At 36.8% G+C, this 543,589-nt stretch overlaps 25 protein-coding genes and 3 long non-coding RNA genes across 77 annotated transcripts in view; 15 read left to right on the top strand and 13 right to left on the bottom strand.

The window, feature by feature from the left end:
• The first annotated feature begins 13,702 nt into the window (after window positions 1-13,702).
• On the top strand, window positions 13,703-17,155 carry gins1 (GINS complex subunit 1 (Psf1 homolog)). Its single transcript, XM_051917615.1, has 7 exons — window positions 13,703-13,919; window positions 14,064-14,128; window positions 15,062-15,160; window positions 15,237-15,327; window positions 15,423-15,539; window positions 16,460-16,534; window positions 16,628-17,155. Exons 1-7 carry the CDS (start codon window positions 13,845-13,847, stop codon window positions 16,694-16,696), a joined length of 591 nt encoding a protein of 196 aa, XP_051773575.1. The 5' UTR covers window positions 13,703-13,844; the 3' UTR covers window positions 16,697-17,155.
• ninl (ninein-like) lies at window positions 16,798-50,546 on the bottom strand. 4 transcript variants are annotated; one of them, XM_051917612.1, is made up of 28 exons: window positions 50,050-50,546; window positions 48,345-48,556; window positions 48,168-48,264; window positions 46,353-46,543; window positions 38,515-38,581; window positions 38,249-38,439; window positions 38,010-38,165; window positions 35,333-35,500; window positions 35,062-35,198; window positions 32,098-32,238; window positions 31,833-32,007; window positions 30,390-30,500; window positions 30,208-30,297; window positions 28,970-29,117; window positions 28,793-28,861; window positions 28,579-28,700; window positions 27,578-27,936; window positions 23,800-25,428; window positions 23,200-23,304; window positions 23,041-23,110; window positions 22,058-22,342; window positions 21,861-21,974; window positions 21,632-21,778; window positions 21,406-21,555; window positions 19,732-19,845; window positions 19,431-19,640; window positions 18,961-19,074; window positions 16,798-17,667 (listed from the first exon to the last, which is right to left on the bottom strand). In XM_051917612.1, exons 2-28 carry the CDS (start codon window positions 48,525-48,527, stop codon window positions 17,476-17,478), a joined length of 5,535 nt encoding a protein of 1,844 aa, XP_051773572.1. In that variant the 5' UTR covers window positions 48,528-48,556; window positions 50,050-50,546; the 3' UTR covers window positions 16,798-17,475. The 4 variants fall into 4 exon arrangements, with proteins under 4 accessions (XP_051773572.1, XP_051773571.1, XP_051773574.1 ...); XM_051917611.1 differs by having other exon boundaries at window positions 46,353-46,546; window positions 50,050-50,545; XM_051917614.1 differs by lacking the exon at window positions 23,800-25,428 and having other exon boundaries at window positions 46,353-46,546; window positions 50,050-50,529.
• On the top strand, window positions 36,197-39,231 carry LOC127525221 (uncharacterized). The gene is made up of 3 exons (XR_007933282.1): window positions 36,197-36,351; window positions 38,231-38,444; window positions 38,766-39,231. It is a non-coding gene; the product is annotated as an uncharacterized LOC127525221 (long non-coding RNA).
• A 1,375-nt stretch (window positions 50,547-51,921) lies between the features above and the next one.
• Window positions 51,922-58,006, top strand: aifm2 (apoptosis inducing factor mitochondria associated 2). 2 transcript variants are annotated; one of them, XM_051917949.1, is made up of 9 exons: window positions 51,922-52,076; window positions 53,166-53,352; window positions 53,438-53,553; window positions 53,639-53,758; window positions 53,933-54,025; window positions 54,783-54,891; window positions 55,881-56,033; window positions 57,207-57,407; window positions 57,552-58,006. In XM_051917949.1, exons 2-9 carry the CDS (start codon window positions 53,178-53,180, stop codon window positions 57,704-57,706), a joined length of 1,122 nt encoding a protein of 373 aa, XP_051773909.1. In that variant the 5' UTR covers window positions 51,922-52,076; window positions 53,166-53,177; the 3' UTR covers window positions 57,707-58,006. The 2 variants fall into 2 exon arrangements, with proteins under 2 accessions (XP_051773909.1, XP_051773910.1); XM_051917950.1 differs by having other exon boundaries at window positions 51,924-52,076; window positions 53,169-53,352.
• Window positions 58,007-71,846: 13,840 nt separating this feature from the next.
• Window positions 71,847-94,195, top strand: LOC127525473 (protein AHNAK2). Its single transcript, XM_051918043.1, is given in 8 exon segments — window positions 71,847-72,200; window positions 81,886-81,935; window positions 82,053-82,154; window positions 82,298-82,408; window positions 82,514-82,667; window positions 82,793-82,959; window positions 83,057-91,473; window positions 91,475-94,195. Coding segments are annotated over 8 exon segments (11,250 nt in total). The 5' UTR covers window positions 71,847-72,148; the 3' UTR covers window positions 93,672-94,195.
• Window positions 94,196-95,970: 1,775 nt separating this feature from the next.
• Window positions 95,971-109,029, top strand: si:ch73-49p17.1 (protein LBH). The gene is made up of 4 exons (XM_051917663.1): window positions 95,971-96,149; window positions 104,467-104,551; window positions 106,709-106,925; window positions 107,099-109,029. The coding sequence occupies exons 2-4, from the start codon at window positions 104,468-104,470 to the stop codon at window positions 107,149-107,151; spliced, it is 354 nt and encodes a 117-aa protein (XP_051773623.1). The 5' UTR covers window positions 95,971-96,149; window position 104,467; the 3' UTR covers window positions 107,152-109,029.
• Window positions 109,030-121,141: 12,112 nt separating this feature from the next.
• si:dkey-45k15.1 (exocyst complex component 3-like protein 4) lies at window positions 121,142-130,422 on the bottom strand. Of its 2 annotated transcripts, XM_051916527.1 has the most exons (14): window positions 130,167-130,421; window positions 129,719-129,774; window positions 127,974-128,078; window positions 127,239-127,857; window positions 127,060-127,144; window positions 126,057-126,182; window positions 125,791-125,891; window positions 125,596-125,709; window positions 123,796-123,919; window positions 123,508-123,630; window positions 123,277-123,429; window positions 123,075-123,196; window positions 121,973-122,114; window positions 121,142-121,667 (listed from the first exon to the last, which is right to left on the bottom strand). In XM_051916527.1, exons 2-14 carry the CDS (start codon window positions 129,738-129,740, stop codon window positions 121,665-121,667), a joined length of 1,839 nt encoding a protein of 612 aa, XP_051772487.1. In that variant the 5' UTR covers window positions 129,741-129,774; window positions 130,167-130,421; the 3' UTR covers window positions 121,142-121,664. The 2 variants fall into 2 exon arrangements, with proteins under 2 accessions (XP_051772487.1, XP_051772488.1); XM_051916528.1 differs by lacking the exon at window positions 123,508-123,630 and having other exon boundaries at window positions 130,167-130,422.
• exoc3l4 (exocyst complex component 3-like 4) lies at window positions 126,213-150,715 on the top strand. Of its 2 annotated transcripts, none has more exons than XM_051916524.1 (14): window positions 126,213-126,872; window positions 132,410-132,687; window positions 132,959-133,039; window positions 133,503-133,727; window positions 137,745-138,363; window positions 139,893-140,010; window positions 140,126-140,251; window positions 142,552-142,652; window positions 145,988-146,086; window positions 148,077-148,200; window positions 148,518-148,640; window positions 149,663-149,815; window positions 149,900-150,018; window positions 150,109-150,715. In XM_051916524.1, exons 1-14 carry the CDS (start codon window positions 126,808-126,810, stop codon window positions 150,323-150,325), a joined length of 2,448 nt encoding a protein of 815 aa, XP_051772484.1. In that variant the 5' UTR covers window positions 126,213-126,807; the 3' UTR covers window positions 150,326-150,715. The 2 variants fall into 2 exon arrangements, with proteins under 2 accessions (XP_051772484.1, XP_051772485.1); XM_051916525.1 differs by lacking the exon at window positions 126,213-126,872 and adding an exon at window positions 130,844-131,120.
• Window positions 150,716-167,682: 16,967 nt separating this feature from the next.
• Window positions 167,683-172,760, bottom strand: LOC127524734 (uncharacterized). Its single transcript, XM_051916550.1, has 2 exons — window positions 172,662-172,760; window positions 167,683-171,298 (listed from the first exon to the last, which is right to left on the bottom strand). The coding sequence occupies exon 2, from the start codon at window positions 170,583-170,585 to the stop codon at window positions 169,203-169,205; it is 1,383 nt and encodes a 460-aa protein (XP_051772510.1). The 5' UTR covers window positions 170,586-171,298; window positions 172,662-172,760; the 3' UTR covers window positions 167,683-169,202.
• Window positions 172,761-174,116: 1,356 nt separating this feature from the next.
• Window positions 174,117-175,323, top strand: LOC127524735 (uncharacterized). The gene is made up of 2 exons (XR_007933156.1): window positions 174,117-174,301; window positions 174,371-175,323. It is a non-coding gene; the product is annotated as an uncharacterized LOC127524735 (long non-coding RNA).
• Window positions 175,324-181,550: 6,227 nt separating this feature from the next.
• On the top strand, window positions 181,551-187,322 carry tnfaip2b (tumor necrosis factor, alpha-induced protein 2b). The gene is made up of 11 exons (XM_051916526.1): window positions 181,551-181,804; window positions 182,497-183,157; window positions 184,478-184,589; window positions 185,022-185,144; window positions 185,244-185,338; window positions 185,482-185,574; window positions 185,657-185,783; window positions 186,267-186,392; window positions 186,485-186,640; window positions 186,830-186,951; window positions 187,040-187,322. Exons 1-11 carry the CDS (start codon window positions 181,744-181,746, stop codon window positions 187,200-187,202), a joined length of 1,839 nt encoding a protein of 612 aa, XP_051772486.1. The 5' UTR covers window positions 181,551-181,743; the 3' UTR covers window positions 187,203-187,322.
• Window positions 187,323-187,464: 142 nt separating this feature from the next.
• si:dkey-196h17.9 (uncharacterized) lies at window positions 187,465-193,496 on the bottom strand. Of its 3 annotated transcripts, XM_051916530.1 has the most exons (12): window positions 193,232-193,496; window positions 191,938-192,472; window positions 191,745-191,838; window positions 191,508-191,621; window positions 191,318-191,418; window positions 191,102-191,188; window positions 190,793-190,925; window positions 190,286-190,402; window positions 190,019-190,171; window positions 188,699-188,817; window positions 188,360-188,555; window positions 187,465-188,250 (listed from the first exon to the last, which is right to left on the bottom strand). In XM_051916530.1, the coding sequence occupies exons 1-11, from the start codon at window positions 193,332-193,334 to the stop codon at window positions 188,402-188,404; spliced, it is 1,710 nt and encodes a 569-aa protein (XP_051772490.1). In that variant the 5' UTR covers window positions 193,335-193,496; the 3' UTR covers window positions 187,465-188,250; window positions 188,360-188,401. The 3 variants fall into 3 exon arrangements, with proteins under 3 accessions (XP_051772490.1, XP_051772489.1, XP_051772491.1); XM_051916529.1 differs by lacking the exon at window positions 187,465-188,250 and having other exon boundaries at window positions 188,276-188,555; XM_051916531.1 differs by lacking the exon at window positions 187,465-188,250 and having other exon boundaries at window positions 188,276-188,555; window positions 188,730-188,817.
• A 3,289-nt stretch (window positions 193,497-196,785) lies between these two features.
• LOC127524732 (uncharacterized) lies at window positions 196,786-229,734 on the bottom strand. 17 transcript variants are annotated; one of them, XM_051916540.1, is made up of 12 exons: window positions 229,498-229,734; window positions 227,236-227,752; window positions 226,530-226,611; window positions 226,283-226,396; window positions 226,062-226,162; window positions 225,826-225,924; window positions 225,417-225,546; window positions 225,049-225,159; window positions 224,803-224,955; window positions 221,855-221,976; window positions 221,689-221,743; window positions 209,537-209,665 (listed from the first exon to the last, which is right to left on the bottom strand). In XM_051916540.1, exons 1-12 carry the CDS (start codon window positions 229,610-229,612, stop codon window positions 209,576-209,578), a joined length of 1,689 nt encoding a protein of 562 aa, XP_051772500.1. In that variant the 5' UTR covers window positions 229,613-229,734; the 3' UTR covers window positions 209,537-209,575. The 17 variants fall into 17 exon arrangements, with proteins under 17 accessions (XP_051772506.1, XP_051772508.1, XP_051772502.1 ...); XM_051916546.1 differs by lacking the exons at window positions 209,537-209,665; window positions 221,689-221,743; window positions 221,855-221,976; ... (7 more) ...; window positions 227,236-227,752; window positions 229,498-229,734 and adding exons at window positions 196,786-197,535; window positions 197,660-197,781; window positions 198,708-198,860; ... (6 more) ...; window positions 213,074-213,545; window positions 214,365-215,377; XM_051916548.1 differs by lacking the exons at window positions 209,537-209,665; window positions 221,689-221,743; window positions 221,855-221,976; ... (7 more) ...; window positions 227,236-227,752; window positions 229,498-229,734 and adding exons at window positions 196,786-197,535; window positions 197,660-197,781; window positions 198,708-198,860; ... (6 more) ...; window positions 201,429-201,965; window positions 204,826-204,998.
• Window positions 229,735-234,940: 5,206 nt separating this feature from the next.
• Window positions 234,941-241,899, top strand: LOC127525081 (eukaryotic translation initiation factor 5-like). The gene is given in 12 exon segments (XM_051917316.1): window positions 234,941-235,106; window positions 236,513-236,792; window positions 236,961-237,042; window positions 237,133-237,305; window positions 238,260-238,371; window positions 238,563-238,690; window positions 238,770-238,928; window positions 239,147-239,179; window positions 239,181-239,309; window positions 239,872-240,036; window positions 240,143-240,283; window positions 241,478-241,899. Coding segments are annotated over 11 exon segments (1,290 nt in total). The 5' UTR covers window positions 234,941-235,106; window positions 236,513-236,720; the 3' UTR covers window positions 241,574-241,899.
• Window positions 241,900-243,749: 1,850 nt separating this feature from the next.
• On the top strand, window positions 243,750-278,911 carry mark3a (MAP/microtubule affinity-regulating kinase 3a). Of its 10 annotated transcripts, none has more exons than XR_007933052.1 (19): window positions 243,750-244,515; window positions 247,311-247,502; window positions 248,387-248,440; window positions 255,598-255,646; window positions 258,082-258,147; window positions 258,291-258,361; window positions 261,527-261,583; window positions 261,795-262,031; window positions 262,107-262,226; window positions 262,677-262,776; window positions 266,885-266,997; window positions 267,082-267,232; window positions 268,145-268,341; window positions 269,000-269,103; window positions 269,921-270,160; window positions 270,376-270,402; window positions 273,706-273,815; window positions 274,403-275,127; window positions 277,703-277,805. XR_007933052.1 is itself a non-coding variant. In XM_051915924.1 (19 exons), the coding sequence occupies exons 1-19, from the start codon at window positions 244,462-244,464 to the stop codon at window positions 277,789-277,791; spliced, it is 2,076 nt and encodes a 691-aa protein (XP_051771884.1). In that variant the 5' UTR covers window positions 243,750-244,461; the 3' UTR covers window positions 277,792-278,039. The 10 variants fall into 10 exon arrangements, 8 of the variants coding, with proteins under 8 accessions (XP_051771884.1, XP_051771885.1, XP_051771886.1 ...); XM_051915924.1 differs by having other exon boundaries at window positions 275,083-275,127; window positions 277,703-278,039; XR_007933053.1 differs by lacking the exon at window positions 270,376-270,402 and having other exon boundaries at window positions 243,751-244,515.
• Window positions 278,912-279,936: 1,025 nt separating this feature from the next.
• On the bottom strand, window positions 279,937-286,818 carry ckba (creatine kinase, brain a). The gene is made up of 8 exons (XM_051915929.1): window positions 286,609-286,818; window positions 285,229-285,433; window positions 284,305-284,459; window positions 283,971-284,103; window positions 282,647-282,818; window positions 282,146-282,269; window positions 280,427-280,616; window positions 279,937-280,318 (listed from the first exon to the last, which is right to left on the bottom strand). The coding sequence occupies exons 2-8, from the start codon at window positions 285,419-285,421 to the stop codon at window positions 280,140-280,142; spliced, it is 1,146 nt and encodes a 381-aa protein (XP_051771889.1). The 5' UTR covers window positions 285,422-285,433; window positions 286,609-286,818; the 3' UTR covers window positions 279,937-280,139.
• A 571-nt stretch (window positions 286,819-287,389) lies between these two features.
• Window positions 287,390-304,302, top strand: trmt61a (tRNA methyltransferase 61A). The gene is made up of 4 exons (XM_051915930.1): window positions 287,390-287,568; window positions 288,832-289,225; window positions 295,542-295,808; window positions 303,517-304,302. The coding sequence occupies exons 2-4, from the start codon at window positions 288,895-288,897 to the stop codon at window positions 303,834-303,836; spliced, it is 918 nt and encodes a 305-aa protein (XP_051771890.1). The 5' UTR covers window positions 287,390-287,568; window positions 288,832-288,894; the 3' UTR covers window positions 303,837-304,302.
• A 20,538-nt stretch (window positions 304,303-324,840) lies between these two features.
• bag5 (BCL2 associated athanogene 5) lies at window positions 324,841-345,639 on the bottom strand. 2 transcript variants are annotated; one of them, XM_051917318.1, is made up of 5 exons: window positions 345,487-345,639; window positions 334,948-335,221; window positions 334,434-334,862; window positions 333,171-333,394; window positions 324,841-331,312 (listed from the first exon to the last, which is right to left on the bottom strand). In XM_051917318.1, exons 1-5 carry the CDS (start codon window positions 345,507-345,509, stop codon window positions 330,787-330,789), a joined length of 1,476 nt encoding a protein of 491 aa, XP_051773278.1. In that variant the 5' UTR covers window positions 345,510-345,639; the 3' UTR covers window positions 324,841-330,786. The 2 variants fall into 2 exon arrangements, with proteins under 2 accessions (XP_051773278.1, XP_051773277.1); XM_051917317.1 differs by lacking the exon at window positions 345,487-345,639 and adding an exon at window positions 342,889-343,089.
• A 606-nt stretch (window positions 345,640-346,245) lies between these two features.
• Window positions 346,246-349,072, top strand: LOC127525083 (cytochrome c oxidase assembly factor 8). Its single transcript, XM_051917319.1, has 5 exons — window positions 346,246-346,588; window positions 346,739-346,936; window positions 347,172-347,235; window positions 348,724-348,814; window positions 348,943-349,072. Exons 1-5 carry the CDS (start codon window positions 346,448-346,450, stop codon window positions 349,046-349,048), a joined length of 600 nt encoding a protein of 199 aa, XP_051773279.1. The 5' UTR covers window positions 346,246-346,447; the 3' UTR covers window positions 349,049-349,072.
• Window positions 349,073-350,418: 1,346 nt separating this feature from the next.
• klc1a (kinesin light chain 1a) lies at window positions 350,419-392,169 on the top strand. Of its 6 annotated transcripts, none has more exons than XM_051916225.1 (17): window positions 350,419-350,799; window positions 361,078-361,354; window positions 361,475-361,540; window positions 362,835-362,999; window positions 363,103-363,181; window positions 365,468-365,693; window positions 366,466-366,553; window positions 368,562-368,663; window positions 372,424-372,597; window positions 373,545-373,644; window positions 375,097-375,149; window positions 375,281-375,348; window positions 375,480-375,588; window positions 376,137-376,271; window positions 384,685-384,815; window positions 387,484-387,547; window positions 389,775-392,169. In XM_051916225.1, exons 2-17 carry the CDS (start codon window positions 361,079-361,081, stop codon window positions 389,838-389,840), a joined length of 1,902 nt encoding a protein of 633 aa, XP_051772185.1. In that variant the 5' UTR covers window positions 350,419-350,799; window position 361,078; the 3' UTR covers window positions 389,841-392,169. The 6 variants fall into 6 exon arrangements, with proteins under 6 accessions (XP_051772185.1, XP_051772183.1, XP_051772187.1 ...); XM_051916223.1 differs by having other exon boundaries at window positions 376,137-376,298; XM_051916224.1 differs by lacking the exon at window positions 350,419-350,799 and adding an exon at window positions 359,060-359,325 and having other exon boundaries at window positions 376,137-376,298.
• Window positions 392,170-396,808: 4,639 nt separating this feature from the next.
• ttl (tubulin tyrosine ligase) lies at window positions 396,809-404,099 on the bottom strand. Its single transcript, XM_051917966.1, has 7 exons — window positions 403,411-404,099; window positions 402,213-402,291; window positions 401,358-401,590; window positions 401,128-401,263; window positions 400,730-400,999; window positions 399,741-399,884; window positions 396,809-398,538 (listed from the first exon to the last, which is right to left on the bottom strand). Exons 1-7 carry the CDS (start codon window positions 403,577-403,579, stop codon window positions 398,355-398,357), a joined length of 1,215 nt encoding a protein of 404 aa, XP_051773926.1. The 5' UTR covers window positions 403,580-404,099; the 3' UTR covers window positions 396,809-398,354.
• A 937-nt stretch (window positions 404,100-405,036) lies between these two features.
• On the top strand, window positions 405,037-408,866 carry fignl1 (fidgetin-like 1). Its single transcript, XM_051917944.1, has 2 exons — window positions 405,037-405,201; window positions 406,770-408,866. Exon 2 carries the CDS (start codon window positions 406,787-406,789, stop codon window positions 408,776-408,778), a length of 1,992 nt encoding a protein of 663 aa, XP_051773904.1. The 5' UTR covers window positions 405,037-405,201; window positions 406,770-406,786; the 3' UTR covers window positions 408,779-408,866.
• A 5,555-nt stretch (window positions 408,867-414,421) lies between these two features.
• Window positions 414,422-440,889, bottom strand: ikzf1 (IKAROS family zinc finger 1 (Ikaros)). 6 transcript variants are annotated; one of them, XM_051916976.1, is made up of 9 exons: window positions 440,027-440,887; window positions 432,973-433,026; window positions 430,584-430,703; window positions 421,995-422,291; window positions 421,308-421,340; window positions 419,286-419,453; window positions 418,981-419,106; window positions 417,726-417,851; window positions 414,422-415,962 (listed from the first exon to the last, which is right to left on the bottom strand). In XM_051916976.1, the coding sequence occupies exons 1-9, from the start codon at window positions 440,322-440,324 to the stop codon at window positions 415,241-415,243; spliced, it is 1,944 nt and encodes a 647-aa protein (XP_051772936.1). In that variant the 5' UTR covers window positions 440,325-440,887; the 3' UTR covers window positions 414,422-415,240. The 6 variants fall into 6 exon arrangements, with proteins under 6 accessions (XP_051772936.1, XP_051772937.1, XP_051772938.1 ...); XM_051916977.1 differs by having other exon boundaries at window positions 421,995-422,270; window positions 440,027-440,318; XM_051916978.1 differs by lacking the exon at window positions 421,308-421,340 and having other exon boundaries at window positions 421,995-422,270; window positions 440,027-440,302.
• Window positions 436,137-452,259, top strand: LOC127524928 (uncharacterized). Its single transcript, XR_007933200.1, has 3 exons — window positions 436,137-439,102; window positions 448,472-449,243; window positions 451,617-452,259. It is a non-coding gene; the product is annotated as an uncharacterized LOC127524928 (long non-coding RNA).
• Window positions 452,260-452,335: 76 nt separating this feature from the next.
• LOC127524927 (spermatogenesis-associated protein 48-like) lies at window positions 452,336-456,057 on the bottom strand. 2 transcript variants are annotated; one of them, XM_051916984.1, is made up of 6 exons: window positions 455,688-456,057; window positions 455,544-455,611; window positions 454,499-454,540; window positions 454,237-454,344; window positions 454,044-454,145; window positions 452,336-452,453 (listed from the first exon to the last, which is right to left on the bottom strand). In XM_051916984.1, the coding sequence occupies exons 1-6, from the start codon at window positions 455,751-455,753 to the stop codon at window positions 452,447-452,449; spliced, it is 393 nt and encodes a 130-aa protein (XP_051772944.1). In that variant the 5' UTR covers window positions 455,754-456,057; the 3' UTR covers window positions 452,336-452,446. The 2 variants fall into 2 exon arrangements, with proteins under 2 accessions (XP_051772944.1, XP_051772945.1); XM_051916985.1 differs by lacking the exon at window positions 452,336-452,453 and having other exon boundaries at window positions 454,080-454,344.
• Window positions 456,058-459,175: 3,118 nt separating this feature from the next.
• LOC127524926 (spermatogenesis-associated protein 48) lies at window positions 459,176-460,182 on the bottom strand. The gene has a single exon (XM_051916982.1). The coding sequence runs from the start codon at window positions 460,180-460,182 to the stop codon at window positions 459,478-459,480; it is 705 nt and encodes a 234-aa protein (XP_051772942.1). The 3' UTR covers window positions 459,176-459,477.
• Window positions 460,183-489,882: 29,700 nt separating this feature from the next.
• vwc2 (von Willebrand factor C domain containing 2) lies at window positions 489,883-522,586 on the bottom strand. Of its 4 annotated transcripts, XM_051918101.1 has the most exons (5): window positions 522,457-522,586; window positions 522,283-522,387; window positions 515,457-516,207; window positions 510,875-511,004; window positions 489,883-490,862 (listed from the first exon to the last, which is right to left on the bottom strand). In XM_051918101.1, the coding sequence occupies exons 3-5, from the start codon at window positions 516,123-516,125 to the stop codon at window positions 490,711-490,713; spliced, it is 951 nt and encodes a 316-aa protein (XP_051774061.1). In that variant the 5' UTR covers window positions 516,126-516,207; window positions 522,283-522,387; window positions 522,457-522,586; the 3' UTR covers window positions 489,883-490,710. The 4 variants fall into 4 exon arrangements, with proteins under 4 accessions (XP_051774061.1, XP_051774062.1, XP_051774060.1 ...); XM_051918102.1 differs by having other exon boundaries at window positions 489,883-490,882; window positions 522,283-522,515; XM_051918100.1 differs by having other exon boundaries at window positions 522,283-522,508.
• A 5,860-nt stretch (window positions 522,587-528,446) lies between these two features.
• zgc:110045 (uncharacterized protein LOC664755 homolog) overlaps window positions 528,447-543,589 on the bottom strand; it is a 22,954-nt gene continuing 7,811 nt past the window's right edge. Inside the window, exons 7-14 of one of the 2 annotated variants that reach the window (XM_051918182.1) lie at window positions 543,245-543,376; window positions 540,191-540,319; window positions 539,738-539,827; window positions 538,231-538,272; window positions 536,394-536,469; window positions 535,441-535,493; window positions 533,602-533,771; window positions 528,447-531,967 (exon numbers count right to left, since the gene is read on the bottom strand). In XM_051918182.1, coding sequence (XP_051774142.1) covers window positions 531,607-531,967; window positions 533,602-533,771; window positions 535,441-535,493; window positions 536,394-536,469; window positions 538,231-538,272; window positions 539,738-539,827; window positions 540,191-540,319; window positions 543,245-543,376 — 1,053 coding nt within the window. In that variant the 3' untranslated portion in view covers window positions 528,447-531,606. The remainder of the gene's footprint in view (window positions 531,968-533,601; window positions 533,772-535,440; window positions 535,494-536,393; window positions 536,470-538,230; window positions 538,273-539,737; window positions 539,828-540,190; window positions 540,320-543,244; window positions 543,377-543,589) is intronic. The other variant, XM_051918183.1, reaches the window with a different exon arrangement.

Here is a 543,589-nt window from a genome sequence, read left to right as displayed (position 1 = left end):
ATGAACTGAAAAGAAAACACATTTACAATGGATTTGACCTGCAAAAATCCTAAAACCATATGCTATCAAAATTTGAGAATCCAATGCAACTTCAAAAGTAGGTAATCGTTTAATCAGGCCGGGTTACAGAATCAAATCATTGAGAGAGCTTCTGAAATGAATGAGGGTGCTCTAATAAAGTGCAGTAATGTCCACCATAACAAGAATGGCAATGTATAGTGAGACATTTAAGATTATTTACAAGTCGTTACTTTAACAAATATTGATATAAAAATTTGAATATTTTTTTATTAACCTGTCTGCAATTAGTATCTATTTTGACATATTTTTGTCCCATGTTATGGCTATCATTATCAATCATTGCAATTTCGAGAAATTGAATCCCGCATTTATATATAGCCTCCATGTCACTTCCGAAACAGAGTGCAGAGTGCAATTGGCCGTCGGTCCCTTAGCATCATGATAAACAAATCTTTTATTCAAATTCTGAATTAATTATATAGTCTAGAAAGCGTGCAAAGACAGATCTCTAAAGCGCTAAAAATCGGTCAATAATCTCAGAAGAACAACAACAACAACAACAAAAAAACTCTTGCATTTCGACCGGTGAGAGGATTCTGACTAAATTAAACAGTCCTGGTTGGCCATTGTGTTCAAGAGATCAACAAACATGTCTGTGATTGGCTGCATTGCTCACCGCTGCAAAAACACACTAGCTGCGTCTCATTTCGGAGGCTGCGTCCTCCGGAGGTAGCGTTTGAAGGCTGCATACGTCATCGAGGCGGTCTCATTTAAGTAACTTTATTTAACCAGGAAAAGACTTGCTAAGATTAAAATCTCTTTTGCAGGAGTGTCCTAGACAGGCAGCCGAGTTTGCATATACAATTATACATCAAAGTAAAAAAAAAAAAACACTCATTTACACACCATTAATTTACTCTCAAAGTTACGAAGTAACCTTTTAAATGACTACAAGACACCAGTTCTTTTAACTTCATCTCAGTCTGGAGAAGATTCCAGTCCGAGGGAATGAAGGAAGTTTTACCAAGCTCAGTTCTAACACAAGGCACACAAAGATTGTAGTTCAACTGAGAACGCAATGACAGGCAGTTTCTGTTCAATTAAACGACAAAGATAAGGGGGCAGATAACCCAGTATGGCTTTATATATCAGCAGATACCAGTGCGTTTTTCTGCGTATATATTCAGCGAAGGCCAACCAACCCTTTTGTATAAATCACAGTGGTGTGTTAAAAATTTACAATCAGTAATAAATCTCAGAGCACCATGGTACAGAGCATCCAGAGAAGAAAGAAGGTAAGAGGGAGAGTGTTGATACACTACATCCCCATAATCAACAACACTTCTTGAGTAGCAGACACTAATTTCTTCCTCACATTTAGTGAGAAGCATGACTTATTTCTAAAATAAAATCCTAATTTTTTCTTTAATTTTTGCCTCAGGTAGTTAATATGTAGACTAAAACGTAGTGTATTACAAAAATAATACCAAGGTATTTGTACTCTGACACTGATGTAATTAGACTCCCCTGGGAAGTCCGAAGAACAATGGGATTTTCTGAGGTAGTTTTAGAGTTGGAGAATAACATGCATTTAGTTTTTTTGTCATTTAAGACCAGATTCAAAGCACAAAACCTATTTTGTATAATGTCAAAAGCAGATTGTAAAAAAGCCACAGATTGCTGCTTAGAGGAAGCTGAAATATAAATAATGGTATCATCTGCATAAAAATATAACCTCGCATTATCAATATTAAAATCAAGACAGTTATATATATATATATATATATATATATACTAAATAATAATGGCCCCAACAGTTACTTTTCTTAAATAAGACATCCTTGGTGACGTATGCAGACTTCAAGGCTACAACCTATGGAGGACACAGCCTCCGAAATGAGACGCAACTTGTAAATAGAAACATTTGACGTTTGCAAAATCTGTTTCCTCAACATGATACTATTAGAATATCAACTGAGGGTGTTCTTCATTTCGTTTGAGGGTGCTTAGCGCCCTCAAGCACCCCCGTAGAACCGAGTTTAATTCTGGTTAAGGAATTGGTTTGGTTTTAGCATTTTAAATCATCGTGAATAAATGTGAATGTGGCATGATGGAAATTAAGGAATATATTTATTTATCTCTGTCAGGAAGCCCTATATAGAAGCATGCGGCCTTTATTCAAGCATGACACCATGCAAAAGATGAGAAACGGCTCAATTACCTTGAAGTGAATTTAAAAGATTTGAAAGACAAAGAAAACAGCCACACATTCGGATACTTTCAGATACATTCGGACAGGCATTGTTATATTTGTCTCTTAAGACTCTTTGACAGATAATCACAAAATCAAAATGGTTCAGAGTTCTCTAAATGAAATGTAACAGATCATACTTCAGCCTAAATTTAATTTCATTAGGTTACTTCAGTTTTCTGACTTTATAATTTTCATAAAAGTAGATGGAGGTAAATAAATGTAGCTTGTGAAAAATAGAGTTGAGGTTTACAAATATAACTGTTGTCCAAATACTTTTGTAACTAATCTGAGTATGAAGTACCATTAAAAACCACAGGAACAGAAAATCATTCAACTTTTAACACAAAGGCTGACTACTTTTGAAATAATGAAAAGCTTATTATTAACACTTACATAAAGACAGTCAGGATGGTATGGCATTTTATAACAAGTACAGCTGCCCCAATTGGATAATTGCATATATTGTTGGAGGTCGGTGGTTTAATTAGGTTTTGATCATTTTTTCAGTCTGTGGTACAGTGAAATCATGTCATGGGGCACTAAGACGAAATTAAAACTGAAAATTGGATAAACGTAATTGAAGCCTGAACAGGTTGCCTTTGTTATAATAATTAGTACTGAAAATAAAAACAGACAGACAGATAGACTGAAGAAATGTCATGTCTTTTTATACAGTGTTCCAAATGAGGATTAAAGAAATTAAAGTCTGCCTGGCTCACTCTCCAGACTTATTAACAAGACAAATTGATCAAAGACAGATGGAGCCTCTCTTGTCTCAATAATACTTGTTTCATGACCTGTTTGCACGACTTGGCAAATGATAAGTATATTTAATGAACGTTTGAAATTGCCTGTTATTGTGAAAGTTCATCAATAAAATTTGACTTTGAAAATGAGAAAAACACTCTACTTCTACTCAATGGAATCTTTCTAAAATGATCTGGTGTATCCTAATGGTATCTTTGCATCTCTTTTGTGAAGTAAAATTAAACTATATACTTTAAGTATTATCATTTGGAACAGAAATTATTATGCATTCACACTTAAAGGTAAACCTATGTGAAAAAGAAGTGTAATGAATGTGTACTTGTAGTGTACTTCATATCTTAAGTGTATATATTTAAGAACTGTACTCAAAGATAATACAGTGTTAAATAAATAAATTACACTTATGTGTACTTAAAGAGTACACTTTTTAGAAAAGCACTTTATAATATCATCAAATTAAAAGTTTTACTTTAAAGTACATTTTAATAATCTTTTGTTGTGCTTTAAAGAAGTACACTTATTTTGATGTGTTGACTAACATACTAAAGCACATAAAGTAACATAATTTTAACTATACTGTGTTATACTTTTAAAGTTAATATATTTTAAAAGCACTAAATTGAAATGTGTTTAAATACAGAAAATGAGATTAAAGTATATTGTAATTTACCATAAATTCTTGTCAGTAAACTTATTTCAAGGAAAATACAGAATTTTGAAATTACATAAAAATATGAACTTACTCAAATGGGCCAAAAATCACTCTAAAGTTCTAAAGATTAATTACATTTAATATAAATTTAATCTATAATACATTTTCATTTAATTACAATTAACATGCAATTAAGTGTCCGGTAACATTACACAAGGTTTTCACAAGGCTAGTTTAACCAAAAATTGTGTTCCACACTGTAAAACCCGATAAGTTACGGTAACTCAAAGAATTTGAGGAAACCGATTGCCTTAAACCATTTAATTTTTAAAACAAGTATGAGTACTGTAAACTCATATACATTAAGTTAAATTCACTTATATTTTAGTGTTGGTTTAGTCAATTAAAGTCAAATAAAGATTTTAAGTTTATTTCACTCATTCATTTTGAATTCAGGTAACAAAGCTAAGTCTTAACAATACTTAAATGGATTGAGGAAACCGATTGCCTTAAATGGTTTAAGTTCACCGAACTCAAAGCAATACATTTACATAAGACTAAGCAAAAACTAACATTGGTACAAAGCAATGATGACACAATTCTCTCTTGCCACTGTATAATGTATCATTAATGGATACTGATGCTATATCACACTGTATAAAAGACACCTGGAGCCTGATCTTGCTTACACCCTAAATTCTTTTAGTCTTAAGCCAAAATATTTTATCCCAAGAAACAACAGTGTTAGCAGGTGCTAATCTGCCATTACATGATTAGTCGCAATTGCTTTTTGTGGCCTATCAGACACAGCTTAGAAAATGGATACAAAAGAAATAGTTTCGAGCAACTCCACGCACCGATGCCTGAGGCAGGTGTAAATTCACAGACCACACAACGTCTCACACCCTGGGAGGATACGAGCTAAGAGCTTTTCCCTCACAATTACGAGCAGTTTCACTCTCCCTCCTGTCCCATCTGAATAGGGATCATTACTGATGTTTCCATGACGACAACGAAAAACACCTAATAATTTTGCAAAACTTTAAGCATGCAACAAAAGAACTAAAAGGTGTCTTGGTTCAGCGTTTCATCTTGTGTGGATTACACAAGCAACATTAGTTGAATTACTGATCGAATCACTCCTCCTCTAGATAAGAAAACCTTTCTGCCCTCAAGACCGTATCTGTGCTATAGTCCAAACCCCCGACTGTAATACATTAGCAGGATTAAAATTCCAGAGGTAAATCCTGAAGAAGCTGCTAGTTATCTTAGACTCTTCCCTTTAGCATAAGAGCCCCCCTGTGAAAAAGAAGTGTGCTTAATTGTACTGAATGTGCGCTTGTAGTGTACTTCAAATCTTTAAAGTAGGCCTATATTTTCAAAAAACGCAGTACTTGCAGATAATATAATATTAATAAAATAAAAGGCCACTTAAGTGTACTTAAGAGAGTACAATTTCATGACTATGATTTTTAACACACTTTCAAAAATGCACTTTGTAATAATGTCAAAATAAATTACATTTTTACACTTATTTTTGTATCTTGACTTAACATACTAAAGCACATGTAAAGTAGGCTACTCTATTCTAATTTTAAGTGTGTTATTTAATATTACATTTAGGTTTCACAGACAGGGCTTAGATTAAGCTAGGATTAGGCCTTAGTTCAATTAGGAGCTTTTATAAACTTTTATAAGTAGCTTTTATAAACATGCCTTAGGAAAAAAACAAAACATTACTGGTGTGAATCTTGAGACAAAACAATGACAATGGCATATTTTAAGATCTGTCAGTGCAAGTTATTTCAGTTGAAACAGCTCAAGCTCTAGACTTAAGCCTTGTCTGTGAAACCGGGGGATAAAGTTAATATATTTTAAGTTAATATACTTCATTGCTTCAAATTTATGACTACAAATATATGTCAATGTGTCAATAGAAATGACATTAAAGTATATTTTAGTTTACAATAATCGCTTGTCAGTACATTCAACAATACAGTTTAACTATATATTAAAGACAATAGTTAAAGGGTTAGTTCACCCAAAAATGAAAATAATGTAATTTATTACTCACCCTCATGCCGTTCCACACTCGTAAGACTTTCATTCATCTTCGGGACACAAATTAAGATATTTTTGTTGAAATCCGATGGCTCAGTGAGGCCTGCATAGCCAGCAATGACATTTCCTCTCTCAAGATCCATTAATGTACTAAAAACATATTTAAATCAGTTCATGTGAGTACAGTGGTTCAATATTCATATTATAAAGCGACGAGAATATTTTTGGTACGCCAAAAAACAAAAACAAAATAATGACTTACAGTGATGGCCGATTTCAAAACACTGCTTCATGAAGCTTCGGAGCATTATGAATCAGCGTGTCAAATCAGCGGTTCGGAGCGCCAAAGTCACGTGATTTCAGCAGTTTGGCGGTTTGACACGCGATCTGAAACATGATTCGATACGCTGATTCATAACGCTCCGAAGCTTCATGAATATGTATATTTCTCATACATATCATATATATATTTGGGAGATGTTAATATGCCAGCATCTAGGCCATCAATTATATATATATATATATATATATATATGATTGATGGCCTAAATGCTGGCATATTAACATCTCCCAAACCAGTAAAATATACCAACATCAAGACCTATTTTTGCTAAACATCCGGTAAACCACTGCAGTCTCTTCGGAGTTGGTGGCCTCACCCATTTGGACTATAATGCACTAGACACCTTTCAAAAATCAGTACTTGCACAGGCATCTCACAAAGACAAAAATACCTTGAGGACATTTTCAAATAGGATTATCTTGGGCTTGAGAACCAATTACTAAAAAGCCATTTAGGCATCTCATCTAGTAGAAATTACAGCCTACGCCTCAATTGTTTTACTTTTGTTTAAAATTGCTAATAATTAGTTTTATATGCGTGTACACCTTCATTATGACATTCTTACAATAACAAAGACATAGCTTAATTAAGCCATCCATCTTTCTCCATTTGGCCTACATGATATAAGCCTATACTGACGTCTAATAAGAATGAGTCCCATTTGCAAGAATTACAACTTTCTATAAACTATGAGCGATAAACCATCATTTGTTTATGAGTCACACGCATCTGTTTTAATTCTGTTGTGTGTTTTTTAAAAACACGCAGGAAGTCCAGAGAGATATAGAAAGAGAGAGTGTGCCTAGTGCACTCTGCTGCCATCTACTGGTAATGAGATTTAATGACACCCTGTGTGCTGCTCAATATTTGGAGATCTACTAGACATTCCTCCAGTCTCCCATATAGAGTAAAGAATGTTGCGACTTAGTATTTCATATACTAACTTTTCAAATAGCAAGCAGCTGCAAGTTCGTATACTTCAAACCATGTAATTATAATTATCATGCAGTTTGTCACTGATTGATATTTTGGAAATAATACTCTTCAACAAACCATGCATGCAGCATGGTCATTCTTACTGCAGTACATTTTCAAGTACTCATCTACCGTTTAAAAGTTTGGTTTTGGTAATAGTTTTTAATGTTTTTAAAAGAAGCTCTTCTGCTCACCAAGGCTCTATTTATTTGATCAATAAAAACAGTAAAACTGTAATATTGTAAAATATATGATTACAATTTTAAATAACTCTTTTATGTAATTTTAACTATAGTGTGTCATTTGATATCACATCAATATTACATTTAAAGTTTCACTAGAAATGACATTAAAGTTACTTATAAATGCTTGTCAGTGCATTCTACAGTACAATTTAACCATATTTCAAAGACAATAGAAGTAATTATGAAATTACATATAAAGATGTAAGACCTACTAAGTGGGTCAAATAGTGCACTAAAATTCAGTAGTTTAAACATAAATTTAAACTATAATACATTCTCATTTAATTGTAAATAACATGAAGATTGCATTTGAGTATAGCCTACTATACTTGTGTAATAAGTTTTAAAAGTGTGCTTAAGTGTACTTCTTTTTTACAAGCAAAGAGAGTATTTGAGTTTTAGTTGATTTTGCTTGAAAAACCCGAATTATTCTTTTGTTTCAGATGTGACTGCTGGTTTGTCAGAGTATAAAACCAATGTTGGAATCATTATTTCTCTCCAACAAACATGTTATGATTTCTAGGAACTCTAATTTTTAGGAAATTTGAGTAGACAAACAACTTATCCATGCTTTAATTTACAGGCCAACCAGATGGACCTGATTTCTAATCCATGGATATATTGACAAAGGAGAAGAGACCTGGCCTGTTGACTTGCGTAAGGAGTAAGGACTTATCAATGGGTTGTGTTGGACAGGGTGGACAGGGTGTTTTTATATCCTTTAATTTAAATGCACTCGTCTGACATCCAGCTCATGTGCATGGACTGGAAAACTGGTGGGCGGACACTACACTCAGAGAGCCTATAACATGAGAGTGGATGAAACTCACATGGTCTCAATAGTTCAGACAAGCTGAAACAAGACATCCTCACAATTACCCCATGAATGTATGGCTGCATGTTGAATGATTAAATCATACCTCCAAATGTTTTGGCTGTCTTTAGATGCACATAATATAGTCTTGTGAAGTATTTATTTAGAGTTAATGGCTTTCCACAACAGACACCATTCAGATCGAAACATCTGTCATCAGAGTGGAAATTCACACAGACAGTAAACAGCACATCAAGGTCGCAACTACCTTTCAATGGCTTCACACGCAGCTTACACTGGATTAAATAAAGCCATATTTAATCTATTCCATTCTACACACACACATATATATATATATATAGTGAAAAAGTGAAATAAATGCAATATTTGACTAATACACAGATGTTTCAGAGACATTTTCATTCAATACTTTATGTATTGTTTACAGCGTCTGTTTTTACAAGAATAAAGTTCAACATAAGCATATACTATTTAAATACTACGGAGCCCCGGACATGACATGCAGGAAAAAAATAGTAGGCTAAATCGTGCGCACAATTTATTAATTCGTTCCCTCGATTTACTAAAACGTGTGCATGATTTACTATTTCATTCCCTCGATTTACTAAAACGTGCGCACGATTTACTATTTCGTTCCCTCTATTTACTAAAACATGCTCACGATTTACTATTTTGTTCCCTCGATTTATAAATCATGTGCATGTTCCTTCACCAAGCCTGCTTCCTCACCTAGTCCTCTCCTGCACACTCTAACAGAGCCAGCCATTCCCTCTGCAATGCCTCCGCTGGCTCCCTTCAGCTCCACCATCAGCCCGGCTAAGCAGTCCTAATCCTGTGGGGCTTTCGGTTCCCAGCTCCATCCTGGAGAGTCAACCTGTGGTCTCCGCCTCGATCCTCCGAGCCCTTTGCTTCACCTTGGTCCATCGACCAGTTGGCTTCACCTTGGCTCCTCGCCCCCCCAGCTCCACCTGGGACCGTCGTCCTTACCACTCCACTGGGTTCCCTCGTCCCGCCAGCCGTCACTCTGCCATCGCCACAGACTTCCAGGTCTTTGGCTGCACCTCATCCCTCCACCCGGATGCTCTTGAGATGCTGCGCAGAATGAACCTGCCGGCTGCTCTCGAAACGCTCTCGCGGTACTTTGATGCCGGCGCTTTCAAGTCAGACAAAATTTTTAACCGGCATGCACTGCTTCAAGTCAGCCGCCGATAGGTCTGTGCAGCACCGCATCAAGTCGAACAAGCCTCCTGTTGTCTGACAAACAGCTGAACAGAATGTGGCGATGGCAGAGCTATGGCTGACCGAGGTGCAGCTGGCGGGACGAGGGAATCCAGTGGAGCGGTAAGGACGACGGTTCCAGGTGGAGCTGAGGGGGCGAGGAGCCAAGGCGAAGCCAAGGGCTCGGAGGATCGAGGCGAAGACCACAGGTCGACTCTCCAGGGTGGAGCTGGGAATTGAAAGCCACACAGCGGATCAGGACTGTTTGGCTGGGCTGATGGTGGAGCTGAGGGGCTGAAGGGAGCCAGCGGAGGCAGAGCAGAGGGAATGGCTGGCTCTGTTAGAGTGTGCAGGAGAGGACTAGGTGAGGAAGCAGGCTTGGTGAAGGACAGGGCAGGTGGCGACAACGAACACTCAGTGATGGCTGAGACTTGTGGTGACGAAGACTCTGTGATGGACAGGACTAGTGATGACGAAGAATCTGAACTGGATGAAATCAGTGATGAAGACAGTGCAGGAAGGAACCGGATGCAGAGAAGGTTCGAGGGTGGGCAGGGCCTCCGATTCAAAGTCAGTTAGGTTCTCCTCAGTGTCTTGCTCCACTAACACTCCCACAGTCACAGATGTAGCCAGCTCACACAACTGGTCAGACTTCATACACAAGAAGCAATATAACATGGCTATAAAAGTTTATTTTTTTATGCTTAGTCATTTTTCTTCCACATTGCTTGGAAGGTATATATCATATATGTTTTTTTTACTATAGAAATACATTATATCTTTAGATTTAACTATAGACTCTTTAGATTCAACTAAACACTACACTACACCAAAAATCATTGGTAACACTTTACAATAAGGTTTCATTAGTTAACATTAGTTAACTACTTTAGTTAACATGAATTAAGAATGAACAATACTTCCACAGCATTTATTAATCGTATTTAATGTTAATTTCAACATTTACTCATACATTATTAAAATCAAAAGTTGTATTGGTTAACGTTAGTTAATGTACTGTGAGATAACATGAACATTTTTATTAGCTAACATTAACAAAGACTGTAACAAATGTATTGCTCATTGTTAGATTATGCTAATTAATACATTAACTAATGTTAACAAATGAGACCTTATTGTAAAGCGTTACCGAATAAATTTAAGCATTTAAGCATTGCTTGCCAAAGATATAGAAAATGAAGGAGTTTTGGACCATATAAATTTAATTTAGCAATTTTCTTACAGACTGGGTATTCCCCTATACTGTAGACTTTTCTCACAAATAGCATTTGTGAAATATCATTTGAGGATGAAAATACTTTTGAGAAATTCTGCAGCATTACTGCCTAATTTATGATACATGAAATGTAAAACATATTTATAAAATTCTTAAAAACACTGGCATTTTACTAAATGCCAGAAGCGTTAGTGGCTCTGTAGGAAAGTTCCCTGTACTTTTATATATTGTACTCTAACACTAACATTATGTATTACACTATGCCATAAATACTAATGATCAAGCACTGTCATGCATATGTGCATGCAACTGGCTGAATCATTTTTAGCAAGATAACAGGGCACCAGAGAGTTCTCTGGAGCAGTACCACTGACCATTTCAAACAGACAGCAGGTTTCTTTTGAAATCAGCTGGAGTGGGTTAGTGGATGGGGGTGGGAGTGACATCGCGGCTCAAGTGGCAACATTTGTGCAATTCCAGCGGGATGGGATTGGAGGCCACAGCTGAATCTGTTCTGTTTGATCCAGTCGATGAGAAAGACTGAAGGAGCCAAAGCTACATAGCTGAAACTCTTTAGACGCATGCTGGTTAACTCATGGTGTGAGAAAACAAGACAAATCCCACTGACCCATTCTCTGATCCTTCTTCCTACTTTCCATTCATCCCTTCATTCTGTTTATCTCCCTCTCCCTGTTATTGTCACTCCACTCCTTTTCCAGGTAGCCAAGACAACCATCTGAGAGCCTATAAGCACTATAGCGACAGCTTCCAAATCCCCAAAGGTTTTATGTGATACCGCTGCTCTGACAGAGACATGTTTGGGTCCGTAAGTGGGATTTTATCTTGGTCAGAAAAATACAAACCAAGCAGAGGATGTTTGTGAGTTATTCGACAACAAATGCGAGTGTCCGCAGGTCTAATGTAAGCGGTAGGCAGCAAACTTGAGACAAGGGGGGAGGTTGAATTGGGAACTTCAGGGACCACCTGTTGTAGCGCAAGACACTGATATGGCTGTGAACGGTTTCTATGGTTTTAGAAGTTGATTTGGGCCCAGGCCCAGTGGACGGTCTCTGCTGTGGCCGCTGACAGAGGCACCGTATCTGCAGCTGTCCCTGTTAATTATACTCTTATCCCCAGTTTGGGAGGCATCCCAATCAAACTGTGGAGTAGATACAGAGCATGACTTCATTGACTCCACGTCCACAGGGAATGATATCTCCCATTTTGCACTCCTCATAAACGCCTTTGGGTGTTATTGCTTAATCTAGCTCACACCTATAAACTCTGCTGTTCCCACAATGTCAAAGACTTTGCAGACTTTGAAAGTGCAACGCGCAATATGGCGGTATAAGTCCCACCTTCTAAATAAAAGAGCCAATCACCAATTGGTTGCATCACCGCAGCTGCCTCTGGAAATTTCATTGAGATTCAGATCTCATTGGTGATTTTAAATATGAAATTTAATCATAAGCTTGGTGAACAGCTTTAGAGAATTTGATGTTTCCCCATTTAAAGAGATAGGAGCTGTACTTGCATGACTGAAATAGCTGCTCAAGAGGTGTTTCAAAGATGGCTGCTGAGTGAAATGACTTGCCTTAAAAGGGCCTTCGACACTCTATGCATGTTAAATGACCACTTCCACTTTAAATAGAAAGTGTGCCAATATAGGCACATGAGTATAGAAGCCCATTTCTGCCACATAAGAAAAAAGTATCATACTTTGGTAAATCATAATTATGACATACAGGCTAAATCATAATTATGACATAAAAAGCCAAAATTGTGGCATTAACAGTCAAACTTATGTCATACTAAAGCCCTGGGTATACTTCGTTTTGTGTACGTGCCCAGTTGAAGGTACTTTCCAAGCTCTTCACACAATCTCTCATCTATGTAGGCCTCCGTTGTCGCTGTAGCTTGCATGCCTCCCGGTCTGTTATGTTTATGCAGTTTTTCTTGGGGTAAGTACCTTACCCCCTGGGGGTAAGTACCTTACCCCCAGGTCACGGTTGCCACCTTGTGGATAAACTAATTACTGCTAAATAAATAAATAAATAAATAAATAAATAAATAAATGCGCATATGCGACTTGCGCGTACATGTTAACTACGCGCGGTTAAGAAATTCGCATCACGCGCACTACGCGCTGACCCTCGCGTACGCGTAAAAAGTGAAGTATACTACTTTGGGCTTAAGTACGGAGCCCCGCACATGACATGTAAGAAAAAAAATTAAATCGTGCGCACGATTTAGTAAATAGAGGGAACGAATTAGTAAATCGTGCGCACGATTTAGCCTACTAATTTTTTCTTGCATGTCTCCGTACTTAAGTCATAATTATTAGATAAAAAGTCAAAATTATGAAAAAGGAGACAGAGGTCAAGTTCACAAATACCCATAGGGCTGTTCCTTTGGGTGTTTGTGAACTGGACCTCCGTCTCCTGTCTATTTTTTTCTTGTAAATAGCATGACGCCACAATATATATTATTAGTTGCTTTTTATTCGTACATCAGAATATAATTATTTTTACTAAAAACATTATGGTTCTCCCTAAAACATGGTAAGACCTACGACGTTAACCTTCTACTGCCAAAGAATGGTGTCACCAAACCTGAGGTGTTTAGAGGGATGAACGGGAAACTGTGTTTGTTTGTGTGCGACCTTTTCACCACTAGATGTCAGCGTGTACCTGATTAATCACATCATGTTAATACATGAATCTGTAATAATCAAACATGCTGTAAAATAAATAAAAAACTAAAAACACAATGTGCTACACCAATAATTTAAAATATATATCATAAAGCAATATTTCTTTTTACACATATAAAGTAATAATATAATGTTGTCTGGGATCAGGTCATAAGAAAGTGGCCTAGGCATTGAACTGTTTTTTTTTTTTTTTGCTTTTAGGTTCCTAAAACATATTCATACTGTGTTGTATATTCGTGCACACAATAATACATATGTCATGTTCTTCTTAAAAAGAATCACTAAACTGTTTTTTTGAAATGAACTGTCCAAAGAATCGATTCTCGGAAATGATTCGGACTTCCCGTCACTACTCATATCTAAAAATGTCCCTTTTGACTCTCCGTAGTAAGTTTGAGGCTCACGTGATCATAACAACAAAAAAAATTGCCGCGAAAATTGTCTTTGGGTACATTGGAGATTTACTAGCCAAGACTGTATCCCAGATATATTGACATCTTTGTGTAAATTAACAAATTTATAATGTTCTGCGAAAAAGCAGTCGAGCTTATTAGAGAGCTTCATCGGATGGGCGATGGTCAGCTGCCCGCGTTTAATGTAAGTATAGCGCTTCCTACAGTTAACTTACGTTGAGGTGTTTAACAGAAAACTTCATTGCAATAGTTTCAGCAGATAGTAACAGTCGGATGTCATTCACATGTCAAAGTTAAGTCATACCAGTTTATCCTGGATTTTCCACAGGAAGACAGTATTCGGCAAGTCCTGGAGGAAATGAAGGCTCTGTACGAACACAATCAGAGTGATGTGTAAGTCTGTGCTCTGCTCTCACCATTAATAAAACTAATGCTTTGTATGTTTGATTAGTTAGCAGATGGCCGGGGCTGCAATGGTGTTATTGTTAACTAAAACCATTAAAAATAATATAACAATCAAAAATATTTTAATTTTTTTTTTTAAAGACATAAGCAGACGTATGTCATAATTATAAAAGTCAAAATTATGACAAAAATATCACAATTTTCAACATTTTATCATACTAATTTCAACTTTATCTCATCATTATGATGTAGCATGTCATAATTTTGACTTTTTATCATAGTTTTGACTGAAATATTACTAAAAGTATTTTAATGTTGACATTGTCATAATTCTGACATACCATAATTTCAACTTTTTGTCATGACTTTGACTTTTTATCTCAAAATGGCTTAGTATGTCATAATTTTTCTCATAATGACTTTTAGCTCATAAATTAGATTTTCTTTATCATCATTTAGATGTCATAATTAGATTTTTTTATGTCATTGTTTTTATTTCATAATTATGACTGTCATAATTTAGAGTTTGTATATTATAGTTATTTTGTAGTATCTCATAATGACGACTGTCAAAACCATTAAAAGCCGTTTTTCATTAAAGTAAAACTGAAATAAGATAAACAGTAGATGAAAACTTAACTTAAAAAGCTTAAGGAAATTAGAAAGGTTGCCACTAACTGAAATACAATAAATACTAAAATTTCTAAGACTGAAAAAAATTAAAGCTAAATAAAAAATAAATATATATAAAAAATAAACGCTAATAAAAATGAAAAAGCACATACAATTGCTAAAACTTAAAATCAAAACAAATATAAAAATAAAAGCTAATTCAAAATATTAATAAATACTTGTATGAGTCTAAAATGCCAATACACTCCATATAAAACTGTTTTATTTATTTATTTATTTTTTTGGTAGGAATGAGGCAAAGACAGAGGGCAAGAGTGAGCTAATACCGACCATCAAGTTCCGCCACTGCTGCCTGCTGAGGAACCAGCGCTGTATCGCTGCATACCTGTGAGTGATTCGTTGTTTTCCTGTTATCCATCATCTCATTCACTCTTGAGACCTTGACCTCTCTTTCGTCCCACAGTTATGATCGCCTCCTGCGAATCCGTGCCCTCAGATGGGAGTACGGCAGTGTACTGCCCACAACCATTAGGTTTCATATGTGTGCTGAAGAGGTGGGCACGTATTTCTTCTGTGTAACAAATATTAAATGCCACTTGTTTCTTCTTGGTGCATGACTGACATGTTAATTCAAATGCTTATAAATCAGATGGAGTGGTTCAATCAGTATAAAAAATCCTTGGCAACCTATATGAGATCAATTGGGGGAGAGGAAGGTTTGGACATAACACAGGATATGAAGCCCCCTAAGAGTTTATACATTGAGGTGAGTGCAGTGTTATTTTACTATCACTGACATAATATTATAGTTTTATTAATATTTAAAAAAAAAAAAAAAATCCATATTAATTTGTCAAATTTGTTTTGTCATTTTCATTAGTTCATACTCATATTAAATATGTATATACAGCTTTTATTTTATTTCAGTTTTAGTTATTTTAATACAATCAAATTAAAAGTACACTAACTTTTAGCGGTTAAAAAACAAAACTACAAGCGTTTTTTCTTGCAACTTTTCTCTATTTACGGATATAACGAGACGCTCGCGAGCGAGCGACGTATGTGCGCAATTTCCTGCGATAACCATCCCGCCCAAATGTTGTTAATTTTGGACAAAAAAAGTTACATAGTGTACCATTAAAATTAGAAATGATGCCTTGGGGACTAGCTGAAATAAGTTTTTTAAATTATTTTATTTCAGTTAAACGATATTTTATGGTTTTAGTTAAATAATAACTTGGGTGGGTGGTCACAGAGATGTAGGCTTCCTACAAATAATGGAAATCTGAAAGAAATGTGTTAGTGCATTTTAATGCACTGGCTCTTGTCTATAAAATATATTTGGCTAAATGTTTCACCACAAAATAAAATAAAAAAAGCTGGAAAATAAAGCCAATTTTGGCATTATACTCATGGCAGTTAAGCACAATATACCTCTGAATTCTCATTAACTTCTCATTCTGAAGCATTTATACATCATAGTAGTATTTGTTGTTCTACCTTGTTTAAATTACAATTACAGCAGTCAGTATGTGTAAATGTGCTTAAAATGTAATTGTCCCAACATAGGCTTTATTTCCTTTTATAAAAAATAACTATTTTGTGACAAAATGTAACAAATTCTCCCATTTAGCTAAATGCACAGGAACTTTATTAGCACTGATGTATCTTTTCCTTCATATTCAGGTGCGGTGTCTTAAAGACCATGGAGAGTTTGAGATAGATGATGGCACTGTGATTCTATTGAAGAAAAATAGCCAGGTAACTATATTCTTAAGAGGATATTTAAATCAGACTTTAAGGACTGCTTGTTTGTTTATATTGTTTAACACGTTTCACCCTCTCTCTTCACAGCACTTCTTACCCAGATGGAAATGTGAGCAGCTTATTCGGCAGGGTGTATTAGAGCACGTCATCTCCTAAGAATAAGCAGTTGATTATGGATACTCATATCTTTTCTTCACTTTAACAATTGAAATGTTATAAAATTACATTTGATTGATCTAATCAGAAAGCAACACATGTACACAGGTAAAACTTTACTCTCACATTCTTTACAGTGGGATAGTACCTGATGCATTTACAACACAGTGGTGTAACACTTTATCTCCCAACAGTTAGACAGCTCTTTTAAACAAGGTGTACATCAACTGTAACACTTAGAATAATTTATATCCAAGTGGACATTAGTGCATCATGATTAAAAATTGTGCAATTACAAGATAGTATTTGTATCAAAACTGTACATTGAGTGAATACTGTGCTTTTGGTTATTGCACCATAGTGGGCATTAAAACTGCAGTAAAAAGAATGCATCTTATTTTACTATCAAATACTTGTACCCTACATCACAGTGAACAAATAAAGGAATGTGTAATGCTGTCTTTGACAAATAATCAAATCTCTTACTACGAGTCTTATTCATTGGTATTCATTTGCCTCTGAAGAGACTATAAAATATGACCCTAAATTATCTTTACCCTTCGTCCTCTTTATATTGTTAAAAAAACAGCATGATTTTAAATACAATATGCTGTTACAGTAACTGTAAGACTTTGCATTATTTGTGCTTTCACGTTTAACACTAGGATTGTTTACTGCTTTTACAAAAACAATTTGCACCAAAATACGAAAGTGCACTAGCGGGTGGGACTTCACAGTCCAGTACAACAGGTAAAGGCTCATAGTGGAGTGAAACAAGTCTAAGCTGTAAGCGATGCTGGGGCAATTTTACGTAGCAGTTTATTAAGGGCGATCACTTTCTCCTCTAGCAGGAAAGACTTCTTCTCTGCACTCTTCTGCCTCTGCTCCGTCACCTGAAGAGCCTTCATGAGCTGAGAGTTTTCCACATACAGGTCCTTCAGCAGCAGATCTGACTTGGCATTTTTGGCCAGCTATAGGGGGGAAGTTAGAGAGGTGAATGTCACTATACAAAATTTCAAGCTTTGGAACAGCATACTAATATACTACTCTTAGTATTTCTGTGTGTAGTATGTATACTGCAGTTTTATGTATGGATGAAATGCCCAGTTGACCTACTACATTTGCCAAAAGACTGTATCCCAGCTATGTTTCCATCCAAAGCTGCGAATTTAACTTGTGCGCAAAATTGGGATATCACATAAAACATTTGCGAATCAAGCACCATTTCCATCTCGTGTTCATGAGAACAAATTCATCAGCTCCTGGGAAATTGGGGAAAAATATCTATAAAAATGGAAGTTGCTGCAATCAGGGAAGAAACTGTGGCTCTTTTTTCCCTCCATCATAAATGACTTGTGTCTCAGAGAGCGCAGATGAAACGCAATAAACGCTGTCATGTTATCTTGCGTTTGGATGCCTGGTGTTTGGAAATGCAATCGTGTGAGACGCTTCTGGGAGGGAATTAAACCAAATCTTACTTATTGCATAATGCCTGCTAATGTTTCACATACTAAAAACTATAGAAAAGTAGTAAGTATTATGCAGTATTCAGTAAGCTAGTATTTCAGTTGGAACATGTGATTTTAAAGTGTCCTTATTATGCAATTTTAAAGTTCCTAATTTTGTTTTGAAGATCTCCTACAATAGGTTTACATGCATCTAAGTTAAAAAAAACAAAAAAAAACACTTTATATACATTGCACATCACCTAATTTCTCAAAGAGTCTAAACACTATTTGTTTAAAGATTCAGGTTCTCTAAACCCTTCCTTTCCGAGAGCTACTCTGCTCTGATTGGTCTACCGCTTACAGCATGTGTCGGAAACAAAACGCCCATTATCATGTCTAAATTTCAGCTCTGGAGGCTTCCTCAAGGCTTGATACACAGGGATACGACTAGTAACGATAGCATCTTGACATGTCTACAACACAAACCAAACTCTTCCAGGCCTCTGCTACAACTACAGTGTTTGAGGGTCAAAGTAGAAATTTGTGGGCAGCTAACGGAGACCATATGCTGGCAATATGCAAATTTGTTACAAACCTATACATAGGCTGATGCAGGAAGTAAGACTGGAATTACTGATGACTCGTTTCAGTGATTCAAAATCGTTTTGTTCTTTTGGGATACGAATAACTCCATTTATCGTGCACTTTGATCTTCGAAACTTTGCAATCATTTTACAATTATAAACAGCTATATTAGACAAGTAATATCTGAAAAAGCATAATAGGGGAACTTTAAAGCCATTTGTTTCTGGTTACCTGTTCTTTTAGCTGGTTGACTTTCTCCTGCAGCATGACGCGGGTGTTTTTCAGCTTGGCTTCAACCTCATCCATACGCTCCTGCATACTCGCCATCAATTTCTCGTATTGCTCCTGTTTGATTTAATCATTTGTAAATAAAAATACTTGGAATATGAGGTGAAGGATGAAAAAGCGTAAATGATTCAATGATAAATACAGTAGTGGCCAAAAGTGATGTCTGGCTTAGAAAAATTGACATCTTTAACAAACTTTTAATTTTTAAATAAATGATAAAGATTTTGTAATACTAAGGAAATCAATGGGTGAACTACCATTTTTGGGTGAACTATCTCTTTAATCAAACTTGTAGGGTCATAAAAAACAAATATCCCCTCCGGACATCACTTTTGGCCACTACTGTATATCATAAGCACTTGCATGCTGACTTCCTGTCAGACTGCCTCAAGAATTTGAAAGTGTTGATGTACCTGCTGAAGGCCCATCTGAACGCCAGCTTGCTTGGCTTGAGAATGAAGCAGGCTCTCTAAATCCTGTGTCCTGAGCTGCTGCTCGGCCAGTTGAGTTTGCAGATGAGCCAAGTGCTCCCGGGTACCAGACCCCGCCTGTTCCCTTAGTTCCTGTACCTCACGTGCATGCTGAGCCTGGACCAGTGACAGAGCGCTCTCTGCCCTTAGTGCCTAAAACACAGTATCAAACACACAAAAGTGAGAACAAAAACATTCATAAGCAATTCTCAATCAGTGAGAAGTTAGAAAATGATCTCCGAACCTGTTCATCTGCCTCATGTTTAGCAGTCTCTAGCTCTGCTTGTTTGTTTCTCAAAGTGAGGCACTCATGTGTCAGTCTCTGAAGTTCTAGCTCCTGAGTCTGCAGCTGAGCCACCTACAAATAATCCAGTTTATCAGAATGATTTCTGAAGGTCATGTGACACTTTAGACTGGAATAATGGCTGCTAAAAATTTAGTTACATTTTAAAACATATTAAAGTAGAAAAGAGTCATTTTAAATTGTAATAATATTTCACAATATTACTGATCAGGTCTTTTATGGTGAGCATAACAGACTTCTTTCAGAAACATTAAAATTCTTACTGACGCTAAATTTATGAACAGTATTGTACCAAATATACATAATTTTTGTGCTTTCATAGACACCGGGTTTTTTCCATGTTGAACATATTTGTATAAATGTTTAAACATGAGGATAATTTGGAAGGAAGACAAATGGTTTTGAGCTTTAACTTCTGAGACACATAAGCAGTGTCCAAAATCGCCCCCTATACCCTTAAACGGCACTATTTGAGGGAGCAGCCATTTGTAGTGGTGTCCGAAATCATAGTGGATTTTATCGAGTGCACTCATTCAATCCCACAATGCACCGCAATAAAGAGTGTCCGATCTGATGTACACTGAACGGCTAGAGAACACCCATAATGCACTGTGAGAGTTGCGTGCCAAATGAATTTCCGCGTCTGACCAGAAGATGGCGCTGCAGCTGAATCATCCATCTATTTTCCAAACCGCTGGTCCAATGCGGCTACAGCGTAACATCATACAGGTATAAATTACTTTTTAATTGATTATTAAATTGTTTCATTAAGGTTTTTACATTATTTCCACAACAGAGTTAAAGATAAATCTTTTCATTACTACTGGAGATGCCAGTTTGCCAAGTTTCAAATGATTATTAAACAGCAAGAACAAACTACACAAAAGCGGCAGCCCTTCACTGTCCGAATTTGCTCACTCGTTTTCATTCACTCCCTCAAGTGAACTATATTAGTGGACTAATGTAGGGAATAGTGAATGCGGGTATAGGGGACGATTTCGGACAGCCATAGAATTCTCGTACATCCTTGAAGTAATAAGGTAAATCACTAACAATGATTGTTTAGACTTGTTTAGGCCTACAGGTGATAACTAAATACTTGAATCATCTCTGTGTACAATACTTTTAAACACAATGGAAATAAATGGTAATGCCTAAAAATTAATTACTCATTAACTGCAAAAAGCGTTGTATATTATGTCAATTTGTTACCTTAAATTACCTTGTAAAATGTTTCTTCACTATATTTATAAAAAGACTGCAGGAATAAAGGAAGCTACAATTTGTCTTTTTTTTTTTTGGTGAGCTTGGAGGTCCCCTCTGCATTGAATAATGGTCTATAAATGCAATGACAAGTGTACGTTGGTTGTACACAGAAAAAAAGAATGCATTTTGGGTACACTATATGGAATTTAATAGTGCGTCCAGAACATTCCTGCAGTGCAAACAGTAGAGAATGGTGCTTGCAACACCAAGGTCAAGGATTCAATTCCCAGGGAATGCATGAACTGATAAAATGTATACCTTGAAAATAAATAGGGAGCCATTTTGGACCCAGCTAATTGCAAATTGAGAAAAATCCATTGCAAAAGCAATTTGTTCTTCCAGACTAACTTTGTTAAGAAGGTCCTCGTTCTGTACTCGCAAGCTCTTGCACTCCTTCTGCAGAACACTGACTGCCATCTCCTCCTGAAGCCTGTGGGTCTGATGTAAATGCTCCTTCTCTTTATGCAGCTGATGTATGCTGTTCTCAAGCTCCTGGACCTTGTGTTATACAACAATAAGTTTATTATTGAATGAACCTAAGTAAGTATAAAGATGTGTAAAGATCATTGTTCACCTTGTCCTGACACTGTTGCAGCATCTTTTGACGTGTGGCTGCCTCCTGGATGTGAACATCCTTTTCTTGCCACAGAGTTAAGATCTGAGAGTTGAGCTGCTCTATCTGGGTTTCTGAGTTACAAAGCGATTCCTGAAGCTTTTCCAGCTACAACAAACACAAAGCTAATTTTAGCACAAACATGTCCAGTAGCAGAAAAGTACTTAGAAAAAAAGCCTCAGCATCTCACCTTCTGGTCTCTGTCTGCCATTTCCTTCAACAAACGGTCCTTGTCTTGCTCTAGTGCTTGGTTTTTCAGTGTCTGATTAGTCAATGCAGACTCAACCACCGTCAAATGCTGGAGCTGAAAAATAACAGCAGTTCTAGTGATTCCTGCCAACTTTGAGATCATTTATTAATACATATCCTAAAAAAACTAAATCATACCATCTCCTTGGCAGTTTTAAGATCCCTCTCTAGAAGCTCCTTCTCTTTCTGCCACTGTTCCTGCAGCTTTAGTTTGACGCTCTCCTGCTGCTGTAGGGTTTCCTGCAGCTGTCTGTAGGACGCAGCTGCCTCATCGTTCTCCTGACACACCTGTGCTAGCCTGTCAGTCAGCGTCTGCGCTGCTCTCTGATCAGTGCACAGTTGGGAACTTAGTTCAGCATTCTCACTGCTAAGCTGAAGGTTTCTCGCACTGAGATCGAGCACCTCCTCTCGACATTTGGAATTCTATGTTGGAGAAAAATTTTTTGCTAGGAGCAGGAAATGTAATGGTTCGCAATCATTCAGTTTTCATAATGTGACATTTACAAATGAAAAGGCATATTTAACAAAAGACAGACAACTGCCTAGCAAACATGCCCTTTTGGGGCCCCCAGTTTGTTCTGGTTCTCGAATCTGATTGGTTGAGTGTCTTTTCCAGCCATGAAATATTCTACCAGTATCTCCATTGGAACTGTTTCACCATTTGCATCACTCCGCTTGCAGCATTTCTCACAGCGAATGTCATGGCAGATAAGCAAACCCACCATAATTTTATAAATACTACTATAGTTGTGTCACAGAATGTAGTTTTAGGAGTCTTTTAGGAGAGAATGTAGTTATTTAGACCTCAAATATGCAACTTCTATAGGCTCTATGTTTATATTTGACAATTTGTTTAGACGTTTTCCGAGATGTGGCTCCAGGTCGTCAGCGGCCGTTTAGCACTCACGTACCCGCCGATAACAGCTTTATCTCGACCAATCATGTGCACTGATTAATATTTCACAATAAGACTAGGAATGTGTATTAAGAATGGGGTCAGTTTTGATTTGATTTTTAATTTGAAGTCAGCATGAAATGCTGGGTGACCAAGAACTATGCTACCCTTAAATCAACGCTATCAATATTTTCCCAAGCAATCTTGGGATTGATGCCAATCTTGCCTCTTTTCGTAGCCTCTCCTCGTCTTCTCGATTTTTCATATATTCTATGTCCATCTCTTCAAGTTTCCTCCTTAAAGAAAGGGAGAAGTAAAATTAGTTTTTGCTAAATACAATGGCAAAATTAAGTGTAGATAATTGACAAGTAGATGATTTCTTTACCTCTTTTTGTTGACCTCCTCCTCCAATGACTTGACATCCTGCTGTAAGACAGCAAGCCTGTCTTTCAGTGCACTGTTTTCAGACATGACCTCATCAAGTTGAGCCCTAGAATTGGAAAACAAAATATAGAGATCAGCTCTCCATTACAATCTTACCAGCCTCTGTTTTCTATACTAAGCTTCCTAAAAGTGCAATGTAATTTCAGGAGTTTTTGTAGCAAGATTCTCAAACAAAAAGCAAAGGTTTAGGGCAGCAAACACAAATACGTAATATTAATACAATTAATAGGATGCAAGAACACATTTTCAATCAGAATACATACAGTAACTTATTACGAGTGAGTTTGCATGCATGTCAGTGACACATGATCATTCAGTTAGTGAGATGCAGCATGAGGTCTGAAAAATCAAAGCGCATATCTACGGTTAATAATATCTCATTCTGTGAAACATTCAGTCAAACATTCTTGGACAGACACAAAAGTAGTGAGCGGTCAATTCTTGGCATCCGTACGGGAGAATCGACGATTGGATCAATGCAGCAATTGTTAGTCTTTTGGTTCTGTTTCGACGGTCATCTACCGCCTGGAGAACCACAAACCTGTGGGGATTGGCTGAGTCCATCTCCAATTCTAAAACCATGACAAGTCCCTCCATCTCCAGAAGCTGTTCTTTCATATGGCACTTCTCGCTTTCAAAGGCCTCCTCCATTTGCAGAAGCTCTGCTTGGGAGTCCATCAGCGATTGTTGTAGTTGGTTGGTGGTATTGTCAGCCTTCTCTCTCAGAGAGCACAGCTCTCGCTCTTTGTCCTCCAACTGGTTGGTCAAAAGTTGAACCTGACCAGAGAGATGATTGACGTTCTTAAACAGATTCATCTTCAGCTGAACCTCATTCCAGAGCAAATCCATCTCTTCGGCTTTGGCTTCAAGTTGACGATTGAGTTCCAGCATTTGATTGTCTTTGCTTTGCAGTTCTAGTGCAAGTTTATCTGCGTTCTCATTGAGTTTGGTAGATTCGGCCTCCATTTCAACAATCTGAGACGAAAGCTGGTCTGCAAGTTGCCGGTAGCTAGAGTTCTCTTGTTTAAGACGCCTTGTTTCTTCTTGCTCCAAGTTCAGGCGGGCTTGGAGCTGTTCAACCTTACCCTGCTCCACACAAAGAAAGCCTTGAAGGTTTTGCTCCATTGTGTGCATTTGATCCCACTCCTCAGAGAGACTATTAACCTGTGTTTGTAGCTGTTTGAGAACCTCGCATTGACCCCTGAGCTCCTCTAAGAGTCGATCCCGCTCCATCTCCACAGCATTTAGCTCAGAAGCCTGTCTTGTAAGATCATCATCTCTGGTTTTCAATGCCTCATGCGTTTTGGCCAAGTTTTCTTGAAGCTCCTCAAGTTCTTTCCCTTGTTCTCTCAACTGCATTTGCTGTTCACCGAATGCAGTAGATAGATGACTACTACTTCCCTGCATTTTCTCAATCTCCTTCTGCCAGGCCTCTGATTTGGTCCTCCAGTTCTCTAACTCTTTTGTCAACTCAGAAATTTTGTCAAGAAGCTCTTGTTCCGACTCTTTTTCTTTTGCAAGTTTCTCCTTTAGATCTTGAATACTTCTGTCCATTTCTTTCTGTATTTGCTCCTTTTGCTTCAGAAGTTCTTGCTTCTTTTCTCGCTCAGCTTTAAGTTTTTGCTCTAGCTGAGAGAGCTTATTGCAAAGCTTTTGTTCTTTCTCATTTCTAATTTCCGTTTCCTTCTCTTTGGCATGAAGTTCTGAGGTTAAACGCTGAACGAGGGCATCTTGAGCTTTCATGGACACAGTGTTGTCTTCCAGCTGAACACACATCTCTTCCAGCTTATCTTCTAGCTGTCTTTGTAGTATGAGCAACTCCTCCTCAGCCCTGGATGCGAGTTCTACCTGAGCTTCCATCAAGTGGATGTGTTCTCCTAGCTTCCTGATTTCTTCCTGGTGTTCCTCCTCCAGTTTCTTTCTTTCCTGTGCCACCCTGCTGCAGATCTGAGCTTGCTCTTCACTCCAGCGCTCGGTGCTGAGGAGACGCTCCCTGCGCGCCTCCTGTTCCAGCTCCAGCACTCTTGTCTCCCACGCACCAACTTCTCTGCGGTGTTGCTCAGATTGCTCCTGCAGACGGCTGCGCTCGAGGTGCAGCTGATGGAGCAGGCTATGCTGAGCATCACTGTGTTGTGCCTTCATGTGCAATAGCTGCTGCTCTGCCTTCTCCCTGGGACACAGCAACATGCTAATATATCTTATGTCTAAATTCATGGCAATATCGTGGATATCAAGGGAGAAAAAAAAAAAAAAAAAAAAAAAAAAATCTACTTTTTCCACTAAAAGGCATGTTGGTTTAGAGGTTGAACATACAGTAAAACACAATTCAAGATGTCATTTTTGTACAAAGGACACTGTTTTGAATAAAGGTCTTTATGAATCACACATATTACGTTTCATTGAAAATGCACGTAAAATAAATTGTAAGTGGATGAATCTCACCAAACCTGTCAAGAACATTCATATTTCAAACCAAAATGAAAAATTAATATAAATAAAATAATATTTTGTATTTAAAAAAAAAAAAAAAAAAAAAAAAAAAAAGGAGGTCAATTTTTAGAACCATTGCAATTTTTTCATTATTTTTTTACAATTAATTTTAGAACCATCAAATTTTTGGGTAACATTTTACAGTAAGGTTTCATTTGTTAAATCTTAATGTTAACAGATTTATTAATACATTAAGATGAAAAGTTGTATCTGTTAACATTAATGCATTGCGAACTAACATGAACATTTTTATTAACTAACATTTAATAAATGCTGTAAGAATGTATTGCTGATTGTTTCTGTTGGTTAAAGCATTAGCTAATGTTAACAAATGAGACCTTATTAAAGTGTTACCAATTTTGTAGTAGTTATACAAAATTCTCCTCCAATTTCTCATTACTATAATGCATCTAGGTGTTTTCATTTTAAGTTGTTTTTAAATTCCCATTATTTTCAATGGTGAATCTCATTAAATACTTAATGTAAACCATTATTTTTAACATCAAAAATTACTGTTATCAATTTTTATTGAAATCATCAATAATTAAAGCCAATACAACAAACACATTCTATAAATGTATGAACATCTTTACAATCAAAATATATGTTCTTTACATAACAGTCATAAGAAATTTTTGCATTACGGAAATGAAAATGGAGGCTGACAGACGATTGATATATTTTTATGAGCTGTTGTAAATCAAATAACTAATGGTCACAACACACAAAAATGTAATGGTCTTAAAGGGTTAGTTCAACCAAAAAAATGAAAATTCTGTCATTAATCACTCACCCTCATGTCGTTCCACACCTTTAAGAACTTCTTTCATCTTCAGAACACAAATTAAATTAAATTAATAAATTAATATTTTTTGATAAAATCCAATGGCTCAGTGAGGCCTCCATTGCCAGCAAGATCATTTCCTTTTTCAATGCCCAGAAAGGTACTAAAAACATATTTAAAACAGTTCATGTGAGTACAGTGGTTCAACCTTAATATTATAAAGTGACGAGAATACTTTTGCACCAAAAAAAACGAAATAACGACTTTATTCAACAATATTTAGTGATGAGCGATTTCAAAATACTGCTTCGTGAAGCTTCACGAATTTTTTTGTTTCGAATCAGTGGTTCGGAGCGCGTATCAAACTGCCAAAGTCACGTGAACTATTGAAATTTCAAAACACTTAAAACGTAACAAAGCCTTGTTTACTGAAATCACGTGATTTTGGCACTCCGAACTACTGATTTGAAACAAAAGATTCGTAAAGCTTTGAAGCTTCATGAAGCAGTGTTTTGAAATCGGCCATCACTACATATTGTTGAATAAAGTCGTTATTTTGTTTTTTTGGCACACAAAAAGTATTCTCGTCACTTTATAATATTAAGGTTGAACCACTGTACTCACATGAACTGTTTTAAATATGTTTTTAGTACCTTTCTGGGCATTGAAAAAGGAAATGATGGCCTCACTGAGCCATCAGATTTTATCAAAAATATCTTAATTTGTGTTCCGAAGATGAACGGGTGTAGAACGACATGAGGGTGAGTAATTAATGACTGAATTTATTCTTTGGGTGAACTAACCCTTTAATATAGGCAACATTTTCTATTTGCAAAATAAAAGTTGAATTAATTTTTTTTTTTTTAAATTGGGGGAGAATATGACCTGGATATTTGCCAGGTTCGGACAGACAAAATAATAAACTGGTTTCTGAATTTTATTCCGTCATTAAAGAGTCTTAAATTCACTTGTCTTCTAGCTCGGTCTACAATATATGAGCTGAGCTGCACCAAATCCTTTACCAGACCATTTGAGTAACACTTACCTAACAAGCAGCACTTCCTGATCCATCTTGAGCTTGAGTTCTGCCTCTAGCTGATCTTTCTCTGAGGTGAGGCGCAGCACAATGTTACTGATCTCACGAGCGTAGTTCTGCTCCAGTTCTGCCTGTTCCCGTTGAATTCTCCGTTCTTGCTCTGGACCCCACACTCCTCCTGCAGTCTTACCCCTCAGCTCTGCTTCCAGCTTTTCAACAGTTTTACGCATTTGCTCTGCTCGCTCCTCTGCCTGAGCCTTCAGGTCCTCCAACTCACTGATCTCCATCTTAAAGCCCTGCGAGATGTCCTTCCTTTCAACCTCCATATTCTGCCGCATCAGCTCCATACTGCGCTCGTAGAAATTCACCTGTGGAAACAACGAGGAAGACTATAAACTTTCATATATCACTTTCTCTATAGCATGTAAACTGTCAGTGTCCTATTGCCTTTTCTCTCTATTACATATTTTAGTAATCATCATAACTTGGGTATCATTCAAAAAAAATTTCAAAACCAAATTTTTGTGATATCAACTCTTTTTTTTTCTAGCAATTTTAGACTCCATATATATATTTGCATATCCTAGCTTTTTCCCTCAGCTCTGGCTGTTTGAATCTAAAGTAACTCTAATTTAATTTGCAAAGGTTACTTATAACGAACATATTTAAAGGGATAGTTCACCCAAAAATTCTGTTATCATTTACTCACCCTCAAGTTGTTCCAAACCTGTATAAATTTCTTTTTTTCTGCTGAACACAAACGAAGATATTTTGAAGAATGTTAATAACCAAACAAATCTGGGGCACCATTCACTTCCACTTCCTACTAAGGAAGTAAATGGTGCCCCAGATATACTTGGTTACAAAAATTCTTCAAAATATCTTCGTTTGTGTTCAGCAGAACAAAAAAAATTATACAGGTTTGGAACAACTTGAGGGTGAGTAAATGATGACAGTATTTTCATTTTTGGGTGAACTATCCCTTTAATATTTCCATGCTATGTCTGTACCTTAGTCTCCAATTGGATCTTCAAGTCCTGAACCTCTTGCTCATATCGCTCTTTCATCTGCTCCATGGCCAGTTCTGTCTCGATGCTCACAGAGGGAGCCAAACTCTCCAAGGAACCTAGGACTGAAGAGACACACCATTGACAGGCAAACCATGACCCATGTGAGATGGATATTTAATAGAGAAAGGTTAACTTTGCTTTTATATTCCCTCACCATTCTTGTCAGTGACTTGGAGCTTTTTTCTGACCTGAGGAGATGTACCTTTCTTCATTTCAGGATCATCTGTAGAACAAAACAAATAGGAAGAGCTATTTCATTCAGTAGTTTACTATAGAGGTTAAGTTTGATAGCATGAACGATGTGTGAGATCTATATGTTTGGTAAATTCACCAGAATCTGATTCAGTGGTTAATGCTCTTCGGCTTGACCAGTCATGACCAGACAGGCTGCCCCTGGATCGTCTGGATCTTCTTCCTGAGCCCTGAGACTTCAACAACTCCAGCTCTGAGCGTAACTCGTCATTCCTGTCTTGCAACTCCTGTATTTAGTGGGGCGGAGACAGAGTCATTTGCACAAGTAAAACTTTTTTTTCCTGCATTTCCTGAAACTTAAAAAAAAAAAAAAAAAACACCAAAAGATATTGTAATGCAGAGATGAATTGTGATGTTCTTTGCAAGCATCACCAAATTAAACTGCAAAAATTGCAAATGGCTTACTTATAGTTGTCTCTGAAAATATTTTACAAATAAAAGCATCTTAAATAAAAAAGGTAAAAAAAAAAATAAAAAAAAAAAATATATATATAAATAAAATGTATATTGTTGACATATTTGAGTCAAGTTTTTATAGAGGGGATTTTGGTTATTTCTTTTTATCGCTCCATAAATCAAAAAATACCATCAACAGCCAGAAAAAAAAAAGTTACTTTTCATTACTTTTTTAGTTTTTTGGAATAAAATGCTGTATAAAATCAGCAAATGATAAATGAACAAACCCCGCTGTAAAAACCTTCAGAAAATAAATAGTAATAAAACGGTAAAGTTTGGTGTAAGTGCTACCGAAGTGAACATTTCTGTCTCTGCACAGGAGAAAAAAATCATTTTGAGAAAATGGTCCTTAAAGAAATGTATTGAAATCTAAAGGCACAAATAGATATGCAATAAAATAAACATTTGAAAGTGTATTTTGGATGTTTTCTTTCCACTAGTCAGAAACACCACATGAAAAGCCAAATAGCCCTAAATCTCAAAATTGAACAGTGCAGGAAAAAACAATGCCTTAAATAAGAAGCATTCATGGGCAAAGTCTATACCTTGTTGCTAAGATGTTCTGAGTAGTATTTGTGCTTTAATATATGATTGCTAGGTTTTTTTTTTTTTTTTTTTTTTTTTTTGAATGGTTCCTAGTTGATTATTTACAAAAGAGCAAAAAGTCACAAGAGCAAAAAGTAATAGCACACCACTCACAATTAAAGGCATCATTTACAGCACCATGGATTATAGGATAGCTAGCATAATGGCCAAGAAAGTACACTTAAATACAAAGCACAGTGACAAGGCTGACCTCACCGTTCACTCCAGACAAAATCTCCACCAACACACCATAAACACACACAGGAAAGCTCATACCCTGCATTGCTGCTCGTACTCCTTAAAGATCTCTGAGAAGTGCTCCTCTTGATTCAGCAGTCCTGTGCCATTTGAATCAAGGCTACCATACTGTTCAATAAAACAAGCATAGATCAATTATCATTATTGTTCTTAAAGAATGATATGATCTTCAGCAAATTAACAGCATATAGACATCTCACTTTGTCCTGCAGCAGATGCTCTAGATCCTTCTGTATTTTAGAGATGGTGCTATCCGCTTCCGACAGCTTCTCCTTCAGAAGGCTGACCTCCTCCTCCAAACGACTGTTCTCCTGTAACACACAGCTAGAGTTATTGAACCTGACACCGCACTGACATGCTCAAAGAAACATACACCTCTAGCCACGACAGATCACCTCTTCATTGAGTCGTGTTCTGTAGCTAAGAACAGGATCATCAACGGAATTAAAGTAGGGATGGTAAGGGAATTACAAATATTCTATGAATACTGTTATGGTTTATTTAAATATTTCAATATAATTTCCCAACTTAGATATTCAGTAGCAAAATACAAAATTGTGGGATGTATATCTTGGTTTATAAGACTCTTTGTTCCTGCACATTTTTTATTTGTTTATATGTTGTATCTTTATAGAAAAATACTATAATAGGTTTAAAAAAACAGAATCAAGGAAAAGTTATTTAAAGTATGTTTTTTTTTTTTTAATTCAAGTTAATTTTAAATATGTAAAATAAATATTAACTTTACTGCAGCAATGTTGTGTCTTATGTTCTAATTTGCAGTGTGCTTAGCACAGGTATGGGCGTGCCTACAAACCCCCTTAACCATGGTAAAAATCAGTGTAAAGCATGGCCTCAAATGGTGTATTGCTTTTAAAAAAAATGCTGGCACCTGCCATTTAATAAAAATCTACAATGTTAAAAACTTAAATACTATCATTATTCCATGAAGTAACAGTTCATTCGCATAACCTTAGGCCATTTCTTATTGCAGCCAAACAAAAAACAATGTGGCGCTTTGTACAGAAAAACTGACAATAGCTATGAAAGCAGAGACTCAGAATTCATCATAATCAGAATGATTCGTTTTATAAAGTTATACACTACTGTTCAAAAGTTTGGGGTCGTTGTTTTTGAAAGAAGTACCTTACCTAGGCTGAATTTATTTGATCAATAATACAGTATAAACAGTAATACATTACCATTTAAAATAATCTATTTCTATGTTAATATATTTTATAATGTAATTTAATCCTGTGATGCAAAGCTGAATTTTCAGACACCATTACTCCAGTCTTCAGTGTCACATGATCCTTCAGAAATCATTCTAATTTAGTGCTAAAGAAAAAATTATCAATATAGAAAACTGCTTAATATTTTTTGTAAAACAGTGATACCTTTTTTTAGGATTCTTTGAATAGAAAGTTCAAAAGTACAGAATTTAACAGTATTTTTTGTAACAGTATAAATGTTTTACTGTCACTTTTGATCAACTGAATGCATCCTTGCTGAATAAAAATACCTACCCCAAACTTTTGAACGATAGTTTTAAATGGATCTTAAACGCAACAATATAACAGAATACTGATACTTATAATAACAACAATAATAATAATAATAATAATAGTGACATCAGTGTTTACCTTAGCAGCAGTGCAAATGTCCTCCTGAAGGCTAACATCCTGAGCCCTAAGCAGTTCTAGCTCCTCCTGCAGTCTGTCCCGCTCATTCTCTACCTGCTCTAGAAGCACCTCGCTTTCATACTCTGATTCGCTCCTCAGTGCCGTAAGTTTATCCCGGAACTCCTGCTCCAGACCCCTGCATCAACAAAGAGAGAGTCACACTTTAGAGCTCTTGCATGTCTCTTCATCAGATGTGATTATATTGGCTAGACGAAAGCAGCCGTACTTGATTTTAGACTCATTGAGAGACTCCATGGTCGCATGACGATCATCCACCTCTCTGACTAGCTGTAGGTTGCGGCGGTCAGCCTGTTCCAGGTCCGCCTTGACTTTGTCCCTCTCCTGGCAGGCCTGGTCTGCCAGGACTCTATAGAAGTGGAACACAAAACCACCACACCATGAGATTATCATTCATTCTGATGCATCATTTGTCATATGTAACACCTGTTAAGCATGCAAAGACATTTGGAGAACAAAGTAAAGTCAATTTGCAGTTGTTTCACATCTAAGGGTGCTTTTACACTCGGTTCGATTGCCTGGTCCGAAACAGAGCTAGATTGCTCCTTCCTCCCCCTGCCCCCACTGGATTGTGTTCACATTATATTACTTGGGTCCGAACTGCGGTGTGTTTGCATCATCAAAGCAGCAGCTGTTTACCCCTGTTGGTAACGATGACACAGGAGAAGGCGGCAAAACGCATAGCATTGCTCACCTCTGTTTTATAATTTGGTTTTTGAAACTTTGGTTTTGTTTCAAAGCATCAGCACGTATCAGCACTTGTGTCTATCTGCCGCAAATGTACTGCAAATGTTCTAAAGAGCGCAGGAGTCAGTCACACGTGTCAGGAAAGTGAGTGAGAAGACAAAAACACACTTTTATCCAATCATATGTCATCAATAGCAGTTCACTTCCGCAATGTAGAACGACTGGGTTCATATCAACAGTGAACCATATCAGAGTTCACATGAACCGTACCCCAGCAGACCACTCTTTTTAAGTGGACTCGGGGTACGGTTCACGGGTGCGCACCTGTGTTCGTTTGTTCTGAAAACAGCGTTCACATTATTCAAACAAACCACCCCACGTTCGATTGATGTCAGGGTGCGCACTAAAAGTGCTAGTGTGAAAGCATACAACATAAAGAATACTGCTGAACACGGTAACATTATATGTCCTCCAGGTGGAGACAAAAACCAAACAGAACAGATATTCAGGTGAATCTCATGAAGAGGCATTTTATCCCAAAAAACAAAAAAAAAAACAAAAAACAAAAAGAGAAGTATTAAGATTTCTGCATTATGACATTATTTTCAAGACAATTCAAGCTAATTTTACTTCCAAAATTTTCATTACAGAAATACCCCATTCTCATCACTCTGTTACAATAAAATCATTTATAAATGTTAAAATATTACTACATCATGGTAACATGTTGTACTTTTAATTTAAAAAAAAAAGCTTTTTATAATAATATGCTATAAAATATGCATTGGGACATTATTTTTACAACAATTCAAGCTAATTTTACTCGCAATTCTCATTAGTGAAATACCCTATTCCAGTGGTTCCCAAACTTTTTAGAGTGGAGGCATTTACATCCTTCCACGTACCTCCTCTCTTCCGCTTAGACTGCACCTTTTCCATCAATTTTTGCCCCCTAAATTGACTTTCCAGTGCATTTTTTATCTTTATAAATACCTTTACAACATTAATAATGTTTTAAATAAAAACAAAAGTTCAATAGACATATGCAATGATAAAAACGTGAAGTGATTCTTTTAAATACTAAAACTGCCAGTAGATGGCGGTAAGTCACTGTCTTAATGCGTGAGTCATCGAGTCATTTGTTCTACGAAGCAAGTGGCTGTATTTATGAATGAATCATTGAATCAATGACTTTCACGAACGATTCGTTCATAGCTGCAGATTCGTTCACGAAGTACCGCTGTGTTGTAGTTCTGCTGTGGCTTTCATTGCAAATACTGACAATACTGTGAAGAACATCACTTATTATTACCCTTTTGTTGGTTGAACTGTTGTATAAAATCAACGTCACATTTGCAATCTTGTGGATATTTGGATTTGAATTCTTGCTCGTATAATATTATCAACATTAAAAACAAGAACTCACAAAAGGTATGTTTTGTATCAAGAGTTTGAATCTTAAATTGATCATATGCACCTTTTGTGCCAGGCTATTTGTTCTTCACGCTAGTAAGTGCTAAATCTACTGTACATTGTCAAGAACGGCAGTAATGTAGACGCTGTCAGATTTGACCGCAAAAGATTTTGATTGGATGTCATGTAGTTACGGCATTGTACCTGTTAGAAAATACATGCTTGGTTTTAATGTTATTTTAAGGTGGGGAAGAATTAAATGAACGGCAAAATTTGGCATTTTGTTCGCGTACCCCCGCTGTCACCTCACGTACCCCAGTTTGGGAAACACTGCCCTATTCTCATTACTGTTACAATATTAATATATAAATGTTAAAATATTACTACATGATGGGAACATGTTGATAACCTCTTTAAATCAGAATGTTAATTTAAAAAAAAAAAAAAAAACATTGCAAAACCAGATTTTTAATAGTAATACAGTAAAATTACCTTAAAGTAATGAGAATCATCATTTAAAATGAGTCAATACTAGACATTAATAAGAAATGGTAAAATTGTCCTGAAAATGTCACAATTCTACATAAATAAATAGATAAATACATACAGTCAAACCAAAAATTATTCAGACATTTTTTATATTTTTGATATATTTTTACTAGTGGGTGCAGGACACTATAGTTCATTTATGTAAGTGAGGATAGCAAAATAAAGTAAACTGTGACATATTATATTCAAAAATTCTTCATACAGTGGACTACCAGTAAAATTAATAAAAATTTGGAACCAAAAATTATTCAGACACTTTGACCTGACCGTTTTTTGCTTAAGTGTTATCTGACATAATTAAGATTATTTTTTTTCTGACACAATTTAACTCTGAGATCTTGTCATTTTTTATTACCATTTTTTTAAACTATAGTGAATAAACTGTATTAATGAATGAAATGTTCAAGGTGTCTGAATAAATTTTGGTTTGACTGTACATGCATAGGTTTTCAGGTAAAAATGTGATCTGGATGTTTCAACAGGTTTTTAGAGTAAATACAGATCTGATGTGAATAACACTCACTGTAAGTAGTTTATCTCATTCTTGTAGGAGACCAGAGCAGCCTGATGGATGCCGTTTCCACTGACCAGTAACTCATTGTCCAGGGCCAGAGTGAGTTCAGCCAGACACAGTCGCTCCTCCAGAGAGAAGTCCAGAGTCTGTATACAGGTTCAGAATGAAAAACAATTCATGCCACGGTTTATAGAAAAAAAAATGCAAACAGCAGATTATTCAGCAGATTATAGTTTGTCAGTGTTTAATTAATGCAATTAACATCCAAGTAATCTTTTACTTGTAGAATATCCCTGCTGTTGTGGATGCCCTCCTCCGTCCAGAGCGCGATGACTTTATCTGGGCTCGTGCATCCCGATCCATCATCCAGCCGGGTCAACAGCCTCTGACCCACCGTAGCTGACAGTAAAGAAGGGGAGGTGGAACGCACCAAACGTTCCTCGAGGGCCTGAGAGAGCAGCGGGAACGACATGAGAAAAAAAAAAAAAAAGACAAAACGATCCAGCAATGTTCGGTATTCAACTGCGAGGAAAACTGCTGAAAGGGATAAAAAAAAAAAAACAAGCTCTCACAGTCCCACCACACAATGCACAATGCTGTCCTTGACATGCCAGAGCTAGAGCCTCGATCATGAACAAAATTATTTCACTGACCACTAATAAACGTCCTTCTGGTGTCGTAACCCTTAAGCTGGCTTAGCCTCATTTTAGCTCCAGCAACCGCCAAATATTCATGCAACTCGGCATTTGTTGTCAAGCACTGATCACTGAAGCTGCTTTTCTCCTTAAAGGAAGCCTGATCTTTTAAATCCTACATTTTATTAACCAACAAATCTATCATCAGAATATGTTTGAGTTAAGCTTGAGTTAAGATACTGTTTTAAATTTTTTGCTGGTTGTGCTTTCAGTGAAATCACCTCAGAAATGTCATCACTAAAGGACCCCAAACTGTCTTTACATTCCCATGTAAAAACTTGACATGCAGGTATGAGGCCTGTTGTGCAGTACATCTCCTCAGCATTGATTGCAAGCTTGGCCATTGCACAGCAACACATTATTTGTGCTTTCCCAGAAACAAGAGAGCAAAAACAGGAGGCTCCACCTTCCCAATTAAGTTAATTGGTTCCAGCCAGTGCAGCCCTCAGTAACTTGGCTTGATGTTGGAGATCTGAAATGAATCCTATTTGACAGTCAGGAAATCATTTGGCTGCATCGTTTGTTTGTCTGCTGAGGAAAGCCATGGAAAAATTGATAGAGGCTTTGGTTGTTGATTCTTTCAGTGACTTTTTCTAATCAACAGGTAGGAGGAAAATTGGCAGATACACAAGATTTTTGTACTTTATCTGTAACATGAACCTGCCAGTCTGACATGCATTAAAAAACATTAAGCATTCCATGCATAACAACATGATCAAATGTAGGGTGACCATATGTGCCATTTTCCCAGGACGCGTCCTGTCCAGGATTTCTAAGTTGCATAAAATGTCCCAGTTTTGGTTTTGTTTTCATATTTGCAGAAGGTAATGACTGAAAAATAATACATAATACATAATCGACCAATCGTGGCTTGCGAGAAGGCTGGATCTACAGAGAACGGTCAAAGCATTGCAAATACGACTACATTTTAATGCATTGCGTGAAGACTGTCAATAAGAACAGTGGCTTGCACAGACCTCCGTGTAGAAATCGCGTTCCGGGGGCACATCGATATGACCACTTTCAGGATTAAAGAGGCAAGGGCTCAAGCCATTTTAGGCAATTTAGAAATCCTGGACAGGACGCGTCCTGGGAAAATGGCACATATGGTCACCCTAATCAAATGCATGTTACTGGGGGAAGACAATTACTCATCAATTGCAGCAAAAAATATTTTTCAGCAGTACACCAAAAAAAAAACCTCAGAAACTAACCACTGACTTCATCAATATAGCCAAGTATTGTAATACATATTTATAAAAATACAAAATACCAAAATATTAAAGGGTTAGTTCACCCAAAAATGAAAATTCTGTTATTAATTACTCACCCTCATGTCGTTCTACACCCGTAAGACATCTTTGGAACACAAATTAAGATATTTTTGATGAAATCTGAGAGCTCTCTGACTCCATAGACAGCAAATTAATTACCACTGTCAAGGCCCAGAAAGATACTAAAGACATTATTAAAATAGTCCACGTGACTACAGTGGTTCAACCTTAATTTTATGAAGCGACGAGAATACTTTTGTGTGCAAAAATAATGACTTCATTCAACATTTTCTTCTCTACCCTGTCAGTCTCCTACGCTGTTGAAGTAGTGAACGCAGTGCAGCGCTTCCGTGTTTACGTCCGGAGGCCAATAACGATTTGGCATTCTGACGTAGAACACGGAAGCGCCTGCACTGTCTATACTACATAAACAGCGTAGGAGACATGAAAGAGAAGAAACTGTTGAATAAAGTCGTTATTTTTGTTTTTTTGCACACAAAAAGTATTTTTGTCGCTTTATAACATTAAGGTTGAACCACTGTAGTCACATGGACTATTTTAACAATGTCTTTAATACCTTTTTGGGCCTTGACAGTGGTAATTAAATTGCTGTCTATGGAGGAGTTAGAGAGCTCTCGGATTTCATCAAAAATATCTTAATTTGTGTTCTGAAGATGAACAAAGGTCTTACGGGTTTGAAACAACATGAGGGTGAGTAATTAATGACAGAATTTTCATTTTTGGGTGAACTAACCCTTTAAATAGGGACATTATACTATTTATATACTACCAGTTGCAACATCAAAATTTTAAGAGACCATCACATATAACTGCTTCTTTCATACATTCACTTCATTTGCAGAGAAAACAATGCAGCTACACTCTTGCATACTGGTGTCAGCGTTTGCAGCAGATTGTTTGGCAAAGCTACAGTATGTTTGTTTTTGGCTACAATCTGCTTTCACCATGACCTTGATTTGATCCTGACCTTTGAGATGGAGCGCTGTGGTTTGGGCCGGGCGGGGGTGGAGGTAGAGATGGGTGTAACGTGATGCTGTTGTGTGAACAGACCGCTCTGGAACTCACTGAGACTGACTCTCCCGTCCTGATCCTTGTCTAGTTTCCTGAAAAGAGCATCTAACTCCTGTGTACAGACAAACAGATACGGTGTTTAGCGACTAATTTCGTTACTAATCATTCCATGTACAGAATGTTACATGACCGTACCTCAGACTGTAAGTCCTTGAGACCGATGTGGTCACAGACGAGTGACAGCTCCTCACGGTTAAGTGATCCTCCAGCTCCGACCCCAAGCTCCTCCCATACTGCTCTCACCTGTCCATCTGTCACTTCCTGCTGAGGGTTGGATGAGCGCTGAGGACTTCCTGTGCCATCTAGATTCCAGAGCTTCAACTGACCTTGGGTATATGTAAATCAGAATTACATTTATGTGCTAATTTACATATAAAACTATAAGTTACACAATATAGTACCTTGTGCCACAAAATAGTGGTGTGTGGACTCCTTGTTGCTTCCTGTGTCCTCATCTGATTTGAGACTCTGTAAATAAAGAATTGACAGTGTCACCATGAAATCAAAATGGACAATTCTTGTTGTTTTATATGGAATATAGCGGGATTTTTTAGACATTATCCATACAATTCATTATTTTTTTTAATTCATGTGCCCCCATTTTCTTTGATAAGTTTCTTTCTTTCAAAATAACTTCCCCTCCCTCTTGCAGTTACATCCCTTCTCTTCTCTGATGACGTGTTTACTGACGCAAGGGTGGGGCAACCTGTCACTCACATGACATCACAGCAAACCACACCCATCCAACCATCCAATCAATTTCCGACGGACAAAATAAAGTCTTGCCACATTGTTTCATGTTCGAAAAGCCGTTTCCCTTGGGAAGAAAAGACTAACGCAACTTCCTTTTCATGCCGACTTTAACAACTTGTATACAACTGCATAGTATATACTGTATACTGCCCACTATTTTTTTAAATAGCATGTAAATGCATTTTTTAAAATAATTTTTCAATTAAGGAGGTCTATAATGGTTTCAAATGCCTCACTGCTTTTGTCATGTGATCCCATAACATTGTATGTCTATTTTAGTGTGTGACAAAATGGCTATTTTGCATTTTAATCAATTTTCATGTAAAATGTTTGACCAAATAATGAGCAATAAAAAGTTTTAACAAAGGCTGATATTTTTTTTTTGGTTAATTTTTCACCCCCCCTTCGGGACAGGGCCTAGGTCCTAGGTCCATGGCCTAGGTCCATACATAGTGTGCACTTTATACATACTATACATACTATGTATTATAATAGTATGCTATTCTGAATATCTCAATTGTAAACATATGATCACAAAGGCCATAACTAAAGAAGCATCTCTTGATTTGCGGTTTTGACTTTTGACTAAAATGCTGTTGGTTTAGCAGATGGAGAAAGTGTAGCTGAATGTACTAGTATGGTCCAGTGATCACGAGGAACACAATACAATCATCATAAGGCATTCCATCCCAGCAGTCATTACTTCTGCAACGCTGGACGGGAACAACTAGCAGACTGAGGATACAAGCGCTGAAGTAATGCTGTTCTTCACATCAGTATGGAAACACTGCACCATACTAAACAGCTTAAACCTTGCTCATATAAAGCCAGCTAAATCTTTCTGTAATGATGCAAAAGAGCTTACATAAGAGATGGTTTGGAGTCGGACCGAGTTATCCAACAGTTCCAACACTGAGAGCACTTTAAAATCAGCTGACAAAAGACAAATGCAGTGAAATACTAAAACTTGTTGTAAATGTGTAACTGTAAAGGTGTTTGCTAACTGGATACTGCCCAGTATACACTGAATACTGCATACTGTTGTTTTAATAAAACAGAATGAGAAACTGTATGTATTATGTAACAAACTGTTCAGTAGCTGTAAGCTGACTTCATTACAACAATTTATAGATACATATAAAATGACATTAAATCATATATCTATAATCTATATAGAGATCAGTGAGCATATCTGTAGTGAAATATAATGAATGCATTTGCAAGTTATTTTAATTTTACATTCTGTATTTCAGTTATTTTAAAGGTGTGATGTACAGAACAGCTGATACACAATAAGTTAAATCATTCAACTTTCACACATTTTCCCCCGGTTTCACAGACAAGGCTTAAGCCTAGTCCCAGACTAAAATGCATGTTTGAGCTGTTCTAACTGAAAATAACTTGCACTGACATATTTTAAAATATGTCAGTGGCACTATTTTGTCTCGAGGCACACCAGTAATGATTTAAGGCACATTTATAAAGCTACTTAAACGCCCTAATTGAACTAAGGCCTAATCCTGACTTAATCTAAGCCTTGTCTGTGAAACCGGGCCTTTATGTAACAAATATTTAGTAAATAGGTGACAGAAATTAATAATTTTCATCATCTTGAATTTAGATGTAGTTAATTATTTGGGTTTATTGTTCTCAATATAATTATTCTGTTTTGTTTAGGCTACTTCTGTGTAATTTTTATGACTTGTGTGAGGTACGAGTTCCCCAGATGCACTTAACAGCAGCAAAAGATGTTAAAAACAATGGTGATGTCACTTCCAGTTCATTTGTCACTGAAAGTGGAAGGTCAAGTTGAGCACATTGCATTATTGGATACAGTATTCTGTGCAGTGTGGTAAATGTAGTACAGTATTAAGTCATCTGGGTATTCTATACATATTTAAAATCTATATACTGTGCACAGTATACATATGCATACTGCAGAAATGGTAAAAGTAGTATGGATAGATTGTGCAAACTTTTATACAGATAATGTAGGGTGTGCATACATTAATTCATTTGTGTGCTAGTGCCATCTAGTGGTAGATTACAGTTTGATGAAGACAGTCACTGACCTGTAAGATATCTGTGGTTTGATCAATGTATGGTCAAAGGCAGGAGACAAATAGAACAGATTACACTGATCAAAATGCTACACAGTTCAGCTTCCAGCAACAAAAGAATAAACCCAGCTGAATATGGGACAAGCCACAATCAATTACCATCAGCATTAAATTTTAAACAACATTACATAACTGTTCACAAACAGTTTTTCAGTGGGAAGGCAGAGAGCGGAAAGTCTTGTATTATCTCTCTCTCTCTCAGTCAATAGTAAAGAAAAGGCCACTTTATTGATCTCCAATAAGAAATTAAGTGAGGGACACAGATATTTTCTCCTTAAGACATCGTTCATGCGCATACAATCCCTCATATCATGTATTCACTAAGGAAAGTGTTGAGATATGGAGGTCTTTCAGCAAAGGCTACCCTCTAATTGAGGTGCACAAAAACTCCCAAACAATCAGAAGAATTCAGATCCTCCTTGATTACAATTCATCAATAACGTTTCTGAAAAAAAATATAAATGTGTTGTATTTTAGTCTATGACGTACTCAAAACTAAATTATTTATGTGGCATGACAAGGTTTGTGTGCAATATTCATCACAGCCGGTTGAATTATTCACATAAACAAGCAGTGCTGTTGCTCACATAAATGTTGTAAAAGGATATATGGACTGGAATCTGTGTGGAACCTGTGAATCTGTATCGCAAAAATATGAAAAGGAAAAGGAAAACTGCTTCAGAGGCTAAAACTTTAACACTATTTTTTTGTTGCCCTGCAAACACAGGTATTTCCTTGAGAAAATTACACTTCTGTTGATGTTTTAGGATATTTTGATGTTGATGTTTGATTTCCAAATGCATATATATATATATATATATATATATATATATATATATATATATATATATATACATATGTCATTTTAGTATTATTAGAGTATTTATTGATTAATATTTTGAATTAGCTTTTTTTTAATATATTTTCAGTTTTCATTTTAATTTTACTTTAAGTTTTAGAATGTTTTTTATGTGCTTGTCATTTTATGTGCTTGTTATAATTTATTTTTTATTTCAGTTTTACTTGTAATTATTTTAGTACTTCAACTTAAACCTGTTTATTTCAGTTTTTGCTATGGCAAAATTTCTAAATTATTTTTAATATATAAATATATTTAAGTTTTTCATGTAATATTTTATTTTATTTCAGCTTCATTTCAATTAGCCAACAATTTTAATGGCAGTCTTAGTTTTAGTTAACAACAAAAAAACACTGATTAACAGAGACCAAAGATAAAGGATATCTGCATGTTAAAGGAAATGTAATTTAAGACTTTTTAAGACATCTTGATGTAAATTACTACTACTACTACTAATAATAATACTTTATGAGCAATTTTAGACCAACAAGAAAAAGATTGTCCATAAATATAAAATAAAAATCCATAAATAATTGTCCATACCATCCATAAATAAATAAAAAATCAGCTTCAGCAAAGTTTAAAATCACATCAGTGCAGGTCCACTTCTACAGGGGTGCTTGAGTGCTAAGCACCATCAAACAAAAGCAAGCGCACCCTCAGTTGATACTGTAATAACATCATATTGGCGAAACAGATTTGTGCTCTATAGACTAGAGAACGCCAAATGTTTTCAATTGTTTTTGCAGCGGTTAGCATCTTAGCAATGTAGCCAATCACAGACACGTTTGTTGATCTTTTGTACGCAATGTCCAATCAGATTCAGAGGTGTTTAATTTAGTCAGAATCCACTCACCACTGAAATTGCCTGAGTTTTTGTTTAGTGCTGAGTTATGCTCGCGAATCTTCTCGTTAACAAACAAATTGTAGACACGATGTAAGTAAGAGATTCATTGTGCAGTGTAGACAGCTTCATTGATTATAATGAAACTTTGTGAGATCGCAGTGAACTGAGATGAGTGACAGCTTTTTAGTAATTATAAAGGGAGCTGTCTTTGCACGCTTTCGAGGCTATATATTTCCACTGGATAAAAGTTTTGTTTTCATGCTACTAAGGGACCGACAGCCAATTACACACTGCAAAGTTTCAGAAGTGACATCTACATATAAATGCGAGATTCACTCTTGAGGTATTCAATTTTATGAGATGGCTTAAAGAACTAAACTGTTGCAAAGTAGATTAAAGGTACTTTTTACAACCTTTTTTACAACCCTTTTTTTTTTTCGAAAAAAAGTATATTTAAGATGTTTAAAACTTCACAGACACCCTTGTCAAACCTTAAACCTTTTACATAATACTTAAACTGTGCATGTTGACCAGATTACTTATCGTGACACAGTGAGTTGGATCCTCCTGCTACAGAGCAACACAGAATCGCTAGTGACAGTGCAAAGAGTCGATTTAGAGAGCATGTAATCTCCCCTATTCATCAAAATAGCATGTACTAGGTTACATAAAAGGTCTAAATATTTCAAACACTGTTATGAAAAAAATGAGAGAGGAGAGGGAGAAGAAAAGGAGAACAGAACAGAGAGACATAGAGAGAGAGAGTAAGAGAACGAGGGAGGGCTCTGGTATGCAAGTATGCGTTTCTAAAATGAGAGGCGCAGTTAGAGGAAGCGCCATGCCAAATTATAGCCAAACCCTTTCCTTGTTGTACTTCACATTATCAGGCCTTCAGACCACAGCTGATGCTTTGCACCCTGAGCTCCACCCAGACCAAGACCTCTAATCCTGGTTGAACACATTCGACACGTAAAACATAGACACTAAAACATGCTGGACCAAATGGAGCCTGGCGGGCTGGTTCATAAACACCAAATGCTGGCTGCTGCCAACATAAACTGCACTGATGGACCAGCGTGCTTTCATTCTTGGCTAAAGCACTTGATTGTTCAACTCTTCCACAGACTGTGACATACTCTCTCAAGAAGTCTCAACCCAAACAACACCTTTAGACTAGATTTTTACATTGTTTTAGAAAATATAATTGAGATGATCTGAGTGGATTTACCATGTTGCTATGGTGTTCCACCCTTGTGAATAAGTACACTTTAGCATACTTTAAAAAAAAAAAAATACTAATTAAGTAAAACCATACACTTTAAAATAATAGTGCGAACTGAATGTAATGTTTTCGGACACTTAATTGGCATGTTATTTTGAAATGGAAATGTATTATATTTTAAATTTAATTTAAATGCAATTAGTTGAACTTAAGAGCGCTTTTTGACTCACTTAAGTAGGACTAAGTACATCTTCAGATGTATTTTCATAATTATTTCTATATTGTCTTTGAAATATGGCCAAAGTGTACTGTCGAATGTACTAACAAGCATATACTTTAATGTAATTTCTAGCGAAACTTGTATGTCATGTATTTAAATATATTTGAAATTACTCATTTGTAATGATGAAGTTGCAATTTAGTACATTTAAAATATATTAAATGTACTATCAAATGAAACACTACAGTTAAAATTATAATCATGTGCTTATAATCGGACACTGATGGAGAGACTCAGGAAGAAGTTACAATTTTTAGACTGCAACTGGACTTTTCTGACCGGTTAGTGGATAAATTTATGTAGTTGCTGTGGAGTTGATTCAACTCATCGACTAGCATGTACCGTCATGTTAATATTTTGTGCAAATCCAGTGTTGAATTGACCCTTGTTTGTGAAGTAGTCCGGCGTAAAATGCCTGTATGGCAACAACACTCTACTACAACAACTCTTCCAACATGCCCAACATGGCCTCACCCCCTCTGATGCGTGTTCCCGGGGGCAGGGTTTATGTAAATTTTAGGGTTAGTGATGTCACTAACCCAGGAAGAAGCTCGTTGTAGTCCCTACCAGCTGTTTGTTGTAGTCCTTAAACAGCGAATTCTTTGAAAAATATCTCCCTTTTCATTGAACTTTGAGCGTCGTAACTTTGCAGATGTTGTTTATGCTCAAACAGCAACATTACACACTAAATACAGTTAAAAAAGTGAAATCATAATCAACCACCCCTTTAAAGGGATAGTTCACCCAAACATGAAAGTTCTGTCATCATTTACTCACCCTCAAGTTCCAAACCTATATGAATTTCTTTCTTCTGCTGAACACAAAAGAAGATATTTTGAAGGATATGGCTAACCAAACAGTTGATGGACCCCACTGACTTCCATAGTATATAAAAAAAAATACTATGGAAGTCAATGGGGCCCATCAACTGTTTGGTTACTGACATTCTTCAAAATATCTTCTTTTGTGTTCAGAATAAGAAAGAAATTCATACAGGTTTGGAACAACTTGAGGGTGAGTAAATGATGACAGAACTTTCATTTTGAACTATCCCTTTAAGTGAAGGGACATGTGGCATGCATGAGCAAGACATCGTCATTCTTCATTGTTGTACCAAACCAAGATGGATCCAAAATAACTCTTTAAAAACGAAACACATGGAACGAGAGTTCCAGCAGCCCAGGTTTGCATTTGGACTGGCTCTCCAGTCTGGCACTGTTATGGACAAGTAAAATGACTCCAGAAGAAAAAGTACAGACACAGCAGAAACAACAAACCCCTTTTATGAAAGCTCCTGCTCTTTGAGGGAAAAAAGAGAATGTGAAATGAGCCATGTTTTGATCCTGAGCCAAAAGTAACACTAAAGTCTGGTGAAGGTGGGGGCTGCACTATGGGTCGGCACTTGCACATTCCACACCGCCACACTTCCTGTCTGTGAAAAGCAGGTCAGCCCAGATCCATTCACTAGAATCAAACTGATGCAGGTATTTCAAATGACTAACAATATGACACCTCAATGGCACTGATGTTTATATTTAACACCGTCTATTTGCATACAGTCCCAGAACGACTCTCCTATTTTCACTTTAATCTACATTTGAGTGTTATGCAAATTAGATTTTAAGTACATGCCCTCAATTATTAATGGAAATTACAAAATAGAGATAAAGTTAATATACTCTACCATTTGGGGTCTGCAAGGTTTTTTACTGTTTTTGCTCACCAAAGCTGCATTTGATTGATCAAAATTACTGTAAAAATTGTATTATTGTGAAATATTATTACAATTTAAAATAACTGTTTTCTATTTTAATATATTTCAAAATGTAATTTATTCCTGTGATGGTAAAGCTGAATTTTCAGCATCATTACATTTCAGCATCATTAGCATCATTACTTGTTGCTCAAGACACATTTCTTATTATTCTCAATGCTGATAATAGTTGTGCTGTTTAATATTTTTGGGAAAACCATGATACATTTTTACAGGATTCTTTGAAAAATAACAGCATATATTTGAAATAAAAGTGTCTTGTAACATTATAAATGTCTTTACTGTAACTTGTTTAATTTAATGCATCCTTACTGAATAAAAGTATTTTTTTAATGTTACTGATCCCAAACTTTTGAACAGTAGTGTAGGTATCATGAATTTTACCTCAACACTCTCCAGTGAGGTGGAGCGTCTGAGCTTGGCTCTCCTTACACCGTTTATTTCTACTTTGTCAGTCCCAAATGCCAGTGAATCTTCTGAGTGTGCCGTAAGCTCTAAGTCAGTCTTGTCTGGCCGTGATCGCCGCCCGTACCGCTTGGTTCCTTTCACATATTTAGGCTTCACCTCCTCTGGGACTGCTAGAGAAATAGGAAATGATGCTTAGTTTAGAGCGACAGATAATGAAAGTATTAAGAAACAAAATAGTGCTTGAAGTAATAGTAGGTCATCTCACATCATTTGTTCATCTATGTCATAACCTTTCTCATAAAATGAGAAATATGCTGGAAAGGAAATGAAAACCTAAAAGAAACTTCCCCAACCTTTAACATCTGTTTCTCATCACAGCTTTCAGGTTTTACCATTTTCAAAGATAATTTTAGCGTTGAGCTCTGAGATTTCACAACATGCATTAATGTACCAGTCTCCCTAATGCATCTATGAAAAAAGACAAATGTTATTCTGGCTTTGGCTTAAAGAAGACCTGCATAAAAAGTTTCAGCATCTGTATAACATATTATGCCTCCATAACAATCAATAGGCAGGTACCTCGAGGTATTATGTGGTATTATTGCCTTCTTAAACAGTGTCTTTAATCCAAATAAACTCAAAGTTGTTTAAGAAAGACAAAACCGACACAAAACACTACCTAAACTTAAATTAATGATTGCTTTCTCTTCCTGTCTTCTCATATTTGTGTTCCATTTTTCAGTGCCCCCAAAAATTAAAAGTATAAGAAAGCCACTCTTGCATGAATGTCTTTGCATTAGACAGCAAAATTTCAAACCAAGTGGCATTTCCAAACAAATAATGCTAGAGCTTTTCTCACATCCAACCTCAATTTTTTTTTAACAATTTTCAATGATTTTTGTTTCTTAATCTTGTTTGCTTTTAACCAGTGGACCTAAGGTAATTTTTCATGGACGTATGAAGTCTAGCTTAAGTTTCAAAATACTTCTTAAGGCCAAGCTGGGATTTGCATGATTTTTTTTTAACCGTTCACATAAACTCTAAAACCCTAAATATAAACTATCGTTCAAACGTTTAGGGTCAGTAAGATTTTTTTTTTTAAAGAAATTAATACTTTTATTCAGCAAGGATGCATTAAATTGATCATAAGTGACAGTAAAGACTTTTACATTTTTACAAAAGATTTCTATTTTAAATAAATGCTGTTATTTTTTAACATTCTATTCATCAAAGAATCCTTAAAAATGTATCACGGTGTCCACAAAATATTAATCAGCACAACTGTTTTCACCATTGATAATAATAAGAAATGTTTCCTGAGCAGCAAATCAGCATATTAAAATGATTTCTGAAGGATCATGTGACACTGAAGACTGACGTAATGATGCTGAAAATTCAGCTTTGCATCACAGGAATAAATTACATTTTAAAAATACATTCAAATCGAAAGCAGTTACTTTAAATTTTAATAATATTTCACAATACTACTGTTTTTTAACTGTAATTTTGGCCAAATAAATGCACCCTTGGTGAGCATAAGAAAACAAAAAAACATTAAAAATCTTACAACTCCAAACTTTTGAATGGTAGCGTAACTTACCATATACCAGGCTATTCATAATCAAATACCATTGAGCATTTAGGCAACAACCACAACCCTTCAATTCCTCAGAGTACAGATGCTAGATCAACTACACATCATGTACCATCAATAAACCTTGAGTCCACAAGGTCCAGACTGACTAATACAAAAAAACATGAAGATAAACACAGGCCTGGAAGCTTGAGTACCTGGCTCAAGATAACTGCTCTCCTCCTCTGAAGTACTGAAGTCCAAAGACCTTGACAGCACAGCCACAAAGCCTTCTTTGAACTCCTCAAAATTCACCTGTAATAAGAGAGTATCTTAACATCTATAATACAGCATTAGAATTAGAGACACTAAGGTGATCGTGGGGAACGTCTTACCCTGGCATAATGTTGTGGTCCTAGCAGAGTGTCCAGCAGCAAGGGGAGATGGGCATCTAAGCTCAGCTTGTGGCATAAGGCAGTAAGCTCCTCTTTGTCGAGGTAACCGGTCCCGGTGGTGTCACAGCTGTCAAACTCAGCCTTCAGCTGGGCCACATAGCGGTTCTGCTCCTCCTCATCCATCCCACCACATACTGCACAGCCAGCAAAGTCTGGGACAAGAATGTAGAATTAAAAATGATAAACATGTCTAGTGGTCAATTCCTCATTACTGCAGCCTGACGCATGAGCACTACCCTATATTCTACATAGAGTGTAATTGACTGAATTGATTAACTTCATTGATCTGACAAATTTATCTACAAAATATATAGTTGATTATGCATTTGCCAATTTAGGCACAAAGAAATATATTCTATACATTACCGTCCAAAAGTTTGGGGACAGTACAATTTTTTTTTTAAAGAAATTAATACTTTTATTCAGCAAGGACTTTCTTTAACTTTCTATTCATCAAAGTACCCTGGAAAAAAATGTATCAAGGTTTCCATAAAATATTAAGCAGCACAACTGTTTCATAAGAAATGTTTCTTGAGCACCAAATCAGCACATTTACATTTATGCATTACGCTTTTATCCAAAGCGACTTACAAAAGAGGAGCAAACGCAATTTGCCAAAGAGCCAATGGTATTTGTAATATACAACACCAGGTTTATTAAAATTATTTCTGAAGGATCATGTGACAGTGAAAAGTGGAGCAATGGCTGCTAAAAAATCAGTTTTGCCATCACAGGAATAAAATACATTTTAAAAATATATAAAAGAAAAAAGTTAGTATTAATATTTCACAATGTTACTGTTTTTACTCTATCAAATTGATTTGATCAAATAAATGCAGCCTTGGTGAGCATAAGGGTCTTCTTTCAGAAATATGAAAATTATTTACTAAAAAAACTTTCTGTAGTGTAATAATTTAAATGCTATACACACAGTGGTATTTACATTGTGTAGCACATTTCTGTATGCTACTTTACCATATAAACATGTATACTTTTTATAGTTACACCATTTTATTGTTTCTTCTATCATCCTGTTGGTCTTATTGTTTTAAGGTGTCTTTTATTTTGCAAGGAATGCCTTTGTAAATGGCAATGGAGTGTAGTAATACCATTAAAGCACTCCACAGTGTTTTAGCCAGTGAGTGGTTATTTATCAGAAGTCTCGAGCGACTTCTGATAACAGTAGAGGCCAGAGCAAAGTAACGCTTAGACTTAAAATATCTCTTACTTAAAGAAAGTTACTTGAAGACAAATTGAATCCACTATGGTACTGACTGAATGGTGTCCCCTTCAGAATCATAAACACCCTCGATAGTCAAATCAAAACAGGATCTTTATATCCTAATTCCACGTAACATTTTCACACACAAACATTATTAAATCAGTTAAAAACAAAAACAGACAAAAATGAACTGCATTTGAGAATTATTAACAATATAAAACTGAAGCCTGCGAGTATCCCACAATGCAGCACGCGGGTTTGGTATACATTCACCATGGGAACGAGGACTAATGTAAAACAAAAGGAAAATATTCTCTACTTTCCATTGTAAACACTCATTTTCAAAGTCCACATCACTCGCAGGCGATTAGTTAATGAAAAAAATACGTTAATGTGACATCGGTGAAATTCAAACCATCTTACCGTTGTAAACTCACACCGACTCGTTCCCGTAAAAGTCACTTTATGTCCAGCATCAGTTGCGGTTTCGTCTTAAAACATGTGGTCATAAAGTGACCGACCAAAGACGGAAAGATGCTTTGCTCTTTGAAATAGACATAAGTAACGTATCCAGGGTAGAGCACACTGTTGCCGGACAGACACCCGCGCTCATCCGTCTGTACTGTCCGCCGGGGTGCAGCAGCGTTAGTGCGGGGAGGTACCAACGTTCCTGCTCCTTCAGAGATGCTCCATTCTGCAGCCCCTGCTGGTCAGGCGGTGGACTCCAATGGGACGAGGGGTCATACATACACAACCCCGAACTGAATCCCCAGAGACTGCGGCATTGCATTACTGTGTTGCATTATATTGTGCCTAAGTTACTGTAAAAGAAAATAAACATAACTGTTTAAGTCGAGCACTTTATTCTGTAATGTTTTTGTTTTTAATGGTTAGCTACTTTAAGAGGGAAGATTAATTTATTGAATGCACGTCTGCATTAGAAGAAGAAGAAACATTTGTTTACATATTCTCTTATCTTCACAGGTCATTTCATTCTAGGACTTTGAGGATCCACGGCACGCACACACATGGTTTATTAGAGCGCCACCCGTCGGCAGAAACATGCAATGTTTTGAATACGGCTTCAATCCAGAGAATCAACTTTTTGAAACGATTGAATGACTTTTTACATGATTTTTATTAAAAACTTAACTAGTTAAATAAAATCAAAGCACACACTGTCCCAAACTTATGTTTGTTCTGTACAACACAAAAGTCTAATATGAGCAATATCACTTTCATTTTAAAGGGCCAAAAATGCGAGAGTGAATGGTGACTGAGAGGTTGTCATCTGTATAACAACTGCTTTTGTTTTTCACAAAAAAAGTTTGGGACAGCATACTAAATGACTGATGACATACTATTGATGGCAATAGTTTATTTTTGAATGAGAGCCATTTATTTGACGCAAAATGTATTTGTAATCATTTTAGGGTTCTACTTGTATATCGAAAAGTTAAAATACCACACTTAAAGGGATAGTTCACCCAAAAATAAAATAAAAAATCTGTCATCATTTACTCACTCTCAAGCTGTTCCAAACCTGTGTGAATTTCTTTCTTCGTCTGAACACAAAAGAAGATATTCTGAAGAAACCAAATATTTGATGATCTCCATTGACTTTCATAGTATGAAAAATAAATACTATGGAAGTCAATGGGGACCAGAAAATGTTTGGTTACTAACACTCTTCAAAATATCTTCTTTTGTGTTCAACATAACAAAGGAACTATTTATTTTCATGCATAATATTAGCCTATCAAATATTATAAAACTTACTATTAATTATGCAGTGTTAGGCCTAATTATTAATCAATGTTGCACCTTGAAACAAGAATGTACAAGTTGCCCAAACCAGTGCGCCAAAGATGGCCAGTGATGACCTTTGATTTGTTATATTTTTGCTTTGAGATGTAGAGAATATAAATGAATCTGATTTTAAACATGTACATTTGAATATAGTCGAATATAACGCAACGTATACTTTTGGCCCACAGCCCTCAATCAAAACCCCTCGAGTTCGAAGCAAAAGGTTTAGGCAATCAAAGAAAATACCAAGCTTGTCATCGTGACTCAGCTCGACTAGTGACCTTTCACTGTTATATGAAGTATTTTGATGAATTATATGTGAGTATAAGTGACAATGATATCTGCAGTCCGAGAACATTCGGTTTAAAACATGATCTGCTATCTGTTAATGTTGTCAAAATGTTATGGGTGCAAAATAACTTCAGCAATCACGAAAAGTAGCTATATCACGCAACAAATACAGACATCGCACGCTAACCATTGGCTATGATACAGCGCAATCAGAATATTCCCGCCCACCACAATCCTACACGCGCTACCATTGGTTATAATGCAGCTCGACAAGTAGAAAGAATTGAAAACATTTCCGTGTAGTAGAACAGAATACAGAGCCTTCACAAGCCTCTACTCGTCAAATACTGGTAAGAATTGCAAGTTCTGTTTACAAAAGGCATTTACGTTGCATGGAAAGGATTGTGAGTTTGTGTATGAGCTTTTTTGTTATTATGATAAAGCGCTATATGATACAGTCGCAGGCAACACACTATTATATGAATATATCGATGTTGCAGACCAAACCTTTCTCATCAGTTCTTCCTTAATGATAGCATGTGCAACCAATACAATTCACTTTGGTTGAGTTTTAAAACAAATAAATTACCATAAAAGGGAAAGGATGTGCACACAACTCAATTAATAGTCTTTTGAGCACTTAACAATTTAAACAGTACTGATGGGCGAAGGGGATAACTTAACAAATAACACTGAAAATGTGTCTTTGAATATATATATATATATATATATATATATATATATATATATATATATAAAATTTAGAAATACCTGCAATATAGTAGAATTCATTTTAAGGCATGACTTTATATTTTAGGTATTCTATATTTTTGAATGTGTAGACTGTAGATTACATTGAGTAATTGGCAGCATGTTTTTCCCCCTTTTTTTCTCTCTTGTTTGTTTCTTGTCTTCTTTTTTTCTATTGTATTGTTGTGAAAAATAAATTAAAAGAATCCTTTTAATAAATAAAATAAATTACCTTTTTAAAAATAAATTAAAAGAAACCAACAAAACATACAGAAATTCAACTGTCAGGCATATATAAAATATATGTGTGTGTATGTATATGCACTGCCGTTCAAAAGTTTGAAGTCTGTTAGAATTTTTTTTAAAGAAATTAGCACTTAATATTTATTAAGCAATGATGCATGAAATTTGTCAAAAGTGACCGTAACAAAATTTATAATGTTACAAGCAGCACAACTGTTTTCAATATTGATAATAATAAGAAATATTTTCTGAGCAGCAGATCACCATATTAGAATGATTTCTGAAGGATCATGTGACACTGAAACTTTTGAATGGTAGTGTGTATATAACTATATATCATTACTTTAGAATAATCAAAAAAACATTTTTTATATAGAAAATAAATCTAAATTTAGTTTGAGACATTATCGTTGGGTTTTTTTTGTTTTTTTTCCCTTTCTCTTCAGTAGTAAAGCATTATGGGTGGGCAGGTGTCGATTGACGAGAATGTTCACGTGGTGATTGTCGGTGGTGGTTTTGGTGGCATTGCTGCTGCTCAACACCTGAAACATCATGGGGTGCCCTTCATGCTTATTGACATCCTGGATGCGTTTCATCACAACGTTGCAGCGCTGCGTGCATCGGTTCAACCTGGTAAGCAAAAATCAGAGGCTGAATGTAAGAAAACAAACAGCTAGATTAATATAATAATGCAGGTTTTTTGTGTGTGTTCTTGTAGGTTTTGCGAAGCAGACTTTCATACCATACAAAGAGACATTTGGAGTGAATTTCCTCCAAGGCCGTGTCATACGGATAGACACCGAAACGCAGACAGTTGTGCTTGACAATGGAAAGGTAAGTCATACTGCAATGTTACAGCAGAAGAAAACAGAATGTGAGAAAATGTCTTTATATAGTATGTGCCAATTTAAATCTACAGGAGGTACGTTATTCACACCTCATTCTGTGCACTGGAACAAGTGGACATTTCCCAGGCAAACACAATTGTGTAGACACCTACCAATCAGCCATTCAGAAGTATGACGACTTTGTCAAATCAGTGAGTTTTCTTATTGTTTATATGTGTGATATGATCTTAAATGGCAATTACAGACTAAATTGTGAAAAAGCTTTTGAGTTTTACATTATGTACATTACTTAAGTTAATCTTAATATAATATAAAATTAAAAATAATATAATATAATTTATTTATATTTTCATTCAATGTTACAGATCCAGTCAGCAAACGCGGTTGTCGTTGTTGGTGGCGGAACCACCGGTGTTGAAATGGCTTCTGAGATCAGGACAGAATTTCCTGACAAGAAGGTAGAGCTTTGACTTCACACCCAAACAGACTTTGCAATCTTATTCTGAAGCATGTACTTAAAGTGCCCCTATTATGCTATATTAAAGGTTTCTAATTTATTTTTGGAGGTCTCCTACTATAGGTTTACATGCATTCATGGTCAAAAAACACTTAAATTTTCTCATAATATACATCACCTCATTTCTCAAAGAGTCTAAAAACAGTTAGTTCGAAGATTCAGTCTCACTAAACCCTTCCTTTCCGAGAGCTACTCTGCTGTGATTGGTCAGAAGGCCCAGTCTGTTGTGATTATTCGACCGCTTACAGCATGTGTTGGAAACAAAACGCCCATTATCATATCTGAATTTCAGCTCTTTTAAAGTGCATGCAAAGTGGATTCGCAGTGCTGAAAACGGTGTATTCTTGACATGTCGACAACACGAACCAAACTCTTCCGGGACTCAGCTACAACTACAGTGTTTGAGGGCGGGCCAAAGCAGACGTTATTCTTGGGCAGCCAGTGAAGAATTGCTGGGATTGCTGATGACACCTTTCAGCAGTTCAGAATTGATTCTTTCTTTTAGGACACAATAACTTTATTTGTTGTGCACTTTGATCTTTAAAACTCTTTTACGTTCACAAACAGCTATATTACACACTACATTAAGGGTAATATTCGAAAAACCATAATAAAAAAAGAGCATAATAGGGGAACTTTAAATGAGTTTTGTTTTATATAATGATGACCGTCTTTTATCACACATACATTTCATCTAGGTGATTCTGATTCACCCGCGTGAGGAGGTGGCTGATCCTGAACTGTTACCTAGTGTGAAAGAACAAGCCAAGCAGGTGCTGCTGGAAAAGGGGGTGGAGCTGTTGCTAGGTAATAATCTCGCATGACAAGGTTGCTTAGCATCCGCCTTTAAGTTCCTTTGCCTGATGCGGGGCATCACATGTCTGAAGGTGTGTACTGGGTTTCTGTGGGTCTTTAAAAAGTCTTTATTCGCTCTTACACAAATTAAGGACTTAAAAAGTTCTTAAATCGAAACAGAAAGTCTTAAATTAATAACATTGTGGCATTAAATGTTGCATGTATTGCAAAAAAAATTGAATATCTTCCTCAGTATTTTTGTCCTGTTTTACAATACAAACATCTGAACATCTTTAAATCTAGGTACATTTATTCGAGATGGAAATGTAAAATGAAGTCTTGAAAAGTGAGTTTATACTTAAAACAGTAACAAATATCTGTCATTGAGTTATCAAAACTTTGGCAGATTGTTCTCGTTTTAATCATAAACACTTCATTTTGATCAATTTCACAGAAAACAAGATATTCATATTTTATATCATTTTGTATCTCCAGTAAATGCGTCTTGATTTAAGAACCTTTAGACATTTGCACTGGAAACAAGACAAAAATACTAAGGAAGAACGTCACTTTTTTGCAGTGTGATCAGAAGGTACAGTAAAAGTTATTCAAGCTTTTTTTTTTTTTTTTTTTGTAAAATGAATTAGTAAATTGAATTGTAGTCGTATTTTCAAATGCTGAAATGTTGCTAATTCAAGTCATTGTGTTTCTCCCTAGACATTTACATTTAAAGAACATATACGTATTGTGTTCCATTCAATTTATTCCTTAAATTTTCTTTACTTAGCCTTAAAAAGGTTTTAAATTGTGATAATGACTGGCTTACTGTACGTACATTATCCTTTACATATGTTTATAAGGGTCTATATGGGGAGATGACCTTTTCAGGAAAGGGAAATATAAAATGTTACAAGCTGGATTCAAGTATGCAAATTTTGTAACATATGCATTTCACAGGTTATAGACTGTTTTCTTCTGTTTAAATATTTACCTGACTGCAGGGCAAAAAGTGTCAAACCTTGATGAGCTGGAATTGAATGTATGTCGGAGCGGCATGGTGGTCAAAACCAATAAGAACGAGCAGGTCACCGCCGATATTGTCATCTGCTGCACAGGAAATAAGATCAACTCTGATGCGTACAGGTCCAGTCTGAGTAAGTGCCTTTTGTTTGTAATAAATAGACTAATAGCTGTTTGTGATTGTTGAGATAATATCTAGAATCATAAAAACATAAGTTATTAAATAGTTAATTAAATCAATCATTAATTTTGACTAATTGTGGCAATTTATCCCCTATATGTTTTTATTTCTCAGCTGGTTAGATGCATTTGTGTAAGAAAAATATCTATATTTAACAAGTTATAAAGTAAAATATCTAGGTTCCGCCAGACCGCCTTCTGTATTCAACTTACGAAAAAAACTTTTTCCGTAATTTGAATACGGAAGGCGTAGGATGTAGCGGAAGCGTTTTGAACTGCGAGAGGCACTAAACTTTATTCGTAAGTTGAATACGAAAGGTGGTCTGGCGGAAGCTAGATATTTTACTTTATAACTTAATAAATATGGATATTTTTTCTTACACATGCATTGATTCGTTTCAGAAGGCCTTTATTAACTCCCCGGAGCCATGTGGAGTACGTTTATAATGGATGGATGCACTTTCTTCAGCAAATACTCGTTGGTCCCATTCACTGCCATTATAAAGCTTGGATGCTACAGAATATTTATTAATATAACTCCGATTTAGGAGTGAATCTGATATAACAAACCTGATACCCGATTATGGAAAATTGCTTAACTCTTTCCCCGCCATTAATGGAATTTCCTATCATTTATGAAACCACGCTTCCCGTCATTGTTTTTCACTGTTATACGGTAGGGGACGCTATTACCAAACTTCTGAGCATACAGAAGCTCTGGATCAAAACGGACAAAAAAGGAGTTGAAGCAAGTGTTATTAATGCACGTTGTAGTCACAATTTTATCAGCTTTTTGTTCAAAATATTGCTTTTTTTTTTTTTTTTTAATGAAACTTACCCACATTCAAGTGTTGGGGAAAATATCGGTAGATCACTAATGCTGAATCACTGAATAGATAGTGTTTTTTGGAATTATTTAATTTAAAACTAATGCTTTTCAAAAATCCTTGTTAGGATTGTGTACTTGTGTAGTTGCTAAGCTTAGAAAATGTTATATGTATGATATGCACAATTTTATATCACTCAATTCTTTGTTGACTTTTAGTAACGTGCTGTCATGTAACCTCAATTAATTGGCTGATTTTTCCATCATCTGTCTCTCTCTATTTTATTTGTTCATATTTCAGGCGCATGTCTGACAGAGAATGGTGCTCTGAAGGTGAACAAACACTTGCAAGTAGAAGGCTTTGACAATGTGTATGCTGTGGGGGACTGTGCCAATGTCAATGAACCCAAGTTGGCATATCATGCTGGACTTCATGCTGGAGTAGCTGCCACCAATATCATCAACAGTCTGTCAGGAAAAGCTTTAACCTCATACCACACAGGTAATAACCATAAGCCAATGATTTTGCAGCAGCACTTTTAAAAAGTTAATTTCTCACAGTTCTTTTACAATACATACAATTCAGTTTTTTTTTTTTTTTTTTTTTAATAATGCAATTTATGTCCAATATCATGTTCCCAATCAGGAAATGTGACTATGCTGATTGCTATGGGCAAGGATTCTGGAGTAGGCCAGTTTAATGGCTATAAACTACCTCGTTTTCTGGTCACCAAGGGTAAGAGTCAAGGCTTGCTGCTGTGGAAGAGCTGGAGGGAAATGGGGCAAAAAGCCCCTAATTAACACAAAGTTATCAAACAATGTTTACAGTATACTAAAATTTGTGTGAACTGTGGTCTCACATTGTTCGCATGACTTGACTCACTTTTATTTTAACTAAATGTTTTTTACATTATCACTGTTTTAAGATTAATATAAACCAGACCAGCAGAAGGATGCTTTATATTGTAAAAATAACCAACATGTATACTTGTACTTGTGTAACATCATGAATTGTTTGTAATACTTTTGAGAACAATCAATAACATTGTTTTATATATTTATACATTTGTTAAAGTAATAAATCCATTTACATTCACAATACAGATTGCTATAGTCATTCTTTGTTGATAGTGGTTTGTTCTCATATCTTCCTGCATAGAGCATGTGTGTTTTAATTAACTGCTCCACTAGAGGGCAATGAAACAATATGAATCAAATTCATGTATCCTGGTCAACAAAACAAGATGCTGAGTCACTGAATATATGTTATTTAATTTAAAACCAAAGCTTTTCAAAAACGGTCCAAAACTGCTCAACCCACTTTAAAATGATTTATGAACATTGAATGCCTTTGCTCATGTGGTTTATTTAACTTGAGTGATTCACACAGTGAAGTAAATCAAATTAGCGAAAATATTTTTTAGAAATCATTAAACTTGTCAACTCAGGGTTGTAAAAGTGCAGTGTTTGTGATTTCTGCTCCTCTAGCACCACCAAAAGGGAACTGCAGTCTGTTTGATTCAACAACCCCGCTACATGGTTGTCACATGACCTTATCATGTCGTCATGCACAGCACATGAATAGTGTCTTGTTATCAAACTGGAGCTAAAAGGGGTTGTGTTTGCATGGTGACCGGGAAGGCTGTTGGCATTTGGTGTTCATGAAACTCTTGAATTATTATCCTGAACCCAAGGTATTGTGTTTTTATGTCAGGTTACACATCTTTGCGCGTTGGCCTTGGATACAAGTGGTCTTTAAATGGCAATACTGCCATAAATTCCAACTTTGTGAAGTCACGACCCACAGTTTGTGTTAAATCTGGGTCAGACAAGCACTGATTCAATTCATAGGTTTTTCAGAGGCTGTAGATTTGTGGCATTTAGCCACTATCATGTGGGATGTTGCTCTACTCATCAATTTGCAACCACTGAACAACTTTAATGCAGCTTGTTCATGTTTGTCAAATGTTTTTCTTATGGCATTTGAGATCAATGCACCTGCAGTCCAGCACAAACTTCAAAAAGTTCATAAAGACACTGTAAAAGAAATCTATATGAATTGAGTATTTTTTTAAAGCCTTTTAATAACAAAAACATCAATGTTTTTATATCTTTAATCTTTTGTCTAGACTAAAACCATAGCACTTTTGTTCTAATACTTTTCAAGAATTATTGGTTATTTGTTTTGATGAGGCTTTTTATGAGAGTTATGACATCATTTAATTGATTCATCAATGTATCCGCACTAAGCTACACTGTATAAATTAATCATTAAGTTTAAGACTTAATTATTAAATAGAGGCAGCAGCATGTTTCATTTCTAAAAAGTATCCACACAAATGGTCTGATGCCATAATCCCCCTGATGATTGTTGTTTGTTATACAATTTTCCACTGATGTAACTCATTAAACGAGAAATCTAAGATTAAAAATGTATTAGATGCAAGAGAGCCATTTTAGTGCATATACTTTGTGTATATTGGTGTGGTGGGACTGGGATTATTGCAGTTAAAAGGCTCAAAAAACATTGCAAAATAGCATCAGGTAACAGGTCAATCAAAAACCATTGAATGCTATGAGACAGACAATTGAATTCTTTCACTGTGAGGGGAGACGGGTATAAATGCATTCGTCAATGCTCATTAAATAAATCTGATGTTTGAATGAGTAAGCGGAGTCAGATAGTCCACTGTGTTCCCTCTGGCTTTGTCTCTCTGCTGTCTGTAACTTTTGTGTGTTCAAAATTTGCAAAAATTTTATAATGAGTGAGTACATCGTAAATCCATTTTCCAAACTGTGTTTTTGTCTTATCCTGAATCACTATGGTACATCTATAATAAGTGTTTATATTCTGACTATTTTAGACTGGTTCGGGTCGTACCACTGCGTTGTAGCACAGTATCTGCGTGACTCGTTATAGATGGAACAGTAACAGCGACCGGAAGTAAACTGTCAACTACAGTAGCTAAAGAACACAAAAATCGCTAAGCAACAACAAAGAGGACAGCTTAACGGATCATTTGACATAGTAAAAAATAAATTACATTTAAATAAAATCAAGAGAATGGTTGCTTTTGGCATTAAATGACATACAGATACAATTAAAATGCTACATAACTATAAAACATAACATTTACTCATCTAATCAAAGTCCCTTTAAGACAAGTCATTTCACCCGGCGGCCATCTTTGAAACGCCTCTCAGGCATTTAAGTGCAGCTCCTATCTCTTTGAATGGGGAAACATCAAATTCTCCAAAGCTGTTTGCCAAGCTTTCGAATAAATTTCATATTTGAAATCACCAATGAAATCTTACAACATCTGTCTCATAATTTTGTTTCTAAACGCTCGAATCATGACAAAAAACGGTATTATTCAGGTTGGATCAAGCTAATGTGCATGCGCAGTCCTAAATGCGCGTCTCTTGTGCCTCATTTTGGAGGCGCGCCTCTGTGACGCGATGACTTTACCAATCGGCGATTGGCTCTTATTTAGAAGGCGGGACTTATTCCGCCATATTGTGCGTTGCATTTTCTCCCATTCAAAACAATATGAGTGCCGCGTCTTGTGTTATTCTATACTCTTTGGTATTATCGACTAAGGCAAATCAGCTATTCTCCCGTACTAGATGGTTACAGTCAAAGAATATACACTGACAAGAAGCGAAACTCAATAGAACGTTTCATTGCAACACCGGCGCCCAGCAGCAGCGCTGCGTTTCCACCATTTTGGGGTGAAAGCGACTCGGCAGTCCACTAGTTTCAATGGCAATATCAGCTGTTTGTTTAAAAAAAAAAAGAAAAAAAAAGAAAAGTACATTAAAGCTAAAATCCAACCTGAATGATGACAACACAGAATAAAATACTATCGTTAGTGATCATCAAATCCTTTTAACAGTTTATTTTACAGACTTTGTGTTTAAGTCTTCCACTTTTTTCACAAAACCTTTGCTCTCTAGAAACCCAGTCAGTTTTGGTTACAATTCTCTGAAGTTCAAGTATTAGCATTATAAACACTGAATTAATACCAACATATGAAATTAAATTAAGGACATGCATCAGAAAAATTGGGAATGTTGGACACTAAATATATAACAGAATATAACAGCTTGACAGTAACTGTTTTTGCAGTGTTGTCTTACATTAATGTCCGTTAAAGCAAGTCTACGTAAACAAAAAAACACAGCCACTGTGTCAAAAGTAGCAATTATGGGATAAGAGACACAGCAATGAATCATGTTCTATAAGGTCATTATCCAGGGGATTAAAACGTATTTCATACCTAGTGGAGTAATTTACTATCACTATATTACTCCACTAGGTCTGCCTATAGGTATACATTTTAATCCCCTGGATCACGCTACAAACATGATGATCTTAACTTTATTAATTTACTATTAATAGTAAATATGTAAAGTTGCATAAAATGGAAATACTCAATAAAGTAAAGTTACCTCGGATGTGTAATGGTTGGATTCCACAACTGATCACATAAAACATATATAGGTTAAGACAATACAACATTTAATGTAGGTGTCATAAAATTTTCTATTGCGTTTCTGATTTGGCTGTGAGATTCGCCGATTTTGGGTGCGTAAGATGTGATAGATTCTATTGTCCAGTTGGCATTTTCACCCCAAAATGGCTGCCGCGCTACCGAAGCGCCTCCTCGTGGCTGTTACCCAAAAAGCATCAGAGTTTCGCCTCTTGGGTTCTATACTCTTTGTTACAGTAGAACGTCAAGAAGTAGCGGTTAAATTCGCGCATGCGCTACAGAACGCCAGGACTGCAGAAAAAGTCTTTGAAATATAAAGGGATTAGTGAAGGAAGTAAACGCTCAACTGCAGATCATTCCCAGACAGAATGAATCTGGCAGACTCTGCTGTTTATCTACAATAATTTAATTGTGAAGACAAGTTCCTCTGTAAAAAAAAAAAAAAAAAAAAAAAAAAGTATTTTTTAATATACCTGCTTTAATATCACATGTTAAAAAATATATAATGTAGCGACATCATATGACTTAAAGGAGTCGTTATGATTTTTATGACATCTTTATGACCTCTCTCCAGCACACATCTCTCCAGTTCATCTTGTGGTTAATGTTACAGTGAATAACATCGCATAAACTCGAGCATCCTGGGTTTCCCCCAGGCAAACCTCTATCTGCCCTCCCATTCAATTAGCTCTAAAATGAATTATGATCAGCTAATTTACAACGCTGTATTAATCATTAACTTCACTTTTCTCATTTCTCATTTTTTTCTAGACTAATATTTTCAGTTGTCCTCTGGTTTACTGCAAACCATTAAATTAAACATTTCCCATGGCATGTCTGGGAACTAGTAATGAATGGCCTTATTGTACCCAGTTAAATATATTTTGTTTTACACAAAGTACATCACTATATTCTAGTGTACATTTGTAATTATCTTAAGAAAACCCTCATTAACAAGATTAAATTGTTTGTAATTTAACAACTGCCCGCTCTCCGGCTCTAATTTCCAAAACAAACCAAGTATTCCAAGCATGCCAACCTTGTCCTCAAAAAAGTTCATAGAAAAAAAGAGTCAACAGTGGATTGATTCATACAACTTTTTTTAACTTAATCGTTAACTCTGTCAGTGCAGTCACAGGACCTTAAGGGTACATTTTTGTCATTGATTAGGTCAGAACGTTTTTATACCCACACATATTTATGAAGGAATTTAGGAGGTCTAAATTAGATCAATGAAGTATAATATATGCTCCAAAAACAGGCCTATTAAAGTACAGTGCATGCGTTTCACTGATAAATAATTATGGTCATTAAGTCGTGGTACATGCATCTTTTTGCTGTGAAATATTTACTAATATTTACTAATACTGTAAAATAAATGTAACAAGCTTTACATTGTTATATTTTAAGATTAACACTGACTAGACTGAAGCAAAATAAGTTTACTTAACAATCATTTCTTAGAGAAATCATATTAAAATGTGATCAAATATGACACATCAGGCTTTTCAGGAACATTTATTTGTACTTCTCTCAATCATCACAGTATTACATTATATGTTTTGCCCCCCCCAAATTAAAAACTATAGAGCTTTGATCATAAAACTAAGCATTTAAATATCTTACTAAAACATATTATTGGGAGATACAGAGTGACAACTGATATTTATATGAATTTTATGTATGTAGTCTGCTATGGTGTTATAAAGATCTTGATTTAGAGGCTATTTTTAGTTTAACTGCACCAAACTGAATATTTTGCTCATTTTGGGCCTCTGAATAAAACTGAGGTGTTTTTTCTCCTCAAATGTGAGCTCCATATTCTCTTATATCATTTTATAAAAGCCTGATGTATCAAAAACACATATGCACATCCATGATGTGAATCTCCCGTTCCACCACATCCCAGAGGTGCTTTATGGATTGAGATCTGGTGATTGTGGAGGCCATTTAAGTATAGTCAAGAAACCAGTTTGAGATAATTTGAGCTTTGTGATGGTGCATTATCCTGCTGGAAGTAGCTATTGGAAAATGGGTACACTGTGCACATAAAGGGATAGACATGGTCAGCAACAATACTTAGGTAGGCTGTGGCATTTAAAACGATTTTCTATTGGCACTAAGAGGCCCAAAGTGTGCCAAGAAAACATCCCTCACACCATTACACCACCAGCAGAAGCCTGAACTGTTGATACTAGGAAGGATGGATCCATTCTTCCATGTTGTTTAACACCAAATTCTGACCCTACCATGTGAATGTCGCAGAAGAAATCGAGACTCATCAGACAAAGCATTTTTTATTCCAATCTTATATTGTCCAATTTTGGTGAGCCAGTGTGAATTGTAGCCTCAGTTTCATGTTCTTATCTGACAGGAGTGACACCGGTGTGGTCTTCTGCTGCTGTAGCTCATCTGCTTCAAGGTTCGATGTGTTGTGCATTCAGAGATGCTCCTCTTCAGACCTCGGTTGTAACGAGTAATTATTTGAGTTACTGTTGCCTTTCTATCAGCTGAAACCAGTCTAACCATTCTCACCTGACCTCTGGCCTCAAGGTATTTTCACCCAAAGAACTGCCGCTCACTGGATATTTTCTATTTTTCGGACCATTCTCTGTAAACCGTAAATATTGTTGTGCGTGAAAATCCAAATAGATCAACAGTTTCTGAAATACTCGGACCAGCCCGTGTGGCACCAACATCCATGACGTGTTCAACAATCTATTGTTGATTTTTATTTCATATGTCAGGCTTTAAAGAGTCAGTAGTGCTTTTGGTCTCAAAGTATCTCACAAATGGATGCATATCAGTGTTCATCCTCTCAGTACTTCCATCAGAAGTTGCAGATTCAGCAAAAAACTTGCAACTTCATCCAAATGCAGCAATGAAGTATCTGTTTCATACAGAAACAGCAGCAGTATTTCTGGATGATGCACTGGACATGAAGAGAACTGAATGACAAAGTCTGAATGGGGAAAACCATATACAAAATTACATAAAACAAATGAATATTAGGAAAAAGGTACAAAACAAAATACTTTGATATTTTGTCTACTTGCTCTACCTCTGAAATGACTTTCCTTTTCAGCTGATTGAACATTTTCAACTCTTCCCTTTCAACCACCTGTCTTCCACATATAACATCACTTTTTATAGTCCAATTACTTACTGATATACTTAAAACTAATTTACAATTTCCCTTCATATGTTAGTAATGTAGAGATTTAATTCTTTAATTCTAATCTAAGATTTAATCATCGCTCTATACATGATTATCATTACTACATGTAGTCTGAGTCTGTATTTTATGCTGAAAATGATCATGTGATGTCTATAACTCATCCTTTATGGCAGTTTTAATTGAATTAGACTTCATTTCCAGCCCTGCTTTAACACACCTATGATTTTCAAGTAACCCTGAACATCTTGATTAGCTGGTTCAAGTATGTTTAATTGGAGCTGAACTCTGCAGGACGGTAGCTCTCCAGAAGCAGGATTGGCTTTTGTTACGGGAACATATTAGACAGTTTGATTGTTGATAAACTACCATGCTCTTAAAATGATTTTTCACATCAGATATCCTTTGTGAAATAAGTAGTGCACTTAATTGTATTGAATGTGCACTTGTAGTGTACTTCAAATTTTAAAAGTATAATTAAAAAAAAAAAAAAAAAAACTGTACTTGCAGATAATATAATATTAATGAAATGAAATAAAAGGCCTCTTAAGCGTAGTTAAAGAGAGTACAGTTCCATTACAACTTTAAACTGGACTTTTGAGAGGTCTAAGGATATCACACTATTGAGTTGGGTTGAAAATGGACAAACCCAGAGTTGGGTTAAATGTTCACCCAACGTGCTGGGCAGTTTTATTTAACCCAACTATTGTTTAAAAATTACTATATGGCTGGCTTAAAATGAACCCAAAATAAGTTGGAAATAATAAAAAAAATCAGACACATAATTACTAGACGCAACAATCACAATCAAAAGGTGAACGTTTATTAATAAGCAATTTAATGTTTATCGTAGGGCTGTAGCTAACGATTACTTTGGTAATCGAGTAATCACTTTCACATATGGCTTAAAATAAATATATAATAGAAATAACACAATAATAATTGATTCAAGTAAAGTATCAAAAGCAATTAATCGTATGGTTTTATTGAACAAAACTGTCAAAATACATACATTGAATTGTACAACTAATGTTCTTTATGTATTATAACAAATGCCTGCAGAGGGCGCCAGTGGCCTAACGATTGTTTTTACACTATACAACGCAATCTAATCCTTGTTTAATATTGGCTTACAACATTTATTTCAAATGTCCAATTAATCTAATATTTGGCCATTTCTTTACGACAGAAATGCTACAACCACTGTAATTTCTTGAACAAGAACATGTGGACTTAAACGGGCTTAAACTTTTATTTTGAAATCGCGACGAGCAGTTAGCACATTGCACTAAGTAGAAACATACTGTATAATGTATTCTCCTGCGTTTGCTAAGGTTTGCATGATGACTGAGATGACTGACCTTACAAATCTGATTAAACGTCGCACATTGCGTTTCCAGATGAACGTTAAAAGCAATCCAAACTCACAGCATATGCAGAGATGGAGTTTGAGACGCGCCACTCATGTAAATAATAACAATTCACGTGAAGCTGCATTTTCTGTGAACGCAGCCGCTCTGAGACACACATAACCTACACGCATGTAAATAATTACAGCGCATATATATATTAAACCTGCAGCACATACATTTATTTAATTAATTCACAGCCTTTGTAAACTCACAATAGCATTATGCTTTATTATGATTTTTAAACGGGTTTAATATCGTGCAGCCTTAGAAAACGGTCTAATAATGTGTTTCACGGATTCTCGTCCGTGGAAAGCGACACTTCCGGTATTTTACCGGTTACTCGACACGGACGAATTGAAATCGAGGATTTTTTAAAATCGGATAATCGTTACAGCCCTGGTTTATTGTTTGATTATCATTCATTAAACTTATGAATAAATTTTCATTTATTAAACATATTAATAAATGTTAATTTCCAACATACTTTGGGTTCATTTTAAGCAAGCAATACAGTAATTTTTAAACAATAGTTGAGTTAAATAAAACTACCCAGCAGGCTGGGCAAACATTTAACCCAACCGCTGGGTTAAAACAGCCCAATTGCTGAGTTTGTCCATTTTCAACCCAACTTGTAGTTTTTAACCCAGCATTTTTTTTTTTTAGAGTGCAAAGTCTACTAAAGGAGGTTTTTCGCATTTGGCTCCTAAACTCTGGAATAGACTTTCTGAAAACAGTTCAGAGATCAGACAGACAGACACTCTCTCTCTCTGTTTAAATCTAGATTAAAGACATATCTCTAGCCAAGCAATCACATAATGCTTCTCATAAACGTCTACTACAATATCCATTGAAATAATAACAAATAGGTACACATGATCATCTTTTGCCTAAAATGCTATGAACAGCAGCTACGTCCCTGTTTCTACCTCAGGATGCCCACAACTGCTAAGAATTCAGATGACAGCAACTTAAAATCAAAACACAAAACTTTCAAATATTATACTAATATTATTGTTATATTGTAATCATTACGAGCACAAATTGTAACGTTCGTTGCATTAGCTTATTGAGTAACTAACCACATAATGTACTATTTAGCTATACAAATTTAAACTAAAATACATTTTCATTTAATTGCAATGAACAATTAAATGGTTGAAATCACTAATAAATATATGTTAGTATCTTTTGAACAGTGTTGGGGAAAGTTACTTTTAAAAGTAATGCATTACAATATTGCTTTACTCCCTAAAAAAGTAACTAACTGCGATACTCAGTTACTTTTTATGGAAATGTGTGACATTACATTTGTTACTTTTTCTCATCTGGGCTGGGTTTACTGTTTTTTATATATATAAAAAAACAAAGTTCTATTTTTGGCCCTTTCACACCAATAGTGCAAAGAATAAGCCTCAGGCTGAAGGAAATGCATATTCACCCCTGTACAGTAGAGGGCGCAGCTCAAATAAACCTTTCAGCCGTGCTGCCATTCTGGATTGCAGAAGAAAGTTCAACACTCCTACTTCAGCAAAAAAAAAAAAAAAAAATGAAACACAAATGTGATGTTTATCTAAAGTCATTTTTGCTTATTATGATTGAATTAGATCATTGAAGGTCAGCAGCAAAGACATTGGTTAAAGTGAGATTAAATACATAAAGTATATTTGTGTTATTTAACATTTAATTATTGCTTGTTTGAGTAATGTTCTGGGTTTGCATTTCACTTTTTCACATTACTTGTAATGTGCTACCCCCCAACACTCCTTTTAAAAGGGAGTACCATGCTGAATGACAGCTTTTGTATTCTTTTTTCCCCTGGGAGTGCAGGGTAGACATCATATGTAGTTTGGCGCTAAATATCCCTCACAGTCTCATTTTCATTTATGTCAGATTAAAGATGGCATCTCCCCTTTATAAAGTCCATTATGAGCCAAAGCAACAGGTTGCTCCGGGATCACTCTCTAAGTCAATGGTGATGTGCTATTTGCATTAGATTAAAAGCATCTGCTTATCAGCAAAAACCCTACTACAGTCTTTTGATTCCTACCATATTCAAACTTTCCACTCTATGAGCGGAAGGTTAGTACATGGCTCTGAATTTGTGGCAACAAATGCATACTAATAAATCATTTGGTGGATGAATTACCTTTTCAATATTCACAGAATATGTGGTGCATAATGGCTGAAGATGCATGCCTCTGTGCGCGCTTGGCAGAAGAAGTGTAGGCAAAGATGGTGGCAGGGCACATTCTGTTTTTTTTCAAGTGCCTAAATTGATTTCGGTGTGGAGTTTCTTGGGCAGCAGCCAGGGGCTAATGCAGTATCATCCTGCCACTCCCTGTCTCAGATGCAGACACATAAAGAGAAATGGGCATCTGTACGGAATATGAATCACAGAAATCCTTCTGTTGGCAAATCTATCAAAATCAAATGCATACATACACACATAGGAAATATATATATATATACATAAATACTCTAAACTTCAAACCATGTTTAATTTGCCATACTCAAGGCTTTACTGATAAATTTGATCCAAATCTTTCAGAAATGCATCACATTTTCCTGACTTCCTATAGTCTGTCTATAAAAGCCTGTAGAATGATTTTTATGTCATGGATTCGAGTGGGTTTCACTGGGAAAATCCAAAGGATATGACGTTTACATGTGCTTCCGAGAGCCTCTCTTCCGTTCAATGACACATAAAATGAACGTCACAATGTTCAGAATAATGCCGAAAAAACTATTCTGTACTGTAAAGTCAATGTGTGACTATAGTCTCACATAGCAAGATCTATATAGTCTTTAGTCTGAAATATAGGCTACTTTATAATCAAACTATCATAATAGTGTAATTTTAATGACCTCATCTGTCGACAAGATGCCGGTGAACTGCAGAGCTTGTTCAAATATATCCACATCATTATGATCAGATGCTTTCTTAACTGCTGTTTTCTCACCACTGCCATTTTTGTTGTGTGTTTATTTTGTTATTGAGAGGAAAGCGGTGCATGCAGCACATACAGTATTTACATATTTATCTAAACGTCACTCTCAACACCGTGGGTGGCATCTGGATGTTCGTCAACAGTATGTCGCTGCAAAGGTATTTCCAACTTCTTTTTACTTAAAAGCAAAGAACAAAAAAGAACTTCGCATGAAAATATTGGGCATTTAATCGTGTTCTGACACTTGTAATAAGTGAATAAATCTTTCATCCAGACAAGAATTAATGACACAAATATGTTAATTGATCTGATACATACAAGCTTGTTTTACAAACCTGCTCATCCTTACCAAAGTCCCATTCAAGGAAAGTCTGTTCACTCGGCGGCCATATTTGCAACGCCTCCGGGCAGCTATTTTGGGCATCCAAGACCAAGTCCTATATCTATCCTGAAATCTCAAAAACTGCTTGGCGAACTCACAATTAAATTACATATTTCAAATCAGCAACAAAATCTGACATGAACCGTCCCATAAATGTTGTTTCTTATGCTAAAATAGTATTAAAAAAGCTTATTTTTCAGGCTAGATGAGCCAATGCGCATGTGCAGTCCTAAGCGCGAGTCTCAGGTTTCTATGGGAGCCGGAGCCTCTAATGGCAGCTGCAGTGACGCAATGACTTTATCAATCAGCGACTGGCACTTTTACTTAAAAGGTGCGATGTATTCCGCCATATTGCGCGTTGCAGTTTCTCCCATTCATAACTAATAGAAGTGAACCGTCTTTCTATATCTATAGTCTTTGTCCTTACCTTAGCACCTAAAACATACTTGTACATCTCAAATAGGCTACACTGTAAACCCGAATAAGTTGGCAAAACTCAAAAAATTTGAGAAAATCAGTTACATCAATTTTTTTAAGTTAAGAAATTCAAAGTTTAAGTAAGCACAACTGGCAGATCTCAATTTCGTACTCATACATTTTAATTGCTCTTAACTTGACATTTTTGAGTAAGTTAATTCATACATTAAACTTAAAATTATCATGTAATCTCAACTTATATTTTTAGTAGTGGAAATTTAGCATTATATAACACTTAATTTTAGCATTTATTCTTCCTTTCGAGTGTCATGGCAAAGCATGCTGGAAAATTGAAATCCCAGCCCAGTTTCAGTCAATTTAAGTTTGTCTAAATTAAAAGAAAGAAGTTCATAAACCTCAAAACAATAAAACAATTTAGATTACTTAAAATGTGTCAGTTTTGTGAACTCAAAAGAAACAGAACGTTCTAAATTCTCATAAAAGTTCATTTGATTGAACTAATTTGTTTAATTTGAGTTTGCCCTACTCAAAACAATTATTTTGAGCATTAGGGTTTACAGTGATGATCTTATTCATTGTTATATATCAGTGCCATAAACCAATTAAAATTGTTTTAGCCCAAAGAAAATTTTGTTGCTAATTGTTTGCACTTTTAGCAATACAAATTCAGAAGTTTCTTCTAAAATTCCTTATGAAAAACAAGAAACGTTTGAGTTGACAGTGAGATCTCTGACTTTTGATGGCAGACTCTGCTATCTTAGCAAATTTCAGCATAGTTTGAGGTATACACTAATTTCCCTTAGTTGGAATAAATCCAAACCAATTTCTGATTCTAAAAATTCTGTTTATATGAGCCCTAAACTGTTGCAATCTGATTCACATATTCATTCATGTGCGTTAACATGTATTCAGCGCACGTGTAGTACCACACAATGCACATATTTCAGAAGTGCTTTTTAGCAAATATATTTTGTAAATATTCAGTCTCTCCAACTGACCAGTTTGTAAGACATGAAATGTAAATAAAAATACATTTGTAATGCATCACAACACTACGGTATTTTTTGAATCTGACTGAGAAAATAGATGGATTCAAGTATTTACATGCTTTTTTTTTCTTGCTTAGATTATTTCAGGTCTACACCACCACTTTCAATCCGACTGAGCTCAATCAGATTGATTGAGGTGTTTAAAAACGCTTTCAGTCAGACTGAGCAATCAATCTGATTGCTAACAGTTCATTTAAATGCATGTAAATATAGCTATTGTAGAGATCTCTTCTGAAAGTCTAGATGAGACGCATATGAGATTATACGGTTTCTCAGACAAAAAATAAATAAATAAAATATGAGAAACAGGAGACTGCGGCAATGTCAAATTTAACTGCCTGAGAAAAACTTCTTAGATACTGAAGATACTAAAGATGAGATACTAAAGAGCTCTTATATTTGTGATTTTTCTATCCCATGGGCAAAAAAAATCAAGACTTTTCTTTAACCTTTTTTGATTTAGATCCACAAAGGCTATAAAATACGACTGCTGTAGTCTGAGTGTGGCAATCCGCCGCGCTGAACTGGTCTCAGGTTGACGTCACACAGTCTGGTACCTTTCTGAGATCATTTTTATTCTTAGACATGAAATGATAAATCATTTAGCCATGGTCTAAGTGGCCATCCTCAGAAGGACAGAATTGTGCAGAAACAAGGGGAGACATTCATGCAAACACGTCCCACAACTACACATCATACTTATCAAGTTTGTCATCAGACAACTCAGGTAAACAGCTGCTCTTAAACACAGTCACCTGACAGACAGCATCCTCAGTTCCCCTTCAGTCACCCATCACACATGAAAACATGTACTGTGTGGTGTCAAATCCAATTACGCATCTCTGCCGCATGCCTATAAAGCTGCAATGTTTTTCTTGTGTGCTGAACCAATCAGCTGCTGGACAGTCCAGAGCGGCTCTGCAGTGACTGGTCAAAGTGATCAGGAGGGTGGAGTGGGATGCTTAGAAGGAGGGATTTGTGTTGTTTGGGACAACCCTGCCCCCTCTGTCCCAAGTCAGCCATACCCCCTTTAATTGTTTTATCGTGCTAGAGAGACCGACTTTATTCTGGCAGGGAGGAGAGTGCAGCTTTACTCCTGTGAAGTAGTGGACAAACTAGTGTGGATGGAGCAAGACATCTTTCTCCGTCCCTTCCTTGCATACCAAGTCAGACTGACTTTATTATCATTCACCGGCTCCCACTTTATTTTGTTCTCTGCATCTGGAGTGACTGACTGAGAGGAAAGAGAAAGCAGCAGGTTCATTAGCCTCGGAGGAAGAGAGTGAGGCTGCCCCGAAACAGGACATCACCAGAAACCAGATCAAGATCCGCAGGAGACAGCCATCATGTGTGACTGTTTTCACCTGGCATTTCCCAACTGGCATGCGTCAGCCGCGGGTGGGCATCATTCTTTATTTTGCTCTGTCTCTTTAGCTTTTCCTCTCTCTCTCTCGTTCTGTTTCATTCTGCCGGTCTGTGCTATTTTTATCTCAGCAGTCAGCACCTCTGGTGGCAGGACAATACAGTCTTGCAGTTGGACTGTGCATGTGTGTGTTAGTGGGACACTGGTGCTGAGCTTGTTTACAAGCATCACTGCATTTCTCTGCTGAGATGACGCTGCACTGTGTGTGATCTGGGTGTGTCTGCAGTAAAGGGGGCGTGGCTATGTGGCTGTGGGTGTGTCAAAAGAGTTATGCAGTATTTTATCAACAGCATCTGCAGTGTGTTTGTTTACAATATTGAGAGCATGATTTCAGAGCGTTTAGGGATTGTTGAATTTGGATAGTGTTATTTACAAGGATTTACAAAAGCTTGAGATTGTATTTTTACAGTAATATTTTGGACAACATTTTATAAAAGTGCTCAGTTTTATTTTAACTATATATATATATATATATATATATATATATATATATATACATACAGTATATTTATATTTAAATTGATTGATTTTTTTCATAATAATATAAATATACATACGTTTATAAAATAAACTATATATTATTAAAATATATATAAAATATATATTATATATACAGTATATACACACACAGTATATTTATATTTAAATTGACAGATTTTTTCATAATATATTAATATAAATATACATACATTTATAAAATAAACTATATATTAAAATATATATAAAATATATATATTATATATACAGTATATACACAGTATATTTATATTTAAATTGATAGATTTTTTCATAATATATTAATATAAATATACATACATTTTTAAAATAAACTATATATTATTAAAATATATATAATATATACATTAAAAAATATAATTATATACATAATTATATACATTATATAAATATTTACAATTCTACAATAAATAAGATATATCAAATTCATGAGCAAACAGGGAGCCACAATATAAATATACATACATTTATAAAATAAACTATATATTATTAATATCTATCTATCTATCTATCTATCTATCTATATATATATACACACACACACACACACACACAGTATATATATATTTAAATTGATTGTTTTTTCATAATATATTAATATAAATATACATACATTTATTAAATAAACTATATATTATTAAAATATATATACTATATTTTTATAAATTATAATTATATACATAATATATATAATTACATATATTATATAAATATATACAATTCTAAAATACTATATATATAATTTAAAAAATATATAATTATATACATAATTATATACATTATATAAATATTTAGAATTCTAAAATAAATAAGATACATCAAATTCATGAGCAATAAGGGAGCCATATATATATATATATATATATATATATATATACACACACACACACACACACATATTTATATGCGCGCGATTCACAACATTGTGGTGTCTCAGACATCTTATGTAGCCTACCTTCTTTTTCTAATGTTTTCTTTGGTTGTGTCATTCTATGTTGCAGTAACTGCAGCTTTTTGACTTCGTTATAAAGACTTTGAAATCCTATCCAGTTCAGCTAGCAGATTTATCTAGTTTTTTCTTTGACCTTCAGATGAACTTCAGGCTCTGGAACATACAAACACACACTTAAAGTAACCTAAATGAGACAATAGCTCTATTTTAGTGATCTCACAGGGTGCAATGAGCAACCAGTACATCTCCCAATACAACAGCTGCATGACAGCTTAATTGCTAGATATATAACCAAGAATGACATACACAGGATTTAATTAAATGAATTGTGTTTTTGTGCTCTGGTTTTATACAGATGTCAGATTCATTCTGGAGCTTTTCCATGATGTTGAACGTTTGTGAGATTGCATTAACACAATCTGTGCTATCTAAAAAAATTATTGAATTATGATCACGCTAAGATGAGTACATTGCAAAGATATCATGTCAGTACTTAAAAGGTAAATTATTCTGTACATTATTTTGTCAAAATTGAGTTTTCACCTAAATAAAGTCTGTCCTGTGATGGATGGCTTTGTCTCTACTATGCTCAGATTCTCAAAGTGTGAAAATGGATATTAGATCAATCAAAATTCAATCAAAAACATGTCTATGTTTTGACTTTGTACATATTTTGAATTTACAGTAAGAAAAGCATATTTATAGAGAAGCTCTTCAAATATTAGTGCATCCGCAGTCCATAAAATACTCATCGATTATGCGCACTAGAGTCCACTCCAAAAATAAGTCATATCTATCAGCATCTCACTAATGTCCTCCAGCCAATGAATAAATTATGAATTTGAGAGTGTTGTAGCATTTTTCGTGGTTTGTGTGATTGACTTTGGTATTGATATTTTGTGTATTTATTTGGGGCAGTTGTGGCCTAATGGTTAGAGGGTCGGACTTGTAACCTGAAGGTCACGGGTTTGAGTCTCAGTACTGGCAAGAAATGTAGGTGGGGGGAGTGAATGAACAGTGCTCTCTTCCACTCTCATTTCTCTTCCACCCTCATTTCTCTTCCACCCACAATTGAGCAAGGCACCTAACACCCAATCACTCCCCAGGCGCAGCAGCAAAAATGGCTGCTCTGTGTGTGTGTGTGTGTGTGTGTGTGTGCACTTGGATAGGTTAAATGTAGAGCACAAATTCAGAGTATGGGACACCATACTTGGCCACACTTGTCACGTCATTTCATATCTGAACTGATAATATGCCTATATAATCATGACCTTGTTTTTTTTTTTACTGTAAGATATTTACTGGGAAAGTTCATCCAGAAAAGAAAAGTCTGTCTTCATTTATTCAACCTCATATCATTCCAAACCTGAAAGATTCAAGATATTTTGTAAGTTAATGGGGTCCATACAACATTGACTCTCATTATATGGAGAAAAAAAACAACTAAGACATTTTTTAAATGTCTTATTTATTAAACATACAGGGTTGTAATGACATTACGATGAGTAAGTGATGACAGAATTTATTTCCGGTAGAACTCTCTCTTCCCATCAATTCTAAAGCCATTATCCCATTGGCACATAAATGTATCAATTAATGTTCCTGATTGATTGGAAACATGGGAACTTGGTCCCATGTTCTTAATAGGGAAGAAAATCCAATTCAGTTTTCAGTTTATTTTCCCTCTCCGGCCCTGAAATTCAATTATATTTTGAATACAAACAAGTCTTTCCCACTTGACTCTGAAAGAGGCTTGTGTATGATGTTATGAGCGCAGGCCAGAATTGATGTTCCTTCTGCCTGTAACTTGCTGAGCAGCTAATTAACCATATTAGTGTGGCGAAGGAGCAGAGCTCTGGGCCCATATGGCCACAGGAGCAGAAAACAACCGCTAATGCCTGTAATCTTGGTCATGGGTGATGTGCAAACATACAGGATCAGTAGTTGGGAAATTTCAGTATTTGTACAGCCAAGTGTGTAATATCATGAAATATACTACAGCATTTACGATACTTGTTTCAGTTAAGGAGGTCTGTAAACGGTTTGGACATTTGGACTTATTATATGCATGATTATTTAAAAATGCATTATTAAGTACTTTACTAATATTAAATTGTTCTTGTTCCATACCTGTATACTGTTATTATTATTAATTTTTCAAGAAACATTATAGCGACCATCACTATCATGCTCAAAATGACCTATGGAAGCTTGTTTCGCCACAGAATAAAAAAAAAAGGAAATTCTGACTTTTTATCTGACAATTCTGACTTTTTTCTCGCAATTTCAAGTTTAAATCTCACACCTTTTTTCTCAAACTGCAAGTTTATATCTTGCAATTCAAAGAAATAGTCAGAATTGTGAGTTTTTCCTCGCAATTGTGAGTTTGTATCTCACAATTCTGAAAAGTCTGAATTGTGAGATATATAAACTCGTAATTCAGAGTTTTTTCTTACAATTCTGAGACAAAAAGTCAGAAACTTTCAATAAACACGCAATTCTGAATTTACTTCTCAGACGTGTGAGATATAAACTCGCAATTGTGAGTAATTATGAAGTCCAAATTGAGAGATATAAAGTCTCAATTCTGAAGAATTGTGAGCTTTTTTATTGCAATTGCAAGTTTAAAATCTGATACTTCTGACTTTATTTATCAGAATTGTGAGATATAAAAATGCAATTGTGAGTTATCAATTCCGAGAAATAAAGTCAGAATTGCAAGTTTTTTCTCGCAGTTGTGAGTTTGTATTTTGCAATTCTGACTTTAAACTCACAATTGTTTATATCACACAATTGTGAGTTTATCTACAATTTTCACTTTATAACTCGCAAATGGGAATTTACATCTCGTAATTCTTACTTTAAAACAAGCAAAAAAAAGTTTTTATCTCACAATTCTGAGAAACAAGTCAGAATTGCGAAATGTAAACTCACAATTGCTAGAAACAAAGTCAGAATTGTGAGATAAAAAGTCGTTTGTTGATTTGTTTAATCAACGTCCACAATAATCGAATAATCAAAATGGACAACACATGCACAACCTTCATATTCATATTGCTTTGCAGAGCGAGTTATGTTCTATAGTCCCACTCCTCCTCTCTCACCCCCAAAATAAAATGATTAAAAATAAAGCTACATCTCACGTTCACTTAGAAATAATGAATGTGATCATAATATACCTCTCTCCACCACAAGACACACACATTTAACACAATGTACACTAGTTACTATTTGTAGTGATGATATATCAACAGCATAGATTAAAATAAAATTACCTGATCTTAAAATGTGTAACGCTTCATAGCATAACATCATAAAAACATAAGCAGAATCTATGTGTGCATGCATTTTCCTATAGGGTGAATTCAGGTTGATTAGGATACTTTTTCCAAGTCCTACTTTATAATTAGTATTACAGGATTTCCTATAGTAATCCAAATTATATACTGCTTGGTCACTTGCATAAAACACATTCTTTTCACTTTTAGAGCAGCACCCAATGAGCAAATATTTGATTAGGGAGTAACTACGTTATGAATTTACTAACTTTGAATTTCTCAGACAATTAAATTCAATAGCACTCATGTCCAGCTCGATCAAAGACAAATAAATATGATTGAAATATTTACTTTAACACACACACACACACACACACACACACATACACACACACACAAAGACATACTGTCATTATGAGATTGACAGCTTGCTTTGCATTAAGTAAACTGATCTATTCTTCAAGCACTTATTGTTTATTTATTCATTGTGTGGCTAAAATCACAATGTCTAAAATCTCTAAACTGCATGAGATCTTGTCTTCATTCTGCATTCACATCCCACTGTGCACTAATGTCATAACTATTTCCTTCAACTCAAATTTAAACTAAACAGACATTCACTGGAGAACAGAGGGACATAAACACCCTCACTACAATTCTTTGCTAAAAATCACTAAAATCTCAAGACTTCACATTTGTGATTGTGTGCAAGCAGTGCAACACATTCACATGTTTGTTCTTCAGCACAATGACATTATCAGGAGCTTGAACCACAGCCCTGAAACAGGGTTGTGTCATACCTTTAAAAGTCTACAAAAAAGGGCAGGGCCCTTCATCTTCTCTAAAACTAACTACCCACAGACAGTTCTGTCAATGCATGCTGTGCACTATAGGTAAATTACCATCTGGAATACAGTGAAACATATATTCCTTCAAGTAAACCACAGATCAGGTAGGTGCAAACCTAATATTGTTAACCTTTAATGTTTAGCTGCAGAGGCACTTCATGGCACTTCAGTGTCATTAAAATGCAGCAAACTTGATGTTTTGGAAATACTAAGCATTATATATATTATATTAAGACAGAGCACATGTTTGTACTTCAAGATATTTCAGTAACATAAAAAAAGTATATTAAAGGCAATAGAGTACCTCAGAGATGACGAGTTTTTGTATGCAAAACCCAGAAGCGAGTTAGCATTTTAGGACTTCTGGTTCCATCGCCCTAAAGTCTATAGGGTTTTTCGAATGGGTTTTTGCTAAATCGCCTGAAATAAGGTCTGTGGTTGACAAAGCCTCTAAATAGTTTCACGTTTTGATCTATGACATAAAACACACCAGTTATAACCCGCTTGTGATTTTTTAAACCTTTATTGTGTCTTAAAAACGGCGATTGCTAACAAATTACTAAAAGGAACTACCTTTGGCGGGGACTTTAGACGTCATCATGACAAACAGGACATTTGGACAGCATTTCTAACGAAAAAGTGGATACACAGCGCAGATCATAATCAGCGAGTATGTTTTTAAATAAAGTTGTTTTTTAAATAAAGTTTGAGGAAGCTTGGTGGTGGTGACGTTGATCCGCGACCATGGTGTGCTATAGTCCGTTTATAGCCTACTGTTAGCTTTTTATATCTGACGACTTTATTTAGGCTTCAAAATGTATAAATGTTGTGTTAACTTGTAAAGATTATCTTGATAGACAAAATGTTTAAGTGTCATAACGCTTTGTTAAACGCAGAGCTTATTTTTTGCGATTTTCCAAAAATCTTTGGAAAAACGCATTGGCTTTCGATCGAGGGAACCCGTGCGCCGCTAACTTCCGGGTTGGCCTACAAAAACCACGTCATCCCTGAGGTACTCTATAGGTGTGATTAGTACAGTATGTTACCTGAACCGTCAGACACAATCTGATTTCACATCACCTACACTTGAGCTCACATATCTTGTGTAATCCTAATGGAAACATATTTCTGAAGTATAAAAGCCCAGTAATGATTTCAACATGGTTTGGTGTTGATTTGTATTTTAAGTAACTTATTAATGATGGATGAACAATGGCCTTTAAAGACCATTTTTATGTATTTTATTCCTAATTATTACCTACCATCTAACAGACAGCCTCATTTATAGGTTGGTTGGGGTAAGATGCCCCCGGGGCAAGATGACCCCCCACCTTAATTGTTTTCTCCTGACCATAGATGACACAAAGTCACATCTAAGCATTTTTGATGAATCGCCACGCTATTTTTAATTTTGTCATTTCATCTAAATATCAAATTTGTGAGATTTAGTCGAAACAGTTTTGAGGTTGATCTAATTTTGTGTTTCTGGAAAATAGTGATCTATGACATTGTATTATGTTGAATATCAAAGTTTTTTGTGTCTATTTGTTAATGAGGGATTTGTGGACACATCAATGCTTTTAAATTTGTGAAGTAAAAGTTTTTTTTGACCAAAAGATGACGAGATGAGGCACAGAATTGGCACAGAAGGCCCCAAGTGGCATGTTGTTACTAGTGTTATTATTTTTTAATTGAATAATTATTGCAATTAATGGGGTTATTATTCAATATTTCCATGTACATTTGAGACATCTTTGCATTAAAACCTATAGGTTAATTGAGTGAAATCATTCAATTTGATTTCACTGTTTTTATTATGACATATCTTCAATTAAAATATGGGCAATTGAATATGTAAATATTCATATGCCTGTAAAATTATTCTATGACTTATATACCTTTCAGATAAATCTGTTTTACTGTGATTCTGCTTTGTCTGTCATCAGTTATTCAATTATTATCAACTAAATTGTCAAAATAAATTTTTAAATACAATAGTTTATTTAGTATTTTAAATTAATGACATTTAAAAAAATATAAATATTAATGCGAATTATATCAAAAATCATTTATACATTCTATAAAAGTTTGTCCATGTTTATCTTACCCCAGTAGGGTGGATCTTACCCCTTTATTTAATATTTTAACATTTTGTGCTATAACAACTAAATTAGCAAATGTTTCTATTTGTTTCCTATAATAACACATTGGCTGATGCATCATCATCCTGCACATCCTAAACTTATATCTAAATATGTTACAATTTATTTAAAACTAACCTAACCTGACATGGGTGGGGAGCCTGAAAACAGTACACAAAGAGCACACAAAGATAGCTAGGCCTGTTGTTTAGGCTTGTTCCATTCGCTGTTGGTTTTGGGCAGATATTATAAAGCCAAAACTGAAAAAACATCTTAAGCCTGTTTAACTATAACAGCAGCCAGAATAAAAACTTTGTTGAAACTTGTTGAGCTGCAACAACAGCTATGTTGTTCATCTGCTTGTTCATCATATATGTTGAACTAAAACCTCATTTAAAGTATTACAATCATCCCTGATCTCTCCTATACACATCAGTTTACTTAAACCATTGGTTTAGCCAATATCATTGATTGGAGGAACACAGTATGTGAACTGCTAAATTAATGGCTCCTCTTGTTGGGATTATTTATTTCTCACGGTACCATTCAGTTATTATTAAAGGCAGTGCTAAGCAGAGCAGGGTTTCATAACCCAAGGAACTGGGTTAAAAAAAAAAAAAAAAAAAAAAACACCCAGCAAAAGTGGTGCGAAACCCCTTTCAAGTATGAAATATTGCTTTACCTGTGCTTAAAAGCAGGTTTTAAAGAGCCTAATAGTGGTTGGCACAAAACTTGCGTAATTTTGTTTTTAAATTTTGAGATAAAGGGTGTGTAATGTAACCTGTCAATGTTGGCATCTGCCTAAAGACAGAATGACAAATGATTGACATTAATTTATCAAAATACCATTGATTTGGATTGTTCACAAAGCCTTTGACATCAACAAAAGACATGGGAAAAGTTTTCTCCTTTCTTTAATAAGTCTATTTATTAACTGTACATAATTTATTATTTGCATTTAGCATTTTTCCTAATTGTCTATCCATTGGTGCATTCCCAAGTATAGAGTGTCTGATTATTAGAAACTGTGAAAGATACGAACAATCTGCTAGTGTATTTATACTATTCATGTGCAACATGGCATACATGCACATACATAAATCTCCAGTGTACTTTAATGCCATCTAGACCTGATGCCTGGATAAGTGTTTGCAGGAAAGTGCAGGTTAATGGCCTGGACAGAGTGAGGCTCATGGAAAATGTATATGTACCTAAACGATCCTTTTATTTTAAGTGCATTGTGTTATGAGAAACTGGAAATAAATGTCTTTCTCAGAAGAAAGGTGGTCATGAGAGTATTCTTGCTGCTGGTATAAGCAATATTTAAACTTTCTGTCTATTGTACAATATTGTTGAATACATCCAAAAAAAATTAAATTGTGCAAGGGGATTAATGTATGTCTTCATGCAGTGAAGTTATTTTTATTTTAATCATTATTTTTCCAGTAATACCACATTTGCAGATATTTATAACCATATTAGTTTCACTGTTCTTTTTCGGATCTATCGAAGCTCATGTTTCCATGTTGTCCTTATTGCTGGCAGTGTAAGCCAACCCCTTCAGATCAATAGAGTGCCTCACTTTACAGGAAGCAACAGAAGCAGGTAGACTATCTGGATCCCGTGGGAATATCTACCAGGAAATCTTGCCTTAGACTCTGCGATCTTTGCAGATACAAAGATTGATCCGTCAAAATAGATCCCTCATTGACTCTCCAATCAGCAAATATGGAAGGCATAGATGGCACTGATGACAAGCAGGCTCTTGACATTTAGGATGGATTCTTTAAATTAAAGTCATGTGTGCAGAAATGTAATGCATCTGAGTATTTTGCTTACCAGTCAGATGTGAAATCTATGTATTCACAAAGCTTGACCCTTAAAAGTATTTACAAGTGTGTATTCTGCATTTTTCATCACAACAGGTGAAGGGCGAAGGCTGAAGGGACCAGAACAAGACACAGATGATGATTTAGTGAGTATCACTCAAGTACAGCAGATTCAACAAATATACACTTGTGTTATTTTGTCTCTCTGTTTTAAACTGGTTGATTGTTTAAACATACTTTAATTGGTATCTTTAATGTAACAGATACCATGTGAGGAGCCTGAAGTTTTAGAGGAGGAACGACCTCGTCCTCAGGGTTCCTCTCCTGTTGAGGAATTCCCCACCACAGAAAAATACGAAAAACAGGTGACTGCTATTTTACACAACACCCTTATCTTAACTATTTAATATTATGTATGATAACCCAAATTTAGAATTTCATAATGCTGTATCTTATCTAACTATTATACTCTATAATAGATTACATACATGCTAACTATTTTTCCCAGGCTGAAGGTGACTTCTATGACTCACCCACCAAGGGTTCCAAAAAAAGCAAAAGGATTGGTTTTGGCTCACTGTTTGACAAGCGTTCCTCTGCCAAGATGAATCAAACAGAGGTCAAACACACCTAAAGTTCTCTCCAGTGAAGAATACAGATGATTAGAAATGTGAATAATAAAAAGTATGAACAGATTTCTAAATGACTTTGCCTTTTGTTTCAGGACATGCAAAATGATCAGTCAGAAATGATAGTGAAAACTGAAAAAGAAGTCTGTGCTGAGGGTTTGGTTGTAAGTGGAGGGGGAAAGGATGGCATCTTCATCAAGGAAGTAAAACCAGAGTCACCTGCCTCAAAGCATCTAAGTGTGAAAGAGGGTGAGATGTCATCATTATTATAGCACATTACAGAACATTTCTGACGCTAGAATACAGCTCATTTTGTTTTTCCTCCATCTTTTCCACTTGCATCCTCATTTGTGTCCTTCCATCTGGCCTTTCAGGTGATCAGATTCTTAGTGCTACGGTATACTTTGATGATGTGTCATATGAAGACGCCCTCCAGATTCTTGAACATGCTCAACCATATAAAGTGGCTTTCTGTCTAAAACGCAAACCACCTCCAAAAACCCAGGAAGATGCTGAGACAATGAGGCCAGATATAACCATTGTAATTATCATACTGTCCATTATATTCAATTACAGAATACTACAAAGCTTCTTTAGAGATTTCATTGACCCTATATCTGCTTCATCAATGTTTACAGGGTGAGGAGGCTGAGCAAGAAGAGGAAGGAGGAGGACCAGAAATGAGAGGTAGAAGGAAGATGAAAAAACAATATGATCGCATTTCTTGGCCCAAATTCCCCACCTTTAGCAAAGGTCGCAGGGCGAATTTTAAGAGATCTCACAGCACATCAGAAGCAGAAGAACAGAGAAAATTAGAGATAAGTCCACCAACAAGTGACACAGAGTCTCCTCTTAAGTCTCCATTAAAATCCCCAGATGGAAAAGAGAAGAAAAAGACACACAAAATGAAACTTAAGATGAGGATGGCAGGCTGCAGGAGCAAGTCTGTTGAAGAAACCCAAGAAAATGAAGAGGTGCCATCAACAGACAATATGGAAGTATTGGACAACCAAATTATTATGAATATAGCCGTAGAGCCAGGGACTAATGTGTTAGAGAGCCCTAAAATCTTGAATGAAGCTGAAAATACTGACTCAACTAAAGCAAGGGATGAATATACATTCCCGACTCTGCCAGCGAATGAATCACTGCATAAGGTTGAGCTCATCAGTTTGGACACTACTTTAAAGACTACTGATATTACAGTTGCTCTTGAAGAGGATGGAAAAGAAAGGAGAGAGAGATCGGAACTGAGGGTTAGTACTCCAGGAAAGGATAAATATGAAATAGAAACAGAGAGCCAATTAAAATCCTCCACAAGTGGGATGCGAACTTCGGATACATCAGCATTCGACAATATTATGGATAGTCCTAATGTAATATCACAAATTGAAGCAGTTGGACATCAAGTTGATTCCGATGGCAAACCAATAACTAAAGAGATTTTAGAGAAGACACAAAAGTCAGAAGAAATGTACATGGACATACCTAAAATTGAGGTTTCTCTTGACATGCCAGATGTAGGACCAATAAGCAAATCACCAAGAATTGGCAGCGACAAGGAAAAGAAAGAAAGAAACATTCTAGAAACAGAAAGTTATGGGATTCGAACCAGGGGGCCAATGGCAGACATAGCCACATCAAAGAGTCATTTTGCAAACACGGTAAACAGACTAGAATTTACACCAGACACTTTTGAGATTCAGACAAAACAAGATGTCTCTTCAACGGTCATGGACACAAAGAAACCAATCACTTCAACACCAGTTATATCCCAGCCAAAATCACATGCTCTGGAAGTGGACAAAAGCGGGAAAAGTATTGGGGGTAGCACAGACACCGAAGTAACAACAAAAGCAAATATTGAATCACATTTTAAACTACCTAAGGTGGATATCTCTGAATTCAACCAGGAAGACTTGATAACTATAAAACAAAGAGACCCAAACAAAGTGCCTCTCCTGAAACGAGAGGAAATTGAGATTCCTGGCATGGAGGACAAAGGATCAAAAGCCAAGTTTAAGTCTCCTAGAATTAAAGAACAAAAAATTGAGAAGATAATAAATATCTCAAAGGCAGAAAAACCCCAAGCTCATGGGGAAGCAGAAGAGTTTAATGTTGAGGATGTAAAAGAAGCAGTATCAAAATTCCCTGCCTTTAAATTACCTGAGAGAGACATCACAGGAGTCCTTGTACAGAGAGAGATCAAAATCCTGGAAATGAAAACAGACAAGACTGGTATGACACCTAAAGGATCTCCTTGTAAAATTTCGAGCATGAGCACAGAAATAAACATTAAGTTGCCTGACACAATGGATAAAGAAGAACAGAGACTCTCTCCTGTTGCTTCAAAAGATCAAGCCATCTTGTTACCTAAAAGTGAACAATTTCATTTTGATGAAACAGGTATAACCGAGAGCAAAACAGACCAATCAAAAATTAAGCAAGCAGACCACAAACCAAAAACTGGCAAAATGTTAGCGAGAGATAAGATAAGTACATCCTCAGATGCAAAATTCAAACTTCCAAAGCGTGAAGACATTGAAATACCAGGAATGGAAGCCATTGAACAATCAGTTCAACTGCAAAAAATCAAAGTAGCCAAAGATACAGACACTCAAGATGAGGCTGTGAAAGACTATACTGATACAGATATCAAAGCAGACAGAAAAAGACATGAAAAGAAATCGAAGAAAACAAAGGTATCTATGCCTAGTTTTGAGATCATGACACCTGACATTCGCTTCCCTGGTATCGCGACTGAATTACCAATAAAGGCCACATCATCTAAAAGTGATAATGATGAAATCAAGGAGAATCTTGATGAAGGACATGTCTTTGAAAAATCTCAAAAAGGTGAAAGCTGTGCACCTGAGCATGAAACAAAAAAAGCACATGATATAGAGGGTGATCTAATGATCGAACATGACGTTTGCACTGGCACTGTTAAGGAAACCTCAAAACAAGACGTTGAAGGAGAACTGAAGGCTGAAATCAAAAGCAAAGACACAGATTCCTCTCCAAATAAAATGAAAATGCCTAAGTTAAAAATGCCCAAAATTGGAGGGAAATCTATCAAAGGAACAACTGAAGTCACCACAAAAGAGGATGTTACAGTGGAAGAAAATGAAATAATAGAGGTTGTATTAGATTCTGAGAAGAGAGCATCTGAGACTGATCCCAAAGCATATAGTTCGGAAAAAGACAAAAATTGGAGTAAAATAAAAATGCCGAGCATAGATGTTTCTGTTCCAAAAATAAAAATCCCCAAGACAGAGGGAAAATCAAAGCAGGAGGAAACTGGGCTCTCAACACCTGAAATTCATGCAGGTGTTGAATGTAGCAAAGACCACATTTCCAGTGAGACTACACAAAAGCCGAAAAAAGAAAGGGTTGGGAAAGTTGACATGAAGGTTGAGGCTGTAGAAGATGCTCGAGAGGAGAGTGGATTTACACTGATCAAGGTTAGTGGAAAAACTGAAGTGGAGCCATCTGAACTACCACAAGCTGAAATAAAAGAAGAGTCTAAAATGAAGAAAAGGAAAATATCATTTCCCAAATTTGGATTCTCTAAATCAGATACTAAAGTATCTGATGCTGACATAACTCTTCCAGCTGCACAGGTCTCTTTACAAGGTGCAGATGGGACAGAACTAGATGTGGAAAGTAAGACAACAGACATAGAAGCTGAATTCAAGGATTCAACAGTTTCTCCCACAAAATTTAGACTTCCCACAATTAAACTTCCCAAATTTGGAGTTTCATTTCCAAAGACAACAGATGCTGGGGCTGATATTCAAATGCCTGAAGTCAGCACAGATGAAACCACAAAGGATGTTAAATTGCCTGAAGCTAAATTATCTGTAGAATCTACAGCATCTGACACAAAAGGCCTGGAGATGACTCTCAGTGTATCCAAACCTGAAGTTGACTTGTCTCTACCTGAGGGAAAAACAGAAATCAAAGGTATTAGCATTCCAAAAGTAGATGGTTTTCAGAAAAAAGAAATAAAATCATCTGAAGATATTTCATTTTCTAAACCAGAGGTTGATGCTAGTCTGACTTACCATATTGAAGAAATTTCAGCTGCTGAGTTTTCAAAACGAGACATCAAAGCTGCAGACATTGATGTCAGTCTTCCACAGGTTGATTTATCCATTCCGGAAGGTTCTGTGGAAATAAAAGAGTCGGATGTGAATTTCACAGTTTCAAAGGATGATGCTGAACATAAAGATCTAACAACGGGTGGTACACCAGTAAAGTTTAAACTCCCCTCTTTCAACTTACCAAAATTTGGTGGGAAATCATCCAAGGTAGTGAAAGACATGCCATTTGTAGATATAGATATTGAAGAACCTGATGTAAGCCTTCCAGAAACACAAATAAGCATGAAATTAGAAGATTATGCAGAAGGCCAATGTGTTAGTGTAGAGGAGGTTACAGTTACACAGCCAAAATTTGGCATTAGCCTTCCAAAGGTTGAAGCTCGCAAGCCAGCTGATAGTATGGACAAAGAAGAATCTATTATAGACACCAAAAAATCAAATGCAGAGTCTGAACAGGCTCAGAAAGATCCAAGATCTCCAACAAAAATTAAACTTCCCACAATTAAATTTCCAAAATTTGGTGTCTCATTTCCAAAATCAACAGATGCAGACTTTGACAATCAAATGCCTGAAGTCACCACAGATGAGCCTACCATGGAAATTAAAGTGCCAGAAGCTGAACTGTCTGGAGAACTGCCATCATTACCTGAAATGAAAACCCCACAAATTAGTGTTTCAAAACCTGAAGTGGATATATCTACAACAGAAGTAGAAAAGGCTTTTGATGCACACTGTGAAAAGAAAAAAGAAAAGGTATTGTCTCCCGACCATGCATTTTCTAAACCAGAGGTTAAGATGAGCCTTGTAGGTCATGGTCTTGATCAGGAAGCAACTATAGAAGATCTGAAAGTGCAAGCTGAGAAACTTGAGATGGGAGTCAAAGTTCCTTCAGGTACAGTAGATGTAGTCATCCCTGAGGCTAAAGAAAAAGAGAGTGAAATTAAACATAAAAAACGTAAAATGTCATTTCCAAAATTTGGCTTTTCCAAATCTGACACTAAGATCCCTGATGCTGACACCAGTCTTCAAAAAGAAGGAATATCTGTGCCAGACACTGAGATCAAAGAGACTGAGGTGACGATTCCTGCTCCAGAAGTCCAGCTGAAAAACAAAAGTACTTCTGGCTCTCCATCTAAATTTAAGCTTCCAACAATTTCTCTCCCTAAATTTGAAATTTCCATTTCAAAGACTGGAGAAGAGTCTATTGCAAAAGCTGATGATGATGCACAGTCAGAAATAAAGGCAGCATCAGCAGTTGCAGCATCACAAGATAAAGATAAAGGTACAGAAGATATAGAACCACCAAAAGCAACTTGCGAATCCCTACCGGTGGATGCTGAAATAAAGATTCAAGACACTGATCCTGGAGGTCAAGGGAGTAGATTTATGATGCCCAAATTTGAATTTTCATTTCCAAAGCGAAAGGGACCAGAATTTAAAAAGGGTGCATCAAGAACTGATGTAGAAAAACTAGAGGCTACACTGAAACATGACATTGAGAGTGCTGAGGGAAAAGCAGACATACCTGAGGCTTCCTTGGAATTGGAAGTAACGATGAAAAAGCCAAAAGTGCCAAGCTCAGAGCATGGATTTTCTAAACAAGACGTTAAAGCTCCAGAGATTAATGTTGAGAGAGGTGATACATCTATGGCAGTAGGTGAAGTGGATGTAAATCTTGAGTCTGACTTGAATATTCAAACAACAGAGATGTTAAAAGATGATTCAACCACTGGAGGGTCACCGTTCAAATTCAAACTTCCTACTTTCAAACTACCCAAATTCGGAAGTTCATCTTCCAAAGTAAAATCTGAAATAACAGATTTGAGGGGTGAGGAAATTACTTTGGAGGCTGAAGATATAGTTACATCAGGAGAAGCATCAGACTTAAATATTGACTTTAATGTGCCCAGTCAAGAGCTGAAGAAACCCTCAATCAGTGTTGATCAGCCAAAGGTAGATACTGGAGATCAATACACCCTGTCACTTACAGAGGCCAAATCATCAAAGGCAGAAGTTGATATTTCTTTACCAGAGACAAAACTTGGGGAACTGTCAGTTGAAGCTGAAGTACCACAAGCTAAAATAGAAAGCAAAATAGATCAAGAAGTTGATTTAAAAGACCCAGGTATAAAAATGAAAAGACCAGGCTTTTCCTTTCCTAAATTTGGATTTTCTAAACCAGATATAAAGGCCCCAGAGACTGATGTCAATCTTGCACAAGTTGATACCCCTAAACCAGAAGGTGATGTGCAAATGAAAGAACAAAGTATAAATATCACGGTGTCAAATGTTGAGGCTGAGCAAAAAGATACGACAACTTTTGGTGCCACAACAACATTCAAACTCCCCTCAATCAACTTCCCAAAGATTGAAGGACAAGCTATGGAGGAAGTGAAAAAAATGCCAGATGTAGATATATCTGTTAAAGAACCTGAAGTGAGCGGTCCACAAATAAAAATATCAGGTGAAGCCCCATCAGTTGACACAAAGGGACCTCATCTTGCAACAGAGGGTCAATCTGTAAGTGTGAACTTAATGGTTGAAGAAGCTGAACTTGTAGGACAGGGGGGGAAGCTCAAGATGCCAAAGTTCGGTACTGACCTTCCTAAAGTAAAAGGGTTTGATTTAAGTGCATCAAAGACAGAGGATATAGCTGAAGTACAGGAAATTGATCTAAAAAAAACAGAGATAACAACTGAGGGGAAAATTCACCCACCAGAACGTGATTCTAAAGGCATAGATGTGCAGATAAAGACACTACCTGAATTTGGGGTTTCAAAACCAGAAGTAAAAGCCCCTGAGGTTGATGTAAGTATACAAAAAACTGATATCTCCATACCAGAAGGCAGTATGGACCTAGAAGAAGCAAATATGGAAATTAAAGTGTCAAAGGTGGAGTCTGACCAAAAGGGTTCAACAATTTTTGGATCTCCAACAAAGTTTAAACTCCCTTCAATCAGCTTCCCGAAATTTGGTGTTAAATCACAAAAAGGAGCATTAGACATCAATGTAACTGATTCAGAACTAGAGGGAACAAATATAAAAAGTGATATTACTAAACCTGACGACAAATTACAAGTAAAGCCACCCAGTGATGAATCTAAAGTTGAAAAGAGTGCCGACATGCCTGAGGTTGATTCTAAAGGACAGCAAGTAAAAGTGAAGAGACCAAGCTTTTCATTTCCTAAGTTTGGGTTTTCCAAACCAAACATTGCAACTCCAGAAGGTGATGTCAGTATACAAAAAGTTGAAGTATCCATACCAGAGGGTAATGTACCTGTAAAAGAACAAACAGTAGAAGTTACATTTCCAGGAAGAGAAGATGAACAGAAAGAACTAACAATTGTTAGTTCCCCAACCAAATTTAAACTACCAGAACTTAACCTGCCAAAATTTGGAGTCAAAAGTTCAAAAGGTACAGCAAGTTTGCCATCAGCAGATAAGGATATTAAAGGAATAGAAATTACTGCTCAAGAACCAGACATCAAGGTGTCTGAACAAATACCAAAAATTGAAAAGGAGGCTGATATACATGCCACAATTAAAGAAACTGATGTTAATCTAGCAGAAGGTAAGGTAATACTACCCCAACCTGATGTTGATGTTCAAGGCATATCCATTGAAGGCAAAGCAGATATACCTGAAGGTGACTTGAAAGGGCTTGATGTGAAACTGAAGAAGCCAAGCTTTTCACTTCCAAAATTTGGTTTTTCAAAGCCAGATATTAAGGGGCATGATGTTGATGCCAGTCAACCAAAGGCAGATATGTCTATGCAAGAGGGCAACATATCTGTTAAAGACCAAGATGCAGAAATTAATTTCACAGATGAAATGAACAAACAAGAAGATCCATCGCATACAAAGTTTAAGATGCCCTCAATCAACTTCCCAAAGTTTGGACTCAAATATCCAAAGTCCACATCTGATATTCCAGAAGCTGAAGTAGATATCAAAGAACCTGAAATCAGTTTCTCAGAAACAGGAGAGGTACAAACCACTGACATGGAAACAAACATAGATATTAAGGGGCCTACTGTTAATGTTGACATTAAGGTCAAAGAGATGGACACTGATGGGACAGGAAGTAAGTTTAAGCTGCCACATTTTGGAATTGGCATGCCAAAAGTAAAGGAGATAGAGATGGAGGGTAAAGAAATAAACACTGAGACTGGCCTGCTATGTGAAGAAAAAGTTCATGTACAACAGCCTGATGTTGCGATTCAAAATGTGACCATTGAGGGAAAAACAGATAAAGTTGAAGTTGATTCCAAAGGGATGAAAGTGAAACTTCCCAAATTGGGATTTTCAAAACCAGATCTAAAGGCTCCTGAAGTTGATGTGAGTCTGCCCAAAGCTGACATGGGCACATCACTGGGAAATGTTGATGTTTCAGAGCAATCTGTAGAAATTAAATTACCAGAAGAACAACCTGATTTGAAAGAGGACACTTTTGGCTCTCCAACAAGATTTAAACTTCCAACAATCAATTTCCCAAAATTTGGAATCAAAACATCAAAGGACACAGTGGATATTCCTACAGCACATGTGGACATCAGTGAAGTTAGCCTTACTGATAAGAAGTTTAACATGTCAGGAGAAGTAGCAAGTGTTGACATGAAAGAGCCAACAATAAATGTTGAGTATCCATCCATTGAGATGGACATTAAGGGAAAGGATAAAGAACAACAAGAGAGCAAATTTAAGCTTCCAAAATTTGGGATTGCTCTCCCAACAACTAAAGGTCCTGAGAGTGACCAAGGGTTTAAGAAGGCTCTGACTGAAACAGAAGTGAAAATGTCAGGAGATGTACTAACTACAGACAAGGAAGAGCTAAAGTTACCCAAAGGATCAGTGGAATTGGATATGCAAGCCAGTGAAATGACAACAGATATTTCGCTACAGGGCACTACGGAAATGGGAGAAAGTGAGAGAGATGGCAAAACTGAAATAAAGTCCACAATTTGGCTCTCCAACAAAATTCAAACTCCCAACAATAAAATTTCCCAAATTTGGATTTTCCACTTCAAAGGTCACTACTGATGCTCCTGATTCTGACATCAAGGAAGTTAAAGGCAGTTCAGTGGATTATGAGATAGAGACATCAAAAGTGGATCAATCAGATGACATCAAATGCAAAACTGCAGAGACTGAAACCCCATCTATTGATATCAACATAAAAGCAAAAGAGATTAATCAAGAGGGACAGGAAACTAAATTTAAACTTCCAAAATTTGGGATTTCGTTACCCAAAGTAAAAGGTCCTGAGGTGACAGTAACTGCAGGAACACCTGAGGTGACAGTAACTGCAGGAACACCTGAGGTGACAGTAACTGCAAAAGAAGTAAAAACAGGAACACCTGAAATTGGGATCACTGAACCAGAAATTAAAATCGCAGCAGATGATGCAAGTCTCCCAAAATTAGACATGGCTTTAGAGGGAAGTTCCAGCCTTGAAAAAACAGAGGTAGAGACAGAGTTGAAAGACGATAACGTTGCTGTTTCAGGTTCTCCAAGTAAATTCAAAATGCCTACTTTTAAAATGCCAAAATTTGGAATTTCAGCACAAAAAACATCTGATGCAAAAGGAAAAGTAGCAGAAGTAAATATACCAGATACTAAAACTGATCTAAATATTAAAGACAAGCCTTTACAAGTAGAAGTGTCCAAAGATATACACAGAGAGGGTGAAATTCAAGAAACCACTGAACAGCCTCCAGAGGTTGCTGTTAAAAAACTGGAGGGTGACAAAGGCTCCCCAAGTAAATTCAAACTTCCTACTATAAAAATGCCAAAGATTAGCCTTTCAAGAACAAAATCTCAGGATGGAGAAGATGACACAACCATAAATGCTCCAGAAGCTAAAACAGAACCAAAAGATGATGCACAAGGACCTGTAAAGTCACCTAGATTTACAATGCCGAGACTTGAGGATGTTCTCAGTGGCTTTGAGGTTGAATTTAATGTTCCAACAATAGAGGAAATGGAAGCACAAATTGACAAACCATCTGTTAAGCAGGATCAGGAGGCTGGAGAAAAAGTCAAGGAAGCAGCAGAACATAAGGACAAAGCAGTGCAGGAGAAATCAAAGTTCAAATTTAAATTTCCAAAATTAGGATTCAGCCAGTCCTCAGATGAAAGTGATAAGTTAGTTGACGCTAAGATTGAAGAAAGTGAAAAACATCCGGAGGCTTCAGCGGATCAGAAATCAGCTGTTAGCAAAGAACAAGCAAAAACTGAAAAAGGAAGCTGGTTCAAGTTCTCATTTTCATCTCCAACCAAAACTACAAAATCTGATGAGAAAGAAGAAATAATCAAACCACCTGAAGAGGCTAAGAAGTCTGATGATGTAGAGAAAGAATCCAGCAAGGCACAAGAGGAACCTGAGAAGAACTCGTTCAGCGAGGCTGTGGAAGAAAACATGAGCCCAACTTTATCACTAATGTCATCTGAAGCTTTTGCAGATGTAAGTTCTACAGTAACCACTGAGCAGGTTGGCCTGTCACAGACCTCTCCTACAAAAGTTAAAGTGAAATATGCGGAACCCACTGCCACCGTTGGGGTCAATGATGTACAAACTAATGTTGTGACTTCCACAGCCAGATGTGAACTGATATCAATGGAGCCTCACCAGCCAGAGAAAGTCAACATCCCTTTCTCATCAGATATGTCCTCAACCTCAGTGGACACTCTGAAACAGATGTCAGGGGAAATTCATGTCATCACATCGAACATACAAGCTATACCAGAAACACAGCAAGCTGCTATCCTTACTAATTTAGATGCCCATGGAATTCACACCTCACCATTACAAATAACACTAGGCTCAGACTCAGTGTTGACAGTGGAGGAAACCAGAGTGCAAAGTGGGAAGCAAACATTGGTGGAAAAGCATGTTGTGAAAGAAACGTTACATGATGATAAAGAGACAATAATTGTGACACAGAGAACACGTGTATTTGAAGGAGACTCTGCAGAACCCATTTCTGATGAGACGGCTTCCTCGATTCGTAGGCTGAGAGACACGGTACACACTGAGAAAATGAGGTTTTTTGACAGTGTAGCAAAAAAAGAAGAGGTCACAGTTGTGAGCTATGAAACATCTCTAAGACATGTGGATTCCTCTACCGATGAGAATGGGGGGAATTGAACATGATATATGGCTGAGTTGATTTTATGCTTTTGAATGTATGTTTCAGTGTTCTCTTATATAATCATAAGCCAGCTGAATTGTAACGCTAATTAAGTAAAATTACACTTATGAACATATCACAGAGTATTGTTTAGCTAATGGAGATTTTAAGCTTAAAAGACTCAAGAAAAATATATATATCCACCGTACAAACTATGTATGTACAAGGAATAATAGGAAAAAAATGATTACATTATAATTTGGTATGTGTTTTGTCAGTGCACTTTACTGTAATACTGTTATCTTGGGAAAATTGTTTACAGTGCAAACTCAATAGCCTAATATTCAAGCAAACACCATTTAAATAGATATATTCACAAATAAAATTAATTATAAAGTTGGTGTAGCTTTCAAAGACTGTTGACAGTATCACATATTGAGGCATTTCTTTCTTTGAGGTTATCTATTTTGAGAAAACTATATAATTGCATATAAATCAGTGTTTCTGCAGCCTTGACAATAAATAAAAACAATTGTGTAAATATGTTTTATTCATCCCAAATCTGTCCATTATCTCAAAGTCTGTCCATCACCCATCACTAGATATTGTTGAAAAGTTGTTATTTTGTTTTTTTTGGTGCACAAAAAGTATTCTCGTCACTTTATTATATTAATGTTGAACCACTGTAGCCACATGAACTGTTTTAAATATGTCTTTAGTACCTTTCTGGGCACCTAAAGTGTTAATTATCTTGCTGGCAATGGAGGCCTCGCTGAGCCATCGGATTTTATCAAAAATATTTTAATTTGTGTTCCGAAGATGAACGAAGGTCTTGCGGGTGTGGAACGACATGAGGGTGAGTAATAAATTACAATTTTCATTTTTGAAAAGCATTGTTAAAAGCCAGACGATTTTGTCTTTAAAAATCCTTTACTATTTAGTGACATTAAATTTGGAGCAAAAACAGAGGGAGTGACTTTTTTGCATCAGACATGTGTCACTTTGCTCACAGCTGATTGGTTCAATTGTGGTTTAACATCTCTTACCCAGAACATAACCTTCCCCGGAGCAGGTTAGCCGTGGAGCGCAAGTTACTGTGGTGGTGAACACTGCTAAAAGCCAAACCACTTTCATGGTGCCTAAAAATCAGGGTTGGCGCAAACTAAACTGAAACATACCTGGCTATCCACCTAAACTGGCTTCATGGCATAGGACCCAGTGCTTCTCAAACCTGTCCCAGGTACCCCAAGCACTGCACATTTTGGATATCTCCCATATTGGACACACCCATTTCAGGTCTTGAAGTCGTTACTAATGAGCTGATGAGTTAGATGAGTGGCCTTGACCACTACTTCGACCAGAGGAAACCAGTGCTTAAGGGTAAAAACAGAACAACTGTGTCTATTGCCACTGAGTGATATACAGTATGTTCTCCTGTAGAGGCGATACCCTTAAATTAAGTCTGTGTGCATTCTTGTGGTTGCTTAGATATTTGAATTACACCAGCTTTTGGTCTGTACTACAGTAGTTTGTTTTTATGTTTTTTTTTTGTTTTTTTTAATGAAACTCAAGAAAGCAATAGTCAGCCTGTTAGTAGTAATTAAAAGATGTACTAAGTGTCTTGATATTAGAATAATTTTGGGATTTACATTTCTGTGTGTGTGTGTAACAATTAAATACAAACAATAATACAGTAACTTATGTAGGTTTGATTCTTAGAAGTCTTCATTAAAGTTCAAATGGTTAGGAAAAAAATTAATAGGAAATATATGTGGAAAAAGGACAATGGGCAGTTTGTATCCTGTTAAAGGGATCTTAACCAAATCTGAACAAAAAAATTCCCAGTTTACATGAAATATGACCGCAAACAAACAAACAAACACATAAAAGCCTATAAATACCTCAGTGGGAAAAAAAAAGTCATGATGTGCAATGATTTCTGTGAGCAGCAGGGGGCATCAGCGATCCACAACCAACAACGTCAGAAAAGAGTTTCAACAGTGTCTATCTTCCTTCAACCAGACAAGCTTTAAAATATATTAAAGAAAACTAAAGCTTTACTATGTTAACCAGTAACATTAGGTATAAGAATATTTCATAGAAACTTTTTCTCTCTCTCTCTGTACCCCGTTGCTTCTAATAATCTGGTTCAGTAGTGCAGGTCTCTAAACGCACCCAAACACTTGCGTAATAATCATCATCTGGAATCAGAGATCCTGAAAATTACATGAACAAACAGGCTGTGATGACGATGTGGGTGCGTGCTTCTCATAACCAATCGTACAGCGATTCATGTTGCATGCATGCAGCTCTCAACATGTAAATGAATGACGGTGGTAAGATGAGCACAAGCACTATGACAGCATTCAACAGTAACTTTCCGCTCGAACTGGACGGACTGATGTCAACGGAAGCTGTGTGAGAGTTTAACGGGAGGATATACTCAATATAATAAAATTCCTTGCACTTCAAGAAGAGAAGGGGACAAAATAAAGGTATTTGACATGTATAATATGGTGGTACATTGCATATTTAAAATAAAGTGTTACGAAGAAAGCTTGAGTAGTATTCAGTCTCAGGAAACCATGTAAGATTTATTGCTGCAAAACTTAAAGGTTCAACAGTATATTTAGATGTGCATATAATTTATTATAATTAATTGCTTATACAAATGTCTGGTGTATTGATGAAAAGCCGAAATCTTTGACTAAATTAAATTAGGTACCTTTTTGATGATTTTGTTATCTATATGCGTGCTATTGTCTTTACACCACATTTGCCTTTCGATGGAGTTGCATATACACGCTATGAAACATTTTTATGAGGCATTCCATTATAAGGGAGCTTTATGTGTCTCTCAAATATTTTTTATGTTAATGACTTTAACAGTGAAATGATGACTTAACTTTTAAACTATGCCTAGGAATAGCCATGTTCAGATAACACATTAGTAAAATCCATTAACTTTATTTTATTTTTATTTATTTTTTCTGTTGTCTTGATTCATAAATGTAGTTTGGTCAGTCCCCAACTACGTGTTTCTAACTTCTCCTTGTTGTAATATTAGCAAATTTGCGCAATGAATATGAATATTTTGTATTTATATATTTGTTAATTTTTAGGCTTTATTAAAAAGACTTGGAGGGAAAAAAAAACTGACTAAATGACAACATCCTTCCAGGATATGTCAGTAGGAGACCATTTTAAATAGTCAACCCTGTTATCATGGTTTTGTATAGTAAACAATTGATTATTAAAAGTGTCATGACACTTAATGTCAGGACTTTGAACACTAGGCTAGTTATGGCTAAATTATCTATAAAACTGTCAATTCTGTTTGTTTATTTATATCAAAGCATAGCTATATTGCGAAATAAAATAATAATTAAAATATCAAATGAAAAAGGCTACCATGTCAAGGCATGGCCATCAAATCTAAATCTGTGATTGGTAAAAGCTGAGATTAGAATTTTGTAACACCTTGAACAGTTCACCTGTAGGAGTGAACCTTTAAAATCCAGGAAGCCTTTCTTTTCCTTCATGATTATAATCTGTCAAAATAATAATCATAAAATAGTTGCTCTCAGTGAACTCAAAAAAGGCCTAGACATGATTTGGCATGTATGGTGACGTCTGTGCTTGCAGTCCAAAAATCATCTGGCAGCCAGAGGCTTTTGCCACTGAATTAAAATGATATCAATGTAATTTCTTGTAAATTCCACCCTTGCTTACGGGCATTAATACAAGCACACGTGCATTCATGTGTACACACAAAGACACCCACGGACCTCACGCATCAATGTTAAAGTTTGACTATACTTTATAGCGTGTATGTCTGTTTTAAAGACCTCGAGTTGAGCTGCCTCAATATTCGCCTTAAGCAAAGCCATAATTAAAGGACAGTTCTAACTAAGAGTATCTGTCAGTGTTATTCTAATTACACCACAATGTTATGTAGAACACTATATTCAACAGCCTCACAATTCTTTGACAAAGACCAAAACAATACTCAAACAGTTGCTTAGCATGCTCCTAATACTGGTTCCCTGGTAACATTTTTCTAACATCCCACAGAAATCTGTTTAATTTTCTCATTTTGCACTTTCTCATCTAGAAACTTAGCAATATACAGTTATAGCAACTAATGAAGCCCATTACAGGAAGAGCATCTTACCACACTCTTTGTGACAGTTCACCCAGAACTCCCCAGTCACACACAACAGGTTCCCCTTTTTCTCTTTAGTGGCTGGGGGTTCTGAATCCTATATATATAAAAATAAATGAGATCTCATGAGAATTCATATTTGTTCGTAAAGTGTGTTTCTACCACATTACTTGTCTTTTGCATTGACACTGAAACATACCATACTGACAGCCTCTAAATTATTTATGTCTCAGCAACTTTACAGACATACAAATAAATAAAAATCCTTATTTAATCTAATACTGAATTCATGGTATTAATTGGTTGATTTTGTTGCATTTATGATAAATTATATTATTTCAATCGCATTTATTTTACGCAGTTTACTCATTTATTTACGGTTTGTGACTACTGATGCAAGCTCATCTCAAAGAATTAAATGTTAAACAAGAATACACTTTAAAGTCATAAAATGAATAAGATTTTTGTAATTGTTTAACCATTACTTTGTGTAATATTTTGCGTATATATTATATATATATATATATATATATATATATATATTTTAGGGGTGTAACGGTACACAGTAGTCACGGTTCGGTACATTCCTCGGTTTTGGGATCACGGATCGATATGAGTTCGGTACAACGGGAAAAAGCATCAAATCCCCAATACTAGGTTTCTTTTCATTTATTTTGAACAGAGACTAGTGCAAATTAAACCACCAGCATTTAGTCCCCCCTGAGGTAGTTGGTACAGTACAGCCTCCTTTAGTGGCACTAAAGCACTAAAAATAAAAAAATTATACTCTAATTGATAGATTCCCCAATGCTGTGCGGTAAAATGCAACAGCTGTTTTCGAAATTATTGGTTTGATTAATGTGTTGTGTGTAGCCTACACTGTCATTTTCTTTGCATGTGAGAGTTCATTAACATGTGGTGAGAATGGCGGATGCACAAAGTTTAATATTACGCTTTTTTTAAGAAATCACAGAAAGATGAGCAAGGAGGAGTAAAAAAAGCCTACTTCACCTTTCCATGACAGCGAGTGAAGCGGCATCTGAGGATTACCATTTCCAGGACACGCATATTTCATCACTGGACTATAGTAGTGAGACTTACACCACACAAATCAGCACAATGCCAAATGTTTTTCTCTCATTATAACAGTGGAAACAACTTAAAATACTCAGTTATTTATGGTCATACAGATAAGAGTAAGACATCATTCAAAACTGTAAAGCGTCTATTTTTATTTGTGTACACTCACTTAAAAACAAAATGTATTTTTGTAAAATAAAGAAAACAAACAGGATGCTGCTTTCTGCCATCCCGGTTTCCTTTCTGTGAAGCTTGTGGAGCGCGTCACAAAATTTAATCGAAACTCAGCTGGTGATTCTAAAACGCAAGGCTGCATCCTACAAAGGCTACATATCTCGGCTGCCACATCATTAAACGTCACTGAAGGCCATCTCATTTTGAACGATCCTTGGAAGGCAGCCTTTGTTTCGCATTCTTCATTCGGCCTCTTTTGAAGAACATTTTAGATGACATAGCCATGCACACTTAATGGACCGTCTCATTCTAGTGTTTAATGCTGAGGAGGACACTAGCCTACAAGCCTCAGAAAGGACTGGACTAGGAAGGATGCGGTATCAGTAGGATGCAGCCTTCCGTTTTACAAGCACTCAGCATATAGGCTACTGGCTACTCCATGATATCTGTACCGTGACAGTACGGGACGAATACGTTACACCCCTAATAAAATATATATATACATACACTATTATAGTATACTTTATATTTTGAATTAGCTTTTATTTTCATATTTTCACTTTTCATTTTTATTACTTTTAGTTTTTTTTAATATTCCATTTAGCTTGAATTTTTTATTTTTAATAAAGTTTATTTCTAAGTTTAAGTTCCTTTTCCAGAGAACTCAATGCCGAATGTTGACGTGATGGGAACGCTTCCATGTGGCGGGTCTCTGAATCAAATGGGACACCCTACAGTCACAAAACCACAAGTGCACAAGAAGTTCGCCATTTGTGAAAGGGCTATTGTTGTCTGTCCAACAAGGTTGGGAAGTTAAAATGGGGAACAAACAATTGTGTGTGAATGTGTGTAAATGTGTGTGTCTCTGTGTCCACGCTACATCACGGCTGGTGACGCACACAATTTTGATGTCGTTTGTTTGGGAGAGGTGCATGCACAGTCAGCTCTCGAGGGAGCTGGCTACTTGCATTGTGAACGGCTCTCTATAGCCTCGTTTCCACCGAAATTACCCAGAACAATTTGTCCCAAGAACTCCCCCCCCCCAGACCTGTTGCTGTCTGCGTTTCCATAGCGGTCTAAATAAGTACCGCGAAGATTAGGACTGCACTTCTCTTCTCCATCTACATGTCATCACTAGGATCTGTCATTCAGGAACATGGTTTTTCCTATCACTGTTATGCTGATGACACACAACTCTACCTCTCATTCAAACCAGATTATCCGACAGTTGCTGGTCGCATCGCAGTCTGCCTGACAGCCATTTCTGCCTGGATGAAGGACCACCACCTTCAACTCAACCTTGCAAAAACGGAACTGCTTGTGGTCGGTGCCAACTCAACACTTCATCATAACCTTTCCATTCAACTTGGGTCGTCAACCATAACTCCTTCCAGGACGGCCAGGTGATGGATGATTGTTTAAGCTTTACAGATCACATCGCTACAACGGCCCGGTCCTGCAGATTTGCTCTGTACAACATTAGGAAGATTAGACCCTTCCTATCGGAACTTTCCACACAAATTCTTGTCCAAGCTCTTGTTCTATCCAGACTGGACTATTGTAATGCTCTCTTGGCAGGCCTTCCAGCATGCACTGTCAAGCCTCTACAACTGATCCAGAATGCTGCAGCAAGACTGGTCTTTAACGAACCGAAGAGAGCGCATGTCACACCTCTCTTCATCAGTTTGCATTGGCTGCCAATTGCTGCTCGCATCCAATTCAAGGCTCTAATGTTTGCCTACAGAACATTCACTGGCTCTGCACCACTATACCTAAACCCACTACTTCAGACTTATGCGCCCTCCAGAAGCTTGCGTTCTGCAAGTGAACGGCGTCTTGTGGTGCCATCCCAGAGGGGCACAAAATCACTCTCATGGACCTTCTCCTGGTCTGTTCCTGGTTGGTGGAATGACCTACCACGCTCTATCCGAGCAGCTGAGTCTTTAGCCATTTTCAAAAAACTGCTAAAGACATATCTTTTTCGTCAACACTTGACCCAGTAATATAGCACTTTTCTTATTTATATTTTACTTTTCTTTTTTCGATTTTTCTATTCTTTCTCCATCTATTTGCGTATATATTTAAAAAAAAATAAATAAATAAAAAAATAACCCCAACCTTGCTACGAGCACTTTACTGATGAAACTGTGACTTGACACAGCACTTACATACTGTTGTACTCATGTTGATTTGATTGCTTCTACTATTCTCATTTGTAAGTCGCTTTGGAGAAACGCGTCTGCTAAATGACTAAATGTAAATGTAGATGACCCGCTCTATTGGCCATTCGATGGCTGCAATGGTTGTCACAGAGAGGCACCTGTGGCTCAATCTATTGTCCATAAAGGAGAAAGATAAGGCTTTCCTTTTGGATGCCCCAATTGCTCACACTGGAAATCGGGAAATCTGTCTGTTAACCCCAGTTCTAACTCAGATGAGGTGCTTGAGTTTAGTTTTTGTCTGAACTCCAAGAAGAGTGTGCTTTCTCCAGTACAGAGATTGTGGAATTCTACCACAATGCAGGCACATTTGTCCCCTGCATGGATAGAGTCGATTCTCATGGCCATGGGCAAGATCAGGTCAACAGTTTCAGTTCCATCAATGTCAAACAGTTTCAGAGACTGTTGGAATTCATGGCAGCTGCGTCCAACATCATACCTTTGGGCTTTTTGTAAATGAGACCATTGCAGTGGTGGCTCAAGACCAAGGGGTTTTCCCCAAGTGGCAACTCTTTTCATATTATCATGGTTACATGCAGATACTTATGTACCCTAGTGATGTTGAACAAGCCTTGGTTTTTGGCCCAAGGTCCTGTGTTGGGGGCATTGTGTTGTCGCAAAATGCTAACAACAGATGCTCCCCTTATGGGCTGGGGTGCGATCCTAGACGGCGGCTCAGGTCAGGGTCTGTGGAGAGGTCACCATCTTTCATGGCACATAAATTGCCTGGAGATGAGTGCTGTATTTCTGGCTCTGAAATACTTCCTCCCAGATTGTCCAATCAGACAACACATCGGTAGTCTCATATATAAATCACCAGTGTAATCTGTGTTCATGCCCTGTTTCTAGACTGGCATGCCAGATCCTGCTCTCGACCCAGTCTACATACCCGGGTACCTGAATCAGGGAGCAAACATCCTGTCGAGGCAGGGGCTGAGGCCCGGGGAAATGGAGATTTCACCCAAAGGTGGTGGAGTCAATCTGGCAGAGGTTCGGCAGAGAGGATGTGGATCTGTTTGCTTCAGAGAATTCGAAACACTGTCCGCTCTGGTTTGCCCTCACACCTCCAGCACCCTTGAAGCTGGATGACATGTGACATGGCTGAGGCTTCCAAGCAATGTGTTGCACAATGGATTGTGCAGGCTATCTCTCAGGCCTATGGTGTGCGTGGAATACCTTCACCTCTAGGCATCAGAGCCACCTCTACTAGGGGTTTGGCCTCTTCTAAGGCATTACTGTACTATTCAGACACAACGTACTATTCCCTCAAAAGGGAACGTCTCAGGTAACAACTGTAACCCCGGTTCCCTGAGTTGGGAAGGAGAGACTGTGTCTCCTTGCCATACTTCCTGCATGCCTGAGTGTCTTAGAATTGGCACTGTTTCACACGTGCTTCAGATAACAGTCATGCGGAAACGTTCCCAAAGTGCCAACATTCAGATGCAGCGTCTCGTTACGGTCATAACCCGAGATGTTTTTCATCTAATATTTCTACTATTTTATTTCAGCTTTATTTCAATTACCAACAATTGCTTTTAATAGTTTTATTTTCAGTTAGCAATAACAACACTAGGCACTGCCTTAGCAATTTGATCAATTTTGGTTTCATTGTCAAAATAACATTAATAGTTTTATAGGTCTTTGTATCCAGCCTTTAACTGCTGAATAATTGAACAGGATTTGAGTGTGCATGTGGGTGGTACAGTTTTATTATCCTTCAGCATTCGACTATGACTTTTGTCTGTTGAACAGACTGCAAACAGGGATGAGTCCTTCAGACCGCCATCAATCTGAATGAAAAGGATAGAGGACTGTTTCATTATTTTACCACTCTTCGTTTTTGCAGACACCCTGTCACACTGCAGTCAAAGCCTGGAGCAAAGTATAACTGGTGTGTTTGGTTGTGTGCATGCTGTTAAAACCATGTCAGTTTGAAAGGGAGTCAGGAAGGGATTTTTTAGGGATCACAGACTGAACAAACATGCAAATGCTGCAACTGACATGTTGGAGCATGAATTAAAAAAAAAAAAAAAAAAAAAATCACCATAAAAGCAGTTCCATACGTGCTAAATATTCCAAGTAATCTGAAGCCATCCTAACACTTATAGTGTAAGAGCCATATGGATCAATTAAAATAGTTTTTCATTGATTATTTATTGTATTTCATTAATAATATTCCCTTCACTTATGTTCAGTTCAGAAATGACATTTTTGATGCCAAAAGCATCAGCAAATTGGTTTTTCCTTGTCATATGATTAAGATCTCCTTTTGTGTTCCATGGTAGAAAAAAAGGCAGGATTGAAATGACATCCGAAAATGATTGTTTTGGGGTGAACTATTCCTTTAATAGTTCTCAGCAAAGGTTACGTATTGGTGTATTAATGTATACTGGAATTAGTTTACAGAATTTTTTTTCTTGAGCAGAAAATCAGCATATTAGAATGATTTATGAAGGATCATGTGACATTGAAGACTGGAGTAATGGCTGCCACACATTCAGCTTTTCCATCACAGGAATAAATAACATTATTTAAAAAAAAAAAAAAAAAAAAAAAAAATAGAAATCAGTTATTTGAAATTTTAATATTTCACAATATTACTGTTTTTATTGTATTTTTATCAAATAAATACAGCCTTGGAATAAGATACTTCTTTTAAACATTATCTTACAGGCCATAAACTTTTGAGCAGTAGTTTAGGCTTTCTTTTAAGAATATTTATTTTTTGATTGCCATAGATGTCACATGTCTGACAGATGTCTGTTTTGGGGTTCCCTGAGTATAGTTTCTTTTACCTGTTTTGAGTCCCTTTGTCATTGTTTGCTCTGGTTACTTATTAGTTGATTGGTCAGTTCCAACTGTGCCTTATTTTACCCCTCATTATCATGTGTATTTATACTCCCCTGTTTGGTTCAGCTCTGTGTTCTCATCAGTATTATGTGGTTTTTGGTTCTCCAACTATTGCTGAGTGTTGTTACTTTCTATTAATAAAAGTACTGCTTGCACTTGTATTCGCTACTCTCCCTGTGAACCAAGCCATGATTGTAGATACTTCATTTTCCTCTTTTATTCATCAGCATGCATTTCTTTGTATAATACAGAAGTGAAACTGGTAAAAAAGATAATGGATACTATATATAATATAGGCTAATTTATGATTCATTTTCTTATTAGAATGACAGATATAATGAACAACTCAGAACACAGTCGAGAAGACTTCACTATGAATGACACCGGAGAGCAAGGCGTTTCCTTTCAGGTTGGTGTCTCATCCGAGTCTTTTCATTAGTCATTTCATCCCAAGACCCCAAGCTGATCAGTTCCTTCAGTGCCATCTGATCTCTCAATTAAACTGTCAACTGATTACACAGTATTCACAAAATCTTTAAAGATAATTGTCATCATTTACTCAACCTTGTGTCATTCAAACTAGGGTTGCAACTAACGATTATTTTGATAATCGATTAGTTGGTCAAATATTTGATTAATCGGATAAAAAAGCCTAATTTTCTTTTTTTTAAATTTTATTGACAAAATGCACTTTTCCACATCCTGCCCAATGCTGTCCTTCAAACAAATGTGCCAACTGAATGCTATGAAAACATAATGCAAAAGGACAGTTTAAATCCCTACATTAAAAATGAAGATAATAATAAAGATAAGAGGAATGTTCTGCAGGAACACACACATTCCCTCTGAACACAGTAACCTGTTACTGTCATTTCTTTATCCTATACATGTTGACATTTAAACCTAAAATTAAAGTCCAACAACAGATATTTCAGCAAAATGAATATATTTGTGCTGAATATTAATTGTCTCCCTCAAGTCTAATGCATCCCGTCTGTTTAACGTGCATGCGCCAAAGTCTGAAGTTTGTGACACTTACAGATAAGGATATAACCGTAAAATGAAAGTTTTGCGCTGAGGAAACATATCACACATTAAACAGCACACGCATCTGTCAAAGCGCCTGACAGGGCAAGCCATGTTACACATTATGCTAATGCAGGGCCTAGTTTAAAGGGTTAGTTCACCCAAAAATGAAAATTCTGTCATTTATTACTCACGCTCATGCCGTTCCAGACCCGTAAGACATTCGTTAATCTTCGGAACACAAATTGATATATTTTTGTTTAAATCCGATGGCTCCGTGAGGCCTACATAGGGAGCAATGATATTTCCTCTCTCACGATCCATTAATGTACTAAAAACATATTTGAATCAGTTCATGTGAGTACAGTACATGTACATGTTCAGGAAGATTCGGAGCGTTATGTCGAATCATGATTCGGATCGCGTGTCAAACCGCCAACATGCTGAAATCACGTGACTTTGGCGCTCCGAACTGCGGATTCGACACGCTGATTCATAATGCTCCGAAGCTTCCTGAAGCAGTGTTTTGAAATCGGCCATCACTAAATAATTCGTTATTTATTTTTTATTTTTTTGGCGCACCAAAAATATTCTCGTCGCTTTATAATATTAATATTGAACCACTGTACTCACATGAACTGCTTTAAATATGTTTTTAGTACATTAATGGATCTTGACAGAGGAAATGTCATTGCTGGCTATGCAGGCCTCACTGAGCCATCGGATTTAAACAAAAATATCTTAATTTGTGTTCCGAAGATCAACGAAGGTCTTACGGGTGTAAAACGGCACGAGGGTGAGTAATTAATGACAGAATTTTCATTTTTGGGTGAACTAACCCTTTAAAGCTTAAAATAAAGAACTACCATGTTTTAGGCAGCTTGAATCACGTACCTTTCCTGCAGCAGCTCACTCGGTTTCCTCCACTATTTTTAGATGCATTTTGTCCATAGAAATGTGTTACTCAGTGCTTTAATTTGACGCGACGGTTTTCCGTCCACGGTTGGCAGACGCGACTAATCGATAATGACATTCGTTGTCAACGATTTTCATGATCGATTTTATCGGTTAGTTGTTGCAGCCCTAGTTCAAATTACCTTCTTGCATTTTTGAAGAACAACCTGCATGATCTTTTCCATATAATGAAAGTGAAATAAAATTAGGCCTACTCCATATCATACAATAGCTCTGTGTGATAAATAACCAGGAATTTAAGATATTATTGGCATAAATGTTGTCCTGTTCATCACACAAAGTTATAGTATGGACACTTTCATGGTGTTGTTTTGTCATTTTGTTGCTTGACAGCCCTAGTAAACTTTCACTTTCATTATATGAAAAGAAAAGAAAAAAAACAACAACCAAGATATTCTTCAAAAACTCCACTTTGTGTTCCATGGAAAAAAAGAGTCATAAAGGTTTGGAACAAAATGCAGGTGATTAAATGATGACAGCTTTTTCCATATAGGTGAGCTGTTTCTTTATGTCGGTAAACATAACATCCACATTATCTCAAAGATAAAATATTTTCTATTTTCAGATTTTTCCAGACACAAAAGAGCGCCACCCCAAGCTGTCCAAGCGCCTGCCCTCCATCGTAGTGGAGCCCACAGAGGGAGAGGTGGAGAGCGGAGAGTTACGTTGGCCCCCAGATGACCTGAGAACCACAGACCCTTCCAGCCATACGCACACACCCTCTGAAGAGATCACACCGATGTCCGCGTCACAAACCCAGATATCACACAGCCAGAGTGCAGGTGTGTAAGAAAATAATTTAGGAAAAATGCAGTTTATTAACACTGACCCACACTATTCGTACAATGGTCTAAAGGGGAACAACTAAATACATGCTGCCTGAAGTCGGATTATATGTTTCAGTTTAGAGTAGTTAATTTATAAATGACTATGTGTGCATTTCCTCCCCTCTCAGATGAAGTCAAGTGCAGCAGCCTGGAAACATCAGGGGCAGCTGAGCATAACTGAAATTTAATAAAGACATTGTCGCAAGTCTGTCATTATCACAAGTCTCAGTTCTCACACAGTTTTCACACTTAGAAAGGCAGAAACACACAAGTGGTGTGAATAAGATCAGCGCTCACAATGCTATATCTGAGCACCATTTATAACACATTCATGGCTTTAAAAAGACATTTTGAAAGTCTTTTGTACTTTTCAAAATGGCTTTAAATTGCTTTCAGATTTAAAGGCCTAGTTTGTATCTTTTTTTCTGATGCAGAAATTATGCTAAGTATCTTCTACATTTTTATATATGTCTGAGAATATACTGAGTTTTATTTGGATGCCACAACAAAAAATGGATTGTATGAGCCCCCTAAAGTTGATCAATTTGAATGTACAAAATAATGTTCTATATAAATGTATAAAGAACTGTTCCTTTATCTTAAGTGAACAATAGAGCTGGCAAATATTGCATTATAATTTAGCTTTAATGACCAGAAAGTTGTAATTTACTCATCAGAATCAAGTATATAAATGAGCCATATAATAAGCACAAGATACACAATGGTTTTGGACACTTCGCGTCAAATCTAGAACAAGATATTATTTGATTTGTTGTTATGCCTTTCACTTTGATGTATCCCACAAGCCCATATATATATATATATATATTCAGAATGATTGTTCATGTGAACATTATTCATAACATGCTCAGTGGCTGAAAACTTTATGTGAGGAGACTCCATCCTCTCTCAACACCATCTGGCTGAAGCTTGTGAGGAATGACTGCTGCTGAACTTCAAACATGTCTGCCTGTCAATCATCCTGAGGACAATGACATCCTTATATCTCCAAGCCCTGTCTGACTTTCTGAAGACTTGAAATTATGTTTTTTGTGCACATACACAATATTTTCAAAGTCCCACACTGGACTACAGACAGAGACTACCTATTATACAACTTAATTCAACTTCTGATTTTAATTAGTTGTGTTTGCTAAGACAAGCTTGGCTATTAATATTTTCTTTCTTAGGGTTATAGGAATTTAAACAGACACCTTGGTAACTCATTCTGAACAGTTTGTACTACAGGCATGAATGACACTTCAATTCGTGTTGGGAAATACGGCCAACTCCAATATCATGACTGACAGTTCGTAACTATTTTACGCTTTGGCGATTCGGTGTCTTATTTGTATGATCTCATTCATACGTTTATGTACAATCTGCTTACGCTCCAGCGATGTTTATGTTTAAGGGTGGATCTTCAAGCTTACTTTTTTCAAAAAATGTGTTTTCATACAAAATCACCACTTTGTAAAACAGTTAGGTTGTGAGATTGGATTAGTATTGCATGTACAGTCACATTTTTTTACAAAAAAAAAATTAAAAAAATTTAGTTAACGGCAATAGTTCAGATAGTAATATTGATAATGTGATTCTAAACCATTCACTTCACAACATACATTATATTTTTAAATCCCCATTGTGAAACTGCCTTGATGTGTATCTCTGTTTATATATTAAAATGGCATTTTGTCTACTGTAATATTGTCATAATCCCGTGACTAAAGGCTTGTGTTGTTTTGAAAACACTCTCCATCACTATCATATAAGAGGTGTCACCATCAGGATTTTTTTCAATCTTTTTTATTAGCATGCATTGAAAGTTGTGACTTTTAGTACATTTAGAATAATGAAACTGACATAATTAACCAGAAAATACAACTTTTGGGGGGAAAAAACCTGATCGGATTTTTTTTTTTTTTTTTTTTTGTCCAATTGCCTTCATTCTCGATAAAATTTTGCAGTAAAGATGAACTGATATTTTGATATTACACTTGCTCTTATGCACACATTTTTTTGTTTGTTTGGTAAGTTAATAAAGATTAATATTAAATAACTGCAGGGTTTGTGTTCTTCATCTATTAAACTGTTATCCTTTGTTTAGACAACATAAACTACTTTACTAGTTACACCATTTAGCTCTATTTTCTTACAAACTGCTGTTTCATTAGATATAGATTATGTGCAGTTTTTAATCATACACAGCAAGTTCTCTTCTCTGCTCAACATCCCCATTATTCCCAAAATGGCAAGGAATAATGGGGATATTGTTTGGGAGAAGCATTTTCATCTGATCCTGTCGATAGACAAGGACACAACAACCTCCACCACTCCATCTCCACCTCCATAATTATATTAATTAACTAGCATTACTTTATTATGTAGTCTGGTGGGAACCAATAGCTCAATTCTTCCTCTTGAGCTCATCTACTGCGGACAGCAGGCCAAATCTATTTAGCTTTATAACTCTCAATAAGTACATGACCATGTGAACTTTTTAAAAATTGATTTTATGACATGGGGTCATAACATTCACAGATATTCACAGACTCTTGGGACCCAACTAAGATGTATGTGGAGTTTAATTTCATTGTATCATTAATTGTATCATTTTAATATATTAAAATAGAGACTTCTTTCAAAGACATTAAAAAACATCTTGGGGTTACATATGTAACCCTGGTTAACTAAGAAGGGAACGAGATGCTGCATCAGTTGCTGACACTATGGGAATGCCTTCAGTATGCACCGGTGCCTGAAGCATGTGTGAAAACACATCAATTCTATTGGCCTAGGCAGCCAATTAACGTCACTTGTGCGCCGGCATGACTATAAAAGGGCGCCTGCGTTACACATCGTCAACTTCAATTTGTCTGAAGGAAGATGCTCAAGCATGCCTGCAGTCCATCTTTTGCTCTGTCAACACTGCCCCAATGCTTCCCCTTCTCTGCTCAAGCACCATGTGCCTCTAACTGTTAGGCAAAACAGGCAAGAGAGTGGATTGCAATCAGACCTACGAACTGAAATGTCCTCTCTAAAGTCCTGATCAGGCCCACTTGGGTGTCACCTTCTGACCCTCCCACCAGGAACTATTCCCTGTGGGTCAGAGGGAGCTACGGGGGTTGACAGACCCTGGACATAGTGAAGGATGAACCCCTGGAACGCCGCAAATCAACGGCAGTACCGAAAAGGCCAGAGAGCAACATCGGGGCATCAATGAGAAAAGTTTTCTCCTTCTCCTTTATCCCTGATAAGTTCAGCCACAGATGCCGCTCCGTGGCAATGTTAGCGAAGAGAATATTTTTTGTGCGCCAAAAAAAACAACAAAATAATGACTTTATTCAACAATATCTAGCACTCATCACTGAACTAAACACTGCTTCATGAAGCTTTGAAGCTTTACGAATCTTTTGTTTCGAATCAGTGGTTCGGAGCGTGTATCAAATGATCTCAAACTGCCAAAGTCACATGATTTCAGTAAACAAGGCTTCGTTGCGTCATAAGTGTTTTGAGATTTCGGAACGATTCGAAACAAAAGATTCGTAAAGCTTTCAAGCTTCATGAAGCAGTATTTAGTTCAGTTACGAGTGCTAGATATTGTTGAATAAAGTCGTTATTTTGTTTTCTCGTCAAAATAGTATTCTCGTCACTTCGTTGAACCATTGAAGCCTCACGAGCCATTGGATTTTATCAAAAATATCTTAACTTGTGTTCCGAAGATGAACGAAGGTCTTACATGTGTGGAACGACATGAGGGTGAGTAATTAATGACAGAATTAATGACAGAATTTTTGGGTGAAACTAACCCTTTAAGTAAGTAAAACAGATTCAATAAAGCATTGTGTCAAATTATGTTCAGTGCAAAATACATACAGACAACAAGGCATGTGTGCATGAGGAGCACTTTAGAAGGCATTGGTATTTTAAGTGAAATAATCTTTCCAGAAATAAGATGATTATGAATGAGACTGTTCAGAGTGTCCTTGTGTTTAACAGCATTGGGAAATAAAGAGAAAGGAGGCATGAAGAGATTAAGTTGTCCATGGAGCTCGATGACCTCTCTGTGATTAACATGACCCTGATGACTCAAATTCAGTCTACAGCATGTGATGGGCATCGCCTGCCCGCTGATCCAGAAATCCCCCAACAACCATGACATGCACTCTACTTTCATTATTTTATCTTGCACGTCAGTATTAATGTCACTGTTCAAAACTAAAACACTTTACTTGCCATGCTAAGTATCTAAGCTTCAAACTCAGCCTTTTTATTTTATGATATTAAGTCCTGAATAAAGTGGCTCTTACTGATACACGAGTACATCATTTCTAGATTTGCATTGCCTGTCCTCGGTTAATGTCATTGTTTTCCTTTTTATCTCTTTTCCACTTCAGTCAAAACCCCTCTGTGCTTGCGCTGGGTAACTATGGAGATGGTTCAATGTAGGGGTTTGGTTACATCAGACATGGATAGTGGCACTTGACCTAGTTCAGCAGGAGCCTGATTAGCAACACAGCTATCAGCTGCTCCTCCTCATCATCATTATAGCTGTAGTCACAATCTTACTTCTTTGTTTGTCCATGCCATTTGGTGTTTTATAGTCTATTTTATTCTGTTATATTATTTCAAGGATATAAAAGGTGTGCCACCCACTGAACAGTCTGCCGTAGTGAACGGTTTCTCTCTCTAGTTAATAAAGTAATTGCTTGTATCTTCCTCTTCACTTTATGTCTGCTGGCTTCAAACACAGTCAGGTGAGACGGTAAAGAAGGAAACATCTCTATCTACACACATGCACAAACATGCATGAACACACACACAAACACACACACACACACACACACACGCACTAAATATACTCCTACATCCTGCAGTCAATGAAATTTAAAGGAGCAAGTCACCCAACAACCAAAAATAAAAATTCTGTCATCATTTTCTTTCCCTCAAGCTGTTCCAAAATACACTGTACTGTTGTTTTTACAGAAAAAGAAAACCCTTAAAGAATCAAAATGGGCAGTTCTTATTTTTTAATGGAATATTGCAGCATTTATTATAAATGATTTATCCGTATATATGATTTTTTTAAATTCATGTGCCCTCATAATCTTTAATCAAAATAATTTCCCCTCCCTCTTGCAGCGACTACTCTGATGATGTGTTTACTGGCGTGAGGGCAGGACAACCTGTCTCTCACATGAGGTCACAGCATTAGCCAACCACAACCATCCAAATATCCAATCAATTCCTGATGGAAAAAAAAAAAAAAAATCAAGTGGCACCCTACATTTTTTTCTTGTTCAAGAAGCCGTTTCACTATAGGGAAGAAAAGATTATTGCAACTTTCATGTTTCATGTCGGCTTTATTTGATCAACACTTACTTATCTACAGTGAAACCTGTAAAATACTGTCACATTTAGTTCTTGAAAGTAAAAAAAAAAAAAAAAATTCCCAGAAGTTACTGCCTGACACATCACATGATTATGTTTTGTATAAATTATTTTATCTCTTCTTATTTTTCATGATTCATCATGTAACTTTCTGCTTTACCACCTGTATTAATATGGTGGTTATCAGCAGATTTCAAAGCAAATTTTCGTACTTAATAAAATTTATAAGTTAATATACAGGCACCAATATGCCATTTCATAACACCTAAAAAACAGCTTGAAAACCGCTGTCATTGTCATTGGATCATTGAGTCAGTGAGTTGATATCGAGAATTGGATCAGTCTGAATCATGAATGGATCATATATAATGGTATTGTTTATATCATTTGATTCAGTGAAGAGATCTGACTCATTCATTCACAAATCAGATATTTCTCTCATGGAGGAGATCTAGAGCAGACATCAATATTTTAATTTTTGGGTGAACTATCCCTTTAAATACACTTTTAATGGGTCAGGTTGTTGCATTTTTATTTCTAAAAATAACACTCAGTAATGAGCATTCTTATTAGTCTTTGATTAGTTTTCATTTAATACCCTCTTATGGGTGTTGAATAGTGTGTCCATGCAGTCTGTTTTTTATGTAGATATTTGATAGTTAACCCAAAGAAAATCATTTCTTTTTTCTTATATGTTCTGTTTGTCCATCTCTTTTTTTCCCTCAGATTAATACTAACGATTTTTTTCCTCCATTAACATCTTGGCAGACCTGCTGTAAATGTCATCTCAATCAAATTCCCACTAAAGTCATCCATTAATTGTGGACACATGCTGTTAAAGATGGTTGTGTGTGTTTGTGCTTGTGTGTGTATTCATGTGTGTGCATATTTCCTTTTTGTGCAAGCATTAACAGTGATTTTCAAGTATGTACATGTGTGCATGTAGTATATGTTTAATAAGTAAAGTTTACTTTATTGAAGTCTACTTTATTAGATTCATACATATAGCATTGAATATGTTTATTCGTGCACTGAAAAGGAAAGATTTTTTTTTCTTTCGGGAGAAAACATTGTTCACCTGAATAAATATTTATGAAGAAATCAGTTAGGAGGAACTAACTCAAAATCAGTTTGAGGAACTCAAAACAGTGGAAACTTCAATTATATAAATTCATTTTAATGTAAGAATGACACTTATAATCCTGTTAGGAGCATGTATGTATGTATCTTAATATTAACATACAGTGTTCATTATAATATAATAGGTTGGAGATTTATATAGCTAATGGGAATCCCTAAAATGATCACATACTTTGGAAAGCACAGTTTATTCTGGTGAATTGGTAAGGTTAAATGAATAGATTTAGAAAATATTAAGAGTTTCGAGCCCATATGTGTCATTTCATGTCTTTTTTGAATCAGTATGTCGCAGTTAGCCTGTTCAGGTTTGATGTCACCTGCATTCATTTAAAAACTCACAATGATATACTAATTTCAATCATGACAACTCTAGATCTGCTATGCATGCTGCAGAGAAAGTATGGAGAAGTGCTACTGTCATTACACTACACAGACATGCTGCTGTGAGCATGTAAGACATACTGCTGCTGCACAAATAGGCATACATAAATCCAGCAGTAGATCTAGAAATCTAGGTCTAAGTTTCAGAGTAACTCGGATCAGGACCAGCTTATAGCTAACACTGAACCAGACTATTTAAATGTTGAGAAAGCAAGCTCATTGGCTGTAGAATCAGCAAAGGCCAATCAGTAACGATGTAATTGCTAGCAGACTGCATGTAAATGACCTATCATTCTGCGTCCTCTAGAGTTTCATGACTGAACTAGTCATAAATAAGATCATTAGATAGATGTACAGAAGAGACGTCCACCCTGTTTCACTGACTTGGAGATTTCAAGTCTCACCACTGTTTTGTATGCAAACAAATATCACAGTCGCAATTGTGCTGTTTTTCCGAATATCGGCAGAACTGTGACCTGAGGACCAACCACAACACACACCTAAACAACATGCTTGCGTGATATATGTGACCCTGGACCACAAAACCAGTCATAAGTTGCACGGGTATATTTGTACCAATAGCCAACAATACATTGTATAGGTCAAAATTATCGATTTTTCTTTTATGCCAAAAATCATTAGGATATTAAGTAAAGATCATGTTCCATGAAGATATTTTGTAAATTTCCTACCGTAAATATATCAAAATTTTATTTTTGTAAGTGGATATGCATTGCTAAGGGCTTCATTTGGACAACTTTAAAGGCGATTTTCTCTGTATTTTGATTTTTTTGCACCCTCAGATTCCAGATTTTCAAATAGTTGTATCTTGGCCAAATATTTCCTGGCAAACCATACATCAATGGAAAGCTTATCTATTCAGCTTTCAGATGATATATAAATCTCAATTTCGAAAAATTGACCTGTATGACTGGTTTTGTGGTCCAGGGTCACATATTTTATATAAAAGAACCAGACAAAAGTACATTTACCTTCCTTTAAGTTCATAGTCTTCAGTCACATGACTAGCATGGAGACCTCGAGGCCAAAACATCCATAGAACTGCAGCACAGCCCTTTCAATTATCCATATGTTTCAAGCCATGAATATTTAGATCACCGTTCAGGTGATATCTAGAATATCTAAACATTCTGGGTTCAGCTGCTTGCATGTGCATAGCATGTTTTATTAATAAGATGTATACTGAATTTAGTGATTTAATATTACTGTCTTAGTAGTGGAGGGAAGCCTTGTTTTGCTCTGCAGGTGGGAATTCCAATAAGGTTGTGACGTCATGTGAAATCTATGAATTGATCTAACAGAACTCAGTTCCAGAGTCTTTCTCTTTTCTGTGGATCAGTGGATATGACACTGAAGAGACAATTTCCTAAACGTCATCCTTTTGATGATCTCGTGACCTCACTACACACCTCTTTGTGCTCTCTCACTGTGTGACAGTGTGTTTATGCTTATGCTTATTTGTGTAGTCCGTTACACCTACTCAGGCTGGTTTGGCTCAGGTGACAGATGGATCATGAAGAGCTTGTCACTTGTCTGTCAGTGCTTGTTTGTGAAGACAGCATTCATGAGAACTCTATTATAAGCCCTTCGGTGAACTGAGGGTGAGGCTTAGGTCAGCTTACACAATGACAAAAAGATCAGCAGTGTTAGTCCATTTGGTGCCTCCCCTTTTTCATTACTTTTCATTTAGGGAGTATATGGGCATATTCAACATCCAAACAACATTCCCTAAGTTATTTATACTTCTACATGAAAGGGATCCAGCCAGACAGCACATAAAAAGCCAACTCAGAAGATACTGCCCCAGGGTATCTGAATGGAAAGTAAGTCATGAAGTGTGAATCTGCCTGGTTTGGATCAACTCATCTTCTCGTGATATTATTGATTTTTTAAAACTACACCATCAAGATAAAACAGAATTAAATGAGGTGCACTGGGATTTGAGTGCTGCACTACACATTCTGTTTGTTCTTACCCATAATGCTGTTCATCTCTCAGTGGTGACTCTCAGTCATGCTTTTTCTCCTTCAGAAACCATTGCTGACAGCACAGGGAGTGACACAAGCTCGTTTTTGATTTCATCCCCAGACAAAAGTACATTTGAGCGAGATCTGTGATGGAGGGAGAAAGAAAGAGAGAAAGGTCAACAAATGCAGGATTACATGCAAGAAAATTATTTCATTCATCCCTGTTCATGTCAGCCATGGTTGTTTGTGAAGTTGTGTTCATTTCCCTTCAGTCCTTTGTTTTGCGTCAGGCTGTAGACCTATTATGTATGCAAAGCTGTATATTTGCATCAACAAAATTAGCTTCTCGCAAGCAAAAAGTTTCCCTGTATGTCTGAGACAGATGTTTGTTGGTTAAGTTAGTCATGTCATTTCTCTTCTGCGTAGCAGGGAAAGAGGCAAAAATACAGTCTCTCTGCAGCCACATTGCAGACAGTGTTTAATGTATGACAGGTCTTTACAATTAACAAACATAACAAGTACAGGCTCTAAATACAACACTTCATAGAACATAACAATAAATACAGACAGTATACTCAATTAGTGTCCTGAACAAATATTGTCCAAAAAATAAACAGGTTAAAGCAGAAGGTTGTGCCTTATGTAGCTCCGCCCCTTTTCAGCGCCGTGCTCGTTGTCTACTGGTTTGTATATTTCCACAGCATGAAGGTAAGATCTTACAAATTTATAAATGAATGAACTGCTCTTTTTAAAATCTTTCCAGTCTACTGACATTTGTTTTGACATCCTTTTCAAACATCACAATGCTCATGAAAACTTTTGTTAAAGGCACAATATGTAATATTTTTGGATTAAAATATGCAAAAACCACTAGAACAATGTTATATATTTTGTTGACTTGTGTACTTACATTATCCCAAATATTTCCAAGAATATTTTAATCCAGAGAAAAAAGTAATTTTAACTAGGACATGGAGCATGTCCGTGCACGCTTGTTTCTCTGGCTCTATATATGTGTATAGACATCCCTGAGCAAAAAAAAAAAAAAAAAATCAAGATTAAAAAGCTTTAAAAAAAAAACTTTAGGCATTCTGAAATTTATGTTATTTCATGCGGTATGCTCAGGGCACAAAGAACACCCTAGTTCCAAGACTTTCTGAAACTATGAACTGATGATGACTGGCAGTGTTACAGCAGAATACAGATTTCTTTTGAAGTGTAATGTTGCTGTTTCTAGAAACGAGAACTAGGGCAGTCCTCTCTTATTTTTAGTGAAGCAATAATCAGCATTTGGACCAGTATACTCAGCCCTAGTCACCCATTATATGTAGAATTAAAAAATGTAAGACTTCAAAACAAAATAGATTTTACGTTTATTTGAAGTAAATCTGAGTGGTCCTTGTCTGTGTAAAAGTGGTTTCTAGGGTGTTCTAGATGGTTGCTATGGTGTTCTGAGAGGTTACTTTTGGATTGCTAGGTGGTTGATATGGCATAGCAAAGCCAGTTCTAGGGTGTTTTTTTATGGTTTCTATAGGATTACTAGGTGACTGCTAGGGTGTTCTGGGTGGTTAATATGGCATAGCAAGATATCTTTTATGGTGTTTTAGGTGGTTGCATGGGTGTTCTAGTTTGAGTGACACACTTATGGTAATGATATACGAGGCAACTTTTTGAGCAGTGTTGCTGGGCAATGTTGCCGTCAACGGGCAACCTGGTGAGACATAGGGCAACTAAGTAGGGCAACGGACAGTTCGCAGCAACTAATCAGGGAGAAGCAAGTCTACTGCCAATCCAATAAATACTTTATTATAAACACTTGTTAGGCACTTTATTTCAACTTTTCAAATATTTTCTTCATTTTTATTAAATACAAATGCCTTTCCAATCTGATTTGTGATAGGAAAAGTTTGGCAAAAGGCGGATTCGAACCCGCGTAAAACCTAGTGATGGCCGATTTCGAAACACTACTTCATGAAGCTCCGAAGCTTTATGAATCTTTTGTTTCGAATCAGTGATTCTGAGCGTGTCAAACTGCCAAAGTCACGTGATTTCAGTAAACGAGGCTTCATTGTGTCATCACTGTTTCGAAATGTCAATGGTTCACCGATAGAGGGCGATGATAAAGTGAACCCATGAATCATGCAGATTCACTGAGAACTATTGAACAAGTGTCTATGGGCTTTACCCTATGGTTTTACCAGATCTCTGATCAGTTTTATACATTTGTAGATGTTTTAATTAGACATTAGAATAATTAAAATGAATAATGGTAATTATTAATCTCTTATTTGCCTGTTTAGCTTGAGCCATGGAACAAAGAAAACAAGCCCCGAAAATTGATAAAAGAACATATTATACAGACACTCTATATTTAATCTTATTAGATAATTAATTAATTGCATTTGATAGATTTTACTTTTAATAAAACTTTTGCAATACATTTGTAAAAGGTGTTTTTATGCATGTTTAGCTTGAGTTTTGTTGCATTTACACTGTTCTGGCCACTAGGGGTCACCGTGGAGACGGGTGTCTGATTGTTTCAAAGCCTCGACACAATACGGCACATTTGCTTCAACTGCTTCAGTGTTTCGTGCCCATCACTAGTAAAACCTACTTTCACATGCCATACTCCCTACAGCTTATGCCACTACAGACATTAAACGAAATGCGTCTTTTTAGTATTTAACTGAAAACATTCCATGGCTAAATTACTGCCTGCGCAGATTTAATTGGACACCTGTTGGTATTTAAGCAATAAATGAAGTAAACTCCCTGTTTTGGGTTGATACATGACAACTTACCAACGTAAAAAGATATAAGTTCACGGTCCTTTTCTTCGCTCCACTGCCGCTGAGAGGCCGCCATCTTGTTTGAATTTTTGCTGAAATCTCCAAGCCGGTCACGTGATCGACTGCTAGCAATCTGATTGGAAGATCTCAAAAAACTGCCCACGACTGATCTAAAGTATCCAGATATAAATGTGTTGCTCATTCTCAGTGGGAAAGTGCCCAATCAACATTGGCCGGCAACGTAGCTCAAAAAGTTGACCCGGTTATTCAACAATAATGACAGTGGAAGAGAGCGCTGTTCATTCACAACCCCCACCTACATTTCCTACCCGTACAGAGACTCAAACCTGCGACCTTCAGGTTACAAGTCCGATTTTCTAACCAGTTCTGCCCCAGGTTGCTAGGTGGTTGCTATGTTTTCTGGGTGGTTGCTGTGGTGAATATTATGCATGGTGCAAGTTATGCAGAAAAGTTTAGAGATGGTTAGAGATCCCTGAAAAATCCCTGATTCTGTGCAGTTTAATAGTAGGCCTAATCAAAACTCTGTCTGAGAAGAAACTGAACCTCCATTGGAAGTATACACTCTAAAAAAAATGCTGGGTTGTTTCAACCCATGTTTGGGTCAAAAATTTTAAATTACATTTTTAAACCCAGTGGTTTGTCCATATTTAACCCAAACATGGGTTGAAACATTTTTTTTTAGAATGTAAATATGCCAGAAATGTGCATAAAGATTGACTGAGACAGAGGGAACTTTACATTTTTTCCATATAATTGTCCACCTTTCACAACACTATTCTGGCTTTAGGTTTGCATGTTTTTTTCCCCATCCACACAATATCAGTATTATATCCTTCAACTTTAATGTTCGCCTCATTAACCCTCCAATGATTGGTCTGGGGAACCTCATGAGACTTTTATTTAAACCTGATAGCATTTATCATGACTGATGTGTTGATTACATGCATGTATGTGTGCTGTATCTCAGCGTGACACCTCCTCCTCCGAACGATAAGGTAAAGCAGGGTGAGAGAGTGCTGGAACACATCTGACATAAGGAATGCAATGATGAGCTAAATATAATACTTACTGAGCACCGTAGGGACAGCACCACAGACATGTATTTTCATACAAACACACTTGAGTCTAACACGCATCTTCACAATGACATGACACCCAGGAAGTCATCAGCTGCCTCTGGTCTCTGTATTCAAATCAGCCAGAAGATATTTGAATAAGCTGTATCCTCTTGAGAGACAGGAGAGGAGAAAAAAAAGGTAAATATTCAGACCTGTGAACACGTTAAATAGGGCAAGTTGGAGAAAAAAAGAGGGATTATGGATTTGCAAAGAGATGCTTATGTGGAGGTGAGAGAAGGTGAGCAACGTGTCATTTATGCTAAAGAGGACTTATGGATGAGCCAGAGACCTATGGCATTCAATCTCTGAACTACAAATATCTTTAAAATCCCCTCCTACCCATTTCATGACATCTAACTCTACAGACTGTGGATAAGATTGTAATCCTCAGGACATCTGGACACAAGCCAGTCTGTCCTGAAATAACATACCCTCACGAGAGACACAAATATACACTATTTGCATATGGAAAGGTATAAAAATATGTTTAATTGTCATTTATACATATTTAGGTCCATCCCCTCATATGGTTAAGAAATAGACAAAAACAAACATAAATATATAAACAAAAGTAGCATCTCGCATTAGCATCTCTATAAATGTCCCCAAAAGATTAGAAAAGTACAGAAAAAATCCTTTCAATAACACACTGTAGTTACAGGGGGAAATGATTTTTATCTTCATATTTTGCTCACTGAACATAAAGTATATTAGGCTTAGGCTAAAATAGGTTTAAAATTTGCATTAAATAAGAGAACAGAGAATAACAAAATATGTCCAACCAATAGCATTTGTTTCAAAAGCAACACACACTGTTTTGTCCGACATTGTGTTTTACACATCACATTTTCATGACTGATATCACAGTAGATAAACAGACGGAGTCCATCAAGTCTGTTTTTGCATGTAAGTGAGGAGATAAATCAAATCTTCCGTCTATAGTTTAATGTCTCCCTCTATTGGTAGATATAAGGACAAACAACCAAAACATAAGCCAGGCCATATTAGGGCTGCATGATAAACTGATAATCACAATAATTTTGCACAAAACCATAATCATGATTAGCCTAATAATCACGATTGGTCTAATTTTAGAAATTTCTTTTTACATTTCATCAGAATTATTGCACTTTTTCTGCAAGTACAACTCAAGAGAACGTCAACTTAGGGTTTATTTTACCTCATAATTTCCTGATTTATTATATTTATCATATACATTAACACACTCTCTACATTATGAACACTAGTAAAACCATTCAGAAGCTTCTCTCTGAAGCTAAAAATTCTAAAATTAATTCCAGTAATTCCAAATTATGTTATAAAAAAAAAAAAAAGCGCAAAGGTTGTGTAAATACATTTATACGGCAACTGCAATTGCAAACCACATAGTCAAAATTCATGTTTGGATTTATTACAATTCATCAGAGAAGCTTAGCATACAAATTTAGCATTGCAGCAAACAGCACATGCAGCCTCGTGAAGGAACACAGACTGGCTGTATTACACTTTCATGTGAGCAGAATATGGTAATGGAGATTAATAAACTCCCACATATGTTTGTCTGTGTTTTCAGATCATGGGTGTTTTTTTTAGCAGTGCAGAGAGAGCGTGTAAGAGCCATTATGTTGTATTGAATGTCTGTTGTAATTCCATTTTTTGACACAGTTGGGGGGGAGAGTGTGAGAATTAGTATATAGGTAGCCAGAGAGTAAGAGAAGTCAAGTGTGTAATGTACTGTACAGGTTTTTCTTAATAACATTATCAAGATTGTTATTTTTATATTATTATATTATTTTTCCTCATAGTTTGCCTTTGTTGTTTCTTAGCCTGATGGTTCTTGAAGCTGCAGAGTGGCCAAAAGAAATATCACTGTAAAAGATAAAATTGTATTACTTCATAAAAATAAACGAATGCCTATATACATATGAATATGTGCATTTATAAAGTCCTTAGTCCTTAAATAGTCAGGTAATACAGTGATATGATCAGCCATTTTTACCAATATTTGCCATTTGCTTATTTTTAATTAATATATATATATATATATATATATAATTTTTTTTTTTTAAATTAAACATACATGATATTTGGTTATTTCATTCACTGTTATCTGAGAATTTAGTGCATCAAAGAATGTATCGCACATCTACAAATACTGTATTTCAGGAAAGTACCTCAATGTCAGTGAAGAAGGAGTGATCATGATTTGTGTTCAAACCATCCCGTTTAAGCACAGTAAACTGATTGATAACATTGTGCTTTTCCAAGCTAAAACTGTTGTCTCGGAAGTACAGAACAGCTGATAACTGCTTCTTGCTAGAAATGAGAAGTTAAGTTACATCAAACAAGTGAACAAAACAATGTATTTTTTTAAATAGTAACATATTCAAAGTTATTAAAGGGTTAGTTCACCCAAAAATGAAAATTCTGTCATTAATTACTCACCCTCATATTGTTCCACACCCGCAAGACCTTCGTTCATCTTCGGAACACAAATTAAGATATTTTCATAAAATCCGATGGCTCAGTGAGGCCTCCATTGCCAGCAAGATAATTAACACTTTCAATGCCCAAAAACATATTTAAAACAGTTCATATGACTACAGTGGTTCAACCTTAATGTTATGAAGCGACGAGAATACTTTTTGTGCGCCATAAAAATAAATAACAACTTTATTTAACAATATCTAGTGATAGGTGATTTCAAAACACTGCTGCATGAAGCTTTAAAGATTACGAATCTTTTCTTTCGAATCAGTGGTTCGGAGCGCGTATCAAACTGCCAAAGTCATGTGAAAGTCATGCCCCCCAGTGGTGAACCACTGAAATTTCGAAACACTTATCACATAACGAAGCCTCGTGACTTTGGCAGTTTGATACACGCTCCGAGCCACTCATTAGAAACAAAAGATTCGTAAAGCTTCAAAGCTTCATGAAGGGGTGTTTTGAAATCGCCCATTACTAGATATTGTTTAATAAAGTCATTATTTTGTTTTTTTGGTGCACAAAAATTATTCTCGTCGCTTCATTGAAGATTGAACCACTGTAGTCACAAGAACTGTTTTAAATATGTCTTTAGTAGCTTTCTGGGCATTAGAAAGTGTTAATTATCTTGCTGTCAATGCAGGCCTCACTGAGCCATCGGATTTCATCAAAAATATCGTAATTTGTGTTCCAAAGATGAACGAAGGTCTTACAGGTGCTGAACGACATGAGGGTGAGTAATTAATGACAGAATTTTCATTTTTGGGTGAACTAACCCTTTAAAACACTTACCTGATGTCTGGGTAATTACTAACTAATGGAATTAACAGTTCTTTTATCTTTTTCTCATTTTTCATTCCAATAATGTCGCTAAGGTAATCTCCCAATGGATAAAGCCAGTTTAAGGATGATCCCTGTGAACAGAATCATATTTTCAGTGCATCTACCTTGAAAAATCCACTTGTATATTCCGTGATGCTAGACTGGATCTTACCATGTCCTCAAATAGTTTCTTGAGTTCATTCCATTGTTCTCTCATTTTTGCGGCAGCATCTTCGTTCTTGTTTTTTTTGCATGAATATTTTTTCTTCATCAGCTGGGAGACATATTCTCTGGCTACATAATAGTGCACACCATTCACAAAAACCTGCAGATACAGACACTGTGTTAAAAGTGGTGCTCTGCAGCCGTTAGAGAGCATCTCTGAGCAGATGAGAGGACTCACTTGAGCTGATGGAGCTCTCATGGATTTACAGAGCCCACGATAATTCTCTATTCTAGAAGCAATTTCTCTAAAATCTTCATCTGTTTTCAGCCATTTTTTTGTCATCATACCATCAATGTAAGGCTTTGGGGAAAATGGCATTGTAGTTATGTTAATTAGTAATATTCTAAATATTAAACTATAAAAATAATGTGTAATGTGCTCTTGACTAGGTATAATTTTAGATTATGAGGAAATTAAGATGACAAGTTAGGTATATTTTATATATTTATCTGCTGAATGGCCCACCTTGACATCAGTTTTGAAATGATTTATCAGGGTCTGGCTAAGTCTTTGAATCAGTTCATCCACCTGTTTCTCCAGCTGCTCCACCTGAGCTGAACAGTTCTCCTTATAGCACTGCATATTCTCTCTGTAACAACAGCAGCGACATAAAAACCTTTGATGTCTCAAAAAACTCACACAGGGATTAATTGAGATTAAACAGATTTATGTCATGAAAACTTTCGTAGCAGATCTGTACAGGTGGAGCTGGGGAAGGTGGAGGGTTTCTGAAAGCGCGCTGCAACTGCTACAGCAAATGCCAACCAAGTATTTGAAGGTTGAGCAGCAAGCTCATTGGCTACTGATACAGCAGGAACCAATCAGCTGTGCCCTATAGAGGGTATGCCTGTGACGTCACCGTCGGCAGGAGTGATTGCGGTTACGACCGCTGAGTGGCAAAAAAGACTAAGTGGAAGCACTGGTTTTCAGCATGAATGACGCGAAAAACACACAAAACACATTCAAAACGGGAAAAAGCTTTGCGATTGTGTTAATGACCTATCAGCCTGCACCATCAAAGTTACTTTCAAAAGGCATGAAGAAAGATTATGTTAAGATTATGTTATTTACATTCCATTTTACTTTCCATATTCTTTGTAAATCTAACATGCCTGGACACAGCACCCTTGTGAAAAAATGTTTATTTAACTGTACTGAATTTTCACTCGTAGTGTACTTAAAATCTTAAAAGTGTGTGTATATATATATATACATATATATACACACACACACACACACACACACACTATTTTTATATATATGTATAGTCAAACCAAAAATTATTCAGACATTTTTGATATATTTTTACTAGTGGGTGCAGGACACTATAGTTCATTTATGTAAGTGAGGATAGCAAAATAAAGCAAACTGTGACATATTATACCCAAAAATTATTCATACAGTGGACTACCAGTAAAATTGATAAAAATTTGGAACCAAAAATTATTCAGACACTTTGACCTGACCATGTTTTGCTTAAGTGTTATCTGACATAATTAAGATTATTTTTTTCTGACACAGTTTAACTCTGAGATCTTGTCATATTTTATTACCATTTTTTAAACTATAGTGAATAAACTGCATTAATGAATGAAATGTTCAAGGTGTCTGAATAAATTTTGGTTTGACTGTATATATATATATACTAGCAGATAATATAATATTAATAAAATAAAAGACTACTTTAAGTGTCCTTAAGTAGTCTTTCAAGATTGTTTCTTAACACACTTAAGTACACTTTTAAAAAGTGCACTTTGTAATAATGTCAAAGTTTTATTTTAAAGTACATCTTAAATCATTATGTTTTAATAATCATGTTTTAATTAATATTTTAATTTTGTAATGCTAAGTACGCTTATTTTGATGTGTTGATTAAAATACTAAAGCACATGTAAAATACTTGATTATAATTTTAAGTGCAGTGTGTTATTCAATATTAAAATTAATATATTTTAAAACTGCATTTTTATTATTACAAATGTGTAAATGAATTACAAATATATTTTAATACATGACATACAAGTTTCAATATAAATTACATTAAAGTATACTTTAGTTTACCATAAATGCTTGTCAGTATTTAGCAGTACACGTTAACCATATTTCAAAGACAAAAGAAGTAATTCTGAAATTACATATAAAGATATACTCACATACTTACATTCAGTTCACACTTAAGAATATTCTTTTAAAATATATTATTTCCGTAATAAGTACTTTTTTTTTTTTTTTTTTTAATTATGATGAAGTTGTTGATGGACTTACTTAAGTGAATTAAAACTGTTGATGTAGCTGATGTGATATTGTACCCATAGACAGCAGTCCAGCAGGTCAGAGGTCAACAGAGAGCTGGTGTGTTGTGAAAACTCTTCTTCAAATCTAAAAGAGAAGGATACTTTCAGAGAAGGAAAGATGCAGAAGTGATCTCAAGTTAAACTATAATAATACTGTGACACAAACCTTGTATGAAATGGATTTAGCTCCTCTAAACAAAAGCGTACCACTGACTTCCCCAGATTCTCATCGATCTTCTCAAGATTCCCAGCATAACTTGCTATCAGCTAACAACATAAATCATAATCAATTATGAAAAATACTTTTTAAGTGTAGGCATTCTGATATGGGTAAACATCATATGAACTCTGTATGGAATTTATAAAGATTGTAAAATAAACAAACAAATAATTATAAATGTTTTTGATCGCCCTCTAGTGATAAGTCCTGACCTTACAGATGTCCATGTAGGTTTCCGAAGTGAGGAATCCATCATCTGTTCTATAAGGAGTTTTCTTCATTGTCCACACTTCTTTTTCAATTATGATGATATTCTCCAGTGCAGATTTAAAGTCGTCCTGGTATCAAATATGGTATCACAGTAAAACAAACTCATGTAAACAAATTCTAATGCTGCTTCACATGCTCTCGGAATTATTGCACGTGAACGCCCTCCTATTTCGAAACTTGAATGCGATGAGCTCGTGGTGATTGTGGGGAAAGCGGGAGTTATCAAATTTCCTATAGCATGTGAAGGCAGCATAATTAGGCTAGGCTACTTGTGTTCGTGGTGTTCACTATGTAACTTTTTTGGTTCAAAATTAACAAAATTTAAATAATGAGTCAATACATCATCAATCCTTATTCCAAAACAAGTTTTTGTCTTACCTTGATTCTATGGTAGCCTAAGTGTTTATATTTTAGACCTAGCGGGATGGTTTTCGCGGGAAATTCGCACATACTGCACTCGCCCGTTCGTGTCTCGTCATATGCGTAAATACAGAAAAGTTTGGGAGTGGCATTAGTTGTCCCAACGAGCGAGAAAGATTTACATTGAGCAGCTAATTCTCGAACCTCTGGGGAAATCGCCTGTTTGAGAAAAAAGAAAGAAAGAAAAAAGCTAAACATAGGAGAGTCTCCTGGCAAAAGGGGACGCGACAGAGCTCGTAATATGAGAATCGACACTGGCTTGGCTTTTTGGAGATGGCGAGGAGGGATTTGAAATGTTATAAAAGCGATACTGAGATGGCGTTTTTATTACACAACGGGTAAGGTATTTTATTTTATTGCCATATATAGCTCTCTATTAGAGTTCATTGTAAAGCATTATTGTAAACGGTCATTTCAAGTCACGCAGAGCCGAAGCACAAAAAAAAAAAAAAAAAAAAATCATGCATTTTTGTTTGTTTTTTAACATAGAGTAGCACTAAACTCTCTTTCCTTGCAGTAACTCACCATTTGGCGATGATAGTATAAGGTCTTTATTTTATTTAGCAAGTCTTCTTCCATTATAAGAGTTCTCTGCTTGTCTCTCAGATCACTGTGGAACACCAATGAGATACCATTTAATTGAAACTGAATTAAGCAATGAAGTGCTATTCAGATATTTGCGTGTTTTGTTTTTAAAAACTCACCTAGGGTAGCGATGAACAATGAAATCTAGAAGAGCGTAGTAATCTTTCAGCTCTGTCACCTTTTCCAGAAGTATCTTTAAATGCTCTCCTACAGCCTCACGATGGCAGGACACATAGGTTTCAAACACATTAAAGTCTTCTGGATATGAGCTCAGAAGTTCGGTCTTCACTCTCTCCAAATCCTCCACCACAGCTTTACCCAGAAGCCCCAGATGCACTGCCAACCAGGAAGCATTCTCCTCGTGGCTGTCCAGATGAACTTTCTTTAGAGTATCTTGAACCCCGTCTCGTATCGCATCCCTCCAAGCTTCCCTCCATCCCTGCATCGCTCCTGGTTCTCCCTGTCTCTTCTCTTCCTCCAGGATAATGTGTGTTACATACACCAACAGCTCTTTATTGCATGAGGGCAGAGCACTGGAGTTGCGTACAATGACAGACATTTTGTTTCTTAGAGTCCCAAGTAGCATACTGGCATCCGTCTGTTTATTAACAAGATCCGTGGGAGGAGCTCCTTCCCCTACAGCTTCCCATTCTTTCTGGAGCTTCAGGCGCATAGAGAGCAGGTTCAGATAGGCCTCCTTCAGCATATCTGTTTGTATATAATCTCTGATCTTCAAAACTGTTGTGAAAACAAAGCACAAATGAGAGAGAGTGTTGCTATGTTTAATATCATATAGCACACAATGCATTACTTGTGCCTTCATTACCATCACAACAAATGGACTAGATATTTACCTGTGCATGGCTTTAGAGGGATCTCTGTGTTGTTGATTTCAAAGTTGTCACTGGTGGATTGCTTTTTGGATCTTCTCATCGTCAACCTTTGAAAGATGTTTTTTGCTGTGCAAACATAGAAAATATTATAAAAACCATACATAAATCAATATTAAACTTTTTCCTTCTCAAAATGACCATAGATGTATTAAAACAACATTAACACTTAAAGGCACAATATGTAGTTTTTTGCCACTAGAGGTCGCCTATTCAAAACAAAGGCGCGATTGAGCGTGGAATCATGGGAGATGTTGTCTTCAATCACACACAGGCGGTGGAAAATAATCAGGATGGGACTCGGGCAGAAATCATGTTCATGGATGAGATTATTAATGTTACTGTATAAAGCAGAGCAGGGCTGAGTGCTGTGGGAGCTGAACGAGGCCGCTGAAGCGATTGCTAATGAGAGACGAGCGCGACACACGCCTCGAGAGCAGCGGAACTTTTATTATGCCACAGTCGCCGCTTCCGCTTCTTCTGGTCAAGCGTATGTGGGGTAAAGCAGCTCTGTTTTATCATATTAGATACATTTGAGCCTGTTGAAAATGATGTTATAATGTTACTCTGGGAGTTCACTCGGCGGCTGCTATGAGACACTTGTTGCACACTGCAGTAAGCTAGATCGATATTAGAATATCATATTAATAAATGCTGGATGGCTTGTGTTGTTAAATGGCATGTAATTAATTTTTCATTTAAAAACATTGTATAACGGAGAGAATGCTGTGTTACGGTTACTAAAATTGAAGCTGCATCTGATTATGCTGTTAGCCACTTAACAATATAGTGTTGTCTCTGAGGCATGATAAAAACATGGTACTCGCGGAAAATCAAGAAAACGAAATTCAAAGAATAACACTAAACGTGTTGAGCTATATAACAATGATAATAAAACATATAATATATTAAAGTGTCTTTAGTGTTTTCATGGTTTCTACAAAATAAAACCGGAAACCGAGGGTAACGCAGGTATGATGTCATTGATCGGCGATGCACGGACACCTTTTAACCTTGTTAAAATTGCTTATTTCTCTAGATTTAAACATTCTTGGAAACATCTGGGATAAACACAAGTCAACAAAATATATAACACTGTTCTAGTGGTTTTTGGATATTTTAATCCAAAAATCTTACATATTGTGCCTTTAATGTTACAGTTAACAAATTACTATATCAGCAGACCATGAATAACCCAAGAAGCTCAGTTAAGTACTATACTATTGTATAGTAATATATGCAAGTATGTAACATCATTAACAGTGCTTGATATTTCACTGCTGATAGGGATTAGAAGTGAAAAAAGGAGAGAAAACTAAGTTTTAAAGCACCTTGAGGATATGTGGAGAAAAACAGGAGAGCATACCACAATTGTGCAGTGCCTGTTTTTATATATTAATACAGGAGGAACATAACAAAGCTAGTGGACTGAAAAGAGCTGTCTTGTCAGATATTCTTGTTATACAAATAATGTCACATTAAAATACCAATCTATTATTCAGAAAAAAGGTGGATTGCACATACTAATATTAGTAGCTATTGTACAATCGCACACCTGCACATTTAAAAATTGTTCCTTGTATTTTGCATAGTACCTACAACAATTTCTACTGCATGGACCAGCCATGTGGCAATAAAACATTCTCTGCTACTCTATTGTATTTATTTAATTCAATTCAATTTCATGTAACATACATTGATATACTTACCAAAAGTGGGAGATTTTGCCATTGTTACACTTACTCCAAACTGCTATTAAACAATCCTGTACAATACATGAGAAAAGTCAGAATATCTTATCATGAAAGTAATATATTACGCAACACCGGCCGTTCAAGGCATTTTAAAATGGTGCTTTATCATAGGAACGATCATGTGATCATATGATCATACGAAAACAAGAAATTGCCACATGCACAAAAAAAAAAGAAGAGAAGAATCTAAAAAATAAAGTACAGTAGTGAATAGAATTAGTAGATTATGATAGCCTGCCATAAACATGAAAATCATGAGTGACAAAAATAAGTAAGGGTTGTTAGTTCTTTTAAATCGTATCAGAAACATCTCTCAATCTAACCAATAAATGATCGAAATCATTTTAGTGTCGTCTCTAAAAAAAGCACAAAACATGACAGGTAAATAATGCGTAGCTCTTACCTGAAACCTTTTCAGGGAATGTGCCTTTCTTCTCGGAGGAGCTTTACATAAGCTTGCTTTCACTTTCATGTATACTTGAAAAGACACGCATACACCTATGAAAACGAGTGTAAGGCTTTTATCAATGGAAGAATACATTCTTTCATTAGGAAATAATAATAAATGTCTCTAACAATATGAACATCTGCATTTGCTCTAATTCGGAGGGAGTAAAACAAACAAAAACATGCAGCCAAAAGAAATCTAACAGTAATGTTTACACCTCCATTTAGTTACAAATTAACAGAAAGAGCCATTAACATATTTCCCATGTAGGCTACATAAAATATATTCACAACTGATTTGTTTCAGTTTGGTCAATACGACTTCCCAGTTTTGCTAAAACTCAAAATGATGCAGAGGATTTATTTTTGTTGCAGTTTACTAGAAGATATAGTCTTCTAACCATTTATTAAAAAATAAAAAAAAGCAATAGGGAACAGGCTTTGCTGTATTGTGAATATGCTGTATTTTGCGCATAAAGGAAACACATAGGCTAATGCTTTGCATAACCACTGTTTTCTTTTTCCTCAGTGGTAGGCACAATTGTATTTTCATAGATTATGGGAATCTGAAAGTGTAGTGTAATCATTTTTAAAAACTGTCAAGTCAGTGAATACAGTGATTCGTCTGGCAAACTCGTATTTTAGCTGAGCTCTATTGAATCTGACGCTAGTTCCTGTACTAGGCTACCTCATGCGGATTAACAATTAACAATGCACCTATTCAGTGACGTTTCAAGGTGAATCCCATGTGAGAACAAGGATTTTTCGCTGCTCGCATTTACGGGAAATTAATTAGTCTTGCTGTTGAACCTGTCGGTGCAGTCCGTTTGCTAGCTGTTTATTTTGGAATAGGTTTTAAGATAAAAGACAATTACCAGTGGCAGACTTTGACAAGAAACTCGGATCTAAGGTGAGTGACGGAGGCGTTCGTTGTACAGTGCCATGTTTACGAACATATCTATACATTAATATAAAGTAGCCTAATAACTGCTACGTTTGTATTTAAACGTGTTTTTAGAATTGACTGACCTTTAAAATATATCTTTATCCGCAACCTTTAATCTGGGGCTGAAATCGCTACGTGGCTGCAATAACACATACATCAGCGTCAGAGTTTAGTGCTATAAAAGATTAAAACTTATGTTACATTAATGTAATGTGTAATTTAACGGGATTCCTTTGAGAACATGCCGAGTTGTTGTCTGTGAAACATTGAAAGGGTCGAAAAGTCTATAGTTTGGAAAGAAAGCACAGCCTGTATCTGTATTTTCAGTCTCTAAAGCACTTGTTACTTACAAACTTATCATGGTGTAATGTGCTCAAAATGCCAGTTAGCCACAAATGGTGTTGCTTTTGGTATTATAAAGCAGACATTTCCTTCTTAAATCAGAGGCTACTTCCAAGAACCTGTCATCTTTTGGTGTAAGAAACATTTCCTCCCATTTACATTGAGAAATGTTATATAGCCTGAAAAGTTAAAGTGGGGCAGCATATCAAGTCATTTAAAGTTATGAGTTTATTATTAACCTGTACAGAAATAAAATGATTTAAATGGCAATGGAGTGCTTTGTATAATACAGTTACAGTAGTGCAGCGTAATGAAATGCAGCTACTAAAGAATCTAATAGCGCAAATGGAGACAGGAATGGAGATGAAGGAATTGACACTTTAATTATTGTGTAGGGTATTAACATGGACAGGAGAATTAAGTGTCCAACTTAGACAATACAAGATGTGCCTCAAAAAATATGTGAAGGTTCTTTCTTCAGAATATTTGTGTATTTTTGCTTTTAACTACTAAGGTAGGTGTAATGACAGGTTAAGTGGTGTATAGATCCTAATTAAACATTTCCAAAAGTGTCCTACTTTATTCACCCTATATGCGTGGTTAATCTATCAAGTTTGGGACTTGTATTGTGATTTTTTTAAATGATTTTATATACGAGTTCATGTCTTTCTATTGTTATGACAACATGTAGGCCTACACCTTTTACATGATTCCTCTATGGTGAAAAAAGTCATGTTGTCAGTAAACAAAACAAACCAAAAAAAAAAAAACAAGATCATGATGTACCTGCTGATAGATTCAACAGTTCGTTCTCACACTCAGCTCTAGTGATCAACACAGTCAAACCTTGCATTGTCCTTTGGCACAGTATTTCAACATTTCTTTAAAGTTCTTTATATATTTTCTGCAAGCTTGATCCGACTGACGCATGGCAAAATGGCAGAAACTAGAAAAGAAGAAGTAGACGGGGGAAATGAGGTTAATGACCCACCAGAATGGGGTGAGGACGCAACAAAGGATTTGAAAAATGGTGGAAAACAGATGGAAAGTCCGGTCAAGGAGAAGAGTCTTGGACTTATGAAGACGTTCAGAGCGAGTCTGAAAGCAGTCAAAAACAAAAGGTCAGAGAGCACAGACAGCGACCAAAGCCAAATCTCAAATTCTCCATTACGACCACCGTCTTCTCCAAGTAAGTGTATATCCATAACAGGATGAAAAAGTGTTGTTGTTTTTTAATGACAATGACTTTCCAAGGTCAGAGTTGTAAGAGGTAAAGCAGAAGATATGGTACTTATAAAGTAAACAGTGCTAGTTTAAATTAACTTCTGGTAGCCACAGAGCAGAATTGTACTAGCAGATCCTAAGGAACCATGTTAGCCTGTATAACAGATGGTAGTTGCAAATAAGGCTTTTTTTCTTTACTTTGGTTTTCTAAACCCCCTACATGTTTCTCTTTTCAGGCTTGAGCAGAGGATCGCCCTCACAATCTTCATTTCAGAGTCCCAAGGCAGAAAAAGCTTCTCTTACCAGATCTATGTCAGGTGACTGGCTTTTGCATGTCACTAGATTCACCTCTAGACAAGAGAAATGTGCTTTAAGCTACCATGACAGGATGTGTTGATAGTAAATGTTGCAAATAATGGTTTATTACTTTTGGGAGATCTGGCCTTAACAGTGTTTATTTCTAAAATTGACAGAACAGTCAATGAACAAAAAATATGTCCTCCTGACCTTTATATCCTGTTTATTGTATCATTAAGGTTTATTAAGATGCATAAGGTACACAAAGACACTGCATAAGTGTATATTTGAGATATTAGATTATTAGGATAGATGTTTTCTTTAAACTATACATTTTCATTCAGAAAAAGGATCAAATTTAGGGTAAAATGAGCTTTCATATTACATGGTCATGTTTGTTTGTTTGTTAGAGAACCTTTGCTCAATTGAATGTTACACATAATGATATAAATCATCCCCAGTAACTGTTCATTTTATTCTCAGATTCTGCAGTTGGATTAACAGGTACATTGGCAAAGAAGGGAGCATCGATCAGGCAGAGTTTGCGTCTGGGACCTAAAAAACACAAACAGGAACTACTTGAACCTGTCACAGAGACCTTGCCTTCATCTGAAGAGCAGAAATCAGATAGTGTGGAGAGCATGGACAAAGTGTTGGAGCTCAGAGACACGTATACTCTGCCTGAGATACCAGCTTTGCCTTTATCAGGTGAGTGTTTATCGCACAAGTAGTGTGTGTCCCATCTCTAGGTAGTTGACAAAGAATTTTTCAACATCATGGTTTGACTGATTAACATTTTTGTTACACCATTAAAGGGTTAGTTCTAGGCCTGTCACGACAACTACTTTTTTGTTGTGTGATATATTGCCCCAGAAATAATTACGATATGCAATATTATTGTCATTTTAAGACCATTTTATGCCACTGAATATATAATCATAATATAACAGCATAATAATGCGAGTAGGCCTACACACTTTCAAATGACAATGAACTTAACTCTTAAGAATATTTAGATACTGGAATTGAAGCGTCAAAAAAATAATAGTGTTGATAATTAATAAATGAACCTTTGCTAACAAAAACTGCAAAATAACAAGTAGAAAAAAACACATGCAAATGCACAAAAGGCACATATATGGAGATTTTCCATCTACAGGTTTTTCCCTGACCTTATTTTCTCAGTAAAGTAAGGGTGCACGCTTTTGTCAGATGTCCATATGAACAAAGACACAGATTTAGCAGTCAGATATGGCCTGTTGAGGTATTTGTTTTTTTTAGGGGCATGTTTGAAAACTTCTTTTAACTTGAGCGCCGCGTCATGCACGAGATGCTGCGAAAGATGCGAGTGCAACAGTCAAACACGTTTCCATGAAAAAACGGCGCAGTGGAATGCAAAAACGTGATCCCTATGAAAACAAACTAGATACTCGTGACTGCCGCGTCCTGTGTGAAACTAGCTGTGGGCATGCACCATTTTGCACTGTCATGTTTATATTTGCACCAGTGGATTGCGGAAACTGAGTGCATTTGCACTTATTCTACCAAACTGTCTGTAGTTGTCAGGAAAACACTATGACGACTCGAATGGCGCATTTTCCTGCTTGTCGATGTCAGCTCTGTATGAGGTTTTGCTCATCGGAGAGCAGACGAGATGACAGAGGCAGCACAATTGGCAAAATGTCGGTGACATTTATTTTTGTGTAAACATAATGGCCAATATATCGCATCACCAAAAATCGAGGTCATGTCCATATATCGTGTGATAAGTCAATTTATCGACTATCAAGACAGGTCTAGTTAGTTCACCAAAAAATATAATTTCTGTCATTACGTACTTACCCTCATATCGTCCCAAACCTGTAAGACCTTCGTTCATCTTCGGAACACAAATTAAGATATTTTTGATGAAATCCGATTGTTTCGAACCACACAGACAGTAACGTCATTGCGCCTTTTGAGGTCCAGAAAGGTAAGAAAAACATTGTTAAAATAGTCCATGTGACTGCAGTGGTTCAACCTTAATGTTATGAAGCGACAAGAATACTTTTTGTGCGCAAACACAAAACAAAAATAACAACTTTATTTAACAATTTGAACTGTTGTCATACGCAGTTGACGTAGTGAACGCAGTGCAGGCTTCCGTGTTCTATGTCAGAACGGACGTAAACACGGAAGCCTGCACTGCGTTCACTACGTCAGATACCCTTGGATTTCATCAAAAATATCTTAACTTGTGTCTTACGGGTTTGGGACGACATGAGGCTGAGTACTTAATGACAGAAATTTCATTTTTGGGTGAACTAACCTTTTAACTTTTAGGTCTTGCTTGAATATAGTTTTTGCTCATGTTTTCTAAAATATAGTAGGTCAAGTCAATATCATCAAAAAAGTTGTTCTTGGCCCTACGATGTTGGTCTTTACACTGAATGGGGGCTGGGGCCCACCCTTATCATTTGGTCTTTAACCCCTTAAGCCCGAAGCGTCCCGTCGGCAGGACACCACCCCCTGCGAAAAAATTCATAATCAAATTACTAAGCAACCACTGACAGGAATAACACAAAATAGGTATCATTTTAAAGCTTAGAAACTTTAGCTTTTCAGCTTTTTAAAGAATCCAACCATTTTGTTCAACTCTTAACGAATGCTGAATCATTTACTCTAAAACGGACCGTACCGTCCATGGGCGCCACCTAGCTACAAAAAAATTAATAATCATATTTTTCAAAACTCCTTCCTTGATAATCACAAAATAGGTGTCATTTGAAAGCTTAGAGTCTGAACTTTACAATGAATGTAGCCACTTTGATTAACTCCTAAGTACTGCTGAGTTATTTGGTGAAAAATAATTTTTAAAAAAATCATAATTTATGAATTTTTTTTTTTTACTATGTACTCCAGTGTGTCAAAAGCACCATACAGCTCAGATAATCGTGTTATATTTCATTTGAAAGGTCTCATGGAGTAAAATACAATAAGCATAATTGTTTTGGGCTTTGACTAAACTTGAGCGAGTTTTTGTACGTGAAGCCCCGTAAGACCCATATGTAAATAATAAACCGATGCAGCATTTATGTCACATTTTGGCTCGTAACTTCAAAAAACATGCTCCAATTGTGGAAAATTGGACATCATTATTTACAGCAGATTCTCACTATTAAAATAAGTCCAACCTGCATAATCTAGTAAGCCGATCACGAGTTACTGCTCATGCAATTACGACACATAAAACCCCACAGGCGCACAGATGCTAACTGAAACTAAAATTTAGTTTTCACGTGGAACTTTAGCTTATAACTTCATGAAACATGGATAGATTGTAGAAAATGGCACATCATTACTTACAGTGGATGCTCCCAGTTGAAATGAGTCCAAGATCAACAAAATCTCATGAGTCGGTCACGAGTTACTCCACGTGAAAGAACGGTTTTAAAAATGCCCATCAGAGGGCGCCAATGGCTAAACAAAAAGGCTACATTGGTTCCAAATGCTGTAACTTTTGATTTCTTTATGCGATCACCATAAAATTTGATCCAGATACAGCTCACACATAGTGGAACATCACCAAAAAAATTAATGATCCTGCTACCATATTGCCTTCATGAGATATTCCATTTTAAATTAGAAAGACATGTAAATTTTCATTTTAAATTTTAAATTTTTTTTGCTGTTTATTTGCAGTTTCTCAGCATGAGAATGTCCTTTCAATTCCTTTCAAACGATACCAACCTTTTGACTCTCCTTGCTATAGTTTTGGAGTTACAAGTCTTTACTTTTCGGAGAAAAGGAAATACTCTCAGGGCTTAAGAGGTTAAACTTTATAGGGGCTGGGAGCCACCCTTATCATTTTGTTTGGATTCCTGTGAATTCAAGCAATGAATCTTCTCTGAAATGATGAGAGGTCATAAAACGGGCAACAGCAAAAGAATTGTAAAAAGCAGTTTAAAACAGTCTTATATGGTGTATAGCCTGACACACTGCACAACACTACCCACATATACTGTACACTACTGTTGAATTTTTTTATATACTTTTATTCGGCATTGACACATTAAATTGATCAAAAGTGACAGCAAAGACATTTATTATGTTACAAAAGTTTTTTATTGCTGTTCTTTTGAACAGAAAAATGTTTCACCTTTTCCACAAAAATATTAAACAGCACAACTGTTTTCAACATTGACAGTAATAAGAAATGTTTCTTGAGCAGAAAATCAGCGTATTAGAATGATTTCTGAAGGATCATGTCACACTGAACGCTGGAGTAATGATGCTGAAAATTCAGCTTTACCATGACAGGAATAAATTACATTTTAAAATATTTTCAAAAATATTTCACAATATTACTGTTTTTATTATATTTTTGATAAAATAAACACAGTCTTACTGAGCATAAGAGACTTTTTTCAAAGACATTAAAAAATCTTAATCTGTAAAGGACTTCACATATGCTGACATTACCCAGACCACATCATAAGATTATAATCAGAATCCCTTCAATTGTTAATCTATGGTAAACAGAGCATGGTTGGGATATTTTTGGAAAGCATGAGCTCATAATGTTTAGATCTAGACAGAGTATCATTCCAGATTGAAATATAATAGCTGGTGATGCAAGTGTGTTATTGCTCCAGTATAACGACACAACTCATGCAGTCATCCATTTACTAATATTTTGCTTTTCCCCTCCTCTATTCTCCCTCTGTACTGTGTTATTTGCTGCAGTAATGGAAATTAACAGACTGATAGAGAAGGAAGCTTTAGAGGAAGCCTATCTGAATCTACTCTCTCTACGTTTGGAGCTTCAGCGGGAACATCAAGCTCTAGATCAAGAAGACTGTCCCATCGAACTAGTGCATAAGGAGAAAGACCTCAGTCTGCTTTATGGCACACTAAGAAACAAAATGTCTGCCATTGTATGCAACTCCAGTTCTCCACACTCATGCGATAAAGAGCTGTTGGTGTATGTAGCATATATTATCCTGGAGGAAGAGAAGAGACAGGGAGAAACAGGAGCAATGCAGGGATGGAGGGAAGCATGGAGGGATGCGATACGAGACGGGGTTCGAGATACTCTAAAGAATGTTCACCTGGACAGCCGTGAGCAGAATGCTTCCTGGTTGGCAGTGCATCTGGGGCTTCTGGGTAAAGCTGTGGTGGAGGATTTGGAGAGAGTGAAGACTAAACTTCTGAGCTCCTATCCAGAAGATTTTAAAGTGTTTGAAACCTACGTGTCCTGCCATCATGAGGCTGTAGGAGAGCATTTAAAGAGACTTCTGGAAAAGGTGACAGAGCTGAAAGATTACTACGCTCTTCTAGATTTCATTATTCATCGCTACCCTAGGTAGGTATTCAATTAGATTCTGTTTTACTAAATACAGCTGGTCAATATCACTTAGAAATCTTTTTGTTGTTGTTGTTGTTGTTGTTGTTGTTGAAGAAGTAAGTCATGCTGTTCCAAACCTGTATCAGTTACATTTTTGACACACAAAATTTGATTTTTGTTAAATATACTGGCCGTTTGTTCCATATAATGAAAGTGACGGGGGAACTCAAGCACAAGTCAGGAAATGACAATAAAAGCACCATATATGTATCATAAAAGTGATTCGTATGACCTACGGTACACTACCATTCAATAGTTTAGGGTCAGTAATATTTTTTTATGTTTTTGAAAGAAATCTCTTATCCTCACCAAGGCTGTATTTATTTGATCAAAAATAGTTAAAACGGTAAGAAACTTTTTTTAAATATATTTTAAAATTTATTTTATTTTAAAAAAGCTATATCATTCAGCATCATTACTCCAGTCTTCAGTGTCACATGATCCTTCAGAAATCATTCTAATATGCTGATTTACTGCTCAAAAAACATTTCTTCTTACTATCAATGATGAAATCAGTTCTGCTACTTCATATTTTTTATACAAGTTAAAAAGAACAGCATTTATTTGAAATAGAAAACTTTTGTAACACTTTAAATGTCTTTGGTCAATCTAATTGGTCTTTGCTGAGAAAAAAAATCTTACTGATAATAAAACCTTTAAACGGTAGTGTATATTCAAGGTCTTCTGGAGCTGTACAGTAGATTTGTATGACAATTTTTAGTCATTGTTTACTGAAACACAACACCAGGGTTGACATCAATGGCATGTAATCAGAAAATAAATAGCATTTGATGCCATTTAATGCCAAACCTGGCGTGACGCCTGAAAATGGATTCACATAACTCATTCACATGAGCCAATCAATAGACTGATATACTGCGTCAACCAGAGGCTCTTCATATGAACTTTCAGAGCTCCAAACATCCACTTCTCAAATCGTGAAATGTCTAGTGGTCTCTGTGTTTTTTTTAAATGACCCAAAACTCCAGTTTGATAAATAGCTCTTTGTGATTTATTCCAGTCCTCTTCAGACCTTATATGGAAACTCATGTATGAATCAGTTGCTGCGATTCATTGTGAAGTTGGTTTCACAATAAAAATACAGAACCATACATTTAAAGGATGTGCCTTGAGAGTTGAGAGTCTCATGTATTATGACAGATTATGAGATTTAAGATTTAAAACTTCAACCCCTGGTTTCACAGACAAGGCATAAGCTAGTCCTAGACTAAAATACATGTTTGAGCTGTTGTAGCTGAAAGTAACTTGTACTGATGGATCTTAAAATATGTCAGTGCCATTGTTTTGTCTCAAGATCCACACCAGAAATGTTTTTTTTTTAGTGAACGTTTATAAAAGCTACTTAAATACCCTAACTGAACTTAAGGCCTAATCCTGGCTTAGGCTAAGCTGTGTCTGTGAAACCGGGCCCAAGAGTTATGATATAACTGTAACTTAAACTGTAACTTTAACTGCTGTTTCCAAAGTGAGAAGATTATGGGAAGCTGCTCTCTGCAGCCAGAGCTGAAGGAAGATCAGAGAGTGCTTCCACTGGACAAAGACTTCCTTAATCAGATTAAAGTCAAATACTGCAGTCGCTTACAGGTAGCGTACAAGCACATCTGTCATCTGAGATAACACTAGTAGCGAGACTGTACTGACAGTGTGATTTAGTTAAGTACGATTCTGAATTCAGTGTCCAATCCTGTGCTCTTAATAGGCTGACATGAGAACATCACTTGACAGAATTATTGAGTTGGAGAATGAGGAAATGTGGAAAGAAAGGAGAAAACCAAACATTGATGAGGGAATCTACAGCTCACACATCGACATGGACATCTGCACGGTGAGAATGCACTTTCATAATTAGCTCACCTTCCCTTAGTTTTAAATGGAAGTCAAATGAGGGTTAAAGGAAAGTCCTTTGATTTCCCATTTATATGGCCACAGTCACGAGGGAATTTGTTTACCAATAGAGGGCAGTATAGGACCTTTTTCTCAACTTATAATGGCCCCAAAACTATTTAAACACTCATAGCACAATCACACTTTGCAATTAAATTTCCAGTTTTAAGTGATAAAAAAATAGGTATAGTACAGAACACACACACACACACATACACACACTTTAACAATTTATTTAAGTCCACTTAAGAGAAATAATCCACAGGGACATAAATATTATAGATGCAGTCAAATACATGTACAAAATCATGGACCAGTGGCATACAGCAGATCATCACAATATTAAGCATAACTCTCAGTTTTTATGGGTATAAGTAATAACGCCTCCGCCATTTATGGCGGCTGCCTATAATAGCAGACAGAGCACAGTACCTTGCTAACCGCTTAGCCCTTTTTTTGGGCATCCCAAGCTGTTGAAGCCCCTTTACTACCAGCCTGTGTGAATATCCTAAGCTGCCAAATATGAAAACAAGTATTCGCGCCCGATAACCTTTCTCTGAAATGGTGTTTAGGAGTGGTTGGTATTTAACTACTTTAGTCATAAAGGCTTCCTCCATACTGGAGTTAAAAGTGCAAGCAACCTCCAAAACAAACACTTCTCTAGACTCAACAATCAGATCACAACAACATCAGGTGTATTAGCAAACAGATGTGAAAAGGTTTCAGAGTTACTATTGCAATACTGGAATATGTATGATTTTACACAGGAATGTTTATACATTCTTACTAGAGGTAAGAAATAATTTGATATGTCTTTCACTATAAAGTCCACTGTTCTGTCATGGTGTGCTATGTACATTCCCTTGTAAGCATGGCAGCCGTTCAAAATATGCGGCAATGTTTCAATAATCTGTTCTGTGGTGAGATGCAGACAATGAGGAACCTGAATTGTAGAAAACCAGATGGAAAGTTTAAATCTAGTAGGAAGAGCTTGTAATCTAGCTTTTACTGTGAAAATGACAATGTCCTCACCAAGTGCTGTATTCTTAAGAAATGATTGAGAAACAAAGTGATCAGCAGAGGGAAGACATGCAAGTTTTTCCTGAAGTTTCAGTCCCGCCCAGTGTTGTTTTTGGTGATGTTGATGTAAGTCCATGAGAGTTCGCCGGGCACCTATGGATGTGAACGGGCAGCTGTGACCACCGTATGTGGCTGTTGCTCTAACGTAGGTGAGGGGGTCAGTAATAATGTCCTCTGAGAATCTAACAGTTCCAGAGTCAGACCTCGCCCACTCCAGTGATTCAGGTCGGGCCAGTCTGACCAGACACCAAAACCAGCAGAGTGGGTGTCAAGTTTCCCGCTGGGTTTTCTTTTGAAGCCAAGAAAGTGAGGACACTTATTGTAAACACTTATCGTAGATTCAAATCTATAAATCAAAATATGTATCGCATTTATGAAAGAAATTCAGCACCTAAGGCTCTATCGCTATTGTCTCATGGTGTACAGTGTCTTTGGGTGGATTAGGACTGTTTGTGATTTGGTCTTATTGACTTAGGAGTCCTGTTGTCTACTCCTAACGTTTCACAGATTTAGGAGCTAGTTTTAGTGCTAAAATGCTTTGTGAAATACTCTTAGAGCAAAAATTTCCTAAAATCCTAAAATTAGGACTGACTATGTTTTTAAGAGTTTCTCATAAATCGGCAAGTTAGGACCTACTTTTAGCCTTAAGATGTTTTGTGAATACGGCCCCGGAATATCTTCTTTTGTGTTGGATTAATGCTCAATTCATATTGATTCATTTTAAAATGCCTTTATAAGGGATCTAAGTTTTGGTTATCTGCACTTTCAATGGAAGGACAGAAAGCTCCCATTTGTGTTTCAAACATGAACCTTATAAAGTCTTGTGTGTTTGGAACAACATGAGGGTGAGAAAATAATAACAGCATTTTCATTTTTGAGTGAACTATCCCTTTAATGTGCTGAACTATGCTACATAATATATATATGGTATAATGATTTAAATTCTTATATATATATATATATATATATATATATATAGTTATAAATTCAATCATCATTTATTTGCAAATGCCACTTGGTTTAATTTTTTTTTTCTTTTTTCTAATTGAGTGACATTCAGACATTTTTAAGTTGTTTAAGTGTCTAAATGTTTTTGGGCTCACTGTAATTCAAAAAGAGCACAAGGGAACAAAAACACATTTATGCTGTTTCCTTTCTCAGAATATTAAAGGGCATGTACAAGGATCCAGTAGAATCGATGTGAGCCTTGAGCAGAAGGTTGTCCGATCCTGTCTGGAGGAACTGAAGACCTTTCCAAAAAGGTTTGTGATAAAGAACTAACATGCTAACTGGAAGTATGTTTTGTAATTTAACAGCTCTGAAAGCTTCTGTAGTTTATATTATACAGTTTCTGGTCATATAATTAGATTATCATCAAAAAGTTGATTTATTTCACTAATTCCATTCAAAAAGTGAAACTTGTATATTATATTCATTATTACACATGAATGAATATAATGAATGAATGTTGGGTCTGGCATATCGCCTCTTCCTCTTCACAATACCCCATAGATTTTCTATGGGGTTAAGGTCAGGCGAGTTTGCTGGCCAATTAAGAACAGGGATACCATGGTCCTTAATCCAGGTACTGGTAGCTTTGGCACTGTGCAGGTGCCAAGTCCTGTTGGAAAATGAAATCTGCATCTCCATAAAGTTGGTCAGCAGCAGGAAGCATGAAGTGCTCTAAAACTTCCTGGTATACGGCTGCGTTGACCTTGGACCTCAGAAAACACAGTGGACCAACACCAGCAGATGACATGGCACCCCAAACCATCACTGACTGTGGAAACTTTACACTGGACCTCAAGCAACGTGGATTGTGTGCCTCTCCTCTCTTCCTCCAGACTCTGGGACCCTGATTTCCAAAGGAAATGCAAAATTTACTTTCATCAGAGAACATAACTTTGGACCACTCAGCCGCAGTCCAGTCCTTTTTGTCTTTAGCCCAGGTGAGACGCTTCTGACGCTGTCTGTTGTTCAAGAGTGGCTTGACACAAGGAATGCAACAGCTGAAACCCATGTCTTGCATACGTCTGTGCGTAGTGGTTCTTGAAGCACTGACTCCAGCTGCAGTCCACTCTTTGTGAATCTCCCCCACATTTTTGAATGGGTTTTGTTTCACAATCCTCTCCAGGGTGCGCTTATCCCTATTGCTTGTACACTTTTTTTCTACCACATCTTTTCTTCCCTTCGCCTCTCTATTAATGTGCTTGGACACAGAGCTCTGTGAACAGCCAGCCTCTTTTGCAATGACCTTTTGTATCTTGCCCTCCTTGTGCAAGGTGTCAATGGTCGTCTTTTGGACAACTGTCAAGTCAGCAGTCTTCCCCATGATTGTGTAGCCTACAGAACTAGACTGAGAGACCATTTAAAGGCCTTTGCAGGTGTTTTGAGTTAATTAGCTGATTAGAGTGTGGCACCAGGTGTCTTCAATATTGAACCTTTTCACAATATTCTAATTTTCTGAGATACTGAATTTGGGATTTTCCTTAGTTGTCAGTTATAATCATCAAAATTAAAAGAAATAAACATTTGATATATATTAGTCTGTGTGTAATGAATGAATATAATATACAAGTTTCACTTTTTGAATGTAATTAGTGAAATAAATCAACTTTTTGATGATATTCTAATTATATGACCAGCACCTGTATTGTATTTTCTGTGTCAACTCAACCAGATGTCCCTAGCTAAAGTTTTTGATTTTGATTTAAAAAAAAAAAAAAAAATCTGGTGAAAGAAATACATACAGGTAAATGAAGAAGTAAGCCAAAATATGAAATGTCATGTATATTTACTGAATTATCCACTATTTTGTAGTTGGGGGGGGCAAAATGTAAATTTTCACCTGAGCCAGATTGCAGGGGGGTAAAATGACTTTAGAAAGAGAGCAATGTATATGTTCAGTTTTGTTCTGTTTTATTATTGTGGTGTTTTGGTTTCCCTGTCTGTCTGCCTGTTCCCTAGTTTGTTCCCTTGGTTACTGATTACGTTCACCTGTCAATCATTATGTCTCCCCATAAGCCCTGATTTCCCCTAGTTCTGTGTTTGGAATCATGCTTTATACAGAGAAGTTTTTCCTTTGAGTTTTCCATGTACAGACGACACCATTGTCAAAACAATCCCCATTTATACGAATCCGTGAAAACGACTAAAAACGCTGTATTCTGCTGGCAGGCCATTACATGGAGATGAAACACTATAGACTGAACATGTAATACACATGTGCATGACATCATCGTTTACACAGATTCGTGTTTTTGTTGTTTACACGGAGACTGTTCAAAAACTTGCCGTTGTCATGTAAATGAATGACCAAAACGCATAAAAAAAACTTTCCATTTTTAGTTGAAAATGGTGTCGTGTAAACGGCCCCTTAGTTTAGCGTGGTTGTGTTTGTTTGTTCTTATTTGATCTCCTGAGTATTTGGTGTGGATTTAATAAAGACTGTTTTTGTTTCCCTATTTCTATTTTTGTCGTGCACTTCATTACAGCCACACTGTGACAGGCAGCATTATTTATTTTTTTATTTTTTTTTACAGAGAGATTGGTAGGTCTGTTAGTAAATTGTGTTGACTTTAGCGGTCTTTGTTTCATTATATGCCAACAGTGATGGTTCAAAAATGGGAAAAGGTAAATTTTTTTGTTTATTTAAGATATCTTAATATCCTTTTAGATTCTGGTTCTAAACAAACTTCTCTTATGGTATCTTAATTTTTAAGGCCCAATATGGTTCATTTCCAAAGATATGGGGATCTCAATGTGGCTCCATGAGCAAAATGGTAAATTGTACACATTTTCAGTGGTCAAAAACCAAATGTGGGTCACTTTTCATACAGCTGATACTTTTTTCTTTTAAAGCGGAATGTCTGAAGAACAAATAATGTTGAAACTAAAAATGTATCTCATTTGTTCTATCAAAACAATTTCATAGAACATATCTGTTTTAGTGCCATAAATCCACTGAAATGGTCAAGTGGAGGCACATTAACTTGCTCTCAAAAGTAAGAATCTATATTTGAATCAATTTCAGGAATATTGGGAAGAAGGGATTTTACAGCTTCTGAATCTACCAAGAGTTCAAATACATATTACCGTAACTACATGCTGCTGCATTGGCATATAATGCAATGAAGATTACTAAAGTTAACAGATTTTACTTATAGACCTATCAACCTTGGTGTAAAAATAAAATGATGCTGTCATCTTTCTATAGTAATTTTTACCCCCCCTGTAATCTGGCTCCAATTTTCACACCCCTCTGCAAAATAGTGGATTATTCAGTAAATATACATCCATGACATTTAATATTTTGGCTTTCATCATTATTTATGTATGTCTTTCTTCAGAACAAATATTAACAAAATCGATAATTTGAGCCGTGGATGTTTCTGGTTTTGGTTGATTTTACATGAAATGACGCACATCATTTTCATGTGACAGAACTTTCTCATAGACTTGATTAAAACCACATCCCATTAAACACATTCCCATATTTATTCCCCCGCCCTCAACAATATCTGACAAATCACCTGATCTTCGATAAACATATTTCTTTTTCTATCTCTGTGTCACTGACTGTTATTTGTCTCTGAAGGTTTGAGTCAGCATTTGTTGAGTGGAGCAGTCCTCTCTCTAACTCTTCTCTCTGGGTAGAATATCACATCAGCTACATCAACAGCTTTAGTGCCCTAAAGTAAGTCATTTACACAACACACAGCCCAAAAGTACATTGTAATTTTCATTGAAACTATTTTTACACAAGTGTTTGGGAGGAAGTCTAGTTCCAAAGCCAGTACAAAGCCAGGAGGTGGAGAAAGCTATTCGTTAACTTTCACATTCATCTTAATGGCAGAATGGTCATATGAGCTTCTAATCTTTACCTATCATCACACAGTTCAGACACCAGCTGTTTTTAAGCCAATCACCTTAAATGCCATGAAGCCATGAATAAAAAAAGACAAAAAAAAAAAATTATCACGTGATTTCAAGGAATTCATGCTGCACAGAGGCAGTCATGCAGTTGGCAGGGGAAGTCCCTGACGCTGGGGAATGTTAATGTGATGGAAACCCCTAGATGTGTGTCGCTAAAACTTAAACCAATGATCTTGCATGGTTCTAACTAATAAAAGGGGTTATTAGAAAATAAAATTAAGAGATTTTAGATATGAATGCATTATACCTTAAATATAACAAAGCAGAAAATACTGTATTAAGGTGTTCATTATTATGACATAAATTCCTCCTCTTGTGTGCTTTGTTGTTAGCTGAAAAGGCAACAGAATCCCTTAAGCTTATTAGCTGTAACCCAATCCATTTGCTAAATGTGATGCACTACCATTCAGAAGTCTGGGGTAAAAAAAAAAGTATTTCTAAAATAAATAAATAAATAAATACTTGTATTTAGCACGGATGCATGAAATTAATCAAAAGTGACAGTAAAGAGTTTAACATTATAAATGTTGTTTTATTGAAATTTATTTCCAGCAGAGAATCCTGAGGAGAAAAAAGCATATTAGAATGATTTCTGAATGATCATGTGACTGGAATAATGATGCCGAAAATTCAGCTTTGCCATCACATGACTTACAATTTAAAATATATTAAAATAGAAAACTTTTGAAACTCTAATAATAATAATTCACAATATTACTTAAATGCAGCCTTGATGAGCATAACAGACTTTAAACACTGCAAAATCTCATAGACCCCAAACTTTTGAGCAATAGTATATATCAGCATACATCAGTTGTCAATAATTTATTTCTGGTTGGATGTATTTGTATGTATTTAATGTATGTGAACTAAATGATTTCAAAGGTAAGCATTGGTCTTACTGTTGTACTATTAAACTATTGTGATCTTTATGCACTAAAAAGGTTTCTGAGAGCCTAAATCACTAGCTATGTTTCCATCCACCTATTTTTATGTGCATAATGCGATATTGCGTTAAAACAACCGCTAGATGAAAAGAATTTATGTTCATAAATTCAAAAAATGCACATAAAATACATATGTGCTCTACTAAGGCAGATTAATTTTTATCTGATAAGAAGACATGATCATAAACTATGATGGAAACACATTTACTGAATAAATCCCTTGATGTGCAACAAAAAAACTCACATGTTTCACTGCACAGCATCGCAAATGTTGGTTTGATCATTCTGAAGTGCCTGAGCCAAAGTCTGTTATCAAAATGATTTGGTATAATGACCTCCCAGAAGTGTCTCTCTCATTTATGATGGAAAAAGAGCCACAGTGGCTTCCCTGATTTCAGCAACTTCTATTTTTATTACAGATATTTTGCCCTAGGAGGTGATGATTTTGTTCTCTGGAACGCATGGGGTGGAAACACTGGGGTGGAAACACAAGTTTTGTGCACAAGTTAAATTCACAACTTTGGATGGAAACAAAGCTAATGTAGCATTGCTTAACAAACAAACAGACAAACAAACAAAAAGATCAAGTAGTGAGCATGTCATTGTACAGTCCTTTGTATAATAAAATTCAAATCTGGATATAAAGATGACATAACATCTAAAATAATTATTTTAGATGTATACAAACTGCATACAGACAAAACCCACATTTTATAAACTTTTTAGCTTTTTCTGTTTTGGACAGCCGGCATTTCACGTGCTGTAAAGCAATTTTAATTTCAACATTTCAATTTTTATCTCCAGAGAGCACATGGAGAGCTATAAGGACAGCTGCCCCATTCCGCTAGAGCTGGTTCGAAGGGAAATAGATGGACTGACCACCAAATTGAGTCAATCTTTGATGGAGCACTTCAAAACAGATGTCAAGGTGTGAGCTTCTGAAACACTCATTGTTAACTTTAATTGTTAAACAATGGCAATAGTTTGAGAGACACACCAGAATAAATTAAGACAGTACCATTCAGACGGTAATAACAGGCAAACTGACCTGATATTGACCTTTTATGAACAATTTTACTTTAATACAAAACTAATATAAAACATTATATTGTGCAGAATTCTAAAAGTAAGTAAATGTATCACTGAATTCAGTCATAATGTCTGTGAATATGCATCTAGAATTTAATAATTTAATGTGTAAGATTGATAGTGGAATGAGTGAATATTAAGAGCTTTTGTTTGTAGCCTTTCCTCAGGAGACAAATGACAGGAAAATGGTTTTCATTTGATGAAGACTTTTCACAGCTGATCAAAAGAACTAAGACTCTTTCTGAACAGACCAAATACATGAGCCCAAAACATAAACAGGTGAGACTATGACTAGTTTAAAGGGTTAAAGGGTTAGTTCACCCGAAAATGAAAATTTCTGTCATTAATTACTCACTCTCGTGTCGTTCCACACACGTGAGACTTTCTTTCATCTTCAGAACACAAATTAAGATATTTTTGATAAAATCCGATGGCTCAGTGAGGCCTGCATTGCCAGCAAGATAATTAACACTTTCAGATGCCCAGAAAGCTACTAAAGACATATTTACGGTGGATCAACCTTAATGTTATGAAGCGACAAATACACTTTTTGTGTGCCAAAAAAAACAAAATAATGACTTTATTCAACAATATCTAGTGATGGGCGATTACAAAACACTGCTTCATGAGGCTTCAAAGTCGGTGGTGAACCACTGAAATTTCGAAACACTTATGACATGACGAAGCTTCGTTTACTGAAATCACGTGACTTTGGCAGTTTGATACACGCTCCGATCCATTGATTCGAAACAAAAGATTCGTAAAGCTTTGAAGCTTCATGAAGCAGTGTTTTGAAATCGTCCATCACTAGATATTGTTGAATAAAGTCGCTATTTTGTTTTTTTGGCACACAAAAAGTATTCTCATCACTTTATAACAATAAGGTTGAACCACTGTAGTCACATAAACTGTTTTAAATATGTCTTTAGTAGCTTTCTGGGCATCTGAAAGTGTTAATTATCTTAGTGCCAATGCAGGCCTCACTGAGCCATCGGATTTTATCAAAAATATCTTAATTTGTGTTTTGAAGATGAACGAAGGTCTTACGGGTTTGGAACGACACGAGGGTGAGTAATTAATGACAGAATTTTCATTTTCGGGTGAACTAACCCTTTAAGTATATACACACACAATACACACTTGACCGCAGAGAGCAATGTGCAGGTACCCTAACCTCTGTGCCACAGCTCTCATGTCACATCTATTAGTAAACTGTTAATACCACCCATCAATTTAATACACATCTTCATGTATTTATTGTAAAATCTCCCTCTTTTCTTTGCTTTCTCCTGTTTATGCAGGCCTTTGTGAATGAAGCTCACTTTTTCGTGGTGAAGGAATATGTTTCTCAGCTCATGAAGAATAACTACTCATGCAAAAACAGGAAGAACGAGACGGCTGCCACTAAAATTGCAAATCAGTGGGAGGAACTGAGGGAGATTTTCCAAGAAATGGTATAATATAATGCATCTTTGAACACCGGTGCTTTTTAATTAAAACATGCTAACATATTCCTTACTGCATCATTCTCTGTATAGCATTCTACCTCAGATTGGCTCCATCCAGTCGGGGACCAACTGAGCAAGATTATTGGGTGCAGGAAAAGTGATGTAAAACATAACCTACAGCCACTGGTTGAAAACTATCCAGACATCAGGTGCGAGTCATATTATGTGCTGCAGATATCATTTACAATTTATCAAATGTTAATTTTACTTTAATTCAACAAATGTTTCACCCCTTCCAGAAAGAGCCATCTCTCAGCTGTGCTGTACTTCCGAGGAATTATAAGAGGCAGGGAAAAGCATATTATACTACAGCGACTGGCAGAGCTGAAAGGGAGCGTTGGGAATGCTGGGAGTAAAGAGCATGCTCTCTTTAATGAGATTCAAGCAGCAGATAACACAGAATGCCTGCCTGGTACAACCTTCTCCTGTCTATCCTTCATCATGCCAGATAGCTAATCCAAAGAATTGTACTTCATTTGATTTGAATTGGAAATAATGATTATACTGTTTGATAGTGACAGTATGCCTAATAATAAGAGCGATAAGGAATGTTTTCATGCCTTTGTGAATGATTCAGTCTTGTATTCTAACAAGATTATTTGGTAAATGTGTTTTTGTCTATTATCATGTGGAATTCCATGTAATTGAGGTCAGACCATAGACAGAATCTAATCAGACTATATTGTAAGCATTATTTTAAAACAATGCCATTGGCCTTTTGGTGATGATAATGTGATATGTCTAGATGCCACATCTTAGACAAGAAGCTTTCTCAAAAGTGCATGCCAGTGGTATTTAAGTAGTCCTGCACAAACAATTAAAAACTCACATACAGGTCAGGTTAAACTGGTGTCTTTTTTCATTTGGAAATGTCATAATGCAGAAATGGGTTGTTAATGTTGAGAACCATATCACAACATCCTTAGTACACCACCAGAGGTCTCTATAAACAACACATCAGTGCACTTTCCAATAGACTAATTACATGCATTAGGCTATAATCTAAAATTATGTATCAGTTTTGTATTTCTTCTTAAAGGGGGGGTGCAATGCTATTTCATGCATTCTGACTTATTTACACTATTGAAGAGTTGGATTCTCATGCTAAACATGGCCAAAGTTTCAAAACACAAATTGGACGTATGATGGATTATTTCTGTGCCAAATGACTACTTCCGGTTTCGGTACGGGATTCGGATAATTTTTTTCTAGTATGGCCCTTTATCACGTAACAAAGGGCAGAATACCTTGTATAGACACTTCTCCCTGGTAAAGGAGAACAGCAAGAGCAAGAGCACGCCCATCAATGCGTTTCGTTCGGGATACGGAAGCCGAGAGATTTTTCAACAATGGCTGTGTCCTAATTCAGGGGCTGCACACATCATCTCATTTAAGAAAAATAAGCGTTAGATTGCAACGTAAGAAAGAAATTACAGTATTTTACACCTCACATTTTATTACGGTTACCTTTCTTAAATATGACATCCTTGATGAAGTATTCAGCCTTCAAATGCGATCTCCGAAGGACGAAGCCTCCGAATGAGACGCAGCTCCTGTCAACAAAGGAGTGTGTTTTTGGTTGTGAGGGAAAGATTACCTTTTTCAGCTTCCCAAAGAACCCAGCGTTAAGGGAACAGTGGATGAAGTTTGTTTTTCCGGGGCAGCAACGGAGTTGTGCACATGTTTGTTTGTTCCTGGGAATTCGGTGATGAATACTTTGTAAACAAGTCCCAGTTCGGGTGGTGAGTAAAGCTGCATCAGATGTCTGTTTTGTTGGGAATCGGCGCGCAAGTGCATTTAATGTAAACAACACGAACATTTTTGTTCCCTTTGTATTTATAATGATGTTGCAGCTAGCAGACATCTACGCAGAAGCTGTGACTCTTTAGCTCTGCCCACGGCACTGACGGCAGACACGCCTCCAGGATCTCGGCTTTTTCCGGAAAGACTCGGTCTAGCGTATCTTTTATAAATATGACAAAACCAAAGACTTTTCGGAGATATAAAGGATGCATTGTTACTCTGTATGTACTCTATATGTACCCTCCCCCCCACACCTCCCAAAAAAAATGTGGCTAAAAGTGGCTAAAATGCATCTTTACGCACAACTGCCAGCCTGCATGGAGAGCTTCTTGAGACTCCAGAGACACCAGAAGCTTCAAATACCTGTTTGCTGCTCAACACTGTTTTTTTTTATAACTGCCCTTTTAATAGAATAAATTTTTTTTGACAGGAACTTTCATTAATAAGCCTTCATCTGACCGAGTTCTGCTGTGCTCTAAATCACTCACAAATCTTATGATAATTTGATAATCTCCATTCAGTTTTCACACAATATTAGTTGTTTTCATGCCTTTTGCACAACATTGGACCATTTCATGCTTTTCATCTTCAGAAAGATCTTTCTTCCTCCCCATATTGCATGAGAACTGTGACTTGCTTAATAATGTGGAACAACCTCTAAGTAGGGTTTCCATAGACCTGGCAAATTATTTTGTCTGAGATTGATACCAGTTATCTAAAAAGACATGGATAAACAAACAAACAAACAAACATTTTCTTAGAAAAACTAAAATCTGAATGTTTATTGTACTGAAATCTTACTGATATGTCACTTGCATAATAATTTGGAACGTGGTGTAAAAGTGGGGTATCCATTTTTTCAACAACGCTGTTGGACATTGTTGATATTTGAAATCAACCTAAACAAACCCACCCCTCTCTTCATTGCTCCGCCTCCAAAACTCACACTCCAATCCTAACCACCTTGCTCCGAGCTGGTTTCGAACCCCGGCACGATCGCTGCTGGCATGCGAATCGAGTGCACTATTAATGACGCTAAACACCACATTAGCGGTCATAAGTGTACAGTGGTTTACCTGCACAACTCTCACTATCTGGCCACTGTTACGCAATACAAGAGTGTATCACAACTAACGCGCAACAAAATGCTTCACGAAAAATAAAGTGCAGTTGATGAACGAATGAAAAGGAAGCACAAAAAATGAACGTACAGTACACAAGAGTAAATACAAACAAGTGTTCGTTGTTAATCGCCAACAGCACAACAGCCCCAGACAATCAATGACACTCAAACCCAGTTTTACTCACATGTTCAGCGGATTCCAAGCAGCCTCCACATCTGTTTTCAGGCCTTCCCACTTAGCTCTCTCCAGCGCTGGAAAGCTTTTCTAATATTAACGCGGTCCTAAAGCACTTGCCCAGTCATAAACCTTCATCTTAGTGATATTCTTTTGACCTCTTTTGTATTGTGTTATCATTTCTCTTTCTGCGTTTTTTTTTTTTTTTTCCAAATCATGTTGAATCAGCGTTGGAGCTTGTCGGTCAGTCGAGCCATCTGATCATTCTGATTAGCTGTTTAGCTACTGCCACCTGCTGGTACGGAAAGGCATTTCTTCTTATGCAGGTGCAGAACGGACGTGCTACTTGGCTGTTGGGTGTCGAGCGTTGGTTTGGTGTGTCAGGGCAACTTTGGACCCAGACGCTGCCGACGTGAGCCAACCTCGCAGTCTGCTTTCGTCACCACTAGTTCTTCGGTGTCGGCTTGGTGTGTTCCGGGCTATACTGTATGACAGCTGGTGAAAACCACCCGCCGGTACATTCAAGCAACGGTCTGAGTGGCCATATAAGCTACAAACAAGTAGAAAATAATTTATTTGTAGATTATACAACAGCAACTTTGAAAACAGACAAAACAGGAAAGGTAAGAAGCGATATTTGAAAAAAGAGCATAATAGACCCATACCGGAATTAACTTTACCCCGTGTCACGTGATTTCTGATTCTTGTGAAAAAGGCTAATTAGGCATACTTGAAACTTCCAGGCAGGTGTGTTGAGGCAAGTTGGAGCTAAACTCTGCAGGACAGTGGCCCTCCAGGACCGAGTTTGGAGACCCCTGGTGTGTGTGTGGCGTAAACAATGATCAAATTAGAGCTTGACTCTTAAGAGAACCGAATCTTGATCTGAACAAAGCTGTGGATATCTGCAGAGCAAGTGAAGTCACAAAAAGCCAAATTAAAGCACTCCACTCGGAAACTGAATTGAAACTAGCCCAACCTGAGAATATAGTTCTTCTCCGAACACATGGTCAAAGAAAAAAACAAGAGGAATGCACCAGATGCGGTTACAGGCATGAATCAAGCGGCAACCTCCCGCGGTCTCTTGAAGCTAACATGGAAGTGACTGCAATTCATTGATAGTGTTAGTGCTTTTTTCGGGATTATTTCATAAAGACTGATGTATGTATGTGTACATGTGCACGCATGCAGATAAACAGAACACACGTTGATGGATCGCTTTGACATCGGCTAAAGGTTTTGTCCATTAGATTTACTACAATTACAATGGCTGGAGAATATGCCTCTCAAGACACCACAAAATCCAACAGCACTGTTTGGATATTATAACTAAAACTGCTGCACTATTTTGAAAAATTAGAGCTGGCCCTCTCAGAAGGACTGCTGTTCAAACACACAAGACTCGTGGTCCCACAAAGCCTGCAAGCAGAAATGCTGGAGAAAATTCATGAAGCTCATTTGGGAGTGCTGATGTGTAAAGAGAGAGCGAGAGATGTACTGTTTTGGCTTGGAATGGGAAAACAAATTGAGGATGTGGTGTCAAAGTGTGCTGTGTGCAGTAGTTTAAAAAGAACGTGGGTACTACTTTAAAAAGAAATGACACCAAAGAACCTCTCGTCAGTCATGACTTACCAGACCGTGGGCAAAGGTAGGAGTTGACCTCTTTCACTTCAACCAAGCAGACTACCTGCTATGTGTGGACTACTTCTCAAAATTTCCTAAAATTGCTAAATTAACACAGTCAACAAGCCAACATGTGATTATGGCATTGAAGTCGATATTCGCAAGACATGGAATTCCAGACGAAGTTGTCACAGATAACAGGCCACAATTTGCGAGTGCACAATTCAGAAACTTCAGACCCAGATTCATTCAACTTCAAGTCCCAGATATCCTCAATCAAATGGTCAAAGTGAAAGAGCTATACAGACCATTAAGAACCTGCTCAAGAAAGCGCTAGAAAGTCATGGAGATACTTACATCGCTCTTCTTGAGTACAGGAATGCGCCACTTGGAGGAGTGACGTTAACTCCTGCATAGCTGCTCATGGGCTGTAGATTGAAAGCCAGACTGCCAACAGCGAGTAATTTGTTACAACCACAGCTGTACAAAGGAGTTCAGAAAAGCCTAAAAGACAGCTAAAGCAAAAGCTCTACTACAATCGAGGAGCAAGAGACCTACCTGCTCTGAAGGAAGGAGAAATGGTGAGATTGAGAGCAGAAAATCTTTGGCAGTCAGTTGTAGTGCTGGAAAAGCATGAAAAGCCGAGGTCATATCTGGTTCAAACTCAGGACGGAAAAGTTTACAGAAAAAATCAGAAACATCTGCTCAAGACAAAAGAGTCACATTTCCAGAATTCACACATTCAGGATTCATTTGATCCAGTTATAAATGACTGTGTTCCTGATGTGGTACCTGCACAGCCAGTGTCGCCACCAATAACACCTGGGTTGTTGTCTTTAACAATTGAAGTTACTGCGGAAGAGACTGTAAAAGTGACACATTCTGGCAGAGTGGTTAGGCCACCAAAGCGTTATTCTTGCTAAAGTTCTAAGGACTTTAACTGCAGTAAAGTAATTCTTGAGAGTTTAACACCTGTCGTTTTGTTTGGTGACATTGAATTCAAAATTTGAAGTAAGTAGCAAAACCAAAAGTTTTGAAATAAGTAGTTATGGCCCGGTTTAACAGACAAGGCTTAGCCTAATCCAGGATTAGGGTATTTAAGTAGCTTTTATAAATGTTCACTAGAAAAAAACTTTACTGATGTGCTTCTTGAGACAAAACAATGGCGCTGGCATTTAAGATATGTCAGTACAAGTTGCTTTCATTTAAAACAGCTCAAACATGCATTTTAGTCTAGGACTAGCTTAAGCCTTGTCTGTGAAACTAGGGGATAGTTTATAGTAGTGTATAAATACTGTTTTCTGAAGGGAAAACAGTGTGGGCTCAGCAAAAAAACAAAAACAAATAAACAACCAAAAAATGTAAAACGTGCCGTAACGTTAGTACTCTACTTATGTTTTACTGTAAGTTTTACTACAAATAAAACCAAAACATGGTTATTTTGATCTTAATTAATTAACTTACGTTTTTATGCATCTTTCCACAGTTATACTGAGTGAATATAAAGAAAAAGATCATGCAGACGAAAGTAATGAACCTCTTCAGATATACTTTGTTTAATACTTTATTAATATACAAACCCGATTCCAAAAAAGTTGGGACACTGTACAAATTGTGAATAAAAAAGGAATGCAATAATTTACAAATCTCATAAATTTATATTTTATTCACAATAGAATATAGATAACATATCAAATGTTGAAAGTGAGACATTTTGAAATGTCATGCCAAATATTGGCTCATTTTGGATTTCATGAGAGCTACACATTCCAAAAAAGTTGGGACAGGTAGCAATAAGAGGCCGGAAAAGTTAAATGTACATATAAGGAACAGCTGGAGGACCAATTTGCAACTTATTAGGTCAATTGGCAAAATGATTCAGTATAAAAAGAGCCTCTCAGAGTGGCAGTGTCTCTCAGAAGTCAAGATGGGCAGAGGATCACCAATTCACCCAATGCAACGTCGTGTCATCCGGACTAAAAAGGACAAGGACAACCCAAGTTGTTATCAGCGCTCAGTTCAGAAGCCTGCATCTCTGATGGTATGGGGTTGCATGAGTGCGTGTGGCATGGGCAGCTTACACATCTGGAAAGGCACCATCAATGCTGAAAGGTATATCCAAGTTCTAGAACAACATATGCTCCCATCCAGACGTCGTCTCTTTCAGGGAAGACCTTGCATTTTCCAACATGACAATGCCAGACCACATACTGCATCAATTACAACATCATGGCTGCGTAGAAGAAGGATCCGGGTACTGAAATGGCCAGCCTGCAGTCCAGATCTTTCACCGATAGAAAACATTTGGCGCATCATAAAGAGGAAGATGTGACAAAGAAGACCTAAGACAGTTGAGCAACTAGAAGCCTGTATTAGAGAAGAATGGGACACATTCCTATTCCTAAACTTGAGCAACTTGTCTCCTCAGTCCCCAGACGTTTGCAGACTGTTATAAAAAGAAGAGGGGATGCCACACAGTGGTAAACATGGCCTTGTCCCAACTTTTTTGAGATGTGTTGATGCCATGAAATTATTTTTCCCTTAAAATGATACATTTTCTCAGTTTAAACATTTGATATGTCATCTATGTTGTATTCTGAATAAAATATTGAAATTTGAAACTTCCACATCATTGCATTCCTTTTTTATTCACAATTTGTACAGTGTCCCAACTTTTTTGGAATCGGGTTTGTAAAGTACCTCACAGAGGAGCACAAGGTCAAGAAAGGCTGCATCTTGGAGGGTTCCAGGTGGACCATCGGCCGAATGAGAACTTATGTTTGACACCATATAATGAATTATATGGATCTTCTCTGAATTAAGTGTCATTTTAAGACTAAATGTTCTGCTTAAAATTGTGTCTAGGCAATTCTTAAACAGGTGAATGACAATGACTGGTGTTTTTGCCTGTAAATATGCAGACTTCCTTTCTCAAGAAAAGCCACTCACTTTCAGACAGGTACATGATCAAGGAACAGTGCTCCTGTTCACACCTTTAATCCTTAAACATTTTATTATGCTCTTGATTCATCTGTCTCTTTCTCTGTAGTGTGACATTCCACTCTTTAGAAAAGTGATGGTTTGAGAGATCATGAGAAGATCCTGTCAGAAAAAACAACCAGTTCTTCAAACATCATCAAACATCTTATGTTCTTCCTGTGTAAATTAAATTGAGGATGGAATTATGAATAATTATGAGGGTTTTCTTTATAAGCAATGGGCTGTGGAAAAGTACTGAGATTAATAAAAACAGAGGTTTAACTGCAGATTCTTCTTGTGTGATAGAACTCATGATAGAATTGATGTGAAGCCAGTAAGCTTATTGAAGGGAAATGGGTATTCCATAACTGAATAGTATATTGTGAACATGGAACAATCAGGACAGGTACAAATGAAATTAAAACAGTATGAATGTAATTTGACAAGAAACACCTGCGATCTGGACAGGTATCTGAAGTTATAACAATATTAATGTAATTTTAACAGTATTAATGTAATTTGACACAACACCTGCGATCTGGACAGGTATCTGAAGTTATAACAGTATTAATGTAATTTTAACAGTATTAATGTAATTTGAACAGTATGAATATAATTTGACAAAAAACACCTGCGATCAGGACAGGTATCTGACGTTATAACAGTATTAATGTAATTTGAACAGTATTAATGTAATTTTAACAGTATGAATATAATTTGACATGAAACACCTGCAATCTGGACAGGTATCTGAAGTTATAACAGTATTAATGTAATTTGAACAGTATTAATGTAATTTGACACTAAATACCTGCGATCTGGACAGGTATCTGACGTTATAACAGTATTAATGTAATTTTAACAGTATTAATGTAATTTGACATGAAACACCTGCAATCTGGACAGGTATCTGAAGTTATAACAATATTAATGTAATTTTAACAGTATTAATGTAATTTGACACACCTGCGATCTGGACAGGTATCTGAAGTTATAACAATATTAATGTAATTTTAACAGTATTAATGTAATTTGACACAACACCTGCGATCTGGACAGGTATCTGAAGTTATAACAGTATTAATGTAATTTTAACAGTATTAATGTAATTTGACACTAAACACCTGCGATCTGGACAGGTATCTGACGTTATAACAGTATTAATGTAATTTTAACAGTATTAATGTAATTTGACATGAAACACCTGCGATCTGGACAGGTATCTGAAGTTATAACAATATTAATGTAATTTTAACAGTATTAATGTAATTTGACACAACACCTGCGATCTGGACAGGTATCTGAAGTTATAACAGTATTAATGTAATTTTAACAGTATTAATGTAATTTGACATGAAACACCTGCGATCTGGACAGGTATCTGAAGTTATAACAGTATTAATGTAATTTTAACAGTATTAATGTAATTTGACACAACACCTGCGATCTGGACAGGTATCTGACGTTATAACAATATTAATGTAATTTTAACAGTATTAATGTAATTTGACATGAAACACCTGCGATCTGGACAGGTATCTGAAGTTATAACAGTATTAATGTAATTTTAACAGTATTAATGTAATTTGATATGAAACACCTGCGATCTGGACAGGTATCTGAAGTTATAACAGTATTAATGTAATTTTAACAGTATTAATGTAATTTGACATGAAACACCTGCGATCTGGACAGGTATCTGAAGTTATAACAGTATTAATGTAATTTTAACAGTATTAATGTAATTTGACACTAAACACCTGCGATCTGGACAGGTATCTGACGTTATAACAGTATTAATGTAATTTGACACAACACCTGCGATCTGGACAGGTATCTGATGTTATAACAATATTAATGTAATTTTAACAGTATTAATGTAATTTGACATGAAACACCTGCGATCTGGACAGGTATCTGAAGTTATAACAGTATTAATGTAATTTTAACAGTATTAATGTAATTTGACATGAAACACCTGCGATCTGGACAGGTATCTGAAGTTATAACAATATTAATGTAATTTTAACAGTATTAATGTAATTTGATATGAAACACCTGCGATCTGGACAGGTATCTGAAGTTATAACAGTATTAATGTAATTTGACACAACACCTGCGATCTGGACAGGTATCTGACGTTATAACAATATTAATGTAATTTTAACAGTATTAATGTAATTTGACATGAAACACCTGCGATCTGGACAGGTATCTGATGTTATAACAATATTAATGTAATTTTAACAGTATTAATGTAATTTGACACTAAACACCTGCGATCTGGACAGGTATCTGACGTTATAACAGTATTAATGTAATTTGACACAACACCTGCGATCTGGACAGGTATCTGATGTTATAACAATATTAATGTAATTTTAACAGTATTAATGTAATTTGACATGAAACACCTGCGATCTGGACAGGTATCTGAAGTTATAACAGTATTAATGTAATTTTAACAGTATTAATGTAATTTGACATGAAACACCTGCGATCTGGACAGGTATCTGAAGTTATAACAATATTAATGTAATTTTAACAGTATTAATGTAATTTGATATGAAACACCTGCGATCTGGACAGGTATCTGAAGTTATAACAGTATTAATTTAATTTGACACAACACCTGCGATCTGGACAGGTATCTGACGTTATAACAGTATTAATGTAATTTTAACAGTATTAATGTAATTTGACATGAAACACCTGCGATCTGTATCTTAAGTTATAACATTATTAATGTAAATTTAACAGTATTAATGCAATTTGACATGAAACACCTGCGATCAGGACAGGTATCTGAAGTTCTAACATTATTAATGTAATTTGACAGTATTAATGTAATTTGACATGAAACACCTGCGATCTGGACAGGTATTTTAGATTATAAAAGTATGAATGTCACGAAACACTCGCGATCACGGAAAGGTTATCTTAAGTTGTAACAGTATGAATATAATTTGAAAAACACCCGCAATCTTGGACAAGTAACGTTATCTGAAGCAATTTAAGCAAACGGCTTTCCTCCCAGTCTGCGTATGATCGTTGACCTATGCAGATTATCAAATAGGCCACGCCTGCCCGATGACGCAATATCTGTTACGCTGTTCTGAAATCCTTGGAAAAAAGTGCTTGCCGTGTCTATATCTTTATTTTCCTAAGTATTAAGCCTAAACAGCTAACTAGGAGTTACCCAAAAGATATTACACACCGGTTATGATCATCATTTCATTGCGAATGTCGCTATAACGACTTCAAACTACCAAATCCAAATAAATAAGAAATACTACGAAAAATGTCTCATGAGCAGGCAAGTAACTTATATCGCTTTTGTTTGACTTGTTGAAAAGTCGTTTTAAAATAACATTACAAAAGAACAGAAGAATGAAGGAAGAATACAGTTTACCGTGAAATCCAGACATCTTGTTACGTACAGAAGGGAGCGGAGACACTGGTAAGTGTAAACAGGGTTTATTGAAGTACAACAGAGCGTGCAGACAGAGTGCAGGTGAGTTGAAGCAGATGGATACGTTGACGGGACGTGATACTGGATCTGATACTTGTCTTTGTTTTCTCAGGGAGCGTGGACGCAGATCGACGTGGAGCAGACGAACACACTGGAACTCACAGAAGACGTGGAGACAAAAGGGATCACAGAGGACGCTGGAGACAGGTAAGTAGGCGTTTAAAGGAGTCCTGGAGGTAAGCATAACAGGTAGTATGCATTAACGAGACCGGACAGAGAGTGAGTGTTCAGGAGTGTGTTTTATGCTGCTGTGGTGATGAGTGCTGATGAGTGTCAGGTGTAGCTGGTTAATACTCAGGAGAGGGAGTGCGTTGTGATTGAGTGAGTGTAGAGCCTGGCGTGTCTGTGACACATCTATAAATAGGCCTAATTACACTAGGATTACCATAATGATTTGGGGTAAGGAAAAAATAAGTTTTGGAAGATCACTCACTCATTATTTAAATTAGTTAATTTCTAACAAAAAAAAAAAAAAATAGTATTTCTTTAACTAATATCACTATATTCCAAAGCAAATCATTTATCTTATGAGGTCAAGTGTCGAGTGTTATCGTCTTCCTCCTCACTTCCTCTTTTTCATCATGATTTTGCTTATAAAGCATAAAATGGTATTATGTATGTTCATGGCTGGCAAACTGAAGGTTGTTTATCAGATCCTCGGAACAGTGGCTCAATGAGCCAACACAATCATATAATGAAAACTCCCTTCCAATTGGAAGTGGATTTTTGATGATAGACCATCAGATATCTATTAATTAATGTTTTTTTTTATTTTTTTATTAAAGCAGCTCCACACCCCATCTGTTGGTGACTGAGATTTAGCAGGGCATAATAATGTTTCAGTTCTATGTTCAGCAGTCTCTTCAACTGCTCAACCACAGACTCATAAATGTTAGATTAATAAAATCTCTGCAACTTTAAAATAAACAGAACCAAAGTCTGATAACCGTATATGAACTTAAAGAAAAGAACCCACATGCTAATATGCTGATCTAAACAAACAAAAATAAAACGAGAACCCAACTCCAGAGAGATATAAACTGGCCCCAAAAACAGTATACATCATAAAATAATAAGGGAAACTATTCTGCTATGCTGAAACAACAGAAATAACCAAATTATGAAATATATAAAAACACCATAAGGTCAGGTTGTGGCTGGTTAACATGGTTCCCCTTGCTAATAACCACACGCTCTGGATCTACAGAACACCGTTCTCAATTGGCAGCCTTTCAAATGTAGCCATGTTTTCTGATGAAACCATGAAGACATATACCTGTCTTAATACCAGGTGTAAACAGGGCCTTAGGTGAGTGGCTCATCCTCTAACCCAACATAAGCACTGAAGGAATCTCTGGCAGGGTAGGCCTACTTGACATCTGACACCCTGACTGTATCTTCTTTGCTAGTTAAGCCATAACCTCTAGTGGTGTCTGGTCAGACTGCCTCTTCTTTTTTAATGTGGCATCTTTATCCACTTACAGTCTATGCCAGTTTGACTGTAATGGCCAGGGTTGCCAGGTCTGTGCAGCAATATTAGCCCAATGGCTAATCAAAACTAGCCCAATGAAGCACTGGTCATGGCATCTGCAGAGTTGAGAGTAAAGACAAAATTCCAGGGTAATTGAATGACAGATGCATGTCATTTAGCAGTTGTTTTTTATACAAAGTGACTAGTGCTTTCAAACAGCTGAGCTCCCCCTAGAGAAATTAATACTTTTTTTTTTTTTTTTTTTTTTAACAGTGAGGAATTATTCAATGAATTTCAATTAAATGATGGGATTTTTAAAAAATGTAAATTGCACTTTATTTTACAGTACTGTTCCCCCTGTACATACTGGCCTGGTTTCACAGACAGGGCTTAGATTAAGCCAGGATTAGGCCTAGTTCAATTAGGATATTTAAGTAGTTTTCAAAGGGGGTGTATCACACACAGTTTCTGCCAGTCTCATGTTAATCTTGAGTACATAGAGTAACAATGCATCCTTCATATCTCCGAAAAGTCTTTAGTTTTGTCATATTTATAAAAGATAGATACACTAAAACGAGTCTTTCTGGAAAAAGCCGAGATCCTTGAGTCGCGTCTGCCGTCAGTGCTGTGGGCGGAGCTAAAGAGTCACGAGCGCGCACAGCTTCTGCGTAGAGATGTCTGCTAGCTGCGACATCATTATAAATACAAAGGGAACAAAAACATTCGTGTTGTTTCAATTAAATGCACTTGCGCGCCGATTTCCAACAAAACACAGACATCTGATGCAGCTTTACTCACCACCTGTGATTTGCAAATCCAGCACCGAACTGGGACTTGTTTACAAATCCCAGGAACAAACAAACATATGTGCACAACTCCGTTGCTGCCCCAGAAAAACAAACTTCATCCACTGTTCCCTTAACGCTGGGTTCTTTGGAAGCTGAAAAAGGTAATCTTTCCCTCACAACCAAAAACACACTCCTTTGTTGACAAGAGCTGCGTCTCATTCGGAGGCTGCGTCCTTCGGAGATCGCATTTGAAGGCTGAATACTTCATAAAGGATGTCATATTTAAGAAAAGTAACTGTAATAAAATTGACTGATATTCATTGTGAGGTGTAAAATACTGTAATTTCTTTCTTACGTTGCAATCTAATGGTTATTTTTCTTAAATGAGATTGCCTTGATGATGTATGCAGCCTTCAAAGGGTGCAGCCCCTGAATTGGGACACAGCCATTGTTGAAAAATCTCTCGGCTTCCGTATCCCGAACGAAATGCATTGATGGGCGTGCTCTTGTTCTGGGTGATGTGTGTGCACGCTTACCAGGGAGAAATGTCTATAAAAGAAATTCCGCACTTTGTTACGTGATAAAGGGCCATACTAGAAAAAAAACTCTCCGAAACCGGAAGTAGTCATTTGGCACAGAAATAATCCGTCATACGTCCAACTCGTGTTTTGAAACTCTGGCCATGTTTAGCATGAGAGTCCAACACTTCAACAGTGTAAATAAGTCAGAATGCATGAAATAGCATTGCAACCCCCCTTTAAAACATGCCTTAGAAAAAACATTACTGGTGTGCATCTTGAGACAAAACAATGGCAATGACATATTTTAAGATATATCAGTGCAAGTTGCTTTCAGTTAAGACACCTCAAACAGTCATTTTAGTGTGGGACTAGGCTTAAGCCTTGTCTGTGAAACTGGGGGACTATGTATTAATTATTAATTATAATAATTACAAAAACTGGGTAGTAACTAGGTAATCCTGAACCTACCCCTAAACCTAACTTAACCCATGTAGTTACCTTGTATTACCCAGTACTTTCTTAAGTAAATGCACATACTGTAAAATAAAGCACAACCATTATAGTAATAAGAAAATATCAGTCATGGTGTCCATAAAAACCATAAATGTGGGTTTTTCCCCCCATAGTTCATGCATGACTTTAAGACAAAGACAATTGTGTGGTTATCACGAACTACCATTCTTTGGCCCGGTTTCACAGACACGGTTTAGATTAAGCCAGGATTAGGTCTTAGTTCAATTAGGACATTTAAGTAGAAGAAAAACATTACTGGTGTGAATCTTGAGATGGCACTGACATATTTTAAGATATGGCAGTGCAAGTTGCTTTCAGTTAAGACAGCTCAAACATGCATTTAAGTCTGGATTAGGCTTAAACCTTGTCTGTGAAACCGGGGGTATATTTCCTTATTTCACTTTCTCAACCACTTTCTTGAATGTATTATAATTTAAATAAGCAACAATGTAGATACATTAAAGACAAGGATCTACTCTATAATGAAGCTGGATATGTGTTCTCAAACCATTTGTCAGATTGAAGCAAGTTGTCACATTTACAGTATACAGGGGTAAGTTGTCACTTCCATTTAATATGTACAATTTGAATAGAGTGTAGAGTATTTTTTAATCAGTTTTTGGAGAAATCCAGAGAATAATGAAGTGCAATTGAATGAGAAATTTGCTTATATTAGTGGAATCTGGTGGCACAGTCAACTTGAGCTGAATTTGTTAGCTGATTTTTTTTCATTGTAAAATATGCTAATGAACTATACTTCTGCTTTCAAAATTGCGTCAGAAAGATTCCAGTTATTTTCCAAAAAAAATCACGCAACATACACAGTTCTTACATCCTTTCTTGTTGAGTTATTAATTTAACGTGTTTTTTTTTTGTTTTTTTTTAAAGTGTTTGTGGTTTCAAAATTGCACTTGAATCAAGAGCCTGAGGCATGATGTGGGACATTAGAAATAAGGTTAGAATTACTGTACAATAGAAACTTTGTTTCATTATGGCTCTCTGGAGTTCAATACTGAATCATTATTTCAGTCTCCCATAAGTCTTATGCAATGGGAGCTACAGAGGTTTGCTGTGGTTTTTGTTTACTGAGAAAATGTAAAAAATGAAAGCAATTGTTCTTCTTTTTTAAAAAATGTGTATGACAGTATTTGAAATTATGGTTATGACTGAGACAATTTTTGGAGCAGCAAGATAGCAGGAAACCTCTCCCACAGATGAAGATAGGAGATCAGAGACCTCTTCCTCTTGAGAACGATTTCCTACACCAGAATACAATCAGAGCATATCCTGTAGTCACTTACAGGCAGAAAAACAGAGATCAGAGTTTACCCAGAAGCAAGTGACCAATTCAAGTTGCCATCCTTATAGACTAAACACATTCTCTCAAACTCCACATGGGCCTGATCTTCCTTCATGTGTTTTGAACCTCCTGCTTTTTTTCCTGGATAGCTGACTCATGAGGTTTAGTACTGACTGAGCGGTGGTTTTCCTGTAATTGACTGATGTTTTCCCAGGAATGTTCCTGATACTCTATGGCTGGATCTGTGTAGATGATCTGGCCTGGAAAGATTTCAAATGTTTTGAAATTGACTATAGCTAGTATTTCAAGAATTTGATTGTAAATTGCTTGGAAATGTCTTTAAAACCCTTCCCAGACTTACAGGCATCAATAGACCTAATCATTCTTCTTAGGGATTAAAAAGATAATGTTTTTAAAAAGATGTGATTTTTACAGTAGTATTTTTAATTGCATCACTTTTATTTATCAGCATTGAATCAATGACCAAACAGGCCCTATCATCCTTGTGTCCAAAAACGAAAGCGATAAACATGTTCATCAGTTGCATCAGGCTCAATGGAAATACCCTACGTGACTCTGCTTACATTTTTGCAAAACCTGAAATACATTGTTCCTGCTATATTTCACTGCACTTCTTCACTGCTATATTTCAGGTGACACATCCACACAAAGCTGTAACGGTTTAAGTCCAAGGATGAAGAAGAAGGTATAAATAACGCCAGTCTTTATAATACATAAGCCAACAACTTGAAACAGTGTGCCATGCCCAAACACAAAACAATACCAGACAAAGAATGAGTGAAGGTGAGGAATTTAAATACACATGGTGAGGAATTAAATGACGAACAGCTGTGACGATTAAATGAATATCCATGGTAACTGATAGGGAAAAGGAGAACAAAGGAACACAGGCAAACAGCTGATTAAAGGGTTAGTTCACCCAAAAATGAAAATAATGTAATTTATTACTCACCCTCATGTTGTTCCACACCCGTAAGACCTTCATTCATCTTCGAAACACAAATTAAGATATTTTTAATTAAATCCGATGGCTCAGTGAGACCTACATTCAAAGCAATGACATTTCCTCTCTCAAGATCCATAAAGGTACTAAAAACATATTTAAAACAGTTCATGCGAGTTCAGTAGTTCTACCTTAATATTATAAAGCGACGAGAATACTTTTTGTGCGCCAAAAAAACAAAACAATGACTTTTCAACAATATAGTGATGGGCTGATTTCAAAACACTGCTTCGGAGCTTTACGAATCAAATCAGTAATTCGGATCTCCTATCAAATGGCTAAACTGCTGAAATCACGTGACTTTGGCGCTCCGAGTCACTGATTCGATTCGTAAAGCTCCGAAGCAGTGTTTTAAAATCGGCCCATCACTATATTGTTGAAAACGAAGTCGTTATTTTGTTTTTTTGGTGCACAAAAATATTCTCATCGCTACTGAACTACTGAACTCGCATGAACTGTTTTAAATATGTTTTTAGTACCTTTATGGATCTTGAGAGAGGAAATGTCATTGATGTGAATGCAGGCCTCACTGAGCCATCGGATTTAATCAAAAATATCTTAATTTGTGTTCCGAAGATGAATGAAGGTCTTACGGGTGTGGAACGATATGAGGGTGAGTAATAAATTAAATTTTTTTCATTTTTGGGTGAACTAACCCTTTAAACAGACAAAACAAAAGCAAAATTAAGCGTAACTGTGAGCATAAGCGTTATAAGTGATTTCATTTTTTTCTCCATTGCAGAAGTGGGTTAAAGTAAACAGAAGTTGCGATGGTCTTTTCTTCCCTATTGTGGTGTATATCTGAGTGAAACGGCTTATTGAACAAGAAAAAGTGTGTGTTGAAAGAAAGGAAGATAACCAGACATAAGGGACTCTATAGCTCACATATTGACATTGACCACCGGATGGAGAGATCAGTTTCTCCAATCAGTAATATGGTAAACAACCCTTTCCAAATGAAGTCCCTTCAATTCCTTTTTCTTGTGGCTTTGGCCTATAAAGGCTTCTGCCTACCAACTGAGTCCATAAATATAATTGACAGAAGATAATGTGGCAGTTAAGAGTATTTTCAACAAACAAGTTTGTAGCAAGGTTCAGGATTCAGGAAGGAAGAGGACAGGGTCGGCTTGACTACTGACTGCTTTATTTTAACCAATTCACCATATACAAAACAAAGGGGTGCAGACAGGCACAAAGCGGTCATAAATCATTCACAATTCTCTCTCAACAACAGACATACCCCCACCGCCCGACTCAGGCCGGGGAGCCATCCGGCCTGCAGCCCCCCCCCATTTCTGGAGAGGAAGTTGGCCACAGCCATCTGAGCACCCGGCTTGATAGCCGCCCCAAAGTGTGGAGTTTTGTTCTCAAGTCCATTACATACTGAATTTCGTGTTTACTCTGAGATGGTCCGTCCTCCCAAGTTTCTCTCAGGACATCCAGTACCCCGCGGGGCTGGCGTCCGTAGAGAAGCTCGAAGGGGGAAAACCCCGTGGAGGCTTGCGGGACTTCTCGCACAGCGAACAACAGGGGTTCTAACCATTTATCCCAATTTTTGGCGTCTTCTTGCACGAATTTACGAATCATGGTTTTAAGCGTGCGATTAAAACGTTCGACCAGCCCGTCAGTTTGTGGATGAAAGACGCTGGTACGGACCGTTTTAATGCCCAATAATTCGTAAAGTTCGCGTAAAGTACGTGACATAAACGCCGTGCCTTGATCGGTGAGGATTTCTTTTGGAATCCCCACCCGGGAGATTAAACTAAACAGTGCGTCCGCAACACTCTTCGCGGAAATGCTGCGGAGGGCCACTGCTTTAGGATATCGAGTTGCATAATCCACAATGACTAATGCAAAGCGATGTCCCCTGGCTGATCGCTCTAATGGCCCGATGAGGTCCATACCAATTCTCTCGAAGGGGACCTGCATTAATGGGAGGGGGCGCAAAGGCGCTTTTGGGGTGGCCGGTGGATTTACCAACTGACATTCACGACAAGACGTGCACCACCTGCGCACATTCTCGTGAATGCCCGGCCAAAAGAATCGGGTCATGATGCGATTTAGTGTCGTTGCCTGCCCTAAGTGTCCAGCCATTGGATTAGAATGAGCCGCTTGGAAAAGCATTTCCCTGCGGCTCCTTGGAACTAACAACTGGGTTGTATCTTCTTTTGTCTGGGTGTCTTGGGTCACCCGATACAACCGATTTTTTATAACTGCAAAATATGGATAGGTAAGCGCCCATCCAGGCTGGAGAGGCTGCCCGTCGATGGTTTGGACCTGCTCAAATGCACGTTTTAGTGTCTCATCCTGAGACTGCTCCAGGGGAAAGTCATCGCGATCCGAGAGAATTATTCTCTCAATTTCACTCTGTTCCCCTGAAGCAGCACTCAGTGGTCCCCGTTCAGTCTCTCCCGCCTGTACTTGTGCATCCCCAACCATCGCCTTTTTCCCCCAAGAGGCATCCGTGCATAAACAACCCAATAATTAAGAAAATGCTGGCCAATTTGTCCCCAAAATTAACGGATGCCGGAGGTGCGGATTAACTGCCACCTCAACGCTATGCTTTTGGCCCCTGAATTGGATAATGACCGGCACTACCGGATATACCACCACATCCCCGTGTACACACCGCACCTTAACCACGCGGCTTATATCCAATGCCCCGGATGAAATCAGGCTTTGATGGATCGAGGTTTGGTTACAGCCTGAATCCACCAAGGCCTGATAGGTACCCCCCTTGATACTCACAGGTATTTGATACCAGCCAGCTTGACCGGGGGCAGCCTGCGGGGCGTCCGGGACCCGGACCATTGTCCCAACCTCCATCACTGGGCACCTGTCCACGAAATGCTCCGGGTCCCCGCAACGCCAACAGGCTGGCCCAGACCTCCCCGCCGCCCCAGTGGCAGGGAGTGGGGTAAATGATTGGCGTGGAGAAAGCGGAGAAACAGGAGCGGGGTTCTGTCCAGCAGAAGTCAGTCTCGCCCTCCTGGGCGGGGCTCTGGGACCCCCAAACTGGCTCTGGTCAAACCCGCCTCGCCCCCGGGGCGGGACTCGAGGATGGACAGGTGGGCGGGACCTGGGGAGAGGGACAGGACGAGAGAGAGGAACAGAAGGGGAAGAAGGAGAGAGAGAGACAGATGGGAGGGGTTCGCCGACCCCTGGGCACGCCACCATATGGTCCTCCGCGAGGTGGATGGCCGAGTCCAGCGACGTGGGGTGGTGGCACTGGACCCACTCGGCTGTCCTCCGTGGGAGCCGAGTAATGAACTGCTCCAGTACCACTCGATCGACAATCTTCTCCACGTCACTTCCCTCAGCCAACAGCCATTTGCGGCAGGAGTCCCGGAGCTGTTGGGCCAACACGAACGGTCGGCCGGACTCGCCCAGTTCCAGGGAACGGAACCGCTGGCGATGTTCTTCAGGGCTCTGGCCGACCCGCTGGAGGATGGCCCTTTTCAGGTCGTCGAAGACCAGGAGATTCTGCACCGGAAGCTGCTGTGCCGCTATCTGGGACTCCCCGGAGAGCAACGGGACCAGGCGCATTGGCCACTGGTCCCGCGGCCAGCCCGGCAGCTCGGCCGTCTTCTGGAAGAGGTCGATGAATGCCTCCGGGTCGTCCTCAGATCCCATTTTATTGAGTGGTAGGTGGGCGGGCACAGCTCGAGGTTCCAGGGCTTCCAGTCGAACCTCCCGGTCAATCCAGCTCCGGAACCTCTCGCGGTCTTCCTGCTGGGCTTGAACAACGACTTGGAGGCACCTCTCTTGATCCTGTCTCAAGTCCAGCAGGGCCTGGTGTTGTTCTTGTTGCATGACCGCGAGGGAGGTGATAATCTCCGCAAATGGCGATCCGGAGGACGATTGCATGGCGGCGGCTTCCGTCTTCCTTCCCGGGTTTCGGCACCAGTGTAGCAAGGTTTAGGATTCAGGAAGGAAGAGGACAGGGTCGGCTTGACTACTGACTGCTTTATTTTAACCAATTCACCATATACAAAACAAAGGGGTGCAGACAGGCACAAAGCGGTCATAAATCATTCACAATTCTCTCTCAACAAAAGACATATCCAGCGGGGCAGCAGTCAGTAGTCCTTCTCTCTCTCTCCCACTCCTGTTTCTCCTGGTGTTATATACTCTCTCCACACCAATTACTGAAACAAGAGACAGGTGTTCGTCATTTGCATTTAACCCACTCACTCACCGTTCGTCTCCTGACTCTCTCTCCCGCTGCCGACTCCGCTGAACCACACCCCCTTGCCACAAAGTTATTTCAATTTTATTTCTCCGTTGCAGAAGCAGGTTGAAGTCAGCATGAAACAGAAGTTGCGATAGTCTTTTCTTCTCTATTGCAACGTATATTTGAGTGAAACAGCTTATTGGACAAAAAAAAAAAAAAAAATGTAGGGAGGGACTTTGTCCATCGGAATTGATTGGATGGTTGTGGTTTGCTATTGCTGTGATCTCATGTGAGTGACAGGTTGTCCAACCCTCACGCCAGTAAACACATCATCAGAGAAGACAAGAGATGTCCATTGCAAGAGGGAGGGGAAGTTATTTTGGACATCAAGCTTCACCCATTGGCTCTGCAGTGAGCAGAAGAAAAGAATGTATTATTTTAGCTGACTCTTGAGAGGGACGTTCCTCTCCGAGAGGTGGGGATTTTGCCGTGGACACACTAGACTTTGAGCACGCGAAATTTCTTCAAACACTGCAATGGTTGTGATATGACATCACACTCTGCGCCATTTTTTTTAATATACATCAAAAATATGCATTCTTTTAACTTAGCCAAGAGGTCACGCCGTGACTTATAGATCTTCTACTGGTCACGCATCTTCAAGTAATGCATATTCGCAGGTCAGAGTTCACTGAACTTGAACTTTGGAACGCAGCAAAGTGCTAAACTTTTTGCATGAGCTTACATTTCCAGTCTGACATATTTGCATCCATGGAAGTCAATGAAACAAAAAGTGTAGTGGGACTGCCCCTTTAGGCAGAGATTGAAATCCCCACCGATAATTAAATAGATAGAATGCAGGTTTGGTAAAGCAGAGAAAAACTTAACGAAAAAATTATCGCCATCAAAAATAGGTGCATAGATATTGGCCAGTACCACAGGGGTGTTAAACAACCCATACACTATGAGGTATCTACCATTATTGTCAGCCCAGTCTGAGGGGTTAAAATAAATATTTTTATGAATAAGGATAGACTCATTTTCTGCTCAATTTAATGTGATCAGAGACATTGAGATGTGTCTCCTGCAAAAAGACAACCTTAACGTGTAAGCTATCCAGATAACATATCGCTTTGTAAATCAGGACTAGGGCTTTAAACTAATAAACTAACAGTACATTAGTTGTTGTATGAATCAAGACAGTTCAGAAATTAAATGTCTGAGTGGAGCTAAATGGTTAAAGGCCCCAGTATACTTTTTTAATATCTTAAAAAAAAAAAAAAAATCTTTTTTAAAAACATTGATTTGAAAAATGTGGATATGTTGAAAGAAAGAAGATAACCAGACATCAGGGACTCTACAGCTCACATATTTACATTGACCACCGGATGGAGATATCAGTTTCTCCAGTCAGTAATATGGTAAACAACCCTTTCCAAATGCAAAGGGAAGTCCCTTCTTCCCTTTGTCTATGAAACTTCTTGTGGCTTTGGCCTCTAAAGGCTTCTGTCTACCAAATGAGTCCATAAATATAAGGGACAGAAGATAATGATGCCATTCAGAGTAGTTCTATTTTCAGCAAAGACTTAAATCAGTTTCTGTTTCTTGTTTAATCTGTTGGGAAGTTTCATAGACATTTAAAGCAAATAAACAAGAAAAATCAGTTAAGAAACTTCAATTACCCTTGTCAAAATCTAGCAGCATGGTTAATGGCCTTTCAATTCAAAGACAAAGTTTTTCTTTCATTTCACAGAAATGATATTACTCACATTTTGAAATGATGCCCCTGCTGAAAAAACCTGGTTAAGGTAGGTTTTGGAGCTGGTATGCTGGTTTGAGCTGGTTTATGCTGGTCCTATGCTGGTTTTATGCTGGTCCATGCTGGTCCTATGCTGGTCTTATGCTGGTCTTATGCTGGTCCATGCTGGTTCTTGCTGGTCCTATGCTGGTCCTATGGTGGTCCATGCTGGTCCTAAGCTGGTCCAGGACCAGCATGGACCAGCATAGGACCAGCATGGACCAGCATGAACCAGCATTGGACCAGCATAGGACCAGCATAGGCTGTTTTTTTCAGCAGGGGCATCCACACTTAGGGTTTTTTTTTAACCAAAACCTAACCAACAGAAGTTGTATTTGAGGAATTATTAATTTTTACTTTCTCTTCCTTAGTTTTGTGGAGAAGTGCTCTTTCACTTATCAACACCCATTAACATAAAACACCAGCCACTGTATTAGGCCATGCTGTCATTAGTGCTGTTTAATATGAGTTTGGAGCGAGTAAAATCATTTACAGTCCTCTCACATTACCACTACAGATTTAAATATTTACAGTGAAAAGATCTGATTAAACAGCATGCTTGCTGATCTCAAGCAAAAGAGTACACATTATTATCATGGACTAAATGCTGTGATGGATTTTAAGTAGTGCTGGGCGTTTTTTTTTGTTTTGTTTTTTTAGATTCTGGCGGTTTCACAGTATATCACGTTTTTTTTTCACTGGACCTTTATTTTGGCGTATTTTACTGTCAGGAGTACAGGGAATGTATTATATAAACATTGTAAGGACAAATCAAAATTTATTTAAAAATGTAATCAAATCAGTTCATAAAACTAACAATTTAGTTTAAAATGTAATCAAATAATATAATTATTTAAATAAATTAATAATAATAATATTAATAAGTAGGCTACATTTTTACTGTGCAATTTCTGTCATTTCAATGAAGACCTTTGAGTTTGTGTTTTAATAAACGGTGTTTATTATTATTATTATTATTATTATTGTCTCTTAAAGTATACTACATTAAAGTATACTCGATTGTACAATAGTATATTTCTGTTATTTCAATTTATACCGAACCTTTATTTTGACAGGGTCATGAAGACCTTTGACTTCCGGTATGGCGGTTTTTTAAAAATACATATCGGTCTCGAAATTGAAACCGGTATACCATATGAACCGGTATACCACCCAGCACTAATTTTAAGGTTATTTAACTGTTATTCAACATGTGTATTGGATAACTATATGGACACTACAACCAAAAAAAAAAAAAAAAAAATCATGTGATTTAAAGGAATACCATAAGGACTACCATGCAGCTGATGGGGAGAGCCCCTGAATCTAGGTCACATGAGAGGAATCTAAATGTCATTTGGTCATTTAAAACCTAAACATAGTTTGCATGTACAGTATATCATGAAAAATAACGTTAAAGCTGAAAAGTGTGTAATTTCTACGGCACTAGCCTAACTAAACAAAATTGGATTCATTAACAAGTTTTATAGTTTAATTTGATGTGCAAAATCCACAAATTATTTTATTTATTTACTTCCATGCAAAGCAGATGCAGATTGGGATGAACTCATCACCAGGGTTGAGGTAATGGGTGAATCACAGATAATGCAGGTAAGTGAACAACAATGTGAGAGATACAGACGATTAATAAAGACACCTAACAGCTTTTTGTTCTTTCAGAAGTACAATGGAAATAACCAGGAATATACATCGAGTAAAACAAGGAGATTAAAGAAAGCCATTAGGAGAACACTGAGGAGAGCAACAAGGAATTCCACAAGGCAAGTGTAAACCCGTAAGTAGGTCCGTAATATAGACAAGATTCGACCTTGAGTAAGTGAGAGTGCTGGGTTTTTTTTATACAGTCCCTGATGGTGGATCATGGTGGAGCTGGAGGATCAACAGACCTAGGAGGAGCTGGGAAAGGTGGAGAACAAGGCAAAGCTGGAGGGATGAGGAAACAGGGTGCGATGCTGAACCAAAGGACCAAGGTTGTGCCAAAGGACCCGAGGTGGAGTTGGTCAGAAGACTGAGGCAGAGCCAATGGGAGCCAAAGGGGTGGAGGGACCAGGTGCGGCCCAAGGCCTGAAAGTCCGCGGTGGAGCCAGGATGATGACAGACCAAGGCGGAGCTAGGGGGACAAAAGAGCCCAGTGGAGCCAGAGGGATGACGGACCACGGTGGAGCATAGTATCGACGAGCTATGGTGGAGCCAATCGTGAAGCCGTGGAGTGGTTCCCTTCCATCTCAGAAATAAGAAAATTAAACCACCCAGGCAGAAAACTTTGTTGATGTATTGGGCTAACGTGGTGCTGTCTCTTCTCGGTGATAGAAAAAAGGTACATAGAATCATCCACTTCCTTCCGAAAACATGTTTTAAGCATGATGGCAGAGGTGCAAAGCTCAGTTCCTGGAGGGCCACAACCCTGCAGAGTGCTCCAACACACATACCTGTACTTTTCAAATAAATCAATTCAATGTTTATTCAACTCAGTTCAATAACAGTGTCAATGTTGCAAATTAATCAATTATTAAACAAAGTCAAATCCTATAATGTAATATTACTGTATATTAAGTGTCCTTTAAACCCCAACTAAACAAGCCAAAGGTCACATTGGCAAGGAACCCATTAGGGGGGGGGGGAGAGATTTGATTTGGGGAGAGTGAACAGAGAGCAGATGTGAGGAATAGCATGCTGAAACCATGACAACTACTTTTAGTTTGTAAACATTTGAATAGTATATTGAAGCTTGAGACATACAGTAAAAAAAATGCTTTTTCTTGATCAGTCTTGTGAAACTTGTATATTTTTATTTTTTCCAGGCAGTTGCATAAACGCCAGGTTTCAATAAACAATGATATTGTATTTTTTCCACCCCCGTGGAAAAAGAGAGAGGGTGTTTTGAAATGTTCTTCAAGCTGCCATAAATCATAAGCAGAATATCCAAGATTCTCTTTTTCATATACAGTGAAAGTGAATGACTACATCTGTACCTGGTCTCCATCCACTTTCATTGTATAGATAACCAGCTATAGAATTCCACAAATGCCTCCTTTTGTGTTCCACAGAAAAAAAGGATGTCATATGGGTTTGGAACACCACGAGGGCGAGCAATTGGTCAAATATTGAATGACCAAATGTTACTTTTTTTTAGGTGAATTGTTCTTTTAGCAAATCAGTGTTGCTGGTTTGTCAGATTTGTGTTCATAGTAACAGCTAAAGTAACAATAATGTGAGATCTGTCAAATGACAGCGCTCACAAGATATGTTTCACATGCTCAAATTAAAATGTTGTGGCTTTACTAAATTTTGAGAAATCATGTTCCTTATTTTGCTTCCCTTTTTCTACCTCAGCTGTAGATGTGCAATACTGAATGCATGAAAAGAACAAACGTTTCTAAAATGTATACACAGAACCTATTAACTAAACTCTACTTTTTCATAAAAACTCAAAATAAAGGCATTTACACATATCAAATATATGCCCTAGTGTTTATGTTTTTATTATGATCAAATTTCTGATTCATAAGTCATCATGAATGCTTTTTTGTATGTTCATTGATATTTAGTTCAAAACATTACAAAGATTGCCTTACTTTATGCTCGAATGTAAATTGGCAAAGTAACCACAGTTGCATTGCAGTTCACTCATGGCTGTCACATGTGCCTCTGGAAATTAGCCTGACTGCTTTGGTCATATAATTGATGTGTTTGACTTGAAGCGGTGCTGCGCAGAGCAGTCGGTTCCATGAGGCTCTATAGACGGGTTTCTTGTATACAAACAATACTGGATGCGTGCGCATTCAGGGAGCAAAACCACTAACGAGTCGGAAAAACGCTTAACGTGGCTTAATGTACTAAGACAGTGATATTAAAAGACCGAACTCCGTAAACATCATACTAATAAACCATACTATGTACAGTAAAGCAGATGAGCCCAGAATATGAATGCAATTCGTTTAATTACACGTTGTGTTTTCCTCCCATAGAAAACCATTATAAAGTAAAAGCTTAACGTCGCTTAATGTAGCCTGCTAAGTGATATTAAAAGATCAAAATTCTGCACAAACCAATTTTTCTGTATAGTATGCTTTATTAGTATGGTGTTTGCTAAGTTTGGTCTTTTAATGTCACTGTCTTAGTACATTAAGCCACGTAAGCGTTTTCTTTATGGGAGGAAAATGCTTAATTAAACATGTTGCGTTCATATTATGGGCTCATCTTCTTTTCTGTACATAGTATGCTTTATTAGCATGGTGTTCACTAAGTCTGGCTTGTTAATAACACTGTCTTAGTAAATTAAGCCACGTTAAGCTCTTTCACGTTAAGAACGCTCCATAATGCCGAGTTCTGCATGCACCTCACGGGAGGTAACAGTCATTTATGCTGAGAAAAGATGTGGATGCAAATCTCTGCAGGTAGCCTACAACATCTGTTCTGTCGAATTATTTATCACCATTAATGAATCCCACAAAGAATAGTAAATATCGTTTTTTAAACAGTACTTGGAGGTACATTCTAAGCAATTCTAAGTTTGCTAATGTAGGAAACTTTTTCCTCGTCGAAGCAGAGACCAGGAGACGTTGGGATATCTTTCAAACAGAAGTTATTCTTTATTGAGAAACGCGCTGTGCGTCGCTGTAGTCATCCAAGTCCGACTAAGGCAGTGTACATTGTAGTGTATATACATTCAAGGGGGAGGGATACATACAGTAGAGGTGGAGACAATCTAAACAAAGCATGCAAATGCAGTGCAGGTATCAGCCCGTTACCGGCATTTCCCCAGCCCTGATCTAATCAGCATAACAGTGTAATTCAAATGCATGGGTGCTAATCCAATAAGTCTGACTGTATCGCCCATACCTTCACATTATCATAGAGACAAAGGCAGAGCTGTGTCTTGAGCTGGTCACGCCAAATGGTCAGGAAGTGCATAAAGACACCTGGGCTGCCTGACTTGATTTTCTTAGAAAATCCTTAAAATGCTAAATACAATGTACTTCACTGTAGTATTTCATGTGATGTTATGTCAGGATGTAGGATCAGCAGATCTTAAACAGATTCTTAAGTTTGTAATCCCACACTAATCATAAAAACCTGACATACCCTATGAATTTATGAACTTACCTGGTTTTGTTGGTTGTTGAGCCTTTCTATCCTAAATGTTTACGACAAGGCTACATCACGACCCGTCTATTTGAAAGAAATTTGATAATGTAAACATACTGTACAAGACATGAGACGTGTGACAGCTAGCTAGGTGTGTGACAGTGAGGAAATGGCTAGCATCAATTACTGATAAGCCTATGGAAGTGCGGACTCTGCCGAGTTGTAGACAAGACAAAACACAAAGCAGCCACCTTTTACAATTCCTCCAGAACCAAAACAACAAGCTTATGCTGCGTTGCGTTCACGTCATGCCGTAATTAAGAAATGGCAACCTGTGGCGTTCTTCTCTGCGCTGTTCATGACGTCAAACTCCAATTTTTGCATTTCAGTGGCAACAATAGGCTTGTTCGAGATGCATCGGCGCCAATGAATCTCAAACAAGCCTATTATCATTGCCGAAATTAATCTGCAGCAGTCAGGTGGTTAAAGGTGCAATATGTACGATTTTTGCAGTAAAATATCCAAAAACCACTAGGCCAGTGTTATATATTTTGTTCACTTGAGTACTTACAATATCCCAAATGTTTCCAACTATTTGTAAATCGTGAGAAAATTGCAATTTTAACCAAGGCGCCGGGGAATGTGAGGAGTCGCCTGTCAATTGCGTCATACCCGCATTAACCCTTGGTCTGCCTCAGTTTCCGGATTTATTTTGTAGAAACCATGAAAACACCAAAGACGCTTTAATAGACAAGGAAACAACTGTTTTGATATATTTATAGACTGAAAACTAATTGTTGTTATATAGCTCAACACGTTTAGTCTTATTGTTTAAATCTAATTTTCTTGATTTTTTTGCGAGTACCATGCTTTACCATGCCTCAGAGAAAAACACTATTTTGTGAAGTAGCTAACATAGCATAATCAGATGCAGCTTTATTTTTAGTAACAGTAATACAGCATTTTCTCCATCATACAATACGTTTTAAAATTAATTGCATGCCATTTATCAACACAAGCCATCCAGCATTTAATATATTCTAAAATCGATCTATCTTACTGAAGTGTGCAACAAGTGTCTCACAGCAGCCACCGAGCGAACGCACAGTAACGTTATAACATCAATTTCAACACACTCAAATATCACCTAATATGATAAACAGCGCTGTGTTACCTCATACTCATGACCGGAAAAGCGGAAGCGGCGCAGGCGACTGTGGTATAATAAAAGTTCTGCTGCTCGTGAGGTGTGTGTTGCACAATCGCTCCAGCGGCCTCGTTCCGTTAATAATCGCATCCATGAACATGATTTCTTCCTGAGTCCTATCCCTATTCTTTTGCACCGTCCGTTGAGGTGAAGACCACATGTCCCAAGATTCCGCGCTCAAACTTGGCGTCATCAAGCTACGCCTTTGTTTTGAATAGGCCTCTAGCGACCTCTAGCGGACAGAAATCCTACATACTGCACCTTTAAAGTGAGAGATCTTTAAGATGTATACATTCATTACTATTGTAAAGTTAAGTGCTTTGAGACATGAGGTAGTCTCTCGTGACGCTTTTGTTTGGAGGAGGCGTGGCTTTTGAGACGTTCAGAAGGGAGGGTGGGATCTTATGCTTTCAAAGCTAGCTTTCTATTGTTAGCCTCTCCGAAATGGTCTACCCTAGCTTTAAAAGTATATAAAGAATATTAAATAACACTGATGCGGAGACTGGCATATTTAGCTTGTTCTTGTGCTTGCATGTGTAGGCCTGGAAGCTGGAAAGGAAGTCTCAACTCTAACCACTGACTTTGAATAATAATACATTCTGAGGCTACAACACCTGTAAGCAAGACATGTGTCTGTTTATTTTTAACTTGATCTTCATCGTTGTGGTTAGAACATCTAGTTACTCTTTCGTTTATGATATGCTTTAGGTGGGCATTTTCAATTGACTTACAAGATATTGAGTCAATTGACTTACAAGATATTTATTTTTCAACTTAATTTTTGCATGTCTCAAGTGATCACTGATTAACCTCAATTTATCAATAACTTTGATTGTCCATTAGCCTATATAAATGCCTTGTTGATAATGAGAAGGATTTTTTAAGCTATGAAACTTGCATGATGTTTTAATGGTACAAAGACATCTTATATGTTCCTAGAAACACACTCAGAATAATCTGCTTTAGACTGCTTACACTAATGGTTACAGAAACAATGTTTCATGCAATGCATAAAAGTCATTCCTAAAACATACAAAAAGGTTTTGCAACACACATATATCATCTGATGCATGTGAGAATGAAAAACACTCATCTCTATAGCCTATTAGCACAAAAAAATAAATAATGAACTGACATCTGGACTTTTGAAATATAATGGCAAATCTCTTTAGTCAATATCAGCCCACAGTCCTCCCTGAAACTGTTTCACAATTCTGGTTAATAGATTGTTATTGTTTTAGCTGTCTGAGCCAGGTCACAGTCAAGCAATAAAATACAGCACTGGGTCAAGAATTTAATTAATACTTTTTCCAGTCCAAAATTACTCATTGTTTTGGCTTGGGAAAGCGAAAGGTGTCAGAAATGGAGTGTACTTTCCCTCCATTGGGATTTTCCTAGTGTTCCAGATTTCCGGTGCCCCTCGAGATATTCCTGATTACCAGAAGGAAAGGGCAGGATAATGAAATCTGGTGGATTTCATGCAAAGGGAAATGTGTGGTTGTGTTCAGTAATGAGGCTCACTGATAGTCTTGGTTAAGAATATACTATAATGTTTTAGAGCTATACGAGAACACAGATGACAGGAAACCTGCCCACCATCAAAACACTGTTACATTTATATAAGAAGAAGCGTCTCACATTTACATTTAGCAGGCGTGAAATGCAGAACATCACAAGCCATTAATATAATAGGCGTACTTTCAATTCTGCAATATGTCACGGGAGTAAAAAAGTAGAAAAGCCTGGAAGTATATTTAGCTATAGGAAATGTGTATGGTTGCCAGTATTTTAATTATTTATCAATAAGGGTGTCAAACATAAGACTAGACTTCATTCACTCATCTCAGGTAACAATAAAATCAGTAAAGAAACGTTACCGTGACACAGTCTAATGGATGAAATATGAAACATTCTATTGATTAAAATCACACATGATGATGTTTTGTCTGTATGACCCTGTTCATCATTTATACACCAGTGCTGTTTTTAGCGTGAAATCTGAGTTATCATGGATTATGGTGATTATCAGTACATTTTAAGGTAAAAGTCAGATTTAGATCTTTCAAGTAGCCTGAAATAGGCTATTAACATCATAGGCTACAGTTATAAGTTCTATAATAATCAGGGACCAATATGCCATTCCGTTGCCTACCGGAGACAATGTCATTGTATTTTTTACGGTGATTCTCTGGCAAACAGCTGCCGGTTTTTAGACGTAAATGTGACAGGATATTTTACAGCCATCAACAGCATGAAATCATATACGGTATAGGCTAGTTCTAAGGTAGCTGGATGTCGTGTTACTTTTATTGTTAGCTTTAATTTTTAATTAAATAATTGTAAACTATTTGATATCAAGAACCTAAATCAAGAAGAAAAACAGAGGACATTTATTAAGGAAGACACTGAGGTAAGCTATATAAATACTGGGATGTTTTTTTTTCCCACTTAGAGCTCCCTAATGTCTTTGTTTATTTCTATCTTACTTTATCTGATATATCTGTTTTCTTTTTGTGCTATAAATACTTGTCTTGCCCGCTACAGATATGTGAAGTGCTCCACACGGGATAATCTGTGATGTTGCAAGCCAAGACATGCTCCGCCCAACATGATGACATATAAACTGGAGCCGTTATATCTACATACCGTTTCATTTTAGATGAACGAAAGAAGATAGAACTGAAATTCTGTTTTTCTTCATTACGTACCTGATATTTGTTTTCCTTCTTCAGAAGAGATGACAAAAAAGATCGGAAAGATTTTTTTCCCGCGGAAAATCAAAAAGAACGATACTCCAGGTAGGAAGAGTTGATGCTCATTAGGTCTCTTATAAGCTATGTTCAGTAAACAGTCATATTTCAGTACTTTGTGATGTGAAATACAAAAATTAACCTTATTTTGTGGAGTTATGCACATCTTGTTTATGAAGATCTGCTCTGACATTCTAGGCTACGTTTTAAAGAAAAAATAACATTATTTAAAGGTTTTGTTTTACAATTCTGTCCTATGTTTTATTATGGAGTCAGGAGTAAATCATTTAAACCCACTAAAATGAAAAACTTAAGTGTAATTATATTTTAAATTCATGATATTGTTAAAAATGTATTTTATATTTAATAACATCATGGTCACACTTTAGATTAGGGTCCAGTTCTCACTATTAACTATGACTTTTGCCTCAATAATCTACTAATTACTGCTTATTAATAGTTTGTGATGTAGTTGTTAAGTTTATGTATTGGGTAAGATTAAGGGATGTTGAATATGGTCATGCAGAATAAGGAATTAATATTAAGAAAATCACACTTGTGATGAAATTGTGTGTGAAGTTAAAAAGATAGAAACAAACATGATAAAACAATGATGTTTTTACAGTCATTAAAATGCATCACAAATGAGACCATATTACATTTTTCCTATACATAACATAATATATATGAATGGTTTTTAAAAGGATAAAATGCAAGCATCCTTTTTCTGTGCTCTACAGAGGTCCCCACTTTTAAGCAGCATCTACAAGAATGTCACTTTGTGGACGCAGGGAAACAATTGATCATCCGAGAAGACCGTCTGTTTGCGTTAAGGCAGGAAGGGATCGGATCCAAAATGAAGTTGGTGGAGGAAGAGGAAGATTCAGAGGCTAGACTGGCAAAAGACTATGAGGATCTGCTTGAGTTGGTGATGCGGACGCTGGAAAACTCCCTCAACCTCCAGAGTGCCGAGGAGCAGAAAGTACTGAAAGAAGCGGTCCAAGCTGTTCTGCAGGAGGAGGAGCGAGACATGCGCTGGGAAGGGTTTCAAGAAAAAGAACGCCCACCGTGGAGGCCGAGGCGGTGTAAACAGAACCACGAGGCTATACTTGAGCGACTTGTTCAGAGGCGGATGGAAGAAGCACAGTTAGACCCAAGCATTGAGATACATTCCTCCATTCAGAAATCGATCACTAGCAAAGCAAAACAACTGAAAGAAGACTTGCTGAAAGTTGCGACCTGGGTGCATAGCTGTTACCCAGAACAGGAGAATGTGTGCCAGTTTTATGCCACACTGTACCATAAGATCTTCAGTGCCAAGCTGAGAGAAGTCGCAGAGTACATGCTGTGTGATGAGGACTGCATTCTTTTGTTGCAGTGGGTGAAACAGGATTACCCCAAGTAAGAGAAGCAAATAACACTAGACTGTTTTTTCTCATAATCTATCTATTATCTTCTCTTAAAATGCTTTAGTTAGAAATAGAAATGGAGACAAATGGGATGATTATTGACATACAGATCATTTGGTCTATAGTCATTAGCAGGGCTTGACATTAACACCCGCCAACCCACCAAATGTGGTGGATTTCAGCAGTGGGTCACTCCTACTAGCAACTTTGGTGGGTTGAAATTTATATATAATATATACATTTTTCATTTGGTAGCCTTTTAAAAAGGCATCTGAAATAATAAACTAAGTGCAATGTAGTGTTGTAAAAAATATAAATTTTTTGATACATATCGATACAGTAATATCTGAAATGCTTCCAATACTCGTTTTCCACAGAATAGATACACGATACCAGCTGCGCTTTCTCGCTCTCTCATCTCTTCGACAGTGGGTTGACACACAAACCCAGGTGTACTTGGTTTCATTTGCTCCGGATGAATATTGTTTGTGTTACAGGGCTTGAATTTCGTTGTGGGATTGCGCATAATGCGCATAATTTTACCCATTCCCACAGATTTTGTGTGTGCACACATAAAGCCTCCTCTCAGTACTAAACTGAGTTATTTTTCACTGCTCATTGCGCTTAAACAGTCAAATACACACAAAATAATGTCAAAATGCCGGTCTTGGCAAGTATTCACGTAAACACAGTCAGTTATGTTTTAAGTGAATGTAAACAGTTGAGAAAGAAAACACATATGTAACAGTATAATGGATCAGTGCATCAAGTCTTAAAGTGACTTGAGTTGGCAGCCTAATATACCTGCTGCCAAATTATGAGATAATATTAAAAATAGTTTTTCCCGAATGGTATCGATGTCAAAATTGTGGCCAGTGAAAATGCTGAGTGACTAGTAACTTTGGAAAACCACTAGCCACAGTGGCTGGTGAGCAAAAAAGTTAATGACAAGCCTTAGTCATTAGATATTAAACAGATTTAAAGGGAAAGTTTGCCCAGAAATGAATGTTCTGTTGTCATTTACTCAGTATCATGTCAAAAAAAATTTTTAACTCTTGAGAACACAAAAGAAGATATTTTGAAAAATGCCTTTCATTGTATGGCCTAAAACAGTTGAAACATTTTTCAAAATATCGTTTTGGTGTGCCACAGAAAAAAAGAAAGTCTAGCAGGTTTGGAACGACAGGTAAGTCGTGTGAGTAAATGATGACAGAATGTTCATTTTTAGGTGAACTGTCCCTTTAAGTGTTTTTTTTTCTTCTGTCCTCTGGGTTTTGAGGCAAACTTATATTTTGTCTTTCTTTGTTCACAGTATTCTAAATGTCCCAAAGATAAAAGAGGTGATCGATCACACAAAGCTTGATCCACTGCTTCCTGAAGACATGATTACACCACTGGAACAGCAATTTTTGACCAGCAAGAAGGTTTGTTGCTTTATGATGCATTTAATGTTTTTAAATACATCTGTTTTCTGTGTCACTTTAAGGTAAGACACCACAAGTATTAAGTTTTCTGTAATGTGATCCTAAATATCCAAATGAGGCATTTTCTAATTAAAAATACACACATTTGCATAAAATACCAAAACAGAAATCTGAACATTGGATAAAGCAGGTTCAAAATTCTAGTTTCATTTTGTTGATATATTAGAGTCTTTAAGTTTTTAAAAGTAATGAAAAATAATGTAAAATGTAATTAAAAAAAAAGTAATAATGTCAACAGTCAGAAAAAATGACCATGTTTTGAATGAAATATTATATAAATCTCACAATTGACCAGTGCAGGATAAAGCATGCTTTAAATGTGTTTCCAGCACAAAGATTAAGTTTTAATGTTATCCCATTATTGTTCACTAGAGAGAGGTGAGCACATGCCTCCAAAAAATTCTGGACAGAGAAGAAACAGCCTGGAAGAACGGAGAACTTCCACAACTGAGTGACCAGGTGGACTGCTGTCCTCAGGCCATTGATGTGATCCAGGTAATGAAAAGGTGGAAAAGTAACTAGCAATTCTTTCCCTTCATCAAGTAATGGATTTTTGGAGAAACATTTTTTTTTTTGTTTTTCACCTTTTCCTAGTGCTTTCATGGACATGTCGAGTATGCTCAAAAGATGCTAGGCGATGAGACAAAAGCGAGGAGTATCACTTGCCAGATGAGCAGTTTTCTGAAAGAGTGAGTAATTATAAGCTAAATCATTTTTTATGATTCATTTCCGAAAATATCATTCTTTTTGAGCATTCTTGCTTTTGCATTTAAGTGTGTACTTCTATATATTTTACACAGATGATTCATTAACTCAATTTCCATCCCTACAGTTACGAAACTTTTCATGCAAAGGTCATCAAGAGCAGGCAGCCCAACACTGAGGCCTTTTTAATGGTCAACCTATCATGCCTCATACAGTGCAGGTGGGTGTCACTTATATCAATTTGAAACATCATATAAAAAGTTTTTTGAATCTGTATTGAGAGTGTTTCTTTTCCCCCACAGGGACTATATTACAAAGAATGCACATCTGTTCTCTGAAGATGTCAAAACAGATTGTCTGTCTTTATTGACTACCATGACAGAAAGCACCCAAAGTTACTTTACTTCTAATATGCTTAGGGAGCTTAAGGTAAAAGCAAAATTTTGTCTATTTAACTGTTATGTGATGAAAAAAAAAAATTGCCTTGTTTTTGCCAATGCTCTGTCAAACTTTTATCATGAATTTCAACATTGATGCAGTATATCGACAACTAGCAGGACATTATATATGACTTTTAGTCCTCATATATATAAGTATGTACATGTATTGAAATATTTGCAGCTTTAAATGAACCAGACCCTAGAGACCAACACAATAGATTTTCATTGTTTTCAAAAACACTCATTGAGGCGGTTTATCTTGGCAGCGAATGCAGTCATGTGAGCAGTTGGGTGTTGGGTCCTCATTCTTCTGTATAACAAGCCTGATGATTACCTTTTATTAACTGCTTGTCTAGTTCATATGAAAGGACTAAATAAATACTAGTTTGAGCAGGTCCACATCATGACCAGATTCTGCATGCAAGTTTCTATATGCATTCAAATAAATATGCATTAAAATCTGTTCCTGCAGGACTTGTACAGGAAGGTGGGCTCCAACGAGTGGCTCAAGGACAGTCAAGGTGTATGTGAAGAACTGCTTGCAAAGCTGGACAGACATATTCAGAAATTCAACAACTTGGACAAAATGTGTTGCCAGGTATAAACATATAGGTCAACCAAAAGATTGAAGATCATTTAATTGGTCCATGATTGATTGATTAATTGATCGATTGATTGATTGATCACTAGGAGCTGCTGGGCGGGATGCATAAGGAGTTTCTTGCTGAATATGTACGGAAAATGATGAAGAAAAAGATCAAAATTTCAGATAAAGTTCAGCAACAGAAGGCAGCATCAGAACTGTGCTTAAACAGTGAACGCATACATACATGCCTGACTGCAGCAGTAAGTGCACATACAAAAACACACATCCTAAAGATCAAGTTTGTGATTATTTTTATTATTATTATAATTACTTTGTTAGAATACCAGTGTAATACGTAGAAATCAATTCCTAAAAAACAAATATAATGATCCCTTTTATAACATGGCATTGTCTAATTTTTCTCATCCTCATCAATTCATTATTTCCAGGGCTCAAACATGGATTGGCTGAAAGACATCCTTCCCAAATTAGCGGAACTGTTGAAACTACAGGATCCAGAGAGTATAAAGGTGGAGCTGGTAAATCTGATGAGCGTTTACCCTGATCTCAGGTATAGTGATTTCTGCTGTGGAATTATTCTGGCAAGAACGAACGACTGTTGCACTTTCCTCATGTCTGTGTGTTTTTTTTTTTTACAGTGAGCGTCATATTTCTGCTTGGCTGCAACTCAAGGGAAATCTTTCTCCATTAGACCGCAAGAAGATCCTGAAGACCGTCACTTGCAGCCATGATCAGATCGAAGACAAGCAAGATTCGCTCCAGTATAGCAGGAGCTTCTTTTCCATAGTGAGGATTAAATGAATCTTGCTTCATATGCTTATGTAGATTTGCTTGCTTTTGTAGAATTGCTTGCGCTCCATCGTGCAATCATTTTGTACATACTGAAATTCTGTGTGAAATAAAATAGCAAATCACCATTTACATATTTAGTGTTATTCTTTTAAAATTCATCTTTGTTCTTACTTATTATCAGTATCAAATAATTCCAGTACACACATCTTAATAGTTTCTTTGCTGCTATGTGTGATAATTACTGATTATGGGAATGCCTGTAACAGATGTCTACAAACAGGATATGGTGTAAAATGTTCAAGTAATAAGCTATTCCCGTGCACTCAGGAAACACACCTGCTGTCACAATGAATGTGTAGTTCCCGAAAGACTGAAGATTTCCTGACAAGCCGTATCCTCTACAGGAGCACAGGATGTAGTTGTAATGTACATATTTTTACCTCCTGCTTCCTTTCTTTGGAAACATCCTTGGAAACAAACTGTGAATCAGCCATACACACACAATGCAAATGCATTTAACAAAGAAGATATGGAAGGAGACAACCAAACATCAATACTCTGCGAAAATTATTTTATCATTAAAGACATTAAAGATCAAAAAAGGCCCATTTATGTCTTTATTGAGGTACCAAAGGCACTTCTTGTCCACTTGTTATACAGTACCGCTGACTCTTGTATGATAAATTGCTTATGACATACCACATTTATAAGATACTGTGGATAAAAGCATTTCCCAAATGAATAAATAAAATTTCATCCTATTTTCAAACGAAAATTATTTTTTTATTACAATAAAAAATACAACCAATATAATTAGTAAATAACAATAAATAAAAATTTTAAAAATGAATAAAAATTGTCATAGAAAAGACATTAAGTATCAAAAAAGCTACTTAATTTTTCTCCAGCGGTCCAATAGACTGCTAGTTGGTAGCAGACGTCACGGTTACTTCATTTGTAGCTGTGCATGCATTGTGGTGGTGGCAGAAAAACGTTAGGCTCCGCCCACAAAATATGTCATCGCTGTTTGCCAAATAGTCTATAAATCCATTGTTTCCTATTTCAAGTAAAAACAAAATCTCACTTGAAAAAATGTATATTTTAAATTTAGTATTTAAAAAAATGTGTCAAACTGAATGTCACGAAACAGTCATGCCATGAATTACACTTGTAAACAAAGGTTTTTTTGGCTCATGGTGTTATTCAGATCAAAGACAACAGCAAAGGCCCTTCAGGGGATGACGGGTGACACGTCTAGGATTTGGATCTGGGTAAACTTCTCGAATCACATCCAGTACTTTCCTTATTTGTCGCTCTGATAACACCCCCTTCCAGCGCAGCAGGCCAGGTACATACTGCTCACTGCAAAACATTAAGAAAGTAGCCATTTACACACAAATAATCACACAAATATTAATAAAACATACATTTCCAGACCTGTTATTACATATTTGAATATTACAAATGTTATACAATGACAGTCAAGTTTTATTGGCTGAGTTTACCTGTCCTCAGGGAGGTCTTGGAACAACTTACAACAGGTAAGCTTCAGTGCATCTACATCACTGCAAAGCAAAACTTCACTCATTCTCAGAAGGAGCTTGTTCTGGTCATCACTGCCACTCTGCAGGAAACAGATACATTGGATACACTCATGACAACTCTCGGAGTGTCTGGCATGGTAATGGATATGACAATGTTGTATGTTTGGTCTTGGCAGAATAGATCTGCTACGCTGCTGCTGCTGTTGGTTATTGATGCTGCTGCTGCTGCAGAGCAAGTACGGGACTTGCTACTGCCAGTTCATACGAAACACGCTGCTGTGAGCAAGACACGCTGCTTCTGCACAATATAGCATATGTGAATTATCTGTAGCAGATCTATACCGGTGGAGCTGGGGAAGGTGGAGGTTTTCTGAAAGCGCGCTGCAACTGCTACAGAAAATGCTGATCAACGCTGCGTCCGAAATCGCGTACTGTTGAGTAGGTACTACATTTGAATTTATAATTTACTTCATGGCTGTTGAAAAAGTATGTTCTATATAGTATGAGTGCGTGTAGTATGAATGAATTCGGACGTACTACATCCACCATGTTGTTACTGTTACATGACCGACCAGCGTCAGTTACATCCCTTCAACTCCATTCAAAAATCCTCTCCCGGGGCCTCATGGGATAGTAAAGTGTCCATCGTATGCGCACTTCAGAATCTCACCGGAAGTAGTAAGTCATCCGGGTACTTTCCGCCTACTGTTTTTTGAATACTATGATTTCGGACATACTACTCTGTTCGCATATTCTTTTTCGCGTACTATATAGCAGAGAAGTATTCGATTTTGGAGGCAGTGAAAGTGTTTGAGCTGTGAGCTCATTGGCTACTGATACAGCAGGAACCAATCCGCTCTGCCCTATAGAGAATGATGTGATTGCAAGCAGATTGAGTTAAGGATCTATTACCCTGTGCCATCTAGAGTTTCAGGACAGAACTTTGTATATGTACATGTTGTAATATTTAGACCACTTCTTGATTGCTATGAGGATGAAGAGAGTTTTAACCAGTATAACAAAAAGTGTTTATGGAAAAACATTGCCCAAACACTAGCTTTAAGGATAATTTAGTTTGCATTGCATCACTTTCTTCAATAAACAATGACAGATATCAGTTTCCTTGACCTATGTTGTTTTTATTCATGTAACAATTGTATCTTAAACAGACAATAACTGGGCCTTTGTGAGTATAATAAAATTTGCAACAAGATAAGGACTTTTAAAGACCAAATGCATCAGGAAAATAGCCCTCAAAAGAAAAAAAAGTTATTTTTTTACCAGTTCAGTGAATGCGTTGTGAAAATTAAGAGCGTCCTCTCTCATCCTTTCTCCGACATTTTCCCATCTCTTTTCAAGCCGTTTGATCCTGCTCTTCATCAAGCAATCCAGATACACGCGTGAAACACAGTCGTAGGCGACATTCCCAAAGATCTATCAGAAAGAAAGTGGGGCAGAGGAGCAGAAAATAAGTGTAAAAGAGTTATGTAAAGTTAAAGTGTGTTTTTGAGGAATTAAGTTTGAGTGGATTATGAGTACAGAACCAACCTCTTGAATCTCCTTTCCCATGTCATTCTGAGGCAGAGATGCACACTGCTTTTTGATTGCCTCTGTCAGGATATGAATTTGCTCACTCCCCTTTTTGAAATAACGTCTTAAATGGTCCTGGAAATGTATATTTACAGAGAAACTGTAGTAATTTCCAAGTTTTTCTCAAATTCAATATTGTAAAATTTGTTTTTAAAAAAATGACACAAACACAATTTTTTCCCATAATTATTACTCTAGGTTAATACTATTGTTTGCTGTAAAATCATGATTGAAATGCTTGTTTGAAAAGGATTGTTCATTGTTAGTTCATGATGTCTAATTCACTTACTAAGCAAACAAATTTAACCTGATTATAAAGTGTTACTGCTTCATTGTTGAAAAATCTGTTTGTAAGCTAACAAAAAATAATCTCCGGGACATTCCCTTTTCGGAATTCTGTTAATTTGGGAAATCCCCCAACTTTCCTTCCATGCATAAACTGTTGATGATGAAATAATGACATACCTGTGCTAAGTGTTTCATCATCTTTTGTACAATAGACAAAACATGATCTTCCATCTTCTTTAACATGTTGATGATGTTTAAGAGATCGTCACTCTCGTTTATATCCGGATTGTTGAGTTGGGGAGCATAAAATCTACAGCAAAATAAATATATGCATTATACTGGTTTTACGACAGAACTACTGTTATGTGGTTGCCTGTGTATGATTCATACAGGATGAATCAGAACATTATGCATATAAAACCAGTTCATTAAACACTATAGAGGTTTTGAGTCATATATAAAGCTTTTATTCTATTAAAAACTCACCTGAGTTGCCTACAGGTGCTGATGAGCCGAAACAGGTACACAGAGTTTGTGTTCAGGGGTTGCCGTTTTTTCTCTGCATCAACATACCTAGAAAGACACATACGAACAGAAGTAAAAGTTCATATTATTTTGGTATATTGGTATATATGGTAAACAATAAGCAAACTTGTTTTAAAAAATAAATGCATTTTATGTTTAGACATTTTAGACACTTACTTCTGAACAAAACGATGAAGCTCTTTAAGACAGAGCGGTTGTACCTTACATATAAGGGTTTTACTAAATGCTTTAGAATTTTCAATAACAGCATTCAGACACTGTAAGACATAAACAACATAAAATAAGTGTGCAATGCATATTTAAAAAAAAAACATTAAAAATCCCTTTTGTGTATTGTTTTCTCTACCTGAATGACATCTATGTGCAATCTGATGAAAGCTTCTTCATTCATTGAGTCCTCATTATGTCCATGTTGCTCCTCATAGCACAGGATGTTCTGTAGAGTCTTAGAGATTTCATTCTGTGGCATTTAAAGAGGGACAAAGAAAGAGTTTCATGGCCTTCTTTGGCATTTTTGGGGCCTCCTTGTTAGCCTAATACATTGATAATTGTTTTAAAAATGAAAGGTGGAGCATATCATGACCTTTAGTTTTGGCAGCAGTTTCCTCTTTGCTTTCTCAAACCATCCCGTCAACAGCAGAGGGTCATACACTCTGAAGACATGCTGCGAATCTGGACTGGAACATAAATGAGTTCATATATTCATCAAAAGTTCATGCTTCTTTTGTTTATTACAAGAAGATATGCAGAAAAATAAACAAGAATTAACTTTATACCTGAAGAAAATATCTTTTCCCCACAGTAAAAGGCAGAAGGTCTCCTTCACAGACAGATCTCTGTTTAGCAGCAGGTCCAACTTGGTAAAGAGGTGACGACTGTAACTGTCAGTCAGATGAACTAGCAGCCCAGCATCTTCCAGTACCGGTGTTAATCGAATCACTTCATAGCATATCTTGCTTTGTGTGCTCTTTAGAAAGTCCTGTAACTGCTCTAACTGAGATCCTTGTGCTCCCTCTTCTGGCAGCTTGGGAAAGTGGTTTTCCACAAACTGATCTATTTCTTGAAGATACTCACAGAGCCAGTTTTGAGGGAAGCTTTCTTCTTTCTGGTCTATGGTAACACCGTTTAGTTTGCTCCATCTTTTCAACACCTCAGCTGCCTTGTCAAGGTCCTCAGGGTTTGATTGTTCACTCAGAATCTTTCTGAGAATATCGAGCACTTTCTTGCCACTCACTTCAACATCTGGAGTAATTAGATCAGGAAGCACTCCAGACTGATCTGAACTTTCCATGCATTCAAACGTCTGTCCCCCTGTTAAAACAGTCATTGACAAATAAGAGTGTACACAATAAAGAAAAGGAATTTAAAAAATCTATAAAGCTCATGCAAGATCTTACAAATGTAATTTTTTTGCATCATTTTGGTTTCATATGTTTTGAAAACATTTATACCAATTTCACGAAAAGTGTAAATTGATGTCATGTGAAGCAACCATCAAATAAAAAGTCTTCCTTACACAAATACTATTTTAAGAGACTTATTGACCCTGACACATAAGGGTCTGCAGGGGTCCTCTCTATGATATCATTTCCTGTTTGTTATCCTGCATATTGGTTGCACCACATGGCTTTATTTTAATGAAGCCTTTATGACAGCTGAATCACCCTGATATTATGATATTATAACCCCTCAAAAATATCTAAATTAATTTTACATTTTAAAATTTATAGAAATCCCCCAAAAAAATCTTAGCATAGAACATAAGTCATTGTATGAAGGAATCACATTTTTAATGTATTTTTTGAATAAATTAAATACACACATAAATGAGTGTCATCTTATCCAAAAGCAGTTGGAAATTTAATTCCTTTGAAATCTTGTTTAACCCTAAACTAAAATGTGATTCATCAAACCATGCAAACATACAAAACAAACAATATGCTTGCATAGTATTCTGATGGAAACATGTTGGCACTTTTTTATGCAGATCACTTTTCTGACAAACATGCTTACTTAAATAACAAGTGTGAAATCAATGGCTATTACAGAAAATTAACAAGAGAGTCTTACCATCTGTCTGCTCGATGTTTTTCATTAAAGGTTTCTCTTCATTTCCATGCTGTTTTTTTCCTTTCAACTTATTGTAAAATATTTTTGTTTGCTTCAGTGCCATACTTGAAATAAAGAGCCCACTCGTACCACAGTATACACCAGAATAAATGGTGAGATTACAGTGCTTAAAACAGGTACATTTATGGGAGTTTCCCTCATAAACATTCCAGCCAATGGATCTGCAGCTTAGCCATTGGTTGCTTGGTACTTTCCTCACGTCTCACAGATCCCACATTTTTGGACTAACTGGACATTCTGACACTGTAAGAGGAAATGAAAGTAAAAAAAACAGTCTCATACTGTCCTCACACATTACAGATTTCAAGTCCTAGGACCAACTGGAGACTCTGACGCTATGCAAGATGAGTGAAAGTAAACCAAAAGGGAAATTGAAAATGAAAGTGAAAAACATGCAGTCCTTAGAAGTGCCGTGGCAGTATTGAGCCAACACACAAACATGGCAGTGAAACAAAACACACATTTGCCCTGTTTTACTATGGAGTTATTATGGCATGGTGACAAACCAATCTAATTTAATCAATTAAATTTGATTAGTATTTTAATGCCTTAAAGCCTGCTTTATTATATTTGATACTAAGATCTCTAAATGTCAAAATAATCAAAACTTCGCTGAAAAACCTGTTTTACACAATCTTCTACATGTCTTCTGTCGTCTGATTGATAGTTTATACTTTTTAGCAGTTAAAAGACCTTTTATTATTATTCTAAATTCATCACCCTTCAGGTTATTGTACATGTCTTTTTACCGTGAAACCTTTACTGATTTTTATAAAGTAAACATAAGCATAACTTTTATATTTTCAGTAATATTGCAAGATGACTGAAGCATCTTAGGTTTATTGATTATCCATACATCATTTTTTTTTTTTTTTTTTGAAAAAAAAAAAAAAAATTGTGTTAAAGGATTAGTCCACTTTTAAATTAAAATTTCCTGATAATTTACTCACCCCCATGTCACCTAAGATGTCCATGTCCTTCTTTCTTCAGTCGAAAAGAAATGAAGGTTTTTGAGGAAAACATTCGAGGATTTTTCTTTAAATGATACCAGATGAGGAATAAGGGTCTTATCTAGCGCAACGATCGGTCATTTTCTAAAAAAAAAAAAATTAAATGTATATACTTTATATGAACAAATGATCGCCTTCAAGTGGTTCCGCCAAAACCGCACTTTCATATTCTTCAAAAAGCTTACACTGTAGATCCTACACCTTCCCTATTCTACTTACGGAAAAAACGGAACTGGCGCCACGTTCGTTCCGTAAGTTGAATAGGGAAGGTGTAGGACATACAGCGTAAGCTTTTTGAAGAATACGGAAGTGCGTTTTTGGCGGAACCACTTGAAGGCGATCATTTGTTTATATAAAGCATATACATTTAAAAAAAAAAATAGAAAATGACCAATCGTTTCGCTAGATAAGACCCTTTTTTCCTCGTCTGGTATCGTTTAAAGTCCTTTGAAGCTCCACTAAAACTGTAATTTTGACTTTCAACCATTAGGAGACCATTGAAGCCCACTATATGGAGAAAAATCCTCGAATGTTTTCCTCAAAAACCTTGATTTCTTTTCGACTGAAGAAAGAAATACATAAACATCTTGGATTACATGGGGGTGAGTAAATTATCATGAAATTTTAATTGAAAAGTGAACTAATCCTTTAATGTTAGGGAATGGCTGTAATATACAAGTTGGAGTGGTCTACAAATACGGAGGCTGTTTACAAGAAGGGCCTGAGTCGGCTATATTTCTTAAGGAAGCTCAGGTCTTTCAACGTGTGTAATAGGATACTCAAGATGTTTTATCGGACTGTTGTTGCGAGTAGGCCTACTATCTTCTTTGCTGTGGTGTGTTGAGGCACAGGAATCAAAGCAAAGGATGCCAACAGACTACACAAACTCATCAAAAAGGCTGAGTCTGTCCTCTGAGCTTGGTACTTTGGAGGATGTGGTTACGGACAGAATGCTGGCAAAGTTGCTGGCGATTATGGACAATGATGTTCATCCCCTCCATAAAAACACAGAGAAAACAAAACCAAAACTGAGCATAACTGTTACAGTAAGTATCAAATATGATGCATCAGGCTAATAATAAAACAAAATGTGTAAGAATAAAATTCATGAGGTGGTGAGAATATGTATTGCAGATAATATTCAAGTCTTAGCATTGTCAGAAACGCATCTTGATACAATTAGTAATTCTGAGCTTATGATTAATAATATAGATGTATTGTAGCCTATAGGAAAGATCGGGATAAATATGGTGGTGGAGTAACTTTTTATATTAAGAAACAGTGATTTTAGGGAAAGACTTAATGAATAATTATATTGAAGCTATATGGGTACAGATTTCTGTTCCACATTGTAGACCAGTTTTGTTGTTGTTGTTGTATGTTGTTATCATCCTCCCAGTGCTAATGTGCAGTTTTTGGACAGCATATGTGAAATTATGGATGGAGTAACAGATGAAAACAAGGATATATTTTTAATTGGTGATTTTAATATTGATTGGTTTGATTTTGGTTTTTCACTAGTGCGTTTTTGTTTTAAAACGGCTTTTTAAAATGAAAAGGATCCTCGTCTACACCCGCTTGCCACAGCGTTTCGGAAACGATCACCGTCTACACTACACGACCGAAAATGCTTGGCCGTTCATGCGCACTGGGCATGCGCGTATAAGTGTAAACAGTTGCCTCTTGCGCATGTAGGCAGCTGCAGTATTAAAAAAAATGCTGAGTTTAACTGCACAATGGCTGCTAAAAATGACAACAAAGCCAGCAAAGATTGCATTTCAGTCTCCATATTGTTTACACGGCCGTCAAGGATACGCAGAGCGAACTTGGGCAGCCACACCATCGTTTTGAAAAGTCTCCGTTTTGGTCCGTTTATACTGAAACACAACCCCAGCGTTTTCAAACTAAAACGGGGTCTGCAGCGTTTTCGAAAGTCTCCGTTTTTAAGGTTAGAAAACGCCGGCGTAGTGTAAACGACAGGCGTAACCGTAGCAAAGCTTATGCGTTTTAAAACGAAAACGCACTAGTGTAAACGGGGCCTTAAGTGAAGAGCTGCAAACATTTACTAACTGGGTTAGAACTAACAAATTAATTTTAAACACAGAAAAAACTAAATTTATAGTTTTTAGTAACAAAAATAATATCACTAAGGTTGCTGAATTTATTTATTGATGCACCATGGGATTCCAGTGGAACAAGTAATAAAATTGCTGCCTGGGTGTGGTACTTGACAATATGCTGTTTTGGTCTGAACATATAGATCATTGTAAGCAATATGGGAAAAGGTATAGCTGTGGACAGGAAATGTTCTGTGTTTTATGGAGGTTCTGTTGCTTGGAATATGGTTCCCATAAACATACGAAAGAGTCAAAGTAAACATGTGTTTAGAAGACAATGTAAAGATATGCTTACAAATATGTAGTTGTATGTTTGATGTGCTGCTACTGCTAAGATGTGGTGATTTGATCAGAGTAATTGTATTTTTGTTTTTATTTTATTTGTCTTTTTGTCTTGTATTGCTTTGTGGACTGGAGAAGATTAGCAACCACTCTGTAGAAGCTAATGAGGATCCTTTGAACACTTCAGATTGGATCATCAAAAATGATAATCTTAATACCAGGAGGAAACAGTGTCAGTGTGGACAGCTTGCACATAATACGTAAGTAGGCTATTTCAATTTATATTTGGCCATGTTTTAAAAAGCATTTTATTTTTCAGACAGACAGGGAGATAAAGTCACTGGAGTAGCTCTGATTCCTGCATGTTTAGAGAACATTCTCCATATCTTACTTTTACCAACTGACCTTCACCTAAATCTAACAATAACGAGGACCTAGTTAAACAAATAATACAAAATCTGAACAAAGAGTAAACAGCTGGTTACAATTTATTTTGATAGTGTAGTTGCAAAGTTGCTTAAAGTTACTTAAAGGTGGTTGGGGGACCATCAAAATAAAATGTTACAGCATCTGACTTCCTTAAGCAGCAATAATGTTTCAGATCTGCAAGTTGGCTTGGGGGAATTTTACAAAACTGATTCAAGCCGATAATTTTGATAGGTTCAGAGGCACTTATTTTGAAGCAAGCTATTAACGAAAAAAAGAAGAAAAGTCCAAAGAACAGGTGACAGTTCTATGATTTGGAGACCGGTCCGGGATTGCATCCAGTACTTCCTTCACCTGTCGCTCTGATAACACTCCCTTCCAGCGCAGCAGACCAGGTACATACTGCTCACTGCAAAACATTCAGAAGACTTTACTGTTTGAATACTCTCACACAATGAAAAGAGATGCATTTAAACACCTGTAAATACATGTTTGAATCTGTAGTGAGGTGTTAATTAATGGTCTGGGTTTACCTCTCATGTGGGAAATCTTTGAACAAAACACCACAGGTAATCTTCAGTGCATCTACATCACTGTGAAGCAAAACTTCACTCATTCTCTGAAGGAGCAGGTTTTGCTGGGCAACACTGCCATTCTGCAGGCAGAAAACTCAAACTATAATCTTTTTATTTATATAATGAATATAAAAACACACTGTTCTCTTATGTCAACAGTCAATATGTGGAACAATTATGTTAAAGGGGTCCTATTATGCTTTTTTACATTTTCAACTTTCTTTACTGTGCAATATTGCTGTTTGAGCATGAAAAAGGCAAAGTTTCAAAGTCACTCCAAAGGGAGTTATTCTCTATATCAGTAAGTTCTGTTTCTGAACTCCGAGAAATGCCTTGATTGAAGTCTTGAGTTTCCTTCTGAGAACTTACACATCACAATGTTCTCATTCAAATAATTCCTGCCCAAGGCATATGCAAAAAAAGGAGCAAGGCCTGCTTGAGTTGCCTTAGTAGTGTATTAAAACTCGCAGTTATGGACGTGACATTTCTGAAACAGGCTCAAAGTGGTTGAACAATTGGTGCATTCAAGTCCTTCTGGGAAGTTTGTATTATGAGTTGGGAAGTCATGTTTACGACATCAGGTGCATTCAAGTCACTTTTGTTGGAGCAAGATGTCGGCGTATACCTTCTCTTAATTAATCTCACAAAAATACAGCAAGGTTTTTAACTCTACTTCAAGAAAATGAAGAACTAAGAATGTGCATCAGGTGTGTTTTGCTTTTTGTTTTTAATTTATTTATGAAGCCACTGTTAACTTTGCATATTATTGTTATATTACAATGCTATTTTGTGCAGGCAATTCGCTTTTGTTTTATGTAAGTTTTAAAAAAATATGTGAAAAATAATGTTTTTCTAAAGCTATTCTAGTAGACCACAAAAACAAATTCAAGACTTTGAAAAAGGGCATTATAGGTCCCATTTGAATATAGTTTGACCCTGATTTCCAGTGGTCATATGCATCAGGAAATCAGAAATACAAATGGAAATGAATGTAATTTTTTTTCACCAGTTCAGAGAATGTTTTCTGAAAACGTTGAACATCCTTGTTTATCTTTTCCTCAGCATTTCCCCAAAGCCTCTCTAGATTTCTGAACTTTGTCTTCAACAGGCATTCCAGGTACACTTTGGAAACACAGTCGTAAGCTATTTTCACAATCATCTGTGAGAAATAAAGGGAGTGTTGGAGAGAATGAGGGTGAGGTATGGAGCTTGAATCTTTTTGATTGGATTTAAGGTCATACATGGAGCGTACCATTTTGATCTCTAGGGCGGTCTCAGGCAGAGATGAACACTGCTTGTGGATTGCCTTCGTCAGGATATCAATATCCACATTCTTTTTCTTGAAATAACCTCCTAAATTGTCCTACAAATGAACATTTAAAGACAAACAGGACTGTAAGATTGATACAAAATGTTTTTGTATCAGTATCCTTGTTATCCTTGTCTTGAAATAATCTAGACATACTTGTGCTAAGCTTTTCATGATCTTTTGTACAATGGACAAAGCATTATCTTCCAGTTTCTGTAGCATGCTTATAGTGCTTGAGACGTCTTTGCTGTTGTTTTTATCTGGACTGATTTGTGTAGCACAACATCTGTAGTAAAATAACACTGATTTTAGTGTTATTCAGGGATAAAACTCTTACTGTAAGCATGTGAATCAATACATTTTATATTCAGATAGGGAAAGGACAATTAAAAGTGCACTAAAAAGGTTTTTGATGCAAAGAAATTAATATTTGCATTAATATTTTTAAAATGATACACTCACATTATATAATAATGACTCTAGTCATAATTGTGAGCTAGCTATTTTATTCTACACAAGGATGACAGATTATTTTAGATAAATTTGAGTCACTTTACCTTAATATGCCCACAATTATAATTTCACACTTTGAATAAATCAGTCAAGGGTGACAAACATGTCTTGACTTATTTGTCTTGAATGCAGATTTAATTATAGGCTACAATGTTAGTTTCTGAGCCATGTATGCTTAATGATCATTAGTAAATACCTGAGTTGCATACAAGTGTTGATGATCCGAAACAGATACACAGAGTTCTTCTCAGTGAACCTTAGTGTTTTTAGGTGTTTATTCTCAATATCCACATACCTAAGAAAACACATATTTATATTAAGTACAGGATCACAAACCTTCCCTCTCCCACAACCATGCACTAAAATGATAATCACTTTAAATGAAAATCGTTTTAATGTGTGAACCTAATGTAAGATGAGGAGAAACCTACTTCTGAGCAAAACCATGCAGCTCTTTACTACAGAGTGTTTGTACCGCATGCATCAAGGTCAGACCAAACTTTTTAGCATCTGAAATAGCATGATTCAGGCACTGTGAAGACAAAACATGAAATAAGAGAGCAATATATCATATAAATCCCCTCCCCTTTGATATCTTTTTACATGAGAAAACAAAAATAAATTTTGCTTTACTTTCCCTCTCCAAGAGCTACCTGAGTGACATCCATGTGAACTTTTATGAACGTTTCTTCATCCATTGAGTCCTCATGTCCATGTTGCTCATCATAGTGCAGGGTGTTCTCTAAAGTCCTAGAGATGTCCTTCTGTTGCAATTAAAGTGTGACAGAGACGTGTGTTACATCTCTCTTGTTTTGGGTCCTTTCATGCATTACTGTGATATTAGTCAGTATAATGAGAGTAGTACTTAAAATAACACTCAAACAGTCATAAACTGTGAAGTCCTACCTGAAGTTGTGTAAGTAGTTTCAGCTTTGCTTTCTCAAACCATCCTGTCAACCACATTGGGTCGTTCACTGTCAATTTTGAGCTGAAACGTAAATGAGTAGTGGAAGTGTCTTATACGCTCTTCAAGGCTCATTTATTTGTTTAAAAATACAGTAAAAACAGTAATATTGTAAAATATACACAGCAGTACTCAGAGTACATATGATCCCTCTCTAGTGTTGAAGTAACACTAAAGTAGTTAAAGTTAATGAAATAATTAAGTGATTAAGTGATGATTGAGCATTAGTGATGAACACCTGCTGTTAACAAGCAGAATCACTGAAGGCAAACACAAGAACTACATATGATTTCCAGCCACAGCCTATGATGAACTCAACTGAAAATAAAAGACATTAAATCTCTCAAGATCTGATTAAACAACTCCACAAACAGCATATTATCTCATTAACTTTAACTCTGCTTCAGTGTTATTTTAACTCTATGTAGAGAGGGACCATATGTTCTCTGAGCAGGGTTGAATTAACTCTGGGGATTTTGCTGTGTAATTACAATTTAAAAGAACTGTTTATTTTAATATATCATTTATTCCTGTGATGGTAAAGCTGAATTTTCAGCATCATTACTCCAGTCTTCAGTGTCACATGATCCTTCAGAAATTTTAAAATGCTAATTTAGTGCTCAAGAAACATTTCAGCATAAAAGGTTGTTGTGCTGCTTAATATTTTTGTGAAAACTGATTCTTCTTTTCAGAATTCTTTGATGAACAAAGTTATAAAGAAAAGCATTTATTTGAAATACAATAAATGTATTTTGTGTCATTTTTTATCAATTTAATACATCCTTGCTGAATAAAAGTATCCATTTCTTTTTTTTTTTTTTTAAAAAAAGCACTCCAAAAAGTGACTACAAATGTTTGAATGGTAGTGTACATTTCAACAGTTCAAAATTAACTTGTTTGTTATACAGATTTCACATTTACATCAAATTTGCAGTGCATACCTGAAGAAAACATCTTTTCCCCACAGTATAAGGCAGAAGGTCTCCTTCACAGACAGATCTCTGTTTAGCAGCAGGTCCAACTTGGTAAAGAGGTGACGACTGTAACTGTCAATCAGATGAACTAGCAGCCCAGCATCTTCCAGTACCGGTGTTAATCGAAGGACCTCATAGCATATCTTGTTCTGTGTGCTCTTTAGAAAGTCCTGTAACTGCTTTAACTGAGATCCTGGCAGCGTGGGAAAGTGGTTTTCCACAAACTGATCTATTACTTGAAGATACTCACAGAGCCAGTTCTGGGGGAAGCTGCCTTCTTTCTTGTCTGTGGTAACACCGTTCAGTTTGCTCCACTTTTTCAACACCTCAGCTGCTTCGACAAAGTCCTCAGGGTTTGAATGTTCATTTAGAATCTTTCTGAGAATATCAAGCACTTTCTTGCCACTCAGTTGAACTCCTGAAGCAGTTGCCATCTTTAAGTCAATTGTGCTTTTCCTGTTCTCCTGCTAAATGCATGTGAATTTCTGTGCATAAATTTTAAACCTGTATGTGAAACAACATGCAAAAGAATTGCATCAGTGTCCACATTCAAAGGACAAAACATGCATTCTGCACTGTAAAACTATTTTAAACTATTTTAAAAACTGATTGATCGAATGTAGAAAACGTTTCGAATGAGCAACTTAAAATATTAAAAAGCAAAAACTTAGGATAACACTTTAGAATACTGTTTCTTACTGCATAACTAATAAGGAATTACTGAAGAACTAATAGGTAATTCTTCATTAACACTTAAGTCACTACTGTTAACTACTAAGGAAGATGTGTTAACTAATCAGTATGTAATAGAATTTTGATTATGTTAAGTAACAGTTAGCTAATCAATAACTAATGAATTCTGTCATGCCTTCTATAGAACTACTATTAATTATCTACTAATTAATGTTCAAGAAAAATAACTATGAAGTAACTACTAATGAACAGAAAATTATTCATTTCATGATTCAATTCAAAATTACTTTAGTAAAATTACAACTACTTTGTTACAGTCCACCACCTATTATTATTATTATTATGGAAATGAAATATGCATTTATATGCTGCATAATGTACTGCACTTCCAAAAAGACTCATTACAACAAATTGTTTAGAAGTTTTTGCCTGTATGGTGATTAGCTACTTTGTGCGCATGTTCAGAAATCAGCTTCGGAAAGGAACCCCACCCCCACTGCCTTGCCATAACTATCTAACTTACCACAGATATAAAATATTTTATTCATTTATTTATTTATTTATTAACCCAAACACTGGGATGAGGCTGTTGAGTCATTTTTGGGTTATTTTTTCAGTATTAGTAAGTTTTTGTGTTGTTATTGACCAATATATATATTTGAATCAGAATTATGTGGTAATTCTTTATTAATTACTAATGGGTTCCTTAAATCTTCACCTTAGAATACTGTTTCAAGTTCTAAGTAATTACTGCAGAATTATCTAATAATTCTCTATTAATTACTAATGGGTTCCCTGTATTTTCACTTTAGAATACTGTTTCAAGTTCTAAGTAATTCCTGCAGAATTATTTGATAATTCTTCATTAATTACTAATGGGTTCCCTGTATTTTCACTTTCCCTCAGTCATTGCCTTACATACTGGAATTTAGTCAATGGTAATGTGATATGCTGAGGAAAACAGACACACTTACAGTACTGTATATGAAATATAAAAACTAATCTCAGGTAAGTTGACTATGGCAAGGCATTTAGAGTGGGGGTGGGGTTCCTTTCCGAAGTTGATTTCTTACAGAACACACTCACAAAACAATTATTTACCACACAGGCAAAAACCTCTATAAAATGTATTGTATTTATGCTCAGTTTGATCACTAATGATGCACTTAAATAATTTGTGTTTTTGGTCAAAGCATATGGATTGATGACATGAATGTTTGTTATTCAGAAATAATTGATGTTTTAGCTTTATGTAGTGTTTTGATCATATTTTGCTGTAGCAGTTGTATGTTGTTTAAGTCACCAAGTGTTTGGCGAAGTTTCTTCCATTTCAATAAATATACAATTTGTTTTGGTGTGTAAAAGTATAACTCTATGTAATTTTATCTGTTTGCTCAACAAACCGACACTATCATGTAATAATAAAGCTCAGCTTAATGTAAAATGCAAGCTTATTGAACTTGAATCCGTAGGTAAAACTTTATTACTTTTGAGAACTTATCATTTTATGTAGGGATGTCCCAATCAGGTTTTTTTGCCCTCGAGTCCGAGTCATTTGATTTTGAGAATCTACCGATACCGAGTCCCGATCCGATAAAAACAAATATAAATAAAAATAAAAACAAATACAAATATAAATATATTTGTTTTTATATTAGACTTTGTTTTTATATTATATAAATACTTTGCCGGCATTTAACCAATAGCGTCTCTGCAACAAAGTGATGTCATGCCGCACGCGTTGCTGTTTCTGTGTTGAGTCAAAAGGGTCTAAAGCCTCGTTTACACTGCACGCGTGTGCGGCGCGTTACGGCTGCGACGCGGCTACCGGAGCTGATACGCGGCCACTCTAGTCAATGCTCGTGTTTACACCAGCCGCGCCGCTGTGCGTTTTCGAAGCGTCCCAGAAGTGGCTCGCCGCGCCGCTTCGCTAAAGATAGGCGCCAAGCCTATTTTTGACGGACGCTGCGTCCAAGACGCACAGCTCAAATACAAAATAAAATCAAAATAATCACCCTGTGTAAACTCCCGCTCATATTTCACATCACTAGGAGGCCAGAAACTGAAGACAAGAGATTCGAAGTTGAAAAACTTGAATTGTTTTTGTTCTTGTCATCCATTGGACTTTTAAGTGTATAAACTTTGTCTGTAGGCTACAGCAAAATAAAGTATGGCATAATGACCAACTTATAAAAACGAATGTATAGCTGTCTTTGTAAAGAAATGCTCACATATGTAGCTTCGAGCCGCTGCTGTGACGCTGTACAAACGCTTCTAGTGTGAATACTCGCGCGTCACTGGTGTAGTTACGCTCACGCTTGCAGTGTGAAACAGGCGTAACTCTGTGCCACCGCATAACTATAGATGTGTTAAATATAATGAGAATATATATAGCCTAAATATCCGAGTCCTGATCGGGAGGTAACGTCCGATTCCGATCGAGTCTGAAACCACGTGATCGGATCTGGACATCCCTAATTTTATGTTTGACCAACTTTAATTAAGTTGATATAACAATTTTCTGGTTGCTTCGAGTTTTCTTAACTTCTGTTTTTTTACAGTATGATTGCATCTAATATGCATTTCCCCCCCTCAAACATGCTGACAAGATGTTGTATTTTACCCTCCAAAAATGCCTGACTCATTTAAAAATAAAAAAGCATTATCTTACCACAGGAGGTCTCTGCGTGCTGTAGTGATGTCTACCACAAGAGGAAACTGCACAATGGTATTCCTGGCTATAGGTTTATCTGTCTTTATCCGCTTTTATTATTTTTGTAAGTGTAATGTTACTGTACGAGGGCTTTTAGAGTCTGCAATCTGTTTGATTTAGATCCATGAAGCCAGCTGTAATACAAGTGCTCTGTAATAAATTATGAATTTCAACTATGTTGTTTTTCTCTTATGCACAGGTATTGGAAAGGCGGGGCTTGAATCATCTCTGTGACTCAGCCGAATTAAGGGATTGAGCAACTGGTATTTGTTGTTGAGTTAGAAGAAGAAAGAAGCTACTCTGAAAAACCAGTTGGTCTGGACAGATCTGAAGAATATCATGTACAAGAAGACACCACCCAAATGATTTATGGGAAATCAACAACTGGAAAAAGATTCTGAATATGTTTTATTATAACCGCTCTGACCTGCAGGCTGAACTTCACACATATACACCAACACCCCCTCCTTCTACTATTCAACCTGCTTTTATGGTCTGTGTGGAGGATGTGTGCCGGGTCTTCAAAAAAAACAAAAGAATAGGAAAGCTTCAGTCCCAGATGGAGTCTCACCTGCTTGTTTAACAGCTTGCACTGACCAGCTGGCCCCTATCTTCACACAGATCTTCAACAGATCACTGGAGCAGTGTGAAGTTCACTTTAAAAAAAAAATGGTGCTATATAGTACTAAAAGTGGGTTTTTTTTGGCTTGTAATCATAAGGGAACCACTTTAAGTGCTGTATAGCACCAAATCTAGGTGCTTCAGTGGTTCTTCACCGGTTCTTTGGGATGACTGAGGTGCTATAGCACCACTGTATACAGAACCTAAGCCCCTGAATGGTTCTTCAGCGGTTCTTCAGTGGTTCTTTGGGGTGGTTAAGGTGCTATATTGCACCACTGTATACAGAACCTATTAAGCCCCTTTAAAGGTCCTTTACAAGCCAAAGAACCACAGTTGGTGCTGTTTAGCACCATTTTTCTTGAAGAAATAAAATGCGATATGGCATCTCTTATGGGTTCTACATAGCACCATTTGACAAAGGTGCTGTAGAGCACCTTTAAAGATATGGTGCTACATAGCAGCAAAAGTGGTCCCCCTATGATTATGAGCCAAGAACCACTTTTAGTGCTATAGCACTTTTTTTTTAAAAGTGTTCCCTGTTACTTTACATTGAACTAAAAGACTACAGACCTGTTGCTCTCAAGTCTGTGGTCATGAAGTCATTTGAGAGACTGGTATTGGCCCACTTGAAAGACATTACTGGACCCCATCTGGATCCCCTTCAGGTTGCTTACAGAGATAACAGGTCTGTGGATGATGCAGTCAACATGGGACTACATCCTGCAACACCTCGGCAGACATGGGAATTACACAATACACAAAAGGTTAAAGAGCTGGCAGTCACAACAACCTGGAGTTTAACACTTTCAAAACAGTGGAGATGATTGTGGACTTCAGAAGAAGGTTTATTGATTATCCATACATTTTTTTTTTTTTTTTTGGAAAAATCCTGTTAATGTCAGGGAATGGCTGTAATGAATCCGCACGATGGAGGAGATAACAAAACAATCTTTAATAAAATAAACAAGGAACACTCAGGAGATCACAGGAGAATAAATCAAATACAATCACATTAACACTGATGACAATACCGGTGGCCTGTTGCATGAAGCTAGTTGAACAAACTCAGAGTAGGTTTAGAGTTGACAAATCCAGATAAATCCAAACTGGTTAAGATCAGGATCAGATGTTGCACAACGCTCGGTATAAACTTTCTCTGTCAACTCAGGTTTAATCCAGAGTTTGCGGTTAACTCTAAAGCGCGTGCACCTGAAAGCGTGACACGTGCGGCAAACAGCCAATCACACGGAACATACAGAGCGTCCGTTTGATTCACTTCTCATGAGAGAGCCGTGCAATTCACTTCTCTTCTGAAGATTAAGAGATCGTTATGAAAAATATCATGAAATTAAATGCATTTACAAGGCAGGAATAAACACTGCTGCAGTGAAAGTTTGAGAAGGCAGCTGAAAGAAAATATCTATGTCAATGCATGTGAATCAAAGAAATATGCCTAATAATTTATAATGTAATAATTTATATTAGATTCACAAAGAGCTCAAATGAATACACATAAGCTTAATTTGTTTAAAAGCTTTATATATCGATGCATGTATTATATTTATATCAATTTAAAAGCAAAGTTAAATATTAATTGTCAAATAATATAATAGTTATATGAATATACTATTATATGAATTATACATAATTAATTCATATAATATAAATATAATAAATAATTAGCAGCAAAAGATGAGCAATTTTGTCTCTAAAATGTTTTCACTATAAACTGATTTAATTGGGAGCGAGAGATACAGGGGGAGTGGCTTTATTGCATCAGATACATGTCACTTTACTCACAGCTGATTGGTCCAGTTTGGGTTTGCGATCTCTAACCCAGAACTCCGGAGCAGGTTAGCCGTGTAGCGTAAGTTACCATAGCAATGAAACCCGCTAAAAACCAATCCACCTTCATAAGCCCGAAAAAACAGAGTTTACTCAAACTAATCTTGAGCTTAACTGGGTAGCAACTGAAACCAGCTTTGTGCAACAGGCCACAGACGTTAGAATGAAGGAAACTCAGAGCTGAAATACATACAGGGATAATTAATGTAACTAGGAACATGTGAGAACTCAATCAAAAACAATGGAGACAAACTAGCAAAGGGAACACAGAAACTGGGTGGGGGTGTTAAGACCCTGAGATATTTTGTCTGTATCATCTATCATTGTGTGTATACTCTCTCTCTGTGTCTGTGTGTATAGACGTGTTTGTGTTCCAGGTGAGCGTTATCTCCATTAACCGGTTACAAACTGTGATTGGTCCAGCCAAGCACCTGACCCGCACATAAGGACCGCCCCAAACATTCAAAAAGTTCGAAAGAGTGTCGTGCCAGAGAGATTGTGAGTGTTTAGTAGTGAAACTGTATTTGTTTATTGTTATCGTTGTTTCTGATTCACCGGTTTATTTGATCTTTGCCCGTCTGACTACGTTTTGAAATTCCGAATCTGATTTGTTTGCCAAAAATACTGCTGTAAATATTCTTGTAAATACAGTTTCACTTTAAGGGATGTAGGGTGTTTGACGCCAATTTATTTGTATCTTATTTTAACTTTGTTTATGGTTAAGGGAGGTAAGTTAAGTTGCATTTTGTTTTCTTTATTTTTCGTTGAGGTAATTTAGTTTGTAAAAGAAGATTGTTTTGTTTGTTGTTCTGGCCTGGTCTGCCCCTGACGCTAAACCCTTTATCATTGTAAATAAAATTTGTATTATTTGATCTCTCTCTCTCTGGTATTGAGACTCGCTTCCTTTCAGTTACGGCTGACCCCTAGCGGTCGTAACAGAACACAAGACCAAAACTGAGCATAACCGTTAGTTAAAATGTATGAAAAGATGCATCAGGCTTTTGAGGAGCGTTTGTCTCTCAGTTGTTAGTGAATTGCATGATGTTTTGAGTGAAATTTATGTGCAATTTTTATACAAGTAGTCTGCTACATTGTTATAAGGATCTCACTGATTTACATTACAAGCTATCAGAATTTTATCTTAATTTTTGGCCATTTTAAATTGTAAATTGTTATTCTAAATTGCATATATTTTGATCAGTTTGGACCTCTGAATAAAACCCTCCCCCCCCCATTGAGTATGAGCTCTATATTCTCTTATATCATACTATTCTCCTATGTATCATACTATATAAGAATTCAAACTTGATGTATGAAATTATACTCAAACTTTTCCATTTCAAAAACGTATATTTTATATGTTTTAGATATATATATATTTTATATATCTCATTTCCACCTGTTTTAAGCTTTGAACACTTCAGATCGGATTATCAAAAACGCATCTTAATACCAGGAGGAAACAGTGCCAGTGTGGACAATCTGCATAATCTAGCTACATCAATTTATAGTTGGCCACATTTAAAAGCATTATAATTATTGTTTCAGATAGACTGGGAGATAGTCACTGGAGTAGTTCTGACTCCGGCATTATGTGTAGACAGGTGTGAATGAAAAGATCTAGGACCTTGTTAAAAAATTAAGATCAGATCAGGGCTGCATTTCCCAAAAGCGTCGTAAACCAAACCAAAGAACCACTGGTCTCTACAATCAATTTAGCTCACGATGCTTGAGAAACGCAGCCCTGATTTGAATGCTAGAAGGCAGAAATAGCACAATGTTTGGAGAACATTCTCCATATCTTTCTTTTACCAACTGACCTTCACATAAATCGTACAACTGGACAATGAGGATCCAATTAAACAAATAACACAACATCTGAACAAAGAGTAAATGTTGGGTTACACCTTATTTTGATGGTCTGCCTTTTAAGACATTCATTTAACTATAGGTAACTTTGCAACTACATGTCAACTAACACTCATTAGAGTATTAGTAGACTGTTAGGTTGGGGTTTGGGTAGAATAAGCTGACTTGTAGTTGCAAAGTACTTAAAGTCAATAGAATGTCTGTTGGGGGACCATCAAAATAAAGTGTTACCAAATGTCTTTGCTTGAAAATATTAACCTCCTTGAGCAGCAATAACATTTCAGATCTGCAAGTTGGCTTGGGTGAATTTTACAAAACTGATTCAAGTCAATGGTGTTGATAGGTTCAGAGGCATTTATTTTGAAGCAAGCTATTAATGAGAAAAAGAACAAAGGCCCAAAGAACGGGAGACACGTCTATGATTTGGAGTCGGGTTCGGGATCGCATCCAGTACTTCCTTCACCTGTCGTTCTGATAACACCCCCTTCCAGCGCAGCAGACCAGGTACATACTGCTCACTGCAAAACATTCAGAAGACTTTACTGTTTGAATGTATTTAAGTATTCAACCACATGTTTGAATCTGTAGTGAGGTGTTAATTAATGGTCTGGGTTTACCTCTCATTTGGGAAATCTCTGAACAAAACACTACAGGTAATCTTCAGTGCATCTACATCACTGTGAAGCAAAACTTCACTCATTCTCTGAAGGAGCAGGTTTTGATGGGCAACATTGCCATTCTGCAGGCAGAAAACTCAAACTATAATCTTTTTATTTATATAATGAATATAAAAACACTGTCCTCTTATGTCAACAGTCAAGGATATGTGGAACAATTGTTAAGGGGGTCCTATTATGCTTTCTTTACTGTGTAATATTGCTGTTTGAGCATGAAAAAGGCAAAGTTACAAAGTGTATTAAAACTTGCAGTTATGGACGTGACATTTCTGAAACACGCTCAAAGCAGTTGATCGATTGGTGCATTCAAGTCCTCCTGGGAAGTTTGTATTACGAGTTGGGTTTATCACAGTTTACCAAATCAGGTGCGTTCAAGTCACTTTTGTAAAATGGCGACGTACCTTCTCTTAATTAAAAATTCAACTCATTAATACAATATTTCTGACTTTAATGCACCAAATCAAAACACGGTGATCCAGCTGACCAATAAGAGCACATTACTCTTTACAGAAGGAGGGGCTTCATAGAAATGGGAACTAAACAGAGTGTTACAGACAGAGATGCTGCAACAAAAAATTTTGAACATCCAAGCATGAAAAGCTATTCTAGTAGACCCCAAAAACAAAATCAAGACTTTAAAAAGGGCATAATAGGTCCCCCCTGAATATAGTTTGACCCTAATGTCCAATGGTCAAGTGCATCAGGAAATCAGTCCTTAAATACAGATGAATGAAAGAGAGATTTTTTTTTTCACCAGTTCAGAGAATGTTTCGTGAAAACGTTGAACATCCTCGTTTATCTTTTCCTCAGCATTTCCCCAAAGCTTCTCTAGCTTTCTGAACTTTGTCTTCAACAGGCATTTCAGGTACACTTTGGAAACACAGTCGTAAGCTATTTTCACAATGATCTGTCAGAAATAAAGGGAGTGTTGGAGAGAATGAGGGTGAGGTATGGAGCTTGAATCTTTTTGATTTGTTTTAAGGTCATACATGGAGCGTACCATTTTGATCTCTAAGGCGGTCTCAGGCAGAGATGAACACTGCTCGTGGATTGCCTTCATCAGGATATCAATATCCACATTCTTTTTCTTGAAATAACTTCTTAAATTGTCCTACAAATGAACATTTAAAGACAAACAGGACTGTAAGATTGATATAAAATGTTTGTTGAAGTATCCTTGTTTATATAGTAGCATGGAGAAATCTGATATGAAACAATTTATGCAGCTGAAAGTGATAGTAGCCTTTTCTTCAGAACAGATGATCATAATAACATTGAAATAATCTAGACATACCTGTGCTAAGCATTTCATGATCTTTTGTACAATGGACAAAGCATTATCTTCCAGTTTCTGTAGCATGCTTATAGTGCTTGAGACGTCATCGCTGTTGTTTTTATCTGGACTGATTTGTGTAGCACAACATCTGTAGTAAAATAACACTGATTTTAGTGTTATTCAGGGATAAAAGATTGCAGGGTTAACTCTTACTGTAAGCATGTGAATCAATACATTTTAGATAGGGAAAAGCCAATTAAAAGTGCACTAAAAAGTTCACATTAAAGAAAGGTTTTGATGCAAAGAAATTAATATTTGCACTAATATTTTTTAAAATTATACACTCACAGGATATAATGACCCTAGCCTATAGCCTATATTTTATTCTACACAAGGGCTGTCCCTTATGATTGACAATATTTTAGCCAAATATGGCAGTCAAATATTAGTCACTTTATCTTAATGTCCCCACAATTATAATCTGACACTTAATTATACAATGTTAGTTTCTGAGCCACGTATATTTAATGATCATTAGTAAATACCTGAGTTGCATACAAGTGTTGATGATCCGAAACAGATACACAGAGTTCTTCTCAGTGAACTTTAGTTTTTTTAGACGTTTATTCTCAGTATCCACATACCTAAGAAAACACATTTATTTTAAGGGTCACAAACCTCCCCTCTGCCATAACCATGCATTAAAATGATAATCACTTGATACTCATTAAATGAGAATTGTTTTAATGTGTGAACCTAATGTAAGATGAGGAAAAACCTACTTCTGAGCAAAACCACGCAGCTCTTTACTACAGAGTGTTTGTACCGCATGCATCAAGGTCAGACCAAACTTTTTAGCATCTAAAATAGCATGATTCAGGCACTGTGAAGACAAAACATGAAATATGAGAGCAATATATCATTTAAATCCCCTGTGATACCTTTTTATGAGAAAATAAATATAAGTTTTGCTTTACTTTCTCTCTTCAAGAGCTACCTGAGTGACATCCATGTGAACTCTTATGAACGTTTCTTCATTCATTGAGTCCTCATTATGTCCATGTTGCTCATCATAGTGCAGGATGTTCTCTAAAGTCCTAGAGATGTCCTTCTGTTGCAATTAAAGTGGGACAGAGACATCTGTGTTACGTTTCGGTCCTTTCATGCATTACTGTGTATTAGTCAGTATAATGAGACTGAAATACAGTAATTTAAATTACACTCAAACAGTCATAAACTTGTTAAGTCTTACTCTTACCTGAAGTTCTAGAATCAGTTTCTGCTTTGCTCTCTCAAACCATCCTGTCAACAGCAGTGGGTCGTACACTCGCAGTTTTGAGTCTGAGCTGAAACAAATGAGTAAATGTACTGTAGTAGTAAGATTTTTTTTAAATGTTTTTTAAAGAAGTCTCGTACGCTCTTCAAGGCTCTTCAAAAACACAGTAAAAACAGTAATATTGTGAAATATTATTACAATTTAAAAGAACTGTTTATTTTAATAAATTTTAAAATGTTGTTTATTGTTGTGATGGTAAAGCTGAATTTTCAGCATCATTACGCCAGTCTACAGTGTCACATGATCCTTCAGAAATCATTCTAATATGCTGATTTGCTGCACAAGAAACAGTTTATATTATCACAGTTAAAAAGGTTTGTATGGATTCATTTTTTTTTTTAGATTTCTTTGATGAAAATAAAGTTAGAAAGAAAAGCATTTATTTGAAATAGAATAAATGTCTTTAGTGTAAATTTTGATCAATTTAATGCGTCTTTTCTGAATAAAATCCATTTCTTTTTTTTTTTTTTTAAATCACAGTGACTCCAAACGTTTGGTAGTTTACATTTCAACAGTTCAAAATTAATTTTTGTTGTTGTTGTTATGGAAATTTTATATTTACAACAAATTTGCAGTGCATACCTGAAGAAAACATCTTTTCCCCACATTATTAAGCAGAAGGTCTCCTTCACAGACAGATCTCTGTTTAGCAGCAGGTCCAACTTGGTAAAGAGGTGACGACTGTAACTGTCAATCAGATGAACTAGCAGCCCAGCATCTTCCAGTACCGGTGTTAATCGAAGGACCTCATAGCATATCTTGCTCTGTGTGCTCTTTAGAAAGTCCTGTAACTGCTCTAACTGAGATGCTGGTGGTCCCTCTACTGGCAGCGTGGGAAAGTGGTTTTCCACAAAATGATCTATTTCTTGAAGATACTCACAGAGCCTGTCTTGAGGGAAGCTGCTTTTCAGCTTAGCAGCTGCCTTGTCAAGGTCCTCAGGGTTTGATTGTTCACTCAGAATTGTTCTCAGAATATCAAGCTCTTTCTTGCCACTCACTTTAACCCCTGAACCAGATGCCATCCTGAAGTCGACTGTGCTTTCCTGTTCTCCTGCTGAATGCATGTGAATTTCTGTGCATTACTTGCTTTTGAAATTTCAGACTTGCATGTAAAACAACATGCAAAAGGACTGCACCAGTTTCCACATTCAAAGGAGAATACATGCATTCTGCTCTGCACGTTTTTAGACAAACTCTATTTTAAAAGCTGAATGAACTATCAAATGTAGAAAAAGTTTCATATGAGCAACTTAAAATGTTAAAACCCACAAGTTTGGTGGTGAGGGTCCAACTAACAAGCTGCTGAGCATGTGTTTTTTGGTCAAAGCATGTGGATTTATGATGATATGAATGTTTGTTATTAAGAAATAATTGATGTTTTAGCTTTATGTTGTGTTTTTGATTATATTTTGCTGTAAATGTTGTATGATGTTTCAAGTCACCATTAGAATGATAAGTGTTTGGCGAAGTTTCTTCCATTTCAATAAATATACAACTTGTTTTGGTGTATAAAATAATTTTATCAGTTTGCTCAACAAACCTACACTTTCATGTAATATTAATAATGCTCAGCTTAATTTGAAATGCAAGCTTATTGAACTTGGATCTATAAGTAAAAACTTTATTATTTTTGAGTTTACAAAATTTATCATATTATGTTTGATCAACTTTAATTAAATTCATATAACAATTTTTCCATATTCAAAAAAGTCCTGCAGCTGGTTGCCTCGAGTTTTCTCAACTTCTGTTTTTACAGTCTGAATGCATTTAAAATGCCTTTTTCCCCAAAGATGCTGACTATTTTATTTTATTTTACCCTCCAAAAATGTCTGACTTTGCTCAGTTATTTAAAAATAAAAAAGCATTATCTTACCATCGGAGGTCTCTGCATGCTGTATTGGCATGTCTTTCACAAGAGGAAACTGATCATCTTTATTCCTGGCAGGGTTTTTTTTCTTAAACGTTTTTCTTAACGCTTTAAGCATTTTTGTAAGTGTAATGTTGCTGTATATTAAGGGCTTTTAGATTCTGCAATCTTTACATCTATGAAAAAGTCAGCTGAAGTACAGGTGCTCTATAGTAAATTCAGCTACATGTATGTTGTTGTTCTGCTCTTGCACAGGATATGATTGTGGTTCATTTCTTTGAAGTATCAGAGGTAGTTGCAGCAGGTTTGAACAGAAAGTTTGAGCAGAGTTTCATATTAAATGATAAATGCCATATATGGTACCAGTCAGAAGCTGGATATAAATTATGTTTTATACTGTGGATATACACCGATCAGGCATAACATTATGACCACCTTCCTAATATTGTGTTGGTCACCATTTTGCTGCCAAAACAGCCCTGATTCGTCAAGGCACGGACTCCACTAGACCCCTAAAGGTGTGCTGTGATATCTGGCACCAAGATGTTAGCAGCAGATCCTTTAAGTCCTGTAAGTTGTGAGGTGGAGCCTCCATGGATCAGACTTGTTTGTTCAGCACATCCCACAGATGCTCGAATGGACTGAGATATGGGAATTTGGAGGCCAATTCAACACCTCAAACTCGTTGTGCTCCTCAAACCGTTTTTGCTTTGTGGCAAGGCCTGCTGAAAGAGGCCACAGCCACCAGGGAATACCGTTTCCATGAAAGGGTGTACATGGTCTGCAACAATGCTTAGGCAGGTGGTACATGTCAAATTAACATCCACATGGATGGCAGAACCCAAGGTTTCCCAGCAGAACATTGCCCAAAGCATCACACTGCCTCCACCAGTTTGCCTTCTTCCCATAGTGCATCCTGGTGCCATGTGTTCCCCAGGTAAGCAACGCATGACGCCATCTTCTTCCATGATGCTCACAGTGTTGGCGCTTTCGGCGGTGGACAGGGGTCAGCATGGGCACCCTGACTGGTCTGCAGCTATGCAGCCCCATACGCAACAAACTGCGATGCGCTGTGTATTCTGACACCTTTCTATCAGAACCAGCATTAACTTTTTGAGCAATCTGAGCCACAGTAGTCTGTTGGATCGGACCACACGGGCCAGCCTTCGCTCCCCATGTGCATCAATGTGCCTTGGTTCACCACTGTTCCTTCCTTGGACCACTTTTGATAGATACAGACCACTGCAGACCGGGAACACCCTACAAGAGCTGCAGTTTTGGAGATGCTCTGACCCAGTCCTCTAACCATCACAATTTGGCTCTTGTCAAACTCGCTCAAATCCTTACGCTTGCCCATTCCTGCTTCTAACAAATCAACTTTGAGGACAAAATGTTCACTTGCTGCCTAATATATCCCACCCACTAACAGGTATTGTGATGAAGAGATAATCAGTGTTATCCACTTCACCTGTCAGTGATCATAATGTTATGTCTGATCGGTGTAAATTATGACTGTGTGTGTCTACAATTCTACATAGAGCCTCATGCAAATACACAGGTTGACAGGCAGGTAGGACATCCTATCATTGCATTCGGACTTAATGCAATGATTAGACAAACATTTTTTGGTCCTGAGACTTCCACAGAAGATATTTTTGTCATGACAACTCTGTGTTTGGCATAGTAATGGATATGACAATGTTAATATGTTTGGATGATGAAATAATGACATACCTGTGTTAAGTGTTTCATCATCTTTTGTACAATAGACAAAACCTGCCTGTCAACCTGTGTATTTGCATATCTCCCTGCATCCTGCTTGCGCCAAGGCCGTAACCACGTCTTGAACATTAGGGAGGACCTTTTCTTTTATTCATTTTTTTTAAATAAAGCATAAAGAAACAAAACAGTGAACGAAACTGCTGCTAATACAATGCTATACCAGATATGTACAATAACAATTGTAGAAAAAAAAAATAACATTACGATGTCCAGAAATCAATTTCAATAGTATATTGAGAACTCATTTTTAATGTGATAGTTTCACAATGCAATTTATTTTCAGTTCCGAGATTCTTCAGTTTAGTGAATAAATATATCTTTCCGCAACAAATATTTAAATTCCCCAGTGGTCTAGTGGAAGAAATTTCGTTAACAGTATCAAAGGTTGCGTGTTCTAGTCCGCCCTCGCATAGTTTTTTTTTTTTCTTCCTCATTAAAATCGAAGATGTCCATCAATGGTTGTATATCAAGAGCAGGGACACGTTTGTGTGCATTCGTTTTGTGATTTTACCGGAAAAATAGAACCTCCGCAACGGCGTTAAGCGATCGATTGACGCGCCCGTCTGTGCTGTGAAGACTGTGTGCACGAGCAAAAAGAGAACGTAAACCTCGCCTACTTTTTAATTTGATTGGCCATCTCAATCATTTTGACATTGACGAGCGTTCTTAGACCGCTAAGGCAGACCAGACTAAAAATGTAACTTTTAAACCTTTTTGTCATCCTAACAACATGCAGAGTGCTGTAATGAAGTGCAGCAGAGCAGTGCAGGAATTTCAAATATTGGGGGGGGATGATTTGGCTATTTCTAATTATTGGGGGGGTCCCCCTCAATGTCTATGGTGGTTACGGCCCTGGCTTGCGCAGACATCACACGTCTTCAGCGTGTTCCATGAGGCTCTATGTAGAATTGTTTCATCATTCACAGTTTATGCACGGAAGGAAAGTTGGGGGATTTCCCAAATTCCAGCATGCACTGTCAAGCCTCTACAACTGATCCAGATATTAGCACTTTTTATTTTACTTTTCTCTTTTCGATTTTCTATTCTTTCTCCATCTATTTGTGTATATATTTAAAAAAAAAAAAAAAAAAAAACCTTGCTACGAGCATTTTACTGATGAAACTGTGACTTGACACGGCACTTACATACTGTTGTACTGTTGATTTGATTGCTTCTACTGTTCTCTTTTGTAAGTCAATTTGGAGAAAAGCGTCTGCTAAATGACTAAATGTAAATGTAAAACATGATCTTCCATCTCCTTCTCATAAAAAGGTTTCTCTTCTTTCCCGTGATGTTTTTTTCCTTTCAACTTGTAAAATATTTTAGTTTGCTTCAATGCCATACTTGAAATAAAGAGCCCACTCGTACCGCAGTATACACCAGAATAAATGGTGAGATTACAGTGCTTAAAACAGGTACATTTATGGGAGTTTCCCTCATAAACATATTCCAGCCAATGGATCTGCAGCTTAGCCATTGGTTGCTTGGTACTTTCCTCACGTCTCACAGATTCCACGTTCTTGGACTAACTGGACATTCTGACACTGTAAGAGGAAATGAAAGTGAAACCAGTTATTATTGATTCCACGTCCTAGGACCAACTGGAGACTCTGACGCTATGCAAGATGAGTGAAAGTAAACCAAACTCTTTGGTAGTGCCATTCTAAATTAAAACCGGAACATAAAAACTTTACAAAAACAGCACATTTTACTACACTGTGTTATGAACTACAGTAGTAATATTGTTAAATTGCACAATTACACTTTTAAAGACCATGTATAGTGGCAAGAAGTTATTTCTTATAAAAGGGAAATTGAAAATGAAAGTGAAAAACATGCAGTCCTTAGAAGTGCCGTGGCAGTATTGAGCCAACACACAAACATGGTAGATCATAACAGTGATGTGCAGGTAAAACAGGACACACATTTGCCCTGTTCTATTATTGAGTTATTATGGCATGGGGACAAACCAATCTAATTTAATCAATTACATTTCATTGTTTTAATGCCTTAAAGCCTGCTTTACCATATTTGATAGTTGATACTAAGGCGTCTAATTATCAAAATAATCAAAACTGCTGAAAAACCTGTAATACACAATCTTCTACATGCCTTCTGTCATCTGATTGATATTTTATAATTTTTTTTAGCAAGCAAAAGGCCTTTTATTATTATTCTAAACTCCTCTTCAGGTTATTGTACATATCTTTTTACTGTGAAAACTTTATTGATTTTTATAAAGTAAACATAAGAATAACTTTTATATTTTCAGTAATATTTCAAGATGAACACTTGATTAAAGCAACTTAAAGGGTTAGTTCACCCAAAAATGAAAATAATGTCATTTATTACTCCCCCTCATGCCGTTCCACACCCGTAAGACCTTCGTTAATCTTCGGATCACAAATTAAGATATTTTTGTTTAAATCCGATGGCTCCGTGAGGCCTCCATAGCCAGCAATGACATTTCCTCTCTCAAGATCCATTAATGTACTAAAAACATATTTAAATCAGTTCATGTGAGTACAGTGGTTCAATATTAATATTATAAAGCAACGAGAATATTTTTGGTGCACCAAAAAAACAAAATAATGACTTATATAGTGATGGCCGATTTCAAAACACTGCTTCAGGAAGCTTCAGAGCGTTATGAATCAGCGGTTCGGAGTGCCAAAGTCACGTGATTTCAGCAGTTTGGCGGTCTGACACGCGATCCGAATCATGATTCGACACGCTGATTCATAACGCTCCGAAGCTTCATGAAGCAGTGTTTTGAAATCGGCCATCACTATATACGTATTTATTTATTTAATATTAATATTGAACCACTGTACTCACATGAACTGATTTAAATATGTTTTTAGTCCATTAATGGATATTGAGAGAGGAAGTGTCATTGCTGGCTATGCAGGCCTCACCGAGCCATCGGATTTCAACAAAAATGTCTTAATTTGTGATCCGAAGATGAATGAAGGCCTTACGGGTGGGGAACGGCATGAGGGTGAGTAATAAATTACATTATTCTCATTTTTGGGTGAACTAACCCTTTAACTTTACTGATTATACATACATCTTTTTTTTTTTTTTTTTTTTGGAAAAATCCTGTTAATGTCAGGGAATGGCTGTAATGAATGTGCACGACAGAGGAGATAAAAAAAAAACAGTCTTTAATAAAATAAACAAGGAACACTCGGGAGATCACAGGAGAATAAATAAAAATACAATCACATTAACATCGACGATACCAGACATTTGAATAAAGAAAACTCAGAGCTGAAATACAGGGTTAATTAACATGAGAACTCAATCAAAAACCATGGAGACAAACTAGCAAAGGGAACACAGGCAAACAGGAACAGAAAACAAAACCAAAACTGAGCATAATGATACTGTCACAACACTGTGTAAATTATCAGATACGCACGATGATGAAGAGAGAACGCAGTCTTTAATAAACCCAAAGGTAAATCCAAACAAGAGCTTCACACACTTATAACACGGACAACACCCGACATTGGTGAACAGAAACAAGGGAAATTAAATACATGCGCAAAAAGGTGATTAACGACACACAGCTGACATTGATGAATCAAATCAAAAACCATGACAACAAACTAGTGGCGGGAATTAGTGCAGGTAGGACAGATACAGTTAAAATATAGCCTGATTGTCAAATTTGCATCTGTATCAGGCTTTTGAGGACTGTTTATCTCTCAATTGTCATTGTATTGCATTGTATTATATGTTTTGAGTGAAATATTTAAATGCATTTTATGTAAGTAGTATGTTACATTGTTATAAGGATCTTACTGATTTACATTACAAGCTATCAGAATTTTATCTTACTTTTTGGCCACATTAATATCAGCAACTGCACTAAATTGCATATAGTTTGCTCAGTTTAGGCCTCTGAATAAAACCGAATACATTTACATTCTCTTATATATCCTACTATTGTCCTATGTATCTTACTATCTTACTAATAAAAGCTTGATGTATCAAATATGATATTCAATAAACTGTTCCGTTTATTTTTCTGACTTTGCAGGGTTATTTAACCTCATTTCCATCTGTATTAAGCTTTGAACCTTTCAGATCGGATTATCAAAAACGCATCTAGGAAACCAGTGTGGACAGCCTGCACATAATAAGTAGGCCTAGGCTATATCAATTAACCCTGCCAGCTTTTTTGAAAAAAATTGTCAGCCAGCGTCAGTATTTTTGATCATTTTCACAAAAGTTTAGTGGCCCGCATAATATTTTGTTGTATGAATATCTGTACATGCAATATATCAAAAGAAATAACAGACACTCAGCTTTTTTTTTTTTTTTTTTTAAAAAACAGTTTTATTCTAGCTTCATGCGTTCTTTTTTTTAATCAACATTTGAATGTGGGTAAGTTTAATAAAAAAGCAACATTTTGAGTAAAAAGCTGAGAAAATCGAGTTTTTGTCAAAGAATACATCTAGATCGGATTCAGAACGATGATCAAAACTTACATATGTTATTGCTTGTTTCTGCTTCTTCTTTGCCTGTGTTTTGATCAGGAGATTTATGCTGCCTTCACATGCTATCGAAAGTATCGTAAATACTAGTTTTCTCAAGTCGAAATTTGAATGCGATAAGCTCATAATCACGACTTCAGAACTGGGAAGTAGGAAATTTCTGATTGCACTTGAAGACAGCATTAGTACTCTTTCAGAAGATAATAATAGCACCCATAATAGCGCCCCCTACCATATAACAGTGAAAACACGGAAAGCCGGAAAATTCCGTCAATGGCGGGGAAAGAGTTAATAGTTGGCTACATTTTAAAAAACACTTTATTATTTAAGACAGACTGGGAGATAAAGTCACTGGAGTAGCTCTGTAGCTCTGGCACCTGTGCTATGTGTAGACAGGCATGAAAGAAAAGATCTAGGACCTTGCTACAAAATTAACATTAGATCAGATTTGAATGCTAGAAGGCAGAAATAGCACAATGTTTGGAGAACACTCTTTTACTAACTGACCTTCACCTAAATCTAACAACCAGATAATGGGGACCCAGTTAAAAAATTACACAAAATCTGAACAAAGAGTTAATGTCTGGTTACACATTTTGATGGTTCGCTTTATACATTCATCTAACTATAAGTAAGTTTGCAACTACATGTCAACTAACACTCATTACAGTATTAGTAGACTGTTAGGTTGGGGTTAGGGTTTGGGTAAGTAGAATAAGCTGACATTTAGTTGCAAAGTTACTTAAAGTCAATAGAATGTCTGTTGGGGGACCATCAAAATAAAGTGTTACCAAATGTCTTTGCTTGAAAATATTAACCATCATTTTCAACATCTGACCTCCTTGCGCAGCAATAACACTTCAGATGTGCAAGTTGGCTTGGGGGAATTTTACAAAACTGATTCAAGTCAATAATGTTGATAGGTTCAGAAGCACTTATTTTAAAGCAAGCTATTTACAACAAAAACAACAAAGGCTCAAAGAACAGGTAACAGGTCTATGATTTGGAGACCGGTCCGGGATTGCATCCAGTACTTCCTTCACCTGTCGCTCTGATAACACCCCCTTCCAGCGCAGCAGACCAGGTACATACTGCTCACTGCAAAACATTCAGAAGACTTTACTGTTTGAATACTCTAAAGACAGAGCCTATTAAACACCTGTAAATACATGTTTGAATTTGTAGTGTTAATGAATGGTCTGGGTTTACCTCTCATATGGGAAATCTCCAAACAAAACACTACAGGTAATCTTCAGTGCATCTACATCACTGTGAAGCAAAACTTCACTCATTCTCTGAAGGAGCAGGTTTTGCTGGGCAACATTGCCATTCTGCAGGCAGAAAACTCAAACTATAATCTTTTTATTTATATAATGAATATAAAAACAAACTCTTATGTCAACAGTCAAGGATATGTGGAACAATTATGTTAAAAGGGTCCTATTATGCTTTTCTACATTTTCAACTTTCTTTACTGTGCAATATTGCTGTTTGAGCATGAAAAAGGTCTGCAAAGTTACAAAGCACAAAGTCACTCCAAAGGGAGTTATTCTCTATATCAGTAAGCTCTGATTCTGAACTCCCAGAAACGCCTTGATTGAAGTCTTGAGTTTTCTTCCAGGAAGGTACACACAGTGTTGCCAAGTCCGAATTGGGCTATATTTTAACACTGTTGCCACGGGTTATTTTTCATGTCCGCTGGTTGAAAGACCCTAAATAACATACAAACCCGATTCCAAAAAAGTTGGGACACTGTACAAATTGTGAATAAAAAGGGAATGCAATAATTTACAAATCTCATAAACTTATATTTTATTCACAATAGAATATAGATAACATATCAAATGTTGAAAGTGAGACATTTTGAAATGTCATGCCAAATATTGGCTCATTTTGGATTTCATGAGAGCTACACATTCCAAAAAAGTTGGGACAGGTAGCAATAAGAGGCCGGAAAAGTTAAATGTACATATAAGGAACAGCTGGAGGACCAATTTGCAACTTATTAGGTCAATTGGCAACATGATTGGGTATAAAAAGAGCCTCTCAGAGTGGCAGTGTATCTCAGACGTCAAGATGGGCAGAGGATCACCAATTCCCCCAATGCTGCGGCGAAAAATAGTGGAGCAATATCAGAAAGGAGTTTCTCAGAGAAAAATTGCAAAGAGTTTGAAGTTATCATCATCTACAGTGCATAATATCATTCAAAGATTCAGAGAATCTGGAACAATCTCTGTGCGTAAGGGTCAAGGCCGGAAAACCATACTGGATGCCCGTGATCTTCGGGCCCTTAGACGGCACTGCATCACATACAGGAATGCTACTGTAATGGAAATCACAACATGGGCTCAGGAATACTTCCAGAAAACATTGTCGGTGAACACAATCCACCGTGCCATTCGCCGTTGCCGGCTAAAACTCTATAGGTCAAAAAAGAAGCCATATCTAAACATGATCCAGAAGCGCAGGCGTTTTCTCTGGGCCAAGGCTCATTTAAAATGTACTGTGGCAAAGTGGAAAACTGTTCTATGGTCAGACGAATCAAAATTTGAAGTTCTTTTTGGAAAACTGGGACACCATGTCATCCGGACTAAAGAGGACAAGGACAACCCAAGTTGTTATCAGCGCTCAGTTCAGAAGCCTGCATCTCTGATGGTATGGGGTTGCATGAGTGCGTGTGGCATGGGCAGCTTACACATCTGGAAAGGCACCATCAATGCTGAAAGGTATATCCAAGTTCTAGAACAACATATGCTCCCATCCAGACGTCGTCTCTTTCAGGGAAGACCTTGCATTTTCCAACATGACAATGCCAGACCACATACTGCATCAATTACAACATCATGGCTGCGTAGAAGAAGGATCCGGGTACTGAAATGGCCAGCCTGCAGTCCAGATCTTTCACCCATAGAAAACATTTGGCGCATCATAAAGAGGAAGATGCGACAAAGAAGACCTAAGACAGTTGAGCAACTAGAAACCTGTATTAGACAGGAATGGGACAACATTCCTATTCCTAAACTTGAGCAACTTGTCTCCTCAGTCCCCAGACGTTTGCAGACTGTTATAAAAAGAAGAGGGGATGCCACACAGTGGTAAACATGGCCTTGTCCCAACTTTTTTGAGATGTGTTGATGCCATGAAATTTAAAATCAACTTATTTTTCCCTTAAAATGATACATTTTCTCAGTTTAAACATTTGATATGTCATCTATGTTGTATTCTGAATAAAATATTGAAATTTGAAACTTCCACATTATTGCATTCCTTTTTTATTCACAATCTGTACAATGTCCCAACTTTTTTGGAATCAGGTTCGTAATATTTAGCCCCTGGAATGTGTATTTTACCAGAGGAACAATGCCAAAAAGCGGTTTCCCCCCTGGAATGCGATTGGGCTAGTTGTGGGCTACTTTTGAGTAGCAATTAGGTGGGTTTTGTTGTGAAAACTTGGCAACCCTGGGTACACATCACATCATTTAAATAATTTGATGAAAGATGGCGGTGTACCTTTTCATAATTAACTACACAAAAATCCAGGTTTTCTAGAAAATGAAGAACTACTGTAAGAATGTACATCAGGTGTGTTTTAATTTTTTTGTTTTTAATTAATTTATTAAGTTACTGAAAACTTTATATATTATTGTTATATTACAATGCTATTATATTTTGTGCAGACAATTAGCTTATTTTGTAGTAAATATAAAAGCCTGACAATGTCACTGCTAAATATAATAAAAGTATTTCTCACTGACATGCCACAAATTCATAAACTCAAGGCTTAAAGAAAATCCTGAGCTTCCCACTCGTATTTTATGACACTGTTGTGGTGTTAATGTGTGTTTAACTTATAAATACGATTTTTCCGACATGACTTTCATGCACCAAACCACAACACTACAGAACGAGGGGCTTCACAGAGATGGGAACTAAACAAAGAGTTATAGACAGACTGGGAAGACAGATGCTGCAACAAAAAATGTGAACATCTAAGCATGAAAAGCTATTCTAGCAGACCCCAAAAACAAAATCAAGACTTTAAAAAGACAACAATAGATCCCTTTTAAATATTGTTTGACCCTGATTTCCAGTGGTCAAGTGCATCAGAAAATCAGTCCTTAAATACAAATGGAAATGAAAGAGATATTTTTTTTCACCAGTTCAGAGAATGTTTCGTGAAAACGTTGAACATCCTCGTTTATCTTTTCCTCAGCATTTCCCCAAAGCTTCTCTAGCTTTCTGAAATTTGTCTTCAACAGGCATTCCAGGTACACTTTGGAAACACAGTCGTAAGCTATTTTCACAATCATCTGTGAGAAATAAAGGGAGTGTTGGAGAGAATGAGGGTGAGGTATGGAGCTTGAATCTTTTTGATTTGTTTTAAGGTCATACATGGAGCGTACCATTTTGATCTCTAAGGCGGTCTCAGGCAGAGATGAACACTGCTCGTGGATTGCCTCCATCAGGATATCAATATCCATATTCTTTTTCTTGAAATAACTTCCTAAATTGTCCTACAAATGAACATTTAAAGACAAACAGGACTGTAAGATTGAATATATAAAATTAGTTTGTATCAGTATCCTTGTTTATATCAGTAACATGGAGAAATCTGATATGAAACAATGTATGCAGCTGAAATAATCCCAGTGAGATGTTATTCACAATATTTCACAATCCTGCGGACGCACTTAATTTCAAGTGCATGATAGAAGTCTTTTCTTCTGAACAGATGATCATAAACACATATGTTGAAATAATCTAGACATACCTGTGCTAAGCTTTCCATGATATTTTGTACAGTGGATAAAGCATCATCTTCCAGTTTCTGTAGCATGTTTATAGTGCTTGAGACGTCATCGCTGTTGTTTTTATCTGGATTGATTTGTGTAGCACAACATCTGTAGTAAAATAACACTGATTTTATGACAAAACTGCAGAAAACAGGCGTTAAAGATTGCAGGGTTAACTCTTACTGTAAGCATGTGGATCAGTAAATTTTAGAACCTATATTTTATTCTACACAAGGGCTGTCCCTAATGATTGACACAATATTTTAGCCAAATATGGCAGTCAAATATTAGTCACTTTATCTTAATATCCCCACAATTATAATCTGACACTTAATTATAAAATGTTAGTTTCTGAGCCACGTATATTTAATGATCATTAGTAAATACCTGAGTTGCATACAAGTGTTGATGATCCGAAACAGATACACAGAGTTCTTCTCAGTGAACTTTAGTTTTTTTAGACGTTTATTCTCAGTATCCACATACCTAAGAAAACACATATTTATGTTAAGTACAGTACAGGATCACAAATCTCCCCTCTCCCACAACCATGCACTAAAGATACTCATTACATGATAATCGTTTTAATGTGTGAACCTAATGTAAGATGAGGAGAAACCTACTTCTGAGCAAAACCATGCAGTTCTTCACTACAGAGTGTTTGTACCGCATGCATCAAGGTCAGACCACCTTTTTTAGCATCTAAAATAGCATGATTCAGGCACTGTGAAGACAAAACATGAAATAAGCAAGAAATATGTCATATAAATCCTCTATGATACCTTTTTTAATGAGAAAATAAAAATAAGTCTTTAAGTCTTTACTTTCTCTCTTCAAGAGCTACCTGAATGACATCCATGTGAACTCTTATGAACGTTTCTTCATCCATTGAGTCCTCATTATGTCCATGTTGCTCATCATAGTGCAGGGTGTTCTCTAAAGTCCTAGAGATGTCATTCTGTTGCAATTAAAGTGGGACAGAGACATCTGTGTTACATCTCTCTTGTTTTGGGTCCTTTTATGCATTATAATGAGAGTCAAATACAGTAATTAAAATAACACTCAAACAGTCATAATCTGTGAAGTCCTACCTGAAGTTGTAAAAGCAGTTTCTGCTTTGTTCTCTCAATCCATCCTGTTAACCGCAGCGGGTCGTACACTGTCAGTTTTGAGCTAATAAACATAAAGGAGTATATATACATTAACGTTCAAAACATTGGTAAGATTTTTTAAAATGTTTTTCTCTTATGCTCTTCCAAGCTGCATTTATTTGTTAAAAAAAATACAGTAAAAACAGTAATATTGTGAAATATTATTACAATTTAAAATAACTGTTTATTTTTAATACATTTTAAAATTAATTTTTTTTTTTCTGTGATGGTAAAGCTGAATTTTCAGCATCATTACTCCAGTCTTCAGTGTCACATGATTTTTCAGAAATCATTCTAATATGCTGATTTAGTGCTCAAGAAACATTTCTTATTATCACAGCACAAAGGTTACTGTGCTGCTTAATATTTTTGTGAAAACTGATTAATTGTTCTTTTTCAGAATTCTTTGATGAACAAAGGTAGAAAGAAAAGCATATATTTGAAATACAATAAATGTATTTCAAATCAATTTAATACATACATCAATTTAATACATCCTTGCTGAATAAAAGTATCAATTTCTTAAAAAAAAAAAAAAAACAGTGACTCCAAACGTTTAAATGGTAGTGTAAATTTCAACAGTTTAAAATTAACTTGTTTGTTTGTTATACAAATTTCACATTTACATCAAATTTGCAGTGCATACCTGAAGAAAATATCTTTTCCCCACATTATTAAGCAGAAGGTCTCCTTCACAGACAGATCTCTGTTTAGCAGCAGGTCCAACTTGGTAAAGAGATGACGGCTGTAACTGTCAGTCAGATGAACTAGCAGCCCAGCATCTTCCAGTACCGGTGTTAATCTAATCACCTCAAAGCATATCTTGCTCTGTGTGTTCTTTAGAAAGACCTGTAACTTCTCTAACTGAGATCCTTGTGCTCCCTCTACTGGTAGTGTGGGAATAAGGTTTTCCACAAACTGATCTATTTCTTGAAGATACTCACAGAACCAGTTTTGAGGGAAGCTGCCTTCTTTCTTGTCTATGGTAACACCATTCAGTTTGCTCCATCTTTTTAACACCTCAGCTGCCTTGTCAAGGTCCTCAGGGTTTGAATATTCACTCAGAATCTTTCTGAGAATATCAAGCGCTTTATCGCCATTCACTTCTTCATCCTCTGAATCAGATGCAATCCTTAAGTCGGCTGTGCTTTCCTGTTCTCCTGCTAAATGCATGTGAATTTCTGTGCATTAATTGCTTTTGAAAAAACAACAACAACATGCAAAATGTGTCAAAATGTGACTGCACCAGTGTCCACATTCAAAGGAGAATACAATGCTCAGTTTGATCACTGATGATGCACTTAAATAATTTGTGTTTTTGGTCAAAGCATGGTACAACTTATGCTGTATTTTACCCTCTAAAACGTCTGACTTTACTCAATTATTTAAAAATAAAAATGTTTTTTTTGTCTTACCATCGGAGGTCCCTGCATGCTGTATTGGCATGTCTTTCACAAGAGAAAACTGCTCATCTTTATTCCTGGCTGTTTTTTTGTTTGTGTTTTTGGTCAAAGCATGTGGATTTATGATGACATGAATGTTTGTTATTCAGATATAATTGATGGTTTAGCTTTATGTAGTGTTTTTGATCATATTTTGCTGTAAAAGTTGAATGATGTTTTAAGTCACCATTAGAATGATAAGTGTTTGGCGAAGGTTCTCCAAAAGTATCTCACAGAAGTGAGTACACCCCTCACATTTTTGTAAATATTTTATTATATCTTTTCATGTGACAACACTGAAGAAATAACACTTTGCTACAATGTAAAGTAGTGAGTGTACAACTTGTATAACAGTGTAAATTTGCTGTCCCCTCAAAATAACTCAACACACAGCCATTAATGTCTAAACCGCTGGCCACAAAAGTGAGTACACCCCTAAGTGAAATGTCCAAATTCGGCCAATAGTGTCAATATTTTGTGTGGCCACCATTATTTTGCAGCACTGCCTTAACCCTCTTGGGCATGGAGTTCACCAGAACTTCACAGGTTGCCACTGGAGTCCTCTTCCACTCCTCCATGACGACATCACGGAGCTGGTGGATGTTAGAGACCTTGCGCTCCTCCACCTTCCGTTTGAGGATGCCCCACAGATGCTCAATGGGGTTTAGGTCTGGAGACATTTTTAGCAAGGCAGTGGTCGTCTTGGAGGTGTGTTTGGGGTCGTTATCTTGTTGGAATACTGCCCTGCGGACGCTTGACCCCATCTGAACCAAATCAGTTTATCTTGGTCTCATCAATGCTGGCAGCACTCATACGTCTATTTCCCAAACACAACCTCTGGATATGACGCTGAGCACATGCACTCAACTTCTTTGGTCGACCATGGTGAGGCCTGTTCTGAGTGGAACCTGTCCTGTTAAACCGCTGTATGGTCTTGGCCACCGTGCTCCAGCTCAGTTTCAGGGTCTTGACAAACTTCTTATAGCCTACGCCATCTTTATGTAGAGCAACAATTATTTTTTCAGATCCTCAGAGAGTTCTTTGCCATGAGGTGCCATGTTGAACTTCCAGTGACCAGTATGAGAGAGTGAGAGCGATAACACCAAATTTAACACACCTGCTCCCCATTCACACCTGAGACCTTGTAACACTAACGAGTCACATGACACCGGGGAGAGAAAATGGCTAATTGGGCCTAATTTGGACATTTTTACTTAGGGATGTACTCACTTTTCTGGCCAGCGGTGTAGACATTAATGGCTGTGTGTTGAGTTATTTTGAGGGGACAGCAAATTTACACTGTTATACAAGCTGTACACTCACTACTTTACATTGAAGCAAAGTGTCATTTCTTCAGTGTTGTCACATGAAAAGATATAATAAAATATTTACAAACATGTGAGGGGTGTAAGATGTTGTATTTTACCCTCTAAAAATGATTTAAAGATAAAAAAGCATTGTCTTACCATCGGAGGTCTCTGCGTGCTGAGTCTTTTGCTCATCATCCTTAAGTGGAACCTCCTCACCTTTATTCTTGGCTGGGTTTTTTTTCTTAAACCTTTTTTTAAAATGTTTAAGCATTTTTGTAAGTGTAATGTTACTGTATATTAAGAGATTTTAGATTCTGCAATCTGTTTGATTTAGATCCACGAAAAAGTCAGCTGAAGTACACGTGCTCTATAGTAAATTCAGCTACATGTATGTTGTTGTTCTGCTCTTCCACAGGATATGGTTGTGGTCAATTTCTTTGAAGTATCAGAGTTAGCTGCAGCAGGTTTGAGCAGAAAGTTTGAGCAGTGTTTCATACTAAATGATAAATGCCATATATTGTACCAGTCAGAAGCTAAATATAAATTATTCTCTATTGTGCTCAATCACTATTATTATTTCTCATCCATCCATTGTCTATAACACTTAACATAAGATCACGAGAAGACTAGAGCCTGTTATTATTATAACAGCATGATTTGCTAAGACACACAAAAGGTTATCTAAAATTATGCATCAAAATATATTACAAATTTGTAATGTTAGGTGAGAATTATGTGTGTGTGTGTGTGTGTGTATATACGGTTGTGGTCAGAATTATTGGCACCCTTGGTAAATATGATCAAAGATGACTGTAAAAATAAATCTGCATTGTTTATTCGTTTGATCTTTAATTCATAAAATTAGCAAAAATCTAACCTTTCATTGAAGGAAAAGAATTGAAAGTGGGGGGAAAATCACATTATGAAATGTTTTTCTCCAAAACACGTTGGCCACAATTATTGACACCCTTTTATTAAATACTTTTTGCCAAGATAACAGTTCTAAGTCTTCACCTATAATGCCTGATGAGTTTGGAGAACACCTGACAAGAGATCGGAGACCATTCCTTCATGCAGAATCTCTCCAGACTCTTCAGATTCCCAGCTCCATGTTGGTGCTTTTTCTCTTCAGTTCACTCCACTCATTTTCTTTATGGTTCAGGTCAGGGGACTGGGACAGCCATGGCAGAAGCTTCATTTTGTGCTCAGTGACACATTTTTGTGTTGGTTTTGATGTTTGTTTTGGATCATTGTCCTGATGGAAGATCCAACCACGGCCCATTATTGGATTTCTAGCAGAAGCGGTCAGATTTTGATTTTTATCTGTTAGTATTTGATAGAATCCATGATACCATGTATCTGAACAAGATGTCCAGGACCTCCAGCAGAAAAATAGGCCCATAACATTAAAGATCCAGCAGTATATTTAACCGTGGGCATGGGGTACTTTTTATCTATGTGTGCACCAAACCCATCTGGTGGGTTTGCTGCCAAAAAGCTCTTTTTTTTTAGTTTCATCTGGCCATTGAACAAGGCCCCATCTGAAGTTCCAGTCTTGTCTGACAACTGAATATGCTGGAGATTGTTTCTGGATGAGAGCAGAGGATTTTTCTTGAAACCCTCCCAAACAACTTTTGGTGATGTAGGTGCTGTTTGATCATTTTTTTAGGCTTTCTTTTGCTGCACATCAGAACTATATTCTTTGGTTTTACTCATTGTGATGAATGATTACGTGAATTTGGCCTTTGTGTTTCATCAACAGGAAGTCATGGCTGGACAATTTCATGTTCATGATCACCCTGGTGTGCTAAACAAATGTAAATATGAATAGGAATATACTTCAGAGATATTTTGCTCATAAAAAATTCTAAGGGTGCCAATAATTGTGGCCAACGTGTTTTGGAGAATAACATTTATTTCAGAATGTGATTTTCCCCCCACTTTCAATTCCTTTTCTTCAATGAAAGGTTAGATTTTTTCTAATTTTATGAATTAAAGATCAAAAGGATAAACAATGCAGATTTATTTTTACAGTCATCTTTGATCATATTTACCAAGGGTGCCAATAATTCTGAAAACTAGTGTATATTATATATATATATAAACAAAGATGTCTTTCTTTCATAGAACTGAAAAGGAAACATACATGTTCTAGGGTTTCATCATGCAATTATAATGGGAACTGGCGCCATGCCACATGCAGGTGAGGCAAAGGGAAGAAAGAGGTGAGGTGGGTACAATAACAGCCGTTTAACTTCATTAATGAACAAAACAAAGAAGTAAAACCAACATGAGTTCAACACAACATAACAGCTTTACAAACATAAAGACAATACTGGAAAGTGAGTAGAACTAAACTGAGGGCTTAAATACACAAGAGATAACAAACTGAAGAAGAAACAGGTGCCTCCTGGTACCTTAATAGAAACACCAAACAAGGAAGGTGGGTGGGTGTCTTGGTGGTGGATGCACCACCCTGGGGAAGCCGGCGGAGGAACCAGTCCAGATCAGGACCTGAAGGAAGACCAACGGTGGAACTCATGGAGAGAGGAGCCAGGGAGCGACCCAGATCTGAGCCATGAAGAGAAAAGCCCATGCCGGAACCAATGGAAGGAGAAGCCAAGGTGAAGTCTCTGCTGTGAGTCCGGGCGGAACCAAGGGGACTTGCAACTGAGATGGAGACCTGGGGCTGAGCAGAGGAGCCAAAGACACAGTGTGGCAACGCAGGTCCAGAGGGCCAAGGCAGAGCTGACAGCTTGTGGGACCAAGGAGAAGCCAGGGGCTTGGAAGACCATATGATGCTGGGGCGACGAAGGACAAACGGTGGAGCCAGAGGGAAGGGGAAGCCCGGTGAAGCCGAAGGGGTGGAGGGCTGAGGCATAGCTAGAAGCCTGTGATGAGACCAGGGTGACATCTGACCAAGGTGGAGCAGGAGGGACGAACCTGGTGGAGCCAGTGGGATGACGGTCTACGGTGGAGACAAGGGAGCATGGAGCCAAGGTGGATCCTCTGACTTCGGGTGCAGGCTCTGGCTCATTGTCCGTTGTGGGCGTGGCGAAGGCTTGCTGGGCTCTGGGTCCAAAGTAAATGTGAGACGATTGAGTGGCTGGCAAATTACTTCTCCATCTCACCCACGGTATCCAAGGATCCACTCTTAACAAGCACCAGTTCTATAAAATCCATAAATTTCCCTCCAGGACCATCAATGGGAAGGGGAACAAGTTGTTTTTTCTTGGGATTTAAACCAGTCCAAAATCAGGGTAGTGGCAAGGGCTTGGGCAAGGGCTTGAGGAGCGATTCTCCTGCAGGGGATTAGGAAGTAGGAGGTGAATGGCTGGCATATCAATTATTTATCTCTTCTAGGTCCAGTATTCTGTCGCGTGCAAGTGAGACTAAAGCAAGGAAGAGGTGAGGTGGATATAATAACAGCTGTTTAATTTTTTTAACAAACAAAAAAGGTACTCAAACATGAGTCAAAAAGCCAATGTAACAGCTTCACAAACATAAAGACCATACTGGACATTAGTCCTATTTGGATGGGACTATTTTTCTAAATGAGGTTGTAGTTACAATTCTTATCACTTGACGAGAGAGTGTGTTTTTTTTTTTTTATGTCATTTTTTTTCGTTGGACACCATCCATATTGAAACAAAATAAAAATGAAATACCAAGATTGGGTTTGCAGAAAAGCAGTAGGTAATTTGTGCTGGAATTTTTACAGAGGTTGTGTGAGAAAAACACATACTTGGCAGATTCAGAAGGGATTAAAATCACAAAGTATGTCTCTGAAACACAAATTTCTTTAACGTCCAACTGGAAAACTAGTCCTGTCCGAAATAGGGCTGTAAACTGAGGGCTTAAATACACAGGAGATAACAAACTGAACAAGACACAGCTGCACAAAGTAACCATGACAACAAACTAGGGCATATCAGTAACCTAGAAAGCAGAATGGAAGCACAGGAACCAAACGGAAACAGAAAAGCAAATAAACAGTCCACAGAACAGAATGTACACCTGAAATGCCACAAGTATCATAAAAATAGTTCATACAACTTGCTTTCGTATGCTAAGTTAAAGTCGTCATGAAATCAAAATTGACCCTATTTACTTTGTTAGCACATATTACTAGTCTTGTGTTGAACAATTAATCCGTGCAAGTTAATACACAGAAAAAAATTGTTTGTCGTGGTAATCTTTCATCAAAATCTTAAAAGATACTTCCGGTCTGGAATCGCGTTCCTTCTCTGATGACGTCAGTTTGACGGCTTGGGTTGAAAATGCTTAAACCACTCCCCTCCAACTGTTAGTCTGCTATGAGCGAGAGATGGAGAGGAGGAGCGCTAAGGTAAAACCCTGCCCTCTATTCAATATTCCGTTTCACTTGGAAATATGTCACAACACTGGAGAAAAGTCGTTTGCAACTTCCGGTTCACAGGGACTTTAATGGTTTGCAACTAGCGGGTTGGGGCCCACTAGGGGACCTCAGCAAACTTTTGGGGGCCCCAATAAGTCTTAAAATTACTTACTATTTTGTTATAATTATAACAGTAGTGTAGTCAAAAAGGTTGAGAACCATTATCTAAGATTTGTAATGTCATTCGATACAACACAAAAGACATATGGAATACTTTATGGTCCTTTCACATCTTTTGTTAATCTGATTTGTATGTGGTGACCACATTAATCCAAATTCCATCCCGTAGCCATTTAAATTGTGCAATGGCTATTTGGGTACAGTAGCCTAACTGCTAGTCTGAACTCCCTTTACTATTTTTAGTCAAAATTCACTTTAAAAAGGACGTTGCATTTTCTTTGATACAAAAAGCCTCAACTATGCTAACTTACGTAACCTATAATTCTCCATTGCGGGGTATGAGTTGCATGAGAAGAACGTAAACCGAAATAAATAGTGATTACATGTGGTTCAGTGATGATTGACATCAAACGGAGCAAGTCAGTGTTAGGAAATTGAATACAGGAAGAGATTTTAGCCAATGAATGACCGCGGTGGGCGGGGATATGTGGATTGCACGCGAGGTACACGCCCATCATCAGCACTCGCAACTCATTCTGCCTTTGCGTGGAGCAAAGAAGGTTCTGGAAAGGTAAGACGTGACCTAATATTAAAAAATGCTGGTAAATTAACATGTCTCAGACATATCCGTAGTATTTGAGTCTAATAAATGTCAAAGAAGTCGTTTGAAAAACAGTTTGTTTTCTTGTCATGACGAAGCGGAGAGCTGTTTAGCTTTATAAGTATCACAGCAAGTGTGTTGCCAAGTTACATTTGACAAATCTAGCTCTTTTTCTAATCCAGCTTCTCTCCGGAAATCTGATACCCCTCGACTGATCGGCTGCATCGCTCAGCACTTCCCAGGTATAATCTCTGTACCGTTGTGTCGTGTTACATTCTTTGGATCACGACCCAACATCTCCAGGCTCTCCACTGTCAACCCTTCACTCCGTCGGTGGACGACTAGCGTTGTGTTTATGTCTTTATTTTACGGAAACGGTGAGTAAGCGATCGGTCATTTGCATAGACTTCTTTGTAAATATCTATTACACATATGTCAATGCGTTTTGGGTACCTATGACTTGGAAACGATTGTTTTGGACGCTTTATAACTAGCTAATGGGTGTGAACTAGCTTGACTGAGGGGAACAAAATGGCGTCATGGTGCTTTTGCGCACTCCGCTGCGCGCTAACCGTGACGCACTCTGCACCACCGCGACGATCACACAACTTTACGACTCTTTCTGAGGTTTGTTAAAACAAAATGCGTATTTGCTGTGTTTTAATTATCTACCGGTGATCTAAGGGCTGTCGTCGGTATTCGACGTGTTTATTTCGATGTTAAAAATAGCGGAGTTGGTTGAGCTCGAGCGGGTAACGTTAACCATGTGTATATCGACCTTGGGTGCAATACGTGTGACTCAGTATTGCGCTGTAGCTTGCATATATATCATTTATAAACGCATATTAAAACACAGTGACATGGGCTCTGTACTTTTCTTATTCTCTTAACGGTTTCTGTATTGAAGTCGATTGATGTACTTTCAGTTAAACTAAACGATGGACACGCATAATACTAAGTGATCGTAATTTTACATTTGTTTGGTATTGGAAACCTTGTTCTGTCACGCAACTTACAGCTCTTAAATATGTTCCTCAACACGTGTTCATTTGGCTTGAGTCATACTTAAACCTGCTGACGCAGTCGATGACGTGTGTAGCTGGGGTCTTAATCAAGGACTCTATTAAATGATCTTTTTTTTTTTATTTCACAGCCAGAAGTTTGTTTGCCTGTAATAACAGATGGCAGAGAGAATATTAGAAGTAATTTACTATATTTATTCTAAAGTTAAGTATATTGGGGCCTATCCACCATAGACATTAAAAATTCTCCCCCTCAATAATCAGATATGGCAAAATTGTCTCCCCCAATATGTAATATTATTGATGGTGCACTGCTCTGTTTGTTGTCAGGATGACAAAAAGTTTTAAAAGTTGAATTGTTAGGCTGGTCTGCCTCAATGGTCTTAACAGCTCGTCAATGTCAAAATCAATGTCGGTCAAACAAGCTTTGGCTGTTCCAGCACCAAACTTCAGCTTTAAACATAATATTTCACAACTGTTTTTATGACAGAAATGTTAAAAGACAGACCGCTTTGTTTACGTGACTCATTTAATTCATTATTGAATATTGAATATGATGAGAGAAGTAACATTAACATTTTTGCATATTATTAGGCATACGATCAAGAGTGAATGTTTACTTATCTTTACAAAATATATGTTTTTAAATAGATTGCGTCAAAATAAATTCTATTTTTGAACTATTCCATAAAGTCCTACTAAATAAAAATTACTTGGTCATAGAAAATGGATATGGTCACAGTCTTGATTCAAGTCATGAATCTGCTACATTATTCAAATGTTGCACAGAAGAGAAATAGTGCTGTTGTACTAAATATGAGCATGGCTGTGATTTTCGCCATATTCAACAATTGGCCAGTTAGTTTATATATTTCTTCTGCCAGCAAAATGGCTTCCAGAAAAATCCAATGCATCAAGCTTTGTGTCACCAAGTGCAATGCCAAGTAACTTATCTAATTAAAGGACTGGAAATAACTGTTGTATAATAGTGTATTTCACTTTGCTTTTCAGAGCTGTTGCGCAGCTGTTGGAACGCGAGCGGAGGAAACCTAGTCCACGAGCAAGGAGTTTGCAGCCACTGTGGCAAGATCTTTTTCATGTCAGAGACCGAGCACACTTGCAGTTGTTTATGTCATCCCCTCTTCTCCAGACAGAAGATACCCAAAAAATCCCATTCAAGATCTTCTTATCTTGCTGATAGTGCTTCAGATCACTCAAAATGTCTGTCAACGTCAACCGCAATGTGTCGGACCAGTTCTACCGCTACAAGATGCCCCGTTTGATTGCCAAGGTACCCCAGAGACTTGTTTTGGTCTGAATGCTGCATAAATATGACAATTTCAGTTATTTCTGTGTACAGTGAAAATCTCTTATACATGTATGCAGTGGCAATCTTATAATCATCTGGAGAAGATTAAAAAAATGTTTTCCCACTCCCATTGTCAATTTCACTTAATAGGTGGAAGGCAAAGGGAATGGAATCAAGACGGTCATTGTCAACATGGTTGATGTTGCAAAGGCACTGAACAGGCCTCCAACCTGTAAGTTTGCTTTTACAATTAGTTATATCATAACTATTATTCTTTCAGTAGTATTTCATTATGAAGACTTTCTCTTTGCTATTTCTTCAGATCCAACTAAGTATTTTGGCTGTGAGTTGGGGGCGCAGACTCAGTTTGATGCTAAGAATGACCGCTACATCGTAAACGGATCCCATGAAGCCAACAAACTGCAGGACATGCTGGATGGATTCATCCGAAAGTTTGTGCTATGCTCCGAGTGTGACAATCCTGAGACTGACCTGGTAAGTTGACATTCAGGGTTTTTGCCTGCTGAAAAGAAGTTTGTCCACTCATGGTTAAAAATTAAAGATTCTGTTTACTTTTATGTTTTGCTGTCGGTCAGATAGTGTTTGTAGAACATTCTCAGGTGTACTTAAACTTGTTTGGGGCAAGGGCAGTTGGTTTGTGATGTTCAGTACACTTAACTTTGTCCTTTGACTTTCATAACGCCTACACAAGTGTTAAAAGCAAGTTGTGAAAGCATCAGTCGTTTGCGGTGTTATTTGTATTTATTTATATATATATAATTTATGTATTTTTATAGTATTCATTATTTTTTTCTTTTACTTTTATGTTTTCTGTTTTCATTTTAGTGATTTTGTTATGTGCTTTGTCTTTATATTTCTATCTAGCTAATTTATTTATTTCATTTTTAGTACTTAATTTTATTCATTTTTACTTAAACCTAAAATTTCTTAGTTTTAAGTTGTTTTTTTTTTTTTGCTGTAAGTTTTTCATCTAATATTTATGTTATTGCAAATTTATTTCAATAAAAAACATTTTTTTAAATTTTTTAATCTCAAAGTCTGCAAATTTCTGTTATATATTGGAGTGGTATAAAATTGTTTTTATATTGATTGTGGCTGTTTAGCTTACCTTTAATTACAGTTTAATTTACACAATTATAAGCGTTAAAGCTCTGTATATGTTTTTTTTTTTTAAAGAAACTTAAGAGAAACTACTTCTGATTTATCTAATAATGCCAGTGAACACTTACGCAGTTTCGAATAAACCACTGCAATACCTTATAATGGCAAGTTTCTTCCATAGTTCCACATTTTCAGCTGATGTTTAAAAACACTGCAATCTAATCCTCACATGGTTTTTGAAAAGTGAAAATCGAAACCTTTGTTAACAATTCAGAAATCCTTTAGTTTTCAGAAATGTCCTCATAGTATCTGATGTTTAATTTGCAGCATGTTAACCCAAAGAAGCAGACCATCGGAAGCTCCTGCAAGGCTTGCGGTAATCGGGGAATGCTGGACACTCGGCACAAACTGTGCACATTCATCCTCAAAAACCCACCTGGTGAGTTGGTGCTGTTGCGGGGTGTAAAAATGAGTCTACTGCTGTTATTCACTATATTTGGCATCAGAAATGTATGCTTTATATTTGTAGAAAATGGGTTTAAAACAGTTTGATGTTTAAACTTATAATTTTTGCTTTTCATATAAGCTTTATAAGTTCAATTTTTAAGAGCTAATCTTTTTGAAATGCAGAGAGTGATAGCAGTTGTGTGAAAGAGAAGAAGGAGAAAGAGAAGAAAAACAGAAAGAAGGATAAGGAGAATGGCTCGGGTAGTGGCGAGGCTGGGAACCATAATGACATAGACGCACCAGATGTTGTGGTAAGAGACACACATGAATATTATTTTAATGTAATTTGTAACCAGTGCATTTAATTGTATGTTTATGGGTAATGTGTAGGATGGTGAGGATGATGATGACTGGGCAGAGGAAACCACAGAGGAGGCCCAGCGCCGACGTATGGAGGAGATCAGTGACCATGCTAAGAACCTGACCCTCAGCGAGGACCTGGAGAAACCACTGGAACAGAGGGTCAACATGTTCTACAATTTTGTCAAAGTAAATAATGCCACTCTAGGTTTCCAAAAACATTTTACTGTTTTTTTGGGGGGAAAAATTACTGTTTTTACAAAATATTTTACTGACTCAACTTTTCAATGGTAGTTTACTTTGGGTATGTGAATTAGATTTAAATTTTTTATTAACATGAAGGTTCAAATAACCAAAGATCTATTAATGCCACTAGGACTCAAACATCTCTCTCTTTTTCTAACCAGCAAAAGAAAGAGAGTGGAGCAATTGGCTCTGCCTGATAAGGAGATTCTGGCTGAAGCAGAAAGGCTGGATGTGAGAGCCATGGGACCGCTCATCTTGAGTGAACTGCTCTTTGACGAGAACATTAGAGACCAAATCAAGAAATACAAACGTCACTTCCTGCGGGTACGGTTTCAAAAAACAACAACAAAACAAACAAAAAAAAAAACACCAATTCTAATTTGAAATGTGATAGACTGGCTCACACAGGATCTGCATGTACAGAACTAATTGGAACACCCCTGTCACTTGTGTTAATTTATTAAATATTTTGGCTAATTTAATTTCTGCCGTAAGCTGAGTGTAGTTAATCTCAGCTCCATTTAATACATTTTACACCCAGAATTTGAGCACTGAAAATACAAATGAAAGTTTCCATCTTGGCCTAGTGATAGATGAATATTTATAGCAGGACATTGAGACCTGCCTACAAGCTGTGTAAAGCCATGCTAAATTTATGCCTTGACTAGCTATTTAAATGCCACTTTTGAATCAGCAGCTTTGATATCTACCAGTTTTCACTTGCTGCTGAGATAATCGAACATGAAGCTGTTAAAAATGATCTTTATCTAGCTCAACATACTTGTGTCTGCGAAAGATAACAAACAAAGTGCTTATATTTGATAAATGTTCATAGTTTTACCACATAATCACAGTGCTCAAAGTTCCAGATTCTCCTTTCTTGCAGTTCTGCCACAACGATAAGAAAGCTCAGAAGTATCTGCTGGGAGGCTTTGAGTGTCTGGTGAAGCTTCATCAAAGTCAGCTGCTGCCACGAGTGCCCATCGTTCTCAAAGACCTCTATGATGCAGACCTACTGGAGGAGGATGTCATTCTCACATGGGCAGAGAAGGTGTGCATTTCACAATTTTACATACAATTTTATAAGATAAGGATCATGAAACAAGTTTTGTATGAACTATGAATCTTGAATAAAATGTCTTTTGTTTTGTTTTAAGGTCTCTAAGAAGTATGTTTCCAAGGAGCTGGCCAAGGAGATCCATGCCAAGGCGGCTCCCTTTGTCAAATGGCTGAAGGAGGCAGAGGAGGAGAGTGAGGGGAGTGAAGCAGAGGAGGAGGAAGATGATGAAAATGTTGAGGTAATTTCATCCTCTTGGAATTTATTTATGAGCAGATTGTCCCTTTAGCCAGCTATAGCTGCACAATTTTCATCTCGGGCCTTGGAAGAATTGGTTCTTAGCCACTTCTCAAGAATGTAGTGTAACTGTTTCATTAACACTTGAACCTATGGAAGCTTGTTTCTGCTATGGAGAAAAAAAAAAAAGTGATTGCGACTTATCTCACAATTCTGAATTTTTCGCAATTGCGAGTTTATATCTCGCAATTCTGACTTTTTTTCTCTGCTGAGGTAAAGTTGAAGTTGCTAGGGGAAATGTATAATATGAAGAGTTCAGATGCAAAAGCCGCTAAACGCCACCATCGTCAAAAATGAGAAAATTATATTGAGGGAGTGCTCTCTGCACATAGTATACGTTCATCAAATACTTTCACTTCAAATCCACTAAATCCCAGCGTCAGCCCATTCAGAAATACCGGTTCGTTGGCAGAAACCACTAAACGCCACTTCCCTTTGTCAGCAAAAGCCTCTAAGTCCACAGAACAACCAATCAGAAGACGTGAATTGAATCATGATTTCAAGATAAATGACTGCGCGTATGAGCCGGCTTTCAATTGCCAAGCTGCAAGTTTTTATCATGTTTTGTCCATCGTTACAGTGGCAATGACAGGATTTCGCGAGTAGCAAGTAAACACAACAGTGTTCCTTTTGCTGCTGTAAAACTGACAGAAACAAACGTTTTACTGTCTTGTTGTCCAAAGAGGTGGACTTGGAGGTTTTTGCTAAAAAAAGTTGTTAAATACCAATGAATTGGCTTAAGTGACATTTTTGAAAATAAGGCATTTCAATAACTGACTAATAACCTTTTCATTGCCATTAAAGTGAAATTACTGAACCTAAACATAGGAGTCTTGTAAAAAAAAAAAAAAAAAATGCTCAGACGGAGGTTTTTGCAATGAAACTCTTTTTATATATATATATATATATATATATATATATATATATATATGTGTGTGTGTAATTGCATACACAAACTGTTAATCTAGTAGTTAATTAGAGAAACAGCTTTATATTTTAACTGTCAGGAGGAGCCCTGGGACTGTAATTAGTGTAATTACATTAGTTTTCTCTGGGCTACAATTAGAGAAAGGTTGAGAAGGCTTGTGTGATATTCTGATTCTTCATCTTTCTCATTTGGACACTCTTTGGTCTTCAGGTTGTGTACTCTTCCTCTGCACGAGAGCTAAAGGTGGAGGCCGTTCAGCCAGAGAAAGCTGAAGAGGACGATGACCTTGATATTGATGCCATTTAAAGAAATGACAAGTGAAACAGCAGCTGCCATCCTGGAACCTTGCTACTTCCTGATGTAATGATGAAATGGATCACAGTGGCCTCCTGTTTAGCCCGTCTTGTTTTGTCCCACTTTCTTCTTGGTTATATTTGATTTACAAGAATGGTTTTAATATAGCTCTTTCATTGACTTGCTGCTAAAGTAATAAGAACTTTTGAGCTTTATTGTCTGTATCGAGCAATTTTGTTGTATTGTGAGCTTGACTTTGATTCATGGGTTTGCTTATACTGTACATCTGATTCTTTTTTTTCTTGAAATCATAAAATAAAGGTTTTTGCTGTACATTATATGGACTATTTTGATTTCTTAACTAGAGTCAGTGAAAAGTATGATTAAAAATCTCAGTTTTAGCGTCATTTGATTTTAGCACTCCCTTCAACCACATGTCTTCTCACCAAAACCACACTACAAAACAGGTGGTTATTTCTGATTGGCTTAAAAGAACACAGGCTGCTCCCCAGACTCAGCCTGGCTGTTCTTAGGACATATATTAAGAGTACTGGTGTTGTAGTAACATTTATCCGAGATTGCTGCCATTGTTGTGGGAAACAATTATTAATGGTTGAACATCAAGCCTAAAATGGCCACTAGATGGCAACATCACGACATCTAACTGATGATTCATCTCGAAACTGGCATATGGCTGTAAATCGGTGGCTCTCAACCTTTTTTGACTCAAAGGTCCACCATTTTTTATGGGTCCGGGCACTTCTCCTTTCCTCCAAGATCCACCATTGTAGGAGCTCCTGTCTTTGATGACATTTACTTTGACATTTCATTAAAATGTCAAATGCAGCCAGAATATGTTTTGATTATAGCCAGTCATTCTGACATAATGTCTGTGTACTACATTTAACCTTGCACATATATGTAGATAATATCTGTATATACTAGCGGCATGCAGCAATATTCTGAAATGAGTATTTTCTGTTGTTGTTTATTTGCTTTTTTTCATGTAAATTCATGTTCCAGTTACACTTGATGTTGACACATTTTTAGGTTAAATAAACAAACATTACTTACACTATCAAAAAACAACAACCAAAACGATTCTATTTTGCATTTTTACATTGTATAAACAATGTGTATTTCTCATCAAGTTTTCTCATAATTTTTTATGTTTATCCAAAATAACTATAAGAACATAGTAATAGATGTCATATTTTATGTATATTTTATTTGTAAACTGATGTTCAGGTGTTCTTTTTATTAGTCAACTTATTTTCGGATCATTAGTCATCAAAGCTTGGTAAACAGGTGTCATGATGGTCACAGACATGGAGATGTGCCTTGAATTTCACCTGATTGCTTTAGGCATTTATATATTCTATTTACATGATTTTATACATGTTTTATTATTTACTTATTCTGATATAGCTTAGAGAATTTTTTTTTTTTTTTTTTAATTTTCTTAAAGCCCCCTTGGAAGTTGTATGGCCCCCCTGGTTGAGAACCTGCAGTAAACTAATAATTCAGGTGGAAGAACATATATTCAAAACATTACATTAATTTAGTAATGTTGATGAATTTCATTTTAACGTTTTGTGTCTGTGCAAGAGAAAACAAAATATATATTTGTAAGGGAATACTTAGCAAGGTCACTGTTGAGTTATTTAGAAAGCAGGGTTATTCTTTCACACATCCTCTGTAGTGTTTTAGCTAAGCTATATCCAATTTAATATCCTTATAAATGACGTTCTGATCAGTGGCTATATCTTTTAAAGGTTATATCATAAAGAATTTATTCCTTAAGATTAAAACTTTTTATATATATATATATATATATATATATATATATATATATATATATATATATATATATATATATATTGTTTTGTTTCCTTGTTTTGTTCAGATGTACTTTTATGTCCTCCTTACCAGGTCAAGATCTCAACATGGCGGCGCCCACAAGGGGGCGACCCGCTCCATGTAGAACAAAACAGCTGTTTCTGGAAGACTATAATAAATCTAGTTTCCATCGGTGTACAATACTTATAAACGATATTTCTCAAAAGTGCATTTTGAGTGAAGCACACTGACCAAATGAATTGAAAAACTTTGTCTTCATTTGCCATAACGATCAAACCATACATGGTAAAATTACACTTCAATTGAACAGGGTGTGTCACAGTTGTTATGGTATGACGAAGTTTTCTCCTTTTTTCCATATGAACACCTACAGCTCCCTGAGGGATGCGGCGCTCTCCAATGAGCACAGGGATCTTTCTGTTTCCTCACTTCCTCTGTCTCGCTCAGGGCTCGGCTCGAAACTCCTGCGCTGTTGGGCAGCCATCTTGGATCTCGCTTTGAACGAGAGGCGACAGAAGCGGCTGTTCGGGTGGAATGGAACCGTCAACGAGCGTAACTTCCCTGCGGCCCCGACGCCTGTGATTACCCGCTTTACCCCGCTGCTGCCGTTACCAGTGAATGTACCGGACAGTCCATTTGAAGGATCGTTCGATGAGCAGATTGTCTTTGGGGGAGATCGCAGCGGAGGCCCCGTGAAGTACAATTTTCTCTATTCTTACTTGAACCGGACATCCGAAATATGAAGCAGACAGCGACGCCAGGCCTGAAAGTATTATGTTTTTAACATTGCACAAGTTAACCGGCCTCGTTCGCTTTTCAGGGATCTATTAGATGGAGTGCGCTCGGTAATAAAACGCAGTAACGTCCGCGAGCGTCCGGAATATTTCTCCCAAACTTTTAACAACTTTGTTACCAGCTTTAGAAGCAAATCAATGATATTGACCAAGCGTGTAATCGGTCAAATATATTTCCCCCTTCGTTGCAACGCAAAACCTGCTGCTTAAATTGTAATTCCGGGAAAGCAGCTTTCCATCAACACTATGTCAACAACAAGAGCCCCCCTGCCCACCGTCAACGAACGGAAGGCTGAAAACGTAAGTAGACTGTTTATGTTTTGATATCTGGTTAACAGTCAGTAATAACTGCTTTGGGCTGACTCAATCCTGTTAATTTCTATCACTTATTAGTGTAATATTTGATCTCGTCGAATCGCATTATATGGCTGTGTCTCAACACCTAGTGAGCTGCCTACCTAGACAGCGATTTTGGTCAAAAACGAAGCTGCCTTTTAAAATCATTCAGCTCATTTCCTCCAGAATTAAGGGCAGTGTCGCATCCCATATAGTGTTTTATGTGCTTTAAGTGGATTAGCAGTCTCGTGCCAGTCTTTGGACAGATGGGGCACCAGGCTGAAGTGACGCATGGGGTCCAGGGCATCGGTAATTTGGCTGCTTTTTCTGCTTAATTCGTGCAACATATGCTTGATTAGTTAAAGCCCTGCACACTAGTGAGTGATGCGTGGGTTTGCACGTTTAATGCGCCAATAGGATGCAGATATTGCGCATTGGCGTCAGTCTGTCCTATAGGTTTCTGCTCATACGTCAGCAGTGAGGGAAGGTGACATAAGCACGCGTGCTAATGCAGGTCCCCCTTAAAGGTGCCTGTGCAGAATAAGCATTAAGTTACGGTCTTTGACTTTTCCACTGCATCTATCTGTCTGTCTGTTGGTCTGTCTGTCATCTGTATTGGTCTATCGCTCAATTATCGATCTATTGTTCTAATGTTCAGTCTATCTATTGTTCTGTTTATTGTTCTAGCTATCTAAATAGGTTATTAAATGTTATTAACATTTATAATGTCTTACCAGAATGTACATATTTTAATGCACAACTCTTGCTCACTTTTGATGGGGGAAATTAAGTCAAATGAGGTATCAATCACCCCTCCACTCAACCCCACCCGCCCCAAAAATCTCTGTCACACACACACACACACACACACACACGGGGTGTCAAAAAGACTCCAGCAGTGATGCAGCTCGTCAGTATCGGTGTTGGTGGATGGGAGAGTATTGATGAGTTCTTGTCATAGAATAGACAGGGCTGTTTGGTTCAATGCCATTTAGCTTACAAAAACAAAAATGAGAGGATCACAATCTAATATGAGGCATCGTGCAAGCATAAGCGTAAGTGACCTTTATTCAAGATCGTTCTTTGTGTTTTATTGCAGGGGGTCGTCTCATCTTTTTTGTGGTTATGTTGTATAACATTTATTATCAAGCTTTAGAGTGTTTATAACTCTTATTAGGCAGAGCTTTGTGGATAACAGTCAAGTCGGGCGTCCGGGACAATATGCAGGATTTAGTGGGAACATTGTATAGCGCAGTGTCAGCGTACCCTTACATACAGAGGTGTTAGTACCACATGAGTCTCACTGACTTACTAAACATCATCCTGTTGAGCTCATGACCTCTGAATGGAACAATTCATTTAGTCTCGCTGTTATTTGTAACCTGGTGTATGTTGCACAAAGGTCCTGTCACAAGGTTACAAGAGACCTTGGGAAATGTTAGCGTAATAGAATTAACTTATGTTAATGACCAGTGTTTTCAGTTTCAGACTTGGTTTGATTAACTTTTGTAAAACATTTTTGACGTCTTTGAAAAAGTAGTTGCTAAATGTAAATGCTGATGACTCATGATATAATTTTATTTGTGACAGTGGCACAATAATAAAATGTTGTTGAGGTGATGATTGATGCTAATCTGAAACTGGGTGGAGTCAATATTAGTTATTTCTGGTCTGAGTAGGACCTATTGTATTTGTTGCCAAGTATCCTTATATGACTGGCGGAAATTGTGTAAATTCCTGGAGGGCGAATTCTGGGATAAAATGAGCAAGATTGAAATTATAATTTGGAAATTTTGGGAGGTATTAAAGGGATAGTTCACCCAAAAATGAAAATTATCTCATGATTTACTCATCCTCAAGCCGTCCTAGGTGTATATGACTATCTTCTTTCAGACAAACACAATCAGAGATATATTTAAATATATACTAGCTCTTCCAAGCTTTATAATGGGAGTGAATGGGGGGTGTGATTTTGAAACCTAATACATGCATCCATCCGTCATAAAAATAATCCATACGGCTCCAGGGGGTTAATAAAGGCCTTCTGAAGCAAAGCGATGGGTTTTCTTTAGAAAAATGTCCATATTTAAAATGCTAATAACTATAATAAGTAGCTTTTGGCAGACGACCGTACGGATCGATTTACGGCGGAAGAGTGACCCCTAACCTGACGAACGTGGAAGCGCAGAGGATAGAGCAAAATAAAACACCGGTCACGAATTAGAAGTCTGAAACAAGAATTCTTATAGAGAAATGTCGGATACATTTCGATATAAGAAAAGAGGAGCTTGAGTTTATTGCCCAGCCCTATTTGTTTAAACCGCAAGAGGTGTCTAAGCTTACAATACTCCTACATCCTGTGTCATGCATCACGTCAGGGGTTACTCATTGACTTGCGTAATATGTATACGGTCATCTGCCGGAAGCTAGTTATTTTAGGTTATAAAGTTTTAAATATGGATATTTTTCTTACCAAAACCCTTCGCTTCAGAAGGCCTTTATTAACCCACTGGAGCCGTATGGATTATTTTATGATGGATTTTTTTGGCCTTGAAAATCACCGTCCCCCCATTCTCTACCATTATGAAGCTTGGAAGAGTCAGGATATTTTTAAATATATCTCTGATTGTGTTCCTCTAACAAGATAGTCATATACACAGAGGATGGCTTGAGGTTGAGTTTTTGGGTGAGCTAACCCTTTAAGTTTTAAATTTTTGTTGTTGTTGTTTGTAATTTACATGTGTTTTGAATTCTAACAGCATACAACGAATGGCCATGGCCGAGGGGAGGTGACCTCTCGATCTGTGAGGTCGAGTGGTCGAAACCGAAATTCTGGCTCAGGATTGGATGATGTGCACCCTCTTATTGGGAATTACCGGCTACTAAAAACCATTGGAAAGGGCAACTTCGCCAAGGTCAAACTGGCTCGCCATATCCTCACAGGAAGCGAGGTGAGGAGTCGGGAGTCATGAGTGTGTTTCCTGACACACAGTGGGCAATGGGGGTTTTCCAGAGATGGACATGTTAGCTTTTCTGCTTTCGTGTTTCCTTTTGGAATTTTTTTAATTGCAACACTTGGTAAAACTCAGCTGAGCAGAAAAAGATACTTTTATAGTAAATATAATGCAATATGATATAAAACTATGGTTTTGGTCATGCTGTAATTATAAAAAGTATGTTAAATGTATGTAATTTGGAAAAATCTTATTTTTATTTATTTATTTTTTTACCCACCTACATGTGTATATTAGATTATAAGAGTGTTATGTTGGATTAGGGAATATTTTTATATACACTGCCGTTAAACGTTTGGGGTCAGTAAGATTTTTCTTTTTTAATGAATTCTTTTATTCGTCAGGAATGTGTTAAATTGATCAAAAGTGACAGTAAAGACATGTTACAAAAGATTTCTATCTCAAATAAATGTTATTTTGTACTTTCTATTCATAAAAAAATCCTGAAAAAAAAAATGCATCACGGTTTCCACAAAAATATTAAGCAACACAACTATTTTCAACATTCATAATTAGAAATGTTTCTTGACCAGCAAATCAGCAATTAGAATGATTTCTGAAGGATCATGTGACACTGAAGACTAGAGTAAAGATGCTGAAATTTCAGCATGTTCAAAATGTTTTTTTAAAGTGTGATATTTCACAATATTGCTGTTTTTAATGGATTTTTGATCAAATAAACGCAGCCTTGCTGAGCATAAGAGAATTTCAGAAACATTAAAAACGTTTACAGACTCCAATCTTTTTAATGGTAGTGCATATAATTAAAAAAAAAATTCCTCAATTTTTTTTTTAAGTTTTCAAATACTTTTCCTTTTCAGGTGGCAATAAAAATGATTGATAAAACTCAACTGAATCCAACAAGCCTTCAAAAGGTAAGATTCACGTTTAATATTAAAATATGCATGGGTGTATTGAATGTAAAACTGTGTCATGATTCAGGTTTTTTTCTTCCTCAATGCTGCTAGTGTTGTGTAATTTACCTTCAGGAAGTTCATGTTCTCTTTTTGTTCATGACTCTGAGATATTGTTTTTGTCTGTGTGATCCTCTGTATCGGCTACTTGGTTAGTTTTGTGTTTGGTAGTGGCGCAGTTCCATACTGATTCATAGGTGATGTTGGCTTTCAACTCACATTTTAAACAGAATGCTGACTGTAGTGCTGATCTGATATCCAGAGCGTTTATCAGAGGCTTGTGTAGTGGAAATGGAACATCCTTTCAGCTGGTGTTCGCAGTCACCCATCATCATGAGGAGTCTATTCAAACAGAAGCTCCTCCAGCAGTAACCTTCACACTCTGAGCACAAATACTGAAGTACACCAGCTGTGCTGCAAAACTCTGCCCACCTACTGCAGGCTGCGCCGCCACTCAATCCGCTCTCGACTGAAGACAGTCTTCTACACCTGTGCATTTGCATCCTTGTATTTGGAAAGGTTTATTTCTAAATATGTACCAAGCTGTGTGGGAATGTGGAGCGAGCAAATGCTGTAATTTGGTAATGCAATTAATATTGCATGGGCAACTTGCGTCTTTCGTGACATTTTGTTCCCAAATGGATAGTCCAGCCTAAAATTAAAACTGTCATCAGTTAATCATGCCGTTCCAAACCTGTATGACTTCCATCCATCTTTGGAAAACAAATCAAGATATTTTTAATATTCTCTCATCATTTTTGTCCATCCATTGAATGTCTTAAAGACATTGAAAAAGTAAACAGTGTAAGCATGTCACGGTCTTTACATTTACACATAATCTTGTTTCTGTTTGTTTCTTTCCCAAACAGAAACAAGATTATTTTTCTTACCCCATTGGCAGATGATTTTGCTTGTTTTAAGCAAAAACTCACTTCATTTTGATCCCCCCCCCCCAGCAGTGTTTTTTAGTACTTTTTGGCAAAATGTGATTATAATTGAAACTGCACAATTATTGTGGTTATTTCAAATAATTGCGAAATTGATTGAATTACCACGATTAGACGAATAATCAATAATCGTGAGTCTTCTATGATGAACAGATTTAATTTACACTTATTCACATATAAACATTGATGAACGCACATACATAGAGCACATCAAATATGGTAAACGCAAGCGCAAATGTACTTGTTTGGCGAAACCTTATTGGTTGTTGTGTGTGAGAAAATGATGACAGTGAACTATCACTTTAATATCTGTATTCTTCTGCTTATGGCCCAGACACAATCCTAAAATGCTCTGTGACACTAGGTGCGTTTACATGGAGCATTGTAATCAGTTTAAATGTCCAATACAAATGAAAATGCCCTCTATAAACACCTCAATCGGAATAAAAATGCCCAAACTGAATGAAATTGTGATCGGTTTGAGAGGGGTGGGATAAACCTTTCTATAAACCGAACAAAATAAAAATTCTGCCATGTAAATGCGTTAAACCGATTACTTTGCGTCTACGTCATCACGTCAAGAGGTCAAGGGTCATCAGAATGCAAAATCAAACTGGAGTAAAACTGAAACAACACATTTATTAAATACACTGAAGGAGCTCAGTGTATCATTACTACAGACCTTCATCACACGCTTCTGCTTTTCGGAGGAGGGAGGGGTAGTATTGAGATGCTCCTTAAAAGGTCAGCAAAAAAGGTCAGCTCTTCTGCGCCCGTCTTAGATAACGTCTCCTGTAAACAGTCCACCGAATCTTTCAATCAGAATGATTTTAATCGGAATGACAAAAGTGTACATGTAAACGTGGCTACTTTTATAGATTCATTTAGTATTGCTAATCTATTGTGCCACAGTTTTTTTTTTTTTTTTTTTTTTTGTGAAAAATTGGACGCCAACAAAAACTATAAATAAATACATTTTGGATTGCCCTTGCGGTTTGCATGCAACAACAATCATACAGCGCGACCATTGTGGTTTGATTCATAAACTAATGATTCTTATGAGCTATGTTTTAACAAACCAGAAGGACTAATGAATCAGTCTCATGAGATGTTTGAATCAGTTTAATGACTCCCTGAATAGTTTGGACCACCACTCACTCAGAAGTCACTTTCAAACCAAGCAGCTTTCTGTTAGTCAGTGCTGTAAATTGGCCTGACCAGCTGAACCCAATCTGCGTAGGGAAATCTTACACCCTCATGTGAAATTTCTAATTGCGTGGATTCCTATTGAAATGACTAGATTTCGTCCACAAAAATTTGCAGAGCAACAGTAAATGTGACCACACTTAAATGATGCTCCTTTAGTAGGAACTCTGGGATAGTAGTATAAATGAAATTACCCAGTGCAGCGACACAGGGGAAAAACCCCCAAAAACTATCAGCATAATGTCCCATCATTTGTCGCTTTTCATGGTTGTAGCTGATTAGAACGAAAACTCAGATTTACATGAACTTTAATTGCTTGTTGCTTTATGCCGTTGCGCCTGGTTAGGACAGTGTTATGGTGGTGAACAGTTTGCAGTTCATAATCAGTCTTCACAACAGCCAAGATGAAGGGAGGAGGAAGAGGATATGAGGGGGAAGGACAGATGGACATTTTGGTGGGCCGACAGTGAAGTGACAGACTGGAGGGACCACAAAATGGTATGAGATGGGAGATAAAGACTAAAAAACAGGCACAGACACAAACAGCCTGATGACAGTCTGAATGAGAGGAGTAGAAGATGTACATACAGTATGAGTGATAAATGTGAAATGAAAGGCTGGAGAGAGATTTGAGCATGAGATGATCAGAAGAATTCAAATGATAATGCTAATCAGTGCTCGCTCAGAGATACACAAGCTGAGGCCACGTCTCTAATTTTAGCTGGAAGCTGCTCGCCGCAGCCACCATTAGTTTTTCCACAGCGCCATTGATTGGGATTCAGTGTATATCCTCTCTCTGTGGCCTGCTGGTCCTCAGCCAACACACGACTGTGACTCACGCACCGCAATAATGAGAGACAGAACCAACCGGACAGTCTCTTTTGGTCTTTCTATGTTTTTTCTCTAATTATCATCAGCATCACTTTCATTTTCTGTTACTCCTAACCCTCCTTGGTGCGTGTTGTAACAATAATGTTTTTTTGTTTTTTTTTTTCCATAAAATTTGAGGTAAAATACACTACCGTTCAAACTTTGGTGTCAGTAAGATTTTTTTTTTTTTTGTAAAGAAATTCTTTTATTCAGCAAGGACACATTAAATAGATCAAAATAATTGACAATAAAGACGTTTATAATGTAACAAATGATTTCTGTTTCAAATAAATGCTGTTCTTTTAACATTTCTATTTCATCAAAGAATCCTAAAAATGTACCACGGTTTCCACAAAAATTTTAAACAGCACAACTGCTTTCAACATTGATGATAATGTTAATGATTAATAAATGATTTCTGAAGGATCATGTGACACTGAAGACTGGAGTTATGATGCTGAAAATTCAACTTTGCCATCACAGGAATTTTAAATAATTTAAAATATATTCAAATAGAAAACAGTTATTTTAAATTTCACAATATTACAGTTTTTACTGTATCTTTAATCAAATAAATGCAGCCTTGGTGAGCAAAAGAGATTTCTCTTTAATTTTTTTTTTTTATATATAATGATTTGATGTGTGTGTGTGTGTGTGTGTGTGTGTGTATATACAAAGTTTGGAAACCTGCTAACTCAGATTGAGCATATTATAATTCATCCTTACAAATCAAACTCATCCTCAATGACTACTTTTAAACAGAGTTTGAGATTAACAACTTTATTTACTAACAATTGTGACTTTTGGATCGTCCTGTTCATACAGTAGCTTACAGTAGTGTCTTGATCCAAAGAGGTCTTGGCTTTGCTGCCTGGTTGATTTGAACCAATCACCCAAACTGAAAATGCAATGTGTCTAATCTAATGAACCTACAGCTGCAGGACAATGACATCATATTAGCTGTTCTCATGATAGTTGTAAATAACACCTCTAACCATAGTGACAGTGATTACAGTTAAAATACAGATGATGACTTAAGAACAGTCACAGTTGTCGATGCTAAGATATTTGATAGGACAGTACATCCTCGGTCTTCATCAACAATTACTTCAATTACTTTAATTTTTGTTTTAGTAATTTTAGTACTTCAACAAGTTGTTTAAGTTTTTCATGTAATATTTCTTTACCCTTATTTCAATTAGTGAAAATAATTTTAATAATAAAAAGTTTTAGTTAACAATAGCAACACTTTTTCTGAATAGCGTGAAAGTGTGTGTCCCTTATTTCTGTTGTCGTCTGTTTCTATGTCTTAATTTCTTTTGAAGCAGTGGTGCATGCAGTAATGTTTTTAGGATTTCCAGGTTGTGTTAAGGCCTTTGTACACTGAGTCTGACATTTTCGTATGCGTTTTTTCGTATTCGTGATCCTAAAAATTCATCACGCACTGAGTCCGATGCGTATTAATGAATCCGTTGCGAAAAAATTCGCAAAACAATACAAAACGGAGTCTTCAAGCAGTGAGCATGGTTTAGTTGTCCTCTAAATATTGGGTTCATCCAATCCCTTGATTGCACAGAGAGAAAGGAGATCCACCTCATCAAGGAGCTGCGTGATTATCCTGAGCGTTTCAAAGTTTGCTTCAGAATGTCAGTGGCTCAGTTTGATGCTTTGCTACTGGCACAATCTGTCTTTATATTCTGTCTCTTTGTATTCCGCACTTTGTTTGTCATGCAGTGCTGCTGCTTTGTGCTGTAGACGACGTGGATCAACTTGTCAGATGACATTCGGGATTCTGGTGTTCGCTTGTACGGTGGCTCTGAATTGTCCAAACATCTCTCAAAATGCGTGCCACGGATGCGAAAAACACAGAAAAGCGAACCTGGTCCGAATTTTTTTTTTTTTGTGACGGACGAAAGTTTCGGAGGCAATGTGTTAACGTGATTGACATAACGTGAGGTTGTATTTATTTTTTAATGTGCGAAAATTTCGGACACGGTGTGCAAAGACCTTTACTCTAACACGTGTCCTAATGATTGTGCATGTATGTTGTTGTAAGTTGGAGGTTGTGTAATTGCCCGTGGGCGTCTGAGCTCCACACTAGGTCTGGTTCTTCGACTGAAGTGAGATGTTCTGCTGTGGACTGGTGTTTTTTAGTCATCACAGAGGCGTTAAGATGGTGCACCAAAGGGAGGGAGAGTGTGAGATCTGAGACAGACTGAAGAAAATCTTAAGAAAAAGAGAGACAATCATGTGGAAAATATAAATGTGACATTCTAGGTTTTAATTTTTTCAATTAAACCTGGAATAAATGTCAAAACAATGATATGAAAGCAAAGCTATGGCATAAACTGAAATGTGTAACTGATAAGATATTGTCCTTTTTTTTTATTTCCCTCTTCACAATTCTTTCATCTGAAGTTTAAGAAAGCATTGTTCTTATCATAAACAACAGATCTGATTGTCTTTTCGTCAAGAAGTTGATTGATTCAGACATTTTGACAGTGCCACTGTCTGATGACAAACTACAGAAGGAAAACAGGATGGCATCATTTGAGTCATGTGTTATAAAGCAATAGAGAAACAGTCTTATCTCAGACATCTCTGCTTCACCCAACTCTTAGTACAGAGACAGTTTTATGGTGAATTATGGTGATATCTATTTATTAAATGGGACCTATTATGCCCCTTTTCACAAGATGTAATATAAGTCTCTGGTGTCCCCAGAATGTGTCTGTAAAGTTTCAGCTCAAAATACCCCACAGATCATTTATTATAGCTTGTCAAATTTGGGTGTGAGCAAAAACACGCCGTTTTTTTGTGTGTGTCCCTTTAAATGCAAATGAGCTACTGCTCCCGGCCCCCTTTCCAGAAGAGGGTGGAGCTTTAACAGCTTGAGCTTCGGTTGCTCAACAACAACAAAGCTGGAGAATCTCACGCAGCCAAAATGACGATTGTCAGTAACAATGTTCAGCCTTACGTTGTTAAAACTGGAGTCGGACGCTGATGGAGAGACTCAGGAAGAAGTTACAACTTGTAAAATGTATTTGGACATTTTTGAACGGCTAGTGGATAAATTTATATAGTTGCTGTGGAGTTGATTCAACTCATCGACTAGCATGTGCCGTCATGTTAATCTTTTGTGCAAATCCAGTGTTGAATTGGCCCTCGTTTGTGAAGCCGTCCGGCGTAAAATTACGGCGTGGCAACAACACCCTACTACAACAACTCTTCCTCTTCTCTAAAGCAGCCCAACATGGCCGGGGCAGGGTTTATGTAAATTTTAGAGTTTGTGATGTCACCAACCTGGGAAGAAGCTTGTTGTAGTCCCTACCAGCTGTTTGTTGTAGTCCTTAAAAAGTAATTTCTGTAAAAGAAAATATCTCCCTTTTAATTGAACTTTGAGCGTCGTAACTTTGCAGTTGTTGTTTATGCTCTAACAGCAACATTACACACTAACTAAAGTTTAAAAAAAAAGTGAAATCATAATCAAGGACCCCTTTTAAAATATTTACCCTATTCACCAGTGGTTTCTTGTCTGAGGGAGGAAATCCCTCGCTGTCTTTGTATCTAAATGTACATGTTGTTCTTCTACATGAGTTCTGCAGTGGCCTCAGTGTTTCATAGTTGGAAGAAAATTATGAGTAGTATAACTCACAGAATGTAGTGTGGTGAGAATTGGATTGGGTTCATGCTGTACCGAAAGTGTTTCCCTGCGGTCCAAAATCGCGCCACGTCTCTCGCACCCTCTCCGAAGCTACAGCTACACTTGTGAGAGCAGAACGTGAAAGCAGTACGTGCTAACAGCTCAGGAACACAGTCTGCCTACTGTAGCGCTATTAAAGATGCATGACACTTCCATTCCATTGAGAGGGGAGGATTCAGCTTTTTTTTTTTTTTTTTTTAGGGATCAATAATGAATAGCACTTAACGCTAGTTTCCACTGAAAAGGAAGCACTCTGTTCACTATGACAATGACACAGTCCAGCTGTATTTTGCTTCCTGTTCCATGTTAATGCTGAAGGATAGTACCAAGCTTTTGTTTAACAATACGTCGTGACATGTTGATTTACATTTAATTGTTCTTCTCTTCAACAGCTTTCCAGAGAAGTCACAATCATGAAGAATTTAAACCACCCAAATATTGGTAAGCATGTTTATTTTGTTTATATTTAACTCACAGACACCCCCCACCACCACCACCACCACCTTTTGAATTATTGCAACAGCCCATAAGTAGCAGCTTAGAAACTGTTCCTCTCATTTAGTTTAATTGATTCTCCCACATTTGTTGTTAGTTCCTGTTTGCAAACAGCATAATGATTAGCAGAGCCAGACACATAGTCATGTCTTCACACAGAGGGGCTTTATGTTTCACTAGCCTATATTTAGATACACCGTCGGTGGTACAGCATGAGAGAGCTTCATGGTGTTTCACGACAGACAGACGTTAAACAAAATGGGATGAAGTTGAACCTGCTTTTAAATGTGCAGAGGAGTATTTATAAATAAGAAATGATTTCCAAAGAGAGGAAAATAAAGGTCACAAGAGTGAGGTGGTAAAACCTCTCTTACAAAAATGACTGTGGTAGTATTATGGAACAGTACGGAGCCCCTAAAGGGACATGGTGAAGAAATAAAATATGAGATGGGGCGAGAAATTATTTGGCAATGCTTTTGCGTTCCCTCGCATATGTTTTGCGTTCCTCCGAGAAACTTTGCGGACGCTCGCAAAGAACAGAAAACGTTTTTGCGAGAGAACATTTAGCAAGAGAATGCAAAGTTTCTCAGGGGAACGCAAAAGCATTGACTATTTTTCCATCCCATCTCCCATGTTTTTTCCACCACCATGTCCCCTTAGGGGATCTCTACAGTGATGAGAACAGTTGATAATATCACAGTAGTTTGATTTATACAATGGTAATGAATGAATACCTTATTTATATGCCTTCTTCACATCTCTGTATTTTTGTATTATTTATATACTATTATAGAATTATACTATATTTTTTTTTTTTTTTTTTTTTTTTATAATTACTTTGTGTTTATATTCTCAGTTGCAAGTTTAAGTTTCAGCAATTTTGTCATGTGATTTGTCACTTCTATTATTAGGGCCCGAGCACCGATGGTGTGAGGACCCTATTGGAATTGCTCAGTCAAATATTCTTCTCCAAAATGAATCGCATTTTTTGAGGGCCTAAACATGCTCGAAACCTCACGAAACTTTGCACACGCATCAGAAGTGGTGACAATTTTTATCTGATATGGGTTTCAGAATTAAGTGTGGCAAAATGGCTTGATAGCGCCACCTACAAAATTTGAGTTAAGTGCCCTTCGTGCTACGTTTCCAGACAAGTATGAAATTCGGTACACACATGTAACAGCCCAATACCTACAAAAAAGTCCCATGGTGCAAAATCTGAAAACCCAACAGGAAGTGAGATATTTACAATTTTCTTTGCAAAATTTGTGCAGTTTTTGCCATTTCCAGACGTTGTACTTTAACGAACTCCTCCTAGAGCTTTAATCAGATCAACATCATATTTGGTCAGTCTAATCTAAAGGCTTTAGCGACGTTAAATTGCGAAGGTCTTGAGTTTTCGCTGTGTCCGTGGCAGCCTGACAAAGTTCAATGTTTCGCCATGAAACAGGAAGTTGTAACTTGGGCATACAATCTGCCCCAAACTTCACGTTTGATAAGTCCTGGCCTGAAGACATCTATATACCAATATTCAGTTAGTCATAGCGCCACCTGCTGGCAATAGAAAATGGCATGCTTTGCACTGTAATTCATTCCCAGAAACACATTTAAATATGCCATGAACAGTAAAGTACTTGAGTAAATGTAATTAGTTACTGTACTTAAGTATCTTTTTGGCTACTTTGTAGTTGTACTGAGTATCAAAGATATTGGCAACTTTTACTCTCTACTTGACTACATTTTTGATCAAGTAAATGTACTTTTTACTCCACTACATTTGTGATGAGTAATGCAATTACAAATTACATTTTTGATGGCAGCTAACTTTTTCAGCAGTTTGTTTCTGATATAAACAAGCGATATTACCATCTGACGGCATTGAAGGTACTATATTTTGTGCATTTTGACTTCACTCCCCCAAAACTTGTCAACAAGGCTACTTTACGTGAATGTGAGTGCATTAGCAGGTAGTTGCTGATTGTATGTTTTTTTTCTTTTTGTCTTTATATAAGAAAACAGTAGTTATTAAATAGTTGTCATTTTGCAAAAAATAATTAAACGGTTTCCTAAGCACTCCCTTCTACTGTTTAATCCCAGATAATTAACTCCAAACCAGGGATGATGTTAAATAACATGAAAAATGAATATAGTCTGTTTATTTATTTATTTATTTATTTATTTTTGAGCATTGTTTTTATAAGACTGAGTGTCAAGTTGTTTTTAAACACATAATATGTAAACACCCCCCAATACATGTCTGATCGGGATCTTCTAAACGAGTCTCAAAGATATCAAAATTTGTGCCTGATTTGACCTGAAAGAAACCTTTTTCCTTTGCCTCCATTTTCTCTCTTCTCTATTCCCTGTATCTTTCTTTATAGTCAAACTGTTTGAGGTGATAGAGACTGAGAAGACGCTGTTTCTTGTGATGGAATATGCCAGCGGAGGTAAGTGTGTGTGTGTGTGTGTGTGTGTGTGTGTGTGTGTGTGTGTGTGTGTGTGTGTGTGTGTGTGAGTGAGAGATAGTTTCATTTTGTGTTCTTGTCCACTCTTGGTCTTATCTCTGACCTCTCTGCTCTGTGTCATGCAGGTGAGGTGTTTGACTACCTAGTGGCTCATGGGAGGATGAAAGAGAAAGAGGCCAGAGCTAAATTTAGACAGGTGCAGTTCTCTTACTGTTTTCTTTCAACATGTTTGGCACGCACACTCTGATTGGTTTTCTACTCTGTGTGAGTTTAAGTGAGCCTCATCAGCTCACTAACCACACGCATATCGTAACTGTTATTACATTAAATCTCACAAAAGTCCTTTGACACAAGTATGTTGAAGAATGTGTGGTTACTCAATAATGTCACTGCACTAAAATGTGGAGAGACTGAAGACACTGACTGACATTAATGTAGTTAAAGATATATTACGTTCAACTGTGCTGTATTATCTGCATTCAGAGCGTGTTCAGTGTGTTGCATCATATGTTAACTGGGGATAGAGCGGTTAGTCATTATCAGCATGGTTGAGCGTGGCCAATTCTGTGAAAAAGAGTCAATCAATGCAAACCATTGAATTTCGGAAAAAGCTATTAATGCGAGTAGACAGCCCATGACAAGCCTGGTCTGGACCAATGTTCTTTTCCTAATGTTTATTTAGAAATATCTATGCATTACTAGGGTTGCAAAATTCCAGGAATTTTCAAAGCTGGAAACTTTCCATGGAAATTAACGGGAATATATGGGAATTAACGTGAATTAATGGGAATAAACAGGGAATTTGCAAAATTGCAGGTTAGCCTATAACAGGGTACTTAAATGTAGTTGAAAAAAAAAAAACATCTTACAGCATAATTTTGGTTAAAACAACCAGATTTAATGCAATTTCAGTTTAATTTTTACCCTGCACATTCCTCAATCACATTCACACAGCACACTACTTACTGCAAGGCTATTAAGGCCACACCTCCACTGTGCATTCCTCCATAACATACACATTTGATCAAAAGTACAGAAAAAAACAGTAGTATTGTGAAATATAACTACAATTTAAAATAATGGTTTTCTATTTTAATATACATTAAAATATAATTTGTTTCTGTGATGCAAAGCTGAATTTTCAGCATCATTTCTCCAGTCTTCAGTGTCACATGATCCTTCAGAAGTCATTCTAATATGCTAATTTGATACTCAATTATCAATGTTGGAAACAGTTGTGCTGCTTAATTTTTTTTTAATTTTTTTTTTTTATATATAACCTGTGATACTTTTTTTTCAGGATTCTTTGATGAATACAAATTTATTTAGCATTTATTTAAAATAGAAATATTTTGTAACAATATACACTACCGTTCAAAATTGTGGGGTCAGTAATTTTTTCTTTCTTTTTTTTGAAAGAAAATAATACTTTTATTCAGCAACTATGTGTGAAATTGGTAAAAAGTGATATTAAAGTGATATTGTTAGAAAGGATTTCTATTTTGAATAAATGCTGTTCTTTTTAACTTTTTATTCATCAATGAATCCAGAAAAAAGTATTACAGGTTCCAAAAAAATATTAAGCAGCACAACTGTTTCCAACATTGATAATAACTGAGTATCAAATCAGCATATTAGAATGATTTCTAAAGGATCATGTGACACTGAAATAAATAACGCATAACAATTGCTGCAATAAAAATATATTTATTTTACATATTTACTAAATTAAAATTAATTGAATGCGAACTGTTATTTCATGTTATGACCAAACAAAATGTTTATATTTGTTTGTATATGATACATTTTATATAAATATTATACATTTATATAAATTTCCCAAAATTTCCAATTAATTCCCATAAAGTCTCATAAATTCCTGTAAATTCCTGTTAAGTTTCCAAATTGGTATATCTCCAAAATTCCCCAGGTTAAGTTCCCGTGGAAAGTTTCCAGAAGGTTTCCGGAAATTTACTGGAAACTTTCCGTCCCTTTGCAACCCTATGCGTTACTACGGTCTGATTGGATGCAAATGTCAAAGTTTCCACATTAATTTATTAATATTAAGTGATCAATAGCTAAAGTAGTTAAGGTTTTGCCAGTACAAAAGGTACGTCTAGGTTAGTGTGTTTGTGAAGAGTGTAGTTTCTGTGCCAGTAGTGCAGGCTGTGCACTTATTTTTTTGTGGCTGTTTGGTGCTGGTGGCCTTGAAAAGCTCATTAGCACAAATTAAAATTTATTAGTGTACAGAAAAGTTTAGTAGAATTGTTTTATTTTTTAAATAAAATGATATATAAATATTTTGTTTGCCCTTCAGAAGTTATTAAAAGTCAATTATTAGATAGAAAATACAGTAAAAATGGTAATACTGTGAAATATTATTACAATTAAAATAACTCTATTTTTTTAATACATTTTGGAATAATTTTTTTTTCTGTGATCTAAAAGCTGAAATTTCTTCAGTGTCACATGATCCTTCAGAAATCATTCTAATATGCTGCTCAAGAAACATTTATTATTATCAATGTTGAGAACAGATGTGCTGCTTAATATTTTTGTGGAAACTGTGATACATTTTCATCAGTATTATTTGATGAATAGAAAGTTTAAAAACAGCATTTATTTGAAATTTCTTTAGTGTCACATTTGATCAATTTAATGTGCCCTTTCTGAATAAAAGTATTAATTTCTTTCAAAAAAATCTTATTGACCCCAAACTTTTGAACTGTAGTTTAAAATAAAATAAAATCTGTGTAATAAAGTTGAATCATTTATCATTCACCCATTCATTGACCCACAAAATCTACCGAAGAATCGCTTACTTTAAAGGGATAAAAAAAAAAATGTCACCCTCAAGCCATCTCAGATGTGTATTATTGACTTTCTACTGTGAATGTAAACAGAGATTTTAAGGAAAAATTAATCTCTGTTAGTCCCTATAATGCTAGTGGATGGATTCAAAAACTCTGCAAAATGAACATGATGGTAATCCACATAACAAATCAGTGTCTTCTAAAGTGAAACGATAGGCGTGTGTAAGAAAAATACTAATATTTTACGCTTTTTAAACCATCTCTTCTGTCAGCTGTTAAATGTGGGTTCATGAGTTCATGCTTTGCGTTAATGCACATTGTAAACCGTGATGTAAGTGCGCTGTGAAAAATGTTTTAATAAGGTTATTAGTTATTAAATACCTTTTTAAAGGCAATACAACATATATATATATATATATAATATACGACCATTTAATGACCCTAATTCTGAATTTATTTTTATTTTTTTCCCCCAGTGATGATTTATTTCTTTTTTTTTTTTTTTCAAATTCCAGACAGATGATATGATTTATTATTGTTTTGTACAGATTGTGTCAGCTGTGCAGTATTGTCACCAAAAACACATTGTACACAGAGACTTGAAGGTAAGCAGTTGTTTGTTCTCTTGTTTTTGTACATAAACAATAAGAAAAGGGATGACATGTATGATTGTATTAAAGTGTATAAGTGTGCCAAAATGTATTTGGACAATCAAACAATAATTAGAAATTCTTCAGAAAATGATTCTCAAAACTAATTTCTTTTTTCTTTTCTTTTTTTTGAGTCTTTTCTTACCCATCTGTGTTTTTTCCCCAGGCTGAAAACCTGCTGCTAGATGCTGATATGAACATTAAGATAGCTGACTTTGGCTTCAGTAACGAGTTTATGGTGGGAAATAAGCTGGACACGTTCTGTGGCAGCCCCCCTTACGCTGCCCCCGAGCTCTTTCAGGGTAAGAAGTATGACGGGCCGGAGGTGGATGTGTGGAGTTTGGGGGTCATACTGTACACGCTGGTCAGTGGCTCCCTGCCCTTCGATGGACAAAATCTCAAGGTTTTAACCTTCCTTTATTAATGTCTAAATGTGTTTGTGTCTGTCACTGTATACTTACATCTGTCTATTACACAGGAACTGCGTGAACGTGTGTTACGTGGTAAATATAGGATCCCTTTTTACATGTCCACTGACTGTGAGAATCTCCTCAAGAGGTTCTTGGTTTTAAACCCAGCCAAGAGAGGAACGTTAGAGGTTAGTCTGTCTTCCTTCCTTTTTGTGGTTGGCCGTATCTCCTTTTTTTTATCCTTAATCAGCATGTGTCAGACATTTTTTATAATGCCTGTTTAGTACTGAAGACAGGGCTGAGCAATATTATTGACTATTCACTGTGTATTTATTCATACCAATATATATTTAAGCAACATCATGCATTCATAACTTTAATTAATTTGTATCATTGCTCAAAAACATGTTTTAGTGATATTATCTGTTGGTAAATGTTGTTTAATAATGTGTAATGTTATAGTAGTGCATATAGATGAAATGTTGAAATATTCAGTATATCATATCTCGATATACTGAATACCAAGGGTTGAAAAATAGTGAGTTATAAATTTCTAGCTATATCGACCAGCCCTAGACTGTCAGCCACTGTGGTGAGTATCAAGCTGGAGATGATTGTTTCTGAACTTTCCCCTTCAGCAAATCATGAAGGAACGCTGGATCAATGCTGGCTTTGAGGACGATGAGCTCAAACCCTTCCTTGAGCCAGAAGCTGACATTTCCGACCAGAAGAGAATAGGTAAGAGGAAACTTGACTGTAATTAGTTCTTTTTGCTGCCATTTCAATAGTCTCGCATAGCCAGACCTTCAGACTGATGGCAGAAGGTCTAGACTCCATTGTAGCTTTCATTGGCCAAGGACCGCCCAAGAGGCCATCTGACCATCACATAAAGCAACCAATCACAGTCTTTGTTCCACATCATGTTAAGGGCCGTGAAATTGCTAAGTCGATGTCCCTACAGTAACAGACAGACAATAACAGTTTGGCGTCACGACAGCTTTGTTTCCAAGCAGATAGTTAAAGAACGTGACACACGTCTCCCGGAAATCCTGTAGAATTCAACCAATCAGATGATGACTTTGAAACTCCCGATGTGTTTCCCATTTTGTGTGCCTTATGCATCAGATTTTCAGCCACTAGCATGACGTCTGAAGCTGAGGCTAGCAAGAAAGGCAGCAGAAAGCATTTTGCGTTGTCAACTTTAGAGCCGCCCTCTGTGAGCAGGTCGAAGGAGATTTATATTTATATCCACACTCTTATCACAACACTTGAGAGAAAATATCCAGAGACGGTGAAATGAGGGCGTAGGGAGCATACTTGTTAGTGTGCGGTGTTGCGTAATACCCAGCAGCTGGCTCCCTCATCTATCGACGTCTCTGATGTCTTCTCCTCCCTCTCCCGCTCTATCACAGCGAGGATCTCCCCATGTAGCAATGTGATATGATCACATGACTCCAAGTACGAGAGCTTAGCTGGCATGAGCACGAGGCAGTGCGGTGCACCCGAGCTTTGCAAGCTTATCTGCAAGCGGTCCTCTGCTCCTCATGTACGCCAGTCTGCGTAACCACACATGCACATGATTGCACACCTGGTTGCTTATTGAGAAAACTGCAGGAACAAGAGCACTTGAATGTGGAAGCCAGAGTTAGCTGGTCTTTTCTAGCCTCCCGCCCCCATTTTGAGAGACGCCTCACGTTGAGATGAGCATGCTGGAGCTTGGCAGCCCTCCGCGGTCCTTTTGTGTGTGTGTGGAGAGGAGGTGAAACGGGAAGCTCTGGTTCTTTTGAAGGAAAGCACTTAAGTCAACCGACATATGGATTCCCATGAGCCCATTAAAAGTCAAATCTGAGAGAGAGGAGAAGGCTTAATTCAGGCTCATGAAATATATCTTTCCATCTTGTTTCACTCTGGAACATGCATTAATAGAGAGAGCTCTCCATCACACAACATCCGACTGGTCCTTCATTCACTACACCCAGTGCCTCAACATGTGGATGCCCTTTTGAAAGCTCAGTCCTGAGCATCCTGACCTTTTCTTTAGGTTAATCAGTTGTGTTCTGTTTAAGTTAAAATAGAGTATAAAAACTGGCTCATAACATTTAGCTCATTTATGCATTTGGCAGATGCTTTTATCTAAAGAAACTGTCAGTGCATTGAAAATATACAATCAGTTCTTGCATTCCCTGGTAACAAACCCATGTCTTTAATGTTGCTAGTGCCATTCCCTGGTTTTTGAGATACATGAGTGTATTTAACTGTTCTGGAATGTCTACCAATGTAGAGAAAATATGCTCATTACATTGTTTGTAGTTACTGATGGATGATCTGGATGATGGATGGATTTCCTTGAAAATGGAACTATAATAATACCTGAACCTGAATCTGCAAATTATAAATTATTTGAGCTGAGTTGAATGAGTTGAGCTGCCATAGCATTTTAGATTTTAAGTTTCCTTTTTGCTAAATAATTGATACCTTACAATAGGATTCAGTTTATTAACATTAGTGGTTGCACTTTATTTTACAGTATGTGCACTTAACATGTATTTACAATGTCCTTACCCCAAAAAACACTGAGTAATATAGGGTAACGAAATGGACTTAATATGGATTAAGGTTAGTTCTAGGGTTAGGTTCAGGGTTAGTTCTTGTTATTCTCTTATTGTAATTAGCATAGTAATGCTGTCATATGTATATGCAGAACAGGACTGTAAAATTAACATTAGTTTATGCATTGCGTATCATAACTTTAATTAATTCATACTATTGTCAATTTGTTTATTGTCCATTAGCTTTACCCTTTTTTTTTTTTTTTTTTTACTTGAAATGCTAAAAAATATTAGTGTACACTACCCAGGGTGTCCGCGGGTCCTTAAGTCTGATTTCAGTTTGAATAAATTTAAGGCCATAAAAAGTCTTAAATATGTTAAATTGTATAAGAAAAGTCTTAATTATCATCTTAAGAGGTCTTAAATTTGGGGACAGAAAAACAAGAATCGCGATATGGCTTAATGTGATTTGATTATTAAACTTCAAAAGGCTATGATTTAATTAAATGTGCATCCTGTTGATGAATTATAACATTGTTCACCGGCAAACTCAACATTTCTGAGAAATTCACCCTAATAAGCGCAGCTGCTTTGTATACAGGGTTTACCAGGGTAACCGGTATGTTTTTGCTGTTCCATAAGCGCCACCTACTGTCAGAGAGTGAATTTGCATTTTCATTCAGCCCACAGCAAAAATAGAACCATATTTTTATGCAACATACACGCAGTGTTGTTAACTGGTGGAATATAATCATAACCATTTATAACTTTTATTCATTCATTTAAAAAAAAAAAAAAAAAAAAAAAACATGGTTTAAAGTCTGAAATGCAAGGTTTATGATTTTATGAAAACCTGTATTTAAACTGTTAAATTGTTTAAATCGTGGTTTTTACAGTCATTTTACAGTTTAGGATGTTACCATAGACATTGCCCCCATATATAGTCTTAATGTTATTTGTGCAAAAAAAAGTTCTTAAAAAGCCTTAAATTATGATTTTTAAAAGCCCTGCATATACCTTTCAAGAGTTTATTAGCTATATATTTTAGTAATAAATTAAATCGTATTATAATTTAAAAGAACTTTTTATTGTTAATACATTTTAACATGTCATTTATTCTTCAGTGTCACATGATCCTTCAGGAATCATCCTAATATGCTGATTTGCTGCTCAAGAAACATTTCGTAATATTATCAATGTTAAAAATGGTTGCGCTGCTTAATAGTTGCATGCAAGCTGTGATACATTTTTCCCCCCAAGACTCTTTGAATAGGAAATTTAAAAGAACAGCATTTATTTAAAATAGAAGTCTTGTGACGTTGCTGAATAAAAGGAATAGTTTCTTTCAAAACAAACACAAAATCTCTTACTGACCCCAAACATTAGAAGAATAATTAATAATTGCTGTAGATTGTGCTAAAAATTGTGCAGTTATTTCATGTTAGTCATTGCATTAGCTAATGTTAACATATAGAACCTTATTGCAAAGGGTTACGTAATAAATATCTTTCAGTTAAAACAGGAGGTACAGCTTGTTCATTTTTTGAGTAACACTGAATGGGTGGCTAATAGGACGGATCTGTGTATTGTTAGCATGTGTAGGTGGAACGGATGACTCAGAAACATTCTTACACAGAGATAAATCCAGTTTATCTGTATCAACCTACTGGTTTGTGGTTTATAGTGTCTGTATAACAACTAAGGGGGTGATGTGTTTTACGATTATGCTAACATTTCAAATATTTAATTATCCTCAATCACTAAAAGAGTTAGGGTTGTCTGTTTTGGTAGATATCACCCCTCATTCATGTTTTTTTTTTTATTTATTTATTTTTTACATTTTTTATCACAAATGGTGTAAGATCACTTGTGTGCTCAGGTTTAAAAATACTTAGGAATAATTTATTAGTAATTTAGTAATACTTAACATAAAACCCCTAAGTATGAGCAATAATAATAGTAACGTTAAAAATGTTACTGTGTAAAGGTCTAAAACTAAAAGGAGACTCTAAATGCTGCTCTATGCACGCTCAATTTTGTTTAAAGACATAACGCCTTATAAAAGCCTGACTAAATAATGCCTGCTCTGACCCACTTCAGTCCGTAATATCAAAGTATATGGTTATAATTGCTGTGTAAATGCATTTATGCCACCTCTGAGCAGCATTAAACAGTCTTTGTAAAGACACCTAAATTACATTTCAGAAGTGCTTCTGTGCCACCTTTGCAGTGTAAATTTGGCATTAAACTGTTCTGTATTATTATTTTTTTTTTTGTGTGTGTGTGTCATTCTCCAGATGTGATAGTGGGCATGGGCTTCTCCAGAGAGAAGATCCAAGAGTCTTTGTCCAAAATGAACTATGACGAAGTCACAGCCATATACTTACTGCTAGGCAGGAAGGCCAATGAGGTGAGCTGCTAGTGAAGAGTGGTTACTTAAAACTGATTTTATGGTCTACAGTACAAGTGTGACTTGATGTTTTTGTGTATGTAGGAGGTCAGTGACTCCAGCTCCAATAGTAATCTTTCCGTGGCGAAGACCAGGCCCACCAGTGAGATGAACGGCCAATCACCATCTCATCTGAAGGTCCAGAGAAGCGTCTCCTCCAGTGAATCCAGAAAATCAAGACGCCATAGTGATCAAGGTGACTTTCTCTTTACATACTGACAAACATTAGCCCCTTTTGGATCAAAATTGTGGGTATAGGCACAGGATATGAATTGAATAAAAATGTTGATTTAATAAATTACATGATGTATCTGCGATTAATTTAAGTGCTCCTGTTATGCTTTTTTGGATATTACCTTTTATCTTGTGTGTAATATAGCTGTTTGTAAATGATCTAAAGTGTATGATAAATATCATTGTTTCCCAAAAGAAAGAACCAGTTCTGAACTTCCTGAAATGAGGCGTCAGTAATTCCAGCCTTACTTCCTTCACAAACCTACATAGATTTAAAACAAATTTGCATAATGCATTATGCCAGCCTATGGTCTTCATTGGCTGCCTGCAGACAACTTCTACTTTGTCCCGACTAGACTGGAAGAGTTTGTTTCTCATTGTTGACATGTCGAAAAGATGCTGTTTTCTGCGCTGCTAAAGCAAATCTATGCTGGAATTGATACAGTAAAACCGACGCTATCGTTACTGTTCGTATCACTGTGTATCAAGTGCTGAGGAAGCTCCAGAGCTGAAATTCAGATATGGTAATGGGCGTTTTGTTTCTGACACGCAATGTAAGATGTAGAACAATCGCAACAGACTGGGCCATCTGACCAATAGGAGCAGAGTAGCTCTCGAAAAGGAGCGGTTTAGAAAGACTGAATCCTTTATCGAAACGTTTCAGACACTGTGAGAAAAGAGGTGATGCTGCAGTGTATATAATGAGAAGATTAAATTGTTTTTTGACCTTGGATGCATGTAAACCTAATGTAGGAGACTTCCAAAACCTTTTAAAGTAACATAATAGGGGTGCTTTAAATAATAGGCTTGAGAATTTGCAGAGAAAAACCCTGAAATGTTTCTCTCTCTCATTTACTGTCTTTGTCCTTCACAGTTGGTGGTGTGGTCACTAACTCAGCATTGAGTAACTCCAAGAGGACGGTCCCTGTCACAGCTGACGGTGATGTCAAACAGGAAGGTGGAGTCACAGCACGTAAGCCCCCCACTCACAGCCCCCCCAGCCCACTCCAGGGTAACACCAACAAAACAGACATACCAGACCGGAAGAGAGGCAACTCCATCACACCTAATGTAAGTTTACCCTCACTGTTTCTGTCATTGTGTATAGTGCAAATAGCGAACTACCGTCAAGAGCTTGGGTTCAGTAAGATTTTTTTAAGTTTTTTTTTTTTTTTTTTTTTTTAATTCTGTAAGGATGCATTAAATTGAGCAAAAGTGACAGTAAAAACATTGCTATTTTTACAAAAGATTTTTATTTCAAATAAATGCTTTTAATAAATGTTTTTTTTTTTTTTTTTTTACTTTCATCAAAGAAAAAATGTATCATGGTTTCCACACAAATATTAAGCAGCACAACTGTTTTTATTTAACTGTTTTTATATATACAACATTGATAATAATAAGAAATGTTTCTTGAGCACCAAATCAGCATATTAGAATGATTTCTAAAGGATCACGTGACACTGAAGACTGGAGTAATGATGCTGAAAATTCAGCTTTGCCATCACAGGAATAAATGACATTTTAAAATATATTCAAAAAGAAAACATTTTAAATTTTAATAATTTTTAATTTCACATTATTACTGTTTTTACTGTAGTTTCAAATCAAATAAATGCATCCTTGCAATGTTTCAAAAACATTTTAAAAAATCTTATCCCAAACTTTTGAACATACATTTCCTATGATGTAGTAGATCTTTACACCTGTGTTTTTTGATGTCACACAGAATAATTCTGGATCGGGAGGCATGTCAAGGAGAAACACATACGTGTGCAGTGAGAGAAACAACACAGACCGCCTTTCTGTTATTCCTAACGGAAAAGAGAACAGGTACAGGCTGCCCTTCCTGTGTCCTAAGGGATGTACTTAATATTTCCCAGACATTTATTCAATTTTCCACTTTTATTCACAGCCGTTTAAAGGTGCAGTAAGTGATTTCTGATAAACACAACCCCTCCCTTCATTGCTTTGCCCCCAAATGCATGAACACACAATGCAAGAGTGGATGTCTCTTTATCATAGCTGAAGCGAAGCAAAGTAATACTTCGCAAAAAATACAGTACACAAGAGTTTGTTGTTAGTCGCCAGCAGCACACCAGCTCCAGATAAACAATGACATTCAAACCTGTCAAAACTGTCCTGTTACTACAGCTAACATTACAACAGCATATCTTAGTTCTGTGAAACAGCAAAACAAATGTTACTCACATATGGAGCAGAAACAACACAACCTCGGCGTCTGTTTTCAGGTCTTCCCGCTTAGGTCTCTCCAGAGCTGACAAGCTTTTCTAATATTAACCCGGATCCTAAAGCTCCTGCCTGATCATAACCCTTCTTTTTCCAGTGATATTGCTCTGATCTTTTTTCTTTTGTAATGTCTCACAACCATCTCTCTTTCTTCAAATCTCCCTCTTGCTCATGAGTGGACATGCCCCCTACTGCTGATTGGCTACAAGTGTGTTGTGGTGCTCAGTCTGATCCACTTTCAGCAGCGTTTCTCAGAAATCACTTACTGCACCTTTAAAGTGCATTCAGGGTGTATTTTATCATGTTGTCCAAACTGTAGCTAGCGCCTTGCTGTGCCAATTGTGTTATAGTAACGCATCAGATTTATTAAAACCAAGCCTGATTTTGTCCCTGTCTTTAGTGTGTCTTTGTCTCCTGGCTCACGTGACCCTGGTGCCTCCACTCACAGCATCAGCACTGCTGCGACACCCGATAAAACGCGATTCCCACGAGGCTCCGCAAGCCGCAGCACCTTCCACGGACAACTGAGAGATCGTCGCACGGCCACCTACAACGGCCCACCCGCCTCGCCTACGCAGCCTCGCAGCCGCGGTAACGCCAACAACCTGCTCACCAAGCTGACCTCCAAACTCACACGCAGGTAAACACACATTTACATGCATAAACACATCATTTTTTTACAGTGCCAAAGCCATTCAGTTTAGGCCTGACTTTTCCTTCCTGTTTCCTGACCTCCTTCTTCTTTTATTTGTATTTTTTTTCTCTAAGGGTTCATTAGAAATGGTTTAATTTTGTCCATCTATGTAATGTCTATCCTTTTTTTTTTTTTTTTTTTTTTTCATTCTTGTGTTGTAGAAATATGTCATTCAGATTTTCCAAAAGGTAGGCCATTGAGTTCATGGGCTGTAAATCTGTCTTTAACGTAATGAGAGGAGTCCAGGGGCTGATGCACTAACCCATAGTGATTTGATTGCAGTGATTTGGAGTTTAATGCTCTCTCAGTGGTTGATTACAGCATGCTTTAAAACACTGCCTGCATTCTAGTGTGGCCAAATCAAATCAATCTACCGCTCTTTAACTGATTGCTACTAATCAAAATGTTTGCATGATACAAGCTGATTGTGCAAAACAATGTGTATGATTTATTCTGACATTACGAAAAACACTTCATTCGAATCATTCAACTGATTCCACAAAGACTTTGGCACATTCTCAGCTGTACGGTGTGTAGAGAGGTCAGATGCAGTAGCTCTGTGTGATTCCTGGACAAAAAAAAGCTCATTCTTGCTATTTTTTTCCCCGCAGTTTTTCGTTTTCATTTGTAGAACATACATTGATTTGCACTAATGTTCAGAAAGTTGGGATCAGTGAGATTTATTTTTATTTAAAGAAATAAATACTTTTATTCAGAAAGCACATTAAATTGATCAAAATTGACAGTAAAGATGTGTAAAATGTTACAAAAAGATTTCTATTTCAAATAAATGCTGTTCGTTTGAACTTTCTATTCATCAAGAATCCTGTAAGAAATGCATCATGGTGGTGTCTATAAACATTTTAAGCAGCAAAACTTTTGATAATGTTTCTTAAGCAGCATTTAGCATATTAGAATGATTTCTGATGGATCATGTGACACTGATGACTAGAGTAATGATGCTGAAAATTCAGCTTTGACATCACATAAATAAATTACACATGAATAAACAAATTGTATTTGACAGTATTAGAATTTTTCTGTGTTTTTGGTCCAATGAATGCAGCCTTGATGAGCATAAGAGAATTTAAAACAAAAAATCATGCTGACCCCAAACTTTTGAATGGTACTGTAAGTTCTCTTGATTATTCAAAGTGTGTTTTTGAGTAAAGAGGGATCGGATAAATGATTTTCAGTGAATACGGTTAAAAATGATCTTGATTGGAATGTGATTGAAAATAGAAATTATGAAGTTCTCTCCTGTTAGCAATGAATGGTTTAGACAAAGTTGGCTCACACTGCCATCTGGTGGTAAAAAGTACACCTAGACCCTCAAAACAAGCCAAGTGTCAAGGGAAAAAAAGCCTTTGTGAACTCCCAAAACAAACTCGGACCCCTCTAAAGTGAACAAAACTTCTTAAAGGTACACTACGTAATTTTTGGCCCTCTAGAGGTTAAACAGCAAAACCGCATACATTTTGCGTAAGAACATTCTTTTAGTTGTGCTTCAGCTCTGAGTGACTTTACACATTGTTCATTCTCATAACTAAAAAGAGAGAGAGTATCCTACTGCTCATAAAACATTCACGACTAGGTTTAAGAGATATAACCAGTTTAGATGGATAAGATCTCAAGCTGACTAGCTGAAGACAATACTGTAATCATTAATAGACACTGTACTTCCTTGAAAATAAATTCCAGCTCAGTGCTGAAATTACCTTTCACAACAGATAGTGCTTTACAATGAAATCTGTTAGAGAGCTATGTATGGCAGTTTATCTGTTCAGTAAAATACCTTACCCACCAGTTCTTGTTTTAATACTAGCTGTTTTATCACGTTCTCTTTTTGCCAGCAGACTCTTCTGTTCTGCTTTTTTTTTTTTTTTTTTTTTTTTTAAATGGGTGATTCCCTGGAGGTTGGTTTAGCTGCTCCATGTCAAACTTCCTCGCTCATTGTGACAACTAACCTACGCCACTCCCATACCGTACACGTGTTAAAGTAGCCGGAGCAGCTTTTCTCTATTTACAGATATGACAAGACACGCATAGGCGGGTGACGTATATATGCAGAGTACATCCCGACAGGTCAAAAATATAGACACTTACAATAAGCTTACCATAGTGAATCAGGCTAAGACAAAAATACGTTTTGGAAGAAGGATTGTATTGACTCTTGTTCATTTTGAGCTAAAAGTTACATAGTGTACCTTTTAAAATCATGTGATGAAAGCTTGGTTTAATTGGAAGGCCTTTTGATGCTGTGGCAAAGTGAAGAAACTACAACAGAGCCATAGTGCTATTAAATTTAATGTTGTTTATTATTATGATGATGTGGAAAGAGCATAAGTAGTGTGAACTGAGATCTAAGTCCACTTTTAGGGCGAGGGACAGTGCAACCTGGGTTCACATTTTGGTCTCTATAAATGAACTACACTGATCATTAGGCCTGTGTCCCTGCAAACACAAAACATGGTAATGTTCATAAGAAGGTTTTCTGGTACTAGGAGCCAGTGCTGGTAACATATTATATGGTTATAAAATATTTGAATATTTAAGTAGTTTGGGAGTGTAAGGAGACTCCAATATCACAAATATGGGAGGTTGTTTGCTGCTGAGCTAAAATTTTTTTGTTTTTCCGGCAACAGCAGTTTGGTTCATCTCTGATTGGTGGATCTCTTCAGATTTATGGGTACTGCTGTTCTTCAGCAGATACATTAAGACATGTATATCAAAAGTTTGGGGTCTGTAATATTGTTTAAAAATGTGTTTGAAAGAAGTCTCTTATGCTCAACAAGGCTACATTTATTTGATGGGAATTACAGTAAAAACTTGAATATCATTAATACAATTAAAAATTACACTTTTCAATTTGAACGTTTTTAAAATGTAATTTATTCCTGTGATGCTGAATTTTCAGCATCATTACTCCAGTCTTCACTCTTCAGTGTCACATGATCCTTCAGAAATCTTTCTAATATACTGATTTGCTGCTCAAGAAACATTTCTTATTATCAATGTTGAAAACAGTTCAGTACTGCTTAATATTTTTGTCGAAACCATGATACACAGAACACCGTTTATTTTAAATAGAGTATTTTGATCAGTTTAATTCAGCCTTACTACCCCTAAACTTTTGAACAGTAATATATAGACAGAAGTCTATAAGAGCATATGGTCACATCCTAAAGCAGGGTTCTGGTGGGAGGAGCCTGTGCTGGCTCATAGAGAGGATTGTAAGTAAACCGCACTGTAAGCTGCAGCAGACTCCATGTTGAATGACCTTCAGGAGTCACCTTCAGATGATCAGATTTGTGTCATAGAATATAACTGAACAGATCACACACATTCTCTAATAAACTTCTAACAATACGAAATGCTCTATTAATGTTGAAACTGTCTCAATCTATCCCTCTCTTCCCTGTGTTTCCTTCCTCCCTTCCTTCCTTCCTCCCCTCCCTTTATCTCTTTCTCTGTCTGCCTTCCTCCCCCAGGGTCACTCTTGACCCGAGCAAACGGCAGTCTGCCGTCAAATCAGGGCCGGCTGCCCCCTCTGTGCCCCCCACCCTCACAGTCCCCTCCAACCCTGCGGCAAAGACTCTTAGTAAGTCTGCGCTCCACTCGTTTACATTCTTATTCTTCCTCTTTCTTTTTCATCCCCCTCTCCTCCAGCCTCCCCTTTCCACCACACCACAGGGTTCCCACAGCATGGAAATTCACAAAATGTTAAAGTGGTGTTTTTCGGGACTGGAAATGTGAATATAATGTTTATTATAGAAACACTTTACATATAAACACTAGTGTATATATATATTATACACACACACACATATATATATATATTGCAAAGTATATATTTTGTAATATTTTAATTATTTATATTTCTCAGTAGTTATGCTCTGCTCAAAAACATTTCAACCCATATTGATGTCCACAATATAAACACATTTGAAACGACTCTTGCCATTATGTCAGTCAAACCAATTCTCAAATGGGTCTAAATTACTCATCAGTGAGTCACTCAAATCAGTTTTCATTAGTGAATTTAAATGAATTCCGTAAATTCATTGGCCTGAAGGAGTGGGAACCCTGTCTCTAAACATGTGGCTCTGTAATGGCTATTTGTTTTATCTGCGTCCACCAGTTTAATTTCTTTCTTTTTGTCGGCTTTGAACTGCTCTTTTCTTCCAGATTCAGCAGCTCTGGCAATAGGCAGTTGTAAGAATTCGCAGATGAAGAGTGTCTAGAGTAAGGGCTCGTTTAAACGCACAAACAACTGCTACAACTACACATTGTGTTTAATGGAGAGCGAAAGGCTGTGTGTGTGAGAGAGAAAGCGAACGACTGTTTTGTCTGTTGATTTTAGTCCGAAACGATGAGGTATATCCGACACGCACCCTCTCGCATGCGAAGAGCACAGTATATAGTGTATGTATAGACACGTCCTCTATATCTGTATATGCGTCTGATCACAGCCAATGTCTCGCATCCAGCGCTCAGAATAGGCTTTTACCCATCATGCACTCTTTCAGTGAACCTCTAGATGTATATTGTTCTTTGAAGGAAGCAGCATGGCAGTTCAAATGAGTGCATGGTGAAAAACTACCATATATATTCAGGTGTTGATTGTAAGAGTCTCGTATAAGTTGTTTTTGTGTTTGTCTGATCCAACATACTGGTGACAGTCTTTGTGGGAGGTTAACTTTTTGCTTACCTTTTTTTTGCTGTCTCTTTCAGTCTCTTTCTCTCTATCTATCTCATTGTGTGTAGTGATTGCTCTAAAATGACTAAAAATGATTTCCTTTTTCTCTCTGTCCATTCCTTTTTGCTGCATTATGATATGTAACCTTTCGACAAATTAACAATAAAAGAGTCTCAACCGAGTTTGAGAGAAGCGGGAGATTTGAGGGCTCAAGGTGAGGTGTCAGTGACTTTGGAAACCCTTATTTCCTCTCCTGGCTCATTATTTTAGTGTGTTGTGGATGTATACTTTGTCTCCCATTGTATGAGATATCAGAGTGTATATTAGTGTAGTGTGTACAGCACACGGGACATTAGTCTGCTTTATTAATGAGTGTTTAAATTATGTATTTTGTTTGTTTTGTTTTCCCCCTCCATTTACATTGGGGCTGGGCGATATTTAATATTGAATATTCACATTGGTTTAGCTGATTATATGAAATGAACACTAGCTATGTTTCCATCCACCTATTTTTAAGGGCTGTTTACACGACACTGTTTTCAACTAAAAACGGACAACTTTATGCGTTTTGGCCGTTCAATTACACAACAATGGCATTTTGGTGGCCTGAAAACGGGTTTCAAAGTGCAAGTATTTGAAAATGATAGCGTTGTCATCTCCGTGTAAACTGCAAAAATGCGAATCTGTGAAAACGGTGACGTCATGCACATGTATATTACGTGTTTAGTCTATCCACCTTATTTTTCAACGTGTTTTCTGTGAATGTGCGAGACTTCCGATTTATTAGCCGCTATAGCGAAGTAACAAGAAAAAACATTCCCTTTTTTAGTACGTCGTTCCTTGTCGTGTAAACGCACCCTTATGCGTATTTTGGGATAATGCATAAAAATTTGCTGGATGGAAACTGCAAGATGTGCATAAATCGTTTGAGTCAGATACACCTGTGCATAAACTACGACAGAAACACATTTACCAAATAAATTCCGAGTTTCGCATCAAAAAAATCACATGACTCTGCATGATGGGACGGCATAACTGGACTAACCAGTGGACCGATCTTTCTGCACAGCATCTGAAATGCTGTTTTGGTTGTTCATTGCGTGTTTATTGCATTTCGTCTGCACTGCTATTATATATTAAAAATTATTATATACAGTGGCTTCTCCTATTTTTTATTTTTTTTTTTTTTTAAGTGATATTTAGTGCCAGTTTATCAGGAAGTGATGATTTTGTTCTCTTTGACTCACTGGATGGAAACTGCTTTATTCGCAAACGTTTTATGCAATATTCCAATTTTGCGCATAAGTTAAATTTTCAACTTTGAATGGAAACATAGCTATTGATTATCAAAATGATTTTAATGCACTTTATTTGGCCAGAGAGCATCATTAGACTAGTTTTGCAGAGTGAAATAATTCCCTAGTTTTGAATGTTAAAATTTGGTAATAGCATCTCTGATATATATACAATATCCGGTAACGCTTTAGTATGGGGAACACATATTCACTATTAACTATGACTTTTCCCTCAATAAACTCCTAATTTACTGCTTATTAATAGTTAGTAAGGTGGTAGTTGTAGTGGTTAAGTTCAGCTATTGGGTAGGATTAAAGAATTAGTTCACTTTCAAATGAAAATTAGCCCAAGCTTTACTCACCCTCAAGCCATCCTAGGTGTATATGACTTTCTACTTTCGGATGAACACAATCGGAGATATATTACTAAATATCCTGACACATCCGAGCTTTATAATGGCAGTATGATCTGAAGAAAGTACATACATCCACATCCATCCATCATAAACATACTTCACACGGCTCCAGCCTTCTGAAGAGAAGTGATGCGTTTGTGTAAAAAAAAAAAAAAAAAAAAAAAAACTAAATCCATATTTAACAAGTTATGAAGTAAAATATCTAGCTTCTGCCAGACCGCCTTCCGTATTCAACTTACGAAGAAAGTGTAAAACTCTAGCAGTTAAAAAAGTTTACGCTACGTCCTACACCTTCCCTATTCAACTTACGGAAAAAGCTTAACTGACGCAGCGCCAGTTTCTTTTTTTTTTTTTTTCGTAATTTGAATCCAGCTCACTGCCATTATAAAGCTCGGATCCGTCAGGATATTTATTAAGATAACTCCGATTGTGTTCATCAGAAAGAAAGTCATATACACCTAGGATGGCTTGAGCGTGTGTAAAGCTTGGGCTAATTTTCATTTGAAAGTGAACTAATCCTTTAAGGGATGTAGAATATGGTCATGCAGAATAAGGCATTAATAAGTGCTTTATAAGTACTCATAAACAGCCAATATGCAAGCTAATAAGCAACTAATTAAAAGTGAAAATTGTTCCCCATACTGAAATGTTACCAAATATCCATAGCAAATATGGCATGTTGATGAGTTTGAGTTCAATTTATTTCTGTGAATCAGTCCAAACTGTTTATTTGATTCATTACTTACTAATTCAACAATTAATCAGTTTTGACTGAAGTGCCAGTGTGAGTTTGGTGGTGTGTTTTGAAATATTAACACGTTGAAATATGTCGACTTGCCCAGCCCTAATTTATGCTATATAGCATTAAAAAAAAGAGCTGCTTCTGTGCATGCCTTAGTCTGCTGTGCATTTGATTTGCCATTAATTCCCATGTGTGCTGATAACCCATGCATGCATCTGCTGCAGTGATTCTTCACTACCATTTTGTATAAGTAAACTCAGTATATGAATTGTTCTTTATCCGTTGGCCTAACCTTGCCTTTCTCTCTTTCTATTCCCGTTCCGCTCTGTCACGCAGTCGCCATGTATCTGGGGATCAGCAGAAAGATGAAGGGAAAGATGGAAAAGACGGGAAACCCCGCTCTCTCCGTTTCACCTGGAGTATGAACACCACCAGCACCATGGAGCCAGCCGACATCATAAATGAGATCCGCAAAGTTTTGGACAACAACAGCTGCAGTTACCAGCAGCGCGAACGCTTTCTGCTTCTCTGTTCCCATGGGGACACCCGCACCGACAGCCTCGTCCAATGGGAGATGGAGGTTTGCAAACTGCCCCGGCTCTCACTTAATGGTGTCCGTTTTAAGAGGATATCTGGCAACTCCATCGCGTTTAAAAACATTGCTTCCAAAGTTGCAGGCGAACTCAAGCTATGAATATCTTTAATCTTACTACATAGAGGAATTTATGAAATGGTTCAATTCAATATAGACAAACAAATTAAGGTGTACAATCGTAAAGTAGCAGTTTCCAAAAGTTTTTTTTTTTTTTTTTTTAAATAAACCACTTACATGTATTTGAAAAAATGTATATACTGTAACATTGCTTAAAGCAATAATTTCTTTAACATCGGTCACACAATTATCGTATTATCGTTAAATGCTGTAAAAAAAGAAGAGGTTTGAACCTTTCAGTGTTACGATTGTATGCACCACTGAGAATGTTCAGCGAGGAACCAACTCATTGCCATCACCATCATTTCAGACTGATGAGTTGAATCTGATCATTCAGGAAATGGACACTAGATGGAGATTTGTGAGGTTTGTTTTATTTTAGCTTTTTAACGGGCACTATTCTGTGGTGGTTTTAAGTATTGCGTGTTTTGGGCGGCTCTTGTGTAAAGGGTGCACCCGAATCTTGACTTGCTTAAGACTTTTTGAAAATTTGCTCTGCACCTCTGTGTATTGAAGGTGCTCGTCTGTGAAAACGGCTGCAGTAAACCTGATTTGAGCTCAGTTTCACTGTTTGAATGTTATTAAGAGCAACATTTAGATGTTTTATAATTTATTTCACGTTATTGCCCACTCAAGTGTATTTTTTGTGTAAATATTGTACTTTATGCGGTAATTACACATTTTCATACTGTTTTGTTGGACTTCTTTTGAAACCAAGAGGGCATCTTGTAATCTCTTTCACTTATAAGACTCACCACAGATTCAATTAAACTATCTGTAACTCGTCACAGTGTTCCTTGCAGAGATCTAATACAGCTACAAAACGATCTCAATATTTGTATGCCTCTTTTTTTATCTTTACTCTTTTTTTTTTTTTTTTCTTTTTTTTTTTTTTTTTTCTCTGATTCTTTGTATCACATGAGCTGCAGGTCAACAACTTGGACATCTTTATGCAAAGAAACTGGTAGGAGTTTCAAAAGTGGCAGGTCGAATTATTTATTTATTTTTTATAAACAAGTCTTTTATGCTCAAAGGCTGCACTTATTTTATCTTATACAGTAAAAACTGTAATATTGTAAAATAGTATTACAACTTAAAATATATTACAATAGAAAACAGTTCATTTAAAAATATAAATTATTCTTGTGATGGTAAGGCTGAATTTTCAGCATCATTACATTTACATCATTAGTCTTCAGTATCACATGATCCTTCAGAAATCGTTCTAATATGGTGATTTGGTGTTTAAGCAACATTTCTTATTATTAATATTGAAAACTTAATTGGAAATTTAATGCATCTTTGCTGAATAGAAGTACTTATCCCAAATGTTTGAACTATGGTGTTTGTGAGTATATATGTATGGCAACACTTTAGTTTAGGGTCCAATTCTCACTAATAACTAGTTGCTTATAATAAGCATGCATATTACTAGTATATTGGCTGTTTATTAGTACTTATAAAGCATGTATTAATGCCTTATTCTGCATGATCATATTCTACATCCCATAATCCTACCCAATACTTAAACTTAACTACCTTATTAACTATTAATAATCAGTAATTAGGAGTTTGAGGCAAAAGTCGTAGTTAATAGTTAGAATTGGACCATAATTTAAAGTGTGATCATATGTATATACACACACACTTGTGTTATGTATATATTTCTAATCGTTTTCAGTTCTCATTAGGTAGAAACTACAGTTTTTGAGTGTGATTTCTATAAAAAATTTCTAAAAATCCTTGAATAATTCTTAAATCATGAATAACTGTAAAACTGAACAGGTAAAAGTTAAATTAATGTAGGAACCCTGGAATTGTCAAGAGGACAGAACAGGGAATAAAGACAAAAAGCAGGTGAACACGAGCCAAATTTTATTTTCAGATATTCTCATCCATGTTTTGCCCTGAGACATATGTATTTGTAACAAGAACTCACCAGAGCAGAGACAAAGGACTCTTAAATAAAACATGTCTTTCAAGAACAAGTCAACAAACATTCAGTTAATCAGTTAACAAAGGTGTGGGGAGGTGGAGAGAGAAGAATGTGTGAAGTGCAGTCTACTTTTGGGCAGGCATGAGGTCCTCAATGGACTGGCCTTTCTCCAGCCGTTTCTCCATCTCTATCAGCAGTTTGACTCCATCCACCACCATCTGCATCAGCTCCACCTCAGAGAAGCCCAGGCGGTCAGCGTTGGAGATGTCAAAAACACCACCCACGGCTGCAGTGTCCACACCACCTAATAAACAGAGGCACCACTTTCTTATTGCCATCAGTTTACACGCTGTATTTCTGTTCACAATACTCCGTAATAGTAATGTGCTGTTAAATTTTCTCCAGTTCCTACCTGTTCCACGTTTCTGCAGCCTCAGTCTCTTAAGGACCTCTTCAAACTGGCGGTACTTGCTGAGGTTAGGCAGTTTGACATGCACTCCTGCACGCAGGCCTGTGCCGAGGTTGGATGGGCAGGTGAGGACGTAGCCAAGGTGCTCATTCCACATGAACGCGTGACCCTTGTTTTTGAACAACTCCTCAATCTGAAAGAACAAACAGTGTTTTTTGCAGCTCTGTTCAAGCTATTGAATATCTAAAATCATTTAATTTGCAAGATAAAGCAAATTTATGAGGAAGAACTTTCAGGATAATTAAAATATCTGTAATTAGAATATTTCAATAAAAGATGCTAAATCCAGTTTTAATAATCGTACTAATTCTGTGAGAACAGGGAAAGGGAAGTCCATACCATAAAAATAACAATAGTGACACTGAGCAATGATATGTGGCCTATTTCACAAAGCCGGTTTTAGCGGTTATCCTGGTAAGTTTGAGTTTAGTTTGAACAAACTGGTTTTTGGGATTGAAGATGATGGGTTGGTTTGTAGCGGTGTTCATCACCTGCTAAACCTGCTCCGGAGCAGGTTTTATTCTGAGTAAAGGCCAGTTGTTCAAAAGTAATCTGATCGGATTTCGGCTATCAGATTGGAGCAAATCTTGAAAATGGGTTGTTCAAAAGAAGAAGAAAAAAGAAAAAAAAAAAAAAAAAAAGATTTTGAAATCAGATTAGATTACAAAATCCAATCTTGGTTTTGATCTGGATCAAATCATCAGTTTGTGGTGTTCAAAACTTTAGTAAGATTGGGATCTCTTTGATCCAAAAAAAAAAAAAAAAAAAAAAAAAAAATCAGGATTGTACTGATCCCAGCAGAAGGGTGGATTTCAAGAACAATGTAATAATTTGTTACAACTGTTAAAGCAATAAATTAGAAGTGGACTTTAAGCCTTTCATGTTTTTTATTACTGTTTGTAAACTACATTGGCAAAATCATTAGAGATTAAACCGTCAATTTCTTGGCGAGTGAACAAGGTTTCTCGGGTGAATGCTACGCAAAACTTTTCTGAGAGAACACGAAAGCAGTGAAATATTTCAGGGGCTAATATCTGGAGTAATCCAGATTTGGTAAGATGAAAATGTGTGTATCTGGATCACGGTGATCCAATACAATTTTGCTTTGAAAAACTGGTACAAAAGTAAGATGGATTACCTGATGCTGGATAGCAGGATCCAAATCCAGATCATTCTGGGGTGCGTTTCCCAAAGCGAACTATGGTCGCAAGTTCCGTCGTTACCAATAAAGTTCAATGGGACTTACGACCATAGTTGACCAACAATAATTTCGGGAAATGCACCCCTGATCCAGATTAACTAACACCGTCTCTACACCAGATGCAACTTTTTTTGCGTCGCGCCACAACAGCTAAAAGCTGTCTACATTGAATGCGACAAGACGACTGTTGGAAAGCACTTGGACTACGTCAGAAATAGAATAGGAATCCGTTTACTGACGGGAATTTGTCGCGTTGAGTCACGCCGTGCCGCATCCAGTGTAGGCAATATCATAGATTATAATGGGTTCTATTGTCTTTTGACACGTTGTGTCGAGCTGCTTGTGTCCGGTGTAGTCACGGTGTAATACAACACTAATAACATTAATATAGTTATCATTCCTGGTGAGAACGGGCCTTTAGGATCACATGCATGACTTGTAGCATCACAGTGATGTAATACCTTAGTGAGACCTGTGCAGAAACGGGTGAAGACCTCTTTCATGTTGCCACCTTTCTGCATGGAGATGACACGCAGGTGGTCCTCCTCATTCACCCACACAAGGAATGTCTTGTTATCATTGTGCCTGGAGACAAGGAGAAAATGAGTGAGGGAATGTCTTCGAAGTCCAGCACAAAAATGCAATGCTTTCCCAGTAAAGAACGCTGCCAGAGTATGGTGTCTGATATATAAATATAAAAACTGGATACAGAAAAGTGTATCTGGTCAAAAAGAAAAAGAAATAGTGTATCTGACCGTGATCTAAACTGTAGAACTAGAATAAATTCTAGGAATTATCAAAAATTGTTTCAATTTTCTCAGCACATTTGATGCTGTGTGGTTTTAGTGTAAGATTGCTGGTGCTGTCTGTATCTGTAGGATCTGGAACAAGCTGACAGGAAGTAGGTTCTCCTCAACAAAAGTAGCACAAGCAGTGCATTAAGGACAGTCCAGAACACTGACCAGATGCCCCTGGCATCAGGCCAATCACGAGCCATCCCTGAGGCCAGCAGCAGGGGAGATACAGGCTTGTCGAACAGGAAATGGTCATCAATGAGCTGCTGCTGCTCGGCCTCTGTCATGTTCTTCAGAGCGTAGTATTTTCCTTTGAGATCCCCAGTCAGGGCACCCAGAGCTACAGCAGACAGATCAACAAATCTGTGAGTTATCTTATCGTAACACTTTATTTTACAGCGTCATTGTTACATATGTTACATGTAGTTACTCCAGTAATAAACTATAAATTATGCATAATTTACATGCAATTAACCCTAAACCAAACCAAACCCTAATCCTAAAGTAAGTACATGTAGTTACTTAATATTACTCTGCAATGTAAAATTACAGTGTAACAAAGACACCTTAAAATAAAAAGTGTAACCATCTTATATAAAAATAAAGAAACATTATGATAGAGTACAGACTAAAATGTCTAAGAAAGGAGTATTTATCTTGGTCCAATCACACATGATGATACTCATCACCACTAGAGGGAGACACATGACCAAGTTTCAGGAAAATAAGTGCTGTATCCCAATTCGCCATGTTATGCTATAAAAGTATGTACTTTGTGAAGAAAAAGTACATACTTTTGAGTGTGCAGCAGAAGATTTGGGACGTACTACTACATCATAACTGTGTCTTTATCGAACCACGTTGTCACACAGTTACATGCATCCGGTCACAGTAAACCCACATGTCAATCATCTTTTCACAGTTAACATTCTCATATACACACTATATTTCAGTTAATTACGCTACTTAATTCTTCCTACCATATTGGAGAGAAAAGAAGCATCACGTTGATCTGTCAGTCGTGAGTCTTTTATACAGAAAACTCTCCTCATGTTTTTGCATGATGCAAACGGCCAAACATATTTTTAGAAAAGTTCACACTGTTGCTGCAGAAGAAATTATTTTTCATCAGGTTAGATAATGATTATTAAAAATCACTCAAACCCCTTTATATAAACCTTGACTTAATTATCGTTTTATTTAGTTTTAGTTTTATTTAACTATAATAACCCTGGTATGTAGTTGGACTGAACCGAATCCTCCAAAGCTCAATGGGTTGTAGGCAATAACATCCATTAAAGTGTGCATAGACTTTCCACCTCAAATAGTAGACCATCCAAGTACCTTAACTGTTACTAATTTCGACATACTACGGTTTGGGACACACTAATTATAATTTCAAATACTATTTTAGGATGGATAGTAAGCATATTGGGATGCAGCACATCTTTTCATGTTTCAAATAAACCGATGTGGCGCTGCAGTGATGTACCTTCCACAGAGAGCTTCTCAACGGCTCTTCTCTCTCCACGACTGCAGTGGGGCGGCAGACAGAATCCACGGATGCTCCTGCCTGTTCTGACACGAGAGCTCAGCACGTAATTGGAGTCCAGGTCATCACCACCCTGCATGAGCAGAAAGTTTTAATCTTTGGAATAAGCAGTATCACAGTATCAATGATCAATGAAAGTAAGTGGGGTCTAATGTTGTTTTGCACAAAAACATTCTTTAAAACATCTTTTTTTGTGTGTGTGTTTGGAATAACATGAGGGTGAGTAAATATTGTCAGAATTATTTTGGGGTGATTTATCCCTTCAACTTCATACCTTGAGGTTACTGGGGTTGAGGTCAGTCTTGTGTTTGTCTGTAGGCTTGTATCCTCCATGTCTGTCCTGAATAATAGGGTCCAGCAGCTCCTTAAACACCTCATAGGTCTCCTCATCCCCAGCCACACAACCCACAGTCAAAATGAAGGGGTGGCCTGAGATTGGAAACAGATCCATGTACACAAATTATGAGCCATGCACCTCAGAGGCCTGGCACTTTTAACCACAAAAAAAAAAATCCATGCTAAACATCAAGTGCTTTCTATTAGGACTATCTAAACCCTGACCCTGAGCCCTGACAGACTATGCATATTCTTTTACCAGGATTATCTACGCCAGTCTGAATGACGTTATCTATGGTGAAGCCGTTGGGTGTGCAGCGCTGACGGAGGCGTTTGTACATGTCCAGAGTGAGGACTTTGGCCATATGGTTGTTGTGCTCTGTGAGGTCTGGATACTCTTCCTCAGCTGGCCGCTGCTTGATGGTCAGCCTGGCTAGTTTAGCATTGCTAAATAAATACAACAACACATGGGGTGTAAAAATACCACATTCTGCTGCCGAAGGACGAAGTCACCTGTTGTGTTCTGAATGGGTTAGCACCATTTGTCATACCAAATACTCTGTGTTCATGACCTGTTTCAAATCTTTCATATAGCCTTGTATACAGCATATGGCAGCTAGAATTGTATTTTCTATGCCATTGAATTTTGCACAGGCAGGTTGGTCTTATCTATACAGGAAATGTTTTATTAGATGCCCTCTGCACTAAAACAAGGAGTCAGCAAGGTCACTGTCTAATACGCAATGATAATCACACTTCATTTCTTTCTAATTGTATTGTCAAAGCTTGCAATACACCCATATGTTCAAAAAGCGCACGAGAGGTGGTCTTTGGAGGACTTTGAGTTGCTTTGGGTCTTTACCTGGATTATCTACCCCGGTCTGGATTACATCATCCAGTGTAAACCCGCTGGGTGTCTGTTTGGAGCGCAACTTCTCATACAGCGCTGGCGTGAGGACCTTGGCCATATAGTTGTTGTGCTTGCTGAGGTCAGGGTATTCCTGCTCACAGGAGTTGCTCATCTTCAACTGGTTGTGACTGTTCCCAAAAGGCATGGCTGCTGTTCTCTGAGCGCGGTGGGAATGGGATGGAAAATAACTGTGGTTACACTGAATGTGAAATAAAGCCAAGAGGTTCAACACTAACCTCCATCCTGACATTTGAATAAATCTGGAAAAAGACTTGGCTTTTCATGGAGAAATATGCATACAGTTGAACATGTATCGATACAAGATGGAAACTGTTCTAGATACTACCTACTTTTATGCACGTGATTAGTGTTATATTTCTACAAAAGTAAAAAAAAAAAAAAAAAAAGTCAAATGATGAATATGACCAATATGGTTCCACACAGAAATACTGTGGGAAACCTTAGGAATCCCTTTTTCTACAGAGACGTCGTAGTAAAATAATAAAATAATTTGTACAAATATTCACTAAAAAATACTGTAAAAATTTGTAACAATTGTAAATATAATGTAAAATGTTGCACTACTATTTAGCGGTGCCAAAATGTCTCAAATGAATCTATAGCGTGACGAATGACTCGTATGAACCGATTCTTTTTAGTGAATCAAATACATAAAGCGCGGCCAGTGAAGAACGATGCCCGAATGATTCTTTATAGTGAATCAAAAACGAATCAGTCGGAGGGGTTACAGAAAGAATTAATCTGGTTTATAAATGAACCGAAAGTAACTTTTGTCATGTCCGACTGGAAATAAACCAAGAACTGTTACTTTTTATGCTGATAAAAAATTATTAAAAAGTCTATGTACCTGTAAATCGGTATTTGAAACTCTTTTAAATGAATTTCTGATTTGTTATATATATGTTGAAACCATCTCAACAGACTGTAAATGTAATTTCCTTCTCGTCAGATGATTCATGTCTATATCTAGTCACTGAAATGCACAAACTTTCGCATTTCGATGATGCTATCGATGACTTAAACTGGGCGTCCACTGGACGGCACCACTTCAACTAAAGAAAGAAAGGTTGAGCTGTCATGGTCTGAATATGAGCCGCTTTCTTTCACAAGAAGCCTAAAATGTTCAGAAAAAGCATGATAGAAGACCTCCACAATGCACTAAAATGCAAGTCTTACTCAAAAGGCTCATTCAGAACCTTTTAAAAGCGACATTTATAGCGTAGTTACTTTTTCCAAATACAAATTAAATTGCGATCTTGCTTAAGCTCTTACTTTAACAAGAGAGATGAAAACTTCTTAATGAAGCCTTACCGTGGGTTGTGGGTTGCTAGAACTAGAGGAAGACTGGGCTGAGACAAAGATCCCTATTTTTACGGTAGAGTATGAACTGTACGTGGCGTCTGTCTGTTCTCCAGCACAAGATAATGATGGAGCGATTGTTTTATAGTACAGGAAAGCCGCTCCTATTGGCTGCTATTTGCAGTCCATTCATCCCATTGGAAGAACTTGTCTGGAATAGTTTGACTGCTCTCAACAAATATGTAATATATAAAATGTGCAAAAATGTATGTCTAATTTATATCCTGGTCAGGTGATTCCCATGTAGTAGTTGACTTGGAAAGTGTTTGATTTTGCATGATTAAACCTGTGTAAAAAAAAACCCAAAAACGACTTATATTGGGATTGGGAATGTCAATAAATTAATATGTAATAGATTTATTTTTAAAAAGAAAACAACATAATGTATAATGTGTGCAAGTCTTATACATTTGTGTGGATGACACTCGGAATATGTTGCTTTGTGAGACCCACAGCATTGATTGTTTTTGCTTAAATTTGACTTTAATATGCATTATAATGCTAAAATGATATACACAATCTGACTTAACAGTAACATTTCTGGTTTGAAATGATACTTTAGCCTTATGACTAGGGTTGTGGGCTAGGAAACACCATCCTGGTGAATCTAAACCACCACGCAAATATCTACATTTTATCTTGACGTTTATGCAACAGATACTGTTCCTTTAAAATACTCTTACATCATTTTCCTGAGACTGGTTGTGTCGTGAGAAGTTGACGTTTTGCGACAAGTTGTAGATTTGTATGTGGCGGGCAACGCGTTCACATGCGTTTGAGTCCATCCACATGAGCTAAAGAGCCGCTTTGTAGACCGCGTCTGCATGTGCATGCGGTTTATCAAGCAAACTAGTCGCACACACGTGCTGTACCTTCTTTCTGCTCTCTTACAAATATACAATTACAGAAACGGTGAGTTTTTGAGTCCTTCTTTAGGTTAAACATATCTTTATGTCGAACGATGTACGTTCGTTCAGGCATGTCACGAGTTTCCTTTCCTGCAATGAATGTATACTGTGTTTACACTTTGAAAAACACTTCAGTTTGCTCTCGATGTAATGAATGCTCTCTTTAAAAAGTGTTATTTCACATTCAGTGTAGCCCTCATGTAAACACGACTTTTTAAAAAGATTTATATGTTTAAATAATCGATGGTTTGTAATGAAACCGTGTCATTCATTATGTGCTCTCAGATAATCGAAGTCGCTGTTAGCGATTCCGCTTCTCCCGTTCGTCCCGTCATTAAAGACAATGACCTTGCTGAATCTGATACATAAAGTAATAGAAATTTTCACAGATATCCGTAAGTGCATTATTAACAGATTAACTTACATATGGCCCATTTTTTTGCTGTTCTGAACTGTCTCAGGACTGCTGTTAAACACAGAAGATGCTGGTAATGTTCAGGTCTGTCAGGTTTGTACTAACGGTCACTCTAACGGTTTACAACTTTTTAAATCAAAATACGCACTGACTGGATTTTGAGTAGTTTACGTATAACATGCTTATGTTTTGTTTTTGTTTGATTATAGGCTATAATGTATGTGTATGTATCTTAATATATTGGATAAAACAATAAAAGCTCAATTTGTAAACTCATTAGTTTTCTTTTCGTGCAATATTAGATTTTTTTTTACTTCATTTTATTTCTTTTAACGTCTTTTAGCTTAAAAAGGGATAATATTTAATGTGTAAATATATATATTATGTAAATAAATAAGCATGTTATTATTTTTATGTTTCTCTAATTGAAATATTTAAAAACCTGTTTTCTTTACAATATTCCTTTAATTGGTATTCAATTGGTAATCAGAGTCTGTTTTAGTCTTTTTTAATAACCAGCAAAGGCCATAAGACATAATCCTCCAAAAAGTGCCAGCACAGTGGATTTAATTGTTTTTAATTCATTGGTTTGTCTCTCAAAAAGTACAGAAATTAGTGTATTATTATAGGATTCCAAAAGCATGACAGCTTAGCTCTTTATTACCATGCTGTTAGACACAATTGTGTTCATAAGCAAGTTATAATTGTCTGAGTCAATTTTTTTTTTATAAACACAAATATTAAAAGTTAGAATATCCTAAATATTCAATTTAGTCTATGAAGGAATTTAAATATGAATGTATGAGAATTATTAATGAGAATAATGTGTTCATGTGTTTTCATTTATGGCAGACCAGCATAATTTAATCATCCAAGGCCACACTTTTCATTGAAGCTGAAACCCAGCTGTACCTCATGAGTTTTGTGGAATACTCCGAGCTCATCCAAGAAGGGGATGTCGTCATTATCTTCCTGGGTCATGACTCCATGATGCCTGTCAAAGTTCAGTCAGGAGCTCAGACGCAGACCCGCTATGGGGTTATCCGCCACTCCAGCGACCTGATTGGACAGCGCTTTGGTTCCAAAGTGACTTGCAGTAAGGGTGGTTGGGTTTATGTGCTGCACCCCACTCCAGAGCTGTGGACCGTCAACCTTCCCCACCGAACACAGATCCTCTACACGACAGATATTGCCAACATCACACTGATGCTGGACCTCAAACCGGGCTCTGTCGTCTGTGAGTCAGGTAAGAATGAGTCTTTTAATCATCAAAGGTTTTTGGGCGTCTGAATTTCTAAAGATCTTCTATACAATCTGAGCCTTGCTTTAGCAAGAAGATACTTGGCTTGATTTTCAGTGTCTTTTAAGTGTCAAGCAGGTGAACTCAAGTCATATATACACAGGAGGACATTGTTCATATTCATCATTTTGCTGATGGGGGTTTGATCAGTGAAAATGATCCATATTACAGACTGACGAGGCCCTAGCACTGAAGTAACTCCTAACCCTACTCTTACAAGTCTCAAAGACAGCTTAGCTTGTCAGATAACATCAAAGACTCTAGAATAACACAAGACGCATCACTCATATTGTTTTATATGGGAGAAAGTGCAATGTGCAATATGGCGGAATAAGTCCCGCCTTCTAAATAAGAGCCAATCGCCGATTGGTAAAGTCATCGCGTTACTGCAGCGGCCGTTAGAAGCTCCGGTTCCTATAGAAACAGTCAGACGCGCGCTTCCTGTAGAGACGCACACTTAGGACTGTGCATGCGCATTAGCTTGATCCAGCCTGAAAAATACAGCTGTTGTTTTTTTTTTTGTTTTTTTGTCATGATTCGAGCATTTAGAAACAAAATTTATGAGACAGTTGTTGTCAGATTTCATTGATGATTTCAAATATGAAATTTAATCGAAAACTTGGCAAACAGCTTTGGAGAATTTGATGTTTCCCCATTCAAAGAGATAGGAGCTGCACTTGCATGCCCTAGAGGCGTTTCAAAGATGGCCGCCGAGTGAAATGACTTGTCTGAAAGGGACTTTGCATGGGCGTAGAATATGTCCCCCACACTTTTAATAAAACATAAATTCGTCCCCTGCACTTTTTTGCATGACCTGTTGTTTTATTCTTAACTAAAATGAGGATATCTAAACATTAGAGCTCACTCTCGTGTAATATATGTTTCATTCATACTGGAGGCAGAATGCCCAAAAGGGTTTCGTAGAAGTATTTCAGCTATTCGCTGTAGCAGCAGCTGAATAAAATGCAGAGACTTATTGACTGATGAAACGTGAAGACAAACGCATGATTGCGACAACATTTCTGTCCCCCTCACTTCTGAAATGATGGCTACGCCCCTGGGACTTTGATAATATGCAGCACACTTTTCTCCAGTGTACTGATGTCCATCCTACTGCACAGCTCATTCTAAAAATATGAGTGAAGCAAGATCTGTTCAGATGCTTCATTTAAAATAATGAGAAATTTCTGTGTTTAACACAATTAAATAGTGGTAGTTTCCAGTTAGCTTGAATCTTTATCAAGTTCCCTGCAGGTCCTTAAAAAGTCTTAAAGTTTTAAATTCAGTTTTTTCAAATTTAAAGCCAAAAAATATCTTACACGGTATAAGAAAAGTCTTAATGATAATTTCAAGATGTCTTACATTTGGGTACAGAAAAACAGGAATCACAATATGGTTTAATGTGATTATTAATCTTATTAATATTAAATAGACTATTTCAAATATTCAAATTTTTGGGATAGTTCACCCAAAAATGAAACTTGTCATCATTTACTCACCCTCAAGTTGTTCTAAACATGTATGAATTTCCTTCTGCTGAACACAAAAGAAGATATTTTGTCAGTAACCCAACAGTTAATGGGCCCCATTGACTTCTACAGTATTTTTTTTTTTTTTCCCCCATATTATGGAAGTCAATGGGGCCCATCAACTGTTTGGTCACCCATATTCTTCAAAATATCATCTTTTGTGTTCAGCAGAAGAAGGAAATTCATACAGGTCTGGATCAACTTGAGTAAATGATGACAGAATTTTCATTTTTGGGTGAACTATTCCTTTAATCTATGAACAGTCAAATCCCTGAATGCCGCCAAAAATAGGTCAGATACATGCGATGTGCTTGCCTTGCATTTTGATCATTGTATATTAAACTTGAGTGTTCATTTAAGCAACGTTATCCATTATATTATAGACATATTTATTCAAATCAGCTGAATCAATAGGCAGCACAGGACCAGTAAGTTCAAACCCATTGGTCTATTACAAACACATTTCTTCAAATATTCAAAGGTAGTCACACAAGTCAGCACGTTAAGGTATTGTTGTTCGATACCACGGCAACCAGTTGCGTGTCCAGATTTTAAACACGCTTCTTGTGAATGAAAAGTATCTGTACACATGATGGGCAGCAAAATCACAAGAAAAGCTTGACGTGTACTGACAACTATACATTATTTAAGCGTATTCTCTTTGTTAGGATGTTGATATAGCAACTGTTCAAGTGTCAAGTAAATTTAATTCTTCATGTTCCTCCTTTAATCCAATATAAAATTTCATACCGTATTGTCCCTCATAACCGGTAGTATAACAAGCCTATAAGCAAGCTTAATTATATGCTAGTTTGGCATGACATAGAAGAAAACAGAAATGTTGTTTGTAGGCTGTCAAAATACTCCCTCACCTTGCTTATCTTCCAAGTGAACATTTCTCTGAACCCACTGCGAGTGCGGGTGGTTTTGTTTTCTGCCCCAGATATACAGTTTTAAAAATAATATATTCATTTTAAAATGTAACATTAACATGATGGTAATTTAAACATTACCAAGGTGGGAAGGCCTGAAAACGGATGCTGAGGTTGCTTTATTTCTTCTATATACGAGAGTAACAATGGTTTTGCTGTGTTTCGCAGAACTAAGATATGCTGTCTTTTGCACGAATATACTTGTCGTGTGTCACCTTCGCCTGTTTGTTCATTTGCATTATTATTATTATTATAAGCCTAGAACATTTAAACCTCCCACACTGACCATTTCAAGCAGCAAAAAAAAAAAAAAAAAAGTGTGTGTCCGAAAAAGTGAGATAACATACTCCCTAATATATGTTTTTTATTTTGGTTCCCCTTTAAGTGATCGCTATAACCCCTTAATCTTGTCACATTTGTAAAATATTAGTTACTTGGACTATCGTGTTATGTAGGGAGCTTTTTGGGGATGGAAGGGATGACTTTACTATCGAAGGAGTAGAGGAGCTAGATAACAATTAGACATTCGACCTGAATTATCATAGTAACACAAATTGCTTTTCCTTATTGATGACTTACCCTCGGGCGGCAGGCACAGCAGATTCTGCCATGTGTGTACGTGAACGTAGGAGCAGGGGCATAAATAGGGGTGTGATCCTTTGGGTAGGGGCGTGTTTGTTTTGGTGATTTCAAATATCAACAGCGTTTACCATAAATCGCTTACTGCACCTTTAAATGTGCAAAAAATATATAAATAAACAACTAGTACTTCCAAGTTGACTAGCAGCAGCAGTATTGTCTAATCGAATAGTCTCTCATCCCTTTTAAAAAAATAAATAATATAATATAATACACATTTATATAAACACACACTGGGTTTCTGTGGGTCTTAAACTATTATCGGCCAGCTCTAATCTTATAAATGCAACTAGAAGGCATGTAGATATTAAAATATTATAAACATTAACATCATGATTTCTGTAAATCTGCTTTAGTTTGAAACAAGGTGTATTGTGAAAAGTGCTGTACAAATAAAATTGACTGGACTAATTGGAGTGGGCAGAGTAGGCTAGGCAGTGATAAGGAGAAGACAAAACTCTTTTCAATTTGGCTCATTCAACGTGTTGGTCCTCTTGTATTCTGAATGAATCCATTAAACGGATGTTGAGCGTGCACACACACAAAACACTCTTCTCTGTCCTCAGTGCCCTCCAAACTCATTGAGCTGGACAAGCATATAACACTTAGATATCAGTGCAGTGTTCAGGTGAGTGTGACTATGCCACAGAATTGGCACATGTGCAGGCTGAAGTTTGTTTTTCATCATTTAAGGATGCTATCGGATATTTATTTTGGAATAATTCTGTGTGTTCTTTCTCCCCTACTGAGCCTCTCGTTCTTACGTCAGTCACTGTTCTATCTGAATGCGACGCTTTAGACCAAACATTGACCCTATTGTTGCCATGAGAACAAAAGGCATGCTAATGGGTTCTTGAAGAGGAAGATGGGCCATTAATACCAGAACGTGTTCACATGCACGTGTATCACAATGTACATGTTCATCCACACATTATTACTATTTAACTCTGTGACCATTTTTATATGCACACTCTATTCTGAATAAGGTCAATTTTCTCCTAATATGATTCTTTTTGTTATTCCAGTATACATGTTAGTGGTCCAAATACTCAATTAAAACATGCATGTACTTTTCCTGCTATTCTCTTGTGGAAATACTGGAGATGCTCGCTTTTGCCATTTATTATGGGGCATGTTTTTCTGCACAGCAACTTAATCAACTCATTAATTCTCATTCATGTCATAGACAAAAGCACACAACAGTGCAATGAACTGTAAAATGTCATGAGACTGTGCAAGACACTATGGTGTTGTCAGTTCCTCTGTAAATTACCTTATTTGTCCCTAGTATTGGCTTTAACACATTGAGCAGATTCTCCTATTAATCTGAATATTAATCTGAATGCCTGTGCATGTAAAGTTAGTATGACCTGAGGAGGGTCTTGACTACATTTACATACACAATTTTCTAATTAAGGTTAAGACTTTATTCTGAAAGAGGCATACAGTACAGGAATATTACAATAGCAATTAAACATGTAGTCACCCAGAATAGCCATTTGCCCAGATTTAAATAATGTTTATTATGGTTCTTATTCTGATCCAAATTTTGATTAATACAGGCACATGCCAGTTGTCTTATTCTAGAAACGGAAATATTGGTTTAACCAATAGAATATTTCACCCAAAATTCTGCCATCCTTTACTCACTCTCATGTTGTTCCAAACCCATACATTTTGTTAGAGATTTTTGTAGAGATTTGTCTCTCAATTGAAAGTCCATGCAACCAAAATTTGTTGCATCAAAGGCCACGTTCACACTGTCAGTTTTTGGGATTGACAACCGCATTTACTTACAGGTGTGAGTCTCGAAATGTCCCGTTCACACAGCAGCTTACAGTAGCGTCTGGAACACTGTTTGTATGAACGTGCAGCGAGAGTCAAGCCCGTATTCTCTTACTAGTAACCATAACGACAGTGACCAATGTAATATTAAAAATGGCGATGTCCATAAAAGTCTCATCACTTTTGACATGACAAGAGACCAATTGAACTGCGAGTTCATCCATTCAAACTTCATTAACCAACAGCAGCATCAACGTAAACACACGCTAGATGGAGTCTTTAACTGTTGCATTCGCGTGTCACGTCATTTGCGAAGTCTCGCGCATGACACGGCGTTTGAATTTCGAAAAGAAACACAAAACTGACGGGAGCCGCTCTGGTGGAGAACAGTGACTGGATCTAACACCTTAAGATGACGCACAACTCATATCTCTGTTGCTGTAAGTTACCGAAAGCGAAACCACACACAAAACATCTTAGCAGAGCGGCTCCCTCGCACTGTGTGACACGACAGACAACTAGTTGTATTGTCCTGTTCCGTTCGCACAGCGTGGAATTTCTGAGAATGCAGTTGTGAGTCCTGAAAATTTACGGGTGTGAGTTCGGTTATAGTATGCGGTTTTCACTCCCATAAATAACCGTACTGCTTGTGAACGTAACCATATTAAGGACTCAAATACTGGGCTGATGACCGTATTCTGCTGCTGTGTGAACGTGGCCAAAAAGTTCATAAAAACATTGTAAAAGTTATTAGGCGTTTATTCACATAAAAACTAAACAACACACATACATAGAGCACATCAAATATGGTAAACAGGAGCTCAAGCGTATTTACACGATACGCGGGAACCAGTCAGGTTTGTTCTTGTGCGTCAAGCAAGTGCGTTTGAGCTTCCGTTTAGCATATTTGATGTGCTCCATGTATGTGTGTTGATCAATGTTTATATGTGAATAAAAGCCTAATTAAATCTGTTCATCATATCATATCTCTTTAAAAATCTGGATTAAACAGCTCGATTCATATGGACTACTTTTATGACCTCTTTATTATGAACTTTTTGAAGCTTGAAAGTTTTGGTGGAATAGACTTTTAGTGGTGGGACAGAAATCTCTCAGGTTTCATTAAAAAGATCTTCATTTCCTGTCTGGTCGCTATTCACTGTCCCTTTAATGTGGTTATGGCAATGAGGTGAATGTGTTTACATTTATACTTGCATAATTGGAATACGACCAGATTTTGATATTCAGAGTGTCTCAAACTTGTATTTCGGAAAAAAAAGTGTAATTCATTAATAACAATTTTATAATCTCAAACTCGGACCACTTTTTCCCAGTGGTGGGCTTGTTATAACAGAAGATTTTGTGTCTGTTTTCCAGGTACAGGCAGCGGCTCTCTGTCTCACTCCATTTTGCGGACCATTGCTCCCACCGGCCACCTGCACACAGTAGAGTTCCACGCTCAGCGAGCTGAGAAGGCCATCCAGGAGTTTAAGGAGCACAAGGTGTCTCACCTGGTTACTGTTAGAAACCAGGATGTGTGTGCAGAGGGCTTTGGCATCACAGGTGTAGCCGATGCAGTCTTTTTAGACATCCCTTCTCCGTGGGAGGCAGTCACACATGCCAAGAGGGCCTTGAAACGCAAGGGTAAGAGTACATAACTGAAATAACTAATGAGACATTACCATAATAATGCTAAATGACGTGGTTTTCCGTCGCCATGACTTATTCTTAATGTATGAAGCCACTAAAATGAGTCTTCAAATCACAAGATATAGAGTAAATGCTACTTAATACTACAGTGACCTTTAAGAACATAAAAACGTTGCAGGCACATAAATGGTGCTGTTTTAAAATTATCAATATACATACTTATTTTTATTTTTAATATACAGTATATACCATGGTATGATCCTGGATAACCAAGGAACTTTTAAGAATACCATAGTAAAATCAAGGGATATTTTCCAAAAAAAAACAAAAAAAAGTTGCAGTGTGTAAGGGTGCATTCACACTTGTTGTTCGGTTCGTTTGGTTCATTTGGTCCGGACCAAAAAAAAAAAAAAAAACATTTAGTCCTGGTCCGATTAGAGTTCAGATTGGCAATTTTATCACCAAACCTAAAGGCATAGGGATACATTCACAACCTGATTGGTCGGATTTTATGACATATTGCCTATTTTGAGACGGAACGTACCGAACATCCAAAACAATGCTGTGTATTGAGGTAAATGCACTCGTTTTGTGTGCATAGCCTGCATGTGATGGCCAGCTGGGAACTCGTGAAGAGCTTATAAAATGTGTAAAGGAGTCAAAACAGCGGCGGGAATCCATCCGTCACACACACAAACGATCTGCTGTGTCTGATGCCTGTGATGGGCAAACTCACGACTATGACGAGAAAAAAACGTATGCGTGAGGATTCTGTCCTTTTTAGGGTCTCATCTTCCTGTTTTTGGTTTGTTTACATGTCTTTGGTTCTTGTTGCGTTCATATATCATTCGAACCGCACCAGAGTTCGTTTGGAAGCGGACCGAGACCCATCTTTTCAGCGGTCTCGGTCCGCTTGTTTGGTGTGCACCAGGGCTGCGTTCACATATGTTCATATGAACAGTATCATACACTTGACTTCACAGAAAATCTGTCCATCATACTCAACAACTGAGGACTACCAGACTTTCAAGTCATTCCAAAACATGCCGAAACATGCGCCTCGTTGCTAAGAGATGCATGACCAATGGAAACAATGTGCATACTAACAGAGTAATCGCACCAGGGTTCGTTTTAATCGAACCAAACATGCCAAGTGTGAACGCACCCTAATATACGCCTAAAAACTTCCTTCATCTGCCATTAACCTCAATGAAATGCCCAAATAACCTCCATGGAATGGGAGGTTTTGGGTGAGATTCATAATTCTTAAATTGTGAATTTTGTTTTAATTCTTTTGTGTAGTTTTTCATCTCAGTTATGGAGGCATCTTCTATGAATCATAGGCAGAGGCCTATTATTCTCCATAATTACATCTTAGTTTTGTGCCAAAATGATGTCACACCAGTAACTTTAATTAATCATGAAGACTTTGACTTGAGTTTGCCCAGCTTGAACAGCATTCATAGTTGTCTGTGGTTTTTCTGATCAGTCTGTTGGAACACTATTTGTTTTGTTTTTTTTATCGAGTGGCCGTGTCAGAAATGGTTTCTTCAGAAGTGACCTAACCGCTTGGCAAGAGACTGTTTCCATGGGAACTGCTACCCACTTTGCCCTACTGGGCAGGCCCAGACTAGTCAGTGTCTCAGTAAGGGGTCAGCAGTCCTTTGGTATGAATTATTCCCATGTATCAGTAGTATATTGAAAAAGGAATTTTCATAAAAAAAGCATAGCCCTTGGCTTTTAACCTATCACTTTCCTGTCTTAGTAAAGGTTGAAGCTTAGATGTTTTTTTTTTTTTCCAGCAGGTTCTGTGATTTAATACATTTGACAAATGGGAAGTTGACAGTGACCATATTTTTTAGTTTTAATTTTCATAGTTTTTTCTTTTCTTTTTTTTTATAAGTAAAATGAAGTCATTAATAATAATTTTACAAGATAAATCAATTAATTTAAAAAAATTTGGTTGAAGTAACGTCACATAGTAAGACAATTGCTGACAATTTCATATCAACTACCAAAATGCATTTCATTTGTCTACATGCGTGTAAAGATCTGCCTTGGCGGAGTATAAGATTAGAGAAGATCTCCTGGAGGAAATGTTTATTGGAGTCTCTGTCTCATAATTGTGGAATTGCTGCAGTGCACTACGTTACACCCACCCCCCCAGAGACTTTGATTTGTAATATACACAATTGCAAGATGTTTTTGCTGCCAGGGTAATGACCATAAAGGGGCAGGCGGTGAGACTTCAGTGAGCATGGGCAAGGCTCTGGAATTCTCATACATTTGCTGGCCTCTTTCTGTTTCTTTAGAAAAATGGACTGACTTGTGCAATACTTATTAGGAGTTTTCAGTGCAGAAACTATGAAATTTTCACTATGAATCTTTGGTAAACTCCAAGCCAGTTGTCCTTGACTAGTAACATGTTTCTCACAACATGTGCATCTTATTACTATGATGCAACAATCAGTGTGTAGTGATTTGAACTGATTCTTTATTTCTTCCCATTTTTGGCCTTTCAGTTTTGTTCTCTGGTTTAAGTGCTCAGAGAATTCGAGCTGTTGGTGTGACTCTTTTCTTACCCGGGCCCCTGTTGCCAGGAGACCTGTTGAGCCTGGTTGCCAGGAGACCTGATGTCTGTTTATGACTGCGTTTTTATGCAAAGGCCTTATTTGTCAATGGAATTACACAATCAACTTCTCTCTCTCTCTCTCTCTCTCTACTTGACGACGACATAAATGGTTACAGAGAAAAATTGGCCATCATGCACGAACCAACTGAGGATCACACGCTACCACACTTTTTAAGTTGTCCTGAACAAAACAAACTTATGTGGAAACATGCACTTCATTGCTAGGAGATGCATGACCAATGAAAATAATGTGTTCTAAAATCAGCTCAAACTATTAAACATGTTTGAGATTTTCCAATCAATACCTTCCAATAAATCTAATCCATCTAAAATCCAAATAATTTTGCCCTGATTCCCTGAATTTTGCCCAGTCTGGAGTAGACACTAGTTGCCAAAAGTCCAAAGCTGTTCAGCAGCCTTTAGGCATTTAGTTGATGAATTTCATAGAAATCACATAGTTTATGATGGGCACAGACTTCGATTTCATTTATATGAAAGTGTACAATTTTTAGGGGAAAAAAACTAAGGTCCACCCCTAAACCTTTAGTGGGGCGTAAGCAGATTATTCAAAAATGTATGAATGAGATTCTACGAATTTGCCACCCATTCGGCAAAACGAAAAATAGTTACAAATTTCTTTGAGTGTGTTTAACATTTTGAGTCGATTTTAGAATGCACATTGTTTCCATTGGTCATGCATCTCCTAGCAACGAGGCACATGTTTCAGAGTTTGTTGGGTTTTTTTTTTTTTTTTTTTTTTTTTTTTTTGGGACGACTTGAAAGTCTGGTAGTGCTTAGTTGTTGAGTATGATGGACAGATTTTCTGTGAAGTCAAGTGTATGATACTGTTCAGCTTTTAAAAGCTGTGTAGTGTATTCCAGCCTTAAGATAGGTGCGCTTTGTGTGAGGAGTGCTATTTGGGTTGCCTATAAGTGTTTCAAATCATTGATCATATACAACGCTGAGCCAAAACATTATGACCACCTGCCTAATATGTTGTTAGTCCTCCACGTGCTGTCAAAACAGTGCAACCCGCCGAGGGTTGGACTCTACAAGGCCCCTGAAGGTGTCCTGTGGTATCTGGCACCAAGAAGTTAACAGCAGATCCTTCAAGTCATGTAGGTTGCGAGGTGGAGCCGCTGTGGATTGAACTTGTTGGTCCAGAACATCCCACAGATGCTCAATTGGATTGAGATTTGGGGAATTTGGAGGCCAGGGCAACACTTTGAACACTTCATCATGTTCTTCAAACCATTCCTGAACAATATGTGCAGTGGCAGGGTGCCACACACTTGCAGAAAGAAGAGGCCACTTCCACCAGGGAACATCATTGTTGCAGACCAGGTACACCTCTTCATGATAATGTTTAGGCAGGTGGCACGTGTCAAATTTACATCCACATGAATGGATGGACCCAGGGTTTCCCAGCAGAACATTGCCCAGAGGATCACACCCCCTCCACCGGCTTGTCATTGTGCCATCACTTCCCCAGGTAGTTGGCGCACACATACACGGCCGGCCACGTGATGTAGAAGGAAGTGAGACTTGTTGGACCAGGCAGCCATTTTCCACTACTCCAAGGTCCAGTTCCGTCCCTCACGCGCCCATTGTAGGCACTTTGATGGAGGACAGGGGTCATCATAGGCTCTCTGATTAGTCTGTGGCTAGGCAGCCCCTAGTCTCACGTAGCCAGACCTTCAGACTGACGGCAGAAGGTCTGGACTCTAACGCAGCTTTCATTGGCCAAGGACCACCCAAGAGGACGTTTGACTGACATGTAAAGCAACCAGTCAGAGTTCGTTTTGTTCCACGTCAGGTTTAGGGGCGTGAAAATGAAAGTCGATGTACCAACAATAACAGACCAGAGTGCATCTATAAATTATTCATTCAAGAACATTGTGTAAGTTTACCGCAACAATGGAGCCGCGTTTATTTGATCTTGGTAAGCGCTCGTTGTCACAGTTGTAAACATGACGCCGTTCTTCTTCTACGAGGAGGTTTTGCGTCACAGCATTTGTTTCCAAGGGGATCATTAAAGAATGCAACACACACATCTCCCGGACATCCTGTAGAATTCAACCAACCAGATGACGACCTTGAATACTGCTGAAGTGTTTCCAGATAAGTGTGCCATATGAATAAGACGTTCAGCCAACGGTCCGTGGGCGTGACGTCTGAGGCTGAGACTAGGCAGCCCCATACGCAACAGAGTGCGATGCACTGTTTGTTGACACATTGCTCTCATAACCAACATTATATTTTTGTGTGACTTGTGCCACAGTAGACCTTTTGTTGGCCTGGATCAGACGGGATAGCCTTTGTTGCCCTCGTGCATCGATGAGCCTTGAGCGCCCAACACCCTGTCACCTTGTTGTGGTTTGTCCCTCCTTGGACCACTGTTAGTAAATTCTCACCGCTGCTGACCGGGAGCAACCCACAAGCCTCACCGTTTCAGAGATGCTCTGACCAGTCGTCTTGCCATAACAATTTGGCCTTTGTCAAAGTTGCTCAGATTTTTGTTCCTGCCCATTTCTCCTGCATCCAACACATTGATAACAATAACTGATTATCTGATCTACCCAGAACTTTAATATGTGGCCTTGTTAGGAGATGATCAATTAATGTTTATTCATATTCGCTTCACCTGTGACAGGTCATAATGTTTTGGCTCTTCAGTGCCCAGCAGCCTATGAAGGCAGTAAACAGCGCATGATTTCCCCCCCACCCCGTCCCAAACCAGTTCAGTAGAAACCTGCACCCTGCAGCTAATTTCATTGGTTAGGGTGAAGGGTGGGGTAAGCGATTAGTGTTTGGTGTAGGCAAACAGCATGTTATTGACATGACCAATGAAATCTTTTGAATTTGTTGTGGGGTGGAGTTTCCACTGAACTGGTTTGGGGGCTTTATTGTGAACTATAATACTAATGGATAAAAGGTACCTTTAGGAACGACGTACAGTGGTCAACAGGGTTTTGAATCGCAACGGTTACTGTGACTCAATGCTAACAATCAGCATTGAGGACCTGAACTATTTGTTTTATAGAAGTATTTTGTTTGGGCACCATTTCATTGTTTTAATCAATTTGTCAAGTGACTTTATGTCCCTGATGCATCTCCTGTGAGAACTGTCAGGCTCAAGAGAGAGACTGAGACAGTCCTACATTGCTTTCCCACAGTGGTTTCCATTCAGTGTAGTTCTATAATGAATGTTGAGAGTCATGGATGGGCTCATGCTGGATTAAGTGAATGTGATTGGATTGAATCTAAAGATAGATTCAAAGAGTAAACTACACCCATTGAGTTCTCTTCCTCAATATACTCCTCTCCTCACAGCACCCTGTCTATCTTCTTACTCTGATCTGCAGTGGCTATTCTTGTGCATGTTAGTAATACCACCTTTAGCCCAAATTCCCTCCATTCGTGTTAGTGGAGAAAGATGGCAAAGGAGTGGAAGAGAATTGCTGTTTCAAACACTTGACCACCCTTCCTCTGTTTATCTTGTTATTATGAGACCGTTTAACAGTAAGACAAGAATATGCAAACATATGCATGTCGACTGCTCTCTAACTCTTAACGGCTTAGTGAGTTATTGGTTGTTTTCAGTAAGCCTATTGAGGAACCATATTCATTACGACATCACTTCCTGATTATTCTTAGCAGGATTGCATGAAATCTGCATCCACAGAAATTGCTGAAAGCGCTGCTTTATTTGGTGTGAGAGGGTGTGATGTAACTATGGACTCAGCCAATTATGATTTAGTTTTTTTTGGGGGTGGGGGGATACCTACAATGGCAGTTAGGTGGAGTGTTTAAGAGAGTAATCTGTTTTGCATTTCTGTTTGATGCCCCTAGTGACACACTTCAGCTTTACATCCACTACACAGGATTCTGCTGACTTACACCTGAAATTAGTGCAGAAAATGTGTAAAATATCACGCATTCTTTCTGGGACTGCCCCTCAGTTTACAGCAATAATTACTGCATGAATTTTTTGAATCTACTCAGGAACATGGTCAAGGTCACATGGCCATTTCTTTAAAAAGCACTGAACAAAAATGTTCCTGTTTCAGGTTGCCTATTTCAAGTTTCAGATTTGATTTTACGTCAGCCACATGTGTGAACTTGCCTGGTATTTGATAAGTTTTTACAAATAGTAACGCTTGTTGCTTTCGAAAATGGAGATTAATTTAAGATACTAATAAACGGCTATTCATGTTTGCACAGAGTGTAACACAAGTGTTGGAGACTTGCATATCTGCTCAGTGGTTTGATAAAAAACAGATGCAAACTTGAAGATAGACTTGGTTTGTGTCACAGAGATCCAAATATCAGTCATATAAAAGAGCAGTTTCTTGGAATTTTCAAAATAATAGTTTAATACTATGTTTACACCTTAGTTAAGTATGAATCTACAAAAGTATGAAAGCTTTTGGTTTTTGCATGTACGCTAGCCTAGGATATATGTATGGTGCGTATTCTGTACCTGTACACTTAGATTGTGCATGCGTTGAATTTTTTTTTTTTTTTTTTTTGCATTAATTAGTTTGTCCGCAAGTTGGCAACACTGTTCCCAGTCTGTTGTTTTACAGAAGAGACGGAACAACAATCAACATTTGTGTTGACCAGCGCTTGTATGAGTGATTTAAGAAAGAAACGCAACTGTAGTTTATACAAGTAGGAAGACATTTTTATCTCTCATAACTTCAGGAGAGAAATAGCGCAGACACTTTCTAGTGTAAGCAGCTGTGTTTGTGATAATAAATGAAGTATACTTTGAAAGGCAATGCGTTTGACTGTGCGTATATGCTAGTGTTTGTCAAAAAGTATACACTCTTAAAAAATAAGTTCCAAAATGTGTTTTTTGCAGAGAATTCAGTGAAATATTTCTTAAAAAGAATATTTTTTTCTTAGTATGAAAAACATTTTATAATCTAAAGAACCCTTTTTCCAGTATAAAGAACCTTTTTTGCATTGAAAAGGTATATAAAAAAAATAGTGTAATTTGGGCTTTAGTATGAATGCTAATAATACTAAAAAAAGCTCACATCTTCTCTTCTTGACTTTCTTCAGGAGGTCGTCTCTGTTCCTTCTCACCATGTATAGAGCAGGTCCAGAGGACTTGTGAGGCTTTATTGAACCATGGCTTTGAGGAGATCTGCACACTGGAGGTTCTGCTGCGGGTCCATGACGTTCGTTCTGTCACTCTGCCCTTACCAGACTTCGGACCAGAGGAGGGCTGTACGAGCAGCACACAGATGGCTTCAGATCTTAGTCAAGAGGAAGTCCCAAACACTGGGAACACCTCTGTAATCTGCAAGACTGCCACACCGCCAAGAGAAATGGCTGGACACACTGGATACCTCACCTTTGCTACCAAACCACGCGACTAGAAGCATAGCTGAAGCTGGCCACAGAGGAGACTGTTGTAACGCAGGCTTGCTAAATGTCATGCAAGGACGTCACCTGTACACAATGTTTATACCCGGGGTGCCCAGTCCTGTTCTTAGAGATCTTCCTTCCTACAAAATTCAGCTCCAACTCTGATCAAACACAACCGAACCAGCTAATTAAGATCTTCAGGAGCACTTGATAATCCACACAGGTGTGTTGGATCAGGGTTGGATCTGAAGTCTGCAGGAACAGGATTGGGCACCCCTGCGGACTTGTTTAACTTCATTTAGTTGTCAAATATCAGTTAAAAGCTAGATGTGCTTTTACATCAATGTAACAATTCATTGCAGTGCAGACTGATGGTCAGGTTTTTATTTGTATGCTTATATATATATATATATTTTTTTTTAAACAAGTAGATCTTTTGTTTTACTACAATAAATTATATTGGGGTGGAAAAAACAATGTTGTAGTTTTTGTATTTCTTTCTCAGTCAGCTGCTGTGTGTAACTACTGCACAGATACAGTGCCACTTGAAAGTTTGTGAACCCCTTGCAGAATCTGTGAAAATGTGAAAAATGTTAACAAAATAAAAGAGAGAATACAAAATGCATGTTATTGTTTATTTAGTACTGTCCTGAGTAAGATATTTTACATAAAAGATGTTTACATATAATTCACAAGACAAAAAAAATAGCTGAATTTATTAAAATGACCCCATTCAAAAGTTTGTGAACCATTGATTCCTAATACTGCGTGTGGTTACCTGGATGATCTACGACTGTTTTTTTTTTTGTTTTTTTGTGATGGTTGTTCATGAGTCCCTTGTTTGTTCTGAGCAGTTAAATTGCCCAGCGTTCTTCAGAAAAATCCTCCAGGTCCTGCAGATTCTTCAGATTTCAAGCATTTATTGCATATTTGAACCCTTTACAGCAGTGATTGTATGATTTTGAGATCCATCTTTTCACACTGAGGACAACTGAGGAACTCAAACACAACTATTAAAAAAGGTTCAAACATTCACTGATGCTCCAGAAGGAAACACGATGCATCAAGAGCCGGGGGGTGAAAACTTTTTGAATTTGAAGATCAAGGTAAATTGTACTTAATTTGTCTTCGGGAAACATGTAGGTATCTTCTGTTGCTTTCAAAGGGCAGTACTAAATGAAGAAAATTGATATTTAAACAAAATAAGAAAAATGTGGACATCTTCATCCTGTTCAAACGTTTTCACCCCTGACTCTTAATGCATCGTGCTTCCTTCTGAAGCATCAGTGAATGTTTGAAACTTTTTTAATAGTTGTGTTTGAGTCCCTCAGTTGTCCTCAGTGTGAAAAGATGGATCTCAAAATCATACAGTCACTGCTGGAAAGGGTTCAAATATGCAAAACATGCTGGAAATCTGAAAAATCTGCAGGACCAGGAGGATTTTTTCTGAAGAACAGAGCTCAGTTTAACTGCTCAGGACAAACAAGAGACTCATGAACAACCATCACAAAACAAAAAAACAGTCGTAGATCATCCAGGTAAACACACACAGTATTAAGAATCAATGGTTCACAAACTTTTGAACGGGGTCATTTTATTAAATTCAGCTATTTTTGGTTTTGTGAATTATATGTAAACATCTTTTATGTAAAATATCTTAATCAGGACAGTACTAAATAAAAAAATAACATGCATTTTGTATTATCTTTTATTTTGTTAAAATTTTTCACAGATTCTGCAAGGGGTTCACAAACTTTCAAGTGGCACTGTATTTGACCTTTCAGGGAAAACAAGATAGAATGGCTTGGAAATGCACATTGTCCATGACGTATATGTGTCAGGATAAAATTTAGACCAGACAACGTCATCTAAAGCTTTGTTTGATTGTGAGGTTTTCATTTGCGCTCATTGAACCAATATCAGCAGTTTCTCACCACTAGTGCTCTGAATTCAAGGCTGTTACAGTCTGTTCTGTATTTGTGTATGTTACTTTCTTGCATGTGGAATGTAAGATACTGAAGAAGAACTAGATGTGCTAACATCTGGTAAATGTTATATCGGAAACGGAACTGTTGAGAGCTCTATCCACGAGTCCATAAAAGGCCTTCCCTCTGCAATCTGATGCCTTCACGGATGCTATATAAAGGTGAATTTATTTATTCTTATTCTCTCTCTCTTGCTCAGTGTTATAAACCTTTTGTGCTCTATTTTGGGTAACATGTAGTATCAATTATATAGTTGGAGATATAGTCATCATCTGAGTTTGGAATAGGATCCTAGCCTATTAACCTAGGATATTTCACACTGCCTTTTTTTTTTTTGTTTTTTTTTTGTTTTTTTTTTTTATATAAATACGGGTTAATTAGGCAATGATAATGCTTTTAAACAGCTACTTTGTTGTTACATGATCATCACATTCCAAATGTAGTTCAGTTACTATGTTGGAAACATAATTTTTACATTACATTTTATTTTACATTTTGTTTTCATTCAATGATATTAAATTTCTGGCTGATACCATATAAAATTATATTTATTTTCATTATGACTAATAACAGATAAATGGACAATATAAAAATAAAAAAATATATTAAAATAAAAAAAATTAAATTCTACAAGTGAATTTTGGCATCACATTATAATGTATGAAAAATGAATATTCATTTTTAGATTTAACTGGTATTTACTAGTGTTTTTAAAGATCAACATTTAAGTGCATTAGATGACAGCAAAGGTAATCTAAATGTAAAAATAGAGTAAATGAGCATAAAAATATATAGTATTGATGGAAATAAGATTTTTAAAAGTGTAAAAAAACAACAAAAAAAAAAAACAATGGAGATATAATTACTTTTGAAGTTTTATCAAGTGTTAACAATGAGATTATGTGGTTTTTATAATCAATTAACACTGCTTTTGTCACCAAAAAAAGTCATTCGGTTTTACTGATTTACACTTTTGGTTATACAGAATGACGATATTTTCAAACAATGCTAACAGGCTGATATCTAGCAAGCTAGTTGGCAAAAGGGCAATCACATTTTTGATTTAGTACAAGTTTTTAAAATATTACAACATTTTCCATGTTTTATAGCGGTTGTACCGAATGACCTGATGTTTCGGGACATGCGTATGAGCAAGTGAAAACATGAATTTTTCAAATTAAGAGAGCGTTAGTTACTTTGCTTCATGACCATGTGATCCTTTGCAGGTGTCTGATGATACATCCTGTCACATGATACTGACCGCATGACTTGATAAAAAATGGTCCTTTTATATCGGTTACTCCGAATGACATCACTGAAATTAATTTTTCCGGATATTCTTTCTCATAACAAAGCAATGACTTCTACACATAATTTTAAAACCATTTTGCACTATGTTAATATATGATGTTATAAAATCATGCCAGAATAAAAAATATATACATTTATTTAATTTTAAGGTATTTTAATCAAAAATGAAGTGGCTGTATTGGCCTTTGGACGGTTAAACCGAATGACCTTTTGACACTTTGAAATCTTTAAAAATAAAATTAAAACCTTTTTTGATTGAATCTTTGGATGGTTGTGGTTTGAAAATAAGCGGCTGATAACACTGGCAGTGTTCCATGAATATAGAAAATATGCGACTGTACATACTATATACTGCAGAAATGGAATAGTATGCAGTTCCTCTCAAGGCTCTGCGTTAACATGTTCAGACATGTGATTCTCTAAATGTGCTCTTAATGTGTGAGGGATTGTGGGTTATGCAATGCTGGAACTCAAATGTAAAGAAGAGGCCCCTCTTCCCATATCTGTTTATATATTGCATCCATATGTGGGGGATGGAGACTTGATGATGTAACAGCAGGATGGGTGTGTTACATTTAAGCCATCTGCTTTCTATTAACACAGTACAGTGAGGAATGAGAACAGAGAGTGGTTTCCCCTCACGTCTAATGGTCTAAACCACGGTACAGGACTCTGGAAAAGCGGCTCTTAGTGCCTACAAAGCCTCGCACCTTAATCAGCTTGTCAGCAAGACCTCGATTGTCACTTTCTGAAAGTGTGCGATAGTTCTCTGATAAAGTGAGAAGCAAGACAAATAATATATGAATGGACAGAATCGATAGAAGAATCAATTGGAACCAATCCAAACGGGATCACATAAGAAGTCGTCATGAATCAAAAAAGATCCTATTGGGTAAATGATAAAAATTACTATTTTTTGTTTATCAAATTGGATCTCCAGAGATTACTTTCCCCCTTTTGGGTCCTTGAGGATTCCATTGGCAATTCCATACCTTTCTTTAGGATTTTTTGAATATACTTCTAGTTTAGGTACACTACAATTCAAAAGTTTGGGGTCTGTAAAATATTTTAATGTAAAAAATAAAATGTTTTTGAAACCGTAAAAACAGTAAATATCATTATAATTTAAAATAACACATCTTTTTAATTTAGATTTTTTATGTATATTTTTATAATATATTTTCAGTTTATGTATATGTAAATATATATAGGAATAAAATGTATTCTGTGATGGTCATTACTCTAGTCTTCAGCATCATATGATCCTACAGAAATCATTGTAATATGTTGATTTGCTGCTCAAGAAACATTTATTATCAATGTTGAAACTGTTGTGTTGCTTTTTTGTGGAAACTGATGCTTTTTTTTCAGAATTCTTTATGCTCACCAGTCATTGTTGAATAAAAGTTGGTTTTCTAACACTTTACATACTGTAGTAATAACAATAAATTATGCTTAAATAAATGCAACTAACCCTAAACCTAACCCTATAGTAATGTTGATAATTAATATTATTCAGTTCTCAAATGTATAATTACACTGTAAGAAGGACACCTTAAAATATGGTGTAACCTAAAAGTAGCACTACTTATTACTTATAGAGTAGTGTACATTATCATAAAAGAACTCTGAAGCAAATGCATATCGCCCCACCACCATCTTACTGTTAACACCTTTATACTTATAAGTGACTGGCATCTATTCTTGATACACAAAGGTGCTTGTGAGCTATAAATACCCAGCACCCTTTCAAGCACGTTCTCTGTATAAGCATCTCTCTCTCTCTCGCTGTCCACTCTTTACTCAGATATAGAGTTGAGCCCCATTGATCCAGGAGCAGAGAGGAGAAAAAGCAGCAGTCATGAGCTAAAGCACAGCAACTTGAGCACAAAGAAGGCCTGTGCTGGTGATACTTTGGGCTGTTAAAACACTTACACAAGCTCAATTTAGCAGTTAGGACCGCCTCGCTGTCAGTGTTAGGGGTAACGCATTACAAATAATGCAAGTTACTTAGATTACTTTAAGTAACTAGTAAAGTAACCCATTACTTTTAAATTTACAACAAAATAGCAGAGTTACTTTTTTAAATAAGTAGTGCAAGTTACTTATTATCCAAGTTATTTATTGACTGACACCTCTCCTGTCCCCATGTTGTGAAATCAGAAGTGGCGAGGCGTTGTGTGTGTTGTGTAAACATGATGGTTGCTGTAGTTCAAGACTAATGTGAACATGCCTTTACTCATCTCACTTGCACAAAAACAGATTCAGTGTTCCTCAAAAAGAATAATAACTGTGAAATGCAACCCAGAACATTATGCAAACTTGTAATAATTAAATGTTAAATAGCACAAATATACTTTATGTATTTAATCTCACTTTATTAACCAATTTCTTTGCCGCTGACCTTATGCAATTCAGAATAGCAAGGTTTGTTTGAGCTGCGCCCTCTAGGCATGAAGTTCCTTCAGCCTAAGTCTTACTCATTTCATTTTTGGCATGAAAGAGCCTTTACATTTGGCAAAAATAGAACTAAAAATCTATAATTAAAAAAAAAAATTAAGTCCAGGTGAGAAAAAGTAATGCAATTAGTTACTTTTTGGGGAGTAAAGCTATATTGTAATCCATTACTTTTAAAAGTAACTTTCCCCAACACTGCTCGCCGTATACGGATACGAAACCAAGCACAATTCTAACATCAAAGCGATAAACTTCTGTTTGAAGTTTTTGAACTCAATACAATATTTACATACTGAACATTTTAGAAAAGGTCATTACCTCAATAACATTAAAACAATAGCAGTCAATGGAAAGTCTCCACCTTGACAGGAAAACAAAGGTGTGTGTGTGTGTGTGTTTGATCCATGTGTCTTTGGTGGATGTCGTAAGCTCACAGGGAGCATATTGTTCTGTAAAAGGGAAGCAGGATGATGTTTTTCCTGAAGTTATTAATAGTAAAGGCACTAATGTCTGTGAGACTCAAAACACCAGGTTAAAGTTACCTGCAGTATGCAATGTATGATTTTATTGTGGAGTGCTATAACACATCTGCAGCTTGTAACAAACATTGTAACATTGTTAAAAAAAATAACATATGAGATGAGGAGAGAACTTTTTTTTTTTTCTGTTTGGCACGATTATGATAAACTCATAAGGGCATAAGCCGAGTCGTGTCTCCAGGTTAGAAATACTGATCTTATATCCGTGAGAAGCTCATTGTTCAGCTTGCTCTTGGTTTCTCTGGTTTAAAAGGCCTCAAGCTGCTTCAGATATCTGATTTTCACAGGTTTTCATGGACACCCCAAAGTTCAAATGAGATAGAAAAGATAAGTGGACAGAATGATTTCCATTTGTTCCTCATTTAAAGCCGCGTTTACACTGCAGGTTTTGATGCCTAATTCCGATTTGTTGACTATATCCAATTTTTTGACAACCAGCTTACATCTTCTTTCAAAAGTGACCCATATCCGGTATCTGCCTTTACATACACTTGGCGAAACAACCCAAAGTAGACGTAGTGGCCCAGAAAAGCTTAGGCTGAAAAGGAAGTAAAAACGGCACAGTTTGCAATGGACGCAGATGAAATGATAATACGAGCTTTTGTTTTCCGCACCATCTTTAAAGGTCCACAAAACATTGGTTTGAGCCTTCATCCTCCATTGGGCCATTGAAAAGAGTCATGTGATTGCAGTTGGTGTCCACCCGAGTTGACGTCATTCGCCACCTTTGCTCGTACGACTTGCATTGACGGAAATATCTGATCTGTTCGCTTACATGGCCGACGCAAATGCACATATCTGATTCATATCAGATTTATTTCCACACATGAATGAGGCCTGAAACCGATCTGAGAATATCGGAATGCATGTGCTTTATTCCTGCTTGCACGTTCATGGGTCATATCCGATCTGTGCCACATGGTAGAAAAATTTAGTCACTTGAACCATGTAATGTAAATGCAGCCTAAATATTATTACAGGTCTAAAGCCTATCTTTAAGTGTTTGGTTCAAGTCATTTTTAACTCCTTTCTCTGTTTCCTTTTATATTCTGGTGTTTTACCTTAATATTTACTATAGTGCTATTAAGTGTACTATAGTATTCTTTTTGCCCCATGTCTCTTTCAAATTTAAAGGAATATAGTTAAAAAATTACAATTTTTTTCATCATTTACTCACTCTCATAACATTAGAAAGTGTATATATTCTGCTAACTGCTTTTTTCATGGAAAAAAATAGTGTTTGAGTAAACAATGACAGTATTTATATTTTTTGGGTGAACTTTTACTGTCATTTTACTCCATTATTTACGGTGTCTTTCTGAAGTCTTTGATGCTTGTTTGTACTATTCAAAGCTTCATACCTCAGTGCCATTTTGATTTACATCGTTTAATGTGTATTTTTGCAAAGATACATACAGAGATAAGAAGTTGCATTCAGATTTGTTATCTGAATTTCACATTCAGTCCAGATCTGGAGTGCTGCCTCGCTCCTCGGGTGCTCCTCAAGTGCCCCTTTCACAATTCATTTATATTCCTCCCTGTTCTGATTCAGATACCGTTGAGAAATGTGTGCAAATTCCAATAGTATTTCATTTACTGCTCATAGAGGGAGGATGATCGATCATTATGTCAATTAAAGGTCAGTTAGTTATTCTCAGCACTCCCACAGACCCACAGTTTGTTCACGGATTGTCTGATCATATTCCATGCAGAAATGGCAAGAGCTGAAATCATACTTGCAATCAGATGTTTGGTTTTATGCAGTTCTTGGATTTTTAGTTAAGCTGATACAACAAGCCTTTGTTTGATGGAGGATTGAGACAGTCTAATGATATGCAGCTATTTTTTTCTGTTAAAATGTTCACACAAATATCTACAGTGGATATGAAATGGATCTAAAATAGTCTACACACCCCAGTTAAAACAGCTGTTTTTCATGTGAAAAAAATGAAAGATAAATCCTATCAGAAATTCACATAAAATATCGCTAAAAATCAAAGTGACACATTTAAGAGAAAAAGATACAAATAAAAACTTAAAATAACCTAAGTGTACACACCCTTTTAGAATTGGGTATGTGGCATTGTTCAGAATGAACTAATCATTAAGCTCAAGTGAAACAGTACACACCTGTCTTCACCTGAAGCGACTGCTTTTTCAGACATCTTTTTGGTTGCCTGTTACCACAAGAGCCATGGGCCATAAACAGCTTATGAAGCATCAACGGGATCTCCGGAACTATGTTTCCATCCAAAGTTGCGATTTTAACTTGTGCGCAAAATTGGAATATCACATAAGCAGTGTTTCCATCCCATGTGTTCAAGAGAACAAATTCATTACTTCCTGAGAAATTGGTGCAAAATATCTGGAGGTTGATAATAAAAATAGTGGTTGTTGCAACTGGGGAAGCCACTGTGGCTCTTTTATCCTACATCACAAATGATGTGTCTCAAAGATGAAACACAATAAACTCTGTCTTGTGATCTTGCGTTCAGATGCTGGTGTTTGGGAATGCAATCATGTGAGATGCTTCTGAGAGGTCATTATACCAAATTATTTTGCATTTCCATCCAGCTTTTTTTTATCCCAAAATGCGCATACAAATTGGTGGATGGAAACAGCTATTGTTAAAAGGTATTGGCTAAAAATCCCAAAACACCCAAGCCTGGCTAAAATTTACAAAAAACATATATCCAGTCTCCCAAAACCATGTGGAAAAATGTGTTTTGGTCTGATGAGACCAAGATTGAACTTTTTGTAAAAATTGTAAAAGGCATGTTTGGCCCAAAAACAACACAGCACACCAGCAAAACCATACTCACGGTGAAGCATGGTCAGCTAGAACTGGGGCTTTAGTGAAGGTGGAGGGAAAAATGAACAGCTCCAAGTCCCAGTTGATTTTGGCAAAGATTTTCTGGCATCTGCTAGAAAGCTGAAAGCAAAGAGAACTTTCACCGTTCAACATGACAATGATCCAAAACACAAAAGAATGGCTTCTGCTTAGATAGAGGAATGTTTTGGAATGGCCCATCCAGAGCCCATAACTGAATCCTACAGAAAATCTGTGGGGGGACCTGAAGAAGTCCCTTGCAATTCAACAGATCTGGAAGGTTTTTTGCAAAGAAGAGTGGGAAAATATTCCCAAGTCAAGAGGAGGGGCGAAGAATCCAAAGCACATCAACTGATCAAGGGGTTCCTCAGGGTTCAGTTCTTGGACCCCTCCTCTTCTCCAAACACACTACATCACTGGGACCAATCATAGAGGCACATGGTTTCTCCTATCATTGCTATGCTGATGAGACACAGCTTTACCTTTCATTTTAATCAGATGATCCCACAGTAGCAGCACAAATCTCAAGCTGTCTGGCAGACATCTCGGCATGGATGAAAAAACATCACCTGCAGCTCAACCTGGCAAAGACTGAGCTTCTCGTCTTCCCTGCCAATCCAACTCTACAGCACGATTTCTTCATCCAGCTAGGGTCATCATCAGTTACCCCATCAAGGTTGGTTAGAAATCTTGGAGTAATCTTTGAGGACCACCTGACCTTCAAAGACCATATTGCAAAGACAGCCCGGTCATGCAGGTTTGCACCACACAACATCAGGAAGATCAGGCCTTTCTGAGCATGCAACAAAGCGCCTCGTCCAGGCCCTGGTCATTTCTAAGCTTGATTACCGCAATGCTCTTCGGGCTAGACTTCCATCATGTGCAATCAAACCTGTACAGATGATTCAGAATCCTTCAGCGTGTCTTGTCTTCAACAAGCCCAAAAGGGCCCACGTCACACTTCTCTTTATCTCTCTGCACTGGCTACGACTTGCTGCTCGTATCAAGTTCAAGGCATTGATGCTTGTTTACAGATCTACTACAGGCTCAGCACCCTCCTACTTCCACTCGCTCTTCCGCTGGTCAGTCCAGTTATCCATTTCTTTTTGTTGCACATCGAGGGATTTATTCAGTAAATGTGTTTCCATCGAGGTTAAGCACATCTTCTTATCGGATAAAAAATGTATCCGGCTCAAATGAACGCATACGTTGGGCAAGACAAGCCCAAACGCCCAACGCATACGTTTGGGCTTGTCTTCAACAAGCCCAAAAGGGCCCACGTCACACTTCTCTTTATCTCTGCACTGGCTACGACTTGCTGCTCGTATCAAGTTCAAGGCATTGATGCTTGCTTACAGATCTACTACAGGCTCAGCACCCTCCTACTTCCACTCGCTCTTACGTGTCTACATCAGAAGCCTACAATCGGTAAGTAAGTTGGCTTGTGGCACAAAATCACTCTCCTGAACATTTTCGTTCACTGTTCCTTGCTGGTGGAATGATCTCCCCACCTTCATCCAGAACGCAGAATGCCCTGACAGTATTCAAAAGACAGCTGAAAACTCATCTCTTCCGTGAGCACTTAACCTCAAAAATTCTATGCTTTCACTTTCCTTTAATCCCTCCCTAAGCAATGTCTGAAACTTTGTATTATGAGCACTTCTTGTTGTATTCCTCATTTGTAAGTCGCTTTGGATAAAAGCATCTGCAAAATGATTAAATGAAATGAAAGATGTTCCAAGCTGATATCCTATCCAAACAGACTGAATATTTTAATAAAAAAAGTATTAGTTCAGGGGTGTGCACACTTATGCAGTTGTGTCTTTTTATAGCCGCTGTACACCATTTTATATATATATATATAGCCTATATATATATATATATTTTTCAAAAAAGATACATAATATATATAGATATATCATCTATTTCAAATAAAAACAACAAATAAATTGTGGTTGTTTCACCCATGAATCAGAAGGTCTCTTTTTTTGTCAATCTCTTCCTGTTTCTGTGAGTTCCACATTGGGACAGTTTTAGTTCCCAGTTTTGTTCTTCAGTTTTAGTCTGAACTGAGTAGTCATGCTCATGAGTCTACCATATGGACTCAAAATAAGTGGCACATTCATCAAACTCATCAACATATGCTGATGACCAAGCAACACTTTTCAGACGTTGACTAGACTGCTTCTGTGTCTTGCTATCTAGTAACAGGCTATTCTGTCAAAACGTACAGCTAGCACAGATAGGTTATCATAAATGTACTTGAGCAAACAAGATAAGAGAAATAATGTTAGCACATAAGTTTTCTGACACAACCAATGTGACCTTTTGATGAAATACCCAGTCAAAAGTCTGAATTGTTCATTTTGAGGTGATGAAAAGCACAACCACAAACATGGACAATGTCCAAATTGACTGCCATATAAAAGTGTATTATTTTATAAGCCTGGTGCATCGTAAAAAGCACAAGGTGAGATACAATAAACACGTGCTTTACTAGGTCAGAATGAAGTATGATGTGAGACGTGTGCAGAGGCACACGTATGCTTGTTTCTGGCCAAAGTACATGAGAGCAGAAAAACCTGCTGTTCCTGTTTTACTGTTACAGTGGCTCAATCATATGTGGAAAAAAAATCTGTTGTCAATAAAGTGCTGCAGGTATGATACCACAACCCGGAAAACTAATTCACTGATACTTCTAATAAGTAACTGGATAAGAACATTTGGGGTGTGAGTGTGTGCAGTTTACACATGTTTTTTAATTTTCTTATGTGATGGAAATGGGTTTCCATTCATTACCAACTTGAGCGAAATCCGCAAGGGGAAATCTCGCGCAAAACTCCTGAACACACGGATAAACAATAAATGTAAGCGCACCTGACTGAAACACCTAGAGTAACTTTCTAATGTGAAGTTCTTGATATGTTTTTTGGGACAACCTGCCACTCACGTGTTCACAACAATAGCAAACCACAACAATCCAACCATCCAATCAATTCCAAATGAATAAAATCAAGTCACATTTATTTTTGTCTAAGAAGTCATTTCACTCAGATATACATCACAATAAGGAAGACAAGACTTCCATTTAATGCTGATTTTTTTAAGGTCTGGAATATTGTGATGAATGTCTCCGTGTCCACAGGGCATATGGCTGTAGTTCTGTGCTTTGAATCATGGGTCATTTGACAGTGAGTCATGAGTTAGTGGGTAGTGGACACATAATGAAGGAAATTTTGTATAATACTCCTCACAAATAGCACTGTGGCAGTAAACACTTTACATACTGTTGATCTAAATATGTTTTTAAGGTCTTGGGGTTTGTTGTTTGCAGCTCTCTAGCTGATGACTAATAAGCGACAGTGTGGGACAGACTTTCAGTTGTAGAGCATGTTTGTCCTGGATCATTCTTTGGCCTATGCCTGTTTGCTAGTCTTCTGTGTAGGGTGTTTATTTTAATCATATTTTCTATGCTGAGCTGAACTGAACTTGAGGGTGTGCCACATTCCACTCTGCATTCAGATTTATGTGGCCTCCCCCTGCTCAACGCTTTTTACACACTGGAAAAAGTCCTCGTGGTTTCAAGATGTGCTTGTGCTAACTGTGACGCATTAGAAAAGGCTGCTCTCTAATGGTCAAATGAGGAAAATAAGCCAATTAAAATATATACTGTAAAGATCCTGGAGAAACCTTTTGAGGTTCTTCACTTGCCACACTGGCGGATCCCTCTAGAACCTCAAAACTAGCAGTTCTCTGAGGAACCAACCATTTCCTGAGAAACTCTTATATGAAGCACTGTGTGGAACTGCTTTGGGTGACTCAAGGAACCCAATTTGAAGTTTTATTTGTTTTTATTTTTGTATTTCTTGATGGTAACTTGGTTGCCATTAACTTCTATTATAATAAACAAACTGAAAAACTGAACCAAATACAAAATAAGATTTGTTTATTGCATATTATAGATACAATTTAATACATACACTTGCATGCACTTGGAAAAAAGCTTGTAATAGGCTAAATAACAATGAATAGGGAAAAAACAGTATAATACATTAGCAACATAAATAATAAGCCATTAAGACATCTCAACAAAATGCATGGAAACACAATGTGTTCAATGTAATAAATGGCATATATGGCATTAACATCTTGACTACACTAATTAAAAGTGCATCAAATATTTTTTGTAAACGTAATTATATAAGTTTCACATACTTTGTGTCTTGATCCGCTTGTTAAGTCTGACGTCACTGTTTCCGGGTCCAGAAGCTCTATCAAATGCCAAAAGCAAACAATAAACGGTGCTAATATACTCTCACAGTGTGCTGTAAAAAAATCATGATCCTAATTTTTATCTCTATATTGAAATCTCAGATGGTCAGACAGTTGTTCAGCTTTTATGAATTGTTAAAATACTGAAATCCGGGATGCTGTGAGCCTGGAGAATGTAGTGTACACCATGACTTAGCTTAAAATGTGTGACATGAGTCAACAGCGCTCATAAACAGCTGTTGAGTATTCTCAATAGAAACAAGTAGAGGCGTGAAGCGAATTTTCACTATTTCAATAGGCATCGACACGATCATGGATCCATGTTAATCACTCAAATTTGCTGCAGTGACCAACAGAAAGCTGCTTGACTCGCTACACAGTTGACATTGGACAATAGACCTTTTTGCCCACAAAATTTCACTGAAATTTTGCATATGTGACCGCACCGCAGGTCTACAAGAGGTTTTCATTCCTGATCAAACTCAAGATCCCTGTATAGAGTACAATATTTAATGTTGGTAATGTTATTAATGTGATAGTTTTAAAAATAAAAATAATTTCCTCATCCTTATGACAGTTCAAACCTGTTTGACGTTCTGTCCATGGCACCCAAAAGCAGATCTCAAGCATAATGTAGCCCCAGGCCTCATTCACTTTCACAGCATGAAACACAAGCAGAAAACAATTGTCTAAATCATTCGTGAATCCATATGTAAACTCATCTCGTTCAATTAAGTGTAACAATTTATGTAAAAACGGACAAGTATATGGATACACTGTAAAAAAAAAAAAATTTTCATTTGTTATCATAACATTTTTTCTTTTGTTAAATCAACTTAGATAATTAATATAGTTCAGCTAACATAATATTTTGAGTTTCTGTTGATAAAACCAATCGCCTTCATTGAATTAACTCAAATTTTTAATTTCAATGAACTTAAAATTTTAAGGCAACCCGGTAACTTACTTTTTTAAGTTAAACCAACAATTCTTTTTTAAGTGCAAGTAAAAAAAAAAGAGCCATATAATAGCTTTTTTAATAAAAAAAAAAGACTAAAATTTGAGTTATTAGTCAGTAATCTTACCCTCAGACAGAGATCAAAAGTCTTATATTCAAATTGGTCACAATGCAAATGATTAAGGAATAAGAAGAAAAAAAGGTATCGAGCATCATTGACTCCAAACCTGTCATATTACTTACCTGAGTAACGTGAATGAGATTTGAGAGCTGCAGCATAGAGGAAGATTTTCAGAGAATAAGAGATTCAATTTTTGTCTGTTCATCATACATTAGAGCTATTGTATGGCTTCTAAAAATAGGAATATAGTATGTGTGGTTTTAAGTTAATTTTTTTAAAGTTTACAAGTAGTACACAGTCAAACAATACTATTTCACATAGAAAAGGTCATATAATAATACTGTAATCCAGTGTAGCCTCTGAAATGTTCAGATTATTTCATAAATGTACTGGTTGTTCTAGGGAAACAAAAGAACAAAGCTGATTATATCCATGCACAACATAAAAGATAATATTTACTGGCCAGCAAAGGGATTTAAAAAGGTATTTTAAGGAACGAGGGAACCTCTGGTAAGTAAACAAAAACAGACCAAATAAGTTGTGTAACACGTAATTCATTATTACATAATGTAATGTCCTTTAAAAAAACGTATTGAGTTTTGAATTTTTAATGAACATTTATACGCCACATGGCTTTCCGTCAATAGTTTTAGCTTGCATTTTGTCTGTTGAGTGTTACAGGCCATGTGTTGAATGCGTGAATGCACTCAAAGACCTGTGGGTAATATCCAGCTGTTGTTTGGCTGCTGGCCAGATTCCATCCAACGTCCCATTCAATGGCTGATAGAGATAACATAAAACAGATGTGTGCCTTAAAAAACGTGCAAATAAACGTTTCATTGGACTGCTACACTACCTTTAATGTCTTTTTAATAATTGTGATACAAAATCATTAGTTATGGAAGAAAACTGATACATTTTTGGGACTTATTGTTTTGTGGTCGTACACTGACCTTGGGTTAGCAGGGGTTTCTCGCAGAAAGCTTTTGCAGCATTTACAGCTGTCTGCTCCAAATCCTGTGCAGGCTAAAACTGCTGTTTAGGTTGTCATAACTTACATTTGTCGCTGCATTCCAGAGGTATTGGTTTACCCTACACAGAGGCATAGTTTCACTTACTTACATTTAGTCAGTGTATAAGGAATCTTTGAAAACATTTATTTTTAGGGAAACCCTTGACAAATCCCAATCCCAAACAGCTAAGGAAGTGATTTGATGGTAGAGACAACTGCACTTTCATGTATGCTTCTAAGTTTGCATAAACCCTGCAGAGTCTGACATGTTTTGCATTTAAAAACAACGAGAGCTCTCTTTTTCGCTTTTTTTTTTTACTAAACTAAATTTATACAAATTATTAGGTATAGTGATTATTAACCATATTATTGTGTATTGCCTCCCAGACACTATTAGACTTCAATAGATTCCTAAGAAACCAGATAGATAGATGTAAACATGTATGTGTAAGTGTGATCTGAATCGAACGGGAATAGAGTTACATAACATGGCCTTCACATGTGAGTGCACATTCAGATCACACAGATTACAGGGAAAAGGCAGAAAAGATCAGGTGTAACAGCTTACTGAGTGGGGGTGGGGTACAAGCACACAAAACCTTAAAGGGTTAAACTGGGCCAGGCAACACACGTGATGGTTTTAAGTCATGTCTGTTAGATCTATGAAAGTCTAAACTATTCAACTTGTGCAACTGATGTGTTAAAACAGATCCATAGAGACAGATGTTAGGGAAGAGGAACATGCAGTATGCTACATACAGAATACTGAAAATACAGTATAATTACTGTACTCAACATCACTAAAGGTTTTAAGCGTCTTATTTTTCAGTCTTTTCTGAGCCAGTTGGTCAGTGGATTTAGAGCCCCATGTTGTTGTTGTACTTTAAATCGTCACCTTTCATTGCAAGCAGTGAACTAACAGACTATTTAACCATTTAGCATTTGACCCCAGAAACTAACATGTGGACAGTGAAGAGGCAGAATTATCATTCATTAGTTACATGATGCCATCTGGTGGTCACTGTAATAACTAACCAGATATTTTTCTTTCTTGTGTAAGCATTTATTTTGTTTATCATTGATATTAGGTATAATAATACTGAGACAGTAATATGAAGCAGATTGTGCCTACGTGCATTGTTACAAAACAGTTTTAACGAGGTCCCTATTAAAAATGCTTTCTTTGTTTTTCTCATCAACAGTCAAACCAAATATTATTCAGACCAGTAACGTAGCCAGAAAAGAGAGAATTTATGTGATTTTAACATGTAAATTAAGCATTCTGGTGCACTCTGAAAAAAATAAAAAAATTAAAAAGACAACATTTGCTTCAAGTAAAAAAACATTTATAGGGCTGGGCATTGACACAAATTTCACCATTGGATTTTATTTTGATTCAGAAGCTTTTGAATTGATTACCTTTGATTCATTATTGATTAATCTGAGGCCTATCAGGTACACTAAATGGCAAATTTCCTCAAAAAAAATCTCTCTCAACATTGTAAGCTATGGGAACCACAGCTGGTAGGCTACATTATTATAATATTAAAGGTTAATATTAATTTATTTGTAAGCTAGGCCTAGCCTACATATAAATTACACATGAGGAAGTTTTTATAGTCTAATAACTTTATAATACATTTTTAATTACATAATTATGTTACTCATTTTATTTAGGCCTAAACATTTAATGGTGGCTGTCATAAAACTGATTTATACATTCAATATTAAAGAACATGTTAAATACAAATACAATGAATATGCAATAGCCTATAGTTCATATATTTAGCAAAATGCTCCTAAGATAATTTTTTTGTAGCTGACTAATGAGTTTTTGGACATTGAAGGGCTTATCTGAGGTATATGTGACGGTACTGTTTTACTGACGCCTTTCCGCAGTTGAAACACTCATTGAGCGTTTACATATGAGACATGATACGAATTTCGGTATGTTGTAGTGTATCTTTTATCATACATTTGGATATTAAAGGGTTAGTTCATCCAAAAATGAAAATTCTGTCATTAATTACTCCCCCTCATGCCGTTCCACACCCGTAAGACCTTCATTCAACTTCGGAACACAAATTAAGATATTTTTGTTGAAATCCAATGGCTCCGTGAGGCCTCCATAGCCAGCAATGCCATTTCCTCTCTCAAGATCCATTAATGTACTAAAAACATATTTAAATTAGTTCATGTGAGTACAGTGGTTCAATATTAATATTATAAAGCGACGAAAATATTTTTGGTGCGCCAAAAAAACAAAATAACAACTTATATAGTGATGGCCGATTTCAAAACACTGCTTCAGGAAGCTTCGGAGCGTTATGAATCAGCGTGTCGAATCATGATTCGGATCGCATGTCAAACCGCCAAACTGCTGAAATCACGTGACTTTGGCGCTCCGAACTGCGGATTCGACACGCTAATTCATAATGCTCCAAAGCTTCCTGAAGCAGTGTTTTGAAATTGGACATCACTATATAAGTTGTTATTTATCACTGTACTCACATGAACTGATTTAAATATGTTTTTAGTACATTAATGGATCTTGAGAGAGGAAATGTCATTGCTGGCTATGGAGGCCTCACTGAGCCATCGGATTTCAACAAAAATATTTTAATTTGTGTTCCGAAGATTAACGAAGGTCTTACGGGTGTGGAACGGCATGAGGGTGAGTAATAAATTTTTGGGTGAACTAACCCTTTAATTCGTGTTTATTTCGTATTGTAACTACTAAAGCAGAAGAGACGATCGGTTCCCGTGCCCTCTGCATGAACTAAAGCGCTACAGATCTGTCACGCCACAGAGCGCCAAGAAAGATCGCGACAGCTCAACAGACGTCTATGATATCACTCAAGTCTATGGGAAAGTAACATTTTCGATTCTTGTGAGGTTTATTGTGCTTGCAATTTCACCCGGACTTATTTTTAGGTGTGCCAGTTGCCACTCTGGGTGGCACCGGCACACCCTGGCACACCCGTGGCTACGCCACTGATTCAGACAATTATTTATATATTTTTTTAATAGTGGGTGCAGGACACTATAGTTCATTTATGTAAGTGAGGATAGCAAAATAAAGTAAACTGTGACATATTATACCCAAAAATTCTTCATACAGTGGACTACCAGTAAAACTGATAAAAATTTGGAACCAAAAATTATTCAGACACTTTGACCTGACCATGTTTGCTTAAGTGTTTTCTGAAATAATTAAGATTATTTTTTTCTGACACAGTTTAACTCTGAGATCTTGTCACATTTTATTATCATTTTTTTTAAACTATAGTGAATAAACTGTATTAATGAATGAAATGTTCAAGGTGGTTTGACTGTGTATATATATATATATATATATATACACACTGCACATAAGAACATTAATATAAAAGTGACAGTAAAGATATTTATGTTTTAAAAGATTTCGATTTCAAATCTGATTTTATGCTGTTCATTTGTATCACATGTTCCACAAAAATATTAAGCAGCACAATTATTTTCTACATAGATAATAAGAAATGTTTCTTGAGCAGCAAATCAGCATTAGAATGATTTCTGAAGGATCATGTGACACTGAAGACTGGAGTAATGATGCTGAAAATTCAGCTTTGCCATGACAGGAATAAATTACATTTTAGATATATTACAATAGAAAAAATATTTTAAATTGTATTAAGTGTTTTTATTTTTGATAATAAATGCAGCTTTGGTGAGCACGAGACTTTCAAAAACATTTTTTTTTTTTTTTTTAAATCTTACAAACCTCAAACTTTTAAACAGATGTAGCCTACATAAAAAAGAAAAATGAATTTCAGTATGTCTTAGAATTTTGTCTCTCTTTTGCTTTAATGACAGCAGCATTCATACATCTTTTGTTGCTTGGCTTTTCTTTTCTTTAACTTTTCTTCCGTGTTTAAAGGAAAACAGACATTGATTTTCAGTGCAATTTAAGTTACCAGTGGCTGTGTTTGTGTACTGTGTGTTTCTCCAGCTGTCACTCTTCCCTCAAGGGCCTTGATGTCCTTTCAGTCATGGGGTCATGAACATGTCTTGACTGTCCCTCATATACTGCAATATTGTTGGTGGAATCAGAACCACACAGACGCATTTCTGCCAGATCATTACCCCTGGCAGAAATAATTAATTTTAGGCTAATTATTGAATTTATTATATCAAATTAAATAATTGAGGCTAAATTAATTTGAGGCTCAAATAATTAATTTGAGGCTAATATTTGGAACAACGTTCTGTAATCAGAATATAAAAAAGGGTTCTTTAATCAAGTGACAGTAAAGACAAATATAATAGACCATTTGGGTGTTTGCGAACAGCGATGGCGTGTTTATGGGCGGAGCCTAACTGGCGACAGAAAATTACAGTTCTGCAGTAGCAGTCAATGGAAGCCACGGAATAAAAGAATAAAAAAGGTAATTTCGAGTTTTTATCTCACAATTTTGACTTTTTTTTCTCGCAATTCCGAGTTTATATCTCACAATTCTGAGAAGAAAAATCAGAATTGCGAGATATAAACTCGTTTTGCTGTCTTTTTTCCTCAGAATTGCGAGTTTATATCCCGCAATTCTGACTTTTCCCCCTCAGAATTGTGATATAAACTCGCAAATAAAAGTACGAATTGGGAGATATAAACTCGCAAGTGCGAGAAAAAAGTCAGAAATGTAAGATAAAAATGTTATAGGTTTAAATGTTACCTTTGTAAACTGTTTAGGTTTAAACATTATTTCATGCCAACTGTAGAGCTAATACATTATGTCCCCTATATGAACTGCATATGAATATTATGTGTAGACTAATCATCGCAGGTTTCATTAGTCCAGTCTGGCTTGTCAGCTCCCAATGGTACAAAAACATTCAAATAAATGCTGTTCTTTTGAAATTTCTATTCGTCAAATAATCCTAAATCATGATTTCAAATCAATATATAGGCCTATATATCAAATATAGAAAATCATATATGTTATATGTATGTGTGTGTGTGTGCATATACACATACACACACACAGAGGGATTTTATTACATGTCTGATGTACATTTAATACAACAAATTTTTAATATAATTTATATTGCTTTTTTCTTTATTTGCATTAGTGGCAGTAGTGCTATTGCATTAATGTCATGTTGCTTCTATTTGCAAATTATTAATTTGTAATACATTTAAAATAAGCCATCCCATATCTGCATATATCTGAATTAAACAGCTCAATATATCTTGTCTCAGATTTACAGGCTCCTGTACTCGGTTGCATAAAGTATTTCCCTGCTGCTGAAGTCTTTTGACAGATTGTTGAATCATGTCACCTTACATACGAGCAGCACAGCCAGGTATGTTAATAACTATATCAGTTTGAGCAGATTTATTAGCAAACTAAATATGCAGGGATATTTATACTCTGCGTTTCAGGAAAGCCCAATTCTTTTTCTGAACATCTATTTTGTAAGCACAGCTAGGGGTTGCCATGGAAACAGGTTGAAAGATCCCAGGCCATAATTAATACCTTGCCACAAACATAAGTTATTTCCAGATCACCATCTTTTATTTAGCATTGTAGACATGTAAAAATCAAACAACCCGCTGACCAAAGCATTCACACAGCAGTTTGAACTTAATGTGCTTTTTTTTTTTTAAAACAAGCATAAACCAGACAATATACACAATGCGTCGAACATCATAAATAGCATGACACATTTATACACTCTCACAGCTCACCACAAAAAACACATTCTTCCAGACATATAGTCAGATAAGGAAAACCAAAAGCTAGAGTGGGAAGTTTTACCTTTTCTGGTTTGTATATACTGAGTTTCAGTGATTACAAAGATAATGGAAGTTAAAAACAGGACGGAATTAACTTTGGTATAAAAAAAGATGGACATTCTTCATTACATTCTCTTTCTTGCAGGTACTGTAATGTGTTTTATGTTGTTCGTAGCGATGAACTTCAGTATGGCATCCAAAAAGACTTCACACTGCATGGTGTTTTTACACCTAACAACAATTTTGACGCCTGTCATCTCACATCAACCATGTCACTGCTAATAAAGACTGTAACTGCCGTAAACAAAATATTCAAAGACAGGTGCAACGCTCGCTCATTACATTAAAGCAGGAATAGAGCCGTGTAACAAATGAACTTGGTCTTCATATCATGTCAAATATCTGTTTTAAAGCTCATTTTAATACAATCAAAGTAATATTAATTCACCACATACAAAAGAACTGTAATAGTTCTAGGTGACTCGCTGACCTATTAACTGCTATTGAGTGTCATTCAACAATCGGAATGGATTTGATTTGTGACCATAACCATGGAGATAGTTTAGCAGAATTCAGTATGACTCAGATCTGACAGACCAATCGTCTGTGTAGAGCTGTGGAGAGATCTGGCAGCTATTGGAATCTGGAATGCAGACTACAATGATGTAGATTGACAATGCATGTCAAATATGAAAGTCCTAATAACATTTTAAGAAAGACAACTTAGATTGATACACCTATGAACTGACCTAAAGCTCCAGATGTGGGCACTTCTGATAATTTAGGATAAGTTTATGGACATTTCGTTTAACCCTAAAACACAATGTACACAAAATATGGGTAAAATACCTGCGAAACAAATCATGTTGCATCGTGCCACAACAGCTTGAGGCTGTCAAAACTGGACATGACAAAGCGACCCAAATGCAAATCCATTTGTTTTTCATGTCAAGGTAGCGCGAGCACTTGGAGTACGTCAGAAATATAATGTTCATCAGTTTAATGTCTGAAATTTGTTGTGTCCTGTCGCTTCAAGTGTAGACAGCATCACTGATTATAATGGGTTCTGTTCGCTTTTGTCATGTCACCCACTCGCGTTTGGTGTAGATGTTTTTTTTTTTTCTAAATGCATCTTATTGTGAACAATAAATCCATGTTATTTAATTACATTTATTTTGGACCTTAAATTTGTAATCAAAGTCTCATAACGCAATCTTCCAGTGAAACATCAGACTTGTCTGATGACACATGCCGGACACATGCCATGTGGTAATTACTGTAATTACGAGATTTTAACTTCCATCCTCGTAGAGCTCGTAATTACAACTTGAAACCTGGGAAATTTCTGAGAGCTCCTACTTGTACCACATGACCGCTGCAGATTCATTTAGGCATTGATAGTATTGCCATAGAAACGCATGAAACGCATAACAGCTCAGAACGTCACGTGTTGTCATCTCGAAATTATGTTAATTATAACATGACATGAACGCACCATTTCATCCGCTTAAACCCCGCCCCTTTTCTTAAAATCGACTTCAAGCTCACATTCAGATCTGCCTCCATCCAATTAACAACCGATGGATAGAACCAAATCCAAAAATTGTTCTTTTTTGAAACAATATGTTCCGTCAGATGTCACAATATGAAAAAAAAAAAAAAAAAAAAAAAAAAATCTCTTGCTACTTCTGTTTTTTCATGACTTCAGTAGTTCAGCTTTGAAAAATTTATCTTCAGACCCTTGCATTATGACCCATTTTGTTCTCCATCTAGGATGAACAGCCCCTTACAGCTAAAAGGTTATAGAAATCTCTGGTGACCTCAGGGCAGAGAACCTCTGATGTAACTACGGTAGACAGACAGGTATCAAGATTTGCAAATGAGATACATAACTGATTTTCTAGCACTGCACCTCAGACAATCTGCCTGTATATTAGGCAGCACTACTGCATTAACAACTAGTTATACCACATGGATTTAATGAGGAGCGTCAACCATATTTATCTGCAGTGTGTGTGCAGCCAATGCATATTGTGCTGGAAAAACAGCAAACAAAAAAAGTCTGGTTGCACAGAACTGACAATATTAGCTCACATCTTTGTCATATATGTGGGTTTAGAAGAGGTGCACAAAACAACGCCAACGCCTAGTGCAAGGTTGCTTTTAAAGTGCTGTTGGAGCGTGTATTTCACCTTGACTGATGTAGGATCCTCCTCAGCTGAACTGCCAGTGCTGCCCACCGCAGGGGACTCTGCCAGACAACGGCTGTCTGATGACAAAGTCTGGATTAATTTCTTCTGACCATGACCAGCACCACTCACTTCTGGCCCCTGTGCCTTTATTGTCATTTTATTTAATTTTTTTCAAAAAGAATGCCCTTAGATATGAGTGTCTGGGTGTAATCCAAGCACAACCTGATTTCTTTGTTGATAACTGTGGTGTTGCTTCCTGACTGCTGAGTGTCCTTTTAATTGGACGTGCCCTTATGTAGAGCAGGACAGAGGGTAGTGACCACACAGCAAGTGGGACACGACCGAAATAAACAGCCAAACAGAGGACTGTCACAGTTCTAGGTCAAAACAAGCCATTGTAAACTACTGACAGCACAGATAGTTGAAATGAAAAGAGAGGCTCAACAGCCCAGCATGATACCGATGACAGAATATATTATTTATGTGTGTGTTCGGCCATCACCTGGCCTCTGTGGTCAAATTTTAAACGGCAGAACTGGATACTCCTGCGGTTTTTACCACAGACAAGCTACTCCCACATTCAGCAGTCTCTGAGGGGTTTAAACAGACTGCTTCACACTGCAAGCTAAAGTGCCCAATTAATTTTTCATCTGTTTTTTTGTGAAGCTGTTTACATGACCTTTTAAATGTGGTCCATATCAAACACTGCTCTAAACAGGCAATGCTCAAACAATTAGTTCAAATACACCAATTTATTTAAAAATTAAAAAGTGACTTTTCAAGAATAAACGTGAACTTTAGGGGAGTCATTGAATTGTTCACTAAACCGTTCCAAAATACCACTAATGTGTGCATGCTGACCCTGTTCTTCAACAACAACTACTTCCATAATAAAATTTCAATATGACATTTTTGTTATTAAATGAAATTAGAACATTTAATTTGTATTGTCACTTTCTATCAATACTAGTGATGGATCGATATACTGTACGTGTACTGATTACGCCTTGCTTGCGTCCCTTATGTTATTTCCACGAGTCTACAGACAGCCTTGTCAACGTCAATGCATAATTTCCATTTTTAAATATTTTAGAATCGAATCAAAGAAATAATGTGTAAATACATGCGTGTTTAATTTCAGTGTTGTTTTGAGTGCAACAGCGCCCATTCACATTTTCAGTGGCCTTGGTTCCGGAAGTTTTTTTTTTTTTCCCTTCACATTTTTTCCCCGTGGGATTAAAAAAAAAAAAAAGGCTTAATTTAAGTTATAAGCCATAAACCAATCCAACCAGCTAGGAAGTGAATTACATTACAAATTTTGATTTAAAGCAGAAAAATAATTTTTAAATCAGACAAAAAGACAAAGGTACTAGACTTTTTAACAGCTTTAAGGAAGCATGAAGCATTGTGAATGATAAAAATCGAAATAAAAATTATAGAGAAATTGAGTTAAAGTTACGTTTATTGCAAAATATGCATATTATGTATATAAATATTTAAGTAGCTCAAAAGTGTAGGGAGATTAACTCTATTACGTAATTTGCCAGTGCTTCATGGTAGTGGGAGAGTGCTAAAGAGTTCTTTTGTCGCGATTCACTATAGTCTCAATTCTCTGACTGGTGGAGAATGGAGATTTCTCCCCAGGATCACAGGTAATGTAGTTTTTTTTTTTTTTTTACCAGAAATTCTGCTATTGAACACTATTTAAAAACAAACTGAAATAAAGCATCGACTAACAACCAAGTAGCTCACAGTAGTTATGATTCAAAATCAATTCCCCTGTAGAGAAAATGAAAGGGATTTTTCCGGAACCCACCTGTTGCACTTTATTGCCTTATTGTATTATCCTATATCAACCATCTGCTCTCTAGATAACTGTATTCATATTGGCCAATGAAAACCCACAGTGGTGACTAATAATAGTTACAGTTCAAAGTGCCACAACATTTGTTTTATACAATTATAAGTTTTATACTTTTGCACCTTTCTGTGTAATACTTTATATAATGTAATACATAAATGTTTTGGAATCAAGGGTAAATAAAAAAGCAAAACAAAATCTTATATGAATTCACAATACAGTCATATGGGGGAAATCACTTTAACCAACTCATTCCCACATATGAAAGTGAACCATATATTTAATATATGGTTAAAATGTCATATTAAATGTATTTTTTGCTGTCCCCCTTTGAAAAATCAGATTTGGGTCACATTCAACTGTGTGAATGTAGCCAGTTTTTCAGTGCTTGTTTGATAGCTTGCTGTCTTTCCATGCCGCTCCAGTGAAAATGTTCTAGAACGCCCCTGTCCACTTTGATCAGTCTCACTACCAAAATAGCATGCACCACTTTTTTTTTTTTTTTTTTTTTTTTTTTTTTTTAAAACAATCACAGATACGCTCTTTCAGTCTCTGCTCTATTCCCTGGTGGCTTGCACAGGCACTTATTGCCTAACAGCAAAAAAAGCAAATTGTGAACTAGTTTCTATTTTTGTCCTCCATATCGATACCACAAAGAAACGTCTCCAAAGACAATACCTCATTGCAATTTTGACCTCGACCCTCTGAAATATGGCAAAACTGCAGGAAGGATTAGAAATCTGATTGATTTTTTTTAGCTGTTTCTCTCACTGGTTTACTCACATTCTTCTTCTTTGATGTCAAAAAGTCTTCTTTAAAAGGTGAAGTGTGTAATTTCATGTTAAAATAAAATTCCACACTTCATCTTTAAACTAATATCACAAACCAATGTTTATTTACTGCGTCATCTATTTTAAGATACAATTTTCTTAATGGGATATATGTATGTAAAAACAATTGTTCCCACATGTAGGGTCAGTTCTTGTTTATATGCAGCTAATAACTGTAACGAGAGGAACCTAGGCTCTGAAAGTGCAATTCAGAGAAGAGATTAAACCTATGAATACTAAGCTTGGGCTGCCTTTTCCATTATGTGTGATTAACGGGAAATGGCCCGCTGAACAACCTGTTGTGGTCATAGCAGGACTGTGAGTGTGCTCCTATATGGCTCTAACTGGATAGGAATGAAGAGCTGATGTGTTCACACCGTGATAAAGACTGAAATTTGTTCCACACAGGCATGTGGTAAAGCAGGAAGCAGATTTTGGCAGCAGAACAGGGTTTAGCACCACACCACACCAATCAACAGCACAGATTCAACTAAAAAGATCATGGATTATTGTCATGAAAACAAATGCTTCATGGCAGTAGAAACCGGGTTTCCTTCTGCCAGAAGAAAGGCTGTTTTCAGGGACCAGTAATGGACCAACAAAAGCAGCAGGTGCAGTGCATCATGGGTAACAGTCTCGCTGCCCACGGCGAAACACAAAGTCTTTTATATACAAATTAAAAATTCCGCCCATGGCCTGTATCCTCGGCACGGCCGTGTCTTGTCCTGATGTCGCACACGAGGCAAAAAAGCTTTTGCCTTTTTCTTGCGGCTCCTTATTCAGGGAAATCTCTGCAATACTGCAGTCTCTTATCAGCCTCTCAGTACTCCCACTCATCTGTCTTCATATCCAGGTAACTAAGGATATTCTGGGCGTGTTTAACAGCTTGCTTGCGGGCAAGTTTGGTCCCCTCGTCCCCTTGAGGGTCCACAGCATCAAGAGCCAGAAGTTGTTTGGTCAGTAGCTCTTCCAATACCATGTAGCTCTTGTCAGCCCTCTTGCCGTCAAAGCCCAACACCTGGGCCTGGAGTTCGCACAGGCTGGCTAAGACACGCCACACGGCCGCGTGAGGTGGAGGCTCTTCTGCTCCAGGGTTACGACGTCCTAGGGCCTCCCAGAGGTCTAGGAAGGTGATGAGTGCTTGAACTTCCAACACAGCCCTGCGCCGTGCCTCCCGGATGCAGGGATTTCGCCCCGTGTCCACCTGATCCAGGTGCGTAAGGAGACCTTGCAGCTCCGCCCCCTGTCCTGTGGCACCATGCCGGAGCACCTCCTCCCGCAGCACTGAGACACGCCCCCTAATCGCCTCGATTTCACGAATCGAGTCATTTTGCGCTAGATCATACCTGGAGGTGCAATGAGTTCAATTTTATTAATAGATTCAAAATAGAAAAAGTAACTAATAATCCATTAAAAATAACTCTTGATCACATACAAATTAAATATCTGTAATTAATTACTTACTTGTAATTCCAAATCTGTATGCAGTTATATTTTGGACATGAGGGTCAGGTTTTATATACCCTCATATATTTGATATATATATAAAAAATTACTTATTTACCACCTCATTATATAATTACATAACTCAATATACTATATTTCATCATTATTTAACTCAATATAATACTTTAATTCAGCTAAGATTCATCAAATCGATTAAAAGTGCTCAAGTCTAAAGCGTCTTTACTATTTCAAATAAATGCTTTTCTTTTTAACTTTCTATTCATCAAAGAATCCTGAAAAAAAAAGCATCACACTGGAGTAATGATGCTGAAAATTCAGCTTTGCCATCACAGAAATATATTACATTTTAAAATATATTAATGGAAAACTGTAATTTGAAATTGTAATAGTATTTCACAATATTACTGTTTTACTTGTATTCTTGATCAAATAAGTATGGAAGCTTGTTTCTCCCATGAAATAAAAAATAAAAAAGGTAATTGCGACTTTTTATCTCACAATTCTGACTTTTTTTCTCAGAATTGCGAGATATAAACTCAAAACTATCTTGCAATTCTGACTTTATAACACACAATTCTGACAGTATAATTCTGAGAAAAAAAAAGAATTGTGAGAAGCAAACTCAAAAAAACAGTTTAAAAAAAACTGTGAGATAAAAAGTCGCTATTACCTTTTTTTTTAAATTTAATTCTGAGTTTATATCTTCCAATTCTGACTTTACATCATGCAATTCTGACTTTACATCATGCATAAAGTTGCAATTCTGACTTTATCTCGCAATTGCGCGATTATATCATGCAATTCTGACTTCATATATTACAATTCAGACTTTTTTTCTCAGAATTCCATGATATAAACTCCCAATTGCATCCTATAAAATCAGACTTTTTTTCTCACAATTCAGAGTTTATATCACGCAATTTTGACTTTATAACACAGAACTGTAACTTTTTTTACATGCAACTGCAAGTTATAAAGTTAGAATTGCGAGATATAAACTCACAATTTTGAGAATCGCAATTCTAAGCAATTATTTTTCCCTCACATTTGGACATTATAACACGCAATTGTGAGTTTATAACTCGCAATTCGGACTTTACATCATGCAATTCTGACTTTATAACACTCAATTCTGACTTTATAATTCTGAGAAAAAAAGAATTGTGAGATGCAAACTCGCAATTGCGGAAAAAAAAAAAATCAGAATTGTGAGATAAAAAGTCGCAATTACCTTTTTTTTTTATTTAGTGGAGGAAACAAGCTTCCATAAATAAATGCAGCCTGTAGTGTATGTACTGTATGTATATATTTTGAAATGATGCAAGGTAGAGTTAATAATGATTTTTGGAGTGAACTATCTCATTAAATTTCATCTTTAAATGAGTAGCTTCACTTAATGGTTGCACAAGTAAACATAAATCGGCATTTCACTGATCCTACATATTTGTTGTGTCTAATTTCAAAGGTTTTTCCCTCCGGAGGTCACATTTGTCGGTTGCATACATCATTAAGGCTGCCATATTTTAGAAAAGTAACTAATACATCCCAAAGTAAGAAAGAATTTACAGTACTTTATGCCTCACAAGAAACAGTCAGATTTATAATGCTTACCTTTCTGAAATGAAACCTTCTCAGTGATATATATCTGGCCAACAAATGCAACCTCTAGAGGGCCCAGCCTTCAAAATGACACACAGCTATTGTAGTTTGTGTGTTGATGTGTGAATTTGGTGTTACCTGCGTGTGTCATCTCCTTCTCCCTCCAGGTCAAGATGTTTTAGTAGACCATTGATCTCCTCCACCACTTGTTTTCTGTAGTTCCTCACAGCAGCGTTACTAGACACATCCAGGGCGTCCAGTTCAACCAACAGCTCTGTGAGGATCCTTGCTAGGTGGGTACAGCTATCACGCCCACTCAGACCCATCAGCAGAGCCACTTCCTGGCAGCGGGCACCACTCACCTACATGAGATGAATGCATTTCAGGTTCTTTACTTTACTGTTAACATTGTTTCTTGGCTAAAACCAGAACAATCTTTCAAAAATAATTAAAGAGGTCATATATACTGCTGTTCAACAGTTCAAACACAGCAACAAAAGTACTATTGTAAAATAATTACAATTTAAAATAACAGTTTAAATATATTTTAAAATGGAATATATTCCTGTGATAGTAAAGCTGAATTTTCAGCATCATTACACTCCTGTCACATGATCCTTCAGAAATCATTCTAATCATTCTTGCTGCTCGAAAAATATTTCTTATTATTATCAATGTTGAAAACAGTTATGCTGCTTAATATCTCTGTGGAAACTGTGATACTTTTTTTCAGGATTCTTTGATGAATAGAAAATTCAAAAGAACAGCGTTTATTTAAAAATAGAAATCTTTTGTATCACTGTAAAACTATTTGTCAGTTTGGATCAATTGAATGCGTCCTTGCTGAATAAAAGTATAAATTTCTTAAAAAAAAAAAAAAAAAAATCTGACCCTAACCTTTTGAACAGTTGTGTATGTTAAAAAATAATAAATAAATACAAAATATGTAGGGATTTTTTTTATTAATGTCCTTGCTGAAAAAATATATATATATAAAAAAAAACTTTTGAACTGTAGTTTATTTTTTTTTACTTTTATTTTACTGAAAAAAGTTATTTTCTTTTAAAAACATTCTGACCCTAAACCTTTGAACTGTAGTGTGTTAAAAAATGATAAATAAATACAAAATGTATAGATTTTTTTGATCAATTTAATGTGTCTTTGCTGGAAAAATTCTTTAAAAAATATATTTATACTTTATAAATATAAAGTATATTTAATTTTAATTATTTATTTCTGTTTGAGGTCAAAAGCAGAAGTAGGTTTTTTAATGAATCTGTTTTTTCCAGCTGTATCTTTAAGAAACTTCCCCTTCATGTGTAAAATGAATAACAGCAGTTTGCTGGCTAGATAGCAGGTTTGTGATTCCTCCTGATATTTGTCTTTTGCAATACCACTCACCTGCGCCATAACTTGATTAATGCGCTGCACGGCCTCGTGCGTGTCGTCAGAGAGCGGCAGCGCCAGCGTATTAGTGCGTACACGGCCCTCTAGTATTTCCTGTACAGCACAGACCCTTGTCAACGCCTTGTAACGGGCCTTCCTGAGTGGTACGCTCCCACCCGTCTTGACCTGAGCCAGCCGCATGGCCACGTCCTGCACAGCCTCCACCAGCTCCTCACTGATCTCAAAGGCTTCTAGAGCCTGGCCCTGCCGGAACGGCCCCACAACCCCTTCGTTCAGCATGTTCTGTGCCTCCTGGGTCAGCTCCTCAATGGCCAGCCGAGATGGATGCGTAGCATTACCCTCCAGGTACCGAAGCAGACCCTCGACCTCTCCCGCCGCACGCTTCCGGGCCTGCTGAAGCTCCGGCCGGCCCTCTGTCTCCACCTAGGTCGGGAAACAAAGCATGGTTAGTCATTATTATGCTTTACGTTCCAGATTTTTTTTTAATGCAGTGATGCCCTGTCCTGACCTTATCCACCTCCAGCAATAATCGGGTCAGCTCTCGCTCCAGTCGTTTGTACTCTCTGTCGCTCTGCAGGCCGCTGTAAGAGCACACCTGTGGGCCCAGGGTGGCGATCTCCCTCTGCACCTCATCCAGCCGTAACAGGGATGGGTGCTGCCCAGGATACGGGCCCTGGGGTCCGGCATAACCTGGGAAAGGTCCTGGCATCTGTTGAGTCTGTGACTGCTGACTGCCATGATCCATCGTCCTCTTCCCACCATCAAAGGGTTTCCCAAACAGGCTGAAAGAGAAACCGAGAGGTAAGAGCTGGTCAAATAACCAAATGATATGGTAAAATGATATGAAAATAACCAAAGTATCATGTTGAGAAGTGAGGTTGATACAGTGGATGAACTGGAATAAAAGTAAAAGAGAAGATGTTTATAGGTAGTTGACATAAAATGCTTTGCAGCAGAAATCCAAAACTACTTTAAACAGTATATTACTAATTCTTTTATTGTACATGCAGATTTTATGAGATCATAATTATTGTAATTTTTACACTGCAGGTCCATTTCAATGAACTAGTGAAAGCAATAACACGATTAAAACTCTGAAAAGTAATGGTGACAGCACCTAAAACACACACTTTTCCTTAGGCTAAACATACATAATGTTCAAAAGTTTGGGGTCAGTAAGATTTTTTTAATGTTTTTGAAAGAAGTTTTTTTCTGCTCACCAAGGTTGCATTTATTTGATCAAAAATACAGGAAAAACAGTAATATTGTAAAATGTTTTTACAATTTAAAACAACTCTTTTCTAGTTTAGTGTATTTTGATGGTAAAGCTGGATAATTACTTCAGTCTTCAGTGTCATGTGATCCTTCAGAAATCATTCTAATATGCTGATTTGCTGCTCAAGAAACATTTCCTATTATTATCAATTTTGAAAACAGTTGTGCTGCTTAAAATTTTTTGTGGAAACCATGATAGATTTTTTTCAAGATTCTTAGATGAACAGAAACTTCAAAAGAACAGCATTTATTCAAAACAAATCTTTACTGTAATTTTTGCTCAATTTAATGCATCCTTGATGAACAGAAGTATTAATTTCTTTATGAAAAAGAAACTTACAGCGGGATTGTACATACGAATTTACATAAATAATTAGGGGGGAAAAGACATATTGTGGCCTCAAAAAAGATTTTGGATACTTAAGGCACACTTAAAAATGTATGAATTTCATTGCATTAAATCAATATAAAATATCACCAAATTACATCAGGCAAACATATGGTGTGGTGACAAACAATTTTTTCCCCCATTTTTAGTGTCTGTAATGAGAAATGAAAGTAAGATAAGATCCACCTTTATAAAATTCAGGACTGTGTATGGTTGTGTGGTGAGAAAAAAATAGGGTTAATCCTAACTCAGGTAAACTTTTACTATGAAAAATGCAGGAGAGAGGTTTTGTGCGTCTGTAATGAGCACAGTTTGTATGTGTTGTACAGCTGTGATGACTAAGGCAGACTCATCCAGATGTTTCCAACTACACCCTACATAAACAAAACCTCCAAAGAGGTACATGACATGCCACCACATGAAACAGGAGCTGTCTAAATGCATGACACATCACAAAAGCAAACCTCCATTTGTTAGAGGGACAACCTTTGTGAACAAACGAGTAGAAATTAACAGCAAACTTTCAAGGATAGTAATGAAATTTAAATATTGCGGTTTCTGAAATTCAGAAGGCTCGTGTACCTGGCTTAATCGGTCCATCCAATGAAATAACTGAAACTCGAGCATTCACACTGACCAAGTCTGAATTTCTGTAATGAATCCATTCATATGATTTTGACAGCAACAGTCCGGTTGCAACAACCCAACTTACTGGAAGGTTCTCGGAACATGTACTTCCTACCTGCCGGTGTCGTGACATGTTGGAGAGCAAATATTTACAAACTGTGATGAGAATAACCATTAACGAAGTTGTGTCCCACTCATTTCCATAAAAAAGATGGCAAAATCTGGCTAGCAGCTGTTATATAAGTATATCAATCCAACAGCACCAACAAACCGAACTGCAGAAGATGTTTAGAGAAAGGAAGTGTCCTTAAGTGCAGACGCCCTTCAAGAACGCAGCCCATTCAACGCTATCTTACCTCTACAGATTCAAAGTCCTAGAAAAATTTTATTGGCAGACGACTGCTGCTGCTGTTCCCTAGGGAAGTGTCTGTGATGTCATGGATAGGTCATAATCATGGGCCTTAAAGAGACAGCGTTCATTAGCACTAGCACTAGTTCATTAGCAATTGTTCATGAAATACATTTGATAACAAACATGGATGAGACTGCAGAAGGCTTTTAAATATAATGTAGAGCTATTCTGTTAAGCACTTACATTGAAGTTCTTGGTAGATGCTTGCACAAATATGGTATTTTCTATGTGGCAAGTCAATTTTCCAGAGCAGGCAATTACATTATACTCAGCAGTACGTGTCTTGTTTTCAGTCAACTGCACACAAGAATCAACACAGTCACTGTACAGTGTGCTGTGTAATTTTGAGTTTAGCCTACAATGGTGAAAACAACTCCACCCACCTGAATTACACCAATAATGTATTAGTTTTTCCACATACACTACCGGTAAGTTTTTTTTTTTCATGTTTTTGCTGTTGTTGTTTTTAAAGATGTCTCTTATGCTCACCAAGGCTGAATTTATTTAATCAAAAATACAGTAATATTTTAAATTATTACTACAATTTAAAATACCTGTTTTCTATTTTAATATATTTTAAAATTTAATATATTCCTGTGGTGGTAAAACCTACTCCAGTCTTCAGTCACATGATCCTCATTAACAGCGTTGGGGAAAGTTACTTTTAAAAATGTAAAGCATTACAATATTGCGTTACTCCCTAAAAAAGCAACTAATAGTTGTCAGTTACTTTTTATGTAAAGTAATGCGTTGTGTTACTTTTATATTACTTTTTCTCACCTGGCCTTGGCTTGTTTGTTTTTTAATAATATAAAGGCCGTTTCACACCAAAAGAGCAAATACAAAAGGAAATGCAAATTCACGGCTGTACAGTAGAGGGCGAAGCTTAAACAAACCTGTCAGCTGTGCTGCCATTCTGGATTGCAGAAGAATAGGATACAAGAGAAGAAAGTTCAACGCGCTTAATTCAGCAATAAAAAAAAAAAATGAAACAAATGTGATGTTCATCTAAAGTGATTTTAGTATGGTTGAATTGGATCATCGAAGGTCAGCAGCAAAGACATTGGTTAATAAAGTGAGATTAAATACATAAAGTATATTTGCGTTTTTTAAACATTTTTAACAATTGTAGGTTTGCGTAATATTCAGAGTTTGCATTTCACAGTTTTTAATCATTTTGAGGAACAATGAATCTGTTTTTGTGCTGAGATGAGTAAATGCACAGATTTAGTCAAACTACAATAACCATCACGTTTACATTGCGCACCCAACGCCTCTGCATTTACTCCTGATTTCTTTCAACATGGAGACAGAAGAGCTGTCAGTCAATAAATGGGAAAATAAGGTAACTTGCGTTACTTATTTGAAAAAGTAACTCAGATATTTTGCTGTAGATTTAAAAGTACTGCGTTACTTTACTAGTTACTTGAAACAAGTAATCTGATTATATAAGTCGCCTTACTTATAATGCGTTACCCTCAACACTACTTATTCATGTTGAAAACAGCTGTTCTGCTTAATATTTTTGTGGAAACTGATACTTTTTTCAGTATTCTTTGATGAATAGAAAGTTCAAAAGAACAGCAATTATTAAAGGGGTCATGAATTGAGCAATACAATTTTTCTCGATCTTTTGACATACAGTTGCAAGAAAAAGTATGTGAACCCCTTGCAGAATCTGAGAAAATGTGAATAATTTTAACAAAATAAGAGAGATCATACAAAATGCATGTTATTTTTTATTTAGTACTATCCTGAGTAAGATATTTTACATAAAAGATGTTTACATAAAGTCCACAAGACAAAAAAAATAGCTGAATTTATTAAAATAACCCCATTCAAAAGTTTGCACAGACTCGCCTCAAGTAAACAAAGGAGATAGCGAAGAACAATCTGACGTCAAACAAAGGAGATAACAGCGCGCACTCTGACGTCACAAGCCAAAATCTTTGGTTTCACCAGCTACACGACGACACTGCAACCGGAGTTTCTGAAAATCTTCACCCTGGCAGGAGTTTTCAAAAACGTTTTGGTTTCAGTGACCTGATACTGCGTTTGCATGTGGATGAAAGGCCAAACCGCATAGAAAAAGCTGTGGTTCTGAAAATACCCGTGTTCATGTGGACAGGGCCTTAGTGTGACATCATAGTGCGACGAAAGACCACCCACCGATAATCAACGGCTACTTCTACATCATTGCCTCTTTAGCCCCGCCCACCGATTCACACATGTAGTAGGAGGTGAGTAAATACAAGATAGACGCAAACACAGGATTACTTGAGCAACAAAATGATAGAGATGCCTCTGAGGATTGATTACAAGACATTCTGCAGTGTAAAAATCTTGCTAACATTATAAGTGGACCTCAGAGAACATAACATTTTAAAAAATGCAGTTCATGACCCCTTTAAAATAGAAATATTTTGTAACATTATAAAAGTCTTTACATCTTTAAATAGTCTTTATCTTTCAGAATGATTTTCTGTGGTAATTAGGAGTATGCCACAGATGCTGACAGAGCTTAAACTGTATTTAATCCTGAATATATTTAACTTTACGACGGTGTAGTGAGAATGCAGTCCTTGTATACCTCAGGATTAAAGATGTTATACTTCTTCTTCTTGATAGCTTTTTCCTCCAAAAAAAGTATGCCTTGGGTGCTTTATCCTTTTATATAACCAGGTGAACAGACAGACCGTTGCGAAGAAGAAAACTCAAAAAAAGTATTACAGTAGCCATATATAAAAGCAGCCAAGGAATATATTTCTAACCTAAAAGCAAAAAATAAGAAAACACTTAAGTCTCTCTCCAAAACGCATCATCTGCTACAATCCAACACAACCAGTTAGATATTTCTGTATCACATTGAAAAATGTAAAATAAATAGGCTACTCCTTGTCCTTGAATACTCCCAAGAAACACAGAAGTTCAAGAGAACTTATGAATGGTTCACCTAGCTTGTTGAATTTCTGCTTCCCCAGTTGAGGAGCAGTACAGCGTTAATTTGACGTCATGCTGGGATTGTAGGAGGAGGGTAGGGTCAGATAAGGATGAGTCAGAACCCTCATCTGTCCAGATGCTCCACCTGCTCCCCAGCATCCTGTCTCCCCCTCCTCTCTTATACTCCCATATCCAATAATTTAAGGCACAGAAGACCTTAAATTAAGCAAGTTCTCGCAAGTAAATATGGCAACAAACACTTTGGACTATGAAATTTGGGTGGGGCGAAAGAGCCAACATGCCATCCATGCAAGAGCTTATCAGTGAGTAGTAGGGTAATGCTAAATACATCACTGCTTCTTTCACTACTCATGAAATTCTGCCACGTCAGAGTCAATTAATTATTTTCTATTGCTCAAACTCACATGGACTGGGATGATATTTTTAGGGGCGGTTCCCACTCCTCAGGCCCAATGAGTAAGCCAAAAGTCTTAATAAGGACTTTTTTTTGTCTACAGCCCAATCACTACGGCTCAAAAACCACTTCATTGATGCCAAAACAAACCTTTTAATACCTAAAGTCTCTTTTAAACAACAATATAGCTACAGACCAAATAGGACACATATTCTGTTACCAATGTCATCATTATGCATAAAAATAAAATAATATTAAATAAATAAGATTACGTGATTATTCACAATTCAGCCCTACTAAAATTGATGGAGGACTAAACTAACTAGACTAAACTAAAACGGTTCTCTGTTCAATGCAGGCTTAATGCAATGTCTCATCATCACAATAATCATGAAGTGTTTCTTTAAAACGCCCCTATTATGCTTTTTCAAATATTACCTTTAATGCAGTGTGTGTAATATAGCTGTTTGTGAATGTAAATGGTCTGCAAAGTTTTAATGATCAAAGTGAGCGATAAATAAAGATATTATCTCCTAAAGGAAAGAATCGATTCTGAACTGCAGAAACAGTCTCACTTCCTGCTACATATCTACGTAGCAACTGTACCCGACATGGGTACAGTTGGAACAAAAAAGCTTCTTGTGTTTATGAGCTAATTTTGGCAAATATGACCTACTTATGGATGTTAATAATTATTAATATTTTAGTAGACAAGTAAAGGAAATGTCATATGAAAAATCACTTCTTTTCAGCCCCTAGTATTTGTGTGGTAACGGAAAAAGCAAAAAGTGTACCAACTGTACCCAGTCTACCCCTACACGCACAGTATCGGATTTGGATCGGTCCCGTCCGGCAGATACCCGATCCGGCAAAAATGGCAGTATCGGAGCCGATACCGATCTGAATATCGGATCGGTGCATCCCTAGTAGCAACCTAACAAATATTTGCATAATGCCAGACTACGATCTTCACTGACTGCCCCCTTGCCCTCAAACACTGTAGTTGTAGCTGAGGCCTGGAAGTGTTTGGTTCATGTTGTCGACATGTCAAGAAGATGCTATTTTCAGCGCTGCAAGAGCAAATCTACTTTGCATGCACTTCAAAAGGATAAGGACTCGCACTGGAATTGATACAGAAAAAACAGCAATGCCATCGTTACTGTTCATATCACTGATATGGTAATGAGTGTTTCGTTTCTGACACACACTGTAAGTGGTAGACCAATCACAACAGACTGGGCCGTCTGACCAATCAGAGTAAACTAGAAAAGGAGGGGTTAAAAGAAACTGAATCTTCGAACAATTCGTTTTCAGACTTTTGGAGAAATGATGTGATGAGCAATGTATATTATGAGAATTTTTTTTTTTTTTTTTTTTACCTTGGATGCATGTAAGCCTATTACTGTAGATCTCCAAAACAAAATTAGGAACCTTTAAAATAGCATAGTAGGGCCACTTTACGTAGACTGTAAAAAAAAATCCTGTTAAATTTACAGTAGAAATACTGTCAGCTGTTGCCAGGAATTCACCGCAAAAAATTCTGACAACCATCAGGGTAATACACGACACTAAAACGATGAAATAAACATTAACAAACAATAAACAAACTACACCAAGAAAAGACCATAATAATAGGGCCAAATGTAGTGTGTTAATACAAAGGAATTTTAGGTATTGATTTTTCACAGGTGTTTTCCTGTATTTTAAATGCATTTTTTATGCATTGCATTGTGTTGTGTTTTAGGGTTAAAGGAAATGTCTGTAAACTTAACAAATAATGTCCTGTTGCCAATACTTCTACACATTTATTTTTAACAGTGTATTAATAAGACAGACTCGTTTTCTGTTACAGTTACTGAGACTAATAGCAGGGTGTCTTCAAACTTCAGCATCAACACTACAGGGAGGGAGTCGAGATTCTGGAACTGTCCACAGCAGCTATGATCATGAGGATGTTACCAGCAGTATCAACTAAAACTATCTTCTGTTCATGGAGGCTGAATGCAATACACGTCTCATCATCATGATATGCCATCATGAAGAGTGTCTTACAGCTGTACACTGATAGATTAGCCAGGGACGTAACATGTCCCCCAAATAGGGGTTTTGCAATGGCTGATTCTTAAATTACTACATTTGTTCCCCCAGTACTGAATATGTGGCTACATCCTGGACATGAACTATACAATAAGGCAGAGTGAGAATACAACACAAGCCTGTACATGCTTCACCAAAACGATGCTTCCTGTCATCTGACAACGCTGTGCCTGATTTTACATGAATGAAACCATCACAGAAGGACATTTTTATTGCTTCTGAACATCAGCCAACCCTATCCGACAGAATCCGAGCATGTCTCACCACCTCCTGAGATGCGCAGCATATTTCTCACCTTTTCAACGCGCCGAAAACGTTCGCGCACATGTCTAACGGGCTCCGTTTCCATCAGCTACGCTACTGAAATGTTTTGCGCGGTGCAACACTCCAGTAATTTCTGGTTCGTAGAGTTGCAGTGACACTGGCAGAGACTGGCATTCAGAGCAGCACCATCACATCGGTATGGACTGCATTCCTGCCCCTCCCCTCCTCCTCTATGAACGCTAGTGTTGGGGATTTTGATTCCTCTCAGTGACTCTTTTGAATCAGTTCACTAAAAGATTCGTTCAGTTACTCTTTACGCAGTAACATCGTTACGCCGGTAGGAGGCGACAAGTGAATGTCATTTTGCGTGGTATATGAGTGAGTCATTGAATCGTTCACTTTGAGACGATGTTGACCAAAATTAGGCTTAAATTATTATTATAATTTTTTTAATTTGCTTGTCTACAAATCTATCATAGTGTTCCCCCCACAAATTACAACAAAGCAGATCTATAATTTTTCCTCAAACTTTATTATCACTTTTAAAAAAAACAAAACAGGTATTAGCCTAAATAAATTAATAAGGAATTACATACATTTTAATTGTATAAGGTAAATAGTCATTTTTTATACATTCATAATTCAGTTTTTGTTAACGAACTGAACAAACGTTCTCCGGTTTGTTTGGTTTGTTCATTCAGCTCACCTCGCTTGAAGTCGCTACAAATCTTGTTCAAACTAAAACAATGGCTTCATTCGGAATAGCATACTACACACATAGGCAAATATTTAATAGTCAAGGTCCGATAACTAGAAAGATAATTATGATGATAACCATTTGACCGTCCACACCAACGAAGGCTCTGTTTATAATAATGGTTGGATATGGGTTTTTATTGGCGGTCAAAGTTTTTAATCATTCTGAAAGTGACGAAAACTGAAGTATACTGTCCCGGGCGTATTCCAAACAATGATTTTTTTCATCACAGCCTGCACTCAAACACTATTTGCTAGTGTTATAGTCAACGACTGCGTCCGAAATCGCATACTCGAGTAGTTACTTGTTTTGAGTAGTAGTAATTACTTCATGACTGCAAAAAACTACATTCTATATAGTATGAAGGTAATCCGGGCATACTACATTCGCTATGTCGTCATTGTTATGCGACCTACTAGCATCAGTTGCGTTGCTTTACTGCCATTAGGTGTGTTCGACTTAAAGCCGCGCTGCTCGGGCCGATCGGTATATGACATCAAAGTACCACAAGAGGGATTAGAGAGCACATGGCTCCATATGCTTTCAAATCGCTCTCGCCATACTTTGATGTCATACACTGATCAGCACGGCTTTAAGTTGAACACACCTATTCACACATCCTCTCCCGTGGCCTCATGGGATCAGGGTCATCCTTATGACGGTGCAACCAGTGTAACCAGTGTTGCCAAGCCCACGGTTTTCCCGCGGAATTGGGCTACTTTAATGGTGTTGCCGCGGGGTTGGTTTTCATGTCCGTGGGTTGCAGCGACCCCAATAATGTGATATTTAGCCCCTGGAATGCTAATTTTACCAGATGAACCCTGCCAAAAAATGCAGATTTTACACCACAGGATCAGATTTTTACTGGTGGACCCCCCCGAAACGCAATTGGGCTAGTTTTGAGTAGCGACTGGCCGGGTTTGGTTGAGAAAACCTGGCAACCCTGAGTGTAACTGCACCGGCCCCATGGCGAACAGACCGAGACGGGGCCCTGCTTCTGCTACCTCGCACTGGGTCCCGCCCCATGCTTGGGATGGCCTTGCATGGGATAGTAAAGTGTCCATGATATGTGCACTTCAGAATTTCGCTGGAAGTAGTAGGTCATCCGGGTGCTTTTTGCGTACTCTTTTATGAGTACTGTGAATTCGGACATGCTTCTTTTGTCACATACTGTTATTTGCCTACTATATAATAGGGAAGTGATTTTGGATACAGCCACTATCTCAACACAGGAGAGCAGCAGACACACGCTTTGAAAGAGATAAAAATATTAGTCTATGCAAAGTCCCTTTCATCTGTGGCAGTGTATGGAAGGTAACGAGAATGATTCGTTCACTTAAAAGATTCGTTCAAAAACTCAGATTCGTTCACTAACGAACAGCATACTGGGGAGACCATTTCTCGCATCAGGAGGGATCCCTGACACTGTGTATTCTTCAATTTGAACACATTTGCCCGATCGGTAAATAAAACTATCTCGCCGCAAATTGAAGCATGTCATATTGATACAGCACGTGATGTGCGGACTCACCCTCCTTTGTATTTTTGATAAAAACATTTAAGCCTGGAAGTCAAATGTGAACTCCCTTCCACAGCACAAAGTGGTTTCATCTTTCATGCACAATAACGTCAAGGAATCTGCTGTAAACGTAGTAGCTGTGCTGCGTAAAACCACTTAAAACGACATTAATCACTTGAAATAATCCGCCCGTTTAGCTGGCTGCTATTACGCCCATTTAAAGCACACAAAGGCACTGATCAGCTCTCATTAAGAGCTCACAGCAGTGTAAGGTGAGGTGTTGTAAAAATAAAAGACAATCATATAAATACATGTATTATTAAACATGATGTTTAACAGGCTGTCCATCCTACCTGCATAACCATCTGACAGCCATTGGTGAGCCAGTGTTTACAGATAAAACGACGCACTTTTCGTTTACAACCACCGGGCATACATGTCTAATGACATAAACCAGCTGGCCAAGCGAGAACGAACGAGTTACGAGGAGTTTAAACGTGTCCAAAACTAATGTAAATGTATCTTGAATAGAAAATTAAAAAGAACAGCATATAATGACACTGTAAAAGTCACTGTTGATCAGTTTAATGCGTCCTTTTTGAAATTTGTATTAATTTTTGTTTGTCACAAAAACTTTATGTGATGCAGATTCATTAGCACTTTGTCTCTATTATTTTTTAAACACTTTTAATATGATTTTAAATTACATTTTTTCAATTCAACACGATTTAAATGACACTGTTCAATTTGAACTCAATTCCCTAAATTCGCAGTATTAATGTGAAAAAACAACAACTAAATAGTTAATTGTATAAATTAATCTGTATACAACAAATATTGACCCACTTTAGACATCACAATTAAGACATTAAACTAATTCTACGTGCAAGCTTGTTTTTATATATATATATATATATATATATATATAATTTTTTTTTTTTTTTTTTTTTTTTTTTTTTTGTTCAAAAATTGACGTTGTTGTGTCGGAACTCATGGAATGTTTTGGTTGTCCAGTTTGATAAAACCAGAGGAATTCAAAATTCTTAATTTTTGTTGAAAATATATTTCACATAAAACACTGTGGACTCTCTCCAGAATGTGATATGCTACGGTTTTCTTTTTTCCTCGGAAAACGAGTATATATCCTCTCTTGTGAGAAGCGCTAATGCATGAGTGATGTAAAGGACTTTTATTTTAAAGTCATCCACCATGTTAAAAATGTACTGATAGATGCATGCAGTACGGAGGCCATTGGAGAAATCGCACTTATTATTTTTTTTTTTTGTCTAGGTCGATGAATTATTTTAATCAAAGATGAATGTAAAAACATTTAATTGTTTATTATTTAGGTCTTTGCGTCCGTGTTACACACATGCTCCTGCGTCATTAAGGAGTCCCTGTCGAGGTCATCGACAAAGCACAAGCCAACCACCAAAACATGCCAAACAAACAGAGGTTTGTCGTTTACTACCTTTGTCAAATTAACAACAGTGCAACTGTTCATCTGCACATCGTTCAAATGCACTCGTTGCACGTATTATTATTGTTATTTGAAGTTTCCTATCATGCTTGACTTGTTCTAATCTAGATTACGTTTTTATGTAGAGGTCTGGATTCAGTCCCGCAGCATCATCAAAATATGACTGGATCGGTCCACCAGATAGACTGTCAAACCTGAGGCCGATCATTTATCATATCCCAGAGAATGAGACACCACTGGAAAGGAAGTTGAGGCATCTGAGACAGGAGACTGAGGACTGGAACCACGAGTTCTGGACCAACCAGAACTTCACATTTAGCAAGGTGTGAACCACAGATGTATGATGCAAACTTTAAAACCTCACAGTTTGTTGCATATTTAATATGTTTATGGAGTAGTTACAGTAACTATTGAGATGCTCCATGAAGTTCTCCCTTTACCACGAGGGGGCAGTTTTGTGTTCCTAAAGATTCTTGCAAAATATCCTTACTATTTCTAGACTAGAGTGATCTTTTTTGACTACTTAATATTGACTCATTTTTTTAATTTTTCTAACAGGAAAAAGAAGAATATGTACAACTACAATTGGCGGCAAAAGGCTTGTCAGAAAGAGATGATGATGGTGAGCAGTCTAAATATGTACACTACCTACAGCAGGGCTGCAAAACTCAGTTCCTGAAGGACCACATCCCTGCAGAATATAGTTCCAACCCTTCTCCAACACACATACCTGTAGGCTGCATCCGAAATCACATACTCTCTGAGTAGGTAATTATTTTGAAGTAATAACTTTGCGACCTCTACAAAAAAGTGTTCTATATACTATGAATGTAATCAGGACGTACTACATTCGCCATGTTGTCATTATCATGTGACATAACGGCATCAGTTTGGCCAAAGCCACTTGAAGACAAGCCTGCAACCTTAGATGAAAAAAGTGTAATGCCTGCTAATGCTGCGGTACGCAGAGAAGGAGACAAGAGGACATGTTTTTTTTGTTTTTTTTTTTTTAAATAATGGATGTCAATGAAAAGGCTTCAGTACATTGAATAAACACCTTTTGTGAGGAAATAGCTTATTTAATGAATCGACAGCCCATTGGCTAATCTTCAACATGTTTGCTATTAAACATTCGTTTTAGATTAATCTATTTTTAGAGTTTACACCAAAAAAATGCTGTTTCATAAGAAGTCACAGTCAATTACGCAACAGGTATAAATCAGTTTACTAGAGATAATTATGGTATCTCTAAACAGTGACTGTCACACAACTCTGAACGAAATTCAGTGACATCAAGGCTGTAATGTAATTGGTTATCAAGGCACACGTGATCCAAGTTAGCCGTTATGCTTTCTCCGATGGTAGAGCCATAGACCCTCATATCACCCAATAATAAGAGCATCTCTGGTTGTGTCACTTCACTGCCAGTCACAAATCCTCTCCCGTGGCCTCATGGGATAGTAAAGTGTCCGTCATATGCACACTTCAGAATCTGTAGTAAGTCATCCGGGTACTTTTTGCCTACTCTTTTATGAGTACTGGGATACATTACGATCCCATGAGGCCATGGGAGAGGATTTGTGAATGGCAGTGAAGCAACGCAACCAGATATGCTCTTATTATTCATTAGATAGTAAAGTATCCATCATATGTACAATTTAGAATCTTTCAGGAAGTAGTAAGTCATCCGAGTACTTTTTCCTACTCTTTTATGAGTGCTGTGAATTCGGATGTACTACTCTTGTCATGTACTGCTTTTCATCTACTATATAGTAGGGAAGTATGCCATTTCTGATGCAGCCGTAGTTTACAAATAAGCCTGAAGAACTTGATTAACTGGATCAGGTGTGTTTAATTAGGGTTGAAGCTAAACTTTGCAGGGCTGTGGCCCTCCAGGAACTGAGTTTTGCACCCCTGACCTACAGTATACTTAATTTATTACACTAACTGACAAGGATATAACCAAATGTTAATGTTTAAGAGACTCATTGAGAGACTCATATTGATCGTCCTGGTAATTGAATCTTAAATTTGTAGGGGACATGTCTGTGGCAGTTTTGGCGCTGCTAATTGATATGTGCTTGTGTATACTGTGTCATTATGGTTCTAGGAAGGAAAAGGACTTTAAGTAGTGAAGAAATGGCAGTATTCTACAAACACTTCTTGGACAAAAACATTACAAGGCATGCCAGTTATAACAGGTGAGATTCAAATACTTTTATAATTTTAAAACCTGCTCTCTTTTGTCTAAAAGCTCAAACTGTTTCATTAAAAAATAGATTTTTCTGACTGTTATAACAGGGTTACTTAGAAACCTTTTGTGTTTCAGGGAATGGTACAGACGGAACTTCACCATTACACTTCTGATGGCGAGAGTAGCTCTACAGAACACATGGAGAACACTGTCTGGACGAGAGAAAGGCAAAACTACTTGAAATGCAAATAAAGACTAAATCAGCCACTGCTCTCTATGGTGTTGTCTCTATGTAGAATGTGAAAGTTTAGACCAAACATTGCATCAAAATCTGGAACTGTTGTGAAATGCTGAAAATGTTTGTCTTTCTGTATAAGTGTATATATGAGATTGTAATGACAGGCTAGACTTTCTATTCTCAATTTTCAATAGAGAGAAGCAGTTTTTATAATCTGAGACTTCTCACCAAGTTCTGAATATTAACATGTTACTGTAGCTGCACATGTGAAGAGAAAGGATGCACTTTTGTGTGGCAGCTGTATATATAGAAAGCCAAATTTATAGCAGCCTTATCTAATGTGAAAATACTTACCCCTGATGTCATTCCAAAACAGTATGACTTCCTTTCTTCTGTGGAAAAGAAGTTATTCTGTGAAATACAGATTTGGAACGGCAGGAGGGTGAATTTTCATTTTTTGGGTGAACTATCCCTTTAAGTAATTATAACATTTATTTTTAAAGCTAAAACATTGATAGAGTAAAAGCTTGTCTTTGGTAATCAAACATGGCTTTGGAAAATTGTATTGAATTGTAAAATGTTCAGAATAAAAAAGTGATATTAAAACAAATGATATTGCATTAAATTAAAATTAATTATTTTGAGTTATCACAGTCAAATAATAAATATATAACACAGACCATACAATTCATGAATTGCCATATTAAGGTACACAAAATGCAGATGAAGTTATAGGCTAAAAATTCATAAAATTTTAAATAAGAATTTCTCGGGGTGGGTCTGGTGTATGGAAAATGTAAAACCAGGAGTGGAACAAAAGCGGAGGGAATATCAAATGCTTTGAGCAGAGGCGGAGAAATCTTTGGTACTCCGCTCCACTCTTACGGTGTTCCAGACCGGCTTTCTTTCTGTGCGTTGCTTGGTGACACGCAAAGCTTGATGAATTGGCTTATTCTGACATTTTTTTTTGTTGGCAGGGAAGAAATAAATAAACTACCGACAAATATATCTTGTTAATTAAACTGTGGTAGCGATATCACTCTCAACTCACTGCATTGAATAGCCTAAATCACTGATATATGTTAAATTTCGCACTAGGCAACTAAATATCTATTTAGTCACTGGCTAATAATAAATTGTTAATCTGACGATTCACATTACTAATATTGCTTAAATAAACTAAACAAACTTTGTTACACTCGGAAACATTTGGGTTGGCAAATATGCCTGCTAATGAAATTTACGAAATAAAGAGTAATATTAACAGCTAATATCAATAATTTCACATTTCTTTTCAAAATGCTCAAGAGTAAATTGTCAAATAAATAAATAAAATTCGCTCTCCTTTTATCTTCGGATGACATCATAATGAGGAGGAGTGAACCTGCCGGGAGAAACACAACGCCATTTTCACCCCGTACAGCTCCAGACAGATGCGTCTGAGCTGAGATCCGAGTGTTTTCGCAAACACCGCTTCTCAAATTATGACTATGTGATTAATAATCTGTTGTTTCTGTGCCACTCTGTGATTTGAGCTCGTGCTGGAGGAATCGTACTGCCAGTGGCAGGAACTTCCCTCTTGGAGCTCCGGAAGACTGGAGAGGAGGACACACACAACTGGTCCGGCTGCCCTATTCCAGCCCCAAGCCCTCTCAATCAAGCTGCGGAGTGTTATATTTACTTGCGTTTCGTAGTAGGACACGGAGGAACAAACCCTGTTACAGTTGTGGGTGTTCTGGATGTCTCGCTGAACGGTAAGATGTTCATTATGCTAACGAGCTAACTCACGCGCTCATCTCCCGTCCGAGGCTTGCTGGGAGTGTCAGTCTACCTGTCAAATGAGTGTTTACATCGCCTTTAAACGACTTAGAGATCGTTATCACTTTATTAGACCTGGTAAATCGGGTGGATGGATGCTCAGAGGTATGATATTGAGAGTCAGATGTGTGATAATAAGTAATAGAGTGTGTAAGGGAAGGCAAAAGCCCAGCCAGGCCATGACATGCAGCAGATGAGTGTTAGTCACTGCACCAGATAGCTGTCTATGATACAGCTCTAAACCATCCAGAAGATCAGTGTTATTAGATCAGTATTAAACCAGCAATAGATCAGTGTTAATTCATTGTTAGTCACTGCTCCAGAGAGCTGTCCATGATGTCTGTTAAAGCAGTGCTGCTCAATCCTGCACTCCACAATTTGCATATTTCCCTTTTTGAATATACCTGATTCATATCATAAGTTTCAGTGCTGGTGTCTTTCAGGATTGAGGACCACTGATCCCTAATCTATACAGAAAATCAGTGTTGAATAAGTTTTAAATCACTGCACCACTAAGTAGAGACACTAAAACAGTAATATTGAGAAATATTCCAATTTAAAAGAACTGTTTCCTATTTTAATTAATTGTAAAATGTCATTGTGATTGCAAAGCTGAATTTTAAGCATCATTACTTGTCTTTAGTGTCACATGATCTTTCAGAAATCATTCTAATATCCTGAATTGCTGCTCAAGAAACATTTCTCATTAAAAATGAAAATTAAATATTTTTTTTTTATAAAAAAAGGAAGTGATTTTTTTATTCAGCAAAGATGCTTGAAATTGATCAAAAGTGATAGAAAAGACTTTATTTATATTTTAACTTTTAAAAAAAATTTTTTAAATAATGCATCACAGTTTACACAAAATATTAAGCAGCACAACTGTTTTCAACATTGATGATAATAACCTTTCTTAATAATTGAGCACCAATAATAATTGTTCACAAAAGCAGCATATTAAAATGATTTCCGAAGGATCATGTGACTATATATTTATATCAGTTCTTCTCTATTAAGAGCTGCATAATTCTCTAATAAATGTATTATTGAACTGGTTCTGCTGGTCTCAAATGGAGACTTTTGGGAGCTTGTTAGACCAGTTGAGTGATGAATAGTATCAAATGAAATTGTGTGCTGCGAGGATTTAGTTTTAATTGTTTAAATGCATTTAATTTAATTAAACCATAGAATTAAACACATAATCCTTGTCTCACTACTTGATATGTTGACCTGCAACCCAAATATTTACCAAAAAGAGCCAATTTCATGATGATTACAAGCTTGGAATCCACTGAGCAAGGTGCTTGATCTTGCTGCGTGACGTGGATCTTTTTTAGTTAGTATTCAGATGGCTTGCTCTGCTCAGTTGACATACGGTCCGTCTTTGCTCAGTGAAAGCATTTGTATTTTAGTGAAGGAGATGCAGTCTCTGAGTGGTTTGAATGTGTGGCCAGCTGCGAGCTCAGGCTCCGCTGCAGTGGCTTCTCAATGAGAAGGTGGCTGGTTCTCTGGGGAATCAATGGGACAGTTATAAATTTGGCTCCACACAGGAACACAAGCACAATTTATGGCCACTCATACACTTGTGCTGCAGCAATGTGCCTCTGTTTGATTATACTGACCGTGTTCATCTGAATTGAACTGTGGGATATGACTTGTGTGATGGAAATGTGTCAGTGTCTTGTTATATGGGATATCACACTAGGTTTGTTTTGGACACAGTAGTAGACCTGATTTTGTAGGTTCTCTATTAAAACTAACATCACAACAATGTTTTCTTGATTCATTGTTTCTGCTGTTTCTCTTCTTCTTTATTCATGCACAGCTGATAGTTTAAAACAGACATCAAGATGCTTCCCAAAATATCACAGAAAGAAGGCAAAGCTTTAGTGTAACACGGTGCTCTAGCATTCACACATAGCGTTGGAAAAGTCAGAGGTGGTGGCGTCTGAAGCTGAGTGGGTTGGACTGAAGTGTCAGAGCAATCACACTCTTTTGCAGAGTTCATTAAAATGAAGCACCACACTGCAGTTTCTCATGGTGGTCTGAGTCTCAAGCCCAAGGCGAAACAAGGCGATCAAGGACACAGACACCAGCCTCAGTGTTAATGTTACCTTGCGCAAACAATGTTATCCTGTAGATTGAGACTTATAGTGAAAATATACTAACACTACCGTTCAAAGATTTTTTTATTTTTTTTTTTTTTAAATCAATACTTTTATTCAGCAAGGACACATTAAATTGATAAAAAGTGATGGTAAAAACATTTATAATGTTACAAAAGAATTCTATTTCACATAAATACTGTTCTTTTGAACTTTATTTATCAAACAATTGTGAAAAAATGTATGATGGTTCCCCCCCCCAAAAAAATATAACTCAGCACAACTCTTTTCAACATAATAAGAACTAGGGCCGGGTGATAAAATGATAACGATAATTTATTGCAATATAATTTTCCTCAATAAAATTATAACAAAATTTCGATAAGTGTTTATGTACTATGCAAATAATGCTGTGCATGTGTGTTGCAGACCGTTGCACTGATCAGCGCTGCCATTTCTTTTGCGTATGAGAAACTTTAAAAGGCAAATGTGCCTACTCGTTTGAACAGCTTGGAACATTTATCAGCCCGGCTCAAGACACACTTGCTAACCGTCTCAATCAAGCCTTCGAGTTCGGTGCAGAGTTCTCCCATATGAACCACAAATCAAATGCCTCGTGATTTTAAATTAGCAAGATGAAGCAGCGCTGACATTCTCAACAACACTGACGTGCAAAACAGGAGAAACATCGAGCAACAATGAAACAGTTAGAAGGCTTTTCAATCCACAAATCACCAACATTTACCATAGATTTACTCATTAACACAAACTAACCATGGTATTGTGGCGGAAATGTGGGACATTGATGTAAAATTTTATATCGGTAGAATGGAATATTATATATTATTAATGTATACATTAAATATGTTAAAGGAGTAATGGAATATAATTACTGTATTTTTGTTAAGATATATCAGTTTTTGTGCATTTGAATTTATACTAAATGTCCTTAGGCTACTGTTTTTCATAACACATACCACCATATTTTTACCATAATTTAGCTGTGGTTATCATGATCTACAAATGTACGATACTATGGACGACCAACAGTTAATTTGATAAGAGTAGAGTCCTAACTCATACAGTCAGAATATTTAAATCTTAATTTATAAAAATTAGGTTTACATTTTTTATAGGGCTGCCCCCAACTAAAGATTTTTCTAGTCGACTAGTAGTTCATTTAAGCCATTAGTTGACTAATCACACATTTAATTACTTAAATATACACTGAGGAGAATACTAGCCTAAACCATAATGAGCATTTAATATATGTATATAGGCGTAATAAAGCCTATTCCACGCTCAAGCGCACATAAAGCTTGCCGCAAAGCACCGGCAAAAATAATGATAATTAATGTGTCGGGAAAAAAGTAGCGAGGAGACCTTTTAATTATTTATTAATGAACTAGTGCTTTCTGAGTCAGTGTCGGCTGCAAAGATGAAATTGACGATGCTGACTCGCCATCTCTGCAGGATAGTAGTGCCTTTAAGAGAGAAATGATGTATTATTCTGTATGGCCAAAAATTATGGAGTATTTTAAGTTATTTCCGCTGTTGTCAGGAAAAAATGCAAGTGATCGCTCTGGTGTCTCCATGTCATGCGGTAAAACGCGTTAATACTTCAGCTTCCACACTCGGCACAAACACTTTAATAGCGCACATTTATCTAGGTTAACATTAGAGCAAGCAGCCATGTGAAGTTGCTACTTGCATGTTTCAAATGATAGGCCATATTTGAGGTCGTTAGATGATAGGCGAACGTTTGGATTCCCTGCCCGACATACTGTAATTACCACAAGGACCCGCCGTTAACGATTTGTCCCTCACGGACTGTGTGACTCCGCCACAAGGTTTTTTTTCCTGAGACTAACCGACTAATAAAATTTTGGTTGACTAACCCTTGACTAATGTTTAGTCGACTATTAGGGGGCAGCCCTAATTTTTTACAGATGTTTTTACAGATGTTACTGTTTTTGTTCATTAAAATACATGTATGTCCACATTCTAAGTCAAGATACTGTCAAATGTGCATTTCTAAGAGACAAAACATGTACTATTTTTAATATTAATGTTAATATTGAAATTAACATTAAGATGTAATGACGAGGATTTTCTTTATAATTTAAAAAAATAATTATTGCAACTTTCTATATATAATTGCCATTTTGTGTTTTACAAAAGAAGAAACGTCAAAAAGGTGGTGTTGATTAAAGGATCAGTTCACTTTCATATAAAATTTTCCTGATAATTTACTCACCCCCATGTCATCCAAGATGTTCATGTCTTTCTTTCTTCAGTCAAAAAGAAATTAAGGTTTTTGATGAAAACATTCCAGGATTATTCTCCTTATAATGGACTTCAATGGTCTTCAGACGGTTGAAGGTCAAAATTATAGTTTCAGTGCAGCTTCAAAGGGCTTTAAACGATACCAGACAAGGAATAAGGGTCTTATCTAGCGAAACAATCTGTCATTTTCGAATTTTTTTTAAATGTCATTAAAATGCAGCAGTATGTCTGTATGTCCTACGCCTTCCCTATTCTGCTTACAGAAAAAATGTAACTGGTGTTGCGTTTGTTCCGTAAGTTAAATAGGGAAGGCGTAGGACATACAGCGTAAGCTTTTTGAAGAATACAAAAATATGATTTTGGCAGAAGCACTTGGAAGGCGATCATTTGTTTATATAAAGCATATACATTTACATTTTTTTTAAAAAATGACCGAACGTTTCGCTAGATAAGACCATTATTCCTTGTCTGGTAATGTTTAAAGCCCTTTGAAGCTGCACTGAAACTGTAATTTTGACCTTCAACCATTTGGAGGCCATTGAAGTCCAATATAAGGAGAAAAATCCTGTAATGTTTTCATCAAAAACCTTAATTTCTTTTCGACTGAAGAAAGAAAGACATGAACATCTTGGATGACATGGGGGTGAGTAAATTATCAGGAAAATTTTATATGACAGTGAACTGATCCTTTAAGTAAATAATTTTTTTGTGAACTATTCCTTTAATCTCTGTCCTGTTTTTCTTCCTTGGTGTGTGGCCTTCCTGTAATGTCAGCAATATCTCTTCCTGTGACTCGACAGCGTGGATGTTGTTATAGCTCAGGCGTTAGGTTCGACCCCTTCCCCCCTTCCTCCTGAGGTCACAGGAGAGTTTTCCCCCAATGGACAGGGTTGTGAGTCATGCTATAGTAGTTCTATCGGCTTAACAGCTCTGAGTAATGAGCCTCTCACCCAGCCTGCTCAATCTCTTCAGCTCTCTGCTTCCAAACCTCAGCTTCCTCTTTTTATTACTGCATCTCTAGCGTTCTCTTTCTCAACCTCTACACATTGAGTAATAATGGAATAATCGTTATCATTTGTAATTGAGTAGGAGGTGTGCAGGCCTGTAGCGTGTTTTATTTATCTGTTCTCATATCATCTCATATTTTGTTCATACTGGACATTTGTCTTTGGAAAACTGGAAATTTTCCCTCTGCTCATGTATATTATGACATCTTGCCTGGTGCTGAACAACTGATGCACATGAAACAACATAAACATTGGAGGCATTATTGAATTTGACATTATGCATGTGTTCTCTTCAAAAACATTCACTATTTCACTGATTATCACAGTGTTTATATGCAGTTACCCGTTCAGTCTTGAATGGTGTAATAAGATTTAAAAGCAACACATTTCTCTTATAGTGTTAATTAAAAGGTAATTGAACCCTGCAGTTCGGCCTGTGTTGGTTCCTATAACTAAATACTAGGGATGCACCGATGTATCGGCCGCCGTTATTTATCGGCCGGTTTTTGCCCGATTTACAACCATCGGCTATATTGGCTATAACAGGAAAAAGGCACTTAGCTGTATAATGTTTGTTGCATAATCCTAGCGCTGCTGTCTGTGCATTAATGTTAATCAAATAACAAAAGACAAAAAATAGCTCACTATTCTTGACTAAATAACTTTTGTAACTTTCATAAATGTAGTGGACCCGAGTGATGACCAAAACTTTACTGATGTTTTATTAAGATTATTGCATCCGTTTTCACTCCAAAAATCACCATAAGAGCTAAACAATACAGAGCACAAGGAGTGCACATTAAACTCTCTCTCTCTCCGTTGCATTATCATTAACATACGGCGAATTACTCAAAACACTTATTACAACTAACAGTAAACAGATATATACAGACCTCATGTCTTTTCGAGGGGTGCTTAATAAACTGACAAACTTTAAATCTGCAAAATATCTCTGAAGAACTGCGTGCTCTCCTTGTCATTAACCGTATCACTCCGTAGACTAGAAAAGCCGTTAAAATAAGAGTCCCGCCTTAGGAAAGTGCAGATCTCATACATATTTAAACTTACAAAAAATATTAAAATGTATACAAAAACAAATTAGAAGATATATCATAATAAAGTCTGTTACAATAAAGGATTAATATGTATTTAATTTATACAGTGAAGAATATGCAGTTATTTTACTTTTTTTTTTTTTTTTTTTTTTTTTTTACTTGAAAACTGTTAAACCTACCTAAAAAGCACTGTTTTTTTCATATTTATCTTTGTTCTGTTGTATTTATGTATACCTGCTGCTATTTTGATGACAAAATTTCAAATAAGAGAAGAAGTGACAAATATTGGTATCGGCCAATAATTGTTTGTTAAAATCGGTATCGGCCCCAAAAAATCCTATCGGTGCCTCCCTACTGAATACTAATTAAAATAAAAACTGTTCCAAATAATACACCTGATATATGTGGCCTTATGTCCTGCAAACTTCAAAAGTGTTCTTCAAATTTGCCTTTTCCCTGAAGCCAGAGTTGCAGGTGTTTTTGTACTTTCAGTTTTTTGAGATGAAAGCAAGAGGAACTTCTTGAATCGCTGCCTCCTTTCTTCTCTTATCAACTTTGCCGGTCCTCTTTGTGTCCTTTATGTGCCGTTAGTATTACTGAAAACCGATAAGATGATCTGTTACCTTATGATATATAGTTATGTGTATATTTGGTGTGCTTTGAAGAACAGGGATTGCATAACACCAGCACAAAGCACTGAAACACACATTTGCACTTTAAACAGCAGCATGAAATTTGCATCTCCATCCCTGTCTTGCGTTTGCTTACATTTCCAGTGCCCTTCCTCTTTCTTTCTGCTACCTTTTGTACTTTAATGCATCTGAAAACGCAAATCATGATCATGGAGAATAGGACCAAAACAAGGAGAGCGTCTATGTTTATTTGTCGGTTTTTGCATGTAAACAGAAATATAAGGAGTCATCTTAGGTTAAATTAACCTGTCCTAACGTAAATAATACATGGGTGAAAAGTTGGCTAAATTAGTTTAAGTTGTTTTTTCCCCTCTGAAAAGTAGGGATGCATGATACCATTTCGTTACTACATCAGTTATCTGCCAGTGTTTTTTAGCTGATATTGCATATTTTCATTTCCCCTATTTTTATATTTAGTTTACATTTACCATAATGTAACTCTAACAATCGCAATCTTTACAAACACTAATAATTTAATTAACACCCTGAAATTTAATATTTATAAAGTCTTAAAATAATTTTTTTTTTCATACTGCACATATAAATTCACTTGTAGAATTTAAAATAATTTCAGTTTTTAGTGTTTTATTCTTAATTTATTCAGACAAAATAGTTTAAAATTTTAATATCTGCAATCTATTGGTTATAATCCAAAACACGTTACAGCCAGATTATTAAAATCACTGCATTCCTATGCTACTAATTAAAATGTCTTGCACTCTATTATATGTTCATAATACCCAAATGTAATAATGTTTGTTAATGTGAGTAATGAAATATCTAATATTGTTATATCAGGGGTTCTAGGTTGAATGAGAGTCTCAGTGGTTGGTCCCCAATTGGAAAAGAACTGTTAGATTGGTCTTTTCTAAACAGCCTGTGCAGCAGATTCATCAGTACTTTAATTCCCATCATGCATTGGTGTTTCCTGCCCAATGGTTGTCACATGCCAGACGACGAGCAGCTTTATGGGTCACATGAATCTCTGCGTCTCACTTCCTATTTCCCCTCCCACAGGAGTATATACAGCACAGGCCCGAAGCTCAGAAGCAGCACGTAGACCCACCTCCTCTTTACATCAGCATTGCAGGGAGGAGAATGTACAGTTGTTTTCAGGAGAGGAAAGAAATCTGAGGAGACGTGTTTATTTCTAATGAATGGGTTTTCCCAACATCTTCGCTGTAGTCTGGATGTATTGCGTCTGAAAGGGCTACAATCTCAGGTTCTCTCTTGCTCTTTTGGTCTTCCACAGCTCCCAGTGCACTTACGTTAACGTGCCTCACCCACTCTCTTAGCAACGGTGATTTGCCTTACCAGGTGAGTTGTGTCTTGGCAACAGCAAAGACAGCTGCTTTGTGTCCTTGTGCCAGGCTGGGAAGAGTGAGGAGCCTCTCAAATTCTTGGAGAAGGTTTGCATTGTCATTGCACCTGAGTGAACTTACTTTTTTGTCTTTAATTTTATTTTATAATTTCGTGTTAGTTGTGTTTGCTAAGGCTCATACTTAAGAATAAGGGTTTGTTCAAATCACTAATCTTAAGTATTAAACATTGTGTGTAACTCATCCTGCACTGTTTGTGCTACAAACTTGAATTATTCCTCAAATTATGTGGTTTGTTGAGGAGATGTCTGCTGTTACCGACATCAAAGAACTCTTCATGCCAGCAGGTAGCAGTAGTCTGTATTTGTAATTCAAAAAGGGTAACAGAAAGAGTTAGGACTGCGTTTATACTGTAAACAAATCAATGATTGTCATTTACTTGGTTTCGTCACTTCCGTTTTTCTTCTTGTGTACTGGTTCGCTAAGCTGAACAGCCAATCAGAGTGATCTCTCTCACCGGTGGTCTCAACACGCAAATCGGCTGAAAGCTGCCGACAGGTGGTCCAATGAGTCGGTCAGGAACACACAGCAAAAACTAGGCCGAAAGATGGTCAACGATGGCTTGAAATTGAACCATAATTCGAATTTTTTTGAGTGCTCAGATCACTTGCACATGTCTGCATGACCATTTTTATTGGTTATAACTTATGGAAAGAAATAGCGCAGACACTGAACAAGGATGAAACTTTCTAGTGCGCATGTTTTGAGTGCCTGTATTTGAGAATCAAATAGCATATTTTTAAAGGCTGTGCATTCAGCTGTACACATACGCAAATCATTCACATCAAAACTGAAGTTTACTTTGGGGTTAATGCAGACAAGGGAAGTATAATTTCTGCTTTAAAATGACTTAAAAAATATATAAGAATATTATAAGAATATTACATTGAAGAAAGGATCTGAGCCATATCTAGAGAATATCATAGGGACTTGGGGTGGGTCAGTAAAATGGTTTAGTCGCCACTGAGCAATATGCTAAAATTGTCTTAGAATACCATAGCAACCGCATAGTAATGCCCTGTCAACCATCTAGAGCACCATAGCATTGTGGCAGCGTGTTTTGTCCAGACCAGCACCACTCTCATAAAAATCTAGTTATCTATGTAGTCCATCTCAACCTATGTGGTTAAATCTGAGCTAACATCTTGCTCTCGCTGATGTCCATTGCCTCAACTCGATTACTGTTAAGTGAAACAGTCATTGTTTAAAGCTTTGCAAATGGTCTAAGCAGATTTACTACACTCAAGCTGTTCTATAGGTTCCTATTCCTGTTACATAAGTTGTTGAAGGCATTGTGGAAGTTTGTCTCCGTGACAGAAGGTGAATTTGGATTAAAAGCAAATAAAACTCAGTTTGAGGAGATATATGGTTCAGTTTGCATGTAACCTCTACAGTGCATACTGGGTCCAGTTCCCATGGTGTTTTATGGGAGTTGGTAGGGAATTCATTCTTCTGCCTAGAGATGTTGGAACGTTTGTAGATTTTTTTTTTTTTTTTTTGCCACTTCACTTTTACAGTGACTTGAATTATTCGTTTAGGGTTTCAAGGCACAAGAACAAGGAGACAACTCTCATTGAATTGTCTTCGTTGTCTTCATTTCATTTCGATTTTACACACACACTACATTCATCTTAACAGGAAATGTTCCCAGACTTCTGTTCTCATTCTTCTATTGTGTATCTCTGTGTAGGATGCGTGAGGACATGTCGAGCGTGGTGTGTGTGAAGGAGACAGAGGGTCAGGGGGACCCCGGAGAGAAGCTGTCCCAAGACGAGCTGCTATGTCGGACACGGGAGGTCATGCAGGGGCTGGAGGCGCTCCGTGCAGAACATCAGGCCATCCTGGAGGGGCTGATGGGGACCTTGCGCTGCCTCAAACAGAGCCAGGAGGGTCGTGCTGTTGAGGAGAAGACAGCCATGATCCAACGCTCCATGGAAATGCTGGAGCTAGGCCTTAGCGAAGCACAGGTGAAGTGTGGAAATGCTTCCAAAGTGGGATGAAATGGTGAATGATTTTTGAATTAATTTGCTTGTAACCTTTGTAACACCATGGCTACTCTCTGTCTTTTTTTTAATCGATCGGTGCAGGTGATGATGGCTCTGTCAGGGCACCTGAGTGCAGTGGAGGCAGAGAAACAGAAGCTTCGAGCACAGGTACATACACACGCACACTGCACCACATCAAAAATTAAACTCTGCTCTCAGGTTTATTGGCGTACAGGCTCACAGACTTGGTTTGATTGCAAAGTCCAAACGTAAATTTAATTCCATTCCCCTGCTCCCATTTGATATATTTCACATTGTATTATTTGGCAAATTGTAGTATGTTTATTTAATCAGCGTGAGTACTAACAACAGTTTACTACTTCAGATAGGTAACCACTCAGGAAGAGAAGGTGCCAAAAATTGGAAGCATGGTTCACTTGACATTTTGACTCATGGTTTTGGCCCACACACATAATGGCACTTGTGTATATCCTAAGAACAAATCAGTAGAGAGCATATGGTCAGTTTATGAAGTAAACATCAATAAGTCAATGTGATTTTAGTCTAATTTTTGAAAAAAAAGGTTTAATTGTCGAATTGGTTAGTGACTAAATTACCCACAACTGCCAAGAAATATCATAAAATGTAAAAATATCCTGTTAAATTTATGGTAAAAAAAACTGTGACAAGTAGGGGTGTGACGAGATCTTGTGCCACGAGATCTTGCGATTTCTCGTCAAGGTGAAAAGCTGTCTCGCGATATTGCCATGACGGAGTGTGAGGGTGAAATTAGGATAGAATATGCCACCACTATTTTTACATTATGCTTCCATTATCGTTTTGCTTTATAGAAATAAAAACCATTTAATTCAGTTGGATGATGGTCGCTTCAATCCCATCCAGCTCATCCAACACGAGCTGCAGAGTTGTAAGTAGTGCAGCAGGAATCAGAGTTCACTGATCATGTGACGAGATGACTGACAAGACCATGGTGGAGAATTCGTTGCACAACAGAGACTAAAAGCATCTGACAAATGTCTTATCTTGTAAAATTCACGCTCAGCACTGCCGCTCCCTATTCAAAATCGCAAAATCGAAAGTGAAAGTAAAACGCGACCGCGCATTCAAACACGATTTCAATACCCTGCATTTTACTGTATATTTTACAACTTATAACTGTATAGGTCATTAAATGATATAATGATTTACTTGAACAACCAAAATCTGCTTTTTACTTTAAAATGTACTGCTAACCACCATGAAAGCCACATGATGTTATTTACTTCTGAGCTGGTTGGTTTAGTAGTTATGGGGACTATGGGGAAATTAAAGGAAAAAAAGTACTTCCTGAACCAACGCTGCTGACAAAATGTGCGCTGTCAGTGTTGCTGTTTACTTCCACAAATTAGTTTAAAAGCTCTAGTGTGAAAATGCCCTGAAGCAGCTTTTTCCTGTTCTCCAGGTGCGGAGGCTGTGTCAGGAGAACCAGTGGCTGAGGGACGAGCTGGCAGGGACCCAGCAGCGGCTGCAGAAGAGTGAGCAGAGCGTGGCCCAGCTGGAGGAGGAGAAGAAACATCTGGAGTTCATGAACCAGCTCAAGAAATATGACCAGGACCTCAGCCCATCAGTGAGACTTGATCTTATTACCATATAGCCTTTATCTCTGTGTCTTTCTGTTTTTGGTCTCACTCTATACTTCTCTCCACCTCTTTCCATCTCACTCTCATCAGGATGATAAGGACTCTGATTCCAGTAGGGAGACACTGGACGATCTTTTTCCAGATGAGCAGGATGAGCCGGGTCCTGGCAGTAAGTACCCCGGTAGCACTAAGCTTTGGACATCTGACCTGGCAAAACACAGGGTACAGAGAAGCTAGTCGAATTCAAAATCTAAACTTGCCTCCACTAAAACACTATTGTATTATTATAATAGAAACACCATGATATAAGAATGAGGGAACCATTCAGGATTATTATATACATTTGTGATCTAAAAGTCTGAAGCCACTAGTAGAAACACTTCTATTTTGGACTCTTTTGGATTTTTTTTCTGTTTTTATACATTTTCTAAAAAATAAATAAATAAATAAATACAAATGTCACAGATTTGATTACTGTCTAGAAATAATTATTAAAAAATACTGACCTCAAACATTTGAGCAGTAGTATATACTGAATATATCTCTATATTTATATTAGTTTAAATATAAACAAATTTTCAATGTATTCCCAGTTTTAAATTCCAAGTTTTTCAATGTGGTCTCAGATTTTTGTACCCCACTGTACTTCACAGTAGCGTGGTATTTCCATCTGATACATCACTGTACCACGGTACAACCAGAATATGAAAATGAAGATACAAAAAAATCATATAATTTGTTTACAAGCTCAAAATAAAAATGTAAAAAGTGTAAATTATGGAGGACTTAAAAGGAACAAGGTATTGTTGGGGGAAAAGAAAAGAACTACAGTTCTTAATTCTCATATTTTCTGCTAAACAGTTTCCCGTCTTGCATTTTCTTCCCCCCCCCCTCCACTTTCTCTGTTCTCCTGCCTGATAATTGCCTCATTGACTGTGGAGGAGGATCAAAGGGCAGCCTCAGTCGTGTTGTGGCAGAAAGCGCAACAGTGCACGGGAGTTTAAAGCATCATATGTCGCAGGCTGACACTGCCGTGCTCAGATTAGCCCTGATTCTGACACATGAATGCCAGAAGGCTGTGTGACTGTCAGTGATGCATCCCTGCAGCAAATGATCTCCAGCTGAGTTTTTCAAAGGAACCGACATTAATCTGCTCTAAGAAACATCGCATTAATTCTTCCCCTCATTCCTGAAGTAGTGTGGATGTAATCCTTTCACTGTCATTTTGCTCTGCCACGTATTTGATAGTTCTTAGTTTATTTGAGCTGGCAAATTTAAAGTTTGTTTTGGTCTTTTTAAGTATGAGGCAAGTTTCTAATCAGGAAATATGTGCTCTTAGATCTTGTGCCTATTTATGACAGTCTTAGTAAGAAGTTCTTTCTGGGGTCTCAGTTCATATTTTTTTTTATTTTTAGTGGAAAGCTACATGTTGACTTCTGCTAATTGACCATCTTAATTCAAACAAAATGGGCTTTGTTCCAGGAAAAACCTAGTGAACTGTCTGCTACCATTTACATTGGCAGCTTCTGAAAGTGACTGATTTCAAACACCCCACATGGACAGCATGTTAACGACCACATAAGAGACTTATTCCATTAGTCTAGTGGTTCTCAACAAATTTAAGCTGAGGCTCAAGATTAAAAGTATTTAAATTATTAATCGATTTTTATTATCATATGCATTTGAGTCACAGCTTGAGGTTCAGGCTTATTTGTTCATTAATGAAGTCATCAGCGACTAGTCAACGTCGACTCAATTTTAATCATGTAAATGGCGACTTTAAAAAATCTGAAGTTGTTTAAAGGGATAGTTCACCCCAAAATGAAAATTATCCCGTGATTTGGCGCAAGTCAACTTGAGCAGTATGCGTACGGTCATCCGCCGGAAGCTAGTTATTTGAATTAATAAAGTTTTAAATATGGATATTTTTCTTACAAAAACCCATCACTTCACTTCAGAAGGTCTTTATTAACCCACTGGAGCCGTATGGATTATTTTTATTATGGATAGATGCATTTTTTTTTTTTGGCTTCAAAATGTGTCCCCCCATTCACAACCATTATAAAGCTTCAAGGAGCAAGGATATTTTTAAATATATTTCCGATTGTGTTCGTCTGAAAGAGGATAGTCATATACACCTAGGATGGCTTGAGGGTGAGTAAATCATGAGATAATTTTAATTTTTGGGTGAACTAACCCTTTAACCCCTACTATATAGAACATACTTTTTTAATAGTTTCAAAATAAATTCAAATTTAAATGTAGTACCTACTCAGACAGTATGCGATTTCGGATGCAGCAAATGTGCCTTTGAAGGCACACCATTTGTTTTGGGTCTGTTTTGCTTACTAATGCTGTCTAGGTAGGCAGCTAACTAGGTATTGGAACATAGCTATAGACAGCAGATATTAAAAGATTTTTACTATGTTTTATGATTTTTTTTTTTTCTTCCCAGTCCAGCCTCCTCACAGCAGTGCAGTGGCAGCAGCGCAGCAGGGCGGTTACGAGATCCCAGCTCGTCTCCGAACCCTCCACAACCTGGTGATCCAATACGCCTCACAGGGCAGGTATGAGGTAGCCGTTCCTCTCTGCAAACAGGCTCTGGAGGATCTAGAGAAAACATCTGGACACGATCATCCCGATGTAGCCACCATGCTGAACATTCTCGCCCTTGTTTACAGGTCAGAAAAGAACTTTATATATTGGTTAACTGTCCGCTCAGCAGACTTTACTGTACAATTTTCAGCATGTTGGTCCTGCTCATTTATGTACACTACCATTCAAAAGTTTGGGCTCAATAATTTTTTGAAAAATTACTACTTTTATTCAGGAAATTAATCTATTTCAAATAATTGCTGTTTTTGAACTTTCTATTCATCAAAGAATCATGAAAAAATGCATCATGATTTACACAAAAATATTAAGCAGCACAACAATGCTTTCAACATTGATAATAATAATAATACATTAATAAATTACATTTTAATATATATTTAAATAGAAACATTTATTTTAAATTGTAATAATATTTCACAGTATTAGCGTTTTTACTGTTGTCGATCAAATAAATGCAGCCTTGGTGAGCATAAGAGACATTCCAAAAACATTAAAAAACTCTTCGTTCAAAAGTGATGTAGTTTGTTTCATGTTAAATACTTTGTTCTATCACAACTTAATATGCAGCAGCGCTTTAAGTGGAAAAATTCCCTATTGAATCTCTAATGTATCTTAAACCGCAGTATGGTATCAACAAGTGCTTTAAACAAATGGGCTGAGAACCTCATTTTCCATAGCTTTTGTTGTAAACTATGGTAATATCCGGCTCACAAGCCGTTGGGATATTCAGCTATTGTGCCACCACCCTGTTGCCATGGAAACAGCTTCTTGTGAGAAAGACCTTTGTTGCACAACGAGTCGCAATAGATTGATGTGAAAGTGTTTTCTGCTCTCCAGGGACCAGAATAAATACAAAGAGGCAGCAAACCTCCTTAACGATGCATTGGCAATTAGAGAGAAGACCCTGGGCAAAGACCACCCTGCGGTAAGAACTGGTCCTGCTCTCATCAGTGTGCTCTCCACATTACAGGGAAAACAGTACAAACAGTCCGTCTGTGCTGTGTGTGAGTATATTGTGTGTATTGAAATAAGCGGCACAGACTGCTGAAGTTTGAGTTTGTCATGTGAAGCTTGTGTCTTACCCTCTCATCAGGACCAGCGTCCCACAATTCTCTGCAGAGGTTAGATGCTTTAACACCTTTTATAGATCTGTCTTCTGTTTCGTACTTTATCTTCTACCTGGCTGTTTCCTAAAACTGGATGATATATGCTGAATATTCACAATATCTTTGTGATGATTTTCTGGGTGATATGAAATTAAACAACATTGTGAATATAATGACTTTAATGCACTTTTCAGACTGGTTTCACAATCCTTCCTCGTCTCACAACTTGCAAGTGTGTTAAGAACGAAATTTTATTACTTTAATATTTACCATCTCTGATTTAAACTTGCTGTTAGAATTGGCCAATTTGATTCATTTCTGTAAATTAATTTCAGTTTAATATTTTTGTATCAATAAACGGATAAAAAAAAAAAAATGTATTATTGTTTGCATTATCAAATAAGTTGTGTAAGGGTCAATGACGTGACGGGTCATTTTTTTTATTGAATCCAAAAGGTTTTAATTATATTTTACTACATATAAAGGTATTAAGTGTCAAAAGGTCATTCGGTTTAACCATCCAGAGGCCAATACAGCCATTTCATTTGTGGTTAACATATCTTAAAATGTAATAAATGTGTGTGTGTGTGTGTGTGTGTGTGTATATATATATATATATATATATATATATATATATATATATATATATATATATATATATATATATATATATAATTTTTTTTTTTTTTTTTTATTCTGGCATGAATTTATAACATCATATATCAACATAGTGCAAAATGGTATTAAAATTGATGTGACATGGTTCAGACACCTGCAAAGGACCACATGGTCGTGAAGCAAACTAACTCTCTTTTAACTATTTGAAAAATTCATGTTTTCACTTGCTCATACGCATGTCCCGAAACATCAGGTCATTCGGTACAACCGCTATAAAACATGGAAAATGTTGTAATATTTTAAAAACTTGTACTAAATATAAAATTTTTGATTGTCCTCTTGCTAGCTAGCTAGATATCAGCCTGTTGGCATAGTTTCAAAATATCGTCATTCGGTCTAACCAAAAGTGTCATTCAGTAAAACCGAAATTTTGGTTAAACTGACTTTTTGGTGCCAAATTTTGTCCATCTTGTAAAAAATGACAAAAGCAGCGTTAATTGATTATAAAAACCGCATAATCTCATTGTTAACGCTTAATAAAAATTAATTATATCTCCATTATGTTTTTTTTTTTGTTTTTTTACACTTTTAACAGCCTTATTCATCAATAACCCATAAACATTATGATTAAATATTATTATTATTCATGGTGTTAATTTAGTGGTAAAACAGTGCGGAAAAAACGGCTTGATTCACTTTTTTTCTTCCTTTTTTTTTTACTTTGTTTTAGTGCTTATATTAAACAGAGAAACCTTCATTTCATCAAATAGCTGTTGCAGCCAAATACTAGATTCAAACTGATAGAAAAAACAACCCTTTTTCAGAATAAATATGTAAATATAGAGAGATGAATATAAATATCTAATATCATCACAAGGCCAAAAAATATAAATTTGCCCTTTCCTTTTTACTTTTTCTCACTCTTGCTGTCTGTCACACACGTATGTGTCTCACATGCACTGAAGTATCTTAATCAAAAGTTGATCAGAACACATCTGTCACAATGCACAGGGTGTATATGCGTGTTAATCTGCCAACACTAGGAAAATTTGACCTTGATCGGATTTCCATCAAGTAATCATTTTCTGTAAGATGAAATGACTAATTGTATATAAATGATTGCACCAATTCAGAATCATTGATGGGTTGAATGAGTTTGAAATATATCTGTGTATATAAATATATGTGTATGTTTTCCTGTGTATGCAGGTGGCTGCCACTCTGAACAACCTGGCCGTTCTTTATGGCAAACGAGGGAAGTACAAGGAAGCAGAGCCTCTGTGTAAAAGGGCACTGGAGATCAGAGAGAAGGTGAGTCAGAGGTCAAATTAATGAATTATGTGTATGACTTTGTGATAAATTTGATCTTTAAATCTTTCCCAACCGGTTTTGCATCTCAAAACATAACTCACATTCTGAGTTCTGTGCATCACCTTACTCTCTCCCTCTCTTTCATTCATCCCTGTGTGTTTCAAAGACGAAAGAATAAAGCATCCATTCTTGAAAGCTCTGACTTATTTTAGGCTCAGGAGAGATGTGGAAAGACTCTTAAAACATTTATCTTCTGAGCTCTAAGGGTGTGTTCACACTTGTAGTTAGGTTCTCGTAGTTCTTTTGGTCTGGACAATACATTTAGTCCTGGTTCGCTTAGCGTTCACACTGTCATTTTTAATACCGAACCTAAAGATACAAAAAAAAAAAAAAGTATTTGTGACGGAACTTAAAGAACATCCAAAAGCAATGCTGTGTTCTGGGCTAAATGCACTTGTATGTGTGTACGTATGATGGTATTTTGATCAGCTGAGAACTTTAGGACTTACTATTTTCGTCTACATGGAGTTTTATTATGATATTGTTCTTCCGTAGTTCTCTTCACACTTTTTTTTCTTTCCCCCTTATCCAAATATACCACATTGCAGAATAACACACCTGTACAGATGAGAATGGTGTGCTTAGACACTATTCCCACTCCCTCCTGTGGCGCCACAGATTTATTTCGATCTCTTTATGTAGAGCGTTCTTCTAAGCCTGTGTGATAAAGCTCTTACTGCAAGTCTTGAGAGTCTTACTCAGAGTGCTGCGTCTCACACATGCAGAGCTGAGAGAAAGAGCTTAGACAATCTGCTGAATTCAAACTCTCGTCGCTTAACTTCTGCAGACATATTGTCCTTTCTATTGCGGTATGACCAAAATCTTACACTACCGTTTTCTACAGAAGAAATTAATACTTTTATTCAGCAAGAATGCATTATATTGATCAAAAGTGACAGTAAACATTTATAACATTACAAAAGATTTTTATTTAAAATAAATGCTGTTTTTTTTTTTTTTTTACTTTCGCAACTGTTTTCAACATTGGTACTCAAGAAACATTTCTTATTTATATCAAAGTCAGCATATTAGAATGATTTCTGGGTTATGTGGATCATGTGACACTGAAGACTGGAGTAATGATGCTGAGAATAAGCTGTCATCACAGGGAAAAAAATCATTTTAAAATATATTAAAATAGAAAACACACGTATTGTACATATAATGGTATATATCACAATATAGTTTATCTGTTGTTTATAAATTAGCTTATTTATTATAGTTTATTAGAACAGTTTGTTTTATGGTTCAATGGCGTGACACAAATTTTTTTTTTTTGTGTCCATATGGTTTAATTAAATTTAAAAGGGTTAAAATTTCTAAATAAATTAGCAAATTACTTGCATACATTCACTTTTTTGAGGACCAAGTCTGTTTTAATTCATTTTGAGAGAATATGTGGAGGATGATTTAAAAAATGTCAATTTGCTGTAACCGTAAAAACTTTGTACCAAATAATTGATCTTGTTTAAAAAGGTGAAATTCTCAATAAAAAAAAAACACTTTAAAATAGTTCCAAATAGTAGGTTAGTTTATATTACATCTTTAATCAGCATCATAAACTATGGATATTTGACTAAATTGGCCCCATAACAGAAAGGCTTGTAATAGGAGTCAAATTGTGTAACCGGTTATACCATTTGACATTTCAATTTAAAATCAAATTTGACAGGCATTATCATGGACACCTATGTAAGCACATGGCCTTGTTGGGAATATTTAAAAAAGTTAATACTCATGTCACATGATTCTTGCACAATTTTAACAAAATGGCTCTTTGAAAGGTCGTTACGCCACCTTGACACTTCAGGAACTTGACTTGACTCACATGATTCCCCAAATTAATTTTAATATCCAGAACAATGGTGTTCCATTTACTTTTATTTACTGAGAATTATTATTGAGAATTTATTTATTGAGAATTTCACCTTTTTTAAACGAGATCAATTATTTGGTAAAAAGTTTTGACGATTACACCACATTGACATTTTTTGCAATCATCCCCCAAATATTCTCTCAAAATGAATTAAAACCAGAAATTTTAGACTTTGTCCTCAAAAAAGAGAATGTATGCAAGTAATTTGCAATTTTTTTAAAAAATTTTTAACCCTTTTAAATTTAACTAAACCATATGGACACAAAAAAAAAAAAAAAATAGCGTCACGTCATTGACCCTTATAAGATGTTATTGACAATTTTTCTGTAATAATATTGCTGCTGGCAGAGTTTTATAAAAGCCTTTTTGGGGGTTTTAAGCATCATGGTAGATTCACTTGAAGCACATGGTATCTGTTGTCATACTGCTCAGGCCTTATGTATTACTTCTGAAACTGATGTTGGTTTGGATAAAGAATAGCGATAGTGTTGGCAAAAGTTTTTTTTCAACTTCAAAAAACATTGAATCACAACCCTAGCATGCAGACGGTCACAGAGCCCCTCGCTGTGAAGAGTCAATATCTCTCAACATGAGCATGAACAACAATTGAGAGGTAAAGAGACAAACACGGCTGCTCATTGTAATTAATCAATAAAATCCCCCTTAAGGCCTGCCTTTTATGAACAGAGATAGAGACGGCTAAGAATGAAGTCAGGAATCATTTAATTTCAAACATATTTCAAATCAGCAGTAAAATCTAATGACATTAGTATTGTAAATGCTGCTTTTGCTCAAATCACTCTAAAAAAAAAAACACCTTTGTTTTTTAGACTGGTTCAATTCATTTGCATGCACTTTCTAGAGCAGTGGTTCCAAAAATTTTTCTGCTAGACCCCCTTTTGTAGAGAAATATTTTCAAGCCCCCCACATAAAGACTCAGGCATAACCTTGCTTGCATTTATTTGAAACATTGTAATAAATACAGTACTACAACTTTTCAACTTAAACAGGCTTCTCTTTGTTTTCATGATGTGAAGTATCTAAGTGGCATCTTAATTTATTCTGCTTCATACTGTCAGAAGCTAATATTCTGAGGCGCACACAACACACCGTGGTTTCTCTTTATTACCCACAATTGTACTGGTGAATCCGAGGGCTGTCTGGACGTGACAAAGCAAATGTTGCAAATCCATTTGTCCTTTGTGTCAGAAGTTGCGCGAGTGTTTGTAGTATGTCAGAAATAGAACGGGGCAACAGTTAATTGTCGGAAATTTGTCGCATCGCGCCGACGTTCAAAACATCAATGCTCATGTAGAATAACAATGTAAAAGAAGAAGCGCTGCAAAAGATGTGAGACACATGCACAATGGTCAAACACGTCCATCTAGCACGTTTACAAAGAAAAACAATGCGTTTTTGCATTCCAAATTCCATTGTTTTTCTTTGTAAACGTGCTAGATGGACATGTTTGACCATTGTGCTTGTCTGTGTGAATGGCCCAAGATATGTTTAAAAGATTAACTTTTTTACTTGAGCGCCACATTTTTAGAACCCTTTTACAAGCGAGCACAGTGGTCAAACACTTCCATGTTTACATAGAAAAACAATGGAAAAGCAGTGCAGTGACTGCAAAAGGGACCATTTTAATTGGTAGGTGGGACTTCCATTCCTACAGCCACCATAGTAAGCATTACTATACTTAACCTCTCCAAACAGCTTAAAAACCTGGTCATCCTCTCTCTGTAGGTGGGTGTATACTGCTACAATCAGTGTAACACAGATAAGGCAGCTGAATAACAGGGTATGTTTGTGTTTGTGTGTCAGGTGCTGGGGAAGGACCACCCTGATGTTGCTAAGCAGCTGAATAATCTGGCCTTGCTGTGTCAGAACCAAGGCAAGTATGAAGAGGTGGAGTACTACTACCAGAGAGCCCTGGAGATCTACCAGACCAAACTGGGCCCTGACGACGCCAATGTGGCCAAGACCAAAAACAACCTGGTACAAACACACTCGCACTTCACACCCTCCATTCATTTAACTAGCAAACAGACCTCCATTTGTGGAGTTATCTGAGCATGTTTAGAGAAAAACAAAGCCTCCAGTATACACTGTCAGAGATAAATAATGGATTAACTTGGCAATCAAATATCCCATTAGAATAACGCAGATTCAATTTGAAATGATCTTCTGTCTGGTCAGTTTTTTGATTAATATTAAGAAATGTATCCATATGCTGTGGTGTCTGCAATGTTACTGCTGTATTTCTGTCATCTCAGCAGATTATACACATCAGATATGGCTCATTGTGCTTTTGGTGTAATGGAAAAAGCTTTTAGAGTAAATAGTCCTGCTCAGACTAAAACATATTTCAGCAATGGAGACCCTAAAGGGACATGGTGAAGGAAAAAAATATGAGATGGGAGGAAAAGTTATAAGTCAGTGCTTTTGCGTTCTCACAAAAGTTCTGCGTTCCCCCGAGAAACTTTGCGTTCACTCTCAAAATGTGAAACTGTGTTCGATCGCAAAGAACACAAACATTTTGCGAGTAAATGCAAAGTTTCTCAAAGGGAGCGCAAAACTATTGCGAAGGAACGCAAAAGGATTGAAATATATTTTTTCCATCACCATGTCCCTTTAGGGGCTCTGTATTCAGCAGACTGATGTTTAGGGTTTATGCCAGCAATGATTAGATATAGAGTATATCAAACATTGATATTTATCAGACAATTATTGATCAAATTAACAACAAATGCAATCAAGCACAAGCACCAAAGGTTGATGTATTTAAAATTAATTAGTTGCATTTTTATTGTATTGTAGAGTCTAACTTTTTTCTGCACATAATATAGTCCATAAATATACTTAGTCAAATGTAATCTAGATAAATTGTTAAAAATGTTCAAATAAGTACATCCCTGTTTCTGACCCATTTCTCTCTTTCTCAGGCTTCATGCTATCTGAAACAGGGGAAATTCAAGCAGGCAGAGACTCTATATAAAGAGATCCTGACCAGAGCCCATGAGAGAGAGTTTGGCTCTGTAGATGGTATGTGTTTTTTTTTTTTTTCCTGACCTAAGCATTTTCACAATACCTTTTTTGCATTGTTCTCTATGGAATATTTAAATGTGCTCTACACTATTCTACTTAAAACTAAACCTCACAAACTTTCTGAGCAGGGTTTGTACAGTCAGCAGCAGCACAGCTTACCACACTGGAATTTTGCAGAATTCATAGTGAAGCTTAACATGCTCCTTACGGCTGGAGGATATGCTATTCATTCATTATATATGTGTTATGACTTTGCTAGCAATATAAAAATGAATCATCTTTGTGAAAATGGCAATATTTGGCCATTAAGTTTCCTAAAGATTGTGCCATTAGACTAATTTTGCAATTATGAGATCGCTTGCAGCTTCTAACCATGATAGTGCTCAGTCAGAAATGTTTTAATATTGTCTATAATTTTTTTAATACTGTCTCTGTTTAATATTGCTCACAGTGTGGTATTTTTCATACACTGCCTTTCAAAAGTTTGGGGGTCGGTACGATTTTTTTATTGTTTTTGAAAGAAGTCTCTTATGCTCACCAAGGCTGCATTTATTTAATTAAAATTACGGTAAAAACTAATATTGTGAAATCATATTAATTTAAAATAACTATTTCTATTTGAATATATTTTAAAATGTAACTTTTTCCTGTGATGGCAAATCTGAGTTTTCAGCAGCCATTACTTATGATGCTTCAGAAATAATTCTAATATTAAGATTTGGTTTAAGATTTGGTGCTCAAAAAAACATTTCTTAGTATTATCAATGTTGAAAACAGTTATGCTGCTTAATATTTTTGTGCAAATCGTGATCGATTTTTTCAGGATTCTTTGAAGGATCGAATGTTCAAAGGAACAGCATTTATTTGACAGATATTTTGTATGATTATAAATGTTTTTACTGTCAGTTTTGATCCATTTAATGGCAATTTCTTTTAAAAAAAATCTTACTGACCTCAAACTTATGAACAGTAGTATGTATTAACATGTTTTAATTAGAAACATACATAAATATTGGTAAATGTTGCTGTGAGATTTATTGATTGTCAGTGGCTGAAATATATCCATATATACAATATTTATATCACCCAGTCCTAATGTACACGCACTTTCAAACTCCTTTTTGTGACTATAGTTCTTTTATCTTCTTTCCTTCTCTTACACGCTCACACACTCTCTCACACACACACACTCACACACACACACACACACACACACACACACACACACACACACACACGCACACACACACTGGCAGGAAGAGATGTTGATTAATTTGTGAAGCTCTAACCAAGAGCTCAGTTGTAAGCTAAAAGCTCCCACTGTTTCTGTCAGTGAACTCACTGGTTACCTCAGGCACTGGAAAAACACCATCACTCATTATATTGAACTTAATGGCTAGGAATGTGTTTGGGCTTGAAGTGATGTTGTCCTCTGTTTCCCCCCTGCAGATGAAAATAAACCCATCTGGATGCATGCAGAGGAGAGAGAAGAGCAGAGCAAGGTGAGGACAAGTCAAGTGTCACCGGATAAGAGTAATGTTTATACTGTGTATTAACATTGAATATCAGCACTGTCCAGATGGTACTTTCACTGTTTTTGAGAGTGCATTTCTAAGTGCTTTCTGTGTTTCAGGGCAAGCAAAAGGATGGCTCTCCGTTTGGAGAGTATGGTGGCTGGTACAAGGCCTGTAAAGTAGACAGGTCAGATATTCCCTCATCTGCTGCATGCATTCATACAAATATACACATTTTGCATAGCCTCAAGATTTTACAGTCTTACCGCTGCAGCATCACAATGAAATGTCTTCCTGTCTGAATTTTGCTGCCTGCAGCCCCACTGTGACGACCACGCTGAAGAATCTTGGCGCTCTCTACAGGAGACAGGGCAAGTTTGAGGCTGCAGAGACCCTGGAGGAGGCGGCTCTGCGCTCCAGAAAACAGGTGTGTGTGGTCTGTTGGTGAAATACAAATGGGTCAACCTTAAATTGACAGCTGTCACTCAGGATTCCATTGGTTTTTATTAAGGTCTTATAAAGGTTTAGCTTGTTGTACTGCCAGGTGCTTAAAGCTTTCTATAATGCTATCACAGTCAGGAAGCTTATTTGGTTGCATAATTACGTAAAAGAGTATTTCCTTAATGGGAGTTTGCACGCTTTGCATTTGCATTTTACATATACTACCATTTAAAAGTTTGGGGTCAGTAAAAAGAAAGCTTTTTTAACATATATATATATATATATATATATATATATATATATATATATATATATATAATATTAGTATTTTGTTGAATATTATGTAATAATATTTTATTTAATATATATTTTTTAAAATTTTAAGGTTCTCTAGAATATAAAGTCACTATAAATTTCCATAAATATGAAGATAGGTTGTAGGTCAAAGCTGATTTAAAAAAAAAAAAAAAAAAAAATTTGGCTCAGATCATATTTGTTAATTTTCACTGCGTTTTCTCATCTGTCTTCCTGCAGGGTCTGGACACGGCGCATAAGCAGCGTGTGGCGGAAGTGCTGGGAGACCCTGAAGTACGAGAGAAGCAGCGGAGCCGTGAGAGCCTGACCTCTGACACGGTGAAGTACGAAAGCGGCCCTGACGGAGGAGAGGAAGTGAGTATGAGCGTGGAGTGGAACGGGGTAAGTACAGTACACACCGCCCAAGCCCTCACACACTACAATGTCCCATGGGTCCCACGAGTCCTGGCAGGCATAAATATACAGTGAGAGGATAGTGATGTAGGGTAGCATGTAATTCTGACCAGACAAGACACAATGATTCCCTCATACATCCACCCCACCTCACATCCAGAATTAGATTACATTAAGAATAATGCATTCGGATGTGTGCCAACGCATTGATCAAACTCTATTTAAAACAGGAGCATGAATCACTGGAAGCAGATCAAACCTGAAATCAGATGCAGTTAATTTTATTATAACAGTGGCTTGTATGGAGTTTAGTATCGAAAGTATGAAAGTAACCTTCAGCACTATTGCTCTCAAAGAGCAGCGTGTTAAATTTGCATTGGCCTGTTTAAATAGTGTTAAATTGAAGTTACTCTTTATACTTTCTGACTCCATACATTGTTGCAGTCATAGTCCTCATGCTGATTGAGTGTCTAATTTATTTGCCATGTAGTGCTTTATAGTGGCCTGACTTGAAAACCTATTAACACTTTCAACCATGAATTAACTCAAAAATGACATTATATCCATTGAGATTGTTTTATACACACTGTTTATATTTAGTACATATTCTTTATACATAATGCACTACCAGTCAAACGTTTGGACACGCTTATTTTGGACTGAATTTATATATGATTTAACAAAAAAATTTTGATTTAGAGTCTTATACTGAAGTTTCTTGAAGTTGTAGATGTATTTTAGATGCATTTAGATGTTAATTATAATGTTACTATATATATTTATAATAATAGCAATAAATTATTTATTATTCAATTTTATACAATTATTTTAATAATAAATGTAATATGTTATATTATTAATATTAATGATAATCATTATTATTATTATTAGAGTTGTCCAGACCTTTAAGTGGTAGTGTATTCATAAACAATTTATATACTAAAAAAGTATCAATATTTGATACTGTTTTATTCATATAAGTGAATTATTTTCGTCTTTCATTGTATTTTATAAAATATATGTATATAAAGGAAAAACATGTCTTTAAACAAGAGCAAAAACCATTATTTATTGATATATCTATGGTCTCTAAAAATTGCTAAGCAGGTGGGCTGCAATATTGAAATAATTCTCATGCATTTGCAGTTTAAATCACAGCTTGTCTTTTAAACACACTCAATCCTCAAATTAACAATTTCTTATGTGCCAGATACAATGAATTGTTTAAAAATATTCCACAAGTTTAATGAATGATCCGAATCATCATAAATCTAAGCAGAACTCATTCATTAACTTCCTCTTTGTAGCTGTTCATTAGATGAATATGAACTCCTTCTCTTCTGTAAGGCAGATGTTTCATAGCTGCTGTTTTGATCATCACACCTCTGCTGTAGTCTCTCTGCAATTCTGAGTCACAACATTTATGCTGCCGTAGCAACAGTAACCGTAGCTCCAAGACAACCAATCAGCATCCCCCTTGGCGAGAACCCGCCCCCCAGATTGTGGGAGGCTCCTATCAGATTCATCGAGCTGGTTTGGCTGTGATCTCATTCACCTGAATTTTCCTTCCCTGTCTTTCTTGCTTATATGTCCTTGTCTCTTTCTCTCGCACACATATGACCCAGTACTTCACTATATGCTGTACTGTTATGTTGTAAATCTCTTTCTCAAACATGAATTTGTTTTCTTACAGGCACTCACATAGACGCATAACATAAAATCAGCAAGGTCTCACATTCACGTGCTTGTTGGGGTCACACAAACAAATATGTTGGCGTGGGCTGTGTGTTCTGTACTCCTGGTGTGTTTTTTCTGATTTGTCTCATTGAATGCATGCTCTAATCCTATTTGTGAATGCGTGTTTGTTTGTACACTTAAAATATCCTCTCGCTTTTACCTCTTGCCAGCTCATTTTGTGCTATTGTCCTCATCTATCCGTATCCCTCTCCCAGTCAAATCTGAGGTCCATAATGTATCAGCTTGCTCAAATCAATGGGACCTCAGGGTTGATAGTGTGCCATTTTTAGACCTTGCTCAGGGTTGTAGGAATAGTCATGGAAAACAGCCTGTGGCTTTGCCCTCTAAATGAGACTACTGTGTGGAATTTATTTCGGTCAGCCATTTTACTCAAAACAAGCACATGATCCCATGTGTGATCACAGCGGCACAATATTTATGTTCTTTGTTTTGTTCCAGCTTTCATTTGCTTTGTTTATGCCCCTGTGAGTTGCTGTAGTCTTCTGAGGAGTATATTATTGCCGCAATCCATTCACGTTCCCTCTTGACTTAATAACACATACTATGCGTAAATGCAACATTTTAATACATTTGAACGACATTTGAATATAGACCAATGCCAAAAACCTGGCAAATACATTGATTATTTGATCCACAAAAGCACATATATCAACCTAGTACCTTGTAAACTTTGTTAGAATCGGAAGTTAGCATCACCCTTGTTCCCTCGACAAAAAGCAGACAGGATTTTTTTCCATTTGCTTTTGGATTATTGCTGAAAATAAGCTCTGTGACCAACAAAAGTTTATCATTCTTACACGCTTTGTTCAAGACAGTCTTCATAAATGAACATAACTTTTATGATTTTTGAAATTTTAAATACAATCACCAGAAGTAAAAAGCTAAATGTAGGCTATAAACGAATTACACCACGGTTGCATGACTTCAACTTCCACTAAGCGACCGACAACTTTCAATCTTTATTTAAAACCTAAATGTGGGAAAGTTTGAGTCAGAATAGTTTGCAATTTCACGAGAATAAACACAACGAGGCTGTAAAATGAGACTAGTGAGTAGATGCGTTTTTCTGTTCGGCGTGATGTTTAATGTCCCCAACAACCTCTTTAATCGTATTCAGCCACATGTTGCCCTTTTTAAGACAAGTAAAAGCTTTAAAAAGGGGGTATTAAGGATGCATTTTATGTCATAGGATAAAACGTGAACATATCTTGAGCTTGTGTTAACCACAGACATTATTTCAGGCATTTAACCAAAAACCCATTCAAAAAACCCATTGACTCCAAGACGATGGAACCATAAGTGCAAAAATGCTAACTCGTTTCTGGGTTGTTAAGGGGTCCTATCATGCTTCGTTTTTTTTTTTTTTTATAGATATTTTCAACTTTCTTTAGTGTGTAATGTTGCTTTTTGAGCATGAAAAATGTCTGCAAAGTTACAAAGCACAAAGTCACTTCAAAGGGAGTTATTCCTCCTTGAAATGCCTTAATTGTAGTCTTGAGTTTTCTTCTGTGAGCAAACGCGCCACAATATTCCTCATTTAAATAATTCCCACCCCAGGGCATAAAAAGGGACCGGGTTTGGTTGAGTTGCGTTAGTAGTGTGTTGTCAAAGAGACACTGTTTTTTTTTTTCTACCCCAGCTCAAGTCGTGCTTGCAAAGGTGGTTCGGGTTGATGAGCTTGTTCTAATTATCAGACTCTGGCTTGGGCTCGAAACTGACGCCATAATTAGTTTAGTTATATTAGTGTTTACAGCGCCTCAGGAAGCCTCCAGAGCTGATAATTGCCGGTTATGATGAGGGCCGTTACATTTCTGACAAGCTCTAAGAAGTAGGCCAATCACAACAAACTGAGTCCGGACCAATCAGAGCAGACAGTGGTTTTCAGAAGACGGGTTTTAAAGAAACCGAAACTAAAACAGCGTTCAAATAGAGGGTGAAAACAAGTGCTGCAACAATGTAAATTATAAGGTAAAAGGGAGTTTTTTGTTTTTTTTTTACTATTAAATGATGTAAACGTATTCTAGTAGACCCCATAAACAAAATTATGAACCTGTAAATGAGCATAACAGGACTCATTGCTGCAGAACTGCTGAATTTTGGATATTGCATGTCATATTTGCGAGAAGTATTCACTCATATTAAACTCTCCTCACCAAGATTCTATTCAAACTGTTACTTCACCATGACAGAAGCTGACCTGGAAGAATAAACTGACCATAGAAGAAAAAGTTTGCGCTAATGCTATAGTGCCCCTTGTGGCAACTCTGAGAATGCAGAGAGAAGAGTGTTCTGGTGTAACGGAGGCCAGCTAGTAAGAGCTGTGTGAGTAAACCTCACTCCCCTGGCCTCAAGAGGCACACTAGCGACCGATGCTAGAGGCTTCGGTCTTAGTGTCCTTGTTAGCGCTCTTGCCTTCCAAGCAGGAAATGCCAGTTCGAATCCGGCTCGGGGCGGTCTGAGTAGAACCGGACTGGTTACATGACCCGTGACCCAAATGGAAGTGAGGATTAGGGGGTGAGTGTAACGGAGATCAGCTAGTAAGAGCTGTGCGAACCGGAGGGGTTACACTGGCAAATTTCAGACCCCAATGGCATGAATTTGAGCATGTGTTCATTTGCTTGTGTACAGTATGTTTCAGGCCTTACTGCAATCTAACATTTTCTATATCTCTTGCTTTTTCATCTGTCTTTTTTCAGTGTCTGCACTTTCAATTTCAGTCTCCCTAATAATATAACATTGTCTCTGTTCCTCTTTCTCTATAACCTCTCTCCTCCTTGTGTACTTATTCTGCCTCCTCTTGCATTGCTCTTTCTTTCTCGTGTGGTTGGCAGGTATAACTCCAGATGCCTTGTTGTGGTTGTTGAACTTACCTTCTGCATGATGGATGCCCTCCTCACCCCCCTCTCCAGCTTTGATGTTTTTCGTCTCCTCTCTCCGAACGGCACCTTTCCTCCTCCTCCTCCTCCTGTGGGCATAAGTGGGCTAAAGCAGACCCGACCCAGGCCAAGTTCCTTGGCCTTTCCTTCTTGTCAAAGCTGAACTAAGTCTCTCTTCTATCCTGCAGCACTATAATAATCTGTCTGTCTGTAATATGCCCGTAAAGAGGTCTCTTCTTGTCTGTCAGTCTCTTTAACTGTTTGTCTGTTCATCTGGGATGTAAGCTATGCCACTATGTCTCTGTGTCTCTAACTGACTTCTCAGAGTCTCCTGCTGTATAAATCTCTTAGTAAACACACTGTTTTCCTGCTCAAATACTCCAGAGGGACTATCCTCCATTTTCCTTCCCATCTCTAACACTGACTGGAATTTTCGTCTCAGCTATATTTCGTCTCAGCTATAGTCTTAATATAGCTGCTTTGGTGTTTTTAAGCAATAGTTCACACAGGAATTGAGATTCTGTCATCATTTACTCACTCTCATGTCATTCCGAACCTATTTGCTGTTATGTTCTCCATAGTGACCATATCAGTCAAAAATAGTCAGTGACTTGCACTATATTGCAAATCTGTGTAAAAGAGCTGTGTAAAGAGAAAATACACATGCACATTTGGCACAAAATGAGATGATTCTTTAATGGAAAGCTGAGCTTAAACCTTAGTCGGAGTAGAAGTCATATTTAATTTGACAAATTAAAACAAACTCTACTCTGATTAATGTCTATGCTGTACATTTGACATACATCCTCCATAAAAACAATGTTCTGGGTTCAATAATAAGCTAAACCCGACAGCATTTCTGGCATAATGTTGATTACCGCAAAATAACTTCATCTTTTTCCTCAAATTTAAATTTTTAAAAAAGTAAAAATCATGCAGTAAATTGTCAAGCTTCCAAGTTTAATATAAATTCAGTTTGATTCAATATAATTGTGAAGAACTTTAAACATGTGGTCATACTTTTGAAACAATATTTATAGCTGAATTTATAAAAAATAACATTTTATTTGGCTATTATTTTGTCTTGTGGACTATATGGAAACATCTATTATGTGAAATAGCTAATTCAAGGCAGTGCTAAATAAAAAAGCAAATTGAAATCTTAAAGATCCTTTATATTTTCTTAAAATTATATAACAAAATAATATACAGTCAAACCGAAATTTATTTAGACACCTTGAACATTTCGTTCATTAATACAGTTTATTCACTATAGTTTAAAAAAAAAAATGGTAATAAAATATGACAAGATCTCAGAGTTAAACTGTGTCAGAAAAACTTAATCTTAATTATGTCAGATAACACTTAAGCAAAACAGGGTCAGGTCAAAGTGTCTGAATAATTTTTGGTTCCAAATTTTTAGCAATTTTACTGGTAGTCCACTGTATGAATAATTTTTGGGTATAATATGTCACAGTTTATTTAGCTATCCACTTACATAAATGAACTATAGTGTCCTGCACCCACTAGTAAAAATATATCAGAAATATCAAAAATGTCTGAATAATTTTTGGTTTGATTGTATTAAAACAAAACAAATAACCTGAGGTATGAGTCAGAATTATACATTGTGCTAATCACCATTATGCCAGAAATGCTGCAAATGCAGCTTCTCTTGTATCGACGCTAACATTGATTTAAGCTGCAGGTCCTGTTACACTTAATTCTCTCATTTCTCATTGGTTCCCCTCAATGTTTTGTAGTGCTGAGAGCCATTTGAACTTTGATCTGCTGTGTCTGAAAGTGAGCCCTGTAATGCTATCTCTCTCTCTCACACTTCCTGTACAGTGGATTAATGTGGCATGGTTGTGTTCTTCAGCATCTGTATAGTCCACTAAAACTTGCTTTCCACACACTTTTTCAAACCATTTCATATTGTTCATTATTGTGTGACATTGTACATAGTAGAACACTAGAGAAGGGAGATGGGTAGATGAGAAGAGAGGGATGAGATGGGACAAATAGAAGCATGTCTGTAGAATCTGATGCTCTTGTTTTCTTTCTTCTACTAACACGTTCTCTGGTGTGTTGCTGCATCTTGTGTCTTTCATAACTTCAAATAAAACTGACTTTGCTCACCACAGCCTCTGTCTGTGTTCTCCTTCTCTTTTGAAAGCATATGTGTGTTTTCCCAGTGAAATGTTTAAGCCTGATGTTGGTGTGGTTGTGAGCTGTAACTGCTTGTCTTTTTAATGGAGGTGGTTGTCATGATTTTTCTGGGTCAGTGTTGCATCTTCTTCAAACCTCTCCTTCCTCCCCCCTCCACCTCCATCAACCCCTCCAAAATCCTCATCGCTTTTCCAAGCCCCTGGATGAATAGCCAGGTTCAGGGGGTCAAAGGTGAGGGGTCGCAGCAGAAGAGACTGCAGCAGAGCAGGCTGTGGTAAAGATCGGAGGACGAAATGTATCGGGACCTACAGGGTTCATACTTTAATGGGAAGATTTCAAACCTGGGAACTTTAAGGAATTTTAAAATTTGGATTTTACATTTAGATTTCTATAGTGATCTTTCTAGAAATGCTCAGCTGTAAAATTAACTAGAAATTGTATAGAATTGTATAGTACAGTATAAGTCTGTATACAGTTAATTCTTTTAAAATAATTCTTTAACAATTTTTAATTATTATCTCGTAGTCATGAATAACTGGAAAATGTAACGGAGAGTCATTAAGAAATATTTTTTTGGAGTAGAGCATGAGAAAAGATTATTTATAAAGTATATTTTTTTCTTTCTTGAAAGATGAAAATAACAAATTGAACTGTGGTCATGTTTGAGCCATATTTAAGAGATTTAGAAAATAATGTTTTAGTTTAAAGGGCTAGCTCACCCAAAAATGAACAAATTTGCCATCATGTCCTTTCAAACCCGTAAGACTTTCATTCATCTTCAAAACACAAATGAAGATATTTTAAATGAAATCTGAGATAGACAGCTACAAAACTGACACTTTGTCTTTTCAAAAAGTTCATAAAGAGATCGTAAAACTAATCCATATGAATTGAGTGGTTTAGTCCAAATATTCTGAAGAGACTTGATCACTTTATATGATGAACATATTGAATTTTGGCTTTTATTTACATATAACCATTAATCAGCGAACATTAACAGAAGCTCAACCGAACCTGCTTGATGCGCGAGAACAAACCTCATTGGTTCTCGCACGTCAAGCAAACATGCTTGAGCTTCTGTTTACCACAACTGATGTGTGAGTTGATAAATGTTTATATGTGAATATAAGCCTTAATTCAATCTGTTCATCATATAAAGCAATCGTCTCTCTTCAGAAAATTTGGACTAAATTGCTCTTTTCACATGGATTAGTTTTACGATCTCTTTATGAACTTTTTGAAGCCTCAAAGTGGTAGTTGCGTGGACTGTCAATGGAGGGACAGAAAGCTCTCAGATTTCATTTTTCATGATTGCTTTTATATGTTCGTCATGTAACTATATGACTTAGAATGACATGAGGGTGAGTAATTTATGACAGAATTTTCTTTTTCGGGTGAATTATCCCTTTTAAACTAACATAACCATAACATTTCCAGATCCAGGTAAGTGATCATTGTGCTTGAGTGTGTTTGAGGATGAGCTTGTGACAAAGGACAGTGCCCTCTTTCACTAATGTGCAGTATGTGAATAAGTATGTGTGGTTTTAATGCTGCAGCCTTTCTGTTGGCAGGACGGCTCGGGCTCATTGAAGCGCAGCGGTTCCTTTAGTAAACTGCGGGCCTCTATCCGACGCAGCAGTGAGAAACTGGTCCGCAAGCTCAAAGGAGGAGGCTTACGAGAAAACGAACCCAAAAATCCTGGGTAACTATCACCACTTCCATCCCTATTTTCAGACCAAACCTCCCCTTTCCAACATCTCAAACCTTCCCATTTCGGACTGAACAATGGGTAGGCGAATATGACACCATCACCGTTAAACATTATACACTGGAATAGCAACTTGAATGACTATATGGTTTGAAAACTGGGAAAGGGGAATGCTCAATCATACTTTTGGGAAGACATTTTTAAAATTATTAAAATTGAGAACTCTGCAGTGAAGTAGATCTTGATGTGCAGGATTGAGCAGTTTAGGATCTCACAGGGACAGAATTACAATCAGTATTTCTGTCTGGAATGATGTCATTAGACATTCTAAAAAATAATTTAAATGTCATTGGAGTCATAGACTGTAAATATGGAGAGCATAAAGTGAATGTCCCAATCTGAATTACTCTAAACACTGGATGACACCAAAAAAAAAAAAAAGCTTTTCCTTTTAAAAGGGTTTATGGGACGGCTTTATAGAATGATCTCTTTAATGCGAGGAAGGCAGGTGGTTTACTACATGGAGATGGGATTTTGCACACTGTGATGACGTTATAATGAAGGAAAGTCCTCTGCTGGTATATGCAAAGTCTTTCTCTTTCACTACCCAGTTTTAAGTGGATGAAGGGATTTGCTTGCTTTATTAACTGGGCTGTATTTTTTTTTTTGCACATGTATAAACCTGCTTAACCCTGAATGACACATTGACATCTAACGTGACGGACAAATGACATTATGATGCAGTGTGTTCAGGACGGCTCACTGGGTTGCCTGTAGCATCTGATTTGCCAGATGTGACTAACTTTCTCTCCTTACCCTGTAAAATGCCATTTGTTTTTATTTATTCTTTGCATTTTAACTATATTTTCTGGTGTGTGTTATGATTACTTTGTTCATCTTTTATGCCGTTTTGCTCGGTGATTTTCTTGATGCCTTTTTGTGTCTGCTTGGATCTGTTTTTTATTTGAGGACTTTTATTACTTTGTGCTGTGTTGTACATTTGTTTAACTGAATAAACATTTCCATGCAAATTTGCTGTCTGCTGCATGCCTGTTTCCTCCATTTTCTGTCTTTTGGTTCCACTTGCGGTGTTATCCAATTTTTTTTTTTTAACCTCTTTTCTCATCTTTTACCTTCTGTCTACCAACTCCCTGGCAAACATCTTTTTACTGTCCCTGTACAATGGACCCTTTTCACAGACTGTGATGATGAACCCCAGAAACATGAAAAGGGTCTGTTGCAGCTCCTTTTTGGTGTCTGTTTAGTGTATATAATTTGTCCAATGTTTGTTAGAAAATCACCCTTTTCAGTCTTAAAAGAATAGTTTACCCAGAAATGAACATTTTGCCTTCATATACTCACCATCATGTCTTTCCAAACCTGAATGATTTTCTCCAAACGCCAACAAAAAATAAACATAAAGTAACTCTAAAAGTGGTCCAAAAGTATTCTAAATTCATACAACAGTTTTGTGTGAAAAACACTGAAATTGAGATCATTATTTACAAAGTAAAAATATCATATTCTGCCCTTCATATTCAAACTGGAGTGTAGTATTCAGTTACAATATATGCAAAAACCAATTGCGTGTTGGCATCAATGATGTCAAACTTGGTGTAATGCTTTTATTCACCATTTATAAATTTGAATGTGGAAAATAGAAATACAGGTTTGAAACAACATGAGGGAGAGTAAATACAGACCCCCATCAGAGGATTGGACTGAAATAACTCAGCAGTAATATTACATTTAAACTTTTTTTATTTTGTATGAGAATATTTATCTGTGAGTAATGAGAGAAGTGTCAAAAACAGGTGGCAGATGACTAACGTAACACACAGTGGCCACGTACACACTGTAAAGTTATAGGAGTGACATTTAAATACTGGAGTGAATTCCCAAAATTGTCGCTTTGTGTGTGTACGGAGAACGACTCGCTCCCGAAATGGCGATGATTGATGCGTGATAACCACAGCAACATTCTAGCATCTCTAAGTAATATTACAGCGACTGAAGAGATATTAACATAACAACTTTTTAGTTTTGTTTAAGTCTGTAAGGCTATTTTATGCAGCACCCTCTTTTAAGTGTTGCCATGTCCACTTATTATAAGTATTTTCGGGCTGCTTGTTTGGGTTTGGCGCATAGAGCGATCCAGTTTATGGCGTTTTTAAAGTGGACAGGTGCTGGTCATGATATTTCGGTCTTGTTCTCAATAATAAAGCATTTGGATTTATTTTTTTATTATTATGGGCTTGTTCTTGAATGAGTCAAAGCTTGTACCTTTATCCCTATGGGGCTTTTTTTTGCACCGCATATACAGAAGAGAGACACATCCATGATGCATGTTTAAATACATTATTAACTAGTTGTTCAGTTCGGTTCAATACCCACTGCATAGAATTTTTGTAAATGCAATCACTCCTGTAAATTAGAACAGGATTAAGCACTAAATGATTTATCTGCATTGTGTACATGGCCAGTATGTCATTGCATGTCTTTCCACTGTGGTGTTTTTATCTTAGTCCACATTATAAAGTAACATCATTGAGTGAAAGTTGCTTTTCCATGTTTTAACCCACACATTCCCATCCCTCCGTGACCCCTCACACCTGCCCTTTGACCTAACTGACGTGCTTGCATGTGGCTCTCTCGGATGCAGCATGAAGAGGGCCAGCTCTCTTGGAGTTCTCAACGAGCCGGATAAACCTGTGGGAGAACTCAAAGTAAGACAACATCTTTCTTTCCTGCTCTTTCTCTCTCCTGACAGCTTTCTCCTCAGTTTCCAACTCAGTCTGTTCTTGCTGTCTGTCTCCATCTTGTACATGTTTATCTTTCTGTCTCTCAATTCCTCCTGCTCTCTTTATTTTTTCTGGCCCATCTGTCTAGCACTTTACTGTCTTTCAGTCTCACACTGTTGGACTCTTTTGGGGGCGTCTATTATCAACACACCCACAGCTCTATCATTACCATATTAACTCACATTAATTAACTGTATGTGTGAGATCTCACAGCGGTCACAGACTAACACATCTGATTATGTTTGTTAAAATCCCCAGTAATAACTACTGATGGTCTTGTGTTATAAGCAAACACTTTGTTAGGAAAAAATCCTGAAGTTCAGCTAATACATTGATCAGTGTATTTATAATACCTAAAGAGATGCATATAGACACCTCAACAATAGTATTTCACATTATCTTTTTTTTTTTTTTTTTTTTTTTTCCCAGTTCTTTGGTGTGAATCTATAGAGTCTTTAAGGACACTATGAAATGAAATTTTTGTGAGTTTTAGTCCATGTAAGCTTTTCAGCTATCTATATGCTAACCAGTGTTGGGGTAATTAGAGTTATGTAATCAGATTACTTTTTTCAAGTAACTAGTAAAGTAACGCATTAGGCTACTTTTAAATTTACAACAAAATATCTTATTTTTTACTTTTTCAAATAAGTAACGCAAGTTACTTTGTTTTCCCATGTATTGACTGACAGCTAACCTGTCGCCATGTTAAGAGAAATGGAGAGTAAGTGCAGAGGCGTTGTGTGTAAACATGATGGTTATTATAGTTCTACACTAAATGTGAGCATTTACTCGTCTCACTTGCACAAAAACAGAGTCAGTATTCCTCAAAATGAATAAAAACTGTGAAATGCAATCTCAGAATATTGCACAAACCTGCAATAAAAAACAAACAAGCAAGCCCAGGCCATGTGAGAAAAAGCAACGCAAAAGTAATGTAACGCATTACTTTCAATAAATAGTAACTAAGTAACACAATTAGTTACTTTTTTAGGGAGTGACACAATATTGTAATGCATTACTTTTAAAAGTAACTTCCCCTAACACTGATGCTAACATACTCATACAAGTTTTATTACATTTTGTAAGACAAGTTGAAATGTACAGTCTGTCTTTTTTGGGAAAATGCATCAGAAACATAAATGTCTCATTTTGTTTTCATAGGAGTGTCTAGCTTTTTGATCAATCAAATGCTTAGAATGTGAATGCTCCTCCCTTAATACCCCCTGTCAACAACTAGCATTAGCAAGTAGCAGATCATTTTTCATAGTGTTGTTAACTCAACCTAAGGTGTGTCTGACATTGCAACCGATCTTACGGCAATTCGAACATATTTTACGAGGTGGCGAATTCGTACGACCTCATACGAATTCGGACGTTTTTTGCTAAATCGCACTTATTATATGAGTTGCCAAATTCCTATGAATTCGTACGAATGACCTACCCCTAACCCCGCCCCTAAACCTACACATCACTGGGGTTTAGACAAATCGTATGAATTCGTACGAGTGACGTCGTATGAATTAGCCACCTCATAAAATACGTACGAATTGGTCGTGAGACATTGCATACTGCCTGAGTAAGTACATTTGATGAGGAACAAGCTTTAGTATGGATGGTATGTAGTGTAAATTAAATCCAGACATAATACATTCGGAATGACATGGTTCTCTCATGACTGTAACTGATGAACTGTCCATGACTATATGATGTTTATTCATTTAAAATGACATTGAATTCAGCTATTTTTGTCCAGTGATTTTTAATTAAAAAAGGTTTGTTTGTTTGAACACTTTACAAGGTGGGTGTTTTGCAAAAATGAATTTACATAGACAGTGAAACATTTTTCAGCCAGACTGCAAGATGTTAAACTTCTTAGTTAAACCAGCTCTTTTTAACATGACTGTGGGCCTTTTTTGCCCCTAACACTGTGTCCTGGCAAAATATCAACTAATACAATTTTAATGTCTGAATTGATAATGGGATTAAATGGTATAAAATGTAAAATAGACTGCACAAAACAAAGCTACAGTATACAAGTAAGGTTTCAGTTTATAATATGACGTTTGTATATAACGTATCTTGACGGTGACCTTACATTTTGTTCACCTCCTTCAGGATCTCTTGAGCTCAGTTTACTGCATCTTTCTTACAGGAACGAAATTATCGTCTAAGGCAGATGCGGGACCTGAGTTCCAGTCACACTGACCTGGCGCATTGAAGGTCTGCTGTTTGATGTCCCAATGAAGAGAGGTACTAAGAGGTCTCATCATCTGGCTGACCTGAGCTGTTTAGACAGGACTACCTTTTCCGGAGGTTACTTTTGCTCTCGAGTCTCTGTATATGTATTTAATTTCTGGTAAGTTAGCTGTAGAAATGACAACTGATGTAAAAAAGCTAAACAAGAACCAAAGTGCACAACAAATTTGAGATTATTATGTTCTGCAAAAATCTGAAAATAGATATTTGGGCTCAGGTTGAGACTAGGCACTCTAATGGCATTTTTTGCTGCTTTCATTTGATTTATTTTTCTTTGTTTTATTTCAAGATGTACTTTTAAGCTTTTTTTGAAACCAACAATTATAGGACCGTTTTTATTAAGGATTATAATGACTTAAGTAATGGAGGTGTGCATATTTGTGTGTTTATAGTAGTTTTTGTCCCATTTTCCCTCTTTGTGACTTAATATTCTGCCATTGACAACTTCAATGTTGTTTATACCTTGAGTTACACCAGAGGACCATAATGCTTCTGTAAAGTACTGATACAATCAAACTTATTCCCTTGATAAAGTGAGAACTGCACCGTGTTAATGAAGGTCTATGTTTACATGAGTGATGGTTCAATGATGCACATTTTCTTACTGCTTTTGAGAAGTGGGAGGGACAGGCCTTATTTTTTATCTGGTTTAGAAATAGTTCAAAGAAAAAGATTTTAGATGGTTTAAGCTGACATGGTTACATAAGAACGTGGATTAAACCTCAGGACTGAACGAACAGATTCAGTATGCAAAGTAACACTGCACTTTGAATGATCTCCTAGGATAATGTTACACTTTTCAAGCCATTAATTGTTACAAAACTAAACTGAGTTGTTTACCTCGGTTTTATCGCTTGCATTTGGTAATTATTTCAATGTTTTGACTGGTTTTACTTCTTACGCCACCGTAATATTTGCTAATGAGGTCTGTAAACTGAATATTGCAAGTTTTCATGAACAATAACTACAGGAAGCCTTTGTCTTTCTCTAATTTGTGAGGTCTGTTATCTCACATGGAGTACTGCTACTCCAGATAAACATGCACTGGAATATGAATTCTGTCCCCTGATGTTTAACTACAGTACCTGTTTGAAAGCAAGTGTGCCTTGTTGTGAGTGCCTCAGGCAGGTTCTTACTAATGAATGTGGAAGTTATTGATTTTGTGTATGACGACAGAACAGTTTGAGCTCCTTAAGGTCAAATGTCAGTCAGGATTTTACAAGGTAAATAATTTTTAATACTGTGGTCAAATAAAAGCCCAATATATATCAGTGTATTGTGTCATGGATTTATGCTAATATAGTGCACTGCTCAACTGGCCTTCTTGACTTTGTTTCTACTTTTTTTGTTTTCTGTATCCATTTAACACTTTCCTAATAACCTTTCTATTGGTGTAATATATTATATTACTGCCTGATGCAGTAATGAATTCATCATATGTGTGTGTATCAGTGTTTTCTCTGTAAAATTCTCTGCATTGTGACAATGTGCAATAGGGTAGCTGCTGTGTTGGGTGAATTTGATCTCACACCCAATGTTTTACTGACAAAAGCTGGAATATCTGCTCGGCTTGTGTGTTTCAGTTGTCTTTGTACTCTAAATGAATAAATATATCACTTGCATTTTTATACATAGAGTATACACTTGTTTTACTTCACTAATTTGAGCTTTGCTACACACTTGTGGGACTAAATGTGCCCTTCACATGTTTGAATTTCATTTTCAGACTGTTTATGTGCGATTAAATCCGTGTTTTTTTGACTGTTGATCAGTTTGTGTTCTATTTGGCTGTTATTTTTATATTTTTGAGAACGGGGTTACTGATGTGGCACTCACTCCCTTAAGTTTTTAATGCTAAATCCATATGCAATTGCATAGTATTTGCAGTTTGTGACCCTAAAATGCAGGCTAGGACTCAAGAGGTTCCGATTAAATTTACCTATATACCATCAAAAATATTATTATAAAATTATAGAGACAAAACCTGTGTGTAGTAGCAGGGACTGTTGTTACCTGTATAACCCTGACATATTTATTTTTGTGGTTTTTGATGTTGCATTTCTACTGTCTGTCTCTGTCTTCTACAACTTGTGTTCATTGTTTTGTATTTTGTTGTATGTGTATGTTTGTGTGTATCCTGCATATCGCACTGGACTCATGTATCTTCCACTTTCTCAGGCTGCCGCTGTGCTGGCTAAACTGCATTTACTGCCGTGTTTGTGGTGATGTGTTGCTCTGAATATCATATGGTATAGTGTACATACTTGAATAAAGACAACAGAAGTACTCTACTACTCTAAGATTGTTTGGGTTTTAGTTCCCCCTGTTGGAGAGTCGAGTGGTTTTATAACTTTTTCCAGCCATTCTATGTATTACCTTCTTTATGGGGTTTAGTTGGCCTATGGCTGATATAGATATACATAGTAATGTAATCGTTTTTATATTTATTTATATAATCTCACACTTTTAGGTGTCTTTACTATGTACTTGCATTTAAAAAAAAAAGTAGGTACAATGTACTTATTGTGTTCATGTTGTATTGCAAAATGTAATTCAAGGTGTTTTTTTAGTAGGGCTGGGTATTGACACAATTTTCACGATTCGATTCGATTTTTTATTCACATGCTTGTTATTTGATTACATTTTTGGATGTTGTATATCAGAAACAATACGTGGCAAATTTTCTAGAGGAAAAAAAATCAACTAATGCTGTAAACTACATGGGAGTCAGTTGGTACTACATTACTATAATATTGTTACAATTAACTTATTTATAATTAACTTATTTATATACAAACACTTAAATTACACTCAATGATGGTTTTTAAAAAAAAAAAAAAAGTTTAGAATTACATTCATATTTCTACTCCAATTCATTTTTTTTTTTTTTTTTTGTGGAAATATAAACATTTAAATTGTGGCTGTCATAACTGATTCATTCAAACATGCATTAAATATTGAAGAACATTACAAATTACAATGAATATGTAACAGTCCATAGCTATATTTTTCAGATAGCTGACTTTCTAGAGTTCATTTTTCTAGCTGACACGAGTTTATGGTCACTGAATATGGCTTTTCTGAGGTAAACGTGACGTTACGTGACATTGTTTACAAGCTGTTTTATTGACGTCTTTGCGAGGTTGAAACACTGATTGAGCTATTACACGAGACGTGATACGGATTTCGGTAAGTTGTACTGTATATTTTAACATACCTTCAGATGTTTATGCATGTTTATTTCGCGCTGTAACTGGTATTAAAGCGGAGGAGAGGATGCTCACATGCGCTCCGTGCTGCCGCTTCTCTTTAACTGAGGCGCTAAAGCGATCTGTCACGCCACATTAAACAGCGCCAAAACGGTATTTATTTTTTGAATCTCATAATAAGATAGACGTCATTTGAAATCTGAGACTTTGCTTCATATCAAAAGTAACAAAACACAAAGATTATTGCGATTTATTGGATGGGAGGAGCGCTACATGTTCTGTTCATTCATCAACTGAAAACAGACTAAATTAATCGATTCTTGGGATTTAAGAATCGATATTGGTTCGTAAAAATGAGAATCGATTATATCGTGAAATCGATATTTTTTGCCCAGCCCTATTTTTTAGTATAAGTAGGCCTACAGCGTAAAAACATGTACGCAATAGTGCTTTGTATCAAATTCTAGTTCAAATGTTAGTACGTAGCAGTTAAAGACACTTAAAGGGTTAGTTCACCCCAAAATGAAAATTCTGTCATTAATTACTCACCCTCAAGTCGTTCCAAGCTCGTAAGACTTTCGTTAATATTCAAATGACGATCTTTTTGATGACAGAATGCGGTCAGATTTCCTTCCATCACTGCCTTTGCAACTGAAACTTTGACGCTTCAAAAAGGTCATAAAGAGAACTTTTTTTATGATGGACAGATTTAATTTAGGCTTTTACTTGCATATAAACATTGATCAGCGAACATAAACAGAAGCTCAGCCGAACATGTCCGTAACTTTTTTTTTGGTTAAAAATGATCCAAAATCAATTTTTGAGCAAGTACATAACCAGCCAGTGTTCAAAACTGTCTCCTTATCTTTGCCCAATTCACAACGGTAAGCTTGTAAAAATGTTTCATAATAAAATAGGTACTGGTGGGTTTCCATGGGAAATTAAAGCATGTAGCTGTTTGCGTCATTACGTCATGTCTGTAAACAGAAAGAACCAGAATGGCTCTGGAAAGAATGAGTCCCAGCTAGTAGGCTATATGTGAGGATGCTACTAGCGTTTTCTCACAGCAGCTGGAATAATTAAACGTATCATTTTGATGGCGAATTGTAATCCAGAAAGGTCCAAATGACAATCATCAGTGACAACTGGAGATTCACCCGTAGTCAAAAGCAAAAGACTTCGGACTGCGGAGTGGCTACAGAAATTGAAATCTACAGGTAACACTAATACACACTAAATACACGCAATGCTGGTGTTGTTAACATTAACAATTTGAGAACAAAGTAATCATTTGCACGGTTTGGTGTGATCCAAGCTAAGCGATTGTTAGATTTAATCACCATTGGCAGCGCGATTTATGCTTTTTTTTTTTCTCAGTTGGTCAGAACAAAAGTGGCAGATTTGTTATTTACTCCTTCAGATGACATTTTCCGGTGAAAATTCTTATTTTGGTCATACTTCTAAGATGTAGAATCTGTTATTCTGAAGTATAGTATCACCGATGTGGTGACTGACAGCAAACATTAGATTCATCCGCGCTGAGGAGCCATGCCGATGCACAACCCACGTAAAAATAATTCCACAAAATAACTGCAATGGCAGGTTTCAAACAGAGATGGCGACAAAGAGGCAAAACATACAGACTGCAGCTTTAAATATTGTACTATTAACGTATCGCACATGACAGAAACTGCAGTTACTTGGATGGGAAACTACTTCAGAGCTGTAGAGAATAATAGTAAGGAATAAACAGGCTTTATGCAAATATAATGAGGATAAATATTGCATTAGTCAAGTTCACAATACGTTCATTTTCTAGACTAAATGTCAATGTAATATTTAGGACACAAATTTATTGCACACGATGGATGCTTTTATTTGAACAACTTAAATACTTTTTAGGCTTTTACTAATCCAACATAAATTACATTATTTTCAGATGGTCTGAACAACAGTAACAAATACAGCAAACTAGACTAATAATAACATACATTGCATTGATCTTTCCTCAGATACAGGAGGAAAACTATTACAACAGCATTCCCATGTTTCACAACTTAAATCAAACCAGTAATGTTCATCTGACAGTCATATTCTGAGCAGCTGTGAAGATATTTAATCACACATCTTTGGCTAGATGATGTTTTCCCTCATTCAGGCTACATACAACTGTCTTCAGTTTTCTTTAACAAATATTCAAAGACTGTACAGCAAAGTCTTCATGTAAAAATTAGACACAGACAGACATTACAAATAAGACAATAAGCAACGCAAAGATGCATAAAAAAACTTGGATAACTGCTCTTAGTAGTAGTGTTGATGATCGCAAAAAAGTTGGCCTTTCCTTCAATACTTTTTCATTCTATTTAAACTCCTTAAATTTAAGTCCTTTCTCTTTCACCAAACAACCTTAATACTGATATCTGAATATCACACATTCAACCTTAAATTGCTGCTTTCTTCTTCTACATCTACTTGCCTGTGTCATCTACATCACAGTCTACAGGTCAAGCCATCAGAGTCTGCTGTTAATGAACCACACCGTTCACAGGACCTCAGTCATATCTGCATGCACAGTAAGATGAAAGGTCATAAACCTGTGCAGATTACGTTTGGAGAAATGACATTTAATGACTACCGGTGCACACAAACCGACTGATAAGCAACCCGTATTGTGTGCTAAAAAAAAATCCAGAGAAATCTTTTGCAGCTCTGCTAAGCATAAACCATTTCAACAGTACAGAAATATAAAACAAGAGTAGAAATAATGCATTCATCTTAAAGGAATGGTTCACCCAAAAATGAGAATGGCCTGATTATTTACTCACCAACGGAACTGAATGAACACTGAACTAACTTCAGCTGAACAATGACACTATTTTCTTCTAGATCTGCTGTACAGCCAAATGAATGTTTGCATCATTGAATCATTTTCCTGTTACCAGCTTTGAAGCAATCTCTATTGAATAAAGCGCTATATAAATAAAGGTGACTTGTCCTGACTAATCCCCAAGGTCATCCAAGATGTATATGACTTTCTTTCCTCAGCCGAAGAGAAATTAAAGGGTTAGTTCAGGCAAAAAAGAAAATTCTGTCATTAATTACTCACCCTCATGTCGTTCCACACCCGTAAGACCTTCGTTCATCTTCAGAAAGATATTTTTGATTAAATCCGATGGCTCAGTAAGGACTGCATTGCCAGCAATAACACTCCCTTTTGTCTAGAAAGCTACTAAAAACATATGTAAAACAGTTCATGTGACTACAGTGGTTTAACCTTAATATTATAAAAGTGACGAGAATACTTTTTGTGCACCAAAAATAACAAAATAGCGACTTTATTCCACAATATCTAGTGATGGGCGATTTCAAAACACTGCTTCATGAAGCTTCGAAGCTTACGAATCATTCGTTTCGAATCAGTGGTTCAGAGCGCCAAAATCACATGATTTCAACAAAGGAGGATTCGTTACGTCCTAAGTGTTTTGAAACTTCAATAGTTCACGTGACTTTGGCAGTTTGATACATGCTCCGAACCACTGATTCAAAACAAAACATTCGTAAAGCTTCGAAGCTTCATGAAGCAGTGTTTTGAAATCGCCCATCACTAGATATTGTGGAATAAAGTCGCTATTTTGTTATTTTTGGTGCACAAAAAGTATTCTCGTCGCTTTATAATATTAAAGTTAAACCACTGTAGTCATATGAACTGTTTTAAATATGTTTTTAGTAGCTTTCTGGGCATTGAAAAAGGGAGTGTTATTGTTGGCGATGCAGGCCTTACTAAGTCATCAGATTTTATCAAAAATATCTTAATTTGTGTTCCAAAGATGAACGAAGGTCTTACGGGTGTGGAACGGCATGAGGGTGAGAAATAAATGACATAATTTAAATTTTTGGGTGAACTAACCCTTTAAGGCTTTGGAGGAAAACATTCCAGGATTTTTCCCCATCTAATGCTCAACGTAGACCATTTTTGATGGTCCAAGCAGCTTCAAAGGCCTCCACATGACCCCAGCCAACTTCGAAGAAGTCATATACATCTTGGACAGCCTTGGGATAAGTAATAATCAGGAAATGTTCATTTTTTGGTGAACAATTCCTTTATGTAAAAACTTAATTTTCTCTAGGTATGTAAAAAGAGCCTTGCTTTTAACATGCTTTGACATGCAACATCTCAGTCCACCAAAGGTTTAGTCATTCAGAAACTCTTGACACAGTTTGAAATGAACAAAATAACTATTGCGAATAACTATTATCAGTTGTCTATGAATAGTAAGTGATGAGTCGTGAATGTTCATGACAACACAAGCAGAAGGCAGTGCTTCCCCAATTCCCAGATGTTCTTGATTGCCTGTCACGAAGTAATTATGAACCTAAAATGTGTCTGTACAAACAATAACAGAATCAGTGGGAAGACTAAATCTGGTCTCACTGGACAGAACAGTAACAATGCAAACAGATTATCTTCTGCTACTTCTACCAAATACTGTCTTGTAGACATCACAACAATGTACACTACACTGCAAATCATAAATATCTGAATCTGAGAAAGACTCTTTTGTGGTTTAAAAACCATTTAGTACACTGAAGATAATAGCACAAAACGCACAAGAATCTAATAGATAATACAGTTGATGGGACACATACAGGCGTATACAAAAGGCCAGATAAGCATGTGGAAGTTAGTGTTGACAGACTGTGAATATGTAAGGCACTAAAGTCTCAAATCCATCCTCCGTTACATCAAGGTGCCTGGGAAAGTCCTGAGGAGTCTTTTTGACACAACAGATCTGGGGCATAAAGGAGCTAAACCCTACTCTTTGGTTTCCGCTCCTCCTTCAAATGTGTGCTCGCAAATTCAAGTCTTTAAATCACATAAGTGTTAAACTCCTGGACAAACATAGTCTCGATTATCAGTGTACATGCTTGGCTTTAGAAACAAATCGCTCTTTTCTGGGTAATGCTACACTGGTATGTGCACAATTATCCTCACCTTCCAGTCTTTCCTTTGTAAACTCGTGCTCTCTGTGGACTCTTCTGTGTTTGCTTTAGAAATGATGGATGGAAACGTGAAGAGGAGGTTGCCTGTTACAGAAGTGACCCCATGTACCCTCTGTCCTCTTCAGACAGAGATGAAACCCTTGTATGTTCAGCCCCAAGATCAGGTGTAGACCATTAAGCCTCTCAGATTGGATGATGTTGTTTTCAGGCAGGACTATGGGGATGGGGTTTGCATGGCAAAAGCAGCATCCCGCAACAGCAATTTATAGTTTGATGAATGGGCCGAACTGATGGGGTGCTCTTATCTTGGGTGAGGAGCAGGAGTTGGTGGAAAGAGATGGAGAAGTGGAGAATGGAGGCGAGGATGAGAGAGCATCTGCACTCAGAGAGAACACTGTGGAGATGGCCACATCCATGATGCCTTGACATAGCTCAGGGTAGAGTTTCCTACAGGAGAGAAACTTTAATATCAATATTAAACATTTTAACTTCATAACATAAGAAATAATTGTAGGAAAAAAAGCTTTAGCATCTGCAACCTAGTCCAAAATTTAATGGATTTAATAGAGTGACTTGTAATTAACATAAAGCACGGAAAACATTCACAAAGAGAACACATTTGGATTTGTGCTGAATGAGAGTAGAACCTTTTTTTGTTAATAAAAAACAAACAAGCAAGCCCAGCTGAGAAAAAGTAATGCAAAAGTAACATAACATTACTTTCCATAAAAAGTAACAAAGTAATGCAATTAGTTACTTTTTTAGGGAGTAATGCAGTAAAAATACGCATTACTTTTACAAGCAACTTCCCCAACACTGCATAAGCATATTTGAATAGTGCATTTCCCACATGCCGGAACTTTAAATAAATTAGTTAATTAGATAATTAATGTTGTTTATAATGTATGCCACTATAATTTATGGTTGTTTTATACTACGAGGCTGTTGAATGCTTTATACTGATTGGTTGACCAATGTTCTAAGGTGTGCAATTATTTTCCAGTAAACACACGGCTAAAGTAGTTCCAGACAGGTCTTGACTGCATTACATTTCCAAATGACTTCGCCAAATGATTTCAGATATTTCAAAGGTTATTAAAGCCTACAACAAAAGAACCAAAACCTACAAAGACTGACCAAGCAAATAAAAAATAAACAACAGGATAAAAATGATAAACCTTTTCTCTGTTTTCCCCATGAAATTGCGCTTCATTATCTATGGCATGCTCACTTTCTCTTGCTCTCTCTCACATACAAACACACACACAAACAGTACAGACACACAGAAGGAAACAAATCTGAGTACAATGTGACTTGGGCAAGAAAATAAAAGTTGCTTGCCAGATGGGGAACTGCAGCATTACATGGTTTAAAATGAATTTTTAGAACAACAGTCTGTTAGATGTCATCATGTTGCAACTCACACTTCTTCTAACAACTTTACCTCGGTGTAAAATTTACCATCATATATTTAGCTAGGATATGCCTAAAGGGTTTTTTTTCTCTCCCAAAACTCCTTGTCGTGACACATACTGTATGTAGGAAACTTTAAGCATTAACATACCAAATATGAATATGCTTTTCATATATTGAAAGAAACTAAAGCAAAACATTGTGGACATAACAAATGAGAAAACACAAGTACTCACTGTGCACAGGCAGGCGCCCCGTTTATCTCAATTAGCCAGACTTTAAAGCTCTCGTCCAGCATGAAGTCAAAGCCAAAGAGCTGGAAGCTCTGGTAGGACAGGTGCTTTGTGCTGATGGCTGGCTCGATGCATGTGAGACAGCTCCTGTTGAGACAATGCCACAGTTCGTTAGACTCATCCAGAAACTGTATATTGGGGTACAAAAATCTAAAATCTTAAAATCTGTTATTCTGCATTAAAAAAAATGTAAAATCTTTTAAAAAATTTGAAAGAGTTTAACAATTTAAAACAGAAAGATTATGTAAAATTTGTAAGAAATAATTAAGATTCTGAAACTTGTGAATTCCATGTCAGCTTGAGTGCTGCCAAAATTCATCTACATTTTTTATTATTATTTCTCAAAACTTTTCACTCAATTGTTAAGTTGTGATACAATTGCAAGTATTAACTAAAACTATTAAAAATAACATTTGTTAATTGAAATAAAGCTGAAATTAAATATAAATATTAGACTAAAACTTCTTTTAACAACTAACTGAAAATAAGTTGAAGTACTAAAATTACAATAACTAAAACTGAAAAAATTAAAGCTAAACAGAAAAAATAAAAAAAAAATGAAAAAAAAATGACACAAGTACATAAAATTTCTAAAACCTAAATTTAAAAAAAAAAAAAAAATTTAAAATTATTTAAATTAAAACAGAAAATATAAAAAATAAAGCTAATTCAAAATAATAATAAATACTATAGTAGCATATAAATAATACTAAAATAACAATGATTTGTTTTGGGGGAAAATATTTAAATTAGAAATTATTTTCATTAGTAGTCTCAAACTTTTGGACCCCAATGAACATCTCTAACAAAATGATCTTTTGAGAAATATGTTTTGCATTTTTCTACATGCATACTTATATAACTCATTTGCAGGCACAGATAACATGCAATCATTAAAAAAAACAGATTTTTATGGTGAATTTGAGGAGCACCTGATAATATGCTTGATCTGAGGTAAAATAGATGTTTCCATGGCAACATTGTGTGTGGTCAACAGGTACTGTCTGAACTCATCAAAGAACATCTCGTTGCCCTCCTCATAGCGGCCGTAGTTCTGCGAATGCTCTTTCTGGATGCAGTGATTCGTCAGGTGACTGGTCATATCCTGGAGATCTGAGCTGTTATAGGGCTCGGAAGACGTCCTCAGCACACCCTCACGGTACAAGTAGATATTGTACTGATGGTCTACAAGCACCCAGCTCCTACAGACAACAGAATATCCACCGACTTTAAAAGTACTTTGACTTAATTAGGATGGGACAATGCAATTCCTGCTTTTCCATAATCGCATCAAAACATTCAGCACAAAAGATTATATAGCTCATTTTACCTTATATCAAATTTGCGATGTCCCGGCTCCAACAGCAGTGGTTTTTCCAGATACTTCTGAATGACATGCACTTGGCCTTGATTATCGATGAACTCTAGCAACTGGTTTGCATCATGAGATATCAGTATACCTGCACCTAAACAAAGATAGGGAAACTATTAAATCATACTAAGATTGCACTCTGGCATCTCTCTTTCAACTTACCATTTTGGATCGATAAAGATTCGTACCTTTTGCACCTGCTGATGATTTGGCAATCCACACCGTTCCCTCTCCGCTTTCCTTTCTTAAGTTATATGAAGCTAAGAAGACCTCTCGCTCATCTGTCTTTGGGTTGCTCTTCATATGGCTGATGCCATTGGTTGCTGGGGCCACTGGGGTGTTGAGGTTGGTTGGGTATATGATGTAAGACTCAGGGAACCAGTTACAGGAGTCCTTTAACTCTGGACTGGTCTTGATAATCCTTAACATCAAACATGCTTATATAAATATCAACAGAAGAACTGCAGAGTTTATAAATCAATAGCATGGAAGAAAAGGAAAGTGTGCTTTGATGACATTACTTATAGGGATAGTTCACCCAAAAATGAAAATTATCCCATGATTTACCCACCCTCAAGCCATCCTAGATGTATATGACTATCTTCTTTCAGACGAACACAATCAGAGTTCTATTTAAAAATGTCCTGGCTCTTCCAAGCTTTATAATGGTAGTGAATGGCGATTTTGAAGCCCAAAAAAGTGCATCCATCCATTATAAAAATAATCCATACGGCTCCAGGGGGTTAATAAAGGCCTTCTGAAATGAAGCGATGGGTTTTTGTAAGAAAAATATCCATATTTAAAACTTTATAAACTAAAATAACTAGCTTCCAGCAGATAATCGACGCTTGGAAGAGCCAGGATATTTTTTTAAATCATGAGATCATGGGTTTTCATTTTTGGGTGAACTATCCCTTTAAGTAAGCATTAGCTTAACAGTATCATTCCTAAGACCATTTCAAAGCTCTCATTAAAGTCAATTATGGTCATACATTTGAATGGAGGAAGAAAACTTCATGAATATGAATGAGTAAACCACATACTTGACCAATGATGCTTTGCGACACAGTTTATCGGCTCCTCTGTAATAATTCACCAGCTGCATCAGTCCTGGTTCATGACCTGTAGAGGACACAGCAGGGTATCTGACACTGAAATATCGAAATATTGAGCCATGACAGCAGTGTCCTGCAGCTAAAAGTACTTTAATCAACATTTTTGTATTTCACCACCAACAATTATGCGCACACTACCACTAAATGTTTGGATTTGTTAAGAATTGTTTTTGAAAGATGTCTCTTATGTTCCCCAAAGCTCAATTTATTCGCTCAAAATACAGTAAAATCAGTAATGCTGTTACTTATAATTCCAATATTAATATGTTTTAAAATGTAATTTATTTCTGTGATGGTAAAGCTGAATTTTCAGCATCATTACTCCAGTCTTCGGTGTCACATGATCCTTCAGAAATCATTCTAATATACTGAATTTGGTGCTGTATTATTGGTGCTCAATTATTATTTGTAAATGGTTCTTAAATAGAAAGTTCAAAAGAACAACATTCATTTGAAATAGAAATTTTTATAAATGTCTTTACTACTTTTGATCTAAAGCATACTTGCTAAATACAAATATTAATATTGCTGAATATTAGTATTATTATTATTATTATTTTTTTTTTTTACTTTTTTAATCTTATTCCGAACTTTTGAATGGTAGTATATCAGTTTCTGATAATAACTTATAATAATAAATGTGTGTCACATATATATACATATATATATATATATAATTCCATATATATGGAATACATGTATAAGTGTAAGAAAATGTGTATTTTAAGTATATATACTTAAAATACACATGCCGCTATTAATTCATATATAAATATTTATAAAATTCTGATGTTAAAACTTATGTTGAAAAAAGTTAATGTCAGTGTTATTACATGTTACTACACAGAACCAGTGGTACAGATCCACAGAGATGCATTATAAAGCTAAATTTTTGTGATTATTGCTGGTAGACAGCAGTGTATTGTTTTATCACGCATTATCATAAATTTTATAGCTTGTGCTGTCATAGTCTCCAAAAAGCATGGTGTACTGAAAATGAGCACGGGTTATATGCATTAACTTGCTGAAACTCGCAACTTTAAATGAACGCTAAAATATGTAAACAGCATTATAAAACAATCATAGCATTATGTAATATAAATATGCAGCTCTTGACATCATTTACCCAGTCGTCCAAAAGGCAGCCGATTTCTCTCTCCTAGCATTAAATTAAACCGAGGATTGTCCTTCTTCAGTCGTTTCCATTTTCCGGTAGAGGTGAGGATCTTGGCGACTTCAGCATACACAGTACTGTTGTCATCTCTCAAAACAAAAGTGTACATTGGTGAACTCATATTCCTCAGTCTTCTGCTGACGATCACACACTAAGCTAGCCGACTAACGTTATCTGTATCCCAGCAAAGTAGACTGAAACCGGACATACATGACCTCACTTCTTAGTTCTTTTGCGCAAATAAGAACAATATCTTTATAAGAAATAATCTAGCTGTACTTCAAAACGAAAAGCAGGGTCGGGCATCTGTACCCGCAGTCGCGTGTCCGGTGCGAGGACAGTGAATATTAGGGTGTGACTCTTACAGGATTTGTCTTCTGAATTCTCGCAGCTAACAGTCTACGCTAGCTTCATCTGTTCCGATGATTGTCTATGAACAGCAAATATTAAAAAATACAGTCCAGTAATACTCTAGCTCAGTACAGAGTCCAAAAATAGAGGTCGACTATATATAGCTATGCATTTAATTCCTCGCTTCTTGTGTACTTCGTCTAGACAGTAGACATCAGTTTAAATCCCCAGTTGAAGCCTCTTTATCCCAACACACTCATGATGTGACGTGCCGCTGGGAGTGAACGCGCACACGCCGCACAGAATTGTGGGTATTGTAGTTTTATGTTACATTTAGGCTATTGAGGGGACTTACGTCACAATTGTGGTGATATTTAACGGCACGATTGATATTGTGGTTGATTAAGTCAGTGTTAGCTACAAATAATTATTAACACATTACGTTGATCCTGTTTTGGCTTATATTCGAACAATTGTCATGATTTTCAGAGCAAAAATTATGGAAGGCCATTTTCACCACAGAAGAAAAAATAACATTTTGGTAAATCATAATTATCACATAAAAAGTCATAATTATGACATCAAAGGTCGAAATTATGAGTTACTAAGGCACAGTTATGATCTTAAAAGTCGAAATAATGAAATTTTGTCAATTAATTTTGTCATAATTCTGACTAAATATGACATAATTTCGACTTTTTATCTCATAATTATGACTTTAATGTTATAATTATGATTTACCAAAACGTTTTTTCCCCTTTATGGCATAAATGGCCTTCCATAAAAAATGAGCAAATTGCTACCAGTTATGTTGAAATGTCAGTTACAGTACTTTTTGTAAAAACATTGTACAATATGTACATTCATATATAAAAAATATAATAAAAATATAACATAAAAATCTAACCGTCTACATGACTTGTAAATGTATTCAAATATATATATATATATATATATATATATATATATTTGATTACCTTTGTTAGGGTCCAGCCACAGTTGACCACGTTCAATACCTTTTTATTGGCAAATTTATTATTTTGTTCTAGCCTGTCTTTTATTCAGTGTTATGACATTTGAGAGAGATTAATATAACGAATAAAATATGATAAAAATAAATAAAATTTAAAAAAAGAATAAAAAGAAAACGCGAACCTTTAGTTACATTCCCTTAAATAAACGCAATGACTGTCTTTCGCCAGGCGATGGCGCGCGCGATCTTATTTCTGAGCAGCCGGAAGTTGCTGGTGCGCGCACATTGGCGCAGATCATAAAGGAGGCGCGAGGTTATGGTAGTCAAAGTTATGGTTGTTTTGTTCCGTATCGTTGTTTAGACTTTCAGGTGTTGTTGAGCTTTACAGCATTTACACAAGAAAAACGTTTAACAGAGAGGTAGGTTGCAACTTTCCTCACCCAAAATAAAGTGCACACGGCAGTGTGTTTGAAGCTGTATTTGTGATTTGTTTTCCTGTTATCAACTCACGTTCTGAGTTTGGATAAAGCTACATTGTCCTCTCTATCTGTACGTCCTACAGATATTTCATACAATGTGTTGATACCCCTTGAGACATTATTCGTAGGATCGTTATTTACGATCTTTATATTGTTAATACGGTTCTTGTTAAAGGGGGATTTCTTTTATCACGTTTCTGTCATATAACATTGGTATATGTATACCTGAAATTAAATGGTAAAGGTACCATTCAAAAGTTTGGTCACACATCTCATTCTTTGTTCTTAACACATTTCACGTTTTAAAATAAGTCACCAAAACAATAAAATCACGCCAAACAAAAGTATAGGAATTTTTTACAGATCAACAAATAAAATCTAGCTTATTTGATCTCTGCTCACTCTTCATTCTCTAAACCAACTTCATGAGGGTTTTATGCACAAATGAAGTTCACATTTATGCTCTTCTCTTGACTGCTTTTTTCTTCATTATCTGGTCTATGTCATTCATTGAAAAATTGTGATTTTTATTTATTTTTTTAATTACAACAGTTTTGCAAAGACATTTATAGGCATTCCATAGTTGTCTACAAACTAATTTCAAACATTTAATCAAACTTTTGTGATGGAAAATTTTATCAAATCATCAGAAACAGTCAAGTATGTAAAAATGTTTGACTGGTACTGCACATTATACTCTTTCTTACACACTGTCTTTACAGAATTAAATGAACGAAAGCGAAAGTAACAAATAAGATATTTGGAATTGAATATAACTGTCTTGACTTTAAAACAAAAAAGGGCATATATATATATATATATATATAGATAAACATACATTTATTTATTTTATTTTTCAGGACAAAGCTATAAGTTATATAAATGATTGATGATTGTCTCACTCGCCAAGACAGTAGGCCTGGGAAATACAGCAAAAAATTATATCGCCATACTTTTCTGCCTTTTGACAATATTTGATATACGTATAACAATATTTATGTATTTTATCTGAAAGAGATTAAAAGTATAATACATTTAAAATTAATCAGGGTGTTTTCCACACTGTTCATTGCTTAAATGAACTCAGGGAAGAGTGATATTTTTAATTATATGCACCAATATAATTATACCTAATCATAAACATTAGTATTTACTACATAGTTTTTTAATACATAAAAAATGTGACAGGCAGTTTTGACTCGATTCACTGGATCTCTCAGAAATTAATCAAAGGAAGCAAACTGATTGTAACACTGTTTTGTAACTGCAGGTTAAATTATCTGATTATCTTAACACTATTAAAACACTTCTGCCTTAAAGCTCTCATACTAGAAAGTAAAGCTTTAGGAAACCTAACAGGCACATAAAAAGTGGATTCAAGTTATATTGCCTGCAAAATCATTATTTCACCTGCGTTATCATCATCACCCTTCAAGAGCCCTATTGTTGTGTGGTACTTCTCTACTTTTATACATTATTAATTGATCCTTTGCCCACTTCTTATGCAGGCTGGAGCAGGCCAGGCATGAGCAGAGCACACCTGGACGAGTGGCAGAGGAGGTCCTTTGACATTTCGTCTGGCTCTTGTACACCTGAACAGACGGCCAATGCTTATCGGGCACACATCCTGTCCATTCAGTATGCATGGGCGAGTGCTGAGCTCTCTCCGGCTGGAGCTGCCAGCCTGCTCAGGACCTACTCAGAGCGGTACGCCGCAGTCCTGGACTCAGACGACCCACGCACCGGGCTAAACAACTATGCAGAGAGTGCCCTGCACCTGGCCCGCAATCAAAAGAACCATAGCGACAAATGGGAGTCATCCCTAACGTTCGAGAATGTGTTCAATCTGCCGTGCGTGCAAAAGATGATGCAGGCTGGGTCAGAAGGCGGCGCTCTCCCAGTAGATCCGGCAGATGTTAACATCACTGTTGGTGGTGAGGTCGGCGAGGGTGGGGAGAAAGGCAGTGCTCTCTCTGTTCCTCTTGGATTAAAACGAGAGCCTCTGGCTCACGGGCCCTCTGCGCATCCACCCAGAGCTGAGATAGGAAGGGGGATCAGTAACCCACTTAGCGGTGCTGAAGAGTGGGCCAGAGGACTTGAAGGAGCCCCTCCACGTTTGACCATGGCTCCAAAAGCTCCAATGGGATCGCCTGTGTTTGGCCATAACTATATCAGTTCCACAGGCAATGCTAGTGTTTCTCAGTCTAGTGTGAGTTGCACAAGTGGATCCAATGTGCATAATCAGCCTGTGTTCTTTTCCTCCACAAACCCTTCCAAGAGGAAGAACTTCTACAGCTCAGGAAGTGAAAGCAACAGAAGTTCATTCCCATCACAAGGCGAGCGGGAACCGCGAGGGAGGGGACAGAGAGGAGAAGAGGGTGTCAGCGCTAACTTTAGAACAGCACGAGAGCAGTTTATCGTTGACCAGCAAAAGAAACATTCCCATCAGGGCCAGCGAGGCTCTGCAGCCAACGTTGCTACAATCACCAAGAAATGCCTTGGGGCAAGTCGGTCTCGTGGGGCATCCTCCAAATTTGTCTCTCCAATGCCAAGGCAAGAGGAAGAGAGTTACTCGAAGGACAACAAACAGCAAGACACGCAACCTGTTGATGAGCGTTTAAAGAACTTTGAGCCTAAGATCATTGAACTTATCATGAGTGAGATCATGGACCACGGCCCCCCGGTAGCTTGGGATGACATTGCCGGCCTGGAGTTTGCCAAAGCCACAATCAAAGAGATTGTAGTGTGGCCAATGTTGAGGCCTGATATCTTCACTGGTCTTAGAGGTCCACCTAAAGGCATCCTTCTATTTGGTCCTCCAGGCACCGGTAAAACTCTCATAGGGAAGTGTATAGCGTGCCAGTCTGGAGCCACTTTTTTCAGCATCAGCGCCTCGTCGCTCACTTCAAAGTGGGTCGGGGAGGGCGAGAAGATGGTACGGGCGCTCTTTGCCATCGCTCGGTGCCACCAACCTGCAGTCATCTTTATCGATGAGATTGATTCCCTTCTTTCTCAGCGCACAGACGGAGAGCACGACTCATCTCGTCGAATTAAAACTGAATTTCTTGTCCAGTTGGATGGAGCTGCCACCTCAGCAGAAGATCGTATCCTTGTGGTTGGTGCCACCAACCGCCCACAAGAGATTGACGAAGCAGCCCGTCGTCGCCTGGCTAAGCGACTCTACATCCCTCTCCCAGAGGCTGAGGCTCGGCGGCAGATAGTGACCAACCTCATGTCCCGTGAGAAAAGTCAGCTAGGAGCAGATGAGATGGAGCAAGTGGTGCAGGGAACAGAGGGGTTTTCGGGGGCGGATATGACACAGCTATGTCGCGAAGCAGCCCTAGGCCCCATTCGAAGCATTCGCCTTAGTGACATTGCTACCATCACGGCAGAACAGGTTCGGCCAATACTCTACACTGACTTCCAGGAGGCTCTCAAAACAGTGCGGCCCAGTGTCTCTTCTAAAGATCTGGAGCTATATGAGGAGTGGAACAAGACTTTTGGCTGTGGTCGCTGAGCACACGTGTTCTGATCATACTGATTGAGTTTTATGTTAGTATGACTATGATGTTGGGTTCATTTCTTGAAATAAATGGTTGATTTGTCTTGGGTCTTTTTCATGTTCTTTTACAAAAAAATTCTGTTTTGTCGCATAAAAGTTAATGTATTCATGTAGTCAGAATGGATATGACTCAAAACAGCACACACGATTAGGTAAAACTGAACTTTTTACTGTATTCATTGCCTCAAAATTAGCATACCGCAGTTGTGTCTTCCTGAAAACAGTTGCATCATTTAGTGGAGCTGTTTTCCCTGTAATATAGAGGAAATGTGCCAAGTTTGCACTAAAAAGGAACATGGGGTCTTGAGTTTGTTTCCCTCTGAATAAATGCACTTATCCAAAGGGGAACTGTCAGCTAGTACAATGTTCAGCCAGCCCTACCTTCAGTGTGTACAGAATGAATTCAACGGCTCTTCATGTTTATCTGCTCTCGCTCCTGTAGAGACAGTGTTAGACACCTTAGGGCCAACTCTCCCATTGTGTTCTGTCTTGGTGAATGGATTTGCAGGGGAAGTTGGGCAACACTGCAGGCATTCTGCTCTCATGATAAGAAGTACCCACAGATCAACTCTTGCAGTGCTCTTCCTGTTGCTAAGCCAGTGTGGTCTCGGACCACATGTGGTAAACCAGAGGAATGGCTTTGTGCCTTGGAAGGGGTTTTAAAGGTGGACTCTTCATCCTCCTCCTAGAGGAAAGTTTGTTGGGTTAGTTTTTTTTTCTTCCAAGTTACACATGTCTGTTCATCTGATCTGTTTCTATCTATCTGTTTGTCTGTCCTATGAAATCGTTTTGTTTTCCTAGACGTAAAGGTGAACTCAAAGATGGAGGGAAACCATCAGAATTGATATTTCATAAACCAGAGGAGTTCCAGCCCTGACACCAGCCATGAACCTCACAAAAAATTATGCATTATAGAAAATAAGCAGATAACAACTGTGGCTTGATGCATTTACTGTTGATGGATGGAGAGGAGCATTGTGGAGCTCTAATTGAGTGGCCGCAGATGGCATGAGGAATAAAAGTTGCTGGTGCAGTGGTGAGGAAACTCACCCAGGCCAAATTGCAAAGCAATGAATGAATTTTAACATGAATGGTTTGGGTCTGGTTACAGAATATAAATCATTTTTTGCAAAGCTCAGAATGCTGCCAGTTGTACTTTCAGTCGATTTTGAATTCACTCGCTTTATTTGAGTGAGACTTGCTTCCCTGAAATGTTCTTTTTGTTTGGTGTTTTTCTGCCTCTGCATTAGCATTACATTTTCATTGGCAAAGTACAACTGATTTGTGTTGAAGTGAAACACAAGGTCTGTGTTACGTGAAAACTGATGACTGCGGTCTGGAAAAATTGAAAGAGAGATGGCTGATTGATTTGGTTGCTGCAAAACCATTCTTACAGGAAGTCAGGCTGAACTGTTAATACACCTCAGAAGACGAGTGGGATTCAACAGTCTAATTCAATTCTAAACTCTGACTCTTGGCTTGTCTTTATCTGCATCCGATTATAGATTGTGCTCACATGAAATGAATCAGTCATGTAATTTTCATGAAACAATCTTAGAAAAACTGGAAGCCCATGAAAAAAGGTTGTCATTTATTTTTCATCTTTTTGTCAAGCGGGTTAATGAATATTTTAGAGCTGTGTGGTTGGCCGGAGTGTTGAAACTTTGTAAAATTAGCCAGCAGTGCAAGTAGTGAGTCCATCCCTGAGGAGCAGTGGAAGGCTGTCAGAACCGCAGGGGTAGCCCACAGCTGGACTATAGCAGGACAGGCACATCGAATTCCTCCACAACCTTTTTCAGCACTATACAAAAAATATTAACATTTGCATTATTATTTTTTCTAGTTTGTCTTAAGCTGTCTACATAGTTTATGTATACAAACCGTTTTAATGCTTCATAGTGGTGGAATGTATTTAGTGAGATGTCAGCAGAAAGACTTTGAAAAATCTTGGATTTCTCTTTGTTAAAGTTCCCCTGTTTTTAATGTTGTTTATATGTCTATGTGGTGTTTTTAATATGCATTAAGACAACCATGTGCAAATTCATAAGTCAACACCATTGCTGAGTATTTTCTATTTAAAACTGCTGTGAAAAAACCCGCGGTTTGAAATCGCTGGTGTTTCTGACGTCACAAACTACCTTGTAACCAATCACATCAATGTGCCGGCGCGCTTTAGCATATCATTAACCATGACCGTTCTGAAGCAGGAGAGTCTCAAGAGAATATATCTAGGTATATTTTTCTCGATTGATATAAAAAAAGTGGGTAGATTTTGGAAATATAGCTGGTGTATGATATATATAACGATGTTATGATGAACTATATGCCTATCTCCGCTGACGTTAAGGTGTTCAAAGCGTTTCTAAGGATACTGATTGTTAGAAGACAGCTGTCTGACTCGCGATCGGGAACATGGTTTGTGTAACATTAGCAACACATTATTAGCTGATTGATAATGTAGTCAAGCAAAATCCTAATCATATTAATTACCGTTATGTGTCCGACGTTGTAAAAAGCGATACCATTGTGAAGCGTTTACCTCAGTAAGTTCACCGAGTGGATCTCTTGAGCTCGTGCGAGTGAGTGGAGGCAGGGGCTAATTAGCATATTTATAGATCCGCGTATAATAAATGAGGCAAGGGTGTAGAGTTACACTGAAGCAATTTTAAGACTCATTTAAACATTTTTTCCTGTCATTTTGGTGATCAAAGATGAGTTTTAAGGGATCAAATTATTGACTACAGGTGGACTTTAACTCATTAAAAACTGAATTTTTACTTTATTAATTTAATATATTATTCCTTCTACAAACCCGATTCCAAAAAAGTTGGGACACTGTACAAATTGTGAATAAAAAAGGAATGCAATTATTTACAACTCTAGATCTAGATAACATATCAAATGTTGAAAGTTAGACATTTTGAAATGTCATGCCAAATATTGGCTCATTTTGGATTTCACCAATTCCCCCAGTGCTGCGGCGAAAAATAGTGGAGCAATATCAGAAAGGAGTTTGAAGTTATCATCATCTACAGTGCATAATATCACCCAAAGATTCAGAGAATCTGGAACAATCTCTGTGCGTAAGGGTCAAGGCCGGAAAACCATACTGGATGCCAGTGATCTTCGGGCCCTTAGACGGCACTGCATCACATACAGGAATGCTACTGTAATGGAAATCACAACATGGGCTCAGGAATACTTCCAGAAAACATTGTCGGTGAACACAATCCACCGTGCCATTCGCCGTTGCCGACTAAAACTCTATAGGTCAAAAAAGAAGCCATATCTAAACATGATCCTGAAGCGCAGGCGTTTTCTCTGGGCCAAGGCTCATTTAAAATGGACCGTGGCAAAGTGGAAAACTGTTCTGTGGTCAGACGAATCAAAATTTGAAGTTCTTTTTGGAAAACTGGGACGTCGTGTCATCCGGACTAAAGAGGACAAGGACAACCCAAGTTGTTATCAGCGCTCAGTTCAGAAGCCTGCATCTCTGATGGTATGGGGTTGCATGAGTGCGTGTGGCATGGGCAGCTTACACATCTGGAAAGGCACCATCAATGCTGAAAGGTATATCCAAGTTCTAGAACAACATATGCTCCCATCCAGACGTCGTCTCTTTCAGGGAAGACCTTGCATTTTCCAACATGACAATGCCAGACCACATACTGCATCAATTACAACATCATGGCTGCGTAGAAGAAGGATCCGGGTACTGAAATGGCCAGCCTGCAGTCCAGATCTTTCACCCATAGAAAACATTTGGCGCATCATAAAGAGGAAGATGCGACAAAGAAGACCTAAGACAGTTGAGCAACTAGAAACCTGTATTAGACAGGAATGGGACAACATTCCTATTCCTAAACTTGAGCAACTTGTCTCCTCAGTCCCCAGACATTTGCAGACTGTTATAAAAAGAAGAGGGGATGCCACACAGTGGTAAACATGGCCTTGTCTCAACTTTTTTGAGATGTGTTGATGCCATGAAATTTAAAATCAACTTATTTTTCCCTTAAAATGATACATTTTCTCAGTTTAAACATTTGATATGTCATCTATGTTGTATTCTGAATAAAATATTGAAATTTGAAACTACCACATCATTGCATTCCTTTTTTATTCACAATTTGTACAGTGTCTCAACTTTTTTGGAATCGGGTTTGTACCTTGTTACTGTTACAAAAATAACCTTAGTGCTGACATGGTATCATGCTATTTCATAGTGGTGGTTGACTGATGTTTTTGTACATAAAAGGTCTGAAATGCAATAAACATGCATTTTACTTAATGAATTTTCTCAATGTTCACAAAATGAAATTTATTTTATTAGTTTATTATCTATATAATCTTGTAGATTTTGAAACACAAGAGGCTGTTAATCAGCCTGACTGATATTTTGGTCTCTCATTTGGCGGACAACTTTAAAGTTTCTCTGAATGGGTGGGGTCTATTTGTGCTGTACTATCATGAGATGAAGCGGAAAAGAGAAGTGAGATTTGGGATTGAGGCTGTTGGGGATGGGGTGATGTGTGTGTAAGGAGGAGGGGGGGTGCTGGCCAGATTATCCCTCTCATGCAAATGCACTCTCTCCACGGTTAGGTCCCAGTGAAGCGTGGGGGGCTCTGCGTTGGCCACAGCTGCTTCTCCTTTCTACCCAATCATACAGCAGCCATCTGGACACGCATGTCGTTGCGAAGAGCTGGTGAGTTCTTGGGTCGGGGTCACTTATGCTCTCTTGACAGATATGCTCTTGTTCAGTTTACTCCATCACCCTTTGGCCATTGTGCACTCTTACATATTATAGCCTGACTACAAATAGTTTAGAATCATAATATCAATTGTTAACACCTGAGAAATAGTGATTCCTTTTCTAACTCCAGAGTTATGAAAATGCTGTTTCAACCCTACAAATTAAATATTATCCTTAATCTCTAGGAAAAGAATCCCAGTTTAGAAAAGACACTTTAACCTACATTTTGTTCTAAGAATGTATTCGTAAGTATTCAGTAGAAGTATTCCGTTTTATTCTCGAATTGTATAGTGTAAATTTCTGCCAAGCAATTTATCAGAAAGGTGACACACATCTTTGGCTTGATGTTCATTTAACTCAATTATTTAGATAAAAAGCAATTATCTAGAAGTGTGATGCTTGGTTGCCACATCCTTTCTGTATTATAGTATTATATAAACATAAACTTCATTAATTAATTTGGTGTGTTTGTGTTATACTCAGTCTGCATTAGCAAATTAATTAAAATATAAAGGGATAGTTCACCCAAAAATGAAAAATCTGTCATCATTTACTCACCCTCAAGTTGTTCCAAACCTGTATGAATGTCTTTCTTCTGCTGAACACAAAAGAAGATATTTTGAAGAATGTCGGTAACCAAACAGTTGATGGGCCCCATTGACTTCCACAATATAGGGGGAAAATACTATGGAAGTCAATGGAGCCCATTAACTGTTTGGTTATCCACATTCTTCAAAATATCTTCTTTTGTATTTAACAGAAGAAGAAAATTCATAGAGGTGAGTAAACGATGTGAACTATCCCTTTAAACAAAATTTGCTTTACAAAACTTCACACATTATCAGAGGTTGAACAAATGTAAAATATCTTTTATTAATTTTTTGCAAGCATATATATTCTAGTATGTTGATGTAAATATGGACGAGCAAAATGCTGCCAGAACTTTTAAATAGAATACAAAAAACAAGCAGAAAAAAAGCTGTAAAATAAAAACATCAAAAAACAGGCACAATATGTACTGCCATAGATTTGGTTCAATATACAGGGGAGCATTTCAAAAGGGAGTCATCTTACATAAAATGGACAAATTGTGAAATAATTTCATTGTAATAAATTATAAAATGATATGAACTTGTTCAGGCTGCATAATATAAAAAATATAATATATTTAAAATTAAATGAAAAAATAACACAGAGTTTTCATAACAGTTGGAAGACAGGGAAGTGAAAGATACAGATGAATTGACATCACTTCTATTACAAATAATTTTAAATGTGTCATAATTGTATGCATTATTTTATTATTAGTTTTATTGTTTGTCTTCATAACTATAGGGCAGCTAAAAACATGTCAATTTTAGATGAGATGATATATAAATTTTGCACTTTCAAACAACACTTAATTTATATTTTCAGTTACAGTTCTTTCTTTTTTTGTAAAGTCTCATGGGTTTACATACAAGTCACAACATTGTAGAAAAATAGACAAGACAGTGAAATATATAGGCTAACTGTATGTACATATGTCCAAATCAATGTTACACTAAAAAAACAAAAAAACAAATCCAGTGTTTGGACAGTGTCTAAAAAATTCTGTTGAATTGTTTCATGTGTGTGTGTGTGTGTGTGTGTAGTCAAGTGTATGTGGAACGTCTTTTTGTGTTAACTCAGAAGCGGTGCTCTCCACGCGTGATGTGCGATGAGAACTCGTAGCGGTCCTGACTGCGGTAACCACACAGGTTGCACTCGAAGGGGTCTCGGAAGCCATGGCAACCCATGTGGATGGTGTACATGACGTGGTCCAGGAACAAAACTCTGCAATGGATGCAGCGATACGCCCTCAATTCTTCTCCCTCTCCACTCAGCACCTTAAACCCCTCCGATGACGCCATACCCAGCTCCATACCTGCTGCCCGCAAGGCCTCAAAATGCCGCTGCTGCTCTTCTTTTACCACTGGCAGACCTCCGTTACGCATACCTGGAGCCATGTGATTGGTCAGGTAGATGAGACCACCTGCGGCTGTTCCCCCGCCTCCCCCGGCCGCCCGCTCATCGTTGTTGCTCTCGGTGTCGGTGGAGTCCTGGCCGCTGGGGCTGGGGGAGCCGTCCTTCTCCACGGAGGCTGATTTGGACTTGGACAGCAGAAGGAGGTGCTCTGCGGCGCTGTCTTTAGCAGATACGCCGTTGCCTTCAGCTGATTGTGTCTTGTGGAGGTTGTAAATAGGGCTGACCACCATGTCAGAAGAGCCAGGGGAGGTCTGAACCAGAGGCCGCAAGGACTCTGCTCCCAGATAGCTAATGGCACTGTTGATGGCCTGATCGATCACGTGAGGCTGCATAAGCTCACCTGAGCCGCCCTCGAATGACAGCTCCGACAAACGATTCTCTCCTGTTGAAGAAAGCCAAAAGAGTAAAGGTTTTAACTCGTCTGAGTTCTGAGAAATGGAAAATAAGAACTTTAATTATTTGCATCAATGGACCTTTCTGCACCATTACTGGTAGGCACAAATTCTGACATTTTACTTGTCTTTTTACAGTATTAACTATTACTGTGGAAATGAAAAGACATTTAGGCCCTGTTGTTTCCACCCAGTATTAAGATGCGTTTTGGTCGATCTGTGTGAATGGGATGTAAAACGTTTTGAGCTTGTCCACTTTCGACCACTTCCAGAGGTAGTCAAAAAACGCATTTGACTGCATTGCTTTTGTAGTGTAAATGCTCATGTGGTCGAATGTGTTCGAACAGACACAAACCGTCTACTCTCCGCCTACTGACCTAATGCATAAACATTATGGAAAGTGCGCTAGCCATATGGGATTTAAACTTTGTCAGCTGAAGACCCAAGTTTGGCTTGAAGACAAAAAATGTACCAAGCACAATGTTCTCTCACCATTCCTGATTTCTAACACGCACTCACAGTGTTCGGTGTGGTCTTGCGGCTGTCAGAGCAGAAACGAAAGCTGGGCGCGTTCATATGTAAATTGTGCAAGCTTATTTTGTCCATTAGATCGAAAGATCTGAAAAAGCCCATACATTTACCCGCCCATAGACCCTCCCCTCGAAGAAATCAGGACAGAAGGGTTTTTGAAAGTGGACAAAAGAAACAGATTAAAATACCAGATGTAAATGGGTATGTGTCTCCTTTGTCCACTTGTGATCTGATTGACCAAAATGCATCTTAATACCAGGTGGAAACAGGGCCTCAGGTGCAACCCTTTGAAGAACTTCTAGGTACCTTTCAAAATGGACAGTTCTCTGAGGAACCAAATGGAGCTTCTGCAAGAACTCAAAAAGCCTATTGTAATGGTTCATAAACTTTTTGAGACACTGTCTGAAAAATAAAGGTTCCAAAAAGAGATTTTCGCAGCAATCCCATAGAAGATCCATTTTAGATCCCCAAATAACTAAAAATCTGAAGAACCTTTTTCAGTACAAAAACCTTTTGTGCAATGGAAATATTTTTAATGGAAGTTAAAGGTTTTTAATGAAATCATTGATGCCAATAATGAACCTTTATTTTTAAGGGTGTACTTAAAAATATATTTAGCTGTGCTCTCTTAAAATAGAGTTTCCAAAAGAGGTTTCTGCAGCATTTCCTTAGAGGAACCATTTTGGGTTCCCGAAAGAACCTTTCAGTGAACAGTTCTTAAAAGAACCATTTTTTTCTCAGTGTGAAGAACATTTTATTAATCTAAAGAACATTTTTCCACTATGTTAAAATGTTTATGGAACCATAGAAGCCAGTAAAGTTCTTTATTTTTTTAAGGACCTTCAGCAGGTTGCCTAAAAGTTCTCCAGAGTGTTCTTCCTCAAATATCTTTACATTTTTATAATACTCTTCAGTAAAACACCAACACGAAAAGATGAGAAAAGGGCTTAGTAGCACATTATTCTAATAGTTACTATAAAAGCAAATGAAATTTATAACCACAAGCAACAGTCAAATTCATGTTGCATGCGATTATCCTGCTTTTTTCCTGCTTTTTTTTTTAAAGTCAACTCATCAAAGAGAATGAAATGAGGGAGCTGCCCATCATTTTATGTCTCTGCAATGTCTTATTTCTTTTAGTCAGAGACATACGTGCATTTTGACGATGATCTAACAACTTCTGCGATATGTACTGTACAATGAAACAAACTTCAACTCTTACCCACAAACCTCTGGGGCATAGAGCTCTTACGCTTAGCTACATTGTTAGCTATCCTGTCTAGCACCAAGGCTCTCTCAGATGCAGGCATGTCCTCCCTCTGCTCATTCTGGCTGTTCTCTTCCTTCACTATGGAAAGCAAGACAAAGAAACCACGCATAAGATTCAAATACCTGTATCTAACCTGAGCTCATCCTCTGACATGGTGCTAACTATAATGAAGAATGATGTTTCTTCGATCATGCATTTAAGATGTGGCATATACCTGTATCTCTGAGGCACACATCATGATTTTCTACCCCTTACCCTAAGGAGTTTTTTTTTTCTTGGGACACTTTTTCTTAAAGGGTTAGTTCACCCAAAAATAAAAATTCTGTAATTAATTACTCACCCTCATGTCGTTCCAAACCCATAAGAGTTTCGTTCATCTTCAGAACACAAATGAAGATCTTTTTGATGAAATCTGAGAGCTTTCTGACTCCTCCATTGACAGCTACGCAACTGATACTTTGACACTTCAAAAAGTTCATAAAGAGATCGTAAAACTAATCCATATTAGCAGTTTAGTCCAAATTTTTTCTGAAGACACTTGATCGCTTTATAGGATGAACAGATTGAATTTAGGCTTTTATTCACATATAAACATTAATAAACCCACACATCAGTTGTGGTAAAAGCCTAAATTCAATCTGTTCATCATATAAAGCGATCAAGTGTCTTCAGAAAATTTGGACTAAACCACTCAATATATATGGATTCATTTTACGATCTCTTTATGAACTTTTTGAAGCGTCAAAGTGTGAGTTGCGTAGCTGTCTATGGAGGGACAGAAAGCTCTCAGATTTCATCAAAATGATCCTCATTTGTATTCTGAAGATGAACGAAAGTCTTATGGGTTTGGAACGACATTAGGGTGAGTAATTAATGACATAATTTTCATTTTTGGGTGAACTAACCCTTTAAGCCTTGAGACATTACGGGCATACATATAGCTGCGAATCATTTCATACAATTGTTCAGTTATGGCTCCAAACATCTGAATGGCAATATTTGTCCAGTGTCACCATAAAGAACTACCAGAACATTGTTGATTGTAGTTTAGGTCCTCTAATACTCCACATTTAAAGCAAAGGTTGTACTTTTCATTATGGTGACAATAAACAACATTTAAGCCATGGTCATGGGTCAGCCACATTTCCATCTATTTAGGAATAGAAAACACTTTAGTGAGAGAGATAGTATGCTATCATTCACAGACCTGTATAAATGCTATTCTGAAGGCCCATGCACTGCAGGTAGTTGTGACATCTCTCCTTATGTTCTTCCAATGAGCTCCGCTGCTTGTAACTGCGCCCGCAGTATGCACACTTATGAGGTTTTCCAACTGTCAGAAAAAAATAATAACGAAATCTGCTCAATCACACTATACAATTTAATCTCACACAATAACAACTGATTTGCTGAACTGGCTCAAGTGATTCAATCAGTGTAGTTTTATGTAAATGAAGAAATCAAGGCACGTCTGTCTCTTTACATCACGTAGGTGATGAAAGCGTGAGTTACCAGAGTGCGTGCGCAGGTGTCCGGTAAGGGCGTCTCTGCGGCGGCAGGCATAGTTGCACAGGTGACATTTGAAAGGTTTCTCGCCAGAGTGCAGTTTGATGTGTCGGAGCAGGTTACCCTTCTGAGTGAAGGAAGCACCACACTGGTTGCATTGGAATGGCCTCTCCCCTAGGAGAAAGAAAGATAATGCATAACTCATGTGCTCTTGGGATTAGGACATTTTCATGTAAAATTACTACATACTGCAAGTGATGAATGATGATAAAGAAACTACATTTTTCAGCATATTCTCCTTTCTAGTGGTCTCAAAATGAGCCACACTTAAAAATGTATGAGTGTCATTGCAATCGATATCAATATATTTAACCAGAAGCACAGTTTTCAAGCAAAGAGTAGGCTATGTATGATAAAACAATAGATGTACTTTTCGAAATGAAGATTGAATTTGTTTCATAATTGATGAATTCTGCAACATTAACACTGTTATTTTCCTGTTTGTTACTGTGAAGCTGCTTTGACAGAATCTGTATTAAAGCGATATATAAATAAATATGACTTGACTTTAAACTGACTAAATACATCCACAAAATTTGCTTTGGAACCCATTGGTTTAAGGTAATCGCAAAAAAAAATGTGTGACTTAAAACTCCAAATACTTTACAGTTGTGCCTAATTTCGACTCCCTGCCAAATTAGTTATTACCCCTCTCCTTGAAGTCGCTATCTGATTGCCTAATCCTAACCCCACCCCTAATCCTAACCTCTTCCCCACACCGATATCCTAAACCTACCAATACTAGGGGGGTAATAATATGGCGGGGGTAGGAATTCGGCACACCACCTGTTCTCTTTTATATTTTTGTGTGATAAAGTAGGACACAAATGAAACCTGCATTCACAAATAAGTTATTCGGCATGCTTTAACACATGTAGAAGTTACATAAACGCCTGTAGTTCTATCAAACTGTATTTAATTTGAACAGAGAATGCCAGCAACAAATGGCCATGTAAATGGTGAGCGTCTGAGAAACTATATCGGCCCTCTGAAAGCAAAGCTCCGCTGCTGTAGCGCTATTACACTGTGAATGCGGGGTCACTGTCCTACACGGCTCCACCGCGCTGTTACATCTTCAACAACGCAGCGCCTCGCGCCAAAGCTCAATCAAACACGCCAGCGGAATCTCGCACGTGAGCGCCGCTCTCCGCTCTGCGCGCGCTGCCTGGCTCCGCGCGCCGACTGGCGCCCTGATCGAACAAGAGGCTTTCAGACGCCGCCTGCCAGTTTCGTAATGCACCACTGCCTGGGTCAATTTGATCTGAAAATCTCATTTTTTCCTCTTCTTCAGCTCTAAAATAAGAGCGGCCCATCACAATGCAAATGCAGAGCTCATTTAAATAAAGTGAAGGAAACACTTTGTGTTTGAGAGCCAGTCTTCCTGATCAGCGCCCCTGGAATAAACCAATATCCAGCTCCTCCGAATGTTGTGGCATTCTCCGAGAACGCTATTAATACGGCGCTCTCTTCAAAAGCCCTATAAAATAAGAGTCACCAGTGAAGCAGCAAAAAGACGGAAAAAGAAACTCATTAAAAAGGCATTTCAGGAGCTCGGTACCTCCTGCGAATATTTTGATTTAAATAGGAAGCACTTCATTATATCTTTTATTATACGTTCTTTTCTGAATTTACATTAGCCCACTGTTCCTTTCTTCCATTTTGAGTTTCATTAGTTTGTCAAGTGAGGAAGTTAAGTGCCTTTTTGAAAAATGTTCTCACCCACTGGTTTGGCTTCATTGCAGCGGAATATCAATTTGAGAAAGGGAGAAAATAACTAATACTGAAATAATTGTCATTTGAGAGAGACTTCTTCTTGGTTAGTTCTTTCTTGTTGGATTGTCGTAAAGAAAACTAAACAAAATGTCACATTTTGTTACAAAAACATCTCATTTTGATCATAATCATATTAATTAGGTTACAGGTGAGCCTTTAAAAGGATAATGAAAAATTCTGTCATCATCTACTCACCTTTATGTCGTTCCAAATCTGACTTTCTTTCTTCTGCAGAACATAAAAGAAGATATTTTGAGAAATGTCTCATTTTTTCCCATACAATGGAAGTCAAAACTGGTGTTCCGCAGAAGAAAGAAAGGACCACTTTATATTAGTTGTTATTGTGTTGTATTGCAAAACAGTTATTAAATATGAACCCAATACCCAATAAACCCAAAAAATGTATGTATACAAGTATCAAATGATTCATTAAAAATACATAGTAGTTAAAGACACTTAATATAAAGTGGGTCCGAAAAAAAGTCATACAGGTTTGGAACAACATGAGGATGAGTAAATGATGACAGAATCTATTTTTTTTTGCATAAACTATCCCTTTAATGCAGACGTTAGCCAAAAATGCTGTCCTAATATTCTAAAAACACATTGCAAACAGCATATTGAAGTATTGCGTCTTTATTAATCATTTACATCAACTTGCATTTCTAGCAGTCTCATCCATTCAAGTCAAGCAGTGTCTAATACACAGCTAGTTTCTGATAAACAAAAGGATGGTTGCATTTAAAACACATCCAGGGTCTGTCTCTATCCTGCTCTCTCTCTGTGTGTCTCACTATGTGCGGATCAACCTACCCAGCCCTGCACCCTGTCAGCTGTGAGTGATAGTATAAGGAGGGAAGAGTAGATGGCAGTTGTGCTTACCAGTGTGACTTCGCTTGTGCACCATCAACACATTGGGCCCAATGCAAACTATCCCACAGATATCGCACTTCAGCTTCCCGTTGGGGAGGCGGATGCCCCCGGCCGTGGGGTAGGCGGCCGGCTTGCTGTCAGGGCCTGCGTGGGAGCCGTTCACTTTGGCCCCCGAGCCATCGAGCACGCGCAAGTCCTCGGCTGCACATTCCTCCGCCTCTCCATTCATCTCACAGGTCAGCCCGTTTTCCTCGTCACTCCGAGCCTCAACTTTTATATTACAGGCTGGAAAAGAGGGTAGTGGGCCTGTTAAGTAAAGTGGCAGGCTGGGTGGTTATTTTCTCTGAGTCGGTAACTAACACCGCTAAATCTCAATGTTCTACAACAAGAAGTGCACCTGCAAAGCAACTATTTTCTTATCTATTTTATGATTAACAGCTTTTGTGTGTGTGTGTATGTGCAAAACATCATCTTTTATTGCGTTAAAAACATTTCTGAAACATCCTACTTGACATTATGAACATTAACTGCATTTTTTGAATATCGTCTTCTGTAGACCAGTATTGTGAGGTGACTAACTAAAAGTAGTGACTATCTTAACTAGTTACTAACTTAACATTTTCAGCTGCTACAGTGTGCAAAAATGCAGTTGTGCAAACAGACAATAATCCAACATGCTTTTGCAAATGTGTTTTTTTCTTTCATTTGACACTTTGTGAAATCTGATTCAACTGATGTTTCTACACTGAGTTATGTACTTACATATACTTAACAGGTAATGTTGCCTTTAATAGCTTCAGTGTACACTACTGCTTAAAAGTTTGGGATCGGTAAGATTTTAAAAAATGTTTTTGAAAGAAGTCTCCTCTGCTCACCAAGGCTGCATTTATTTGATCAAAAACAGTAGAGTAAAAATAGTATAAACAGTATAATCAGTAATATTGCGAAAAAAGCTGTTTTCTGTTTGAATATGTTTTAAAGAATTGTTGGTTCAACTTAAAAAAGTAAGTAACCTGGTTGCCTTAAATTTTGAGCTCAATGAAATTAAAAATTTGAGTTAATACAATGAAGGTGATTGGCTTAATCAGCAGAAATGCAAAATATTATGTCATCTGAACCACATTAATTATTTAAGTTGATTTGACAAAAGAAAAAATGATGTGATGACTAATCATGAAAAGTGTGTTATTACTCCGGTCTTCAGTGTCACATGATCCTTCAGAAATCATGCTGATTTGCTGCTCAAGAAACATTTATTATTATTATCAATGTTGAAAATAATGTATTTGTGGAAACCCTGAATTTCAAGATTCTTTGATGAACAGAAAGTTCAAAATAAATTGTATTTAATTTACAAAATAAATTTTATTAAATTTTAGTAGAAATCTTTTGTATCATTATATTACTGTCACTTTTGATCAATTTAACCTGTCCTAGTTGAATAAACATATAATTAAAAAAAAAAAAAAATCTAACTGACCCCAAACTTTTGAACTGTAGTGTTAGTAGCTTGTAACCCAAAAATAGCTTTAGTATACGTACATAAGACACATGTTTACATAATGACTTGGTGAAAGCTCCCAACTCCCTTTAAGGAAAAGAGAAAAATGGTATTTGAAAGAAAAATATTCCTCTTTATGAATCATAGAGGATTCTTCTATCAGGCTGTCTGCTCACAAACCATATCACCATCTCATTCACCATCACACTTCTCTGAAACAAATGACTGATAAACAGGAAACAGAGACACAGGAAGCACTGTGAAACTGAGGACTCTCAGCGGTGTAAACCAGACCAACAAACCGTGGTAAACACATACACACACATACACTCACATACAAGCCTAGAGAAGCATAAAAATAGAGCACACAATCGACTAAGGAAAAAACTTTTTGTTAAATATTCATTAAATTCTATGGAATGTCCAATCATAAGCTAGATCATTGTTCAGATGCCCGTTCAGCCTGATGAAGTAAACATTTTGAGGTTTTCAGGCAGTTCGAGCTCAGAGTAAATGCCCTGTGGTTAACATGCTGTGGTGCCAGGCTGATTTCCCCATGCCTCAAGCCTGTGTTTGTACAGACTCAAGAGGAACAAGCAGAAATAATGAAATATGGGAATCCGAGGGAAAAGGGGAAGCTTCAGCACCCGAGCCGGCCCAACCGAAAAAAAGGACAAGAGTTATGGAGAAGTGACAGAAAGGGAAGCACAGACAGGGAATTGTTAAGCACAACAAGTGAAACAGTTTTTCTTTTTCTTTTTTATATTCAGACTACAGGGATCAGCAACTGAAGCACGTGATTGAACTGGAGAGTACCGATAGACTGTTTTCAGGTTACTCTCTGTCAGTTTACACAGACACTCCTTTTACTGTGTTTCCAAAATAACTTGCCTTGAGTTTTACAGCAAGTGATCCAGTTTCCAGTATAATCGTCTCCAGTGACTATAGAAAAATAATTTTTGATCTAATCAATATAGGTGGAAATAACTAACTAGGACAGATAACTTTTATTGAAACCAAAAGAACTGTATCATAACACATCCTTAAATTCAAAGAAGGTCCTGACTGAATAACTTCACAAATGACGTAAGTCAAGCAGGCGATTTTCATTTTTAATGTACGTTCCTGTTCTTAATAAGCAGTATTCATTGGTGGACGTCCATGTTTTTCTTTGAAAACTTTTATCAAAACTCTACATCTACTTTCCTTTTCAGCTACAATATGAATCCCTCATACTTTTTAACATCATGGCTCCGATTGGCCGCCCTACATTTTTTTCCTACTGAATATTCTGTTTTACTCTAATAATGTATGTCCGATTAAGTAAAACATGTTGTAACCACATTTTATGTTTACTTTAAGGATGGTTTATATGGATTTCAGTGTCAATGTGTGAATGAATTACGGCAGTTAATAACAAAGTCAATACAGGAAAGCAATCTTCCATTAACACCCATAAAAGGATGTATTTCTTCCTCTCGCACACACACAGATCCACTGACAGCCTTTCTGCTTATATGATATGATGATTTAACCAGTGTGATGTGACCTGAGTTTGGCAGAGGGAACTAGGCCTGTTGTCATGATACAGTCTCTCATGGATCTTTTGGGGAAGTTGTGACTAAACTGGGGATGGGAAGAGGAGCTTTTACTTTGTATAACGTTTGTCACACATCCTAATTTACCCATTTTGGGAAGCAAGTGTCAAAAGCCACAGACAAGGACAAACAAAAGAGCTCTACATAGAAGAGAACGACATAACAGGCAAACATCACAAACATCACTGTGTAATTTTAAACTAGATTAAATTCTTTCTTTCTTTTTTTTTTTTTTATTTCCAGAGAAACTCTTTTTGGGGTTTGAACTTGTGACCCTCCACCACATCGATAACAAAAATGATCACAACATTGCACTTTAGCAAAGGGATGTATTCATGATGAGGGCACTATAAATGAATGTAACTCTGCATGAGTTAATACAATTAATTTTCGTTTATGCTTCAGTCGAGGCACTGAAAATAACCATGTTTTAGCTTATGCGGTACAGCAGAGCTACATGCACGTTAACCACGTCTCCACATTGGGTGGGTGAGAGTATGTTTTAGCATGCATGTGTATGCATATGTGTGTGAGATGTGATAAAAAAAAAACCCTGCTTTCGCTCACATTTTTAGGAACTTGCTAGTGAAATGTTTGCCTCTGATATGGCAACAGGTTTAAGGCCAGGCCATCACCTTCATACATTTAAAAAGAGGAATTACATGATAAAATCTGCTCCGCACCATGAAAACCTTCCTGCACTTCACTGGACAGCGATTTTGCCATGCAGTGCTAATAAATACTAAATGATCAAGCCAAACTGTTTACCACAACTTAAAGTTAAAATGAAATCAGAAAGGACTGTTTACTTTCGTAATGGATGTTCTAGGTCTTATTGTGAATGATTTGTCGGTGCACGTGATTTAATGGAATTAAATAGTTTATTTTTGTAATCTTTATCCGTATCAGCAAGCGATTTCTGAGAAACCTGTTGAAAGTGGACCGGACTGAGCACCACAACACACTTGTAGCCAATCAGCAGTAGGGGGCGTGTCCACTCATGAGCAAGAGGGAGATTTGAAGATAGACTGTAGAAAGAGAGATGGCTGAGAGACATTACAAAAGAGAAAAGGTCAGAGGAATATCACAAAAGAAGGCTTATGATCAGGCAAGAAGTTTAGGACTCATGTTAATATTAGAGAAGCTTTCCAGCGCTGTAGAGACCCTAGAAAATGGACGCAGAGGTTGCGTTGTTTCTGCTCCGAGTAACATTTGTTTTGCTGTTTCACAGAACCAAGATATGCTGTTGTTGTAATGTTAGTTAGAGTAACATCAGTTTTGAGTGCCATTGTTTGTCTGGAGCTGGTTTGCTGCTGGTGACTAATAACCAACTCTTGCTTTAATATATGTACTCTTGTGTACTGTACATTCATTTTTTGTTCTTCCTTGTCATTCGTCATCTTCACTTTATGTTTTTGCAAAGCATTATTTTGCTTCACTTCAGCTATGATAAAGAGACATCCACTCTTGCATTGCGTGTTCGTGCATTTGGGGGCGGAGCAATGAAGGGGCGTGTTTATTTGGGTGATTTCAAATATCAGCAGCGTTTCTCAGAAATCGCTTACTGCACCTTTAATCTATAAAAATGTTTTTTGTCTAAAACGGCTTACTTTTCTAGCTAAATGAGAAAGATAACTAATAGCCAAATAGCTATTTATGCATTGTTTTAGCAAACTACACTTGATAGTCCAAACAATTCCTGTCCATTTTATCTCTTTGAATATCTTGTTTCACTAAGAAATATATCACATTACAGAGGGTGTGAACAGCAATTCCCCTTGTGAAAAAGGAGTACACTTCAGCATACTTTAAAAGAAAAAAAGAGTTACTATTATGGAAATTATATACTTAAGGGCAAACTGAATGTAATGTTTTCGGACACTAAAATGCAATTAAATGAAAATGTAATATAATTTAAATTCATATCAAATGCAATTACCTAAAATTTAAAGTGCTTTTTGACCCGCTTAAGTACATCTATAATTTTACTGTCTTTGAAATATGGTTAACGTGCACTGAATGTACTGACAAGCAATTATGGTGAACTAAAATATATATTTTATGTAATTTCTATTGAAACATGTTTTCCATGTATTTAAATATATTTGCACACATTTACACTCATTACACATTTGTAATAGTGAAGTTGCAATTTAGTACATTTGAAATAGATTAACTGTAAATGTAATGTCAAAAAACACACTACAAATAAGTGTACTTCTTTAAAGCCTGACAAAAGTTTTCAACATAATGATTTAAAATTAAAACTTTTGACATTATTACAAAGTGCACTTTTCAAAAGTGCACTTAAACGTGTAAACATAATCATAAAAGTGTTCTCTCTTTAAGTATACTCAAGTGGTCTTTTTATTTTATTAAAATTATACGTAACACTATATTTTGATGGTCGATACATCAACTTATCCTACTTACCCTAACCCTAATCAAACAATCTCTAATGAGAGTTAGTTGACATACAGTTGCAAAGTTACTTATAGTAGAATGTCTAAAGTGCACCATCGAAATAAAGTGCAACCAAATTATATTATCGGCAGTACATTTTTTTTTTTTTTTTATATATATATACTTTTAAAATGTGAAGTACACTACATTTGCACACATTCAGTACAATTAAGCACACTTCTCATTTTTCCAAGGGTCACAATGACTTTTTGACTTCTCTCATATTCCTACTGAACTATACATTCCATTTGTAGAGGAAAATGTGGTTTGGCTCTTTTTACTCGCAGATTTTAAATTTCAATACGCAAATGTTTTCATAATCATAAAGGAGTTTGTAGGTCTTTCATCGTGGCAGGAAAGCAAATACACAGCGCTCTCCGAGAGTCATCTCGCATCTGATTGAGCAGCGTATACTGCACAGTCTGCACAGATACTCACTTAATCAGAGAAGCAATGATGCACAGTGAAGATACAGTCTTCACATCCTCTCACAAACTGGCTGATTATATCTTCAGGGACAACATGCAGACAGATGCACGCACATACACACATATTCACGCAAACCTTTGCTGATGCAAGAGTTCAGAGTGTTTGAAGTTTAGTTCCCTGTTTCTCTCGAACAATCCATGAATTTTTTTTCTATATATGTCCTAAATTATTCTTTCTATACATTCTTTAAATACACTCACATCTCAATTAGGGAATTTCTTCAATGTAAAGTTGAGAACTGTGTGTGAAAAACAAGTGTCATTTTGAGTTAAATGCCATTTTAATACTCTTATTAGTGTTCAAAATGTCATCCCATCAATTCAAACAGATGACTAACAAGGGGTGGTTCAACAGTTATATGCTATAGCCTCCGTCAGCATCTATGGTCTCTTATTACTTTATTGATATGATTTTGACTTTGCTCCTGATATACGCAACGCAGGAGGCAGATATGAATGCGCTATTTTACTGAGAGTAAAGCATAGCTTTTGGACTTGCATTTGAAAGTGGGTGGGTGTGTGGAAGTGTGTGAATATCGTGGCAGTTGAAGTGAAAGCATGGCAAAAGTGCAGGTGCAGAGTTGTGTGTAAGAGAGCGTATACTCGCATATGTTGCGATACTGCGCCTATCTAGTGTTGCTCCTGAACATTTTATCTCCCTGAGTGAGTGTTGAAACTGAGTTCTGGCAAGTTCTTCTTAGGAAACTCTTGCACATCCTATTTCAGTTTCCTCTCACATCTTTTTTTTTTTCTTTCTCTCTCTCTCTCTCTCTCTCTCTCTCTCTCTCTCTCTCTCTCTCTCTCTCTCTCTCACTCACTCTGTTTTTTACTTTCAGTAGCTTCAAAGTGAGCGGGTCACGCATTAAGTCCAAGTTAATCTGGAACTTCTGGAGGGGAAAATTCCAAACTAAAATACATCAAGATATTAAACAGGCCATCTGTTAACTTCTGGTTAGCCAAATTTATTCCCACCCATTTTCGCCTCTAGTTAACCCACTTTCTATTTACACTGCTAACACTATATTTATTAATATAAAGACTAACTTACATTTTTTGTTACCACCTATCCTTCACACATGACATTTTCATTTATATGCTACCATTCAAAAATTTGGGGTCAGTATGACTTTTTTTTTTTTTTAAGAAATTAATACTTTTATTCAGCAAGGACACATTAAATTGATCAAAAGTGACAGAAAAAAAACTACATTATTACAAAAGATTTCTATTTCAAATAAATGCTGTTCTTTTGAACTTTCTATTCATCCAAAATGTTTCATAGTTTCCGCAAACATATTAAGCAGCACCACATTTTTTAACATTGATAATAAAGCATAATAATAATAGAGCACCAAATTAGCATTTTAGAATGATTTCTGAGATATCATGTGACACTGAAATTAATTTCACTTGCCATTACAGGAATAAATTATATTTTAAAATATAATAAAATAAAATAAAAAAACAGCTATTTTAAATTGTAATAATATTTCATAATATTACTGCACTGTAAAAAAGAATTGTTGGTTTAACTTAAAAAAGTTACATGGTTGCCTTAATTTTGAGTTCACTGAAATTAAAAAATTTAGTTTATACAATAAAGGTGATTGGTTTAATCAACAGAAACTCAAAATATGTTATCTGATCCACATTAAATTACTCAAGTTGTTTTGACAAAAGAAAAAATGTTGATGAATCATAAAAATAATTTTTGACAGTGTGTTTACAATAAAAAAAAATGCAGCCTTGATAAGCATAAGAGACTTAAAAATCTTAAAACATCTAAAAATCTTACTGACCCCAAACTTACCTTTAGTTTTTGACATTGGAAAACTAATTGTTTTAATAGTTTTTCAATAAAATTTGAATTTACATTTATTCATTCAGACATTTAATCAGATGCTTTTATCCAAAAGGACTTAAAAATGAGGGAAAAAAACAAGAAACGCAATACAGAATTTCAAGAATAAACCAGAGAAGTACAAAAGGAAGAAGAGAAGTGTAAAAAAAGTAGAGAAAAATTTCCTAATAAGTGTGGGTTAAATAGTTCATGGCACAACTGAGCATGTTATGTGTAGGTTCAGTCAGTGAGTAAACACTGTTTCAGTGTAAAATTAGCAATCTGTTGTTTAAATATCCCACGGTTTCAGGAACCAGTAACTATTACTCTGATGAGAGGAAAATAATTAATTTGTTTTACTTAAAGTTTACAGATTTTCCTTTTCGATTTGATGTTTTTTTCTTTTCTATGTGTGGCAATAGAAAAAAAGAAAGAGGCATGATCTCATTACAAAAGCTGAAGATACGCATCATGAGCTAAATTGAATGCTTCGGACCCTGCGAACCCTCAAACAATCTAGTGCACTCGCTTTGTGATCTTGCAGGAAGAACGTAAGATCCTTTTCATGTGTAGCATTGCATTTTAAAGTTTTATCTTTTGGGTTGACCTTAAGAGTGGGCTGCAGTGGGAGCTATATCAGACTGAGTATTGCATGTGTAAATGAGGTAGTTTTGTGGTTGTGTCCCAGCTTAGGCTGGTCTGACTCACCCAGTGGTTTGTCTGTGCGGTTGTTGTGTTGGAGGCCCGTGCTGGCTGACAAGTCTTCAGGAACAGGCATAGCCTCATCTTGGTCCTCTCCCCCCTCGTTTGCAGTCGGGCTGTCCCTTCCTAAGCAGAGAGTAGAGAAGTTACCAATATAGACTCAGACCAATCCCTTTTGCATACTTTACCTTAGGAGATGAAAAGATTAATCTAAAATTTTTCGGGTTAATAAGTAAGCCATTTGTAGGCTGATTCCCCATCATTGACTCAACCAGTGGCATTGGCTATCTGTTTGTCTGACCAGTGACAGGTGGTTTGAGTGTTCAGGAAACCTGTTTGAAAATAGTCATTATGTGTGTTCGACTTAGCAGATCGATCGATATCTGACTTAAAGCAGTGCATGTGGGTTAGCAATTTTGTCCAACTAAAGACAGTGCAGATTCCACGTTACTTTGACCAATACTTAAAAGTAGAGAGCAGCGAGAGCAATTCGAGAGCAGTCGGCTGGCTCATTCTGCACAGCTTCTTCAGAGTGGCTGCACAAGATTGGATAACATCACAGCTGTTTCACGATTAGCCGGATTCACTGATGGCAACGATCACTTGTGTTTTATGTTAATTCTGACACCTTCAGTTCTGCTAATGCTCACACATCCATGTTTTTATAACAGTAAAACTCTTTTCATTTAATATTAATGTTGTGTAATGTTTATCTAAATAAAACTGATTTAAAATATAGACCCCGCTTTATTGGTATTTAAATAGTATAGGCTTATGCTAAACTTTGTTCTTGTAGATACAGGTGCTGAATAAGCAGTATTGAATGAAAAGTGTTTTTGGTTGCTACATGAAAACATCTGAAACGTCTGTGTATTTGACAAATATTGCTGATAATCCACTTCCACTATGATAATATATGAAAAAACTGCAATCATCACTTCAGGAATCAGAAAGTGTCCTACTTTATGTTTCAGTTTTCAACTCCTTCGACTACAAGCGGCAAATCGCACTGATCGGTTAAACTGAACACACCTATTATTTTTGTAAATCCGTTTGGTGATACTAGTACCATAGAATTTGCACACTTCCCCTTCAAAAAAAAAAAGGGGGTTGTATTGTGGTTGCGCAGGGTTGTATTGTATCCCCCTTGTTGACACTCAGAAGCATTAGTGAGATTCCTAAACATAATTTTTGGAGGGGTGGACCCATCTAATCTTTCAACTGCTGGAGCATTTGAGCAGCAGCTCACCTTGCTCCAGCATCAGCTGTTTCAGCATCCCTCCACCTCCCCAACTTCCCCAGCAACATAGTGTTGGCCCATATCCGGCCACATACCAGATGTGGGACGGATCTGGGCCAACACTATGTTGCTGTCTGGGACGCCAACATTATTTAGCAGTCCTGAAGAGGGGTATATCTAAGCTCAAGTTAAAGCTGTTTCCTCAAACACCTCCACTGCGGCCACTGAGCAAGCCAAATAGCAAGCCAAACCTCAAAAGACTAAAGAGTGTAAAATATATTCTCACTAATGCAGAAAGATTGGAGCTCACTATAATGAGTCTTGTGCAAGTTTCATAACTTTATTTAGATATGAAAATGTCGACAGAGCACAAATGCTGACCCGGTTACTACATTCAGAGTGTGTTCCCTTTTTCCATTTATCTATTTTCCTGGAAAAGTGTTTGCATTAACCCTGTGCCGATTCCAGATGTCATCCTTGAGGTGTTGTGACACAGAGAAACAAGTGCGAGAGGTCACAAGTTTAAATCTTGCTGAATGTATAGTTTAAAATTGAATCTCTTTGTCAGTATAGATGTATATCAGTAATGAGAATGTACCATTTGGATGTACTTGACTTGGTATTTCACTGGAACACAGAGCTTTCAGATGAGTGATAGATATTCCAAACCGTGACTTTTTTCTTCTGCAGAACCAAGATATTTTGATGAATGTTTTTGTCCATACAATGAAAGTCAAGGTGACAAGGGACCCCACTGACTTTCCTTGTACGGACAAAAAAAAAAAAAAAAAGAACATTGAGACATTTTTCATCTTCTTTTGTGTTCCACAGAAGTCAAAAAGTCATATGTTTGGAATGACAGAAGTTTCATTTTTGGGTGAACGAACCCTATTAAGTTTTAAACTTTTATTTTGTTCCTTTAAACTGGCAAGAGGTCATATATAATGACATATTTTTAAGAGTTAATCAGACATTTTTGTGAGGTGAAGCCTCCTAAATGTGGTCTAGAATCACCTATGCATTAACATATATCTGATGAGACAGACCTTTACACATAGGCTGTCGTTGAAGAGTCAAAATACGGTTATCTTTGCTTGACTGTTTTGATCGTCTAGACCTTTCTGTGGCTTTGAGCATATGAGAGGCGACTCTTACCTGTTATCTGGGACATTTCCTGTGCCTCCTCTGTCTCCATCCTGTGCAGGTATTCTAAAAGGAGCAAAAGTAAGAGAGAAAGTGTATCATCAGCGCTTGCTGCCTCAAAAATAACCCTGTATAAGAGAAGTGGTTGGTGATTAAAGGAGAATGGCCTTTCTTTGTGTATCTCCATCACCCTGGCAAGAACAGCCCCATTCCAGCCACACACACCACTGTCTTCCACATTACATTACAAAGAACTACAGACATTTTCATTACCGCTCTGACAGACGGGGTGAACTAAGAGAATATATTTGGTGGAGTACAAGGCCGAGGATGGGGTGGGGAGTCTCGAAAGGAACAGGCTTTCAGACCACATTTGTTATTTATTGTTAATTTCCCACCACATAATCATCCAAAAATGCAAACTGACTGCCGCAAAATTAAGCAGAAAATTAGATGGCCCGGGGTCATGGAGGATGCGGGTGTTTGGCATCGCCAGCTGATTGGCGCCCGTGTTCACACTAATTTACTGAGCATGCATGGGTGAGCCCGGCAAGCCCAACTCTTTCTGCATCTCTCTGCTCCTCTTTAACACACACACACACACAGATGTAGAACGCAGACGGAAACATAGACGAGATGTGCAATGAGTAAGGTGACAGAGGGAAGACGACAGCGAGGGTACAAATTAAAAAAAGCAGATTTATCGGAGACAAGAAATGAACAGATGAAGAAATAAGGGAAAGGTTAGGCGGAAATAACTCACTGAGAGAATAGCACGAGAAGAAAATGTGAGGGGGGCCAAAATGAATGTTTTTTGACTCCTCAGAAGGAGTTGGTGGTGAGCACTTCCTCAGGCCAGGCCTGCATATCTGAGAAGTCACCAGCGCTCGTGGCCCCATTAATAATGTAGCGGCCACTTGGGCCCACAGCAGATGGGCACAACAGCCTCGGCCTCGCTGCCACTTCAAGACGCTCCCGCTAGGGCCCCACGCCCGGCCCCGCCAGCCACACAGGGAGCAGTGAAGTTCCTGAAAATAGCCAAGCAAGCTGAAAAGAGCTCCTGGGAGAACGGGGACGTAGGCCTTCCTGTTTTTAAATGACAGATGGCTCCACGCACTTGGAACAAATAGTGGGAAAGCAGCGGCCTACCGTCTGTCGCAATGTCCCAGTCTTCCTGGGGATTGCACTTCTCGGAGGACTTACGACCAGCTCGCACGCCCGAAACCCTGATGAGGGCTCGTTTTTCGTCTGCCGTGAGATACATATGTGCCAGTGCCAGTGGAGAAGGTTAAAGGTCAGTGGTGGGTAAAGGATCGCAGGTGGACACGACAAGCTAATGGCGATTAAATGTGATTTAGCTGAAGAGAAATATGTTTTCTGTGTGTGTTTCTCTCATTCATATCTTTATATGCAAATCTACATTTGTGGTGTGTGTGTGTGTGTATAAATTATAAAAACTCAAAAGATGATATATTTTCCTCTGAATATACTGTATTTTAAAAAGTAGTTGTTTAGATGACTTCTTACCCTTTTTTCTGTGAATCTGACAAAGTACATGAACATTTTCTTAATAAAATTTCTGAAGAAATTACTCATTCTGCATTAACTGATTCTCATATTTAAAAATATACAATATAAATCATTTTTGATTGCACAATGTCACTAGTAAGTTTACTGACTCTGTGACATTTTTACATGCAAACCGCAGATCAGATCAACTGTTATGAAGACCAAGGAGCTGCTCATGGATCTTCACAGACCTCTTTGACTGTCTAAATGGGACATCAACAATCTTTTCAACACTTCACAGAATTGGCCACTGTGAGATAGTGGCCCAATCTGGATAGAAGGAAGGCGTTTGGCTTCCTTGCCAGTTTCTTGCCAGTGGTCTGGCTTTGATTTTTACCAGGAGGCACATGTTGCCATCAAAAGCAACATGGTTTGGGTAAACGCAGGCAAAACTTGATAAGAACCTGTTTCAGTGGCCCAGCAACACTGAATTATAACTGAAATCTGACAGGACCTGAGAAATGGTGAATTTATGATAATAAGTTGGCATCCTAAGGTGGAGCTTTTGCAATAAAAAAAAATGTCAAAGTTTGACTCATGGGTGAATATTTGTATAAATTAGAAATCCATTGTTTCATTCTGAGGAAATGTTTTATCTGGACTTTTTTTTTTTTTTAATTCAAAGTGTCATACTGAGAAAAATATTTGCATTTATTGTATTATTTTGGGGATTTTTGAAAATGATCGGTCCCACTTTATATTAAGCGTAAGGTAACACTTTATGGTAACACTTTATTTTACAGTGTCCTTGTTACACATGTTACATGTAGTTACCATAGTAATAACTAAAAATTATGCATAATTACATGCAACTAACCCTAAACCAAATCCTAACCCTAACCCTATAGTAAGCACATGTACTTAATTAATATTACTCAGTACTTAAATACATAATTACACTGTAACAAGGATGCCTTAAAATAAAGTGTAACCCTTTAGTTTAAGGTATCCATGTTACAGTGTAATTATGCATTTAAGTACTGAGTAATAATAATTAACTACATGTATAGGGTTGGGGATTGGTTTAGGGTTAGTTGCATGTAATTATGCATAATTTATAATTATTACTACAGTAACTACATGTAACACATGTAACAAGGACACTAAAATAAAGTGGGTTACACTTTATTTTAAGACATCCTTGTTACAGTGTAATTATACATTTAAGTACTGAGTAATATTAATTAACTACATGTACCTACTATAGGGTTAGGGTTAGGACTAAGTTTGGTTTAGGGTTAGTTTCATGTAATTATGCATAATTTTTAGTTTTAGTTTACTATATAGTAACTACATGTAACATGTGTAACAAGGACACTGTAAAATAAAGTGTTACCAAATAAAGTGTAACCTTATTTTCTAATATTTAAATTTATAAATAGATACAATGCACTTAAAACACATTTTTATTTTGTACCTATAAAAAAATACATGCATGTAATTGCAGCTGTAATTAATTTTTGTAATTACATGTACAGTACAATCACACCGCTGACTTTTCCAGTATTCAACCTCAAAATAGCAAAAATGTTTTGCAATTATTATTATCATTTCTTTTTTTTTTAATGTAAGTGCAAAGTGGTTAAAGTTGCAGCTTTTTAAAAGATGTTGATTGAGGTTATAGTCAGGTCAGATTTGGGTTTGGGTTAGGTGCAATAAAAATGCATCATATGTGACGCATTCTTCATACCACAAACTAACCATCTATCATCTTGAAGGTTGATGCACTGTTTTTTTCATAACTAAGACATATGAACGGCTCTATGGAGTGGAGAAGTAGAGTGCATCAGGTGGATGGCGGTATGGTATTCCCCTACGCCCCCTTCTCTGAGCAGATGTGAGAGGGGAAATAGTGATGGTGTAGACAAAGAGCGAGGAAGACAAAGTAAAAATACTCCTCATGCATAATTATTTTAACCAGAGGAAAATGCTTGCTTTATTCTCCCACTTAAGCCACTCTGGACTAGTTATCATATCAGTTATCTGATCAGACTTTGGTTTCACTTTATTTTGATGATCCCTTTAACACATTCAGTTACACTTTATTTTAAGGTGACGTAGTTACATTGTACTAACTCAAATAGGTACTGAGTAATATTAATTAACTATATGTACTTAATATAGAGTTAAGGTTAGGGTTAGTTACTGGTAATTACGCATAATTAACTGTTATTGCTATATTAAGTACATGTAGTAACGTGTAACTACGTCACCTTAAAATAAAGTTACCACACATTCCGTTGACTAAAGTAATGTTGCACCTACATGTCTACTAACTATCAAAGTGTTAGGAGAGTATTACTGGTAGGGTTAGAACAAGTTGACATGTATTGCAAAGTTACTTATAGTCAGTAAAATGTCTGTTGGGGGACCATCACAACAAAGAGTTAGCAGATATTGAACAGACAGTCTACTAATACTCTAATGAGAGTTAGTTGACATGTAGTTGCAAAGTAACTTATAATCAACAGAATGTTCAAAAGGGACCATCAAAAATAAAGTGTTACCCTGACCTTTTATAAATACAGGTAGTAAAAATAAAATTGTCACTATCCCAAATGTTATCTCAATTCACACATTCAGTTACTTCTTTTTTTCTGCAGTTTTTGCTTGTGTTGTCAGACCTCGGTGTGTAGGACAACTGGTCACAGTCAAGACAGGAGATTAGCATAGTCAAGCATATTATCATAGCGACAGGAAGAGCTCTGTGGGTTTTAAAACACCATTAGTGTGTGTGTGTGTGTGTGTGTGTGTGTGTTTGTGTGAAAAAGGAGTGTAAAGGCTAGGAAAACAGATGAATGTGTGAAAAAAGTTGAAGAGATGGGTGGAGACTCTGCACTGCAAAACCGTTAAACAGACAAAATGCCAAAGCAGCGCTTAGAGCCATTCAAAGGTGAGTATGACTTAACTAAAGAACTACTTGCACCAAGTGCAGTTTCATCATTTCACTCAGGGACGATTACATAAAGGACATCTTATTGTTATGAGTCAAGAAGAGTTGCAGAGGGTAAATGGTGGAATTTTTGCCTTTGCATAAAACAGCAATATTATAAAAGGATGCAAAACAATTCTGGGAATTTTTCCTGATTTCAGTGGGAGCAATAATGATTTAAGTCATAGCAGAAATATTTTTTTTTTTCCCCCCATTCTAAATATGATACAAACACAGATGCCTCATTCAAATAAATATTTTGATGCTAACACAAATGTAGCCTTTTGCTGCTTTCAGCTTAAATAATGTAATCTATTATTCAATTATTCATTCATTGATATATTCATTTAACCGTTTAGTTTAATTGTAGTAAGTTCAAATGAATATTCTAACATGAGACAAATGTAATAGTATTCCTTGTGGACACCTGAAGAATGTTTAATATATTCTGGTTCACACAGGTGGCACTAATTTAATATTAATTTTCCGTGAGCAAGCATCTTCACCACGTTCCTTTTTTTCTCTTGTTACAAACAATAGTTTATCTTATCTATGTATATATATATTAGGATACTTTTTTCAAATCATCTCAATGGCAAAAAGTTTCCCAATCATGCTGAATTCACCCATATATATATATGATAAAAATAAACATTAATAAACCAATTATAAACATGCCTTCAGAAATTACAAATGTGGCTCTTTTGCATAGTTTGTACATATTGGATAATGGTATAAACACTGTAAAAATAATGATTTCTAATTAGGAGAGCTGAACTTCTAAAAGCTGTTTAGTTTTTCTCTGTAACTTTTGTCAAATGGGATATCCATTGACTGGCCTGCCTTGCATCAGTGAGTATTTCATCACATTTGAGGGCGTAGGATAGAGTGATTGCTATCTTTCAAAGATGATATGCAGGAACTGCTTTCTGAAGCTGTCACAGAAATAAAAGAAGCTCACTTTAGAAGCCTCATTTACATTGGCCACACTTCATCACTCTGCCATTGAGAACACTCGTTTTATTCACTTCATCATTTCATTTCTCTCTTTCTCTGCGCACATTTTAAGGTGCCACATTAACGTGTAAAATAGATTTTACATTCAAACACGCCTGAAACAAAGTGCAATAAATGTTGTCATATATAGAGGTATTACGCTATTGAGATGCGGAAAAAGTTACAAACATAAACTGTGAAACTGTTATTTTAAGTGAACGGATGTGAAAGCCATCCTTTTTTCTTTCTTTAAAAGATAGATTAAAGTTGTTTTAATCGCCTCAGTAAGTTAAAAACTGTACGGAACTATAAAAAAGCGGTTATTGTTTTCTTGAAGGCCTACATTACAGATTTGATAATTATTTTTAATTGGTAATTATTCGTATCTTCGTAAAATAAAATTTGTTTGTCTATTGTTTGTCTTAAAAAAATAGATGAATCATTTATCTCTAATAATGTGAGAAGTGTTTTTGTCTCTCGCGCGCGGTGTATTTTTACACAATCGATCAATACAGTTTCTCTTGTGTTGCACATATGACTCGTTCCGTGAGCACTAACGAGTGTACATGAAACCAAACAAGGGCACAAAAGAGAAACTCGAGACACTCACGGATCCACGGAGAAAGAAATGACCAAAGACATCGTGTAAGTCATTTTCGCCTGTCTATCACTGCACATAATAATAATAACAATAGTAATAAAAACTGCTCACAAAAAAATAGCCTAATATATATTTTTTTAAAAGTATTATTAAGTAAAAACTAACTTGCTGTGATCACTTTATAAGGATCACATTAAGTTTCAACCACTTTGAATTTAATTACTGAAGAAAATCGAGTAAAAATGAAAGTGAAATGGATGGAAAGATTCTGTTGGTACATAATGAATGTTTTAAAAACTACTTCTGAAAAACACATTCTTAGCTGGAAGGACAAAACTAACTTTTCGATTTCATAAATTTCCCCAGACATATTACTGATAAAAATGGGGATGTTATTAAAACAGGCTTTTTTATTTTTCAAAGAAAATGTGTTCTCAAAACTCCATATTGCTAAAAATAGTGAGGAATTTTCATACTGAGCAACAGGTGCGTATGGTAAGATAATGAAAGTAACGTTTAAAGTTGAATTTAAACGAAATATTAACAACACACACAATTAAGGAATACATTTCGTATATTTTAATGTCATTATCAAGTCAATTACCGGGAAAAATTCCACTCAGTTCCACGTTTGGGACATCGGGAAACTTTTTCCATATGGAAAACTGGAAAAAATAAAACGATGAGGCGAAAAAGAAAAGAAAAGAGGAAGAAAAGTAAAACATATCAACTATAGTTAAAACTACTGACGAAGAAGCCCTCGCGCAAAAGTAATGTAATTACGCTTACGCGCGCGACGAACACGCCTTTCGCCATGTCAAGAGGATGTGAAGCGCTTGCACCTGCTACAGAGTTCAGGACAAAAACTTCCATTACGCCAGTTCTTCTCACTCTCACTTACTTAAATTGTACATTTTAATTAACTCTTTGACATGTGTCACTTGGAAAGGCCCGTGAGGGTTATTTACCTGCTATTCCTTGAGTTTGCAGTATGAAGCTCTTCCAGCTGTCCCCCGCCGCTCCATGCGCACAAGTTCTCAGCGCCGCGGCAGCAGTCTGGAACTCTGTGCGCGGTCCCTCCCCTCTCCACTGCACTTCCTCCTTCCAGCCCAGCATTGCTATGTCTCTGTGCTCGTGCGAGACATTTTGCAAGCTTTTATTCCAGAGGCCGAGTCTGCTCGGGGAATCGAGGCAGCGGAGCTTGGCACTTCGCTTTGTATCGTGCCAATAAAAGCTGACACCCAGTAGACCATCACTGGCAGCCATGCATGAGATGGGATGAGGCGGGTTAGGACAGTGGACTGATCATTTCTTATTTATTTATTTCTCTCTCTCTCAGAGGGACGGGGTCTCTTGATCTCGTGTCACCTGTTTTAGTGATGTCAGAAGAATACTTTTCTCAAATGAGAAGTGAAATGATGTCTGTTTAAATGAGAAGCGGATAAGTGCACTACATTGTTTCATTAATTAGCCTAATTGCTGTATAGGGCAAAGGGGCCGGAGCCCACTAGAGGGCCTCATCAAACTTACAAAGGGCCCCAGATTGATTTCAAATCATTTAAAATACCTTATTTAAGAACAACATACTAACAAGAGTGCTGTTGTATTAAATATGAGCACGGCTTGTGATTGTGGTCGGATCTCAGACATGTTGATATTCAGCAGGATTGTAGCAAAAACAGATACGGTCATGAGCGATCACAGTCCACTGCCAACTTCAGTGAAATCACTCCCTGTTCCGCTTCTGCTCCGCACCACACATACTCTGATCTGGAACGATGTGAATGGATAAGCAGAATGATACAAACAGTGAAAAGTCCCAGAGCTGTTATAGTAAATATGAGCACTCTTCAGATTAGAACTAATAAAAGCTGCTATGTTGTCTTTACTGAATGTTACATTTTTCGTTAAGAGCCATAAATTAAATAAAAAATGGGTAACACTTTAGCTTAGGGTCCAATTTTCACTATTAAGTTGCTTATTAGCATGCATATTACTAGGATTATGGCTGTTTATTAGTACTTATAAAGTACATATTAATGCCTTATTCTGCATGACCATATTCTACATCCCATAATCCTACCCAATACTTAAACTTAACAACTACCTTACTAACTACTAATAAGCAGTAATTAGGAGTTTATTGAGGCAAAAGTCATAATTAATAGTTAGTTAATATTGAGAATTGGACCCTAAACTAAAGTGTGACCAATGCATTAGAAGGCTTTGCATATTGTCTATGGGGATTAGAGGGTGGAAATAAAAGGTGGAGAACTACTTCCAATGTAAACTCTGCATCCATATGCATACAATTTAAGCTAAATATTATCTTTAAAAGTACACTTTTAGAAAAAAGGTTTCATCAGACGCACGCGCGTTGCCACTGTTACGCGCCTGGCCCGAAGTTAACTTCCGGTCTGTGTTCGTTGAACGCGTCTGGTAGTAACTTTGTCGCATTTAAGTTTGGCCAAGTAGCGGTTCTTTACTTCTACTGGTACCCCAAAATAATACTAGCTAGACATAGTTTTAACTTGCTAGCTAATGTAATTTACTTATTTATTTTGCTTGTTATCAGAAATAATCTACTTTGGACTCTGTTGTTATCAATTCTTTGTGGAAGTGTACCAGAACTTAAGTTTGGGCCACAAAACATTTATGTTGTTGTCGATGAAGCCAAACCTAGGGTTCTTGGCTCAATTTTAAAGAACCTTTATTGCAAAAAATGTTCTATATACTGTAAGGAGAAATGACATAATAGGCTACTTTCATGTTTAAGGATTTCAATATGTTTCTTGTGATAAAGTATGCTTACAAGCAAGCTGTTTAATTCATAAAACTGAATAAAGTAAAAAATAAAATTAATTAAAACCAAATCCATAAAATGATCCCATGATGGAAACCCTAAACGACCTGACAGAACCCTTTAAGTTTGTACCTTTTCTTCTAAAAGTGCACTACAAAACTCTCAAATCACACTTGACCGATTTGTATCTTCTGGGATTTCAATTAGATTTTAGAAAACACACCTCATGGCATTAAAGAGGATGTTGCTTGATATGAAAGCTGCACATCCTGTCAGTTTCTAGTTGAATGAAGGGTACTTCACGTTTGGAGGAACGGCAGCATTCAGCAGACCAAATCTATTAATTGCATCTTTTAGTTTTGCTTTTAAAATACCTCTAAATGTGGTATTTTTTTGCGTATGCATTATTTTTTTTTTATTAACAGTTAAAATTTTCATAAGATGTGACAGTACAAATTGACCAGGGCTGTGTTTCTCAAAAGCATCGTAAGCCTAAGTTGATGGTCGACCCATTGGTGGCAATGGTTCTATAAGCTTGTTCAATATTACTTTATTAAAATATATCATTATACTCAGAATGGATGTACTAACAATACTGCTACCAATCATCCAAAGAGATATAATTTTTGCATTAATATTTATAGAAATAGTCAATAAATAATGAGTTAGAAAGCAATTTTGGCTTAAACAAATAGGGTCATTTAATTCCCATGTTTTGTCATTATATTTTAAATGACGTTTCCGGTACATTGCCTCATGGCTGTGGCATTGCCGTAATAAAATTTTTTTTTTCTCCCAGTGATCCAAATGTTTGACCGTTCCAGGTAGCCATATCTCAGGAGCTGCTGGTGCTGAGTCATGTTGAGTCAGAAGGAGGCCACTCTTATCTCCTGTCTCCAGGAGGACTTTTTCAGGCTGTTGGGTGTGGGGTGAAACAGGAACCCTGGATGATGGTGTCTTGTTTTTTTCAGGACAACCTGTTGTTTGTGTAATTTAGTGACCCTCTGGAGAGCCAGAAACTTTTTCTTCTTGTGATATCATAATAAATGGAGTAAAAACTGGCTGTGACATTACAGAGGGACAGAGACGACATTGAGGGAATGCTTTTGGTGTAGGGTGACTCAGCAAACTGTGTTCTAGCTCCAGACATTGCCAGCAGAGCAGAGAAGAGACTCGCAGAGCCACAGAGGTGCATGATGACTCGCACAAACTGCTATGGCTGAGAGCATGCGTAGCCTTTTGGGGGTTATGATAATGAATGTGTTTTCTTCAGTCAACAAACTTTTGGACTGTTATGTGTTGAACATTAAATTAGATACATTTTCAATTCATTAACCATTTACTTTCTGCTATTCAGTTTTGGGTTACCCTACACAAGTAATTAATTACTAGCTACTAATTACATCTTCAACAGTGTAATTAGATTACTGCAATAATTACTCTCTGTAAAAAGTATTGTTTATTACTAATCACATTCTAAATCCCTTATCAGTCTCAACCATTTGAACAATACACAGATAAACAGCTCTTTTAATTCTTTCAAATAAGTAATATAAAATTGCATGAATGTTTCTTGAACTGACCATATTATTTAAAGGCAGAAGGTTACATTTAAAACATACATTTTGTCATTGAATTGTTTTATAGTCTATTCAGTATTTAATGCAACTGCATCAGAAGTAAAAATTAAGACTAATCCCTAGGTGCGTCCCAATTATACACTATTCTATGATGTTTTTAAGTATAAATAGTCCAAGTAGTGCGTTCAAACTGAAAATTCCAAAAAGAAAAGAAGTACACTTTAAATACCCGGATGATGCACTAAATTAACGGGAAAAATGAAGTGTGGAATGTTCGTGCACTCAACTGTCGCAGCTTTAATTACGTTGCGGAGGGGGAGGGGTGAATGTTAATGTTCATAATATCTTAATATCTAGTTTATAGTTGCACTTAGCAGAGTAAAGTTGGATGATAAGTTTCACTTTGTGATGATATAAACAATCAAGCATATTGAGATTTGCTTTAGTATAAATCGCTTTACGCAAGTGTACTATATGTATGAGGATGAAGTTGGATACTTAACCAACTTTATATAGAGAGCTGGGCGATACATTTTGACAAATCAGAAAATCAGGCAGTTGAGGTTTGCTATATACAGTAGTATATCACTTTTGTAAAAAAAAAAATATATATATTTTTTAAAGTTGTAAATAAAACAGATTATTGGAGTACATTTTAGAAGAAAATACTATCAGTGTTTCTACTTCACATTTATTTCAGTGTACTTGCCGTTTCTTAGAAAACTGACAGTAAATTTCACAAATAATTACAGAGTAACCATTTTTTTCAGTCTGTATGTATGTGAATAAAGTTGGATATAATATAGATCCTACTTTATACATATAGCTGTGTGATAATAGTTTGCATTTTCTGCAAAAAGTTAAATAAATACAAAAAAGTTCTTAGTTACGGCCCAAATGATGCACTACACACTATGGATTTATATGCACTATGTTCTCAACAGTCTAGTGCTCCAACCCTTATCAAAATCACCTGCCTGTAGCCTTCTAGTAATCCTGAAGACATTGATTAGCTGTTTCAGGTGTGTTTGATTAGGGCTGAAGCTAAACTCTGAAGGACAGCGGCCCTCCAGGACCCAGTTTGCCCATGATCTAGTGTATGAATTTTTATAAGGTTATTTTGTCATCCAGCATCAGAGTCTGATTTGGCTACATAAAGCAGCAGATGAGTGCATGAAGTGTCCAACATTCCACACTTCCTTTTTTCGGTTATTTAAGGGCATCATCCAGGGATTTAAAGTGTGCTTTTTCTTTTTGGAGTTTTTTTAGTGTGAACGCACTACTCACACTATTTATACAACAACATGGCATAGAATAGTACATAGACAAGCAAATTGGGATGCAGACATAAATTTAGGGGAATAAATAAAAAGTGCCAACAAATGTAAAACTAGTACTACTGATTCATATAGACACATCAGTGCGCTTGTTTGAAGTTATAAAACATCCATCTATCCATCCATTCTCAAAACTGCTTGTCTTATAGGGTTGCACGGATATAGAAAACTAATTTTAACTTAGGTAGCGAATGTATAACTGATTGTAATGGATTTGTTTGAAATTGACTCAGAATGAAATATTTACCATGTTAAAATGTTTTGCATTGCAAATAAAGTTACATTTGAAAGGCAGGAAAACATACTAAAACTACAACATTTGAGAAATTCTTGTAATACAACATTTCTATGTCAGCATTAGATAATACAATCAAAATAACAACGGATAATACTTTTTAAATAAATGCTGTAAATGTTCATTTCTACATATACTAATACATTTTGATAATAATACATACTTGACATTTGACTTGACATTTGATATTCAACAGTGCTTTGATCTGCCTGCATTGACACTATTCTTTTAAGAGCTGCTGTGCAGCCAAATAATGTACCAGTTATCAATGTAAAGCTGCTTTGACACAATCTACATTGTAAAAAGCGCTATATAAATAAAGGTGACTTGACTTGACATTTTAATATTAAATAAAGTTGTATAAATTATCCTTAGATTTATTTTATCAACAAATATAAATTAACAATGAGCAATAATATAAATTAATGTTAACGTAGATTAATAAATGCTGTAAAAAAAATAAATAAATAGTAGTTCATTGTTTAATACCTAATGCAGAAATTCCTTAGCACTTATTACTAAGCACTAGCTCTTGGATTTGATAGGATGAACATTCACTAATTTCACCTTGGAGAAACAAGAGCTATTAAACATATTATCTTAAGTTATCCAGTAGCAAAGTAAACCAACAAGGAAAGAACAGAAACATCCTCTTATTGCTTATTTCATGGATCTTTGAGCAGCTTTCACACCCTCTAATTTATGACTTTAACAACATGTAATCCATAATTAGTTTAACTACCTAAATAAGTCAGAGATGTTTGAGATTGGTAATCACCTTAATAGTCTGCTGTATTTAAATTCTTAATCTGGGGCTGAAAAATCTCACTTTCTTTGGGAAAGCATTATGCAGGGGATGTCAGAGTAAATTAAATTCCCCTCTGCACACTAAAGCATCAATTTCCTTATGGTAATTATCTGCGGGAATAGATGTGTCACTGGAGGGAGTCAGGCATGCTTGACATTTAGCCTCTTTATGTGGAAATGACAAAGAAAAAAAAAAAAACTTTAGCGGCGGGAGGGAAATTAATCTCTCGGCCGAGCGAGTATGGTGAAGACCCTAAAGGACTGTCGCTGAATCAGTCATTATGTTTGTGACCCCATCTTGAAAATTGAGCCAATGATACGATGTAGACAAGAAAAAGACTAAGCTCAAGGAACTGCGAAGAGCGGAGTAAAGTATAGTTAAAATGATCATGCCTCTAAATTTGGGGGAAGCTTTTTGAATGGTGCAGTGAGCTTGGCTAAAAAAGAGAAAGATGCTAATAGTTAGAATGGACAGAGGTTAAATATAAGAGGCATTTCTGTGAATTATCGTGTTTAATGAAAACAGCAGCTGTAGTAGATTTAATATCTTAGGTTACTGAATCCTAATCCAGTTATTACAAAATATGAACACAAATTATTTTCACACAAATTACAATTACAGGGGGGAGATTATTGATAATTATTGATATTTTTGTGTGGTTCTTGCATAATACTACGTTATGAACTCAAAATACTTTTTCTATAGTGCATAATTTGTAAACTAATACATTTTGACATTTGAATCATATAATCATCTCCACATGTATGGATTTTCTGATGTAGTAAACTTGCTCGATAGCTCACCTGGTACAGCATTGCACTTGCGGGACTCGAGTAAGAGTCACAACACTTAGTAAAAGAGCTCAAAGATTTGTAGACGCAAGCTGAAATAGCATGGTTGTTTTTCTCATGCTTGCTAAAACTTTCGGTTAGGTTTAAGATAGGGTTTAGTTTAGAAGGTAAGTTATTTTCAAACGCCATAGCGCTACTCACCGGACATTTCATTACATTCATACGTTTTGGAGAAAATTGAACAGAAATTCATAATTTACCCTATTCACTTCAGTGGTTCAAGTCTTCTCAGGTAGGCCCTTCAGGGTGTTTTGAAAAGGTGAGGTGTCTAAGTCACAACATCTAGCTACTGGGGTGCCTCAGGGCTCAGTGCTTGGACCACTTCTCTTCTCCATCTACATGACATCACATAAACAAGGCTTTTCTTATCACTGCTATGCTGATGACACACAACCCTACCCCTCATTTCTATTGGCGGTAGCTACTTGCATCTCAGCCTGCCTGAAAGACATTTCTTGCTGGAGGAAGAACCATCACCTTCAACTTAACCTTGCCAGGACAGAACTGCTTGTGGTTTCAGCCATCCGAACACTTCATCACAACTTCTCCATTCATGCTACACAACTCCTTGTTCAAGCTCTTGCTCTATCCAGGCTGGACTATTGCCAAACTAAATGCACCTAATTCATAACTTTAACAACTATAACTTGTAATCCATAATTCATTTAACTATCTACACAAGTCAGAGGTATTCAAGATTGGTAATCAAGTTAATAGTGTCTATAACTTAATAACGTTTGTTCGTATATCTGCTTCTATTGCTCTCCTCATTTGTAAGTCGCTTTAGGTTAAAGCATCTGCTAAATGATTAAATGTAAATAATGCAACTTATTTAAAAAAAGAGAGAGAGAGAGAGAGAGAGAGAGAAAGAGAAACTCCCTTCTCTCCAACCTCCTGACTCTATTCTGCCTCAGGTGCTTCTGTATCAATGCTAAACAATACCTTAGACAACAAATACTCCCGATGGATATAATGGATAAAATTAAACCAGAGCTATAGATTTAATGATTCAAAGTCAATCGTTATCATGCACGGACACATTTACCATTGTTCAGCGAGTTTTGCGGGTGAAATTCAGTCATTTCAATATGAATGCACACAATCTGGAATATTGCGAGAGGGGAAAAGATTTCGCAACGGTTCAAGCTGCTCACACGAATTCACTGTGTTGACCAACAGAAAGGGTTGTTATGCTGTGCGAGCTCTGCTTCATACATCACTACACTATTGCCAATAGACAATGGTCTTTCTTTTTTGATCAACTTTCTTTTTTACATCAAAAGATAATTAGGAAAATCTCATAAACATAAGAGGCTGTGTCAACAACTTAAATCTATCGTGCTGAGTCTGTCTCTTCTCGGAAAGGGCTTTACTTTGTCTAACGGGCTCATAGCGATGGGCTGAAGGTCACCTTATAGAAAGCGTTTCAGACCCTGAAACAAAAGACAAGTCTGATCCCTTTCATTGGCCTCAAGATGGACGTTAGTTATCTGTTAACCACATCTCCATCTCTGGAAATACCGCAGAGAGGGTTTTATTCCCACCATGGCTCAGCTGTCAAACTAACTGAAAACAGAGAAAGTTTTCCCACTGCCCAAAAACAGATTTGATGTTCAACATATAGTGCAAAGCATTAATTACAATGACATCTAACAATTTCCTCTACTCCTGTGTACTGACTTTTGATCACTTTTTCAGTCATAAATACATGTTGATTCTTACTAGTTGGTGTTTTCTAGGTGTTTTCAACTGGTGGATTCAACTGAGCTGCTTCCAGAGCGGACTGTTTTCAACATAGAAGTGCAAAGACGACAAAGGGGGAAACAGGAAACCAGCATGTTCCTATTTCCTGTAAGCAGGTGAAGCTGCACTGGTATTCTTTCTTTTATTCTCCAAACCACAGTTCTTGGGGTGCAAAACTAGAGCATTTCAGAAATGCATGTCTTTTGTTTTCTTTTAAGATCAGATCAGGCAAAGTTTTATTTGCATTGCCATTGCTGCGTAACCACAAAGTAGCTCTCTCCACGAGCAGTTTGTAAGTGCGTTTTGAATGTATCAAGGCAATAAAAGTATGCAGAAGAGGATCTATGAGAAAATGATGCACTCATTTATCCGCATGGACACACATATAGTCAAATACATAAGCCCACACACACCCACGTCGAATGTTTAAGACAATGGCACAACCTCCACATTTTCAGAAGCACTCATCTAAATCAAGGGAAATTATGCTAATAAAACATCTCATTATTCAGAGCTCAGAGAATCATTCATTGACATAGCATCATTATAGATCTATTCACAAACACAGATTGGATTTCATGAAAAGGGAGGCTCTCATTTCCCACACTTCTTCACCGTTTATTATTCTCTTTAAGGAACATGCCGTGCTTTTAGAATTATTTCATGGAAAGTACCGGGGCTTTGGGATGAATGTAAGGGTTTCCTGGTGGGACAGTGGTGACCATTCCTGATAGAGGCGCCTTGTGTCCATAGTGTGGGGAGCTCCAGGTACCAGGACGGCTTCTAGAAATGGAACACTTGGTGAAACTGGGAATTTTCACATTAAAGGAATATTCTGGGTTCAATACAGGTTAAGTTCAATCAACAGCACTGGTGGCATAATCTTGATTACCACAAAAACGGTTGATTACCACAAAACTTGAAATTTGAATAAATGTTAAAATACTCTCTGTTTTAGTCATATAGCCACGACATAACAATATGGACGTTAACATGGTTGTAGTGTGAAAATACATATATATTGCTTTCTAATCTTTTCTGTGTAAAATGCAGCTTTAACAATAACAAGAACAACTTGACAGCTCAAATACACACATTTTAACAGAAGAATTCATTTTAGTGCTTTTATAAAATTATAAGCTTAACTTTTCTGCTGTTTTTAAATCCTTTAAAAATCAGCCTCATTCACGTCTCACTGTAACCTTGATTTGCCTTTTTTAAAGGGTTAGTTCACCCAAAAATGAAAATTCTGTCATTAATTACTCACCCTCGTGTCATCTCACACCCGTAAGACCTTCACTCATCTTCGGAACACAAATTAAGATATTTTTGACCAAATCCGATGGCTCAGTAAGGCCTGCATTGCCAGCAAATAACACTCCCTTTTTCAGATGCCCAGAAAGCTACTAAAAACATATTTAAAACAGTTCATGTGAGTACAGTAGTTCAACTTTAATATTATAAAGCGACGAGAATACTTTTTGTGCGCCAAAAATAACAAAATAGCGACTTTATTCCACAATATCTAGTGATGGCCGATTTCTAAACACTGCTTCATGAAGCTTCGAAGCTTTAAGAATCATTTGTTTCGAATCAGTGGTTCAGAGCGCCAAAATCACATGATTTCAGTAAACGAGGCTTCGTTACGTCATAAGTGCTTTGAAACTTCAATAGTTCACGTGACTTTGGCAGTTTGATTCACGCTTCGATACACTGATTCGAAACAAAAGATTCGTTAAGCTTCAAAGCTTCATGAAGCAGTGTTTTGAAAGCCCCCATCACTAGATATTGTTGAATAAAGTCGTTTTTTTTTTTTTTTTTGGCACACAAAAAATATTCTCGTCGCTTTATAATAGTAGAGTTGAACCACTGTAGTCACATTAACTGTTTTAAATATGTTTTTAGTAGCTTTCTGGGCATTGAAAAAGGGAGTGTTATTGCTGGCGATGCAGGCCTTACTGAGCCATCGGATTTGATCAAAAATATCTTAATTTGTGTTCCAAAGATGAACGAAGGTCTTACAGGTGTGAGACGACATGAGGGTGAGTAATAAATGACATAATTTTCATTTTTGGGTGAACTAACCCTTTAAAATAAAATAAAATAAATTAACTTTTTGTGGTAAGCAACATGCTACAAATGTTGTTAAACAAGCTTAACTTGTATTGAACATGGAATAATCAGTTAATCAATGTAATAAATGATATATGGGCAGTTAAATAAGAAATTAAATAATTGATTTTAATTAATTCTAATTATTTATAATTAAATTGATAACATGTATTATAATTAATTAGTTGCCACACTGTAACATATTTATTTATTTATTTATTTATAATTTGTCACACCACAGGACCATTTCACGTGAACTAATGACTGAAAAAAGTTTAAAAATTGGTAAAAAAATTTAAACTGGTGACCACCCTAGTAAAAAAAAAAAACGATACCAAAATCTATTTAAATACATTTATTTCATACTAAGTAAACAAATCTATTAACATATTTATTGACATACTGTATCACTTAAGACTTACTTAAAATTATAATTAAACTTTATTTGGAGTATTTCTTTACTGCACAATGCACATTTTTTTATATTACACCTAAAATGTGTTTTAATATCTCTATTAATGACTGTTATGTCTTTAAATGCAAGATATTTAAAGTGTACCTAAAGTATACTTGAAATAGTTCCACTTTAGCACAATCAAATATACTTAAGTATATCTTCAGATCTTCGGATCTCAGCACTACTACTACACAATTAAAGTGCATAAAGTACAAAATTAGCTGTTCCAATTTAGCAGACTTTAAGTATAAGTATAGAAGTATATAAGTTTAGTATACCAAAAGTACAATTGCAGGGTATTTTTATTAAGCACATAAATATGTAAATGTATTTGTAGTATACTTAGCACAAAAAAAATGTATTTCAAATACATTTTAGCATATTTTTATTTTCACTAGGGCAGTCACATGACTTAAAATATACACCTTCTCTTATACATTCAAACACATTTTAACCTAAAATCTTGACGTTGATGGAAAAAGTTCACAGACACCTTGTCAACTAATTTCTATTTACTAATGCTTTGAAAAAGGGAGCGTCATGAAGTTATTCACTTGTGTCCAATTTTCCAGAAAACAGTGTCAGAGTCTGACTTACGACAAAAGCTGTAAAGGTAAAAAAAACAGTTTGGAGACATTTGAATTATCACCAAATAAGGAGTAGGAGAGAGTTAGAGGAAGTTGTAAAGGTGCCGACTTTCTGCTGTAAGGAAAAGAGATGGGAGGCCTGTTTTATCGGCAAAGGAAACAGATTTCAGAGCACCGGTGACTCCAGGAAAATGGATCTGGGTTGAGTAAAAACCACGATTACCACCGGCAACAAGAGCAGCTCAGCTTTGGATAGGGCCATCTGGAGAGGTCTGCTCCAAAAAGACGGTAAACCAGCTCTTCTGGGGCCCAGCTAGGAAACACGTTTTCAAAAAAAACCACCCGGTCCCTGGGTGAGGAGTTTGGTTTTCCTCCAGTGCTTCTCTCAAACACCTCCTCCTCCTTCTTCCTCTTTACTCGAGCTGCAGATGCCTCATTCCTACTCATTCTGAAAGCCGAGGACGTTTTGCCGTTGCAGACGGAGGGTGGAAGAGTGCTGCTGGCTGGTTTTGTTCCCGGTAGTGTCTGTCTGATTTGACTCTTCACAAACCCACAGAAAATAACAATGTTGCATGACTTTTTGGGCTTTTTTCATTTAAAAAGTGGATAATTAAAATATATTCTTCCACTTTTGTTCTGCAGCACGTCTCTTTATTCATCCTGTCTGCTTTATAAAATGAGCTGAACTTTGTTAAGCCTGACACGTCATGTTGGGGTCTACTAAGTGATGCTGTAAGACACGGTTCACACACCTCCAGCCGTAGCCACATTCTGCAGAGCGTTGAAGAGCAGTAAATCTAGGGCAGACACAGAGCTCAGCTTCTGACAGAAGGGGAACATGCAGGAGTTCGAAAAAAATAAGTTTGACATGGCATATACTAAGGCAAAAACAGACAGAGATCAGAAGATAAGTGACTGCAATGGTTTGTGGGAAACGCCTCTTCAGAGTGATCCTGTGATGTGTTTACTACCACACTATTAGAACGCATGCAATGACACAGACTAGATTTATTAGCATTTAACATTAGATCATCACTTGGTCATCATTATGTTTTTAGCAAATGTAAATACATTTACTTAGTATTCTGACAAGGTACTTATGCAAGATTTAAATCAGAGTATTAAATTCTTTATATTCTTACTGATTCATAAAATGATAAATTATTAAGTTATTTCAGGGAATTTGTGTATGTTTACGGTTTTGACCACAAAAGTTGACTTACAAAAGAACGTTCTGAATACAAAGCTCTGCTGCCACCTACCGAGACAAATTTGTATTGCATTTCTCTGTGAAAAAGTCTTAAAGGATGAATCTCATGAAAACACATCCAGGTTCTCAAAATGAAAAGTTTTTTTGTGTTTCACATAATGAAACTGATTACTATTTTAAGGACCTTTATGTCAATATTTAAATGAAAATGAAGCACATGTCCCCTGCAAATTCTGCAGTTATATCACAAGCACTTTACTATTGACTTTTATTTGTAATTCCCATTATTGTCATTGGTTACTGTCATTAGATTCTCATTATTTCAATACAGAGCAGTGTTATTTTAGTATCATTTAGATACTATTATAGTTATTATTGTTATTATTTTTAATTAGCTTTTATTTTTATATTTTCCATTTTAATATTTTAATTTTAGTTAAAGTTTTTTTGTGTTTTGTCATTGTTATATATATATATATATATATATTTAAAAAAAACATGGTTATATAGTTTTTATTTCAGTTAATGTTTATGTTCATACATACGTGTGTGTGTGTGTGTGTGTGAGACCATGGACCACAAAACCAGTCATAAGGGTCGATTTTTTGAAATTGAGATTTATACATCATCAGAAAGCTAAATAAATAATCTTTGATGTATGGTTTGTTAGGATAGGACAATATTTGGTCGAGATACAACTATTTCTATTTGAAAATCTGGAATCTGAGAGTGCAAAAAAATCAAAATATTGAGAAAAGATATAATAAAATATTTACAAAATTGTGAGGGGTGTACTCACTTCTGTGAGATACTGTATATATATGCTACAGGATAGACATGAAACTCACTGATAGCTCTGTTTTCCTTATGGCCATCAAATACAGTCACAAGATTTATCAGTAGGATATCATGTAAAACCTTAGTTTAAGTGCATAATCATTGGACCAGCACTAAAAAATTGTGGCACTAAAAAAATGAAAAACCTTGATTGCACTGTAAGTTTTGGATAAATGTGTCTGTCAAATGTATTGATTAAGAGAAAAGTGATTATTTGTTCCAAACCACTTGTCCTATGTAGGGTCGCAGGATAATGGAGTCTATCCCAATGTCTTGGGCCGTAGGCAGGGAAACATTCTGGACAGATGGCCAGCCCATCGCAGACAAAGCAAAATATCTTAATCTGAAATGTTGTAATGACTTACCCTGCTGTTTGTGGAGTATAGGGTAAAGAAGGGAAACTGACAGCTGAGGTCTGTGGTCTGTCAAACTTGGCTTTTCCAGTGTAACCAGGTATAGTAGTTCGGCTACACACAAAACAAAACAAAACATCTTCCGTATAAATCGTTCTGTAAAATGGTTATGATGTATACACAGATACACAGATCAGAGTCATACTAGCTGGCAGGGGTGTGAGGAGGCACTGTGGTCCGCAGAACAGTCAGAGGGATGAAGTCTTCTTCTGGGATGTCCACACTGTCCATGTTCTCAGAGCCAACCGTACCGCTGTACAGTACAGAGAGAGATCACAAATATCTCTCAAAGCCTTAATAAATGTACTGGAAAATAACTAAGCAGAAACACACTGACAGTTATGCAGCTGATTTCTTTTGAATAGTTTATAACAAACATTGCTTTAAAGTTCTCTGCATCTGCTTACCAATATAAAGGTACATGGCCTGATTTTGGACATGGACTGGTGCTGTTAAATGAAAACAACAGTCAGAAACAACGCACTTTATTATACACAGATACATTGATATAAATCTGTAAACATACATTATAAGCTCAGAACTTAAAAATAAAAATAAAAAGCTTTAGCTCAAACAGTAGAGCATGGTATTAGAGATGCCAAGGTCATGGGTTCAATTAAAAGCAAGAACTGATAACAGTGTACCTTGAATACAATTTAAAGGGGTCCTTGATTATGATTTCACTTTTTTAACTTTAGTAGCGACTACAGTGAGCTTCTTCCTGGGTTGGTGACCTCACAAACCCTAAAATTTACATAAACCCTGCCCCCAGGAACACGCAACAAAGGGGGTGAGGCCATGTTGGGCTGCTTTAGAGAAGAGGAAGGCCATGTTGGGCTGCTTTAGAGAAGAGGAAGAGTTGTTGTAGTAGGGTGTTGTTACCATGCCTTCATTTTACGCCGGACTGCTTCACAAACGAGGGTCAATTCAATGCTGGATTTGCACAAAAGATTAACATGACGGCACATGATAGTTGATAAATTTAATCAACTCCACAAGAGCTACATAAATTTATCCACTAACCATTTAGAAATGTCCACATGTATTCTAAAAGTTGTAACTTCTTCCTGAGCCTCTCCATCAGTGTCCGACAATGTAAGGCTGAACACCGTTACTGACAATCGTCATTTTTATCTGCGTGAGATTCTCCAGCTTTGTTATTGTTGAGCAACTGAAGCTTCAGCTGTTAAAGCTCCTCCCTCTTCTGGAAAGGGGGCTCATTTGCATTTAAAGGGACACACACAAAAATGGCGTGTTTTTTCACACCCAAATAGGGGCAAATTTGACAAGCTATTGTAAATGATCTGTGGGGTATTTTGAGCTGAAACTTCACAGACACATTCTGGGGACACCAGAGACTTATATTACATCTTGTAAAAGGGGCATTATAGGTCCCCTTTAAGTCACTTAAGTGTCTGCTAAATGCATTACAGGGTTATTTAAGTCACTTACAAGCTGATGGGTTTCCTTGTGTAAAATGTGGCACGCAACTGATGTTTGTTCCAATGGGATCCAATAGCCTGAAAGCAAAGAAATCTTTCTCAATGTCTCAGATCTTCAGCAGAAGTAACCTCACTTCCAGTGCAGCAGACTCACCTGCCACAGCTCAGGTCTGCTGTGGTATCGCTTCAGCACGAAGCGTTGACTCACGGGGTCAGCCATTTTTTCCAGTGTAGTTGTGGGTGGTTTGTGGCGAGGAGGTAACTTTGAGTCCCAGTCTACATTCTCATAACCTCTATACAGAGCACATCCACACAATCACATGCAGGATATGAACACTCAGCTGGCATATTAGCATCTACATTATCCTACCTTTTACATGGGTGTTTAAAGTTCATGTTCACCAAGAACTCAATTTTTTTAATGGAATATTGCAGTAGATCTCACCCCCCACTGACTACCATAGTAGGGAAAATAAATATTATGGTAGGGGCAAAATCTGTTTGGTTCCTGACATTCTTCCAAATATCTTTGTTTGTGTTCAGCAGAACAAAGAAATTCATACAGGTTTGGAACTACTTGAGGGTGAGTAAATGATGACTAAATGATGAATTATCCCTTGAAGTATACCTTGAATGCACTGTAAGTTTTGGATAAAAGTGCCTGCCAAATGTGTAAACAGACAAATGGTATAGAAAGTACCAATTAGTCAAGTTGAGAGAGTCTTGGAAAATAAATTGCTGTAGTTAAGGGAGCTTTTAGAACAAATACATTCAGACCTTTGGGCTGCAGAAGTGTAGATGTATTGTCGAGCTGCCGTTGCTACGCTATCATAAAGTACAGATGGTCTTGTACCCTATGAAAGGATAGTAAAAAGACACAATGGCACATTATTAGAAAATGTCCTATGGTCTAAAAGTGTGACAAAATAGGGCAAATATAACATACAAGTTAAGTTTAAAAATTCTTTCTTTCTTCCATGGAACACAAAAGGGAAAATGTTTCAAGAATATCCTAAATTTAGCTTATTTTAATGGCAATGACTGGAGACTTTGCTTCAAAAAAGATGCAAAAGCAGCATAAAAGTAAGTCATCATAAAAGTAGACTGAATGACTCTTTGCATGTGCTATATTTTACATTTTCTGAAGACATAAAAAGCTTTGTGTAAGAAAGACTGAAATTGAAGTCATTATTCACTAATAGTCTTGCTCTCCAGTGAGCTCTAATCACTAGAACTGCTGCAGGTGAACAACAGGTGTTTTTTGGAGATCTAGAGAATCGGTCTGTCATACATCCCATTAATATTTCTGTAATAAAAAGATGAAATGATGCACCTATTGTCTATCAGGTCAATATGGGGTGCGACTTGTCTAGAATTGTCATGCTTGGTGAGAAATTGTCTGTTTTCCTGAATTTTTTACACACCGAAGGTGGTAACCCTAAGTGTGCAAACAAGCGCACATTTCAAACACCTGTAAAGGTACAGTCATATTTTTCATTGTTTGGTGAATTTTCATGGGTGAAATCCAGTCATTGTGTGAGCTGTGAACCCATGAGCTTTATGCATAGCTTCACTGAGCTACATCGACAATAGACAGACCTTTTTTTGCTCAGAAGATTTCACTAATGTGGCCGCACCTTAAAGGGTTAGTTAACCCAAAAATGAAAATTCTGTCATTTATTACTCCCCCTCATGCCGTTCCACACCCGTAAGACCTTTGTTCATCTTCGGAACACAAATTAAGATATTTTTGATGAAATCCGAGGGTATCTGATCCACATATAGGCAGCAACGTCATTGCACCTTTTGAGGTCTAGAAAGGTAGTTAAAAACATGGTTAAAATAGTCAATGTGACTACAGTGGTTCAACCTTAATGTTATGAAGCGACGAGAATACTTATTGTGTGCAAAAACCTTTCTGGACGTCAAAAGGTGCAATGATGTTGCTGCCTATGTGTGGAACAGATACCCTTGGATTTCATCAAAAATATCTTCATTTGTGTTCCATGGTCTTACAGGTTTGGAACGACAAGAGGGTGAGTAATTAATGACAAAGTCAGCATGAAACGGAAGTCACAAAAGGCTTTTCTTCCATATTGTGACATATATCCATGCGAAACGGCTTGTCAAACAAGAACAAATGTAAGGCGGGACTTGATTTTGTCCATGGGGAACTGATTGGATGATTGTGATTTGCTACTGCTGTGATGTCATGTGAGTGACAGGTCCTCCCGCCTTTGTGATGGTGAAAGCATCATCAGAGAAGAGATGTCACTGCAAGCAGGAGAAATTTTTCGTTCACAATACATCATAAATCATTTATAAGTCCATAAAAAACAAGAATTGTCCATTTTGATTTCATTGTGACTTTAAGAATGCATATTATGCGTTCATGTGGCCACATAAGCCACAGTCTATGGGAGAAGCCGTTTTCTTTTTTTATGACGAAAGGAAAAGACGTTTACATTTAACTGACATTTCAAAACGCTGCTTTCTGCAAAAAAAAAAACCGCTGAAATAAACCATTTTCTTAATTGCATATAAACGTGGTCATTGAGTCACTGAGAACTTGAGAGCCAGATCAGTTCAATTCATAACCAAATTATTCAGACAGTTTTTGCAAAATTAATCAACCAATTTATTGAAAACATCCAAGTAAAATGAAGAAGAAAAAAAATCGCTACATCTCTCATCCAGGTAGATTTGTCAAGAATAGGTCAGAAATTAAAGCTAGTTTAAAGTCAGTTATGGTTTAGATTCTCAGACTATAGTAACACAACTTATATATACAATTTTTTTGATACTTTCATGGTGCTTTTGTGTGATTTTTGAAGACTGAAAGCTCCGTCCTCATTAAAGGGTTAGTTCACCCAAAAATGAAAATTCTGTCATTAATTACTCACCCTCATGTCGTTCCACACCCGTAAGACCTTTGTTCATCTTGGGAACACAAATGAAGATATTTTTGATGAAATCCGAGGGTATCTGATCCACACATAGGCAGCAACATCATTGCACCTTTTGAGGTCCAGAAAGGTAGTTAAAAACATGGTTAAAATAGTCAATGTGACTACAGTGGTTCAATATTAATATTATAAAGCGACGAGAATTTTTTGGTGCGGCAAAAAAAACAAAATAACGACTTATATAGTGATGGCCGATTTCAAAACACTGAGTCAGGAAGCTTCGGAGCGTTATGAATCAGCATGTCAAATCAGTGTGTCGAATCAGCGGTTCGGAGTGCCAAAGTCACGTGATTTCAGCAGTTTGGCCGTTTGACACGCGATCCGAATCATGATTCGATACGCTGATTCGTAACGCTCAGAAGCTTCCTGAAGCAGTGTTTTGAAATCGGCCATCACTATATAAGTCCTTATTATGTTTTTTTGGTGCACCAAAAATATTCTCGTCGCTTTATAATATTAATATTGAACCACTGTACTCACATGAACTGATTTAAATATGTTTTTAGTACATTAATGGATCTTGAGAGAGGAAATGTCATTGCTGGCTATGGAGGCCTCACTGAGCCATCGGATTTCCACAAAAATATCTTAATTTGTGTTCCAAAGATTAACGAAGGTCTTACGGGTGTGGAACGGCATGAGGTTGAGTAATAAATGACAGAATTTTCATTTTTGGGTGAAACTAACCCTTTAACGGTAGGCCTAACTGCATGTAAAAGAGCGACCAATACAATTCTTCAAAATTTCTCTTTTTATGTTCCAAGGAAGACAGAAAAGTCATACAGGTTTGGAGCAACAATAGGGTGAGTAAATGATGACAGAATGTTCATTTTTGGGTGAACTATTTCTTTAAGGCACATTTCACATGAATTGTTAATGTTCAGTGCTTTAAAAGTGATAACGCTTTGAACACAGCTTACAAGAGTATTATTACAGTAGCAGAGATGAATAATTGAGCATGGCTATGACTGACCGCATTTATTTCATGGCTGTCCTCAGAGGGGTGTTTAATACTCTGTGCACTTGTCCAACCTGATGACAAAGCAGATGGAATACGTTAATAAATATGTAAGAGTCTGTTAAATTGCTTTTTGTTACACTGCTGCAGTCACTCCAAACGTGTAGGCCAGTAACAAAAAGGTTGCAGTTACCTCTAAGGTTAGCCTTTAATGCAGCCTCTGGTTTCATCCTGGAGTTCCACCTCTTGTGCTCAGAAGTGTCATATATCAGAGCTGAAGGTCTGGTTGAAGGAGTCTGAGGCCTGTCTCGTGCTCCTGTCGGAACCCAGAGATCGGACGGAGTGTAAACTGTTTCGATGAATGGGGTTCTGCTCTTTGCTTTCAGACGCACCTGTGCCCCTGCACTCAGTTGACCGGAGCACGGATCTATTAGAGTCACATCGTCACGCAGAGGTGCCAGAGGAGCGTTTTCATCAGGCATCTGGGCTCCAGGATTGAATTTGGAGAACGCACGTCTGTCTGTCTCAACCATGCTCTCAAAGTCATACCTTCCCTCTGGACCCTTCTCACAGGGCAGATTCATACGTCTGCAAAGCCACCTGCTCACTCCATCTGAACTCACACAGGGCGTCTTGAGAAGTCTTACATGGTAAGTTTCTCGTTTCTCCTCCATTAATGATTTATGAAAGCAAACAATTAACCAATAAATAGAATATATTTCCATAAACCCTGCATCTCTCTTCTAGATGTGGTCTGCTATGTGGGATTATACAGATGGAAGCCACAGGTGTAATCATCAGCGTTCGCTGTTGCCAGGAGACTGTGTCATTAGTTTGTCATTAGATTGCCTCCTGTGTCACTGCAGTCAGCGGGAGGTCAAATTACTGGCATGTGTCTGTAAATTGACACGCTGGGATTCAATAGACTCACAATGAAGCAAAAACTCATTATTGAGTAGAATTACAGTTTGTCATCTATTTTGAACAGTAAAATGTGAATTAGAATGATGATTAACTGTTTAAGTAGTAATTATTTTAATGCATTTAGGACGTTGAATGCAAAATAACTAACTGCAATAACATTCAATGCTCACTAGGTGGAGACCTAGATCAGACAATTTGGGCTATGATGTTGTCTCACATGATGATGATGGTGGTTAAGCCAAATATAATTATTACACCCTAACCATAACCCTACCACCTACAGACACTTTTTGGCAGTTTCACATGTGAAATAAGTTATTATTTAATATCAATGTGCAGCTATGTGTTATAAGAACCACAATGTCCCACAAAATCTAGAGTTTTTAGGCTGTACTATAATCATAGGTACAATTGGTCACCACAAGGATAGAAAAACAAGATCACAAACACAGCAGCTTATATAATATAGCCTACCAATATCTTATGTTATATAAGTATATAAAAGGGTCTTGTCCCATAATACGTGTGTGTGTGTTTATACAACAGTTCTTTCTGGTTCTAGAATCTGATTGGCTGAGATGCTTGTGATTGGCTGAGAGTATCAGCACTGGTACCGTTTCACCGTTATCGCTCCACTTGCGGCGACTGTCATGGCGGTCGAGCAAATCTACCATATTTTTTTTTATAAATACTACTGTTGTTATGTCACGAAATGTAGTTTAAAGAGTTTTTCAGGCGAGAATGTAGTTATTTAGACCTCACATATGTGTCTCATATATAAACATAGTGCCTATTTTACTATTTGTTTTGACGCTTTCGCAGATGCAAGCTTCAGGCCGTCAGCGGCCGTTCAGAGCTCATGTACCCGCAGAGAACAGCTTCATCTCTGTCAGTCCTTCGGGTATTTGCCTCTGGCTCTTATGTAGATAGTGGAAAAAAATATTAATAAAAAAAAAAAAAATGAATGTGGGGAATATATCAAACGGGCAATCTTTGGTCTTATTAATCTATTACTTGTTCCAGAGCAAAACGATTTGGGTTAAGGGGAAAATTAAATTTCATACTTTAGCCTATATTTAGGCTATATTTAACCTAAATCCTTTACTAGAGTGCTACTTTTGTACGTTTGACTGAATTGTTTGCATGTTTATTGTTTGCTTGTGTTTATGTCTTTAATAATGGCTATTGTTGTTAATTTAAATATTGTTCAATAAATATTATTTTATATAAATAATATGCCATATTTGGTATTGAGAAAGGGTCCGTCAGTAGTATCAGTGAAAGTTAAGCTACATTATTGCGCCATTAAATGGCTGACTTACTCATAATGACTCTATGAGTGAGTCAGAACAAGGAAGTTGTTTTAGTGCTGTGGGAACTTTTAAAAGGATAAGACAAAGACGTCGCTTTCCTCTGCGGACATTCAAACTGATTTTTTTTTATTATATATATATATATAATGGATATATTGGACATCGACCTGAAGAATGAATGCTAGCCTATATCAGATGCAGGTACACTACACTACACTCGTTTAGTCGATCTCTCTCTAATAATACCTTATACTACAGGGCTGTTGAATGCTTGAATCTGATTGGTTGACTAACGCACGGCTAAAGTAGTTCTAGGCAGGTCTTGACCGCATTGCAGTTCCATATCACTTCGCCAAATGATTTCAGTTATTTCAATAGGTCCTACAGCCTACAGCTGTGAACAAAACCCGCAATGGTTTTTTGCCACAAGCATATCTCTTCCGTGCTCTCTCTCTCTTTCAAACGTACGCACATATGGACACACACTTGCACGTTTCAGCGCTGCTCTGACGAATTAATCAGTAAAATAGTTTAGCAACTTAAAAGCTACATGACATTTCTCACCAGCGAGGAAACAACTGTGCGGTTCTTGAGGTAGATAAACTTACAGTTTCGCTATTAGACACTGCTGCCGTGAGAGACACAAAGATTCAGGTAGGCTAATTCACATGCGCTCTCTCTCAACTGCGTTAATAACTGTATCAACGGTATTATTGTGCTATCAAGGCTCAAGCCTTCGTTACTAGTTCTGAAATAACGTTTTGGAATTAGCAACGGAGGCTTGGGATGAGATGCGTAAGAAAATAGTCCCACACACAAGAGTGTTTTAAGGACAGAAACCTGACAAATGTCTTAAATATAACATCGGAACAGTGTCTTGAGGTGTGGTAACAGTAGTACATGTGGAATAATTGACTCCGGGTCGTTTAATTCTTCAAAAATAATGCACACCCGAGGTGTAACCTGCATTATTTTCTAATAATTCAATGGCCCGTCATCAATTATTCCTTACATAATCATCATCATTATCATTTGTTGTGTACTTTAAGCAGTGAGGGATCATGCAGTATGCAGAAGCAACACATTCAGAGGAAGGTGCTTTATGGCTGTGATTAATAAAAGCTCAGAACTATAATTTACATTAATGTAAGTCAGTCAATCAATCAATCAATCAAACAATCAATAAAAACTATGTTAGCTTTGGACTACAATCAGCATACCAAGAAATACAGTATTCTTCGGTGCATAATCTTTTTTTTCAAGATGGTTTTTCTGCATGTTCACTGAAGCAAAATGCATCTCATACAGTCTGCCTCAGTGGCCAAAGATTAGTAGATGGTTGGCTTGACATAAATGGTCAAATGCAATATTCTTCTTTATACCGGTTTAGAAAAACAACTCTGTCATTAATTTGGTTGTGTGTGCTTGTGCTCTTGATGAGAATGCCCTTGCATATCTGGGTGTCACAATGTGGTACTGATGACGGTTATAAGCGCTGATAGCTGATGTTAAACATAAACACCAAACAAACATTCAGGAAGCTGTATAGACTGGAAACAGCGGGTTAAAAATAGTCCAATTAGAATAATTTGAAAATGGTGCTCTGCATGTATAACGCTCCTGCCCTCCCGTTTAATTATGTCGAAAAATATCTAAAGTTCTGGTTCGAGAGAGAAAAGGAAATGCAAAAACTGTAAGTCAGCACTGTTTTCAGCGGGGGTTCTGATTCAGACTTCCCTTTAATAATTTACACCCTTTTACAGCACTTGCTTTGTTTCAAAAGAAATGAAAGTTGGATACTGTATCTCAGGCTTTATGTTCTTTACTGCAGAAAACACATTGTAGGTCCTGCTCAACTCAATGCAACCTTAAATATAAAGCTTCAAGGCTGAATATTAATCACATTCTTCTTAAAAAAAAAAAAAAAGCTTTAGTTTAAAAAGCTTAGCTGTTTTTATGACTTGCATTGGCCCACAATTGAAATTCTCCAAGAAGAAAATCACGTGACACGATCAAACTATTTCCCGCTAACTAGTGACCAGTAAAACTAAAAACTCATGCTCAACATTGTGAAAATATTCAATGAAGATGATACTCACTAAGATGCGAAAACAGATCAAAAGGTTTAATTGAATTAATTGAGGCCATTTGACAGTCATTTAACAGTCATTTATGTTATTTATGCTTCAATTTGCATTTTCATTCAGTAATGCACCGCCAGTGAGTTTAAAGACACACAAACAACTGCAGTGGTGTTTGCAGAGACGTAAACAAATTCCTCTGTAAACAATTAAGAATTAATGCTTCACTTCAGGCCTAGAAATGCCATAGAGGGCTGCTCACTTCCATAAAATATTGTACTCCTGAAAGAACCCCATCCAAAACACGACCTCCCATTTGTGTGATTTTTGTCTTCCCGGGTCTGTATTCACACTAATTGGCCATATTATCCCTGACAAAAACAGTGTGATGACATTTTTGCAACACCATTGGTAAAAGGCTCCTCAGGCATTTGGGTAAAACCACTGTTACATGATCTGTAAGAGCGGTGCCCCGGGCAAAATAAGAGTTCAGTAGGAATGTGCAGTATAGACGCACCCTCCACTTTCCCAAATAATATGCTGAAAACATATGACATGCTTTGTGTTAACGTCAGCGAGGCTATTCCTTTTCCTAATTAATGCTCAATCCTTAATTTATTTGTTCTTTCTTTCGCTTGAGGTTCATTCAGTGGGGGAGCTCTTAATGAATTAGAACATCTTTGGTGCTTGGAGATGAAAGTATTTTTGGCAGGGATATGGGTATTTTTAGTCCAAGAAATAATTTTCTTCAGAGAGAGAGAGAGGGAGAGAGGGAGAGAAAGACGGAGTGAGAGTGCCATGTTGCTGAAATCTAGTTATTAGTCTGCTTGTCTGCTCCCTCCTTCCCTCTGCAGGCCCTGACATTATTTAAATAGCCGCACACCCATCCCATGGTGCCCAGCCGTGCACCAGAGTGGCTAATTTGGGTAAGCCTCATTCTTTTAGAAAAAGACTGTATATGCAACTGTATATTTAAGAAGATGACATGGGAGAAGGGAAGATAAAGGGATGAAAAAGGTGGGAAGGAGGGAAAGAGAGAGCAGCTGCTGTGGAGTTTGTTAGTCAAGCCTACATTGTTTAAACCTGGGTTATGTTTTTTTTTTTCAAAATTATAATTGCTTTTAGAGCTTTCAAGTCACATCCATCACACTCGGCACAGTCCTGTCTGTTTCAGTCTAATTTGCTTCATTCCACTGTTCACTATAATACTTGATTCTGATTTGTCAATTATGCCACTGAGAAATCAAATATTTCAGTAGAACTGCTACAAAAATTACATTTATTCAAGTGTGCTTTTAATATACTTCTTTTAAAAGATACACTATGTAACTTTTTGTTCAAAAAATAATGAGCCAATATATCATCAATAGGGGCTTTCACACCGGAGGAACGTTTTCATATCCTAGAACTATTGGCTGAAGCACCCGGATTTTGGCGTGTTCGCACCGCAGGAACTAGGAACTCCTTTTGGGGAAACAAAATTAGCTCCTACTTCAGAGTAGGGTCTAAACAAGCACTATAGGAACTATCAGTGACGTAAGTGTACGTTGATTGGACAAGCAGATGTCAAACACCGACACCCTGCATTTTTAAAAAGCCATGTAAACATATTTACTTCACGAACATGGAAAACAGCGATAACGGCATTTACCTGTTGTCTGCAGGGTTGTGTTCTTTTCTCCGCCTCGATGATATGTAATACTGAAAGTTGTCATAGGAGTTGTCTCTTAGCCCCACTTCTTGCTCTTTCAGTCACATAAATTATGCGTTTACATTCCATCTCCATTATCATGAAACCCACGACACACAACAAACACAGCTCAGATCACGGCATCCTCCATCCACCATTTTTTTGCGCTTATAAATGCCGCGCTTAAAGACGCCGCTGTTGGCCGCTTCAGAATTCCTATTCCCAGTGCGAATGCAACCAGGAACATGGCCCGTGGCAGAAATTAGTTCTCGGGGAACTATCCTAGTGGTTAGTTCCTATAACTGACTTCCTAGAACTATTCGGTGCGAAAGCCTCTAATCCTTCTTCCAAATAATGTTTTTGTCTTGCCCTGATTTACTATGGTACTATTATACTATTATAAGTGTTTATATTTTTGACCTGTCGGGATGGGTTTTGCGAGAAATTGAGTACATACGTCACTAGCCCGTGCCTGTCTCGTCATATCCGTAAATAGATAAAGTTGCTCCGCCTACTTTGATGCACTTATGGTGTGGGAGTGGGCATAGGTTAGTTGTTACAACAAGTGAGAAAGGTTGACATGGAAATCTTGAACCTCCGGGGAATCGCCCATTTAAAAAAAAAAGGTGAACAGTGGAGAGTCTGCTGGAAATGCAACAGAGCTCGTAATAAAACAAGAATCAACAGTGGCTTGGCTTTTCGGAGATGGCAAGAACTGAGGGATTTACAAAGTTGTAAAAGCAAAGCGAAGAATTTGTTTTCAATGACGAATTCTGTGTATTAATGGGTATAGCTACAGTAACATCTTCAGCTAGTCAGCTTGAGATCTTTTAATCTAAACTGGTTATACCTCTTGTAAAGTTATTGTAAAGTTTTAATGTAGAGGGGTAAGATGGGGGAAAATGCCCCCCTTAAGAGAATGTGCATTTACTTTTAAATTGTAACATATTTAGATATACATTTTGCATGTGAGAGATAATGATGCATCAGCCAATGTATTGTTAAGGGAAATAAATAGAAACATTTGGCTGATTTTATTGACAATTATTCCTTGATGTCAGTCAACTAATTATGGTATTAGGTTCCTAAAAAAAAGTATACGTTTAGTATAAAAACTATTAAACTGGTAGTTTACTGAAAGTAATTCAAAATGTACTTTCATAAACTAAAAAAGTGAGCTAGAGTTATATAGCTAGTAAACTAACAGTATGCCTACAGTATAAGATGTAAACTAGCTGTGTACTCAAAGTCTACACTGATACATATAAAGCACACTTTAAAGAATATTTTTATAAACTAAAAAGTGGGACAATTTATTCCCAATAAGTATTGAAATAGTACACTTACAGTACAAGTATACCACAACATTGATATTAGTATACTTACTACATAAAGTGTACTTGAAATTTACATAATAAACTGTAATTGAAGTATACTTATTTGGCAAAATACTGCACTACTTTAATGTCCCTTATATCACTTTCCAGGATCTGTCTGTCTGTTTTTCTGTCTTATCTAACTCCTAAAGGTGTAGTTCACTCAAAAATGTAAGTTCTATCATCATTTACTCACCCTTGTGTTGTTCCAAACCTATATGATTTTCTGTCTTCTGTGGAACATAAAAGAAGATATTTTACAGAATGTTAGTATCCAAACAAAATTGGACCTTGACTTTCACTGTATGAATTTCATTGTATGACAGCCTTCAAACGTCAAGGGTTTTAAAACTTTGTAAACTTTCAGATATAACTGAAAGTTTTCACATATTTTTCAATTTTTATGATATTTATGTCTTGGCTATGTGTGTTCATTTTCCTTTTGGCCTTGGATCATTTTGGCTGTGTCTTGTTAATTAGACAATAGGTCCAGGATGGATGCTGACCCGCAATGACGCCTGGGACTGTGAAAAAGAAAGTGGGAGACTGTGAGTGCAAGTGTGAGAAAGAAAAAGAGAAAACGAAAGAGGGAGAGACAGCAATGAATGCTCAGATGATGCTTGTTTATTACCTCTCTAATAATGTGCCCATTAAAAGGCCTTAAAGAGCCTTTTACTGTCTGGTACATTGAAGTATTACAGGGTTTAAAAGTAATCAAGTTTGAATTTCATAAATATGGATACTACAATTATATATTTATTTTGTGAACAAAATGCACTGGCGTATACGGTATGTTAATGTCTCACAGCAGTATGCCGACAAAACCTTTTCTGTTACACTTTTACAAAAAAATGGGGTTCTATAACCGTAGGGTTTTTGTCTCAACTTTAAAGAATGCTTTATGCCAAAAAAAGTTCTATATAAAGATGTCTTAAATGATTGCATTATACTTTCATGTTTAATTAGTTATTTCAATTTTTCTGCTGATAAATTATGTTTACAAGCTGTTTAATTCTTAAAATTAAAAATGAATTAAATCTAAATTAATGAATGAAAACTAATGCCATAAAATGATCAGTGGTTCTCATCCTTTGACTTCAAGGCCCGCCTTTGCCCGAGACAATGGTTGCGTCCGAAAACTGAAAAATGTGGAGGATGCATTCCAAGGTAGGAAGTCATCAAGGCACATCCGAATCCAATGTTAGCTTCACTTCCTGTCTCCTTCATGCGATTGATGTTTGAAGGGAGCATAGATATATCCCACAATCCTGTACTTTCCATTCTATGACAGTTGAGCTAGAAAAATAAAGATGGCAATTAAAGTTGCAGTTGCTGGTTTTTGACCAACATTTTCCACTGATATCATTTCTAGCGAGAAATTAGTATTGTAGTTATTCACCAAAGGTCGGTCCATTTTGCTATAGATCATTAAACCGTTATGCTGCCTCAGAAGTGTGTCCAAAATCAGTTTGTGAGGTACCTTCATGCACAAATGCTGCCTGCAAAGTCATTGCCTTTAAGGCAGTGAGGCAACAAGTCAGCTGCCTAAGTTTTCGGATGCAGCCAATATTCGAAGACCCTCTTAAATAAGCTGAAATGTGGTGCTTCTGTTAAAGTGTAACTTCGCCGATTTCCCTTTGTATTTGTTTACAATGTCGGTAGTATATATAAATGAACTATGTGTAAATGATCAAAATGTTTAGTTGTTGGGCGGAACTGATAGAACAGTAGTTTCTTTCAGTTTTCCCCCTCCGCATGGCCTTGTTCATGGTCATCCAGTCTGAAATGTTGACTACAAACAAGGAGGTTTTTCAGATTTTCCGTCGCAGCGTTCTTTCCATATTTACGATTCTTTGCAGCCTTTAGCTGCAGCCTACAACACGATGGATCCTTCACTGGAAACTGAAAGTAACTTATTCCCGCTAAAAATTTACTCTTTGAATTCTTGCACCCGGGAAACAATACAAGTCGACACCATTATGACTAAAAGTTTGCTAAGAAGTATTTCCTACTGAAGTCAAGTTTTAATGAAAGCCCATGAATGCCAGTGGTGAAGTACCCCTAATTTTAAACAATTTTAAGACTTACTTTAGGACTTACTTACTGCCCCCCTGGAAGTTTGCTGAGGCCCCCCGCCCCGGTCCCCTGGTTGAGAACCACTGTCCTAAAAGGTTCTATATAAGAAGTGCCTGACAGAACCCTTTAAGATTCTATATAAACTGATAATACTTCTAATGCTTCAAGATTCTTAGTTTTATGTCTTAAAAGGGTAGTTCAGCCAAAAATGAAAATTCTGTCATTACTTGCAGTATACTTACCCCCATGTTGTTCCAAACCTGAGCTCATTGTCACTATGAATTGTCATTTTATGGAAAATATCTGCATGAAGATTCTACAAACATTCACCTTATATTCACTGAAAAAAATATGTTCCACAGAAAACATTTTCTGAATTTTCATTTTTGGCTAAACTATCCATTCAAGATCCCCATAAGAGTTTGTAGAAATAGTCTGATTTCTTTAGTAACCAGATGTATGCCATTCCAAATGCATTCTCAGTTAATGAAAGCGAATGTTTAGCCTTGTTTATGTCACATTGCCGTGGGTTTCAGCCTCAAGCAGTGGCCTCGCCAAGGCTCGTAAGTCTGAGTGATCATTGGCCTTTCTTTCTCTCCGGTCTCCCGTCTTCCCATGCCCTGCTGGCCTAAGCAGCATTACTGCTCATGCAAACACTAGTCATCCTATGAAACCCCCATGAGCACCTGGGGTGAGCTTGTCCTGCCAGTGTGGCCTTTGGCAGCTTCTGTGTGCTGCTTTATCACCCTCCCTCTTTCTTGCTCTTTGCCTGTCACACTCAATTAGCCCAATGAAGTAACAAATCTGCCGCTCTATATTTTTTCATGAGGGAATCAGAGAATGGACAGATATCTGCGAGCCATCATTTCCCTCAGTATAGAGAAGTTTATAATCAGCATATGTGGATGACAGTGTTTACTCTCTCATTAGAAATCAATGCTGTGTCGGGAGAAGACAGCTCAAATAAAAAAAAAATCAGTCAGAGCCAATTGAGATTTTTGAGATAGAATGGTTGAGCTTGTCACACACGCATAATCAGAAGCAACAATTTAAAAGGATCCGAACCAACAGCTGAGAAGCTGTCACAAAAGAACGTGGGAATGGGAAATGGAAAATGGAAAACAAAAGGGCTCAGAGGCACCGAATGAAACGTGGGGGTTCATATTCACAGGCCCTTTTACTGGAAGTGTTTTGTACGGGCAAGAAATCAGACAATAGCAGTAGCCTGTCAGGAAGAGCTGAAGGGTCTCTTAGAGATTACAGCCAAATGATGTTCCCACCTTGAGGCGAATGCATAATAGACATTAATCTGATTTGTGAATTACACAGCTCTGTCATGACGGAAAAAAATCCAACTGATGTGTTGTTAAACACCATCACTGCACTTACACATTGAACAACATTAGATTTAATTAACTGCCAGAGAGAAGTTCAGCTATAGAGCACTTAAAATGCATAGCAGCAACAAGCGTATGAATAAATAAAATGGGCAAAACAATAAAACAAGGAGAAATAAATGCAACGTAAACACTATAGGGTATCAATGAAAATTATTTGTGCTTAGATACTGTACAGTTTATAGGTTGTTCTATACAAAAACATTTGTATCCTCATACATATTTGTAAACAAGTTGACAATTACGGTTTTTAGAATCACTAGGACCAATTTCTCAAGGCTTTTTCAAAACTCTTCACACAGTGAGCACAACAGCAGTCTATGTGGGCTAAACTGTGGATCATTTGTCATTGCTTTGGCAAAAAAAAAAAAAAAAATGCATTCATTGACTAATTCTTTCAAATTACAACATTAATTATTTTCTCACTCAGAAACAACCTCCACCAAAACTCTATGTAACTACAAGTCAATTTGCACATTTAGCCTACATACACAGCAAAATCACCAGAGTTAAATCATCTCTGCTCGGAGTACATATGGTCCCTCTCTAAATAGTGTTAAAGTAACACTGAAGCAGAGTTAAAGTTAATGTGATAATTAAGCAATTAATTAAGTGATGAATGAGCATTGGTGATGAACACCTGCTGTTAACAAGAATCACTGAAGAAAAGATAATCCTCCTCTGCTGAGATCTTGAGAGATATAATGTCTTTTATCTTCAGGTGATTTCATCTAAGACTGTGGCTGAAGTCAGTTGTAGTTCTTGTGTTTCTCTTTTCTTCATTGATTCTGCTTGTTAACAGCAGGTGTTCATCACTGACGCTAAATCATCACTTAATTAATCGCTTAATTATCTCATTAACTTTAACTCTACTTCAGTGTTACTTTAACAATATTTAGAGGGGGACCATATGTACTCTGAGCAGAGTTGATTTAACTCTGGTGATTTTGCTGTGTACTCTTCAAAACAGCTAAAATTAAGTTGAAATCTTTATTTTAATGTGTCCTTGTTACAGTGTAATTATACATGTAAGTACTGAGTAATAATAATTAACTACATGTACTTACTATAGGGTTAAGTTTAGAATTAGGGTTAGTTGCATGTAATTCTGCATAATTTATAGTTATACATGTAACGTACTGTATGTAACAAGGACACTGCAGTGTTACCCAGTAAGAGATCTGTCATTCTTGTTTTGTAAAGAAATTTTATTTTATTCATTGTCTAATGCAACATGTTGTCAGTATTTTTTAGGTCATTGTTTAATGAGTGGCAAAGCAGGCTTGTTGGGTGAAAACCTTTGCTAGTGTTATGGGAAAATGAGTTGATTTGAGGTGAAATGTTTTGGTATTTTCAGTGCATTTTGAATGTGAAATTAACTGCTGTGCTGAGATGAAAGAGGAGAACTATGTGAATAGTTGAAAAAGTGACCTAAGTATTGAGAAACAAGTCCTAGCGATTGTAAAAACTTGCACAATACCAGTGTTTACCAACAAAATGAATAATGAAATTAAAGAAATAATTAACCAAACATAATTTAAAAAAAAATCCAGTAGCTTTATTTTTCTTTCAGATACCTTTTTGCTTGTTTATACCCATGTATTGTCTTTGCTATTTTAGCAAATATACACACATTTGGATGGATGGATGGATGGATAGATAGATACTGATACCAATTAAAATTCAGTTGCTGTAACACGGTACATCTTAAACCTCAATCTACTAACTGTTTGGGTTCTCTAACAGGCATTGAGGTCATTGAGTTATTTTGTTATGTTTACTCACTAATGATTGATCCGTCATACCTATTAACAGTTTGACAATTTTGCAAAATAATTTGACTGTTTGCATTGGTGTCACTGTTTATTAGTTCCCTTGCAGCTGTGAGATGAGTGAGGATGGTAATAGTGTCCTCACTGGAAAGATCATGCTCATTGAAGCTTGTAGATATTTTTAGACCCGTCATTGCCGAAGGTGGCAAAGAAGAGAGGGCTTCTGGATCTGACTGTCTGCTTTCTCTCCCCTCTTCCACAGCCTTGTTTCTGTCCATGCTATAACACAGCCAAGAGTTTCAATTAAGAAATAAAAGGCACCATAAGGTAGGCAACACAGAGGGTAATGGACTTTCTCTGTTGCTTTGTAAAAATGAGCCTGTCCCTGGTGACTTACGAGATTCCATTATTAGACTGGCACACAATTGCACAGCCAACCTGTTTTCATTCCCTAAGACTGGCTCGAAATTACCTGGGCCGGTGAAACCAACTGCAACAGAAAGAGACGATTGAGTAAATGCCTTTCTCTAAGCACCTTAATTGCTGTCAACTGTCTCGACATTTAATAGAGTCTCGTTTAAAAATGGGCCAACATTGGGCCTTAACTGCTGCTTGTGTCCTCTTAGGTACAAAGCTACCTTTTAAGATAGATTTGATTTGGAGTCATGTTAAAGAAAACAATAGTGATAGTTCATCCAAAAATGAAAATGATATTATCATTCAGTCACCTTCATAGTGGCCCAAACCTGTATGATTCGCTCTCTTCTGCGGAACACAAAAGGAGAAATTTTAAGAATATCCTTTCAATAAATCAGTGTATTCAGTTCACAAAACAAGTCTGAATGATTCGTTCATGATGTGGACTGATTCATTGACAAGTCTGCTGGAGGGAAGATAATTAGTGAATAATGACTTGCTATGAAATTTTTTGCTCTTATGTGAAATTCCTAATCATGTGGATTGCTATTGAAATGACTTGATTTCGTCTGTGGAAATGTGAAATGTGACCAATTTGGATCTTTTCAATGATTCAGCTCACAAAACAAATCTGGGGTGCATTTCCCGAAAGCATTGTTAGCCAACTATGGTCGCAAGTTCCGTCGTTATCAGCATAGTTCAACAAGTCGGTGTTTCTCGAAACCATAGTTCCAACGAACATTTGGAAATAGCATTGCAAAATTGCATGGTTGGAACAACAACTCTTGACCTGTGGTTAGAAGCATAGTTTCTTGTTTGTATGACATGTGGACTTAATAAATCCTTATCTTGAGCAAAACAAGCAAGCTGACATTCAGTACAATCTATATCTTTCATTTCGAATATATGTGACCCGTAACTGGCAAAATGAGTCGCAATGAGCACATTTTCAAAAACGAGTTACAGTTATTTTCACACTCTCCATTAAAAAACCTTCAAAATGATGTATGATTTGTTGGAATCCAACAAAAAAATGAATGAGCTACTCTTGTTTGAAGTTGATAGAGTCAGCAAAATCAATTTTGAGAAAAATCAAGTTAAAGTTTTCTGAAGGTTCCAAAACAAAATCACCTAGAAAACATACCTTAAAATCCCTAATACCATCAAACTTGGCACGCACCTCGTCAAAACCAAATATCTATAGGAAAATGTATATAATCACATTTTTTCAATATTTTACTTCAATATTTTGAAGTACTGTAATTCATGTGTGTATATCGGGATTGCGCGCTGTCTGAGGCGTCTTTGTGTGAGCGCTTCGGATCTGTCAGTCAGCGAGGGTAAGATTGATTTGTTTACATCAGCATGAGTTTGAAAATCACATTTCATTGATTCAGACTCATGCCATCAAAAATTCGCTATGAATATTCACAAAGTTGGAATGCTGCACTTTAAAATGATACCAAACTTGGACTAATGAGAAAGTTGCTGAGGGGAAGCACGAGGGGTGAAGCGAGCAGAGAAAAATGGCATTTAAATGGACAAAAGAAAAGGTACTCCTCTCAGAGAAAACATACAAATAAAGATACTTTTAGATGTTTAATTGATTTTTGACGCATTTGGATTGCTGGATGAGGGCTTAATGAACTCATTTTTGTGAAAACCTCAAATTCGACCAAAATCAACATTTTTGACTTGTTTTGCCTGTAGTTCGTAATTAGCCTGTGCACATTTCGACTCATTTTGCCAGCACGGGTCACATACACACAAATGTCATTTATGTATTTTGGATGGTCGAGAGAAAAAGGCAACTTTACAACAATACGGTTTCGGGAAACAGTCATGACTATAGCTAGTTGATTTCTTCAACGATGCATCGTACTATGGTAGTTAAGCAGCGAGTTACATCGTTGTACAGGAAAAATGCACACCTGAATGATTTATTCAAAGTAATGTAATGCACATTTACATAGAAAAAAGTGAAAAAAGCAGCGCAGTGGAATGCAAAAACGTGTTTTTGTGGTTAAAAACGCAAGAGACTGGAACAGAAAAATATGCAAGGTACAAAGACATGCATTTTTTAAAAGTTAAGCTTTTTTTTACTTGAGCGCTGTGTTTTTAGAACGCTGTGTCATTGGAGATGCGAGTGCAAAGGTTAAAGATGTCTGTCTAGCATGTGTTTACATAGAAAACAATGGAAAAGTAGTGCAGTGGAATACAAAAATGTGTTCTGTTTAAACGGACCCTTAATCCTCATTATTATCATTAGGAAGGAAAAGAGCAACCAGTATGTATGGAAGCTTGTTTACGCCACTGAAAAAAAAAACGTAGTTGCGACTTTTTCTGACTTTTTTTCTCGCAATTGTGAATTGCGTGATATAAACTTGCAATTGCGAGTTATAAAGTCAGAATTGCGTGATACAAACTGACAATTGTGAGTTATATAGTCAGAATTACGAGTTATAAAGTGAGAATTGCATGATATAAAGTCACAATTGCAAGTTATAAAGTCAGAATTGTGCAATACAAACTCACAATTGCGAATTATAAAGTCAGAATTACGAGTTATAAAGTAAGAATTGCATGACATAAAGTCAGAATTGCAAGTTATAAAGTCAGAATTGCAAGTTATAAAGTCAGAATTGTGCGATACAAACTCACAATTGCGAGTTATAAAGTCAGAATTACGAGTTATAAAGTAAGAATTGCATGACATAAAGTCAGAATTGCAAGTTATAAAGTCAGAATTGTGCGATACAAACTCACAATTGTGAGTTATAAAGTCAGAATTACGAGTTATAAAGTAAGAATTGCAAGTTATAAAGTCAGAATTGCGTGATACAAACTCACAATTGCGAGTTATAAAGTCAGAATTGCGAGTTATAAAGTCAGAATTGCGAGTTATAAAGTCAGAATTGCACGATACAAACTCACAATTGCAAGTTATAAAGTCAGAATTGCGAGTTATAAAGTCAGAATTGCACGATACAAACTCACAATTGCAAGTTATAAAGTCAGAATTGCGAGTTATAAAGTCAGGATTGCGAGTTATAAAGTCAGGATTGCGAGTTATAAAGTCAGAATTACGAGTTATAAAGTAAGAATTGCATGACATAAAGTCAGAATTGCAAGTTATAAAGTCAGAATTGCGAGTTATAAAGTCAGAATTGCGTGATACAAACTCACAACTGCGAGTTATAAAGTCAGAATTGCGAGATATAAACTCACAATTGCGAGTTATAAAGTCAGAATTGCGAGTTATAAAGTCAGAATTGCGTGATACAAACTCACAATTGCGAGTTATAAAGTCACAATTGTGTGATACAAACTCACAATTGTGAGTTATAAAGTCACAATTGCGAGTTATAAAGTCACAATTGCGAGTTATAAAGTAAGAATTGCATGATATAAAGTCAGAATTGCGAGTTATAAAGTCAGAATTACGTGATACAAACTCACAACTGCGAGTTATAAAGTCAGAATTGCGAGATATAAACTCACAATTGCGAGTTATAAAGTCAGGATTGCGAGTTATAAAGTCAGAATTACGAGTTATAAAGTAAGAATTGCATGACATAAAGTCAGAATTGCAAGTTATAAAGTCAGAATTGTGCGATACAAACTCACAATTGTGAGTTATAAAGTCAGAATTACGAGTTATAAAGTAAGAATTGCAAGTTATAAAGTCAGAATTGCGTGATACAAACTCACAACTGCGAGTTATAAAGTCAGAATTGCGAGTTATAAAGTCAGAATTGCACGATACAAACTCACAATTGCAAGTTATAAAGTCAGAATTGCGAGTTATAAAGTCAGGATTGCGAGTTATAAAGTCAGGATTGCGAGTTATAAAGTCAGAATTACGAGTTATAAAGTAAGAATTGCATGACATAAAGTCAGAATTGCAAGTTATAAAGTCAGAATTGCGTGATACAAACTCACAATTGCAAGTTATAAAGTCAGAATTGCGAGTTATAAAGTCAGAATTGCACGATACAAACTCACAATTGCAAGTTATAAAGTCAGAATTGCGAGTTATAAAGTCAGGATTGCGAGTTATAAAGTCAGGATTGCGAGTTATAAAGTCAGAATTACGAGTTATAAAGTAAGAATTGCATGACATAAAGTCAGAATTGCAAGTTATAAAGTCAGAATTGCGAGTTATAAAGTCAGAATTGCGTGATACAAACTCACAACTGCGAGTTATAAAGTCAGAATTGCGAGATATAAACTCACAATTGCGAGTTATAAAGTCAGAATTGCGAGTTATAAAGTCAGAATTGCGTGATACAAACTCACAATTGCGAGTTATAAAGTCACAATTGTGTGATACAAACTCACAATTGTGAGTTATAAAGTCACAATTGCGAGTTATAAAGTCACAATTGCGAGTTATAAAGTAAGAATTGCATGATATAAAGTCAGAATTGCGAGTTATAAAGTCAGAATTACGTGATACAAACTCACAACTGCGAGTTATAAAGTCAGAATTGCGAGATATAAACTCACAATTGCGAGTTATAAAGTCAGGATTGCGAGTTATAAAGTCAGAATTACGAGTTATAAAGTAAGAATTGCATGACATAAAGTCAGAATTGCAAGTTATAAAGTCAGAATTGTGCGATACAAACTCACAATTGTGAGTTATAAAGTCAGAATTACGAGTTATAAAGTAAGAATTGCAAGTTATAAAGTCAGAATTGCGTGATACAAACTCACAACTGCGAGTTATAAAGTCAGAATTGCGAGTTATAAAGTCAGAATTGCACGATACAAACTCACAATTGCAAGTTATAAAGTCAGAATTGCGAGTTATAAAGTCAGAATTGCGCGATACAAACTCACAATTGCAAGTTATAAAGTAAGAATTGCATGACATAAAGTCAGAATTGCAAGTTATAAAGTCAGAATTGAGAGTTATAAAGTCAGAATTGCGTGATACAAACTCACAACTGCGAGTTATAAAGTCAGAATTGCGAGATACAAACTCACAATTGCGAGTTATAAAGTCAGAATTGCGAGTTATAAAGTCAGAATTGCGTGATACAAACTCACAATTGCGAGTTATAAAGTCAGAATTGCGAGTTATAAAGTCAGAATTGCGTGATACAAACTCACAATTGCGAGTTATAAAGTCACAATTGTGTGATACAAACTCACAATTGTGAGTTATAAAGTCACAATTGCGAGTTATAAAGTCACAATTGCGAGTTATAAAGAAAGAATTGCATGATATAAAGTCAGAATTGCAAGTTATAAAGTCAGAATTGTGCGATACAAACTCACAATTGCGAGTTATAAAGTCAGAATTGCGTGATACAAACTCACAATTGCGAGTTATAAAGTCACAATTGCGTGATACAAACTCACAATTGCGAGTTATAAAGTCACAATTGTGCGATACAAACTCACAATTGCAAGTTATAAAGTCAGAATTGCGTGATACAAACTCACAATTGCGAGTTATAAAGTCACAATTGCGAGTTATAAAGTAAGAATTGCATGACATAAAGTCAGAATTGCAAGTTATAAAGTCAGAATTGTGTGATACAAATTCACAATTGTGAGTTATAAAGTCAGAATTATGAGTTATAAAGTCAGAATTGCATGACATAAAGTCAGAATTGCAAGTTATAAAGTCAGAATTGTGTGATACAAACTCACAATTGTGAGTTATAAAGTCAGAATTATGAGTTATAAAGTAAGAATTGCAAGTTATAAAGTCAGAATTGCGTGATACAAACTCACAACTGCGAGTTATAAAGTCACAATTGCGAGTTATAAAGTCACAATTGCGAGTTATAAAGTAAGAATTGCATGACATAAAGTCAGAATTGCAAGTTATAAAGTCAGAATTGTGCGATACAAACTCACAATTGTGAGTTATAAAGTCAGAATTATGAGTTATAAAGTAAGAATTGCAAGTTATAAAGTCAGAATTGCGTGATACAAACTCACAACTGCGAGTTATAAAGTCAGAATTGCGTGATACAAACTCACAACTGCGAGTTATAAAGTCAGAATTGCGAGTTATAAAGTCAGAATTGCACGATACAAACTCACAATTGCAAGTTATAAAGTCAGAATTGCGAGTTATAAAGTAAGAATTGCATGACATAAAGTCAGAATTGCAAGTTATAAAGTCAGAATTGCGTGATACAAACTCACAACTGCGAGTTATAAAGTCAGAATTGCGAGATATAAACTCACAATTGCGAGTTATAAAGTCACAATTGTGAGTTATAAAGTCACAATTGCGAGTTATAAAGTCAGGATTGCGAGTTATAAAGTCAGAATTGCGTGATACAAACTCACAATTGCGAGTTATAAAGTCACAATTGTGAGTTATAAAGTCACAATTGCGAGTTATAAAGTCAGGATTGCGAGTTATAAAGTCAGAATTGCGCGATACAAACTCACAATTGCAAGTTATAAAGTCAGAATTGCACGATACAAACTCACAATTGCAAGTTATAAAGTCAGAATTGCGAGTTATAAAGTCAGAATTGCGTGATACAAACTCACAACTGCGAGTTATAAAGTCAGAATTGCGAGATATAAACTCACAATTGCGAGTTATAAAGTCAGAATTGCGAGTTATAAAGTCAGAATTGCATGATATAAAGTCAGAATTGCAAGTTATAAAGTCACAATTGTGTGATACAAACTCACAATTGTGAGTTATAAAGTCACAATTGCGAGTTATAAAGTCACAATTGCGAGTTATAAAGTAAGAATTGCATGATATAAAGTCAGAATTGCAAGTTATAAAGTCAGAATTGTGCGATACAAACTCACAATTGCGAGTTATAAAGTCACAATTGCGTGATACAAACTCACAATTGCGAGTTATAAAGTCACAATTGTGCGATACAAACTCACAATTGCAAGTTATAAAGTCAGAATTGCGTGATACAAACTCACAATTGCGAGTTATAAAGTCACAATTGCGTGATACAAACTCACAATTGCGAGTTATAAAGTCACAATTGTGCGATACAAACTCACAATTGCAAGTTATAAAGTCAGAATTGCGTGATACAAACTCACAATTGCGAGTTATAAAGTCACAATTGCGAGTTATAAAGTAAGAATTGCATGACATAAAGTCAGAATTGCAAGTTACAAAGTCAGAATTGTGTGATACAAACTCACAATTGTGAGTTATAAAGTCACAATTGCGAGTTATAAAGTCACAATTGCGAGTTATAAAGTAAGAATTGCATGACATAAAGTCAGAATTGCAAGTTATAAAGTCAGAATTGTGCGATACAAACTCACAATTGTGAGTTATAAAGTCAGAATTGCGAGTTATAAAGTCAGAATTATGAGTTATAAAGTAAGAATTGCAAGTTATAAAGTCAGAATTGCGTGATACAAACTCACAACTGCGAGTTATAAAGTCAGAATTGCGAGTTATAAAGTCAGAATTGCACGATACAAACTCACAATTGCAAGTTATAAAGTCAGAATTGCGAGTTATAAAGTCAGGATTGCGAGTTATAAAGTCAGAATTACGAGTTATAAAGTAAGAATTGCATGACATAAAGTCAGAATTGCAAGTTATAAAGTCAGAATTGCGAGTTATAAAGTCAGAATTGCGTGATACAAACTCACAACTGCGAGTTATAAAGTCAGAATTGCGAGATATAAACTCACAATTGCGAGATATAAACTCACAATTGCGAGTTATAAAGTCACAATTGTGAGTTATAAAGTCACAATTGCGAGTTATAAAGTCAGGATTGCGAGTTATAAAGTCAGAATTGCGTGATACAAACTCACAATTGCGAGTTATAAAGTCACAATTGTGAGTTATAAAGTCACAATTGCGAGTTATAAAGTCAGGATTGCGAGTTATAAAGTCAGAATTGCGCGATACAAACTCACAATTGCAAGTTATAAAGTCAGAATTGCGCGATACAAACTCACAATTGTAAGTTATAAAGTCAGAATTGCGAGTTATAAAGTCAGGATTGCGAGTTATAAAGTCAGAATTGCGAGATACAAACACAATTGCGAGTTATAAAGTGAGACTTGTGTGATATAAACTCCCACTTGCGAGTTATAATGTCAGAATTGCAAGATATAAACTCAAAATTGCAAGTTTGTGACATATAAACTTGCAATTCTGAGAAAAAAAGTCAGTCCTTTTTTCCTCAGAATTGGACTTTATAACTCCCAATTATGAGTTTATATCTCGCAATTCTGAGAAAAGACGTCAGAATTGTGAGAGGTAAACTCATAACAGTGAGAAAAAAGTCAGAATTCTGAGATAAAAAGTCGCAATTACCTTTTTTATTTTTTTTTTATTCAGTGGCAGAAACGAGCTTCCATGAGTATCAAGAATTTCTCCACAGATAAAAAGAAAGTGATGAGTTTGGAAGGACATGAGGGTGAGTAAAGGATGACTGAATTATTTTTTGGGGGGGGAGTTAATCTCTTAAGTTTCACAATGAGAACAGAATCTCTCTGTTTTCAGTAGCTTGCATCAGATAACCTTACAGTCTCCCTGTTAGCAAGAATTTGCCAATTGCAAAAAATCCCAGGGATGAAGAAAGACACCCAAATACCTGGATTTTAACATTCCTTGAAGCAAAGAGAACAGAGTGGTTTTCTTTATGTTAACATGACCTCACGCTCAGACAGCTTGACATCTAGTTATGCAGACATCCGTATCAAAACAATGCTCTTCCAGGCTGAACCAAGACACGCTCTGTATTCAGGTCACAGCAGTGAAGAGAGGAGACGAGGCATCTCCCCCAGCACACTAACTCTGGCGAAAAAGAGGATGAGCAGGATTAGCCTTCTCCCCCAATCACTCGCATCCCCTCCAACCACACACGAGCCAATCAATAACACACTCACAGAGAGACGCAACAGGTGGTTGGCACAACTTACAAAAACAGATAGCCAATATTCATCTGTTTCCTCGCTCTTCTATTAATTGAGGGACTGGCATGTCTTCTCTTGTACGATTTCTTCAGACGTGAGCTGTGAAGTAGAGGCTGTTGGAGGTAGAGGTGTTTTTGGAGACATACCACCTTGTCTCACACCTTCTTAATGCAGCGTTTCCATCTGCCGCCTGTGCTGCAGGCTGCAGACAACAGTCTGATGACAAGCACAGACACACAGCTGGCGCTTCTAGACCACAGAAAAAGTGATTCTCTCTTGAAATCAGGCATATTGATTTCACTGGTGACTTTCCAGTCCAGTATAACATCCCTATATTCTACTGCCTGTTCCTAGCTGTAGCTGTCCTTAGAAACTGGCCTTTTTTTTTTTTACTGTGCGAAGTGAAATAATACCTCATGTGGCCAGACAGACCAGCAGGTCGCAGTCTCAATCGTGTGGTGTTTGTTTTCACAAACAGAGGGCTCTGTTTGCTATTCTTGCATTATCATTCATCTTCTTCTGCTAATTACTTGCTTGCACTAGTTTTGCTGTCAAAAACTGGACCAGGGTAAACAACCCTCAGGAGCGACCGTGAGAGCAGCAGCATTGTGTCATCACAGATGAGCTTTAATTTGAGAGGAACAAGGGTGCCGTGAGTTACTCTGATGACTAAATGTAGAGTAGTATGACAAAATGTTATACAATAGCTCATCACATGGTTACCATGGTCAAAATACAGAGAACTGGAACTGACCTTCCTTTTTAATTCATAGAGAATATTAGAAATGTAAATTGACCACTCAGCTAGAACTGTCTCCAGAATTCAGAATATTAAACAAGATTCAAAAGTTAAACAAATAATAAAAAGACATCAGGGTAAAGACAGTCACTGCATCCGAAATCAAATCATTCCCAACTAAATAGTATGCGAAAAACAGTATGCGAAACGTCACCGGATGACCTACTACTTCCTGAAGAGATTCTGAAGTGTGCATTTGATAAACACATTACTGTCCCATGAGGCCACGGGAGAGGATTTATGAATGGAAGTGAAGCAACGCAACTGACGCTGATAGGTCACGTGACAGTAACAACATGGCGGATGTAGTACGTCTAAATTTCATTCATACTACCCATATTCATACTCAGTGTTGGGGGAAGTTACAATATTGTGTTACTTCATAAAAAGTAATTAATTGCGTTACTTTTTGTGAAAAGTAATGCGTTACATTACTTTCTCTCACCTGGGCTGGGCTTGCTTGTTTGTTTTTTAATAACAATAAAAAAAGTTATATTTTTGGCAAATGCTTTCTGGCCCTTTCACAGCAAAAGTGAAATGAATAAGCCTTAGGCTGAAGGCAATGCATATTTACACCTGTACTGTAGAGGGCGCAGCTCAAACAAACCTTTCAGCTGTGCTGCCATTCTGCATTAAAGAAGAATAGGATACAGGAGAAGGAAGTTCAACACTCTTATTTCTAAATCTAATAAAAAGTATTTTTTGCTTATTAGTGCAGTTGAATTGGATCATTGAAGGTCAGGAGCAAAGACACTGGATAATAAAGTGAGATTAAATACATAAAGTATATTTCTGTCAGTCAATAAATGTGAAAAAGTAACTTAGATATTTTGTTGTAAATTTAAAAAGTAATATGTTACTTTACTAGTTACTTGAAAAAGCAATCTGATTACGTAACTCAAGTTACTTGTAATGCGTTACCTCCAACCCTGTTCATACTATGTAGATGTACTTTTTTTGTGAAAATATTGTGTGAAAATATATTAACAAACAAATAATAATAATATTAAACGTTAATAATAATAATAATAATAATAATATATAAATATTAGATTGTTTCATTCTGCTTTCTAAAAACTGGTCAGAAACCTTTTTTATTGTTCAACCACCTGTTGTTTTTTTATAAATCATATTTATTATGTGTTGCTCTGAGGCACACAATATTAAGTCTAAAATCACAGTCAAAACAACACTCATGCTTGTGATATTTCTTGACAAATTTACTGATTTCTTTTATTCCAGATATGACATTATTCTTTGAACTGCAACATTATTCTGCTCATGAGCTGGTGATTTGTATTTTAAATTTTTGGATGTTATAGCTTAATAAATTGGGTGCAATGTTTAATTTTGACATGCTGCTATCATTTAATTGTGTCATTTGTAGTGGTGTGTGTAGAGGCCGTAAGAAGGCCAGAAATCAGAGTGTGAAATTTCCTCTTTATCTGGTTCGAAGCAATGCGGACATGTTGCTAATGGAACACAGCCAAATGCTTATTGTTCATTTTATACCTTACACAAACACAATTACTGACAATATCACTCAATTAATCATTTTCACAGTGGCTTGTGTTTTCTGTGTCAGAAACTCCTTCAGATTTCAGCCTGTGGGAAAGCAGCTTGGTCCAGAGGAAATCATCACAGATTGACAGACATGTTTAATGGGGTATTAGCCATGTATGAAGTAATCTAGCTACAAGCCAGAAATGAATGTCATTGCTTGTTAAGGACGAAGCATTTACTATCATTTGAATGACCAGGGGAGGATCATATATTAGAGGACATTTTAGATGCAGCGCGGGGTAATCGGTTTTAGTTTGTGTAACAGATTCCCTCATTAAAAGTTCCCTTTGAAGACAGACGGAGTTGCTGGTATTGAGACACTTTGGGAATTACATTTCAAAGGGCAAAACTAATTCAGGCTACCCTCGACTGTGTAGTCATTAGAGTTAGTTTTAATAATTGAGCTCAACTAGCACGGAAAAGTCAAAACTATCTGAAAAAGGCACTGTTTTGTTCAAAAAATGATCATGGGAAACATTAAACAGAGGAAAATCCAGATCTTTTGGCCCACGATAAGAGCTCACTTTAAGGTCAAAGCTAAAGAACTGAACTGGGACATATAAAAAGAAATCTGCTCTCTTCTGAAGAATGGGTATGAAAGGCTGGAGAGGGGTTAGTGATACTGTGAGAAAGAGACACTTTAATGGCAATTGTGTACACCAGCAGGGTGTCCGACTTTACAAAAGGATGCATGAAGAAATCCATGATTCCAAATCCATTGAGCCCCACAGCTGAGACGTCAAGAAGAGAAAAGAGACATTGGAGGTGATCAGAGATGAAGAAAGAGATAGATTGAAGCACAGAGAGATGCCGGGGGGTGATCAGTTCTTCTGTCATGTATGTGCACGCATCTGGCTTCATTTTCACATAATCCCCCAGTCTTGCCCAGAGGCACGTTTTGCTACAGGAGGGATACTGTCTGGCAACCTTGGTTTGAAGACAGAGAGCATGTACTCAGCTAAGAGGGAAGGTACTGAAGAACTTTTGCTAACGTTCTGGCAAGGTTCTCTCAAAGATATGAACAGACATTATTCCAGTAACATTAATAGAACGTTCGTTCAAACACTTCATCTGTCTTTAGTAATGTTCTCAAAACGTTAGCACAAAAACATTATTTATACATTTTTTTTCTGAAACATTTTAGTTGGGTGTCATCTAACATTTTTTAAATGTTACTAATTGTTTCAGAATGTTTAGAAAACATTCAAAAGTAACATTCCTATAATGTTAGTAAAATGATAAAATGCAATGTTCCCTTAACTGGTTTATGGAAGCTTGTTTCCACCATAAAATAAAAAATAAAAAAGGTAATTGCGACTTTTTATCTCACAATGATGACTTTTTTCTCGCAACTGCGAGTTTATATTTCACAATACTTTTTCCTCAGAATTGCGAGTTCTAAAGTCAGAATTGCGTGATATAAAGTCAGAATTGTGCGATATAAAGTCAGAATTGCGAGTTATAAAGTCAGAATTGCAAGTTCTAGTCAGAATTGTGAGTTCTAAAGTCAGAATTCCATGATATAAAGTCAGAATTGCATGATATAAAGTCAGAATTGCGAGTTCTAAAGTCAGAATTGCGAGTTATAAAGTCAGAATTGCGAGGTTTAAAGTCAGAATTGCGAGTTATAAAGTCAGAATTGCATGATATAAAGTCAGAATTGTGAGTTCTAAAGTCAGAATTGTGAGTTCTAAAGTCAGAATTGCGTGATATAAAGTCAGAATTGCGTGATATAAAGTCAGAATTGAACCAAGGAAAAAAAACGGTTTTAAAACATTTAAAAAACTGGATGTTTAGAACATTCAGAAATAACGTTTTCATAACTAAATGGGAACGTTAGCAAAATGTTTTCAGAAAATATTTTTGTTAGCTGGGTGGGGGTGAAGGGGACCTAATAAACAAACATATGAAAAGAAAAAAAAACTTTAATGAACATGAGTTTTTGTATAATCCAGTAACATTTCCTTTTAAGAGTCATAATTCTACTCCGCTATTCATAATCTGCTTGTAATTATGTTGTGTAATTTTATGCTCATTTAATTGATTGGACACATTATTAACTGCTGATAAAACATCATGAGGGAAATATAAACCTCTGTATGTAAACCCTCATCTTTAATCCCAAAAACTAATTGCTGTTACTATGCCTAAATGAGCCAGCTGCAGAAAATCCTGAAGATAGACTAGATGTTTGTTTGCTGAGAGCTTCAACGCACTGAAGTGGCAACAGAGTAAAATCTAGTACTGTATAATCTACTCAGCTAACCCGTGCTATGCTCTTTGTAGCTTTCAGTTAGCAGCAGAGCCCTTGACATCAAATCGAAGTGCATTTAACAGCTGCCATATGGCAGGGGGAATCATTGAATCACTTTGATGCAAGATTCAGTTTGTGCTTCTTTGATATCACACCTAATGTTGGGGCATATTATCCTGCCACATGGATTTGTCAACTTCACTTTGCTCCTCTCACATTAAATTAATGATCAGCACTTTCAACACTGATTTGTTTTGTTTAAACCAAATCACGGCAGTCATTCTGTTGTTGTGAAATGTCCCTACAGAAAACTACTGGAGAAATACGTATTTTAAAAACATGAGTTATTTGTGCACTTTTTTTAATATATTCTGAACTTTAATGAAAAATATATGGACCATAATCAAATGGTTGACTTTAAAAGACAAATTTTAAAAACACATTTGGTGCATACTAATGATGAAATGCCATTTTAGTGTCTAAAATGATGTTGTTATTGTTAAAGTTGTCATGAAATAGAAGTTACAGTTGTCACGGGTGCATGCAGGCAGGAAGACGTACACAGAAGATGAAGATTCAAACATGTAACTTTACTTATAATAATCCAAACAGGTAGAGATCCATATAAATAAGACTAACACAAACCATAATATTGACGTTACAGACAATGAACAGAACACAGGCAGGAACTTAAATACACAGAGATGATTAACTAAAAGACAAACAGCTGTGGTGATTAGTGTCCATGGTGACTGATGAGTGGTGGGAATTCCAAGACAAAGAAGACAGTGACAAATGATAACAAACTGAAAGTCCATGAACAAAACTAAACAGAATGGTGACAGCAGTAGTCTTTTCTTCTATATTGTGACATATATTGGAGTGAAACAGCTTCTTGAGCAAGAAAAAATGTAGGGCGGGACTTGATTTTGTCCATCTGGACTTGATTGGATGGTTGTGGTTTGCTATTGATTGAGCTCATGTAAGTGACCGTTGTCCCGTCCTCCTGCCAGTAAACATGTTATCAGAGAAGAGAAGAGATATCATTGCAAGAGAGGGGAACTTATTTTGATAAAAGATTACAAGTGCATGGATAAATAATTTATAATAAATACTGCAATATTCCATAAGAAATAAGAATTGTAATTGAAATAATGTGTTCAGCAACTAAAATAAAGCTAAAATAAATTATAAATATAAATGAAAAACTTAAAACGAAAAAAAAAAAAAACTTTTAATGAAATGTTACTAAAATAAGTGAGTTTAAGTACTAAAATGACTATAACTAAAATTGAAATAAAAATTGATTAAATATATAGAAATATAAAAAACTAAAAATGTACATAAAAAGTACATAAAATTACTCAAATTTAGTCTAAAATAAAAAACTGAAAATATAAAAACAAAAGCTAAGTCAAAATATTAATTAATACTCTAATAGTATATAAATAATAGCAAATAACACTGGTCTAAAAACACATCTAAGCGACTCAAACTTGTTTAATTTAAATGTAAAAGGAAAAAAATCTCTATTTTAATCCCACTGCATTCATATGAGCAGTGGCACTATATTTATGCAAGAAGGCACTGTTGCTTATTGTTCAGGCATGAATTCTCTTACATGTATCTCACATCTCCATCAGTGGGAGGTGTTTGAGCTGACTGAATCATCTAGCCCAGTGTTTCTCAGTCCGGGGGTCCTGGAGTAGCCCAGCACTGCACATTTTGGATGTCTCGCGTTTGGATGTTTCCACTCATTGTCTCATTATTAGTGGCTTCAAGACCTGAACTGGAAAGAAATATGTGATTATTTCATTCATAGTATACATGAACTAACTTCATCAGCTGTAATCATTATCCTACATTACCATCAAATGACATTTGAGCAGAAAATCCAATATTTTTAAAATCTGTGAATGTTTGTATCTCCTCTAGGGTCTCAAAAATGAGAAATACTGTAGTGCAGTTGATATTACTTACCATGTCCTAATATAAACACAAGTATTGCTCAGCTTCTGCTCTTTCTTCAGCGTGATGAAGTTAAACAAGACAGGTTCCTCAGGGTGGAAGTTTGATTAAAATGAGCAAATTAGAGCTGGGTATGATTCACAGTATTTTTACACTTCTGCTCTCACTGTAAAACATATTTTGTCAGGTAACATAAAAATGTGTTTCATGTAGTAACTTCCAAATGAACTGGCTTTAATCAAGTCAAAAATATGTAATATGTCATAATCAATCTAGATCACATTAACAAAAGTCATTTTAAAGGGTAAGATCATGTAGCTGCAGTTTCACATCTTCCAGTCTCAAATTTTATATCATGGTTTATATTAAAGTCGGCATGAAACGGAATTTGCAATAGTCTTTTCTTTTCTATTGTGAAGTGAAACGGCTTCATGGACAAGAAAAAATGTGGGGAGTGACTTGAATTTGTTTCTCAGGAATTGATTCAATGTGACTGCAATGGTTCAACCTTAATGTTATTAAGCAGCGAGAATACTTTTTTGTGCGTAAAAACGAAACAAAAATAACGACTTTAAGGGTTAGTTAAAAAATAAAAATTCTGTCATTAATTACTAACCCTCATGTCGTTCCACACTCGTAAGACCTTTGTTCATCTTCTGAACACAAATTAAGATATTTCTGATAAAATCCGATGGCTCAGTGAGGCCTACATTGACAGCAAGATAATTAACACTTTCAATGCCCAGAAAGTTACTAAAGACATATTTAGACATATTATATTTAAAACAGTTCATGTGACTACAGTGGTTCAACCTTAATGTTATGAAGCGACAAGAATACTTTTTGTGCACCAGAAAAACAAAACAAAAATAAAGACTTTATTCAACAATATCTAGTGATGGCCGATTTCAAAACACTGCTTCATGAAGCTTTGAAGCTTTACGAATCTTTTGTTTTGAATCAGTGGTTCGGAGCATGTATCAAGCTGCCAAAGTCACGTGATTTCAGTAAACGAGGCTTCGTTACTTCACAAGTGTTTCGAAATTTAAATGGTTCACCACTGGGGGGCGTGACTTTGGCAGTTTGATACACGCTCTGAACCACTGATTCAAAACAAAAGATTCGTAAAGCTTCATGAAGCAGTGTTTTGAAATCACCCATATATTGTTGAATAAAGTCGTTATTTTGTTTTTTTGGAGCACAAAAAGTATTCTCGTCACTTCATAACAATAAGGTTGAACCACTGTAGTCACATAAACTGTTTTAAATATGTCTTTAGTAGCTTTCTGGGCATCTGAAAGTGTTAATTATCTTGCTGGCAATGGAGGCCTCACTGAGCCATCGGATTTTATCAAAAATATCTTAATTTGTGTTCTGAAGATGAACGAAGGTCTTACGGGTGTAGAACGACATGAGGGTGAGTACTTAATGACAGAATTTTCATTTTTGGGTGAACTAACAATTTAACTGTTTAAAAAATAATGATGTGCATGGATAAATTGCTTATAATAAATACTGCAATATTCCATTCAACAATAAGAATTTGATTTTATGGTGACTTTAACCAGTGTCAATAATATTGCATGCCATTCCGCAGGAGCTTTTCACCCAATCCATTTTATACTACAGTTTAGTTCACAAACTACAGGAACAGAAAATGTGGGGTTAAGTGGTTGGAAAGCAAAATGCTAATACAGGAGGTCTTTATTGACACAGCTAAATTTAAAACATTGAGTTATTGGAATCACCACTGGACTTGGAGACTCCTCCTGGTTCAATATTCCTCGTGAAATCTGTGCCATTTTTCATGTTTTTACTTGACATTTCAAGCATGGCCCTGCGTTTAAAAATGGTAACTAACCTTACTTGACCTCACATCAGTGTCTAGCCACAAACAAGCTTGCACAGTGTAACGATTTATTTGGAACATGAAAACACATACACATAGAAACACGTCTTAGCAAAATGGATCTCAGATAAGAGCACAATAGAGACTTAACATAAATGCAAGCAGCTTTCTTTCCGTTTTTGATTTCCTCAAATGGACATCAAATCCATTCTGCTCTGTTGACTATCCTGACGTTGCGTTAGATGTTATGTGTCAGCGGCATCATCTAGTCTTTGACAAAACGTTTCTCCAGACACATTGACAGCTGTAGGTGCGTTATACATTCTAATAAGACGATCCAGTATTAAATGTTACGGCATATCAAAATACAGTGGCTATAAAAAATATCATTTCACTGTAAATCAGATATTTGAATCCAATCATAATCATTGAACCAGCACATACATAAATAAATATCCTTTATATGGGTTATAAATCTCAATACAAACTTGAAATATTAATATAGTTGAATTCAACTCCATGCCTCCTAAGACTATACATGTAACTCTAACGTATGAATCTCATCACTCGTCATGACGCTATGCCAACTCAGAGGCTCCGTCGTAGCGAGAGGAATGTAGCGCTTCGCACTCTGGCCCTTGGCCTTGTTCCCAGGTTAATTGGCCTGTCCGCTGCATGCTACGGGACACTCTGAGTTCATAGTCATGAACGGTCACAAATGACCGTGATTGATGTTACGCCACACGGTGCCGGTGTCTTGGCTGCGTGTGAGGCTCAGGGCTGCCGTGCTGAGCCCGTACAGACCACAGCTGGGACAGGTGATCCAGATCCACAGCTGTCCGGGTGAAGGCTGAGGGTCTCGAGCCCCTCGTCGCCGCCTTAGCTCGGCTGGCACTCGTTCTTGCTGCAGGTGGCCTGCCGCTCGATACGCCAGGTGCCCTCCTCGTACGTGCAGTAGCAGATGGTGCATTCGTCGATCTTAACCTCTCGGCCGGCCGGGATCACCGCCGTGTCCGCATAGCAGTTCGGGCCTGTGCACAGACGGGAGAGGCTGCATCAAAATGAGAGAAAGCCTGTTGAAACCTGCCAACAGAATTGCAACTCCCGGCTTTGAGTGGCAGTCACTGTCAGGGATCAAGATGAAATTATGTCAGCTGACCTCATGTAAGTTTTATGATGCTCTCAAGTTAGCAGTCAATCAAAACACAATATTATGACAGAAGTCAATTCTTGCCCTGCATGTACAGGGCACCAGGCTAAAAAAAAGCAATGAAATATTTATGAGCCAAATGACTTTTGAGTTGACAAATTACAAAATTTCTTAATAAAGATGGTTGTCCAGAGGTGTTTCAGTTCATATTGCTATAGCTTTTTTATACAGACTAATATGATTTAAAGTTATATAAAATAAGGTCTTATTCTAGTTATAAATTTGTTACATTTTAATTGCTGTAACTGAAGTGATCATGATAATAACCGTGTTGACATCACTGCCTTTTTTTTTTTTTTAGGAAAAGGTCAAATGTTGTTGATTATGCTAACAACATGTCACCCAAACAAAGAAAGTTTGAACTACTCTTGATTCAACTGTACAATTGGACATTATTTGTCAAGCAAAAAAAAAAAAAAATCTGTTTCTTCACTTACACATTGTCATATGATCAATTGACTAATGTTTGTCTTACGAGCTTAAAGTATCCAATTCTTGGTTCATTTTGAATCTGACATGAAAAATTATTCACAATTAGGTGTATATGACCATCTTCTTTCAGACGAACACAATTGGAGATATATTTATCCTGGCTCTTCCAAGCTTTATAATGGTAGTGAATAGGGGGCGTGATTTTGAAGCCAAACATTTCATCATAAATATAATCTATATGGCTCCAGGTGGTTAATAAAGGCCTTCTGAAGTGAAGCGATGGGTTTTTGTAAGATATGTATCCATATTTAAAACTTTATTAACTATAATAACTAGCTTCCGGCAGACAGCCGTACAAAAATCCAGTAACTGTAATTCGTTACAGTTACGTCAAAAAAACGTAGTAATCAGATTACAGTTACATTTTGAAAAAAGGGGGGATACTATCAGGATTACAATCGTTTCATTTAAAACTAAATAAATCATTATTTTGCCATAATAACACATATTAAGCGCTTCTTGATTATACAGTATTTCCTGGTTCTGTTGCCATTAAAAACAAACTCAAGCTCTCACGTGAGCCACCCGCTGGTGCATGCACAAATAACACCAGTCTACGATCTCCTCAGACGCAGACTGAATCACTGCTGCTAGTTGAAACGATGATTCCCGTGGGGAAAAACCCTTTCAATTCATGGAAATTTCGCTGCTATTTTGTTTTCAAAGAAGAAAATGCAAACAACATGGTTGTACAGTGCAAACTCTGCCTTCCAGCTACGAAAACACTTTCTTTATCAAAGGACTAAAAAATAATCTGTAATACCATACTGTAGCCACTAGATGTCTGAATAGCCCTTTACATATATTTATTTCCCCCCCCCTTGAAGTAATCCAAAAGTAATCAGATTACATTACTTTCATATTGTGGTACTTGGATTACGTTACTGAATACTTTTTTTATGAAGTAATTTGTAACCATAACGGAATACATTTTTTAAGTAACCCTCCCAAGCCTGTATATAGACAAAATAATATGATCTTTCTATCATCTGTTTTTTTTTTTTTAATTAAGGTCCTATGATGTAAGGGATAATGTACATCCAGCTTGTTACTTTATCCATTACAATGTACAAAACAAACGTCCTGGCAACTCGAGTAGTCATTTTCAATACAGTGGCTAAGCAGACGCAAGATGGCGCCAGTGAGTCACGATTTGTTATACTGCAGTTTGTTATACAGCTTTATTGTTTTTGATGACTTTAATTGTTTTCTCTCATTCTGTGCATCTAGCCGATCTGATATGTTAATAAACCCAAACGAAATAACATAATGGCACAGTGGCTCCCGTCATGTTTCATGGGACTCTTATGACATTTCGGAGTTTACGCGCAATACACGGACATACGTAATCAAATTCTATGACAAGAGTCCGGTCTACCACGACACGTAGGGAAACATATGTGACGCAGATATTATAAAACCATTCAAACACAACACAAATTCTTTATTTATTATATCAGTAGTTAAGGGTAAAAGACAAGTTGTCTTTAAAATATTCACGAGTCTTTTGTGTCGAGTCAAGTCTTAAGTCATTTCAGGTCGAGTCCGAGTCAAGTATTAAGTCTAGTAAAAATGGTAATGAATTAAAAGTCTAAAACGAGAATTTTTAAAGAGAAAAAGAGGAGCTTCAGTTTGTTTCACAGCCCTGTTTGTTTCAACCGCGAGAGGCGTCTGAGCTTACAATACCCCTACATCCTCTGTCATACATCATGTCAGATGTGTACGGTTGTATGCGGGCGGGAAGCTAGTTATTTTAGTTTATAAAGTTTTAAATATGGATACTTTTCTTATAAAAACCCATCGCTTCACTTATTTACCCCTGGAGCTGTATAAATTATTTTTATGATGGATGGATGCATTTTTTTGGCTTCAAAATCACCCCCCCCCCCCTTTCACTACCATTATAAAGCTTGGAAGAGCCAGGATATTTTTAAATATATCTCAAATTGTGTTCGTCTGAAAGAAGATAGTCATATACACCTAGAATGGCTTGAGGGTGAGTAAATCATGGGATAATTTTCATTTTTGGGTAAACTATCCCTTTAACACTGGTTTGGACAAAACGATATCTGAATCATTTAAAAAAAAAAAACAGAAAGAAATACAATTACAGAAAAAGGCTACCTAGGCACAGCTTATAGTTAATCATTCTTGGTTCATTTTAAACTGGACATGAAAAATGACTTGCAGTTCATAGACTCCGTAACAGCTCAGTCTTAACAATACTGTCAGTCTTAACTTTTTTGTCACATTTGTGCCAATTTTAGTTGCAGTCTAGAGCTCAGAATCAAGTCACTTCATCGAGGCAGGGGCATTTTGTCTTGGCACTTCATCCTGAAAGCATTCCTGACTGAACCCACATATGACAATCAGTCTTCACAATGGTGTTAGAGGTTTCAAATGACAAAGGTACTTCTAAAGATGTTCACATTGGATAGCACAGTTCAATATCAGACCTTCCATAAAACATGACTGTATCATAACTTCAGAGAGGAGGTAATTGCTGAGCTTATGGCGCACCATAAACATTTATCAAGCCCCAAGTGCAGACTCAAACTTTTAGTGTGCTAATCTATAAAGCTCTTCCCTTGCATGCATTTTTAAATACTTTTATCCAAGTGCTCTCTCAAAATGTAAAATATTTATACAAACCTATGAGTTTAACACTGAATCCAGCTATAATGCTTTTGAGGATGTGTTAGAGAAAATAGTAACACTGGTCTCTGGAAATAGCTGTTGAAACTGATGAAACCAACACTGACAAATAGAAATAGAAACAGGCAGGGTCTAAATATAGGTACTATAAGCAAACATCCTGCTACAGTATTCAGAGCCATGATACAATGGGTTGTGCACGTGCACATGACACATTAACAGCTCCTTCTACGTTCCTGTTTGGTTTTAACTGTTCATCATTACTGTGCGGGCAAAAAGAACTGGAAAAAAACATCCAACTGAACAGCTTTCAGTGGAAGATAGATTGGCAGTGCTATGCCACATCATGCAATGGACCATGCAGGTCTAAAATGACTCATCAAGACAAACACTATGGCTTGTCGCATTCTGAGGCATACGTTAACTGGAAAAAGAAAATTTGTCATGGCAAACTTGGACAATGTCTAGGCAAAACCTTGCCTGAATTTTTAAAGTAGTTCAAAGCTTGAATGGATGGATGGTTTTCCACTACAGGACAATCAGATCTGATCAATTTGGAACAAAATAAAGCCTACTAAGTCAGAACAGCCTGAAGTCTTGTGTTGAGTTTGGTGAACACAGCTTGAAAGCTCTAGCAGGAATTAAGGGCATTTTACACAGTACTCGAGGCAGCAAGCTTTGCATTCATTTGCCATATAAATGAGAAGGTGTGTGAAACATTGTGTGCTACTGCTTCAGCTCCATACTACACTGTAAAAACAAATCCATGATATTTAATGTAGTAAAAAAAAAAAAAAAAGCAGATATGGTTGCCATAACTTTTATTTCATGAACTAATATAATGTTAATATACCAACGTACTGAAGTACTATTATCTTTTTTTTAATATAAAATGTATTTTACTATATTATACTATTTTACTATATTTATACTATTAATATAGTATAAAATGATACTATATTTTCATAATATACCTTTATAATATACTGACAACCATCAAAAAATAAAGAATGAATATGAATATGGTATAAAAAGAGCCACATGATGAATCAGAGTTCATCGCACATAGCTTTTCTACATACTGAGGTATTGTAATGCAAAAGGTGCATAGTGTCATACACACAAACACAAAATAAAACACTAAAAGCACTAAACATTAATTTAATAACATAAGATGGAACATAAAACCTTAATGTACATAACTGATAACAAAAACGTACTGTTAACCAATTAACAGGTTTTTACTGTGGCATTTCAACAGTCTACTGTTAAAATTATGATCATTTTGTACAGTAAAAATATTGCATTCTTGCTGAATGTAAATGATAAATATATTATTTTTTCATTACCTGTCAATAAAAGTGTTATTTCTTCATAAAACAGAACACAAACTAAATACACTGGCATTTAAAATTGGATATATGTCTGAAATCACACACTCACTACTACTCATTCACTACTCCCTATGTAGTAGGGCCAGGTTAAAAATATCGATTTCTTATTTTTTTCCTTATTCTGAAGAACCGATATAGATTGTGAAATCCCAAGAATTGACCTTTCAGTCTGTTTTCAGTTGATGAATGAATAGCGCACATCCCATCCGATAAATCGCAGTAAGCTTTGTGCTTTGTTACTTCTGATATGAAACAAAGTGGTGGCTTTTAAATTTTGTCAATTTTATTACAAAATTCAAACAATAAATACCGTTTTGGCACTCTTTATAAACTCCAAATAAACATGAATGAACATCAGAAGGTATGTTGAAAAATACAGTACAACTGACCGAAATCTCTATCGTCACATGTAATATCTCAATTTTTCAACTGTGGAAAGAAGTCAAAAACAGCTTGTAAACAATATGTCACATAACGTAACATTTACCTCAGAAAAACCATTAAATGGCCAAAAACTCATCAGCTAGAAAAATGAACTCTAGAGAGGAGCAGTTTGATAAATATATACACTATTTTGCATAATCATTGTATTTTCACTGTTCATCAATATTTAATATTTGAATAAATCCATCATGTTTTTATGACAGCCACCATTTAAATGTTTATAGGCAATTAAAAAAGAAAACAAGTAGAAACATAATTGTCATTAAAAATGTATTATTATAACGTTATTATAAAAAGTTCCTTATGTGTAATTTAAATGCAAGTAGCCTACAAATCAGTTCATTTTAACCTTTAATATTTTAGTAATGTACCAAAAAGGGTTCCCTGCATACTTTACAGCATTAGTTGAAAGATATTTTTTTCCTTGAGGAAATTTGCCATGTACTGTATCTGATAATTGGCCCCAATTAATCAATACTGAATCAAAACTTGTATGCTGTGTAAAATTAATTTTTACAGTCAGAATTTTTCAATGGAAGTTACTCATCAGCTATGGGAAACCAGAACAGGATGCAGGACTGTGCCAAATTTGTTGGATGTAGCTTGAAATCTGTAGAAGGAGTTACATTTAGATGTTAAATGTTTAGTCTCAGGTTAAAAAATGTTGAAAAAAACCCTTTTCAAGCAAACATAATCCATTTAAAAAAAAAAAAAAAAAAAATGCATTAAAGAAAAATGCTACCTAGGCACAGCTTCCAATTCCCCCCTTTTTTTTTAACATTCGCAGAACAAGGATGAATTGGTATTCAACATCTAAGAGACATTATCATAGAAGATGGAAGACTACATAAAAAACACCCAGGCACATCAATCATCTTGAATATTTGGCTGGTGCTGTCAAGACGTCATCCAAGCCATATTTATAATAATTTCAGAGCAAACACTTCAGATTCCTACCTCCAAATATCAAGACTGTGGAATTAATAGCAGCTGGCACAGCTGATTCATCGTGAGCGTTTATATCTCAGATCACCCTATGGCTCTGTACTGCATGTCCGTTAACATTGCTGCCATTTAACTGTTATATAACAGAACATGACTATGTATTGTCGCATTATATGTTGTCATTGGTACACAGAGAGGGGGTAGAGAACGTTGAAAAAAAGAGGAAGAGGATAGGGAGGAAGATAAACGGGTTCAGTGAACGCAGAAGCAAACAAATCGGCGGAGGAGAAGTACGCTTGCTGCATTTTAGCAGCGGAGAGGAGTGTTTAATCACGCTGAGCAGCCCCTTATCCTCGCCGCCTATCAAAGCGCTGCTGTAGAGGCTAAATTCAAGAGAGAGCACCATTAAAGACTTTGGTCCATTCAGAGATGAATTGCATTCCCCATGGTACAGTGGTAATTGAGATAAAAAGCAAAGGAGGAGGAAAGAAAAGCTTGGATCCTGAAAATGACATGATCTTTTAAAGCTCATTAGAGCTGATGCTCTCTGAAAGAGCTAGGATCATAGCTCACACTGCTCTGAGAATAAGTAAAAGGAAAGCCTTCTAATGCAGTTCTTTAGTATGTATGCATTATAAATGCCACTAAATTTACTTACTTTTGTGGAAATGATGACTGGGATGGGATGGACGGAGAAGGTTTATGTGGATTTGCAGGAGTGTATTTTATTTTGGAAGTGTCTGTGGATGGACTTCACTGAAACATTAATGAACAAATTCAACAGTCTCATAATAAGTCACACGCTATTCCGCATAGACCAGGAATCTTTCTCACAGGGTATTTGTTGAGCTTTCATGTATGAGAAAGATGTCTCTAACATTAGGGCTGGGCAGTATGGCTCGTTGTGATGATATAAAGTCTTTTGTTAGAGATTTTGCTATATCATTTATTATTTAAAGTTATTGACACTTTAACAACTAAACAGCTGGGAAAAAATGGATATGTATCAGTAAATTGGATCTGTGCATCTGGTCTTAAAGTGACAGCTGCCTAATAAACCTGCTGCAGTCTGTGTCATTAATGTGAACCAAACAAAAAAAGACAAAGAGAAAAATCACTCACTGCTCTCGACTGAATAACTTTAGTAGCTTTAAGAATCCATTTATATTTCATTCACAGAGTGAATACAGTGTTTATTTTTACATATGATTATTTAATTTCTGTAGTATTTCTTACTACATGTTAAACAAACCTACTGTGCCTGAAAAATTTAAAGTTTATTAGGGGTTCAAGAGAGTAGCACTGAAATCCTATTGCAATTGTTAGGATTTTCAAAGATCAATATTCTGCCCTAAAAGTAAACGAGTAGACTTGAAACTTTGAGGGATGTAGTACCCACCCCGTCTACAACGTCACCAAGGCTCGCCCCATCGGCCTGACGGTGGCGCTACAGCAATCATAAGTACGAAAACGCTTATAACTCTTAAACCATTAGTTGCAGACTCAAGTGTCTTGTATCATCAGAATCCTTGACTCAAGACAAACAAAACATGTCTTGGATTTGAAGAAATTTTCGGACATTTTGCATTCTTTGAAAGAAATATTTTTTTTTTTTTTCAAACTAGTCCTAGGTTTTTTTTTCCACGCGATCGGAACCAAACCATTGCAGAAAGATTCTCTGGAGTCTGATTGTCAATAGTTATCGAAAAAAAGGTTGAAATTTCCTTTCACCTTTGCGTCGGGACACCAAAACGTTTTAAGTGAGCCTGGCCACTTTTACTAAAATGGCTATAACTCTTGAACAGAATGATATAATTTCAATACACCTATGTACAGGCTCAGTCTGTGGTGAAAAAGGATGCGGCGACTGGCCACTTGGTGACACTATAAAATGAAAAAACAAAAACCGCTATAGTTACGCAACAGTCAGTCCGATTGGCTTGAAAATTGCCATACAGTATCTTTGTCCAATGCGTCGTGATTGCCTATGAGGACATTCATGTATTTCGAAAAACAGCTTCCGTCGGCCAATGAAGTTTGAGCGCCTGTTAGACAATGTTAACAGAGGCCGATCGGAACGAACTCACTGGGCCTGTTTGACTCATGGCCCAAGAGGTCTGTGTGAAATTCGAAAGAAATCGACCACTGGGGAGAGCCAATGCATTTTACAGCTCTGTAATCATGTGGTTTCACACATCTACACAATATTTATATCAAATGATAGATCTCCTCATTCTGAACAACCACTGCTGTCAATCAAATCGTTTGTTAAATATTTGAGAATATTTAAAAAAAAAAAAAAAAAAAAAAAAAAAACTACTTTTGCGAACAAGTCCTAGTTTTTTTTCGCTTAACCTCAATAAAACCATTGCAATACAATTCTCTGAACTCTCTATGTCAATAAAAAATGTTGAACTTTACACTTTGGATAGCTATAACAGGGTCATTTAAAAATGGGTGTGGCCAAGTCTACACAAAAGCCTATAATTCCTAAACAAAAACTCAGAACTTCACGAAATTAGGTGAGCACATGCGACGTGATTGTAAACAAGCAGGCAAACTTTTATGGAGATCTTACCACAGGGGGCACAATAACTGTTAAAAACGTTTCAAAACACAATTTCTATGGTAAATTACCTTAGCTTATCTAGCTTTTAATTCACGTGCACCTTGCGCTTTTTGCACCATGCAGTTTATTAAAAAAAAAAAATTGCCAGACTTTTTTAGTCTGGACTGAATTCACGGAGCGGTTTTCAATTTTCTTATTTGTTTTTCATGGTAAATTAGCTGAAATTGGAAAAAAAGGTCTTTTTACTCTATGATTTAGGTGTTTACAGGCTTACTATATAATATGTAATATCTTACAATTGCGCTTAAAGGTCTTAAATCGCTTGAATTGCTGCTTGCGGCCATTTTTGATACTGTATTTGTCCTATGGTGTGTAATTTGCTTCTTTGTTCTCATATTTAATGACAAAAACAAATGAAATAACAAAATGAACTATATTGTGATATACATCGTTATTGTGAAATAAAATTTCTCATATTGCGAAATATGCCCACCCTTGGCAAAAACATGGCATTTTGACTTCAGACATCTGTTAAAAACATACTCCTATCCATACAGTTTGCTTTTCAAATCCTGTTCTCCTACTTTCGGGCATCTCCTGGGCATAAAAAGACTATTTTTTCAGTCTTTCAGAAGAATGTAAAGAGAGCTGGAGGTGCTGTGCATATAAAATCACTGTCCTCTACTTCTCTCCTTCAGTATCACAGAGAATCAAGCCCCATTACAAACGGATAAAACCATCAGCGCAACAAATCCGGGTGAACATATTTCTCCAGAGGTAGAAAAAAGAAGTATTTAAGATGAGCTGAGGCCTGAAAGTGATTTCCGGGGCCTTTTTTAAGCCCTCATGAATATTTCTCCCTCCATTTTTTTTGGGTTGAAAATGCAAGTGATCCCTTTCTGCCCCCAGCACCGTAGATTTTCAAGGCTTTCGGCTCATGCTCAAAATGTTTATTGCAACCTCCTCAGATTAGCAGCGACCTCAGTGTCTGAGCCCTTCAAGAAGAGGGCTTGTTTCCCTGCATGTTGCCAAGGCGATGGCCCACATGAGAGGAGGTCGACAAAAAAGAAAGGTCTTCAGAGAAAATAAAAAGCATCTATTCCTGTTTGTAGCACATGCAAGCTATTAGTAGGGATTTTGATTCACCACAATAATCACCCTTTTGAGTCTGTTCCATAAAAAAATTTGGTCAGATTTTTTTTTTTGTGTTTGCTGATTCTTCCTGCTGGTTATATCTTTATACCAGTAGGTGTTCATTAAATAAAAAACATAATTTTACATAATTGTGTATGTTAATTGGTAATTCACTTTTCAAAAATCTCAATCCCTGTTCTCTCTTTGATGTGAATGAAACTGATTCACATGTGCAACTAAACGAACATGGCCCCTCTCGTTGACAAATAAACAACCCAGTTCATTGAATTAATTTATGAACAAAGAGCTGTGTTCCAATTGACATAGTCCCTAGACAGTGTTCACTGCTTTCTATTCATGGAGCATGGGATATCTGTCAAAGTTCACTTCATTTGACAAAATTCGTTTATTTGGCAAATGTTATTTTACTATCAAACTATGATATACCATCATAGAATCTAATTTAAAATATGAACAAAAACTATTTTTCTACTTTCTTTCTTTAATTTTAATAATTTTGTTGTGTTTTGTCATCTTACTAGTTTTTGGTTTTTGTTGACTTTTTTTTTTAGCCATTTTTAGCTATTTTTTAAGTTTTTTTTATTTTTATTTTTTATATTTTATTTCAAGTACTGGAAATGATTTTATTTTTGGGTTTTAGTTATAGTTTTAGTTACTGATAATAACCCTGGCCAGATATTTTTCAAAAAATCCGATGGCTCAGTGAGGCCTGCATTGACAGCAAGATAATTAACACTTTCAGATGCACAGAAAGCTACTAAAGACAGCTACAGTGGTTCAACCTTAATGTTATGAAGCGATGAGAATACTTTTTGTGCACCAAAAAACAAAACAAAATAACTATTTAACAATATCTAGTGATGGGCGATTTCTGCTACGTGAAGCTTCGAAGCTTTATGAATCTTTTGTTTCGAATCAGTGGTTCGGAGCATATATCAAACTGCCAAAGTCACGTGATTTCAGTAAATGAGTGTTTCAAAACATTTCGTAATTTCAGTGGTTCACCACTGGGGGGCAAGACTTCGGCAGTTTGATACACGCTCCGAACCACTGATTCGAAACAAAAGATTCGTAAAGCTTCGAAGCTTCATGGAGCAGTGTTTTGAAATCATCCATCACTAGATATTGTTGAATAAAGTCCTTCTTTTGTTATTTTTGCCACACAAAATGTATTCTCGTTGCTTCATAACATTAAGGTTGAACCACTGTAGTCACATGAACTGTTTTAAATATGTCTTTAGTAGCTTTCTGGGCATTGAAAGTGTTAATTATCTTGCTGGCAATGAAGGCCTCACTGAGCCATCGGATTTTATCAAAAATATCTTAATTTGTGTTCTGAAGATGAACGAAGGTCTTACGGGTGTAGAACGACATGAGGGTGAGTAATGAATGACAGAATTTTCATTTTGGGTGAACTAACCCTTTAAAGCTTGCTAGTTTGATAAACAGTGCAAATATTTTCCATATTTTGTCGAATATTGACAAAATTATCCACAAATGCTGCTTTTTCAGTCAAAAACTGAGATGCATAAGCTCAGATCAACGAGGCCTATGATCAATCATTTTAAAAAAATACATACAAAAACTGTCCTAATTGAAAGAAAACAAGTTGACATTGAAGTTAACGAGCGATTTACAAGCAATTTTAAAAGGCTGGTCATTTTTATTGACCATGTTACAGGGTTTTCATCACAGCCTAAAGGTTAATTATGACACAAGTATTCTTAATGATAGCAGTTACTCTTTCCTAAAAGGGTCTTGAATCTTTAGGAGATTGTGATATTGGTGCAGCTTTCTCTCTGAATCTTAAAGCAGCTAAAAGCACTGAAAAAAATTTCACTCAATGCCAAGTTTCTTATTTACTGACAGTCCCTCAGTGAGTGAAAAGAACGCAGAGTGCTGTGACTGAATCCGAATGTTTTTTTTTTCCCCTTTCTTTTTGAGTCCCAACATTGCTGCTGCTCGCAGATGTTCTTTGATATTCATGAACAACTGCCTGGGGTGGATATTAGCAATAGCGTTCACTTTCATCTCCCCCCATGGCACTTCCTCAAGTGTCTCCCAGCATACTCCTCCAACAACAGACCCAGGCAGCGCGCTGCACAGGAACATAATACTTCATTCAGCAGCTAAGAAAGAGGTGCTTACCTCTGCTCTTCATGAGCAACAAATAGAGACATCAGCCCTCATGACTGCTTTATAAACCCTTTGTGCTTTTCACGTGTTAACAACCACTTAAAATTAATGAAACTGTGGCTAACAGGATGAAATGTGCTCCATGGTCTTGGAAGTTTAGATGGCCTTGCACTGTGTTTACTGCATTTTCTGCAAGCTGCTGACGCTGGCCACGGATGAATCAGCTCAATGATGAGGCGTTCTAATGACCGAACAAATTACAAGCATTTACGTCCTTTGAATAGTGTGGTTTCTGTGACCTGAGCTAAAACAGTTGGAGGGGGAGGCTTTGTAGCCCCTGCTGTGTATTGCGTGGTGAGCGTGAACTGAGCACAAGATTATGATTATGAGAGAAATACTTGCAACCCATTTAGAAATCGATTCTCCTCACTGCTTTCTCATTCAGTGTCAAGTCTGCCAACCAAAATGAAGACGACAGCCCCCATTTCTTCTTCAGCTATTATCATTTCATCCCTTAGACACCACATTTTTCTCAAAAGGCCCGTCTTTCATACAAAGGCGCAGTCAATCAGATGGTAATTGACTCTTAATGGTACCAATTAAATAATCATTCTCCTTCTGATTTATTGGACAAGTCACTTGCAAAGAAAGTTGGAAAGTTTCTGTATTGATCAAGGGGTCAAGTTGTAGCTGGTTAGCATGGCTCCTGTAGCACCTTCTTATAGATACATTAAAGGGTTAGTTCACCCAAAAATGAAAATTCTGTCATTAATTACTGACCCTCATGTCGTTTCACACCCGTAAGACCTTCGTTCATCTTCCGAAAACAAATTAAGATATTTTTGGTAAAATCCGATAGCTCAGTTGCCATTGCCAGCAAGATAATTAACACTTTTAGATGCCCAGAAAGCTACTAAAGACATATTTACACTTTTTTGTGCGGCAAAAAACAAAATAACGACTTTATTCAACAATATCTAGTGATGACGATTTCAAAACACTGCTTCGTGAAGCTTCGAAGCTTTACGCATCTTTTGTTTCGAATCAGTGGTTCGGAACGTGTATCAAACTGCCAAAGTCACGCCCCCCAGTGGAGAACCATTGAAATTTCGAAACACTTATGACGTAACGAAGCCTCGTTTACTGAATCACATGACTTTGGCAGTTTGATATACGCTACAAACCACCAAGAAAAGATTCGTAAAGCTTCGAAGCTTCATGAAGCAGTGTTTTGAAATCGCCCATCACTAGATATTGTTAAATAAAGTCGTTTTTTTTTTTTTTTTGTCACTTCATAACATTAAGATTGATCCATTGTAGTCACGTGAACTGTTTTAAATATGTCTTTAGTAGCTTTCTGGGCATCTGAAAGTGTTATTTATCTTGCTGGCAATGAAGGCCTCACTGAGCCATCGGATTTTATGAAAAATATCTTAATTTGTGTTCCGAAGATGAACAAAGGTCTTACGGGTGTAGAACGACATGAGAGTGAGTAATTAATGACAGAATTTTCATTTTTGGGTGAACTAACCCTTTAACTGGTGCTAAAGGCATTTGAAATTAGCTGTGCAAAGCCCGATTTTTTTTTGGAGGGCTCTCAAAAGTGTGAAATGGATTTATATCCATCTGTTGCCTTTGACGTCACAGTTTAGGATAGATGTTAGTGAAGGTTTTGGGACTGTGTGAATTCTTCAAGATAGATATAGAATCAATCAGTCAGTCAATCAATCATTGTCTGTCTGTCTGTCTGTCTGTCTGTCTATCTATCAAAAATGTGTGGTCTCTTATGTTGACCAAGGCTGCATTTATTTAATCAAAAATACAGTAAAAACAGTAATATTGTGAAATATAATTTCAGTTTAAAATAACTTTTCTATTTTAATATATATATTAAAATGTAATTTATTCCTGTGACGACAAAGCAAAATTTTCTGCAATTTCTCCAGTCTTCAAAGTCACATGATCCTTCTATGCTGATTTGGTGCATGTATTTTATTTTCAATGTTGAAAACATTTGCTTAATTTTTTTTGTGGAAACCATGATAATATTTTTCAGAATTCTCTGATTAACAGAAAGTTCAAAATAACAGCATTTATTTGAAACAGAAATGTTTTCTAACATTATAAATGTCTTAACTGTCAATTTTGATCAATTTAATGCATCCTTGCTGAATAAAAGTATTTAAAAAATCTTGCTGACCACAAACTTTTCACAAACAAATCTCCCTTTTGTCTGCTTTTTTTTTTTTTTTTTTTTTCAAAACTCAAGGCTTTGACAAGCCATCATTCAAAGCTGGTCTTGACAATCTTTCATTTTCTAGACAAAACATAGTTATATAAATTAATTTGTATTCTACTTTCTCCAAATTGTGGAATTCTAAATGGCACACAACTCTGGTGTTCTTGTGGATCCCTCAGCTCATTAAAATTGCCATAATGTAATTTTGTGATCAGTCATGGATATTCCAGCTCTATGTGGCTGACCCTATGGCCAGTTTTTTTTTTTTTTCCCCCAATGTCAGTTGTTGAGAAATTCTAATGGACCTCCTTGATGTTCTCTCGTCAAACGCTAAGTTTGTGTATGTGATTATTATCCTCATCAGAAGCCAAGTTAGAACTAGCTGTCACAGCCGGCACCCATCCTACGGTGTCACCGCACAACGCTTTGAAGTCTTACTTTTGAAGAGTGCAAATCTCATGGGGTCAGAGCATCTGCTCTGTAGCTAAGGTATCCGGGGCCCGGGTGTAGGTTTTTGCCTACAGGTTGTCCCCCTCGGTTGAAATCGCGTTCTGTGCACTTGAGTCTCTCTGTGATCCACCCCCACAAGACATGCACAAGAAGCACAGGAAACACAAACAGAGTATTACAGTGATTTTATCTATCGCAACAATTCCGAGATGAAATCAAATTGCAGACTACCTGGCAAGTGCAACGGAGCCGAGCCGAGTTGCGGTATTACGGCGTGCGGTGAAATCACTAGGCGGCTGTAATCTTGTGCGTTGAGCAAAAATGCTTCCAATCCATCATAAAACCATACTGCTTGACTGCTTGAGTGTGCACATACATTTGTAAAGCTGTTTGAATTCACAACGGCACGACTTGATGAAATTGGCCTGCTTTTGTTCCCTGGATTCCATCTCACACCCAAACACCAACTGAGACATTTGATCAGGGAGTCTTGGCAGCATTTCAGCAAATGCCAAGATGATTCATTTAAACATGTGTGCTCTTTAAAATAATTGGCCCACATCACCCCTCCCCCATTGTCCACACTACGCTGAGAATTTAGCTGCCGAGTCAGAGATCCATTTACCAAGTCATCATTTCTTTTCTGCTGAAGGAGGCAGCGTGGCTGCCGGTGCCATATTAGATCAGGATCCAGGCGTACACAAGAAGCAACAGTCTTGGACATGCTGTCTAAAAGCATCTCAAACAGCTCTATATAACCCACACTGATTCAGAAAACTTCTCCCAAGACATTGTAATGTGTTCCAATCACAGAACACTCACACACTAACCTGAGGTCACAGCTTTTCTTTCCTCCCCCCTCCTGAAAAACACTCCTCTGGCCAAAAAGACAACAACAGCACGCACAAGGCAGACAAAAGGTCTGTTCAGAATCCTAGTGAGTTGCTTCGCTGTCTACTGCCTACATAAACAGCAGCATTTCAAGAAGCATTATAGAACAGAACACACAAATAGCGTTCCTCACTCAACTTTCAATTGATTTCAATAGAGTTTGAAGTTAACATGTTGCTATACTAACAGCATGATACGATAATGAAATATTTCCTTTTTAACTATATTTTTTCTGTACTTTACAAAAAGGATCAATAACATTAACATTAGTTAAAGCATTAGGTATAATTAAGTATAGAGGGTTTGCCGCCAAAACACGCCCACTTAGCCGGACTGAATGGCAAAAGAGCCTGCTGCATAACTGGATTTAATAGGGGAAACTGCAAAAAAAGTGAGGTTAACTAAAGGTTGGACTCGATATAGTGTTCCTTTCAACTTACCAAAGATCCAGTGATCCATGGATATTGACATGTAGCCAGGAATTGTGTTTCCTGACATATATATGTGCCTGATTTCGACGCTGGGGAAATACATAAAGCAAATTTGCCTGTGAACGCCTTATATAAATACAATATAGGTAGATCTAAATCTGGGTGATCACTTATATTAATGTTATATACAGTATATCATCATATCTTCCAACCCTAAAAATTGTATAGATTTTGTGGTTGCACTTTATTTTACAGTATGTGCACTTACATGTACTTACAGTGTACTTATCTAAGAGAGCACTGGGTAATATAACGTAACTACATGGGTTAAGGTTAGGTTTAGGGGTAGGTTCAGGGTTAGTACCTAGTTATTACCCAGTAATTGTAATTACTATAATAAGTACATCGTATGTACATGGGAACAGGACTGTAAAATAAAGTGCTACCGATTTTGTCAGCGTTTATTTAAAAACATCCAATTATACAGAATATAAGATGGTAAATATTTAATTGATGAATTGTCAATTCAATATATAGGGTGTAATTTTACCTCAAAATTCAACATACTGACACAAAATGATAACTGCAAATCCACGTTTCACTGCCTGGAGTCCAGTTGTTTCTGTGAATTGCAGCAATCCATTTCCTTTTCTTTTCTGTAGCTTTCGGCAGTCTGTAAAAATATACCTCAGATTTCTTGTCAAATCTATTTGTATTTTGTACAGTCAATCACAAAGCTCTTTCCCATTTTAGATACACTATATTGCCAAAAGTTTTGGGACGCCTGCCTTCACGTGCACATGAACTTTAATGACATCCCATTCTTAATCCGTAGGGTTTAATATGGAGTTGGCCCACCCTTTGCAGCTATAACAGCCTCAACTCTTCTGGGAAGGCTTTCCACAAGGTTTAGGAGTGTGTTTATGGGAATTTTTGACCATTCTTCTAGAAGCGCGTTTGTGAGGTCAGGCAGTGATGTTGGACGAGAAGGCCTGGCTCGCAGTCTCCGCTCTAATTGACTCCAAAGGTGTTCTGTCGGATTGAGGTGCAGGCCAGTCAAGTTCTTCCACACCACACTCGCTCATCCATGTCTTTATTGACCTTGCTTTGTGCACTGGTGCGCAGTCATGTTGGAATAGGAAGGGTCCATCCCCAAACTGTTCCCACAAAGTTGGGAGCATGAAATTGTCCAAAATGTCTTGGTATGCTGAAGCATTAAGAGTTCCTTTCACTGGAACTGAGGGGCCAAGCCCAACCCCTGAAAAACAACCCCACACCATAATCCCCCCTCCACCAAACTTTACACTTGGCACAATGCAGTCAGGCAAGTACCGTTCTCCTGGCAACCGCCCAGACTCATCCATCGAATTGATAGACAAAGAAGCGTGATTCGTCACTCCAGAGAACGCGTCTCCACTGCTCTAGAGTCCACTGGCGCGTGCTTTACACCACTGCATCCGATGCTTTGCATTGCACTTGGTGATGTAAGGCTTGGATGTAGCTGCTCGGCCATGGAAACCCATTCCATGAAGCTCTCTACGCACTGTTCAATATAGTGTATGTTTTGCGTGGTTTTTGCAGCATTCACGCTGAAAACCAATGCTGCCACTCAGCCTCAAGTACAGTGGCCCAGTAGTGTACAACTGAACGAAACATAAAGAGCAGTTAAAACACAGCGGAATCAAGCAACAACACAACGGAAATGGTCCTATATACACAAATGGGGCGTATACAGGGCCGTAGCTAGGGTATGCGGGGCACCTTTCACCGTTTCAATATATTTTTATGAACCCTTGAAGTTCCTATGGGGCAATTAATACATTATTGTTCTATTGCGCAATCAGCCTATTTCACATTAAAGCTAAACAAGCAAGCTTTATACTACTGGCAATGGACTAAAGAAACCCTAACTTTTTACTGTACCAATACTTTTTTTATGAACCCTTGAAATTCCCATATGGACCAATACATTCAGAGCCATCTGTTGCGCAATCAGCCCATTTCACGGTGCTATTTCTCAGTCACCAATAGAGGTTGTGTTAAAGTTAACATACAGGCTTGATATGAGTGGCAATGGACTAACAAAATTATTACTTTTATTACTGTTGAATTCATTTCACAGTGCTGTTTCTCAGCCACATAAAGGACGCTTTAAAGCTAAAATCTGGGCTTTGTACTAGAGGTAATGGTCTAACAAAATCCAAATTTTAAACAGGTTTTAATGGCTTTTTAAATTACACTTTAAAGGAATAAAAATGATCCCATTATGTACTCACCCTCAAGCCATCCTAGGTGTAAACGACTATCTTCTTTCAGACGAACACAATCAGAGATATATTTAAAAATATGCTTAGTCCTCCAAGCAGGTTTATAATAGTTGCGAATGGGCGGCCGCGTTTTGAAGTCAAAAATAATGCATCCATCCATAAAACGATGCGTTTTTGTAAGAAAAATATCCATATTTAAAACTTTATAAATTCAAATAACTAGCTTTTGGTGGACGACCGTACGCAGAATACACAAGTCGATTTGTGGCAGAAGAGTATCCTTTGACCTGGTGCAAAAACGTAATGACGAAAGCATAGGTGAAGAGGATAGAGCAAAACAAATCACCGGTCACAGATTATAAGTCTAAAACGATCATTTTTAAAGAGAAATTTCAGAGGATTTCGATAGAAGAGAAGTGTGTTGAGTTTGTTGCACAGCCCTATTTGTTTGAACCACGTGAGGCATCTAAGCCTCTGCATCCTGCGTCATACATTGCGTCAGAGGGTTATTCATTTGGTGCTGGTCGACTTGCGCATTCTGCGAATGGTCATCCGCCGGAAGCTAGTTATTTGAATTTATAAAGTTTTAAATTATATATATATATATATATATATATTTATATTTCTTACAAAAACACATCGCTTCACTTCAGAATTAACCCACTAGAGTCGTATGGATTACTTTTTTTATGGATGTATGCATTATTTTTTACTTCAAAACGTGGACCCCCATTCATAACCATTTTAAACCTTGGAGGACTAAGGATATTTTTGCACTTGAAAAGTTTATATAAAAAAAGGTACTACAGTAAAAAAAAAAAAAAGTCCAACATTTGGACTATTACCTCTAGTATATAGTCAGAGCTTCTACGCAACCTCTATAGTGGCCGAGAAAGGAGTGCGAACATTTTAAAAATGTTAGAAATCGTACCAACCCCAAACTTTGAACAGTAATATAAATTTACACTGACCTAAATTAAGAAAGGCTTTTAAATACACTAAGAATTTGGCTAAAAGAAGGTATCTCAGATTCCTTATGGAACAGCCTTCTTGTCGAGAGCACTCCCAGTCTCTTAAAATGCTGCTTCTGTAGGCAGCTCACTAGGTTTTGTAACAGAGCAAAAAAGGCTGCCATGCAAAGGGAGCTTTTCATGTAGAGTGGCTTTGAAAATACTTCCCTCACTGCGGTGGGCGCTTTGACAAGAGAGTACATTTATGTACCTTATACTTCTATATTTCCTGCAAAATGGAGGGAAAAAACATGCGTAAAAGTTTAATCATCTGTGCCCTAGGGCTGGAGAAAGCAGACTGCAACCGAAACACCTGCCTGTGCTAATCACCTCACCTCCTGTAAACAAGCAGAGCAACTTTGCAGGTTCATTAGTGCTATTGCTATCTGAATAATGCATCTCGGCAACTATCTTAAACAAAGGCCTGCAGACAAATATAATCTCTTTGGGTTTGCATCACCTCACTGATGGTAAACTGGCTATTATAGAACAATGAGATGGATCCACACGGAAGGCATACAAGAGGTGGCGAGATCTGCTGCTCTGTGCATGCTTTCTGTGAATTTTCTTCATGGTGGTAATTGGATGTAGTGGACAGGAGTCTCAGTGGTCATTTTACAGAAGTGATTCGAACCTACCTCTCTCGCTCCTGGGGGACACAGCGGGGGTTCTTGCAGTTCAGGGGTGGCGGTTTGAAAGGTATGAGGAGGAGAAACAGAGAAAGAGAGAAAGGCTGGAAGAACACGACCACTTACCGCTCTTACACACTGGGCAGCACTGGTCAGGCTCATATTCCGGATCAACACACTCTGTCTGTGGGCAAGCAGACACGGAACACAAAACCTCTCCACTGGGCTCACAACGGCACTTCTCGCACGGAGACACCTAGAAACATAACCAGACAAGAAACAAAACACTCCTTTGCAGCATTCATAATACTATTACGACTGATATGAGGTTCAATCATCAGAGCAAGAAGAACAAGAGCTCTGATTTGTGGTGTGCTTCTTTGAGGGAACTGATTGTTCATTTTAATTGATGAGCATGCTCATATATTTCTGCCAATCTTGGAGTATATTAACAATGCTTACCTAATTCCTTCTGGCAATACCTCTGGCATTGCTCATCTCACTTCCTTTCTTTCCATATTTATGTCCATGGGGAGATCTTGAGTCATGCCTTACGCTCGAGCCCATTCATTATGGATGAATATCAATACCTGTCTACTTTTTTTGAGTGATTCTTCAGCTACAGGCACTTTTATGTCCCAAGGGTTGATTTTTATTAAAACTTTTTTAAAAAGGTCACATTAAAATGGTCTTGGAAACTTTTTGACCATGCATTTATTTACGTTTGCTATTTTTCAAATGTCTTTTTATAAATAGATTTTATTGTGTTGCCCTTGTCTCAGACAGACCTCTCAATAAATTAACGCTATGATCATCTTAAAAAAAAAAAAAAGTTTAAAACATAAACCATTTCTATTTTTAAATGTTTGGTAACACTTTACAACAAGATTCCATTTGTTGACATTAGTTAACATGAACTAACAATGAAAAATACTTCTAAATCATCTTAATTAATGTTAATTTCAACATTTACTAATACATTATTAAAAGTTGTATCTGTTAAGTAAGGAATAATTGACGACTGGCTGTTGAAATAATGAAAATAACGCAAAGCGGATTTGGTGTCTTTATCCTATTGTTTACTATATTTATTTGCTTGGTCAATGTTGTTGTGGGTTTTAGTTCTTGTGCTGTTTTAGGCTGTAAGGACCTTTTAAATAACTGGAATCATTTGGCAAAGTGATATGGACATGTAATGCGTTCAAGACCTGCCTGGAACTACTTTAGCTGTGTGTTTTTACACACATCTTAAAACGTTTGTCAACCATTCAGATTCAAGCATTCAGCAGCCCTGTAGTATAATATTATTTAATGGACCTGAGCTAACATGAACTAACAATGAAGAGTTGTATTTTTATGGACTAATGTTAACAAAAAATAATAAATTCTGTAACAAATGTATTAACTAATGGTAACTAATGGGACTATATTGTAAAGTGCTACCAATGATTTACATAATTTATGACCATTATGATTGTCCATCAGTTGTAGAGTCTTTTCCATCACAAACAACAAATTGTTTTACCAAGGACAACAACATTATTATGCTTAAAGCTGCAGTCCATAAGTTTTGCCTCTTTGTCGCCATCTCTGTTTGAAACCTGCAATTGCAGTTAATTGTGGAATTGTCATCTTTTTGTGGGTTGTGCATCGGCACGGCTCCTCAGCGTGGATAAATCAGCGTGGATACTGTACTTCGTAATCACAGATTCTACATCTTGGAAAAAATATCATCTGAACAAGTAACACGTCTGCCACTTTTGTTCTGACCAATTGAGAAAAAAAGCATTACAATAAATCATGCTACCAATGGTGATTAAATCCAACGATCGCTTAGCTCGGATCACGTCAAACCGTGCAAATTATTATTATTGTTATACTTTGTGTATTAGCCTTTGTATATGTGTATTAGCGTTACCTGTAGATTTCAATTTCTGTAGCTACTCCACAGTCCGAAGACTTTTGCTTTTGACTACGGATTAATCTCCAGTTGTCACTGATGATTGTCATTTGGACCTTTGTGGATTACAATCCACCAACAAAATGATAAATTTAATTATTCCAGCTGCTGTGAGAAAAGTCTATAAATGATCCACCTCACATGCGATATAGCCTACTAGCTAGGACTCATTCTTTATGTAAACAGACGTGACGCAATGACGCAAAGACGAACGGCGGTATGCTCGAATTTCCCGCGAACCACTCGAATTAGAAAACATTATTACAAACTTACCATTGTGAATTGGGCTAAGGTAAGGAGACAGTTTTGGACACTGGCTGGTTATGTACTTGCTCAAATTTATTTTGGACAATTTTTAACCAAAAAAAGTTACGGACTGCAGCTTTAAGATAAAATGATTTGCAACGTGTGAAAAAAACTTACAAAATCCATTTAAATATCATAATAAACAAACAATATCTTTACTGTGCGTAATTTTCACTCAAGTTGTATTTTGTCAAAGTATGCAAAAATTGTGGAAGTATTTTAATTGTCTGTATTTACTTATATTTACATAAAAAGCAAGCCATAAAATTAGCCTTAGTAAGAGAAAGAATTTGTCATTTTATTCCACAAATGTTTTAAATGTCATTTCCATCAGGGATGGAACAGAGAAATGCCATAATTCTGGTGTGATTCATGTGTATACACTTTTGGAGGTTGTTAAAAGACAAATTAAACTAGCGAATTTAAAAATGGTTTTAAAAATCCACAGCACCAAAAGTGCCCATATGCATTTTTATGAAGCTAAACCGAACTGTATTCATGTGATAAATTCAGAGTCTTGTCACACAGTGGATTTCTGAAGCATTCATGTGACTCTACAGATGTCCCAGAAATCACATACTGTATATATGAACAAACCGATCAGTTTTGCTCACTGCTTCTTCTCTGCTACCAAGCATAAAGTACAAAGGACTTTTCTGGCATTAGCATTTCTGTGAAAAGAACCTTCTGCACACAGTATCTCCTGAGACAATCTTTATCAAATCAAACAGAGGACAATGTGTCACCTCCAATTGTGATGGAAAATAAAAATTCACATGGGGTTTCTAAAATCGAAAAGTTCAACAGAGGCAAGTAAGGATTCGTTCAGCAGCTCCCCCTGAGAAACCTGCATTGTGGGACTAAACAGATATGATACCGGACTCATTTCGTTCTGCCGAGGGTTTAATGGTTTCCTTTGCATTCTGCATATGCATTAGGTACAGCTGAGCAGAACCAATAAATTCAGTGCTTGGTCATTACCACTCTTTGTGAAAAGCACTTATGCTGACTTCTGCATTAATAAATCTCACTGCTTGCTTACCATAAAGCTCAGGTGCTTTGGATAAGGACTCCAGTGTCACAGGAGGAGGAACCAATGAAAATTGAATCAAGAGCATAAGCTGTAGAAGCAGCTAATGGCTTTGGCTACACTGTGAGGTGAGACATGCAGTTCAAAAAGAATCATTTGTGCACCTGCTGCTAACTCTGAAACTGATGACAAGCATTTTTCACTAAAGGCGAAATTAGAGAGCATCATAATAGGGCCTTACAGAAAAAATGCCTGTCTTCTTCTCTTACATAACACAGCCTAAGCAAGATAAGTCACCATTAGTTTCGCATAATAATTGAACTCTTCACAATTTCACAGCATAAAATGCAGGAAAAAACTGCATTTTATTTTATTGTGAGCCTCTTCCCTGGGGAAAGGCTCAGGCTAAGGAAGAGTGATGGATTAAAAATGAAAAAATGTGCAATTTTGAAATCTCATTTTTGGCCTGCTGGAATCAATACATAATCAAGACATGATGTGCACACATTAGATTTCTTCAACTGGACAGAAAACTCCACTGGACCACAGAAATTCAATCCCACTCAATAATGAACAGGGATTCGTAGGGATAAAGATCTAAACTCAAAGTCTTCACATAATCTGCCATAAAATAAAGGTCACTCTAGTACTCCTGACACTGTTGAATACAGATAAAAGAGAAGAATAAACCTAGTTAAAGGATTAGTTCACTTCAGAATTCAAATTTCCTGATAATTTACTCACTCCCATGTCATACAAAATATGTTTATGTCTTTCTTTTTTCAGTCGAAAAGAAATGAAGGTTTTTGAGGAAAACATTCCAGGATTTTTCTCCATATAGTGGACTTCAACGGCTATCAACGGGTTGAAGGTCCAAATTGCAGTTTAAATGCAGCTTCAAAGGGCTGATCCCAGATGAGGATCTTAAGGACTCCAGGTCGAAGGCGGAAGTATGGCGGTAAGGCGAAAAACTCCATCTTATTTTTTTTCTCCAACTTCAAAATCGTCGTTTTTTTTTTGTAAAGGCTGTTCGACTTAGTCTTTGCACATTTGCTCTATAAACACTTGCTCGGTACTTTTGCCTACATCACACATGATGCAAAGCAGTGCAAGACGAGCATTTGTGAATAAAAAGTATATAATTTTCATTTTTTTTAGAAAATGTCTGATCGTTTCGCTAGATAAGACCCTTATTCCTCTGCTAGGATCGTGTAGAGCCCTTTGAAACTGCAATTTGGACCTTCAAATCATTGGTAGCCGTTGAAGTCCACTATACGGAGAAAAATCCTGGAATGTTTTCCGGATGACATGGGGGTGAGTAAATTATCAGGAAATTTTAATTCTGAAGAGAACTAATCCTTTAAAGATGGCATCTGGAATGGATAATAAATCATTTAATGTGCTCCTCTAACCTTAAACTCCTCCAGAGATGAGTAGACCTTTCCTCGAAATTCACAGTAGTTTTTCTTCTCTTTGCACTGCGGGCAGCACTGGCTGGTGTCAACACGCAGGCAACGTGGATGAAGTTTTGGACACTCTGGTTGGGCACACAGAGGACCTTCATCTGTGCACAAGCAGGGGCAGGTGGAGGGTCCTGGGGTGAATTTCTCCCCGATGGCGAACACAAACCCTGTCTCGTCCATGCAGCCCTTACCCCTGTAATCGGGATACGCGTACTCATCGGTCGCATCGAGGGAGGTGTTGGCCTCTTCTGTAAGAGTCTCTTCAGTTTGCTTGAGTGATTCTTGCTCACCCCAGGTTTCGAGGGTCTTACCCTGCAGTTTGGACCCTCGTCTCAAGGGGCTCGAGTTGGGTCGGGTCCTGCTAACACTAGATCTGTTCACGCCCTTGATCCCCTCCAATTCAAGATTACTCAGCTCCTCCAAACGCTGCCTTGCACCAGGGCTCAGCGCACCCTCCTTGGCCTGGGTCAGAACACGCTCCAAACGCTCTTTCTCCCCACCCTCCGGCACCGACACAACGGGATTGCCTCGTGCGCTTGTATACAAGAGCCAAGTAACAAAGAAAAGTCCTGTTGTCATGGCAGCCGAGTGAAGCATCTCACTCCTCTCCACCAGCATAAAATTACGGGACTGCACCTGGACTCACATTACAATCCTCAAATTGCAGGTAGAGTCTATTACAGCAGAAGCGGTGTCACATCTGTAAAAGAAACAAACTACAGGTTTCAGCACCATGGACAGGGGTGTTCAACGTAATGTCAGTCAAGAGAAGCTGACTACATCAAATACCCAACAGCTGACCCAAAATCAATTCTCTTAAGGAGTCTAACACTAGAAACAGTGATCTACAACACTCCTTTAAAACCCCCAACACTGATTCTTTAGTCGAGTTAATCGTTCAGGCTGTGGAATGGATTCTGTGCTTCTGTAGATTTCATGAAAATGTATAATACATAGACTATATTTAAAGTCCCCCTGTAATCAATAATTTTATCCCTTAAAACTAGGGATACACCGATACTGATAACAGTAACGGTATCGGGCCGATACCAAGCTCATGTACTTGTACTCGTACTCCTAAAAATACCCCTGATACCAAAGACCGATACCTCATGTGACGTAACTGACAGAATTTTCTGTGCACAGAGACACCGGTGGCAGCAGCAAAAACAATGTCAGCCTCAGAGGTGTGGAAATACTTCAAAATTAATGATGACAACCCACACATTGCGAACTGCATGTGAAGGCGGGATAGGCGGAATCGCGCTGAATGACACAAACCAGAAGTGCTCTCTCTCTTTCTTGTGCGTGATCTCAGTTCTCTCAGACAGCGTGCGATCAGTTCTCCTTATGCCTGAATGGTCAAATGCACACATACTGTAGTTGTCAAAATGTTAATCGTGTGGAGTATCTCACGTAAATACAGTCGGTTATGGCTTAAGTGGACGTAAACAGGTGGGTGAAAACAGGATATATGTCAGAGCAGGCCTATATTACATCCATGGATTCGGTCTTAAAGGACAGTAGCCTAATTAAATATTTGTCTGTCATTAATGTTAATAAAACAACAAAAGATGTTAAATAAATGTATATATAATATATATTGTGAAATAAAATTTCTCATATCATGGCCCACTCGTCCTGTATTCCACCATGAGAAATCTGGTCACCCTAGGTTGTTTACATTGGTTCTTCACAGTGTTATGTTATAAACATTTGCTCTGTAATATTTGTTTAGTTTTTGAAAGGCAGTTTAAAAAAGACATGATGTTTGTTTTTGTTTTTATTTTGTAATTTGGTAATTATGCCCTTTGCAGGGTATTGGACACTGTGAAAGTTTGCGACAAGGACATAAAAATTATTACTTTTTTCATTGGAGTAATAATAAAGAAGCTGTCCTACATTCATTAGTCTCACTGTGTTGTGCTTGGAAAACTGCCACATCAAACAAGAAAAAAAAGAAATGAATAAATGTATATAGGCATCGTATCGGTATCAAAGAGTACCAGATAAAAAAAAAGTATCGGTACTCGTACTCGGTCCTTAAAAAATGGTATCGGTGCATCCCTACTTAAAACTCATCTTTGAACACCAAAATTATAGTTAAACATTTTTTCCTGTGAAAAAGATTTCTTCATGCCTTAAAATAGTTTGAATGTAACTCTACACCCTTGTTTCATTTAGTATACATGGTTCTATGAATATGCTAATTAGCCCCGCCTCCACTCACTCGCACGAGCTCAGAGATCCACTTGGCTAACTTACTGAAGTAAACGCTGCACAATCGTATCGCTCTTTACAACGTTGGACACATAACGATAATTAATGTGATTAGCCTTTTGCTTGACTACATTATCAAAAGGCTGATAATAATGTGTTGCTAATGTTACACAAACCATGTTCCCTTCTGCCATCTGGGTCTGCCTTCTAAAAATCAGTATCCTTAGAAAGGCTTTGAACAACTCAGAACGTCAGTGGAGAAAGGCGTATAGTTCATCATAACATCGTAATATACACCATACACCTGCTATGTTGCTAAATCTACCTGATTTTTTATATCAACAGAAAAAATATATGGGGATAATCTGGCTTCTTGAGACTCCCCTGTTTCAGAGCAGTCATGGTTAATGATATGCTGAAGCCCGTTGGCATGTTGACGTGATTGGTTACAAGGTAGTTTGTGATATCACAAACACCAGCAATTTCAAACCGCATTTTTGAAACTGTCTTTAGATCACTGCAGTTTTAAACAGAAAATACTCAGCAATGGTGTTGACTTATCAATTTGCACATGGTTTGTCTTAAAGCATATTAAAAACACCACATAGACATATAAACAACATTAAAAACTTGATTTTCACCACAGGGGGACTTGTTTTTTTTTATTTTATTTATTGATTTATTTAACCACAGTTGAACATAATATAAAGGCATTTGAAATAAAATCTACATTTCTTTTACTAACAACTACTAAGTATAATTTGCAAAAAATTGAATAAATCCAAAATAATGTGAATAATCTGTGTTGAATTTACAAGCATTGCCTGTCTAAATGTTACTTTTGCTCACAATCTAGTCTTCCAGCAATAGTTTTGTAGTTCAGACCATTTACTGTCCTCCCAGTATGCACTGGAGTATGAACAAATATGATTGCATTGTGTGACTGTCTTAATTTCTGTTGTTGTTGATTTTATTGTCATGTTTAGTAACCTCTTGCCAGAATGGATTTGTTCCAATATGAACAATTAGTTGATTGTTACTCTTGTCATGTTTCACAAACCAAGTGTTGAGGTCATTGAGTATTTTAAAGTATTAAATTATTGCTTTTTATTTCATGAGTGTTTGTGTGGTGTGTCCATGTGATGTAGTCAATAGACTCCAAACACTTGGCTCTTGGTCACTTGTACATGGTCACTTGTACCCTGCTTGAAGCACAGTATAAAGGTTATAGTTACTATTTTCTCAATGTTTGCTTCACTCAATTGATTTGCAGAATTATTCACATTTAAGGAGCTGATTTGAATTATAAGTATAGTATATGTCATGTGTTGACATAATAACTGGATTATTTCACAAAGTACAGAATATTGCCTTACCGTGCTTAAACAGGAAATAACAAAAATGAATATAATTATTTAAATTGTTTCTTTTTTTCTTTTTTTTGAAGAGCTATACAACTTTTCCATGCTGGAAACGTGTGAAGGCTGACTGCCTCGGGTGTAATCACACATAGCGACAGCAATCTTCCAATCGCACCTCCACGCATCAATTTTCACGGGGGTGATGGACACGAAAGTAAATTGCCTCAAGGGAACTTGAGTCACAAGCACTTCAATAACTCCTCTATTCTCCGTCCAGCTAAGCACAATCAATTCACTTCAATTGAATCTGTTAAACGACACGAAGAGGTTAATCGAGAAATAGATTTTAGAAGGGAGAAAAAGGTCTCTGTGGAAAAAAATATTTAAGCAACATCACATGACCAAGATTGCTGTTGTCCTAAATATCAGCATGGCTGTGATTATGCTGTAGGCACAAGGCTGCAGGTAATCACAACTGTGCTAATATAAAGTTGCAATGAAACGGAAGTGTCAACAGATCTTTTCTTCCGTACTGTGACGTACATCCGAGTGTAAAGGATCGGGAGAAAAAAAAATGTAGGGTGGGAATTCTATCTATTGGTCAAAAATGGAGGCAGATGAACACAAGCTTGCAGGGGTGGAGTGGAGAAATCCTGCATACAATTTCAGAGAGAAGTCTGCTGTTTTCACTGGAAGATACAGTTATGACATAAGCCTCCTGAGGTCAAAGCAATTTGTAAAAAGCAAAATATGCACAGATGAACCCTTGACAATAAGATCTATAACATAAATACATTTAGAACAGTGAAATAACTACCCTTAATAACTACTAACTTTCCTTTGAGTTTTCCGGTTACAGACGCCACCATTGTCAAAACGATCCCCATTCATACAAATCCGTGAAAATGACTAAAAACGCTGTATTCTGCTGGCAGGCCATTAGATGGCGATGAAACACTATAGACTGAACGTATAATGCGCATGTGTATGATGTCATCGTTTTCATATTCGATTCGCGTTTTTGTTGTTTACACGAAGACCGTTTTCAAAAAATTTGAAATTTCACTTTGAAATCCGTTTTCAAAAGTTTGCATTTTCAGGCCACCAAAACGCCATTGTCGTGTAAATGAACGACAAAAACACATAAAAACTTTTCCGTTTTTAGTTGAAAACAGTGTTGCGTAAACGGCCCCTAAAGTAGTTCCACAAGAAGCCAAACCATCCACCATGATATAAAAAGACACAAAGCAATTTACAGACTGAAAGCCTGACAGGAACTTTGTATATAGTGGATCGGAGCTATTAAAAGCGTTATGGTGCGTTCACACCAGACGCGAATGAAGCATTAAAGGAACACTCCACTTTTTTTGAAAATCGGCTCATTTTCCAACTCCCCTAGAGTTAAACAGTTGAGTTTTACCGTTTCATTTTCATTTTCCGTCAATCTTAGTACACGATGTAACTACAGAAGAGTCAAGATTTAAATAGGAAAAATATCGAAACTCTTTGGTCATTTTTGAGCGAGATGCTAACGGTCTAATCAGATTCAATGAACTATGCTAAGCTATGCTGAAAGTGGTACCGCCAGACCCGGAGATCGGCTGAATGGATTCGAAAACGGTAAAACTCAACTGTTTAACTCTAGGGGAGTTGGAAAATGAGCCTATTTTCAAAAAAAGTGGAGTGTTCCTTTAAGCGCGAGTGATTTACATGTTAAGTCAATGCAAAGACGCGATAAACATCCTGCAGCGCGATTCGCCCGAAAGACGCGGCGTGAATCGTGCGAGTTGAAAAATCTGAACTTTGGCGAATATTCACGCCGCGTTAACCAATCAGGAGCTTGCTCTAGTAGTGACGTGATTACGACGTAGCGAACAGAGGCAGAAATCCGAAACAACAATGGAGGACAAAATCATTGTCACTGTATGTGGATATCCGGAGCTGTACGATACATCTTCGTACTTTCATAGAAACAGGAATAAAAAGGATCTTGCTTGAAAGAAAGTGAGTGAGGAGGTCGGACAATCTGGTAAGTAGTAAAAAACGCTCTTTACTCAATTTGAGCTATATTATATATATATACACACACACATATTGAGACTACAAGCTAGCTAAAGCTGGCAAATTGAGTTGATTCGCTGTATTTTACAACTACTTTCCCCTCCCATGACGCGAATTCGCGTCTGTTGTGAAGTGAATTTCACGCGCGAATGAAGTGAGTAAACTCAAAATGTTCAAGCGTCCAACTACGCGCGAATAGCGCGATTTATTCGCGCCCCATTAGTAATAATCACTCGGCTCCAGCTCCATTCCGGGTTTTTCATTTCACGCTCCCCACAAGCGAGAGAAACCCACTCGGAGCGAACATGAGGAGTGAGAAAACACCCAAGCTCTGACTTTGAAAAATTTGGCTGTTGCAACAAGTAAAAACTTGTACCCAAACAACAACAACAACAAAAAAAGGCACCAAAGCTCTGAAGCGGGTTTTTATAAAAAAAAAAAAATAAAAAAAAAAAAACTGTTAACCAACAAAGAATAAAGTAAAAAAATATATATTTTAGGAGGAAGAAAAATGAGTGGAAAAATATATCAAACAAGATGCACAGCAACTCATAAAATGTCAAACACTCAATTATAGACGAACAAACATAATTAATTGTTAATCTAAACTCGTATTAATGCATAGCAGCCATGCAATTATCTGAACCACAGTCCCTGTGGAGCCTGTTGATGCAATGCACAGGTGCTCTTCACAACATTATTAACATCCACTCGAAAATCACATCTTCAGCTTCACGTTTAACGATACAAAGTATAACTGAGGCAATCATTTGGAGTTCACATGAGGCTGAGAATGAGAAAAAGAGGCGTAGATAATGATGCGACATAAAGCAGACACTAAATCTGTGTCTGCGCTGTAACACTAAAGCTATTAGCTGTAACATCCATACCACCCACATAAGTTAATTAACGTAACATAACCTAAAGAAAAACATTTACAGAGACCAAACATAGCGAGTGGTCTATTTTATCCATATCATACTTCACTCTTCGACCGCAAATATCAGTTCTGTTCATTTTGGGAACATTTAAGCGCATCGGTCATGCAACACACTATATTGACTCATCTTAAACGTTTAACTGTAACTTTATAATGCCATTTAGAGACATTAAAACTGACTAGACGTCCATACCTGCATCTTTCCGTCGGTGTGGTTGGTGTGTTGTGTAGATAGTTGTCACACAGTTGATATCGAGGCTCGTTCATCAGTCTCTGCACACTCCACATCACCTCACAGCTGCGCTCAGGAAATAAGGAAATTTAGTTGCCACTAACGAGGACGACAGGGCTGTTAATGTCTCCTCACCTCTAGTCTGAGAACTGAAAGAAAGGAGTGGACTCTTCAGCACCAGTGACAAAACACATAAACCGGCAGACTTGCGTCACTGGGTGAGGAGTTTAATGAAAATAGCGCGTCACCTTTCCGACCACCAGGTGGCACATTCCCTTACTGGACTCACAAAATACACTGTGTGATTAATCTTTCCTTCACGTTGTTTTGACAGAGCCTATCCATTCTTAGATTGTTCGTAAGATGTGCGATGAGCGTGTCTGTGTTCCTGATTACCTTGTTGGGCTTCATCACGAGATTCTGAGGGCAAAGACATTTGAATGTGCAGGTATAAAACTTATGAAAATGCACATGAGGATTGAACTTTTCTGCTATGATTTGTATTGATTGTATTTGTTTGCTGTTGCACTGTAATGGGATCTCTTCAGTTATGAACAGTGAAATTAGAACACACACACACGTTGATAAATATCATTGTGAGGACATTCAATAGGCATAATGGTTTTTATACTGAGCTCATGACATTTTCTAGCCCCTATCTCTAAATCTAACCATCACAGAAAACTTTCTGAATTTTTATAATTTTAATAAACAATTGTTTAGTATTTAGCGATTTGAATTATGAGGACATCGGCATGTAAGGAATAATTGACGACGGGCCGTTGAATTCTTAGAAAATAATGCACACCCGAGGTGGTATTTTCTAAGAATTCAACTGCCCGGAGTCAATTATTCCGCTTATACTACGGTTACCACACCTCAAGACACTGGTCCAATGTTGCATTTCAAGACATTTGTCAGATTTCTGTCCTTAAAACACTCTTGTTTGTGGGACTAATTTCTTACGCACCTCATACCAAGCCTCCGTTGCTAATTCCAAAACGTTATTTCAGAACTAGTAACGAAGACTTGAGCCTTGATAGCAGAATAATACCGTTGATACAGTTATTAACGCAGTTGAGAGAGAGAGAGAGAGAGAGAGAGAGAGAAAAAAAAAAATAAGCAGCATATGTGAATTAGCCTACCTGTGCCTGTGCGTCCCCAACGGCAGTGTCTCTACTAATAGCCAAATTACAAATTTATCTACCTCAAGAACTGCACAGTTATTACCTCGCTGGTGAGTCGTGTATCTTTTAAGTTGCTAAACTATTTTACTGAATAATTTGTCAGAGCCGCGCTGACAAAACGTTTCTGTGCGAGTGTGTGTCCGATAGTACGTGTGTATGTTTGAAAGAGACGAGCGCGCGAGAGAGTATGCGCTTTCAGGGCACAATAAAACGTATTTTGTGGCAAAAACCATGACAGTAATTTGACGTTTTCATCCTATTGTTTACTATATTTATTTGCTTGGTCGATGTCATTGTGGGTTTTGTTTCTTTTGCGGTTGTAAGCTGTAAGGACCTAGATAACTGAAAACATTTGGCGAAGTGATATGTAACTGCAATGCGGTCAAGACCTGCTAGAACTACTTTAGCCGTGCGTTTCCCTGAAAATAATTGCACGCCTTAGAACGTTGGTCAACCAATCAGATTCGAGCATTCAACAGCCCGTAGTATAAGTCTTATATGTAGGGGCTGTGACCTGAAACTGAATACACACTACAATATAATGTAGTGTGTAATGTAGGTCAAACCAGTAAACACACACACACACACACACACACCTGTTTTTATATGAATGTGATGATATTTGTTAAACCGTAACCATAACTTTATACAGACCTGTTGATATCAGTATATTCAAAGCTTTGTTTGATTTAAAGCTGGCTTTCAAATAGTCTTTACTCAATTTGTTGATACTTCTGTTGTTTTTGCATAAATCTGATTATAATGACAGCAGATGAACCCATAAATGTACATTTTTAGACATTATTGACAATAGTTTATTACAGAATTGTTTTTCCAAATAAGTTTAGTCAGATTTTCTCTACCATTCAAAAGTTTGAGGACAGTAAGATTTTTTTTTGAAAGAAATGAATACTTTTATTCAGTAAATATGTATTAAATTGATCAACTGCAAAAGTAAAGATAAATGTAATGTTACAAAAGATTCTATTACAGATAAATGCTGTTCTTTTGAACTTTCTATTAATCAAAAACATAGTGAGAAAATGTATCAACGGTTTCCACAAAAAATATTAAGCAGCACAACTGTTTTCAGTTTTAATTATAAGAAAATCATGTGACACTGAAGACCAGAGTAATGATGCTGAAAATTCAGCTTTGCATCACAGGAATAAATTACATTTTAAAGTACATTAAAATATAAAACAGATATTTTAAATTGTAATATTATTTTACTGTTTTTATATTTTTTTTTTATCAAATAAAAATAAACTCTGGTGAACATAAGAGATTTGACCACAAACTATAGCAAACAAATGTTTATTTAAATTAGAACATACCATATATATTTGTTGTTTTTGTATAAAATTAATAATAATGACCACAAAAACCCTAAACCCTATGAGAAATCTTTTTACATTCTTAAAAAACACTATTTTATATATGAATTGTTTTTCCAAACGAGAACGTCCCCAGATGTCCCCAAAAGGACAGTCAAATTTAGCCAACTTCTGGGGACAATTTTGTAAACACGCACACATAAACACAGAACGACAGTGGTGCTTGAGGCCAGATGATTACGTCCTTTTAAAGAAATGCTCTTCATATCCAGCACAGGCCTGCATTAATATAATTGATTATTCAGGGTCAGTCGAAGCCATTTCCATCATCTTCTTTTGATGGGGTGAGAGGGGAAAATCATTAATTCAACATTAACAAAGAGGCAGGGATAGATGTCCACAACACTACATTTCACAACAGAGCACACGCAGTTGGCACCACGACCCCCTCCATACAGAGGAGAGGAGGTCCCCTTCTGACACATTTCCATGCCCATTAAGAATTGATCCAGTCCAGCCGTACTCTGAACCTGTATTTAGCATGCGGACGTGATTCAGATCTTCAAGCAGACAGGATTATGGTCAAATTCTTATGGCTTGGGCAAAACGTCTTAGTGTGAGAGTGTTTTTCTAAAAGCAGAAGTTATTTTATTAATGTTGAATGGGGCCTCTGCTCCCTGAGAACAGGACAAGGGCTCTACGTGCAGTGAGTGACAGTGTGGTAATGGTTCACTCAGACCACATGCATGATTGAGCAACCTGCAGGGAAACCTGTCCCAGCAGAACCTGTGAAAAGGTAGTTTCTAAAACAAGGGTGATAAAAAGTTCATTCTGATTTTTGTCTGACAGTTTGTTGTCTAGAACTAACTGATGTCTCAGACTCTCAGTGGACATTTCTGCTAAAGGGTAAAAAGTTCAGACAAAATATTAAAGCTAGGGTAGGAAATTTCGGAGAGGCTACCAATAGTAGCAAGCTAGCTTTGAAATCATAAGATCCCACCCTCCCTTCATAGCGCTTTCCAAAGCCATGCCTCCTCCGAAACACATGAATGCACACAGCCAGTCTGCAAAGCGTCACAAGAAACAACATTAAATTACCTCATGCCTCAAAACATTAAAAAAAATAATGAACGTAAACAACTTAAAGATCTATGACTTTTACCACCTGACTGCTGCAGATTCATTTCGGCATTGATAGTGTCACCATCTCTTAATTACAGAAATCACGACATGGCGTGAACGCAGAATAGGCTCGTTGTTTTGGTTCAGGAGGAACTGTAAAAGGTTGCTGCTGTTTGTCTACAACTTCTCATACAGCCTCATGGAACACAGTGATGACGTGTGATGTCTGAGCGAGCAGGGTGCGCGGAGGTATGGAAATACAGGTAAAGCCCTGGTTATACTTCGTTTTTTACACTAGTGTACACGCACAATCAAATGCACAGCCTTGCAAAGTAAACTTCATTCGACTCTTACGCATACACAGGCGCTCGTCGAATGCGCAGTTTTGAGCAATCTCTCGCCACAAGTTACAACCTATGTAAACATCTTTGTATTCTTTCATGCTAGAGTTGTACAAATGAGGGTACTTTCTAACCTTTTCGCAAAATCTCTCGTCTATGTAGGCCTCCATCCTTGCTGTTTATGCAGTTTTTCTTTGACTACCTTGTGAATTGACGCCCCCTGGGCACGGGTTGCCACCTTGTGGATAAACTAATTACTGCAAAAAAATTAAATGCGCACGTGCGACCTGCGCATACAAAGTAATAAAAATCCAGCAATGCGGGTACAGTACGCGCGTACTCTTCTGATGACGAAATTCGCGTCACGCTCACTGTCTGCTGACCCTCGCGTACGTGTAAAAAGTGAAGTATACTTTGGGCTTAAAGGGGACCTATTTTGGTCCTTTTCACAAGATGTATTATAAGTCTCTGGTGTCCCCAGAATGTGTCTGTGAAGTTTCAGCTCAAAATACTGTCAAATTTGCCCCTATTTGGGTGTAAGCAAAAACTCACCGTTTTTGTGTGTGTCCCTTTAAATGCAAATGAGCTGCTGCTCCTGGCCCACTTTCCAAAAGAGGGCGGAGTTTTAACAGCTTGCGCTTTGGTTGCTCAACAATAACAAAGGTGGAGAATCACAAATATAGGCACAAATGATCGCATCACAAATGCTTCCACCAGAATGCGATTCCGTATTCTTCAAAAAGCTTACACTAAATGTCCTACGCCTTCCCTATTCAACTTGCGGAATGAACGCGGCGCCAGTTCCGTTTTTTCCGTAAGTTTAATAGGGAAGGTGTAGGACATTTAGTGTAAGCTTTTTGAAGAATACGGAATCGCATTCTGGTGGAAGCATTTGTGATGCGATCATTTGTGCCTATAAAGCATATACATTTTCATTTTTTTTTAAGAAAATGACCGATCGTTTCGCTAGATAAGACCCTTATTCCTCATCTGGTATCGTTTAAAGCCTTTTGAAGCTGCACTGAAACTAATTTTGACCTTCAACCGTTTGGAGACCATTAAAGTCTACTATAAGGAGAATAACCCTGGAATGTTTTCATCAGAAACCTTAATTTCTTTTCGACTGAAGAAAGAAGGACATGGACATCTTGGATGACATGGGGGTGAGTAAATTATCAGGAAATTTTTATTTGAAAGTGGACTAATCCTTTAAACACGGAAAAAGCCAGATTTTCATGATATGTCCCCCTCAAGACATCCTATCATTTATACGAACATTTTTTGGTCCTGAGACTTCCACATTCACAGACGATATATGCACATGTTGCAATATTTAGACCACTTCTATTATTGAATGCTATAAGGATGTGAAGAGAGTTTCAACCAGTATAACAAAAAGTGTTTACGAAAAACATTGCCTACCTTAGCTTTAATATTCATAGAGGCCTTTCTTCTAGGGGAGGAAAATGTGTCAAAGAACCCAAGAAAGAAGTCTGTCATGAAACATCCAAGATAAAGGTAAAGCATGTCATAATGCTTTCAAATGTCTTAGGAAATTATTAACCCATGTGGCTGGTCATGAGAAAACATGCATGAGAGTACATAAAAAACCTATGGCATGGTATGTTCTGGGGCTGACTGAGATGAATAGCATTCAGCCTGTCACAATGTCTGTTCTCCAGTAAACCAGTGAGTACTGATGAAATTTACAAAACAGCAAACATCCATCAGAAACAAATGGTTGATAGGCAGGACAAAATAAGCTCTCCAAAAGACACATATGAATCACATACAGTGCATGAAAACAGCTTTCCCAATGGGGGAATGTACTTCCTGGTTCTTAGAGACCAGCTTTTACCAAAATAACCCTGTTTTAAGCACTGCATGTATTATTGAAAGACTCAAGGCAGCAGATATGCATCTGGAGCACCATGAAAACTCTTTGCTTTTACCTTTTAACTTCAATCACAACAGGTCAGGCACTGAAATGCAAGGGAATAGAGAATTAAAAAATGTTTAATAATTTCATTAAAGGTTTATAAATCTATGCCAAGGCATTTTCTTTGAAGAAAAGTCATCTTTGGATATAAAACGAAATCAAAAGAGTCTGTGTGTACTAATAAAAAGCTGTTGTTTAATTAAAGAATGTCTACATTTAATGTCAAAAGCACATTGATTTGTCATACTTTAACAGTGAAATGTGTACAGAATTTCAAAACAAATACAAATACATGTCTTACATTGAATGGTTGACACATTTAAAAAACTACTGTTACAGCGCATCTGTTTAATACATAGTTTTCAAGTTAGAAAACAATTTGCATCATGTAGCCAGGAATTCTTGAGTAGTGTCTGAGTCCATAAGAGTCCACTATGTCTTTAGGGTAATCCAATCAGATTAATGTTTAGCTGTAAATGTTGCACTACAGTGGCCTCAGACTTGCTATCACTGAGGACAGCCTAGGAGGGGAAAACACAATCAGATACAGAAGAACAGATCAAATTATTGTTAAAAACAGTTGTACATCTGATAATTAACCCTGCTGGGCATGAGAAGCATAGATGTGCTGTGTCACAGTTTCATGGTGTCATTGTTTATCTAAGCTTAGGGAAAAAATAACACATTTTAGTAGATATTATTTTACTTTAACACAAAGTATAGGTCTTACTAGGGCTTTTCAAACTGGTGTCCTGGGACCCCCACGGGTTGCAAGGGAGTGTTATGGGGGTTCACAGAAAATTAGAGAAAGAGAAAAAAAAACAAAATGATATAAAATACATACACTACCATTCAAAAGTTTGGGACTTTTTTACATTTTTGTATCTTATGCTTACCCAGGCTGCATTTATTTGATCAAAAATACAGTAAAGAAGTGATACTGTGAAATATTATTAGTTTAAAATAACTTTTATATTTTAATATATATTAAAATGTAATTTATTCCTATGATGGCAAAGCTGAATTTTCAGCATCATTACTCCAGTCTTCAGTGTCACATGATCCTTCAGAAATCATTCTAATATGCTGATTTGCTACTCAAGAAACATTTCTTATCATTATCAGTGTTGATAACAGTTGTGCTGCTTAATATTTTTGTTGAAACTATTTTAATCAGGATTCTTTGATGACAGCATTTAGTTGAAATAGAAATCTTTTGTAACATTATAAATGTTTTTAGTATCACTTTTGATCAAATTAATGCATCTTTACTGAATAAAAGTATTAATATTAAGTATTAAATATTTAAAAAATCATACTGACTCCAAACGTTTAAACAGTAACTGTCATATATTTTTATATGTTAAATATTTTTAATGGCCATTATTCTACTTATAAAACTGCTTTGCAACAATATTCATTGTGAAAATCACAATGAATATCTATGAAAACATGTTTACACATCTAACAGTACTTGAGTAGTTATTCGCTGTGAACTTGATACAAAGTAAATATTTTCCAGATAATATTTTAATAGTTTGTTTTGTCGTTAATACAGTGGCAATATAAAAGCCAATTATTCAATTAAATTTTAAATATATCACATTTTTTCCCCACACAGTATAAATAGGTTTAAATACATGAAAATATAGTGCTGATAAATATATTCATTTCATCATATTAGGGGGCCCATGGCATTGAAAGGATGTCATCACAGGGCTCAGGATTCTCTGACGCCCTGGTACTAGGATGTGCCTTTGTTTTACTGTAACTTTTTCTGCAGAGTTAATTAAAAAGTATTTGCAAAAAGTATATTGATGTATGTTCTGACATAATGTTATAGTAGGTTAAACTCTGAATAACATCATCAGTATGAGAGGCAGAGCATGACACTCTCTTTTAAATTACTTTTTATATTGAATTGTGATACAATAACAATGATGACAGCCATTCTAATCAGCACATTTAAGATCGCTCTAAGATATAAATATATCTAAGAAAAACACGCACACACAACACCGTGAGCTGCATAGTACCAATAAATCAAGTTTCTTTTGGCTTTGGCTTTTCTTAAAAAAAAAAAAAAACAGGAGCAGTGTCAGATAAATTATACAGAGCGAGATGGATATCTTAACTTCAGAATGAAACTGCAAACAAAATGGAAGACAATATAAGGAGCGATTAATCTTGTCATGCACTCGCCATTCCTTGTTTGTGAAATATTGCACAGAGACATTAAAGAGGCCATATTATGCCCTTTTACAAAGTCTTGATTTTGTTTTTGGGATCTATTAGAATCAGTTTACATGCTTGAATTTTTAACATATTTTACATTGTTGCAGCACCTCTCTTTCCAGTCTGTCAGTAACACTCTGTTTAGTTTCTGTCTATGAAGCCCCTTCTTACGAAAAGCACAATGTGCTCTGATTGACTGGACCAGTGTGTTGCTATTGGTCAACCACTTTGAGTGTGTTTTGGAAACGCCCCTTACCATAACCGCAACTTTCAACACACTACTAACTCAACTCAACCAGGCCTTGCTCCTTTTTTTTTTTTTTGCATATGGCTTGAGCGGGAATTATTTAAATGAGGAATATTGTGATGTGTACATTACCGGAAGACAACTCAAAATTACAGTCGAGGCGTTTCGGGAGGTTCATAAACTATCAAAGCTTGTTTCCGCCACTAAATAATAGATAAAAAAGGTAATTCTGACTTTTTTTCTCAGAATTGCGAGATATAAACTTACAATTGCGTCTTATAATGTCAGAATTGTGTGATATAAACTCGCAATTCCGTCTCATAAAGTCAGATATAAATTTGCAATTCTGACTTTTTTCTCAGAATTTATATCTCGCAATTCTGACTTGATATCATGTAATTCTGACTTTATAACACGTAATTCTGACTTTATATCACGTAATTCTGACTTTATATCACGTAATTCTGACTTTATAACTCGCAATTCTGACTTTATATCATGCAATTCTGACTTTATAACTTGCAATTGTGAGTTTATATCTTGCAATTCTGAGAAAAAAAGTCAGAATTGTGAGATAAAAAGTTGCAATTACCTTTTTTGATTTTATTTCATGGCAGAAATAAGCTTCCATAAGAAACAGTGCTTACTGATATGGAGAATAACTCCCTTTGAAGTGGCTTTGTGCTGTGTAACTTTGCAGACCTTTTTCCTCAAACATCAACATTACACACTAAAGAAAGTTGAAAATGTAAAAAAGCATAATAGGTCCTCTTAAAAAACAGAGGGGGCGGGGAGAAACACTTTCAATCTACTTAATATTCATGAATGAATAACAAAGAAATACAACATAACTGATGAGAATAAAGACCATGGCCGCTCAGTATGGGGCAAACTTCTGCCGCTCTGATTTTTTGATGCTGGACGAGGTGGGGATCTTTGCGGTGTAGGGGGTGAGGCCAGTCGGAAGGCCTGCGGAGGTGGCCGCGTGCACTGCCAGCAGGGGGACGGTTTTCATGCCAAACAGGCTGGAAACAGGCAATGCGTAGTGGGCACCGGGGATGGAGGAGACGGACGAAGGGGAGTGGACATTAATAGCAGAGGGGGGAGCAGCCAGGACGGCCATGGAAGAGGGTGTGGAGGCGGAGGAGGTGGACTGGGGGAAGCCCAGGCTGAGGTCGATAGGTGTGCTGGAGGAGGAGGACGATGCAGCCTGGATGCTCAGTTTAGCCATCTCTAAACTGCAAACACATTCAGATGCACGCAAACAAGGATGGACGTGAGGACAAGTGTGTGGTTAATTGAGGGGTTACGGGTGCACACAAGAGGAGAGAGTGACATGGGAGGGGGGGTGAGAGAAATAGAGAAAAGAATAATCAATTTAGGGAATGTTATGTGTTACAAGAAGGAATAATAATAAGGGTTTAACATGCCTGGATGAGAATTAATAAAGGAGTGCCAAATGGGTGAGATGAAACAGAACACATGACTGCTGTCTAAAACCTACATATTACACCATTATGTAAAATAGATTGTGGGAAAAGAATAGTTCATCCAAATGTACATTTTGTCATTATGTTTACTCGCCATCATGACTTCTGTAAAACACAAAAGGAGAAATGTTGTAGAATGTACTGGCTGCTCTTGTTTTGACCATATAATGAAAGCGAATGGAGACGTGGATTGTCAAGATCCAAAATGACAGGAAAAAACAGCTTGCACTATACTCCAAGTCTTCTGAATCATAGTTTATGTAAGGAAAAGACCAAAATTTAAGTTTTTATTCACTGAAATTCTTCTCCTCCACTGTAGCTCTCAAACACGATGGCAGACATTACATTATTTGATATTAATGCATTTAGTCATGAAACACACTAAAAAACAACTCGATTTTAAATACATTGATTTAATAAGGGTTTAATTGAATAATATTTTATTTCACACACAGCTGTCATATGGCTTTAGAAGTTTTGGAATATGCACTACTGTTAAAAAGTTTGGGGTTGGTAAGATTTTTAAAAATGTTTTTGAAGTCTCTTATGCTTACCAAGGCTATATTTATTTGAGCAAAAATACAGTAAAAACAGTAATATGAAATAGTATTACAATTAAAAATTTTTTTTTATTTTAATACATTTTAAAATGTGATTCATTCACTGTGGCAAACATGGTAAAGCTGAATTTTCAATTAGGAAAACACTTCAAAAAAGCCAGCACATTCTAACAATGAAGGGGAACCACAAATTGCAAGATTAAAAAAAAAACACTGCTTTAATGAAAAATGTTTGGGCACATGTGACCTTTCTCAATAACTAGTTAATTAGGCATTGAGAAAGGTCACATTTGACCAAAATGTTTGCCAATTTATCTTGCAATTTGTGGTGCCCCTTCATTGTTAGAATGTGCAGGCTTTTTTGAAGTGTTTCCCTAATTGGAGTTCTCGGTCTACATTTGGACAATTTTTAAGGTGCGGTGAGTTCCTGGCTCTAAAGCTGAATTGTCAGCATCATTACTTCAGTCTTCAGTGTCACACGATCTTTCAGAAATCATTCTATGCTGATTTGCTGCTCAAGAAACATTTTTTCTTATTATTATCAATGTTAAAACTAGCTGTGCTGCTTAATAATTTGGTGGATACTTTTTCAGGGTTCTTGATGAATAGAAAGTTCAAAAGAACTAGAAATCTTTTGTAACATTATAAATGTATTTGTCACTGTATGGTAAAGTGAAGATTCTTCAATAATTCTTGTTTTGTGTTCCACAGAAGAAGAAAAAAACAGCATACAGATTTGGAACGAAATGAGGGTGAGTAAATAATGACAGAATTTCATTTTGACTGAACTATCCATTAAAATGTGAGAGGGAAAGGTCTCACCTCGCACTGATGAGGTACTGAGCCACGCTGATGCTGGCTGGGGAGCCTGTGATGGTGACGTGGCGCACTGCCGAACCGTCTGTGGCCCCGGCAATTTTGATCTGGGCACCAGACATCTGGCGAATCTCATTGATCTTACTGCCCTGTCTGCCAATGATGCAGCCTATGAGCTGAGAGGGGAGAGAGACAGACGGGTGAGGGGCAAACAACATCTGGACATTAAAAGACTGTGGAGGCTGATAGTGAACCTCTAGGACATGGAAGTTGTTCTTCACAACTGTATGGCATGCCTTTAATTTTACTAAATAAATTCTATAATAACAGCTAATCAGTGTAACAACATGTCATGATGTGTAGCATGATATTAAGCATAAAAAAATGTTTGTTTTTATTTCAGTGGCCCCATTTGAAAACTTAAGATTCACCTACAACTGAATGAATGTCTTTACAATAAATACAAAATATCAAACTGAGTGGCTTGTATTTTAAAGTAAGATATATAAAGACAAGCACACTTTTCAAGCAAAACACAAAAAAAGGTTTCAAATGAAATATTTTAGTACACTAAAATGAAAATTTTTGATCAAATAAATGGAGCCTTGTCGAGCATGAGAGACCTCTTTCAAAAACATTAATAAATCTTAAAAAACTCAAACTTTTGAACAGTAGTGAACATTTGAAAATTGTATTATTAAAAGCACAATATGTACATTTTCGCCACTAGAGGTCGCTCATTCAAAACAAAGGCGTAGCTTGATGATGCCTTGATTTTGCAGAATCATGGGAGGTGTTGTCTTCACCTCACAGCTGGTGAAAAAGAATCGGACAGGACATCCATGTTCATGGATGAGATCATTAACATTACTGTAGTATGAAGCAGAGCAGGGCCGAGTGCTGTGAGAGCGGAAACGAGGCCGCTGGAGTGATTACTAATGAGAGACGAGCGCGACACACGCCTCGAGAACAGCAGAGCTTTTATTATGCTGCAGTCGCCGCTTCCGCTTCTTCCGGTCAAGTTTATATGGGGTAACGCAGCGCTGTTTTATCATATTAGATACATTTGTGTGTTGAAAGTTGTTATAGTGCTACTCTGTGTTCACTCGGCAGCTACTATGAGACACTTGTTGCACACTGCAGTAAGCTAAATTGATATTAGTCATGGTAAAACATGGTACTCGCTGTAAATCAAGAAAACGAAATTTAAACAATAAGACTTACTGTGTTTATCTATATAACATGATTAGTTTTCTGTCGATGAATGTATCCAAACAGTTGCTCACCTGTCTAATAAAACATAATATATTAAAGCGTCTTTGGTGTTTCCATGGTTTCTACAAAATAAAAACCGGAAATCAAGGGTAACACAGGTATGATGTCATTGATAGGCGACACACGGACACGCTCCGTGTCCTGGTTAAAATAGCTTATTTCTCTGGATTTAAACATTTTTGGAAACATTTGGGATAATGTAAGTCAAGTCAACAAAATATATAACACTGTTCTAGTGTTTTTTGGATATTTTAATCTAAATATCTTACATATTGTGCCTTTAAATATTAAAAATAAATAAATAAAAACAAACATTAACGCCTGGTTAAAAGTAATTGCAAATATGGCTAGGAAAATGAATGGCATAATATATAATTGTAATGTATAAATAATTTGCACATTTATTTTATATAATGCAATGATATTCAAGCAATTGAAGTGTGACTCAAGGGTCCAAATACTTTTTGGGGCCACTGTACACAACAATAACAGTAACATGAACTGCAACAAACATTATACATTAAGCTAAGTGTATTATTTTATCCTAAATGTATATCACATTTAACTTACATCGTTAGGTATGCTCAGCTCATGAGAACTGGTTGCAATGGAGGCCTCCAGACCTATGCAGGGAAATGGGAAGGTAAGCAATAGACAACCTAATGGCTGACAAAAAAATGAAACCTAGAAACATTTTAACATTGCTACACTGCCACTGAGACTGCTCGAATAAAATCGAAAAATATCACATTGAAATTAGGCTACACAATGTATGAAAGCATTAACGCTGCTTCAGTGCATGAGTCATGAATGAATTTCTGGTTAATTCATGTCTGACTGAGATTTAAAAACACCCATAAAAGCATTTCCAGATAGCGCACATTATCGGAAACGTCTATGGAGAGGCTGTCTCTCTTCAACTCCCTATTTCCATAGTAATAATTATGGGCTGGCACTTTCAATGTGTGGACTCTGTTTGTTATGATAAATGTGGGCTGCTGTGAGAGTGGGCTTCAGGTTTGCTTAGGAAAATGCTGGCGGTTTGAACAGGTCAGGGGTATTGTGGAGGTAATGGAGTGACATGAGGGGGGAAGAATGTTAAATGTTCATGATGAGTTCACATATAAGGAGAAAGAGGGGTGACACATATGCATCACATAGCCGTCATGATGCTGTTGTTAAGGTGACATGACACATTTGGAGATTCCTTTGACAGCTCAAAGCAGCCATCAACGGTAGACGAACTAGAGCTATCAGGGCTGGTCAGTGGTCGTATCATGGCACGGCATGTGCAGCATTATGTTGGAAGTGTTATGGTATTTATTGCCTTACCACAAAACGGCTTCGCCCTCATTTTCTTCAGAGTGGAAAAGTAGAACATGCGGTGGTGAACGCATGAGACGGAGATGGTCAGACATGACAGACGAAAGAGTGGAGAGGGAAAGAGACAGATCGAGAGAAAGACAGGCAGAGAGACAGACAAAGGGAGAGACAGACTTCCCTGGGGAGCTTTGGGTACGTACCAGGGAAGGTGGGGTTGCTCTGCCCAAGGGAGGTAAGGGGGATATGCTGCATAGCCAACTGGTGAAGCTTGGTCAACTGCGGGGGCAGGAAGGGAGGTTAGAACTAGCCAATCAAAATGGAATTATTTCAGAGGACACTCACATCTACAGACAGAACAGCACCCATATCAAGTCTCAAAATTGGATTAGTTATCAGGTCCCCCTGTGGACTTACTGTCCCCTTCTCCAAATAATGTGATCGAAAAAGCCGATTTGCATTTCCTTAAGGGAATTCAAGTACTTGCAAGGCAGGAAAAGAATCGTGTTAAAGTGTGAGGTATAGTATGTTTAGGTTCTGCAGTTGTCATCATGACACATGTCTCGTTTTCTGCCTGGTTTTCTGTCACAATTCTGATTGCAAATATATGTAAGAAAGAAGACCGGTCACAATTTGGTATGCAAATATTATGATTACATTATCACTGTTGGTTATATTTTTAATGCTGAACATTCTGTCAGTACAAGTCAATGGGAGATTTTGAAGTTAATCTTAAATTTCTTAAAAATTATAATGTTTACAAAGCTAAAAATAAATAACACACCAAAAATGATCTTCTAAACAAAGTCTCAATGATCTATAAGTCTGTATTTTATGGTTTGTGCCTCAGTAAAAAAGACTTTATTTCTCACAAATGCGACTTTATTTTTATAACTGCGACTTTACTTTATATCTCACATTGACTTTAAATCTCACAGTTGCAACTTTATAATTCACATTGTGTTTATATCTTGTCATGTGACTTAATATCGCTCAATTGTGACTTTAAATCTAGCAATTGCTATTTTATGTGAAATTTTATCTTACAGTTGTGACTTTGTTTTTCATACCTGCAACTTTACTATATCTTGCATTGACCTGAAATCTTACAATTGCAATTTTACAATTCACAATGTGATTATATTTCGCAGTGTGACTTTATATCTAACAATTGTGAGCGTTTCATACCTGCAACTTTACTGTATATATCGCATGGACTTTAAATCTCGCAACTGCAGCTTTATATTTCACAAAGTGATTATATCTCGCAATGTGACTTTGTATCTTACAATTGCAACTTTGTTTTTCATACCTGCGATTTTACTTTATACCTCGCATTGACTTTGTCACAATGTGACTATCTCACAATATGACTTCATATCTTACAATTGCGACTTTGTTTCTCATACCTGTGACTTTATATCTCACATTTTGACGTAAAATCTCACAATTGCAACTTTATCATATATAATTTTTATATCTAGCAATTGCGACTTTATATCTCAAAATTGTGACTTTATTTTTCTCACAATTTCTTACATTGTGTGCTTCCACAGAATGTCTGTATGGTTCATAGTTTGACCTGAATAGATTGCAGAAGATTACTTCCTTAGGGATTTAAATCAAACCCTAACTATAATATATAGGGTTTTAACAATACAGTGCTGCTTTGCAAACATTGTAATTACAGAATTCATATGTGAGGGTTTCAGTTAACACATTGTTCACTTGTGTCTTAAACAAGGATATGAAATAACCAGGGAGTAACCGATGTTAGTGATGCTAGATAAGATATTAAAGAAAATGTCATAGACAGAGAGCATCTTCATGCTTTATGCCTCTGATATCTCTCCCTCAAAGGAAGTAAGTTGAGGCTCCAGTGTGATCGGAGGGACGGGGATATTGGCACTTAGGTGTGTGTGAGGAATACAGTGGGAGAATCGTGGTTGTGTCAGGGATGGGTTGTGGCTGGGATCACTGCAGTGGTGTCGTGAAGTGTGCTGTGAATGATACTGATCAGACAGTGGGACTAACACTCACGTCTTGGGGTGGAATGGCAAACTGTCCTGGAATAGCAAATGCCTGTGAAACAGATAACACGTTTATGTTAGTGCAAATAACAACAGCCAATTTGCTGCTTAGTCATTAGTCACAGTCGACATGGTACGTCCATGGACCGCCCACAGTCTATTGGATGCATATTTCATTAAAATCCAAGAAAACCTGTCTGAAAATCAAAAGCAGATTTCAAATAAAATAGTGTTTAAAGGCCAATTCACAATGCACTGACAGACGCAACAGACACTTTGACGGGTTTTGTTGGATCAGTGCCAAATAAACCTCATGTTGAATTGGCGTTTTTCAGGTTGTGGAATGCCTGAGAAGTCACGTCTTGTACTCTGGTGATTGTCTGCGATTGTGCGAATTGGTCTTAAAAGGTACCAGGTTGATATTATGAACACTTTTGAGGAAGAACTAATCATTGGATTCCCCATAGTTTGTAAGTTTGGTGGCTTCAAATCTTGAGTAGTATGTGAACTAGTTATCCACAAGCAAAACTGTTTTGCTATGTAAAATAATCCATAAATTTTGCTGTATAACAATTTGGAGAGACTGCTGAGCCATATTTTCACCTTTTTGATGCCGGCTAATAGTTGTAATAGCTAAATTTCACATAAACTCACCCCTAAAGAACACGTAAAACAAACAGTAGTTGGTTGCTTTGTTCATTTTACAGCAGGCAGCTCTTGGACAGAATAAACTTCAAAGTGGGCCAGACTTTATGCCATAAGTCAAAGTCTGTCCACGTGAGACTACTTTGTCATTAACATATTTAAGAGTGTCATGTGGAATTATGACTGAACTATGTTAAATTCTTCTTAATGTAACCACAAGGGGGCATCACATGAACATCCCATGCTATCACCACCAGACATGGCAACAAAAAAAAATACAGAACTAAACTGCTTCTTAGCATTTTAATCCTCCAGACAAATGGAGCTTGTAGCTGACATGATTTTTCATTATACAGACAACTAGCCTTTGCAATCCTCATCTCAGTCAAACTAAATGTCACGATGATCACTCAAATGAACAACAGAAGCCCTTTGGACGACATTCCAGGAGGAGATGTCAAAAGTAAAGGGTCAGAGCTTAGATTAGTATTTCACAAGATCTGAACAACAGAATAGAATGGAATACTGATGAATGAATTGTTTAGTCCAGCTATATACAGCTGTGTTTACAATGATTAGTAACAAGCTTTCCAATTCAAACACCTACGGATCTGAATTAGTGATTAAAAGTCAGTCTGATCTGCATGTTCAAGAGCACTTGGCATGGTCCAATGGCCCCATTGGTGACTGTATTACTGATTGCATCTGGGCTTAGATTTATTCTGCCAGCGAATCTCGGCGAAATCATTAGTGTAAATATCCAGACTGAGAGCGTCCCACTGGGACTGCAGGGAACTATGGAATCATTAATGCTCGTAAAGGGCTGTTTCGATTGTATGGTTTCTGCATTAAGAGATGGATGGAGAACTCACCGGCGCAGCATGTGGTTGCGTCAACACTGTGTGGCTGCCACCTGCGGAGGGTTTGGGTCGGTATGGAATGGTGGCTCCTTTAGGTGGTGACTAAATAAGGGAGAAAAACACAGTCAGGACAAAAGCAAAGGCATTTAGTCAGTATGTTTCTAGAACTCTGTTAAGCCTCACTGGATTTTACTGTTCAAAGCCCAAAGTTAATGTGGGCCAGGGAAAAGCCTGCAAAACAAAAGGCATCCAAGGTTGGATTCTGGGAACTAATGAAGCAAACAGGAACATTTAACATGTAGGGTATGCGCTAAAAAAGCGAATGCAAATGAAGTGTGAAGGTGAAAAAGACCTGAAGGATATTCCCCACCTCTGAAATAACATTCAAGCACAAGGGAAATCATGCATAATCGCACAGATTTTCAATTAAAACATGGATGCACTCTCACGTGCACGCTCACAAACCTCCAGCATGATGGTGCAGATGTGTTTCACACATTGTGTGATGGCGTGGGGGGTGCCTGAGATGGTCACAGCTCTCTCAGTCGAATCAGGCAGTAGGTCTCCTGCGACCTGGACCTGGGCACCTGTGCTCTGACACACAGCAACACTTCTGGTCAACACATGCTGGACAGGTTGATTAGAAAAGCCACAAATGGCTTCATTCATATTTCTTTCAATAGTGAGAGTTAAAAGGAGAAGGTCATTATTTGCTCCGCATTTGTGGTCCCGGTCACCCTGTCCGTCTGGGTTTATTTTGCGATAATGAGCATACATTATCTTGCTTATTACACGGCTACTTACCAAATGTTGATATTATATTAAAATAAGTTATAATTTAGTGCTGTCAAATCAATTAATTGTGATTAATCGCAACGAACATAAAAGTTTTTTTACATAATATATGTGTGTGTGTGTGTGTGTGTGTATATATATATATTATTATTATTACATTTATATATATTATATTTATGTCTGTGTGTATGTGCATGTATTTATATCTTAGGGGTGTAACGGTACACGTATTCGTACCGAACAGTTTCAGTACAGGACTACAGGTACAGTGCACATGTGTACCGAATGCATTACTTTGCAACATTAAGGTCTCCTGTTTGGGAACACTTCAGTTTAAAATAAGCTCTGCGTTTTGTTACTTTCGATAAGAAACAAAGTGTCATCTTTCAAATTCGATCCAACTTGCCATGGAATTCAAACAGAAAATGCCGTTTTGATGCTCTTTAATGTGGCATGACAGATAGGTGCCACAAGCGGCGTTCAAGCGACAGCGCGGAGCACGGGCAATCATCTCTTCCTCGTTAATACTAGTTACAGAATAAACATGAATGAACATTCAAAGGTATTTTGAAAGATATAGTACAACTTACTGAAACATATAATATCTTGTGTAATCGCTCAATCAGTGTTTCAACAGGGGAAAGACATCAAACAGCTTGTAAACAATTTCACGTAGCATTTACTTCAGAAAAGCCATTCAGTGTCCACAGCTTGTTAGTTACCAAGAGAGATTAGCTTAACTCTTTCGCTAAATATATACACTATATTAGCCTATATATTCATTATATTTTACTTAAAACTGTTAGTTTTGTGTACCGTTACACCCCTAATATATCTATATACACCAATCAGGCATAACATTATGATCACTGACAGGTGAAGTGAATAACACTGATTATCTCTTCATCACGGCACCGGTTAGTGGTTGGGATATATCAGGCAGCAAGTGAACATTTTGTCCTCAAAGTTGATTTGTTAGAAGCAGGAAAAATGGACAATTTGAGCAAGTTTGACAAGGGCCAAATTGTGATGGCTAGACGACTGGGTCAGAGCATCTCCAAAACTGCAAATCTTGTGGGGTGTTCCCAGTCTGCAGTGGTCAGTATCTATCAAAAGTGGTCCAAGGAAGGAACAGTGGTGAACCAACGACAGGGTCATGGGCGGCCAAGGCTCACTGATGTACGTGGGGAGCGAAGGCTGGCCTGTGTGGTCTGATCCAACAGATGAGCTACTGTAGCTCAGATTGCTCAAGAAGTTAATGCTGGTTCTGATAAAAAAAAAGAGTGTCAGAATACACAGTGCATCGCAGTTTGTTGCGTATGGGGCTGCATAGCTGCAGACCAGTCTGAGGCATAATATTATGACCACCTTCCTATTATTGTGTTAGGAAAGGTACTTTTCGCCTACTGTTTTAAGGTGTGGTCACATTAGCAGAATTTCGACAATTTTGTGGGAAAAAAAAAGCTTTCTGTTGGTCAACGCAGTGAATCCGTGTGAACGACTTGAACCTATTGCGAAATCTTTCACCTGCATGTGAAATTCACGATCGCCAGGATTCCCATTGAAATGGTGTGATTTTGCCTACGAAATTTGTGAAAGATTTATGAATACTTTATGAGTACTTTGAATTCTGACATATTTCTAATTTCACATACTGTTTTTCGCCTACTAGGGATGTAAACATATTCAGATGCGAGTGGTGTGGTGTGATACCAGAAAAAGTAGCGTTGATATAGCATTTTCATAGACAACAAGGAGTATTAGGAAATATAAAGATGCGATTTTTTTAATGATCGCATATTTTTACATTTGAAATATCATTATTGAAATTTACTGTTGTGAAATGTAAAAATAGATATGGATGTGATATGGATGTTTTTTGGAATATGGGATATTGATATGGATTTGGATGAGTGAATTTCTAATTTGATAATTAGAAACTGATAACTGATAAATACCAATTATCAGTTATCATTTTTTCATAATGTAAGTTCTCAGCACTGAAGAGGTTTGCAAATTTTGATTGTGTTTCAAAGCCACTTGCAAAAAAGTGTGCCATACAGTCCCTTTTGGTATTACAGCTATTCTCATGTCTAGAACTGACATTGTTATTGTCTGGCCAGTTATTTAGGTCAAGCTATTTGGATACTGTATATAAATGTGAGTCTATTTAGGCCTTTGTGGGCCGTCCTGTCCTAGACATTCATAGCAACTGGGAATAAAAGCAGCCAGTTCACCCCTCACAGCCCTGAGCAGCGAGGACAGCTATATTTATTCAATGTGATCCACCAGCCGAATAAAAAACAAAGCCTTCAAGCAAAAGCCACTGTCCTCATGTCAATTTCAGCAGCTAAATGACAATGAATGGTTCAGCTTGTGAGATGGATCGCTGTGTTTTCCATCAACGAAAGTCATGAATAGAGAAGTTTGAGGAAAAGTGAGCGAGTTCAAGAGTTTAGGAAATTACAGCTCAGGGGTGCAGCCGTCTCATAAGGTGGATTTAGCGGAAGCCTGAGCCGAGCAGCCTCCTGTGCTCAGGAATAAAAAGTTCTGTCTTGATGAGGACAATCAATCATGCTGATGTTAAGTGTTTCTGCCTGCCGCTGAGACAACGGAAACTAATTGTTTAACGGATCATTCGGTGCATCATCTGGGAGTCGCTGTGACCTGCATTACAAACCCTGCGCATTTGCCAACAATTAAACTTCTACCTAGAATATCTACCTCTCTGATCTCTTTGATCTTTGAGCCTCCTTTGCCAATGAGTGAACCGCACTGACTGGCGGGGAAGACGAGACGCAGTGTCACAGGAGGCCTGCTTGTCACAGTGCTGTTTATCATGGATGCCAGGATATCCTGAAAGAGATGCATATATATCAGAAAGCAGCTCAATTCAGCTCCTGTCAAGCCACTGTATCCTTTTTTAATAAAAACAAGTTTATAACCCAAAAACAACTATTGCAGGAATACATGCTGACAGTGTTTGAAATGAAACATCTACACATAAAATATTGACAGGATTTTACAAGATACGTTTCTTACAATAAAATACTGCATTTAGATGCTTAC

The sequence above is a fragment of the Ctenopharyngodon idella genome, chromosome 13 (genome assembly GCF_019924925.1).
Source record: "Ctenopharyngodon idella isolate HZGC_01 chromosome 13, HZGC01, whole genome shotgun sequence".
In the NCBI taxonomy this organism is placed as follows: Eukaryota; Metazoa; Chordata; class Actinopteri; order Cypriniformes; family Xenocyprididae; genus Ctenopharyngodon; species Ctenopharyngodon idella.
Note: the sequence above shows the minus strand (reverse complement) of the source record. Positions and strands in the feature narration are given on the sequence as shown.

Excerpts from the sequence above, each read along its gene's own strand:
- gins1 (XM_051917615.1), top strand. The coding sequence starts at position 13,845 with ATGTTCTGCGAAAAAGCAGTCGAGCTTATTAGAGAGCTTCATCGGATG. Across the intron at positions 13,920-14,063 it reads GTCAGCTGCCCGCGTTTAAT|GAAGACAGTATTCGGCAAGT; the intron begins GTAAGTATAGCG and ends GATTTTCCACAG. Across the intron at positions 15,328-15,422 it reads TTCATATGTGTGCTGAAGAG|ATGGAGTGGTTCAATCAGTA; the intron begins GTGGGCACGTAT and ends CTTATAAATCAG.
- ninl (XM_051917611.1), bottom strand. The coding sequence starts at position 48,527 with ATGGATGAGGAGGAGCAGAACCGCTATGTGGCCCAGCTGAAGGCTGAG. Across the intron at positions 32,008-32,097 it reads CTCAATGAGTCTAAAATCAA|GGGTCTGGAGCAGGAGTTCC; the intron begins GTACGGCTGCTT and ends TTGTTGATGCAG. Across the intron at positions 19,641-19,731 it reads AACATGAGGCAGATGAACAG|GCACTAAGGGCAGAGAGCGC; the intron begins GTTCGGAGATCA and ends ACTGTGTTTTAG.
- aifm2 (XM_051917949.1), top strand. The coding sequence starts at position 53,178 with ATGGGTGGGCAGGTGTCGATTGACGAGAATGTTCACGTGGTGATTGTC. Across the intron at positions 53,353-53,437 it reads GCGTGCATCGGTTCAACCTG|GTTTTGCGAAGCAGACTTTC; the intron begins GTAAGCAAAAAT and ends GTGTTCTTGTAG. Across the intron at positions 54,892-55,880 it reads GGGGGTGGAGCTGTTGCTAG|GGCAAAAAGTGTCAAACCTT; the intron begins GTAATAATCTCG and ends ACCTGACTGCAG.
- si:ch73-49p17.1 (XM_051917663.1), top strand. The coding sequence starts at position 104,468 with ATGACAGATATAATGAACAACTCAGAACACAGTCGAGAAGACTTCACT. Across the intron at positions 104,552-106,708 it reads AGCAAGGCGTTTCCTTTCAG|ATTTTTCCAGACACAAAAGA; the intron begins GTTGGTGTCTCA and ends TTCTATTTTCAG. Across the intron at positions 106,926-107,098 it reads ATCACACAGCCAGAGTGCAG|ATGAAGTCAAGTGCAGCAGC; the intron begins GTGTGTAAGAAA and ends CTCCCCTCTCAG.
- exoc3l4 (XM_051916524.1), top strand. The coding sequence starts at position 126,808 with ATGGCGAGGAGGGATTTGAAATGTTATAAAAGCGATACTGAGATGGCG. Across the intron at positions 146,087-148,076 it reads AACAGCTTTAGTGCCCTAAA|AGAGCACATGGAGAGCTATA; the intron begins GTAAGTCATTTA and ends TTTTATCTCCAG. Across the intron at positions 150,019-150,108 it reads GAAAACTATCCAGACATCAG|AAAGAGCCATCTCTCAGCTG; the intron begins GTGCGAGTCATA and ends CACCCCTTCCAG.
- si:dkey-45k15.1 (XM_051916527.1), bottom strand. The coding sequence starts at position 129,740 with ATGGCAAAATCTCCCACTTTTG. Across the intron at positions 126,183-127,059 it reads TATACTATCATCGCCAAATG|GACGACTTTAAATCTGCACT; the intron begins GTGAGTTACTGC and ends ATTTGATACCAG. Across the intron at positions 122,115-123,074 it reads AGTAATTACCCAGACATCAG|CAAGAAGCAGTTATCAGCTG; the intron begins GTAAGTGTTTTA and ends TCTCATTTCTAG.
- LOC127524734 (XM_051916550.1), bottom strand. The coding sequence starts at position 170,585 with ATGCAATCGTCCTCCGGATCGCCATTTGCGGAGATTATCACCTCCCTC.
- tnfaip2b (XM_051916526.1), top strand. The coding sequence starts at position 181,744 with ATGACAAAAAAGATCGGAAAGATTTTTTTCCCGCGGAAAATCAAAAAG. Across the intron at positions 185,575-185,656 it reads TCATGCCTCATACAGTGCAG|GGACTATATTACAAAGAATG; the intron begins GTGGGTGTCACT and ends TTTCCCCCACAG. Across the intron at positions 186,641-186,829 it reads ATACATGCCTGACTGCAGCA|GGCTCAAACATGGATTGGCT; the intron begins GTAAGTGCACAT and ends CATTATTTCCAG.
- si:dkey-196h17.9 (XM_051916530.1), bottom strand. The coding sequence starts at position 193,334 with ATGGCACTGAAGCAAACAAAAATATTTTACAATAAGTTGAAAGGAAAA. Across the intron at positions 192,473-193,231 it reads AAACATCGAGCAGACAGATG|GGGGACAGACGTTTGAATGC; the intron begins GTAAGACTCTCT and ends CTGTTTTAACAG. Across the intron at positions 190,403-190,792 it reads TGATGAAACACTTAGCACAG|GACCATTTAAGACGTTATTT; the intron begins GTATGTCATTAT and ends ATACATTTCCAG.
- LOC127524732 (XM_051916532.1), bottom strand. The coding sequence starts at position 229,612 with ATGCTTAAACATTTTAAAAAAAGGTTTAAGAAAAAAAACCCAGCCAAG. Across the intron at positions 227,753-229,497 it reads GCACGCAGAGACCTCCGATG|CAGGAGAACAGGAAAGCACA; the intron begins GTAAGACAATGC and ends ACATGCATTTAG. Across the intron at positions 226,612-227,235 it reads GGAAAAGATATTTTCTTCAG|CTCAAAACTGACAGTGTACG; the intron begins GTATGCACTGCA and ends TATGTTTATTAG.
- mark3a (XM_051915928.1), top strand. The coding sequence starts at position 244,462 with ATGTCAACAACAAGAGCCCCCCTGCCCACCGTCAACGAACGGAAGGCT. Across the intron at positions 261,584-261,794 it reads TTGTACACAGAGACTTGAAG|GCTGAAAACCTGCTGCTAGA; the intron begins GTAAGCAGTTGT and ends TTTTTTCCCCAG. Across the intron at positions 262,227-262,676 it reads CCAAGAGAGGAACGTTAGAG|CAAATCATGAAGGAACGCTG; the intron begins GTTAGTCTGTCT and ends TTTCCCCTTCAG.
- ckba (XM_051915929.1), bottom strand. The coding sequence starts at position 285,421 with ATGCCTTTTGGGAACAGTCACAACCAGTTGAAGATGAGCAACTCCTGT. Across the intron at positions 284,460-285,228 it reads GACCGGGGTAGATAATCCAG|GCCACCCCTTCATTTTGACT; the intron begins GTAAAGACCCAA and ends TTCCAATCTCAG. Across the intron at positions 280,617-282,145 it reads TCTGCACAGGTCTCACTAAG|ATTGAGGAGTTGTTCAAAAA; the intron begins GTATTACATCAC and ends TTGTTCTTTCAG.
- trmt61a (XM_051915930.1), top strand. The coding sequence starts at position 288,895 with ATGAGTTTTGTGGAATACTCCGAGCTCATCCAAGAAGGGGATGTCGTC. Across the intron at positions 289,226-295,541 it reads CTCTGTCGTCTGTGAGTCAG|GTACAGGCAGCGGCTCTCTG; the intron begins GTAAGAATGAGT and ends TCTGTTTTCCAG. Across the intron at positions 295,809-303,516 it reads GAGGGCCTTGAAACGCAAGG|GAGGTCGTCTCTGTTCCTTC; the intron begins GTAAGAGTACAT and ends GACTTTCTTCAG.
- bag5 (XM_051917317.1), bottom strand. The coding sequence starts at position 342,920 with ATGTGCGCGAACGTTTTCGGCGCGTTGAAAAG. Across the intron at positions 335,222-342,888 it reads GTTTTCGGCGCGTTGAAAAG|CCTGTTTGGGAAACCCTTTG; the intron begins GTGAGAAATATG and ends TTTCTCTTTCAG. Across the intron at positions 331,313-333,170 it reads GAAGGAGATGACACACGCAG|GTATGATCTAGCGCAAAATG; the intron begins GTAACACCAAAT and ends TTGCACCTCCAG.
- LOC127525083 (XM_051917319.1), top strand. The coding sequence starts at position 346,448 with ATGAATGTAAAAACATTTAATTGTTTATTATTTAGGTCTTTGCGTCCG. Across the intron at positions 346,937-347,171 it reads AGAACTTCACATTTAGCAAG|GAAAAAGAAGAATATGTACA; the intron begins GTGTGAACCACA and ends TTTTTCTAACAG. Across the intron at positions 348,815-348,942 it reads AGGCATGCCAGTTATAACAG|GGAATGGTACAGACGGAACT; the intron begins GTGAGATTCAAA and ends TTTGTGTTTCAG.
- klc1a (XM_051916223.1), top strand. The coding sequence starts at position 361,079 with ATGCGTGAGGACATGTCGAGCGTGGTGTGTGTGAAGGAGACAGAGGGT. Across the intron at positions 375,589-376,136 it reads CTCTGCGCTCCAGAAAACAG|GGTCTGGACACGGCGCATAA; the intron begins GTGTGTGTGGTC and ends GTCTTCCTGCAG. Across the intron at positions 376,299-384,684 it reads TGAGCGTGGAGTGGAACGGG|GACGGCTCGGGCTCATTGAA; the intron begins GTAAGTACAGTA and ends TTCTGTTGGCAG.
- ttl (XM_051917966.1), bottom strand. The coding sequence starts at position 403,579 with ATGAGTTCACCAATGTACACTTTTGTTTTGAGAGATGACAACAGTACT. Across the intron at positions 399,885-400,729 it reads CAGATCAAGCATATTATCAG|GAGCTGTCTCACATGCATCG; the intron begins GTGCTCCTCAAA and ends TTGTCTCAACAG. Across the intron at positions 398,539-399,740 it reads GGGGCGCCTGCCTGTGCACA|GAAACTCTACCCTGAGCTAT; the intron begins GTGAGTACTTGT and ends TCTCTCCTGTAG.
- fignl1 (XM_051917944.1), top strand. The coding sequence starts at position 406,787 with ATGAGCAGAGCACACCTGGACGAGTGGCAGAGGAGGTCCTTTGACATT.
- ikzf1 (XM_051916976.1), bottom strand. The coding sequence starts at position 440,324 with ATGGCTGCCAGTGATGGTCTACTGGGTGTCAGCTTTTATTGGCACGAT. Across the intron at positions 421,341-421,994 it reads GCACAAGCGAAGTCACACTG|AAGAAAGAAAGTCAGATTTG; the intron begins GTAAGCACAACT and ends TATGTTCTGCAG. Across the intron at positions 419,107-419,285 it reads ACACCTGCGCACGCACTCTG|TTGGAAAACCTCATAAGTGT; the intron begins GTAACTCACGCT and ends TTTTTCTGACAG.
- LOC127524927 (XM_051916984.1), bottom strand. The coding sequence starts at position 455,753 with ATGGCTGACCCCGTGAGTCAACGCTTCGTGCTGAAGCGATACCACAGC. Across the intron at positions 454,345-454,498 it reads GGCCATGTACCTTTATATTG|CGGTACGGTTGGCTCTGAGA; the intron begins GTAAGCAGATGC and ends TGTACTGTACAG. Across the intron at positions 454,146-454,236 it reads CCTCACACCCCTGCCAGCTA|CCGAACTACTATACCTGGTT; the intron begins GTATGACTCTGA and ends TTTTGTGTGTAG.
- LOC127524926 (XM_051916982.1), bottom strand. The coding sequence starts at position 460,182 with ATGGAAATATATTCTATTTATTGGTTAATTGTTTGCTTTCATAAATCA.
- vwc2 (XM_051918101.1), bottom strand. The coding sequence starts at position 516,125 with ATGCTGGTGGAGAGGAGTGAGATGCTTCACTCGGCTGCCATGACAACA. Across the intron at positions 511,005-515,456 it reads CATCTCTGGAGGAGTTTAAG|GTGTCTCCGTGCGAGAAGTG; the intron begins GTTAGAGGAGCA and ends TTATGTTTCTAG. Across the intron at positions 490,863-510,874 it reads CTGCCCAGTGTGTAAGAGCG|GCCCGAACTGCTATGCGGAC; the intron begins GTAAGTGGTCGT and ends GTCTGTGCACAG.